The sequence below is a fragment of the Scheffersomyces spartinae genome, assembly GCF_019049425.1.
Source record: "Scheffersomyces spartinae strain ARV_011 chromosome Unknown scaffold_4, whole genome shotgun sequence".
NCBI lineage: Eukaryota > Fungi > Ascomycota > Pichiomycetes > Serinales > Debaryomycetaceae > Lizanozyma > Lizanozyma spartinae.
Window position 1 is genome coordinate 1 of NW_025065051.1, and position 553,893 is coordinate 553,893.

At 37.7% G+C, this 553,893-nt stretch overlaps 225 protein-coding genes and 7 non-coding genes across 232 annotated transcripts in view; 127 read left to right on the forward strand and 105 right to left on the reverse strand.

The window, feature by feature from the left end:
• Window positions 1–1,099: 1,099 nt before the first annotated feature.
• KQ657_003628 (uncharacterized protein) lies at window positions 1,100–2,407 on the forward strand (the record flags this gene model as incomplete). Its single annotated transcript, XM_043194330.1, has 1 exon — window positions 1,100–2,407. The coding sequence occupies one exon, from the start codon at window positions 1,100–1,102 to the stop codon at window positions 2,405–2,407; it is 1,308 nt and encodes a 435-aa protein (XP_043050654.1).
• A 1,844-nt stretch (window positions 2,408–4,251) lies between these two features.
• MCM1 (transcription factor) lies at window positions 4,252–5,049 on the forward strand (the record flags this gene model as incomplete). The annotated part of the gene is made up of 1 exon (XM_043194331.1): window positions 4,252–5,049. One exon carries the CDS (start codon window positions 4,252–4,254, stop codon window positions 5,047–5,049), a length of 798 nt encoding a protein of 265 aa, XP_043050655.1.
• Window positions 5,050–8,676: 3,627 nt separating this feature from the next.
• KQ657_003630 (uncharacterized protein) lies at window positions 8,677–10,533 on the forward strand (the record flags this gene model as incomplete). Its single annotated transcript, XM_043194332.1, has 1 exon — window positions 8,677–10,533. The coding sequence occupies one exon, from the start codon at window positions 8,677–8,679 to the stop codon at window positions 10,531–10,533; it is 1,857 nt and encodes a 618-aa protein (XP_043050656.1).
• Window positions 10,534–12,154: 1,621 nt separating this feature from the next.
• On the forward strand, window positions 12,155–12,913 carry MET28 (Met28p; the record flags this gene model as incomplete). Its single annotated transcript, XM_043194333.1, has 1 exon — window positions 12,155–12,913. The coding sequence occupies one exon, from the start codon at window positions 12,155–12,157 to the stop codon at window positions 12,911–12,913; it is 759 nt and encodes a 252-aa protein (XP_043050657.1).
• A 1,206-nt stretch (window positions 12,914–14,119) lies between these two features.
• Window positions 14,120–20,005, forward strand: RIM15 (protein kinase; the record flags this gene model as incomplete). The annotated part of the gene is made up of 1 exon (XM_043194334.1): window positions 14,120–20,005. One exon carries the CDS (start codon window positions 14,120–14,122, stop codon window positions 20,003–20,005), a length of 5,886 nt encoding a protein of 1,961 aa, XP_043050658.1.
• A 24-nt stretch (window positions 20,006–20,029) lies between these two features.
• On the reverse strand, window positions 20,030–20,656 carry REX2 (Rex2p; the record flags this gene model as incomplete). Its single annotated transcript, XM_043194335.1, has 1 exon — window positions 20,030–20,656. One exon carries the CDS (start codon window positions 20,654–20,656, stop codon window positions 20,030–20,032), a length of 627 nt encoding a protein of 208 aa, XP_043050659.1.
• Window positions 20,657–21,990: 1,334 nt separating this feature from the next.
• Window positions 21,991–22,320, reverse strand: ACB1 (long-chain fatty acid transporter; the record flags this gene model as incomplete). Its single annotated transcript, XM_043194336.1, has 2 exons — window positions 21,991–22,224; window positions 22,294–22,320. The coding sequence occupies 2 exons, from the start codon at window positions 22,318–22,320 to the stop codon at window positions 21,991–21,993; spliced, it is 261 nt and encodes an 86-aa protein (XP_043050660.1).
• A 1,542-nt stretch (window positions 22,321–23,862) lies between these two features.
• On the forward strand, window positions 23,863–24,483 carry KQ657_003635 (uncharacterized protein; the record flags this gene model as incomplete). Its single annotated transcript, XM_043194337.1, has 1 exon — window positions 23,863–24,483. The coding sequence occupies one exon, from the start codon at window positions 23,863–23,865 to the stop codon at window positions 24,481–24,483; it is 621 nt and encodes a 206-aa protein (XP_043050661.1).
• Window positions 24,484–24,623: 140 nt separating this feature from the next.
• RTF1 (Rtf1p) lies at window positions 24,624–26,240 on the reverse strand (the record flags this gene model as incomplete). The annotated part of the gene is made up of 1 exon (XM_043194338.1): window positions 24,624–26,240. The coding sequence occupies one exon, from the start codon at window positions 26,238–26,240 to the stop codon at window positions 24,624–24,626; it is 1,617 nt and encodes a 538-aa protein (XP_043050662.1).
• A 561-nt stretch (window positions 26,241–26,801) lies between these two features.
• Window positions 26,802–27,665, forward strand: KQ657_003637 (uncharacterized protein; the record flags this gene model as incomplete). The annotated part of the gene is made up of 1 exon (XM_043194339.1): window positions 26,802–27,665. The coding sequence occupies one exon, from the start codon at window positions 26,802–26,804 to the stop codon at window positions 27,663–27,665; it is 864 nt and encodes a 287-aa protein (XP_043050663.1).
• Window positions 27,666–27,909: 244 nt separating this feature from the next.
• Window positions 27,910–28,177, reverse strand: RPS28B (40S ribosomal protein eS28; the record flags this gene model as incomplete). The annotated part of the gene is made up of 2 exons (XM_043194340.1): window positions 27,910–28,110; window positions 28,175–28,177. The coding sequence occupies 2 exons, from the start codon at window positions 28,175–28,177 to the stop codon at window positions 27,910–27,912; spliced, it is 204 nt and encodes a 67-aa protein (XP_043050664.1).
• A 211-nt stretch (window positions 28,178–28,388) lies between these two features.
• On the reverse strand, window positions 28,389–29,199 carry KQ657_003639 (uncharacterized protein; the record flags this gene model as incomplete). Its single annotated transcript, XM_043194341.1, has 3 exons — window positions 28,389–28,534; window positions 28,930–29,109; window positions 29,169–29,199. 3 exons carry the CDS (start codon window positions 29,197–29,199, stop codon window positions 28,389–28,391), a joined length of 357 nt encoding a protein of 118 aa, XP_043050665.1.
• Window positions 29,200–30,096: 897 nt separating this feature from the next.
• On the forward strand, window positions 30,097–31,509 carry KQ657_003640 (uncharacterized protein; the record flags this gene model as incomplete). The annotated part of the gene is made up of 1 exon (XM_043194342.1): window positions 30,097–31,509. The coding sequence occupies one exon, from the start codon at window positions 30,097–30,099 to the stop codon at window positions 31,507–31,509; it is 1,413 nt and encodes a 470-aa protein (XP_043050666.1).
• Window positions 31,510–31,550: 41 nt separating this feature from the next.
• On the reverse strand, window positions 31,551–33,485 carry KQ657_003641 (uncharacterized protein; the record flags this gene model as incomplete). Its single annotated transcript, XM_043194343.1, has 1 exon — window positions 31,551–33,485. The coding sequence occupies one exon, from the start codon at window positions 33,483–33,485 to the stop codon at window positions 31,551–31,553; it is 1,935 nt and encodes a 644-aa protein (XP_043050667.1).
• Window positions 33,486–33,913: 428 nt separating this feature from the next.
• Window positions 33,914–36,346, forward strand: GLN4 (glutamine--tRNA ligase; the record flags this gene model as incomplete). The annotated part of the gene is made up of 1 exon (XM_043194344.1): window positions 33,914–36,346. One exon carries the CDS (start codon window positions 33,914–33,916, stop codon window positions 36,344–36,346), a length of 2,433 nt encoding a protein of 810 aa, XP_043050668.1.
• A 4,302-nt stretch (window positions 36,347–40,648) lies between these two features.
• On the forward strand, window positions 40,649–42,403 carry GAC1 (protein phosphatase regulator; the record flags this gene model as incomplete). Its single annotated transcript, XM_043194345.1, has 1 exon — window positions 40,649–42,403. The coding sequence occupies one exon, from the start codon at window positions 40,649–40,651 to the stop codon at window positions 42,401–42,403; it is 1,755 nt and encodes a 584-aa protein (XP_043050669.1).
• A 4,089-nt stretch (window positions 42,404–46,492) lies between these two features.
• Window positions 46,493–47,422, forward strand: YPS1_3 (Aspartyl protease; the record flags this gene model as incomplete). The annotated part of the gene is made up of 2 exons (XM_043194346.1): window positions 46,493–46,499; window positions 46,530–47,422. 2 exons carry the CDS (start codon window positions 46,493–46,495, stop codon window positions 47,420–47,422), a joined length of 900 nt encoding a protein of 299 aa, XP_043050670.1.
• A 484-nt stretch (window positions 47,423–47,906) lies between these two features.
• On the forward strand, window positions 47,907–49,175 carry KQ657_003645 (uncharacterized protein; the record flags this gene model as incomplete). The annotated part of the gene is made up of 1 exon (XM_043194347.1): window positions 47,907–49,175. One exon carries the CDS (start codon window positions 47,907–47,909, stop codon window positions 49,173–49,175), a length of 1,269 nt encoding a protein of 422 aa, XP_043050671.1.
• Window positions 49,176–51,141: 1,966 nt separating this feature from the next.
• Window positions 51,142–52,567, forward strand: YPS1_4 (pepsin-like aspartic protease; the record flags this gene model as incomplete). The annotated part of the gene is made up of 2 exons (XM_043194348.1): window positions 51,142–51,145; window positions 51,252–52,567. The coding sequence occupies 2 exons, from the start codon at window positions 51,142–51,144 to the stop codon at window positions 52,565–52,567; spliced, it is 1,320 nt and encodes a 439-aa protein (XP_043050672.1).
• An 874-nt stretch (window positions 52,568–53,441) lies between these two features.
• Window positions 53,442–55,091, forward strand: YPS1_5 (pepsin-like aspartic protease; the record flags this gene model as incomplete). The annotated part of the gene is made up of 1 exon (XM_043194349.1): window positions 53,442–55,091. The coding sequence occupies one exon, from the start codon at window positions 53,442–53,444 to the stop codon at window positions 55,089–55,091; it is 1,650 nt and encodes a 549-aa protein (XP_043050673.1).
• Window positions 55,092–55,122: 31 nt separating this feature from the next.
• On the reverse strand, window positions 55,123–55,932 carry THG1 (tRNA guanylyltransferase; the record flags this gene model as incomplete). Its single annotated transcript, XM_043194350.1, has 1 exon — window positions 55,123–55,932. One exon carries the CDS (start codon window positions 55,930–55,932, stop codon window positions 55,123–55,125), a length of 810 nt encoding a protein of 269 aa, XP_043050674.1.
• A 645-nt stretch (window positions 55,933–56,577) lies between these two features.
• Window positions 56,578–60,096, forward strand: RPA135 (DNA-directed RNA polymerase I core subunit; the record flags this gene model as incomplete). Its single annotated transcript, XM_043194351.1, has 1 exon — window positions 56,578–60,096. The coding sequence occupies one exon, from the start codon at window positions 56,578–56,580 to the stop codon at window positions 60,094–60,096; it is 3,519 nt and encodes a 1,172-aa protein (XP_043050675.1).
• Window positions 60,097–60,362: 266 nt separating this feature from the next.
• On the reverse strand, window positions 60,363–61,022 carry YFH7 (uncharacterized protein; the record flags this gene model as incomplete). Its single annotated transcript, XM_043194352.1, has 1 exon — window positions 60,363–61,022. The coding sequence occupies one exon, from the start codon at window positions 61,020–61,022 to the stop codon at window positions 60,363–60,365; it is 660 nt and encodes a 219-aa protein (XP_043050676.1).
• Window positions 61,023–62,024: 1,002 nt separating this feature from the next.
• On the reverse strand, window positions 62,025–63,332 carry KQ657_003651 (mRNA-processing endoribonuclease; the record flags this gene model as incomplete). Its single annotated transcript, XM_043194353.1, has 1 exon — window positions 62,025–63,332. One exon carries the CDS (start codon window positions 63,330–63,332, stop codon window positions 62,025–62,027), a length of 1,308 nt encoding a protein of 435 aa, XP_043050677.1.
• Window positions 63,333–64,370: 1,038 nt separating this feature from the next.
• On the reverse strand, window positions 64,371–65,816 carry GWT1 (glucosaminyl-phosphotidylinositol O-acyltransferase; the record flags this gene model as incomplete). The annotated part of the gene is made up of 1 exon (XM_043194354.1): window positions 64,371–65,816. One exon carries the CDS (start codon window positions 65,814–65,816, stop codon window positions 64,371–64,373), a length of 1,446 nt encoding a protein of 481 aa, XP_043050678.1.
• A 279-nt stretch (window positions 65,817–66,095) lies between these two features.
• On the forward strand, window positions 66,096–67,190 carry SPO7 (Nem1-Spo7 phosphatase regulatory subunit; the record flags this gene model as incomplete). The annotated part of the gene is made up of 1 exon (XM_043194355.1): window positions 66,096–67,190. One exon carries the CDS (start codon window positions 66,096–66,098, stop codon window positions 67,188–67,190), a length of 1,095 nt encoding a protein of 364 aa, XP_043050679.1.
• A 17-nt stretch (window positions 67,191–67,207) lies between these two features.
• Window positions 67,208–68,665, reverse strand: OSM1 (Osm1p; the record flags this gene model as incomplete). Its single annotated transcript, XM_043194356.1, has 1 exon — window positions 67,208–68,665. The coding sequence occupies one exon, from the start codon at window positions 68,663–68,665 to the stop codon at window positions 67,208–67,210; it is 1,458 nt and encodes a 485-aa protein (XP_043050680.1).
• Window positions 68,666–69,015: 350 nt separating this feature from the next.
• Window positions 69,016–69,591, forward strand: YTH1 (cleavage polyadenylation factor RNA-binding subunit; the record flags this gene model as incomplete). Its single annotated transcript, XM_043194357.1, has 1 exon — window positions 69,016–69,591. One exon carries the CDS (start codon window positions 69,016–69,018, stop codon window positions 69,589–69,591), a length of 576 nt encoding a protein of 191 aa, XP_043050681.1.
• Window positions 69,592–70,098: 507 nt separating this feature from the next.
• COG4 (Golgi transport complex subunit) lies at window positions 70,099–72,666 on the reverse strand (the record flags this gene model as incomplete). Its single annotated transcript, XM_043194358.1, has 1 exon — window positions 70,099–72,666. One exon carries the CDS (start codon window positions 72,664–72,666, stop codon window positions 70,099–70,101), a length of 2,568 nt encoding a protein of 855 aa, XP_043050682.1.
• A 237-nt stretch (window positions 72,667–72,903) lies between these two features.
• KQ657_003657 (uncharacterized protein) lies at window positions 72,904–73,341 on the reverse strand (the record flags this gene model as incomplete). Its single annotated transcript, XM_043194359.1, has 1 exon — window positions 72,904–73,341. One exon carries the CDS (start codon window positions 73,339–73,341, stop codon window positions 72,904–72,906), a length of 438 nt encoding a protein of 145 aa, XP_043050683.1.
• Window positions 73,342–73,599: 258 nt separating this feature from the next.
• CBP1 (Cbp1p) lies at window positions 73,600–75,045 on the reverse strand (the record flags this gene model as incomplete). Its single annotated transcript, XM_043194360.1, has 1 exon — window positions 73,600–75,045. One exon carries the CDS (start codon window positions 75,043–75,045, stop codon window positions 73,600–73,602), a length of 1,446 nt encoding a protein of 481 aa, XP_043050684.1.
• A 799-nt stretch (window positions 75,046–75,844) lies between these two features.
• On the reverse strand, window positions 75,845–76,342 carry UBC7 (E2 ubiquitin-conjugating protein; the record flags this gene model as incomplete). Its single annotated transcript, XM_043194361.1, has 1 exon — window positions 75,845–76,342. One exon carries the CDS (start codon window positions 76,340–76,342, stop codon window positions 75,845–75,847), a length of 498 nt encoding a protein of 165 aa, XP_043050685.1.
• A 731-nt stretch (window positions 76,343–77,073) lies between these two features.
• KQ657_003660 (uncharacterized protein) lies at window positions 77,074–79,770 on the forward strand (the record flags this gene model as incomplete). The annotated part of the gene is made up of 1 exon (XM_043194362.1): window positions 77,074–79,770. The coding sequence occupies one exon, from the start codon at window positions 77,074–77,076 to the stop codon at window positions 79,768–79,770; it is 2,697 nt and encodes an 898-aa protein (XP_043050686.1).
• Window positions 79,771–80,052: 282 nt separating this feature from the next.
• Window positions 80,053–80,601, forward strand: PHO88 (Pho88p; the record flags this gene model as incomplete). Its single annotated transcript, XM_043194363.1, has 1 exon — window positions 80,053–80,601. The coding sequence occupies one exon, from the start codon at window positions 80,053–80,055 to the stop codon at window positions 80,599–80,601; it is 549 nt and encodes a 182-aa protein (XP_043050687.1).
• Window positions 80,602–80,628: 27 nt separating this feature from the next.
• Window positions 80,629–82,440, reverse strand: KQ657_003662 (protein-lysine N-methyltransferase; the record flags this gene model as incomplete). The annotated part of the gene is made up of 1 exon (XM_043194364.1): window positions 80,629–82,440. One exon carries the CDS (start codon window positions 82,438–82,440, stop codon window positions 80,629–80,631), a length of 1,812 nt encoding a protein of 603 aa, XP_043050688.1.
• A 208-nt stretch (window positions 82,441–82,648) lies between these two features.
• On the forward strand, window positions 82,649–83,554 carry SCO1 (Cu-binding protein; the record flags this gene model as incomplete). Its single annotated transcript, XM_043194365.1, has 1 exon — window positions 82,649–83,554. One exon carries the CDS (start codon window positions 82,649–82,651, stop codon window positions 83,552–83,554), a length of 906 nt encoding a protein of 301 aa, XP_043050689.1.
• Window positions 83,555–83,680: 126 nt separating this feature from the next.
• Window positions 83,681–84,700, reverse strand: THI13 (4-amino-5-hydroxymethyl-2-methylpyrimidine phosphate synthase; the record flags this gene model as incomplete). Its single annotated transcript, XM_043194366.1, has 1 exon — window positions 83,681–84,700. The coding sequence occupies one exon, from the start codon at window positions 84,698–84,700 to the stop codon at window positions 83,681–83,683; it is 1,020 nt and encodes a 339-aa protein (XP_043050690.1).
• A 1,283-nt stretch (window positions 84,701–85,983) lies between these two features.
• KQ657_003665 (uncharacterized protein) lies at window positions 85,984–86,898 on the forward strand (the record flags this gene model as incomplete). Its single annotated transcript, XM_043194367.1, has 1 exon — window positions 85,984–86,898. One exon carries the CDS (start codon window positions 85,984–85,986, stop codon window positions 86,896–86,898), a length of 915 nt encoding a protein of 304 aa, XP_043050691.1.
• A 391-nt stretch (window positions 86,899–87,289) lies between these two features.
• Window positions 87,290–88,858, forward strand: KQ657_003666 (uncharacterized protein; the record flags this gene model as incomplete). The annotated part of the gene is made up of 1 exon (XM_043194368.1): window positions 87,290–88,858. One exon carries the CDS (start codon window positions 87,290–87,292, stop codon window positions 88,856–88,858), a length of 1,569 nt encoding a protein of 522 aa, XP_043050692.1.
• A 167-nt stretch (window positions 88,859–89,025) lies between these two features.
• Window positions 89,026–91,929, reverse strand: SPT20 (Spt20p; the record flags this gene model as incomplete). Its single annotated transcript, XM_043194369.1, has 3 exons — window positions 89,026–91,625; window positions 91,889–91,895; window positions 91,924–91,929. The coding sequence occupies 3 exons, from the start codon at window positions 91,927–91,929 to the stop codon at window positions 89,026–89,028; spliced, it is 2,613 nt and encodes an 870-aa protein (XP_043050693.1).
• Window positions 91,930–91,977: 48 nt separating this feature from the next.
• DCP1 (uncharacterized protein) lies at window positions 91,978–92,520 on the reverse strand (the record flags this gene model as incomplete). Its single annotated transcript, XM_043194370.1, has 1 exon — window positions 91,978–92,520. The coding sequence occupies one exon, from the start codon at window positions 92,518–92,520 to the stop codon at window positions 91,978–91,980; it is 543 nt and encodes a 180-aa protein (XP_043050694.1).
• Window positions 92,521–92,771: 251 nt separating this feature from the next.
• On the forward strand, window positions 92,772–93,317 carry TRP99 (Trp99p; the record flags this gene model as incomplete). The annotated part of the gene is made up of 1 exon (XM_043194371.1): window positions 92,772–93,317. One exon carries the CDS (start codon window positions 92,772–92,774, stop codon window positions 93,315–93,317), a length of 546 nt encoding a protein of 181 aa, XP_043050695.1.
• A 117-nt stretch (window positions 93,318–93,434) lies between these two features.
• KQ657_003670 (uncharacterized protein) lies at window positions 93,435–94,016 on the forward strand (the record flags this gene model as incomplete). Its single annotated transcript, XM_043194372.1, has 1 exon — window positions 93,435–94,016. The coding sequence occupies one exon, from the start codon at window positions 93,435–93,437 to the stop codon at window positions 94,014–94,016; it is 582 nt and encodes a 193-aa protein (XP_043050696.1).
• A 299-nt stretch (window positions 94,017–94,315) lies between these two features.
• On the forward strand, window positions 94,316–96,466 carry KQ657_003671 (uncharacterized protein; the record flags this gene model as incomplete). Its single annotated transcript, XM_043194373.1, has 1 exon — window positions 94,316–96,466. The coding sequence occupies one exon, from the start codon at window positions 94,316–94,318 to the stop codon at window positions 96,464–96,466; it is 2,151 nt and encodes a 716-aa protein (XP_043050697.1).
• Window positions 96,467–96,803: 337 nt separating this feature from the next.
• Window positions 96,804–100,280, forward strand: KQ657_003672 (DNA-binding protein; the record flags this gene model as incomplete). The annotated part of the gene is made up of 2 exons (XM_043194374.1): window positions 96,804–96,811; window positions 96,974–100,280. The coding sequence occupies 2 exons, from the start codon at window positions 96,804–96,806 to the stop codon at window positions 100,278–100,280; spliced, it is 3,315 nt and encodes a 1,104-aa protein (XP_043050698.1).
• Window positions 100,281–100,427: 147 nt separating this feature from the next.
• On the forward strand, window positions 100,428–104,603 carry KQ657_003673 (uncharacterized protein; the record flags this gene model as incomplete). The annotated part of the gene is made up of 2 exons (XM_043194375.1): window positions 100,428–102,466; window positions 102,752–104,603. 2 exons carry the CDS (start codon window positions 100,428–100,430, stop codon window positions 104,601–104,603), a joined length of 3,891 nt encoding a protein of 1,296 aa, XP_043050699.1.
• Window positions 104,604–105,404: 801 nt separating this feature from the next.
• Window positions 105,405–106,289, reverse strand: CIP1 (Cip1p; the record flags this gene model as incomplete). Its single annotated transcript, XM_043194376.1, has 1 exon — window positions 105,405–106,289. The coding sequence occupies one exon, from the start codon at window positions 106,287–106,289 to the stop codon at window positions 105,405–105,407; it is 885 nt and encodes a 294-aa protein (XP_043050700.1).
• A 582-nt stretch (window positions 106,290–106,871) lies between these two features.
• KQ657_003675 lies at window positions 106,872–106,953 on the forward strand. Its single transcript has one exon. It is a non-coding gene; the product is annotated as a tRNA-Leu (tRNA).
• Window positions 106,954–107,206: 253 nt separating this feature from the next.
• On the reverse strand, window positions 107,207–108,901 carry SSH1 (Ssh1p; the record flags this gene model as incomplete). The annotated part of the gene is made up of 2 exons (XM_043194377.1): window positions 107,207–108,693; window positions 108,892–108,901. The coding sequence occupies 2 exons, from the start codon at window positions 108,899–108,901 to the stop codon at window positions 107,207–107,209; spliced, it is 1,497 nt and encodes a 498-aa protein (XP_043050701.1).
• Window positions 108,902–109,215: 314 nt separating this feature from the next.
• RAI1_1 (decapping endonuclease targeting mRNA) lies at window positions 109,216–110,943 on the forward strand (the record flags this gene model as incomplete). The annotated part of the gene is made up of 1 exon (XM_043194378.1): window positions 109,216–110,943. One exon carries the CDS (start codon window positions 109,216–109,218, stop codon window positions 110,941–110,943), a length of 1,728 nt encoding a protein of 575 aa, XP_043050702.1.
• A 1,560-nt stretch (window positions 110,944–112,503) lies between these two features.
• On the reverse strand, window positions 112,504–113,274 carry KQ657_003678 (uncharacterized protein; the record flags this gene model as incomplete). Its single annotated transcript, XM_043194379.1, has 1 exon — window positions 112,504–113,274. The coding sequence occupies one exon, from the start codon at window positions 113,272–113,274 to the stop codon at window positions 112,504–112,506; it is 771 nt and encodes a 256-aa protein (XP_043050703.1).
• A 932-nt stretch (window positions 113,275–114,206) lies between these two features.
• RIB4 (lumazine synthase) lies at window positions 114,207–114,765 on the forward strand (the record flags this gene model as incomplete). Its single annotated transcript, XM_043194380.1, has 2 exons — window positions 114,207–114,249; window positions 114,314–114,765. 2 exons carry the CDS (start codon window positions 114,207–114,209, stop codon window positions 114,763–114,765), a joined length of 495 nt encoding a protein of 164 aa, XP_043050704.1.
• Window positions 114,766–114,865: 100 nt separating this feature from the next.
• KQ657_003680 lies at window positions 114,866–114,938 on the reverse strand. The gene has a single exon. It is a non-coding gene; the product is annotated as a tRNA-Thr (tRNA).
• Window positions 114,939–114,957: 19 nt separating this feature from the next.
• On the reverse strand, window positions 114,958–115,031 carry KQ657_003681. The gene has a single exon. It is a non-coding gene; the product is annotated as a tRNA-Asn (tRNA).
• Window positions 115,032–115,877: 846 nt separating this feature from the next.
• RIM1 (Rim1p) lies at window positions 115,878–116,285 on the forward strand (the record flags this gene model as incomplete). Its single annotated transcript, XM_043194381.1, has 1 exon — window positions 115,878–116,285. One exon carries the CDS (start codon window positions 115,878–115,880, stop codon window positions 116,283–116,285), a length of 408 nt encoding a protein of 135 aa, XP_043050705.1.
• Window positions 116,286–116,603: 318 nt separating this feature from the next.
• KQ657_003683 (uncharacterized protein) lies at window positions 116,604–120,935 on the forward strand (the record flags this gene model as incomplete). Its single annotated transcript, XM_043194382.1, has 1 exon — window positions 116,604–120,935. One exon carries the CDS (start codon window positions 116,604–116,606, stop codon window positions 120,933–120,935), a length of 4,332 nt encoding a protein of 1,443 aa, XP_043050706.1.
• A 21-nt stretch (window positions 120,936–120,956) lies between these two features.
• KQ657_003684 (putative uridine kinase) lies at window positions 120,957–121,616 on the reverse strand (the record flags this gene model as incomplete). Its single annotated transcript, XM_043194383.1, has 1 exon — window positions 120,957–121,616. One exon carries the CDS (start codon window positions 121,614–121,616, stop codon window positions 120,957–120,959), a length of 660 nt encoding a protein of 219 aa, XP_043050707.1.
• A 179-nt stretch (window positions 121,617–121,795) lies between these two features.
• Window positions 121,796–122,995, forward strand: FAL1 (ATP-dependent RNA helicase; the record flags this gene model as incomplete). The annotated part of the gene is made up of 1 exon (XM_043194384.1): window positions 121,796–122,995. One exon carries the CDS (start codon window positions 121,796–121,798, stop codon window positions 122,993–122,995), a length of 1,200 nt encoding a protein of 399 aa, XP_043050708.1.
• Window positions 122,996–123,259: 264 nt separating this feature from the next.
• Window positions 123,260–126,553, forward strand: KQ657_003686 (uncharacterized protein; the record flags this gene model as incomplete). Its single annotated transcript, XM_043194385.1, has 1 exon — window positions 123,260–126,553. One exon carries the CDS (start codon window positions 123,260–123,262, stop codon window positions 126,551–126,553), a length of 3,294 nt encoding a protein of 1,097 aa, XP_043050709.1.
• A 2,626-nt stretch (window positions 126,554–129,179) lies between these two features.
• Window positions 129,180–130,460, forward strand: SUN41 (putative glucosidase; the record flags this gene model as incomplete). Its single annotated transcript, XM_043194386.1, has 1 exon — window positions 129,180–130,460. The coding sequence occupies one exon, from the start codon at window positions 129,180–129,182 to the stop codon at window positions 130,458–130,460; it is 1,281 nt and encodes a 426-aa protein (XP_043050710.1).
• A 375-nt stretch (window positions 130,461–130,835) lies between these two features.
• Window positions 130,836–132,512, reverse strand: CAN2 (arginine permease; the record flags this gene model as incomplete). The annotated part of the gene is made up of 1 exon (XM_043194387.1): window positions 130,836–132,512. The coding sequence occupies one exon, from the start codon at window positions 132,510–132,512 to the stop codon at window positions 130,836–130,838; it is 1,677 nt and encodes a 558-aa protein (XP_043050711.1).
• Window positions 132,513–134,344: 1,832 nt separating this feature from the next.
• On the reverse strand, window positions 134,345–137,983 carry SET1 (histone methyltransferase; the record flags this gene model as incomplete). Its single annotated transcript, XM_043194388.1, has 1 exon — window positions 134,345–137,983. One exon carries the CDS (start codon window positions 137,981–137,983, stop codon window positions 134,345–134,347), a length of 3,639 nt encoding a protein of 1,212 aa, XP_043050712.1.
• Window positions 137,984–138,537: 554 nt separating this feature from the next.
• KQ657_003690 (uncharacterized protein) lies at window positions 138,538–139,014 on the reverse strand (the record flags this gene model as incomplete). The annotated part of the gene is made up of 1 exon (XM_043194389.1): window positions 138,538–139,014. One exon carries the CDS (start codon window positions 139,012–139,014, stop codon window positions 138,538–138,540), a length of 477 nt encoding a protein of 158 aa, XP_043050713.1.
• A 272-nt stretch (window positions 139,015–139,286) lies between these two features.
• On the forward strand, window positions 139,287–140,486 carry KQ657_003691 (origin recognition complex subunit 6; the record flags this gene model as incomplete). Its single annotated transcript, XM_043194390.1, has 1 exon — window positions 139,287–140,486. One exon carries the CDS (start codon window positions 139,287–139,289, stop codon window positions 140,484–140,486), a length of 1,200 nt encoding a protein of 399 aa, XP_043050714.1.
• A 152-nt stretch (window positions 140,487–140,638) lies between these two features.
• KQ657_003692 (uncharacterized protein) lies at window positions 140,639–140,908 on the reverse strand (the record flags this gene model as incomplete). Its single annotated transcript, XM_043194391.1, has 1 exon — window positions 140,639–140,908. The coding sequence occupies one exon, from the start codon at window positions 140,906–140,908 to the stop codon at window positions 140,639–140,641; it is 270 nt and encodes an 89-aa protein (XP_043050715.1).
• A 196-nt stretch (window positions 140,909–141,104) lies between these two features.
• On the reverse strand, window positions 141,105–144,173 carry CWH43 (Cwh43p; the record flags this gene model as incomplete). Its single annotated transcript, XM_043194392.1, has 1 exon — window positions 141,105–144,173. The coding sequence occupies one exon, from the start codon at window positions 144,171–144,173 to the stop codon at window positions 141,105–141,107; it is 3,069 nt and encodes a 1,022-aa protein (XP_043050716.1).
• A 1,511-nt stretch (window positions 144,174–145,684) lies between these two features.
• COG6 (Golgi transport complex subunit) lies at window positions 145,685–150,117 on the forward strand (the record flags this gene model as incomplete). The annotated part of the gene is made up of 3 exons (XM_043194393.1): window positions 145,685–147,122; window positions 147,185–147,202; window positions 147,764–150,117. 3 exons carry the CDS (start codon window positions 145,685–145,687, stop codon window positions 150,115–150,117), a joined length of 3,810 nt encoding a protein of 1,269 aa, XP_043050717.1.
• A 58-nt stretch (window positions 150,118–150,175) lies between these two features.
• Window positions 150,176–151,672, reverse strand: DPH1 (2-(3-amino-3-carboxypropyl)histidine synthase; the record flags this gene model as incomplete). The annotated part of the gene is made up of 1 exon (XM_043194394.1): window positions 150,176–151,672. One exon carries the CDS (start codon window positions 151,670–151,672, stop codon window positions 150,176–150,178), a length of 1,497 nt encoding a protein of 498 aa, XP_043050718.1.
• Window positions 151,673–151,859: 187 nt separating this feature from the next.
• Window positions 151,860–153,358, forward strand: KQ657_003696 (Hsp90 cochaperone; the record flags this gene model as incomplete). The annotated part of the gene is made up of 2 exons (XM_043194395.1): window positions 151,860–151,863; window positions 151,908–153,358. The coding sequence occupies 2 exons, from the start codon at window positions 151,860–151,862 to the stop codon at window positions 153,356–153,358; spliced, it is 1,455 nt and encodes a 484-aa protein (XP_043050719.1).
• Window positions 153,359–154,018: 660 nt separating this feature from the next.
• Window positions 154,019–154,549, forward strand: KQ657_003697 (uncharacterized protein; the record flags this gene model as incomplete). The annotated part of the gene is made up of 1 exon (XM_043194396.1): window positions 154,019–154,549. One exon carries the CDS (start codon window positions 154,019–154,021, stop codon window positions 154,547–154,549), a length of 531 nt encoding a protein of 176 aa, XP_043050720.1.
• Window positions 154,550–154,979: 430 nt separating this feature from the next.
• On the reverse strand, window positions 154,980–155,871 carry KQ657_003698 (uncharacterized protein; the record flags this gene model as incomplete). Its single annotated transcript, XM_043194397.1, has 2 exons — window positions 154,980–154,993; window positions 155,076–155,871. 2 exons carry the CDS (start codon window positions 155,869–155,871, stop codon window positions 154,980–154,982), a joined length of 810 nt encoding a protein of 269 aa, XP_043050721.1.
• A 449-nt stretch (window positions 155,872–156,320) lies between these two features.
• Window positions 156,321–158,766, forward strand: KQ657_003699 (uncharacterized protein; the record flags this gene model as incomplete). The annotated part of the gene is made up of 2 exons (XM_043194398.1): window positions 156,321–156,589; window positions 157,047–158,766. 2 exons carry the CDS (start codon window positions 156,321–156,323, stop codon window positions 158,764–158,766), a joined length of 1,989 nt encoding a protein of 662 aa, XP_043050722.1.
• A 483-nt stretch (window positions 158,767–159,249) lies between these two features.
• On the forward strand, window positions 159,250–160,565 carry KQ657_003700 (uncharacterized protein; the record flags this gene model as incomplete). The annotated part of the gene is made up of 2 exons (XM_043194399.1): window positions 159,250–159,254; window positions 159,839–160,565. The coding sequence occupies 2 exons, from the start codon at window positions 159,250–159,252 to the stop codon at window positions 160,563–160,565; spliced, it is 732 nt and encodes a 243-aa protein (XP_043050723.1).
• A 1,665-nt stretch (window positions 160,566–162,230) lies between these two features.
• On the reverse strand, window positions 162,231–163,901 carry ALG6 (dolichyl-P-Glc:Man(9)GlcNAc(2)-PP-dolichol alpha-1,3-glucosyltransferase; the record flags this gene model as incomplete). The annotated part of the gene is made up of 1 exon (XM_043194400.1): window positions 162,231–163,901. The coding sequence occupies one exon, from the start codon at window positions 163,899–163,901 to the stop codon at window positions 162,231–162,233; it is 1,671 nt and encodes a 556-aa protein (XP_043050724.1).
• A 589-nt stretch (window positions 163,902–164,490) lies between these two features.
• On the forward strand, window positions 164,491–164,563 carry KQ657_003702. Its single transcript has one exon. It is a non-coding gene; the product is annotated as a tRNA-Ala (tRNA).
• A 181-nt stretch (window positions 164,564–164,744) lies between these two features.
• Window positions 164,745–166,274, forward strand: TUB4 (gamma-tubulin; the record flags this gene model as incomplete). Its single annotated transcript, XM_043194401.1, has 2 exons — window positions 164,745–164,752; window positions 164,822–166,274. 2 exons carry the CDS (start codon window positions 164,745–164,747, stop codon window positions 166,272–166,274), a joined length of 1,461 nt encoding a protein of 486 aa, XP_043050725.1.
• An 807-nt stretch (window positions 166,275–167,081) lies between these two features.
• Window positions 167,082–168,605, forward strand: ARO9 (aromatic-amino-acid:2-oxoglutarate transaminase; the record flags this gene model as incomplete). The annotated part of the gene is made up of 1 exon (XM_043194402.1): window positions 167,082–168,605. The coding sequence occupies one exon, from the start codon at window positions 167,082–167,084 to the stop codon at window positions 168,603–168,605; it is 1,524 nt and encodes a 507-aa protein (XP_043050726.1).
• A 414-nt stretch (window positions 168,606–169,019) lies between these two features.
• Window positions 169,020–169,979, forward strand: GVP36 (Gvp36p; the record flags this gene model as incomplete). The annotated part of the gene is made up of 1 exon (XM_043194403.1): window positions 169,020–169,979. One exon carries the CDS (start codon window positions 169,020–169,022, stop codon window positions 169,977–169,979), a length of 960 nt encoding a protein of 319 aa, XP_043050727.1.
• Window positions 169,980–170,128: 149 nt separating this feature from the next.
• HOM3 (aspartate kinase) lies at window positions 170,129–171,727 on the reverse strand (the record flags this gene model as incomplete). The annotated part of the gene is made up of 1 exon (XM_043194404.1): window positions 170,129–171,727. The coding sequence occupies one exon, from the start codon at window positions 171,725–171,727 to the stop codon at window positions 170,129–170,131; it is 1,599 nt and encodes a 532-aa protein (XP_043050728.1).
• Window positions 171,728–172,737: 1,010 nt separating this feature from the next.
• On the forward strand, window positions 172,738–174,588 carry OFD1 (oxidative DNA demethylase; the record flags this gene model as incomplete). Its single annotated transcript, XM_043194405.1, has 1 exon — window positions 172,738–174,588. One exon carries the CDS (start codon window positions 172,738–172,740, stop codon window positions 174,586–174,588), a length of 1,851 nt encoding a protein of 616 aa, XP_043050729.1.
• A 459-nt stretch (window positions 174,589–175,047) lies between these two features.
• Window positions 175,048–175,908, forward strand: CBR1 (Cbr1p; the record flags this gene model as incomplete). Its single annotated transcript, XM_043194406.1, has 1 exon — window positions 175,048–175,908. One exon carries the CDS (start codon window positions 175,048–175,050, stop codon window positions 175,906–175,908), a length of 861 nt encoding a protein of 286 aa, XP_043050730.1.
• Window positions 175,909–176,806: 898 nt separating this feature from the next.
• VPS62 (uncharacterized protein) lies at window positions 176,807–178,129 on the forward strand (the record flags this gene model as incomplete). Its single annotated transcript, XM_043194407.1, has 1 exon — window positions 176,807–178,129. One exon carries the CDS (start codon window positions 176,807–176,809, stop codon window positions 178,127–178,129), a length of 1,323 nt encoding a protein of 440 aa, XP_043050731.1.
• An 845-nt stretch (window positions 178,130–178,974) lies between these two features.
• GAP5 (Gap5p) lies at window positions 178,975–183,101 on the forward strand (the record flags this gene model as incomplete). The annotated part of the gene is made up of 2 exons (XM_043194408.1): window positions 178,975–180,686; window positions 181,778–183,101. The coding sequence occupies 2 exons, from the start codon at window positions 178,975–178,977 to the stop codon at window positions 183,099–183,101; spliced, it is 3,036 nt and encodes a 1,011-aa protein (XP_043050732.1).
• A 285-nt stretch (window positions 183,102–183,386) lies between these two features.
• Window positions 183,387–188,288, forward strand: TSC2 (Tsc2p; the record flags this gene model as incomplete). Its single annotated transcript, XM_043194409.1, has 1 exon — window positions 183,387–188,288. One exon carries the CDS (start codon window positions 183,387–183,389, stop codon window positions 188,286–188,288), a length of 4,902 nt encoding a protein of 1,633 aa, XP_043050733.1.
• A 1,141-nt stretch (window positions 188,289–189,429) lies between these two features.
• KQ657_003712 (uncharacterized protein) lies at window positions 189,430–190,611 on the forward strand (the record flags this gene model as incomplete). The annotated part of the gene is made up of 1 exon (XM_043194410.1): window positions 189,430–190,611. The coding sequence occupies one exon, from the start codon at window positions 189,430–189,432 to the stop codon at window positions 190,609–190,611; it is 1,182 nt and encodes a 393-aa protein (XP_043050734.1).
• A 207-nt stretch (window positions 190,612–190,818) lies between these two features.
• PUF3 (mRNA-binding protein) lies at window positions 190,819–193,314 on the reverse strand (the record flags this gene model as incomplete). Its single annotated transcript, XM_043194411.1, has 1 exon — window positions 190,819–193,314. The coding sequence occupies one exon, from the start codon at window positions 193,312–193,314 to the stop codon at window positions 190,819–190,821; it is 2,496 nt and encodes an 831-aa protein (XP_043050735.1).
• A 704-nt stretch (window positions 193,315–194,018) lies between these two features.
• Window positions 194,019–195,113, forward strand: KQ657_003714 (uncharacterized protein; the record flags this gene model as incomplete). Its single annotated transcript, XM_043194412.1, has 1 exon — window positions 194,019–195,113. One exon carries the CDS (start codon window positions 194,019–194,021, stop codon window positions 195,111–195,113), a length of 1,095 nt encoding a protein of 364 aa, XP_043050736.1.
• An 84-nt stretch (window positions 195,114–195,197) lies between these two features.
• HSV2 (uncharacterized protein) lies at window positions 195,198–196,634 on the reverse strand (the record flags this gene model as incomplete). The annotated part of the gene is made up of 1 exon (XM_043194413.1): window positions 195,198–196,634. One exon carries the CDS (start codon window positions 196,632–196,634, stop codon window positions 195,198–195,200), a length of 1,437 nt encoding a protein of 478 aa, XP_043050737.1.
• A 787-nt stretch (window positions 196,635–197,421) lies between these two features.
• Window positions 197,422–199,425, reverse strand: CDC16 (anaphase promoting complex subunit; the record flags this gene model as incomplete). The annotated part of the gene is made up of 1 exon (XM_043194414.1): window positions 197,422–199,425. One exon carries the CDS (start codon window positions 199,423–199,425, stop codon window positions 197,422–197,424), a length of 2,004 nt encoding a protein of 667 aa, XP_043050738.1.
• Window positions 199,426–199,802: 377 nt separating this feature from the next.
• On the forward strand, window positions 199,803–201,134 carry KQ657_003717 (uncharacterized protein; the record flags this gene model as incomplete). Its single annotated transcript, XM_043194415.1, has 1 exon — window positions 199,803–201,134. The coding sequence occupies one exon, from the start codon at window positions 199,803–199,805 to the stop codon at window positions 201,132–201,134; it is 1,332 nt and encodes a 443-aa protein (XP_043050739.1).
• Window positions 201,135–201,251: 117 nt separating this feature from the next.
• Window positions 201,252–202,355, reverse strand: LYS1 (saccharopine dehydrogenase (NAD+, L-lysine-forming); the record flags this gene model as incomplete). The annotated part of the gene is made up of 1 exon (XM_043194416.1): window positions 201,252–202,355. One exon carries the CDS (start codon window positions 202,353–202,355, stop codon window positions 201,252–201,254), a length of 1,104 nt encoding a protein of 367 aa, XP_043050740.1.
• Window positions 202,356–202,929: 574 nt separating this feature from the next.
• On the reverse strand, window positions 202,930–204,318 carry KQ657_003719 (uncharacterized protein; the record flags this gene model as incomplete). The annotated part of the gene is made up of 1 exon (XM_043194417.1): window positions 202,930–204,318. The coding sequence occupies one exon, from the start codon at window positions 204,316–204,318 to the stop codon at window positions 202,930–202,932; it is 1,389 nt and encodes a 462-aa protein (XP_043050741.1).
• Window positions 204,319–204,486: 168 nt separating this feature from the next.
• Window positions 204,487–206,307, reverse strand: XKS1 (xylulokinase; the record flags this gene model as incomplete). Its single annotated transcript, XM_043194418.1, has 1 exon — window positions 204,487–206,307. One exon carries the CDS (start codon window positions 206,305–206,307, stop codon window positions 204,487–204,489), a length of 1,821 nt encoding a protein of 606 aa, XP_043050742.1.
• Window positions 206,308–208,153: 1,846 nt separating this feature from the next.
• KQ657_003721 (uncharacterized protein) lies at window positions 208,154–209,182 on the reverse strand (the record flags this gene model as incomplete). Its single annotated transcript, XM_043194419.1, has 1 exon — window positions 208,154–209,182. The coding sequence occupies one exon, from the start codon at window positions 209,180–209,182 to the stop codon at window positions 208,154–208,156; it is 1,029 nt and encodes a 342-aa protein (XP_043050743.1).
• Window positions 209,183–212,376: 3,194 nt separating this feature from the next.
• On the forward strand, window positions 212,377–217,449 carry KQ657_003722 (uncharacterized protein; the record flags this gene model as incomplete). The annotated part of the gene is made up of 1 exon (XM_043194420.1): window positions 212,377–217,449. The coding sequence occupies one exon, from the start codon at window positions 212,377–212,379 to the stop codon at window positions 217,447–217,449; it is 5,073 nt and encodes a 1,690-aa protein (XP_043050744.1).
• Window positions 217,450–217,485: 36 nt separating this feature from the next.
• On the reverse strand, window positions 217,486–218,837 carry PZF1 (Pzf1p; the record flags this gene model as incomplete). Its single annotated transcript, XM_043194421.1, has 2 exons — window positions 217,486–218,778; window positions 218,832–218,837. 2 exons carry the CDS (start codon window positions 218,835–218,837, stop codon window positions 217,486–217,488), a joined length of 1,299 nt encoding a protein of 432 aa, XP_043050745.1.
• A 247-nt stretch (window positions 218,838–219,084) lies between these two features.
• KQ657_003724 lies at window positions 219,085–219,157 on the forward strand. The gene has a single exon. It is a non-coding gene; the product is annotated as a tRNA-Arg (tRNA).
• Window positions 219,158–220,031: 874 nt separating this feature from the next.
• Window positions 220,032–224,567, forward strand: GDB1 (bifunctional 4-alpha-glucanotransferase/amylo-alpha-1,6-glucosidase; the record flags this gene model as incomplete). The annotated part of the gene is made up of 1 exon (XM_043194422.1): window positions 220,032–224,567. One exon carries the CDS (start codon window positions 220,032–220,034, stop codon window positions 224,565–224,567), a length of 4,536 nt encoding a protein of 1,511 aa, XP_043050746.1.
• A 783-nt stretch (window positions 224,568–225,350) lies between these two features.
• Window positions 225,351–226,988, forward strand: ALD6 (Ald6p; the record flags this gene model as incomplete). The annotated part of the gene is made up of 1 exon (XM_043194423.1): window positions 225,351–226,988. One exon carries the CDS (start codon window positions 225,351–225,353, stop codon window positions 226,986–226,988), a length of 1,638 nt encoding a protein of 545 aa, XP_043050747.1.
• A 60-nt stretch (window positions 226,989–227,048) lies between these two features.
• Window positions 227,049–230,900, reverse strand: KQ657_003727 (uncharacterized protein; the record flags this gene model as incomplete). The annotated part of the gene is made up of 1 exon (XM_043194424.1): window positions 227,049–230,900. The coding sequence occupies one exon, from the start codon at window positions 230,898–230,900 to the stop codon at window positions 227,049–227,051; it is 3,852 nt and encodes a 1,283-aa protein (XP_043050748.1).
• A 348-nt stretch (window positions 230,901–231,248) lies between these two features.
• Window positions 231,249–231,881, reverse strand: SEC66 (Sec63 complex subunit; the record flags this gene model as incomplete). Its single annotated transcript, XM_043194425.1, has 1 exon — window positions 231,249–231,881. One exon carries the CDS (start codon window positions 231,879–231,881, stop codon window positions 231,249–231,251), a length of 633 nt encoding a protein of 210 aa, XP_043050749.1.
• Window positions 231,882–232,092: 211 nt separating this feature from the next.
• MRP8 (Mrp8p) lies at window positions 232,093–232,695 on the reverse strand (the record flags this gene model as incomplete). Its single annotated transcript, XM_043194426.1, has 1 exon — window positions 232,093–232,695. The coding sequence occupies one exon, from the start codon at window positions 232,693–232,695 to the stop codon at window positions 232,093–232,095; it is 603 nt and encodes a 200-aa protein (XP_043050750.1).
• Window positions 232,696–233,727: 1,032 nt separating this feature from the next.
• KQ657_003730 (uncharacterized protein) lies at window positions 233,728–235,392 on the forward strand (the record flags this gene model as incomplete). The annotated part of the gene is made up of 1 exon (XM_043194427.1): window positions 233,728–235,392. The coding sequence occupies one exon, from the start codon at window positions 233,728–233,730 to the stop codon at window positions 235,390–235,392; it is 1,665 nt and encodes a 554-aa protein (XP_043050751.1).
• Window positions 235,393–236,040: 648 nt separating this feature from the next.
• KQ657_003731 (serine/threonine protein kinase) lies at window positions 236,041–240,114 on the forward strand (the record flags this gene model as incomplete). The annotated part of the gene is made up of 1 exon (XM_043194428.1): window positions 236,041–240,114. The coding sequence occupies one exon, from the start codon at window positions 236,041–236,043 to the stop codon at window positions 240,112–240,114; it is 4,074 nt and encodes a 1,357-aa protein (XP_043050752.1).
• Window positions 240,115–240,252: 138 nt separating this feature from the next.
• ATG1 (serine/threonine protein kinase) lies at window positions 240,253–243,000 on the reverse strand (the record flags this gene model as incomplete). Its single annotated transcript, XM_043194429.1, has 1 exon — window positions 240,253–243,000. The coding sequence occupies one exon, from the start codon at window positions 242,998–243,000 to the stop codon at window positions 240,253–240,255; it is 2,748 nt and encodes a 915-aa protein (XP_043050753.1).
• Window positions 243,001–244,112: 1,112 nt separating this feature from the next.
• Window positions 244,113–257,683, forward strand: VPS13 (membrane morphogenesis protein; the record flags this gene model as incomplete). The annotated part of the gene is made up of 5 exons (XM_043194430.1): window positions 244,113–253,622; window positions 253,965–253,991; window positions 254,569–254,624; window positions 255,395–255,898; window positions 256,972–257,683. The coding sequence occupies 5 exons, from the start codon at window positions 244,113–244,115 to the stop codon at window positions 257,681–257,683; spliced, it is 10,809 nt and encodes a 3,602-aa protein (XP_043050754.1).
• A 260-nt stretch (window positions 257,684–257,943) lies between these two features.
• Window positions 257,944–258,330, forward strand: MED3 (Med3p; the record flags this gene model as incomplete). The annotated part of the gene is made up of 1 exon (XM_043194431.1): window positions 257,944–258,330. The coding sequence occupies one exon, from the start codon at window positions 257,944–257,946 to the stop codon at window positions 258,328–258,330; it is 387 nt and encodes a 128-aa protein (XP_043050755.1).
• A 444-nt stretch (window positions 258,331–258,774) lies between these two features.
• Window positions 258,775–260,880, forward strand: TRP5 (tryptophan synthase; the record flags this gene model as incomplete). Its single annotated transcript, XM_043194432.1, has 1 exon — window positions 258,775–260,880. One exon carries the CDS (start codon window positions 258,775–258,777, stop codon window positions 260,878–260,880), a length of 2,106 nt encoding a protein of 701 aa, XP_043050756.1.
• Window positions 260,881–260,902: 22 nt separating this feature from the next.
• KQ657_003736 (uncharacterized protein) lies at window positions 260,903–263,243 on the reverse strand (the record flags this gene model as incomplete). Its single annotated transcript, XM_043194433.1, has 2 exons — window positions 260,903–263,009; window positions 263,239–263,243. The coding sequence occupies 2 exons, from the start codon at window positions 263,241–263,243 to the stop codon at window positions 260,903–260,905; spliced, it is 2,112 nt and encodes a 703-aa protein (XP_043050757.1).
• A 468-nt stretch (window positions 263,244–263,711) lies between these two features.
• On the forward strand, window positions 263,712–266,072 carry CWH41 (Cwh41p; the record flags this gene model as incomplete). The annotated part of the gene is made up of 1 exon (XM_043194434.1): window positions 263,712–266,072. One exon carries the CDS (start codon window positions 263,712–263,714, stop codon window positions 266,070–266,072), a length of 2,361 nt encoding a protein of 786 aa, XP_043050758.1.
• A 134-nt stretch (window positions 266,073–266,206) lies between these two features.
• KQ657_003738 (glucose-induced degradation complex subunit) lies at window positions 266,207–267,070 on the forward strand (the record flags this gene model as incomplete). The annotated part of the gene is made up of 1 exon (XM_043194435.1): window positions 266,207–267,070. The coding sequence occupies one exon, from the start codon at window positions 266,207–266,209 to the stop codon at window positions 267,068–267,070; it is 864 nt and encodes a 287-aa protein (XP_043050759.1).
• A 12-nt stretch (window positions 267,071–267,082) lies between these two features.
• KQ657_003739 (uncharacterized protein) lies at window positions 267,083–269,315 on the reverse strand (the record flags this gene model as incomplete). The annotated part of the gene is made up of 2 exons (XM_043194436.1): window positions 267,083–267,766; window positions 267,936–269,315. 2 exons carry the CDS (start codon window positions 269,313–269,315, stop codon window positions 267,083–267,085), a joined length of 2,064 nt encoding a protein of 687 aa, XP_043050760.1.
• A 783-nt stretch (window positions 269,316–270,098) lies between these two features.
• Window positions 270,099–271,185, forward strand: MCA1 (Ca(2+)-dependent cysteine protease; the record flags this gene model as incomplete). The annotated part of the gene is made up of 2 exons (XM_043194437.1): window positions 270,099–270,106; window positions 270,171–271,185. 2 exons carry the CDS (start codon window positions 270,099–270,101, stop codon window positions 271,183–271,185), a joined length of 1,023 nt encoding a protein of 340 aa, XP_043050761.1.
• Window positions 271,186–271,205: 20 nt separating this feature from the next.
• KQ657_003741 (uncharacterized protein) lies at window positions 271,206–276,212 on the reverse strand (the record flags this gene model as incomplete). Its single annotated transcript, XM_043194438.1, has 1 exon — window positions 271,206–276,212. One exon carries the CDS (start codon window positions 276,210–276,212, stop codon window positions 271,206–271,208), a length of 5,007 nt encoding a protein of 1,668 aa, XP_043050762.1.
• A 1,439-nt stretch (window positions 276,213–277,651) lies between these two features.
• RPL2 (60S ribosomal protein uL2) lies at window positions 277,652–278,802 on the reverse strand (the record flags this gene model as incomplete). The annotated part of the gene is made up of 2 exons (XM_043194439.1): window positions 277,652–278,412; window positions 278,799–278,802. 2 exons carry the CDS (start codon window positions 278,800–278,802, stop codon window positions 277,652–277,654), a joined length of 765 nt encoding a protein of 254 aa, XP_043050763.1.
• An 859-nt stretch (window positions 278,803–279,661) lies between these two features.
• On the reverse strand, window positions 279,662–280,579 carry KQ657_003743 (RNA-binding protein; the record flags this gene model as incomplete). Its single annotated transcript, XM_043194440.1, has 1 exon — window positions 279,662–280,579. The coding sequence occupies one exon, from the start codon at window positions 280,577–280,579 to the stop codon at window positions 279,662–279,664; it is 918 nt and encodes a 305-aa protein (XP_043050764.1).
• A 1,294-nt stretch (window positions 280,580–281,873) lies between these two features.
• QCR6 (ubiquinol--cytochrome-c reductase subunit 6) lies at window positions 281,874–282,470 on the reverse strand (the record flags this gene model as incomplete). Its single annotated transcript, XM_043194441.1, has 2 exons — window positions 281,874–282,194; window positions 282,402–282,470. The coding sequence occupies 2 exons, from the start codon at window positions 282,468–282,470 to the stop codon at window positions 281,874–281,876; spliced, it is 390 nt and encodes a 129-aa protein (XP_043050765.1).
• A 907-nt stretch (window positions 282,471–283,377) lies between these two features.
• On the reverse strand, window positions 283,378–284,626 carry RPL8B (60S ribosomal protein eL8; the record flags this gene model as incomplete). Its single annotated transcript, XM_043194442.1, has 2 exons — window positions 283,378–284,186; window positions 284,623–284,626. The coding sequence occupies 2 exons, from the start codon at window positions 284,624–284,626 to the stop codon at window positions 283,378–283,380; spliced, it is 813 nt and encodes a 270-aa protein (XP_043050766.1).
• Window positions 284,627–285,375: 749 nt separating this feature from the next.
• Window positions 285,376–286,719, reverse strand: KQ657_003746 (uncharacterized protein; the record flags this gene model as incomplete). The annotated part of the gene is made up of 1 exon (XM_043194443.1): window positions 285,376–286,719. The coding sequence occupies one exon, from the start codon at window positions 286,717–286,719 to the stop codon at window positions 285,376–285,378; it is 1,344 nt and encodes a 447-aa protein (XP_043050767.1).
• A 1,695-nt stretch (window positions 286,720–288,414) lies between these two features.
• Window positions 288,415–290,358, reverse strand: HGT5 (Hgt5p; the record flags this gene model as incomplete). Its single annotated transcript, XM_043194444.1, has 1 exon — window positions 288,415–290,358. One exon carries the CDS (start codon window positions 290,356–290,358, stop codon window positions 288,415–288,417), a length of 1,944 nt encoding a protein of 647 aa, XP_043050768.1.
• Window positions 290,359–290,920: 562 nt separating this feature from the next.
• On the reverse strand, window positions 290,921–291,922 carry KQ657_003748 (uncharacterized protein; the record flags this gene model as incomplete). Its single annotated transcript, XM_043194445.1, has 1 exon — window positions 290,921–291,922. The coding sequence occupies one exon, from the start codon at window positions 291,920–291,922 to the stop codon at window positions 290,921–290,923; it is 1,002 nt and encodes a 333-aa protein (XP_043050769.1).
• A 1,093-nt stretch (window positions 291,923–293,015) lies between these two features.
• Window positions 293,016–295,388, reverse strand: KQ657_003749 (uncharacterized protein; the record flags this gene model as incomplete). The annotated part of the gene is made up of 1 exon (XM_043194446.1): window positions 293,016–295,388. The coding sequence occupies one exon, from the start codon at window positions 295,386–295,388 to the stop codon at window positions 293,016–293,018; it is 2,373 nt and encodes a 790-aa protein (XP_043050770.1).
• Window positions 295,389–296,044: 656 nt separating this feature from the next.
• On the reverse strand, window positions 296,045–297,169 carry PEX7 (Pex7p; the record flags this gene model as incomplete). The annotated part of the gene is made up of 1 exon (XM_043194447.1): window positions 296,045–297,169. One exon carries the CDS (start codon window positions 297,167–297,169, stop codon window positions 296,045–296,047), a length of 1,125 nt encoding a protein of 374 aa, XP_043050771.1.
• Window positions 297,170–297,373: 204 nt separating this feature from the next.
• KQ657_003751 (bifunctional choline kinase/ethanolamine kinase) lies at window positions 297,374–299,032 on the reverse strand (the record flags this gene model as incomplete). The annotated part of the gene is made up of 1 exon (XM_043194448.1): window positions 297,374–299,032. The coding sequence occupies one exon, from the start codon at window positions 299,030–299,032 to the stop codon at window positions 297,374–297,376; it is 1,659 nt and encodes a 552-aa protein (XP_043050772.1).
• A 608-nt stretch (window positions 299,033–299,640) lies between these two features.
• Window positions 299,641–302,247, forward strand: USO6 (Uso6p; the record flags this gene model as incomplete). The annotated part of the gene is made up of 1 exon (XM_043194449.1): window positions 299,641–302,247. One exon carries the CDS (start codon window positions 299,641–299,643, stop codon window positions 302,245–302,247), a length of 2,607 nt encoding a protein of 868 aa, XP_043050773.1.
• A 1,157-nt stretch (window positions 302,248–303,404) lies between these two features.
• On the forward strand, window positions 303,405–306,932 carry KQ657_003753 (uncharacterized protein; the record flags this gene model as incomplete). Its single annotated transcript, XM_043194450.1, has 1 exon — window positions 303,405–306,932. The coding sequence occupies one exon, from the start codon at window positions 303,405–303,407 to the stop codon at window positions 306,930–306,932; it is 3,528 nt and encodes a 1,175-aa protein (XP_043050774.1).
• A 224-nt stretch (window positions 306,933–307,156) lies between these two features.
• Window positions 307,157–307,891, reverse strand: KQ657_003754 (uncharacterized protein; the record flags this gene model as incomplete). The annotated part of the gene is made up of 1 exon (XM_043194451.1): window positions 307,157–307,891. One exon carries the CDS (start codon window positions 307,889–307,891, stop codon window positions 307,157–307,159), a length of 735 nt encoding a protein of 244 aa, XP_043050775.1.
• A 393-nt stretch (window positions 307,892–308,284) lies between these two features.
• SFP1 (Transcriptional regulator of ribosomal biogenesis proteins) lies at window positions 308,285–309,985 on the reverse strand (the record flags this gene model as incomplete). Its single annotated transcript, XM_043194452.1, has 1 exon — window positions 308,285–309,985. The coding sequence occupies one exon, from the start codon at window positions 309,983–309,985 to the stop codon at window positions 308,285–308,287; it is 1,701 nt and encodes a 566-aa protein (XP_043050776.1).
• Window positions 309,986–311,979: 1,994 nt separating this feature from the next.
• On the reverse strand, window positions 311,980–313,278 carry KQ657_003756 (uncharacterized protein; the record flags this gene model as incomplete). Its single annotated transcript, XM_043194453.1, has 1 exon — window positions 311,980–313,278. The coding sequence occupies one exon, from the start codon at window positions 313,276–313,278 to the stop codon at window positions 311,980–311,982; it is 1,299 nt and encodes a 432-aa protein (XP_043050777.1).
• A 259-nt stretch (window positions 313,279–313,537) lies between these two features.
• Window positions 313,538–314,794, forward strand: KQ657_003757 (uncharacterized protein; the record flags this gene model as incomplete). The annotated part of the gene is made up of 1 exon (XM_043194454.1): window positions 313,538–314,794. The coding sequence occupies one exon, from the start codon at window positions 313,538–313,540 to the stop codon at window positions 314,792–314,794; it is 1,257 nt and encodes a 418-aa protein (XP_043050778.1).
• Window positions 314,795–316,741: 1,947 nt separating this feature from the next.
• Window positions 316,742–319,147, forward strand: CDC24 (Rho family guanine nucleotide exchange factor; the record flags this gene model as incomplete). Its single annotated transcript, XM_043194455.1, has 1 exon — window positions 316,742–319,147. One exon carries the CDS (start codon window positions 316,742–316,744, stop codon window positions 319,145–319,147), a length of 2,406 nt encoding a protein of 801 aa, XP_043050779.1.
• A 434-nt stretch (window positions 319,148–319,581) lies between these two features.
• CIR2 (putative electron-transferring-flavoprotein dehydrogenase) lies at window positions 319,582–321,646 on the forward strand (the record flags this gene model as incomplete). The annotated part of the gene is made up of 2 exons (XM_043194456.1): window positions 319,582–319,603; window positions 319,806–321,646. 2 exons carry the CDS (start codon window positions 319,582–319,584, stop codon window positions 321,644–321,646), a joined length of 1,863 nt encoding a protein of 620 aa, XP_043050780.1.
• Window positions 321,647–322,331: 685 nt separating this feature from the next.
• Window positions 322,332–324,266, reverse strand: GDS1 (Gds1p; the record flags this gene model as incomplete). The annotated part of the gene is made up of 1 exon (XM_043194457.1): window positions 322,332–324,266. The coding sequence occupies one exon, from the start codon at window positions 324,264–324,266 to the stop codon at window positions 322,332–322,334; it is 1,935 nt and encodes a 644-aa protein (XP_043050781.1).
• Window positions 324,267–329,552: 5,286 nt separating this feature from the next.
• Window positions 329,553–331,073, reverse strand: KQ657_003761 (uncharacterized protein; the record flags this gene model as incomplete). The annotated part of the gene is made up of 1 exon (XM_043194458.1): window positions 329,553–331,073. The coding sequence occupies one exon, from the start codon at window positions 331,071–331,073 to the stop codon at window positions 329,553–329,555; it is 1,521 nt and encodes a 506-aa protein (XP_043050782.1).
• A 340-nt stretch (window positions 331,074–331,413) lies between these two features.
• Window positions 331,414–333,258, reverse strand: CLN3 (cyclin; the record flags this gene model as incomplete). The annotated part of the gene is made up of 1 exon (XM_043194459.1): window positions 331,414–333,258. One exon carries the CDS (start codon window positions 333,256–333,258, stop codon window positions 331,414–331,416), a length of 1,845 nt encoding a protein of 614 aa, XP_043050783.1.
• A 6,042-nt stretch (window positions 333,259–339,300) lies between these two features.
• Window positions 339,301–340,179, forward strand: KQ657_003763 (uncharacterized protein; the record flags this gene model as incomplete). Its single annotated transcript, XM_043194460.1, has 1 exon — window positions 339,301–340,179. The coding sequence occupies one exon, from the start codon at window positions 339,301–339,303 to the stop codon at window positions 340,177–340,179; it is 879 nt and encodes a 292-aa protein (XP_043050784.1).
• A 1,776-nt stretch (window positions 340,180–341,955) lies between these two features.
• Window positions 341,956–342,831, forward strand: CYC3 (holocytochrome c synthase; the record flags this gene model as incomplete). Its single annotated transcript, XM_043194461.1, is given in 2 exon segments — window positions 341,956–341,959; window positions 341,975–342,831. 2 exon segments carry the CDS (start codon window positions 341,956–341,958, stop codon window positions 342,829–342,831), a joined length of 861 nt encoding a protein of 286 aa, XP_043050785.1.
• A 138-nt stretch (window positions 342,832–342,969) lies between these two features.
• Window positions 342,970–345,926, reverse strand: KQ657_003765 (uncharacterized protein; the record flags this gene model as incomplete). The annotated part of the gene is made up of 3 exons (XM_043194462.1): window positions 342,970–345,175; window positions 345,291–345,318; window positions 345,890–345,926. The coding sequence occupies 3 exons, from the start codon at window positions 345,924–345,926 to the stop codon at window positions 342,970–342,972; spliced, it is 2,271 nt and encodes a 756-aa protein (XP_043050786.1).
• A 65-nt stretch (window positions 345,927–345,991) lies between these two features.
• On the forward strand, window positions 345,992–346,758 carry ERF4 (uncharacterized protein; the record flags this gene model as incomplete). Its single annotated transcript, XM_043194463.1, has 2 exons — window positions 345,992–346,642; window positions 346,729–346,758. The coding sequence occupies 2 exons, from the start codon at window positions 345,992–345,994 to the stop codon at window positions 346,756–346,758; spliced, it is 681 nt and encodes a 226-aa protein (XP_043050787.1).
• Window positions 346,759–346,855: 97 nt separating this feature from the next.
• On the forward strand, window positions 346,856–348,097 carry PUS4 (pseudouridine synthase; the record flags this gene model as incomplete). Its single annotated transcript, XM_043194464.1, has 1 exon — window positions 346,856–348,097. One exon carries the CDS (start codon window positions 346,856–346,858, stop codon window positions 348,095–348,097), a length of 1,242 nt encoding a protein of 413 aa, XP_043050788.1.
• Window positions 348,098–348,308: 211 nt separating this feature from the next.
• On the forward strand, window positions 348,309–349,356 carry KQ657_003768 (uncharacterized protein; the record flags this gene model as incomplete). The annotated part of the gene is given in 2 exon segments (XM_043194465.1): window positions 348,309–348,322; window positions 348,339–349,356. 2 exon segments carry the CDS (start codon window positions 348,309–348,311, stop codon window positions 349,354–349,356), a joined length of 1,032 nt encoding a protein of 343 aa, XP_043050789.1.
• A 41-nt stretch (window positions 349,357–349,397) lies between these two features.
• POA1 (ADP-ribose 1''-phosphate phosphatase) lies at window positions 349,398–349,928 on the forward strand (the record flags this gene model as incomplete). The annotated part of the gene is made up of 1 exon (XM_043194466.1): window positions 349,398–349,928. One exon carries the CDS (start codon window positions 349,398–349,400, stop codon window positions 349,926–349,928), a length of 531 nt encoding a protein of 176 aa, XP_043050790.1.
• A 213-nt stretch (window positions 349,929–350,141) lies between these two features.
• On the forward strand, window positions 350,142–351,602 carry KQ657_003770 (AGC family serine/threonine-protein kinase; the record flags this gene model as incomplete). Its single annotated transcript, XM_043194467.1, has 2 exons — window positions 350,142–350,263; window positions 350,462–351,602. The coding sequence occupies 2 exons, from the start codon at window positions 350,142–350,144 to the stop codon at window positions 351,600–351,602; spliced, it is 1,263 nt and encodes a 420-aa protein (XP_043050791.1).
• A 265-nt stretch (window positions 351,603–351,867) lies between these two features.
• On the forward strand, window positions 351,868–353,967 carry VPS1 (dynamin-like GTPase; the record flags this gene model as incomplete). The annotated part of the gene is made up of 1 exon (XM_043194468.1): window positions 351,868–353,967. One exon carries the CDS (start codon window positions 351,868–351,870, stop codon window positions 353,965–353,967), a length of 2,100 nt encoding a protein of 699 aa, XP_043050792.1.
• A 1,193-nt stretch (window positions 353,968–355,160) lies between these two features.
• SPE2 (adenosylmethionine decarboxylase) lies at window positions 355,161–356,405 on the forward strand (the record flags this gene model as incomplete). The annotated part of the gene is made up of 1 exon (XM_043194469.1): window positions 355,161–356,405. The coding sequence occupies one exon, from the start codon at window positions 355,161–355,163 to the stop codon at window positions 356,403–356,405; it is 1,245 nt and encodes a 414-aa protein (XP_043050793.1).
• Window positions 356,406–357,601: 1,196 nt separating this feature from the next.
• On the reverse strand, window positions 357,602–358,504 carry PET9 (ADP/ATP carrier protein; the record flags this gene model as incomplete). Its single annotated transcript, XM_043194470.1, has 1 exon — window positions 357,602–358,504. One exon carries the CDS (start codon window positions 358,502–358,504, stop codon window positions 357,602–357,604), a length of 903 nt encoding a protein of 300 aa, XP_043050794.1.
• A 1,371-nt stretch (window positions 358,505–359,875) lies between these two features.
• Window positions 359,876–365,257, reverse strand: DNF1 (aminophospholipid-translocating P4-type ATPase; the record flags this gene model as incomplete). The annotated part of the gene is made up of 2 exons (XM_043194471.1): window positions 359,876–364,440; window positions 364,525–365,257. 2 exons carry the CDS (start codon window positions 365,255–365,257, stop codon window positions 359,876–359,878), a joined length of 5,298 nt encoding a protein of 1,765 aa, XP_043050795.1.
• A 1,274-nt stretch (window positions 365,258–366,531) lies between these two features.
• On the reverse strand, window positions 366,532–367,023 carry UBC13 (E2 ubiquitin-conjugating protein; the record flags this gene model as incomplete). Its single annotated transcript, XM_043194472.1, has 1 exon — window positions 366,532–367,023. One exon carries the CDS (start codon window positions 367,021–367,023, stop codon window positions 366,532–366,534), a length of 492 nt encoding a protein of 163 aa, XP_043050796.1.
• A 364-nt stretch (window positions 367,024–367,387) lies between these two features.
• Window positions 367,388–367,798, forward strand: KQ657_003776 (uncharacterized protein; the record flags this gene model as incomplete). Its single annotated transcript, XM_043194473.1, has 1 exon — window positions 367,388–367,798. One exon carries the CDS (start codon window positions 367,388–367,390, stop codon window positions 367,796–367,798), a length of 411 nt encoding a protein of 136 aa, XP_043050797.1.
• A 4,616-nt stretch (window positions 367,799–372,414) lies between these two features.
• Window positions 372,415–373,585, forward strand: AGA1 (Aga1p; the record flags this gene model as incomplete). The annotated part of the gene is given in 3 exon segments (XM_043194474.1): window positions 372,415–372,420; window positions 372,433–372,439; window positions 372,489–373,585. The coding sequence occupies 3 exon segments, from the start codon at window positions 372,415–372,417 to the stop codon at window positions 373,583–373,585; spliced, it is 1,110 nt and encodes a 369-aa protein (XP_043050798.1).
• Window positions 373,586–374,761: 1,176 nt separating this feature from the next.
• Window positions 374,762–376,117, reverse strand: NCS2 (Ncs2p; the record flags this gene model as incomplete). The annotated part of the gene is made up of 1 exon (XM_043194475.1): window positions 374,762–376,117. The coding sequence occupies one exon, from the start codon at window positions 376,115–376,117 to the stop codon at window positions 374,762–374,764; it is 1,356 nt and encodes a 451-aa protein (XP_043050799.1).
• Window positions 376,118–376,468: 351 nt separating this feature from the next.
• On the forward strand, window positions 376,469–376,825 carry COX23 (uncharacterized protein; the record flags this gene model as incomplete). Its single annotated transcript, XM_043194476.1, has 1 exon — window positions 376,469–376,825. The coding sequence occupies one exon, from the start codon at window positions 376,469–376,471 to the stop codon at window positions 376,823–376,825; it is 357 nt and encodes a 118-aa protein (XP_043050800.1).
• A 170-nt stretch (window positions 376,826–376,995) lies between these two features.
• KQ657_003780 (uncharacterized protein) lies at window positions 376,996–379,740 on the reverse strand (the record flags this gene model as incomplete). The annotated part of the gene is made up of 1 exon (XM_043194477.1): window positions 376,996–379,740. One exon carries the CDS (start codon window positions 379,738–379,740, stop codon window positions 376,996–376,998), a length of 2,745 nt encoding a protein of 914 aa, XP_043050801.1.
• A 1,790-nt stretch (window positions 379,741–381,530) lies between these two features.
• Window positions 381,531–385,614, forward strand: BOI2 (Boi2p; the record flags this gene model as incomplete). The annotated part of the gene is made up of 2 exons (XM_043194478.1): window positions 381,531–381,538; window positions 381,978–385,614. 2 exons carry the CDS (start codon window positions 381,531–381,533, stop codon window positions 385,612–385,614), a joined length of 3,645 nt encoding a protein of 1,214 aa, XP_043050802.1.
• Window positions 385,615–386,037: 423 nt separating this feature from the next.
• CDC27 (anaphase promoting complex subunit) lies at window positions 386,038–388,425 on the forward strand (the record flags this gene model as incomplete). The annotated part of the gene is made up of 1 exon (XM_043194479.1): window positions 386,038–388,425. One exon carries the CDS (start codon window positions 386,038–386,040, stop codon window positions 388,423–388,425), a length of 2,388 nt encoding a protein of 795 aa, XP_043050803.1.
• Window positions 388,426–389,281: 856 nt separating this feature from the next.
• KQ657_003783 (uncharacterized protein) lies at window positions 389,282–391,276 on the forward strand (the record flags this gene model as incomplete). Its single annotated transcript, XM_043194480.1, has 1 exon — window positions 389,282–391,276. The coding sequence occupies one exon, from the start codon at window positions 389,282–389,284 to the stop codon at window positions 391,274–391,276; it is 1,995 nt and encodes a 664-aa protein (XP_043050804.1).
• Window positions 391,277–391,454: 178 nt separating this feature from the next.
• ATP3 (F1F0 ATP synthase subunit gamma) lies at window positions 391,455–392,494 on the reverse strand (the record flags this gene model as incomplete). The annotated part of the gene is made up of 2 exons (XM_043194481.1): window positions 391,455–392,268; window positions 392,448–392,494. The coding sequence occupies 2 exons, from the start codon at window positions 392,492–392,494 to the stop codon at window positions 391,455–391,457; spliced, it is 861 nt and encodes a 286-aa protein (XP_043050805.1).
• Window positions 392,495–393,126: 632 nt separating this feature from the next.
• KQ657_003785 (uncharacterized protein) lies at window positions 393,127–393,496 on the reverse strand (the record flags this gene model as incomplete). The annotated part of the gene is made up of 2 exons (XM_043194482.1): window positions 393,127–393,416; window positions 393,493–393,496. The coding sequence occupies 2 exons, from the start codon at window positions 393,494–393,496 to the stop codon at window positions 393,127–393,129; spliced, it is 294 nt and encodes a 97-aa protein (XP_043050806.1).
• A 459-nt stretch (window positions 393,497–393,955) lies between these two features.
• On the reverse strand, window positions 393,956–395,224 carry IDP1 (isocitrate dehydrogenase (NADP(+)); the record flags this gene model as incomplete). The annotated part of the gene is made up of 1 exon (XM_043194483.1): window positions 393,956–395,224. One exon carries the CDS (start codon window positions 395,222–395,224, stop codon window positions 393,956–393,958), a length of 1,269 nt encoding a protein of 422 aa, XP_043050807.1.
• Window positions 395,225–395,798: 574 nt separating this feature from the next.
• On the forward strand, window positions 395,799–396,734 carry KQ657_003787 (uncharacterized protein; the record flags this gene model as incomplete). The annotated part of the gene is made up of 1 exon (XM_043194484.1): window positions 395,799–396,734. The coding sequence occupies one exon, from the start codon at window positions 395,799–395,801 to the stop codon at window positions 396,732–396,734; it is 936 nt and encodes a 311-aa protein (XP_043050808.1).
• Window positions 396,735–396,901: 167 nt separating this feature from the next.
• Window positions 396,902–397,171, reverse strand: COX8 (cytochrome c oxidase subunit VIII; the record flags this gene model as incomplete). Its single annotated transcript, XM_043194485.1, has 1 exon — window positions 396,902–397,171. One exon carries the CDS (start codon window positions 397,169–397,171, stop codon window positions 396,902–396,904), a length of 270 nt encoding a protein of 89 aa, XP_043050809.1.
• Window positions 397,172–398,029: 858 nt separating this feature from the next.
• Window positions 398,030–398,215, forward strand: COX9 (cytochrome c oxidase subunit VIIa; the record flags this gene model as incomplete). Its single annotated transcript, XM_043194486.1, has 1 exon — window positions 398,030–398,215. One exon carries the CDS (start codon window positions 398,030–398,032, stop codon window positions 398,213–398,215), a length of 186 nt encoding a protein of 61 aa, XP_043050810.1.
• A 148-nt stretch (window positions 398,216–398,363) lies between these two features.
• Window positions 398,364–400,241, reverse strand: VPS33 (tethering complex ATP-binding subunit; the record flags this gene model as incomplete). Its single annotated transcript, XM_043194487.1, has 1 exon — window positions 398,364–400,241. One exon carries the CDS (start codon window positions 400,239–400,241, stop codon window positions 398,364–398,366), a length of 1,878 nt encoding a protein of 625 aa, XP_043050811.1.
• Window positions 400,242–400,411: 170 nt separating this feature from the next.
• On the reverse strand, window positions 400,412–401,437 carry KQ657_003791 (uncharacterized protein; the record flags this gene model as incomplete). Its single annotated transcript, XM_043194488.1, has 1 exon — window positions 400,412–401,437. One exon carries the CDS (start codon window positions 401,435–401,437, stop codon window positions 400,412–400,414), a length of 1,026 nt encoding a protein of 341 aa, XP_043050812.1.
• A 350-nt stretch (window positions 401,438–401,787) lies between these two features.
• On the reverse strand, window positions 401,788–402,816 carry KQ657_003792 (acyl-CoA thioesterase; the record flags this gene model as incomplete). Its single annotated transcript, XM_043194489.1, has 1 exon — window positions 401,788–402,816. The coding sequence occupies one exon, from the start codon at window positions 402,814–402,816 to the stop codon at window positions 401,788–401,790; it is 1,029 nt and encodes a 342-aa protein (XP_043050813.1).
• A 333-nt stretch (window positions 402,817–403,149) lies between these two features.
• KQ657_003793 (uncharacterized protein) lies at window positions 403,150–404,211 on the reverse strand (the record flags this gene model as incomplete). Its single annotated transcript, XM_043194490.1, has 1 exon — window positions 403,150–404,211. The coding sequence occupies one exon, from the start codon at window positions 404,209–404,211 to the stop codon at window positions 403,150–403,152; it is 1,062 nt and encodes a 353-aa protein (XP_043050814.1).
• Window positions 404,212–406,893: 2,682 nt separating this feature from the next.
• On the forward strand, window positions 406,894–407,283 carry KQ657_003794 (uncharacterized protein; the record flags this gene model as incomplete). Its single annotated transcript, XM_043194491.1, has 1 exon — window positions 406,894–407,283. The coding sequence occupies one exon, from the start codon at window positions 406,894–406,896 to the stop codon at window positions 407,281–407,283; it is 390 nt and encodes a 129-aa protein (XP_043050815.1).
• An 86-nt stretch (window positions 407,284–407,369) lies between these two features.
• Window positions 407,370–408,443, reverse strand: KQ657_003795 (uncharacterized protein; the record flags this gene model as incomplete). The annotated part of the gene is made up of 2 exons (XM_043194492.1): window positions 407,370–407,933; window positions 408,435–408,443. The coding sequence occupies 2 exons, from the start codon at window positions 408,441–408,443 to the stop codon at window positions 407,370–407,372; spliced, it is 573 nt and encodes a 190-aa protein (XP_043050816.1).
• A 379-nt stretch (window positions 408,444–408,822) lies between these two features.
• Window positions 408,823–410,866, reverse strand: KQ657_003796 (DNA-binding transcription factor; the record flags this gene model as incomplete). Its single annotated transcript, XM_043194493.1, has 2 exons — window positions 408,823–410,594; window positions 410,860–410,866. 2 exons carry the CDS (start codon window positions 410,864–410,866, stop codon window positions 408,823–408,825), a joined length of 1,779 nt encoding a protein of 592 aa, XP_043050817.1.
• Window positions 410,867–411,457: 591 nt separating this feature from the next.
• Window positions 411,458–413,890, reverse strand: KQ657_003797 (uncharacterized protein; the record flags this gene model as incomplete). Its single annotated transcript, XM_043194494.1, has 2 exons — window positions 411,458–411,511; window positions 411,620–413,890. The coding sequence occupies 2 exons, from the start codon at window positions 413,888–413,890 to the stop codon at window positions 411,458–411,460; spliced, it is 2,325 nt and encodes a 774-aa protein (XP_043050818.1).
• A 1,223-nt stretch (window positions 413,891–415,113) lies between these two features.
• Window positions 415,114–416,346, reverse strand: KQ657_003798 (uncharacterized protein; the record flags this gene model as incomplete). The annotated part of the gene is made up of 1 exon (XM_043194495.1): window positions 415,114–416,346. One exon carries the CDS (start codon window positions 416,344–416,346, stop codon window positions 415,114–415,116), a length of 1,233 nt encoding a protein of 410 aa, XP_043050819.1.
• A 194-nt stretch (window positions 416,347–416,540) lies between these two features.
• KQ657_003799 (uncharacterized protein) lies at window positions 416,541–417,806 on the reverse strand (the record flags this gene model as incomplete). The annotated part of the gene is made up of 1 exon (XM_043194496.1): window positions 416,541–417,806. The coding sequence occupies one exon, from the start codon at window positions 417,804–417,806 to the stop codon at window positions 416,541–416,543; it is 1,266 nt and encodes a 421-aa protein (XP_043050820.1).
• Window positions 417,807–418,994: 1,188 nt separating this feature from the next.
• NHP6A (high-mobility group nucleosome-binding protein) lies at window positions 418,995–419,749 on the forward strand (the record flags this gene model as incomplete). The annotated part of the gene is made up of 3 exons (XM_043194497.1): window positions 418,995–419,001; window positions 419,308–419,314; window positions 419,470–419,749. The coding sequence occupies 3 exons, from the start codon at window positions 418,995–418,997 to the stop codon at window positions 419,747–419,749; spliced, it is 294 nt and encodes a 97-aa protein (XP_043050821.1).
• Window positions 419,750–420,251: 502 nt separating this feature from the next.
• On the forward strand, window positions 420,252–421,631 carry HRT2 (putative methyltransferase; the record flags this gene model as incomplete). Its single annotated transcript, XM_043194498.1, has 1 exon — window positions 420,252–421,631. The coding sequence occupies one exon, from the start codon at window positions 420,252–420,254 to the stop codon at window positions 421,629–421,631; it is 1,380 nt and encodes a 459-aa protein (XP_043050822.1).
• Window positions 421,632–421,739: 108 nt separating this feature from the next.
• Window positions 421,740–422,108, reverse strand: TOA2 (transcription initiation factor IIA subunit gamma; the record flags this gene model as incomplete). The annotated part of the gene is made up of 1 exon (XM_043194499.1): window positions 421,740–422,108. The coding sequence occupies one exon, from the start codon at window positions 422,106–422,108 to the stop codon at window positions 421,740–421,742; it is 369 nt and encodes a 122-aa protein (XP_043050823.1).
• A 250-nt stretch (window positions 422,109–422,358) lies between these two features.
• On the forward strand, window positions 422,359–423,486 carry KQ657_003803 (uncharacterized protein; the record flags this gene model as incomplete). Its single annotated transcript, XM_043194500.1, has 1 exon — window positions 422,359–423,486. One exon carries the CDS (start codon window positions 422,359–422,361, stop codon window positions 423,484–423,486), a length of 1,128 nt encoding a protein of 375 aa, XP_043050824.1.
• Window positions 423,487–423,520: 34 nt separating this feature from the next.
• Window positions 423,521–426,943, reverse strand: KQ657_003804 (uncharacterized protein; the record flags this gene model as incomplete). The annotated part of the gene is made up of 1 exon (XM_043194501.1): window positions 423,521–426,943. The coding sequence occupies one exon, from the start codon at window positions 426,941–426,943 to the stop codon at window positions 423,521–423,523; it is 3,423 nt and encodes a 1,140-aa protein (XP_043050825.1).
• Window positions 426,944–427,253: 310 nt separating this feature from the next.
• On the forward strand, window positions 427,254–428,642 carry KQ657_003805 (cleavage polyadenylation factor subunit; the record flags this gene model as incomplete). Its single annotated transcript, XM_043194502.1, has 1 exon — window positions 427,254–428,642. The coding sequence occupies one exon, from the start codon at window positions 427,254–427,256 to the stop codon at window positions 428,640–428,642; it is 1,389 nt and encodes a 462-aa protein (XP_043050826.1).
• A 2,134-nt stretch (window positions 428,643–430,776) lies between these two features.
• On the forward strand, window positions 430,777–433,719 carry KQ657_003806 (ubiquitin-ubiquitin ligase; the record flags this gene model as incomplete). The annotated part of the gene is made up of 1 exon (XM_043194503.1): window positions 430,777–433,719. The coding sequence occupies one exon, from the start codon at window positions 430,777–430,779 to the stop codon at window positions 433,717–433,719; it is 2,943 nt and encodes a 980-aa protein (XP_043050827.1).
• Window positions 433,720–434,064: 345 nt separating this feature from the next.
• Window positions 434,065–435,345, forward strand: CPA1 (carbamoyl-phosphate synthase (glutamine-hydrolyzing); the record flags this gene model as incomplete). The annotated part of the gene is made up of 1 exon (XM_043194504.1): window positions 434,065–435,345. The coding sequence occupies one exon, from the start codon at window positions 434,065–434,067 to the stop codon at window positions 435,343–435,345; it is 1,281 nt and encodes a 426-aa protein (XP_043050828.1).
• Window positions 435,346–435,976: 631 nt separating this feature from the next.
• ERG251 (Erg251p) lies at window positions 435,977–436,972 on the forward strand (the record flags this gene model as incomplete). The annotated part of the gene is made up of 1 exon (XM_043194505.1): window positions 435,977–436,972. The coding sequence occupies one exon, from the start codon at window positions 435,977–435,979 to the stop codon at window positions 436,970–436,972; it is 996 nt and encodes a 331-aa protein (XP_043050829.1).
• Window positions 436,973–437,542: 570 nt separating this feature from the next.
• Window positions 437,543–438,437, forward strand: RPL20B (60S ribosomal protein eL20; the record flags this gene model as incomplete). Its single annotated transcript, XM_043194506.1, has 2 exons — window positions 437,543–437,547; window positions 437,918–438,437. The coding sequence occupies 2 exons, from the start codon at window positions 437,543–437,545 to the stop codon at window positions 438,435–438,437; spliced, it is 525 nt and encodes a 174-aa protein (XP_043050830.1).
• A 165-nt stretch (window positions 438,438–438,602) lies between these two features.
• KQ657_003810 (oxidoreductase) lies at window positions 438,603–439,421 on the reverse strand (the record flags this gene model as incomplete). Its single annotated transcript, XM_043194507.1, has 1 exon — window positions 438,603–439,421. The coding sequence occupies one exon, from the start codon at window positions 439,419–439,421 to the stop codon at window positions 438,603–438,605; it is 819 nt and encodes a 272-aa protein (XP_043050831.1).
• Window positions 439,422–440,097: 676 nt separating this feature from the next.
• KQ657_003811 (uncharacterized protein) lies at window positions 440,098–440,907 on the forward strand (the record flags this gene model as incomplete). Its single annotated transcript, XM_043194508.1, has 1 exon — window positions 440,098–440,907. The coding sequence occupies one exon, from the start codon at window positions 440,098–440,100 to the stop codon at window positions 440,905–440,907; it is 810 nt and encodes a 269-aa protein (XP_043050832.1).
• A 39-nt stretch (window positions 440,908–440,946) lies between these two features.
• Window positions 440,947–442,086, reverse strand: NCS6 (uncharacterized protein; the record flags this gene model as incomplete). Its single annotated transcript, XM_043194509.1, has 1 exon — window positions 440,947–442,086. The coding sequence occupies one exon, from the start codon at window positions 442,084–442,086 to the stop codon at window positions 440,947–440,949; it is 1,140 nt and encodes a 379-aa protein (XP_043050833.1).
• A 215-nt stretch (window positions 442,087–442,301) lies between these two features.
• Window positions 442,302–444,806, reverse strand: NIP1 (translation initiation factor eIF3 subunit c; the record flags this gene model as incomplete). The annotated part of the gene is made up of 1 exon (XM_043194510.1): window positions 442,302–444,806. One exon carries the CDS (start codon window positions 444,804–444,806, stop codon window positions 442,302–442,304), a length of 2,505 nt encoding a protein of 834 aa, XP_043050834.1.
• Window positions 444,807–445,192: 386 nt separating this feature from the next.
• Window positions 445,193–446,353, reverse strand: KQ657_003814 (uncharacterized protein; the record flags this gene model as incomplete). Its single annotated transcript, XM_043194511.1, has 1 exon — window positions 445,193–446,353. One exon carries the CDS (start codon window positions 446,351–446,353, stop codon window positions 445,193–445,195), a length of 1,161 nt encoding a protein of 386 aa, XP_043050835.1.
• A 391-nt stretch (window positions 446,354–446,744) lies between these two features.
• NMT1 (glycylpeptide N-tetradecanoyltransferase) lies at window positions 446,745–448,091 on the forward strand (the record flags this gene model as incomplete). The annotated part of the gene is made up of 1 exon (XM_043194512.1): window positions 446,745–448,091. One exon carries the CDS (start codon window positions 446,745–446,747, stop codon window positions 448,089–448,091), a length of 1,347 nt encoding a protein of 448 aa, XP_043050836.1.
• A 206-nt stretch (window positions 448,092–448,297) lies between these two features.
• Window positions 448,298–450,001, forward strand: PWP1 (rRNA-processing protein; the record flags this gene model as incomplete). Its single annotated transcript, XM_043194513.1, has 1 exon — window positions 448,298–450,001. The coding sequence occupies one exon, from the start codon at window positions 448,298–448,300 to the stop codon at window positions 449,999–450,001; it is 1,704 nt and encodes a 567-aa protein (XP_043050837.1).
• Window positions 450,002–450,186: 185 nt separating this feature from the next.
• Window positions 450,187–451,800, forward strand: KQ657_003817 (uncharacterized protein; the record flags this gene model as incomplete). Its single annotated transcript, XM_043194514.1, has 1 exon — window positions 450,187–451,800. The coding sequence occupies one exon, from the start codon at window positions 450,187–450,189 to the stop codon at window positions 451,798–451,800; it is 1,614 nt and encodes a 537-aa protein (XP_043050838.1).
• A 442-nt stretch (window positions 451,801–452,242) lies between these two features.
• KQ657_003818 (pirin family protein) lies at window positions 452,243–453,235 on the forward strand (the record flags this gene model as incomplete). Its single annotated transcript, XM_043194515.1, has 1 exon — window positions 452,243–453,235. One exon carries the CDS (start codon window positions 452,243–452,245, stop codon window positions 453,233–453,235), a length of 993 nt encoding a protein of 330 aa, XP_043050839.1.
• Window positions 453,236–453,397: 162 nt separating this feature from the next.
• On the reverse strand, window positions 453,398–453,796 carry KQ657_003819 (uncharacterized protein; the record flags this gene model as incomplete). Its single annotated transcript, XM_043194516.1, has 2 exons — window positions 453,398–453,662; window positions 453,789–453,796. The coding sequence occupies 2 exons, from the start codon at window positions 453,794–453,796 to the stop codon at window positions 453,398–453,400; spliced, it is 273 nt and encodes a 90-aa protein (XP_043050840.1).
• A 29-nt stretch (window positions 453,797–453,825) lies between these two features.
• KQ657_003820 (uncharacterized protein) lies at window positions 453,826–461,546 on the reverse strand (the record flags this gene model as incomplete). Its single annotated transcript, XM_043194517.1, has 2 exons — window positions 453,826–456,641; window positions 456,962–461,546. 2 exons carry the CDS (start codon window positions 461,544–461,546, stop codon window positions 453,826–453,828), a joined length of 7,401 nt encoding a protein of 2,466 aa, XP_043050841.1.
• A 1,233-nt stretch (window positions 461,547–462,779) lies between these two features.
• EGD2 (Egd2p) lies at window positions 462,780–463,307 on the forward strand (the record flags this gene model as incomplete). The annotated part of the gene is made up of 1 exon (XM_043194518.1): window positions 462,780–463,307. The coding sequence occupies one exon, from the start codon at window positions 462,780–462,782 to the stop codon at window positions 463,305–463,307; it is 528 nt and encodes a 175-aa protein (XP_043050842.1).
• Window positions 463,308–463,422: 115 nt separating this feature from the next.
• On the reverse strand, window positions 463,423–464,589 carry KQ657_003822 (uncharacterized protein; the record flags this gene model as incomplete). Its single annotated transcript, XM_043194519.1, has 1 exon — window positions 463,423–464,589. One exon carries the CDS (start codon window positions 464,587–464,589, stop codon window positions 463,423–463,425), a length of 1,167 nt encoding a protein of 388 aa, XP_043050843.1.
• A 1,033-nt stretch (window positions 464,590–465,622) lies between these two features.
• KQ657_003823 (uncharacterized protein) lies at window positions 465,623–466,579 on the forward strand (the record flags this gene model as incomplete). The annotated part of the gene is made up of 1 exon (XM_043194520.1): window positions 465,623–466,579. The coding sequence occupies one exon, from the start codon at window positions 465,623–465,625 to the stop codon at window positions 466,577–466,579; it is 957 nt and encodes a 318-aa protein (XP_043050844.1).
• A 771-nt stretch (window positions 466,580–467,350) lies between these two features.
• Window positions 467,351–470,260, forward strand: MBP1 (transcription factor; the record flags this gene model as incomplete). Its single annotated transcript, XM_043194521.1, has 1 exon — window positions 467,351–470,260. The coding sequence occupies one exon, from the start codon at window positions 467,351–467,353 to the stop codon at window positions 470,258–470,260; it is 2,910 nt and encodes a 969-aa protein (XP_043050845.1).
• A 675-nt stretch (window positions 470,261–470,935) lies between these two features.
• Window positions 470,936–472,825, forward strand: KQ657_003825 (uncharacterized protein; the record flags this gene model as incomplete). Its single annotated transcript, XM_043194522.1, has 1 exon — window positions 470,936–472,825. The coding sequence occupies one exon, from the start codon at window positions 470,936–470,938 to the stop codon at window positions 472,823–472,825; it is 1,890 nt and encodes a 629-aa protein (XP_043050846.1).
• A 294-nt stretch (window positions 472,826–473,119) lies between these two features.
• Window positions 473,120–473,668, forward strand: KQ657_003826 (ESCRT-I subunit protein; the record flags this gene model as incomplete). The annotated part of the gene is made up of 1 exon (XM_043194523.1): window positions 473,120–473,668. One exon carries the CDS (start codon window positions 473,120–473,122, stop codon window positions 473,666–473,668), a length of 549 nt encoding a protein of 182 aa, XP_043050847.1.
• Window positions 473,669–474,510: 842 nt separating this feature from the next.
• Window positions 474,511–476,214, forward strand: NDE1 (NADH-ubiquinone reductase (H(+)-translocating); the record flags this gene model as incomplete). Its single annotated transcript, XM_043194524.1, has 1 exon — window positions 474,511–476,214. The coding sequence occupies one exon, from the start codon at window positions 474,511–474,513 to the stop codon at window positions 476,212–476,214; it is 1,704 nt and encodes a 567-aa protein (XP_043050848.1).
• Window positions 476,215–477,007: 793 nt separating this feature from the next.
• On the reverse strand, window positions 477,008–479,098 carry KQ657_003828 (uncharacterized protein; the record flags this gene model as incomplete). The annotated part of the gene is made up of 3 exons (XM_043194525.1): window positions 477,008–478,107; window positions 478,462–478,509; window positions 479,077–479,098. The coding sequence occupies 3 exons, from the start codon at window positions 479,096–479,098 to the stop codon at window positions 477,008–477,010; spliced, it is 1,170 nt and encodes a 389-aa protein (XP_043050849.1).
• Window positions 479,099–479,552: 454 nt separating this feature from the next.
• On the forward strand, window positions 479,553–479,625 carry KQ657_003829. The gene has a single exon. It is a non-coding gene; the product is annotated as a tRNA-Arg (tRNA).
• A 305-nt stretch (window positions 479,626–479,930) lies between these two features.
• KQ657_003830 lies at window positions 479,931–480,003 on the forward strand. The gene has a single exon. It is a non-coding gene; the product is annotated as a tRNA-Arg (tRNA).
• A 120-nt stretch (window positions 480,004–480,123) lies between these two features.
• KQ657_003831 (DUF3112 domain-containing protein) lies at window positions 480,124–481,796 on the reverse strand (the record flags this gene model as incomplete). The annotated part of the gene is made up of 2 exons (XM_043194526.1): window positions 480,124–481,511; window positions 481,793–481,796. The coding sequence occupies 2 exons, from the start codon at window positions 481,794–481,796 to the stop codon at window positions 480,124–480,126; spliced, it is 1,392 nt and encodes a 463-aa protein (XP_043050850.1).
• A 367-nt stretch (window positions 481,797–482,163) lies between these two features.
• Window positions 482,164–482,886, reverse strand: PSF1 (DNA replication protein; the record flags this gene model as incomplete). Its single annotated transcript, XM_043194527.1, has 1 exon — window positions 482,164–482,886. The coding sequence occupies one exon, from the start codon at window positions 482,884–482,886 to the stop codon at window positions 482,164–482,166; it is 723 nt and encodes a 240-aa protein (XP_043050851.1).
• A 2,481-nt stretch (window positions 482,887–485,367) lies between these two features.
• KQ657_003833 (uncharacterized protein) lies at window positions 485,368–488,442 on the forward strand (the record flags this gene model as incomplete). The annotated part of the gene is made up of 2 exons (XM_043194528.1): window positions 485,368–485,376; window positions 485,443–488,442. The coding sequence occupies 2 exons, from the start codon at window positions 485,368–485,370 to the stop codon at window positions 488,440–488,442; spliced, it is 3,009 nt and encodes a 1,002-aa protein (XP_043050852.1).
• Window positions 488,443–488,798: 356 nt separating this feature from the next.
• Window positions 488,799–490,863, reverse strand: NOT4 (CCR4-NOT core ubiquitin-protein ligase subunit; the record flags this gene model as incomplete). Its single annotated transcript, XM_043194529.1, has 2 exons — window positions 488,799–490,773; window positions 490,856–490,863. 2 exons carry the CDS (start codon window positions 490,861–490,863, stop codon window positions 488,799–488,801), a joined length of 1,983 nt encoding a protein of 660 aa, XP_043050853.1.
• Window positions 490,864–491,170: 307 nt separating this feature from the next.
• On the forward strand, window positions 491,171–491,506 carry PKR1 (uncharacterized protein; the record flags this gene model as incomplete). Its single annotated transcript, XM_043194530.1, has 1 exon — window positions 491,171–491,506. One exon carries the CDS (start codon window positions 491,171–491,173, stop codon window positions 491,504–491,506), a length of 336 nt encoding a protein of 111 aa, XP_043050854.1.
• Window positions 491,507–491,854: 348 nt separating this feature from the next.
• HNT3 (uncharacterized protein) lies at window positions 491,855–492,688 on the forward strand (the record flags this gene model as incomplete). Its single annotated transcript, XM_043194531.1, has 1 exon — window positions 491,855–492,688. The coding sequence occupies one exon, from the start codon at window positions 491,855–491,857 to the stop codon at window positions 492,686–492,688; it is 834 nt and encodes a 277-aa protein (XP_043050855.1).
• Window positions 492,689–494,699: 2,011 nt separating this feature from the next.
• On the forward strand, window positions 494,700–496,334 carry HXT5 (Hxt5p; the record flags this gene model as incomplete). The annotated part of the gene is made up of 1 exon (XM_043194532.1): window positions 494,700–496,334. The coding sequence occupies one exon, from the start codon at window positions 494,700–494,702 to the stop codon at window positions 496,332–496,334; it is 1,635 nt and encodes a 544-aa protein (XP_043050856.1).
• Window positions 496,335–498,023: 1,689 nt separating this feature from the next.
• ATP7 (F1F0 ATP synthase subunit d) lies at window positions 498,024–498,551 on the reverse strand (the record flags this gene model as incomplete). The annotated part of the gene is made up of 1 exon (XM_043194533.1): window positions 498,024–498,551. The coding sequence occupies one exon, from the start codon at window positions 498,549–498,551 to the stop codon at window positions 498,024–498,026; it is 528 nt and encodes a 175-aa protein (XP_043050857.1).
• Window positions 498,552–499,102: 551 nt separating this feature from the next.
• Window positions 499,103–502,144, forward strand: KQ657_003839 (uncharacterized protein; the record flags this gene model as incomplete). The annotated part of the gene is made up of 1 exon (XM_043194534.1): window positions 499,103–502,144. One exon carries the CDS (start codon window positions 499,103–499,105, stop codon window positions 502,142–502,144), a length of 3,042 nt encoding a protein of 1,013 aa, XP_043050858.1.
• A 1,469-nt stretch (window positions 502,145–503,613) lies between these two features.
• PRY1 (Pry1p) lies at window positions 503,614–504,477 on the forward strand (the record flags this gene model as incomplete). The annotated part of the gene is made up of 1 exon (XM_043194535.1): window positions 503,614–504,477. The coding sequence occupies one exon, from the start codon at window positions 503,614–503,616 to the stop codon at window positions 504,475–504,477; it is 864 nt and encodes a 287-aa protein (XP_043050859.1).
• Window positions 504,478–504,970: 493 nt separating this feature from the next.
• KQ657_003841 (uncharacterized protein) lies at window positions 504,971–506,281 on the forward strand (the record flags this gene model as incomplete). Its single annotated transcript, XM_043194536.1, has 1 exon — window positions 504,971–506,281. The coding sequence occupies one exon, from the start codon at window positions 504,971–504,973 to the stop codon at window positions 506,279–506,281; it is 1,311 nt and encodes a 436-aa protein (XP_043050860.1).
• A 1,183-nt stretch (window positions 506,282–507,464) lies between these two features.
• On the reverse strand, window positions 507,465–508,556 carry SWD2 (WD-repeat containing protein; the record flags this gene model as incomplete). Its single annotated transcript, XM_043194537.1, has 1 exon — window positions 507,465–508,556. One exon carries the CDS (start codon window positions 508,554–508,556, stop codon window positions 507,465–507,467), a length of 1,092 nt encoding a protein of 363 aa, XP_043050861.1.
• A 459-nt stretch (window positions 508,557–509,015) lies between these two features.
• On the forward strand, window positions 509,016–512,039 carry BBC1 (Bbc1p; the record flags this gene model as incomplete). The annotated part of the gene is made up of 1 exon (XM_043194538.1): window positions 509,016–512,039. One exon carries the CDS (start codon window positions 509,016–509,018, stop codon window positions 512,037–512,039), a length of 3,024 nt encoding a protein of 1,007 aa, XP_043050862.1.
• An 851-nt stretch (window positions 512,040–512,890) lies between these two features.
• On the forward strand, window positions 512,891–513,396 carry KQ657_003844 (uncharacterized protein; the record flags this gene model as incomplete). Its single annotated transcript, XM_043194539.1, has 2 exons — window positions 512,891–512,897; window positions 513,215–513,396. 2 exons carry the CDS (start codon window positions 512,891–512,893, stop codon window positions 513,394–513,396), a joined length of 189 nt encoding a protein of 62 aa, XP_043050863.1.
• A 1,920-nt stretch (window positions 513,397–515,316) lies between these two features.
• IST2 (Ist2p) lies at window positions 515,317–517,773 on the forward strand (the record flags this gene model as incomplete). The annotated part of the gene is made up of 1 exon (XM_043194540.1): window positions 515,317–517,773. One exon carries the CDS (start codon window positions 515,317–515,319, stop codon window positions 517,771–517,773), a length of 2,457 nt encoding a protein of 818 aa, XP_043050864.1.
• A 115-nt stretch (window positions 517,774–517,888) lies between these two features.
• KQ657_003846 (uncharacterized protein) lies at window positions 517,889–518,632 on the reverse strand (the record flags this gene model as incomplete). The annotated part of the gene is made up of 1 exon (XM_043194541.1): window positions 517,889–518,632. One exon carries the CDS (start codon window positions 518,630–518,632, stop codon window positions 517,889–517,891), a length of 744 nt encoding a protein of 247 aa, XP_043050865.1.
• Window positions 518,633–519,065: 433 nt separating this feature from the next.
• LHP1 (Lhp1p) lies at window positions 519,066–519,989 on the forward strand (the record flags this gene model as incomplete). The annotated part of the gene is made up of 1 exon (XM_043194542.1): window positions 519,066–519,989. One exon carries the CDS (start codon window positions 519,066–519,068, stop codon window positions 519,987–519,989), a length of 924 nt encoding a protein of 307 aa, XP_043050866.1.
• Window positions 519,990–520,289: 300 nt separating this feature from the next.
• On the forward strand, window positions 520,290–522,245 carry POL12 (DNA-directed DNA polymerase alpha subunit; the record flags this gene model as incomplete). The annotated part of the gene is made up of 1 exon (XM_043194543.1): window positions 520,290–522,245. The coding sequence occupies one exon, from the start codon at window positions 520,290–520,292 to the stop codon at window positions 522,243–522,245; it is 1,956 nt and encodes a 651-aa protein (XP_043050867.1).
• A 194-nt stretch (window positions 522,246–522,439) lies between these two features.
• Window positions 522,440–524,341, forward strand: KQ657_003849 (DEAD/DEAH box helicase; the record flags this gene model as incomplete). Its single annotated transcript, XM_043194544.1, has 1 exon — window positions 522,440–524,341. The coding sequence occupies one exon, from the start codon at window positions 522,440–522,442 to the stop codon at window positions 524,339–524,341; it is 1,902 nt and encodes a 633-aa protein (XP_043050868.1).
• A 555-nt stretch (window positions 524,342–524,896) lies between these two features.
• Window positions 524,897–525,726, forward strand: GPI8 (GPI-anchor transamidase; the record flags this gene model as incomplete). The annotated part of the gene is made up of 2 exons (XM_043194545.1): window positions 524,897–524,901; window positions 524,940–525,726. The coding sequence occupies 2 exons, from the start codon at window positions 524,897–524,899 to the stop codon at window positions 525,724–525,726; spliced, it is 792 nt and encodes a 263-aa protein (XP_043050869.1).
• Window positions 525,727–527,309: 1,583 nt separating this feature from the next.
• Window positions 527,310–531,695, forward strand: STU1 (uncharacterized protein; the record flags this gene model as incomplete). The annotated part of the gene is made up of 1 exon (XM_043194546.1): window positions 527,310–531,695. One exon carries the CDS (start codon window positions 527,310–527,312, stop codon window positions 531,693–531,695), a length of 4,386 nt encoding a protein of 1,461 aa, XP_043050870.1.
• Window positions 531,696–531,806: 111 nt separating this feature from the next.
• CPH1 (homeodomain family transcription factor) lies at window positions 531,807–533,876 on the reverse strand (the record flags this gene model as incomplete). The annotated part of the gene is made up of 1 exon (XM_043194547.1): window positions 531,807–533,876. One exon carries the CDS (start codon window positions 533,874–533,876, stop codon window positions 531,807–531,809), a length of 2,070 nt encoding a protein of 689 aa, XP_043050871.1.
• Window positions 533,877–536,888: 3,012 nt separating this feature from the next.
• Window positions 536,889–540,398, reverse strand: KSP1 (putative serine/threonine protein kinase; the record flags this gene model as incomplete). The annotated part of the gene is made up of 1 exon (XM_043194548.1): window positions 536,889–540,398. One exon carries the CDS (start codon window positions 540,396–540,398, stop codon window positions 536,889–536,891), a length of 3,510 nt encoding a protein of 1,169 aa, XP_043050872.1.
• A 923-nt stretch (window positions 540,399–541,321) lies between these two features.
• Window positions 541,322–543,845, forward strand: KQ657_003854 (uncharacterized protein; the record flags this gene model as incomplete). Its single annotated transcript, XM_043194549.1, has 2 exons — window positions 541,322–541,339; window positions 542,253–543,845. The coding sequence occupies 2 exons, from the start codon at window positions 541,322–541,324 to the stop codon at window positions 543,843–543,845; spliced, it is 1,611 nt and encodes a 536-aa protein (XP_043050873.1).
• Window positions 543,846–543,899: 54 nt separating this feature from the next.
• KQ657_003855 (uncharacterized protein) lies at window positions 543,900–545,132 on the reverse strand (the record flags this gene model as incomplete). The annotated part of the gene is made up of 1 exon (XM_043194550.1): window positions 543,900–545,132. The coding sequence occupies one exon, from the start codon at window positions 545,130–545,132 to the stop codon at window positions 543,900–543,902; it is 1,233 nt and encodes a 410-aa protein (XP_043050874.1).
• Window positions 545,133–545,381: 249 nt separating this feature from the next.
• Window positions 545,382–546,140, reverse strand: SKP1 (SCF ubiquitin ligase subunit; the record flags this gene model as incomplete). Its single annotated transcript, XM_043194551.1, has 2 exons — window positions 545,382–545,842; window positions 546,137–546,140. 2 exons carry the CDS (start codon window positions 546,138–546,140, stop codon window positions 545,382–545,384), a joined length of 465 nt encoding a protein of 154 aa, XP_043050875.1.
• Window positions 546,141–546,266: 126 nt separating this feature from the next.
• PEX3 (Pex3p) lies at window positions 546,267–547,544 on the reverse strand (the record flags this gene model as incomplete). The annotated part of the gene is made up of 1 exon (XM_043194552.1): window positions 546,267–547,544. The coding sequence occupies one exon, from the start codon at window positions 547,542–547,544 to the stop codon at window positions 546,267–546,269; it is 1,278 nt and encodes a 425-aa protein (XP_043050876.1).
• Window positions 547,545–549,238: 1,694 nt separating this feature from the next.
• On the forward strand, window positions 549,239–550,281 carry PHO100 (Pho100p; the record flags this gene model as incomplete). Its single annotated transcript, XM_043194553.1, has 2 exons — window positions 549,239–549,452; window positions 549,524–550,281. The coding sequence occupies 2 exons, from the start codon at window positions 549,239–549,241 to the stop codon at window positions 550,279–550,281; spliced, it is 972 nt and encodes a 323-aa protein (XP_043050877.1).
• A 974-nt stretch (window positions 550,282–551,255) lies between these two features.
• The window catches only part of KQ657_003859 (uncharacterized protein), a gene marked incomplete at both ends in the record, with an annotated part of 3,057 nt that continues 419 nt past the window's right edge, over window positions 551,256–553,893 (forward strand). Inside the window, one exon of the mRNA XM_043194554.1 lies at window positions 551,256–553,893. This exon is cut by the window's right edge and continues 419 nt beyond it. Coding sequence (XP_043050878.1) covers window positions 551,256–553,893 — 2,638 coding nt within the window.

Genomic DNA, 553,893 nt, shown 5'->3' on the forward strand with positions numbered 1-553,893 from the left:
CCCCCCCCCCCCCCCCCCCCCCCCCCCCCCCCCCCCCCCCCCCCCCCCCCCCCCCCCCCCCCCCCCCCCCCCCCCCCCCCCCCCCCCCCCCCCCCCCCCCCCCCCCCCCCCCCCCCCCCCCCCCCCCGTACATTAGGGTGCCGCAGTGTAAAGTTCCGATCGGCTTATAAATAGTACATGGGGTAAACTTTTCTGGGTTATTGTGGTTCCGTTGCCCCCTCAACTGCCCCACCAATGAAGTTTGTCGACCTTGATAGAATATCACGTTCGATATCTGTAATAATGATAAAGAGAGAATCTATCGAGATTGGATAAGAGTGGCTGGTGCAATCTGAGCTGCACTGGTTAGAAATTTTTCAACCCATTAAAGTACAAAAAATTGTAAACGTATATCGGAACATACTATGGTCGACCATATCCGCAATTCAAGTTCACCCGCATGCACTCCTTATCTTAATGGTTGTACTATCTTAATTTTAGGTTTAATGTTTGTTTTCCTTTCCCCAACAATATTATTGTAGGTTCTTGTAAACGCATGTTCCCCGACATGACGCGCGATGCGCTTAATAATTTCGACCTATCTGCAATAGAAGAAGACCAGTTTTCGATTCCTGTATATTGTGATCCAGTTTAAACTTAATGGTAAGTTCTGGTAAATGTAATTAATGGCAACGTAAAGTGAATATAGACCATGTGGGGAAAAATCATTACAAAGCAAAACCGTCAGCTTGATAAGATCTAATAAATGGAATCCTGAATCGTTTATTGTCTTATCTTGTTGCTCTTGTACGCAGATCTTTCAACTTTTCATTATATGAAAAGTCGTCCAGATTATAATAGAACAGACGATTCTTACTTTGCTTTGATGACTCTGTAGTGTCTATTTTGTCTATGAATTTATTGTTTGTACACTTTGTTATCCCTTTGAGTGGTACTTGATTCCCACCATTCAGACTATGCTAAATCTCTGGGTTTTGTGTTATTCACGTCCTATCTTTTGCGCTACCATATACGACTCGCCAAATCTCTATATTTCACGACGTATAGTTCAACGTTAAATCATCTATTGGATACTCATTATCTGAATATAAATTATATCATGGCGACCCATAATATGGCACCGCCTGGTTCTGTGATGCTTGCAAAGGTCAAGGGTTACTCTGCCTGGCCAGCAATGGTGCTTGACCCTGATCTACTACCAGAGAATATCTCAGCTTTAAAACCTAAGAATGGAATCAATTTTACACCCGTACGGTTTTTTGCTGATGACACATATATATGGATCAAGAATGCAGACTTAAGGGAGCTTTCAGTTGAAGTCATTCAGGATTATCTTAAAAAGCATGACGATGAACCAGCGGAGCTCAAAAATGAAGATGACGGCACCAATTCAATGACAAGCGCATCGGAAGTTGATAATACTGCATTGGTTGAGCCAGAAACACATAAACCATCAAAAGTAACACCAATTAAGAAGGCAAAGAAGAAGAGCAAGAAGGAGGTACTCCTTCTTGAGGCATACAAATTAGCAAACAGCCCTCCTCCCATGGATACTTTTGTAAAGTATGGATCTTTAGGCGAACCTCCAACTGTTGAAGATTTTGAAGCTGTTGAATTGGAAGAAGAAAGCATTAGTGAGTCAATGGAACAGGACGATTTCATAGAGGATGAAGTTGAAACTCCCAAGAAGTCTAGAAAGAGAGATGTTTCATCAAACCCAAAGACACCTGCAAAAAAGCAAAAAACTTCAAACGCATCAGTCAAAACCAAAGGTAAAGCAACGCCAGCTAAGAAGGGTGCTACTTCCAAAAAGAAGAATACCAAACAGGATACAAAGAAATTAATAAAAACAGAAAAATTATCACCTTCTGTTGAAGACGATGGCTATGACTCAGATTGGGGCGTTGAAGAGACTATTGAGGAACAACGGTCTGAGGGCAATTACGTATTTGAAAACGCTAAGGAGCAACAAAGGTTTATCAGTACATTTCCTGCTAGCCAGGATATAGTCAATCTGTTTAATAAGTACAAGAGTATATTTGAACTGTTGGAGATTGGATTAACAAGAGATTTATTGCTTCAAGAGAAAGGTTTTGAAAAGGAGGTGAAACTGAAATTAAATGAAGTGGAAAAAATTGTGGATCATATTCCAAAAGTTTTAATCAACAAGAGCCGATTGTTGAAAGTACTCATTGTCACTGTTAGAAATCCCAACTTTGGTGATGATTCTCTAAGAGCGAAAATCCAGAGTCTTCTACAAAGTAAGTTTGGAATAACTGTACGGGTGAATAATGAAGATGATTTTCAAAAGATAGATGACGATATTAAAAAGTACAATGGCACCAATACAAGCACGCCTGTTTCAATAAGTGTCAATAATAGCACTAACAGTACACCTGCTCCATAAATATGTATATTTTTCATTTACTACTGCTATGAAATCGTTCGCGTAAATTTCAAAATCTCAGCGTAAATCACAGTATGTCGTAAAGATTCTCAATGTGGAAAACAATTTTTCTCATATAAGAACCAGAAAGGAAATCAAAAACGAAAAATTCAATATTCAAAGAAGACTCCTTTTTCTTCTTCTGGAATATTCACGTTCAAGCTACCCTAAATAAGAAGGTATGTATAATGCTGTTCTCACATTTCGTTATCGGTCCAAGAAATGTCACGTACATCACTCGATACTATTATAATTAAATATAAGAAGTTCCAATATGATTATACCTATTCGTCCATTCCATTTACTATTGGCTGATTTTCGTTGGCAATTGAGTTTACTTGACTCCACCGTCTTGACTTCTTCCAACTTGCCCCCTAAAGTTTTCCCGTTTCCGATCCTGCCTCGTCTTTCCAAATTAGTGTGCAATAGTCACGACTTTCTATACTCGGAAGGACGTAACACAAACAGAGGGACGTGCACCTTCTAACTGTTTTGGAAATCAATACATTTGCGAGTTTTACTTTTGTGAAATCCTCTACACCCTAACGATTCCATGGTGCAAGACTGCAAGTAATATTACCATGTTTCCGAATATAGAAATCAGAACCATTGCTCAAAAGAGTAACCTGAAACAGATAGCTTGGGGATGTTTTACCTGCTTATTATTGATAGGCGTCGGTTGACATCCGTCAATATGCATTCACCTTTAAGTGCGTCTTTGCATTAAGTTCTTTTACCTTATTACTTGTTTCTATTTCTGTACATGATATGCCTATGTGTGATGGGCTAAACATTCCAAAAGTGCTTGTCTGTGTGGTTGTATGAACCAATGTTACCGAATTGGGAAAATGCAGGGTTTAGATTGACCATTCAGGACGCCTTCGCGATCATATTATCTGCCACTTCCCCTGACACCAAAGAACATGTTCCTTATCAAGGAATTACAAAATACTGTTAGCATCAAGGTATACTTGATTGCAGTAGTGATGGTCAACAGTTAATAATGATACGAAAAATAACACTTCAGTAGCTTTTACAAAGTCTTATTCATGCTTAGGATCGCTCGTCATTGGTGGTGCTTTGCATAGTTGTCCTTTTGAGTATTTTGACAGTATGTTGTGAAGAAGCCCAGATATTAATTAAGTTCAAGGCGTTTAGGTACACAGTGAAGCACATTTTATCATATGGTATTGATAGCCATACTGTTTTAGAGCGAAGTAAGGGGTTGAATTATAGATTGTTACCGTATTCAATGTGAAATGTCTTACTTGGTTTTGCTCTAGTTGGTATGCAGTTTGTCGAACAGTCTACGGTATTAGCAGATTTTGATAACTTTTCAATGATTTTTCGTTGATCTTGTTACTATGTGGGACACATTTCCTTACCCTTTAGGACTAAAAATTTATTACAATCACCGTGTTATCAGTTTGACACAAAATTATACGATGTGCTACTATAGGATTCTCTTCCATTCACAATTGAATTCAAAGTTATACAAAAAATCAAATCGTATTTTTTAATTTGTTGCACAAAACCAAATTTGGTTGAATTTTGTGAAGGAGGGAAAATTTGGACTAATGGGTGAAGAAACAATTGAAAACAACAACAAAAGCCAAACTTGAAAAAGGAAGAACAAACGTCTTTGATAGTGAGGACTTTCATACTATTGTTTCCGATTGAAGTATCATCATCAACTTAATAAATAGTAATTGTAAGTGGGTACATCTTTTGACGAATATTGAGTGTGAATACATTTTGGTCTCAATTGAGAAAATATCTTACTAACTATTAGAATTTAGCAAAGAATGTCTGACGCAACAGAGCCCAAGTTGGCTAATGATCAATTCCAAGGTGGTGCTGCTGGTGGTAATGATGGTGGGTTTGCTAACGCCTCTGCCGCTGGTGGTCCCCCAGTAGATGATGATGATGAAGAAGGTGGAAGTGGAGGTAAGCATCTTAAGGAAAGAAGAAAGATTGAAATTAAATTTATTCAAGACAAATCTAGACGTCATATTACTTTTTCTAAGCGGAAAGCTGGTATTATGAAGAAAGCTTATGAGTTGTCAGTATTAACAGGTACTCAAGTGTTATTATTAGTTGTTAGCGAAACTGGGTTGGTTTATACTTTCACTACACCAAAGCTACAACCATTGGTGACAAAGGCAGAAGGTAAGAACTTAATTCAAGCATGTTTGAACGCTCCTGAAGAAGGCTTAAATGATGAAGGTGGTGAACAAAGTGACCCTGGTGACTCTGATCAAAGTCCTGCTCCTCATTCTACTCAGAAGGGAGTTCCCACTGGTATCCAACATGCAGCTGCTGCCGCTGCAGCTGCTGCCGCTGCCTCTCAACAACAGGCTGCTCAGCAGCAAGCTACTCAACAATCTAGTAATCAACATCTACCACCACATTTAGGTGGCATACCTCCATACCAACAACCACAACAAGGAGGTATACCCAACATGCAACAACCACAACATCATCACCAACAACATCACCAACAACAACAACAACAACAAGGATATGCTGACTACACATACTTCAACAATTTGCCTAATGGAAGTATGCCCAATGGAAGCATTCCAAATCAACAATATCAATAAGAGATTGCAGAGTTTCAGTTTAACGATTTGACATTTACTCTTTCTAGCTTTTGTTGTATTATATTGTCCTCACGACTTTAACCTTTTTGTGTACAACAGCAGGCTGATTACCACTTCTGTTATGACTTGCAATTATATTCTTTACTTCTCTAATTTTTATTTTTGATTCGTGTTGGTGAGTTCTCACTGTTATTATTGATATATTCTTTTCACTTTAAGAGACTTATTCAACATAAAATACGTTTACGTTTGATTAAAAAGCCTGGTTTGACAATGTTGGTAGATGTGTTATGTTTGGCTAACGAATTCGTCAGGGATTTCCAATACTTCGATTTTTTGTTGTATTTTTTTATTATTTTCAATGCTGTTGTGTTTACTTCTTGAAGCCTATAAATTTAACTGTTTGCTTCACTTTTATGCTTATATATGTATTTTAAGTATGTATATAAATGTGTACCATTAACTCGTCTTTTACATTGTTTCTGATGAATTGAATTACATACTTATAGGTAAGTCTGATTGAAAATTGAATCTCTGCGCTACAAAAGTTGCTGTCTACCTTAATATTTTGTAGTTCAGCATAGAGAAAGCCGATATGGCATCATAAGATTTATGATAATTGTGCTTGTGACGAGCAGTATACTTTTATTTTTGTTTACGTGTTGAAACAGTCGTGGGAGCGCTTACTACTCCTTTTGAATTGGAGTAGTTCTACTGCGTCTAAGCTGACGTTGAACAAACAAATCCTGTTTCAAAAACCGATTCTTGATCTTTTATTGTCAAAGAGGCATTACCAAAGCCACTATGTTCGCCGTATAAAATTCTAGTCTAAATTTCATGTATGTTGCGTTAAGTATGGTTCTAAGACATTTATTGTGGGGATCTTATTGTAGATTAAGGCAAAGACGCTTGAACTTTGAACGAACGTAGCATCTAGGGACAATAATAATGACGCGCTAGTTGAACGCTACAGAAGAATGTATATAATTATAATTGCAAGAGAAAATAACCAGAAGAATTAATTTTGAAGATGTCACTAAGGGAGTTTTAAGGTCTTTTCAATTTCTTGATGCTATTGAAATTAAAACATGATTGTGGTTACAACAGTACCTAACTTACGGCTTCTGCTAAAAATTCGATTGGCATGGTAGAAAGGATAAGTGATGATCAATTATTTACCCAGAATGGGTTAGATAAATTCGAATCAATATCTAGATCTTGCAAAAAGTCATTGTTGTAGTTATTTATTGCAGAAATTTTAGCATTTATGGATAATAATTGGAATCTTTACTCAATTTTATTCTGATCATGCCTTATTTATTATCGTGCATTGAATATTGTAATATTAGTATTGTTACGTTAGGTAATTACTACTGGTTGGCCTGAGTTCATCCACTATTGTCCCGAAAAAAGTTTACTCTGATATGTATGGGTGTTTGTTTAGGATAATTTGCTTAATAGGGGGGTTTTAAGCTTGCGCCAAGTTGAGCTTAATGGATGTTTAGAGGCATTCTCTAAACGAAGCAAAGGTAGTAGGCGTAAGCATTTTGACGTGACAAGAGATAGGCCGAAATAAACTAAAGGGCCAGGGCGAACAATTAAGTCTGCATCTCCGTATCGGGTGTAACAAAGGCGAGAAACGTCACTACAAAATGCCAGAGCAATTCGGACATCAGACACTAATAACAGAGCGTTTTGCTGGTAAAACGTCAGAGAGCATTTTACAGCAACTCAAAGCTTCAAACAACATGGTCACCACTCTAATACGTTTGATTGACGGTCTTTCTTCAATCCGAATTTATGATATGCCACCAGGTCCTTTTTTTCAACCTCGGGGCTACGCCTGAATTCTTGTCTGATTGGTGTTCGTCATACGTTTCTGTGTCAGCCAGTTTGTGTATGTAATCAAACATTCGGTTCGGTTCCAAAAATCTCTTAGTTGCCATAGTCTGACTTTCCTTATCTGCATTCAAGCAGTCCCACTGAGCGACTACAAGAATCTGACTTTTTTTTTCTTTAACGCTCTGGTTATGTGCGTATTGAGGGCTGGACCTGATTTGATCCACCGTTCCTTCCTAATTGACCTCAGTTTGCTCAAATGAAATTAATAAGGTGAGGCCAAAAACTTTTAGGTCTTTTTAATAACGCTAGTTGATAATATTTAGATTGTTCAAGTGACACTAAATATGAATGGTGGTACTTTATTTCATTTACTTTCAGTGGTGAACTGTACCAGCGTGCGAAACCATTCGATTGTCGTTAAGGGGTGAGGGTAACAAAACCAACACTGATTGTACCATACTCTACCGCTTAAGGTGAAATCGGTTAAAATCTTTAACAGCTTTATACTTTCTAAGGAAAAGTATGTAAGCCAAGAGTCTAGACTAAATCTGGAGATCACTCTGTGTGTAACCTTGGCCTGGGACTATTAAAGGAGTCTAAATGTTTGCTTTGTTATGCCAATACAGTCGACCATAAAGTAGCAATTGAGGATGCATTCACTCACAATCCAAAAAACCACCCAGTAGTAAAGTTAATCTTTGATCATTTTACTTGTAACGGAATGTAACTTGACAACTTTCGATCTTATAATCGGTCATTTAAGTTCTAGTGCAAAATTAATATAAAATGTAAAACCATTCAAGTTTCTATTTGACAAACAATGGAAGTTCCACCGTTGAAGTGTCGTGTCGTGTCGTGTAGCAAACCGGTCCTCGCCGACATAAAAATAAACAGTGGCATGTGTAACAATAGAAAGTGTACACACGCTATTGATTTTCCCGTTGTTTTATGTCACTCATCCCCGAAAATGTAAAAGAGCCCCACAAGTCACAAGTTAAAACCTGTCCTGTTAGAAAGTTAGTGTCTGTTGTAAAGTGGTTGGTGTCTGTCGCCACTTCTGTTTTGGGACGAATGTCAATTGCTCGAACTGTAATTTCTGCATACTATGCCACTCCATATTTCAAAATGGACCTGAATCTCTCTGTTATATGTTATATAAAAAGTGGTTTTTACCATAAACTAATGACAACTTTCATTTCGCCATTGGGCTTCTTCTCAATTATAGTTTTGTTAGCAGTTTTTTGGCGTCAACCTAGCTATATTACAGTTTAATTTCCCTACTTTCCACCACTCGAGCATTATCTGTTACTAATTCGCACATTGGTGGCTTGAACTTACCCAGCTTATAGTCATAGGCTGATTAACTATTGCAATTCGAGTTGCCTTGCCCCTATACTATTCGGTATTAAATATCCCTAAAGACTTGTGTTTCCAATAATCATGCTGCAAAATACTTCTTCATGGCAATCTGGCCACATACCCTCCTCCCCAAGTTTGCAATCGAATGCGCTATACTCAAACGGACAAACGGGACCAAATGTGGCAACGTCCAGAAGGGAATCAATTTGGAGTACTGGCTCGAGTAGAGGTATTTCATCAGTCACACCTCCATCTTCCTCATCCCCAGTTAATTCTCTGGCTCCAACATCTTCCAATCCACAGACTCTTCAAGGCCCAGCTTGGCTGCTGGTGTTCGGGGCTTCGTATTCACAGCCATCCCCACAATTTCCATCTCAAGGGGTTTTTCAAATACCCCAAGAGTGTCAAACAACTCAAGCTCAGAGCATGTCTACATTCCCTCAAAGTTTCCAAGTACAAGGTGTTCAGCCATTGGGAACTAATAACGTTCCCCAAAATCCTAATGATTTGACTTCTTATAAGAGTACAGGCTTTTTGAGACGCCATTCTGTAAGTGACACTTATTATATCCAAAGACAGTTGGCACAACAACAATTGCAACAGCAGCACGCTCCTCAGTCTGCACAAGCACACTACATAAATCATCAACAACCAGCATATGCCTATAATGTGCCCCATTACACCACTAGTCGGAAAGGAGGATCATTTAGCACCGGCGCAGTGCCAATGTCCGGAGGACTAGGGCAAGGGACTATTGGAGCCCCTGTTGCATCTTTTGGTGTACAATCTGAAGGTTACTCATCTGGAATTAACTCGAACAACGTTTCTGGTGGCGCACCTGGTCCTACGGGATTGCGGTCCTCAGTTGGATATCGCAGTTCTAACAATTTTACGTCGAATGTGAGATCTACGTCACCTCACACGAAAGATCCCGATTATACCAATAAGTTAGTAAATGAATATTTTGAAACTGATCCACACGAGAGAGTCAAGGTCACTGTTCAACTTTTGGAAGATCAGTTTTTTGATGAAGTAAACGGGTTTGTTTCCGGAGGCATTGAAATGATTCAATTACCTAAGATGCCTCTCGATAACCCTCAAAAGGGTCACCAGTTGGCACTTGTTGGGTTTAAAGCAGGTAGAATTGATGTGTTTGCACTTCCTTCGGAATTAAATCGAACAGTAAAAGTCGGCGATTTGGTGATTGTCGAAGCAGATAGAGGTAAGGATTTAGGTAAGGTATGCAAGATGAATATTTCTATTGATGAGGCAAGGTTGATGAAATTACTACAATTTCAAGAACAACAATTGGCTTTAAATGAAGATATTCCATCTCCAAACGTTCGGCACCTCTTGCAAGGCGGCAATAATGGAGGTTCAACAAATGACTCTGGAAGCACACACGCGCTGGGACATCATGCTCAATTGCCACCGGTTTTACATGTTCCCAAGTCAATCATAGGGCTTGCCACGCAAAATGAAATTTTGCAAATCTTGAACAAGAAGCAAGATGAAGAAAAGGCTTGCCGTTTATGTCTTGCTAAGATATCAAGCACTATTGCTAATGCTAATGCTAGTGCTAGTCTTAATGCTAATGGTCTGTCAGGAACAGCAACTACTCATAATGGCAGTAATTGTAAAACAATAACGCTGGATTTGATGCAAATGAAGTTGATTGATGCCGAATATCAGTTTGATAGGAAGAAGTTGATTTTTTATTATCTGACATCCAAGCGTATTGATTTTAGAGATTTGGTTAGGGAGTTATTTCGAATTTACAAGACACGCATTTGGATGTGTGCTGTTCAGGGAATTCCATACATCCCCCACCATCATTACAAGAGCAATAGCTTTAGTCATACTAGCGGGGGTGTTACTATAGGTCATGGAAATAGTAATAATGTTTCCAGCAATATCAATGGTGGAGGGCACACCAATGGTTACAATAAGGCTACTCGATCATCCTCTGGTAGTATTAATGATCGGAGTGCCAGAAGTAGTTATGATGATTCAAGCAGTAATCACATATCACCAATATCTACCAGCGATGATACATTTACAGGTGTTCCATCGAGCACTAAGAGTGGACTGGGTGGTCCTGATATTCCATTTGAGATTTTAAGCGTTCCTCGCAACTTTAATGAGACTGGGGCGTCAAATGTCAATAATTGTTCCCCTGATCGTTCGATGCCTGGCGCACGTAACGAATTGGACGAAGATATAAATTTCGTAGAGGGTGAATCATTTGTTTTGAAGTCATTGGTGGATCAAATGAACAATTGAATTGAACATGGTTGTTTTGTACTTTTTTGTTTTCTTTGAAGAGTATCGTTTGATTTTTTTTAAAAGGGAGGTTCCAATAGTATTAAATTTGGTGTTTGCTTAATTTTTTTTGTTATCATTTAACCGTACTAACAATTTGTTGTTACAGACAGGCAATGATTACACATGATTACTTAAATTTAGAGTCAAGGTAAAGATGAATGGTTTTGAATCATTATTGTGCTTTTATAAATAGAACTATAGGTTGCTTGTATCCGTTTTTTAATGACTAAAAACAATACCATACTTTTTATAGATTATTATGAATGCGATGTTGCTACAAGTTATGGCTTGCTTAGTATCAAGTTTTCGCAGCCTGAGTAGACGAACTGTGGGTGCGAAATTGGTCATGACCAAACATGGATGATCGATAAAAGGGGTAGTAGACTAAGCATAAAAAATGGACGCATACGAAGGTAATGCTATACAGGGTAAGTTCTAGGAACGACGTGCAAGATTGCTTAAAAATAGTTAAGTCATAAGGGGTTTTGTCGTCTATGAATAGTTCGAGCACTTTATACAGTAAAATAATAAAATCAGGAGAAAAGTATCAGATCAATATGCGAGCTAAAGATTTGGAATCAAGCTGAAAATTCATCAAAAATAAAAGGGGAAGCGGGGCGTGGGAGGGAGAGGTGAACCATGCCGAAATCTAGAACAAAAGCTCCAGAAGAATTGAATGGAAACATTAATTGAAGCAAAACTTCAACAACTTCTGCCTGGGGCATTGAGGCATTAGCGGAAATAAACTAACGTGTAGCTAACCTCAGCCTTAAGACACTAGGACCGTTGGAGCAAATAAAATACCACATTATGAACTAGGGGCGTGGTTTGGCTGATGATGTAGGAGGGAGGAGTAGGACAAAGAGAACCGATTACTAAACATCCGAGTCGTGGACCACCCAAATACGGATCAGAGTCAAAAAAAAACAGAGATGAAAATCGCATTCGAATTCTGTTTTAGGATAATCCGTCCCCCTGATATTCTCTTAGACAACGGTGACTTAGTCCCGGTTTAGGGAGATCCACAAATTTTACCATAGTAAAGCCTTTCTATGTTGCAGTTTTACGTGGTATATTAAGTTGATGTTCCCATGTTATATTCATAAGGTTGGCAGCATCTAGAAATTCTATAATTCATTTAATGGTAATGCAGCACTGATTAAATGTACCTTAGCATTTGGCTGGTACTCCACAACACCATATTTCCGGCCCGACTTATGAGGTTATCTTTTTCTCACCTGCAGGTTCTACGTAAAGAACGGCGGAAGATACAGTACCAATATGACTAATCCATAATTTAACTTGCCCCATGTTCTGTTTCAAACGTACTACCAAAATGTCCCAAAAGAGTAAGTCAAATCTCCGAGAAAATTTTTTTATTTCTATAGTGACTAAATAAATAGAGGCACATTTCTCATACGCCCAAACCGCGGTAAAGATTTTCAACTGTCATCGGATATCAACCTTTACATCTTGAACAACTAACTAAATTTCTTTCTGGGAAAGAGTATTTTGCTATTATAACCTATAGGTTGACATATAACTTTGTTTTGATACCATCACATATTTACTGGTAACCATGGATTTCCAACCTCTTGATTATTTGAACGATTTGAACTTGGTAATAAATTCACCTGTGGTTGGTGATAACACCAATAGTACTAGCCCTAACGGAGGTGCTTCTGCTGATTTAGCCATGTTTAGCCATTCAGACTTTTTTGACTTTGATGTCTTGGGTCAAGATAATATAGTGCCTATTAAACCATCGGTTACTACTCAAAGCAACGAGAGTAACTCTACTACCAATAATACATTTCAATTTGAAAGTGAAACTGATTCATATCAAGTTTCTCAATACCCTGAATCTGCAACTACAGTATCCAGCATGGAGCAAAACACATATAACCAAAGCCAATACGTGAAAATTGAACCACAAGAAGAAACCTTTTTGGCTTCAGTTTCTAATTTGAGTGCTGCTCCTACAGCCGTTGCCACACCTATTAACGATAATGGAGAATTTGGGATTTCTTCTGTTGGAGAAGCAAAGTTTTCTGCCATTCATGCTGCAAATGAAGATAAACGTAAACGTAATACTGCTGCTAGTGCACGTTTTAGAATTAAGAAGAAGTTGAAGGAACAGCAAATGGAGCAACGCACGAAGGAATTACAAGATCGGGTTCAACTTTTAGAAAAGAAGTTGCGTACGTTGGAGATGGAAAACCGTTGTTTGAAGTCTTTGGTTGCTCAAAAGAGTGAAAAGAAGAGTACAGATTTGGTTGAATCCATTAAGCAAAGATCACTCCAAACCACGTCAGAACCTGTTTTCCAATTTACCTAAAACAAAAAGTATGAACGGAAGGAAAGAGTTAGCTTCCTTTATAGTGGATGAGAAACATGTTCAACAAGTCATGTTATTCACGTTAACTTACTCAATGATCCAACTCATTGGTTTTTTATTTGACGTCCCCATTTACCATAGTCTCTACACACAATCTTTCTATACGCTATGATCCAACTCATTGGCGTTGTCATCATTTTAGGTTGTGTGATTTTGGCCTGATTGGCTCAAACAACACTAGAAGGTTTTCTTTTAGTGACCATGTGGAATCGAAGAAATCAATGATCCAACTCATTGAAAGTTGTCTGTCGTAAAGACAGGGTGGCTCTTTGTAGTCATTGTTAGTGCCTTGCACTACATTTATAGAATGGTATATATATATACATTTATGAATATTATACCATCAACATGTTTATGTTGATTTAATTATATCAGTAATTCTGCTAGATGTACGCTCTGAATGTTGACAGAATGAACAAGGAAAGCTTATTTATTTGTTTGCAATCTACATTGAACTATTCACAGCTGTTGTAATCGTAGTCGCAATCATAATCATAATCATAGTCATACTTATAATCGTACACTGATATCTTTGCGGCAACCACTCAACGGCCATTACGTTTGCCTTATCCCAATGAACGCATGTGATCGACCCTGACATGTTCACTCAAGAAAGTTCTCATTTGCTTGTTCCTTTGATCAAAAGGCTACTCAGTTTTATGGAGGAACAAAGTAAATCCAATACATTGTTAATGGTGCGCATAGAAAAACATCATTTGTAAATCTCCACTCCAAACTCTTTTCTCCACACAACAACACAGGTGGCACGATATTCAATAAAAGTTGTAGCATTAAAGTATTAAGCACTTGCTATTACATTTATACTACATTCTGATTATACATATATTATATTATATTTATATTATATTTCTTCCTTGTCAACGGAAGTATAACTCCGTCGAATACTGACTTACTGTTTGTATACTCAATCTCATACCTAAAGATACATAATAAAGCAGCAAGAGACTTTATACTAACGATTGGACTCATCATCATCGTGAAGTGATTTTTCTATTCCAATTCAGATCTTTTCAATTCATTCATAAAATTTATCGGAAAGGGATCCCGGTTGATCCTTAGATTATTGTTATTTCCATTACACACCTCGTCGCCTTCCTCCCCTCGGTCCAATGATAATCACAAACCATGTCTGAAAATACCACTCAATCGCCTCATACGTTGAAACGGATTGTGGATTCGTCGTCATCGTCCCCAAGTCTAGGCGATTCAAAGCATCTGCCAGAAACAATGTTCCATCAACCAAACTATCAAACACCCCTTAGTCGCAGAGTCCACACTTGGGTCCCGGATGCAGACGTATCACAACTAACAACAAGTGCCCGATCGTCGGTGAAGTCATCACCTTTGAATAGTCCACTGTTTTCTAAACTACATGAAACATATGATCGTTCTGTCAGTCCCTGTGAGATCCCTACGACCGAACTCATACGCCTTCGAGAACTGTCCCGGTCTCCACTCCTGAGAGAAATCACCAATGAGTATGTCGAGGATCAGAATACTAATAATACTACCACTAATATTACACTTGCTGATGAATCACTGGAATTACGTGCTTCAGCGGGTGCTGGTGCTGATGATGATTCGGATGATGTTGAAGAGATTCATAGACCTATAAATTCTCCCTTAAGACCAGATTCAAAATCTCCAATATCGAAAGTCTCTTCGCGCAAGAAGTTAATGGTCACTTTGGGTCTCACTGCATTAATGGAAGAGCAAATAGATTTACGACTTGCTTCTGGTGATAATCCAACTGTGGTTATGGAACTTGATCTCGATGGTAATGTACGTTATTTATCCCAGAATTGGGAAGTCATAGTTGGAACTTCAATAAAGAAAATCATAGGCAAGCCGATTTCGAATATCGTTATAGGAAATGGTCCTGATGACTTAAACGTATTTGTTGTTGCCATGAATCAAATGGTAAAGGATGACATTAGTTATAAAGTCAAGTTTGTAACGGCTACAAACACAATTGATGTCGACAAGTCTCTTCCAACAGATCAAGACGCAACTAGCGAGAGTACTGATGATGAGGATGTAGATATCGAAGAAGCGTCACCAACAAATGAATTTGATCCTGTTAATGACGAGGAAGCTGAAGCGGAAGTCGATTCTTTATCTGAAACATCCTCAAAAGTATCCAATAATGGAGAAATAATTGAATTAGAGGCACAGGGTATCCTTATACATGATTCGAAAACAAAACTTCCCACACATGCTATGTGGACAATCAAACCTTTCACTCATATTGATGTACAGTTGAGTATTCCCCCAAATCTTATTGATTTGCTTGGGTTTGGGGCAGAAATATTTGAAGGCTATTTACAATCAGTTCAAGATTTAGGTATTATTGATGAAGAACTGGTTCCACAGCCAAAGTCTATTCTATGTCGTATTTGCGAGTCAAACATTCCTGCCTGGTTCATTGAACGGCATTCAGAGCTTTGTCTTGTTGAGCATAGGATTGGAGAAGAGTTGCAACAATGTCAAGATTTGCTCAATGATCAAAAGGAAGAATTGTCATCTATGATTGATGCTCTCGCTGCTTCTGTTGCGTTGCAATCAAATATGTATAATCAAGCCATTTCACCCCCAAACTCCGTGTCTGGTGTCATTGGCATGTCTTCATCTTTGAATTCATCTGCAAGTTCCATATCAACATCGTTATCATCGTCATCAAGTAATGCCATTACTGCTTTGATTCCACCACATATTGAGTATAAGGGAGTCCCTATTTCTTGCATACCTCAGACTTCCAGTCCGTCATTCGAGGATTCTCCTAAACTTGCCAATCAAGTATTAAAGAAAAATTATATGAACCAGTTAAACATATCCAGAAGATACCCCTACAATATCATTCAAAGACTTCTTGATTTGGTCAATGATGCGTTAAATATCAACCCAGCTCTGGAAGTTTCAGATGAGTTGACATCTGAAAATAGATTTGAGTTTTCACCAAACAGTGAAAGGGTTATTAATAATATACTGAATTGGAAGTTGACGGAAACAACTACCGATGTTGGCCTTATGTTATTAATAGAGGATACACAAACTCTTACACAGAATAAGATTGACATTATTTCCCGTTTAATTTCTGTTCTACAATATTCGAATAAGATAAAGCATGAAGTTGATAATTTAGTGCTAGAGACCGTGAAGGATACCGTTAATAGAGTTAGAGAACAAACATTCTTGAATGAGCAAGCTTCCTTAATACCTGATTCAGAGACTGACGAGAGAACGTTATCGCAAGTTAAAGCGCATTTGAGAACGTCATCTGGATCTTCTTTAACAGTTAATCTGGATCCTACTCAATCCCTGCACCCTGGAATTGTGGCACCAAAGCCATCAAGAACTCCTATTCTCCTTGATAGCAGCGACGAGCATAATACATTCCTGATTACACCAACAGATATTCTTTTGCGAGGTCGGTCACCTAATATTCGGTCTAATAGTAGTGGCAGTGGAAAAAATGACCTCAGAAAGAGCTTAGGGGATCGAGAACTGAGTATCCCAGAGCATTCAATTTCAACATCTCCTAATGAATTAAGGCATACATCATCATCATCCTCGTTCCGGAATAGTATAATTTCTGCATTAGGTCCAACATCTGCAAAGGATCTTCTTGAAAGTTTTCAAGACTTTGATTTGAATAATAAAAAGCCTCCTCTGGAAGGGGTGACTACTAATAATTCAAATAACTCTACATTCCTGTCACCAAGAAGACACTTATCTCCTGCTCCACCATACGTTGAACGAAAGTCTCTTTCGTCGTTCCAAAGAAATACTTTAACACACAAGTCCTCCATTGCTTCACTTGATGTTGGAGAAAACCAATTGATGCCACCAAACCTGGGCATTTTATCAAGTTCAGATAAGACCTTGGCAACTAATAGTCCTCCTCCAAATGTGTCTCATATCATTAATCCTCCTCCATTTATTTCGATACCTACAACCCTGGGTGCAGCAGTTGGCAGTATTTCTTCAGAACGAAGGTCAACATCAGGAGGATGTTATCCTCAACACACTCCAACATCACAGAGAAACTCGTTACCAAACCTGACTCCTATTCTTTCAGCATCGCTGTTAAAGCAACCTTTATCCCCTCTCTTAGTTTCCCAAGCTCCAGTAAATAAGCAACCAAGTGGTGGTGATATCCGTGACTATGAAGTGATAAAACCTATTAGTAAAGGTGCATTTGGATCGGTTTTTCTTGCAAAGAAGAGACTAACTGGAGAATATGTTGCTATTAAGTGCTTGAAGAAGAAAGATATGATTGTGAAAAACCAGGTATTAAATGTTAAATCCGAGCGAGCTGTTATGATGAGGCAAAGTGACTCACCTTATGTGGCTCAATTGTATGCTTCATTCCAACTGAAGGATTACTTATATTTAGTCATGGAGTATTTGAATGGAGGTGATGTTGCTACTCTTGTAAAGATGCTAGGAACATTAGATGATAGTTGGACAAGACAATATATTGCAGAAATTGTTGTTGGTGTTGATGATTTGCATAGAAGAGGGATCATTCATCGTGATTTGAAGCCCGATAACGTTTTAATCGACAAAAGGGGTCATTTGAAATTGACTGATTTTGGATTGAGTAGAATTGGTATTGTCAAGAGACAAGAAAGGTCTCATAGAAAGAGTTCAGCAGGTGATACTGGTATTGAATTATTTAGGAAGAGCATAACCAATGCAATGATGATGGCGGCTACTGGGCCTACGGGTAGTGCTATTGCTGATGATAATTCGACTCACCATAAACGAACCTCTTCAATTACGCCATTTTCCTTGTCACCTAAAACTGAATTTACCAAACTTAATACTTCTAGTTTAATGACAGGCTCAAGTTCAATGACAAATTCTCCAGTGTTCGAAAAATCTTCATTTATGTCCTTCAAGAATTCCCAACCCATTGGTACTGTATCGAATTTTCTTCTTAGCAATGCTGCCACCGGGAACAGCAGCATTGATAGTGGAGTTCGCTCAAGTTCTATATCAGGAGGCTCAGCTTATGGAGTTGAGCAATCTCCGCTCATCAAGCCAATTATTCCAAGAAATGTTTCTGAATCTTCATTTGCTATTTTGGAAGATGATTCATCTTCAAGTGACTTGACTAGTGGAAATGCTACAAGTACTCATCTTAGTGCAAGCGGAGAAGGCAGTAGCCACTTTGCTATTGGATCTGAACCCATGAAACACTCTCATTCAGCTCTGGGTACTGCTTCTCATTTACTGCAATCGTTTACTCAAAGTCAAAGTCAAGGTCAAGGTCATAATTCATCCTCTTCGGTATTGTCATATGCGTTATTTGATCCTCAGAACCAAAAGAATGAGAAAGAGATTCGTTTTGTGGGGACCCCTGATTATTTAGCACCTGAAACCATTCAAGGGTTGGGTCAAAGTGATGCACTGGATTGGTGGTCAATAGGTTGTATGCTCTTTGAGTTTTTGTTTGGATATGCTCCATTCCATGCTGATACACCAGACAAAGTATTTACCAATATTTTACAGGGTACAATTGACTGGCCTCCAATTGCACCCGATGAATTGTTGAAGTACTGCAGACCTGAAGCACAGGATTTAATCCAGAAACTTTTGACATTGGATCCACAGAAACGGTTAGGATCAAATGGTTCTCATGAAATAATGTCACATCCTTATTTCAATGGGATTGACTGGGATAACTTATTTGAGAGCGAGGCACCATTTGTTCCACATCTTGAAGATCCAGAATCGACAGAGTATTTTGATTCCAGAGGTGCTGAATTGTTACAATTACCCAGAGATGAAGAATTAAATGATATCAATGATGAGTATCATCAACATTCAGAATATAATCATCAACTTCATTCATTGGGAGGCCGCTCTGGCAGCGATACATCTGATCTTCTTTTGTTACCTGGTAGTGGTGGTGGTGGTGGAGGGAAACGTGAAAGACGAAGTAGCCGGTTGGCTGATCCTACTGAATTTGGATCGTTCCATTTCCGAAACTTGAACGTTTTAGAGAAAGCCAACAAAGATGTTATTAATCGTTTAAAGAGTGAACATTTGGAGCATAGGAATAGTTTTTCCAGTTCCACAAGTGATGTTTCAACTCCCAGTTCTCGTTCGCGTGGATATTCATTTACGGGAACATCTACGTTTAAGAAACCCGTTTCACCAGTGATTAGAGCTGTTTCACCTTCCAAAATGTTTGATTCACCCCAGTCGGTGTTTTCCACACCAACTTCTACTAATCCTCGGCATGGTTCACTTACTACAGCTGGCTCATATTCCAGTAGTGAGGAACAGCCAATCTCACAACAACCATTACCATTACCACAGGTACCAGCTGATGTTATAAGACATAGGAGTTCGCTCAACAGTTTAACCAAACATGTTTTCCGACCTTCGGGAAGTACATGTACCGATTCACCCACCAGTCTGGATAACGAGGATCAAAAGTCTAGTGCATTACTTCGAGTACAAAAGAGAAGAGAATCACTAAGAAGAGGTGGAAGTATTGGAGGCCACTCTTCAGGAAGCTTTAGTAGTGGGGGGACACAATATGGCAGTGGAGGGTCAGGGACTATCCCACCATTTTCATTGGATTCACCTCATATGCTTGCACAACCCGAGATTGATGTTTTATATTGTGAGCTGATATCGGCCGTAAGATTGAACGTAAGTAAGTTGCTTGAAAAGTGTGGATGTGTTGTTGTTGCTATCACCAATGGAGATGAGTTTGTTAGAAGAGCCACATCTCAAGTTAAGTTTGATTTGATATTCACTGCTTTAAAGTTACCAAAAGTTTCTGCTATTGATGCCGTTAAGTTGATCAAGTTTACTACTGGGGTCAATGTTACGACCCCCATCATTGCCTTGACAGCATTCAAAGATGAAGCTTGTGAGGCTGGAATCTTTGATGAAATTATTGAGAAACCAGTAGAGTTTAACCAACTACAACATGTGATACATAAATTTATGCGACATGATGAAGCAATTGAGTCTGATAATGAGAATTAATATTAGATATATATTATTTATAAGCTATATATCGCCTTTTTTCATAGCCTTGACTAATTCAGCAGTATCATCACCACTTTTAAAATAATACTTTCTATACCATTTTAATTGATCAATGCTCTCCAAAATATCATCTTTGGCAGTATGGGCTTGTTTCTTCTTGGGACATAGTTTCATAAGTTCAGGGTTATGTCTTGAACCAAATTCCATTATGGTACTAACATCAATATTCCGATAATGTAACCAATCAATGACTTCAGGCATCTCTTTCATCATAAAATATCTATCCATATGAATGCTATTACCTGCTAATACAGCCTTTCTAGGAGCAGTAACATATTTCTTTATATAACCAAGCAATTCATTCTTGACCACTTCTAAGGACCGATCTTCATTCTCCAAAATCTTATCTATCAACCCACTGGCTGTATGGGTAGTGGTACACCATTCATCCATTTGAGCCAAACGATCTTTCAGATAATACACTGTGGATTCATAAGCGTTCTCATCGACTACATTCAAATCACCATCTGTTATGATACAACAGATTTCTATAATATGATCGTTGTTGACGTCGAGACCAGTCATTTCACAGTCTACCCAAACAATGGGATCCGTCAAGGGTTTGGACTTTCGGAGAAGACTCCGCATGGTCGAAAGCGAAGATACGGTGTACGGTCTGGCCACCAAAGAGAACTGTCGCAACAGAAGTTGTAGATTGTGTCTGAGGGTCAAGGGGACCAACATAAACATATGGGGGAACCGGAGGGGGGGGTTAACAGTTGGGGTGGAAAAATATACTGGATCGCATTTCACTACACTTTGATAGCGGAAAGAAGTCGATCTGATCTGAGCACATTCTAATCTGAAGATGGTCATTTCTGATGTAAGCCAACCTGAACATGATCCAATCAACATGATCCGATCTAAACCACTGTCTGTCTGTATTGGTAACGTTACATGGATGTTGTTAAAATCATAAGAGATGTGATAACTCTACGCTAAGTAGAATTAGTAGAATTGTATGGACATATAGATATCCTAATATTATGTTACTTGCTACGTAGAGTAATACGTAATGTAAATTGAATTCTTGTGTCACACTGAATATAACATAGTCTTGCTATGCTCATGCGATAATGTTATAATCTGTACAACAAACTAAATATATGCATGCCTTGATATACATTGGATCTGTCTGAGGCTACAACGGGACTACAAATATGAGTCTGTAAATAAGTCTATGTCTATACGAGCATGTATTATTTAGTCTGAGTCTATCAATGCCGAGTCTTTACTAGTTCATATTTATATCGTTCTGTTAATTATGTATTGAATTGGATCGCACTCAACCTATTCCGTCAGATGACCATCTTCTTTCATCGACCATGAACTTCAAAGATAAGCTATACACGGCGTACTTCCTTCTTCATATACCTACCACACTTCTCATAGATAGCAGTGTGGTTATTCCTTCCAAATGGCAATGGTCATTCACCAAAACTATAGTAGACTTCCATGTATCCACTAATAATGATCGGTTTCTTGTGGAAAAACCCTTATGGTTACAGTACTTTGTTTGGTGGGAGCTTGTGTTCCAAACACCAATGTTTTGTATTGGAGCATGGTCAGTTGTTAAACAAAGGAAGCATTATTATCCTTGGATCGTTGTATATGCTTTCAATGCACTTTTCTCTACAGGTCTTTGTCTCAGCTACATTTGGTTTGAATCTGGACTTTCCGGTGGCCCACTCATCAATTTATTGGGGCTTTATGTTCCTTATGTAGCAATTCCTTTAGTGATGATGCTTGATTACATTAATAGAATCCAGTTGCTTATGGATAAACCCAAGTCGGATTAACCCAAGTCGGATCAAGCCTTATGTATATGTGAGGTCATATATATACGGCCATACATTTACAGTCATATATATAAGGTTCATATAGATGTATATTCACGAATATTCATGTCGTTTATACTTATTCTAATTGTATTTAGCAATCAATTCAGTGGCAAGGGCAATGTATTGTTGTTCAGCATCGGCTTGAGAAGTACCCTTCAAATCAGTCCAAGCTTGCCACTTGTACTTACCCTTCAAATCAAACATACCGGGCTTGGTGGTTTCGTTGTCACCAACAGTAGCTTGCTTGTACAATCCGTACAATTTCAACAATTCGTCATCAGTAGGACGTTGGGTCAAACTGGAAACGGTGGCAGCCTGAATTCAAATGTGTTAGTATTATACACGTAAAATTACTCCTAGAACTGGAAAAGTCATTCAACATACTTTTTCTTCAAACTCAGCAGAAACCATTGTGAGATCAACTAGTTATCAATGCAAATCAATTGACGTGAATTAAAAGTCGTATATGATAAAGAATATAGCCCAACCTTTTCCGCCTTACACCCCACGAATTGGTTGCCCATAATGGGTACTTGCACGTCCCCAACACTTGATTCATTTGGTTTTTTGGGTAAACGTATTTCATGCACTTAAGTAGCAACGAAATATTCTGAGGCGTGTGGTCCTCATTAAATTTCGAATCAGTGGCAAATATAATAAGTTGACATTCACAACCAACATCCTGAAACGTTACTAAGTGGCCGAATCGATCACGTGACACATTGGTAGTGATGTGCCAATATCGAGGGAAGTGCGGTCGGACTTCATCGGCAATAGAAGAATACTACTACAGCATATATAACGGAGATGTTATCGCAGGTACGAACTTCATGTTATTGCGAAACACGGGATACTGTATAGTCCTTAAGCCTCATATGGAACCCTATAATACGAATCAACAATGTTGAACGGAAGTATGAGCAATAAATGATGAGACGAGCGAAGAACCGCTGCTGGACGGGGTTTTATCCCAATTGGGAATCTATGACATTTATCAAGATACCTAACCGGGCCAAAATAATTTCCGATAAACTCCGTAGACAATACGTAGAAACGGCGTAAGTTTACCTATGACAGCAAGGGAGATTTTTACGACGTTGCCACTGTCTAGTAGTTATAGTCATCACCTCAAATAGGATATTCACGGTATTAATAAAAACAACTCCACAACCCAACGGAATTAGCTGGGGTAACGTAAAAAAGCAACTTACAACCAGACTACAGGCCACGTTGGTACTTTTCATCGTTTTGAATGTTCCACCATGAGCTGAAATAGTTTTTACAGTAGTCATCCGGATCACATTTGATTACAGAAAGAAGCGTAATTTAGACCAACCGGAACTTAAATAGCTTAAAATGGCAACTCCTTTTATATCTTGTAAACCCGTCTTACAAATCTTTGTTAAATGCAGGAAAACGTTTTGGCCGGAGCTCGGGAATAAGTTCATTTAGAGCAACGTAGTCTAAACCCGTAAGTTAAAATGTCTAATCATAAATAATGTATATATACGAAGCCGAAAACCACAACACTTCAAGTTGCTTTAAATATTCTATCTATATAACTTATTATTATACAAGTATACTATCATATCTCAACTTATAGTGAGGTTTAATATACTATTGTGATTTGCAGCATCGGTTCAAAGTGAGCATCTTACAGCCGATATATATTGATATACGCATCACTATATTGTTTGCTTTGTTTCCGTGTTTCCCGTGAAACGATTTACACCACTATCAAACAAAACATATATTACCAAAACCGGTTGCACACGTTTGGGATATTTTGGCTAATTCATCGTCATAATGTCTTCTTATACTAGTCATTCTGAATGCTCTTCAGACTGGGAACGTCTCTATGACGAAACACTAGGTCAATATTATTATCTCAATAAGACTAATAATACTGTATCCTTTGATACACCTTGTGAAGTGCATTATACCCCAACTGAAATGTCCGGGTCTATCAGTTCCACAAGCACAAACTCTGGATTTGGATTACTGAGGTTTAGAAGATCTCTTCAAAAGATTTCTTCATGTTCAGATATTCATCCCAAACCCCATAAACATAATTCCAGCTCCAATGTATTGAAAAAGATCCGGTCCGGTTTACTGAGAAGATCGCTGTCTAAATCCGATATTCCATCTCAGTCTCAATCTTCAATACAATCTCAACCACAGTCTCCAATGCAAACTGATAACCGTAACTACGTTTTTGGTGAAGATGAATTAAGAAGACACCCTGAATTTACGCCGTTGTCGCCAGTGTCTTCACCCCTTGGAACACAAACCCCTCCCCTTGAATTTGATGATTTGTTTCTCTTGCCAAATTTCGAAGATGCTAGATTCAGAAATTTCGCGGGGACAAACGGAGAAGAGTACATTAGTGATATTGATCAAGATGATGATACGTCTTCGATCCAATCATCAATAGATTCTATCCACTCATTGTACGGTCACATTCAATACATTTACACGGACGATCTTTACGATAAGAAGTCCATGGCCAACTTTGATAAGGAAGAAGAAAGAAGACAATTGAGAGAACAAATGTTACGGGAATTGGAAGCTTAATATTTGGTTGTTAGCATTTATTTATTATCATTATTATTATTTAGGGTATTTGGGCTTGTATATATTTGGAATACAATTGGATGTGTCAGACTAATTGAGTGTAGATGTATTAGCAGTTACGACCGTTAATATACGTACTACTATATCTGAAGATCAATATCGATTGTGCGAATGACCTCATCAATCTTACCAAGAACCCGATACGTGGATGCCGCTAATTTCTCTTCGTTCTTGGTTCTGTCTTCCAAATCTTTCAGGAAATTCTTATGAGCATCGGCCAAAGCTCGTTGATTTTCTTGTTCGGTAATTTCTTGATAAAATATCCGGGTAACCGTTTTCAATCTCAGGAAGGGATCATCGTTACTTTGTTCAACACTCTTTCTTTGAATTTGATTCTTGATTTCGGCTTTCCGGATATTAGCCAGATTTAACTTCCGATTCCGTTCGTTAACCTTTTGCATTGAATCATAAGTCTTACTACTACCATCTTTATCCTTTGTTTTCTCCACAATCACTTGGTCCAATTTACTAAGACGTGTTTGTAAATCCTTTACTCTTACGAAATCATTTTCTTGTTCAGCAATCTTCAATTGATCCCGTAATTTGGTCTTTTCAAACACCGCATCATATCCCGATAAACTATTCAAGTCTTGGGCCTTTTGTTTTTGTTTCCGAACTAACATCTCATTAACATCATTATCACTTATCCCTCGGTTAATCATATGACTCAACTGTTCAAACTTATCATTTACGTCATCCACATATTCTATCTCTTCATCGGCTTTTTGTAATTCCTTAACGTACCGATCGAATTCATCATTTGTCACCGGTGAATCACTAAACATACCGAGAGGAAATTCTCTCACTTGCCGACTATTCTGACTAACTTTTAAATATATGTCGCATTTGGAACCAGCGGGCAACACATAAGACTTTTCAGGACGACTTACAACATCCATAATTTTAACTAACCGATAAAGCGGTTGCCGGGTCCGATTATCCATACCTACATTGATCTTTCCATAACAATCAATAACCAGATCTGTGAAATCCGAAACATAAAAGTGCTTAGATAAAACAGTTCTCCCCACAGCAATAGTATTAATATCGGTAACTGTAGCCCGGACAGTTGATCTTTTCCGTGCTCCGGAGATTCCTCTTTGGGTTGACAGTACACCACCCCATTCAACTTCACCCTCTTCATCATATCCATCATCGTCAAAATCATCTTCTAGATTGTCATCGCTTTCTTCGTCGTCATCTTCATCTTCATCATAAGAATCAGTACTCTTCTTTTGTCTCTTTTGTCTTTGTTTTCTAAGTTCACTTAACTTATCTTCCTTTGTATTTACAGCTTTACTTCGTGATTTTGCACTCACTACACTACTGCTCTTCTGCGCCAGTCCACGTTTCAGTTCTTTCATTCTTTCTAAAAGATACTTTCTTTCATTGTACTTTTCCATTTCTTGACCTCTATCAAAGAGAATTCTTTCCTTGGTTAATTCATCCATGGCCTCCAAACGGTCTCTATCGGAAGCATCCTTGTATTTCCCCTCTAAAGGATATGGATTCACTATTTCTTCTTGTTCGAATTCATCATCTGCATTCTCTGCATTGCCATCTTCTCCTTCATCGTCGTCGTCTTCAAAATCAGTTATCCGTCTCTTTTTGGAAGTCACATCTGGTTCCGGCGAAGAATCGTAATCAGAATCAGCACCACCAGCCAAAGCCAACAAATCATCATCTAAATCTGACATGTTGATTTCTCTTTATCAAACAGAGTTGTTTATGTCGTTAACATTCAAGAGTTATTGATGTTGAATTTGGTGTTGACTAAGGTTTGATTTTTCAAGTGCGACATTTCTTTATGTCGCAGCTTTGCCTTGAGAGACACACATATAGCCGTTCGCGTATTAAAGTACTGTAGTCACTTGTTCTATCTTAAATAGGGAGTAGACAAACTTGTAACTCTCTGTGCCTGAATGTAGAAACATATACATATTCTAAGTACCTCTTGTGTGACATTTTCAGTTCCAAAGAAAGATACCTAAACATCGGTATCAAACTACGGGTAAACAGTTTTCCGAACTGAGGGGCGGAATTAAAAATTCGGACACATATAGGAATGGAAATTTTTCACACCAAGTTTGACCAAAGAACAACCTATAATACGAGAAACAAAATGTTTACTCTTCGTTGTAATGTTCTTTCTATTGAAAATCCACAACATCCAACCACCGCACGTTCGTTCGCTTAAACAAAAAAAATAAAAAATAACTAACCTTGGTGTGTTGTGATAGTTGAACTTAAATCTGTATATGGATCTTCAGTATTTACTAAACCCAGATGACGGCTCAGTGGTAAGTCCACCTTCAGAGCCAAGCGAGTACACATTTTTGAAAAGATGCCCTACTACAACGTCTCTAGAGCCCGAGCCCAAGATAGTGGATAGATGTAAGGAACCACCCTCTATTCATTGTGAAAATTATGGTGATCTACTTCGAGCCCTCAAGAAGAATAAAACCGAAGAGGTCAATATGACCGCACAATTTGTTGACGAACAAATATTACCTTCCACAACTGAGGATAGAAGGTCTTATTTATTAAGGGTACTACATTGGAAGTACGTTAACCCTGTGACGGAGGCCACGGGGTACCGGTGGATTAAAAAGGAAGTTACACCTAAAGCGTGGGGTAAAACGGTCTTCACGGTTAAATACCGATGTTCTCAACAAGCTAATAGTGGAGTTGGCGGCGTGAATATTAATGTAACTAAAGAGAAAGCACAGCAAACTGAAACTGGCTATGAGTCATCATGCCGTTCTTCAAGGAAACTTTCACATCCACTCAAAGAATATCAGTGCAACCTGAATTATATCATACGATATCATTATTCAACTTCGCTTATTGATATCACATACGTACACAACGTTCATCTTCCCCCTAAGAGACTCCCAGATTGCGTGAAACCTTTCATCCTACAACGATTAGATTGGAAAGCTACAGATCTCTTTGAAGCAATTATGGAAGAGGTGAGATTCCGAGAGGTAAGACACTTGGTTCAATTCAATAAGGTACAAGGATTCTGGTCTCAGGAACGAGGAAGACGTAAAGTAGAACTGACAAAAGCTGCATTCAAGCAGTTTTTCAATACTGAAAAGTTGCATGTTAATAGAAGGTAGAGGGGGTAACTACATCCATTCGATATTTAATTGCCCAGCTGGTCAGGGTATGGGTATGTTTCGATTAATTATTTCAAACAAAACTTTCAATTATAATTGTAAATAATAATAATAATACACCGAGACACATATAATGAAAGCCCAATTCTAGATATACACGGAGCTATTAACTCTCTATTATTTTTGCTTATTACTCTGTGAAGAGATAAACAAAAACCTTCACCTCTAATAGTACCTTGATTACTTAACGCAATCTTCTGGCTTCTCTTTCAGATTCCATCAAACACAAGATGTCGTTTTCTCTAACAGGACCCTTGACGTTTCTGACGATGGTTCTGGAAGCATCTTCTAAGAATTCAACTCTAACTTGAGTGACACCACCTCTGGAGCCAGTTCTACCTAAAACCTTAATGACCTTAGCCAAAGTAACGGGAGTCTTTGTATCCTATAAACAAAATATTGTTAGTCAACCAATATCCTCTCAGCTCCAAAGCCTTATTCTTACGTACCATTTTGTATGTTTCCTTGAGTTACTATGAAGTATATGCTTGTCAGAGTTTGGTGTAGTAGAGAGCTTTCTACTTTGAAAAATTTTACACTGTAAAAATGTGGTACACGCACGCCTTATGAAATTTTAAGGGTGTGCGTGCGCCTACCGTTATATACATGGAGATATAGCCAGTACTTACTTAGCACATACATTATTGGACTTACATACCCTATTTAAGCTTTCTTACCGGAACCAGCCATTGGGGGATATTCACCTCTAGCAGATCCATCAGCAGGAACACAGGTACACCATGAATCCTTTGGACTTTGGGACATAGCAGCAGGAATGTGCTGACCGCAACCTCTCCAGGTCTTCTTGTCTAAATATTGTTAGTTGTATTCTCATCAATTGGGAATAAGGTGGGTATTGTTTCATAGTACATACTGCAAACAGGACAATCAGTTGGCATACACATGACGAAGTTGAATTTCTATTAAAATTATAATAGTTATGAAAAAGGATTATAGTGGTTGTGGAGGGGGATTATATTTCAAATTTCCCTATACAATTATAGAACTATATATATGATATGTGGTCACCTCACAAAAATTGGAAAAGCCGGGAATTGAGGATCGGGGGTTCACAAAAAGGGTAATTTAAAGACCGCTACCACGAGCAATGGCCCGAACAATTTCCTATTCAATTTCCGTAACTCCACAGTTTTGCTACTTTTATCTGTGGGATGTGTGACGATTGACCTTTAAACGATAGTACACTTGGATTCAGGTCTGTCTTCAAGTGGAGTTTCAGGCTTTCTAGCGTAGCCGTATCCTGGAGGAAATGAAGACTCCTTCTGATCATTGTATCTTGGAAGACAATTGCACCATTCGGACTTGGAATAAGAACTCATTGCCAGAGGAATATGGTTACCGCAGCCGGTCCAAGTTCTCTTAGCTTTGAATAGAACGTTAGTTGATATGAGCTAATTTAAGTTTTAAATAATCTTAACATACCACAAAGATTGCAAACAACTGATCTACACATGATGTATGAATTGCTGGTTTAATAGAAAATAATTTCAATCGTGATTAGTTATAAGACCATTTGGAAATCTTGCCGATTTGTCTCCTTATTATACTTCAAATTGAATCGGGGTTTGATTTTGATATCAGCAGTGCTACCATGTGACTCTGTTCACGTGATTCATCTGTCAAAGGAACGCTGATAGCCATTTCCCGTGAACTAAATACCGCCAACACATATATGATGAATTCAATCAGCGAAGTCTTAAACCTTTGTGATTAATCGAAGGAGACATTTGTCAATTTGAACAAATGTGTCCTTCTCTCAGCAAAAATTATGAGGCACGGCTAGTACGCATTATGAAAGCTCAATGGCAGCTCTCTCTAATGCATAATTGCTCCTCAGAATATACTCGAACTTTGTATTGAATTCAAATCAACAAAAAACTGTAGTCATTGGCGTTGTTATACCAACATAATCTATCGAAGTCAACAAATCACTCAGGCGCATACCGTGGCTCGAGTTTCTCGTTTACGGTTCTTTCTCAAGTTTTTTGGTTGATGCGTTTTGGTGGCAAAATTTCATGTACTATCTCCGTTGGGCTCGTTCCGCGCTACCGTTGAAATCCAACTTTCACATCATTTCTCCGTCCCATACCGTGCACCGTAATGCAAAGTCAGACTTTTGGCCACCCCGTTTACGTGATATATATGTAGATCTCCGTCTCAGTTATCCGTCTTTAGATTTCTTTTTTTCCTCAATAAGGCCCCACAAGCTGTCATACATAGCCGCAGCAGTTAGCCTTTATATTTAAAGATTCAAGTATCATTCAGATTTGATAAGGTAAGGCTGCTTACCACCAGATTTTCCGGTTTAACCTGTTGTAAACCCAGATTGGCAGTAAATATAGTACGAGGGATGACATCGGCAACAAGTGTGACGGTAACAGCTTCAGGTAATGATCAGGTACTAACTGAACCTGTTCAAGGACAGAAGGTGAATGAGTTTCAAGATGGTAGAGTAACTCACAAGTACTCGTGGAAGGCTTCAATATATGATTGGTGGAAACAAGGTTTTGGATCATACACTGATGAACAAGTTGAAAGCAATTTGTTATCAATATTACCATTTTTCCCTCTTCTGGATGGGAAAAGAGAAGCTAAGGTTATCAACACCGATATCGGGAATGGTAATTATATTCACGAATTTTACATTGAGAACAAGGAAAAGCCATCTCAATCTGATAAATTGGCCATTTCTGCAAGTACTAAAGATGTGGTTTTAGTCCATGGGTATGCAGCATCATTAGGTTTATTCATTGATAATTTTGATGAACTTTCAAAGGTACCCGGAATACAAATTCATGCTATTGATCTCTTGGGGTTCGGATTTTCCTCAAGGCCAAAGTTTCCCAATTTAGCACTGGCTTCGGCTGAAGATATACAGAAAGTGGAAGATTGGTTTGTTGACTCATTGGAAGAATGGAGAAAGCGTCGTGGTTTGGATAAGTTCATTCTTATGGGACATTCATTTGGTGGGTATTTGAGTTGTGCCTACGCATTGAAGTACCAAAAGGAACAAATAGAAAAATTGGTACTTATAAGTCCTGTGGGTGTTGAACGTAGTAAATACTCATATCTCAACAAAGTTGATCAAAGTGACGTAGTGTCTCCGAGTGAGAAGATGAGACAAGAAGCCGAGGAACCAAACGTTCATTATGAAAATGAAGTTGATTCCATAGATAATTCGGTGAAGTCATCACTGAGATCTAATACCCCAAAAGTCTCGGAAGAAGAAGTACCTGAGGCACCTAAATCATTTAGAAGAAAGCTTGTGGAGCAGCTTTGGATTAACAATGTTTCACCTTTCACAATCTTGCGTAACCTGGGACCTGCGAAGTCTAAATTGATTTCTGCTTGGACATCTCATAGATTTGCCCATTTCTATGACAGAGACCCTCAACAATTCCAAAGTGTTCACGATTATATATATCGGATCTTTAATGCTAATGGGAGCGGAGAATATGCTCTTACCCGTGTTTTAGAACCTGGAACAGTTCTTGCTAGAATGCCACTTCTTGATAGGTGTCCTGAAGAATTTGCCAAGTTGAAGTTACCAACTTTGTGGTTATACGGAGATAAAGATTGGATGAACGAGCAGGCTGGTTATGAAATGACAAAGGAAATCAACACTTATTCTATGAAGAATTCAGGGAAGAAGCTTGCCTCTTTTGCCATTATTCCTAATGCTGGTCATCATTTGTATTTGGATAATCCTTCAGCATTTGCTAACACCATATTTAAATTCACTGGCTTCAAAGTTCCAACTTAAAGGGATGTATTTATTTAGATTTTATTCAATAGATTGGTAGATTATTTATTCTCTTCATTTTGTAATTCATTTTGAATCCTTAATCGATATGAGTTCACTTCCACTTCTGTTTGAGCCATTGATTCTCGAATAACCTTCATACTATGAGTTATTTCTTGCGTAAACTGTTGAATACTTTGGAAAATCATTTGCATACCCTCCATTATTTTCTTTTCAGGATCCCTTGAATTTCCATGTGATATGGTTGAAGTGGCTTCAAGTATAATACCTTTAGAAGCCGTAACATCACCAACACTTGTGAGTGGAGAAGATCCATCCATAAGTGATATATCATTTGCTTCACGCATACCAGAGGTATCTGCTTCACTTCTTCCATTTTCTGTCGATGTCTCAAAGTTGCTAATCATCCTTAGGTTATCTAGCTGTTCTCTTTTTTCAGTGGTTGCGTGAAGCTTTACCCTTTTGATCAGGTTCGAATTACCTTTTGGGTTGTGTGAAGAATCTATGGAATAAACATCACTATCTGGAATCGATTGCATTTGTGTGCTAGAAATTTGACTTTGACTAGGAACATCTTCCAATGAAGCCTGTAAATTTGCATTGCCTGACATATAATTGTCGGATTGATAGCACATCTGTTTATGGTTTAACTCTTCAGCTTGAAAAGAATTTTTAGAGATACTTGAACGACGACGACTTTTGCTCAAATCTGTGCTTTCTATTCCGTTCCGTTGAGAAAACGTTTCCTTTAATGAGCTCTTGTGTTGCTTGAAGACTAAGGTATTTGGTTGTGTTGGTGTAAGAGCCACTGGACTGGGACTTACATTCCAAAGTTCCTCTGCAGCTATCTCTTCACTGTTCTCTTGGTTTCGACTATAATAGAAATCGTCATAGCGAGGAGAAGAGGTATAATGGTCAATAATAGCGGATTTAAATTCTTCCAGTCTCCTTCTAGAACAATTTGAATTAAACTGGGTTGAATTACCAGTATCTCCAGATATGTAAATGGGATTAGTGGTGACTGAAACTCTTGTGTGACTCTTAGCCAATGTACTAATTAGCTTCACCACGTGAGAGAAGTCATAACGACTAACTTGAAATGTAATAATTATTTTGGCATCAATCTTGAGCAGCCCAGAATCTTTTGGTTGGAGCATAATAACCGGATTCTGTGAATCATTGAATGCAAGAGTAAATGATTGATTCTTTGAGAAATAGTCTGCTTCAAAAGGAGTTCTACCGTCAATTAAGAATTTAAGTTCATTATTCACCCACACATAAAATACTTCATTGTTTAAAGCAGTAATCGAATTATTTGCTTTAACATAAGTCTTCCCATTAATTGTAACACACTTTGAATTAAAGTAATTACTTGTTTCAAACCCTTTAAAATGAGGCAAGCATCTCTTTGCACCCAAATGATTAGTTAATCCCTTAATCAATGCATACCATGTAAAATCACAAAGAATTGCATCATTATTACTAACTTTTTCGACAAAACTCTTCCCGGCCAAAACTTCCCGAGATCCATTCCCAGACTCCATCAAAGATTTCCCAAGTAATATTAGTGACATATATTTGAAGTTAGATTCCAAGGTTAACAGGTCTTCCACAAGTTTTGTCCATATTTGAGGTTTATCACTGATTTGAACATCAATAATAGTTTGCCACAAACAAAACAGAGTTTGATCAAACAACTGGAACCGAATAGCCAAAAGCACAATAATGTCTACCAATATGACATCAATGTATTCACCAAATTTTGTTTGGCATAACTCTAATAGTTCAACAATGTGATCTGTCAAATAATTGTCACTGACATCTTGGGAGTAGCCACTCCCTGCCCACCACAACACATATCGTAACCGTTCTACATCTCTCTTACTATACGAGGCATTTTGTTTAAGATCCTGAAGGATATTTTGAACTAAGGTTCCTATTCGAATGGTTTCAGTCTTGCCAATCACTTTTGACATTTTTGCAGCCAACTTGAAAGATTATATAACTTGCCAGCAAATGAGACGAATGAGATGGCTCTGTGATATATGGGGCTTTAAGAAAAGGATGAACTGGAGAAATGATTGAATTAGTATCAATAAAACAAATGTGTAATATATATTCCATATTACTGAAGCCAACATCCGTATATATAAGTATATGTATGCCTTAAGTAATCACTTACGTAATTGCACTTGGAAGAGGTTCTGATAACAAGGGTATATAACACAAACCCGAAGAAACACAAACGGTCGTGTCCCAAACGGGTTTGTGATATGTTTTGGAGATGATTACTACCGAATAAAAAGATTTTCCTTAAATACCATAAGATTACAACCAGCCGTGAGTCACACTAATTTCCATTTGAAATACCAATAAAACTTGACATATTAGTTTGACATACAACATGGCAAGTGATGAGGACATTGTTACACTCTTTTCCAAGTTTGGATTTGGAGATGCTAAATCTAAGGAGATTATCAAGAACAAGAAGGTTTCTCAGCAATTGTATGAAATTTTAGGAGACGATCTTTCTAGTTTTTCTGGTGAACTTGAACCAAAGAAGTTGGCTCTTTTGCATCAATTGGCTATTGATTTAAAGGGTAGTGAAAATGTTAGTAGTTCTCTGAGACAATTACTTACTGATGCCATTCTTGATGAAAGAATCAAATCCACTTTACAAGTTCAAGAAGGGGTCAAGTACTTGAAATCTACTCAATCTCCCACTGAAAGTGAATTGAATACGCATGCGGGTGTAGGCCAAGAGGTATCTGAAGAACAAGTGCATAGTACAATCTCCAAATATTTTGATTCTATTATGGATGAATTACAGGCAAAGAGATATACCATGGTTCCTTCAATCTTGGGACAATTGAGAAAGTTGACTGAGCTTAAATGGGCTTCTCCTGCATTATTCAAACCAATTGTTGATTCCTTGGCTTTGAAACACTTAGGGCCTAAAGATGAAAGAGATGTCATAAAGAAGGTCAAGAAAACCCCAGCAAAAGCATCTGCTCCTGATGCCAACAAAAAGGACTCTTCTGCTACAAAAGTGGATGCTCCAGTGGAGACTGAACGTTCAATGTTTAGTGAAGGTTTCTTAGGCGATTTACATAAACCAGGTGAGAATCCTCAAATGTGGCCCGAATTAATGGATGAACACTTGAAGTTCACCCATAGACAAGTCTTTACTCGTTTCCCACCGGAACCTAATGGATTTTTACACATTGGACACTCAAAGGCCATTATGGTAAACTTTGGTTATGCAGCTTTTAACAAGGGGAACTGTTATTTACGTTTCGATGACACCAACCCAGAAGCTGAAGAAGAAGTATACTTCAAGTCAATCGAAGATATGGTTTCATGGTTAGGCTATTCTCCATGGAAAATTACTTATTCCTCTGACTACTTTCAGGAATTGTATGATTTGGCAGAAAAGTTGATAGAATGTGACAGAGGTTACGTTTGTCATTGTACACCTGAACAAGTTAAAGAACAAAGAGGTATGAAAGCTGATGGAACATTGGGAGGGCAACGTAATGGGTGTTCTCATCGTGAACGTACTCCAGAAGAAAACCTCAAGGAATTTAGAAAGATGCGTGATGGCTTCTACAAGACTGGTGAAGCTACTTTAAGAATGAAGCAAGATTATACTTCCCCCAACCCTCAAATGTGGGATTTGGTTGCTTACAGAGTACTTGATGCTCCTCATCACCGTACTGGTGACAAGTGGAAGATTTATCCAACTTACGATTTTACCCACTGTTTGGTTGATTCTTTTGAAAATATTTCACATTCATTGTGCACAACGGAATTTAGATTACTGAGAGAGAGTTACGAATGGCTCTGTGACACTTTACATGTCTATCGTCCAGCTCAAAGAGAGTACGGTCGTTTAAACATAACTGGTACAGTCTTATCCAAGAGAAAGATTGCCAAGTTAGTCACTGAAGGTTATGTCAGAGGATGGGATGACCCTAGATTGTACACTTTAGAAGGTATTCGTCGTCGTGGTGTTCCTCCTGGGGCGATTTTATCATTCATTAACACTTTAGGTGTTACCACATCCACTACCAATATTGAATGTGTTAGATTTGAAAGTGCTGTTAGAAGTTATCTTGATCAAACCACCCCTCGTTTGATGGTGGTATTAGACCCCGTTTTAGTTGAAGTTGATAACTTGGGAGAAGATGAAACCATTGAGGTTGAAATGCCTTACAAGCCTGGTAGTAATCCAGTCACTCTGGGACCCTTAAGTGGTGGTAGAACCCTTAAGTTTGGCAAATACATATACATTGATCGTAGCGATGTTCGTGATGATGACCAAGTCTCCAAGGAATATTTCAGATTAGCTCCTGGCCAACCTGTTGGGTTGATGAAGGTACCCTTTAACATCAGTTTGCGCCTGATTGAACGTGACACTGAAGGTAATATCACTAAGGTCCTTGTGAATTATGATAAGGATATTAAGAAGAAACCTAAAACATACATTCAATGGATTCCAAAAAGTGATTGCATTAAAATTGATGAAGTTAGAGTTCAAAATGCTCTTTTCACTCTGGAAAACCCTAAGGACTACTTGGCGGAACTTAATCCTAATTCCGAGGAGATTTTCGGAAATGCTGTGATTGAATCAAGCTTCAAAGAAATTGTTTCTAGAAGTCCCATGAATGTTGAAATTCCTGGAAGTCAATTCAATATTAAAGAGAAACCTGGTAACAATACAGTAAGGTTCCAAGCTTTAAGAGTAGGTTACTTCTGTTTGGATAAGGATAGTAACGACGATAAATTGATATTGAATCGGATTGTTACTTTGAAGGAGGATTCTTCCAAGAAGTAGTTTTATATAGGCTGTGTATATGGGAACCGTCCCGCTATTTTAGTATTTAATGGTCAGATTTACTAGCTTTCGTACATCGCATGCAATCCGGAAACTATCATTTACGAGACTGCACATAACCACGCCAAAATGATGACTTTGAGTCAAACGATTGTTTGCTTTTAAGCCTCTCCTGATTATATACCCCTTAGGCAATCCAATAAAAAGCAAAAAGCAAACCTCCTTCCCCACATCAGGTAGCTGTTTCGAAGTTAAAAATAATTAAGACCTTAAGAAATGCCTTCTACATGATGCACCACATTTATTTTGATGCAAGGGCAGGCAGGTAGTCCAAAATCTTTCTGGTATCAGCTTTAGCATGCGTATCAATAGAGTCATAGATAAGAAGCCTCAATATGACACTGACATAAACCATCCAGGCTTCCAGACACTTATTGTTATATTACAATTTATTATTAGGTAGTTCTTTATCACGGTAACTCATCATCTGAGGGGAGGAGGGGGGAACCGTTTTGGTGGGGAAATAATAAGATTGCTGGTTCGAAACTGTGGCAGTTTTGTATTGGGAAAAAAAGTATTGATTGATAAGAGGATTATGCCTAATCTAGACACGAAAAGGGATAAAAACCATGACAATATAACTTTGTAGTTTTGAAAATGTCTTATGAAGTTATAAGTGTAACTTATTGCCGTGTGTATGTAGGTAACTATGTCGGTACGGTACTAGCCTACGTGTGTGTGGGGAAGATGGTGTATAGCCATTTGAAGAATTCTATGAGTGATGTGTCTACTGCAGTCCTGCCGCAGTGGAGTTCGTGAAGCCCAGATTCAAAGCAGGTAAATTAACTCTGCATCATTGAACAGGCATGAACTTGAATTTTCTTTGACCCCTGCGTTACTTAGGGTACAAATTAGATCAGAAAGTAATAGGGATTAAGTCAATGGAGATTAATACCCGAACCTTACAACAACCGCTAAGGGGGAATACCAGGCGATAAAAAATTAGAAGTATTACGAACGAAAAAAATAATTGCGTTAACAAAACGGAGTTAGGAGTCGCGATGGCACCATAACGAACTCACCAAGGGCAGAGAGAGTGTTGGGCTTTACTCGCAGCTCAAAAATAGAGAAAAATGTTTCAAACATATGCAAAACAAAGGTGTCAACATTATTTTTTTAATACGGAATGGTGGTCTATTATACGTACCTAGTATAGAACAGTAGACCTATCAAGATCATAAGGTAGTTGGGGGAGGGCATAAGCGTAAAGCAAACAAGACAAGGGTCATCGGCTGTTAACATCTTTGATGCAACCTACAAAATTTAGTAACATAGTTGAGATAAAAAGTGAAAATATTGTAGATTCAGCTTGAGTCATCTCCATCCTTCGCAACTTTAAGTACTGCATACACAAGAGCAAAGCGGCAAGCTAAAAAGTCTGCATTTATTTACGTTGGTAGGCTTTTGTAGACGCGGACTTTATACTTATATGCCAGAAACGCGGGGCAAGCTAAAGGGCGTAGATGTACAAGTTATATGGAAAAGCTAACAGGATAAAAATTCGAAATTTGGTACATTTAGAGTCTTCGTTGGCACCTATTAAAACCTTGGTTACCTCCTTATATCTAAAAGTCAAGTGGTCAAAATCAGTATTGTTATAATGTACATATAACGTCCCAATCCTGATGGCCACTAGCGGAATACCTTAATAAATACAACTAAGAGATTCGTGTCATAGTGGGGTAGTGGCTTTGAATTTTCTTTTTTATTGTTCTAAAACACCTCTACTCTCAGGACAACTAGGGCATTTCATTTTTTATTTGTTTTCTAATAGGGACTATATTATCACTCAACATACGCTTGTCACTGGCCCAGAACATCTACTACCTTTGTTTTGATTTTTTGCTGGTATTGTATTAGCTATCTTATTATATTTTGACCAGTTGTTGAGGCTATGCTGAAATCAAATTGGCCATCTAAAGACCAAAGTATATGCAGTCCGTAATAAAAGTTTGAAAATATTATTTTACTAAGGACAATTGTATATAGGAAAGTAGTCAAGTTTGAAGATGTGGTGAATTTTATAAAGTTGGCTGGAATTAAGTCACCAGCTGAGTAGTCACAATTTCCCAATTGGGATGTGCGATAGCGTATTTTTGTGGTTGGCACCACTCTATAATAACACCCCAACTATGTGGTAAGGATAAGTTCATCGAATTCATCAATGTGGGGATCAATCTTTCAAAAAGTGTTGCTGTAAAGGACAGGAGATTGTAACTCCGGATCAGGCATTCCCTTAGCGTTTCAAATCAAAAGTACGGTATCTTCAACAGGTATTCCGGATATGGTAAAGCTTGATTAATCCTTTGGCATGTCCCTCTAAATCCAAATGACGATAGGAAATATGCAGGCTGCCACGTTACCAACAAAATACACGCAGAGAATTTTGTCACCTCCAAATATATCTCCTGCACTTGATGCACCCCCATAAAGCCAGACATTAGTTAATTAGCTTAAAAAGATGAGACTGAAGAAAGCGAGATGAGAATAGTAAAGGGGCGAGAGAGCCAGAGAAGCAAGTTTGGCGAGTAAAGGAGTTTAGGGATTACATTTTAGACATAAATGTTGGAGTGTTGAATGATCAACTGCTTAATGACATTTCTTTGGCCTTGATTAAAAAATACGAACAGAATAAAAATTTTCTTTTGTTTTTTGCGTTCTTTTGATTAAGATAAGGATGAGGTAATTTGACACTAACCTTTTGTTAAACTAACTAGGCGATGCTTAACAATGGGACTTGGATAGGGCTTAATATATTTTGATGGTTAAGAACCTCTCTAAGATTTCGGTCCGGACGTTATTATTACCACCGGAAAACCGTTTGACCAGTAAAATTAGCACTTTATCATTATTTGTATCTTTGAGCAGAGCCATATATCAATGGAATTTCGATGCTAAGAACCGCACCACGCTGGCGATCAGCTCAAAATAATCTGATGTTGTGACGTTTAACTCTGTAAGTACATATCTCTAGCAGTTAATAATCATTACCTCTTTGAAATAACCGATAATCTTGATTTTTAGGAGTTTATAGCATAAAGGAAAATGGGTGCCTTCGGGAATATCAAAAGTGTTACAAGAGGTAATGTCTACGAATTTTACCCTGGTTAACACTATTACCCTTGTTAACACTATTACCCTTGTTAACACTATTTACACTTACAAAAAGAGAAAAAGAGAAGAATCTTTGAGGGGTGCTTCAACAATTAGAGGTAAAATAATCCATCGCTTAGATCTTGTGTGCGTGTTGTTTCACTATTAAGCTTGGACAGAAACATCTGACTCTATTAAACAAATTAAATATTTCTGAGTATTCTCAAAATCACTTGAGGCAGTTCAATACCCACATAACGGTATCTTCTACGGGATGATAAGAGCTATTTGATAGTCAATAGACTTTACAGGCCACGAAGTTAAAAATCACCTGAGACCTTTTTAAATGGACTGATAGATTACTGCCGTCTTTTTTTAAGATTGACGTAAACAGGCTCATTGCCGACCTTTTCTCCACTCATCAATGTAAATTATGTCTGTTCTTGCTCATTTGTGTCGGAGGGGCTCAAGCCAATAGTTTTTTTGCAGACTGCATATAAGCAACTTAGGCGCACTATCACTACTCAATTCAAAATTAAAAATTGGGAATTTTGGGTAATACGCATCGAAAGCCTTATTGTTCAACAAGTGTGAACGCTTATTATAATCAACAAAATTGTCTCCGCCTTCGGTGCTTTATATGCACACTCTATTGTGAAGTTCATTCCCTTTAATAATTTGTAAGCCATCCCATTAGTATATAATTATGGGCATATCCCCTAATGAAATTTAGTAATGTTTTTTCGATCTTTTCTTTTCTCTTTCCTTTCTTTCATCGTATTTTATTTATTTGTATCAGTATACATAGTAATATATACACTTGTATATATCAGCATCCCATTACCCCATAATCTGGTACCGTCATTCCCATCTGGTTACCAACTTTCATATTTCCTTATCTCTGCCTGGTGCAGCATTCAATTTTGAGATTCGGAACTCACGGTTTTAGCTTACTCATCATAGCTATCACCTATTTATTTCACATTGTACATTAAAATAATAGTTATTAATCGAACTATTAACTTTACAAAAAGATCAAAAACAACAAGTACATTTGCACCAAGATTATCCTTTTTTTCTTGAAGAATAAGTGATAAGTATTTTAAAGGTTTTGCATTTTAATAAGATTATAACCAAAATATATATATAATGAGTACTGTCATACTACGCAAGACAAGAACCCAATCACCAACTCCTTCGAGTGCACCTGCATCCTCATTATCTCATAACACCTTATCTTCAAGTGTCACCAGTCTGGGATCCGCACCAGTTACTCCTGCTGGCGTGTCTATTACCGCCACATCTTACTCAACTTCAAAGGTCGGTAATGTTCCCCTGTTGAAGTTGTTCCCTGCTGAATACCTTCTTCCTAAGTCTTTATCTACATCATCATCTTCAAGTGTTCCTACTTATGTTACTGCTAGCTCTGACTCTTCCGAAGCTACTAAATCAGTGGCTTCAATTTCCAACATTCCTCCTTGCACTCCAACAAAAGAAACTCATGCTGGCATGCTTTCTATTCCCACTTCTATTGACTCTGTGAACTCAGGAATCTCACAAACCACACCTCCTTCTCCTTTGCTTAGAAAGAAGTCTGGTGAATTAGTCAAATCATCGCTCAAATTGCCATCACTTGGAAAGTCTATGTCTACTACTAACATCCCAAATAGGGATAAGTCTGTTCGCTTTGCTCTGAGATTGGCTAACATTAAAATGTTTGATGGTCGTGAATCTCCTGTTACAGTTTCTAATGAATGTACTCCCTTAGGTTCTCCAAAACAATTGGATGATGAGTTGTATCAACCAAAGCGCAGATCCAAGTTGACTTTTACTTGGGGAAGTGATTTTGACGATGATTTTGATGACGATAACCTTGGCTTTTCATCTTCAAGAAACACAACCAGTACTTTTGAAGACGATGATAAAAATTCTTCAGATGAAGAAAGCAACTCACCACCAAAATACTTTATTGAACATACCGATGTACTGAAGAATCCTCAACGCATCATGTCCTCACCAGTTTATTTGCAACTGATCAAGTTAAACGAGGCTGCCAACACTTTAGTTGGTGAAATTCTTGCAAAGAACATTGCTTTTGAAAAGAATCTTCTGCTTAAACTTACATTCAACAACTGGACTTCGAACTTAACAATTAACCTGGTGTCTTATGTCAAGTCATTCGGAAATTCTGACTTGTTTAGATTTGAGATTCCATTGATGGGTTTATCAAAGTATCTTAAGTTGGAATTGGTTGTCCGCTATGATGTTGCCGGTCAAACATACTGGGATAACAATGACAACAAGAACTATCATATTACATTAAAACCTCAACCTAAGCCAAAGTCTCAAGCTGAAAGCTCTGCTTCTTCGTCAGGTTCTGGCACTCTCAGAATGAAAAGTGTTTCTCAGTTATTGGATTCTGGTGAATTATTTGAAAGATTGGATCGCTTACAATTTTCCTCTACTAATAACAAGAGTTCTTCAAGTGGGATTCCAATTAAGCTGAAGGGTAAGTATTCATTTGAAGATTCATTTTCAAATCCTGAACCTGCTCCATTGATGAGATCATACCTGGAAACGAATTTCAGCTCAACTGGAACCAGATACTCACAAGCATACAAGAACAAGAAGGGATACAATGATTTATTGAACAGTTATTGTTTTTATAAATCGGACAAGACCACCAGTGCTTCTCAAGAGTCTCCTTCTACAGCATCAAGCGGCGTTAAGAATGCATTTACCGTTTCATCTGGTAATGCCTCACCAATCTCAGCTTCAGAGTCTGCACTTAGTAAATCACCATCCGGCTTAAACTCTGCAAGCTCCACCGATTACTTCGGCTTCAATTGCCACACCAGTGTGGGATCCGCATTCCACTCCTTTAGTGACTCTGTCCACGTTTGAGTCAAGTCTACAAACATGACTCTTTCAGCCATATTTTTCTTTCTTCATTTCATAGCAATCTGTCACCTTCTATATTTGCACATTTGGGATCAGTTTTTTAATATTTCATATTTATGACACTTCAGGTATATTTTTTTAATAGGTTTTTTGATTGTTTTGTTAATAATTTACATTATATAGTCTTTTATAGTTACTCATTAAAATACATATATGGTTTCGTTACTTTTAATTTAGAGCCCTAGTAGCATTTACAAGTTCCGGTTTGACCGATTTCGATACAGCTTTGAACTGCATACAAGGGACCGTCATTCACCTAACAGTGTGTTAAGGACATAGGGTGGGTGGTGCATCATTTTTAGTAGGCTTAGGGTTGAAGAGGACATGCTCAAAGTTAATAGCTGAAGATGTAACTTGTGGAATTCAAGTTTCTTACGAGCGCCGTGGGGTACTCTTTGACTGCATTGCGCAAACATGAACACCCCATGGGGTCAAAGTGGCTCAATTGAATCGGCGTGGAACAAACAATCTGGCGATGGATTCTAAATATCACAATATCACTGTACACTGACATTCTTTGCACTGATCTCCAACTTGATCTCTACACCCAATTGTATGGTGGCCTAAAACTTGGATGGACAAGTTGGCTTAGAAAGGGGGTTCCTTACCGTGTTGATGGAATAAACGCGAAATTGAAACAAGTTGATTGCAAAATTCTTACCAAATTCGGTCAAAAATTATCCCTGCTTGGAGTTCCTTTGTTCTCAAATTAATACTAAGACATGGTTGCTAGAACTTGATTAAGAGGTAGATTAGAACGAATCCCTCCTTGTAGGTTGTCATTATGTACGACTTTTACTTCGTGCTTAATATAACTCCTCATTTTTTAATGCATCGCATTTCCGTTCCATACAAAGTAACAGACATCGAAGGATAAACGCGTTCAGTCGTTGAATTTTGCGTTCTAAAATTAGGTCTAGTGCGAAGGGGCTTTTGTTCTCTAATGAGGAGAAGAATTAATAAGGAAGGAGGGGTTAAGTGGGGTGATGTTGGGGAAGCGAAGGATAGAAGAATAGTATGTACCACTGTTTAAATTCTAACAAAAACTTTTCTGATTGTATATGCAGACCATAGTGTCTGATTTGTCTGAATAGATTTTTGTCAGAAAGATTGCACATCTGAATGCAAGAACTAATCATCTTCTACATTGGTTTTTTTTTTTTTCACTTTTTCCGACTGAACCAAAAATGTCCAAGTTCACCAAGCCAGCTAATAATGATTCAATTTGAAGGCCAAATATATTGGTGAATTTATCGCTGATCATAAAGGATATCAGAGAGCTTTTTAAAAAGGGAGAGTATTCTACTATTTAAGTTTATTGTGTGGAACTTTCTGATTCATGCTAAGGCCCTTCTTCCAACCGTGGATTAACACAATATAGATCGAGTATTAGGGAGTTACAGTATAAGCTCATTGAGGTGAACAAATGCTAATGTTTTCCACCTGATACGATTTTACGTTTAAGAATATCCCGCTTTTAACTTCATCATGCCCATTATTAAGATAACGGTTATAGAACTACATTATTTGAATGCAATCACGTCAAAATGAGTCATAATGGTGCAATTTTTACGGGATAACGAATATCTTCTTAATAGTATTTTAATGAAATGCAAAATACTACGCTTCAAATAGAATGTTCGAGGAATACAAGATGATTGGTCTTGCCAGGGCGAAAGAAGAAGGACAACTGTACCCCCCAATTGCCGAGAAGCTTTTGCAGCAGCTTTTGTGAACAGCGATTATTATTTCTCTCACAAAACCGAACCCACTACTTAGTGAATTCAAGCTTGAGACTACCTAAATAGTCTTTCTGGTCCATATTTAGGTAGTACATTCCAGTTTGGGTGGTGAAAGGTGAATCACCTACTTTATATTATGCTGTATTTGATTGTGCAAAACATAAAGTTTTAGCCTTGAAGTATAACTGTACAGCCATACTATATTATATTACCAAAAACTATTACGTTGAGCGATTACAAAAAAGTACAGCCACCAACGTTATCACTACCCTTATTTTTGGCGAATTCGCTTGAAGCCTCAAACTTTACAGAGCGGAATAATTTAAACTGTTCATACTTAAGAATGTGCTGCCAAGTCTTTCTCAATGTTCTCTTAAAGCCATAAGCACTCGAGTGTGAACTTGTAACTAAAACATGCAAACAGTAGCTTTGTTTTGATTTGGCAACCCTAGCTTTGATTTGATTCGGTAACCCATGAAAATCATGTAACAGTTTTGCGATGATTTGGTTTCATCTCAGAAAGGCGGTATGCTTAAGATATTTGCTACCTCAAGTTCTATGAAACATTATAAACTATTAGCAGTTCACGACCTATTTGTGACTCCAGCATGTGAACTTAATTACCCACATGAAAGTATCTTATAGAATGGAACTGGAATAGGTCATATGGGTTACCTTGTAGTATTGTTAAGAAACCTACTAGTAAATCATTGACTATCTCTGCTCGCTTAAATTGTATACCCGCCAGGCTGAATTACTTTCAACTGGATGTTCTAGTCCTTTACAATCGAAAGTTACACAAAACCAGTAGTAATAAGGCTTTGTGACTCCTAACATTAGGGCAAAAGCATACGCAGTTCTCGCTTCTGAATTAGGGCGTAATCAGTGCCTATTAAACATATTCTTCTACGATTGACGCTAAAATATAGTTGTGCTCCAACTTCCACTACAGTAAACGATCTTGACTTTATACAACTAAATATAGATGTGGTATTATCCGTTGGAAAGTCCCAGAAGCACAACTTTCCTCTGGTAGTTAAATGGATACTTAGGTTGCTTTACTTAGAGTGATCTTTTACCACATTACTACGTTGTTTTAAGATTGCTCATCTGGACTAGTTTGGAATGAAAATTCTAACCGCCTTTGGATTTTTAGTTGAATCGGGTAAACAATTCGATTCGGTGGAGATTAAACTTTACATTGACACTCTTTTTCTTTTAGTTGATTAAATATAGAGGACTGGCTTCGCTTAACAGTTGCTGATTATTTATTCTTGTAATTAGGCTTGACCTTATAATTACTAAGCTATAATTAAAAGGACCCTTTGTGATATAAGTCGGGTTTCTCCTACCACAGAGATTTTTATAGATCTCACTGACTGCCAATCTCACTTCGTGAGTCCTGACTTCCTGATCTATTGAACTAAAGTGTTATACCACCCTGTCTTTCTTTTTTTTAAAAAATTCCATATACTGCTTTATATACTATCCTGGTCTTGATATAGTCTGCACTCAAGATCCATCCCACAGGCCCGGTTAGTGATTTATAGCATTTGACTTGATCAACATTGAATCACAATAGAATTTGACGTTTGCTATCGTCACAATCGTTGAGTCTACAAAACCTTGATCTTCCCACAAGACCATCATATTCATTCGATAACGTACCATGGTAAGGCGAATATATATTAAATTCTTAGTTTCCTTGCTATATTTTGTAAGATGGGCATTTGCGGATTCTTACTTCCAAATCAATTATGAGATCCAGAAAGTCACCTTTGTTCAGGACAACTATCTCAATGTGCTATCTAATAATAACTTTAAGCTAGCATTGGTGAGCAGTTTGTCATTTTCTGCTGGAACAAGAGCAAGTGAACCAGCTTTATCAACAATTACATCGTCGGTGACAACGGCAGCTGCTACCTCAACTCTAAGTTCATCTCTGATACCTGCCAATGACAAATTTGTCAACCAATACGTGAACTACTTGGTAAATGTATTTGTTGGATCCAACTATCAAAATATTACATTGTTGCTAGATACGGGGTCTCCAGATCTGTGGGTGAAGGAGGCAGATTCCAGCTGTGTTGTAAAATCTTTAAGTAGTGGCTCGATAGCCACGCAAACAATCACATGCAACGACTATGACAACTTTAGTACAGACACATCATCGACGTTTCAAAGCCTAAACATTCCTTACGAAGGAGAATCCTCGCAATGGTTTCAAGCCAACAACTCAATCACTCTGGGAAGTTGGGGCCAGGATACGTTGATCATAGACAAATGGACAATGCCACGTTTTCCATTTGGTGTTGTCAATCAAACAGATTCATTCTATGGAGTATTGGGAATAGGCATTCCTAATAATTCCTCTAACATAACTTCCTTATCGAATCTTCCAGCAAGGCTTAAGATGGGTGGGATAATCGAAAAAATGGTCTACTCAATGTACCAACTGAGTCAAAATTCAACCAGGGGAGTAGTGTTATTTGGAGCGATTGATTACAGTAAGTTTACTGGCGAATTGTTGACAGTGCCCATCACCACATTGCTAGAGGATTCGATGTACCTACCCAGATCCCGTATAGAAGTGATTGTTAATCATTTGCAATTGAGTAATGGCGAGAAAAAAGTCAATGTTCTGACAAATTCTTATCCAGCAGTGCTAGATTCATCGACAGAACTTATCCAAGTTCCTCGTGCACTTGCGAACAATCTCAAGTACATTCTTAATGCCGATAATTCAAGTTCAGCATATGTTATCAAATGCCCATCAGATTCAAGTCTCACTCTTGATTTTGAATTCAGTGGATCCTTTCTTAGTATCCCAGTGCTGAGTTTGGTGACTTCTAGATATGCTGGTAATTGTACATTGGGAATAATTCCTCAAGATCAAGGTAACTACATTATTCTTGGAAGAACATTTCTCAAAGGTGCATATGTCGTTTATGATTTAGACGATAGAGAGGTTTCACTTGCTGTTCGAGACTTTAATGAAGGTGCACTGTCGTCCATAGTGGTCATTAATTCGCTGATTGCAAGCGCAGTCGATGCACCCAATTACTCAAGTACACTGTTGGGTAGTATATCCAGAGAGCCTAAGGCCACAGCAACGCTCAAGTATAATAAATTGCTGATGGCAGTATCAAAAGATGGGCTAGCACTATCGATAAAGATGACATTAGCAATCGTGTTGGCTGTGGTTTTACTAGTTGTGTGATGCGTGTGTCATACGGTATTGGTTTCATTGCATATCCGCCAAAAATACTTTGCATTCACATTTACCTTTAAGTATTTGTGTTCATAATAATAGAGTAATAAGAGAGCGCGTTTACGTCACTTCTGCTAACGATTGCCAGTTTTACGTGATCGTTCGCTCTATCTTGTTCGTAAATATGGAAGCTGTAAGTTGGTAGCAAACTGCGGTCGTAATTTTCATGCTGCACTGTAATGTATCTGTACAATTTTTGGTGGTACACAATGTACATGCTTAGCGCCATGCCATAAAAGACTTGTTGGAACTTCCTTGTAGAATCATGTAGTCACACTTTGTCTGGCGCACAGCCTATGTTGCTCGTATTTTTTGTATCACCTGCATACTATTATCTCATTTGTTAGTTTATAGCACATATCCAAACAACTATAAAAGCCTTCATGGACCGAAGTTCCATACCCTGGACCATAAAAAATTACTAAAGGATAGAATGGCTATGGTTACACATTTACTAGGGTTATGCCTCTTGTGTACAAGTGTCGTCTTGGCAGACGATTCTTCGTACGTTAAGTTACACTATCGAACACCTTATGACTTGCTATTCTTTAGCGATTTTCTTGTCAATGCCACATTTGGAAGTTCTTCCGAAGAGGTCAGCATGCTTCTATCGTTAGACTCTGCTGATCTGTGGGTCATTGCTGATAATGCAGTATGTTACGATAACGGGACTTCTGAGGAATGTCCGCAAGCTTATGGTTCATATAATTTTGATTCCTCTAATAAAGTTGGTGGTGCCAATGATTCCTCATTCGAGTACCCCAACTACTCAAGTAACGATGGGTTTATCAACAGAGGTGTATGGGGCGAGGACAAGCTTTCTATTTCAAAAGATGATGTTGATTTAGACGATTTCAAGTTTGGAGTGGTGGAGAAGGCAAATTTAACTGGTCAAGATCCCTATGGTGTATTAGCTTTGGGCTTCAATTCAACTTCAGATGATTCGTCTAATCTCCTTTCTTATTTAAAGGCAAAGGGGAAGATCAACCGTCGTGTTGTTTCATTTATTCACGATAACCTCACGGAAAATACGGGGTATGCTCTTCTAGGAGCTGTTGACCAAGCCAAGTTTGTTGGTGATTTACAATCATTACCGATGGTGAACTCAAACATGTATCCTTCAAATTCCAACTTCTCCTCAGGTAAGTTTCAAGCAGTATTAAGTGAGTTGGCTATCAATAATCTTAAGTCAAGAACTGTTGTCACTAAATCATCTTACCCCGTTGTGTTTACTACCAACCTGGACTTTGTCTACCTTCCTCCTGCAGTATTTGAAAACCTTGCCATATTGTCTAATGCAAACATCAGTTTTGCAAATTTTATTTTTGATTGTCCTAAATACGACAGCTCCATCTACATTGAGTTCAATTTCAACGGAATTAACGTTACCATTCCTTACACTAGTTTTATGTTTTCTTTTGTTGAAGACAAATGCAATTTAGGTTTTACTGTTCAAGAACAAGGTGATTTTATTGTGTTGGGCCGGTCCTTTTTGAAGAGTGCATATGTTGGCTTTGATCTTGATCTGTCTGAAGTTCTTTTAGCTCCAAGATATTATACTTCTGATGAGTTGATTGCCGTTGCCGATGCTAGTACAGGAGTTCCCGACGTAACTAAGGCTAGTGCTTATTCCTCAACATCAATATCATCTCCCACTGAAGTACAAGCGACGGCTTCAGCAGTCAAGTACTCTACGGCGTAGATGAAGGAGACGAAACTTTAAAGTTTGATATAAGATCAAGCGTCAGCTGCATGAGGGAATAACCAGAAAGAATGTAGTACGAAATAGATATTGGAAGAGTTTAACAATAACAAGCAAAAGATGACGACTACGACCTACTCTAGTTAAATTAAGAGAAGTAAAGCACGCCTTGTAGCATTACTGCAAATGGAAGTATTGATAATCAACACGCCTTCTTGACAACGTGCTATGCGAAATCTCTTACAAGGTAACGGTAGACGATATACTATTGTACTTTAATGATGAGTACACTTCACCAAGGTATCTTCCATATAAATACTCTTAATGATTTGCTATTTTTTTTTAATACTTTTCGTTGAATTCACCTTGACGAACGCTTGACTACGTCAAACTTTCAATCTTGAAGAGGAATGCGTCTGGTGTCTGAATTGGCTTTTAAAACGTGAGAATCGTGTCCCATTCGTAATCCCATTGATTTAGCGCACGCCTTTAGTGTACCGTTAGATTAGGCAATTTCTGCAGCCAGAAGATCTGAAACTTCTTATTCTGGCTCAAAGGAACAAGGAAAGCTTTTCACTACTTAATCTTGTTCACTACTTAATCTTGGGCTACAAGCTGCCTTTGATGGTAAGGCTTACTATACTGTATGAAGCAACCTCACGAGCAAATGATGTAGACCTACAAGTGCGGCGTTTGATGGGATTTGATAGAAGGAGTTGCTTTAGAGATTGCGTACTAGACTCTTTTTTTCATCTTGCCAAACACTTTACCAGTGTTGGGTACACACGAACGTAGTACATACTGGACTTGAAGATATTTGTGGATTACAAAAGTTACCACAAGTAGCTGAGAGAAAATTATACGCACCCTAGCAATATGATTTTGATTAATATTAAGTCAAGTTGTCTCGCGTAAACAACTTTTCAGTACTAAAGCCGATCACCTATTATTGTAGAAATTCATTTATCCACTTATGATTATAGTAATGCATTTATTTCATTAATACGGAGCTTGGCAATTGCTCCCTTCACAACTCAGCCACTAGAGTGGAGTATAGATAAAAATGGCAACTTTGCGCGAGATCTCCTTATGAAGGAATTTATACTACCAGGAAACCGTTGGTATTGAGTAGCCGAAACAAAACTTGAAGTTCATAATGCTTATATTAATCAATGAATCAATTGCTTCGCATATCTTTGCCATGTACTGCATTGTGTCACTATTGTTTTAAGCACTGGAATGCCTGATTAAAGATTCTTCGCCATTTCGGTACCTGGAACAAAGAAAGACTCACAAAAATAACAAAGAAAGGAAAGTCTGGATCCCGAGAGGCACCGGTGCGTTCCTGAAAATGGGCTCTTCACAAACTGTAAACTTAGTCAAGCAACTCGATCCACCGAAAGTCTGTACAAACTCACTCATAATGCTTAGAAGCAATGTTTCAAGTAATCAAGGTAAGAATACTTTTATAAACCGCCTTGGTAGAAAAATTTGTAGTAAAATACGGTTTCCAGTTGTGGTATAAAATAGGGTTCGTATGCTTTGCAGCCACCACGAATACGTTTTCGTTGACACGCGCTGCACTGCAAAATTGAAACAGTATATTTAGCCTCATAAATACCATATATTCTTACTTTTTAAAGTAGCTGTTAATTTATTACTTCTTAGTTCCATTTTGAAAAGTCATTGAGATAGAGATAGATATTCCTGCTGGTTCAATGAAAGCATCGTTCCAATCACTAATAGTAATAGTAGCCCTTGTGGTGCCCCTAGCAGTTGCAAAACCAGTACATCTCCACTTCGATGTTGGGAATCCCCCACTGTTCTCCATAAATTCGTTTTTAGAGAAGAGAGGCAATACAGCCATTCCAATCAGCAATAGCAATATGTATTACATGGCAGAATTAATATTGGGTTCAGACAATCAAGTTACTAGGCTCGTTATAGATACGGGCTCTTCAGATATATGGGTTATGGCATCGGACGTTGTATGTATCTGCTTAGATTGCTACGCCAACAGCAAAAGAGATAGAACTTTCTATCCGGGAAATATAATCCACATGTACAACAATGAAGAACGTGGATCAGTTCATGGTCTAATAAATGACCAAAATAAAATCCATACTCAGATAAAGAAAACCAATCCCATAAATAAGAGATTTCTTTTTGATTCCACAGTCAGTTCATGGACTACTACTGCAACATGCACACTGTATGGATCCTTCAACACTGGTTCTTCAGATTCATTCCAAGCCAATAGCTCTGCTCCAAAGTTTCTGATCAACTATGCTGATGGGTCTGAAGCATGGGGGGTTTGGGGAAGAGATACCGTCAGTATTGGAGATATTAATATCGGCGATATGTCATTTGCTATCGGCCAACATTCCACTTCTGAAATTGGGGTATGTGGTATTGGGTTGCCAGGTTTGCAATCAACTGCTGCTAAGGGGTATGAGTACCTAAACTTACCAGCCAAGATGTTGGCCGATGGTATCATTCAAAAGAATGCATACTCCATCTTTTTGAATAGTTCAAAGGGAACACAAGGCTCTGTGCTCTTTGGTGGAGTTGACCGTTCCAAATATAAAGGTGATTTGGTAACGCTCCCTATGGTCAATACATACTTCACAGGTAAGCAAGTCAGATCAACTATTGCCCTTAAAGACATCACTCTTGCAGTTGGAAGAAAAAAAGTCAAAGTAACAGATGGTAGTTATGGAGTTCTATTGGATACAGGTGCCACGTATACTTATGTTTCCGAGAGTGTATTCCATAGTATTGGAAAGAGCTTAATGGGTAAATATGATTCTTCCTTAAATGCTTATCTTGTTAATTGTCCTGGGAAGGATGCTGGAACTATTAATTTTGATTTCAATGGTATAACTATTGATATACCTTTGGGTGATTTAACTACTAGCTTCGCTGAAGACATTTGTATGTTGACTATCTTTCCAAAGATGGGCAGCAATTACTTTACATTGGGAAACAACTTTTTAAGATACACATATGTTGTTTTCGACCTCGAAGACCTCGAAATCTCATTGGCAAAGGCTAATTATGGAGGGAACCCAGATATTGTTGAAATTTCAAGGTACATTCCAGGTGCAGCAAAAGCTGTAGGCTATCTGAGCACTTCAATTGCTAGTTCATTTGGTACGGGTACCATTGTTCAAACCTTGAAGTATGCTACAGCAAGCGGTTCCATTGCCAGTAGTGAGATAAGTGGAGAATCCACTAGGAGTAGTAGTAGCACCAGCAACAGTATGCTATCAACAAGTACATCAGTAAGTGCAAAGGTACTGTCACTGTCTACAGCTGATGCAGGGAATGGAGCAGGGTTACAAGGGATACTAGGGTTATTGTTTGGTGTGCTATTGAACATTTTTGTGTAGGCCGTAAATATATACGATATTATGTAAATGACTTTTAGGTGGGGAAGTTAAACGCAATCTAATCGTATAAACTTTTACGAAGAGTTGCAGTCTATGATCATGAACCATGAGCGTGGCAACATCAACTATGATTTTATTTTCTATTTCAACATCGTGCCCATGATATCATACCTGGGGAACAAAGAAAAAGATACGAAGAAAAGAAAATGTGTATTGTAGTCAGTCGAATTACAAAAGATATGGAATGACACTAAGGAGAACAATACCAGTGAATATCAGATGACAAAAGAAGAAGTAATTTGGATGATGACGAAGATGAAGAAAGCAAGAAGAGAAAACGGCAAAGCCACGAAGCATATCATTTGTCATGAATACTTTTGTTATGCAAGCTAGTTGTTTTACCCGCACTAACTTTATAGGTAAACTTTACGGTAGATATACGGTAAACCTATATGATAAACATTTACCGTAAATCTTCATGGTAGTAAAACTCCGCTAACTGTAATCATTCTAAATGACATCATCTGTTAACGAGATTCTTCATTATTAAGGTGAAGACCTTCATTTAACCTCATTAATTTCGGGGCAAAGCAACTAATGAACGACCCCACAAAAACTTTGTAGTCTTGGCCCTATGGGCAGTGCCTCTTCCTTGGCAAGTGATACAGACGCAGAGCAAGTTACATTATTCATTATAAATAGAGGGCCTTGTTGGTAGGCAAGTGATGGTAAATTATACTCTACAACGTGGGCGTATCTCATTGCAAATTATCTACATAAATATTTAAGTTCAGATAGCCATTTTGTCTAATTCATACGCAGAAAACTTAGCTTAACTATACATTAGCATTTGTATTAGGGTATACGAGTAACTATGAGAATACTTAATGTGGCTTTGGCCATAATGTTAGCCGCCACTGCAACTTTAGCAGACCCCATTCAAATGAACTTCAAAGTGGGTAAGCCTCCAGCAGGAGAAGCAGTAAACTACTTACTTAGAAGAACTCCTGAAGAAATGCCCATTGAACATCAAGGTTCTTTTTACATGGTTGAGCTTGAAATTGGCTCGGATAATCAAAATACTACTTTATTAATTGACACTGGATCTTCAGATATGTGGGTCATTGCATCTGATGTGGTTTGTATATGTTTAGAATGTTATTCCCAGACCAAGAGAGATATAGCATTTAATCCTGGTCAAATTATTAAGCACTACAGTAAAGAACGTCTAGATGGGTATGGTCCGCTTTATGGATTGGCCAATTTACGTCCTTCACCTACCACAACAGACAGTCCTAACCTTGATAAGAGAGCGTCATCGACTATTTCTTACATCACACGTGACACTTGCACACTGTATGGATCATTTGATACTGGCACATCCGATTCGTTTAAAGAAAACAGTTCGGTTTCTCCGTTTTATATTGCTTATGCAGATGGAAGTGAAGCTAAGGGTGTATGGGGAACAGATAAAGTTAGTTTTGGTGGAGTTTCTATTGAAGACTTATCGTTTGCAATCGGCGAATATTCAAGTTCCAATGTTGGAGTCCTCGGAATTGGGTTAATGGGGTTGGAATCAACTTCTTATGAATATTTGAACTTACCTGCTAAAATGAAATCTGAAGGTCTAATAAAGAAGAATGCCTATTCTGTGTATTTAAACACTCCTGGAGGCAAGGGTTCTGTTTTATTTGGAGGCGTTGATCGTTCCAAGTACGAAGGAGAGTTGCAAACTTTCCCAATGGTTAATACATACTCTAACCGACCCCAAATAAGATTAACTATGGCACTTAGTGGGTTGTCAATTTCGGTTGGCAATAACAATGTTTCAGTCATGGATAATTCATATGGTGTTCTTTTGGATACAGGGAGTACTTATAGTTACGTTTCGAGTAGTGTTTTGCGAAATATTGCTGAAACTTTAGGTGCTGATTATTCTTATAAAGCTGGTGCTTATTTATTGAATTGTCCAACTGAAGATGCTGGTACAATTAACTTTGATTTCAATGGGTTTACTCTTGAAATACCTATTGCAAACTTTGTTGCTCCTTACACAAGAAACACCTGTATCTTGACCTTACTTTCTAAGAGTTCATCCAACTATTTCACTTTTGGTGGCAACTTCATGAGAAGTGCCTATTGTGTTTTTGATCTTGATGATCTTGAAATATCTTTGGCTAAAGTGAGTCATGGTACTAATGAAGATATTGTTGAGATTGAAAGTACAATTCCCGGAGCAGTGAAAGCTGCTGGTTATAGTAGCACTCTGATTGCTTCATCCTTTAAAATTGAATCAGAGCAATCTGTTACTTCATTGAAATTTTCAAGCACAAGGGCTTCTTTTGCTCGTTCTACTTTAACTTTGGATGGAGATACAGCAACAGCATCTAGTCGAACCACTCTGCGAGGACTGACATCTACTTCGACAAATTCTCCACGTGTAAATGAAGGTAGTACTATCCATGGTTCAAATGGCTTATTAACGATGTTGATTTCCTTCTTTTTAAACTCTGTTCTATTATAGTATATACAGAGCTTAATAAATTGACGTTACTCTAACAAAGAAATGGTCTTGAATCCCAGAATTCATCTTTAATAAGGTCTATATGGTACATTACAATTTTTGCCTTATTTCTCTTCTTTTTCTCCTTTTCTAATTGAGTTTTAGATAACTGCTGCTGTTGATGATGATCAGTTGATGTATGATCTTGATATTCTCTTATAAGGACCGTACCCTTTTTAAAAATCTCTGGTTCATTATTGTAGTTGATTTGGAATTGGGAGTATAAGATTTCATTTTTATCACTAGCCAAAGTGCCAATAAGCCTATTTTCGGCATCTTTCGGAGTCATGTTCCCCTTACTGACCAAAGCCCAAAAGACCGTGTTGTACAAGTTATTGATGTGGCAGTCAACTTGTCTCCAACTGAAGTAGTCTCTAACATGCTTCAACAGTGGATACACGACTGCTCTAGCGTCAAATATTGGTAGTTTACTTTGTCGTATGGGTTTTTCAGGGAACTGCTTGTTCCATTCCATAATATAATGGGTGGACATCATAGAGCCAAACAAGGTGATGAGTTTCATCTCTCGTCTTTCGTACAATGCACATTCTTTCCTCAACAAGAAGGAGTACTCATCCAGATCACCATATGCCATTAAAATGTCTGGGAATGCTTCCACTAATCTGGTAGCAGTTTGGTTCATGACCATCAATGCCCCAAGATCATTGGGTTTCTCAAAGCCATATTCTTGACTGAACTTGTGGAACCCTTTGCCGTCCACGCGTACAAGAATGTAGCAATCAGGTAAGAGATGGTTCTCTCTCTCAAATGCTTTGACGTATTCGTATTTGGAGTTAGCCATTACCGTGATGAAGAGTGGTGGTGCGAACGAGATGAGATGGGATGAGATAAGAACTGAGATTGTTAAGAGTGGTATACCTAAAACGTAGTCAACACATATAACATACAGTATACTGGAAAATATAACAAAATATGATTCAGTATATAGATATACAGTCGAATCGAGTTATATGATATAAGGATTATTACTATTACGAGACAAGACAAGACAAACGCCATTTCACTGGAGCCAATTCTTGATGTGCCAATGATTCACTGGGTGAAACACTAGCAGTTTACAAAATCAAATATCTACGCTTATTTGGTACTAGGTAATTTATAGTACAGGCTCACTCCAGTACATTAAGATCGCACTAACAAATTGCCTGACACTAAGCTTATGTCAAACATAATATACAATGAGCAATATACAATATATACCAATCAAATCATAAGTCTACTTGGCTACTCTTACATACACCTCAATACAACTCTTGAATACGGTATCACTTACACTGGGTGCCCATGTATTTGTATATATACCTAAGCAAGCAACCTGCATATAGACCTCATCCCATCCCAACCACAAACCTCATAACAATCTAAAAATTTTACAGTCAAAATGTAACTCTTCTCCTTAACATCATCAACAAAGTCAACAATATCGATGGGTGTCACTCAGCTTGCAAAGTTCGGGACACTCGAACGGGAGGAGAGATTTAAGAATCCTCCCAAAAACAAAAAGGAGTTGTATCCACTTTTGAGAGATGCTGTTGCTCCACACGTTGGATCATTCAATGCCTTAACTGAGGGGATCGACGGAGGGTTATTGAACTTGGCCGTGAAAGACATTGGATCCAAGACGATTTTTGACTCTAACGACTCTGATAGATTGGGGAACAAATTGAGTATTCGTGTTGAATCTGTTCAAATCGCTAAACCTGCTGTTCCTCAAAATGACAAGTTGAGTCTTAACAGAAAGACTTTGCCCTCGGAATGTAGAGAAAGAATGAACTCTTATAGATCCAGATTGATGTTGAAAGTTTCCTGGAGTGTCAACGATGGGGAGGAAGTGTCAGAAGTGAGAGAAGCTGGTCAAATCCCCATCATGCTTAAGTCCAACAGATGTCATTTAGAGAATATGTCACCATACGAATTGGTAGAACACAGAGAAGAAAGTGATGAATTGGGTGGTTATTTTATTGTTAATGGTATTGAAAAGTTGATTCGGTTGTTGATTGTCCAAAGGAGAAACCATCCAATGGCTATCATCAGACCCTCCTTTTCCAATAGAGGTACCAGTTATACAAAATATGGTATTCAAATAAGATGTGTTCGTCCAGATCAAACATCCCAAACAAATGTTTTGCATTATTTAAGTGACGGTAATGTTACTTTTAGGTTCTCTTGGAAGAAGAATGAATATTTGGTGCCCGTAGTGATGATTTTAAAGGCATTAATTGAAACTAATGATAGAGAAATTTTTGACGGTATTGTTGGTGCTGACACCACCAATTCCTTCTTAACCGATCGTTTGGAATTGTTATTGAGAAGCTACAAACAGTATAACTTGTATTCCAAACAGGAAACATTGGCTTATTTGGGTGATAAGTTTAGAATTGTTTTTGGAGCAACACCTGACGTTTCAGATATCGATGTTGGGAAAGAGGTCTTAAGGAGAATTGTCTTGGTACATTTGGATAAAAGCTCAGATAAGTTTAGAATGCTTTTATTCATGATTAGGAAATTGTACTCTTTGGTTGCCGGGGATTGTTCTCCTGATAATCCAGATGCTACTCAACATCAAGAAGTGTTATTAGGTGGGTTCTTATACGGTATGATCATTAAGGAAAAGATTGATGAATATTTACAGAATATCAAATTACAAATCCAATCTGATATAAATCGCGGAGTGGCAGTTAATTTCAATGACAGAAAGTATATGTCCAGAGTATTTCTCAGAATCAATGAAAACATTGGTCAAAAATTACAATACTTTTTATCTACTGGTAACTTGGTATCACAATCTGGTTTGGACTTACAACAAGTTTCTGGTTATACTGTTGTTGCTGAAAAGATTAATTTCCACAGATTTATTTCCCATTTCAGAATGGTTCATAGAGGTTCTTTCTTTGCTGAATTGAAGACTACTACTGTTAGAAAGTTGTTACCTGAATCCTGGGGTTTCCTCTGTCCTGTTCATACTCCTGATGGCTCTCCATGTGGGTTGTTGAACCATTTGGCTCATAAATGTAAGATTTCCACTGTGGCTTCCGATGTTTCTAAAGTTCCTGCTGCTTTGGCTCAATTGGGTATTTCGCCTGCCAATTCCTTTGCTGCTGGTCCAAGTTTATCTTGTGTTCAATTAGATGGTAAAATTGTTGGGTGGACCACTCATGAGCAAGCTAAAATTGTTGCTGATACATTAAGATTTTGGAAAGTTGAAGGTACTCATGGCTTACCATTAGATTTGGAAATTGGTTATGTTCCTCCTTCCTCCAAGGGTCAATACCCAGGTTTATTTTTATTTGGTGGTGCTGCTAGAATGATGAGACCAGTTAAGTACCTACCTTTAGGTAAAGAAGACATTTTGGGTCCATTTGAACAAGTTTATATGAATGTGGCAGTTGTTCCACGGGAAATTGAAAACAATATTCATACCCATGTTGAATTTTCACCAACGAATATCTTGTCTATTTTGGCCAACTTGACCCCTTTCTCTGATTTCAACCAATCCCCAAGAAATATGTACCAATGTCAAATGGGTAAGCAAACTATGGGTACTCCAGGTGTTGCATTGGCTCATAGATCAGACAACAAGTTGTACAGATTGCAATCTGGTCAAACACCAATTGTCAAGGCCAATTTGTATGATGAGTATGGTATGGACAATTTCCCTAACGGTACCAATGCTGTTGTTGCTGTTATTTCATACACTGGGTATGATATGGATGATGCGATGATTATTAATAAGTCTGCAGATGAAAGAGGGTTTGGTTATGGTACCGTTTACAAGGTTGAAAAGGTTGACTTATCCCAATCCAGAAGAAGAGGTGATCCCATTGCTCAACACATTGGGTTTGGACCAGATGAATGGCCTGAAGTGTGGAAGGAGAAATTGGACAGTGATGGGTTACCAACTATCGGTGTTAAGGTTGAAGAGGGTGACCCAATTCTCGCATATTACGATGATACTTTAGGTAAGACCAAGGTTAAGACTTACCATTCTTCAGAGCCAGCATATATTGAAGAAGTTAAGTTATTGGGCGATGATAATGGAGATCAAGAGTGTCAGCAATTAACCATCAAATATAGAATTACGAGACAACCTCTTATTGGTGATAAGTTTTCATCTAGACATGGTCAAAAGGGTGTTTGTTCTAGAAAATGGCCTCAAATCGATATGCCTTTCTCAGAAACAGGTATTCAACCCGATGTCATTATCAATCCTCATGCTTTCCCATCTCGTATGACTATTGGTATGTTTGTTGAATCATTAGCTGGTAAGGCTGGTGCATTACATGGTATAGCCCAAGACTCTACTCCATGGAAATTCAGTGAAGATGACACTCCAGCAGATTACTTTGGAGAACAATTGTTGAAGTCTGGCTACAACTATCATGGTAATGAACCAATGTACTCTGGAGCAACTGGAGAAGAGTTGAGAGCTGATATTTACATTGGGGTCGTCTACTATCAAAGATTAAGACATATGGTTAACGATAAGTTCCAAGTCAGATCAACCGGTCCTGTTAACTCCTTAACCATGCAACCTGTCAAAGGTAGAAAGAGATCGGGTGGTATTCGTGTTGGTGAGATGGAAAGAGATGCTTTAATTGGTCATGGTACTGCTTTCTTATTACAGGACAGATTATTGAATTGTTCAGATTACACTCAAACTCCTATTTGCAGATCATGTGGATCGCTTTTGAATACCCAAACCTCTGTCCCAAGAATAGGTACCAGTGCATCAGTTAGATGTAGAAGATGTGCTACGAAGCTTGAAAGCTACACTCAAAAGGCTCAATACGTTAGCGAATCTGATATTTGGGAAGATGGGCAAGGAAAGAAATTTGTTGGTGGTGATAACACTACGTCTGTTGCTATACCATTTGTCTTGAAGTACTTGGATTCTGAATTGGCAGCCATGGGTATTAGAATGCGTTATAATGTTGTACCCCAATAGAGGTGGGTGGAACGCTTGTATAATAATCGGTGATTGGGGTTTCACATTGCATATATAATAATAACATTAAAATAACATTAAAATTAGAATGAACTGTTTCTGTAGCAATACAATGTAGTACGGTTTGATTAACACAACTACACTCGTATATTGGTACTCGTAAATTATAATCGTAAATATATCTTATTTGATTTTAAAGCTCGTAAAAATACATGCAAATAAGAACGGTACTGAAAAGCAAAGGCATTACAAAGGGGAACGCCTTTCTAAGAGTTTATCACCAAGTCGTAACTAAAGGAGTAGTTCATAATATATTCTGCATTCTTTAAATCGTTCAAGTCAACTCTAGAAATAGCTTCTTCTTCATTGGCAGCTATTCCTGCTTCCAAATGTCTTTTAATAAGTCTGTCTCTCACTACTCCCAAATCAGTATTAATAAGCCAACTTTCATCAACCAACTGGTGAAGCTCATTCCATGGTTCGTCTTTAAGATTAACGTAATTTCCTTCTAAGAGTACTACCACAACATCTGAAGATATGGAGATATCATTTTCTTTGGGGTTCTTCAACTCGTGATCAAATGAAGGTCCGTAGAGGTCCTTATAAGGTTTGGTGATGGCTTGTTTCACAAGACTGACATATTTTCTTGCGTTAAAGGTAAAAGGAGCACCCCTACGGTCTATGGCCAATTGAGGATCTTCAAACGTTAACAACTCCTTTCTATAATAGTGGAAGCCATCTTGAGGTAAGATTTCGGTCTTTATGTTCCGTTTGGTTGTAAGTTCATTAGCCAACCGTTGAACGAAGGTGCTTTTGCCAGCTCCAGGGACTCCAGCTATAGATATAATAACTCGGTTTGGACACTTTCCAACAGTCAAACTCTCAATTCTCGCTACCAACGAGTTAATATCGTCTATATTCACCATAATGGCCATACAGTGGAAGGAAACGTTTATACGAGAAGAGGGGCCTGGTGGTTTGACTCTGGCCGTAAATAGTTTCGTATATTGCTTCACTCGCGTTTCCAGTGGTTGTGTTTTCCAATTAACGAACTTCAAATTTGTGTGGACAGAACAACTTGATCTGGCAGATATAATTAGACGAGGTCGTCTGTTTGGATATACTGATTTACGATCGACGTCCAAGCGAAATCAATTGCTAGCAGTGCTCAATACGGTCATCAATGGTGTTCATGCGTCTTTGGCATTTACACCAAGCAATGTTGAAGATGACAGCAGTATACGAGTTTCGGTGAATTGTGATGAAGTCCGATGGGAGTTCAAGCTTCGTAAATTATCGGAGTTAAAGACATCAGAGTTTTTTACTGGTATGAATTTCCAACAATTTGGTCAAATGGGGTATCTTAAGTTCCAGATCTCCGAACTTCAAAATCTCTTAACAAGAAAGGATCATTACATAAAGTTCCTTACAGAAAACTTTAAGCAAGCCAATGGGGCTCAGTTCCTTCAGAAATATAAGAAGAACAATCCATCATCAGGAGAGTCGGTAACTCCATTTGAACCAATGGAATGGTTGACCAAAAAAAGGACGCTGTATCGTGAAAAGAACAAGAAACTACATAGTGGTGGTAAAGAGGAAATCAAACGGAATTTGGTTCATGATGCTGTTTCGGATGAATGGACCTTTGGTGATATCAATGCAAATGCCGATGAAGATGCCGATGAATGCTTTAAAGACGAGACTACTAGCAGCAACCCGAGTTCACAACCTCAATCAAAGTCAACTTCTCCGAAGAAAAGACAAAGACTTGGCATAGTTTCAACTAGAAAGAAAAAAAAGTCTTCCTCTCAAGCTCAATTATCGTCACAACTTTATAGTCTTCTGTCGTCCCAGGTGCCGCAATTATCAGCTGAAGACGATGGTAACAAATTGTTTCCCAGCAGTCCCACTAAAGCAGAGATAGATGATTAACTTATAAGGTTTTGCCAACGATTGTGAAGCAAAAGAAGATCTTCATTCTGTTTCTCTGTCATGATTTGAGAATATAAGATAGTTAAGATGTCGTTCCAAAACTCAATGAATTCAATGGCCTCATGCTTGGAATTAGGAGTATTTGTATGAGTAGGAACCTTGTTATTATAGCTATTATGCTTACTATTATCTTGTCTTTCAAAGGGTAAGACGTTGGATCTTTTAAAGTACCCGGAGAATACGGGTATCCAGAACCTTATCATGGTCATAGTACAATCATGTATAGTCTCGATAGAGTCCATATCTAAACCCCGAACAAGATCCAATTCATTGCCATATTCTTTCTCCAAACAATGCTTTATTACTGATTTGAGTAAGATGAGCACTTCATTTGCAATTGTTTCGGGTATATCGATACTCAATGTTGCATTATTCTTGTTACTGTGAATCACTGAATTCATAGCACTCAACGGTACTCTGAGATTGGTGCTAGCACCAGAGCTTATATCCGTGTTCTCTCCGAATCTTTGTATGCTCTCTTGGAGTATTGTTGATGCTATAAGTTCTGGAGTTAGTTCGTTTTGGTAACTAATGGTTAGTACTGAATTGCTTAATGCCTTGGCACACAAGTTCTTATCATTAGATAAAAGCACAATGATACTGGTAGGATTATTCTCGTGAAAGTATAGACAACAATCCAATATGGAATCATCGTTATTAAGATGTATCGAATTAAGTTTTTGTCTTTGTTTCTGACCTCTCACATATAAGTTATTCTTTGCCAAAACAGAATAGATCCAATTATTAGCCCACCTTGCCAATGAACCAATTGATTTGCCTCCTGTTGATTCCAGCACTCTTGAAGAACTCTTTAACCCGTCCAATTCCCTCATCACGGCAACGGGGATAATTATCCGTAATTGGTAATCGGCCGCAAGCTCCATAAGCTTATTTATCACGCTTAGATGTGCCAACATGAAGTTGGTATCAACTATCAAGTATGATAAATTACTACTAGTGATTCCCACCGTGGTAAACGGTGGAGCAGTTTCAAAAACATCTATTTCCATTTCGTCAGAGTCAACTTTGGTTCCTCTTATTTCAGTTAATACTTGCGAGATGGTTCTTTCCTCTTCATCCTCATCTATTGATACCATCTCAATGTCTGTATCAGTATTAATCGGGGAGACTGGAGTTGGCTTGGAAATCTGTCCCTGTGACGGTCGACGGTCAATGGTGATTGTGCGGGAAGAGTCCTTCATACTAATCCCTTCTGGCGCATATTTAGAAGGTAAAAAAGACATTTAATGACAAGTAGTATCTTTTTGTTTGTATTAGTAGTATATGATGTGTGACTATATAAGGTTATATTAGTTCTGGATGCGCTACCATAAAACTAAATTGATATGGGAGCGCCGATAAAGACTGGTAAGTATCGGTTATACTAGGTGTCACCCAACAGACACTGACCAGACAGCAGACATCAAAGAGCTAACAGACTTTGAGCAGAAAGTGGACAACCTCTAAACAGAAATTTCATTCCACTTTAACACTTATATTCAATGTTATAAAAAAGAAGGTCTTGTGCCCAAGTGAAAAATTGTTGCAAAATTTCAATTACAGGAAATTCTACAACTGTTACCAAAAGTATTGAGTTAGGTCATTCACTATATGTCAAACTTACTGTTATTAAAACATATGCATTGAAATATTAATGGACATATTCGGACAGCCGTTATTGAGGTTAAAGAGCTAAAATATGTCCTATCTTGTCTATAAAATTACACCCTTCGCGTAATATACTCTTGCATTATGAAAACCAACTCAGGCAAGTAACACCGAACAAATGCAAAACAAATACTTAACAACTGCTCAGCAGATGCCGAAAAAATGCCGAGCAAAAAGTAGACAGATGCTGAACAGACAGCGATCTGACGATCTGACATACAAGCTGAAATGCAAGCAGACACTGAACAAACTCTGAGCAAATACCAAACAAATACTGAACAAATACCGAGCGGAAAGGTGACACACTCTGAACATAAATCAAGCAGACAGTTAGCAGACACTGAATAGGTAGTAAATAGACATTGAGCAGATATTGAACAGACATTGAACAGACACTGAAAAGGCACTGAAAAGGCAATTAGCCGACAGCAGCAGAAACCAGCTTATGATAATATGTCTCAATTGGTTTTCTTACATACTCCGGTCTTGACGCAATGATCTTTGCACTTCATTGCTTCAAAATGATTAGCCGTCATTCGCAGAATATGGACATACTCATGACCAAAGATATAGTCAGGTCCTCTTCCTTCATAATATGTAGCGCACTTTAATTCTCAAACCTTCAAGTAGATACCCTTCCTGTCCAATCCAATTGCTACCAAAGCCAATACCAACGAATATACAACAAGAATACCGAATGCCAAATACCCAGGAGCATCTATTGTGTTAATGGACATGTTAACAAATCCAGTTCCGAGATTAGCTAGTAGAAACAAAGCTAATCCGTTTTTATTTGTTGCATCTAGAATTGGTGAAGCATTGGGGTCTGATGATGATGATGAAGATTTTTGATCATCAAAGAACTTGTCAATAAAGTTGTATACAAATAACATTGTTGAGTTGTAAGAAACCACCCACATGACATACGCAATATTTGCAATTCTTCTTGAAACTTGATGGAACTCAGTAGAGTTTGAAATGAACCAAAACATCAAATGATAAATGAGTGTCAGGCTTAAAAGACCATCAAAAGTTGATACTGAAAGTGATTTAAATGATTTTCTCAAGATTCCACATTGTCCTAAAAGACTATTTGGTGTTGGTTTCGAAGGTAAGACAAAACTTCCAAACAGTTGACCAAAAATAAAGATACTTAAAAACCCAAAGAAGGAACATATGCCTTCTTTATTCATTGTAAAAAAGTTTTGTAAGCGGAATTCATCTGTTAAAATGATTTCCAAAAGATTCAGTTTAACCAATAAGAATTCGTACACTAACAGTATAGCCAAAGCAATGAAAGCCCGAGGAAATGCATGGAAAAATGGGTCTAAAATTGCAAGGAAGATCGGTAAGAATCCTAAAGTTATAAAGAAGTTCCAATGAATACCATATTCAGTTACATGTTCTTGATATTCTAAACCTTTAACACTTAAAAGTCTAACAATACCCAAGACCAATAAGGGCAAAGCTTTCTTGGTACTCTTGAGAATAAGTTGACCATACCTGGACAAGTTGAAAGTGTACCCTGTTGTAGTCAATTGGTTCTTTAATATTGTTCTAGAACTTACTAAGCCCATGGAGAAAACAAATGATCCCACCCCCAAGTCCATCATTGAAGTACCCCAAGTTTCTACTTTAGCAAGACGTCTAGGGAAAATTTGGAAGTCCACTGCCAAAATCGAGATATTGGTTAGGATTAACATCTGTGATCTATAAGCAGTTAGGAACTGCTTTTTCGGAAGAGTTGCACCAGTCTGCAGCAGCAGGGGAACCAGCAGAGACAGCTTGACTGACTTTCTGTTCCAGATATAATATCCCAATGCTGGAGCCAAAATCAATGTTTGTAGCTGAATGGGGACATTACTATACACAGTAACTGCAGTTATACAACTAAGACAATTCAAAGCAAAGTCTATAAGAAATGAGTCCTGTTCAGTAACAGCGAATAGTCTATAAGCCAAATAAGATACCACTGGGACCGTTGTTATGCTGTAGATCTCTCCTATGGAACCTCCATAGAGTCCCGACACAAATTGTTCCTTCCTTTCCTTTAGACTCATGTATAACAATGTTAAGTAATTGTGTATGTATATGTTATTGTATGCTGTGGAAACGTATACGCTTTTATAGTGAGAATTTTTGTACACCAAAATGTCGTTACTACTACCCCACGATTCATTAAGCGCATGGGTATCATGACTGACAAGACAGATGGCAAATGTTACAGGTCAGATATGGATGATACACCTATCCCATCAGAATGCAATAGGTCAGATTTGGAGGATACACCTATAAATGATACACCTATGCCTCCACCATCATTCACTACTCATCCCACAATGACCATATCCTCTCCTCCTCTGAGAGATAGCTCTGTTGATGCCTTTGTCATCTATTCAGATAGCGATGGGGATGGGGGGTCACTGAATTCATTGGACATCCCAAGACTGTCCAGAAGGCGCAGGTCTAGAACAAACCAAATCAGCAGCACTCGTTCCCGTTCCCGTTCTAAATCTACAGAGATTAAACTGGAGGGTAATAGTCCTGACATTGCTGGAACTAAACGAAGATCACGTCCTAGACGGAAGTCTGCTGGGTCAGGGTCCCTGTCTTTAGAAGGATCCCCCAAGCCGGGTAAAAGGAAACCTCGAAGAAAGTCTACCAAATCTGAAGGGGGTTCATCAATCTTTGCTAGTGGATATACTTCAACTCCTGCTACGGGTAAAATCTTTAGAAACTTACTTATATTGGAAGAGAACCTTCGACAGCAAGTGATTCAACAAAGAGCCCTAAGAAGGAAATACTTGACCTTTTTAGCTATTCTATGTTGTTTAATTACATCTATTTCCCATGTGCTCTATTTTAACCAATCAGAGGCGACGACGATCAAAGGCCCCTTTAGAGTAATTCTACAATTGATCTTATTGGCATTATTAGTTACTATCATGTTATATCACTTGTCTGGAGAATATCAAAAAACCATTGTTCTACCTCGGAAGTTCCTTTCATCTTCAAATAAAGGATTAAGACAATTAAATGTCAGATTGGTTAAAATCAAAACCCCTTGGTCCGACCAGTTTGTGGATATCTTGAGAGAAATGGGTCTATTTATAAGTACAATGTGTTTGAAAAGTGTTCATAAAGTTTACCCACTGAAAAGGAATAACCCCAATTCAAAGTTAGAAGTGTTTTTGGTGTCTTGTCTACTGAAATGTCAACCAAGATTAGGGATAACCGATGTGAAATTGGTCTTGAATGCTAGAGTGTTTAAGACTCACGTTAGAGAAGGTTGGGACCTATATAGAAATGAATTCTGGATTCAGGAGGGCGTCCGTCGTCGGAAACAAATGTTAGCCTTCATTGAAGAGCAGAAAGGGAAGTCATTAACAAAGAAAAGGAAAAGGGCCGGAACAAGGCTGACAGAACCACAGTAATAATGATGGTATATATGTTAATCTCCTGTGATTTTGCCACTGACAACTGTGCCAAATACAACGCATTCTAATAACGATGATCCTCCCAACCTGTTGCCTCCATGTAACCCTCCACTTACTTCTCCAACAGCATACAAATTAGGAACAATTTGATGATCTTTGTTCAAGACTTGTCCATATTTGTTGATTTCAATCCCACCCATTGAAAAATGCACCACCGGTGTAATTAACCCAAAATAATACTCTTCATTTTCTTCATCAAATGTAGAACCAAAATCTTTCCTTCCATAAGTGTCATCTTTCTTTGAAGCAATTGCATTGTTGTAGTCAATCAAAGTATTCAAAACAACTTTCCCGTCGATTTTATCGTTGATACGACGTAAAAATTGAACCATGTCTGTTAAAGAACCTCGTTGTAAAAGCTTTTGCGAAGTATAAAAGTCAATATGGTTCTTTGCCTTTTCATAATCATTTTTATTAACCACAATTAGCGAAACAGCTCTTCCCAATTCTATGCCAATGTCATTACTCAAACTTGTGGTAACTCCACAATTATCCAAAATTGCTTGCGTCACTTGATCTCTTCTTCCAAGTTCGTTAGTAAACCTTTCTCCTGTTACCGGAGATATGAGAAACCCTCCAATACCTCTTATCAATTCTCCACATAGAAACTTCCATTTTTCGTTTATAGAAGTAAGCTTCAAAAACCCAGTGGGATGAACTTGAACTTGATCCATATGAATCAAATTGGCTTCCACGTCTCTAGCAGCAACTTTTTGACCATCTCCTGTAGTTTGTTGCCCATTGGTAGAAGGGAACGAGACCAAGTCAGGTCTAAATTGCTTTAATAACGAGCCAAAATCAGCAGAGTAACCCCCGGTGGCTAAAACAACATTCTTGGACGTTATGTGACGTGTCTTCTTATCTGAATCAACATATTCAATTCCAATAACATTGCCACTATTACTTTTCAAGATCTTATTTAGCAATGACTCCTTAAGAACAGTCACCTTCTGATCCCTTTCATATTCTTCAATCCTCTTAATCAACAGGGACATAATAGCAAACCCGGGAGGTAACTTCCCACTACCTCTGTGGGTCCTAGCATGGCTATGACCTCCTAATTTGGTTACCACAGATAAATCTATTTTATTGTGTTCTGTTAACCATTCAATTGCATTCTTGGATTGATGCACTAAGACTTCAACCAAGTCTAGTTTCGATAGCCCCTTCCCGGAAACAACAGTATCGCTTTCAAAAGATTCAACAGAATCTTCATCTTCTTTAGCTGTTTGATATTTAGTAGGCGTACCGTTAATTCCACTGGATGCTTTCATAGAGTTTCCTCCAAGTCTATCCGTCTTCTCCACTAAAATAACAGGAACACCCCTCTCCAACACTTTAAGCGCAGTAGTTAGCCCAGCAAGGCCTGTACCTACTATCACCGTATCTGTTTCCATACCTTTCATGCCCATTAATATTCTATTCATCAAGTGGTGTCCTATGACTGACAAGAGGACCAATGTAACCACCGCTTTAATTGCTTTTAGTAACCGAATTTTGGATCAAATACAAGACTGTTTTAAGTCAATTGACCAAGAAAAACCATCTTCACTATTATTTATGTAATATTCGTTTAGCTTACTCCAAGATAACTAACACCACCTGATATTCCAGTGTATAAATCCTGCATTTAAAGAATCCGCCCTCGGATTTATTGGATCACGTGGTAGCTCTGTTTTGTGTACCTTTAGTTTCTACGTAACTGTAATTCTAAAATATACAATACACCTTTTACTAATCTCTACCACAACTCCTTACTACAATGCTACAGTTGAATTCTGTTATTCACCCAAACACATCCGGGCAACGGTTCAAGTTTGAAGCCTTTTTAAGAAATGAACACAATTTCGGACTTGATCCCGATAGACCAGTGTGTCAGTTTTTCACTCCGCTGAACCCTGGAGCCTGTCCCAATGGAAACAATTGTCCCAATAAACACGTCCCAGCCATGTATTCCAATAAGATTGTGTGTAAGCATTGGCTCCGAGGACTTTGTAAGAAGAATGACAACTGTGAGTTTTTACATGAATATAATTTAAGAAAGATGCCTGAGTGTCTGTTTTTCTCCAAGAATGGATATTGTACTCAAACACCTGAATGTTTATATCTTCATGTAGATCCTCAACTGAAGATTCCTCCGTGTCCCAGTTATGAGCGGGGGTTTTGTCCCGATGGACCTAAATGTTCCAACCGTCACATAAGGAAAATGATGTGTCCGTTGTGGGTAACTGGGTTTTGTCCTAAGGGTTCTGACTGTGAGCATTCTCATCCTAAATTCGAGGGTATCATCGACAGATTACGAATAAAACCAGACGAAGAAACGAATCTGGACAAGTGAAACATATATGTATATTTAGGACCGTTTCAAGGATATTGTGTCATCCCATATAATCAGGTATTGGGTGCAGTTATACTTGAAGGTGGGCAAGACAAGGTATATATGGAGGTATTATTGAACATGCGTATAGCTGAACAAAGCGATGGACATGTTAGTAATAACCGTGGTGATGCTAATGACAGTGATACTGACAGTGTTAGTGGTTCTAATGAAGGTACAAAATATGCCGACGTTTGCTCTCGATCAGATACAGTGGTGTCCAGTTCAAGTGAGCCAAATCGAAGTGATGCGTCTACAAATGATGATTTGTGTCCACGGAATGTTATATTGGAAGCAGTTCTTGAGAAGAAGTCGTACCGTTGAAGTCTTTGAAAAGTATGAAGAGTCTGTTGTTTGACCACACAATACGTCTCATATCCTGACTTGCTGGAAATAATGATATATATATATATATATATATATATATATATAGCTGTAATATATTGTACATTAATAATAACATTTTAATTATATCCGAAGTTTCCTATACTGCTTCCGTTCTTGTGGACTAAGCACCCAGTTTAACCCATCAGACAACTCTTCATCACCTCCTAAATCGGTTTCATTATTGGAGTATTCATCATCATCAAGTCCTAACAAGTATACAAGCTGAGTGATGCGCACAAACTTCTCTTTTAGTTCATAGTTATCTCCGCACGCAGCGTTGATCAAGAACGAAAGGTCTTTGTCCAACTTTAAGGCTCCCAATTCATTGATTCTAAACTTCTTAAGCATCGACAAGATTCTCTTTTCCAAAAAGTTGGATAAATTAACAACTATTAGTCTCATAAGTTTGCTTAGGATCAATGTCTTATGGCATGTTTGTCTGTAGGGCCCAATTAAGTTTAACCAGGTGCTCTGGAACTTAAGCAAGTTGGCTGTTTCGTTCAATGTCGATGGCAGATGAATAATATAATGTTCATTGGCTTCTGGAATGAATTCATTGACCATCGTTGCCAATCTATTCTTGAATGACTTCTCAAACATATTAACGATATTGTCACTGATGATCCTGTTGGTACTATGGGTGAACGGAGTTAAGAAGTCGTCCTCAATGATCGAATGCATTTTTGTTGAGTCATTTCCATAAGGGAACTGTTCCTTCAAGTATCTGGGGTTCAATACCTTCTTGATAATCTTAGTGAAATACTCTTGTCCCACAGCAACACTGTTCAAATAAACAATAAAGAGATCTAACCTATTGGCACTTACCAATTGTTGAGTAGTAGAGGCAACAGAACTAACGCTTGATCCAACTACATTCCCAATAGCACCTTTGAAAAACCCCATTCCAGATGCTGCAGCTCCTTGATCAGGCATAGGGGTTCCACTTCTTGATCCAAAAGGACTATTAAGAGCTGGTTTGGAAGCAGCCGCAGCTGCTGCTGCAGTGGAAGTGGTGACCGGATTATGAACAAGTTGTTGGTTGTATCTAGGTTGGAATTCAGCTAAAGTCTTCACAAAAAATCCTTCAATCAAATGTTTTTGAACAATCGTAAAAGAATCAACCATGAACTTCTTAACAGTAGAAGGGATACAAGTCTTAGTCACGCTAACCACACTGGTGTTAAGCACTAATGTCACATCCTCAATCACAGATGAAACAGGAGGCTGTTCTAATGAAGTGAAATTAGGGTTAGGTACGAGCATCAGGTTAATATCTGGTAAATCTTCAATAGTAATTGCCTTTTCAATGGATCGTTTGATGTAGAATTCCCATAGTTTCTCATAAGCAGGAAGTAATTTATCATGAATTTTGCTATTGAATTTAGATTGGGAGATTATATCCGGTAAATTAAATTCATGTTCTTCTTCGTGATGTCTAAAATATTTGGAAGCAATAAATTTACCAAAATCATTCCAATAGTATAGGATGTTCCCCAATTCAGACATCAAATCACTGGATTGCACTATACTTACCAACTCATCAGAATCGTTGATACTAAGATCATTTAAAGAATAGGAAACATCATTCAGCCTATTATGCTTGTTCAAAATGGGAAAATCATATAACCTGATGTCTTGTAAGACCTTATCAACTCTTCTGATATCATAAAAGGTATCACTTATCAAGCCAATTTGAGAGTCTACCTCCAATTGAATTTTAGAAACCACATATTGCATGGCATTAGGGTAAGTTTTGCTATAATATTTTCGAATCAAAGGATCATGTTGTAACAACATTACCAGGACATTTTCAAAAAGTTGTTGTGTGATTTGACCAAACATCAGCAGTCCAATATGATTTTGGGTATTTTTAGTTAAAGTTCCAACCAATCCACTGGAAGAATCAGATATGATTTGACAAATGAACCTTGAGTAGCAATCCAATCCAATCTTCTCTTTCCCAATAAGTGGGAACAATTGAAAGTATTTGGTGATGTTTTTAACATCTCTAATTTTCACGGCATCTTCAAAATTGGTTTTGAATTTACTACTGAGCATATCAATCCAATTATCAATAGTTGTTCGAGGTAATTCGGGGATTTCAGTACTTGGAATAACAGCAGATGCAAACTTACCGTCTATAAGATCTTTATCAACGTTAGACAATATCTCACTAATACAATTAGCTGCCAATTCACAATCGTCATGCTCAATGGCATAATTGGCCTGATTGATATTATTTTTTAAGATCTGAGTATCTCGAACATATTTAAGCGTCTTATTGACATTGGCCATCTCCTTATCAATAGCCTTGATCTTGAAAGTTAACAGGTACCCCAAATCATTGGCATTGGAAAATACATTGGTCAACTCATTACAACTATTGATGGCCGTAGAAAGTCGGGTACGGTTAAGCTCAACACTCATAATATCCAGCTGATGTTTCTTCAGTCCAAATATAACAAATTTATCCAAGTCTCTACCCAAGTTATCATTCAACTCATCTATTTCGTCTATGATGTTGTGAGCTTCCTGGGAAGAAGTGATTTGCAGTGCCTTTTGGGAGATAGCTTGAACACGTTCTCGGAGTTCAATGGCTGAGTACGTTAAATACTCTTCCAGAGAAACATGACCATTGGCAGTCGTCATTATTGAGGAATATAAAGTAGTAAGAGTTACGCTACGTAGTTTGTATGTGACATTAAGTTGTTCACCATTTAATACGGACTGCATATAGTGCATCGAGTATAAACTTACACCAATCTATAATACCTTTCTATCAGGTATATGTCAGTGTATATCCGTCTGCAGTCGTGTATACCCTCATATACCCTTATTATCTACATGGATAAGTCACTCATTAAATTGCCTTGCTTATATACTTATCTATTTCTGTTCAGAGACCCAGTCGTTCAAACCGTGTCTGTTTCTTGCAATCTCAAAAGCATAAAATTGAATACGAACAGCAAATATGGTATTGTGTTGAGTATATTCTTCATCAGACTTCAATCTTAACATAGTACCGAAGTTAAAGTCTTCGATGGTGTTGAACTTTTCACAATAAGCTCTCCATCTTTTCTTTCCTTCAACAGATTTCAAATCTTCTTCCTTAATAGATTTGACGGATTCAGCAGTGCTATATTCAGGGAAATCCTCAATGAAAGTGTTGTAAATATCATCATCATGTTTAGTCAATTTCAATTTAGATCCAGGAATACTGGACAATAAGTTCCAGTAAGCTTCCAACTGTTTCACAGACTTGACAGCAAATTGCTTCTCGATATCCTCCAAATTGTCGGCGTTCTCAGCGTCGAATGTAGACATGGTTTTGTTTTGATAATACGAAGAAGGTTGAGTGTAGTAGTAGCATTTAGAAATCTTCGATGGGATTCTTGGGACACATTTTTCACTGTGTTACACAAAATTTACCGTATTGTATATAACAAAAGAGTTTACCATCTACATCTAATTTATTACATAACAAAGTTAACATTACTGTTCCACATATAATACAAATGCACTTGTTCATTATTATCATTAAATGTTTCGACAACCATAAAAGTCTATAAGGTAACGGTTGAATTATAACTTGCTTGAGGTCTTCAGAGCAAAAGCCTTTAAGATAAACTTGGCTTCTCTCATACCACTTAACCATGCACCATGTACACACCCGGCACCTTCCAGAATTGTATGTTCGCCAGCAAATCTAACATGAGAGTCTAAACCCAAACCAACATTAGGAAATTCATTCGAAAGCTGAATAATACAACCGTCAGCATCGTCACCTGCGTGAACAGCAGAATAAGACCCTCTAAAGTAAGGGTTTTGAGTCCAACTAGTGGTGAGGACTTGAAGGGGATCAGGAATAGGTCTGTTGCCAGTGACAGAGAGTTTTTGAAGCATTGGCTTATAATATTCCCAAGCCTTTTCAGGGTATTTCTCAAAGTAATTAGTCAATGGAGCCTGAGTTAACAATACTAAGGAAGGTTTGTTGGGTGAATCGTGGACTTTACTATAGTTAATGGCATAAGCTGGAAACTGGAAAGGAATTGGTGGATTTTCTGGAGTGAATTCAATAGGAACTGGAGCAGCATCGTAATCAGGTAAAATAGTATATCTATCTTGAGAATAATCCCACCAGACTTGATCAAATTCAAGAACGATTTTACCTAAAGCACCAAAATGGATACTTTCAAGAGATTCAGTTACATTCTTTGGTAAACTAGGGATCCATTCAATACCTCCAACTTCATCTTTATCCAAAGCAAGAACGCTTTGAGGTACAGTGACAATGATATAATCAGCTTCAATTGTTAAACCAGTTTGACAAACAACTCTAACTTTATCACCACCACGATAAATCTTCTTAACTGGTTGACTAAGTAAGATATTTTCAACACCCTTTGCCAACTCTTCGGGCAAACGACCGAATCCCTCCTTATTATACAAGTTTCTGCCTTCATGTTGTAAGATCCCATACTTGGCACTCATGACATCCCAACTTATACCATGCCATAACTCTAAGTATCTGATCATACGGACCAAATAATGCTTCTGTTGAGGAGTAAGCAACTTGTCAAACTTTTCAATGTACCGTGTAGCAATCTCTTTTAATGGAACATCCTTATGATCTAACAGAGCATAGTAGTATTTTTCACTGAATTTTTCAGCATCAAGTAAGATTTGGTTTAAATTCAAGCCATTAAGATCAACAACACCATCTCTGTCATACACTACAATATCCTTTTCATCAAAATAACCATCTCTAGGAACTTCGAACTTCCCCAGGGCCAACTTGTAATCCAATACAGCGTTGTCAAGACAATCATGAAACCAAGCAGCTCCTAAGTCATAGGGCAATCCATGAACAGAGCTAGTTCTATCAGTGAACAACCGACCTCCGATTCTATCTTGAGCTTCAACAACGTAAACATCCCTTTGATCCAAAAGAGTCAACAATTCATTGGCAGCTTTCAATCCAGAACAGCCTGCACCGATTATAGCAACTTTGGTGTTAATAGTAGTCATTTCGTCAAGGTTTTCAGTGATAATCAGTGAAATACGTTGTGGAAGAGACTTTGCAATTATACTATGTGGAGGAACTGATTTAAAAACTATTCCCTTAAGCTTGCTAAATATTTCTTTTAGTTTATACCAACTCAGGAAGATCAACAGGTTCAAATAGTAGTTCATGATCTCCCCACTATGGTCAGATCCATTCGTTAACTAGCACAAACGGTTTATTAAGTGCACTTTTTAGCCGCACTCCGGTTGCCGTTTTTAGTCGTACCGCGCGCAAGGGAATCGATAGCCTTCAGATGCTGTTAATCATGGCAATGGCAATGGCAAGTGTCACCAATGAACAATATGTTACACACTATGGTGCAATAACGATTTTAATATCAATTGTGCGTAAAAATAGTACAAGTTCAAGCAAAGGAATGAGATCACCATGTAACTTGGTGCAGCTTCTTTATGTCATAGATAAGCAACCGAATATATCGATCAGCTGATTCGACTTAGTAACTACATGGATACACATAGTATCATAGACTTGTTAAGTGCTTCCAAAAACGGTAATAGTAGCCGCAAGTATGTAGTCCTTTAACACAATTCATATAATTGAACTTGGCCAGTGTATAGTTAATAGCGCTGGGTCCAGCTATTTGTCGTTTCGATCTTACTTTTCGAATTGAAAAATCATTCCATGGTACAACACTAATTATGGTGAGAGCTATTAAAAATATGGCCCGAAAAAAGACATGTACTATTCAATACCCTGCCAAATACCTTCTACTACATATGTATTACTCTATGCTAGTTATGATCACAATCCAAGTGACTTGGTCACGTGATCACGAATCTGTTTATTATACTCAATTCTGTCATCTCTCCAAAGCTTACAAGCATCAATATTAGCACCGCTTTCTGGATTAGGTTCGGCCAACATTGAAATGACACTCAATAAGATCTTTTCCACACTTTGTACTGGTGACCATCTTTCTTCTGGGCGCTCGTATTGATTTGGATCTTCACCTGGAGGATGTAAAATAGATATACAAACTGTTCCATCAGCATAAATGTTAGGGTGAAGAAGTGGAGGATCAAATTTGAGAACTGGTGGTCCTAATGGATAATCTGTTGGGAAGCTTAAAATTGCTGGAAATACACCATTTTCATATGGAGTATCAGAAGGTCCTTCTACTAAACATTCCCATTTGAACAAATCATCATCACTAATAGGTCCTGCAACAATTCCTGGTGGAGGATCTCTACTAAGTTGTTGGAACTCTTTGAAAAGTCTCCTCTGTGCAGTCAGAACCATATTATAATCACTTTTATATAAATAAGTCTTCTTATCAGCCAGGTACAAGTAATAGTAGTATTAGTAGTAGTTAGTTGTTGGGTGTCGTTTGATTTGATCTCACCTGTTTTTGCGCTACCAATGAAATCTTTAAATTTTGTATTTGGATCTCCAGGTCGTGTGCAAGTGTCAAAATAATTATCATAGATCGATAACAGATACATTAACCCCCTAATGATCTTTTGCCGTCACTCTTTCTTTGACTAAAGTCTTATGGCTATGACTGTGATTGCTTCTACGTTCTACGTTATTCTTTTACCTAAATATCTTAGTCACATATAAACTCATAACCATTGAAGTTTATTTCACCTTGTCAAGAAACGATGTAAGTAGTTGATCAGTTTGGGAGACTGCTTATCTTCTTTGCGCATTAGCTGTAATTGTTTTTCAATTTATTATCAAGCACCAGTAAAGGAATGACGGCGATTGTTGATAGATCATATTTAGTTGGACCTTATCATAGTGATTAGAATTGAGCTTTGTGCTTTATCTACACAAATGTCATATTAGATCATTATTGTTTACCTATTTATCTCCACAGTCTATTGGGAGCGCCGCCTGGGCTTGTTGTTCAAATTGAAAAATTTTGGTTTGCAACTTTAAATCAACCGATTTTATTATAGAATAACTTAAACTTGGTTCAGATAAGAACTAGTGGTTATAAGAATTGTAATTGAGGAAATTCAATTGACATGTCGTTTGTTGCCAAAGTGAAAAATGTACTTAGTGGTGATACATTGGTGCTTATTCCAGTTAAAAGTACTCAAGTGCCAGTACCGGAACGTATTTTAACATTACTGTATGTTCGAACTTCTGAAAATGGATGGCCTTCAAGAGAATACCTTAGACAGTTGCTTATTGGCCGTGATATTAAGGTATCTGTATTTTACAAGAATCCAGCTACTGGAAGAGAATTTGGTGATGTGAAAACTCCTATTTTTGATTCTTTGATTGTGCATTTGTTGGAAAAGGGTTATGTTCATTTGAAGGATAATGTTCAAGATGATGGTTCTGAGTTATACGAGGATATTATCGCAGCTTCTCAAAAGGGTTCTTCTCAAAAGCTTGATACAGAAACCGGTCGTATTGAAATAATTCCCTTAACAGAACAAATTCAAGCAAGATCCCAAAAATATCCTCTTACTTGTGTTGTTGAGAGAGTTATCAGTGGTGATAGAGTCGTAGGCCGTATTTTTGTTAGATCTAACCAACACATTGAAAGTCCAATCTTATTGGCTGGGATCAAGTGCCCAAGAACCGACGATGAAACTGCTAAATTGGTCAAAGTGGGTGAACAAGCAAAGCAATTTGTTGAAGAAAAATTATTAACTACTAAGGTCGAAATCAAGGTTAGCATTATCGGAGAAAATAGTGCAGGCTTGCCAATTGGTATATTCATTCACCCAAGTGGTAACTCTATTCATGAAAAATTATTGGAGTTAGGTTTGGCTGAAATTGTCGACTGGCAATCCCAATTTGTGGGTTCTAAGTTAATGGTGGAATGGAGAAAAGCTGAACAAACAGCTAAAGCTTTGGGTAAAGGACTTTTTGCTACTTCAACTGCTGCAAAGCCAGCTACGATTTCTACTGGTGTGAAATCAAAACTGTTGAAGCCTGGCTCAACTCTTGACAATGTTCAAGTTGGTCGTGTTTTACATGCTGATACTTTTATCCTTAGACTTCCTCAATCTGATGAAGAAATCACTGTTCAATTGGCCTCTGTTAGAGCACCAAAACCAAACGATTCAACTGTTACAACTAATGTTCAGGTCCAACAAGCATTGGTCAATACCGCTAGAGAATATGTGCGTAATGCTGTGATGGGTAAGAATGTCACTGTTTACTTTGATGGTTACAGACAAGAAGATAAAGAGAGGGGCTTTGATGCTAGATTTACTGTGAGTATTAAGTTGCCAAATGGCTCTGATTTATCAGAACAAATAATTTCTAATGGTTGGGGTACTGTTATTAGACATAGCAAGGCCACATCTGGTGAAAGATCAATGAACTGGGATAAATTGGTTGAGCTTGAAGAAGCATCAAAGAAGGCTGGCAAAAAGGGGATATTCACAACTGGTGATATCTCCAAGGTATTAACTGTTGGTACTAGAATTGTTGATGCTAGTGAGAACTTTTCCAAAGCCAAAACATTTTTGAACGGGTTCAAGCAAAAGGGTAGAATTGGTGGATACCATGTTGAATATGTCAATTCTGTGAATCGAGTCAAGTTGTATAATCCAAAAGAAGGCTTGAAGTTGACATTAATTTTGGGTGGGTTATCTAATGAACATAATAAATCTGATGAAGGTTTGAAATTTGTTAACAAGAAATACTTGCAAAAAAATGTTGAATTTGATATTTACGATACTGACAAGATTGGTGGCTTCATTGGTAATTTGTATGGAAGTCCCAGTGCGTTGTCACCAGTGCAAGTTCAATTATTGAATCAAGGGTATGTGAAATTGCATGATATTGCTGTTAACAGCAATAAATTTGCCACTGAATTCTTTGAAGCTGAAGATGAAGCCAAGTCTAATAAAAAGGGACTTTGGTCAAATTACGATGCTGCTCAAGAAAAGGCACAAGAGGAAGCTCAATTGGCTCAATCATTAGAAAAAGTAGCCATTGAATCAAAGCCCAAGTTCTTTGATATTGAAGTCACCGATGTTGATCCTACCACTGGTGTCATTTCATTTCAAAACATCAGTCCATCAGCCGTTGCTAAATTCACTCTGTTCAAGAATGAGTTCAATGAATTCCATTCCAAGGCTCCAAGTGCAACATCTTCATCTGTTGACTTGCCATTTAATTTGAATAAGCCTCCAAGGAAGGGTGAATTGGTATCTGCCAAATTTTCTCAGAATGGTAAGTACTATAGAGCTCGTGTGATCAACTATGACAAATCTAGTGGTTCATATGAAGTCAAACATATTGATTTTGGAAATGTTGATAAGGTTGCATTATCAGGTTTAAGATCATTACCAATTAAATTTAGTTTGGCGACTTACCCAGCTTTTGTTAGCACTACAACATTACAAAACTTGAGATTACCACCTTCCAAGCCAACTGACTACTTCACTGATGCTATATATGCTTTGGAAGACTTAACATACGATAAGAAATTGGTTTTGAGTGCTATTCCTGGTACCATTACAGATTACACTGGTGTTTTGTATGATTCAGAACAGCTGTTAAAGGATGCAACTTATACCATCAACAAACAATTAGTTAAGGAAGGTTGGGCTGTTGTAGATGAAACAACTTTAACTGCCACTATCAAAGCTTCTGATTATGTTTCTGGCTTATTGAAGGTACAAGCTGAAGCAAGAGCTGAACATGTTGGATGTTGGGAGTTTGGTGACGTTAGTTTTGATGACGAGACATTTTAGACATCACTAACTGTATAGAGAAGTACAGAAAAGAAAACGAAACAGTCATTGTATAATATCAGTATAGTATGATGAGGCCATACCATTTTATTCCGAGGGCATTTCCGGTGTTGATCTGGTCGGAAATCTATGGTGGCGTGGCTGCAGACAATTTCCTGTGTTCGACAGCGTAAGGCATAATTTTTTTTTCACCAGCTACCAACAGATAAGCCAGGTGTTTCTATTCTTCTTTCAACACCATTCCAAACCGAAATGAATCCTATGGCTACCAACTTAGTCATCATGCTTGGCATGATGCAACTCGCTAAGAAGATTGACTTTGAGAACCCGGACGTTTTGTTTTGGGTCAGAGTTGGGTACTTGGGATGTCAAGCAGTAGCATTGGCAATCTATTTTATCACCAAAGCTAAGATCAACTCTAAGAACGATTTGACTACTTTGAAGTATGTTGAACCTGCTAATCCTATGAGTGGAGAATCCGAACCCAAGGCTGTTGTTACTACTGTTAAGGAATATGATTTGAAACAAGTTGATGCTGCTTTAAAAGGTGTTTTCCAAGGTTTGGCTATGATGGGATTCATGCATTTGTATATGAAATATACCAACCCACTTTTCATGCAAACCATTTCTACTGTTAAGGGAGCTTTAGAAACCGACATTGTTAAGATTCATCTTTTCGGTGTTCCAGCCTCTGGAGACTTGAAGAGACCTTTCAAGGCTGCTCCTAACTTGTTGCAACAATTAACTGGTGCTGGTGCCGGTGTCAAGACCGATAAGGCTTCTATTGATGCTGCTGAAGTCAGTGGTGCTGGTGGTGTCAAGGAAGATTAATACAATAAACTATATAACTGTACTAGATTACTGTGTTGGTGCAACTAATATACACTCTTGTTCTTTTCCTCTTGTGAAACTTATCAAGTCCAATACTTTGGCACTAATGATAAGCTCGTCAACTGTCCATCTGCCAACATTGTATACATCAGGAACCATCCGGTTTAATTCTGGTATTAACCCTTGGTAGAGTTCCTTATACTGAATCACTTCCGATGGCTGAATAGTGGTCTCGGACACGACCCTGACAAAGTAATCGTGAATCCATTCAGGTAAAAAGACTTCATCTTCAGTTAAATCGTATTCCTTTCTATTGTAGCATCGGATTAACCATAATAGCCAGCATTGATCCTGGAACTGAGCTTCTACCATTTGTTCAAAACTGGTAACTCCAAGTGCTAAGAGTAACGAACGTTGGAACGGAAGATCTTTCTTCCATACGCTCTTCAAACTTATCAATTGGCTTTTGTGTTCTGCTAAAAGTGTCTTCTCTTGTCTCTTGATGTTCTTAATGGCAGACGACATAATACTCTTTTGAGACTTCAAGTAGATCCCTATGTTCTTCAATTGAATGTCATTCTTGTTTTTATCTGTTGGTAATGCGACATTCTCAAGAATAACTAGTTTACTTTCAATGGCTTGTCTCAATTGGTTTAAACCACTTAATCTCATTCTCAAACTAAGCTTGGTCTCATACTTATTCTTCATCAACAATTGAAATAATAAGATCAAACTATCAGGAATGTGAGTCTTTGTAATGAAAAAAAGAAGTCCATCTTGGTATTGGGAGTATTTATTAACAGCCTTTTCATCATTGTCTTCAACATTTTCACTTCTATGAACAGCTGTAGTATAATCATTCATCGTAGGTAACTTAACTCCCTGCAGCTCCAATTCAGACAAAAGTTCCATTGGCACTTTGATCTTCAACGCAGCAGAGTCTGCAGTATTATCTTCTAGGCAGAATCCATAAGCAAGAAGAAGCTCCTCGTTACCTTTCATCCCATAATTATTGTATAATTCACACCCTTGAACTCGTTCAGGGTTCTCGCATTGTAATGTAAAACTGCCATCGGTTTCATCAACTAGCCAAGTCACCTTGGCCTTAGGGTTATGGTTGGTCAAATCAATAACGGGGATAAGCACTGCTTCATCTGGTGCTACTTTCCGACTCACATGCTTGGCAAACAAGTAATAGGGGAAGGATCTGGATTTCAATATAAGTGATGCCCACAAATAATTGGGGAAACTCGTCCAATTTTTAGTATCAACATCAACAGCAAAATACTTGTAAATATCATCATCCGTATAGAATTTGTATTCATAGTAAAATTTCATGTTAATAAAATGTTCTTCGGGTTTAGCAACCGATTCAGGTATCATGTTAATTACTTGCCACCATTCTTCAATTAAAACAGTGATGTTATCTTTTAATGAATTACCCAAATTTGTTCCCTTTAAAAGCGCCTTATGTTCGCCATCCCAACAATAGGGAGTTCCAATTTGCTCTGATTTGGGCAACAAGTCAACGAATGCCTTGAACTCATTCTGAGGTTCACTGCGAAGTTTACTCAAGTATAACTTAAGTATAGCATTGACATTGCTAGTCTTGGAGTGCACTGGTCTAGCCCAGTCTCCAAAATACTCTATAGCCTTATCAATGGTAATAAGAGCTTCGAATGGTATCTTCATCGTTGGAGTTCCATTATCGATGCCATCGCTGTCATTGTATACGGCACCTATGTAACCTGCCTCCAAATATCCAAACCCAACATTATTGGAGATCACAGCACCTTTCAGTTTAGCCCAAGTTACTAATTTGTTGATTTCTTCCGACATAACTAAGAGTTATATTGAAGTCTGTCTACGAATATACAAGCATCTTAAGTATCTTCAACTATCCCATCGCTCAAATTGGATAACCTGTATAGTTGTTGTCGTTTGCTTAGGTAATAATGTGCGCACATAACATCTGATCTTTTTGAACAAAGCTCAACTTAGTAATACTAACTTTGAAAGACCTTACTCTTTCTTCACTAAATCCATTATGAAAGTTGGAATAGCAAGAAATGCACGGGGTTTGACTCCAAGGATAAGTTTAAAGAACTTACAAGTATCCAGCGTCCGGTTCCAACATCAAAAAGTTAATCCTCCATCTGAGGAAAACAAACCGGCGAATGCTGATGCACCCAAGAAGAGAAGACCTTTGAGCAGAGTGGCAATTGGTGGTAGTCAAGATCATGAACGGAAGTATGCGAAAGGTACTATCGAATTTGCTGCTTGGAAAGCTATCTTAGTACTCTTTGGGGCTGGTGGTTTAGCTACATGGTGGTTCCAAAGAGAAAAGGAAAGAATTAGAATTCAAAAAGAAGTTGAAAGCAAAAGAGGGATTGGTAAACCTTTGATTGGTGGGCCATTTTCATTGGTTGATACTGAAAATAAACCCTTCACCAATTTGGATTTAGTTGGTGATAAGTTTTCTATTCTCTATTTTGGTTTCACTCATTGTCCTGATGTTTGTCCTGATGAATTAGACAAGTTGGGAGAAGTGTTGGATACTTTAAAGAAAGACAACAACACTGAATTACAGCCAGTATTCATTACCTGTGATCCTGCTAGAGATTCTCCTGAGGTTGTCAAACAGTACTTAACTGATTTCCATCCTAGTATAATAGGTTTGACGGGTACTTATGAGAATGTAAAGAATGCTTGTAAGAAGTACCGGGTGTATTTCTCTACTCCGCCAGATGTGAAGCCCGGTCAGGATTATTTGGTTGATCATTCGATTTTCTTTTATTTAATGGACCCAGAAGGTAATTTTGTTGATGTAATTGGAAGAGAAGCTACTGCCACTGAAGCAGTGGAGAAGATCAGACTGCACATTGATGCATTTGTTCCAAAGGAGGAAATGGAAAGAAGAAAGGACTCTTGGTTAAGTTTCCTTTATAAGTGAGTGTAAATAAGCTTCAGAAGAGCTTCTACTTGTACATAGAAATATTATATGCTATTGTCAATTGATTTAATAGTAAAGTCAATTTATAGAAAGCTATAAGATATTGCATATAACCTAGGCTATTGCTTACGTAAGAATGGCTCTCTTGAAGGAACCACAAGATCTACATTCTTCTTGATGAACAGCAATTCTCCGTTGGTTTTCAAGTGGATCCTCGGCTTCCTTTGGTTCAGGCCATTCCAATAACCCATTGGTGTAGTTAGGGACATAGTCTGGTGGTAAGATTTCCAATCTCTTACCGTAACCAGTAACCTTTTTCCAATCTCTGTGAACATTGTACAAAGACTCAGACATATAAGCAAAACATCTTTGGAACTTCTTCAAATTCAATGGAGTGTTCATTTGGGGCTTAAAGTCGCAATATTCACTCCAAGCTTCCTTAGGGTTTGCCAAAATATAGTCAGTTGCCTCTTTAACAGCTCTTAAGAATCTCTTGACCTTTTCTGGGTTAGCAGCCAAGAATTCATCATTGGCAATATATAAGATGGTGCAGAAACAGCAACAACCTAATTCGGCCAACTTATCAATTCTAAGCATTTTAGCATCAGTAACTGGTCTACCAACAGAACGACAGTACTCTTCCAATTCAACCAGTTGAATACATTCGATACCAATACCTGCATCAATCTTTCCTTCAATGATGTATTTTGCAACATTCATACCACATCTAACAGCAGTATAGTCATTGGGAGTCATACCATAATGTTTGGTCAATTCATCCACTTGAATCTTACCAAATTCCCCAACATATCCAATACGTTTGCCCTTAAGTGATTGGAAATCGGTAGTGATTCCACTACCTTCTAAATAAACCACTCCGGTGAAAGGTTCATCTAAAAGTGATCCAACAGAAGTAACTGGGAACCCACGGGCTTTCGCAGCCAAAGTATGGATCATAGCTTTCAAACCCATATCAACCTTACCCAGACCAATTAACTCAGTTACATCCGAAGGGTTAGATGGTTCTAAGATGGCCATATCAACTCCATGCTTAGCAAACAAACCTTTAGTTTGAGCCAAGTAAATAGGAATGTGATATGGTGTTGGTTGCCAGTTCAATAAGAAAGAGATTTTTTCAGTAGACATTTTTAATGCTAATGATAAAGATAAAGATAACAATTAAACAAATTAAAAGGAGAGAACTCTCTATATTTATAGAATTTTTATCCCTATAACTTTCACTTGAATCATCCTCGTCCCCTACATCCCCCAACAAACCATAGAATGTTGTAATTGGCTTTTGCCTGTTGGGGGTTTGACTTTATATGGTCGTGAACACACCAAACCAACATGCAGTACGTTTTGCAATGGTCGCAACTTCTTGGCTTGTTAGCGCATGAGACTTTGGGAGCAGTACCTTCATCAATCAAACTTACAGCCAATTATTTGGATGGTCCCCTTCATATTTGGTAGCAAGGATAATGGACTTGGCTACATAAAGGTGGCGAGAATGCCGTATGCGATGTCGGCCCCTTTATAAGTATGCGGATAAAGATCCCATGTCCCTTTTCCCCTGACTTAGCATATTATGAATCTACGAAGCTGATCTTTGATTGAACCTGTGACTTTCAGGAGTATAGGCAACCTATTATGAATAAATTTACCTAGTGTTAATGATTCCAATTGGCTTTCTGGGTTAGCACTCGTCAAGGATAACGTAAACTGGTATACTAATGGTACTACTCACGGTTGTGCCACATAACATTAATTTACTAGTAGAGGTCAAAGGCTACTCGCATTTATTTGATGTATAATGACTTTGATTTTAACTTTGACACATTATCTCTTTGATAAGTGTACTAGGCCGATGCTTTGTCCCTTTTCGTATATCTGCTCCTTGTACTTATGCGTTTAAGAGCCTCGCACTTGAGGCCTTTGGGTGCAAAAGAATGCGGGGATACTGACACAGAGAAATAGTATGAGCATGCCTTTAGTGGTATGTAGTAGTGTTATTGTATATTATTCTTTTCACGTATGTTATCGTGATATCTTTGTAATATTCATATTTATGGCTTTGTTCCTTCCGAGGGTTCCTGGAAATGCAAAGAACTCCATTCTCAACCTTAATTAATGTCAATAATTACATAATATGTCGTGGTATCATCAATGCTCTTATTAGCTCAAATTTGGTGCATGTGGTTTCATTAAGATAATGCAATAATTCTTCATTTAAACCACTAGAATCAATTACTTTGTTGTGACCCTTCTATCTGAGCAGGTTCATTTCGACTCATTAATTGACATTAAACCAATTGGGTAATTAAATGGTTACCCGGACATGACGTGCCTATACCAATTTTGAATCTTGATAAGGACTCTTTCAATATTAAATCCAAACATCAAAACTACTGTCTGTTATCAATTCAATTATGTTGACTCCCGAACAAGTGGCACAATACCATGAACAAGGGTTTCTTTGCTTACCTGATTTCCTTAGTAGGAAGCAGATTGACCAAATGAAGCAAGAAGCTACCAAGTTGTTAGACCAATTGGACATCACAAATCACCCTATGACTCAATTCAAAACTGATGATAATGATCATATTGGAGACCAGTATTTTTTTGACTCGTCCGATAAAGTGTCATATTTCTTTGATACGGACGCTTTTGATTCCAATGGGAAGCTCCAATTCCCCAAAGAACAAGCCATAAATAAAATAGGTCACGGATTACATATGCACAACAAAATCTTCGAAGATATCACACTTGAGAATCGTGTTAGTGAAATTGCCAAGGTGTTGGACTATACTGATCCTAGAGTATTACAAAGCATGCTTATATTTAAGCAGCCAGTTACATCAAATGATTCAGAAAGAGATAACGCAGTGCCTCCACATACAGATGCTACGTTTTTATACACAGATCCACAATCTGCAGTTGGGTTTTGGTATGCTCTTGAAGACTGTACTGAAGAAAACGGATGTCTCTATTTTGTTCCTGGGTCTCATAAGCAATTCCCTATCTGTAAACGATTTGTCAAGGTCAACGGAGGGAAAGGTGGTTGCAATTTCATCCCTTTATCTGACAAATGTGACCCCACTGCAATAGGAAATGCTATTCTGGAAATTCCAGAATCAAACTATGTTCCAGTTAAGTGTCCTGCTGGATCATTGGTATTGATTCATAATTCAGTACTCCATAAATCGCACAAAAACAGATCAACCAAATCTCGTTATGCCTATGCTTTCCATATGATTGATGGCACAGCCAAATATGATCATCTTAATTGGTTACAAGTCCCTCCAACAGGTGGTACCAACTTTACCAAAGTCAATGTGCATTAAAGCCAATATAATAACGTTATATTATTATTATACTAGTATCTTATCGTTTCCTTATCACTGAATCCTGCATACATGGTCATTATCAAGGTACTGCACACTGCAGTAGCCCTCCCACCTCCTCTAAATGATTTTAAGGGGCAAAGGGAGAAGTTTTGTCTTATAAATTGTTTCTTTCTACAACTGTTTTTCTTTTGGTTTATTTATTTGAACTCATCACTGCTGATACTTACGATTGACTCGGAACCGAAACTATAAGAGTTGACTTTGTTTTGAATAACTGATTGATTCTAACTGAATATATTGCATTCTGACTGATTGGTTACATTAATTCTAACTGACTGCTTTCATTTGTTCTGACTGACTACTTACAGCTCTATTCAAATATTGGTCGATGGTCCCTCAAACAAGAAAGATTACCCTAATAGAGGGGAAGGAAATTGCTATCAAGAGAGCATCAGAATCAGATGATTCCAGAGCTCCTGCTCATGATAATTTGTTTCTTGTGAACTCTCATATTTCAAAGCAGCATGGTGCTATTAGATTAACTAAAGGTGACTTCTATATTAAGGATAGTTGTTCCACTTTCGGTACTGTTCTCAATGATTGCTTTTTAATTCCAGGTAAATGGAAAAGACTTGAAGATCACGATACGTTGGGATTTGTGGTATCTCGACACTCTTCTTCTATTCAGAAGATTTTAAGTCGTTTTGATGAAAAGACAACTTCATCTGTTCCACTTCGTGAGTTTGGATTTCCAACTGTGGCTCTCGAATATAAAGTTGAAATTGATGGTAATACTCTTTTACTTATTCCTTTAAATGCTCCAGTACCTCCTTCAATCTCCAAAGACAATTCAGGTGTATCTTCAAGTACTCCAATTATTTTGGATGGTGAGGAGACCGTTGAGAAGGATCCTTCTTCAGATTCAGGTCCAGTGTATGATAAGACAATGGACATTTCGACTGAGGTTTCTGAGCCCCACCAACCTGAGACCACAGGAATTATTCCAGATATGGAAGAAAATGAAGGCTCTCTTCCAATTTCTTCAGTGCCATCTTCTGTAAAGAGTGAAGATGCTGATACTGCAGAAGCAAATGTCTGTTCTTATTCTGATGGTGAAATTACCATTCTGGAGTCTGAAGTAGACGAAGAAGAGAATGAAGAAGAAGTGCAAGTGTTTGCTTTTGAGGACTTTTCAGGTGTACTTCGTCCTGATGCCATTGTTGTACATAATGAAGATGACCTGGATGACCTGGATGACCTGGATGAAGACGTTGATGATTACAATGAAGATGACGATGAGAAGGATAAGTTATCTACATGTTCTGGGGATCAAGTTGTGTGGACTTCAGAAGAAGATTCTTGTGACTGCGTTGAGTATGAGGGAGAATGTTGCGATAAAGCTGGCGTTTCCTCTTGTCATCAAAGTGTCGAGGAACAGGATAGTGAAGGAAAAGAGGATGATGATGATGATGATGATGATGATGATGATGATGATGATGATGATGATGAAGTGGAAACCGATTCTCTGGTATCTAATGATAACTTGGGGTGTATATGTAAGGATTATTTTAAGGAAAGGTTAGAATTATGGCCAGGAAGTGAGATTCATTGTGTTAGTTATAGTGAAGATAACTGTGATACTTCTCGAGGTTGTTTACAAGATGTTTTGGATGATTCATATAATTCGCTAGATGATTCTGATTTTGAATTATGTAACGGAAGAAAGAGATCGTTTGATGCTATGGAATCTGATGAAGAATCATGTCTTGAAGAAGAAGAAGATGGCGAAGAAGGTGTAGGTCAATTAATTAAATTAACCAGGCCAATAAAGAAGGCCAAAGTGGAACAACCATCAAGAATCAAAGGTTTACTAAAAGAAGTTGGAAAGGGACTTTTCTATGTCACTGGTACAATTGTGGCACTTGGAATGTATGGCCATTCAAAGGCAAAGTCCTAAGGTATTATTATCCGTCCTACCATCTTCCTTGTACTTCTTCCTCTTCTCTTTATTAGTTTATTATTTGTTGGTTTGCTCATTCCAGGTTGGGTTTTTGTTTATGTTTGATTTGATAATGAATCTAATTCTTTATATTCTAAGTATAATATAATGATGATCTCTTGAATTCAGCTCTTTTTAGCATAGGGGTTCTTTTGTTGCATATGTTGCATCATTTGTTGGTTCATCATTTGTGGTGAAGCTTGTTGGGAGTTCATTCCTCCTGGTAGTGACTTCCCTCCAACATTGCTATAATTTGGGTTCATGGGCATTCCCAGTTGTTGGTTGGTAGGTTGTTGACCTCCTCCTCTTCCTGGTCCCATTTGTTGTTGTCCTTGTTGACCACGGCGTTGTAGTGCTTGTAATTGACGTAACTTCTGATAATAAACCGGGAATTTCTGCATCAACTGTCCATGAAGTGCCTTGGCTTGGGCTAATGCTTGTTGCTGTTGTGTAGGAGTCAATCTTGTTCTATTTGGTGCCACACCACTCAGTCCAATTTGTACCCAAGTATTAACCTTTTGGTGCATTTGCTTGAATAGAGCCTGCTCTTGTTCTGTTAATAACGTTTGGAAAAGATGTTGTTGCTGTTGTTGAAGCGTACTGGAGGTTCCTTGTCCTTGTCCTTGACTTGGTCCTGGTCCTTGTCCTGGACCTTGGCCATGCACTGGTAGTGGTTGTGTATTCATGTTCTGTCCTGGAGCTCCAGTACCTTGTTGAAGACCTTGTTGTGGGAGCTGTTGCTGTTGCTGTTGCTGTTGCTGTGGATGTTGCATCTGTCTCATCTGTCTCATTTGTTGGAACTGACGGAGTTGTTGCATACGCTTCTGTTGTGCCTGTTGTTGTTGTTGTTGTTGTTGTTGCTGCTGGTGTTGTTGCATGTCTGGAGACCCTTGAACAGCGGGAGATCTATTTTGCATCACAGGAGTTCCGATATTAGAAACTGGCTGTGAATTCATGTTGGAACCAGGTGTTGTGTATTGCATTGCAGGTGACATTCTTTGATTACCAAAATTGGGCAGTTGCACTTGTTTTTGTTGTTGCTGCTGCTGTTGTTGTTGCTTTTGTAATTGAGCCTGCTGTTGTTGAAGGTGTTGCTGCTTCAACAACTGAGCTCTTTTGGCTGCAACTTGTTTCTGCTTCTCTGCAGCAACTGCAAAGTTTGGATCAGTTTGTGAAATATTAGCTACCGGAGGGGGAGCAGATGTATTCAGCTGTTGTTGTTGTTGCTGATGCTGAGATGAAGATGTTGGTGGTGGTGGTTGTGTTTGCTGTTGTTGCTGCTGCTGCTGCTGTTGTTGAATCAGAGACTGAACTTGGGACAAATTATTTTGCACAATCTGTTGCCTTTGCTTATTGAGGGCCTTATTGGTGGAACCCATATTGTTATTTGCTATATTTTGAGCCTGACTAACTGTTTGACTAACAGTTGCTTCTTGTTGAGCACGTTGAGCTTCCTTCCTCTTTCTAATTTCTTCAATGAACCTTAATCTCATGAATTGCCCCGTAGCAGAACCACTAGTGGTTGTTGAAGGTGGTTTAGGATTTGATATTGTGGATGTTTTAGCATCAGGTTTCTTTGTCGATGTTTCTTTGGCTTTATTATTGGCACCAACTGAAGCCAGTTGAGGATTAGAAGAAGTGCTTGCAACTGCTGCTGCTGCAAGAGATTGTGAACCAACAATAACAAGTTTTTTGGCAGATTCATTCAAATCTTTATATTTATTGGATAAGAGAAGCATCAATTCTTCGTACTCAGAAGATTTATGCATAACCATTTCTTCTTGATGTAATTTCCGTAAAGGTTTATCTTCATAATCTGAATGGTTAAAAACCAATTTATAATCTTGAGTCTTTTCATCCCATACCTTCTTAGGATATTCAGATTCTGGTTGGAGATAAGAATCACATAAATATCCATTCAAGGGAACCAGAAGGTCCAACTTTCTAATGGTTAAAGTCAAGATTTCTGACTCCATTTGCAACGCCACCAAATCATTGAACCCAGTTAATGAAGAATCAGATTGATAAAGTAAATCATAGTATAATGAGAGTGGTGTTGGACGTAATAAAGTTCTGTATGTCTTAGGTTTTGTTACAGCAGCACTTGGAACCGATTTTGAGGAACTACCACTACCACTACTACCACCAGCTTCTTGGTTTGATCCATTAGAGTCAGATTTACCTTCCAGTTTAACTTCAGTACCAGGAGCAGCCTGTTGTTTAACAACCGGAGGTCGACTGGAGGAAACAAGATTTCTATGATCATAAACCTGCAAGATTAAGCACCCGTCATAAGACCTGATTGCAAAGTCTTTTAAAAGCTCACTCATCTCCAAAGGAATCTCCTCTCTAAGTACATGATGCAAAAAGTCTTTGATCATGGGAGAATTCTTCGGTATTCTATTCCCGTCCAGAGTATTGTTGAACTTGTAATAGTTCTCGTAGATATGGAAATTGATCGATGGAGGATATTTAGCATACTTTCTAAGAATTTCTGCTGAAGTCTTGGGGAATTGATACGTCTTCAAGGTATTTCTTATCCTCATTTGTTGACGTAACAACGTTTGTTGTTGTTGCTGTTGTTGTTGTTTCCGTAACAATTGTTGTTGTTGTTGCGACGACATGGCAGTGTTCCCATTGCCTCCGCCATTACCACTGCCATTATGACCATTGCTACTACTATTACTATTAGCATTCATAGTTGATATCCCTGTACAGACACTTCCTTTAGTAGTAATGATAATAAGAAGACAGCTCTCTTCAAAGTTCGCCAATAAACTACGTTATATGAAGTAGAATCCTTGTACAGATGGTCACACCAGTTGGACCTCAGCTAAGTGTTGCCTTCTACTGTTTGAATGAGTAGTTGATGATTATGTTATGTTGAGGTTGGGCTACATTTTACGTTTGAAAAAATCCTGCACATAAAACGTTGTTCTAATACCATTGCAGTAGCACTAAGCTTCTACCGTACTACTACCGTACTACTACAGTACTACTACAGTACTACTACAGTACAATACTGTCATACACTAGTATCTCTATCTTATATTATAAACAACCTGTGTTAATTATCGCTACTGATTATTAGTGACATCATTATTCAAACAGTACTCCAAAGTCTTAAACAACTTCATTCTATCTTGTTCATCATACACCCAAAGTCCATAGACTTCTCCCAATACATTCTTCACAATAATAATTGTATCGTTCAATTCAACTGCCATCTCAAACATAGGCATGTGAGGCAATCCTCGAGGTAAAAAGTGTCGATTCATCTTATTAGAAAGTAATCCTAGTGAGAAATTCTCGGGCTTGGTCCGGTTAAGTAGTATAAGTCCGTAACAAAACAAATTCTGTAAATCTTGATAATTCAATGGATCCGCGCGGTTCGCATCAGGAAGCTTGTAGTCTCGTAAATATAATAATACTGTTCCTTGATAATCTGTTTTGATCCAATCTTCTTCTTCTCCAAACTTATAAACCACACAATGTGATGATGTGAATAGGAGCTGTTTGATAGCTGGATCGTATCGGCTGATAACGTTGAAATTAAGTGTATTTCGATATAAATCTACTGCTTCGGTTTGTGTGATCTGTTCTGCAGTAACATCCACCATCTTTAATACCAAACTGCTAATGAACCCTCCTCTTAAGTGTGTTACATTGTGGGCCTTTGATACTCGCTTCAAATGTATATATTTGGTCGTGTACTTCTATATGGTAGCACTGAAATGTTGAAAATTTGTGTAGACCTATATGCCGGTTTCTGTGTGGACAAGTATATCGTCAACTTAATTACTGTGGGGAACGAAACAACTTAATCCTTACCCCCTGTTGCTCCTTATAATACTCCAAAGCTAAAATTAATATGTTGAGAACACTTCAAAGCACCCGTTTTATGCAATTGACCCGTGGATTCAAGACCTCACCACGTGCATTCGTTGCTGTTGGTGATTCCATTCCTAAGATCACCTTATTTGAAGGGTCTCCTGGTAATGCAGTTGACTTACCCAGTGAATTGAATGGAAAATCCATTATTGTTGGTATTCCAGGGGCCTTTTCTCCTGCCTGTTCTGCTTCACATGTTCCTGGTTTTATTGAGCGCATTGATGCCTTGAAGAATGCAGGTGTTTCCAATGTCTATGTTGTTGGTGTCAACGATGCCTTTGTCATGAAAGCTTGGGGAGATTCTTTAGGTGGTGGTGTTAAAGGTATCAGATTCTTAGCCGATCCTGCTGGAGAATTCAATAAGGAATTGGGATTACTATTTGATGCTGAAAAGTTCTTTGGAAATAAAAGATCAAAGAGATATGCTTTGGTAGTTGAAGATGGTAAAGTCTCCTCTGTTTTTGAGGAACCTGATAACGTTTCTGTCGATGTTTCTGCTGCCGCTAAGGTTCTTGAAAGCTTGTAAGGATATATAAAGTAGTACCCTAACTATATGCACTTAGTGATGAGTGAAAAATAAAACCTGTAGTATGTACTCTTACTCTTTACGTCATTACCTGTTTGTCCTTACCTTTATACGTCCATGTTAGCTATACGATCCTGCTTTCGCCAATCTATATCTTCATTCCTGATTCTACGATTCATATCCACTGAAACTGAGTATCTGAAGCAAGAGATCAACAAGGCCCGAGAATGGCTAGACACATTCAACTACGAGAAGATTCCCCGTAATTATTTTGACATAAGTTTCAGTCGATCTTCGGGTCCAGGAGGACAGAAAGTTAACAAAACATCGTCCAAGGCTACAGTAGCGCTTTCAAGTGATCGATGGCTTAATCCTCAATTCTGCTACTGGATTCCAGCACCAGTGCGAACACAACTACAACATAACCCCGTTAGATATCAGACTAAAGTTGGAGGATTGCTTGTTCAAAGCGATTCAAGTAGGAACAGAGAAGATAATACCGACGAGTGTTTCCGGAAGTTGCTTAGAGAAATCAAAGACAAGACGTTCTTTGTTGCTGAAGTCAGTGAAGAAGATCAAAAGAGATGGAATGAGATCAGGAAACAAACCAATGAGAAGCGACTCTTGGAGAAGAAGAAACACAGTGATAAAAAGAAGCTTAGATCCAAGGCCTTTGACAAGAATAGTATTAACTACTGAGCATTGGTATATTTATCGGAAGAAGCACGGCATGGCACGGCACGGGCCCTAATGGAAGTAGATATAGTAGAGTATACCATACCGTAAGGACCTGGTGGGAGTCGTGAAGGTGCTGGTATCAGATAATGTTACAACTGGTATATCCTTGTATAAACTGTCGTATCTATACATCTTTGCGTGTCTAGGATGTTTCTATGCATGTAGTGTATTTCTACCTCTGTATATACTGTGTCCATTGCCTACAATAATGCTAAGTGCGAATCAATAACTACTTTAGACCATACTCTTCTACAACTAGGATGACATTGTCACAGGCAATTGAAACTACATCTGATGCCATATCACACGCATTGGATGCCATTAGCGTCAAGGAGCCAAGCATTGTATTGAATCATCCAGTCGACCCCTCCAGTTTATCTCAAGTGGCCAACGTATGTCGCAGTCAACTAGCTGATGCGGTACAGTCGTCATTATCACCACCAAATATTGATGTTGACGACGTGGAAGATCAAGAGACCAAAGCGAAGGTCAGTAGCTTTAAAGATCTGTTTCTAGACAAGTCACAAGACTTAGTGCTAGCCATTTCATTCCAGACCCTAGCCGATAGACTTAATCAAGAGTACATGGTATCCTCTAATTCTTCGTTTTCTTCTTCATCACCATCACTGTTAAGATCTATCCCAATTGAAAAGGACGTTGTGAAGAATGTATCAGAGGAAGATTTGAGTTATTTCAGTCGGCTTTTCATATTGCTCGATGCCTTTGCTTATTTGGTGATCTCCGACTATCCAGGCATCAAACCAAGTTTCTACATATGTATATCCAATATCTTAGATGTACTTTTCAATGTTTCCCCCAAGGCTATAGATATCTTTTGGTATTACATGGAAACAAGGTTTGAAGTATTCCAAGACAAAGTGTTCGATGCTAGTGCAGTCAGTGATCGGATCTCGTTGTTGGAGCTCACCAATAGAGTAACAGATAAGTTTTGCATCTACAAGAAGAAAGATTCCTATCAAAAGGATTCCTTTAATGATCGCTTGGATGCTCGGGTTCGTTTATTTGTGACCAAAATCTTACTATTTGAAGATAATACGGGGTTAAACAAGTATTTCTCCGTTAGTAACAGAGTTATTAATGAATCCATTCCAACAGGGAAGTTCAAGTCAAATAATTCGTTTCTTATAGGAGCCATTCAGCTTCAAAAGCTCTTAAAGGATCCATACTACTTTTTGAAGCAATCTAATCATAGAGTCTTACGTGAATATGTTGATATCATGAGAGATGTAGTCGATCATTTACTACAAGAAGAACTCAAGTCCAAGAAGCTTAAGGCTACTACTATACCTACTACTCATGAACATTATTCATTGGTGGCTCCTAAGAAATCTGATCTTGAAGAATCCAATTTAAAGACTAAGTATAGTGGTTTGAATTATTTCCCTGAATTGTTTTGGCTATCACCATTTGAAAAGCTGCGTGGGGCAGAATATGATGAACTTAAGTCCAAAGATTTGGAGTTTTGGGATGTCCAATTCAAAAATCCCAAGTTTAGAAGAATTTATCTCCTTCAAATTTATATTATTACTGGAATGTTAGTTGAGTTAAGTGCTAGTAATAAGAAGGAATTATTAAAGACCATTAGTGCACCTGCTAACATCAAACATATCACTGAAGATTCATTGGTAGAGACATACTTACCGTCTATCATACGTATTCGAAAGAGATTCAGAGATGTTATGAAACAATGTGATGAGAAGTTCTTCTTCTTATTACAGCACTTGGCAGTGAACGAACTCTATTGGTGGGGATGGTTAATCTACAACAAAACTGTTGATGGGAAACCGTTTTTCAATGAGGCTCCTTTAACTTCCAACGATATCGATTTAGTGAAGGACAAGTTCAAGACAGTGATACCTTTCAAAGAGAAGCGGTATTTCAACTTATATGGAACACCTCAATTGTCACGGAAAATGAAGACACCTACAGGATTGGATCTTTTAAAGAAAGACAATCTGCCCGATATTGACTTGTTAAAGGGAAAGTTGGCTACACTTGAGAAATCAGCTGAAGATGGTAATGTGAAGGAACAGATTAGTATACTTCGATGGAAGATAATGAAGGTTGAACGAACATATGAATGGCTTAATTTTGGTACAACTATCGATAAGCAAAAGTTTATGGATAAAGAAGAAGAAGAAGAAGAACCAGCTAGAAAGAAGGTCAAAGTGGAAGAGACGGAACAGATGGAAGAGGACGAGCCAAATGAAGCCACGGAGCAACCTGAAATCTCAGGACAACCTGAAGTCGCAGAGCAAACTGAAGTCGCAGAACAAACTGAAGTGATTGAAAAGCGTGCAGTAACTGAACAGACTGAAGACACAGTACAACCTGAACAACCTGAACAACCTGAACAACCTGAACTAGATCAGACAGTGACTGAAACTTAACAATAAATGTATATATAATAAGCCTATGTCGTATGTCGTATGTCTCTATACTGTGTGTCTATGTATCTCTATATGTCTCAAAGTCGCACGCGTATTCAAATCAGATGAGATCAAACAACCGTGTACTATTTACATTACCCCACGTCTTACCCCATAGCCATATCTAATTATCTTAACCATGAACTGGGAGTCTCCTGTCCAGGAGCTCAGCTCATCCCCGTTACAACCACGAACAAGCCATCTCACGTCCCCCCTGCGAAGGATATCCAAAAGACACGCATTGAAGCGAACTCGCGGTGGGACCTCAGTCCCTTCATCTCCACTCAAGAAGCAAAAAATGGTGATGTTCTCTGATGATCTTGTCACTGATTTGGAGTTGTCTTCTCCAATGAAGTCGTCCCCTATAAAACATGATACGCGAACGCCAACAATGAAGCCTATTTTAAAGCACCGTTCCTCACCTATAAAAGATATTAAGAGTATCAAAAGTTATACCAATAATACCAGTATTCTTACCAATAATAATAATAATGATGATGATGATAATTCTCATCATCATCATCATGTTTCTCCAGGTAACCCTGCTTACTGGCAGCAGGGGACCATTGTTCAAATGAGTGTAGATGATCTGACCAAATCTTATTCCAAACTTATCCAAGGTTCTATCCAAGTCTTAAGTATAGATAGCTTCAAATTGAGGTTCGAAGTGTATGCATCGTTGAATCAGTTAATTTCAATTGCTGAAAAACCAACAATTCCTTTATTTGCAGAAAGAATGGCTGCCATTCTTTCTGTTGTTAAAAGAGATATCACCAAATTGGAAGTTCACCTTGGAATATGTCTGTCGAATGATGATATTGCTGCTGTGGATACTTTTGATGCTATGGATGTACGGAAACTTTATCAATGTTTAAAATTCACCACTTCTATGATAAATATCCTGTTCCGTTTAGGTTCAAATTACTTTGATTCAATAATGTGGTACTATAAACATGCTACTGAAATACTACAGAATGAGAATCTTTCAAGAGGTATATTGGGGCCATATATCTCTATTATTAAAGAAGTTGTTCCCCTACAAAAATCCCAAAGAGATTTCTTCAATGCTAATAACCTTCCAGCCATAGCATTAGATGCCGTATTAAATATGAGACAACTTAACTCATCAGCAATCATTTCAGATCGGTTTCTTGCAATAAGAAGTCTTGTAACACATTTCCCTGCTACCATGGCTTCAAGAGTCCAACGATGGCTCCCCTCATTATTGGTTAATATGTTGCGTATGCCTCCAGTCATCCAATCTAAATGTCAAACAATTGCAATTCAAACACTTTTTGAAGCCGCAAGAAGTTTCATCGATGATACAGCCACCTTATCCAAAATCCAGATCCTTATGGATTCTCCTATACCTTTTGATATTTGCTTCTTCTTCCAAGGAGATGATATTCAGAAACTGTATGAGGGGAAATCACTAGTGGAGTTTGTGATTGAAGAATTACGTCTATTGGCACAAGTTGAAGAGTCCAAAAATGCTTTGGATATTTGGACTGCCATATCTATTTTAATTGGTGGACCTCATTTCCATAAATGGTCTCCATTAAATCTGTGGATACAGTTCCTATTTGATGTACTCCTCACTTCAAAGAATGAAAGCATCCAAAGAAAGTCCATCCATGCCTGGAGAGCTATAGTTCATAACACTTGTTATTATTCACTAGCAAATTCAAGCTATCTTCTGAAACAGAACAATAGTACTACAGAAATTGTTTCATTATTGCTTCGATTATTCAACCATTTGGATGACAAAACGGTTTGGAATAGTAATCCTATTCTCTTCAATGAAATCTCATCACTAACACTTTCAATAGTGTATTCTTTGCTTAACCAAAAACATACCCAAAAATGGCATACATTCTATTGGACAGAAATCATTAACCCTTTGTTTAAACAGAGTATATTTAAATTTAAATTTGAAGACGAGATTGCTTCTAATCTTTTCAAACGGTTGTTGGCTTCTGAAGCTGTTGCTGTCCAAGAAGATTTCAACCCGCTTCGATGCTTATCACATGATTGTGTTGAGGTTAAGGAAATCATTCCTCTAACTCAAAAATGGGTCCATTCAAATATTCCAATCTTGGCCATATACCTTGAAGGAATATTGCTGTCAGTCCAACCAATTCCAATACTTATGAAGTTTGAGTGTTTGAAGTTATTGATATCCAAAGTAAAGTCAATTATAAAAAGAGAACTCAAAGGTTCAGAAGGTACTAATAACTTACTTCATCATCTACCAAAATGGAACACCCTTATAATGGAAAGTGAAGGGTTCACAGTGCAACCGTATATTGAATACATGAGTATGGTATTTGATATCTTTGATAATAATGATTTAAAAAATACCTTTATTCTTCAAACATTAGAAAGTCTTTCAAAAATTGGTGCTCTATCAATAGAAGATTTGCAACGGGTTATGAATAAAATCTGTGAGTTTGTTGATGATAACGATTCAATTTCTAGTATAGTTGAGCAATTGCTGTCACGTTCAATCTATAATACAAATTTACCATTTGTATTAAGACAAGTATGCAAATCAAAGGAGATATATTTGAAGCTTTCAGGCAAGATTTTAACTTACTGTGATAAAGATTATGAACCAATAGTTGAAGATATTCTATCCATGTCCCCAACACGATTTGAGTGTGCTAAAGATTTCCTGGAGGTTTGGCTCCCAGTGAATATGCATCTTTGGAAACTCCAAGCTTTAGGGTATCTTGCAGTTAAGGCACATGCAACTACGCAAGTGAATGTTCGTGCTTTGGTTGTACGGTTCCTCAAGATTAAAATAGAAAGTCATATTGATACCATGAACATTTTAAGATTCATGATTGACAATGATTTATATGATTTCTTATATCAAACTGGAGCAGTAATGTTTGAATCTTCCAAGTCACTTGAAGTACCGGAAATTGTTGCCTTTACCAAGTTATGGAGGAAATATCTTCTGCAAAAGAGCAGGACTAATGATTTCAAGTCATTGGATAAATTACTTTTGGTGACATTCACCAGTTCAGAAATTGATACCCTTACTTACGTTAAGGGAAGATGGGACCAATTGCCTAAGCTTAAGAAGAGATGGCTAAAGAAATATGGTGAATTACCGGTATGGAACGAAGACGGAGATAATAATATTATTAATGGTGATGATGATGACGACGAAGATCTTAAGTTGAGTGAATCTGATTCTGGATCCAATGGCAGCTTGTTTTCCAGCAACGATAATGGGTCATTGAGGGAACTCTCCAGTTCATCGCAGCTATCTAGAAGAAACCCCGGTGAGGAATTATCAGAAGAGGTTTCAATGTCAGATAATAAGGATTCTTGGAGTGATCACGAACCATTGAAACATCAATTGGAATTAAAGGGATCGAATTTGTTAAGTCCAAGAGTAGAAGTTCCTATGACCCAAGAAGATAATAGTAGTAACCACAGTATCACTGCCAAAGTTATTGAAGCATCTAACCAGCCTCAAGTGATTGTTGAATCGTCAATTGAATCTTCATTGGAAGAGAATGCAAAAGGCCAAGACTCAATTGCTTACAATGTTTTGTCCAAGAAGTCAAGTGGTGAAGGAGTTGAACCTGTAAAGACAAGGCAACTTATGAGGTTAATTTCAGAAATAAAGAACCTTGTTGGGGATGAACAGTTTCTTGAAGAAGCTAATCATCTTTCTTCGGCCAATGGGATTGCCTTGAACGGTACGCTTTCAGAGCTTATAGATGTTGCACTACATGTTAAGGCTAATCTTCTTAAGTAGAACTTCTATACTAATCAAGTTACGGTAACCTCGGTTGTAGTTACAAGGGAAACCCTACATGGTAGCGCGCGGCCTAATATTTGATCCCCCACAATTCAACCTCTAAGACACCATTCACCACTATCAGACCTTAATAAGACTCCAATAATGTCGGTAGTGCCTTATAACACAAGCAACAGAATCATCTATCGGTATCCAGGACACGGGGTTGTAGTGGTCCACAATAAAGTAGACAATACCCTTCAACTTATAACCCAAAACAACGGTGACCACTTGGGAATATTGAGCTTGGATAAGAGTAAACATAGGAACGGTAACAACAATAATAATACGTTTCAACATGAAGAATCGTACGCCAAGTGTCCCAATTGTGGATTCTTGTGGTTGTCTGGTCAATTCCCAACTTCTAATGGCACCAACAGTAACAATACCACTAGTAAAGGAGGTGGTAAAGGAGGAGGAGAAGATAATGAGTTCAGTAATACTCCTCCTATATTGGCAGGCGGCAGTAATGGCCTATTTGAACAAGAGTTTATGCATCAGGATTATTTCAAGCTTTTAAGTCGACTTCCGGCTTCTTCTTCGCCTTCTTCGTCTTCAATTGTTGACGAGATAAAGGTCAAGACTCCTAAAGGATTACCTGATCAAATCTTTAATCAGGACTATTTCAAACGGTTCTTCAAAAAGGTTCCACCATATGAACTTGGATCAGGCGCACATGCTCAAGTGTATAAAGTGGTTCATGTCCTTAATAATATCCCATTAGGGACATATGCCGTTAAACGAATCAGCATAGGAGACAAGATTGAGTTTCTAGAACAAGTTTTAAAGGAGGTACTAATTTTATATGAATTATCATTGAAAGGAGCCAACGAGAATAATTTAATCAGATATAATCATGTTTGGCTTGAATTAGGAGATCTTCTGGACCTGAAGGCCTTTGTACTTCCAGCAAACGAATCATCAGCTCCACCAGAATTCCATAATAAGGTTCCATATGTTTTCATATTGCAACAATATTGTGATGGGGGTGATTTAGAAGGAATTATCAAGAATAATTTCCCCTCAGACAGTTATGCTTCCTACAGAGATAAAGTTGAACGAGAACGAATGAAACGTAGGTTAAGGAAACGACAAATTAATGATACCGATAATTCACCTTCTTGGTTGAATGCTCTTGAAATTTGGAAATTCTTCAAAGATGTTATAACTGGTGTTAATTATCTTCATATACACGGCATCTTGCACCGAGATTTAAAACCTTCCAACTGTTTGCTTGAAGCCAAATACGAGATCAACAGCTGTTCAACAGTATTTGAGTCTCTAGAAGATCTTCTGAACGAATTGGAAAAAATACCTAAAGTATTGGTCAGTGACTTTGGAGAGGGTAAATTCACTGATAAACATAGTATCACAGAATCTGATACTGCATTACTGTCTATTCATGAGAATAGGGAACGGAAGGGGAATACTGGAACCCTAGAGTTCACGGCCCCAGAGTTATGGATGTTATCAGTTTATGATCCTGCTAATCATAAAAGTGATGAGCAACAAAATAGGTTTACTCATGACTTCACTTATGAAAGTGATATCTACCTGTTGGGGATGATCCTATGTTGGCTTTGTCTGGGGGAACTTCCATTTTCTGCTTCAATTGAGAATGAACAAGATCCTGAAGCTTCAAGAATTCAAATCATCAATTGGTATAAGCAGTTAACCCAATCTCAATTTTTGGAGTGGTTTGCACATCATAGAAAGATTTCGGGTGAAATTATTGATGATTTTGCTTGTTTGATTTTTTCAATGATAAAAGGTCATGATCTTGTTTCTGAAGACCATAAACGTATCCTGTTGCCTGATGTAGCTGGGTTAATGGATGAATTCAAGTTTAAATATTTCATTCCTAGAACAACTCAAAATCTGTCTGATCACACCATAAGTGTTACTGCAAATGATCCAAGTATTAACAATATTAACAGTGATGATAAGGATACTTTATCTATTTGTGATGCAGATGCTCTTGAGTTACTTGTTACGTCAGATGATGCTTTTGAGCCACAACTTCATGAAACTAAAGTAAATTCTATTCCAGAAAATGTTGCTACAGATCTTGTGGGTCTGTATGTGTCCATATTAGCTTTAGTAGCTGCCATGGGGACCTTTGATACCCAAAAGAACACCTGTCTGTATGTCATCCTTGCAGTACTAATGTGTCTTCTAGTGGACACATATTTTCTTCAACTGTGGCGTTATAGGTTATGGCTACTTGTGGTGTCCTTTCTTATTGTTATTTTGGTTGGCTTAAATGTCATAGTATTCAATTACAATTTGTGATAAAGTTGCAGCCAAACAGCTGGGTTGCAACCAAGCATCACCAAAGTCGTGTGTTGTCCAAAACCTTGAATATTTTTCAGTGAAATGAGTTTGAGTTAGGGAACACCAACCATACGTTTAAGCTTCTGAAATTATAGGCTTCAGAACGTCATGGGGGTCAAACGGAAGAGCCAAGCCGTTTCCGCTAACAGAAATAAGCGACAGAAGAAGAAAAAGACGGACGAGTTAGCTCCACTTGTCCCTGGAGGGTTTGATGTTCTTGCACACACTGACGATAGTGATAGTGAAGTTGTGTATGATTTTGCCCTGAAGGAAGCGTCTCGTGAACCCGAGATTGTGTTGGTGGAATCTGGAGACGAATCTGATATAGTGGTGCAGAGTGATAGTGGTGAAGGGAATGATCCAGTTATAGTTGGTGATGATGATGCTGACGATGATGACGATGATGAAAGAGAAAAGACTACTACTAATGAGTTAACGAATAATCAAGACTTTATTGAGTTTGGGTTCAGTTCTTCGGAGAACGAAGAGGATAATTATAATGACTATTCTGATGACGGAGTTCTTAGTAGTGATGAACATAGTGCTGTGCATAAACTGGTAGAGCCAAGTTCTGCTTATCCTTGGATCAAGAATAGAGACCATTCAAGACAAGCGGAAGTAGCTGATTGGTTAACCAATGAGATGAAGGATTTTGTTGATTATATATCACCATCACTGGAGGAAATCATGACTCGGAACAGTGTTATAAATGGATTAAAGAAGAAGATTACTAGTTATTGGCCAGAATCTGAAGTTCATGTATTTGGATCAAGTGCTACTGATTTATATTTACCGGGTTCTGATATAGATTTGGTTGCTGTATCTGCCATGGGGGATTTAGAACAACGACTGAAATTATATCAATTATCATCATATTTAAGGGCCAGAAAGTTAGCCAAAGACATTGAAGTGATTGCTAAGGCAAAAGTCCCCATTATTAAATTTGTTGATCCTAAAACAAACATACATATTGATATTTCATTTGAGAGAATGAATGGGATTGAAGCAGCCAAAAAGATTAGGAAATGGTTAGAGACAACTCCAGGTTTAAGAGAATTGGTATTAATTATCAAGCAATTCTTGCGGTCCAGAAAGTTAAATAACGTTCATGTAGGAGGATTAGGAGGTTATGCCACTATAATTATGTGTTATCATTTCTTACAATTACATCCTCGATTATCTACCAAAGGTATGGATGCCATGGACAATTTGGGACCATTATTAATTGAATTCTTTGAGTTATATGGTAGGAATTTTTCCTATGATAATTTAGCACTTGCTATTGATGCTGAGACTGATTTGCCCAAATATTTACTAAAGAGGGATTATCCTGAATTAAATGCCTCGAGAAATCCCTTTTCCATAGTGATTCAAGATCCTTCAGATCCTAATAATAATATCACTAGATCATCTTATAACCTACGGGATGTGAAGAAGGCATTTGGAGGAGCATATCAATTATTAGTTGAGAAGTGTTTTGAATTGAATGCTGCATCTTATAAAGAAAGACTCAATCGACTGATCTTGGGAGAGATTATTAAATATCGAGGCAAGGAAAGAGATTTCAATGATGATAGACATAAGATTACCAATGATGCACTTGTTAACCATCGAGAAGAAGACAACAACGAAAATGACGATGATGACGATTCTGATGGAGCCAATGGGAATGATAAATACTACTTTTCTGATATGACAGTGGAAAGTGATGACGAAGACACGACATTCATGGAGGCAGCACAAAAGATCAAGCCTCTGATCAACAATACCAAGAAGATAGCAGACATAATGGGAATTGATAGTGATTCAGAAGAGAATAAGAATAACAGTAATAACAACGACAATGACGAAGAAGGTTCTGATGAGGAGCCACCACGGAAGAAGAAACCAAAACAGGATAAAGAAGTGAAACGAGAGTATTGGAGACAGAAAGGTCTTGAATTGTAATTATGCATTTAGTCATCGTAATAATAATAATAATATCAACAGCATCCATTAGTACTATTATTAAGGTTAAATCCAAGTTGTATATCATCTTGCATCATTTGCTGTTGTTGATATTGTTGGAAGAAGTCGTCATCTATCTCATCCACTACCACATCAAACAAATGAGCTATGCCATCACCAGTCTTCGCACTGGTCTGATAAAGACTGAGTCTATGTTCATTACAGTAGTCTTCCACTTGAGTTAACGACAGATCGGTAGTCATCAAATCACTTTTATTGCCCACCACTTTAACTTTTATATCCGATCCACCTCCCTGTAGTGGCAACTGTTCTATCCAGTACTTGGCTCGGGAAAACGTAGACTCTATGTTACTCAAGTCAAAACATACTAAAGCTACTTGTGCATTCCGATAGTACATGGGGGTAAGCGATCGGTATCTCTCTTGACCTGCTGTGTCCCATATTTCAAACTTAACTTTACGGTTCGGGTCTTGGACTCCACTGTGGAACTTGGTGATGAAGGCTGCTCCAATTGTATTGGCAGTGTGTTGATCAAAGGAGTTCTTGGTGAACCGGTGTACTAAGGATGTCTTTCCAACAGAAGAATCCCCTAGAAGTACAATTTTATATGGCGGAGCGTTATCATATTGTTCCATATTGTATTATTAATAGTATTATTATTATTATAAAGTAATAAGAGAATGTACTATTATTTGATGATACTTGTAGAATACTCACTTATCCTTATCGAATGGTAGCGCGATATCTATCACGTGAATTCAATCTGATGGTCACGTGACACTAGTTGAATGCACTCCATTTAAAGAGTGATTCACTAGGATTAATCAATTCATTATCAACCTGATCAAACTTCAAACCTTCACCTATCCCAATAAGTAAGTTCAAATACAACAAGAACTTAGAAGGGTCGAATCCTGTAGCCCAAGTATCCTTTGCCAACTTTTGGGTTTCTTCCCATGTGTATGACTTTGACTTCAATGTGACCCCATTGATAGCTTCCCATCTCTTCACAACATCCTTGTATGTGATCTTACCAGAATGAATATGTAAAACATCAGGTAATACATCTTTGTTTTCAAACGTGGCAATGGCTGCAATTGCCTTGCCAATATCATCCGTATTAGAGAAAGAGAATTGTGTATTTTCCGGGCCATAGTAGGTAACTGTCTTTTCTTCAGGATCAATTCCAGCATGTTGAACAAGTGTGTCCAAGAAAGACCCCTTAGTAAAGAAAAGTGAAGTAATAACATCAACAGTCTTAACACCGGATTTTCTAGCATTAGCAGAATGAATTCCCTTTGATGAAAGGAATCCAGGGAATACCTTTTCTGTGGCTTTCAAATCAGTACCAAATTGTGAGGGGATAAACAACTTTGGCTTGACAGTGCCAACAATCTTTTCCATTGCAGAATCTAAAGTTGGATTGCCATTTAATAATTCAATGATAACATCAACATCCTTTAACTGCTCAATAAGTGCACTCACACCTTCGTCAGATGTTAAATCACCTTTAATGTATTGGACTTTATCAGTTGATTCTTGTGGGGTTCTAGTGATTGCCTTAATTGGAAAAGCAACTTTTCCAGCAAATGGAGCACTAGTTAACGCTTCCAAAGTTGGGCCACCCAAGGCACCGTTTAAACCAAATACTGCGATCTTAGACATGATTTCTTATTATTATTATTGTTATTGTTGTTGTTAATTAACTTCGTTAATGATTATCAAACATCGGTTCAATTCATGGAACCTTCCCCTGTTTATATACCATTGGACATGGGGCGTAATGGTGTGGTCAGCAATGACATGTGGAGGGTGTGGCGTACTGCAATACAGCAATATAGCAATACCATAAGACACCGTAATCTATTTTTAATCTGACCGGATCTAAGATTACCATATTGGTCGATATGACAAATGACAATACCCACTTCTCTTAATAACAGTCACGTGCGCTTTGTCATCTTACTAAGATTATTAATCGTACTATTTCCAACACTTTGACACAATTTCTAAGTTCAAACGGGGCTTGTTTTGGTCGATTACTGGATCCACACCCCACAAAATGTGAACGAATATAGAATTATTATTGTCTCAACTCGTAGTCCCCGAAATACCATACATTCCCAAAGAAAGAATGACACTGAGACAACAACTTATATCCAATAACGGACCAATTTTGTGCTACTCCAAGGCTCACACTGACCCTGTGGTTTATGTTTTTCCCCAACATGCTATTTTCTAAGTAAGGGCTCTGTGGCCGAGCGGTCTAAGGCGGCAGACTCAAGTTCTGTTATCGTAAGATGCGCGTGTTCGAATCACGTCGGAGTCATCATACTATACTTCCTTACTTCATCATTTTTTTAATTTACAACTTCTATAATTTAGACAGCTATTTAATCAGGTTCGTTATAGTATTATAGATTTACAAGGATTAATAGTTTAAGACTGTGGCAAAAATAGCACATGACTAGTTAAAAATTATATGGACATAATTGGGGAATAAATAACGTCCCCATAGGAATATCTTTTTAAGAAGAAAAACCCATTTTCTTTTGTGGATCACATCATATCATACTGTCTTATTATCTTCCTCCAGTGAAAGCACTGGCCAATTGGGAGACACCACCATTTTGTTGAAGATCAACCATGAATTCTTCCAAAACTGAAAGTGCAGCTGAAACACCAGCAACTATACCGGCACCTCTACCACCACCACCCAAGAATTCGGCAGCAAGAACGACAACTGCAAGCATGAAAGCACCCAGAACAGCAGCTACGGGAATAATACGTCCCAATTCATGAGTAATGGAAACATCTCTCTTACCAGGCATAGAGATACCTTGATCTTTAAATTGTTTAGCGATATCCTTTGGAGAGCTTCCTGAGATGAAGGACCAGTTGTAACCAAACCAAGTGGATAAAAGAATGACAGCAGTAGAGAAAATAATTGATCTAATAGGTGTTAAGATGGTATTGATTAAACCAGTTGGAGGAACCAAATAACTTAAGACACCTGAAGTTAATACCAAATCATTTGAAGATGGATCAACGGTGTAAGATCCCAAGATAGTAGCTAAAAATGGAGCAAAGTTTTGGAGTAAATGAATACTATAGTAACCGAGAAGTTGAACATTAGCCAATACGGTATAAGCAAAAATAATAGGTAAGGCACCAGTATACAACAATTTAATGGGGAAGACATTAGCCATACCTCTAACCTTAGTTGATCTGATTGGTAATTCAATTCTAAAATTTTGCAAGCCCATAACAATCAACACAGATAAAATGGAAACAAACAATTGTACCAAATTAGGCAAGTTGGTTCTAACAAATGCAGACTTAATAGCACCAGGTAAACTTGTTAAATCTAAAGAGAAAATCTTTCTCAAGATAACAGCCAAGGCACCAACTGGTTCTTGAACATCTGAGTTTGGCAAATTGAAAGTATCCAATCCAAGAGTTTCTCTAATAATGTTGGTAGCGATTTGAATGGCCAAAAGTGATAAAGCACCACCACCAAAGGCAAATCCTTTATCAAAGACTTCAATAATCAACGTTGTGATAAAAGACCAAGAAACAACTTGAAGGAACACCAAAAAGTATTTACCATAAGGAATACCATCTTCCAAAGCATTATATCCACTCAAGACATCATCATAATAACCGGAAGCAATTAAACCAAAGGCATAAACAATTGCCAATAAAAAGGAAGTCAATTTTTGACCAGTTTGGTACAATTCGCGATCACCTCTCAAGTTCAAATTAACGTTAATTAATTTGAAACCAGCAGCCAATTGCCATACAAACGCTGCGGTAAATGCAGGTAATAACCCTAATTCAAATAAGGTACCCTTTTCACTTGCCAAAATTGACCTAAAGGGAGAAATAGGATCATGTAATAAAAATGATGCTTGGGATACAAGTCCATAAACTGGTAATTGTCCTAATAAAAAGATTACTCCAGCACCTAAAGTGAACATGATCTTTTCATCAACACTAATCTTTTCATCAGAAGTTTCACATTCTGGCAACAAGGGCAAAAAGAACTTAGCCAAGTCAAGAAGACGAACTGATATGTGTTAGTATATACAATAATTTATTTGACTTCAACGTTGTAGGGTGTGGTCGAATGATTTGTAACATCTTATCTTATCTTATCAGTCAAAAATCAGAAGACGATCCATAACAACTGAATCCAAAGTAAGAAGGCCACTATCCTCGGATCAAATTTCGGAGTAATACACTCATATTATCATCATATACATACATCCACCCATGTCTATGTAACTAATTTTTTTCCACTAGTCTTTCCGTATATATAAGTATATACGGTGATTAGAAGGCTATACCACTTAGCATCAAATTTTTCGACTGGAGGACGTCGGATTAAGTCAGATTGAGTGTGTGCACGACACTTGGTGGTCGTGTGTGTTCCACGGTTTTGATAGGCAGAAAGGAATTGAAACGAGCCTACTACTTACCTCCTTTGCCAGTGATAGTTATTATTGGAGAGTTCACCAAGACTTAAGTTGAGTTAAAGCGAATTTCCATTATTGCGTTACAATGTCACTTGGTAAAAGATTATTTGCTAATGAGTAGACTGCAAGCGAATCGTACTGTTGACCTGAAAATGGTTCTTGCAATTGATCGGAATGGGTCTGAGAGTCCCATTGAAACGGAGTCACTTTCCAATCTCCTTTCTAAAATGGTTATTCAACCATCTTCTATTCCTGAGAGTAGCAATAAGCAAGGTACTGATACAATAGAACCATCTAAAACCACTAATACTATATGGAGATTGTTTCTGGAACAAAGGATTTCAAGTATGATTCATTCTTCTGAGATTTCACTTTCATTGATTAAAACGAAGGAATTCCATCGTGAAGTTGCGTATTTGAAATCCATTCTGAAAGATCCACCCACGGAATTATTTTGTTATTCAACAACAAAAGATGGCGATACATTTCTTGGATCTCTATCTTCTAGAAAGCTTTACTTTAATTCTGAAATATTTGATGAAAATCATCAAGTAATATCAAACATAGATTTAAGTAAAGGGTATCAGACTTTTAGGAAAATATATTCTCCTTTTTCTAAATATAAGGCATTTCAAATCTATGAAGCTCAATCAAATAAAAAGACTAAGTTTGATATGCATTTTTCAAGAGGTTCATTATCAAGCTTACTACTTTTACCATTTAACTACCAACCAAACAACCTTTATTTCTCTGTTTTGGATGGTCAGGTCTTTGTTCATGATGACAATAAGATTCGGTCTAAGTTAAATCAAACGAGTATGACGGGAGTTAACTTTGAACACCTTTTAACAACAGAATGGGATCAAGTATCTAATGATGATGATGATGATGAAAAAGAGAAAAGTATTGAAGACTGTTCAAGGTTTTGCACTATGGTCCAACATGATCTTCATTATCAAGGCGTTGATTTGAGAGTTCTTGTGTCGTGTGAAGTGGATGCATGTTGGGAAAACCCTTCAAGTATCCCCAGGGAACCTGATTTTACTAGTATGGAAGCATTAAAGAACTACGTTGAGATCAAGTGTCATAAAGAAACTAAGACACGAGTGGATTCAATTGCAGTTCGAAATCAACTTGCTGGATGTGAAGATATGATTATTGGTTATAGGAATGAGAAGTTTGAGCTATGTTCGATGAAACAGTGTAAAAATTCGAAATTAATGAAAAAATCATTTAAAGATCCTAAATTCATAGATGTATGGTTTGTGATGGTTATAATGTGGATAAATAATGTTATTAAAAGTTGGGATACCAAACCTGACCCAGATACGATTTACCAAATTGATCTTGCAAATGGAGTAATGAATATCCATCCAACACAACATGATGTTGAAAGCATTATTCCATCTCATTTCAAAGAATGGAGAAGACAATTCTCTGAGGAAGGTTACCTCAATAAACCTGAGGGAAAAGAAGAAAAGTGGGCTAATCTTGAAGAACTTTCTCTCAAAGATGAATCTGCTTCAAAGGAAGCTGCTGCAAAAGAAACTTCTAAAAAGGACTCTCTCAAGAAAGAGTCTTCTAAGAAAGAGCTTCAAAAGAAAAAGTTTCCTTCTAAGGAGTGTTTAAAAGTAGAATCTATTGGAGAATCGGATGAAAATACTGAATCCATTGAGTCTTCTAAGAACCAGTGTCAAGGATTAACAAAAGCAGGTCAGAAATGTAAAAACAGAGTTAAAAAAGAAAACAAGTACTGTTGGAGACATGACCTGGAAAGGTCACTCACTCCACATAAGGCATTCACTAGTCCAACACCACCCCCAAGTATTATGTGTACTTGAGGGTATGACATGGATATTCTATGTTAGTTGAAGACCTTCAAGGACTGCTACGTGAAGGCGGTAAACAAAAACCAAACGTTGACGAACATTATTATGAACGCTATAGACGATCTACCCTAAGACAAGTGAATAGAGTGGAACAATTGCACCATATCTCTCCAGAAAAACTATAAATATCAGAGGATTTCCTTGCATTTGAAGAAGAAACTATTACATAAAGAATGTCTAATACTTTTATTTCTTCTCATAATATCAGCTTACATTTACGGCTTGTAAGTACCTGAATCTACTGCTGATACCCGTACAGACTATTGTGACTATGTTTATAGCTCAATTATGACTTTCAACGTGTGACGGCCAGAAGGAACGGTCTATATATAGGTAATCTCAGTAATTTTTATATCAGTTTGGACTGGTGGGAGGTAGCTACAATGATAAACGGTACAACCCAGAGATTGCCAGAATCGGTTGATTAATTGTCGTTATAGAAAGTCTTACGAAATTACATGAAATATTTACAACTATTATTATTACTAGTCTACTATTGTGATCATCAGTACAACAACTCAATAATGAGTTTAGCTAAATGCTACGACGTGAACAGGATATGGAGTAACTGTCAGAGTAGGCTTAAATGCCACCATTGGAAGAGAATGAGAAGGATAAGCTAGAGGATGATGATTAAACGTGATAAATCATTCCCAAAGTTGTTTCTGAAATTGGTAGATGTGGTTGCAAAGGGTGCCAATTTCTGATACATACAAAAGACGTAAGGATGGGATAATGATGACTAAGGAATCTGGTGGCAAAAGAAGGGGATGTGTTAAACCAGATAAGACCAAGTGGTGATAATAAAGGAGGTTGAAAACAAGGAGAGTGAAACATAGGGGATAAACGACGAAGAAGAATGAGAGAAATTGGAATATAAATTGAGAAAGTACTACGGCAATTCATTCGAGCTAAAACAAGTACCACCAGAGCCAGTCATACTCAAGGTCCATTCAATTACAACCACCCAAATATTGAATATTACACGACCTACGTACACCAAATTACCAACAGAAAACTGTTCTATTGTTCAAGATATTTTCCATAATGATATCGGAATGCTAACTATTTAGCCATGGTTCTCTTGGTAAGTTCAGGGCAGTTTGCGGCAGCTTTCTTTTCAGGTTTCTTTGTTGCCGCTTCAGTTCTAGCAGCATGCGTAATCGTTAAAGAGTGTCGTTGCACCTTTCTTGCTACTGCGGGGCTCATTAGATCAGGAGCAGGAGGAGCCAATATGCCTATATGCTTAAAAGTAACAGCCGTTTGGACTGTTCTGACTTTCTTTGCTGTTTTTTTCGGAATAGCTGGTTGGACATAGATGAACCGGGACCTTCCAAAGTGAATGAGATTGATGCGGAACGGTCCAAGATATGATCATGTTATTTATATGGTGGTAAAATACCTACGGTATATACCTATTTTATTATTATTATTATTATTATTATTCTACTATAAAATAAAACCAACCAACCAACTAACCAACCAATAATAACCGTCCTTATCATATCCATTTTATCCCATATGATCACTCCATTGATTTGAACCTCCACAAAGTAATAGTGAATTAGTAGTATTGGTATCGCTCGTCTCCAATGTCTTGAATGTACTCAAGTAATCCATTGTTTTCAAACTCATATAAGGTTGAGGAGATCGACTATCCTGTAAATATTTCCACATCATTTGGTCCATTTTAGGATTCAAAGCCAACTTATTCTGTTGATGAATTTTAATAAACTTGGAGAAATCAACTTTACTCATGTGTTTAAATAAATCATCACCATAAAATGCACGATCAAAGTATTTGGGGGTCGATAATCCTTCATCGAGATCCCAACTGGCAATGTTATCGTCAACGATTTCATCCTGTTGGTAAGAAGATTCATTCCAGTTCTCAATCTTGGATGAAAGTGTATCTTGGGTAGTAGTAATGGTGTGTCTACTAAACTCTGATTCTTCACCACCAACAAGTGCAACGGTAGCACCTGCAACGGCATCTGCTGCAGCTTCGCTGGTTCCTCTCGGCGTATTATTGCTTGTAGTCAAAGAAAGTATATCTGATTCATGAGCACTTTGTTGTGTGTTGGTTACACTTCCTGCTGTTGATAGTGGCTGGAACAACACATACAGTGATTGATCATCAGACAATATGCTATTGGATTCCTTCAAGTCATATTCTTGGTCAAGCACCAGTAATGAGTTCTGTTGACCCGATTCCTGTTGTGGCTTCGGATTGGGGTATGTGAAAAGCTTATAATGGAACGAAGTCCCTTGATGTTGTGCCATGATATACTAAAAAATAACTATAGCAGCTAGCAGTAATAGATGACAGTAACAATACACTAATGAAACAATACAGTACTTTAATATAGTAATAAACAGTGTATGAATATACTTAAGCACGGCTTTAAGAAATCCGTAAGTCAAACGTGATTTGTTGAGTTGTGGCATCCCCATTCCCCATTCCGATTAGGGTCAGTCATTTGATATCCGATAAGGAGAAGCTCTATATGTAGGGATACTGGTAGCGCGTAGGGAAGATCTCATAAGGTAGTGAGACGTATAAGGTGTGTAGTGCTACCACAAGTACAGTACAACATACTAGTAAATGGACACATACTGTTTAGTAGATACAACCAATTACGCCACTACAATTACAAACAGTACGACTTATTGATGGTGACTCAACAACCAGTAATGTAAACTGCGCACTTGGAATAAGTTCGATTCCATTGCTATAACTAATGTTAGTGACAATTCCCAAGTCAAATAACAACAGGTAAACGGTTGGTTAAAATATCAGATAGGGGTGAAAGACTATTAAGATGGAAGTTTTTATCAACATACAAAATTCAGTTGAACTATGCAATAAAATTTGTATCATCACTTTAACATTTCATAAACCTGTAGCTTATTAAGAACTCAAACATACCATTAAAAATATCTGATCGTAGAGTTTTATCAAACCATTGTTGTAGTAATAATTTAATCTGTTTAAAAGCAGACAATAATGTACAACAAGAATATAAACTTTTAAGAAGAAAGAAGTAGTTGTTAAAAATTTTTCCATTGAATTGATGTCTTTCTTTTTATGTATGGAGATTTCAATCGCAATATGAATAGGTCGTGCACTGTGTCAAGAACATTCATTCAACCACATTTTATATTCACCTCATGACTAATGTAATTATGTTCACTTCTTCCTATTCACTACAACAATGGCAGTCAAGGGATTAGGTCAATTGGACCTGGAATATGATGGTATGTGTTGGAATGAAAGAACTACTACGTGTTGTTGATAGCTACTAACAAATATCGTTTCAAGGCTCTGACTTAAGAGTTGGGATCATTCATGCAAGATGGAATAAAAAGATCATTGATGCATTATTAGAAGGTGCAGTTAAACGTTTGAAGGAGTTCGGTGTTAAGGAATCAAATATTATTATTGAATCTGTTCCTGGATCCTTTGAATTACCTTATGGCAGTAAATTATTTGTGGATAAGCAAAAAGCATTGGGAAAGCCTTTAGATGCTATCATTCCTATTGGAGTACTTATTAAAGGTTCTACCATGCACTTTGAATACATTTGTGATGCTACTACTCGTCAATTAATGAAATTGAATTTCGAATTGGGTATACCAGTTATCTTTGGTGTGTTAACTTGTTTAACTGAGGAACAAGCCTTTGCCAGAGCAGGTTTGATTCCAGGTAAAATGCACAATCATGGTGAAGATTGGGGAGCAGCAGCTGTAGAAATGGCTATCAAGTTTAAATAGGTAATTGTATTTTGGTTTAATTCTTATATAACTATTTACAATGTTAACATACTCCACTTAGAAAGTTAATACATAAAATGAAACTATACCAAAAAAATAATGCCTTCACTCAGATTCGAACTGAGGATCTCCTCATTACTAGTGAGGTGCCTTACCAACTTGGCCATAAAGGCTTGAATATGGGAGAATATGCGACCCCGGTGAGGATCGAACTCACGATCTCAAGATTAACAGTCTTACGCCTTAGCCAGCTTGGCCACGGAGTCCCAATTCATGTCAGCCAAGGAGGGATTTCGGCCAAGATGTACCAACGTGGCGTGCGGGAGTAACTTCAAAATTTGGATCCAGGTAACCTCTATGAATGAATAGGCATTCTATAATTCTAGGTAGTTTTCGAATATACGGTCTCTTTCAAAAAATGAGAACCTTTCATACATAGTAGATTAAATTCAACAAATTTAGTTCTTCTAATTATTAAGATAATTTCAATAAGGCATTCGAAGACTCTAATAAACTAGTATCTCTCTATTATTTTGAAGACGACTTTACTGACTAGGAAAATTATAATGTGAGCTTCTGAAAATTACTGAAAAACCACAAAAACTTAACTATTGAAGCTTTTTGACTGTAGAACCTTCAATATTCAGACGGAACCCTATTGTGTAAATTATTAAAACGAAAAAAAAAAAAATCAAACAGAGAAGCAGTAAACCGGTTCATATACTAGACTTTTGTATGTGGCAGCCTCCAAAGACCTATATTCCTGAGAATTTCTGATTATTTTTAACGAAATACACAATGTAAATACCAGCAATTATGTCTAAAAGACTCAGCTCCACTCAATGAATCTTATTACAACTTCCTCACCTTCAAATGCAACTGATTTCTAAACTTTATTATTTCAGTGCCCAAAGTATCTTATTTCACACTCACTATTATATTAAGATTTTATGGAGTATTGCATTAGTGTATGGCTGAGGTGAATTATGGGGACTGTTTGTGTAACTACGGAACGCGCGAGGCAAAATTCAAACTCAATCCCCAAATAAAACCAAACAACAATTGTCCATCATCCCTATACATTAACCAACCATAATCAATTGAGAGGAATAATGTTGAAGTCCGCTGTTCGTTCGTTTTCGGTCTCTGCCACCCGCAATGCTTTCGCTAGAATGCAATTGTTAGGAACTGTCGGTAGTGTTAACTTCAGAGAAACCAAAAATGGTACAAAGTTCATCAACTACTCATTGGCCGTCAACCAATACGACCCTTCAAGCGAAGATAACAAGACTACCGATTGGTTCAACGTTAGCGTTTTTGATGAAAAACAAATCTCTGCTTTTGAAAAGTTCTTAAGACCTGGTGCTCAATTGTTTGTTGAAGCTGATGTAAGACAACGTGTTCTTGTGGATGAAGAAGGTGAAAACAAACACACATTGACTTCTTTGAAACAAGTCAGATTCGACGTTGTTAGATTCCCAAAGAAACTCGAAGAATCTGAAGATACTGAAGGTCATTAATGTCCATTGACCGGTGTTGTATTATTACAAGGCAGTTTTTTTACTTAGTATTATTATGAGATATCTCCATATATGTATTATCCCTGAATAAAGATTTCACTTAACTCTTTGTTGTAAATGTACCACATATACTCATGTGAATACTTAGATAAAACAACATAGTTTACGTTATAACATTTGTTCAACGGTAGCGCGCACTCATGAAGTGCACTAACCAATATATTTAAAAATTTTAACAATTATAAACACAAGTCAAGTCTAATCAAAGACTGTGATCTACAATTACTACTACTACCCATTGATCGAACATCGGGAATCATGCTGTTACTAACAGCAAGTAAGAATTCTTCCCAATTGGGACAGACATCGACTGATTCCAAATTCATAGCCCCCACTTTACATTTGTCTGATGCAGCATTCGATGGGTTGCAATTTCAAGAACAAGGCAACAATATGGTTGATAGTTCCAAAGATTCTTCTAGTAGAAGATATTTTACTTTCAGAAATATGGAAGCATCTAGTGAAGTCAATTATAAGATCCACGTTTCCAATTTTGCCAATTTACCACCCTTAAAGTTGGCTTCCAAATATATATCTGATTTGACCAAAGTAGATTCCATGACTCCATCAGATATTTATTCCGATGAGCACATAAACAAGTCTGGAGCTGGATTGGATCATTATTTTTTTGATTATGAAAAGGGATTAGGAGAATTATCAAGATTTGAAAAGATTAAACAACTTGATTTACCCAATAAGTTTTTTGAAGAATACAATTCAACAGAATGTATCACCAAAATTGGAATGTTTCCTGAAATATCTAGAGCTTGGATAATTGTTGATAATAAATTAACTTTATGGAATTATAAGTTACCTCAATCTTCATTTAATGAAAGTGCTCAATTTTTTACTATTGATCAATTAAAGCATTCTATTTTAACTGCTAAATTGGTTAAACCAAGGGAGGGAGTTTTTGTTAAGGAAGTTAACTATTTGCTTATTATTTCCACTGTAACTGACATTCACATATTCTTAATCGAATATAATGAATCAACCAACTCTTTAGAGGTTTTCAATCCCAATTTGTCAGTGTCAACTCAAGGATTAATCGTTAATAAGTTTGCAGTTCATCTGAAAACAAATGAAATTTATTTCAGTGGAGAGGGCAATGGAGTAAATGTGTGGAGATTAGAGTACACTAACAAGTCAAGTTTCATTAAGAATAAATGTGATAAAACTTGTTTAACCAAAAGTGGTATATCAAGTGTCCTTCCCATTAGTAAGATATCTGGCTTTGATTTCTTTTCGACTGATTCATCATCTAATACTAATACTAATAATAATAATACAAATAAACCGGAAAATCAAAAGGTTCAAGAATTTATTTCTCAATTGGTCGTTGATTCCGAAAGAGATGTCTTATATACCTTATCAAATAAGTCTTGCATACGTGCTTACAAGTTATCAAAGGGTCAAGAACAATTTACTCAACATAGTCATATTTCTCCATCTGAAATATTCAAAGCAATTGCTTCATTGTTTGTGAATTCCCAAAATATCAAGGCGTTTCTGAAGTTTCGTATAATGACCATCACCACTGTTTCAGCCGAAGAGTCGTCTAACGTTCAACTTGTTGCTGTTACCAATTATGGCTTTAGAATTTTTTTCAAGTTGGGATCTTCTGCTTCATTTTCATCGTATTTTCTGAAATCATTAGGAACGTCTTATGGATTGAAAATGTCTGTTGTTACAGTTAAATTTCCTCCATCAAAGGATTTACCTCAAGCAAATCCAGAATTAGATTCCTTTACTAGGAATAAACAATACCTTTCTCAAATGGTTTTAAACCAACAACAGTCAACTTTATTACAAAATACAAAGCTTGGAAAGGTTATAAGTCCTGGTGTGTTCATTTGTGTGAAAAGAACGAAAGGCTCAGATAAGTTGTATGTTTCCACTACAAATTATGGAATCTTGAAGAAGACAAACAAGGTTGTGGAAGATGCAGAATTTTTAAATATTAATGATAGAGTGGATGAAAACTCTGCCATTTTCATACATGATATTGTTCAATTAACTCCTTCAATGAATGCGACCAATACCCCCAATGGATATGCCAATATTCTTGCCAGTCAATACACAAAGGCCCCATTGCAATTTGCAGTGTTAACCAATTTTGGTATCAGCATTTATCAATATAGAACTCCAGATAGAATTTTAAAGGCTTGCAATGAAGAGGTCCTTGAAGTATTTATTGGTGAAAACGGGTTTGAAGAAGCATGCTCATCATTATTGTATTTGGCATGTTCGTATGGGAATTCTACTGAATTATACAAGCAACAAGCAAAGTTTTATTTTGCAACATTAGGGAATAATGCTAGACTCTTAGAGTATTCTCCGGCATCAGCACAAGTTGGCGAGCATACTTTGCCCTATAATCAAATGGTCAATATTGCCAAAAATGATTCACATCCCACAGTTGAACAGGTCGTTTTGAGTGATAGATTTTATGGTACATGTATGTTGATATCAAGAATCTTCAGGGATTATTGGAATAGCAAGGTATTTATTCCATTACCGCATATTAAAATTGATTCTAATGGAAGACTTGAACTTTCCTCCGTGAGCGATGATAATTTGTTGATAAAAGGATTAGGCATTAATAAGAAAGAGATTGAGTTTTTTATCGGATCAATCATTGTGTTGATTGAATTTTTTGTTGAAAGTGGAAGCAAGATTCAAGGTTTGAACACACCAAATTATAGTTCTGATCCTAATAAGTTTGCAGCAGAGGTTTGTATAAGGGCAGAACACATTGCATTTACTTCAGTTTTGAAGTCTTTAGGAGCTATTAAAGAAGGTTTGAGTTTCCTTATGGTTTTAATTGAAGAAATGGAGACCAATGAAACCAACTTTAGTGATATTATGAAGTTTTTATCACTTAATATCCAAGTTAACTTATTACAGTTGACATTTAAGGATTTATTATTGCCTGGAAGAGACGTAAGAAATTTAATCAAAGATTTACTTTCTTCCATAATTAATAAGAATATCTTGAAAGGTGGTTCTATTGATTTAATTGCTTCTTCCTTAAAGGGACGTTGTGGCTCATTTTGCTCTGCTGATGATGTTTATATTTTCAAGGCCATTGAGAATTTGAATAGAGCAAAGAATATTGGTAACAGAGACAATGAGTTGAAGATCAAGTTTTTAAAGAACGCTGTTGAACTCTTTGAAAAAGCATATGATTCACTTACTTTAGAAAACATTGAGAATTCCATAAACATCATGCTTGATTTGGAATTTTATACTGGAGCTGTTGATTTGTTACTTAAATTAGCACTGAAAATTGGGACTTTACCAGCTATCGTTCTTCCAGTGAACTCTGAATTATTTAATGGTGATTTACAAAAATCATCAAATGCCATTACAAAGGCCAATGAAAATGCTAAGAAGAAGAAACAATTATACGACATGGTTTTTAATATATTGGTAAGAGTGGATGTTAAGACAATTCAAGTCCATGAAACACATAATCAGCTTAGGATTAATGAGCTTGTGGAAATAAGAGATACGGTGTATCAAATATGTTTTGCCTCAAATGATAGAGCTTTCCAATATGATTTCTATCAATGGTTTATGAATCAAGGTGCAAATGAAAGATTATTGGATATTAATACACCATTTATTTTACCATTTTTAGAGGAGAAGGCTCAAAAGGATTTGATATGCAGTGATTTATTATGGTTATACCATGCCAAACGGGAGAACTATTTTGCAGCAGGACAAATTCTTTATTCATTGGCCGTAAGTGAATTCCATTTAACATTGGATCGTCGTGTTGAATATATGTCTAGAGCTAATGGGTTTTGTAATTGTACCTGTCCTCCTAATTTGAGACAAAAGATGATTCAATTGTCTACACAACTTCAAGAGTTACTTGATGTGGCTTCACTTCAATTGGATATATTGACTACTATTAGGAACGATTCAAGAATTAGTGTGGAAAACAAAAAACTTGCTGAAAATGCCTTGGGTTTCAAAGTTTTAGGAATCAGTGAATTATTCAATGATTATACTGATCCCTTGGGATACTATGCCTTAAGTTTACTTGTATTTAAGATATCTGACTACAAGAATTCGGATGAGATCCTAAAGAGATGGACATTATTGTTTGAAAAGATTTACCATAAATTCGTTAGCATGGAAGCTGGATCTCGTGATGCACTTTATGTTTCTATTGAGAAGATCTTCCATTCTATATCTCCCAAATTATCGTCAAGTGACTTGATATTCCCCATTGACGAATTGATAAAGATGATAGCCAAAACCATTCACGAAGCGGAAGCTGAAACCAAGGACCCACAACAAAAACCACCTCAAGGATATCTCATTGAGTTATTCATCAAATCTGGTATCAACTATGACAAGTTGTACCATGTGATAAAATCGTTGATTGAACAGAATGCCTATGAAGTGTATCCCAAGTTCACAGACTACCTCAAGAAGGAAATGCTATATCTTATACAGCAATGGTATAAGACGGATAAGATGTTGAGAGAACTTATATCTGGGGATAAGATCCGGGGATTGACTTCGTATTCATTAGAGAGTGACCCTATACTTGGACTCGAAGGGCATAATATTTAAAGTACATACCTATACATACAGTTAGTTTATTTCATAGAAACTTCCCTTTTGACCATCAAACTTCTCCTTATTGAAATGTTCCATAGGTCTCAAGGGGATAGAAGTATGCGTATGTGAATTCAGATCTATGGTTGAAAGATAAGGAAGTATACCATCCACCAATAAGGAAACCGCATGAGGTTCTGGACCTCTGGGCATGACTACGTCAGCGTATTCCTTTGTGGGAAAGATGAACTCGCTCATTTCCTCTCTAGACTTCTCCATGTATTCATATAAGATGTCTTCCAACGTAGATACCTTGTTTTGAAGCACATCTCTTCGTATCCACCGGATCAACCTGGTGTCCAGATCACTGTCTATGAACACTCTCATATGGGAGATGTTGCGAAGCTCTTTGTTGTACAAGGCATACAAGCCATAGACGATGAATACTGTTTGGAAGTCTTCACTTTCTGAATTGGCTTGAATGTAATTCCGTACTCCATCAAAGTCGAACCGGGATGGTTTGGTTGAGCACGAGGAGGAATCAACAACCTTATAGTCTTCCAAGTCTAACTTGACGATGTTTAGCTTATTTGATTTCTGTAATTTCTGTAGCTCCTCTTTGAGCAAACTAGCCGTCGACTTCTTCCCTGCCGCATGACCCCCACCAAGGAGGACCACTACACATTTATTGGTCATGAAGATGATGCCCGAAGTAGTTGGGTGAAGATGACGATGATGATGATGAGCATCGAAAATTTTAATAAATGTATAACATAGCATTACATCAAGTCATTTCACACAGTCGTTACAGTCAGGAGCTCTCGCAGGACCGTTAATCAGACAGTCATACAGTCAATCATATAGTTACTCCCACTATGGACCAGTTTGATAGAGATCAGGATGACGAACTCCAGTTCAGTCACAAGTCAAGCAAGAACATTAAAGTGCATTCAACATTTGAGTGCATGAAACTCAAACCAGACCTACTCAAAGGTATCTACAGTTATGGATTTGAGGCTCCATCGGCTATTCAATCCAGAGCCATCATGCAGATTATCAATGGTAGAGATACCATTGCACAAGCCCAATCAGGAACAGGGAAAACAGCCACCTTCTCCATAGGAATCTTGCAAGTGATAGAGTCCAAATCCAAAGAGTGTCAAGCATTAATCTTATCTCCCACGAGAGAATTGGCCGTTCAGATCCAAGGAGTAGTCAAACATTTAGGTAACTATATGAATATTCAGACCCATGCATGTATTGGAGGAACACAACTTGGAGAAGACCTAAAGAAGTTGAAGCAGGGCCAACAAATTGTTAGTGGGACCCCAGGAAGAGTATTGGATATGGTGAAAAGACGGAACTTAAACATTAGAAACGTCAAAATGTTAATATTGGATGAAGCAGATGAGCTTTTCCTTAAAGGGTTCAAAGATCAAATCTATGAAATCTACAAGTTCTTACCAAGTAATGTTCAAATTGTCATTGTTAGTGCCACTATGTCAAGGGAAGTTCTTGAACTCACCAATAAGTTTACCACTGACCCGGTGAAAATCCTTGTGAAGCGTGACGATGTTACATTGGAGGGGATCAAGCAGTTCCACATTCAATGTGAAAAGGAAGACTGGAAGTTCGATACACTCTGTGATTTGTATGATTCGTTGACCATCACCCAAGCAGTCATCTTCTGTAACACGAAGGTTAAGGTCAATTGGTTAGCAGAGCAGATGCGTAAACAAAACTTCACGGTAGCTTCAATGCACGGTGATATGAAACAAAATGAAAGAGACTCCATTATGAATGATTTCCGTTCGGGTAGTTCAAGAGTGTTGATCTCAACAGATGTGTGGGCCAGAGGGATTGATGTTCAACAAGTGTCGTTGGTAGTCAACTACGATCTTCCTTTAGATAAGGAGAATTACGTCCATAGAATTGGTAGATCCGGTAGATTTGGTCGGAAGGGGGTTGCTATAAACTTGATCACCAAAGATGATGTTTCGGGACTTCGAGAGATTGAACGGTATTATTCGGTTAAGATAAAGGAAATGCCTGCTAATATCAATGATCTAATGTAATATACAGAGTATAGACCATACAGTATACAGACAGGCAACATACAGACAACAGACAGCAGATATTCTATATTCTACTATAGTGACAGTAGAACATACAGACAAAAGTGTATGCTAATCATGTATTTGCACCCATTCCCAACCGGTGATCTCATCGGACAGTAGTGTCTCCAGCACAAAAAACCAATACTCATCTCATGAGATTTTTTCAAACCGTCTCTAATAACAATCTACTTCCCTCCCTTCTACTCCTGTGAATCATTAACTATGGCTGACTTGGATCCTCAGTTCGTTTCCTTAGTAGAATCTACCTTGTTGGAGGCAGTGGACGCAACCACTGCCGGCAGTGCAGCTGAAAAGTTGAAAAGTTTGACTGCAAATGAATCAGCCATCCCTGCCTTTATCAGCATAGCCCAAACTGGACGTAATGATATTGGAATGTTGGCTTTGGTTGAAGCCAGAAAGTTGATTAAAGCCAAATGGGAAACTTTGAACCCTCAACTCCGTGATTTCATCAAGCAACAATTGTTGACTGTTACTTTTGAACACACCAATGAAAGATCAAGACATCTTTGTGCTGAATGTATTGCTGCAATTGTTCTTACTGACGCTGAACCGGAATTCTTAACCCAATTGATTCCTACTTTAAATAATGCCATTCAAGATTCAGTTCAACAAACTAGAGAAACCGCTGTGTATACTTTATATCTGATTTTGGAGACCGAACTGCCTACTTTAGTTGAAAATGCTGGTGATTTTGTTTCCTTATTTTCAAGACTTTTAACTGATTCTTCAAGTCAAGTTAGAATAGATTCTATTCGTTCTTTGGACATTTTGGGTCAATTCCTCGACCAATCAGTGGACAAGCTTCCAAGACAACATGTTGAAGCTTTCCAAGCTTCCATCCCTGGTATGATCGCTATTGGTAAAGATACCGTTGTTTCAGACATTGATCAAGCTACCACAATTTTCCAAATTTTTAACAGTATGCTACTTTTGGATGAGGCCGTTTTAGGTGACGCTTTCCTTTTGTTACTTGAATTCTGTACTGAAGTAGCTGCTAATGCTTCTGTTGACGAAGACGTTAGAATGTTTGCTTTGAATTGTTTGATTGAATGTGTTGACTACAAAAAGCAAAAAATAGTTTCCAACAAATTGGGTCCTAAGCTTACTTTATTAGCAGCCAAGATCGCTTCTGAAGAAGTTGACGCTGAAGAGGAATTGGAAACTGAAGATGAAGAACACGAAAACGAAGAAAGTTCCTCTAATGCTTTGGCTTTAAGATTTATCCAAACTTTGGCCAATGAATTACCTGCTTCCCAAGTCATCGTACCATTTTTTGATGCTTTCAACTCAATGATCTCATCTCCAAACCAATTTGAAAGAAGAGCTGGCTTCTTAATCATTGCTAATTGTGTTGAAGGTTGTGAAGAACACATTTCCTCCTATCTTCCAAAGTTGATGCCAGTTTTAATCAATGGTTTAAAGGACCCTGAAATTCTTGTCAAGTTGGCTACCTTGAAGTGTTTAAACAACATTATCTTCACATTAAAAGATGAGGTTGCTTCTCATCATGAACAATTGTTACCTTTGGTTATTGACACCATTGACAATACCAAATCCGTCATGGTCTACAAATATGGTTGTCGTGTTTTAGACTCTCTTATTGAGTACATGGACCAAGACACTATTGGTAAGTATTTGGAACCTTTGATGAACAAATTATCTCATATGTTACAAGAAGCCAATACTTCTTCTTTGAAAAATGTCATTGTTTCTGCTATGGGATCTTCTGCATTTGCTTCTGGTAAGATGTTCACTCCATATTTACCTACTGCCATTCAAACTTTCGAACCTTTCATTCAAAATGCCGGTAATATTGAAGGTATGAGTAATGATGATATCGAATTGAGAGCCTTGACATTAGAAACTATTGCTGTTATGGCCAAGGCTGTAGGTTCTGAAGGGTTCCAAGATTATGCCAGTCAATTGGTTGAAGCAGCATATGGTGCATTATCTAGTGAAAGTCACAGAATTCGTGAAGCTGGATTTGCATTTATTGCTGATATGGCAAAGGTTTTCGGTACTCAATTTGCTTCTTCTTTGAACAATATTGTTCCATTAATTCTTAAGTCTTTGGAACAAGAAGAACCTCTGATTTTGGCTGATGTCAATGAAGAAGAATACGAAGAACTTCTTAAGGTTTACACTGGTATTACTTTTGAAAAGGAAATTGCTATTGTTGCATTGGGTGAATTGGCTTCCGGTACGGGTAAAAGCTTTGCACCATTCGTTACCACTACTCTTGAAGTCCTTACAGAAGAATTCAAGAATGGCACTTTAAGTGAAGTTTCTTTAAATTGTATGTGGAGAATTGCTAGATCAATGTATTTTGCATCTAAAGGTGAAGATTTCAAATACCCTAAGGGAATTCTTACAGAACTGTATGTTGAACCAACTGTCTTGGAGTTAATCAAACATGTTAGAGCATTATGTCTTGAAAACTTACTGGAAGATGATGACGATTACACCAACTGTTCAATCTTAGAGAACTTGAGTAATGAAATCGATTTAATGGGTGCCATTGTTGTCATGGATCCTCATGATGGAGATCAATCGTTATTTAAACTTTGTGAATTGGTTCAAGCCATTTTAGCAAGAATTTTAGACGAATCTGAAGCTGATTTCATTGAAGATTCTGCTCAACTTTATAAGGACTGTTTGGAAGTTTTGGTTTCCCTTAGTTCATGTTTAGAGGAAGGATTTGAACCAATTTTCACAAAATTCCACCCTGTTTTAGTTGCTAACAGTACTGTTAAGGACAAAGAGTTTAGATTGGCATCTGTTGGAGCCTTAGCTCAAATTTCTGCTGGATTAAAGCAAAACAACCCCAAGTTCCAAGAATTATTAGAATTGTTCATCGACAGATTGACCAATGATAAAAATTTGGATGTTCGTGGTGATTCCGTTTATGGTGTGGGTATTATAATTGAGAATGCTGAATTCAATACTAGCCCCATTTACCCAACATTATTAAGCTTGTTGAATGATTTATTGAGTAAGACTGACCGTAGAGCTGGTAAGTTAACCAGTTCTGCCGGTGAAGATGATGAAGAATTAGAAGCCAAGTTGGAAGTCATCAACAGAGCATATGCCAATGCTTGTGGATGTGTTGGTCGTATGGCTTTGAAACACCCTGAACTGGTCCCATTACCTGTTGTGTTACCAATTTTATTGAATCATTTACCATTGGAAAATGGATTAGAAGAGAACCAACCAATCTTCAATTTATTGATCAAATTATATGAAACCAAGAGTGAAATTGGCGTTCAAGCATTACCTCAAGTGATTGATATGTTTGCTAAGGTTTTCACCAAGGAAGCTGAAAGATTGAAGTTGTTAGGATCTTCCACAATTGGTAGAGAGGAGGAGTTTGAAGGGTTGAATCACTTCCCTGTGGAAGGATTGAAGGAAAAGGTCATTAACTTGTTGAAGTTTTTAGACTCTGAGTATCAAGGGGTTGTCAGTGGCAACCAAGTGTTGAAGCTGGTTATTGCATAAAAAATATAAAAAGAGTTAGATTGCTTATATTATTAGTGACTGTGTATTGTAGTGTATAGTTTACATTTATCAAATAGATGATAGTAAAGATTTCAAGCAAGTTTGCTCTTCAATTAGGTAAGTGTGGAATGATCCAGACCCGTAAAGTGAATCAGCGAAACAGCAAAACGTCGACAACTATTTATTTTATTAATGTCTATTTGTTTAGCGTAAGCAGAATAGACTAACTTGCAACCAAAAGTACATGGAACAAATGTCTCGAACACTTATTTAATTATGGGAGTGAGTTTCGCAACTTTTGATGCCAGTTTCTAAGCTGAAAGTGGTGGAGAGCAACGTTATCGAAGATCCTACACTACGTGTTGAAGATTCCCGTTTAGTGTGTGATTACTTAGTGTAATTGGAGCATTTAAATGAAAACCGCATTGGTGTACTCGGTGTCGCTGGTGGAGCTGGCTATTCCATTCTACATAGAAAATCTCTAGGTGGAACGGAACTATTAGTTTCAGACATGGTTTTCATCAAAAAGGCTACAAGATCAGGAGAATGTCGCTGTTTGCAGCTTTTATTTAATATAAAACTGACCATGAGCTGCAAAGTTATTTCTGAGAGGTTTTGTATCCATTACTACCATGGGCTTCAGTTTCAAGCAACTAATGTTTACTGCGAACAAGCCCAAATTGTATTACCATACTCGGCTTTGATCACCTTCTACATACACCAAGTGCGGCATTTAGCATTTTCGCTAAGAAGACTAACAAGTGCTTCTAAAACAGAGATTGAGCTTAAAGTCATTGATATGCTTAAACAGCAGCATGTTATGGCATGGGAATATACAATTTTCTTATATCTTAGTTCACTGTAAACTTGCTACCGCGGATGTAGGGTTGGAGTTGCATTATTTCCATAGACGACCACATTCGGAAGGTGTAGCGACGAAAAGAAACAAATGAAATCCAAAGGGTCTTTGATTTGACTTGATTAGTTCACAGGAAAAGGAAATAGTATGGCATGCATGACAAGAGAATGACCGAGACCAAGAGCTAAAGAGTATAAGGTTTAACATTGTAACTTAAACCGGTCGTGTACCGGTGACTCAAATCGGTTAACTATTACTCAACAATCGAGAGTGTACAAACGAATTCCTGGCCATTCCCACGACTTTAGACGGGGAACTATCACACACTACCATCTCAGTTCCCTATACTTTTGCATTTTACATATATATTGGGATTGTGGTACCAAAAATTTAATTTGAGAAATGGTTGGTTTCATTACAACTAAATATTGAAGAAACATACCATTATAATCGGTTTCCCTTTCCTTTAGGTTTTGTTATCGTCCTATTAAGTTTCAAACTCCTTGTTAATTGCATTGATATCAGTTGTGGATTATTACTAGTTAATATTTCGTTTACAGCAGCTACAAGCTTTTAACTCACATTCCTTTATTATTATTTAGTCTTCCAACTATATTCATTCCTTTCCCTTATTAAAATTCTCAAACTCACTTTCCTTAATTAAGGTATGTATACTTTTATTCAATCTATCCGAGCTACATGAATACTATTCATCCATTCATCCAACCTTCCACTGTATTTCAATCTCAACCTCCATCTTCGACTTCATCCACCTCTATTTTCAAAGCTATCACCAAATGTCTCCCAAAATGTCGCACTTTTTCCGCTGGCTCATTTTTTTTCACGAACCAGCCTTCACGACTTCTTCCTGTTTGGGACATCCGTTTTTTTTTGTGACAGTTGCGTCGTGAACAAAGTTCGTGATGTTTACCTTAAGGCCTTGTTGGTAACAGTGACCAACAGGCTATGAACGCCATGCCATGTGGCGTCAACATATATCAAGGGAACTTTATTGTCATATTTATACGTTAAGTACAATCACGATAATGATGACATTTGCCATTATATATGGCTAATGTCAACGTCCACTCCGCGCTACCACGCGGGTGTTGGTGTTGGTGTTTGCGCATTCCGATTTCACCTCCTTTTGCCGATTCGTCACAAAACACGCTTTTACAATTTTCATTCGTGTATGAAATTTGTTTTGGTCCTGCCCAATGGTGACACCATACTTTAAGTCCCACCTTCAGAAGGGGTTTCCTACCACGACTCAATAAGGGGTGAATTCTTTACGCGGTTGCAGCCTTAAGAATCTATTAATGGCTATGGTTAACATTCCAAACCCCATATAGAGGCTTGCGAGCACCAACCAACACAACATCATTACTCCTTTCCCGCAGGGTTGCCGATCACATTGTCCTTTAATTCCAAGTACAAGGTAATAAAGCCCATTGTATTTGTCATATTTGTTTTCCGCACTATTTGACATATGGTATTGGCTTGAATTTGAGTTTTGGTTTTGGTTTAGAATTGGTATCTGGTTTGATCGTGTTTTTCTTGTTTATCTTTCCATCTTTTTTTTTTTCATAATAACTTTTGAATTACAGTCTGGCTTTTCCTTTTCCATCGGTACTCTGGACCAAAAGTGCTAGGTCATTCATTCCTTTAATATTCTCCTATCATAACTAGTGGATGCAATCACATTATTATTCCTAAGCTCATACGTTTATTGATTCTGATTGATATACTAACATTCTGATAATTAGAATGAGATTCACTAAAGCTACTATCCTTGCTTTCGCCTTGACTTGTTTGGTGGATGCTGCTCCAGCTCCTAAGGACGTTGTTGATCCTGCCAACAAAAGAGATGTCAACTGTGATAAGCCTTCTTACCAGGCTCACCATAAGCACAAGAGAAACGTTGTTTATGATTACGCTTATGTTACTGTTACCGTTGGTAACGATGGTCAACCTATCAGTTCTACTGCAACTTTAAATGTTCAACGTGCTTCATCTGTTGCCACTTCTGATTTGGCCAATGCTGTTTCTGCTGCTCAGGCTTCTGTTTCTGCTCAAGAAACTGAAGTTAAAACATCAGCTGCACAAGCAACTACTTCCTCCTCTTCCGCTGCTGCTCAAACTTCCACCTCATCCACTGCAGCAGCTGCCTCTTCTGCTGCTGCATCTAGTGGTTCATCTAGTGGTTCATCTAGTGGTTCTTCCAATGGTATCTATGGTGATTTAGGTTATTACTCTAACCCATCTGTTGAATTCGAAGATGGTGTCTTGGACTGTTCTGAATTCCCATCCGGTCAAGGTGTTATTGCCTTGAACCACTTGGGCTTTGGTGGTTGGTCTGGTATTGAAAACTCTGACGGTTCTACCGGTGGTCACTGTAAGGAGGGTTCTTACTGTTCTTATGCCTGTCAATCAGGTATGTCCAAAACTCAATGGCCCAATTCTCAACCAGCTAATGGTGTTTCCATTGGTGGTTTGTTGTGTAAGGGTGGTAAGTTGTACAAGTCGAATTCCAGATCCAACTATTTATGTGAATGGGGTGTTGATAAGGCTGTTGTCGATAACCAATTATCTCAACCTGTTGCTATCTGTCGTACTGATTACCCTGGTACCGAGAACATGGTTATTCCAACTTATGTTGAAGGTGGTTCCACTTTACCTATCACTGTTGTTGATGAAAGCACTTACTATCAATGGCAAGGAAAGGGTACCTCTGCCCAATACTACGTCAACAATGCTGGTTTGGACTGGACTCAAGGTTGTGTTTGGGGTACTCCAGGTTCTGGCTTGGGTAACTGGTCCCCATTGAACTTTGGTGCTGGTTACGCTGGTAACATTGCTTACTTATCTTTGATTCCTAACCCTAACAACTATGACTCTTTGAACTTTAATGTCAAGATTGTTGCTGATGGTGATGCAGTTGTCAGTGGATCATGTGTTTACTCTAATGGTAAGTACAATGGTGGTGGTGCTGATGGTTGTACTGTTGGTGTTACTTCTGGTAAAGCCAAGTTTGTTCTTTACGATTAGAAGTGTCATCCTATTTCTGTTTTTTTATCGTTGTTTATCAGGAGTTGCTCATTGTCATTTAAAAACCCGTTGGTTTTATTTTATTTTGGACTCTTGATTTATTTGTTGCCAATATGATGACTATTTGTATCTCTTTGTTTCAGTCGAACATTCATTTCTGTCAAGTGGCTGCAAACTATGTCTCATTTTGGCGTTTGTTATATCTGTTTAGCCAGTTTGTTTTTATTGTTATAGTTTGTAATTGTTAACATCAACACTTACTATCAGTTGTAGATCATACATGCACTAAAGTCAATACTCTTTTTACTATTATTATTATTACTATTATGCATTAAACTTTCTATTATACAAATGACTATTATTGTCCTATCACTCCTAGTTGATGATAGCCCAGAACTTCTCCCATAAAGTAGTAGGAACAGACTCTTCCCAAACTTCATCATCAGCTTCTCTAACACCAGAATCAATATCACATTGATCTATTGGAACAATCAACTTATCCCAAGAAAAGTTTAATCCATTGTACATGATATGGAAAATCAACCAACACACAACGAAAATGATCAATGACACATAAGAAGTGAAAAAGGATGTCGCCGTAATACTGTAAAAGGCTTCATACCCTTGAATAAAGATAAGAACGAAAACAACAATAGCACAGTAATAAGATCCATAAGGCATAAATTTGGCCTTAAAGGGTAAAGAGTCTCTGGAGATGTTTCTAGATTTCAAGATATTCATAAATCTTATGTGTGCCAAGGAGATGAAAAGCCAAGCAATCAAACCGGCTAAAGCAGTAATGTTCAATAACCAGTTAAAAGCATTCAGTCCACTAGAGGAAACAGCAAGGTAACCCAAGGAACCCAAAATAGAAGTACACACCACAGCATAGTATGGAACTCCCCATCTGTTGGTGATCATAAAGAATTTAGGTGCAATACCAGCTTGAGCTAACCCATAAAGAATACGGGAACCGGAATAAATATTAGAATTACCAGCGGAGATAATGGTGATTAAAATGACGGCATTAAAGATATCAGGTAAAATTTTTGTACCTGAGTTAAGCATGGCAATGACAAAGGGAGAAGAAGCAGCATTTTGAGTAGAATCAGCTTCACCGTTGTAGGGTAACCTTGGATCATCCCAAGGGACCAATAAACCTATAAAGAAGATGGACAAAACATAAAATAATAAGATTCTGATCAACACTTTTCTAATGGCAGATGGAACAGTCTTTCTTGGGTTCTTAGCTTCACCACAAGATAAACCAACCAATTCACAACCTTGGAAAGTGAATGCAGCAGAAATCAAGGAACTAAGCCAACCTAAGAATTGACCAGTGGTTTTATTACTAGAATGAATACCAGGACCAAAAGCACCTGGGTTTCTCCAATATCTGAAACCAACTGGACCACCTTTACCACCACCAACAACCATGATGAAGGCATAAATAATCCAACCGGCAACAGCAATAACTTTCATGAATGCAATCCAGAATTCAACTTCACCATAGTACTTAACAGGGAAGAAGTTAAAAGCAGTCAAGATAACGAAAAAGATCAGAATCCAAGCGGCAAGAGGTACGGCAAAAGTCCAGTATTCAATAACCTGACCAACAACGGATAATTCCAAGGCAAAAGTAATACCCCAGGAGAACCAATAATTCCAACCGTTGGCAGCACCTAAAGCAGGCGATAACCAACGAGCTACAAACTGGGTAAAGGAACCAGAAACTGGAATCAACGTAGCCATTTCACCTAAACCTTGAGTGACAAAATATGCAATTGTTGTAAAGAATAAGTAGGACATTAATGATGATGCTGGACCGGCAACGGCAATGGTATTACCGGTAGAAATAAACAACCCAGTACCAATGGTACCACCAATGGCCAACATGGAAATATGTCTTGCTTTCAAGGCTCTTTCCACTTCAGTACTTTTCTCTTTGTTAGACTCTTCATCGTGATAAACATAATGCGTTTCAGAGATCTTTTCGTTATTGGTACGGTGAGTAACCGAGCTTCCGGGAATGGATTTTTCAAAGTCTGACATTTTAAGTCGTCGTTAATGAAATATCAAGAAGTTGATTAGAACTGAAAGTGGACAAAAAAAATATTCAAACACTCTGTGTAAAAAATTTAGCTTTATGGAAGGATTGCTTATTATTTATATATAATTTATTTTAGAAGTTGTTTCTGTGTGCACGAATGAATTGTTCACCGATATATGTGGTGGAGAGGGCAACGATGACTTTTTAGTTATAGACTTTGTGATATTGAGATATGAGAAAACAAAGTGATGCAAAGGGCTTATTGCTTTTTTTTTTCTCTTCTCTGCTTGTTTGTGCATGTCATTCAATTGAGCGAGTGCCTGGATTGATAAGGGGACGCCTGATAGCGGCTGATGTAGTGGTTGCTGTTTTAGGAAGCCATGGCTACTGCAGGTGGGGAGTTCGCGTGAGGCTTTACATCTGTATCTTTGCATTAGCATTGGATGCTCAATCAATACTCATTCGTCCATGCACTCCAACTTAAGAGAGACTCGATCCCTGCCCGACTTGTGAATGATAACAGCTGCAGGTGGTATTTCGTTGGCATTATCAGCACAAGTTCTTACTATGCTGTGTAGTATAATGTTGGAGCTACAATGTAACATGTATTATTATCGTAAGGTGTGTAGTATCCAATAGAGTCAGTGTATTTTCCGGTAGAGAGAGATGAGGTAGTGCTTGGCTTAATGCTGGGAAAAAAGAAAAGAAACCAAAAATAAAGCTGGTCTTAACAGGAACAAGGGTACCGAGCTTATGGAAGGAGTCAAGAAGTAAGAACGTAAGACACACCGATTTGCAACATCTTTAGCAACATTCGGTTGAGGGATGTCAAATATCAACCCCACAATCTATAATTACGAGATCACACAGGTGTCTATTAATGGAAGTCGATGTGCCGCTAATCCTGACCCAAAGAAGGTCAGTGCGAGATCGAGTTGCAATGTTTCCTCTAAAGTACATTAGCACCGAGGACCTGCCAGAAATGAAATTGAGTATGTATCAACATTCAGGTCTCACCTGCCGTTAGGGGTGTGATTGTGCAAAATTCTTGACAGGTTGGAGTAATGGGTTATTTTCTAAGGCATTTTTTCTTTTGTACAGTGAGACCTTTTCTATTGTTCTTTCAAGCAGAAGATGCCGTTAGAGGTTGAAGCGAAAAAATAAACTTGAAAGATTATGAAGTGATTACCATTTATTGTTGGGGGTTGAAGATGGAGCTAAGCATAATGTAATGAAGAACTGGCTTAACAATATTTGCTAAAGCAACAAACGTATGGGTTGCTTAGAGGTGTAAGAATCATAGAATACGGATCTAAATACTAAACAAAAACTAACCGTTTCCATTTTCTTGTTTAGTCACGGCATTGAGTTTGTGTGTACGGAAATCGCCATGGAAATTGTACCAGTCCCCACCAAGATACGGCATCTCCTCTATTACCAGAAACTGACACCGACGGTTTATATACACGTTTTGAATGCATGTTCTTGGCTCCGTGCACGACTTTTGTATATATCCCATTGAATCTCCATACGACTTCAACTATTGTCTACAATCTCCGATACTACAGGTAAGTTTACAATTGACTTAAATTCCAGTACTACACTTTATTTTACAATTGACTCTTTAAATTAAACAAGCAGTGCTCTAATCATGGCTATTTAGGTTTCCCCTAGAAATAAGAATATTCATAAAGAATCAGCACCCTTATCATATTATCTAATGTAGTTTAATCTGTGTATCTCGTTAGAGAAAATCGCTTTCAACTGCCCTCAGGAAAAAGCCATAAACGCACAAAGCAAACATCCATAACCGAAAGCGAAGACGGAAATGTTTCTAATTCAAGTAACCTTTACAGGTTGATGCCCCACACAAACAAGGAATACGTTCAACATCATTGGACTCACGTTCAAATTTGTAATCATAGGTCAATTCCTCATTGGCATCAATGTCTCGTAATGCGTAAATGACAATTCTCTTTTTTCCTTCAACTTTAATGATTTTGGCAGTACAACTTGGATCACAACAATGATTAATAAACCTGGCTATGCCTCCCTTTTTGGTGGCATCGATAACAGTATTCTCATCAATACGGAATAAATATGATGATCCAATTCCCAGCTTCAAGTATGACTTTTCTCTATGTTCTGCAACTTGTTGTCTAATCATTTCTCCAACATATTCAATAATCATTTCTTTGGCAGCAATCGGTTCATTGGCATATAGACCCCAATTATGAATCAGTGAACGTGCAAAGGAAACTGGCTTCTTCCGTTTAGTTAATGCATTAAGTGATAAGATTTCCAGATCAGCTCCACCCAATTGAGCACTAACTTCTGCTGCGAACCGTCTATTGAGTGCTCTATTGACACGAGAACTTTGATTCACATTTCCTATGTCATCTTCATCTCCATTTATGTCACCATTCCCATTACCTGTGCTGTTGGAAATATTCATGCTACTGCCACCACCACCTCCTCCAGGAAGATCATTGGAATTTTCCAAACCTCTATCTATATTGTTTTCATGTTTTCTCTTTCTATCTTCCAGCCCATTCAATTCCAACTTGCTTTCATCATCAAGGCCATCTTCATCATCACTAGTGCCCCCATTATCGTTATGATACATAACGGTCTTCAATGGCTTTCTAGATTTTTGTTTCATATGTGGCAAGTAAACCTTCTTGGTCTTGCTTATCTTCTTATAACCTTCACTTCTGAATGAACCAGTGAAATTAACCAAGTCTTCATCCCCATACAATGCCGAAGCAGAAATTGCATCATCATCATACTTATTGTGGAGATCCTTCCAGCACATATAGTCCACTTCAATTTTACTTGAAGGCTGCTCATTCCAGAAACCTTCAGGATCAGCTAAAATTTCTTGTGCAATTGACAAATCTTCATCATCTCTTAATAACCTCCGCAAATGACGAACAGAATACCTTTCAAATGATAATTCTTCATATACAGGTTGTGAAACCTTCGGAGTAGGACGATATTTAAGTGCAAGATTCGAATAGTCATAGTTTCCATCTTCTTGAATGCTAGCAATATCATCCTGTGATTCAGAAACAGATTCTTCGTCTTCACTATCTAATTTAATTTCAACACCTACTTCCTTCACGGGATTTTTTGACTCAAGAGCCACAAATTCTGAATCTTCATCTTCGCTCATAGATACCTCGTCATACATGCTTTGACGTTTAGGTTTTTTCACCTCTAGTTGATCCTCGTCCTCATCATCACTTAGGCTATGCTTAAGATTGACAGATGTGATGTCAAGTGTTGCACTAGGGGTAGCCGTCAGCAGACATGGACCTGGAGTGTTTGAACCACTCGTCCCACTATCGTCATCACTTGAATCACTGCTTTCATCATTATTATCTAAGTTCAATGCATGTTGCATAGGAATAAGGTTACGCCGGCGACGATTATTTTTCATTAACAATTTGATTAACTTGTCTTGCTTGGTCTCTCTCTTTGGAAGAGTTGCGTTTGATTTATCATTGGATTTAAGAAATAATAATGTGTCTTGTTTCAATTGAGACTGAGACAAAAGCTCTTTTGTTTCTTCAGCCTTTTCTTGCTCTTTGGCTCTTAACTCACTAACCAACTCTGGATAATTTTCATGGCTTAATAGGTTTAAAATTGCAGGCGCAAGAATCCGCTCTCGAATATCCTTAGCAAGAAATGTCTGGAAGTCTTTAATTAATATATTTGCAGCTTCTCCAACCGCATCAATCTTTTCCTCCTTCTCAGAGAAAGAGGCTTTAAGTGTATAGCCTTCAGGAACACATAAATCCATATACATTCTGTAGGCATAAAAACGTTTCCCGTCTTCATCATAAAAACACTTTTCACAATCACGAAGACTATTAAATATAACAAAAAAACCATTCTTATCCCCTATAACCCGAGTCCAACTATATCTTTCTAATGCACGTTTGATATCCTGTGTTGGGATTTTTCGAGTGGGTACGTATGCATCATCAATAAACAAAAATGGCCTGTCTTTAACATACCTGGTTAATTCTTTGGGAAGAAATACACCCGAGACAACCTTGTTCTTATTTCGAATAGACTTAATAGTGGTATTGGACTGTAAAGTATTCGCATGGTTGGAAATAGATGTAGTTTCGGATGGAGAAGGTAACGTATCCTTCACGCTAGTAGATCTCAGCATTGATTCAGCATTTGTATTGCTGGTAACTTCGGTCTTTTTCCTATTCTTCTCTGCCGTTCTACGTTCTTCGTCTTCTCTTCGTTGCTTCTCTTGTAAGTCTCGTTTTCTTCTATCTTCATCCTGTTGTCTTAATCTGTGTAACTTATCCAGTGCTTGGGCAACTTTCTTTTCCAACAATTGATTATCATTATCGTTGAGTATTAATTTGAACTCGACTCCATCAATTCTCGGTAATTCTTGCTTCACCAATGAAATAAACTTTTGAGCAAATCGTTGGGATTTATCAGGTGCACCTTGGAATTTGAAAGTAGCAATTCCTAATGGCACAGCATTAACAGGATCATTATACAATTTCAAGTCACGAAGTGGAGGATAAGTGCTGTCAAAACTCCGTATGAAATTAGACAAATAGTTCTCGTTGACAGAGAAGGGTAGATCCCATATCACCAACTCTGTTAATGGGGCTGGTCCAAGCGAGTCTTTATCAAATGTGAAACGTGGTTGTGGTAACTGCTTAAAGGGAAATTTCTTAGACCTCTTATTTGGCTTTGTCATATAATGCTGCATTGACTTTCTAGGGTCCTTACACTCTGGAACAAAGTCCACATCATCGAATGATCGAGTGCTCACACGATACTTACGCTCTCTTTTCTTTCTATCTTCTTTGGACAACAGCTTGTCTTGATCCGGGTCATAGATTACTTTATATGTACCTCTAGGTTCTCCTGATTCATAGGAATGATCATCAAATGCTTTATAGGTCATGTACAACTTCAATGTGGGGAATGAGGCATCAAGCGGATTAATACCAGTGAGGGGGTTTGAAGCAGGGTATTCTATGTGGCCCATTCTGTCATTGACTGATCTTGTCACGCCACTCGTTGAAGGTTTTGAGTTGCGGTTCACAGGAACAGTTCGAGTTGGAGGGATCAGATTCGACTGTCGCATTGACGCCCCATTAACTGAAGTATGTGTAGTAGTAGTAGAAGATGGAGCACCAACGAGCCCTCCTCCTTTGAAAGGTGCAGCGGTTGTTTGTGAAACTCTATGGTCTATTCCAACATCCTTATTGCTAAAGTAACGCTCTCGATGTATGGAACTTTGACCATTAGCTGGATGTGGACCATTTGCACCAGATGTTGGAGTGGTGGGGGTAGCTGGAGGTATTGCATCCTGCTGATCTCTGAATCCATGGGGTTTATGAAGGCCAGATCCTTGTCTATATCGGTCGTGGTATCCACGAGACTTATAGTACAGATGGTGGTTGTAGTGGTTGTTGTTGTAGGGCATTATTTGTACTATGGATTGTGATTATCAGTGAGGTTTGATTTCTATATTGATAATGACATTAAGTGGTGGGACTAAAAATGATGAATACGTAATCATATACTAGGCTACTCCTTTTGCCCAAAAAGAAGTTGATACAGCGTTAGGTACTCCAATCCACCTAAAGTATCCACTAACGGTAAATAAATAAGGTATTACTATGGAAGCGATACTTTTGAGGTGCAAGACTTGATGGAATTTTCTCTCCGTGTTGAAGCGCGGTTTTCTGCAAGACCTTTTGTGTGTGATAAGTGATCGTTGAGTTGAGAGAGAATCAGAGATGGAGTACAATTACAACAATTACAACGACAATCCCCGTCTTAATACAATTTGACTAACATGGTAAAAATCATAGGCTGATACAAGAACGGAATTGGGGTTGTCTGCTGCCTTTGATTCAAACATAAAATTACTCCATTTGTTGTTGCTGACATTTTTCCTGTTTTAACGTAGTATAATTGATATGTGAGCTATGAAATAAATAAATGTACAATCTAGCAATGCCGCGTTTATTGCATCTACTTGGTTCTGATATGCTTCAATGGTCCCTTGGAGTGAAGGAAGTTAATGGAATAGTCCTTTTGTCTGAAATGTCTCTTCTTGGGTTCTTGTACATAGTAGCCATAACCTTGGCCTTCAGCAAATCTAATAGCTGCTTCTTTAGTATCAAACTTGATCTGTGTGGCTTGCATGTAATCTGAAGTACTTTGGTACCCCATCAAATCGTTCTCCCATCTGTTACCACTACCCAACACATCCCAATCTATTTTCCACACACTTCCATTATGTTGACCACTTTGAGTAGCTGGCTTGGCTTCTTGGAAAATACGACATGTTCTGGTGGTACTTAAACCATTGTGAGCACCAGATGTAAGTTCATTAGCAACGGTTTTCTCATCAACAACATTAACGTTGGTTGGTAAGGATTGTCTGACAGCAGTTGTGCATGAAAAAGCACGCACTCCACTGTATCTCAATATGGTTCTTGACAACATGATAAACCAATATATATATATGTATATATGTATAACACCAAGGGTGATTGTACAGTATGTCTTTCAAGAGTTCACATCTAATTATTTTCCATTGCTCGTTATTGGCTGACGAAAATTCTCACCGAAAGAAGCAACTGGTGGTGTTACCCGGATAACATAATCATTAAAGGTAACAAGACTAACGTATTATGTGTGATGCAATTGATGAATCTTCACGATCATTACCTGTTTGGAGTTTATTCAGACTCATATATACATATCTGAGAATCATCATGAATAATATCAAAGGAATTCTAGAGGAATTGATTCCAGGGTATAACAACGAGTTCCCATCTAAAGTGATTACATGTGCTGAAACTTTATACCGATTGAGTCTAAGAGATAGACCAGTCCTTCCTAATAATAGTGAAATAGCAAGATCTCATATCTGTGTGTTTGTAGCAGCTACAAAATATCATGAACAATTAAATATACCGTCTCCTCTGGCTAATAAGATTCCTGCTCCCCCAAGAGTTGCTACAAAATTGGTTACTGATTTCACCGATAATTTGCTTAACCAAATCGTTTCCGCAGCATCCACACCCGTGACTACTCCCAGAAAGCGTCGAATAACAGGGCTGCTGGATTCTCCCATCAAGTCTCTGACTCCATCGCCACGCAAGCTTCAAAATTTAAACAATAATGCTCCCAAAACCAGTTCACCGTTGAAGAGGAAACTTCAAGATCTACAAAATGAAAAGGATGATGATGAGTTCCCTTCAACCCCAACAAAGACTCCCAAACGAAGTGCTACTTTACTTGATGACTTTGAAAACGAATCCCCTTTCAACCCCAAATCAAGTCCATTGAAGTTACTGAAACAAACAAAATTACTGCTGCCTACCAAATCCATGACTGCATCATCTCCTACTTCATCTCCGTCAAAAATATATGTGTACGATAAAAAGCATGTCAAGGTTACAGATCTCATTACCTTCTGCAACAATTTCCATATTCCAGCAAAATTCACTCCACTGATCATCCAAGCATTCTTAGAACACAAGCATAAGTTTCATAAGAAGACAGAATGGCTATTAGCATGTGGACTTGTACATGCAGCATATGTGCGTATTAATAACGGGCTTTTGCAGGGGAAAATGGGAGCTAAAACCACATTTCAAGATCAACTCTTTACCTACCAAAAGGGTGGCCTTATGAAAAAGACCATGCTTTCATGGTGTAACATTATAGAAGATGCATTTAAGGCTGAGAGCTGGATCATGGATATAGAGTTGGAGTATGTCTACAAAAACAAGTCCATAGTGGAAGCCAACGAGTCCCGTGAAGTGGAAGCAAAACTAGGTAAAGGTTGGGATTTATTTGAGCTCATGGGTAGTATGATAAATTCAACAACAGTTTTAGACTCTGATTCTCAATCAGAATACTATAAGATCTGGACTCAACTGGCCAAAGCACAGTTACATTCAACCTAAATTAATTAACGAAATATAATGACAATATTATCACTCAATGTAATACATCTACAAATAAGAGGCCTTATCAGTATTCCTATGGTACGAATTTTTAATATTAAAGTGAATGGACTGACTATGTACATGAACGTGAGAATTATATCATACTCTCTCTAACCCAACATCTTCTTCAACTTGCTAACATGGCCTCCTTTGTTATCAACACGAACATAACCATTTAAATGACTCATACTGCTGGCACTAAAACCACCATTACCATGATTTCTACCTGCTTGTCTTCTTTTGAACCCTTCTCCAGCTTTAACAAATCTCTTTGCTGCTGCCTTGTGAATTCTAGACTTGCTTCTCAATTGCATAAGCATCTGGACCGCAGGCCGTCTGAATGCCGCTCTCAAATTAGATTCAAAAATATTGCCCAACATTTCCCCTCCTTCTGTTGATATGATGCTGAATTTTGTCTGTATCTGACTTTGTATTATCTCTTACTACACTTTGAAATAGTGAAAACTTTTGTCAAAACTTTTAGCTGCACACTACCACAGATTATAAGCTATATACTTGAATTAGATCTACCATTGTCATTATTAAATAGTCTACTTATATCTAAACCGACCTTATCTAGTTTTCTTTTAATACTTCATCAATAAAATCTTGATCAGGTATAGAAGTTTTTTCCTCAGTAGATACGTCATCTTGTTCTTGTTCAGGAACCTCCTCAACATAAACACTTTCCACTTCTTGAACGTCATCCCAACTTTGACTCTCTTCAACCTTGTTATAAGAATCCTTGGAAAGAGCAAAATAACGAGGCTCATCAAATACATGGTAGAAATGACCTCTAACACCTTCACCACGTAAAAGTTGAGGCATCCGAAGATTTTCGGGAACTTCAGATTCATCAATGAAGTGATTTCCATATAAGAAATCAATGTCATACTGATTCTTTTCTTCATCACTCAATAATTTGAACTTGGCAACTTGTAACTCAGTATCTGTAATAGTACTTCTAGAGATTCTGGCATAAGCCACCTTCTTTAAGTCTCTGAATAAAATATATTCACACCATCTATCCCAATCAGTACTATCAATATCCCATACGTTGGAATTCTCACTAACATAAGTGTTATAGTTACCTTGGCCAGGTTCTGTGACTAAATAGCTTAATAAGACCAAAGGATTTGTGGATTTACCCATGATATCACTTATTCCTAAACTTTGTAAACGACGATCTTCAACGTCTTCTTCTTGGCCCAGGTGGAAAACAACAATGTCAACTTCTTGACCATAAATATCCAAAGTTGCGTGAATGGCAGGAGCCAATTCTCCAACTGGTGATGGTAAAAGATGATGTTCAGATTTAAGAATTGGGAACTTAGAAAGAAGTGCTGCTCCCCATGTATGCTTATTAGGACCTGGTCCATAATCAACATACATTCCCAAATCTTCAGCGATTTTTTGGGTAAAGTCTCTGTTACCGCCAATTAATCTTTGGGTATCAGACTCCAATAAGCCAATAACATCTACTTGTGCATCACGAATAAGGTCGAGCATTCTCGTTTCACTTGACCACATATCATTGTCAAGACCAAAGTGAATACACCAAATACCGGCGGTAAAAGACCCTGAACCATCATTATAGGGAGTGGGTGTACCAATAGGATATCTCTTGACATATCCAGTAATAGAAAGAGCAAGAAGTGTAGTGAGAACAGCCAAAGCTTGCTTGAAAGTCTTTGTTGTTTCAAAGCTGAACCTCACAATTTTTGATTCTTTTGCCTTTAAGGTATAATTTAAAACTCCAAATTGTATACAAGTGAAGGAAAATAACAAAATAAGATCGGTTCTTTCACGTAAGAGGGGTCCACCAGGAACAAAGGCATAAGCCACAATCCAAACACTTGCTAAAGCCAAAACTGTCTCGAAGAAGAATCCAAAGAAATACAATACACCAACATTGTGACCAATAACTGAATAAGCAATCAATCCACTAAGGGAAGATAAATAAAATGCATATACCAAAGCACCACAATAACCTGCCCAGTCGGGGAAAGAGTATAACGTAAAAGCACTACCACCACCAACAATGGCGTTATAGAACGTAGAAGAGAAGACATTTGGATGGATCCCAAGAGAAGCCAAAATACCAACTATCATAGCACCAAAGAATGGAAGTGAACCTGAAATGGGTGTTGGCCCATTGATAGGATAACCACTCCAAGTCCAACTAGCAAGAGTACCCGAGTCACTCAATAACGCATGTAAAGAAAAATAATATCCAGCAAACCCTAAGGCAGCAAACAAAAGAAAGCCATGCTTTGCTGCTGGAGAAGTATGACTTTCCGTCGTCTCATAAGTCATTGGAGTCAAAAAGGCAGATGTTAATCCGATTGCTAAGCCTACTTCGTTATAGCCACCGTTGGTTTCATTCATAATTGGCCAAATTGGATTATTTGAATAGTTCAAAAACTTGAAAGTAGAGGTAGCCAACAAACCAATAATAAAAGAAATATGATAAGAAATATACTTTGAAGTTGTAGGAAGCTTTGACCATGTATAGGACTCCGTTATGTAAGCCACTGTAGAAAAGAAAGTTCCAACTGACAAAATAAGTAATCTCAATTCAGGGTCTTCAACCTTATAAACTCCAACCCCGAGCAAGACACCAATAAAACGCGAAAGGAAAGGAACGTTAGTAAAGAATGCTCTTATAAAGGGAAGCACAACTAAAATTGGAGCAACAATTGTCACTCCAATAGCTGCTTCGTAACCAGATATACCCATATGCCATAAAGGAAAGTACCATACACACAACACTAATGCGGTCACATTTGTCCAAAACATGTAGGCATTGATGACATTGATAATAAATTCAAAACAAGTAAAGTCGTAGTTAAGCGAAACCACAGTGTTTTCCAAGAGTTTGCTTTCAATTGTTTCAATTGAAGTAGCCTTGTCATCCTTCGAAGGTTGAACTTTAGTGAAATGGAGTCCATTTCCACTAATACCAATTTCGATATTTTGTAAGCCAAGTATTGACCACCCATCGAATGAAACATCCAAAAGAATTAATGCCCATTCAAAATAGGCGTATACTGAATAAGCACCAGCAACAACATGAACCTTATGTTGAATGAACCAATAGACCAACGGAATCAACATCAAAAAGAATAACCAACCGGTGTAAAAACGACCCTTACGTTCACAAGAACCCTTGGGTGCACCTAAGGTTGTACAAATATCCCATGGAATTGTCAAAATAATATAACTGATCATAAAAATATCATGCCAATCATGGTCATCTGTTGATGTTATGTAGACCCAACCACCACAAGTAAGCGTTCTTAATAGTCCTGACACCAATGCAATATAAGGGACCACAGATTTAGGCTTATAAGCAGCTACAAAGTTGAAAAATAATAGTAAAAATCTAGGACCGGAACAAACAGCAATTAAAACTTGAAAAAGAGACCTTTCAGGGTACCTATCACCTATTGTAGCGGAAACACTGGGAAACCATTCATCAGGGTAACCAAAACTTGAATTGCGAACAATCTTTTCATAGTGAAGCCAACAACCCACAATCAAAGCTCCAACAAAAGGTGCAATTGCAAACACAGTATGAGCATAGCCTATGAAGCTAGCATTAACCGTTATCACAGGCTTTAAATTTGAACTGGATTCTGCCATATGTCAATTTGTCTCAAGTGATGTCACTTTCAAGGCGCAAATGAGTTATAATACTTCGATAAAATTGGCGGCGGAAATACAACGAACAAATACCACAAATGTAGTATACCACCACGTCTGTACTTGTGACTTATGGGACGAAGTGAATAAATCAATTGTCTAAAGTTAAACTTCGTTTTAGATATCCAAAGGTGGTCACTGATAGAATTGGAGAAGCAGTTGCACCACCCCAGCCCCGAGGTTATAAACAGGAAGCCAGCTTAGAACTTTGGAGATTGATTATTTTATGCGAGAACGGTAGCGCCAAATTGTTCTGGTTGAAGCAGAACTTATTGGTAGCACACCACTAGTTAGTCGGTAGTACGGTAGTACACCACATGGTTTGTTCCAGGATCGTATAGTAAGAAATATCCTGCACGAGATTGAGCCGTGAAGAAGCTGTGATATATATCTCACGATACAGGGGTGACAGCGTCGTGAATTTCCTCTTTAAGTGTTCTTAAAGGGGATGAGAGGGGACCTCTTATAGTGAAACATGTGGTTATATGTGGCAATATAATAGGTGAAACTGGGACAGCAGCAGCCCAATTAGATATTAGAGAAGGGTGTAGTACTAAAGGAAGGACATTTGAAACGAACAACAAAGAAGGAAAACAAGCAATTAGAAAATCTAGGCATCTTCAAGCGTATTGTGGATTTTCAGAACCCATAAAGAGACGTCTAATGAACAATAAGTAGTATTTCGTTGATTCGCAAAAAATAATACCAAATAAACTACAATTAAGTGAATTTGACACCACGCGACTGATAAGCTAGCAAATGTACAATTTGGTACAAGGATTGACCACATCCAGATAACCCTACAGTATTGAGAGGGGAATTCATGGAAAGTGTTGGTGAAATAAGGTGAAACAAAGACAGCATTATTTTTTAAACGGCTGTACCTGAAACCACACTGAGTGGTCAGTTCTTACGGTCATTCATTAAGTGATGCAAGCTGAACCAAAATAAGGGTGAGGCCATGTAATTACAAGGCTGGAATGGAAGCACAATGGATATCAAAATCGATAAGTTTCATTCCACAGATCTCATCGCGTAGACCACAAGTCTGGACTTCCCAATGCAGGTCACATTAAAATAGTGTGTACAATAGATAACCAGATCTGGTCAATTATAGAAGGAAGGGGTAAAGTCTTTGTTCTGGCGATCTATTGCTTGTTTGCCTTCTACGTCAGCCTACTTAATTCGGTACCAGTGATCTGCATGTCTCATCCCATCAAACCAATTGCTGCCCCGTGAGAATAGGTTTTTCAGTTCCAAATCTTTGGGGCTCTTCCTTATACCTTTTAACGTTTACTTCGACAATTATTATTTTGATATATACATTCTAAATTATAACCGATCTTTATCTACAATATACATATATATATTTACATATTTTTTATGTATATACGTATTGAAGAATAAATCCAATAGCGCTATTTTAGTTATCTACTTTCATCATTCTCAAAATGATACAACCACCACCTCCCCCTAATTACCTTCCTCAATATCCTCCTCCTCCTCCTCCTCCTCCTCCGTCTGCTATCAATTATCCAGTATTTCATCCTTCTGCAACCCTCCATACACCACCAGAGAAGATTGCCTTATTGACTCAAGAAATTTACCCCAAGATTCAGTGCAAACGCTATTCAACACTGGCTATAGACCCCCGACGCAATTTCTTGACAGTTTATGAGTACGAGATATGCGGCCACTGGGTTATTTGGGATTTTGAAACCGGCTACATCCATCTCACAGGTATATGGAAAGCTGCGTTGGAATCGCAAGCTAGGCTCGGAAATAATGGCTTACTAACGACTTTGGAGAGAGCTTCGGGAAGATTAAGAGCAGCAACTCCTTCTAGTTCCCGCATTAAGGCTGATATCTTTAAGTTGTTAGAGTCAACTCCAAAAGAGTATCAACCATTGATCAAACGCATTAGAGGAGGCTTCTTAAAGATTCAGGGTACTTGGTTACCTTATGAACTCTGTAAAGTTCTCTGCAGCAGGTTCTGCTGGAACATTCGCTTTGAATTGATCCCATTATTTGGTTCGGACTTTCCTTCAAGGTGTTTGAATCCTTCCTGCGAAGGCTATGGCGAACTTAGACTTGACATCAACAGATCATTATTGCCTCCACCTCCTCGATACCATGCATCACTTGATATGCCACCATGCAAATTACCTCAGTACTTCCATATGGTAAATTCTAAATCGTCTACTTGTCAAAGTAGTGCCAACCACCCTCATATGAATACCAAAGGGAATTTTAATATCTATTCATTTCAGGAAACGTCAATAACGCCTTCTTCACCCCTTTTATATGATACTAATGATCCACAAATTAATCAGCATTCATTCAATTCTATTCTTCCCAAGACTAAGAGTCCAAAGCAATCAAGGGTTGCAAAGAAGAGATCAAATAATAATGATAAAAAAGCTAAGAAGCCTCCTCCACCCACTACCTCATTGGTTACTTCACCATTGAAACCAAGGTTTACTCCCGTCAACAATAACTTCAATGGAGATATGCAATGGGACGCTTCTACGTTGTCGTCAAATGAGATAGTTGATATTTTGAATGCTTCAAGATGTTTGCAACTTCTTAGCAAGGGAATCTATGATTACACACCTTCTGTAGTCGAATCAGCAAGACACGGCTCTCTTGAAACAACTCCAAGTCAGTTCCACCCAAAGCAGATGACACAAGTATTAAAGGAGAATTACAATTTCAACTATTCAACAACTCCAGCTTACCTGGGAACATCACTTTTAACTCAAGCCAGTACTTGCACGGATCATTATATCCCTGCTACCCATAAGACAGAAGGTGTCAATAGGTCTTATAAAAGCAGTGTGTCCAATCCATTAATGGCAACTGAAACTAGACCTGTTTCAATGAACGAAAGTAAGTTAAAGCTGCATTCACGGAACTTGAGTATCAATGATCTTCTATCCTGATCCTATTAGCAGAGCTTGATGATTTATGTACTTCGACTCCTTTGGACATTTTGAAACAGCATTAGTTTCCGGTTATCTTTTATGGGGGACTCTGAACCCACATGTTGGCATTTGCGTTCTCATACTCTTCAACAAGCCTTTCATGGGTATAGTAGTATACGCTTGATCTTGTTTTCGATTTTTTTGGTTTAATCATATGCGTTTTTATGTATGCATTAGTTAAAGAAGGGCTTGTTGGCAACTCTTTGATTCGCCGTTGGGCTTATTACATATTTTCGTGGGCTGGACAGCATGAGGAATGTTGGCCTCTATTGGTTTTAGTCTGCTCTACTTGTTATTTTCTTCTTGCAGGCTTTTACGGTGAATGACTGTATTTAGTGATATAGTATATGATATGAATTTCAAACTCATTTGTGCAACTGGTAGCAATCGAAGTCAAACGTCAGCTTATAGTCAATGTTGTACTTTCTTATTCTGGGGTGCGATCTTTGGAAAATTGTTGTTGATAGTTTACTACCTAGTACACTTGTTCTTAACAACGACCCAGAGTACAATTAAAATCAAGTGGGGTTGTTATGGACTTCTTAGACTTTGAATCATCGTTCAAGGATGATGGAGATGCTATCCCACAGCCACCACAGCCAGCTTTGGCATTACCAATTTCCACTAATATGGAAAACTTAGGTAAAAGAATTACTAGTTTCAACAATATGACGCGGAACTTGTTAAAACTAGGAAATAATGAACAGGAAGAAGTTAATGGTGGAGAGAGCGATATAAGGGATCAAGATACGCTTGCTAAGAAGTATGCTCAAATGTCCATCAGCTTTCTTAAAGCTGAAGATGAATCTTCAACTCTGACTCAAGAAAAAGGACTTGGTGCGTCTCAGATAGAATCATCAACAACAAAAGATACGACAACCAAGACTAAGGAAAAGAGAGCACGCAGTAGTAGCATAGTAGAACAAACGCTTTCGGCAAGACTTTCTCGAGTGCTTAATACAACGGTTTCTGATTCTACTATTCGGACAATTTTCAGTGAATTGGAACTGAAATATGCCAATTATGATGAATTGATAGATCCTGGTTTACTTGGCTCAATTTCAAGAAAGAGATTACTTAGTGACATTGAAATGGATCTAATAAGAGCACATTCATCATCCATTAAAGAGTATCTGCCTTTGATAAAACAATTGAATGCATTATCAGGGAAGATCAAACAATTGAATGAAACCCATGAAAACATTGTTAGCAGATTGACGTCCAAATCAGATATTTCAACCAAATCATCATCAGATATATATAGATTGAAACATCAGAGACTCGTTATAAACTTGAAGAAGAATATTTTGATGCAATTTAAAGCCAAGTTTACTCTAAATGAATATGAAGAGTTTAGCCTTTTAGAAGGGGAAATCAATGATGACTTTTTTGTTGCACTAGCTAAAGCTGAAAAGATTCAAGATGAATGTTCAATTCTTTTATCAATCGATAACCCTCAATTAGGTCTTAAGATAATGAATCAAATCACAGATACTATCAACAAAGCAGTCAATCGAGTTATACAATACGTCAATAAATCATTGGAGAATTATTATTCGTTGAACACAAGACTTGAAATCTTCCACAAATGTTTGGCATATTTGGAAGATGATGATAAAGAAAAGTCAACAAATTTCAATGTGATAATTAATAATTTCACCAACACTCGAGCAAAGCAACTAGTTGATGAATTTTACAATCAAATATCTGACAATGGCCCAGATCTGATTCATGGAGGCGAAGCTTTCATTTCACAACATGATCCAGTTAGATTTGTTGGTGATTTACTTGCATATATTCATTCGGTAGTGGTCAATGAATTTGAAATAATTGAAAACATATTCACTGAAAAGGAAAGTAGTGAAGTTACTACCAAGATTTTAAATGCATTAGCCAAACCTTTAAAACTGAAAGTGGATCAAGTGATTACCAGCCAAACAAAAATAAATATCACCAATCAAATCTTCAATTTACTCAGCTTGTATCAAATCATGTTTAGTAAACATTTGAATCCTGAACAAAGTGAATTGGTTCAATGTTTAGGAGCAATGGTGAAATCTACACAGGATTCAGTAACAACGACAATAAGAAGTAAATTGGCAACCATCAAGAGTAGTAACCAGGCCAAACTTGATGTTAACCTTGATCTTCAACCTCCCTATTGGATAATGGAATTTTTGGCGGAAGTTTTACCAATTTTGGATCAACCAACAACCGCAGATACAATTCTTGATTTCAATAAAGAAGAAAACGCAAACTTTTTACATCTCATTATAAATGAACCTATTGAAATATTTGAGAGCCATATCCAAGAGAATTCCAAAGTTTTTGACAAGAAGCTGCAAATTTTAATTTTAAAAACAAATTTCTTAGATTTAATCCTTTCCAAGATTTTACCCTTGTCTTTATTGAATGACAAAGTTCTTGAATTGAATGAAAGCATGCATGATTTGATTTCACAACTATCACAATGCTTTTTCGATTCAATGGTATCAGAATCTGGCTTGTTTGACTATTACAATCTTGTGAATATGATTTGTCCATTAAACGATGAGTTCTTTGAAGTTTCGATTTATCAACCTATCGTGGAAAATGTCAAATTTGACAGCGAGCGATTAAATCAGTCTGGTATGGTTCTTCGAGAATACTTACCAAATGCGTTGATAGAAATACAATCCGCATTGCTCCGCTTGAATTCTCCGTTAACGGCATCAGATATCACAACTGAAGCATTCTTGAATTACACAAAGTTCTATAGTAAGTTGATTCAAATAATAGGTGAGTATGCACCTGAAGTTGATTTTGGTTGGACTGATGAGGAAGTTGCCACCATGCTTGGTATTGAGAAGGAATATGCTGAATACTTGGTCGGCCTACTGAAACCACATTTGCCAGAGTAAAACAAAAAAACAAAGGAACAATACATAAGTTAATAGTTATAATTATATTATGCATATATCATATAACCTCATGCTTTGGCACCTTCCCTCTACCATAACCTTCCTTGGCATAATAGTCCATGGGATAGTACTTGTCATTCCATTTGGTATCCTGTTCTACCATCACCATAGCTTCATATGGTGTAAGTAAAGGTTTACTGAAAGCATACCCCCAATCTATAGACAATCTCGGACATGCTACTTGCACAAATGCATCTATATCGTCAAACATTGCCAACTTTTGAGGGAATATCTCACTAAGAATGATCTTAACTACTTCTATTCCTCTAGTGGCAAATTGTGCCTCCAAATTTGCAACTGTTATGGGGTTCCCTTGACGTCCAAGAGCACCCAAAATAAGTCCAATCTTCTTTGCCTGAGATGCAGTGGCCACAGCATCAGATCTCACACGTACCAATTCCTTTTGGTCATAGTATTCACGAGTGAATTTACGGGAATATGGATCATATCGATAAGCAGGTATCTCTGGATTATGAATCATAGCTGACTCTAAATGGAAACGTCCATCTCCAATATAAACCATAGCATCATAAGACTCCTTATTTAAACGAGCAGATGTACAACCCAAAACTTCACCTTTAGATAATGGCATTGTCTGAGGAGGTGAAATATTGATAGGATGATCCAGGTCTATTTCCAACTTAGCTTTTACACTATGAATGGTAGGGTTGAATTGAATCACACCAAACATAGCAATATGTGCTTGCTTAGGAAAGTTCACCTTCATAGTGGCAAGCAAATGGCGTTCATCTATACTGATGGTGACAAACACATAAAGCACCTTAATTGAAGTGATATCCACAGGGACAAGACATGAATGGGCATAATGGACAATGAAATCACAATCTAACTTCCTAGCAGTATAGTCATCTATACAGCATGCTCCATATGATATATCTCCCATAACCACAGTTTCAACGTTACAAAACTCTTCTAAGATATCACTTATAACAAGGGCATAGATCAACAACCCTTCGGGCATTTGAAGAGCCACTCTTTTGGCATTATTCTTTCGAATGTTCCACACTGTCTTATGAATCTCAAAGTTGTAATTGGATGGGAGAAGTTTAATGGCATTATTGAGCTCAGTATCGTTAAGAATATCATCTGGAACCTGATTAATGGCTCTTCCTATCGTTCGGGGCGCTCTTGTCTTTCGCACTAAAGCTGTGGGATCATCTCTGTTAAGTGGCTTACCTACAAACCGACGACGTGGTTTTCCGGGTTTACTTCTTGAGCTGGAAGAACTAGAAGAATCTGCGGCAGAATCTTCTGCAGAATCTTCTGCAATATCTTTTGGTTTGGAATCAACCTCACCATCGTTTTGCATTGAATCAACTTCCGTGGTGTTGATCTTACCAATATCACGAACCACATCACCCGTATCATTTAAACCAATCTCCGTCTCTCTAGAAGCATCACTCAGCTTGGAGACATGATCCACGTTCTCATTTTGAATCGCCTTGTCGCTATTGTCATCTATTGTTGCTCCCATTATTGGTAATTGTGCTTTGCATTTCATTTCACAAGCCTTCTCAACGAATTTTTGTAGCTCATCTCATTATCACCAAATTTCGCGACCGATGCCTACTAGCAAGTATAACTGGTTACTACCGTTAAGTACAACATAGTATTACTACTTTAGGTGATGATTACTCCTAGTTTTACAATTACTCAGGATGATGAGTTTATATTTATTCGAGTGAAGATCTCCCATGTACGATTTTCAGCGAAGGCCATTGAAATGGCAGTCGATGACACTCGATTCGTCTTCAGTATGACACCATATTATTTGCGACTCAGATTACCATATGCATGTATTGATGATGAAAGAAGTAATGCTACATATGATGCTTCCAATGAAGTAGTTGCCATCAAACTTCCAAAAGCTGTTAAAGGACAACACTTTCCAGACTTGGACTTGTCTGCAAAGTTGCTTGCAAGAGCTCCACCACAAAAAACAGGACCTTTGATTGAAGAGATGCAGCCAAATACAACAGAGCCTACAAACGAAAGAACTAGTAATGATTCTACTGCTGTGCTAGCAGAAGAAGGTACAGCCTTCAACTGGGAAATTGAACAAGAAACACCATTAGAACTACTTGGTGAATCGAAAGAAGTTCAAGATAAATCCATTACTCTTGAACCTTCAAAGTACGGATTCTGTAACCAATACAGCGATATTGTTGGAGTTTCTGTGGCCAACGGAAATGATATTAACGACGTAAGTGATCCCGAGCATACTTCATTTAATGACCGTGTGAGTGAACGTATTTCCAAAGAGAATTGGAAATTTGATCCTGATAGTTACGTATCAGAATACCTACTGTCCAAATATCCATCTCCTGAGGATGGTGAGTATCTATACGCTCTGATAATGTCATGGAAGTCACCAGTAACTAAGACATTTCTCACATGGTATAAACTGGTACAACAAATTCCGATAGACAAAAGACCTCAAATAATGCCTGTTGAATTCACTAAGGAAGAACAAGATCGTATGCTTGATTTACCTCGTCGATCACTCTTGATTGAACCTAATAATCTACAATCAATATTACTAACTATTACTAGCATACTTTTCGCGTACCATTTTGAACAACGGGAGAATGAAGGCGACCATACAATTGAAAGTGCATGGACCATTGGTATTCTTACACCACAAATTGCAAGTCTTGAGAGTCAACTCATTGAAATGCCAAACAATTCCAATAAAAACCTACTTCAAGCTGCAATCGTCGCCTCCATTAGAAGGGCCCTCAGCTACCCACTTCATCGCAACTACGACCTATGTATGAAAGTGTGGGACGACGTTTACTATAATATCAGAGGAGGTAAAAGATCGATCCTCAAGTCACTTTTAGATATTCGTGAACTCTTCCGAGTCCACGATGTTCTTTACGTATATGATCGTATTTGGCTTCAAGACTTATGTCTCTTTATCATGAGTGACAGCGTTAGCGAAAATAACGTACGTGCACTCGCACACGATCTCAAGAAGCAATATTCTCAAATCACCAAGAATGACATCGTTTTCGAAAAGCTCCGACTCGAAGACCTGGATGAAGAAATGGATACTAATGAAGAGGCGGTTGAAATAAAAACGGGGTATGATGTGTGGAGTGTAGCTGAACTTGAACAATTGGCAGAAGCAAGCTATTCCGATATGCACAACAGCTAAAACGCAATGAAGGCTGGAGAATATGCAATATTCCTTAATTTGGTTTTCAGCCTATCAGAGTCCGTGATAGCTGGTTTTTGAACCTAACCAAAATTTCCCTTGCCCATCACAGAATTTGGCTTGCTACAATGCTCCAACATATTATTAACTACGTGACAATATATTGAGGTATACGTCTTAGTCTCTGTGTCGGGAATACCACTACAATTGAGTGAGTCTCGATTCGAATGGCTAAAAATAATCAGTCCATTGAAGTACCCCTGAACTTTTTCTCGTTAAAGAGTCAGCCTGCGTCAAACGAAAATACAACCCAATACAGAAAACTATTGTTAAAGTGCCTGTCTATCACCACTTTTGACTTTTTCGGGGAATATTGGTGAATTTGATGCCACTAATTGATTATGTTGCTTCGGCTATTATGACAGAGTTAAAGTTGCCTTAGTCATGTGATCTAATGTTCCTGGTTAAGGTATTATTATGTCTTGGGGGCAAACGAAGGATGTTTCATCGTCATCCTCTGAAAAGATAAAGCCAAAGGAACATCTGGAGAATTGGATTTTTTAGAAAAAATAGTACTCACTTCATTTGACTTTGGAAACCCGAAATCAATTGATAGAAATCCCATGAACATATAGTATCAAACATTATATTTATCTTTCAATGTATAGATCTGTTAAAAGGCCTGATGTCATCATTAATGACCCTGAACGTTCTGGTATAAGCGTGGAGCAAAGAGTGCCTATGATGAATGATTCCTATGGTAGACCACTTTCCAAAGCAACTCTAGCAACAGCACAAGCTCTTGAAGATGCCCGTTTTAACGGTCCAAATGATATGACATACAATCTTCAGCAACCTATGCAACAAGCTTCCTCAGCACCTCTTTCACCAGCCTCATCCGTTGTTCCTGCTGTTAGCTCCGGTTATAATTCCAATTATTATGATCCTACTTATCCACAAAATGTTGAACTCAGATATCACAGAGGCTTATGGGGTAGATTGCAACGTAAGTTTGGTACTGATAGATACAGAGTTCCATTTGTACAAACAGCCCCTTTGCAACCCGAAGTTGTTGTTCGTCCCGGAGGTTCTACATACTATAGAAGGTCATTCCAAGATCAAAGTGATTTTGCTTGGGTTTGGGTTGTTTTGATTCTTGTTGTTCTTTTACTTATTGTTAGCCGGCGTTGAACCCAATCTAGTTTTTCTTTATCGTCTTTGGCTATCCAAAGTGAAGCATCATCTTCTGTTTGGGCTATAAAGTTTCCCTCTTTGTTGTTAAAATCGGCCCAATGGAAACTCCCACAATCTTTATTTTGGTATGAATTCTCACAACTCCAGAAATATTTCCCTCTAGTTTGGACAGTTTTGAATGCCCTTCTTAAGACCATTGTAATATTACACTTGCATGCTGGAATATGCATAATAAATTCATCTGAATAGCACCTAAATGTTAAGTTTACTCTTTCTGAACCATATTTCGGGTGCAATTGTATAGCGTTTTTCATTGCATTAATAGAATGACGAAATTCTTCTTGACAACCTGGTTTCATTACCAAAAGACAATTATGTGGTAATTCAAGATAATATTGAATAGCGGCATCTTTTCCGTAGTTCTTCCTCATTCGAAACTGTCTCGTCGATCCCAACAGCAATGAGACCACATAGCAGTGTGGGCCAATATGAGTGAGCCTATCTGAGTGATAATCCAAATGACTTTGCATGTCTTTGTAGTAATTGATAACCGTATAGTGACTATCCCAAGGCTTTAGAGATTGGAACGGTAACCGTTTGTTTTTAGGTATGACTTCCTGGTTAAGAAACTTAGATATTAATGAAGAAGCTTCCTCCATATCATCGTTGTACATCGTACTTACTCTCTTCTTACCATTGTAAACCAATCTATCAAGAAACAGTTCATCAGGTGATCTTTTGGAATGGGCAACTAATGTGCTATGCAGAGATACACAATCATTATCAAATAAATGAAACTCTGCGGGCTTGGCACCCTTCTTGACTTCAGGTAGCATCAAATGATCGAGTACTCGTGATGCTAAATCATCAGGAAGAAAGCTCTTATACATTTCAACATAAGTTCCGAGATACTCTTGAACTTGTTGCGGGGTATATATTCTTATAGTCTTGGGATTATTTGTTTCCGGGATCAGTAGCGAATTTGTTGATAATATTGTTCTTGTTTTCTTCAACATTGGAGTTATGGAGGACTGATATTTGCTGTTCGCCTTCGCTGGGCTAGTGAAACCATTGACATTGGCACTAATAGTATCATTAATATTATCTGTGGAGGCAGTATAAGGTGTTTCTCTTTTAACGTCTTTATCATTCGATTCAATCTCTTGGTGTTTCCGTTTTTCGGTGGCACTATTGGCTCCTAACAAGAGCCTAGTCTTTTCCACTGACCCGCCACAACTTTGTAATAATTCCTCTAAAACTTTCTTATCATATAGTGGGTAGGAAGCCAATAGCATACGGACCTTAATACTCTCAGCCATACTGCTTTAGGGTAAGAGTCGCTAGAAACATCAGGTGAATTTCAATTTTGATCTCGATTGCTTTGTCATCAATGTTAGATCGCTATCTAAAGTTACATATTGTACCACGCTTAGAGTAAGATTTACGTCCCGAAAATTTCATTGGGACCACCAAACAAAAATAATACATTATACATGCTCATCTGGTTCGCGAACTAAACGGTAACAACCGCTTTTGTGGAAAACCAATATTAGAATTAAAAGGTGCTTAACATTTGATAATGCTTTGTTTTATCCGTTATCCTGTTCTTTGCCTCAGGTCTGGTTGAACAGGGCATTTCACACCATATAGTATCTTTATAAGATTATCCTCTCGAAAATAGTACCGCAAACAGGGAAGCATTAATAGCACAATTAATAAGTTAATTGTGGTTAAGAAAGGTTGAACGAAACATCACAACTCATATCTCATGACATCAGAAGCACCCAGAGCTTACTTCGCTGATCCGAAGGAACTGGTCAACTTAGAACCTTCAAGACAGGCAGATATGGAGTATCGCCCTAGTATGGACGTAAAAAGTGAATTCAGTGATGGTGCTTCAGGTTACCGTCGAGATTCTAACGAATGCACAGAGTTTTGCATTGACTGTTTTCTGTGTTTTGGAACGTTTGACGAATGTTGTCCCTCATCAGGTGAAGGTTGTCTCACTACGACAGCTACGCTTGTTGGAAACATATTGTTTGTGTGTTGTAAGAATATTCGTTAGAATGGCCTGTTACAACGGGAGGTTTTATAGAGATCGGTGCTATAAATGGTATGGTTCCACTTTGGGAGATTACAGATCGCATATAGGTATATATTGTCAAGGAGAATAGAGATATACTTACAAGTATTCACGATATTTCTTCTGTTACTGTAGATCGACTCTGATGACAATGTGGATTTCAAACCAATTGCAAAACCTTGGCTTTAGTTTGTACACCTACTATGTCGTCGAATTATTGGGCGATCCAAATTCAGATCCTGTTTCAAAATTCGCGCGATGTGGTGACAGGCATGCTTTTTTGGGTGCAAAATATCCTTTATTGGAACCCATATCAGTAGCGGTTAACCTTGTACCTTTGGTATCAATAGGTGTAATGGAATAAAAGAATATGGAGAAAGCATCTAATCATACACGACCTGTATTAAATAGGTCTAATTCCTCTACACAGTCTTATGAAAGGAGAAGAGCAGCGACTATTTCTGAATCGACTTACAACCAACCAGATTTTGAAGCAGATCCATCATGGTATTCGGAGGGAAGGTTTTCCTCTGTATTGATATCTAAAAAGCCATTAACAGAGGGAGGAGTTGAAGAGCAATTGCTTCTTGATGTTATGTCTACAGTTAGTGTTGCAGATAAAAATGTATCAGAACCAAGTACAAGAGTTGTTTCTGAAAGGATCCTAAGTCTAGATGAATCTGAATTCCCACAAAATACCCTTGAGATGGCAGATGCGGAGGCTATAATTACTGAATCAACTTTGGGAGCTCATACCTTGTCCCGCAGAGATTCCATATTCAGAGAGACTATCCCCTCTGGCAAATCAGAGATATCCAAACATATGTTGGAGTTCCCTACAAGGAACAGCAAAAGAAATTGGATTATGAGAAGTTTAACACCCTGCAATACAATTTTGATGGTGGTTATTCTTTTGTTAATTATAATATTTGTGCCTATTACCGTTTCTTTCTCTGTTGGGAAGGAAAGCAAAATTATTTCTTACTTTCGAAGTGGGGATAGAACAGCTCTCTTAGAAAAGTTAAACAGTGAATATGGATGGCAGAAGAAACAGAGTCCCCTTTTGAAAAGCACATTAGCTCCCCGACCACAGCCTGGTCGAACTGGGGTCCAATGGAGCTATGAGAATGGACTAACTCGTACTTCACAAAAGGAGGGAGGAAATCTTGGAGTCAAAAACTCTTTTGAAGGAATCAATGTTGAGTTCAAGGAAGATAATGAAATCAAAAAGTTAATGAACCTGCCAAAGGTTAATGGACCCATATTTTATGGTGTGGCATATTCTCCTATGAACGGTATGGAACCTCAATGTGGGTTTACAAAACGAGATGCGCAGTTGGATTTGGCTTTGGTATCAACAGTGACAAACAGAATACGGAATTATGGAATGCAATGTCTACAAACAAGACATATTCTTGATGCTATTACATCCCTTGGTTTGAACTTGACCTTATCAATGGGAGTTTGGATTGGTTCTGACAGTCAAATAAACGACAACCAGATGAATGAAATGAAGTATATCCTTCAAAACTACCCCAGGAGGGTATTTGAAAGTGTCTTCATTGGGAACGAGGCCTTATTCCGGCAAGACCAAACCACCTCGAGTCTCGTAAACTACATTAACGATGCCAAAGAGTTTGCTAAAAGCCTTGGGTATGGAGACTTAAAAATTGGAACTTCTGAAATTGGTTCATTGGTGAATGACGAGCTTCTCCAGGCATGCGATATCATAGGTACAAACATCCATCCATTTTTTGGTGGGGATGTGGTTGAGCATGGCGCTGATTGGACTTTGGATTTCATAAAGTATCAAGTAGAGCCTAAGAATAAATTTGGAACTGAAATAGTTGTCACTGAGGTAGGGTGGCCATATAAAGGTGGTTCCCATAAATCTTCCATTGCGAGTGGAAGAAACTTTGAGTACTTTCTACAAGATTGGTGTTGTAAGGCATATGAGAGCGATTATGCATGGTATTATTTTGAGGCGTTTGACGAGGAATGGAAGCGAATATTCCATGAAGATAACAATAAGTGGGAAACTGAATGGGGTGTATTTCATTCCGATAGAAGCATGAAACTCAGCAACTTACAACCATATTGCAACTATAACGAACTTTCAGTACCATCCTAATAGTCAACATCATATTCTTAAGGTGTACATACAAACTGCTCCGGTGGAGCTACTAGAGGAAACTATGGTGTGCTCCCATCTGTTCATCAGTCCGTAAAGAACCCAGAATTGGGCCGAATGTGGTAGGCCAATGAGCGACACAGGCTCACATCCAAACATGATCCCGCCAAAGAGAACACCGCTTTGAATACCATGTCTAGACCACCCCATACTGTGTATGTGTATCAGATCAATAGGCTATTTAAAAGAGATAAATATAGTGTGCTTTTCAGAGTATAAATAGTGCTAATTGACCACCACTACGTATAGATTTATTGCAGCACTTACAATCTTGAATGACAGTACAAATGGAATATGACTAGTCACATCACAGAACAGTGGAGCATTGATACTTAGCACTACTGAAGTACGGTATACCATTGTCTGTCATGCAAAGTGTATCGTATATTATTGGGAAATTATCTTGTAAGCTGAGTATGCTATATGCAGTAATATCTGCTATCAAATGAAAACTTCAGGGTGCAAAAAAAAGGAGAATATTTGTATGTAAAAGCGAGAAATCTTTTGAATTCAGGTACGGAAGAAAAATAAGTGTGAGGAAAGCTATAGTATACAAAACCTTTGCAAAAGTGAGAAAAGGGCCTGGAGGAACTTCATGCGATAATACTCTAGTAGAACTTTTCTCCAGTAATTAATTTAAGTATTTCTTGTCGCACTAAGCAAGATTATCGATTAACATATAAAACTTACCTCTCACATTCTTCACTATTTGAAATATATTTATTGATAATAATATTATAAATGAATTCAGTTATCCAAATACACAAACTGTGTTTGTACGGTGATGTTAAATTATTTGAAAAATTAACTTTAAATCTTAATTTACATAATTTGCGGTTAAATATGAGGATACCATGAAATATTTTCTTTATAAGGGAGCTTATATTAATAAGTATTTTTTTGATATTATAACAAGATTTGATAAGATTAATGATCTCGATTTTTCAGTTTATAGAAATTTATATAGTGTTTATTATGAAGAATCTAAATATTTATTTTATAATATTTGTAGAATAAAATTTGATTTTTTCCAAATATGTGACATAGATGATGTATTTTTTAATGGATATGTTGATTGTTTTGATATTTCAGTTTTTGAAGAAGACGAAGATGCAGAAGAAGATGTATATGGTAAAATGATAGATGCTTATGGTATTATATATTTTGATAAATACTTTTTTAATTTATTTTTGGAAAATAAATATACTAGTAATTTTAATTATAGTTATACCCCTCATGATATTTTACGTAATACTGATCTAGCAATGTATCTTTATTCTAGAAACGAACATGTCGATTTATGTTTATCTAGATTTCTTCTTGTAGATTTCGAAAGAGCTTGTAAATTAATTAATAAAAATACATTTTTTACATTCTTTTCTTTCACACCTAAAATAGGAGAAGATCCAGAACAGGAAGGCATTGATATTGATTTAACCTTATTAGATTATAAACAAGTAATGTTAATACATTATTATATTCTTCTTTATAATCAAACCATAGTAGGAACAATTAAAACTGAATTTCTTGAACAATTCGATTTTGTAGAATATAATATTTTAAGTTTACTTAAATTTTTAAATAATAAATATTTAAATTTTTATTTCGATAAACTTTTAAAGAATCGTAAAATCGATAAATTATTTGATATTACTAGTAAAAAATATATGTACGAGGAAATGAGCGAAGTTAAAGCTATTTCAGAATATGAATATAAATGTCTAATTTATAATTCTTAGACTCTACATAAAGGAGGTGGAGTTCTTTTAATATTATCTAAATAATATGTATTTTGCATAAACTTTAGATGACCAAATGTTTGTGGCAATTTAATTTTAGTTAAATTAAATAAAATTACAGAATATATTGGTAAATATGATTTATCTATATCTTTTTCAAGAGCAACAATTTTATTACGTCCATTAGCATTTAATTCTTTAGTACCGAAATCCAGAGATGTTAATGAATGCATGAAATATATAGATATAAAGATATTGAAAATATAGAAAATGAAAAAATAAAAAAATTACATAAAGCTCAAGAATTATTAAATTTTTGAAATTAGATAAATAAAACAATCTTAAAAATGAAAAAAATAGCACTATTTACTACCGATAAAAATTATGAAATCAAAAATTATATTAGAGAAAAATATATAGTATATATATTCATAGTAAAGCTGCATGATGAAATTGAAAAGTTAATTCCATTATTAGATGTAGATGAATATTTAATTGAACCAGAAATAAATCATTTACTAGAAAAATTACGCATATAAAAATTCAAATGTGAATAATGAAAGCAGATTTATGCTTATGCTATACTACACAACTATCTAATATTTCCACCGAATCATTTTATATTAAAAATGCAAAATTATATACTGATAACCAAAAGTTTATGTACTAAATTTTTTCATGTAAAAATCATCCTGAAATCGACAGAATCATCCATTTTGAAACTTCATCTCGCAAATGCCCCCTAATTCTCCGTTTTCCTCAAAAAAAAAGTAACCTAAATATAACCCTTTTCACATTTATCTAAACAATTAAAATGTGTGCCTCCGTTATATGTGAATAATATAAATCACCAGGAATAGCTTTATATACAAAAATAAAGTAAAATTAACAGCTTTAGACATAAATCTATATTAAGAACTAAAAGATGTTAATGAATGCATGAAATATATAGAATATATAACTAATATTGAATATGAAGATATCGAAAATATAGAAAATGAAAAAATAAAAAAATTACGTAAAGCAAACTTATCTTATGATTTCGATGAAGAATGATAAAATATAGTCTCTAGAATATAATACCCTACGTTTAGTTAAATTTTTTAATAAATATTATTTAAGTAGAAATTTTGATAAACTTTTAAAGACTCGTAAAATTGGTAAATTATTTGATATTCCTAATAAAAACTATATGTATGAGGAAATGAGCGAAATTAAAGCTATTTCAGAATATGAATATAGTGTTTAATCTATAATGCTTAAGCCTTACATATAGAAAGTGGAGTTCTTTCAATATTATCTAAATAATATATGTTTTTATAATTTTTAATAAATCTGTTTTACCAGTAAATTCTTTTGTTTCATTTAATTTATCTATATTTGTTTCAGTAGTAATTTGTAATCCTTTGTAATGTATATTTTTATTATTTTTTAAATATAGAGCATTTACGTTTAATAATCAATATTATCAAGCTTAATTCACACTATGGCGTTAGTAGGGTACAACTTCTATTAACTGTTGTAATTAAGGGAAAAAAAATATTGTGGTGAACGATGTTTGGATATAAGCCCGACGCGGGGGTCGAACCCGCAACCTTTTGATTGCCATGAAAAGTAACTAATATGAAGCAATAGTTGATAAAAAATCAAATAAACATGCTTCTTTCAGTTCAAAACGTAAGCTCTATACAACAACCATAACCAGAAAATTCCAAAGTATGCGAAGGAAATTGTTGTGTTCAATATGAGCCATAAATCAGGATACCTGGCTGGAGGTGCTAAAAATTGATCACTAATATGGTATGTTAGCATTGCAACATAAGATGATACGATGATCAATTTCCAAAATAAAGAATCCTTCGGTATCATTAAAGTATTCTTTTTAACATTGAGTGCACCCATGATCCAATTGGAAACAAGAAGACAAGTGAAATATTGCAAAACAAGATTATCTTTCTTCAAAAGTGGGTACATGCTGAATGAAGTCACATTGATGATCCATTGAATAAGCACCAAGTCAAAACGATCTCTTGTCAATGCAAGTAATAATGTTGGCATTAAGGGTACCAAAACGGATTTTTCATGGACCTGGAATGAAAATAAAAAGAACCCCCATGAGGTAATAGCGAACCCTAAAAGAAGAATAACAATTCTATGAGTGGAGTTCTTAGTGAATTTCTTATTCATCAATAACTTCCATGCAATCAACAAATTTGGTGGAATAATGGAAGCAAGAGTTAGCAAAAGCAGCAAACGAGTTAATTGAGGTAATGTGAATAGTTCACGATACTTAATAACAAGATTTGTAGTACACCAAAAGTTAGCCACCTTATCTTCAAACAAACCTCTTTGGAATGGGAAAACTCTGATAACGATTTGGCGTAATATATCAAAGGTAAATCCATTCTCAAAAGATATCCAAATAAATGGCAACAATAATACAACTTGAGTAAGTAAGACAGCTATTCCCACCAGAAAGACTTTTGCAAAGTTGAATGACCGAATCAATTGCCTGTATGATTTTGAAACATCATAGTAATTGTAAAACATGTTGGCTAAAATATATGTAAAAATGAATGGTGCATAGTATAATGCCATTTGTTTAAAGTTTATGGCTAGAACAAACCAGATTGAAGCCAAAATATAGTTTTCTCTGATTAACTCAGCTACTGCAAAAAGAAATAAACCAAGCATAACTGAATTATATTGAAAATGACCATTATCAATAAGAATCAAACCTGGTTGACATAAAAAAGCAGCAGTAAATACAATATGGTCAATTCTATTCATGTTAAAACGCTTTCCTATCAAAGATAAAACATGTATCAAAGCAGGTCCATAAACAATGAAATCACTTATTATGACCAGAAATCTCATAAAGTATTTAATTCCTGGATTTTCAATACCTCTTGAATCATTTAAAGCAAACCAAGACCAATTAAGAAACAATCCCAACTTACCAAAGATATACGAATGGTATGCAGTTAAAGGAGGATAATCTAGTCCCCAATACTCTAAATCAAAAAAATACCATTGACTAACAGGTAGATGATTAGTGATCTCCATCCAATGACGCTGAGCTTCAAAATCTCCATGAATTGGAAGTTGACCTTCTCCCAGATACGAGCCTAACCCAACAGCACTTTTCAATATTATTGTACTAAAAATAAGAATATATCTTGCAGCCCATTGGTCTGGAGCTCTGTCAAAGTATTTGAGTAAATCATAGATTGGTGCATCTTGAAAGACATGCAAGTTACCTTTTCGAGATTTGTTCAAAACTGCTTTCTTTGACTTCTTAGATGAAGAAGGCTTAGCTCCTCCAGCTGCTGCCATTATAGTTGTCTGAAATACCTATTGTGGGTGGTGAGTATAATGTCGTATATGTTGCTTACTCGGATTATAACTGTTAAATCAGACCAGCCTAGTGCATTTTAAAATACGGTAGCGCGGGTTTGAAGATATTGAAAGTTATGTCTTCATGAAGAATATAGAGCTATGTACAATATCATGTATGTTCTAAAATCCTATAAAATGGGCTTAAAGGACCAAATATAGGTATAAAGTAATTTAATTTATTTGTTACCTAAAAATAGGTTTTTTGTGGTGTATTTGCATTTATGTCAATCATTAGTGAATAAATACAAATTTGCGAAGAAGCATTTGATTTCCAACAAAAGTTGTTATTTTACTCAGCATCTTAGCAAATAATAAATGAAAACTAATTCGTCCCTTTGTAAGTTAGGTTAATTATAAATTCAATTTCATATATATAAGTAGACGATTCAATTGTAATTATCTAATATCATTGAGGTATCAGACCCTTCCGATCTCTACGCATAGTTGTAGTGTTTTGATGACACACGACATAAGAAAAATAATATTTAGTGGTTGAAAACTTTAAACAAAATTAATAACAAGAAACGGGCGTGTGGCGTAGTTGGTAGCGCGCTTGCCTTGCAAGCAAGAGGTCACTGGTTCGATTCCTGTCTCGTCCATTTATTTTTTTTTGTGATTTGTTCCGCACAATCGCGTTAGTGATGTTATCAAAGTAAACATTAAACAATAATTGATATAACTACGGAAAAGACATACATTAATATACCTTTCTCCTTTTTTTACATCTTAATTTCATTGACTCAACTAGCGTTTTGTATTTCTTTATTTAAATAGATTTGAATGCCAGGGTATGTGCTTCCATTTTTCTTATGCTTCTTTTCGAACGTGAATGATGTATACTAACCTTGAATATCTAGTGAGACTGTTACCCTTCAAATAGGGCAATGCGGTAACCAAGTTGGACTTCAGTATTGGAGTAGACTTGCGTTAGAACACGGATTACAAGCCGATGGAACTACCCAACCATACCCTATTAGTGAGGTAGAGAACCACTTAAACGATCCCAGTACAGGGTATAGGCCCAAACGAAGTGAACGAGATGACCGCTTGGATTTATTTTTCAATTTAACCGAATCAAATAAGTATACACCCAGGGCAATTCTAGTTGATCTAGAGCCTTCTGTGGTATCTAAAGCCACAGCGGAATTACCTATGTTTAATATGCGAAATAGACATTTGTGTGAAAATGGAGCAGGTGCTGGGAATAACTGGAAACACGGATATGAATATGGTTTAAATCACCAAGAAGAGCTCATAGACATAATCGATCGAGAAGTTGATAAATGTGACAATTTGGGAAATTTTCAGTTGATACACAGTATTGCAGGAGGTACTGGAAGTGGTGTTGGATCTTTACTCCTAGAGTTATTAAATGATCGATATGGTGAAAAAAGCTTAATCAACACGTTCCTGGTATTTCCATCAAATGAAAAAGCAAGTGATGTGGTGGTACAACCTTATAACACAGTTTTAACCTTGAAACGTTTAACTGAATTCAGTAATGGTACGTTTGTTTTTGATAATGATGCTTTAAATGCCATTGAAGAAACTTCACTTAATTATGATCGAAATCGACGTTTCACCAGCAAGAGCACTGCTTATGCCGAGGCAAATAAACTAATAGCATTGGCACTGGCAAGTATCTCTAATCCCATAAGATTTCCATCATATATGTATAGTTCAATGGAGTCTATTTTGCTGTCATTAGTTCCTACGAATCAGTTGAAGTTTATTCTGACAGCTGTGGTTCCTCATAAATTAAACGAGCAAGATATAATATTGGAATCCATTAATAACAGGTATAAATTAAATACGGTTACCGGGCCAGTGAAGTACATAACAATGTTGAACTATGTGATAGGAAATAATGTCAATCAGATGGAATTAAAGAAGGGGCTTATGAGAATTAATCAAAAAGTGGATTTTGTTCCTTGGTGTCCAAGATCAATAAACTTAGTTATGGGTAAGAAGTCACCTTATATCCGAGAGAGAACATCGGCAGGCCTTCAAGCATCAAACAATACAAGTATTATACATGTTCTCAATAAGACATTAAACCATTATGACAGACTTGCTAAAAGAGAAGCTTATATCAATTATTATACTGACTCTAATAATAGAGAGGAAATTTCCCGTGTCATGGATTGGTTTAATGAATGTCGTGAAGAGGTCCAAAAAGTAATAGATGAATATAAACAAGCTCAAGATATTAGTTATTTAGATGAGGTCGAAGACTACGGTGATGATGTTTTAGATATGGAGGAAGATGCTCAGTTTGAAGATGACCCAAGCCAACTTCTTGGACTATAGTTTAATGATTATGAGCTCAACTCAAACTTAAACAAATTCTTTGAGCGGCCCTATAGCGGCCCTCTGTCAAATGAAATTACTCATGATACTAAAATATACCTGATCGTTGGGAACTTGGGACGATTATATCCCCAAAGCAAAACTCGTTTTGTGATGATAGGCTTCTTTCGTCCCAACTTAGTTAAAACCGCAACCTGTAAAGTAACTATCAGATAACAAAGGTTTCGGTGACAAGATTCCGAACGTCACTTATCGTATGGTATGTTCGTGCCGCACCTTAATTCTAAAGGCCGCTTCATAACTCCACCGTTATCTTTTTTTGTTGTATCATGTGCGGATTTAAAAGATATAAATGGCTCAACTAACTGATTCATGACTAGTTTTGCCCAAGTAAAAGCTGAAAAAGTTGTGAACGGTCTTGAACTTAGGAGTTCTACTAAGGGGTATACATCGTTACTTAGAACTTGCTATTTGAATTGTTTGCAAATGCTTTAATCCGAAAGCTATGTATATTCAGGGAGTGCTTCCTGTAGACAACTACAGGTACGCCCGATTTGGCAATTATGCGGCCGCCCCCGATTAGAGGAATAGGGAAGTCCACCACAATGAGGGGAGATAAGAATATAATAAGCTTGAGAAAAAACCATAAAATCGTGGCTCTCTGATGGTTTTAAGATTGCCCCTGAAGTAGGTGGTGTGAATAAACACCGAAAGTATAAAAAGCAGAATAAATACTGCCTTTCTTCTGTCATAATTGTAGATCTTTTCTTTTCAAATCTAAATATCAGCTAAACATATTGGAGGAAAATGACTGCAGACTTTGAATTATCTCATTTGATCTCAAAGAGAGCGGCTTCAAGACAAACGTCTCATTTTAGTAGGGGTCCTCCACCAAAGGACACTCCTCCAGGATTCAAAGCAGCAGAGAAGTTCATCCCATTACATTGGGGAACTCCTAATGAAGGTTTCTTTCCCATTGAGTCAATTGATGTCAATGTTGTAGACCACCCTTTCCAAGCAAGTTTAGGAAATAGTTTAACTAATGCATCACTTGAAGCTTTATCAATTTCTGGTCAAGATTCAAAAAATCAAAACTATACAAAGGTTTCCATTAAAAAACACTCATCTGATCCCGATGCTTTGGATTTGGCCCATGGATTGCAGTATAGCGAAGTTAAGGGGACTCCTGAATTGCTTAAGTTCACAAGGGAGTTTATCACTAGGACTCATAAGCCAAATTATGAAGAGTGGGACACTATTACCTCCAACGGGGCTGGCGAAGGTTTGAACAAGGTTGTTGAGGCGATTTTAGACCCCGGAGATGTTGTTTTAGTTGAGGAGTTTACTTTCACACCCTTTTTACAAAACATCCGGAATGTTGGTGGAGTCCCTGTACCAATCAAATTAAACTTGTCCCACGATAGCGAAGGTCTTGACATAGAGTATCTTACTGATTTGTTAGAAAACTGGGAAGAATTAAAGCCAGGATTGAGCAAACCCAAAGCATTGTACACCATTCCGACTGGGCAGAACCCTACTGGATTAACTCAATCCATTGGCTTGAGAAGGAAAGTATATGCTTTGGCAGAAAAGTACGATTTTTTTATTATTGAGGACGATCCTTACGGATACTTGACTTTGCCTTCTTTCCAAAAGCCAAGCTCAACAATTAAATTAGACAATTATCTTACTGTTGAAGAATATTTGAAAGATCATTTAACCCCTTCATATTTGACTATTGACAGTAAGGGAAGCGTTATTCGTGTTGAGACCTTTTCCAAGCTTTTCGCGCCAGGATTAAGATTAGGATTCATCGTTGCTCATGAGCGGATTATTGAAGTTATGACCAAATACAGTGAGATTGTTGTTCGGTCGTCATCAGGAACGTCTCAAACCATATTAACTAATGTCATTAAGCATGCATTTGGTGGTGTTGATGGCTGGTTGAATTGGATTCTTAAAATGCGGGCAACCTATTCTCACCGTAAAGATATCCTTCTTAATACCATCTATGAGTCTAAGGCATACAAATCAGGTTACATTGACGTCATCGACCCTCATGCTGGGATGTTTGCGTCTGTTATTATCAACTTCCCTTCTGGAACAGATATTGAAGCCAAGATTAAATTGTTGATCTTCAAGTTTTTACATTATGGTGTGGGTGTTGTTCCAGGTATCAACATGGCAGCAGATAAGGAGTTCAGCAAAGAGAGAGGAGCCTTTTTCCGTATCACATATGCACCTGCACCCAATGACCAAGTTTTAACTGAAGGTGGCGAGCTTATGATGAAAGCCATTGTTGATTTCTTTGAAAAGGACTTTGAGTTCTAAAGCCAATCATACAAGCAGCATACTAAGAGACTGCAGTAAAAGCAACAATGAAATAACTTTTAATATTCATTACCAATTACTGTAAATGAATTGCATGTACTGACAATGTTTTGCTAGATTAAATTTAAAGTTAAATAAATACAATTATAACATCAGTAACTTGAATCTGCATGTGTGTAGGTATCTAATGGAATTGAGGTTGCAAAAAGACGGACGAGGGACCAGATGAGGCTTGGTCCTATCTTGTGCGAGTCAGATGTGATCTATTTGGGTGGCATAATCACGTGACAAATCCAAGGATAAAATTGGTCTGTTTTGCTAATCTTCAAATTTAACAGACTATATAAGTAAGTTGACCACTCAATTAAAGTTTATTACAAGTAATATCAATCTATAAGATACAGAGTAGCTGAAATGTCTTTCAATTTTGCTAATTTGACAAAAGATCTCAAGAGTTTTGGGGAAAAGATCAGTACTGACTTTGGACTGGAAATTGTCCCCTTCGCCCAAAGAACCACTCGTTTGGTTCAGGAAAAGATGGGAAACGTTTCTGCTAGTGAAATCAGTCAGTTACCTACAGAATATTTGGAATTAGCCCAAAAATGTAACAATCTTGATAAGTTGTACAAGAATGTCCTTAAAGTTACTCTGAATTATGGAAATGAAAGTTACGATTACCCAACCAATTTACAAGAACAAATGAATGAGTTGAGTAAGAATATTACTGTTAAAGCAAAGAATTTGAGTAAAGCTACCACTCCAGCTGAAGCTCAAGCAGCCATTGTAAATGATTCTGGTATCAAGCCTCCAAAAACTTTTTACCATGCTTTGTCGAGGGCCACTGATCCAGCCATTTTAGATGAAAACGTGCATTCTCCATTACCTACTGATGATCCATTTATTAAGGGTATCAAGGGTTATTCTGATACCATAAAGAAGATTGCAAATGCAAGATTAGGTCAAGATCAATTGATTGTTGATAAATTTAACAAACCATTACTGGCTACTTTAAGACAATCAATTCAACAAAGCAATGCAATTCAAAAAAGAGTAGAGCAAAAAAGAATTGATTATGATTTGGCTAGACTTGCCTTGTCATCATGTAACAACAGTACCAAGGAACCAGCATTGAGAGTTGCCATGGAAAATGCAGAAGACGAATTTGCTGCTACTGTGGAAGATGCTATTAACGTGATGCAAAATGTATTGAATAATGCTAAGCCTTTACATGAATTATTGGAGTTGATAAAGGCCCAATTAGCATACCATAAATTAGCTACAGAATTGTTAGATGGAATGGTTACTGAAGTTGAATCATTAGCAGATGACGGTGCCTCAGGCAAGGACTCAAAGAGTAATGAGTTTTCCATTTAAGAGCTTTTGCTTTGTTGAGAAGAGCAAAACCAGCAGTTTTAAATACACTCTATTATATATGTATTAATTTGTGTTAAATTCTATGTATAAGTAATAACCATTTAGTTATTTTATTTATGTCCTTTGACCATATGTTGTTTGGCGGTCATTTAGGCCAATTTAAGTGCCTCTAATCTTGAATCAACTACTTCTTCTTGATCATAAGGAATTTCCAACAACTTGGCATGAATGGATTGTAAAGCTCTTATAGTGTCCTTAGCATCAATGACTGCACTGATATTGATTTCGTTAGCACCTTGTGAAATCATCTCTATATTTATCTTTTGATCTGCCAACACCTTAAACATATTTCCAGCAATACCAATGAAGTTCACCATTTGTTTCCCAACAAGAGAAACAATTGCCATATTTCTTGTGATGTCAACCAAACCCATTTTCTTCAACTCAAGTATTGCAGCCTTCAAATTATGTTCTTGTTCAGATCCAATCTGTAATGCCATGGAGACGTGAACTTCAGAAGTCAGGATCAAATCAACAACCAATTTGTATCTATCTAAAGTGATGAAAAGGTTGGCCAAAAAGCCATGACTCAATGTTTTCTTATTAGAGTGGACGTTAACAACAACAATGTCTTGCTTTGCTGTGATAGCAGTGGCTGATCTCTTCTTTCGTGAGGTCAAGTATTTCAATGGAATAGTTTCTAAGGCTGTAGGAGGATGTGGAGGAGTAGCTTCACCACGACGACCAATATTATCAGGATAGATGATGGTACCCTTACCAGTAGGGTTATCAACGTTTTTGATTCTAATTGGGATACGTGCTTTTATAACTTGTTCCATAGTGAAAGGATGAATAACTTCACTTCCGTAATAAGTTAATTCAGCTGCTTCTTCTGGAGTAACACTTTCTAATAATCTGGCATTTGGAACTTTACGTGGATCGGCAGTAAAAATACCATCAACTTCCTTCCATACTTGCAACTCTTCTGCTTGGGATCCCACAGCCACCAACGCAGCACACAAATCAGTGTATCCTCTACCTACGCCATTAAGCAAGCCACCTGGGACTGTACCAAAATAACCAGTGAAAACAGGCACAACATCATCATCCAAGGAAAGAACCTTCTTACCTAATTCTGTTGAAAGGAACTTATAAAAGGACTCATCAAGTCCCTTATCACCAAAATGATGATCTAAGGGAATGATATGAGACAAATCAATGTATTGAGCATTTAAACCCCGATCGTTCATCAAAGCAGCCATGAACAAACATGATAATTTTTCACCAATGGACATTACTGAATCCAATGATCTGGAACTGATTTCACCAATGATTTGACATGCATCCAACAATTGCTCTGCCTTGTTAAGTTCAGCATTGGTATCAGCAAGTAATTGGGTCTTGATCTGAGAATCTGTAATACGTTCTTCAGCATTAGAGACATGATCATCTCTAATCAACTTGATTACGTTATGGAAATCGGAGCCTTCACCTGCCAAATCAGCTGCATTCAAAAGTCTCAGAGTAGTACCTTCATTTTTAGTATATGATGAACGAGCTGAACAAACAACAGCGACTCTGTTTTCCTTTGAAAACACTTTAACAATCTTATCCACAATATTTTCAGGGAACTTTCCGACTGAGGTTCCACCAAACTTTTGCACCACCCAACCAGGGGAACGGATACCTTTCAAGTCGGTGACTGAGTTATAAGATGCTGCGGACAAAGCCGGCGAGGGAGCAGACATCTTTATTAATAGTAATAAATGAACTAGTAAGTAATAGGGAATGAAATTCCAACTAGGAACAAATGTCCAAAAGATTTAAATCACTACTTAGAAAAAGTACTCGAGAAAGAAAGTATAAAAGTTCAATACTCACCATATTTATTTAATTAAAGTGAAATTGTCTACATTATATCATGAATCATTATTGTTCATGAGTCATCGGGTTAGTGTAACAAATATCGAGAACGCACAAAAAAACTCAGGAAATGACCGAAATCTCAGTAGATTGGGCATTCTATTAGTTTACCAAACATGCAATACTGCTAAACTGGACTATCTGCCACCTACTACAGGCCTTAGTTTAGTAGTTTAGGTGGTACATTGGTTAATAGGCTTGGCTTTGTCGGGCCAGTACCCGAAACCGGTGTAGAAAAAATTTCATCTCCGGAATCAGGTGACGTATATGCAGGCATAACGGGTATTGTTATCCCACGTGACTTGATTTCTATTTATCTCGTAGGGGGTTCTTGAAGGAAGTTGTGGTATAAACTAACGGACCGAGGTCGTGCAACTGAGGAAGAAAGAAATAAGGTGTAGTGGGTGCAAAAACTTTTGCGACTGACTTTCCAACATTTGGTTTAATGTTAATATCCCCCACAAATCAAGTTTAAATGAGGTTGAAAACTCCTTGTGCATTGTTGGAATGAAATGAGGGACGATGTATGTCCGCTTGCGGTTAAAGAAAATGTAGAGTGCAAGATGAGTTAAGAGTTAGGACGAGTTGAAAGTGAAAAAGTTATTGAATTAAATAAGCTTAAGATCATATTCTAAATAAGCAGTTGTAGTATAATTCTGCCATCTGGTGATTCTAATGTATTTCTGACTAAATTGCACTACTGTTAAAGATGAGACGATCTGACAGTATGAGATGGCTTTGCGAATTTTATGCAGGTGCAAAGTTTTTATAAGGTGTTTGTCGGTAGCCATTATGAGAGCAACTAGTATTCCTTTTAAAACAAAATAAGTTGACAATGACTACTAAACGTAGCAGAGAATCTGCTGCTGAAGAAAACCAGAGAAAGCAGTTGGATACAAATTTCAATAAGCTGGAGATTTTGTCTTTCTTCAACAATGAAATCTTCAATGATGAATACAAAAATAAGCTAAAGGAATCAATTGCAACAAGTCAACCATATCACTGGGGTCATTTTACGAACTTGATGGATGATACTCTTCTCAGAAATGTACGCAAGGAAGTGCTCTCAGAAATCGCTTTCACAAAGAAGGAAACTGATATTTATAAGGTTTATCAATCAGGAGATCTTGCCAACTTAAGTGGGTTGGATTGGGACGATTTAAGTAGATTGCCCAGCGTATATAAGTTGAGAGCGGCCATATATTCTCAACAGTTCAGAGATCTTGTTTCTTACGTGACTGGATGTGGAAAGCTTCTGGGAGTCAAGACAGATATGTCTATCAATACTTACACCAATGGTTGCCACTTACTCACTCATGATGATGTTATAGGTTCACGTAGGGTTAGTTTCATTCTTTACATGCCAGACCCTAATCGTCAATGGAAACCATCCTATGGTGGAGGCTTAAGACTTTACCCCTCTATTGTCCCTAATGTTCCTCAAGCAGACCACAGTGCTAAATTCGTTCCACAGTTTAACGAAATGGCATTTTTCACCGTTCAACCTGGTCACTCATTCCATGATGTTGAAGAAGTCAGAGAAGATAGGCAACGTTTATCTATCCAAGGATGGTTTCACATTCCTCAGCCTGGCGAAGATGGGTTTATTGAAGGTGAACAAGAGGAGACAGAGGCAAGATCAACGCTACAACTGTTACAATCTAAAGAATTACAGGAGTATGATTTCCCCAAACCAGAAAGAATTGATACCAAACCAGAAGAATTAGAATTGTATCACCAATACGCTGAATCGTCAGATACGTTTTTAACAACAACGGAACAATCCTATTTATTGAAGTATTTGAATCCAATTTACTTAATTCCAGCCAACATACGAGCCTTAAGAAAAGAGTTTGAAGAGGAACAAGTTGTTGAAATTAAGAACCTTTTGCGGCCAGAATATGCTAATCTTCTTCAACAGGCTTTGCGCCATTCTGAATTAGAACAACATACACCCACAAACTCTACTGAAGTTAAAGCACCTTGGAAATGTGCTATCCCACCACATAAACAAAGATACATGTATATTGATGGTAAATCACAATTTGAATTGAATGAGGAAAGCATTGCCTTTATTAACCATATTGGACCACAAGAATATCCCAACTTCGATCTTGTACCTCAACCACAAGACACAGAGAAAATGCTTTGTGAAGTGGTAAAAGTCATCAAATCTGTTCTGTTTAAAAAATGGCTCATAAGTATAACAAGTTTAATACCCACTAGTGAGCAAGCTTTGGTAAGAAGATTTAGACCCGGCCACGATTTCATTCTTGCAACTCCAACAGATAAGAATTTAGCTAGGTCGGAGATGGAAGAGAATGTTCTTCTTGAGGCAACATTCAATTTAACGCCTACTGCAGTGAATCATAAAAATTGGGAGCATGGCGAATATGGTGGTTACGAATTGTGTCTTGCTCTTACAGGAGCAGACGGTGGTGAATTTGATCAAGACGATGATCCTGCGATTTACCGAGCCAATGATTCCAATGATGACTCTGTTTTATTTACCAGTCAATGTAAATGGAACAGTTTGACTCTTATGGTACGTGACCCTAGTGTGATGAAGTTCATTAAATACGTTAGTATCAATGCCAAGGGATCTCGCTGGGATATTAGTTGTCAATGGAATGTTGAATCCGCTGAAAAAGATAAAGAAGAGGAAGAAGACATTCAAGCAAAATAAAACATTACATAGCATCCATTTGTAACACGACTAAATATGTTAATGACATTCAGTATAGCACATCACAGTACTTTCTATACTCCACAGATCAACATTCTACAAATATGCTTCTATGATTTGACCACCCTTCATTAGGCAACATATGACATCTATTGTTCCATTTATCCGTATTTGAGTATGACACAATCAATACATCTGTGTATAACCTGGATCTCATGTCCTAATTCGGGCATTGAACATCGAACATCCCGAGGTGCGGGTAACTTGATCTGGTATCTGTTGTGGGAAGGAAAAAATCAGATGGAATTTTTCTACTAAACAAGTATACCCTAGGTAATAATTTGTCCAAGACTGTTTACGTATTCTTTATAATATATATAAGTATAGTACGATCTGACTTTGATCTATTGTGTTTAAATATTATTTAATACTTGCTCAACTGTTAATATTTAATTCGTCATGGCTTTTATCACAGAGGATGCCAACCCATTGGCAGTTTTTGGGACCATTGCCCTGATCATAGGGACATTTGTAGTGATCTACCTTGTTAAGTCACAGCAAAAGGCCAAGCCAATCTTAATTCCTGATGAGTTTCAAAAGTTCCCTCTTATTAAGAAGACAAGAGTCAGTCATAACTCAGCTGTCTACAGATTTGGTTTACCAAACTCTAGTGATAGATTGGGTTTACCAATTGGTCAACATATCTCACTTGGTGCTGTTATCGAAGGTAAGGAAGTTGTTAGATCATACACTCCTATTTCCACTGATGATGAATTGGGATATTTTGATCTTTTGATCAAGACTTATGAAAGTGGTAACATTTCTCGAGTTGTGGACAAGTTGGAAATTGGTGATACTATGGATGTTAGAGGACCAAAGGGTTTCTTCACTTATACCCCAAACATGGTTGAAAGTTTTGGTATGATTGCTGGTGGTACTGGTATTGCCCCTATGTACCAAGTTTTGACTGCTATTATGAGAAACCCTGCTGACAAAACCAAGGTTACTTTATTGTATGCTAATGTTTCTGAATCAGACATTTTGTTGAAGGATGAATTGGATCAAATGGCTAAGGACCATGCCGATCAATTCAAGGTTCACTACGTTTTGAACCAAGCTCCTGAAAACTGGAGTGGTTCTGTTGGTTTCGTTACTCCTGAATTAATTGATGAATACTTACCAAAAGCAAAGGAAGACTGTAACATTTTGTTATGTGGTCCTCCACCAATGATTTCAGCCATGAAGAAGTCTTGTGTTGGTTTAGGTTTCCCCAAGTGTAAGCCTGTCTCCAAATTGGGTGACAAAGTGTTTGTTTTCTAATCTTGATCACATCCGAATCAATGCATATAAATTTCATTATGTGCATATTTATTAACCAATTGTATACAATTTCTACGTCATGTGAAGAATTCCAATAGATTACTTATGTAACATTTGTTTACATTTGTTCGAGGAGATTCCTTTTTTGTAGAAATCATAAGTTGTTTTTTAGTTTACGATGTTTATACGAGACGTGGAATAACCGGCCATAAAATGAAATGAAGACCTTTAAAAATTAACTTATTACTGAAAATAAGACTAATGCAAATTATGCCATAACATTTCACACTTAAAAATATCTATTATTGATGGTACTAAATCCATTGACGTATACTGCAAGTATTCCAAAGGTACGTTTCTTCCCCACTATAGTATACGGCTAGGCAACTTCAGGGAAGCGCGCTACCAAATGTGGTTCTAAAAAATAGGAGTTTGAGAACCACTTCTATCTGCAGTACAATCGTTCCCGTTATCTCTCCTCCGATGTACCAGAGAAAACGATCATCCATTCTTGAATAGGAGATAACTTTTACACGTTGTCTTTGAAATATATACATATACATATATATATATGTTTATGCTTACGCTTATAAAAAGATTACCATAGGCTTTTTGAAAACCAACGTTTTGTTGCTGCATACAACTTTCGGAGATTGTTATAACTCCGTCTGGTAGTGATACATTATCGATACTAATTCCTGACTATAGTTGCTTCCGCACGTTCCAGCTATTTCACACTACGTCACAACTAAATTTACATATAATATCACGAAAGAATTGCAATTTAACTATAGTACTCTATCAAATACATTTAATGCGTTTATGAATTGATAGAAGATATTGTTTTTGTTGGATAAATATTTCTGACTACATTACCAAGATGTTTAGCACTAGTATTATGACTGGCACTACTCATGTTCTAACAGTATTGTTTGCATTGGCAAGTGTTGCTGAGGCAATACCGTCAAGTCCATTGGCTTTTGAACATGCTATGAAAGAGGCTCTGGCCCATGTTGATGGGCTATTAAAATCGCCACCCAATAATTTACGCAATCTCCCTCCAGTGATTGCAAATCCAACTACCAACCAAAGAACCATAAAGGATGGAGAAATCCCTCGCTATGTAATCGATTATGCACCTTTGGTTCATTTATACTCCGAAGAAAGATATCTCCCATATGATGTTAAGGAGTATGTTACAAATCTTCATGTTGAGTTTGAAAATGGAACTACAGTACCGGGAACAGAAAAGAATATGAACATCCGAAAGTTGGGAGATTTGGCTAAAGATTATCCCAATGAATTTCTTATAATGACATCAAACTCCAATTTTGATGCTGACCCAGAGTGGATTACTGGTGTTAAGAATAAACCCAGTTTGATAGATGGTGAAATAGAGAATGCACCTGCTACTTTGATCGTTGTAGATAAAGGTAATGGATGGGTTGATTCTTATTGGTTTTATTTTTATTCGTTTAATTTAGGCCCCTTTGTGATGGGAGCTGGTCCTTATGGAAATCATGTTGGAGATTGGGAGCATTCGTTAGTTCGATTCTATAAAGGTACCCCAGTGATTGTATGGATGTCTGCCCATGGGGGTGGTGGAGGATTTTACTATAAACACTTGGAAAAGTATGATTTAGACCCTAAACATCCTATAATATTTTCTGCAAGAGGTACCCATGCCAATTATCCCAGTGTGGGACAACATCCACATGATTTACCATACGAAATTTTATGTGATTTCACTGATAGAGGACCACTCTGGAATCCAACCAGAAACTATTTAGGTTACACCTATGATGGGGTAAAAGTTCACCCTAGTATCGGAAGAAATGCCAACCCTAAACATACAGGTAGAGAATGGCTGTATGGAGACTGGTTGTACTTTAGGGGAGCGTGGGGGGACCAAAAGTTACCATCATCAGATCCTCGTCAAAAGTACAATATCATTGGCGGTTATAAATACATTCTTGGACCAACTGGACCACTTCATAAGAACCTTGATCGGATAAAGCCTTGTGAGAGAACCAAATGGTGGAATTTCTGGGGTGGGTGTAATATAAGAACCAATATAAAGTGGGGAGTTGGAGTTGAAAGTGAAGGGAATAATTGTGGGAATATGTTCAATCATATACGACCACTTTGGCTTCGGAAAGTTATCAATACCGTTACTTGGGGAGGAGGATTTTGCTTTTTAGTTGATATATTTTATGGGTAAGGGGTGATTGTTTTTATTTGATTTTATATTTTCCGTTAATTAATAATGAAGTTTAGAGAGGGAGAATAAAGTTATAGTTGTTCATAGTTATTTGAAGGACGTTTAATTTTTGTTAGGGGGTTAATATTAAATCCACCATCATGTATAGGAAGTAACGCAAAGAGTATTTTTGACTTCTCTATCATAGAGCGGCTTAATCACCATTGAATAATTAATTTAGTCAAAGTAAAAAGAAACAAAAAAAAGTCTACATGCATACAGTTCACCCTTTAATAATTGTATCATGGTAATGGCGTTCAGTCACCTCCCCCTTTGTCAAGATTCTTCACCAGGTTTCACCTGAAAATTAGTTCCAGCCTTTGCAGCAAAAAAAGAAAATACCAACAGAAGCATAGACAGATACAATAGTGATGCTTGAATAATGCCTTAAATTTAACTAGTCAATCGGTTAATCATATTCTCGAGTGCTTATGCTTGTACTTGAGAGTCAGCTTAGCTAATATAATAAATAGATCCATTAGTGGCATTGTCCCGAATTCACCCGGCATTCAAATTGACTTTGTAGCCTAAGAGTCATCGGCAGATGTGGCATGCATATAAGAACACTAGTAACAAGAGAAGAGAACGGCGTTTGCAACAAAAGAAAACTGTCGACTTCATCAAGATGACTCGAGCGAATGATCATACATACAGTAAGAAACCTTCTGCGATGAACTTGTATTAATTATAATATTTAGCTTGCATATACGAATATTCACTCCCATATATATATAATAAGATTTAGCGCGGTGTAAGTTTTCCCCAGTAACTATTTAATCACTGTTCACTATAAAATTACTATTACTATGGGTGAAAAACTGAATTCCAATAGCAGCACATTAAGTGCCTCCAACTCTGTAATATCACCGTATGGTGAAACGGAGTCAAAGCACAGATGGCAAAACTTTAAAGACTCTTTCAAACAAGCTAAGAAACCGGAATATGAACAACTTGATGAAGATTCACTCACAGAAATCCAAAGGATTAATATCAAAACTGCAACATCACTGTTGCAAAGAGAACTTAAACCAAGACATTTACAAATGATTGCCATTGCTTCGTCCATAGGTACAGGGCTTTTCATTGGTTCAGGGTCTGCTTTGAGTACTGGTGGTCCAGGCGGTATTCTTATTGCTTGGGTTCTCACTGGTTCTGCCATTCTTTGTACAATGCAAGCATTAATTGAGTTGAGTGTAACATTCCCCATCAGTGGTTCATTCAATGTATATGCTTCAAGATTTATTGATCCCAGTGTTGGTTTCAGTGTTGCTTGGAATTATGTCTTCCAGTATCTTACCTTGTTACCTTTAGAATTGGTTGCAGCTTCTATTACCATTCAATATTGGAACACATCCATAAACCCTGATGTATGGGTTGCAATTTTTTATCTTGTGGTAATTGCTATAAATTTTTTCGGTGTCAGAGCTTACGGTGAAGCAGAATTCATTTTCTCTTCTATCAAAGTGCTTGCTGTTGTGGGCTTCATCATTGTTTCAATTGTTTTAGCAGCAGGTGGTGGTCCCACAGGTAATTACGTAGGAGCTAAATACTGGCATGATCCAGGTGCTTTCTCAAATGGATTTAAAGGTGTCGCTTCTGTTTTTGTCACAGCTGCATTTTCGTTTGCAGGTACTGAATTAGTTGGATTGACCGCTGCTGAGGCAAAGAATCCAAGACATGCATTACCTAAGGCAACAAAGCAAGTTTTCTGGAGAATTCTTATGTTTTACGTTGTTTCATTAACTTTAATCGCCTTTTTAGTTCCATACAATGATCCAAGATTAATGAATGGAAGCTCTAGTGTTGATATTTCTGCATCCCCATTTGTCATTGCCATTAACAACGGTGGTATTAAGGTTTTGCCATCAATTATGAATGTTGTGATTTTGATTTCTGTCATTTCCGTTGGTTCATCTTGTGTTTATGCCACAACCAGAACGGTTACCTCATTAGCCGAACAAGGTCTTGCTCCTCTGTTCTTGGGATATATTGATCGTAAGGGAAGACCTATTATTGCCATTGTGATTACCAATATTTTTGGTCTTTTAGCATTTATTGCTGCCAGTCATAAACAGAATGCCGTTTTCACTTGGTTGCTTTCGATTTCAGGCTTATCTGCCATTTTCACTTGGTTGTCTATTAATATTGCCCATCTTCGTTTCAGAAGGGCTCTTAAGGTTCAAGGGCGTTCAACTGAAGAGTTGATTTACAGTTCCCAAACAGGCGTGATAGGCTCTATTTATGCAGCTTGCCTTAACATTCTTGTGTTGATAGTTACCTTCTGGGAAGCTGTATGGCCATTGGGTAGTAAACCTAATGCCGAAGCATTCTTTGAGGTATATCTTGGATTTGTCATTCTTATAATCTTCTACGTGGGTCATAAGATTTATAGAAGAAATTGGGTTCTTTTCATCAGAGCAAAAGACATTGATATTGATTCTGGTAGAAGAGAGCTGGACTTAGAAGCTTTGAAAGAAGAATTGGCAGAGGAAAGAGCCATTTTGGCAGCAAAGCCTTTGTACTATAGAATATACCAATTTTGGTGTTAAGTCATTCATTTATAATTCAGTCATTAATAGATCATCAATAATAGAATCATTGTGTTTAAATCTACGAAACCGTTGTCAATAGAACTGATATCCGCCTTACTTGTATCCATTTCACATAATGAAAAATTACCTTGGGGACATGTTTCAAATAGCGTTCGAAAATTGTTACATGTTAAAGTAAATATTACTAGTACGAACTCTCGTCTGTAGAAGATAGGTCAATAAAATTACGCACTCAGGTTGTGACTTCAAATTATTATCTTACCTTTCTGCGCTATATAGTAGTTTATTTCAGTTGTTTGGGCTTTCTCCTGCCATAAGCCATGGTAAGAAGCCCGCGGTATTCAATTTAGGTTTCACGTATTCGATGTTAAAATATCTTGCCATATGAAATGAAGCCTAACCATCGTAAAATATGTCTAACTTCATTTGCGTTTTTGAATGCCAGGAGCAACGCAACTTTATTGCTTTCAGTTTTGGATGTCGTTTTAACTCTTTACTGTTTCTTCGAATTCCAATCAATTAAATTGCCATTTAAATAGATCACTTGGACCGCTACCAAATCACGCTCTTACCTGTTGGAACACCGCATTGCAGTGAACTTCAACAACGAACTGGCCTCGCTTGTGTTTGAAATTATCTCAAAAGATAGTGATATTCTTACCCAATGTATTGTTCACACGTCCTAAACATTAAAGCAGCTTACAGAATGTACCAAATTACCCTAATTCAGTCCATTTAGCAATAGACTTTTGACATTTCTTTTAGCAGGTGTTGAGTGTGAGCCGTCCACCAAACTTGTTAGCTCCGCATATGCACCGTTTGCTCTTTATGGCTTCACCATTGCCCAACTTCTCTTAATTATATGCAAAGTTAATTTCGGATATACTGGACCTTCATCCCTGATAGGTAATTTCTGTCTTTTTGTTATGTCATTTTTGCCTGTATTTCTCTCCTACATAGAACCGATATTTCAACAGTTATCACACATGACTTTCAAAGAATTATAGAGAGGTTAGTAACTTCATGAACTAAACATGCACTTCATTACGTCTTTGAGGCTGTCCAACCGAGATATTCGATTGCTATGGGCTTCTGTATTTTTCCGGATGTTGAGTTACGGTCTCACCAATCAAGTATTGGTTTTATTTCTTGAACTGATAAAAGTGAAGCCATCTCAAATAGGTGGCTTCATGACATGGACTTTAATAGGTGATGCTTTAATATCTTTCTTTCTCACCTTATATGCTGATAAAATAGGTAGAAGAGTAGTATTAATAGTTGGTTCCATCATGATGCTTGGTGCTGGACTAATATTTAGTAGAAGTACAAGTTTTCCAATCTTATTATTGGCTGCAATTGTTGGAGTTATATCACCATCCGGAGATGAAACAGGACCATTCAAATCAGTGGAGGAGGCTTGTATAGCCCATTTAACTCCAACAAATCATTTACCTGAGATTTTTGCATTACATGGTTTGATATCTACTGCGGGGGCAGCTGTTGGAGCCTTGTCTAGTGGTTTAATTGTGGATTACTTTCATAAGGTTAGAGGATGGGAGATTTTGGAAGTTTACAGAAGTATATTTGTCATCTATGCGGGGATGGCAGTGGTGAAGTTATTTATTTTTTTGCTTCTTTCCGAAAAGTGTGAACTAGGAGATGATAATGTCAAAGAAAGCACCACTGAACTTCCAAACGAGACAACACCGTTGGAGGTGTCTTCAGAAGAGGGTAGCTTGATTGAATGTGAACCCGAAATTAGTAAGAATGCATTGTCAACAAGTACTAGGAGGAATTTGTACAGTCTCTTGGCTATTTTTATGCTTGATTCACTTGGATATGGTTTCATGCCTTCAGCTTGGACAATCTTTTACTTCAAAAAATTTTTCAAAGTATCTGCTACCCACTTGGGTATCTTATTCTTCATTACAAATAGTGTTGATTCAATATCTTCCATACCCTCAGCTTATTTGACTAAATTCCTAGGCCCTGTAAAATCAATCTTATTTACACAGGCACCTTCAGCAGTCTTCTTTCTTCTTATTGGTTTCATATCTCAGTTTTGGGTGGCTGCTTTTCTCCTCATTCTTTACTATTTGACTATGACAATGGATGTTGTTCCTAGACAGGTTTTGCTTGTGTCGATCATTCCGAAGAAGGAGCTCTCTAAATTTCTTGGTTTAGTGAATATTGGAAAGACATATGCTAGATGCGTTGGGCCAATATTTACTGGAGGATTAGCTGAAAAGGGTAAGTTATACTATGGCTTTTTTATTAACGGTGCTTGTGTCTTGTTAGCAGATTTGATTTTGGGAACTAACTTTTTGCACCTTGATGAAGACATTTCTAAGGATTTGCACAAGTTTGAACAATTAAAATAAGCGAGTCAAGCCTTTACAGATAGCGTGTAATTGAATTGTACTGGAGTTAATATGTAAGTAATTTATACATTGCAGTTGTTACTTAAATAATGTATGATCTAAACAAGAGGTCGTGCATTGATTACCCCATATTATACACACGCTCGGAAATACCCCGGAATTCGAAATGGCATCAATGGATGTTTTCACGATGGTCTGGATTTCAAGTAGGTTAACTGAAGTTACCTTTGCAAATCTCGAATAGACGTACATTTATTATAGTTTATACAACCCGGAGGACTTTAGATGTCTACCCACTACCCTAATATCTCTGCTGTATCAGGGATAGGAAGCGTGATCAAGTCACTCCGAAAGTCATTGAGGTCAAGTTCACCTACTCTGTCCCAAAATGTCCCTGTGATCAACCCTGTTGTAGTAGGAGGAAGAGAAGGTCAACAGAAACTACTTCAGCAATTAAAGAGTGGACCTCTACCATCCAGAGCAAATGCAGCGGTGAAAGTTACCGAATCATTAGAGAAATATAGCATATCATCAGTTCCAGAGATTTGGTATATGAGTAGAGACCTATGTGAGGGTCGAATAACATCGTCAATTAGACGAATAGGAATTAAATTGATGATAGAGTGTATTAAGCATGATGACTTGACAGTCAGTGGTAAATTAATGTACTTTGAAGACATTGCTCGATATTGTCAAATCTCTGAAAGTCACATTGATCCAGAGTTTGATTTATACTTGCTAGCATTAAAGACCTTATCCAATAACGGGAAAGACATCCATGATCTTTATATTTATGATTTCCGAAGGAACCTTCCTACATTTTTAAAATCAGCTTTGGTTTATCTAACCAAACAAGCAAAGTCTTTTAATACCCAAAATGAAAAGTTATCCGAAGATAGAAACTATCAGAACTTGCATAAGCTTCTTGAATATGTCAAGAATTGCTTAAGACTTAATTACACTATATCTGATAAAGAGTTCATTGTTTCAGTGTGCGATATTGCAACTGAATTGGGATATCAAACCACCAACGAGACATTGGTATCTGATTGTGTGGAATTATTGAATACAGTAATTGTCTTTGGAACTATCCAATATTCATCTTTCTCCCGCATTATACAGGTGTTTGCATATGTATATTCAAAGAGGAATGACCAATCTAAGATTGTGAGTGAATCATTAGTTAATATGATTTCTGAAACTACCTTTCCAACAGTCTTTCTATCACTTTGTGATGTTGCAAAAAATTATGGGAACCCCATTACAGAACGTGATACCATAGTTGTTCATACTACTATAGGTGCATTATTACTAATTGAAAAGCTTTTTATCATTGCGTCCACTGCAAAGGCATCTAAAATTGACTACATTCACAGCGTGGTGATAGCAGCTGAAGCATACGTTTTAGAACAAAAGATCCCTGCATTGAATGTGATAATACTTCAAATGCTAGATAGAATGTTTGATAAAACATCTTACTCACAGAATTATTCTACAACACCTCAAACAAGTGAGCTATTTCCATTCCAAGTGTGGTATGGTTCTTCAACCACGTTATTTGATGTTTTATCTCAACTTTCAGTGAATCTGGATGAAGACAAAATGCATATGAAGAATATTATAAATTCTTTAAGAGAACAGTTCCAAGAACACGGTTTAAATATCCCACGATCTCGTTTGGTCAAGTTCTTTGTCGAGTACCAAGACCTTTTATCGCTTGATGATGTCCTTTTTGTGTTGACGTATTATAAAGACGAAAAGTTATGCTCAGCTATTAATCCCCTCTGGAAGGAAAGTCAACAACTAGTGCTAAACAAATTTGTCTACAATACAGTTGTAAGGGACCCAACAGAAGAAACAGATATTATAAGACTTGAAAGTTTACGTGTTATCAAAGAAAGTCATTTTATCTCAATTGCAATTGTACCAAGTTATGAATTAGAGTTTGACATTCTAAAGGACATATTTATGAAATTGCTAAAGTTGAACGATCTTTCAGAAACAGTATTACATTATTTATCTTATGAATTTTTCACAGATGTACTACAGAATGCTCCACTCAAAGTATTTGAAGATTTCACAGAAACAATATTGCAAGGGATACTTTCAATGGGCAGAAATGTTGATACACTATATATTATAAAGTTTACAGAAGCAATAGCCAAATTCTTCATAACAACAAAGGAAGCTGGCAAGGCAGCAAATTGTTACCTGATTTTGATCAAACTAGGCAACTTTGCGTTCAATGAACCAAAGATCGATGTTTTATTGATCGTATTACGAACATTGATACGATTGAGAGTCACCAGCGAGAATTTTGTTTATCTAACGAGTCCAAAGGATATGGAAGGTCTTGCTACAGCATTTAGAAGAACAGCTCACACGATTAAAGAAGATGCCTTAAGAAGCGCCAGTCAAAATGGTGCTGATGATGATGTGGATATTGAGAAAGTTACGAATAATTTTACTGCTCATAATTATCAGTGGAGTTATCCAGAGAGCTTAGCCTATTTGCCTGAAAGATATTTTGATACCCCCACAAGTAAGTTATTAATTGAGTCGATAAACTCCCCTTACAGTCAACGAATAGACAATGAGGAAGCTTTAGACCAGGATATGGCTACCATAGATATTAATCTCTGGTTACAGATTGTTCTCAAGATTGTTGAAGAGTACATAGATTGGGAGGTTTATACCTTTGTATGGGCCCATTTTTGCTCTCAATTATCGAATTTGCAACTTTTCAAGGAACAATTTGAAAGCATTGGGAAGTTTCGTCGTATTTTAAACGAACATATTTCATTGTCCAAGTTGCCAAATGGATTTGAGTTCCCTACAAACGTTACTAAGGCAGATCTACAAGTTGCGTGTATACGGAACCTTTCTGCTTTAATAGGCTATAAAGCATTGTTTTCAAAGACAGAACTAGAACAAATGATTAATTCCACCTTACTTGGAGTGGATTATTCATGGGAGAAAACTGCTATTCCCATCATCAATTTCTTGACCGTTTGTTGTTATGATATTCCATTACTGCTTAAAAAATATTTGCCAGTGATTTTATCAAAATTGCAAACAAGAGTTACCAATGTATTTGCAATGGCTCATACTTTAGAATTTCTCCTGTCATTAATTGATCTTCCCGCTGTGATCTCCAGTATCAATACAAACGAATACAAATCGGTGTTTGGTATTTGTTTTAAGTATATTCAGTACTCCAATGATATAAGAAAGAGAAATCTAAGTCCTGGTGGATTACTGTCAGATAATAGAGATCTACAAGCACATGGAGTAGATGCCATTGTGGAGCTGACTCCAAGTACTAACGTTTATGCTGTGACGCCAATTATTTCCCAATATTTATTGCAACTTTCGTATGATGTTATTGCTTACTGGTTTTTGAAGGTTGCAATGCATGAAAGGAAAATGATTTCTCCATTTGTAATAAAGAATTTGATTCTTTCCAATGATAGTGATATGAATGAACAGTTGATCTCAATGCTTGATTTTGTTGTTAGATTTACCTTTTGCGATATTCCTGTTAAGGTAAACCAACTTCAATCTGTTGATAAAAATAGTGTATCAACAAAGAGTTGGATCATTGGTTACAGTGTGTTGTCAATCATCAAGAAAATGAATGGGAAATTCCAAATTATTATAAGAAGACCGACTGGTCATATTTACTTTGATATCAATTTGAATGTCGATGATAACATGGTTGATAATGAGTATCTTCTTTTACAATTATTTACTAGTTTTGATGAGCACAATAAATCCAAACCAATACCATTAATCGACGATTCCCTAACATTACGGAATTTGAATATGATTGATCGGATACCAATGATCGATTATCACAAAATTGGAATCCTCTATATTGGGAAGGGCCAATCGACTGAAGAAGCCGTGTTACTGAACAAAATAGGAAATGAAGAGTATGAGAAATTCATAAGACAAATGGGTTCAATCATACGATTAAAAGGTTGCAAAGATAAGTATGTTGGTGGGTTGGATACCGAAACGGATATGGATGGAGAATATGCCATTCATTGGAGTGACAAATTGACCCATTTGATTTTCCATACCGCTACTATGATGGAGAAGAACTTATGGAATGACGAGTTACAGGTATCATCAGAATTCGGGAACTCAAATGATGATTCCAGAATACCTACAACTATTAGTACAGGGCCCGAAAGTACTTCTGAACATAGCCTTTACATGAAGAAAAGACATATTGGGAATAATTATGTCAACATATATTTTGATGATAGTGGTGGTATCCCATTTAATTTTAATTTGATCAAGTCACAATTTAACTTTATCAATATCGTCATCAGTCATCATACTTATTCCAAAAGCTCAATCACGGGGCATAGAGGCTTGGATGTAAGCATAAGTGGTGATGGTGCTGACTTAGACGACATCGACGGTGATTCACACAGATTACATACAGGTGGGAAGCATTATAAGGTCAAGCTTTATCGTCGTAGTGGTGTCCCTGGAGTTCTTTCTGCATGTCACTTTAAAATTGTTAGTGAAGAGAATCTAGCTACATATGTGAGGAATCTAGCATTAAGATCAAGTTTATTTGCCAATACTTGGCATTCGAATGGAGAATTTTTTACAACTATTTGGACTCATCGAGTGAAACAAATAAGTTTACTAAGAGAAAAGACAATTAAAGCTCATGAGGAATTGAAGAAAATGGAAATGGAAGAGGAATCTGCTTGGGATTTAGATGATCCGTACGGAAATCGTGGTCGTTCTGAAATCGGATTTGCTGGTGGTCATGCTGGTATTGGATTCGGAATATCCAGTGAGAATAAGAGTATAAGAACAGGCTCTATATTTTCAGGTAGGACCTCATCAATTTTGAGTTCTGAAGGGAAATCTACTACAAACATTACATCTGAATCGGATCCGACTCAATCGTTTATGCAACAATTGAATGAAGGGTTAATCTCAGATAACTCTGCTCCATTACGAAGCCCTACTACTCCCACAACTCCAAATAATCCGCAATTTGGATCATCGATGGGCACACCTTCATTAAGTGCTAAAACAAAGTACATTTACAATCATTCTAGCAAACATAGTGGGAACAACATGGGAAGCAGTAACGGGAACGACAATGAAAATGCCAAAGAACTTTTCCTGCTTTTCGAGTTTAATTCATATACTTAAGACAGTCATTGCTATAGTGAGCATGCTCTAATTCATGTTAATAGTTTATCTGGAACAAGTGTGGCGTTACCAAAATGAGAATAAACCCAAGGCATGCATACGGAACAATTATACTTTTACCACTTGGAACCACTTGAAACAATAAACGCTTCCCGATTCTCGGAAAAATTGAAGGGATGTATTTATCTGTCCTATCTGCCTGCTTCACAACCACTTGAATCATATAACCTAAAACTGCTATTATCAGAAATGAAATCCACACGCAAAAGACAAGTGGATGCATCTAATGTATTAAATAGCCTAAATAGTTATTCCCCACTTTTAGGATGAGAAAAAGTCTGGACAGGTGTGGCTGGACTCACTAATAAATGTTGCAATGCTATTACCTTGTTGCCAGTTCATTAGACCCGTTTTATAACACAAAAGGTCTTGAGGCGGAGTTAGGTTTTTATTCGGAGCTACGATTATTATGCAATACCTAACGATGACTATGTCTATTCTTGATGAATTAGCGATTTTGGGATTCTTTATCTCCTACATCTAATTAGTCATCGTGGCGAGTCAATTAGTTATTAGACAATGAGCAAGTTTTTGCCCTTGGCAAATGCAATGGTAAACATACTCCATTAGAACAACGTAGACCGATTATTCCTAGTTTAATGGTTGGTGGAAGCCATTAATTCTACAGGTGGAATTGGTGGATACAGAAGAGCGACGGAGTTCCTAATGCAACGATTAGTCCTTTTTCTCAGGACTCTCTCCTCTTTCTATAGAGAATGATAGTGCAGGCAAGCTGTCTAGACTGTTATACGACATGGCTCCGTTTTGTGCCAAACCGAATAGGAATGGTTCGCGGCGGCGATGACAAACCAAAAGGGCTGAATACCCGTCGGTATTTCTTGTAACTTCCACATAAGTATGTGAGACGGTATGACGTAAAGATAGAGGTTATCCATTCGTTCACGTACAAATACACACACACATTCACACGCACATATATATATATATATATATCAATCAGTAAGCTTTCAATCTAGTTGCTAAAGTTCAAGTTCCTCCAGTTCAAGTTGACTCCAAACAGTTGATTCGACAGTAAACCATCGTATCCAATATCGAACAGACCAATATATAAAACTCCTACATGTCTCACGATTTCCTTCGAAGAAAGGCGTTGACGTCTATACAGTCAACCTTAGCATCTCAATCTACAGCATTAGCATCTGTCTACGCACAGTATTTAAATGATGAATTTGTTCAAGAACAGACTAAGGAATCTATAAGGACATTATTCACCACCAGTAAAAATGGTGGTAAGATCATCTTTTGTGGTGTCGGTAAATCATTCAAGATAGCCAGCAAACTTCTGGCCACAGCAAATTCATTGTCTATCCATGCAACAACGTTACATCCTACGGAAGCTCTTCATGGTGACTTGGGTATAGTGAAGCCAAAAGATTCAATGATTATGATTTCAGCCAGTGGGAATACTCCAGAATTACTTAACTTGATTCCTCATATCCCTTACAATATTCCTATCATACTTTTAACATGCAATAGAAATTGTAAGTTGGCCCCATATCTTTCGCTGATGTTATTGGTTGATTTGCCCACGTTTTTAACTGAAGAACATGTTCACGGACTCCCCGCACCCACTGTTACCACCACATTATCGCTTTCAGTTGGTGACGCATCTATAATAGCTCTACTGGAAATCTTGGAAGAAGATTTGGCTCTCCGTCGACGCTTGTTCTCGGAAAGACACCCTGGTGGTTCTATTGGGGCCAACATGGCTCATCTTAATGATAACGTTACTAAGAGAGTAAATCCCACTTCAAACTCTGTTATACCACTGGCACTGGGTGTTTATTCATCATCATTGTCCCCTGCATCCAATGGAAAGGGGTCTTCCTTACCTATATTTTCTACAGTATCTTCAAATTCCTCATACTTGAGTCTTTATCAGTTGAGGCAAGAAATCGCGGCCCAAGGTGCATGCACCTCGCCAGTATCAATTGGTTCAGAAATTGATGTGGGTGAAGGCATCTTGACAGAAGTGAACAACTCTACTGCTACACTCCAGGAACAATTGATGAAGGCTCACCCTTCTTATGTTCTTTTGTTTAAAGATTGGGGTGTAGTAACTGTTGAACTTTTATTCCAGTGGACTGTATTGTATGACTACTTGGTGTTTCACAGTGAGCACTCAAAAATGGCTATACCGTCTTCAGATTTGAAGAAACTCTTGAGACTCCACTATAATGTCGTTCCCACTGAACAAATTATGGACATTGTGAAGAAGAGTTTTAAGGAAGTGATCATTTGATATGCCTATTAAGGAGTTTATTGTTTGTTTTGATTTGATGAATGATGCCGTATGATATAATTTTAAGTAATGGATTATTATTACACTATAAACAGTTAAAAATATAAACTATATAAACTTGGCGTAGATATTTCTCTCAAGACTTTATCAACATATTTACAAAACTTTAATAAACAAATAAAAACTCTAATGGTATCAGAAAATACCTTAGTTGGTGTCAGCTTCCACTAAAGCAGTTTCCGCAACAAAAATCATCTTCTCAACAGAAGCTAAATGCTTTCCGTAACCATTCTTAGAAGATAATTGTTTTAAATATTGTCGTAACTTCAATACCAAAAGCTTCTTTTCGTCGGATTTGGTATCGAATGCTTCAACTAATTTTTGAATAACATAATTTGCATATTGATCCTTCATCATCAATGCCAAGGGTGAATCATCGTTAACAAAGTCAAGTTCCAAATCTTCATTATTGAGCATTACTTCATGAAGAATCTTCTTCTTTTGCGTTAATGAACAATATTTAATACATTTTTCAATGACGTTCGAAGCAAATTTATGTTTTGAAAAGTTCACAACTCCTCCCAATACCACTTGTAAGATTTCTTCTCGATCTTCTTCTGAACCCCTTTCTAATATATGTTGCATCACGTAGTTACCATATTGATCCTGAATCAAATAGAAGATAAATCGATTCAACTCATCCAAGATCTTCTTTTGATCTTCCACATCAGAAAACTCCAACAATCTTTGAATCACACGACATCCATAAGGATGAGTTGATAAATGATAAATATGGTTATCCAATGCATCCAAGATAAACCTAATTCTGTCAAAGGGAATTCTTTCAATGGATTTTTGAATCACATGATTACCATTTTGGTCTTTGGTGCACACAAGGACATGATCTTGCAATTCCTTAATAATTTTGATCTGGCCATCCACTTCAATAGCTTCAAGTGCCCTTTGAACAACACGACAACCATACATCTGCAATGATAAATCATAAATGTGACCCAACATGTAATCAAGCAAAATATTAATTTGCGTTGTACTTCCATATTCAAAGTATTTTTGGATAACATAATTCCCAAAAACATCGGTCATCAAATCATAAGAAATACTTCTAATTTCATTGAAAATCACTTCCTTTTCTTCTTCGCTAGCACTAGGAAGCTTCTGTTGTATGAAACGAGATCCATGCTGATCCTTTGTGAATTCAACAGCATGCCCATAAATGTCCTTTAAACAGTAATCTTTTCCTTCAGTATTATTCCGAATTTCTTCTAATAATGGAGACCGGTAAATATGACTGGGGCCCTTACTTGATTTCAAACCATTCTTACGTTTACCACCACCAGTTCTGTTCCCAAAATTTCCCGTACTATTTCCACTACCCGCAGAACCTCCTTGATGCCTTTCGTTAGAGGTATTTCCAGTTTGAGATGGTGCATTAGTATTTGGTCTGCCATCAAACATAGGTGGCATCATTGGTGTTGATTGAATACCAGGAGTTGCAGATCCAGGAGGCATTTGAGCAACCGGAGATGGGGACTGCTGATACATGTAAGGGTTGAAAGGTTGAAACATATAACCTGAAGCTGAGCCCCCAGGCATTTGACGGCTCATCAATCCAATACCATTTTTTCCATTTGGGGTATTGATCACAGGAGAGTGGTTCTTCACACTCAGATCATTGACCTTTTCCTCAGAAGTAGAAGAAGAGATTCCAGGAGTAATTTCATCAACAGCATTATCAAGTTCTCCATCATTTTCAGATTTTTTAGGTGAATTTTCAAATGAAACAACATTATATAATGATGGATCAATAAACAGGGGAGGAGATGCCATTACAAATGGTGGAGGACTCACAGGCGGAATACCTTGACCACCATTTCGGTAAGGTCCAAAGTTCATTGGGAATGCCATATTCCCTGAGTTATCCATCAAATACCCATAACCCCCAGTTGGCGCACCAACCATATTTGGAGTGAATGAAGTTGCCGTAGCTGGGTTCCAGAAAGCAGGTTTCCCTCTGTTGGCACCAGGTTGAGAATTTCCTATGTTGTTGCCCACAAGCGGTTCATTATTTGAATTCAAATCTGAATGAATGGATAAGGCCGCAGTTGACTGGATTGGTGAGGAATTGTTGTAACTATCTATCTTTTCACTAATAGATTGGTTTCGAGAGTTACGAACAGGCATGTTAAGATTTTCATTCAAGGAACCGGAAGGAGAAAAAGGTTTGAGTGAACTCTTATTTTCACCAAGACTTGTTCTACGTTGTGGTTGTGAATCCAAACTAAGCTTTCCAAGTCCATTTGAAAGTTCAATATCTCTTGTGGCATCTGTAACCAGAGCAAACTTTTGTAAGAATGATTCTTGAGGAATTTGATGCCTACTTGCAATACCACCACTGATGGACGCCGTACCAACAAAGTTTAAACCTTGGTTATTTTGAAGATAATTTCCGACAGGTGCAGTTATAGCGGAAAGGGAAGTCTTCTTGATGCCAAATAAATTATTATCTATTTCACTCCCGTCATTCAAAGATAAAGGTCTATCGGAATTGGATTGTGTTGCCCACAAGTTGGCTACCTCAGGATCAACCTGATCCAAGACGCTTTTGTAGGTAGCGTTTGATGCAAGTCCAGGATGAGACTGGATAGGGGATGTATTATTTGACCAAATGGTTTCAGAAGGCATTCTTTATTTATGTACAAGAAAAGCAAAAGCAATGGCTGAATGGTTTCACAGATAAAACTGGAGAAATTAAGGTCTACCAGTTAGTATAAATTCTTCTGCTTTCGAGGAGCCCTTACACTGTGAATATGATACGATTCCCACTAATAAAACAGATCAAATATTAAGGTGTTTGACCTGTAGCAAAAGCTATGACAGAGTAAAATCCGCCAAAAAGAAAGTGGCCTACTCGAAGACTCGGACACACGCTTTAATAGCCGTTAGTAATGTTCTTCAATGACTTTTAGCTGCACAGTCGATCACCTTGTAGGGAATAATTTGAGTGGCATAAAATTTAATCTCAAATTTTTTGTTCGGGCTGTCGGCATGGTGGGTACACGAAAGATATAATAAAGCCGTTTTAGCCAATGTATAAAGTAGTAAAGGAAGCGAAAGATTTATTTATGATTGTGGAAGCACTTTTATACATAACAATGGTAAAGTAGCAACATTGATCAACACTTTTGTCATATATACTTCACGCCATAATAAGTAGAAGGGTCAATATAAATGAATTTGAATGAATTAACTAACCGGCTTGTCTTTCAGAACCGGAACAAATTTGCAGTACAAACTTATCACGTGACTAGATCAAAAGCACTTGTATGTGGAAAACATCGACCTTGTTGGTAATAACTTACACTAATGAGTTACAATCGAAGTGCACTATGACTAAGCTACCGAAACTGGCTTCCGATAGGTTACTAAACTTGCTTTATACCACCACGTCTTATGAAGTACAGTCCAAGGTTCCTTATATGAGTAAAGTACTCTATAACATTGGTCAGGATGATGCTACCAAGGAGAACCCAGTAGAGCATCGTTCAATACTTGACGACTTACAAGCCAATGATTGGAAACAAAAACCAGTTTCAGAAGCTGTTAGAGACCTTGTCAGACTCAATAAAAGCCATCTATCTACCAATATTCTCAAATTCAAATGTGCTAATTCGTTTATACTGAGTTGGGATTTCTATAACATGTTCCCCATTAACAGAGAAAGAACGTACTTACTCCCTTCTAAGCTACGTAAAAAGGGAGTAGAATTTGAGGTTGTGAAAGCACGAGATCCCAATACTCTTCTTTTCAATGGGTCCTATTATCTTATATTTCCCAATCATATTCTGGCATCAATATATTGGCTAGAAACACGGCTAAAAACTATTAATGGTATGAATGTTAAATTTGAGTTCGTCAAACCAATAGAATCAGAAATGAAGTACATGTCTTCCCCATATTTTGATTCAGAACTTGTTGGAAGTAGTAAGTTGCATTATAAATCAAATACTATTTCTAAAGATGGTGGTTCAAGGAATACCCCAATAAGAAATATATTTAAGGATTCAGAGTCGAAATTGGGTTTAATAGAAGAAGTTTTCAAGTACAATAAAACATACAAAGATAATAATGAAGATATTAACCAAATTAATCCAATTTACACACTGTTAAAGAGTTTTATTAGCATGAACACACGGTTGAATAGTGTGTTGGTAAGAAATCTACCATTTGGATTGTCTAAATTTGCATTACCCAATCTCTTATGGGATTATGATCTAGCTCCATTGTCCAGAGTTTCTGATTGTTTTACTACTATTGCTAAAGACCCTCTGTTACAGATTAGCTTACTGATGATTCAATTTGCGGATCAAGAAAATGCCAGACGATTTGTTAGAAGCTTCCACGGGAGGTTATGGCCAGGCAGCGTACAGAGTAAACAAGAAATGGCCATGGACCAGCCGTTAATATGTGAAATCATAGATTAGATTATACGATTATGCATTGACAAATTATCCGCTTCATGCTCATATGTACATAATTAATATAGACACTGTAGATCACAAGTGCACTTATTCTCCTAATTCCAGGAGTTTCTTCCAACCCGTCCGTACTATTTCCCAATTGGTGTGTTTAGATTGAGAATATCCGTCAAAGTATTCTGATGACATTTGCCTATTATGACTACCATTGGAAACTCTGTCTGAAGTATGCCCACTCGGAATTTGTTCACGGATAGTGTACTTCTCCCATATTCTTTTTTTCTTCCATATAATAACCACCGTATCATTCCCGGACCAGCCGAGAGTACCCAGATCGTGAGAGTTGAGCTCGTCATCTTCATTGTGGTGGTATTTGTTTGTGTTAATAGAACAGAAAGACCATGTGGATTGAAAATATCTGGGGATCGGAATGGGTAGTTGTAGTTTCCGTAAAATATGCTGTTTATTTGTTGGTAAACTTTTGGGGTCATTAGTATTTGAATAGGCGGAACCGATTCCCGAGTTATTGCTTTCATTATACCGGGTTGGATCTTGCATTGTGAATACATGAAGAGTATTTTTATCCGACAATACTGCCAAACGGGAATCATTTGGTGAAAACTTCATCGATGTAATTATAGCTCTATCAATACCCCGTCTAAACTCATAGAGTAATGCTGTTGACTGTGTTGAATGTATTCTTATAATCGTACCTGTTTCACTAGCACTTGCAACAAGTGTTCCTGATCTGCTTAAAGATATTGCTCTTATTTTAGATTTGTGGGCTTTAATGATGCTAACCATATTCTTATTTTGACCGGCAGGAGACACGTCTACTATTTGAATCTGACCAATAGTTTTCCCAGGGAATGCTAGCGTTTGATATTTGGCTGTTTCTCCAAATGGAGATGATGATGACAATGTCTCATTTTCATTCCCACTTTTAACACTTCCAGTGGGCAGTATGCTTGTGCCTGTACTCAATATACTGGCAGAAAGATCAGCTATGCCATGCTCATTGTCAAGAGTTTCATATTCCACTATTTGCTTTGGAGGAGCAGAAAATCCATACACTATCACCTGGTTCCGAAGAACAACTATGATTCTGATCCTCAGGAGAAAAACATTCATCACTGGAACCATAAATTCTAAACTTAAACTGTTTTTACGCTTCAAGTCGTCCCATATAACTACGTTGTTGCTTGCAAACTTGGGGTTTCTACCACCGCCTACCAATGCAAGATAATTGGTACGATGAAGCATGCAAATATGGCCAATCCCAGATCCTCCAGAAGCAGAAGTAGAATGCGACGAAGTCACATTATACTTGTTCTTATCATTTGAGGTACTACCACCACCTCCAAAGTTGCGTTTCACTCGGAGATCAATAGGGTTGGTATTATAAACCACAAACCCTCGTTCATGGCCAACGGCAAAACATCCTTGATCTTGGTTAAAAGCAACACATAAAATGTCTAAGTCACGATTCAGCTTTTTGGCATCAATTATGGGATGGGATGTATTCATTGGTGTAATAGTTATGCAATTGATTTGTTATACTTGAGATGTTTTAGGTAGGTTTTATGTAGTGAAATGGAATGCAATCCGTTCTCTTCCAAAGGGATGAGTGGGAAAGTTATTTTGTTTGTATCCACACCACCACCAATGACTAAAAGCAAGCCTGTTGATGTTTGCCTAAAATAATGAAACAAATAGCTTCTAATAAGAGAATTACCCACAAATTTCACCGTCCCATGTAAAATATTAGTTTACTAAATCGTTTGTTAAAGTGTGAGTCTATATGGAATTTCGGTACCTATAGAACTAAGGAACCTTACACGAATGCTTTCTTACAAGCAGGAGACCTTTACGTAGTATACAGTTTTGAGGGGGAGTGAAGAGCACATTCTGACGTGCTTGGGAAACGGTCGCACCAGACAAACAATCCATCGGATGTAAATAGTACTAAAAGTCGCTCGTGTAAACAAATAAACAAACTCATATTTTCTAACTTTTTATTTTTTGCCGACCCACAGATCAAACAATCTGGAGCGATGATTCAAATTCGATACATAAACTGTCACCGTTAATCTAGATACCACTGACATGTAGCAAACCTTTTTAATGCCAATGACCCCTGGTGCATTAGCAAAGATGATAATTATATCTTTATTACTTTGATGGCGGTGGTAAAACGATCTGCGTGACTTGCATACCGTCATCAGATCTAAACTTTTGAAACAATAAAGGGGTGAATCAGTCAGTCCAAAGGTTGATAAACGTAATCCGAAAAAACTCCTATAAATCTATTTTCTTATTCGATTTCCATTACTTCCTCCCCTTCATCACTCGAATCTTCTCCTGTTTGAAGTCTATGTGCAACTTCGCTGGGGTCTTGGTCAAGTGCCGTATTTTGAGGCGCTAAAGGTTGTGCTGGGGGAGGAGGTGGTGGAAGAGGTTGACGAAGTCCTCCATTCAACAGAAGACGGCCAATTTGTTTGTTCGCGCACTGGAAAAATTCCCCACTGGCTTCTTGATTGGCTGCTAGGGCCCGAGTAAGAATGTCACTTGCAACATGATCATGGGGAGCTATGGCTAAAGCATTATGAAGAGTATCTATGGCAGTAGAATACTCTCCTAATTGTAGATGTATAAGAGCAATTGATGAAAGTAGATTGGAATCATTCTTATTGCTTATACGTAAAACTTGATTAAAACAATCAAGAGCCTTAAAATATTGATGTCCACGTCGATTTACATGTCCTAAATTAGAATGAATTGATATCCAAGTTCGACTATCAGAATTTAAATTCTTTGCTGCAACTAACGCCTCTTGGAGAAATAATTCTGCCTTGACTAAATCAGCTTTTCGAAAGTTTAAAACTCCAAGCTCATTCAATAAAAGTGGATCGGTATTGCAAATCTGATAAGCTGCCAACAAATATTCCTCCGCCAAACCTAAATTATTCATTTGAAGATGTTGCATTGCAAGAAACAAATTTGGTAAATGTGTACCAGGAAATAATCTAGCTGCAAATGCATATGCACTAATTGCTTGTTCATGTTCTCCTTCGGATGCAAATGTATGTGCAAATCCTATCCAAGCTTGACCAAAATTAGGACTAAGAATCGTAGCTTTACTGAAAAACTTTCGAGCTTCAATAGTTCTACCAATTGAAACATAATATATTCCAATGGCTAGCCATGTCATAGGATGCGAGGGATGGGTTTCTGCCATTTGATGTGATTTCAAAAATAACTTATTCTTAGCACCTAATTCATGTAAACAACTTAAATAATCCGGTATCACGTCAAAATTGTATTCATCGATAGCAATGATTTTTTCACAAACTTCTAAACACTCATCAAAATTGCATTGAACATACAAATAATTAGCTCGATTAAGCAACAAATCACAATTATCTCCAAGTTCAAATTCATCTCGTAAAATGGAATCAGCTTCTTCAAATTTGGCTCCATTCAAATATTTGCTTAATTTTGAAGTGTATAATAACTTTATCAATTCATCGTTATTATCAGCATCTCTAAAATTCAAAGTATTAATAAACTGCCACTGTTCTCCGGGATTCATTAAATCATTGCTAATCAATTCATTAAACGCTTCATAGCATTTAACGTCAACTAGACAGGCCTCTTTATAGCATTCCTTTGCTCTTTCAAAGTTATTACGATTAGCGTAAACAATCCCACGCAAATAACACATTGAAGCTTCTAATTTTATACCACCATCATCACTTTTAACTTGATAATTATCATCTCTAACAAATGGATTGGTTTCACCAATAAGGTCAAGTGCTTCATCCCATTGTTCCAATTTAATTAATGAATACGCTGCAAGATACCGACAACTGACAGCTTTCTCATACAACAGCTTTCTTGTTAACAACTTTTTGGCCCGCAAGTAGTTGCCATTATTGAAATATACTTGAGCTAACCAGAATGCATCTCTTGGATCATCAGTCAAGGACAATACTTTATCCCCAATGAATTCAGCTGTTTTATATTGGTGTTGCATTAAAGCATCATGACGCCACAATCTAAGCTTTTCCACTTGTGTTAATGGTTCATATGGCTGATTACTGGTGTTTCCTCCCAAATCCACTGTATGAGTCGATTGGTTATTTGATCTATCGAAATGGAAAAACAGCGAATGGTTTGAATTGGGGGAGTCAAACAACGAGTTCACAGGCTTTGCGTTCGTTGGAGTAATGAACACATCCTTATGTCGGTTGGTGATGAGCGGAGAAATATATAAGGTGGAGTTATGTTGAGAGGGAGTCTTTTGTGGTTGAACCATTATGTCCTTTAGGCAATTATATGATAGATCACACAAGTGAAATTCAATTAGTGATAATGTGTTGTTTACTAAGGAATGATTCTGGGCCACAACTAACAAAGGTTCTTAGTGGAGAATGAAAGGTGTTTTCAATCTGTTATACGGAAACCCAATGACTAGGAATCTATTTACGGTAGTAGTAATGATGTTAATGGTGGACTCATGTAGTCATGGGAGGTATAAACAAACACTCAATAAACTTCGCGGTGACGGACACAAAAGCGGGCGAAAATTATGGATTCGTTCTGACATACATTAGTGCGATGAGATGATGGTTCTTTAGAAACATATACTTATAAACAACTTTATACTTAAACAATTATAGGAAACTTTATAAAATGGCTATACCAAAGAAGTCAGTAGCTGTGACTGAAAAGCCTAAGAAGACCCCGGAAGCCACAGAGAAATCTCCCGAGTCTGATGAAAAGCATTCCAATATATCAAAGGTCCAATTCAGAATATTAGCAGGTTCTTATGAACATAATCTTTTATGTCTTTCAGTATTGGTGGATCCTAAGAACACTAAGCAACCAATATTCCAACCGATTTTCCATTTCCAAGCACATGCTTTAAGCATCAAGTCCATCGATGTTGCTAAAAGATATCTTGTGACAGGATCTAATGATGAACATATTAGAATTTATGATTTGCAAAAGAGAAAGGAGTTGGGAACGTTATTGAGTCATCAAGGTACTGTCACCACATTAAAATTCTCCAAAACCGCTAAGGAAGCCTCTAATGAAACGGAAGATGAATCGTCAACCAAATCAGGTAAGTGGTTATTATCTGGCTCTGAAGACGGGAAAATTATCATATGGAGAACCAAGGATTGGGAAGTATTTGGAACATTGAAGGGTCATACTGGTAGAATTAATGATTTGGACATTCATCCTAGTGGAAGAGTTGCTATTTCTGTATCTCAAGATCAAACAATTAGGTTGTGGAACTTAATGACAGTAAAGAAAGCAGCTGTATTGAAAATTAAAGGTAGAGACCATTTGGGACAGAATGGAGAATTTGTCAGATGGTCCATTAATGGAACACATTTCTTAGTTGGTTTATTAGACAAATTGCTTGTTTATAAGACCCAAGATGCTAAAATCTGTAAAAAGATTAAGTTCAAATCAACTTTGATGTGCATTGAAATCATAGAAATTGATGGGACAGAATGGATTGTTACAGGACACTCAAATGGTTCAATTGACTTTTATGATTTCAAAAATCAAATTATACCGGATGATTCTAATAATGACGAAGTTGAAGATGCTGATGCTGATTTTGTCACACCCACTTTTAGTTTACAAGGCCATGCTAATCGTATTAAAGATTTATCTTTCTATAAGGATAATGCTGAGACCGGAGGAATTCCATATTTGGTTTCAGTTTCTTCAGATGGTAAAATAGTAGTTTGGGACCTAACTAAATCTGTTCGTGATCAAGTTGCCGTATACGATAGTGGTGAACGTTTGAACTGTGTTGTTGTATCACCAGAATCAGTTGAAAAATCCTCTACGATGAAGAGACGTTACAATGAAATTGATACAGAAGGTGCCTTCAGTGAATCTGAATATGAAACCGATGGTGAAGAAATCAAAAAAGTATTGAAAGCAGCCACCAAGAAGGGAAGAAAGGGTAAAAAGTCAAAAAGAGTGAGTGTTCAATTAGAATAAACATGATAGAAAGGTCTCTGATTAAATATAATTTGTATAATATATATATTCATATATTTACGTCTCTATTAATACCAGTATTAATACAAGAATTTATCCCCGTTCCTTAAAAGGTATTTACAACTTAGCAACAAAACGGTCGAACAATTGCTTAGCTCTGACCCAGACAGGAGCGGTTTCTCTTTCGGGTAATTGCATTAAGGAAGGCAACAAGTCTCTGGAAAAGAATTCTGAAGCTTCTCTTGGTAACAAAGAAGGCAAGTGATCAATAGAGCAAACAGATAACTTGGGACCTACTGTGGTTTCAACAAGAACAGTTGGTTCATTGAAAACAGTAGCAACAGTATAGACAGGGACAGGGTTGTGAGGGTTTGTTGTATCAGCAGAGACATCGACAATTGTTCTCAACTTTCTTTCAGGGGTATTCAAAGTTTTCAAATCAATGAATGGAGCAATTGGCTTGGACAAGTAGATACAATTGACGAAAATATCACTTTCGGCAATTTCTACAAATGGACCACCACGGGCAGTTTCCTTCATATCCCACTTCAAAATCTTGTCATCTGGGATGCCAATCTTTTTGAATAAATCAACAGCACCAGAACCACATCTACCTAAAGCTCCAATAACCAAAGCTTGAGGGAATACACCACCATTCTTAGACAAAGCATCATCCAATGCAGCCTTGACATCCTTGATCAAAGAATCTTCATTAGGATATGGTTCAACACCTGGCAATTCTTCATTATCAGCATGAGTTTGCTTGAAAGCCCAATCTAAGACTCCGATAGCAGCACCAGCGAAGCCAGCATAGAAACCAAAAGCAGCAACTCTTCTTCCACTCTCGTCTTCCAAAAATTCCAAGTCATACAAGGTACCATTTCCTTGAGGAAATCTTCTTAAAACATCTTGCCAGCCAGCTTGTCCCTTGTAACAGTGAGCAAATTGAATATGTTCATGTACTAATGGGAAAGATTCTTCAGGTAATTCCTTCAAACCAATGATAATACGATCCTTTGGTGCATCAACCCATGAACCTTCAGGTACTATAGTGGCACCAACGGCTTTATATTCTTCAGACTTGAAAATTGATTGAGAGGATTCTTCAACGAAAACTTGGAATCCAGCATCCAACAACGCCTTAGTGGTTGTTGGAGTCAAAGCTGCTCTGTGTTCCAAAGGCTTGGTTTCAGCTCTCAAATGTAAAATAACTGGGGCCATTATAGCAGATAGTATTACTTGTTAAGGTACTCAATACAGTGTGCAATGAATATCAATTCTTTCTAGAATAAACTTTGTTTAATGGTTGACTTTCTTAGCCGGTTTTATATGGACTGAAAATTTACCCATTTGGTCACCTGCAGACAGTGCCAATCCTAAATGAGTCAAGTACCGCTTTTTTTTATGTTATCAATACGGCGCGCCGGTGCCCCGCTGACTCATCTAAGAATCCAAATAGATAACATGCTCATAGGCTTCCATTGAATTGGCGCTACCAAAACCTGAGATGCCATTTACTCCACAATTCACCCATTTAGTCATAAGCACCAACATGTGATGTAGTAATGACAGTTTTAGCATAGTACCAACTATCAGAGCTACAATGAAAGTTCAATGGTTTATATTGAAAAAAAGGCAGTCAATTTATTTATGATTTTATTACGGGCTTTGATAACATTAATACACCAACAGACTTGACTATGTAGATGCAATTAGACATATATTCTCAATACTATCTACTCGCGAGGTTATACACTTTAGAGGTTTTAATTTTCAAACAATTCTACCAAACCTCTCAAAGTGTCTGCATAAATTGTAGCACATGTTTCCTGAAAATAGGCTCTGCATCAATCCAGTTCTCCGATTCAGCAAAGGAATCTCCCCATACCTTCAAATGCTTTTTTATAAGAGTCACTTCCAACTCCCCAACCTTACCGTTTGACGCCAGTTTCTCTAAGATCAACTGTGCGAACTCTCGATCATTTCGAGAAAGGAATGCAACAACCAAAGCTTCTGTTAATCTTCCTGACGGAGAACGATTGGTTTTTTCGGATGTCTTTGTAGACAATTGAGATATGTAGTCATTGAAAACTTGTATCAGGTTATCGGCATCAAATACAGCGTTAGCAATAATTAACAGTTGTAATTGAGCAACAGTGATTTCTTCGGTGAGTAAAGAGTTCATGATTTGTAGGTTAATTTCTATTTGGGTGTCAACCAGATGATAACCGTAAATAATCACAAGCTGGTTCTGTAAAAGATGGAATTCACTCTTGGCATGTGTTGAATAATAATGATATTTCTGTAATAATTTGGGGAAGTCGTTCAATCGGTAAGCAAGGTACTTCATGAGTTGTAAGCGAATAGCTACACTTTCTATTTCTTTGGATTCAACGATGGCAAAAATACTTGCTAGATCTACCAGCACAAAGGGAATGCCCAATCCCTTAGCAATAGATTCCTCATGGGCACTAATTGATTTCAACAGCTCTTCATTGTTGTTAAGGACCTCGATCGCATTAACATAGTTGGTGATGGAATTCAGCTCACCTTGTTCCAAATAACCAAATAACTTCAAGTAAGTGTACGGATTTAAGTCATTTCCATCAAGAATGATAGAAAGTGCTTGTGGTGAAATCTCACAGACTGTGGCCATTTGGTCAAGCATTGAAATAGCATTCAATTTGTCTAATTTAAGAATAATTTCCTCCAACAAATCCGTGGACACTTGAAACTTCTCTTCACCTTTCATCAGCTCTAAAGTTTCTAAAAGCTCTTGCAACTCCATTTCGAATTCCAGTGCCTCGTATCTCTCACCTCTAATAACCTTTTCAAGTAGTTTAAGCGAAAGCGATGGATGATCCCGGGCAAATTCTTTAGCAAGTTCTTTAGACAGTAAAACTCGACCTGGGTTCAAGTCTAAAAGACGTATTTGGGATTCAAGAGGTAACTTAGATACTTGCGGAATCTTAAAATATATGCCAAAAGAATCTATACCATCAAAGATCATATTGATAAGTTCATTTTTTGATTGATTTTCTGAAGCGATGAGTGCTTGAACAAGATTGACTAATTCATCTTGTGAATGATCGCCTTTGGAAAGTTTACTTTGAAGTAAAGACAAAGTGATAGCGTTTGGCTTTGCAACTAGCGAAGATATAAATCGTCTGGATACCAATGACATTGTGGATGGTCGTTAAATGTCGTTCAAAGGAAGAAGTATATATAAGATCAAGACATTTTTAGTAATTTCGCAACATACTTTATACATGACCAAATTGAGCGAGTCTACAACTATTACACCCCTTTGTTACTAATAAAATTGATTGGTTACTAATTGGCTATTTAATTATTATTTTGTTATTGAGTTTTCTAAAACACTCAACAATCCAATACCCAAACTGTAAGATTCAAACAGAGAATCCACATCGAAACTTTCAATGTACTGATCTTTCTTGTAATACTTTTCTAAATATTCATTGTAGTCAATAAGTTGGTTTTCTTCCTCGCAAGCATAAGACCAAGCAGCTTTATAAGCTCCACCCAAGGCACAGGCATTACTAATTTCCACTTTAAAGTTACCTGCCAGGGGACCTAAGATAGTACCAAATTTCCGAATGATACTGGAATTGTTAGAGGCACCTCCAACATAGAAACATCTATTAGGGTGTGATGAAACCATTTCCTTCGTAATCTTGGTGCCATCAATAGATAAATCAGGGAAATAGTGAACAAGATCTTTATATGGAATGGAATCACTTGCATTTTCTGAAGGGTTGTTATCGATTTCAGGTGTCGCACTTTTGGAACTCTTACTATGAGCCAGCATAAATGCCAAACGAACACGACAACTTAAAGCTTGAGAGTCAACAATACCACAAACATCGTTCTTAATGTCCCACAGAGATTTCATATTCACAGCTCCCGTTGTGGGATCAAACTCACATCGGCGATATATCTTAGCTGGGGTAGTTGGAACAATTTCACCTAATGGGAAGTAAATACCCAATTTCCCATCAAATTTCGATTGAGAGTCTAGTATTTGGTTGAACTCATTCCAAGTTGAAGATTCCAGTAACTGATCTCTAATTTGCTCTCTTGCTAATGAACCATTGCAATAACAAATCATCCCCATATAATGGTTGTGCAATGTGGGATGCTTGAATAAATGATAATTAGGAGATGGATTATAATTGTCAGTGACAATAAGAACAGTTGTTGATGTTCCTAAAGATACAAGAGCATCATTTGCTTGAAGGGGCAATGCAAGAATAGTTGCAAGATTGTCACCTGTCATGGGATAAATTTTGCAATCTGTAGTGAATCCATATTTAGAAACAAAATATGGAGCTATTCTTCCAGCATTCTTATACAATGAAGATGACGACAAGGCATCAATCTTACCCAACTTTCTTTTGATCTCTTGTAATGCTTCATCACGTTCTGATGCCGATTCAACGCCATCATAAATTTTGGAATGGGAAGCTGCAAGCAAGAGTAACTCGTCATTCCAATCATTCGTATTCATATCAAATAAATTCATACCACCAGCATCAGCCAACTCCAAGTCAGAATAATCCCCCACAAGCAAAGTAGTGATAAAACTTGACACCAATGAAATTCTAGAGGTATCATTATAAACTTCGGGCATAGTTCTTGAAATCTTTCTAATTTGTAATCCAGTAAAACGCAAATGACTAGTGGATCCCGTGACCTTAGGTAAATCAATTGCTTCTTTAAAGATTTGGGCTTCCTTTCCTGTCGAGTGGTCTTGCCAATTAGGAGAATAATTATAACTAAAAGCCCCCAGTAACTTTTGCAGTAAAGGTTCATTTTCATTTGTTGATTTCAAGGCATCTTGTAACTGCTCATTTGACCATTTCCAATAAACACTTCCATGTTGTTGCGCAGAGCCACAGATACCCTTAACTTTCAGGAATTCAAACCCATCATTCTTCATTTGTTGCAACACCAGATCGATTGCATCAAGCCAAATTTCAATTGGAGATACAATACAACCCTCTCCTAAATCTAGTACTCCTTTACGTACACCATATTTCTTTCCAATGGGCAACGTATCAAACTCTACAGAATACACTTGAAGAGGAATCAAAGTATCCAGACAAACCAATATCTTCAACTGTTGAGTCAGCAAATCCCACCCCAAAAACATGTTTAAAACTCTATTCTAGACCACTTCACAGGGTTTTTATTGTAAATTGGCCACGCAGGTAAAACGAAAATAAGTAAAAGTGTTAGAAGAATTGCAGCAGGATAAAGAATGTACACTACTGAGTTTGTATAAATGCCAACTATTAATGACAAAAAGCCAGCAAAGTATAAGTAGTTGTTAATAAGCGAGTCGACAGCTTTCTGGCCTTCAAAGTCAATTGATTGTTCAATCCAAGGATGAGGCATCGGAGATTCTCTTGATATGTATACAGAGATACGATAAAGTTATTGTAAATAAGTACAACTAATCTTGACATAAATTCCTTTAGTGACAACAATTCGAAAGTTGACCAGGTGACTAAAGACTAATACGTCACGTGATTCGAATTAAGTAGGCAAGTACTGCTTCATAGTTCAACATACTTTGTCCTTTGAATGAAAATCGAAGATGGTTCCCAACTTATTTCCAAGGTTTGTTTTCTACCATGTATAGCTTTAGAGTTTATTGGAATTAGTATAATGAATACTTATGACCACGTTATTCTACTTCATGGAGAGCAAACAAGGTTTAGCGTGTGAACTTTACATTATTCATCTACTTAAGTTTTTGCACAAATTGCGAAATACTTACCATAAGGTTTTAGACTGCCATTGATCACCTTCTTCCCTGGATATTACTCCCTGCAAAAGCCACATGAGTATTAAGACGATCACCTCCTGATACACAAGATTGTTCATGCCCCTTCAAAAAGTAATGAGGGCATTAACGACCAATTACCGCATGCAGTTCTTCGCTTCTACTGATAAGACATTTTAATTTGTACATACTTTAGTCTCCTTTGCCTTTTAGCATGTCCAATGTCTTATACTTGGGTGATGTCATCATCTTCCCCTGGTACCTTACAACCCAATAATCATGATAGATGGGCTACTAGAATGCCCCACCTCACATAAGTGGGGTATAGTTGTCCAATATTTCCTTCAGTAATGTAATTTCTTCCACATCAAACCCTATTCTTTAAGATTTCTCAGCCTCCAATTTCACATGTTATATACTATCATTTTAATCTTTCCTTTTTGAATATTACCATTATTCCCGATTGGAACTACAGAAGGAGCTCTGGAAAAGAAAATCTATCAAAAAAATGATTACTATAGTTTGTGCTTAATGTGATATCGTAGTTGTTACCCTATACTAATCAGCATCACTGTAGTCGAATGTTGAGTTTGCCAAACTGATATTGATTCCCCACAATTAGAAATAAGAGTATCAAAGGTTTCGAGTTACATTTCCTGGTAACCCCATCGAGGATATGCTTCAAAACTTGATGCACAAAAACGTGCGTAGGTTACCCTTTCTCCGGATTTTGGAACACATGGGGGGGAACATCACAAATGTCGGGGATGTTTGTCCGACAACAGATTTTCTGGCATTGACGAGTGAAACTAAATCAGAAGTACATGGTTTTCGAAATCAATAAATAAATAATAAATAGTAATAAATAATAATTGTTATAATTGTTATAATAATAAATAGGACTTCATCAAACTATTTCATACACAAAAAAGGCAAAATAAACAGCTTTCAGAAAATAGTGGTGAAAAATAATCACCTAACATCACCGTTGACTACCCGTAAAGTAGAAAACGTAATTGTCATCAAACACATAACCAAAACCCAATAGAACACATAAAAGAAGAATAACCAAAACATAGCAAAAGATATAGATAAAAAAATAAGCTCAAGATAGATAACTGAGACCCTACCTCAACATTGATGCAAACGTACCAATTAAATGTACGTTCAAGCTTTAAGAATTCTAGTTCCTCTTTATAAACCCAGTTTTTTAATTGAAAACCCCATTTTCTAGTAAATCTTCCACATTGGTGTATTCTTCATTTGATAATTCCATTAAAGATTCATTATGTGGATCAATGGATTCAAACGAAAACTTATAGCCAGCATTGGAATCTATACTTGCATCAGTGGGGATATCATAAACTTTATGTTGGTGAAGATTATGGGAATGGTATGGGAAAGCAGAATTAGTTTTCACCAATGGTTCAGTAGTACTGACACTCGTAGACCGAGTTAAACTTGTCATCAAACTGTTATAAATGTCTAAATCTGAGAATGGAGAAGACGAAGTTCTGGACAAATCACTTGTAGGAGAAGTAATATCATCTATATCAGCATCATCTTCATCATTGTGCATGAATTCATCATCTTCAAAAACACCCTTTGCAACACTGACAAGGGGTTCTTCTGATTCTTCTTCTTCGATTGTTTCTGGTTGTTTTTGAAATTGTTCCGAATCTTCGGGATCTATGAGGGAGTCATTAAGAAATCGTAACATATCGTCATCGGCACTAGAAGGAGTAGAATAATTACCAGTCAACTCTGTGAAAGATCTTTTGCGGAAATTAGTGTGATCCAGGAAGAAATAGTTGTTCCGAGATAGTATAATGTGTGCAGATGATGGCTGAGCTCCAATTGACTTGGATCGCATAGGAATTGTTGGAGCCAATGCAGAAGGAGAACCTCCTGGGAGTGGGGAGTTAATAGGAGAATTTGTGGTTGTATGAGAAACAGAAGGATTGATGGGAGTTGCCCCATTCCCGTGATTTATAGATTCAGTTGTCAGAAGATCAAGATCAAGGCCTTGATGAGTCTGAGTAAAGCTTTGGTTTGTTTTGAACATAACCGCATTTTTCAAATGCTTGTATTCATTAATCAACAGCAAGAGATGATTCTTCAAGTTGCAATTTTCTGAATCAATGGCGGTTATTTTAGAAGTAAGCTCCTGGGTAGGTGTGTTTCTCTTCTTGCGAGGTTTCACTGCCTTTGGACCTGAGGTGGCAGCGGAAACGTTCATGGTATCATAAGTTTATTTTGGTGGAGATAATACTCAATGCAATGTATAGCCAGGGCACATGCCACTTTATAAGAACTATATAAAAAGGGAATGAATTAAACGTGTAGAAGAAATAAAACACTACTTTGAAAAAGACGTGGTGATTGGTTGTTATTTTTTTCGTTTCTTTCAATTAGCACCTCATCGACAGGTGTAAATTGAAGAACTCTTTGTATATATATATAAAGTGACTCAAGAATATACATAAGTATATAAAAAAAAAAGAGTCGGCCGGTATACGCAGTCCGCGCTGGCGATAATAGCTTCGGTCCCCCATAGGATACCAGACAAAAAGAAAGCCAAAGGAGGATTTTTTTTATTTTGGCACTTGCCTTAGCTACGTACCACAAACACAAAGCGAGCTTGCGGATGGGCACAAAATGCATGCTGACCTTTTCCGTGTTCCTCACTGATCATTGACAACAGGCTTTAAATAAATGGTCATAAGCATGAAGAACTGATTGCAGTTAGAATTAGGAATCTAGCATTCTGGTTTGTAGAAGGAGGCTGTCTTAGTGGTAGAGGCACATTACCTAAGGTGTCTCTAAGTTTCTTTTAGAAGTAGAAATTGTGCATTGGGTTTTGCTTCGTTTAATGTTGGATCGTTCATTGATTAACTGTCGGCCATAATACAAATATATCTCATTCACAAAGCAAACTGAAAGCTAGCAGTTATTTTGTTTGCGTTGATTGAAAGCGTATACGTATATCGCCGATTTATTGATGCCGATGCCAATTAATATTTCCGGAGATGATCCAGATATTATTATCAAAGCCTATCCATAGCCATAGTCAAAATCACTCACTCACTAAATCACAAGCAGGTAGCGCACGTTCCGCCGGCTTTCCGTTAACCGGGAAGGAAATTTTATTTTGGTTATTTGCATTCAACCTGCATGCATCCGAATTAAGCCTCATTTTCCAAATTCTCCCGTCATTTCTTACCCGATAATTTCCGTTACCGTTCGGGTACAATACGTAATGACGAAGTTGACCCTTTCATGCAATTTTACCTCACAACTACAATCTCTTCTACTCTGAAACGACAATCTTGACCTGCTAATTTTAAGTTACCATCATTACTTGTAGCTTTTACCGTGCTACCGGTCTGTCCGATTTGATGCCATTCATCTGATCAGTCTTATTTTACAAGGGCTACGTTATGGTACACTGTTCATTGTTGAAATTTTATACCCGGCAGCGTGCCAGAACCACGGTCTATTTATGGGTGAAATGGACCAAGTAAAATAGAGTCAAATCCCATTACACCATTTCCAAAAACCGATGGGCCTCCATAATATTTCTGGAATTACATAATACAATAGACACAAGGAAGTCGTTGGAATCACTACTTTTGGCTTCTGTCGACCGGCCCCAGCAACAGTAATTAAACGAAGATAATAGTTGAAAAAAAAACACACATTCTATAACTACAGTGTGCGAGAAAAGATGTCCGAGATCTTGGAATAACAGCTTTCATTCTCTGTCCTGATAGTTTTAGCCTTTATCATCTGCACCCGATGGGCGTTGGAGTGAGCAACCTGTGGAATACGTTTTCGAATACCTCATACTACAATCGCGGAGGTATCGTAGATTACGTATGTTCCGAGCGGCTCTTAACACCGAGCTATGGTATATTTATAAAGCCTTATACACGACTCATCTCGTTTCTAATTTTTTTACACCCCTTGCAACAAAGATTAACAATGAAGCCTGAGATTATTATGGCTTGTTCCAGTTCAACCTTCACACATCATCAACAAACTATTATGTTGCTTTTACTGCATTTCGAGTATTGCATCAATGGTATAATCAAATGCAGTCGCAAATCGAAACCTAAGCCCTCACTCATATAACAATTTCCACTTGGTTACAGCATTTCACACACTAATCAGTAGTCTAACTAATCTCACAGGAACACTCAAAGCAATTAGGAGCGTTTGCCCCTTTTGCGTGTTTATACTTTCCCATCTATCCTGTTACCCCAGATTCCTCTCCTGATGTTTTTCTTCCACATCTTTGTACAGGCACTTCACTTTGTGAATGTGTATCCATGTTTCCCGGAGAAAAATCATGCAAATCTGGGGGCCACAGCGCTGCTTCGTCTATACCAAATTGATGGTTAAGATTCAGTATTTTAAATCACCGGAGGTAAATACTTAGGAAATAAAGGCAAGACTTGTCAAAGCAAGCCTTATCAATCTTAATCGAACCACCACGAAATTGAATCAATTTTGTTACGGAAGGTCCTAGCAACTCCGTTCGCTGTTTGGAGCAACCCCACAAAATTTTTTGGTACCTACGCATGAAAGGTAGACATCAGCACACTTTATGATTTTTGGAATGCATACGACAGTCTCGGACTTTCAAACGGCTTTCTGGACTATAGCCAATATGTGTGTATATGATTGTAATCTTTGAACCAGGAGGTAGTAAGTTTTCACCATGAAGGAGCATTATAACTTAAACGAACATAGACTCAAGAACAGGCTTTTAATTCATTGTTCGATAAAGACGCCCCGGAAGCCATTGGCGGTGGTATTTTTGTGGGATACTAACGTGTTTTCCCTCGTACGAGGACGTCATGGTTTACTTGTATCGCGCTTGCTATTTCATGTTGTACAAGTAAAGTCCCACTATGGCTTTCACTGAAATTCAAATGAGTACTTTATGTAGATAAACGTCCAGTAGTACCGTAGACACAGTAGGACCCAACTTATTGAGGTTTTCTAAAGTGGAGTACCAGAGAAGGACGTTTTATTTATCGGGAACTTAGAGTGCAAGCCTATGATTAATCTCAATGATCATGTGTACTTACTTTAAGTACATCTGGTAGCAGCAAAAGAAGGAATACTCAATGATTTATTACTATCATTATATCTCAATGTACTTCGTATAACTGAAGTTCCTGATTACTGGCACTGGCTGGGCATTTTACTGGTATTATTCTAAGCCATTCAACACCATCATTATGTACTAAAGCACTCTTTTCCTTTTCTTCAAACAGGTCTTTCACTAAACTAATTGCAACATCGATTCTGGGTGCAAAAAAATAGTCCGTCCCAGTTTATAGTAATTCACATTTAGGGTTCACATGCAGGACTTTGGACGATCTAAAAAAGTTTTGTTGACAGAAAGTATGTGCAAACATAATTATGACGCACCGGAAGACAGATAGTGGGCCAGCATTAACTACCTCTGACTCTGATAACGACTCGTTTGAAATAATGGAGTATGTTACAGACGCTGCTCTTGAGGATTTTGGAGGCACCGGACTTCAATCATTGGTGCCACTCCTTGAAGCTCAGTACTCCAATACTGATGAAAAATTGCTGGTGATCAGCACCATTTATACTGAATGTCTTGTGTGTTTCGAAGCTGAATTGATCCAAGACCATTTATTGGTGCAGTTGTTCTCCGCAGTGATTACTGATGATGTGCATGCTGTTTGTCTTTGTCAAGTGTTTGATTCGTTTAACTTGTCAGATTCAATACCATTAGTGGAGCTTCTCGCACTGTTGCTTCGTAAAGGTATTTTGAAGCAATCGACTCTCGCTCAACACATCTCTACACACCTGGTATTGGCTCAATTGGGCATTTTTAACAAAGACTCTTTCCAAAGGCAATTAAATATTCACAAACGTGATCAATTCTACACTCAAAGGAAATATAACTTACTTCATGAAGAGGTGGAAGGTTATTCTAAATTCATTTACGAACTTACCTGGATAATCCAATCTCCTGATTCCAAATATCAAGTGGACAACGCTCACGAGATAATTCTTTCTCTTGTTGGTCATTACCAGCTTGATCCCAATCGATGTCTTGATTTATTGTTAGGATTGTTTTGCAATTATTTCATCAATTCACCCACATTTTGTATCCAATTACTTAAGAAATCACAATGGTGGCCGTCAACTCCAGCTGATTCTGGTAAGGATTTTGAATCCTTAATCATTGGTGGAAACGTCAACGCTGCTAAAATAATTGGATTAACTTTGACAAAAAATCCAAAAAAAAAAGATTTGACAGAAACTTATAGAATCCTTGTGGCATGTCTCATTAAAGAAGGCTTTATAAGTTTTGGACAAATATACCCTTATCTCACTAGAGATGATTGTGAAATGCTGATTATCGAAGCTCAATACAAAAAGGAATTGGACGACCAGGTTTTTAGAGCCAGTGCATCCGCATTAGCTTTAGCTGCTCCTTTGGTCGAAGAAGAGGAAAGCGGTTTGAATACCATAAGCAATGGCACATCGAAATCATCAAGAGAGAAAACTGAAAACAGCTCTGTAGTTAAAAAGCAGTCAATTGGTGATATGTTAGCTTATAACTATAAGTTTCAATTCCTTCGAGTCTTTCTTGGAAACGGACTTTACTGGCCATCCATATATATATTGACCGAAAATCCTTTTCTTGGCCATGTTAATCCCGAGATTCCTCAATTGATTTTTCGATTACTTAATGTCATGCTCGAGCCATTATATTCCAAAGTTCAACCTTTTAGTACAAGTCAATTGTTAGAATTGAGTGCAAAGAAGAAAATTTTACTGCCCAGGTTTAACTCTGAAGCCACACAATTTGTTCATTTTTACAGTTTCAAACCAACGATCCAAGGCTTTGCATACAAAAAGTTCCATTATATTTATGAGGATTGGGATAAATCTTTGCCCTTAGTTGAAACTGTTGACGGTTTATTTGAACGCCTGGAAGAACTATTCAAATTTTTAGGAGTTCATTTAGCAAACGATGTTGAGTTATTCATCAAACTTTGTGAAATTGCCAATTGGGATTTAAACTCTCACAATATTACCAATGAACGTAAAGCTAAATGGTTGCAATTCTTCAGGAGATTCTTGTATCCTGCTATGGGATCTATTGAGGAGAATTCCATAGCAGTTGACAAGGCTTTTGCTGTTTTGAAGAACTTTCCACTTGAAGATCGGTTCAATTTATATGGTGAGCTTCATCAGGTGACATCAAAATCAAATCCTTATATTAAATTAGCCTATAATAAGGCTGAAAAGGCAACAAAAGATGTCTTGAAAAGACTTTCCAAGGAGAATGTTCCTTCAATGATGAGACGATTAGCTAAGATTTCGTTTTCCAATCCATTGCCATGTTTTTTAACTGTGTTCCAACAAATTGAAAGTTATGATAACTTAAATACTTTAGTTGTGGAAACTGCACGGTATTTCAACAGTTATGGATGGGATGTACTCACTTTGGCTCTTCTTATGCGTCTTACAGCTGCTGGTAGGTCTACTGTGCAAAGTGATGGACTTTTTGATCGTCAATGGATTCAATCGTTAGCAAGTTTTATTGGTAAGATATGTCATAGATACCCACTTGCGATTGATTTAACAACAATATTCAAGTTTCTTTTGAAAGCACTTCACAACCAAGAAACAATAGCCATTATTATTCTAAAGGAAATTTTACTTGCAATGGGAGGAGTTCAATCTATTTCTAACTTAACATCTACTCAAGTTGCCATGTTGAACAGTGAGTCCAGTGTTGAAAAAATTGCTTTAAAAACAATTATAGATTCACGCTATGATAGAATCAAAAGTGGTGCTGTGCTATTTAAAACATTATTCAACCTAGACGCAATTAATGAGTTGTTCATACTCTTATGCAAGTTTAATCAATCTTTTGTGCATCAATCAGAGGAAATGGTGCACTTAAAGGTTATGTGCAATAGAAGTGACGAATTGGAGATGTTGCTTCATTCTTACATTACATTTATAAACTTTTTTGGTTCGGAAGCAGTCGTAGTGGATCACTTGACTCCTATGGACCAAATGTTTTCCGTCTTTCATCTTGATTCAAAGTGGATCTGGGAGTTATGGAGGCATTATTTACCATCGACTATGCCACTTTCAGAGGAAGTCAAATTAGCAATTAAAAATTCTATGTTTGGAGAGTTGGGAACCAGGGTGTCTTTAGATTTGTATTTGACGTTTTGGAATCTTTCATTGTATGATATCAATTACGATGAAGCTATTTATTCAAAGTCACATGAAAAGATTGAAGCATCACTAGCAGCACTTAAAGTGAGCTTCGCCCAATCTAAAAGGTCTTCAAAGGAAGCAAGAGCAAAAGCTGATAAATTGAAAGATGAAATCGAATTAACAGAGCTAAAAATTGAACAAGTTCAGTCTGATAAGCAGAAACATGAACAGCATTCAGAACTGGTATTGTCATCTATGTCAACTGAAATTTCGAGTTGGTTTGCATCTGGTGAACATAATGATGAACAGATGAATGAGTTTATTTTACATTGTATCTTACCCCGTTCTATTCACTCTTCATTTGATGCAGTTTTCAGTGCTAGGTTTATCTTTATAATGAGAAAGTTACAAACACCTCATTTCTCCATCCTTACCTGTTTGGATAAATTATTCAATTCCCAGTTTCTTTTTGGGACATTGTATACGATGACTTCAACCGAAGCTGAGAATCTTGGGTTATTTTACGCAACTTTGTTGACTCAATTACAAGAATGGAAAGCAGAGGAAACTTTTTCGGTTGTATCATTGGTGAATAGTGACGGTGACTCACTTACATTAGCAGAGTTTGGTCGTGTATTATTTTCTTACCACGAAGCATTACTGAAGGAAATTATCAGTTCATTAAAGGCAACTGAATTCACCTGTATTAATAATGCTATTATATTTCTTAAGAATCTACTCGGAATATATCCTGTTGTTGAAGATCATTGCGAGTTACTCATTAGTATTCTTGAGTCCCTAATGAAGAAGGAAAGTCGCCAAGATTTGATTTTATCACTGAGTGCCTTGCTTGGTCATATCAAGTCAAGAACCAAGGAGCGGGTACATATGTGGGACTTTTATGAAATGGACCCTGAAGAGAAGCAGAAGCAAGTTGAGTTACGAGAAGGTTTACAAAAGGCAATTGCTGAAGCCAAATTGAAGATTCAGAGACAGAAAGAAGAGCAAATAAAGCAAAGAGAACGTGAAGAACGGGTCAGATTAGAGAAAGAGAAAGCTGCTGCTGAGACGAAAAAGGCCAATATTTATGATGAAAAATTACCCAAGTCCATACCAGCTGGTCCAAGCAGTTCAAGAAGTACAGGCATCAGAAGCGGTACAGAGACTCCTGCTAGGAGATATGATTACTACTCGAAATATGAAGAGAAAAAGTCTACTGTTAATGATGGTGATAAAAGCAAACAGGAAAAGCCTACACCTAAGAATGCATTAGAGGTTCCAAAGGATAAGATTTCAGCTAGTGAGTCTAAATCAGACTCGAAAAGTGTTACACCTGCACTTGTGAACCCAAAGATTACGAATATTCCTAGTCAACCCAAATCACAAACTGAACTCTCCTCTTCAACAGCCAATGATAAACTTCAGAGGAAAATATCCGATTTGAAGAGTAACATTTTGGAGAAGAGACTAGCACCGGAGAAGCCAAAATTGCGTGACAATGGTCAGGGAGTATCAACACTTCCTCCACCACCACCACCTCCTCCTCCTCCTCCTCCTTCTTCTTCCGCTCCTCCATCTTCTTCCGCTCCTCCTTCTGCTCCAAGCTCTCAATCATCTAATACTTTGCAATCCAAGAAACGTGAATTTTCTAGCGTTGATAGGTCCAAAGAGACCGAAGGAAGATCTTTTAAGAATGACAGACCAATTGCCCAGCCCCGTTCCAGCTATTACGATAAAAGAAGTGATGCTGGATTCCGTGATCGTGAAAGAGACCGGGAATTTGATCGTGACATTGAAAGGGAACGCCAAAGAGACCGTGATAGAGACCGCGATCGTGCCCGTGATCGTGATCGTGATCGTGATCGTGATCGTGATAGGGACCGTTGTAGAGAGTCGTATGGCTCGAGAAACAAGTACAACACTAACTCTGGTTCCGGAGGTGGCTCGAACTTTGTCAATGGAGGAGCTTCCAGGGACAGAAGGTTTGAAAGTGATAGAAACATTGGGTTTGCCCCTCAAGGACCCCTGGGAGGCAACCAAAGAAGTTCTAGACCTAGCGGGTCACAAATGAACAGGCCAATTGGCGTTTCTAAAGCCAGTTCACAAAGCCAAGGGCCATTGCCTCCCCCACCCCCTCCACCTCCTCCACCTCCTCCCTCTGCACCTTCATTTCAAAGTAGATCGGGTACTCAGCAGAATAGAGGAAGATACGATGGAAAACGGAAGTATAGTTCCGATCAAGAACGTATCGTCAAGAAACAGCGCCACTGATACATATGTCCATTACTAATACAATTTACTATATAATCATTCCCTAATATGAGCCAGTCCAGCTGTGAGCAGCTTGAGTTCAGAATCAATGAGATCATCCAATTCAAAGTCCTGTTCCTCCAAATCGATTTCGGTATTGTCAAGTTTCTGAAACTTCTTTTCTCTTTGGTTATTAAACTCAGAATCGCTAATAGTTCTCTTACAACCAGCGTCAGTTTCTTCTGGTGTCGGCAAATCATTCAATGTCGAAAACTCCTTTGGTGGAGAGTCGTCCAAAGTATCGAGAAACGCATTGATTTTCACTAACGAATCGGCATGCCATTTCAAATGACGACGGAGATCGTGATCTCTTCTGAACTTCTTGCCGCATTTGGGCTTGGGACAAACCAATTTTTTGGGGTCATAATTGTTCAGAATTAAATCTCGAATTGAGGTTTTCCCCGATTTAAGTGCAACATTCAAAGAGTCCGTTGAGATTATAGATCTTTGAGATTCAGATACATTGTATGGAGAAGCATCTCGTTTCATTCGGTGCTGTATATTTTCTTCTTCTTCATCGGACTCTAATTCGTTTAAATTGGAGATAAGTGTAAGGTCTTTAACATTCAGCTGATGATTCTCAGTAGCTTCCAGAAGCAATTGATCCAACTTCTCCTTGTCTGTAGCCTTTAGAAGATCTTCAGGTATATTCCCATCATGTAAATCATTATAATGTTCAATCAAATCCGCTTTTTTTATAAATTGTCCCATATCACAATAATTGCATTTCCAATTACGTACCATCTTAGATTCATCATGCAAATTGGTCATATGTGATTCCAACCCCACTTTACCAACACAGCCTTTCCCACAAATAGGACAGATCAATTTAGGATGGTCGGTATTGATATGAAATCTCAAAGCAGACCAGTTTTTGAAACTCTTGAAGCATCCTTGATGATCGCATTGATAAGTAGGCACTTCTCCATGATACTTCAAATTATGTTGCGCCAATCTATAAGGACGAGAAAATGACTTATCACATTGATGACATACTAATGTATTCTCATGTACAGACATGATATGATGTCGAAGAGATTGGTGCTTGTAAAATGTTTCTGTACATTCTGGATATGTACATGCAAATGATTGAGTATGAGTGATTTCATGTCTCTTCAAGTGTTGTCTTGAATTAACACCTTTCCCACAAACAGAGCAATGGAATGGTTTGGTATCACCCTCTTTATGGGACACCATATGGGCCTTGAGATGACTATTCCTCAAAAAGGATGCTTCACAATCTCCCTCTGGACATTTGAATGGTCTTTCATTTGTATGAGATCTCTTGTGCTGTTCTAAAAGTGATGGTCGATTATATGCCTTGTTACAATTAGGAAAATTACACACATGGTTCTTTCGTCGCACAGACGTGGATGATGATGCTGAAGTCACTGATGATGCGTAGCCCATGTAGTTAAATGTTAAATTTAATCATTGCAATTACATCATGGCATTATAGTCATCACTTTACTAACCTAATTTGATCGTAGATGTCGCACTTAGTGTCACTTTATATTCGTGGGAAAACCAATGTCGCATAGATTTGTTTTCCTTGTCTACTTCTTCTATAGGTAAGGAGAAATATAACAAGAACTTATCCTCATGGCCCAATGGTTAAGGCGTTCGGCTACGAACCGAAAGATTCCAGGTTCGAATCCTGGTGGGGATGGTTTTTTTTCAATTGGTTAATTACTACTTTTGGTATTAATAGTTTTTTTTATCACAGCACCTTTCCTCATGTGGATTTTTATACGACACTCTTGGAGTCATCACCTCCACTCTAAAGCTTGTGTTAGATGTTTAAACATTTTCACTAATATGGTGGATTTCTATGTGAAATTGTTCCTTTTCCTACGCCACGGACGTGCATTCGCACGAAATATTTCCCAAAGAATATATGAATCTTTCACAGAAGCAAGATCTACAGGCCCTATTCAAAACTAAACTTCAATACTATCATTGGTAAAACGTGTCTAATCTTACACATTGTAACACGTACTTTAGTCAATGTTCCTTTTTCATTTAACCAAAGTGGTGGTACGATGATTATTCTTTTAGCGAAAACAACCTGTACATGCGCTTATTAAAAGCGGGGCAGAGGCTGGGAAAAATGGGGTACAATAAAGCTTTAGTCGAGCCTATCAGTAAAAGCCTACAAATAGCTTAAGTACACTGTAAGAAATGCAAAGTAGCATATACTGGTAGTATAGTAATGGTGTTATAGTTATGTTGCCAAATGTAGGCTATTTAACACAGGAATGCTTGTAAAGTAGTATACTACTGTGTAGTGTATGAAGGGAAGTTGGAAATCCGGCTAAGGCTTTTCTATTACTAAGGTAAGTATGCTGCACCTAAAAGTGTAACTGGAAGCGCCGGACAGGCCGACGAACATTATTACGACGAGTACACAATACCATATAAAAGGGGGGTGGGGGAGGGGGAGGAGACTAAAAGATCTTGTAACAATTTACATATAAATAATTTGCTTCTTCTTCCATTCAATTAAACTTATTAGACGCCCATTAGACGCCGACTTCACCACCATGTCTACTAGAACGGTGTTATTGAGGTTGAATAACCACGGTGAGCCTGTAAACCATGAGAAAGCTCATAATGGAGTACTAATTGTTCCTCCATTAGAATTACCTGTTGATTATAAAGTGGGAGATGCCATTTATATTATTCGATTCCATATTGGAGCCACATCTCCTTTAACCCATAAAGGTGTTTTCCACATCAATGCCCCCAAGAGTTCCAATGATGAATTTCAAAGAGACAAATTTTATGAATACCCAATTGCTAATGACTTTTATAAGGATAGTATTATTGATATACCCTTATATACCACTGGTTCATTTGCCTTTTATAGTTCTTATGAAGACGGCAATGGTACTGGAGAAGGCAGTAAAATTATCACCAAAAAGTTTTACTTTAATGTGGCACCTAACTTGAGAATCCAAGGTAAATTTGTTGCTTTAAACAATATCAATATTCAATCGATTTGTTCAAAATTCATTGGACCTATTGACAAATGGGATTCAATCTTCAAGTATATAAGAAAAAAGGGTTATAATATGATCCATTTCACTCCTTTACAGTATAGAGGAGAATCCAATTCTCCTTACTCTATATTTGATCAATTAAGATTTGATCCAACCTTATTCTCTTCAAATGATGAAGCCATTGCATTCCTCAAGAAAGTTGTCACCGACAATAACTTGTTTGCAATGACTGATATTGTATTAAATCATACTGCCAATAATTCTGAATGGTTAATTGAACATCCAGATGCTGGCTATAATGCTGAAACTGCTCCTCATTTGAAATCAGCCATTGAATTGGATTTGGCCTTGAGGGAATACTCCAATTCTTTGGGCAAATATGATTTACCTACATATATTAACTCCACAGATGATTTGCACCGTATTATGGAAGGTTTATCGGAGCATGTCTTTGTAAAACTTAAGTTATGGCAATATTATGTCGTTGATAGAGTGGGAACTTTGGCTAATTTGGAGGCTGCCTACAAAGAACATGGAGCTAATATCAGTCCAGTAGATGTTCCATCTGATTTAGACAGAGGAGATTTAAAGCAAGTTGCAGATTTCACTTGGAGAGTTGCCGGACCTGGTGATGGAAGAAAATTAGAAAGCAGATTTAGTAATGCTTTGAATTCACACAAGCTTTTAGCTATTGTTTTGAAAATAGTTTCCAACGATTCAGATGCTTCCAGAGTACTTGACGAAGCAGGAAGAATTATCGATGAGATTAATGTGGCCTTTTACAAAGATTATGACGAAGATGTTCATACTATAAAAAACCAATTGTTCAATAGAACAGCCTACTTATATTTAGATCATAATGGTCCCTTAAAAGGTAAACAGATTACCGAAAAGGAACCGTTCATTGAAACTTATTTCACCATATTTAAAGATTCAACTGGAAAACAATGGGAATGTGCCAACAATGGTTGGTTATGGGGAGGTGATCCATTGGTTGATTTCGCTTCTAATAAGTCTAAAGCATATTTGAGAAGAGAAGTTATTGTATGGGGTGATTGTGTGAAATTAAGATATGGTAATGGACCTGAAGACTCACCATATCTTTGGGAAAGAATGATCAAATATTCCCGTTTCTGTGCTGAAGTTTTTGAAGGTTTCAGAATTGATAATTGCCATTCAACTCCTTTACATGTTGGTGAAAGATTATTGGATGAAGCCAGAAAGGTGAATCCTCATTTGTATGTTGTTGCAGAATTATTTACTGGTTCTGAAGAAACAGATAAATTGTTTGTTGAGAAGTTAGGTATCAATTCATTGATTAGAGAAGCAATGCTGGCCTGGAGTGTTCAAGACTTATCAAGATTAATCCACAAACATGGTGGTAAACCAATTGGGTCATTGACATTATTACCATTAGATGAAGTGTCATACCCCTGTGCAAATGAACCTGACTTTGCAACTTATAGGGCTTGTGCAACAGAGTTGGAAATTCCCACATTTGTCTCCCATCAACAGCCACACGCTTTGTTTATGGACTGTTCTCATGATAATGAAACACCATACCAGAAGAGAACTGTTGAGGATACATTACCAACTGGAGCATTAGTTGCATTTTGCTCTTCAGCAATTGGCTCAGTGTTTGGGTACGATGAATGCTACCCATTTTTGCTTGACATTGTTCATGAGAAAAGGCAATATACTTACGGTAAAAATGGTATAGCCGAAGTAAAAGCCAGATTGCACGAAGTGAGAGAGAAATTGGCACTTGAAAGTGACGACATTGCCAACGACCATGAAATGTACATTCATCATGAAGGTCAATACATTACAATCCAAAGATACAATACGAAAACTGGTAAAGGTTGGTACTTGATTGCTCGTAATAAATTTTCAGATTACTACGATCAACAAATGTTAAGCCCTGTTCATTTAGGTGGTACGCAAGTCAAATTAGAGTTCGCTTATTCCTTAAAGAAAACAGTTGACCCAGAAAAGAATCCTGAATATATTACGGGAATTCCTGTTACGGTTGAGGAATTGGAATTACCTCCCGTTCAATATGATGGTCATGAAAGTTTGATCACTGTTGATGAAAGGTTTGTCCCTGGGTCTATTGCAGTTTTCTCAACTACTATTCCACATGTTGATATTACCTTGGATAAGTTTATTAGAGAAGGTGCCATTGTTGCATCTGAGAAATTAGACTACAATGATTTGAATGCATTGTTATACAGATGTGAGAATGAAGAACGTGACTACAGTCATGGTGCTGAAGGATGTTACGATATTCCAGATTATGGTAAATTAGTTTATGCTGGGTTAGGTGGTTGGATTTCTGCTTTGAAACCAGTTATCTATCAAAACAACCTTGCACACCCTATCTGCAATCACTTGAGACAAGGCGAATGGGCAATGGATTATGTTGTCAATCGTTTAGACAAGTATGCTGAGAACTCATCTGGCTTAGGTGAGTTCCGTGATTGGTTGAAATCAAGAATCGAGGCTATTAAAGTAGCTCCTTATTTCTTAAGACCTCATTATTTTGCTCTTGTTTTGGGTATTGCCTATGAAGCAGCACGATTTAGAGCATTGAGATTATCTACCCGTCTTATTCAAGTGGGTGGTAACTTCTTACAAGATTTGGCACTTACTTCAGTTCAAATGGTTGGGAAAATGAAGGGTCCCTCTATTTTCCCCTTTGAGCAAGTTCCATGTCTTGCAGCCGGTTTACCTCATTTCAGTTCAGATTACATGAGATGTTGGGGTAGAGATGTCTTTATCTCATTCAGAGGTTTATTATTAGTCCCTGAACGATATGAAGATGCTAAGTTGCATATTCTTGGGTTTGCCAAAACCTTGAAACATGGTTTAATCCCTAACTTGTTGGATTCTGGTAGAAACCCTCGTTTTAATGCAAGAGATGCTGCTTGGTTCTTTATGCAAGCTATTCAAGATTACATTATCAAAGTTCCTAATGGTATTGAGATTTTGAAGGAAAAGGTTACCAGAAGATTCCCATTGGACGATACCTGGGTACCTGTTGATGATCCAAGAGCCTTTTCTCATGAATCCACTATTGAGGAAATTGTTTATGAGATCTTCCTGAGACATGCAGGTGGTATCAAGTATAGAGAAGCCAACGCTGGCCCTAATTTGGATTCGCAAATGAAACCTGAAGGGTTTAATGTTGAAGTTTATGTTGATTGGAACACTGGTTTAATTCATGGAGGTTCACAATGGAATTGTGGAACTTGGATGGATAAAATGGGTGAAAGTGAAAAGGCAGGTAACAAGGGATATCCTGGTACCCCAAGAGATGGTGCTGCTGTTGAATTACAAGGGTTATTAAAGAGTGGATTAAGATTTTTCAATAATTTACACGATAAAGGATTATTCAAGTATTCATCAGTGAAGAGACAAGACGGTTCAACCGTTGGCTTGAAGGAATGGGAAACCTTAATTCAAAATAATTTCGAGAGGTGCTTTTATGTACCAATTGATCCATTAGATGATTACAAATTTGAAGTGGATGGTCTGATTGTGAACAGAAGAGGTATTTATAAGGATTTGTTCCGTCTGGGTAAACCATTTGAAGATTATCAATTAAGACCTAACTTTGCCATTAGTATGGTTGTTGCACCCGAATTATTTGATGCTAAACGTGCAGTTGGAGCCATTGATGTTGCCGATTCTGCCATTAGAGGGCCTGTGGGTATGCGGACTTTAGATCCAAGTGATTGGAATTACAGGCCATATTACAATAATGGTGTGGATGATTATGATTTTGCAACTTCCAAGGGAAGAAATTACCACCAAGGTCCTGAATGGGTTTGGTGTTATGGTTACTTTATGAGAGCATATCATCATTTCAAGCAGGGTACTAATCAACATCATTTACATGAATTGAACATGAGACTTATGCATCATGTTGATTGGATTAAGAATAGTGAATGGGCTGGTTTAACTGAATTGACTAATAAAGATGCTGAATATTGTAAGGATTCAAGTCCTACACAAGCATGGAGTACAAGTTGTTTGTTAGATTTGTATCATGATGTATACCATGGCCTTAGGTGAATAAGTACGTGCTACGCAGGATTTTTATACGCGTTATTATGAAAATAAACTATAGTAATAAGAGTTATGTTGAACCATATATATAGAACCATATGTGACAGCACGGAACCCGATTAGGAAAGTGCACGCGGACAACAAGAAATGGTGATTTTGTGTAACGAAAACCGCTCGTACCTCGATATCCGATGGCTACAGCCCCTCCCTCGGTGGAGTTAAGAATGGGGGGGGGTTAGGAAAGGTGGGCTAGACGGATTTGATCCGGATATCGAGAAAGAGGAGAAGAGTTTCATGGATCATATGAGTACAGTAGTGCACACGGTGAAAAGCTTCAATAAAGTGAAGTATCACGGTGAAAAATTATTAGAAGAAGCCCATAGTAATAATCACAGGGAAGAAGTGCAGTGAAGGTGAAAAATTCCACACCATATGAATATGGAATTGAGATTCCGTATAAGATAGAGCACAGGCTGTACAGTACACTGTAGACCCATGGTTGTAGTATGTGTAGTACAATATAAGGTACAGTATGGCACAGTATAGGATACAGTAGGACACAGTGTAGCGTACCACAAATAGCATACCTCAGTGTACCACAGGAAATGTTAATGGTCTTCTTCCGCGCATACATTTTTTGTGTAGAGTTGGGTGCTCCGGACATGGGTAGCCGCTCCACAAACCGGCCGCGGTGAAGGTTTAAGGTAAAGGCATATAAAGCAGTATCTCTCCAATAGATTTGAAAATTGTATTATTTTTTTCATTCTTTTGTTTGTAACCAGTCTCATCATGTTGTCTTCGCTCAGATTAACTATTCTTTCAAACCAAAGATCCAGCATCAGATTAGCTACAGCTATCAGAAGATTGAACTTGGGCACTACTGCCACCTCTTACCCCACAAAACATACTGGAGTAAATGATGAACCCTACATCACCCCCAGTTTCATTAATAATAAGTTTATCAAATCCGAACTGAGTGAATGGTTTGATATCCATGATCCTGCCACCAACCATGTGGTTTCCAAAGTTCCCCAATCCACTCCTCAAGAGTTGGAAGACGCCATTACTTCTGCTCATGAAGCATTCAAGATCTGGAAGGAATATTCAGTGATCAAAAGACAAGGCATAGCTTTTAAATTTGTTCAATTGTTGAGGGAAAACATGGACCGTATTGCGTCTGTGATTGTGTTGGAACAGGGCAAGACGTTTCCGGATGCCAAGGGAGATGTTTTACGGGGTTTACAAGTGGCTGAAGCAGCTTGTAACATCACCAATGACTTCAAAGGTGAAACGTTGGAGGTTTCCACAGATATGGAAACCAAACTGATTAGAGAACCTTTAGGAGTTGTTGGATCCATTTGTCCCTTCAATTTCCCTGCCATGGTTCCATTATGGGCATTACCTGTGGTTTTAGCTACGGGGAATACTACAGTTATCAAACCATCTGAAAGAGTCCCTGGCGCTGCCATGATCATTTGTGAATTGGCTGCTCAAGCCGGTGTGCCTCCAGGTGTCATCAACATTGTTCACGGTAAACACGAGACCGTCAACAAAATCATTGAAGATCCAAGAATTAAGGCTATTACCTTTGTGGGGGGTGATAAAGCAGGTAAATATATTTATGAAAAGGCATCTGCCTTGGGTAAAAGAGTGCAAGCCAATTTGGGTGCTAAGAACCATTTGATTGTTTTACCTGACACAGATAAGAAGAGATTTATTAATGCCTTGAATGGTGCAGCCTTCGGAGCTGCTGGTCAAAGATGTATGGCCATTTCAGTATTGGTTACTGTCGGGAAAACTAAGGAATGGGTAGCTGATATCATTGCTGATGCTAAGAAATTGCGTGTGGGTAGTGGGTTTGATCCTTCAAGTGATTTAGGTCCTTTGATTAATCCAACCAGTTTAACCAGAAGTAAAGAAATCATTGCTGATTCTGTTGCTGCTGGTGCCACTTTGGCTTTAGACGGGACTAAGTTTGTTCCATCGGAAGAAAGATTCCAAAAGGGTAACTTTTTGGGTCCAACCATTTTAACTGATGTTAAACCAGGAATGAGATGTTATGACGAAGAAATCTTTGCTCCGGTACTTTCGGTTGTGAATGTTGATACCTTAGAAGAAGCTGTGGATTTTGTTAACAAAAACCCATACGGAAACGGTGTTTCTCTCTTCACTCATTCTGGTCCTGCTGCTCAATATTTCACCAAAAACATTGAATGTGGCCAAGTTGGTGTGAACGTTCCAATTCCAGTTCCATTACCCATGTTTTCCTTTACTGGATCCAAAGCTTCATTCTTGGGTGACTTGAACTTTTACGGGAAGAACGGTCTTATGTTCTTGACCAAACCAAAGACTATCACCACTTTATGGAAAGTTGACGAAATAGATGAAGAATTGAAACCATCCACCTCTATGCCTGTTCAACATTGAGTATAGTCATTTGATATGACTGCATCGTACTATATATATATATATATATATACAAAATATTTAATTAAAATCGGTTCTTATAGTTGCAGACTTAAACATGGAACGAACATCTACTCTTGGAATATTAAACTCAACATCAGGATATTCTCTTCTAACGATGGCATTGGTCTTGGCGATAATATCGGAGAAACTTACTTCATATTCGTTCCATAACTTCTCCAATAAGATCCGTTCAACGCCCGACTCACTGGTTGGTAACAAAGCTTCCATCTTACGATGAGTTTCAACCACTTTTGAAGATAAACTGTGTATATCATAACCACTTAGTGCTTGTTTCACAGCCTTCTTGTTATACTTCACTTGGTTCACCTGAGAATGTATACGAACAAATTCTACCAATTTACCAATAGATTTGGCCATCAAATCATTAAAAAATATGGTTTTGGATTGTTCATAGTATTTGGAAACAGTACCGATTAATTTACTCAGTTCCTTATTCCCAATTTGTAATTGGTCCGTAAGATAAAAGGTGTTCAAGATTATGGAAACATTTCTTAAACTTCTTTCTTGATCATCAAAATCACTATTCTTCAATAACGGATCTTCTCTTTCAAACAAATGAGTTAAACTCAAAGTAATATCCCCATATGACGATTCAGCAACTTTAGCCATCAATGTACCGTTATCAAAGCCATCATCTGTATCAGTGGTGGATTCTCCAAAAGCTCCAATTGATCCAGAAGAATTCAGAATAGTAGGAGTCGTAGTAGACGAGGTTGACGTTGGTGGTGCTTTCATCAGAGCTTGTGCTTCAAGAATCTGAACCACTCCAATAATTCTTCTCAAACATGATAAGACATGTATTTTGGATCCAATGGTTGATTGGTTAACTTGATCTATTTGGGCTTGAACATGTCTGTTCCACAAATTAATATACTTATCCTTTAATTTCTTGATGAAATTGAAGATAAGGAAATCTTGCATTGCATTACCAATGTTCTCATTGGTAGCCTTTTCTAGTGCTCTAACAACCTTAAGAACAAACGTTTCTGATGGGATAACTACTTTGGAAAATTGAATCACATAATTCCCAAATATAGCCATCATATTATTAACCAAGTCACTAGTACATTGTCTGTATACCTTATCAATTTCAGTGAAAGTGTGTACTTGAGACAACCGTACTCTTTCACTAAAAGAGTTTTCTTCAACATACTTCGGGAATATAACCCCATCCATTGGATAATGGAACAATGTGGTTAAAATATAGGCAAAGCTTTGAACCAATGCCATTGTGTCAAAAATCAATAAAAATACTGTACGTTCAACTTCATATTTGGAATCTCCAACGTTAATACCACTAAGCCGACTTATAAGTCTTTCCTTTCTTGTAGATAATCTTAATCCACCTTTACGAACCAGTGAGCCATCTGGACTTTCAGGTGGATTCAACTTGGATGTCACATCTTCAGCCTCTTTAGCATTGGCTTCTGCTACTTTAACCTTATGATAATCTTCTAATCGATATTTCAACCATTCATTCACCAATTCTGAAGCAGATTCATTAAATGATTCTCTCAAGTTAACAAACTGATCATTAGAAATATCCTTAACAAATAAAAGCAACCCCGAAAAGGTTGTCCATCTATTGATATCTTGAAATAAAACAGTAGGTCCTATTTTGGAGACATTGGGAATAATACCATTCATAAACCTCAGGATTGAACTCTTAAAATACATCAGAAAGTTTTCCGAAAACCGACTGGCAACAGCCTCATAAGTTTCTTGATATTGTTTAATGGCCAACATCTTATTTAAACCACCAGTATCGGTATCTCTGATTGTATACAAGGCTGCATATAACCTAACCAATTTAGTTTCCAAGCCATTAACACTTTCCAAATTTTCATAATCTGAAAACTTAGAGATAAGTCCCAAATCATAATCATCAATATTCAAATCATCAACAATAGATTGTAATTCATTGAGAAGCATTGCTTCATTAATTGTCTTCATTTGTAAACCATCAGATTCGTTTTCAATATATGCAACTTTTGAACTGATACTTCTGACGTCAATACTTAATTTGGTGAAAATATGGGATAAATTATTCACTTCTCTAACAGAAAAGTCAATGTCATCGAAAACAGATTCCTTTCCAAAATCAAAATTTACTAGATTTTTTGCATTGGTCAGTTTAACAACATTCAATTTCTTTCTAAGCTTTTTCACCAACAGTTCTGAACCTTCAACTATATCCCATTTTAATTCTTCCAATATCTCTTCAATTTCAGGATCCTTTTCCAATTTTTCTTCTGAACTTTCAGCATAATCATCATTTCCATCATCTGATATCATCGATGGAGCATCATCCTCTCCAAACGTTAATGAATCTGAGTGAGTGTCTATGTTGTTCAAGTATTGTTTGTTATTGTTGTCAATAGCATCTCTTTTCTTTATATTCAAAGCTGGATGTTCTTCTTCTTCAATTTTGATTTCTGGAACTGGAACCATGTCATTCCTGAATGTTTTACTTAACTGTCTATCCATATAAGCCTCAATTTCTTGAATGGACGAATCAATAGGTGAAAGATCGGCATTCTTAACTGGAGGAACTTTGGGTGAATTCCAATCTACACTACTATGATCACTAATTTCTTCAATTTCAATTTCAATTTCATTTTCAGTTTGAGCTTCACCAATAAAATTCACCCCTGGTTCTGTGTCAGCGAGTTGGTCGAATGGCTTGGATAATGGGGCCGTAGATGATGATGCATGACTCAATTCACTTTCTTTTCTTCTATGAATTACTGTTGTTGCTTGACTCACACTTCTGTTTGGAGGATCAACCAGTGAACCAAAATTGAAGTTATCTTCAGATGCCAAAGATTCTTGAGTAATTGCTCCTGTTACAAGGTTAGAATAAGGATGTTGTCCTGGGGTTGGCTGTTTTTGGGAAGCAACTTGATGACGATAATCCAATTCATGTCTTTTTTGTTGCTTCGTCTTATCGAGTTGATTAGGATTAGGAGATTGTTGCAGGGATGAAGAAGCTGATGAATATGATGGGGCCACCATAGAATCTGCACCAATTACTGGTTTAGGAACAGTTATACCTGGATGATCCATACCCAGAGCTGCTGCTGATGATAATCCCAAGCCCACTATTTCATTATTATTAGGCTGATGATTCATGGCATTCTTCATTGGAACATTAGGTAGAGCCAAGTCAGCGTTTTCAAACCCAGTGATTGCTGGATATTTCCCAGTGTAAGAGCCATAAGTTCTAGCCAAGTTCTTAACAAATAGCCCAAGACGGTCTTGACCTTCAGAAGACTTCCAATAATAGTTTTTGTTCAATACCAATATAAACCCATCAGAACCACATTGAACTATTTCTTTCAATTCATCGATATCCCAAGTTCTTCCAATTTGGTAAACGTATTTGTGATCATTGTATTTACCTTTTTGAATAAGGACTCTTCCCAGCAGCTTAGCACAAATACATAAGATCCGATCCTTAACACCACCCAATTGAGCTGGTGTCAAGTTTGAGGGGGGCATCAGTTGGGGATAACTAGAATATTCTTTGATTTTCATATGGTAGACATATTTAACGTCAAGTACCAGTTGCCCTGTTCTTGGGTCTGTGATCGTCTTGGAGTAGATATCTCTAATGATTTTCTCCTTCTCGTCCACCCAGGCATCAAAAGGACCATTCACTGGCAGGTGGAATCGTTGTTGTGGTTGACCATGCTGAGCATGTTGAAGGTGTTGAAGTTGTTGTTGTTGATGTTGTGGGGGAAGATGCTGTTGATGTTGCTGGTAATTGTATGGTCCCGTAGGTCGTCCACCGGGAACACCTCCATACACACCAGGAGCACCGCCATACATGTTGTTACTGTTGTTCATTGTAATGGAGTGGAGTTGCGACGGAGAAACAGTGCGTGTTGACTGAGTGAGTTGAAAGTTCCGAGTGCGAAATATTAACTGTTTAGGGCAGTGTATGGCAGTGCAGCAGTAGTAAGGTAGCAGTCGTAAAGTAGTAACAGTACTATGAAGGTTATTGTAGAATGTAGTTACAGTATGTAGTTACAGTATGTAGTTACAGTATGTAGTTACAGTATGTAGCCACAGTATGTAGCCACAGTATTATAGTAACAGTATTATAGTGCAGTATTATAGTACAGTTTTACAGTTCGGTATGTAGTTAAGTGTGTGTCGGAATAGTATTGAGTGCAATAATGTCGGCTTACTATACTAGTTCTTCTTCTTTGGTTTCTTCTTGTTCTTAGAATCAACTTCAGTACCTGTTAACTTTTTCAATTCAGAAGCAGCAGTAGATTCAATTTGCCATAACTCGGCAAATGCTTCTTCTCTTTCATTCATTATCTTTAATCTTCTTCTTAAAGCTTCATTCATACAAACCTCTTGACTAACAGGGAAAAACGTTGGAGCCCAACCCTTTTTGTAAATATCACATTCTTGTAAAATCTCTTTCAATTCAAGCTCCAATACTTTAGATTCAATCTCAAATTGTTTATGAATATCCTCACCAATTAATCCTTCTTGATATAGTTTATTTAAACCTGGTTCCAATTCTCTCAATTTAATAGATCTAAGAACAGCATCTGAAGCCCTTCTAATTAAAGCAGCCTTGAGTACTCTATCATGTGGTTTATCTGGAGTTGATAGAGACTTCAATTGTTGATAGATTTCTGCAGCATAATTCTCTTTTAATAATGGTTTCCGTTGTACAATCTTTGCCAACCGACGCTTACGATATTGGAAGGTGAACACAATAAAAGTAGTCACAAGAAACCCTAAATACAAAATAGGTGTTAACACAGAAACATCAGCAATGGCCTCTGCTTTGGCTTCAGTTTCAGACATGATGATTACCTGTAAAGTCTATGTCAGTAATGTAGTGACCGTAGGGTAAAAGTAGTTGACACCGTTATATATTTTTTTTCACTTACTCTCTTGATAGTGCGTGTACTTACCATTACTGATTACACGTATACAGATCAAAACTATATTGATTGGCATAGTAATATAAAACATAAATGCAAAGCATAGTAATTGGAAGGGTACTGTAGTATATTCACCATTCAGGAGACCCACGTCTCACACCAAGACCCAAATATTGAGCTAATAAATTAAATAAATCAATTTCTTTCTCATCAGTCACAGCTTCCACTCGTTTATCAAAAGGTATGGTTTCATCGATTAATGTCAAATCATAAAACTCGGCAAGCAGTACTAAAGCAAACTTTTCAATCGATTCCAATTCACTAATGGTAGCAGGAAATAACAGTTTTTCAGGTAATTCACCATCCTGATTAATTAATGGAGCAATGATTGTTTTAGAACTAGAATTAAATGTCCGACGAATCAGTCGCTCATCTAATTGTTCTAATTGACCTTGTAATTCGGCAACTAGTCCAACCAAATCGTCATTGGTGACAAAGTCATCAAAATCTATCTTTGAAAGGTCTGGAGTGGTATCAATTTCCTTAAGTCGTTGTTTTTGAAGCTCTAAGAGTTGTTGTCCAGTACTAGCAATAATCTTGGATTGCTTCTGACACAAATGAGTTAAGGCCTGAACTTGTTCGTTCAATTGTTCCAATGTGACTTCCCCCATGATCCGATCAATTTTTGGAGAATGAGTGGTCAATTCTAATGAAAAGCCACCATTCAATTTCATTTTTACTTAACCCATTATAATATTCTTCTAATATTATTATGTGCAGTTTGATTTGGTACTGACTTAATAAATGGTCGGATATTACCCAATTGGGTCATTGACAGATGACATATTTGCTTGTCACTGTTCTTAAGTTTCATAGTTTGATAAGATTAGGTTGGGTCTATGTGCCACTGTGTGTCAATTGATAAAGAATTGCACAATGAATCCTCATTGCCCCAACAAGACTATTTCACATGATAAGATTGAGTAGTAATACCAATAATAGTAGCAGTAGTAAGAGTATTAATGATAACAGTAATAGTAGCAGTAGTGAGAGTACTAGTACTAGCAGTAATAGTAGCAGTAGTAAACAATGAGTTGTGTACACCTCTAGTAACCAAGAAACGTACCTCATACACCCTTCCAAAGAGCTACAGTGTGCTTCTTACCAACTTGCCTATAACAGTTGATTCGTACACGACTTAGATTAGAAAATTCACGATAACTTTCTGAAGCAAGCGAGTGCACGACTAAATATCGATAACAACTTACAACTAACAATACAGTAGTACACTACGTTAACATAACCCTTGCGTAACTACTTACAAAACAGTATTGTATACCTCCACATCTATTGGTTATTGTAGTGTTATCTGAGTACCTCCACCTTTACTTGCCCAGATAGGCGGAATTCTCACAAAGAGTGCGGATACTTCTCAAATAGGCAATTGCATTGTATATTCGTTATCAGTTCTTCCAAAGATAACGCTTCATTATGCGAAGGATGGATGGGAGTACTTCATTTGGTCATCGTTACGGAGTTTTAAAGCACCTATCCAGATCCTACGGGTTTTTGTAACCTTGTGCCAGTGGAAAGGTGTAATAGTAGTACTGAATTCTTGTAAAGTCTCGGATCTTGCGCTTCAAGAACACTCGATAATGATAAGATATAAATACGCATCATGATCCTCGATAAAGTTTTTGATAGATACCGTATTATAATACTGAATTACTATTTTTAAATCAATACAGATAATCTCTAAGTAAAATATGACAGAGGCTGACATCGTCCCCGGTACCATTCATTTGGTTGACATGGAGGGTTTCCTTCATGTTAAGAAAGAAGCAGGCTCTAAACATAACATTATTCTTGTTCCTCAACCAACATCTGATCCCAATGACCCTCTTAGATGGTCTAAAACTAAAAAGAACTTACAATTTTTGCTTGTATGGTTCTGGGCCTTTATGTTAGCTGTTGCTGTTGCGTTTTTCGGTTCCTTATATGGTGTTTGGATTGCAGAAGAAGGTTATACAATTACCCAATTAAACAACATGGTAGGTTTTATTTTTGCCTTCTTAGGTATAGGTGTGCTTACTTTACAACCAACTGCATTGAAAATGGGTAGACGTTTTGTCTACTTGATGTGCTCTATAATTGCGTTGGTAGGTTTGGCTGTTGGTGGCAATGCAAAATCAAAAGGCTATCTTTATGCCTTTGGTATCTTGTGTGGTTATGCAGCTGCTCCAGTTGACTCTTTGGTTGAAATCAGTGTGACTGATACCTTTTTCAAACATGAAACCGCTACATATTTGGGTTATGTTTTGTTGGCTCTTTATGCTGGTTCATTCTTGGGTCCCACAGCTGCTGGATTTATTGTTCAAAAACATAGTTGGAAATGGACCTTTTGGACTCAAATTATCATTATTGGAGTCACATTTATCGTTCAAATTTTTTGTATGCGTGAAACCATGTTTAGCAGACTGAGATTCACTACAACTGATGATAAACTTGAAGCCGAAATCATCTCTCAAATCCAGTCTCATGCCAGTGGTGAATTACCAGAAGAATCTGAGAAACATAACAATATTGATGTGGCTATTGAATCAGACGTTGGATCTTCATCTCAAGATATAGAAAACATGGGAGATGTGGATCCAACTATTGCACCTCGTTCTTACATGCAAAAGTTGAAGCCCTACGAATTGACTTACAACGATGAACGTAGCTGGTTGGCCATTTTCATAAGACCATTTTCATGTTATTTCCCAGGTATAATGTATGGAGCCTTTGTTTATGGTTCCCAAATGGCATGGCTTTCGTTATTAAACACAACACAAGCTACTTTATTCGGTGCCCCACCATATAACTTTGCTCCGGATATGGTTGGTACTACTGGTGTGGCTGCGTTTGTAGGTTCTGCTTTTGGTATGCTTTATGGGGGTAAATTGTCTGATTACTTGATTATTCGTTTGTCCGAACGGAATAATGGTGTTTTTGAGCCTGAATTTAGATTATGGGCCATGATTATACCAACTTTATTCAATGCTGCTGGTATTCTTGCTTATGGGTTGGGTATTAACAATGGTGTTCATTGGGCAGTACCTGTAATTCTCGGTAAAGGGATGTTAGGTTTTGCCATGAGTGCTACTGGTTCAATTACATTGACATATGCTATTGATTGTTATCCTAAGATGGCTAGTGATGCCTTTGTGTTGATGTTGTTTATCCGTAACTGTATTGGATGTGCCTTTACCTTTGGATTTGAACACTGGTTGGAAGCTTGTGGCTTGAGTCAATTGTCTTGGTTGTTGTTTATGATTAGTATAATTATCAATGGTTCCTTTGTCTTTTTCCTTAAATGGGGTAAGAGCTTTAGAAGATTTACAGCCTCAAGATACTTGAGATTAGCAGAAACCGGAGGTTCTGCTCATTAATTCGTTCAATATAATTGTTATTGGTATTATTGTTATTATTGTTACTATTTATCTTCACTTCAAAGAGAATTAAGAATTCTTGTAACGCATCTATAGTTGAACTACATATGCTATTTCTTTAATACATATTTACAGTGGTAATTAGTGGTGTTAACTTGTACGTAGTGTCGCACTAAGCGTGTAGTCACCATGAGGGCCCTTTACAATCCTACATAGTGGTCGGGGGTCCCTTACTTAGTATGCTCTACATGTAGGCCCAGACTATGGTATTCCATGTCACAAAGCCAACAGCTTCTTGGTGATTTTTTTTCCTTTAAGTGACCAACGGGATCACCATCATCATATCTTACAGTTACTATTATTACAAGCACCATTGTCTGTGGTATCACTTAAGTGAAATATATTCAACAACATTGTGTGTTGTGTTTAGCTGATCTAATACTGTCAACGGTCACGGTCACAGTCGCAGACACACGGTCCACAGTTAACCACGCACTCACCCTCAAGATCACAGTCAACTAGCACCAAGTCTCACAAGCTCACAGTCACATACAGAAGTACATTAAGGTTCCATTGTGATCTTAATATAGATTCAATAGTATCACATTTTGTTCGGATGGTCTACGTACTTCATTAACTTCCATTAATATGACTCCTTCATTCATTGATGCCTCCACTCATAAACAGTCTGGTACTGAAAAGGATACACGTACAAACACCACCACAAACACCACCACATCATCATCATCATCATTGCTACCGCTGCATGTAATTCTGCCTGCAAAACCTTTACTCCCTGATTCATATGTTCTCACGCAAGCTCCCCATATCCATTCTCCCTTAGCTAATGAAGTCGCTACTATTGATACTAATACATCGTCGGTATCTCCTACAGATCCTCTTTCACTGGACCCTAATCACAAGGTGGATCCTAATAATAAGACCTCATCCGGTGGGAAGTTAACTGGTTCATCTAACAAATCTTGGACTCGATCTCAGGATCCAACTCCACTTCCCATGACTTCGGAGTTGGGGTACCCGATGGGAGAATCGACTTCACACTCCTTCAATGTCAATTCATTTAACACGTACAACATTCCAGGTCAATCAAGTGTGCCGATTTCTCGCTCGTCCTCCGCGTCAGGGACAGTAAAAGAAACAAATAGGGTTCACCTTGAATATGATCCGGTAAATAAACGGAAAATACTTAACACCTATGAAATCCTCCGAGAGATCGGCCGGGGGGAACACGGTAAGGTCAAATTGGCCAAGGATTTGGAACATAACGAATTGGTAGCTATAAAAATTGTTAGTAGAAAGTCCAAAAAGAATAGACCAACTCTCAGATTCAAGCATAGTCCTCAAGATGTTGCTAATGCTTCAGATAGGTTTATCCACAAGTTGGATGATTACGAAAAGAAGATTAAAAGGGAAATCGCTATCATGAAGAAATGTGACCAAAAACACATTGTCAAATTAAGAGAAGTATTAGACGATAAAAGAACATTTAAGATCTACTTGGTTCTAGAGTATATGGAAAAGGGTGAAATTAAATGGAAGAAGACCTTGAAGGAATTACATCAATGTAAAAATAACAATGAATGTGGTGATGATGAAATCCCCTGTGTTTCTAAAACTTGTGCTGTTGTTCAACCAACAACCACTGCTATTGATTATGATGATGACGATGATTATTTACTAAGTGAAACCTATGCACCAAATCTTACCTTCAAGCAATCCCGCAAGATATTCCGTGATGTATTGTTGGGGTTGGAGTATTTGCATAAACAAGGGATTGTACATCGGGATATAAAGCCTGCAAATTTACTTGTAAGTGCAGATAATGTTGTTAAAATCAGTGATTTTGGAGTTTCGTTTGCTTCTTCATTGAATTCTAATGACGAAGGGGTTTTGATGAATGAATTAGAGTTGGCGAAAACGGCAGGTACACCTGCATTCTTTGCACCTGAATTATGTCAAACTAATTTCAGTGGGAGTTCGATTAATTTGACTAAGAATATTCCTCCCAATAATATCAACTATAAGATTGACATATGGGCTTTGGGAGTTACTTTGTATTGTCTTTTGTTTGGGAAAGTACCCTTTAATGCTGATTCTGAATTCAAACTCTTTCAGGTTATTGTAAATGATGATTTGAAATTTCCTGTTGATAGATTCTCCTTCAGTGCACCTACACCTGTGAGTCAAGAAGAGTTTGATTTGGCTAAGGATTTATTGACTAAGTTACTTGATAAGAATAGTGCTACAAGATGGGATATTGCAGAAATCAAGCAACACCCCTTCACATTAATGGATTTGAATGAAGGTACAGAAGAATATAATGATTTTTTCCATCTTAATGATCTTCAGAATATTAACACTAATACCGGAGCCACAACTTCAGAGTTACAATCACAGGTAGATTTATCTTCGACGAACATGCTGCTCTATGCCTCGCCGAAAATGCATTCATTATGTCCTTTATATGAATTGGATACAACAAACTCTAGTTCTGACAATAATAGTGTTGTGGGGCTAGGTGCCAGAGTCAAGAAATCTTTGTTCAATGCCTTAAAGAATGGGATGACAGTTGAGAAGAATTCATCGACTGAATCTAGTGAACAAAGTTCTCATTTCAATTCCAAGTCCAATTTATTTCATTCTGATCCTTCTATTATCATTTCAGAAACTCCATATTCCACATTGGCCCTTAATACTTCCAACCCAGATACACCACCACCTTCATCTCCAATTCCAAGTAGAAATGTGTTACCCAGTGGTGGAGGAGGAGGAGGAGGAGGTATTAGTTTGGTGAGTTCACCATGTGTTTCAGCAGCTACAACTACCACTGGGTTGAGCCCCTTTCCCGTTGCTGGCATTCGGGACAGAAATATTTTATTGCTGGATGTTATTGAAAGTGAACAACTGGGAAGTCGTCGTAGCTCTGTCGGTATTATTTCGGAAGCACCTCAAGTGGAAACCAAACGGAATGCAGTTGGTGATGTTTATTTAAGAAATCAAAGCATTGTGGATACCTTTAAAGACATTCAAGAACAAGATGAACGAAGACGTTCAAGTGTACTTTCGGGTCTTAAAACTACCAGTTCCAATCCTACAGGAACATCATCTATATTATCGACTGCTTCATCATCTGCAAGTCCCAAGCCTTTCAGACCTTCTATTTCTTCCGATTTCACTCCTAGTTCAACCAGTGTTCCTTCTCAACCAATTAATAGAAGAAGTACATGTGGTTCTTCCATTGATGATAATGTTGTTACGGTAAAGGTAGGACCCATTGATATCAATAAATCCAGACGGGGATCATCTGTGATTTCTCTTCCTGTTTCCGAGTCCTTTGCTTCCTTGGATTCCATTGATGATGACTATTTGGCTCTGAAATATCAAGATTATATTCGCAGTAAGGGCAAAGATCCTACTGACCAACTTAAATCCCGACGCGGATCCGAGGTTACTCAATCAGATACTGCTTTATTCAAACAAGAGGGACTTCACAACGCTAGTCACCATCATATTGGAGATAGTGGGGTCCAAGCAATTACAGATAAGTTACGCAATTTCAACATGACAACCAGTATGAATAGTGAACCCGAAAGTAAGTCACGCTTTTATAGGAGGACCCAAGGTGGGTTCGCATTTGATGGTGATTCAGATGATGATGAAGGAGCTATTGGTTTTGGAGGACCCAAATCCAAACCAAAACGACCTCCAATGCAACCACCACAACCACCACCCATGCTTCGGAATAGATCGAGTTCTAGTTCTTGTTCATCATACAGCTCAAGCGGTGGTGATGAAAGCGATGGTGATGGTGGGAACTTAACGTTGGCATTCACGGCTAAAGTTGACAGACCTCAAATGTTTGGACTTGACAGTCGAGTTAGATCTCATGAATCCAATTTACCCGGATTAGTTCATACTCCATCGTATCCAGATGTTCCTATAATATTCCAAGACCAAATACCGGAGTTTGAAGATGTTCCGGAAATGTTAATGGAAATGCCGTCAATAGGCAACAGTACCAGCAGTAGCATTGCCATGGGACCGTCAGTGTCTATTATTTCATCCACAGGATCCCAGACTACCATTACTCCTAGTTTGGGGTATAATAACAATAATAGTACTACTACTGCCCTAAAGACTCCTCAGACAGACAAGTTTGTGATGCCACCAAGTACTCCAGAAGTGTTGGGTACTTTATCGATCTCCCATTCACCAATGACTCCAAAAGTAAGTGGCCGAGAGTTCTCCTCTCCTCAACAGCCACCACAACCACCGGTATTACACAACGTGTTTCGGCCCCAACGGAAAATAGTCACGTCTCCTTTAGGACGTCATGAACCAGTTTCTGCTGTTATTGATTCCATTAATGAATCCGGAACAAGAACGGAATCAAGTCCCGGTACCGGTACCGGGACCGGTCCAGATCCAACATTTAATCTTGATCAAACACAAGTTGCTAAGAAGACATTAGCTCATCTGTACAACAACCACTACAAGAAGGAACCTCTTCGGTTTCCCTTCCCAAATGCTTTACATTATGATCAAGAGAAGATATCCGCAGACCACCGTCCCTCTACAAAAGCGGCGGTATCTACTGCTACTGCGAACCGGTTGACCACTAAGGACCGGTTCCGGTCCAACTCCATCACCATTGGGATCTTGCAACATGAACCACTGAACCGTATAGAGATCAAGAAATAAAACAGAATAATAGTTGTATTATATTAAACACGAGTATGCAAAAAAACCACCAATAGAATGTTAACTTTCCCTTAACATAATTTCACTCCCAAATAAAAAATAGTATAACGTAATAAAAAGTATTAGTGATTGTAATAATCACATTAATTCCAACTTCTTCTTTAACACCGCTAATCTGTTGCCAATGCTAACAATAAACTTTTCAATCATGGCTCTATCTTGATCATCAAGCTTTTCTTCTTGGTCTTCGTCATCCAATATGGATTCCAACATCCAAATGGCCGTGGAATAAGCCAATTCACAACCTTTCAAGTCTTCTTTGACTAATTCATTAACAGCTGCGTTTCTAGACATTTCTAAAGCCCGATCAAATATTAGTTTCTCAGCCACTGCTCGGTTAGAAGGTGTAGTACTACTACCACCAACACTGCCTTCGGTAGCTTCTTCTTCAAGCTCTCCCTTGGGGGATTCTTCATCAAATAATCCTGGAACAATGCCACCTCCATCCCTTTGCTCTTTACTTAAAGTCAGATTAGCCTCTTCAAGACGAAGTCTAATAAAATCAGCTTTCCCCAAGGCATCATTGAACTTCTCTCTGATCCATTGAACTAGCGAATTGATCTTCATTTGAACTACAAGATCACGTTGTTGTTCAGATCCAGACGACAGTACAAGACTGGTATGTTTCATTCCTTCAACAATTGTTCCACTACTGGTATCGTCTTGTTGTTCATACCACCAATCACTGGCTATTGTCATGCCTTTGGCAAGAATAGACAATGTCTTGACATACAAAACCACCCCCTCCTCAGCAATATTCTTGATGATTCTTGGAGGAAGCGTATCATTCTGATGTAATAAGTCATCATCTAAACCATCTCCAATAGATGGTGGGATTGGGATCAATTGAGAGAACTTGACATCTGCAAACAAGTTAATGGCATGAGACATCGTAGCGATTGTCTCCAACTTATTCAACACCATCTCATCCTTTGTTAATGGTGTTCCATTAGCATTTAACCCTTGACTATTATTATTCAATTGAACAAGTGATTGTTGCTCAGAAGACGATACAACCAATGAATTGGGTAAGTTGAGTCTTTGCAATAATAAGTTATTGGCAAATGTAGGTGACGATATCACCGTATAATAAGCATTACCACCAATAGCACTAGAAGAAGAAGATACTTCATCATTCTTAACTTCAGTCTCAGTTTGAAACGAAGTAGTATTATTGTTGTTGACTTTGGAACTATTATTATTGTTATTGTTGTTGTTGGTACCAAAAAGACGGTTTGAAGCCAAGCCTATTGCTCTGTTCAATGCTGTTGTTGGGCTAATTGAGATAGAAATCCTTCTATCAGCAAAACTTGGTCGTCTTTTGGATTCTGAAGATGATCTCAACTTTCTCTGTCTATCTAAATTAGTCATGATTCCAGCATGTGAATTGGATATCATACTACCTGTGGAATCTGTACTTGATTTCCTACGAGATGGAACTATAGCAAGTGCTCCACTTCCAGCATGAGCCAATTCATCTGCAATAGCATTAACTTCAACAGCACGTTTCTCAACAACAACATAATCCTTCTCCAATATAATGTCATCCTTGTTCCTAATAGATACTTCCCCACCGCCTTTACTACCGCCTATTTGTTTACGGGTTTGATACTTTTGTATCGAATAAGCCATGTTGTCTGGACTGGGGGAATTATTATTGATAATCTCTTTAATTTCTTCATCCCGAATCTTCAATTCGTCATTTTCATTGATTGGAATAGGAGTAATATAATTCTTATTATTATTTGCTCCTGAAGAACCATGCGACATTGGAGAAATATATTCACTAATGTATAAGTTTTCATCAACTTCTGAAGCATCTAGAGGTTTATTGTTTCCTTCCAAGGGAGACGTTATTAAAGGATCAGAAAAGAATTCATTGAATGAAATTCTTTCAGTTGGGTTGCACTTTAATAATGCACGAATTAAATTCTTTAAGGAATCTGGAACTTGAGCCAGTGATGGAAATTTAATCTTATCATTTGATCTTTCAATATTTTTCAATAACTCCATATGATTTACAGCTTTAAAGGGGGGTCTCCCAACTGTCATTTGAAACAAAACTGCTCCTACGGACCATAGATCTGCCTTAGCATTATATTTTTCATAACGTAAGATTTCTGGAGCCATATAAAGTGGAGATCCACAAAGAGTTTCAGCCATTGAAGTTGACGGTAAAAACCTTGCAAATCCAAAATCCGCAATTTTAAGTATTGGTAATTCCCATAACCCCACAAAGCCTGATTTTTCAAATTCAGTTTGCAGATGTATTGGTGGACATAATAACAAGTTTTGAGGCTTGATATCACGATGGACTAAAGATTTGCTTCTTAAGAATTCCAAAGCGGAGCTTAATTGTTTAAGGAAATGAATCACCAAAGTTTGATTTAATCCATGAGAATTCGAAGGAGAAGGATATCTTACCAAAAGTGATTGAATCACTGGATGAGATTGAGCCAATTGATCCTTTTTACGAATAAAATAAGACAAATCTCCCATTGAGCAATAATCCATAACCAAATAAAAATGATTTGCAGTTTGATAATAATCCAATAATCCAACAATATGCGGATGTTTCATATTTTTAAGTATGGAGATTTCGATTTCCAAGTTTTCCATCAATTTCTTGGATTTCAATTTCGACCGTACTACGGCTTTTATGGCCACAGCATGATGGGTTTCAATGTTAAAGGATTTATAGACGGTTGCAAAGGATCCACGACCAATTTCTTGGTTAATTGAATAGTTGCCCACTGTTTTGGTTGTACCTGGAGGTGGGGGGGCATTTGAAGGTTGAGGTTGAGTTGTTGGAGGGATTGACGACATTGATGATGATGCCGGAACAGATTTGCGAGCAGTTGTTAGATGTTAGAGAGTAGAGGTAAGAGAGAGAAATGCTAGCGACACATGCAACAACTGTATGCCGTGTAGCAGACAGACGGAAATAGTAAACTCACAGGATAGACGAAAGTTGTCAACAGAATCAACTGGCAACACTCCTATGATGACTATCAGAACAACTCAAGTATAATGAGTCAGCGATCGCCAATAAAACAAGCTGAATAGAATAGACTGTAGTATGGATTAGTATAGACTAGTATGGACTAGTATGACCTGACTAATACACTGTAACTGTATCCTATATTTGTTATGATTGATTTGTAGGGTATCAAAGCCAAATTGAGTGTATTTACTTTGGCTTGACTGGTGGCAAAAGGACAAACTTTCACACCAACACAAAGAAACTTAAGCTCAACAGCAGATCACGCTCGGTTAGTTAAGGGCTAGCACGAGTACGTAAGTAGGAAAGAAGAACAGGGGCGATATCAAAAGTTAAATGCGATTCCTTTGATCTTGAGGATAAGTCATTTGTACATGTGCAGGCATTAAGGAACGTAATATTACAACTCCTTAGGACCGCCACAGATGGATGGCGATACCATAAAGGTATTGTATTGTTAAACAAGGAGACAACTACGGTGATACACTAACGTGGTAGTAAGGATACACTAATATAATAGTAATGTGTTATAGTATGTACTACTGTACCACTGTACTACTGTACCACTGTACTACTGCACTACTGTATTCAAAGGATAGTTTCGGCTGGTACTACTGTTGATAGCTGGTAGTCATGATTATCTCGTTTCCTACCCCTCGATCCTTATCTGTCCGGTCGTGGCCTGATTTGGTAACTAATGACATGAATCTGTTTGTAGAGCTTGTGGTGGGAAGTAGTGTAGTATACAATACTGTTTATCACTGGTGACTTCACGACACAACTACTGTGTTGTATGCTGTAGCACCATACAATATATAGCAACTATGCGCGCTACCAAGTTTGAACTCCGTTACCCAACACTGATTAACAATACCACCACTATAAATTGTACCACACACTTTACTCTACCACACGTTTCTCCTTACTATTACCTAACATGTTTGAGTCACTTGTAGCAGGTATACTTAACCGTGTGCTTGGTTCATACGTCGAGAACTTTGATAGTAAACAATTGAACATTGGAATCTGGAGTGGTGATGTTAAGCTTAAGAATCTTAAACTAAAGAAAGAATCTCTTGATGAATTGAAACTTCCCATCAACGTCAAGTTTGGTCACATTGGAGAATTGAGTCTCAGCATCCCTTGGTCCAATTTAAAAGGTAAACCCGTTAAAATTGTTGTGGAAGATGTTTATCTCTTAGCGTACCCCATTTTGCCTGAATCATATGATCCCGAGGAACAAGCACAACGAGAATTCAAATTGAAATTGAACAAATTGAAAGAGTTAGAAGCAATTGAGTTGGCAAAGATCCAAGGAGATCAATTGAAACCCGATCGTGATAATAATAGTGGCGATAGCGCTGCTACTGCTGCGGCTGCTAACAATCAGTCATTTGCTGAATCTTTGATTACAAAGATTATTGATAATTTACAGTTTACTATTAAAAATATCCATATAAGATATGAAGACGATGCGGTATTGACGGAATCTCCTTATTCTATTGGACTTACTTTGAATGAATTATCTGCAGTTTCCACAGATGACCAATGGAATCCAAGTTTTATTAGTATAACCCAATCATTTACCAGGAAGTTAATGACTTTAAATAGTCTTACGTGCTACATGAATACCAACTCCCAAGCTCTTAATGATGACTCAATGAGTACTTTGCTTAGCGAGTTCCAACATCATCATAATGATGAGCTGAATAGCTACTTGTTGCAGCCAGTATCGGGTACTGGACGACTAAAGATTCATAAACCTGGAGCAACAGATTCCACTCCGCATATTGAGTCCGATGTCTTCTTCCAAAAGTTTGCCATTGATTTGCATTCCCAGCAATATCATGATTTGCTTTGGACAGCTTCGAAATTCCATTGGTTCATCAAAACTAGAAGATTTAAAAAATCTAGACCAAAGGTATCTCCATCAGAAGATCCTAAAGCTTGGTTTAAATATGCTGCCAAAACCATTCTTGATGAAATTCATGAAAGAAATTATAAATGGTCTTGGGAATATTTTGCCAAAAGAAGAGACTCAAGAATTAAATATGTTTCTTTATGGAAGAAGCATTTATCTGAGAGTTTAACTCCGGAAGAAGAAGCACAACTTGAAGAACTTCATTTTGAATTGTCTTATGAAGATATTCGGTTCTATCGTTCTTTAGCCAGAAACGAGTTGAAGAAAGAAAGAGTAGAGCTTGCTCAGCATCATCAATTAAGTAACAAGCAACACGAGCAACCACAGAATAAGGGATGGTTTTCGTCTTGGTGGTCTTCTGATACTGCTAATAAGACTGAGCCTACTGAATCAGATAATCACGATGATTCTATTGACTTATCTTTAAATGATGAACAACGCAAAGCTCTTTATGATACGATTGATTATGATGATTCTCAAGACCTTTCTTCATCAATTGAAATACCCAAAGAAAGGGTTCTTATTCAAGCTAATGTGACTTTGGAAAGCGGTGGGTTCTCCATTAGATCTGATAAATTCCAAGGCAATTTGGCTGAAATTGCTTATGAAGGTTGTAAGGTTCAATTCTTTCAACGACCAGACTCATTTTTTACCAATTTCCAATTACAAGAGTTTAGAGTTGAAGATGGAACCAATACTTCTATTTTCAAGCACATTGTTAGTGTGAAACATCTTCATTCTCATTTCCATGAACAGCCTAATACTTCTTCATCTTCATCTTCATCTGGCATTTCCGATTCAGTACCGTTCTTTCAAGTTGCTTTTGAAAATAACCCTTTAGATGGGTCATCTGATTCTGTCTTGGTGGGGAAACTAAGATCAATGACTATTTTCAATAACGCAGAATTCGTAAAGGAAGTCATTGCATTTTTCAGACCCCCAAAGGTTCATTTAGATACCATTGGTGCTATAATGAATGCAGCAGAAGCTTCATTGGAAGGAATTACTCAACAAACTCGTATTGGCTTGCAATATGCCCTTGATGAACACAAAACAATCAATGTCAAATTAGACCTTCAAGCACCATTAATCATTGTTCCCTTGGATCCTAAAAGCTATAAATCTCCAGTAGCAATATTGGATGCTGGTCATATTAGTGTTGTAAGTAATTTGGCAGACAAGCAAAAGATTGAAGAGATAAAAGAGAAGGAAACATATTCCGAAACTGACTGGGAACAATTGAGTGATTTGATGTACGATAAGTTCACTGTTGAATTGAAAGACTCACAATTTCTAGTGGGAAGTGATATAAAATCAACCATGGAACAATTACATGGGGCCATTGATAACAATACTAGTGATAAAGAGGATCGGGTTTCAGCTCTTATCTTGGATAAATTTAACATGGGCTTTGAATTAGGGATCTCCATTATGCCTGAAGCGTATTACTTACCCAAGTTTAAAATTGGTGGTGATATACCTATGGTTAATCTCTCAATTAACGACTTCCAATATAAGACTCTTATGAAGATTATGGATGTGGTGGTGCCTCAATTTGTTGATTCGGATTCTGAAACTGCCAGTGTGTTTGAAACATTTGGTGGAGGTGATGATAATACGGATACTGAGCAATTGGTTGAAGATTTAGATGCTCTGGCATTAGTTGGTGCTCATACTCCAGCTATTAAAACTGCTGGTGAAACACAGGTTTCCAATGCTGCTAAAGAACAACACACTTTTGACTTTGATTTTAAGGTTGAAGTCATCAAAGTTTGTCTCAGAAGATGTGTAGATGGTACTACACTTCGAGCTGAGAGGTTTATTGATGTAGTTGGAAGTTCATTGAACTTACATTTGTACAAGACTGAAGATAACATGCATCTTGAGCTTGTGCTTCAAGACATTGATCTTCTTGATCATATTGAATCGTCTGGAATACCTGAGTTTGAGAAGTTGATATCATCTAATAATTTCACTCCTGAAGAGAATCGGGTCAAGAGTAAGGATTTATTTGAGTTGAAATATGATCGAATGTTAAGAATGGTTGATTTTAAAGGTGAAATGATTGAATTGTATGACCAATTCATTGACATTGACATAGCAACTGTTAAGTTTGTTTTAACCAGAAAGTCTATCTTGAGTATACTTAATTTTGCATTGAATACTTTCACTGATCCTTATGCTGAACCAACACCTGCAGATGTTTTAATTCATAATGATTCTAGCAACGAAGCGACTGCTCCTCAAAAGATCCAAGTGAATTTGAGTCTCGATAGTATTATAGTGGTTTTGAATGAAGATGGATTGAAACTTGCAACAATGGAATTGTCAACTGCCATGATTGACGTTTTACTTTGGCCACTGGAAATGGAAGTTAACGGGAAATTAGGTGGTTTAACGTTACATGATGAAATTAACGAAGGGTCTCCAAGAGATTCTTCCATAAGAAAATTAATCACTATGGATGGTGGGAATTTGGCTGAGTTCACTTATAAGACCTTTGATCCTCTAACCAATAAGAAGTTATACAATTCTCTTATCAACTTTACTTCTGGACCTCCAACCATTAATCTTGTGGAAGATTCATTTAAGAGAATCATCAACTTTTTAACTTTATTCTTGAAGATGAAGGAAGTCTATGATACTACAAGAGATGATGCTATAAATCTAGGAACAGATTTAAACAATGCCGATAAGATCAAGTTTGAAGTTACCGTGAATTCCCCAAGGATCATATGGCCCAAATTGACTACCTTTTCCACTAAGAGACAGTATGATTCTGTGACGACTTATTTGGGAGAATTTTACGCCTATAATGATTATGAAGACGTTGAAGATTTAATTGTTAATAAGATTAATGTGGGACTACGGAATGCTACTCTTGATTCCACTATTCATTTCGATAATGCTAAGCAATCACTGAGTATTTTGAACGGGATGGATATTGTGTTTGGAATAGACTACGTGGACAAATATAAGGCACAAGTGCCCACGTTTTCCATTACTGGGAAGTTACCTGAGGTTGATGTCAATCTTACTGAGTTACAATTGCAATATTTGAAAGAGATGAACGAATCCATAGTGCGAGTCTTTGCTACAGGAGGTGAACATCATCATGAGGAGTTGGAAGATGCTAAACTCGATGCCATTCATGCTAATGCGGTCATGAAGCATACAGCAGATCTAAAGAATCCTGGAACCAGAAGAAGAAGTAGTATCACCAGTATGGTTTTATCAGAAGCAGCCAGTAGTGATACACCTCCTGATCATATGTTGGTTGATTTCAAGTTTGAGATGCCCAAAGTGTCGTTAACAATCTATAATAATACCCATGGGTTAGGAGAGTTTAACGATAAAAAGATATCATTGTTTGCCTTGAAGAACTCCCACGTCAAACTTGCAATGAAACAAGATACTCATTTTGTTTGTGACGTTGAAGTTGAAGCCTTTGTGGTGGAGGATGTTAGGGTCAACTCCGGGAACAAGTTCAAAGAGATCATCCCACCGATTGAAAACGATAAGCAGTTTGTATTATCAGCATCATCTGATGGGAAACCCGAGAAGATGAATGTTGTAGTGGTGCTCGACATCAAGAATCCTAAGACCATTCTAGCGCTTGATTATATGTTCGAGCTTCAATCTTTTGTTGAAAAGGGTTTAGAATCAAAGACACCGGTGATAGACGAAGAAGAAGAACAAGAAGAAGTAGAAGAAGGTGATGTTAACAATAATGATGTTAAAGGTGACAAAGGTGATGCTGATAATGTTGCAGACCTGGCTTCAGATTCAAGTATGACGTTTGGATTCTCTATAAATTTAAAGGAGCCTTCCATTACTTTGTTAGCTGACAGTTCCAAGAGTGATACCGAAGCTATTGTATTCAACGTGGAGCAAGTTTTGTTTACAAGCCAACATGTGATTTCATTAGCAGCAAATAACATTGGGATGTTCTTATGTCAAATGGATGATCAAGCGAATAAGAATTACCGAATCATTGATAACTTTTCTGTATCATTTGCCCATGATTCTCGAGGCTCGGATGCTACTCACTTCCTCTCGAGTATTGAGGCTTCTATTGATCCGATTCTTATTCGAGTCTCGTTACGGGATATAAGATTGGCCACTACCATTTTCAATCGAGCCAATGAATTGTACAACAAGACCCATATGAGTAAACGTTCGAATCAACAAGATCCATCGTTCTCCAAAGAGTTCCAAAAGGCAGTGTCTTATTATGCACCTAGTATTTTATCTAATCGGTCTAGGCTTTCTCATAATGCTGGAGGCGGTGAGGGTGGTGCTTTCCCCGGTGGAGCAGCAGCTTCCACTACTATAGTTAAGGGAGAGGTGTTGAATGTTTCTTTGGGTGGAGCCAGATTTGTTCTATTAGGTGATGTTCACGATATGCCAGTGCTTGACTTGAAGACAAATCCTTTTGATATAAAGGCAACAGATTGGTCGACTGATTTATATGCGGAAACAACGTTTGAATCGTATATAAACATCTACAACTACGCCAGAAGTTGTTGGGAACCATTGGTAGAGCCTTGGCCTGTTTCTATGTATGCTTCAAAGAAGTCTGGAATTAAACAATGCTTACTGATTGACATTATTGCTAGAGAATTGGCTCAAGTGACTGTATCTTCCAGATCAGTTGCTCTTCTTTCTCAGATCTTCTCCAGAATGTCATCTGATATCGAATTGAAACCAAGAGGTGAAGACAGCCCTTATAGAATCGTTAACCAAACGGGTCTTGACGTCAAAGTGTGGTCTAACAAGGAAAGTAGTGATGATGACGATGACAATAACGCAACACTTATCAAATCTGGTGAAACTATTCCCTGGGCCTTTGAGAGTTGGACTAAGGTTAGACAAGATCTTGATGTTGATACCAATACTATTGCTTTGGGGATAACTTTTATAGATGGAGTTTATGATGATCTTCAACAAGTGGCATTGAATGGTGAAGGTGTTCAAGTCTATATGTTAGAGCCTGCCAGGAATAAAATCCATAACAGATTATTATGTGATATTACTCTTGGTGAAGATAATGTCAAGACTGTTGTGTTAAGGTCTACGGTTAAGATTCAAAATGACTCTGATACGGGTATTAATATCTTATTATTAGATGAAACTCATAGTGAAAATAATGCTGAATTACTTATCCCATCAGGAGGATCTTATGCTGTTCCAATAAATTCAGTTTATTATTCAAGATTAAGTGTTAGACCCAACGTTTCAACGTCCTACAATTGGTCCAAAGAGAAACTATTCTGGCAAGATATGTCAGCAGCAAGTACTTCATTAAGTTGCGGAGCATCTGCTTCCAACGACAATTCCTTCTATTATTATCATGCTGTTGGCCATGTTGCAGAAGACGAACCATTGGCTACCATTTATCCATTTATGAATGTGGCCATATCTGCACCCATTGAAATTGATAACTTGCTTCCTTATGATTTGGAATACAGATTGTATGATAAGAATAATGAAAGAGAATGGAAGGGTAGACTCTCCAAGGGTATGAAGAATTATGTTCATGTTGTTAGCTTAAAGAGTTTACTCTTGTTAAGTGTTCAAGCTATAGGGACCTCATTTAAAAAATCAGAATTTGCTATTATCAATAGTCCTAAAGGATATAAGTTTCCTCGGGAAAACAAATTACCCATGAGAGGACCTAGAGGTATGGAAATGACATTGAAGATCCATTATCCATCTTCCTCGAAGACCAGTGCTGGGTCTAAAGCCGTATTGTATGCACCATATGTTATTCTTAACAGAACAGGCAAGGAAATAACTATAAAAGATGGGAATAACTCCATAGTATGTCCTGCTAGTGAACGAGATCACTTCACTCCATATATCTTTTCATTTGTTAATGAAGAGAATAAATCCAATAGAGCCTTTTTACAAGTGGAAGACTCTCTTCCAACTTCCCCCATTAGTTTTGATGCTATTGGGCAAAGCTCGGCTGCCACTGCCCAAATGCAAGGTCGACAATTGGAATACAATATTGGAGTTCATGTTTCAGAGGGAGAAGGGAAATATAACTTGAGCAAAGTGGTGACTTTCACTCCACGATATGTGGTTCGAAATCTTTTGGATGAAGACATTGAGGTTATTGAATCCGGCTCCACCCAAAGGTTCCAAGTGGGGTCTAAAGCCATTACTCCATTATATGGTTTAAGAAGAACTAAAGATAAAAACATTATGATCAAATTCACCCATTCATCCAAGACTTGGACTGCACCTTTTTCTATTAATGAGGTTGGACAAATCTTTGTTAAAATCAATAAACTGGATGTCCAAGTATTGGTCAAGGTTAATCTTGTTATTGAGGATGCAACGTTATTTATTCAAGTTGAAGATGCCAATGAAGAGTGGCCATTTTCCATTAGGAACTTCACCAACCATGAATACTACATCTACCAACTGAACCCTAATTTGAACAGTGAAGGTGAACAAGTACGCAATGATTATTATAAGCCGATATATTATAAGATCCCTCCGAAATCGGTGATGCCATATGCTTATGATTATCCAAGTGCAATAGTCAAAGAGATTATCGTAAGAACAAGAGGAAGAGAAAGACCAGTTAATCTAGCAGAAATTGGTAATCAAAAACCCTTTAGACTACCACCTACTGAGAATTTAGAACAAGCAATAATTGATTTGAATGTTATTGCAGATGGTCCATCTCAATGTCTTGTTATCACCAACTATGACCCTTCTTTGAGTCTTTATAAGTTGAAGAAACAAGGCTCATCCTCGTCTTCTTCAGCTATTGAAGTGGACAAGATTGAGACTTTGGAAAATAATGACTTTTATTATACCAAATTGATGTTCAAGAGTGAAGGTGTGGCCTTCTCTCTTTTGAATACCAGAATGCAAGAATTGGTATACATTACCACTAGAGGGATTGAATTAAGATATAATGAACTGGATATTTATCAAAACATTAGTGCCAAAGTGAAATGGATCCAAATTGATAACCAATTGAATGGGTGTGTTTTCCCCATTATATTATATCCAACCGTTGTTCCTAAATCAAATAATGAAATGAATTCTCATCCAACACTACTGGCTTCCATAGTAAAAGTCAAAGATGAAACCCATGGAGTGGTGTTTATTAAATATGCCACTATATTACTTCAAGAATTGACTCTTGAAATAGATGAAGACTTTTTGTTTGCACTCTTGGACTTCACCAAGTTTCCTGGTGCTAGTTGGAACCACAGATTACAAGATAAACTCTGTGACGAGAATACTGAATTGCCTGTTCCACTGAAATCTTTGAATGATAGTGATTTCTATTTCGAAACCTTGCATCTTCAACCCATGTCGTTGAATTTGAGTTTTGTCAGAACAGAGCATATCAATACCCAAGACGAAGATAAAGCTGGAGGCAACAGTAATGGCAATACCTTAATGTTCTTCTTCAACATGTTAACCATGGCTATTGGCAATGTCAATGAGGCTCCTATCAGATTGAATTCATTGTATATTGAAAACATCCGAGTCCCAGTCCCAGTACTTATTGAAACCATTCAGACCCAATATGGACAAGATTTCTTTTATCAAGTGCATAAGATCTTAGGATCTGCCGATTTCTTGGGGAACCCAGTCGGGTTGTTCAATCAAATCTCTTCTGGGTTTTTGGATATCTTTTATGAACCGTATAACGGGTTTATTATCACAGATAGACCTCAAGAAATCGGTATTGGATTAGCCAAAGGTGGTGCCAGTTTTGTTAAGAAATCGGTGTTTGGAGTATCTGATTCTGTTGCTAAAGTCACAGGATCAATTGCCAAGGGGTTATCTGTGGCTACTTTGGATAAAAAGTATCAAGAACGAAGAAGAAGGTTGGTTCAAAATAGAAACCGTCCTAAAAATGCCCTATACAATTTTTCAACTGGTGCCACTTCATTCTTTGATTCGGTATCTTCTGGTGTTAGTGGAATAGCCACTGCTCCAATTGAAGGAGCAAATAAAGATGGAGCAGCTGGCTTCTTTAAAGGGTTAGGTAAAGGTATAGTTGGGTTACCTACCAAGACAGCTATTGGTATATTTGATTTTGCATCTAATATGAGTGAAGGCATTAGAAATTCCACCACCATGTTTGAATCTTCAGAATTGGATAGGGTCCGATTACCACGATATATTTCGTATGATCGAGTGATTCGACCATATTCTGACCGAGAGGCATTAGGTCAGAATTGGCTTAATGTCATGGATGAAGGGTTATATTTCAAGGAGAAATATTTGGCTCATTTGCTTTTAAGTGGTGAGGAAAGGGCAGTGATTGTTACCTTCAAAAAGATCATCTTACTTCAAGTTCATACCTTGAAATCGGTCTGGGTGATCCCCTATGATCAGATCAAGGTTATCACCATTGAATCCACCGGTATCCAAATCGACTTGAAGACTCGGTCCGGTCCGTTCATTCCTATACCGGATCGTGGTGGAAGACAATTCTTGTATAACCGGATGTCTGTTGCGGTGACGGAGTACAACAATAAGTGTAAGGTTACGTTGTGAAGAACTTTGATTGATTTGAACCTGTTTTCTTCTTCAATGAGTGGAAGAAAGCTTTAGGGGTTTCCGATCCATATGTTTCAACTTTAACGGAACTCATTTGAATAGCACCATCGATCGTCTTTACTATTAGTTTGTTGTCGTTATCACTAAGTTTGAATCCCCCAACAGGCATGTCTATGTCAGAACCGTCCTTTAAAGGTGATATGTGTTCGAGAAACACTTTATAGTTGGTGTTGATGGTCTTGCCCTTTCGGGTCAATGATACGGGGATATACGTATAGATTGGGCCCAAGGCATCCTGAAGTCGTTTGATCTGATTGGTTGTCATAGTGGGCCAATCAACAAGTCTTTGGCTGGGTTTGATCTTCGGGGCCAATGAGAATGGGTATATGGGACTAACAAATTGTTTGGACGTATATAGTTGTTCATCTATAGCTTCCACTAGTAGCTGACCACCAATAGTTCCGAGTTTATCAACCAACTGCGGGTACGTATCTGAAGGAGCGATGGGCACGGCACCAGACTGTAAGATGATATCCCCATGATCAAACTTTGTAGGGTGTAATGTCTGTAAGGTGACCCCGGTTTCCTTGTCGTCATTCATCAAGGCATATTGTATTGGAGATGAGCCTGAGTACTTCGGCAAGAGCGATGGGTGAACATTCCAACCTCCATAAGTACACTTTGAAAGGAACTGATGGGGGATAAGGCATCCATAAGACACTGCTATAGAGAGATGATAGTGATCGTTGGTGATGTTTATGATATCGCTCTTGGAATCGGCCCGGATTATCTTGATGTTGTTGGCCTTGCTGAAGACTCCAATAGGTGATTCAACATAGGTGGTCAACCTTCTACCGGTGGGCTTGATGGATCTGGTGATCACGTCTATGTTGGATACCGTTGATGGGTTGGCTTTGGCATACGACACGAGACGAGAAAGCAGATGAACGCTGAAGGCATCGGAGCCAAAGAAGGCAATGTTGAGGGGTTTCATTGGAGAAAAGCGGTACCAGGGACAGATGAGATGAGATTGATTGTGCTCTTGGAAGAGTACGCACTAGACAGAAATATAGCCATACTACGGACGACTCTATATATTCCTGAAGATAGTGGTATGGCTACTGGTGGTACTAGCAGTTTAAGTGGTACTAGCAGTTACACAGGAGACTACAAGTTGCAACACACTCAAGTGTAAAGCTGTTTGCTCTGATGGTATATGTTGCAAGTAGTATGCGTGCAGTTTCAAGTACAAGTCTGCACTGTATTCGTACTACAATCGGTATCTTTCTAAGCACAGCATTTCATATCTATACTTTATACCACTAGCTTTGTCAGATAAGCAGCATCAAATTAATCTGAACCAAATTGAATCAAGTTAATCGTAGCACTAGACTTCACATACTATACAAGAGAAGCATCTGATTGCACGAACAATGTATGAACCCTGCTGGGTTAAATGGTATCGTGGTTCTACAATAAGAATCAACGAGGCCCTTGGAGTCAAATCCAACAAGAAGGTTTCAAGCACCCTAGTAGAATCATACCATTCAGAGTCACAGACTGCATTTTATACATGCTTGAAGTCATTGAAGTTATTGATACATACGCAATAGCAAACCAAGGTAACTTGTTGTGATGGGAATACTATTTCAGGGTTACCCGCACTTAGATCATACATGTCTGTATCAGACTGCTATTTATATACGTGTGATTAAAGTATATATGAATGGTGTTCAAACAATAACATGATGGATCAGTTTCGCTGTGATGAACTCCACTACTAAAGCATTGGTGCTTTTATCTTGTACTCTTCCTGGTCTTATATGTGGTACACTTTACGTGTATTCGTCATTCAGTCCCCAATTGGCTGGTCAACTTCAATATTCAGTTACAGAAGCCTCCATTTTACCCTTGATAGGAACAGCTGGGGTTGCACTTTCCAGTCCAATAAGTGGTCTAATGGTCGATAAGAATGGGTATACATTGCCATTATTATTGGGTGGCGTTTCCATTGCGTTGGGATATAAAGGCTTACAATTACAATACGATAATCAATATGGTCATTTACAATTAAGTGGATTGTTATTGTTTATGATTGGTATTGGGTCTACATTTATCAATCTGGTGACTCTTAACTGTTGTGCTGTTACATTCCCAACCAGGAGAGGTTTAGCTACCTCATTACCATTGGCACTTTATGGTCTAAGTGCTTTGTTTTATTCCTCAATATGTTCTACCTTCTATGATGATGACCCCAGTGGGTTTCTAAAGTTTCTTCTGCATTCATCACTGCTAATATTTGTCATAAGCTGTCCAATGCTAATTTATTGTGATACGATTCATAAAAGGTCCCAATTGATTAATAAACCAAAATCATCATCAACCAAATTTTCAAATCTAGATAACTTGCTAGATAAAAAGTTTTTGCTACTATTTGTAGTAACGGGTCTTATGGCAGCTTTTGGTCAAATGTATATTTATTCAGTCGGGTATATGATTAAAGCTTTATTAAATGAGGATGACGTGCACTTCTTTGCCCGACAGCAACAATTACAAGTGGGGATGATTTCCTTTACTAACTGCTTAGGAAGACTTGTGGCTGGGTTACTATGTGATAGTTTACATTCTAAACACAACAAACTTATCTTACTTTATATCCCCAGTATAGGCTTTTTTGTATCTCATTGTGTTGTTTACAATGTTGAAAGGTTCATTGCACTTGGATACATCTCTTTAGTTACAGGGTTTCTGTATGGGTTCACATTTTGTCTAATGCCTATACTAGTCTGTGATATGTTTGGTATGAATGATTTCCTGTTGAATTGGGGGGTAATGAGCGTGGCCCCCATTTTACCCAGTTATTACTTGACCAAATTGTTTGGTCAGATTTATGACTCTCGTTCAATCATCTCAACAAACGGTCAATTCACATGTCCGTTCCATCAATGGTGTTACAATGCGATCTTTAGGATATCTCTTCCATTAGGTGTGATTTGTGTGGTGGTGGTGGCATACTTGAATCTATCAAGGGCGTGTGCGTGACAAAACAGACATATTCATTGTCACTGTTCACAAAATCAATCTATCATTATAAGGCGTACCCTCCAAATTTCTTTAGCATGAACCATCATCATAAATGGCGTCGTAGTCGGAACGATGATACAGCGGATCTGAGTAAAAGAGAAGATCGGCTAAAACGATTTGACCACCCGATCAAAAGTGCAAATAAATATGGGTTAGTAAGTAGAGGGCTGGAACTGATACTTCAACATAGTCAAAGAGAACGACAAATATTCTTTAATCATATTATAGAGTGTTTTATTCGTTATTGCAGCACTTCTCTTGTTGATGATTGGAATATAGAGATCCCCACATCACCAGTAGAGTCAACAGAAGCAAAAGAAACGAAGTCACAAATATCATCACCAGTTACCACTAGTACTACTACTTCTGAATCGTTACAAGATATATTATCCGATCTACGCAAACTAAGAGAACTGTTGATTGCTAATCCATTCACAGATTTCACTCGTCAAGTGTTTCTCTTCTCAATGCGCATCTCTAGCAACATTGGCCATTATCAATCATATTTCCCTAGTGCAATCCACCTTCTCGCCAATGAAGAGTGTCTAAGTCCTTTAGAAGTTCAAGAAGTGGCCACAGTTATGGTCCTTCACTTAAGTCATCATAATAATGCTAATGGTTCAGCTTTGATATACTATTACAAGTATCTAAATGATGATCATCGTTTACTTCAAGTATTAACTTCATGGATAGGTTGTGATTATTATCTGTGGATTCGAATATACAACAGTGAATCCAATCCTTATAAACTGCGTTTAATGAGATTCGGATTAAAGAGAATGTTAGCTCATTTAATCCAATGTCTAGAGAAACTGTATTTCACTTTACCTTCGACTTATATGGATGAAATCTTACCTAACGGAATTACTCTAATGGCATTGGAAGATGATTATGGCGTTCATTGGAAACGACAAAATAACACTTTGATTATTAGAGAACGTAAATCAGTTTCAAAGCCATAATAGATTAATATAGTCATATACTTTATACTTCTAAATTGGTGTACAGTGTTGCGCTACCATTTTATGAACCCTTAATGGTAGCGCTTTATTAATTTATTTTAACAAGCAAAGTATGGCAGCGTAATCTTATTACTACAAGTACCACTCTTACATTCTCTCTAATGACAAGTGGTAATATTACAGGGCTGCTGCTGCTGCTGCTGCTCCCAGACACTATTAAAATCGATGACATCACGTCGGGGAAAATTCTGCCCCAAGCCATGTATGATGAGCTTGATAGAATGAAGATCCAATTGAATATTCTCCGAAATGATATGCTGGTATTTATACAACTGTTAGCAACAATACCTAGTGATCTGAGTCAACAACAATACTTCAATTCAGTTAAACTGAGACTATTTGTGGTACAACAATCAATAAAGGAATATTGTGCTCAATATAATAAACTTCTTCCCATAATTAACTTGGCTCAAATCCGTCTTGGAAATGAGCTAGAAATAGTAGCACCTACTGTTTCAGTTAATGGTAATGGGATGGCTACTCCAGCTACTATTAATGGCAGTTCTGCTGCTAATACTCCATCGAATGTTGATAATGGTCCTGATAGTAAGAAGAAGAAACTATCAATATCGGGGGGAGCCTCATAATAGTATAATTGATGCTAAGCAGACATGGATTGACATATGATATACCTCATACGTTGACATAAGACTTAATGTTAACATTTCGTTAGCATACGTTGCACGTTGACATTACTGCATTCCTGCATTCCTGCTGGCATTATTTATTACTGACACTACCTTGCTACTGACATTACTGTACTACTAGCACTTCAATTTAATCTCATAAGCTTCGGGATTCCATCATTAATACCAACTAACAAACTTAACATCACCTATTATCTCATACACAAACGTATATTATGCCTGATGGTGAACTACTATTGGGGGGTTACCCTGAACTGACTCATACGTGCTCTCCGTCCGATATATAAGAGTGAAATTTTCCACCTTAACCAACGATTAAGATTTATTATCACGACATCAAGATAACAACTCCTCTTCTTGATTTGATACATTAAGATTTCTATTATGGCTAGTTTGTTGAAAGAAACATTTGCCAAGTGCAAAAAGGAAGGCCGTAGTGCCTTGGTGAACTTTATCACTGCTGGTTACCCCACAATTGAAGACACAGTTCCAATTCTTAAGGGAATGCAAGATGCTGGTACTGATGTCATTGAATTGGGTGTTCCCTTCAGTGACCCTATTGCTGATGGACCTACTATCCAGGTTGCCAACAATGTTGCTCTTGAAAATGGTGTTACCGTTCCCAAGTGTCTTGGATTGGTTAAACAAGCGCGTGATGCTGGTGTCACGGTTCCAATCATCTTGATGGGTTACTATAACCCTATTTTGAAATATGGTGAACAGAAATTAATTGAAGACTCAGCTAAAGCAGGTGCTAATGGGTTCATTGTCGTTGATCTCCCTCCAGAAGAGGCTGTGAAATTTAGATCTGTTTGCGCCCAATCGGGTTTATCTTACGTCCCATTGGTTGCTCCTGCTACTACTGATGCCAGATTGGAGATCTTGGGTGAAATTGCTGATTCTTTTATTTATGTGGTATCTAAAATGGGTACCACCGGTGCTTCTTCTCAAGTATCTCAAGGGATTGCTGAATTATGTGCTAGAGTCCGTAAGTTTGCTGGTGACATCCCATTGGCTGTAGGGTTCGGTGTTTCTAATAGAGATCATTTCTTAACTGTTGGTGAAGCTGCAGATGGTGTTGTTATTGGTTCTAAGATTGTAACTGTTATTGGTGAATCTGAAGTTGGTAAACGTGGTGAAACTGCTTCCTCGTTTGTTAAATCCATTTTAGGTGAAGATTTTAAGGTTGACCCTCCAAAGGAATTTATTCCCTCTTCAAGTAGTTCTTCTCAAGTGAAACAAGTTTATGAAGAGGATCACAAATATAACCCAAGATTTGGTGATTTCGGTGGTCAATTTGTTCCTGAAGCTTTACATACTTGTCTTTCCGAATTAGAAAAGGCATTTGAAGATGCTGTTGCCGACCCAGAATTCTGGAAAGAATTTAAAGGTTTATACAGCTATATTGGAAGACCTTCATCTTTACATAAAGCTGAAAGATTATCTGAATTTGCTGGTGGAGCTCAAATTTGGTTGAAAAGAGAAGATTTGAATCATACTGGATCTCATAAAATCAATAATGCTTTGGCACAAGTATTAATTGCTAAAAGATTGGGTAAAAAGAAGATTATTGCTGAAACTGGTGCAGGTCAACATGGTGTGGCTACTGCTACAGCATGTGCCAAATTTGGATTGGAATGTACTGTTTTCATGGGTGCTGAAGACGTTAGAAGACAAGCATTGAATGTATTCAGAATGAGAATCTTGGGTGCTAACGTTATTGCTGTTACTAATGGTACTCAAACTTTAAGAGATGCCACATCTGAAGCCTTTAGATTCTGGGTATCAAATTTACAATCCACTCATTATGTTGTTGGATCAGCCATTGGACCTCATCCATATCCAACATTGGTTAGAACATTCCAATGCGTGATTGGGAATGAAACTAAGGAACAATTTAAGGAATTAAATGGTGGTAAATTACCCAATGCAGTTGTTGCATGTGTTGGAGGTGGATCCAATTCCACTGGTATGTTTTCACCATTTGAAAACGATTTGGAAGTTAAGATGTTAGGAGTTGAAGCTGGTGGAGATGGGTTGGATACTGAACGTCACTCTGCTACTTTAACTGCTGGTATTCCTGGAGTTTTCCATGGAGTCAGAACTTATGTTTTACAAGATGATGATGGACAAGTTCATGATACTCATTCTGTTTCTGCTGGGTTGGATTATCCTGGAGTTGGTCCTGAATTGGCTTATTGGAAGAGTACTGGTAGAGCAGATTTTGTTGCTGCTACCGATGCGGAAGCCTTATTAGGATTCAAATGGTTATCACAATATGAAGGAATCATCCCAGCTTTGGAATCTTCTCATGCCATCTTTGGTGGTGTTCAATTGGCTAAAACCATGTCTAAAGATCAACACATTGTCATTAATGTTTCTGGTAGAGGTGATAAGGATGTACAAAGTGTTGCAGAGGTTTTACCTGTTTTAGGTGATAAGATTGGCTGGGGGTTACGGTTTGAAGCTGATCCCACAAAGGGTGCGTAAAGTGTATATACATGTATATATATTAATTGAATCCACCTCTTCTCTTTTTCCGTTTAGGATGTTGGCCCAGTGATCTTTGGGAGAGTGAAAGTGCTTGAGAGAGTCCAAATCTTTGTGATGATCCAAGTAACAGTTTCCTAGGAGATGATGGTGATTGTGAGCCCAAATTGATAGCCATTTGAGCTCTAGGAGACGTAGCAATTGGTTGTTGGATAGTATGATTATTTTGGGATTGTGTTTGAGTGATTCGGATGGTTGGTATTTCATCAACAACTCGAGTCGTCAGTGCTTCATCTTTTCGTTCAATATTATGTTGATGTGGGTCTTCGTTTATAACCGTGTCCCAGCTGTCAAGGAGATCCTTGACAAAATCATCACCACACATTTGTAACTCTGATTCAAGGGTGTCGCTACTCTCAGTAGCAGTGGTCGCACTGTTACATCTTAGGAGACTCAAGCCAACTAGTGTAACAAACATGCTCAAATTGTAGCTTGAAGCATGGTTATTCTTGAGCCACATGGCTTGCAGTTCAAACAACGACTCCAAATTATCGACCCCAAGTAGTTTCGCTAGTTGTGAAGTTGATATGGTGATGTTCTTGGTTTCAAAATAAGATACCAATTGTTCTATCATTGAGTCGAATTCCTCCAAGTCTTCACTCTGAGGAATCTCTTTGGCCAAATCCAATAGCGACACTTTGGAGTCTTCCACCTTGTTAAGGGCTGAACCCAACTTATACGCGTAATCTTGGACCAACTCAATGTCCATATCCGGTTCACGATTATCAATAGAAATGTCAAGGGTCTTTTGTATTTGCTGCAACATCGGTCTAAACTGTTTCTTACTGAATCTTTGAAACACTTTGTGTCGTTCCTTTGGCTGTGACTTTGACTTCGTCGGTGACTTTGATACAATTTTGTCTCTGGTTTGATTCAACGATAGTCCTTCTTTGTCAGTTAACAATGTTGCTGATAAACAATGAGAGCAATTCATTTCAAATAGTCCCACGACCTTTCGATCTTCTTCTTCTTCTTCTTCATCCTTAAAACATTCCAGAAGATTAATCAACTGCACATGTTGGTTACTTCCGATGCCTTCTTTCAAGATGTATGGGTTTGACCCCATTATGGGCTTGCCATTGTCCAGGAGCCCAAATCGGTACAATATGACCACTTCATGTAAAACAGAGTAAATCACACAGTGAACATCGTTACCGTCTTCAAGCAAGGTTAGCTTTAGAGATGGGTCAGTGTCTGAAAGAAAATGTTTCCACGAGACTTCCCTGGTGGTGGTAGGAGTCGTTCGAATCATAATGAGTTCCTTGGATGTAAGTAAGAACCCGTAGTGTCTATTGGTCGAACACACCTTGAAATCCAATAGTTTGGACCAAGTATTGGTCGTGATGATGTCGTAAACCTTAGGAGTAGAAGACGACAGAACTTCATATTCACGCATACCTGAACGACAACCAATGTAGAGACTTGAAGGAGTACTGCCCCAACAAACCTTCTTCCAAGAAGATAACTCCGTTTCATCTTGGTGATACTTCTCTTGAAAGAGTATCCCCCCGTCAAGATGCCATAGGATGAAGTTGCCTTGTTTGTCGATGGCACAGAATAGTCGAGGATCAAAGGGTGAGAACACAGCCGCAGCAAACGAGACTCCTTCTATATCAGAAGCTGTCAACTCCATTAAAAGTCGATTATTATTGCTGGACTCAAAGATATAAATGACATTGTCCGTCATGACCATGAGATGGTATTGAGATGTTGATGATGTTGACGTTTTCCGTCTTTCTTCCACTTGCGTTTCTTGAGACCACAGAATGTGTTTGATTTGTTCGTTGAAGTCAACTCTAAAGGGATCACCAGCGATTTCTGGTATAGACATTGAATGGACATTAAGCTCCGAAACCTCTAGCGTTGTGCCCCCACTTCCCGTGGCGCAAGCTATCTTTTGAATGCCAGAACTTAGCGTGACAATATCAAATAAGTTGCAGACCGTAGGGTCATAGCCATTTTCAACGAGAGTATTTGAGTCACTAAGTGATGATCTAATGATATCATTGGGTATATATGAACCAATGTATTGATGTTTATTGTTAGTGGTAGTATTCCCAGTAGCAGTGCTGTTATTATTATTATTATTATTACTAGTAGCATCAACAAGTGTGAAGCGACCGTCATGTATTGGAATCCACTTTGGCCTTGCTGCTATCTCATCGCGTGGGAACTCTAGTTCTACACTAAGAGTATTGGTGTTGGTACGTTCAACCACATTAGCAAGGCCAGAGCCCCGTACACCCAAGCTTAGAACATTCCCAAGCCCTTTCTTAGAGGCCCACAGCATTCATATACCGCATACCAATGGCAAAGAAGAGTGATGATGATTAGTGCGAACAATTCAACTGTTTGTATGTCTAGATACTAAGTATACAAGAAATGTATACAGTCTGCTGCTGCTGGTTAACTAGTGATCTACAAGTACGTAAGCATACTTAACGTAGTATACTCACTAGACTACGCTCACTAGACTACGCTCACTTGACTCTCAGTAGACCTCAAACGACTTGGTTGACTACTGATGTCGCCCGCTAGCGTGCAATGAGAACGTACTGCACTGCAGTGTATCTATAAAAGGATGGTACCACCATCGGCTGTATCTCCAACTGTATCTTGATCCGCATCACTGGTAATCAGTAACTGGTGCTGTTGTCTACGGTATCACCACCTTTTTTGTCTATGATGGACTGCGAACTGCACTAAATTGTTGACTGCGACTTGGAAGTCGACCTCAGCCTCAACTCTTGTTCTCTTCCAACACACTGACTATGATTATTAGATGGTTATTATTCTTGGTCTGGACCCATTGCGTCCATGGCGCTGTGGAACCAGACCAATTGCTTTGGGGTCCATATCGATCCAGTCATTACTTTGGGGTTAGATCTCGAGTACCTCAATCACTACTCTGTGGATTAATGTGGTATAATGCTGATGATTTCATGGCCATTAGAAACATAAGACACTTTTACGAATTGGGTCATGATATGAATAAAGCCAATTGGGTTGAATATGATCCTCGTTTTGGGGGGAGACAAATCATAGACGACAATGAGTTCCACGTAAACATCACCATCGATTTCGTGAAGAATGTTGATGGTCATTCATGGGGGGCCAGAGTTCAACTGGTGCCTCATAAAGGGTTTGAAAGTTCCAGAACAACTTTTATATGGTATTGTGGTCAAGAAGGTGAATTCAATGGGTTATTTTTACAAGGTCCCCTTGAACCCAATGGGTATGATAATGGAGTGGAACTAGTTGGTGAATCCACGTATTTGGGTGCTTATTCAATGTATTTCAAACCAAATCAAGGGATTATTGATAAGACAAAGGAAAATTTGGTTCTGAAAGATTTAGACCCTACAAAGACTCATCATCTAAGCTTAAAAGTACAAGATGATCATGTTTGGAAGGCAAAAGATATCTTGGTTACTATTCTTCAAGATTCTCTAAGAGATTTGATGGGCAAATATGAAAATATCGATTCAATGTCTCCTTCACAGATTTATACCATGAGAGATATGAACAAGTATACGGGTAACTTACATTTCATCCAACATACATTTGAAGGCAAGGCTCAATTTGACATCTTTTATAATGAAGAAGGATCTTCTGAGGTTATTAATGAAAGTAATATTGCCCCTATGGTCACTCGTACTTTGGATAAGGTGTCTACCAAGTTTGAACAGAGTTTCATGCTCGAAAATGTTCATCACAAGCAATTTGCCCATGAAGTGTTATCTGGACTTTTAGGAGGCCTTTCATATTTCTATGGTGATTATTTGGTTGATAGAGATACCAAACTCGATGAAGAATCCTTTGAATCTCATGATTTACATGGGAAACTTGAGGGGCCCTTTGAATTGTTCACTCTTGTACCGTCAAGACCCCATTTTCCTAGAGGTTTTTATTGGGATGAAGGATTCCATTTGATGCCTTTAATCGATTATGATTCTGATTTGGTATTTGAAATCATCCAATCTTGGTTTAAATTAATTGATGAAGATGGCTGGATTGCCAGAGAACAAATCTTGGGACCAGAACTGAGATCTCGAGTGCCCGTTGAATTCCAAGTTCAACTGCCTGAAATTGTTAATCCACCAACATTAATGCTTGTATTGAACTACTTGCTTGAAAAGATAACTGGCATTGAAGAGGTTGTAGAACAGCCAATCAAAGTGACGGAATACGCTGAAATGGATGACTCCTACGGTGGTGGGCTGACATTAATGAATAATAAGGAAAAGTTGAATAAATATATTGAAGATATTTATCCCCAATTGAAAAAACACTATGAATTTTTTAAACAGACTCAAATTGGTATGTTTGATGAATTTGGTCGGAATGAACATGATCCTGCCAATACTCAAGCTTATAGATGGAGAGGGAGAACGTTAACTCATAGTTTAGCAAGTGGACTTGATGATTATCCTCGAGTCTTACCTGCTGATATTGCTGAGCTTAACGTTGATTTGTTGTCGTGGATTGGAGTCATGAACAGACTGGTGAAGATCTTAGCTGAGCTTCTTGGCGAAGAAGACGATGTTAAGGAGTACACGGCTATTGAAGAACAAATCAAGTCCAACATCAATCGTTTGCACTGGTCAGAAGATGATAGAGCTTACTGTGATGTTAGTGTTGATGATGAAGATGAGAATGTGTTTTATTGTGCCAAGGGGTACATTTCAGTATTCCCCTTTATTACTAAACTTATGGATCCTAAAGATACTGATAAAATAGAAGCTATGATTGATATACTCTCTGATCCGGATCATTTATGGTCTGATTATGGTATTCGACTGCTTCTGAAATCCAGTCCCTTGTACAAGACTGCTGAAGATTATTGGAGATCACCAATTTGGATCAACATTAATTATTTGATTCTTGATGCCTTGAAATACTACCGTTCTGTTCTGAGCGAGTACGCCAATGAGGAATTACAATCAAGAATGAGTGTCTTGTACAAGAATTTGAGAGCTAACATCATCAACAATATGTTGGACCAATGGGTTAAGACTGGTTATGTTTGGGAACAGTATAACGATGAAGATGGCCATGCCCAAAGAACAAAGAACTTTTTGGGTTGGAGTTCTTTGGTTGTAGAGATTATGAAAATGCCAGAACAATTGTAGAAACTTTGTATAGTTACATAGAGCTTAAAGCATATTATGCTGGTGTTCGGGTGTTTACGTGATAGTGTTCAAAGAAATGTTCCCCAGATTTTCCAAAGGGGGCCCCTTGACACATTCATACAATATACTAAACAATGAACACTATGCCGATAGATCAACTTATACTCGATTACTTTGTTCAGGAAGGATATGAAGAAGCAGCGCTTAGTTTTGCCAAAGAAACACGTACCAATTTATCACCAGATACCTTAAGTCCCAGTGCACTAGCCCGAGGGTTCACCACCATTCAAAAACGTAAGGAGATTAAACGTCTTATCTTGCAAGGGAACATAGAAGAAGCCATCAAGAAGATCAATGAGTATTTCCCCACGATATTAGATCAGAATAATTTGCTTCATTTTTATCTACTTCGACTCAATCTAACGGAGCTTATCCGGAACCACAAGTTCAGGAGTAATCTCAATGACATGGAGGAAGAAAAGGAGTTCTTGAGTCGAGTGTTGACGTTTGTAAGAGAGCACTTGATATCCAAAGTGGCTAGTTCGTTTAAATTACTTAAAGAGTTGGAGATAACTATGAGTTTACTTTGTTTGGACTTTAACAAGCCTCAAGAATTGCCTGAAGAGTTGCAGAGTTTATTTGATCTTCAACTTCGAAACCAATGCTATCGTCTTGTGAACAAGGAGATATTGAACTTTGAGCCTTCGAGCAACTTAGTGATGAACGGTGAAGTACTTCCACAAATCAATGTGGATGTTTCGTTTAATAAAGACCATGATGTTGATGATGATGACGAATTGTATGATGATCTATTGACTACTTCCAAAAGCTCTGTGATAGAAAAGCTAGCCCCTACAGAAAAGAGTGTGGGGCCAGATATCAACATTCCCCTTGACTCTAAGTTGGAAACAGTACTCAAACTTTGGATCTTAACCGAACAAAAGTTAATTGGAATGAATGTTAAAGACAAAAGAGAACTGCTTCTTGATGTTCTTTAGTCTCTCATCTTTTCATATTTGAATAACTGTATCAATGACACTACCGGTTTCAATGCCAACCTTACTCAAATATTCGTCATCTGAATCGCTCTTAACTTCAAGGTACTTTGGATCATAGACGAGAACAGCTTCAGATGTCAATTTTTGCGGCTGCTGTTGACGCAATTGCTTGTAGACATCCAGATCATTAAACAAGGTGATGATTTTCTGTCTTAAATGAGAAACAGTGGACCCCCACTCAGGTTCTTTATTCATTTCGAAATCTTGAGGACTAAACTCAAAATGATACTTGACAAACTTTGGAAGTACAAATATCTCCAGCAGTAATTTTGTTTCTCTTGTCCAAGTTGTAAATGCATTACTGGAATGCTTTAATTGATAATACTCGTTCAATTTAGTCAAATCTTTAGAACGTATCACGTTAACTCGACAATATACATGAGCACAATGTACTGGAATCTCCTTAAATATGTCGCTGGCATGATACTCCCATATTCCTATTTTGATCCCTAGCCAATAAACGGTCTCATACAGTATAAGTCCCACCAAACATATGAATAGGAATTTGGTGATGATCTCAGATACTGTGGTGCTGATAAGGTTGGCTGTGAACGAGTGTTGTCTTAAGAACAGAGTGAACTCGTTATCTAGTCTTATAAGATATTCCAAGGGTAGCATCTTGATATCAATGCTGATCTATAATTCACGTAGTTAGCGTGAAGGGCAGCTTAATAGTCAATTGAGAGGAGACATTTGTTGAGAGAAATGTCGCAATGTCGTAAACTTAAATCAAAAAAAAGAAAAAGAAAATATACGGTTATAATGCAAATATATATTATTATGTACTCTTCTGTTATAAAGATACCTTTTCCCATTTCTGTATCACCATGCCGTCTTCTAATGTAACCTTCTTCTTCTCCAACTTGTAATTGCCCAATTTGGGTCCAATTACAAACATACTAAACCAATAAAATGTACACCATCCCAAAATAGAAAGTGATAAAATTGGATAACTTATCCAAGATTCTGTACCTGGAGGATTGGAATTACCAAACAATGGTGATACTGACAAGTAGACACAAATCAACATAAACAAGCCTGTCCCAATCATTGTTGATCTGATAGGAGCTCTGAATTGAGGATCCCGTTTTCTGAGGATGAAAACACCCAATGCAACCAAGAAGGTGAATATTTGTTGAGGGTAACTTTCCAAGGCAATGATATATTCATAAAAGTTACCTCCAGCAAACAATATCATAACAATTGTACTGAAAGTACAACTTAAAACGATTGCTGGTAAGGGGGCCCCAAACGGTTTATTACTACCCATTATGGATCCAAAGGGTAAATAGCCATCTCTAAAGACTTCTTGAATAGTACGAGCTAAAGTGTACAACACAACAAAAATGTTTCCTCCAGTACTTAAAGCAACACTAAATACAAGAATCTTTTGACCCCACCCTTCACCAAATAAGGTTTGGAAATATCTTGCGCCCACCAAAGTCCCTGATTCCAAAAATTCCTTCTCTGGGATCGATAATAAATATGCCAAATTGATCAAAACATAACTTACAGTTGTAAGTATTAAAGAAGTTGGACCAGCTATTTTAAATGTTCTATTAGGGTTTTTAATTTCATTGGTCACGTTGTGAACTGTGTTCCAACCTGAAAAGGCATAAGTGGCTCTAATAGTAGCACTAGTGAATGAAGTAACACTCATAGGTCCTCCTATGGGGTTAACTCTCCAATGTAGTTCTTGTTTATCAGGTTGAAGAATTGAGTAAGACCCAGCCAAAATGAAAAACACCAACATTCCAACTTTCAAAGCCCCTAAAAAGTTTTGAACTTTGACTCCCAGATGAATGCTAACTCCATGGAATGCGGCGACAATGTATAAAAAGATTAATCCACAAACCTTTATTTGAGTATCAGTTGGTGTACTCAATCCAATAGAGTGCAAGAAATATTCACCAAATATAAGCACATTTGATATGGAGAATCCAAAGATCACACTAAACACCAGAAATGAAACTGTGGCTAATAATTTAGGTGATTTATAAATATATTCAAGGAATACTTTATTCCCTCCAGATCGAGGAATTATACTCCCTAATTCAAGATAAACATACATCCCACAGAATGACATGATGCCTGCTATCAGCCAACTGGCCAAGAACCAAAACACAGAATTCCCACAATCTCTATAAATACCTGGAGCCAATGCAAATATCCCTGAACCTAACATTCTAGAAATAAATAACACGATGGTGGAAAACACTCCCAAATGTCGTCCTTGTGGCATATCTTCAAGATCCAAAAGATAATGCTGAGACTTGTTTAATTCTTCATCCCCCATAAGCCGCTCATTATCAGATGTATCCAGTCCAGATGTTGCGCTATGTAAAGATATGGCATACGGTATTTGTCCCATTTGTATGTTATCTGAATATGATGATGTTGTTGCTTCTGGTAGTGTATCACTTTCAAGTAACCGATCTATGGTGGTATCTTCGCTTAAAGAAAACAAACTATTCTTCTGGTTATGGCTATCTTTTCGTGAATTTTGTATTTCCTGAGGCATAACCTTAATTTATATATGAATCTCCTTAAAAACTTATAAGGTGTGTGGGTATTGAGACCATTCCTATTATTGTTTCTGTGGTTTGATAAGATCACGTGCCGTCACCCCTGGAACACCTGAACAAAGCCACATAACTAAGACATTGGTAATACTAATATGTCATCAGATCCAGAATGAAGTAGTAAATTATAGAGGCTATAAGTATATATATGCATAAACAATATCACATGATACTACTGCCTTTACACTCCAGGCAGCATATACCAAGTACCACTATTAAGCATTGCCCTCGGAGAGATACCCTTTGGGGTAATAGACGAGGTGGTGGCCGGGACATTTCCGGGCAATTTCCGTCTGTATATTCTGCTATCAAGGGCATCATCAGTACACTATTCATGTACCCAAGATATATTCATATGGCTTCGCCTCGTAAAATGATCTGAAGTAATGTCTATGTCCTTTTTTTTATTATAATCTTAACCTGAACTTAATGTATGGTAATAACAACGGTTGGGGTAGTGGATATGGGGGTCCTCCCCCTCCTGTCCCACCACCCTACGGCTTCAATGGGACTCAAGGTCCTCCACCGGGGCTACAGAACTATGGAGGAATGCAATACGGATACTCCAATTGCCAAGGACAGAAGAAGGCACTTTTAATTGGAATCAACTATTTCGGTACAAGATACCAATTAAATGGTTGCATCAATGATGCTCGTACTATGTTCACGTTCTTGACTCGAGAATGGGGTTATTCTCCAGACGATATAGTTATGCTTACTGATGATCAACCAAACTATCTCAGCATACCTACACGGGAAAACATCATTAGAGCCATGCAATGGCTAGTCAAAGATGCGCGACCCAATGACTCATTAGTCTTTCATTATAGTGGTCATGGAGGTCAGACTCGTAACTGGGATGGAACGGAATCTTCAGGTTACGATGATACAATTATGCCTGTTGATTTCAAAATAACAGGAGAGATTGTAGATGACATAATGCACGACATTATGGTTCGTCGACTTCCTCCTGGATGTAGATTAACGGCACTATTTGATTCATGTCACAGTGGTACAGCCTTGGATTTACCCTTTGTTTACTCCACTAGGGGAATCGTTAAAGAACCAGACCCAATAAAGGATTCCGGGTCGTCTTTATTACAAGCAGGGAAGCTGTTTCTACTTGGCGATATCAACGGAGGATCCAATGGCATTAACTCCGCCTTTAACCATTTGTCTGGTAACGGGAGATCCAATAGACAATACCAAATAGCTTTAAAGTTCTCACCAGCAGATGTGATCTCAATATCTGGTTGTAAAGATGGTCAAACGTCTGCAGATTCAAGTTTAGGTGGTGTAGCAGGAGGAGCAATGTCTAAGGCATTTATTGAGGTGATGTCCCAATATCCTAATCAACTGTACTTATCACTATTGAATAATATGAGAATCATCTTATTCAATAAGGGATATCCCCAGAAACCTCAAATGAGTTGTTCACATCCTTTAGATATGAACCTACGATTTGTTATTTGATAATCTTATATTTAATGTAACTAATTTCTGTTGGAGTTTTTCTTTTCAACATAAGCTTCCTTTGCAAGCTTGATCAAAGTATCAAGCTCACCGGAATTCTCACACATACTGTAGAATAGTGATTCACGGTTGCTTATCAAAACATAGGGGTTCTCATATTCAACAACTCTACCAGCATCCATAACCAAAATCATATCGTAATCGATAATTGTCCGAAGTCTATGAGCAATGGTTAAGATCGTCAGGGAATGGAACTCTTCTCTAATGGTCTTTTGGATTATGGCATCGGATTTATAGTCAATAGACGAAGTGGCTTCATCCAATAACATCACCTTGGGATTCTTCAATAATGATCTGGCCAAACAAACCAATTGTCTCTCACCCTGGGACAAGTTACCACCTCCTTCAGTGATGGGATTGTAAAGATTTAAAAACTTATTTTGGTTCTCTTGACTGGCTTGAGAAGAATTGGATTGAGATACAATTCCAACTTCATCATCGGCACTAATCAAGTTAACTCTTCTTAAAGCTGCATAAATAGCTTCATCACTATACTCAACAAATGGATCCAAGTTGGTTCTAATAGTACCACTGAATAAAGTAGGATCTTGAGGAATAATGGTTATAGCTCTTCTCAAATTCTTTAACCCAATAGATGTAATGTCAATGTTATCAATCTTGATAGAACCAGATTCAGGATCTAAAAACCGGAAAAAGGCAGTGATAATTGTAGATTTACCGGCACCGGTACGACCAACAATGCCTACTTTATGACATGGTTCAACTTTAAAGGAAACATCCTTGATGACTCTAGGTAAATCTGGGGCATATCTCAAGGAAACATCTTCAACAATAATCTCACCCTTTTGGGGCCATGAATCTTCTGGTTGAGTTTCTGGGATCTCATAGGGGGGTTCTTGTTCTATTTGAAGATATTCCTTCAAACGTTCCACTGAATTCATATTCATTTCAAAGTTTGAATAGAAACGAACAATCCATAAAGCACTTTCAGAAAATGCAATAGAATATGATAATGATAAACCTGCTAAACCAGCATCAATTCTGTTTAACGAAAGCAAAATGAAAACACCAGAAAACATCATTACCATGGCTCCAACAAAATCAACTCTCAAAGACAACCATCTATTAGCAACCCACAAGTAAAAGAATGGTCTGTTATTGTTGTCAATGTGTTCCAAGTTTTGTTTCATAAATCTAGATTCAACACCATAAGCTCTAATCGTGGCAACCCCAGTTAAGGATTCAGAAAAGTGTTGATGAATAGGGGACTTGGTAACAGATTCGTATCTCTTCAACTCACGAGAAAGCGTCAAGTAGAAGAAACCAACCAAGTAATACAAAAAGGAAATGATAATAGCAAAAACCAAAAAGCCCGGAGTGATATAAGTGATTAAAATTAACGTGGAAACACATTGAACAAGACATGCAAAAATGGCTTCACCAAAAGGTGTCAATTCTTGATCAACAGATTCCACATCCTTCAGAAATCTATTCATAATACGGCCAATGGGTGTCTTATCAAAGAATCTTAATTTGGCCCTTAAAATGGTGTCCAATAACTCCTTGAAAATCTTATTGGCAGCAACAAGACCAATGTAAAAGGTAGAAAACACTCTACCAACAGCCATAATAGAATAAAGAACACCAATCAATGCATAAATGATGATATAATACATAGTTGTATTTTCCTTCGTTAAAATATTACTTGAACCAGTAGCCAAAAAATTGAAACCACCATCAAATGATTTAATAAATGGCATACCCTTGAACTGAGTAACATCAAACACATTAGAAGTTCTGGCCATGGCATTTATTTGGAATTGGTTTTCCAATTCACTTTGATTGGCCCAGTTTCTTAACCACCATGATTGAAGAATATAGATACCATTTGCAGCAAAAAAAATCACAGCCACAGCCATAATTGTAGGGAGTCCACCCAAGAACTTGGCATAAAAAGCATAGACATCAAATCCAACAGCACCATCGGCTTTGGTTTCTTCTTCAGTCAACTTACCATCAGATTTCTTAAGGTCTTCAGCAGCAGCGTCTTCGTCAGCGCAGAATTTCTTTAATTTGTCTTCAATGGCAGCTGCTTTGGACTTCAAATCAGCATTCTTATCAGCCAAATCAGGTAAATTAGTGGAGGATTGGTTTCTTGAGTTAATAACAGAAGATTTGATTAAATCATCATCTCCCAAATCACCCGTCTTCAAAAGATCTTCAGGGTGTCCTTGGTTTTTCACTCGACCATTTTCCATAACCACAATCCATTCAGCATTTTGAATAGTTAAGGCAACATTATGAGATACCAAGATACAAGTTCTCCCAATCATTAAAGGACCAGAAATACAATTTTCATAAATCCACAAAGCAGTATGGGAATCAACTGCCGACAAGCAGTCATCCAATAATACATGCTTAGAATTGGAGTATAATGCTCTTGCCAATGAAACTCTTTGTTTCTGACCTCCAGACAAAGTAATACCCTTTTCACCAATTTCAGTAGCATCACCTGCACTTAAAATCTCCAAATCACGAGCCAATCCACAAGCTTCAATAACTTTTTTATAGCGATCCTCATTAAGATCTGATCCAAAAATGATATTGTTCTTAATGGTATCATTTAATAACCATGGTGATTGGGAGCAATAGGCAACTGAGTCTGTTAAGCCGCTAATAGAATCTGGAGTCAATTCATCTTTAGGAATAGTACCAGGAAGGAAAACCTTACCCTTGGTGATATTCATTTCACCCAAGAGTGCCAACAACAATGAAGTTTTACCTGAACCAGTAGCACCAATGACAACATTTAATTTACCAGGCAAGAAGGAAACGTTCAAATCTCTTAACTTGAAATCCGTTTCAGACTTAGAGTTCCAGGAGAAGCTAGCATCTTCAAACCCAATATAAGGTGAATTTGGACCAGGTTGTTGATTCAATATATCATACTTGGTGGTTTCCTCTTCATCCAAAAATTCATCAATTCTATCCAAAGATACCTTTGATTGCATAACAAAAGATGTCATATCAGATAATTGATCCAAAGGAGATCTCAATAATGTAAATAAGGATAATGCAGTAAAGGCAATTGGTGCAGTTAAAGTGTTACCTTCAACAATAGTGTAACAATAGAAAGAAATCATTGTAACCAAAGTAGGAGTGATAAACCAAATAAATGAACCACCTGCCCAAACAAAAGTTCTGTAAGTTAAATACTTCAATTCATTGGCTCTAATTTTCATTACATTTTCAGAAAATTTATCTTCCCAAGCAAAGAATTTGATGATTCTAATACTTTGGAAAGTTTCATTCAACTTTTGGATTCTTTTATCGGTAATAGCCAACATTTCCTTTTGTAAGTCACCAGAGTAACTGGCAATCTTATAATTGACTGGCAACAAAACAATAATAGACAAGGAACCTAATAATGCAGACCAACCTAACAAGCCATACAACAAACAAACACAAATAATGATCATCAAGAAGGCGCCAACAAAGTAATGCAAATAACCACAAATTTCAGAAACCTTAAAGGCATCAATTGCCATCAAGTTAATAATTGCACCGAGTTCAGCTGTGGATTTTGGACCATCTTCTTCTTCAAGGTCTTCTTCGCCCTTACTCTTTGATTGATCTTTCTTCTTCTTCTTCTTATCATTCAGCTCTTCAGCATCATCCAAGGAATCATCAGTAACTTCGGTAACAGTGATTTTTCTTCTGAGGGCCTTTGCATATACTTCACCAATAATAATAGCCTTCATTCTGAGGCAAACTCTTCTACCAACATACAATGAACATCCACTGGAAATGGCATCAAGAATCTTGACTGCAGGTAACATAAACACTAATGACCAAGCAACAGATTTAGGAGTAATTGTAGGATCTTCAACATACTCTAAGATCCTCTTCAATAAGATTGAAGGTAAGAAAACAATAAAAGATTGGAGAACTGCCCAAAATGCTTGAATAGCAAACAACCATTTGAAATGAACAAATAACCTAACTGAAAATTTAAGCGTCGATTTTGCAGCTTCAAACCCATTTAACACTGTTCTAGCATAATCATCTTGTCTCAATCCCCATATATCATTCATTTTCAATTCTTGTTTATAAGATCTCCATACCATAGAATTAATCCATGAGTATGTGATAAACAGCCATAAGCTTGTTACATTTTCTGGGGAAGGTTTGACTCCATCCGTTGTAACATAAAGCGTAGCAGGCTTATCTCCGTTCTTGGCTGTAAAGTTTAAAACAAGTAAAGCAAAAGAGATCCAAAAATCAGCATAGTAGTAATGACGCACATATGACGATTTTATATGGTTAAGAATTGCTGATCTAAAGGGCAATAATCTTGAAAAAAAATTGAAAAAATAAAGGGTAGTAGAATGGACCCATAAACTTGGCATTCTTATAACCACACGTTTCATATTCAAAGCTCTGATGAAAACTATCATCAAGATATAAACCCAGAATACGGTCCTGATGAGAGGAGCATGAGAATGCTTAAACTCCTTGTGGACAGACGGCACAAAGTTCAATGATAAGGTATAAGCAAATTGAATTAGCACGAGCAAAAATTCTAGAGCGACACGGAACCGTTCACCACCACTTTTGTATACAAATTGAACCACACCATGTAGCGAGCCATCCTCGTTCGTATCGGGGATTCTGTTTAAACTAAAATGTCTATCTTTGACTGAGACTTCAAGAGGAGGTGATTGGGGAGATGATTCATCTGTAGTAGTTATAGCACCATAAGCGTCTCTATTAGCTAAAAGTGGACGGCTTTCATTACCGCCACCTTCTTCATCATTTTCTGGTAATTTTATGCGATTAGGAGCTAATTTATGACGGTAAATGGACGAAGCGCTTTTGAGTGCAAGAATAGTTAAGGATACTGACCCAAGGACTATCGGCACCAAAGATTCAGTTTGATGACGCCAACAAGACGTAGTATCATCGTAGTCCCAAAACGAGCAATTGGTGGAGTTGGTCGACAGCATGGTGATAACGGTGACCGAAAGAAAGAAAAGAAAAGAAAGCCCGGGTTTAATTTCTTATTTAAAGTAGGCCAATAAATAAAGTTAGATATGGAATGGAATGGCAGACCTCTCGCTTGCCTGTATATATGAATTTTCACTTGTGTCGCGCTATCAATAAAACGATTCCGCAGTAGATGATCGTAAACTATATTGTGCACGACAACTGGGCGTATAGATCTTAAAGACAATAAGTATTGGTTCTAGAACACATACAAACAGAGTTGCTTGGATGGATTATATACATATATATAGTAGTAGTGGTATTACATACAGCGATGAGTAGTCTACGATTAGCCTCCTTCGATATGACTCACTCCGTTATGGGGATACGGAGCCATACCAGCTTATATGGAGTGGCAAAATTTGGGGGCAGAGGCGATGGCTGCCGTACAGACAGTTGGATGTCAAACTAATGTAGGACAAAATATATTCTTATCATAATGGGATGAGATTGGCTACAATTGTATTGCATTACAGAGTAAAGGTTTATACAGATAGAAGCTAAACCAGGTAATATATACTTGGAGGTTATTGTTGTTCTTGTACGATGTCTTTACTTTTGAGATTATACACCCACTTGAACTGTTTTAGGTGATAGCTTGGTACAACTGATGGCATCTTTGGCAGGTTCAAATGCAAAAAAATAAAATGCTTAGATATTCAACAATAGGGAGGTAATGTAGTGATATTAGGATGTTCCATATTTGGAAGTGCAATGGGCTATACCTGAAACTAAAATTATACCTAGTATGAAGAATGCCATACAGTGTAGATAATTAATGAGCATAGTTATGCATTGAATAATAACACTGTAGAGACTTGTAGGTTTACAGTGGCTAGATTTTATCCGTATTTGATTGACTTCATTGCTTTCATTCATTGCTTTCATTCATTGCTTTCATTGCCTTGAAGTTAATCAAATACTTATAACAACAGGGGAAGATACTTACAATATGAAGGCGAATTAGCTATAATTAGGTTTGCTACAAGGATAGCAATACTTACTCCTTGTAAATCCTATTACGGTGGCAAACGCTTGATAAAGATTACGGAGTTTATCCGTTGCTACTAGGTGGGGTTATTTGAGTTATGACTCCATCATAAAACGTTTCAGTGTATACCGTTAGATGACATCAGATAGGAATAATGGTACGTGCGGCACTAAATAATGATGTCTGGTGGCATCTTGTCATTCCCGCAACCCATTTGGTCTTGCAGCCTCATCATTATCTCTCCAACTCTATCAACTCTTTTCCTTCTATGGTAACAATACAATAGAATAATTTGTCAAGAGCTTCTTACTGAAACTTTTAGAATATACGCTAAAAATTTAGATCTTTCCGGGTTTTATATTAGAAAACTATTAATGCACAAATATATAAACATAACATTTAATACATTTAATCTTGAGTCTTTTGAGAACCTCTCAACAAACCAGTTCTTCTGGCGGCGATCAAACCAGCCTTTTGACCTGGAACAGCACCTCTGGAGATAGTAGAAGCCTTACCAATATGTTGATGGTTACCACCACCATGAGGGTGATCAACTGGGTTCATGGCAACACCTCTAGTCTTTGGCCAAGAGTTTCTCTTAACTCTGTACTTGTGGAAAGCTCTACCAGCCTTCAACAAAGGCTTATCGATTCTACCACCACCGGCAACGACACCGATAACACCTCTGGCATCAGAAGACAAAATCTTCTTGGCACCAGATGGCAACTTGACTCTGGTCTTACCTTCATCAGGGTTGTGTCCAATGATGATAACGTAGTTACCAGAGGTTCTACCTAAAGCACCTCTGTCACCTGGCTTTTCTTCGACGTTGGAAACAATAGTACCTTCTGGACATTCACCCAATGGCAAGATGTTACCGACGTTCAAAGAAGCCTTCTTACCGGCATAGACGAATTGACCAGTGTAGACACCTTCGTTGGCAATAAAGGTTTCTTCTCTCAACTTGTACTTGTATGGGTCTCTGAAGACAACCTTGGCCAAAGGAGCACCTCTACCTGGGTCGTGCAAGATTTGCTTGACGACACCTCTGATGTAGCCGTGTCTTTCAGCATAATCCAAGGTTCTCAACTTGGCAGCACCCTTTCTCAATCTGGTGTGAGAAGTGAAGATGGAACCAGCACCCTTTCTTTGGTTACGAATGACTCTACCTGTAAGAAAACTGTTAGTATAATGTTTTGATGACAAATTTATTCAATAATGTATCACACGGTTTGTTTCAGGATTGCTAAATAATGATATCAATTTCTATCATATATCTTGACACATGGATTTGGATTCAAGTCATCAAAACAACTAATGAGAACATAATCACATCAGGAGAGAATTAAATTGTTATGGTGCAGTCAAACTGTTTAGTAGATAGCTTTCATCCTATTCTCTAGGACTTGGTTTGATCATCTTCTAAAAATTTTCACTCCACTCAATGTTTTCAATATGTGACTTTACTTAACGTTCCCATATCCACTGGTATCCTATTTGGTTCCACTAACATATTAATAATACATATTGATTGTTTGTAGTACCCACTACATACCCATTTTGCTATGAAGATAAGTTTGGTTACTTCTGAAAGAGAGAACTAAAAGAGACACTCTTTAATAATGTTTCTGAAAAATTTTTTTTACCAACCAAGGTCGCAAACCAAACCCCATGGCGAAGACTAAGCTACCAAATTTTCAGACCTGTACACTATGTTTGGTCATGTGACCTTTTGGTATGAGAGAGAAAAAATACTATAGATCACCAAACGTTACCAAATGATATCAAGTAATAGTAGCTATTCAAAGGCAATTTGTAAAGCAAAATCAAATCAATCATTGCGCAAATGCTATATATCTTGAATGTTTTTTATCTATAACTCTATACGTATACAATATCGTAGGGGTGTAATGGTGAACCTAAGCAATCATAGATGTCGCTTTTGCAACCATAATGTACCAATCCAAGAATGTCGCGATGCTTGGTATGACGACATTTTCAACTATTTAGGTACGAGACTAACATAAATCTAGTACGGTCACATGTTTGTGCAATAAATTAAATACTCACGTGATATTAGGGCTATTTCAATTTAGCCCTTTGAAGAATATTTTATGGCTATCTTAGGGGGGTAGAAATGGTTTTTATTTAAGGGCTGACCATTCATGTCACTTGCGGTGTACATGGTTTATCAGTTACAATAAAAGATAAGAATAAAATTATAACTTAAAACATGATCTTCAGGTTTAGATAACCTAAAAATAGAGCCAGTATCAAGACCAGAATTCAGTGGATTACCAATGAATTTAACATGCTCGGTAGCATCAATATATTTCTGTATATATATGTTTCCACGTTTTAGAGTGAGAAAAGTAGTTAAGTAGATCTGTATTAGAAGGGGTGTGCGATAGTGGGCGATTATGCTTCAACGGAAGCCTCAGCAGGAGATTCCTTCATCTCCAGCGTTGAGTCAGGATTGGGTGTGTTTCTATCTTCTGATGCTCTTGTATCCACAGCAATATCAACTACAATTGGCCGGCCATTCAATATATGGCCATTCAATTCCGCAATTGCCTTCTTTTGAGATTCCTCATCTGCCAACTTCACAAAGGCAATACCCTTATTCCATGGAGCTCTGAATCTCCTCTTATTTAGCGATGAGTGTGGTACTCTTTGTTTGGGTATATGTATCCATACAAAGTCCAATTCTTTGAATAAATGAGTCAAGTCCTTGGTGGTAACTCTATAGTTCAAATTAGTGATGAAGACTGTATCTTTCGAAGGGGTTCCTTCTGGGGGAGTATTCTTTTCTCTTTCCCCATTATCAGTAGCATTTGATTTGGAAGGTTTCTCACCTTGCTTCTTCTTTGGAGTAGGGGTTTTCTTAGTAATGGTCTTCTTGGAAGTTCCATCATCTTCAGTTTTCAGTTGTGTTTTTGCTTCTGCACTAGCTTCTTTGGCTGCCTTGTTGGCTTCTTTTTGTTTTGCTTGTTTGGCCCAATAAGCCTCATTTTTCTTTTGTTTCTCTTCTTCGGTAGGAGGTGGAACTGCCTTCTTCATGTAAAGTACTCGATGTTTAAACAGCTTCCCGCTATATTCTGCAATGGCTCTATCAGCCTCAGCATCATCTTCGAATTGAACAAACGCAAATCCTAACCGTTTCTTATATGGTATCTTATCAGCGCCACGAGTAATTTCTTTAAAAGGAATGTCAACTTCTGTAACCTTGTACCCCTCAAAGAAATCTCTCAATTCATCTTCGGTTACTTTGTAATTGACATTGCCGATGTAGATTCTGTTTTGAATTACAACCCTCTTGTTTTCTTGAGATGTCATGATGCTTTTTGTATGTTATAATTGAGTTTGCAGTGTTAGTGGCGTTGGAATCGAGTAGTTTATTCTCTCAAGCATTTTTTTCGTTGAAAGCCAGTTACAAAATTTGTGGAGAAAATTGGCTGAGATATGGACAAACAAGCCCCAAAGGGGAACGCTCAAAATAGTGACAACCAAGATTAATGATCTTATTTAACGAATTTGAACAACACGTTTTGTATACCCTTTCATGGACAGGTAATGAATATCACTGAATGAAACAAGAATAGAAATAAAAGTGTATAGCGAATATTGAGTGACATTTCAATATGATCCAAACCATGGGTGTAACGTGGTGGCAATGGTTTGATCAACATTATTTGCGTTGCTCGAAACATTTGTACTTCCAGAATTTTGTAAACGTATTCAATTATCAATTCTTATTGACGAGAATACTATGTATCAAAGAGAACGTATGATTTCAAACCAAGAACCAGTGTAAAAGGTCTTTCATAGACAGGTGGTATTCACATAGTCTATTTTCTCGTCTCAACTTGGGCCGTTGATTCCTTTAGAGATATAAGTTGTCTGGCTCATTCAATCGGGCTCCGTGTAGTGATAGAAACCTGGTTATGAATAAAATATGATTAAAGGGTAACTTTTGTGCTGGGGTCATAGACAGGGGTCACTAATAGATTATGGACTTTGGGCTTCAAAGTTACTTTTATCAATAACACAAGAGATTCATATGAATCAAACATTACTCAGAAGAACTATAACTAACATTTTACAAGTATGAACTTTACGAATAATAGAATGGAAACTTTTTTAAATGTTATTATGCAGTGTGTAGGTGGTGGTCTAAAAGCGGCGAATGCCCAATGACTACTCAAACCAACAAACGTAACGATATATAGAATGAACTTAGGAGGAATATGAATAAAACCAGAATGAACGATACTGAATAAGTGAGAAAAGGAACTTTGATAACTGAATTTAAACCCGTAATCACGCTGGAAGAAGGATAAAAGAATACTATTCATTATGACAAATTAATTTCCCTTCATTCATTCACAGAATAAGTATATGTTTTTATCTCTTCCTCCTTGGCAGTTTTGGAATAATTCATTGAGTTGTGTCCGTTTTGATCTTTTTTTAAATATGTTGGTTGGGTGGTGTATGGATGGGGATGAATAAGTAAAAATACTGAATTTTTATGTAACAGAAGAGGATAATTGTGCAATTCAATATTGGGAAGAAGTATAATGTATATTGTTTGCTGAGCCTGCTTCTAAATTGAAGTAAGGAACAAAGAAGCTTACTTCAACTTGAAAAACAACTTGGGGGCAACACAGTCGTTGATACAGTGCTGTAAGTGGAAGAATTCTTCAACACAGTCTTCCTTGTACTCCAAGTGTTCGTAATCAGGATCTTCTTGAGCTTTGGTAACTCTGTCAACACATTCTTGGAAGTGGTGAGCGTATTCGTGACAAGCAGTGGACTTTTCACATTCTTCCTTCAAAGTGTCCATGGGGTCAACTAATTCATCTTCATCTTCATCTTCTTCTATTTCTTCGTCTTCTTCTAACTCTTCTTCCTTATCTTCTTCAACAGGAGTTTCTTCCACTATCAATTCAGGCTACAATTATCTATGGTTAGTATCTTCAAAGTCATATAAATTAGAGCAGTTTTATTGATTCGGATGGCCCAACATAATGCTCGTTCCACTGGATAAAATGGTTACAGTGACCACTTGATTATCTCCTTTTTACTTCACTGACCATTATTCTTTAATGCGATAACCAAACCAACTTGCTCAACTCAGAATAGCTAAATGTGCACATACCTCTTGTTGTTCTTCTTCAGCGTATGCAGTTGGCATAACTGATTCTATCAAATCTCTGAAAAACGACATGGTGATATTAAACTATGTTGCCAATGGGTTCAGCACTGTAAGAGTAGTAATAACAGCTTCTATTATGTCTAACTAACTGTCGACCCTTTTACGTTTTGAAGTTTTTTTTCGCAGTGCTCAATTGGATATAAGGTGGTTGGCTCACTCCAAGTTACACAAAGGAAGGTTTTTATTTAGTTGTACTGAAGATATTGGTGCGGATCGCACATAAAGCATTATTGCCTCGTTGTTATTGGCTGTTGAGTTAGGCAATTAAGTCACGTGATACATTTGGGTAATCATTATAATGAGGAATTAGCAATCCAGAGTTAATTGTTTAATCAAAGGAAATCTTAAAATATCCACATTATCACTAGCATTTAAGAGTGGGATTTGATTAGAGTTCCAATGGAATCCCTTCTCTTGTAAATATTGTTATTCATTCATAATTCCTTTGCACCGCACATTATGAATGTTTAGGTTATTATTGTTTCTTTCTAGACAAACTCGAAAGGTTAAGTATAGAGATTTGAGAGGTTGTGATTCGAGGTTTCATACGAGTTTAACTAATCTTCTATTGTTTGTTCTGAGTAGGAAAGCTTTTGTTAAAGTATTTTTGGTAGATAGTTCTTATCATATGTAATTGTCTTTTATTTTCTACATTTAATACAAAATTGCTGCAAAAATCATACCTTTATTAAATGTCACAAATACATAGCGGATAGGACACGAAAAGTATGGAATTTGAATGCACTATATTGTGATTGCAGTAACGTCTAATACAAAATGAATAGATATAACGATTAATTGGATTAAGCAGGTTGGCTGATACTATAAGGTTACAGATACATTAAATATATTACAATACGAATATTATATTGATATTATTATAAGGGAGTAAATGTACAATGCAGACAAGTTAAGAAATCTAATCCTTCTTAACGATTGGGACGTCGGATCTCTTAGCTCTCTTCAAAGCCTTAGCTTGAGCCTTAGCACCCATGATACCACCACCCCAGTGCTTCTTACTGTCTTCGTACTTTTCAACAAAGTTAGCGTTGATGGTAGAGACCAACTTAGCCAAAGCAGCTTCATCTTCAGCCTTAACTTCAGTCAAAGCAGCGACGGCAGCGGTCTTTTGGTGAACCAAGGTACCTAATCTGGCCTTACCCTTCACAATGGCGTAAGGAACACCCATCTTCTTACATAAAGCTGGCAAGAAGACAACCAATTCAATAGGGTCAACGTCGTTGGCAATCAAAACTAACTTAGCCTTCTTGTTTTCGATCAAAGAGACAACGTGGTTCAAACCGTACTTAACAACAACTGGCTTAGGAGAGACATCCTTAGCGGACTTACCTTCAGCAATAGCAGCGGCTTCCTTGGTCAATCTTTCCTTCTTTTCAGCAGAGGTTTCTGGTCTGTACTTGTTGAACAACTTAATGGTTTCAGCAGCAGTGTTCTTGTCCAAAGTGTTTTGGAATTGAGCAATGGTTGGAGGAACCTTCAATCTCAAAGACAAGATCTTCTTTTGTCTTTGCAATCTAACATATTCAGGCCACTTGACAAATCTGCTCAAGTTTCTCTTTGGTTGAACAGCTTGACCAATACCAAAGTTCTTTGGAGTTGATTCAATCAAGGGGTTCTTAGAAGCGGCAGACTTAGCAGTCTTGTTAGCCAATGGAGCTGGAGCAACCTTCTTACCTTTTGGAGCCATTTTTGTAGTTGGGTGACAGTCTAACAAGTACAAACTTACAACAAAAGTACGGTTTTTTTTTCAATATCTTTAGGAGCCACCTACAATCGTACAGTCCCAGCTGAAAAATTTTACTGCTTACAGGAATGAGATTGATGCTCGAAGTTGAGATTTTCGCAGCACAAAATTCAACGTGGTTCACGTGATAATAAACACGTGGATAATTCATTTTTAGGGTTTCATGACCTTGAAGTCTGGTACCAAAGCGGCCGTATGGAGAAGATGATTTTGATGTCTCTACAAGTTTAATTAAGTGAAAAATAAGGGGGGATTGAACAGCCAAGCGAAGTTTTGCCCCACTGTGGGGCGTATCGTAATTGTGGATACATCATGCCAGTTCTTAGGTAGTTTGCCTTACTCTTACCCGACCAACTTGATCAAAGAGAAGTTCCCCACAATTTTCGGTGAAGACCAGACTCATCATCACAAACTTAAAAATGGAAAAGTCAGTCATTCGTTCCATAGGAACAGAACGGTAGTGTTCCAATTAAAGTAGGTGGCTTGTATCCTGCATTCTATAGCATAAATCTTAAATGATAGCTCAAAAATCGGAAGCGCATTAAATGCCAGATCTCGGCTTGACGTTGGCTTGATAACGGCAATTTTGTGCTGCTATTAGTGGAATGATGAGCTAGTAGTGTTTCGTTTTCATCTTTTTGGTTTTTGTCACACTTGTCTAATCAGGATTGTGAAAATTAATACATGGACGGCAGTTAACCACGGCACCATCGGAGCACTAAACCAAGCCATCACAACCGGTTTATTGTATGGGATAGGCATTTGCAAGATTCTATTATTATAAACAATTTGAAAGGCAACGGCACAAAAGTGATACCCAGGTAAACCATTGTGATGAATACCTCAAACAGGCATCGTCCCAAAATTGTACCTGTGGAATGCTTACAACAATGTCGGGTAAACGGTTGAGATAGTATGGTGTAACTACTTGGTGTGACTACATTATTGAGAGAATTAGCCAGATAATTTGACATTAAATAATAATAATAATAACAATACCCAATAATCTATATAACCCAAAATTCAAATGAATGCAAGAAGGCATCCATAAAATAAATAAATAAAATAAAACAGCCAAACCAGTAATAACAACAATGTAAAACCAAAAAGAAATATTAGTACATAACAAAAAAATCACTTGAGGGCCGGAACTTAATCCTCCTCAGTAAGTACTTGTGGGAGCCACCTTGGGTTACACCATCCTTTGATGGTGAACTGTTCTCTAGTAACACCAGAATTGGGACTTTGTCCATTTAATAAAACCTTTCCTGACCTTAAATCGCCAGCAGGTTTTAAGCTTGGTTGAGATTGACCCCAAGGGAGATAATTCAGTTTCAACCTTATCAAACTATTTGAAGATGTAGATTTCTTAACTCCATGGGAATTTTCCTTGTAGCCTACAAACACATAACATGAACCATCAACAGTTGAAGCAGGATGATTATCCTTTCTTGGAGGAAGAATCACATTTTTCCAAAGCTTCTGTCTAGACTTATTGGATAAGTCGTTGAAGTAATCAATTTCATACTCATTCCCAAGATAATCACAATATTCATCCTCATCGGAATCTGATAAGTACATTAATCCGAGTACCCTCAGATTGTAATCATGAGCATAGAGTCGGAGAAATTGAGAATTTATACGCAGATCTCGTTGCTTAAATTGGACCTTGGTTTCCTCAAAGGACAAAAGCAGGTCTTCGGGTGTTTGAACGTTAAAAGTTGCCATTTCTTGAAAAGAATGCGACTTGTTTGTAGGTCTAGCATTCCCTGAGACAGAAGGGTTAAAGCACCTAGCATGCTGATTTCGTGAAATTATTAAACTTTTGTCGTCAGTAGACCGAGGATTTAACATACTCAGATAACTGTTTAAAGATATAGTTACTTGAGTCTTCAATGTACCAAATAAAGTAGAAATCTTAGAAGGAAACCTGGATTTCTTCAACATTTTGTTTAAGCAATCTTCAGATTTCTTTCTAGATAAAGAATTATGAATGTGGTGGCCTCCATTTGAGGAGATAAGGGAAACAGTAGGTAATGAGGGAACAGCACCAATGTTGCTCATCAAGGAGTGAGGAGGTAATGGAGTTGAAAGACGAGTACTGACATCTTTCGTAATAGACGGATTCGGTATTGAGGGTTCATCGTGAGTGTAGTTTATTTGGCTATATGGGCTAATAAGATAGTCATCCACATCAACCAAGGAAGATGATGGTGAAGGTGAATCAAGAAGTGTACTTGAAGAGCAAAAGCTATCACTTTCATCTTCATCTTCAGCATCGTTATCGTCTTCACAAATCATAGTATTAAAAGTTGAAGGAAGTAGAGGATGACAGAATGGAGTTGGGGTTGCCAATGTAATATCTGAGTTACACAGGTAATTTAAAGGATGGCTTTTTTGTAATCTTTCGTGGGAGAAATCATTGATACTTATACATCGCTTCACACGAATATGAGCTCTTGAATCTGTAAATGAGCCTCTTGAAGTATGAAGCATAATTAAAAAATTATGACAAGTCTCAAAACAGTTAGTAAACTTTTAGTACCTCAAAATTCCATCAGGACCCCACAGAGTATAAATACTGGTTGCGGGTTAAGGATGTGTAACTAGGATAGCGGCGGTACCAGAGAGATCCATTATGGTTTTGGCGCACTTTTCATACGACGGCGTCTAGTTTGAAATACACAAGGAACACAAACAAGAAAGCCGTCTGTTGTGCATACTGATTATAGTTCCACTAACTTCATAGTTACGGCAAGGTTTATGTAGGTCGCCCGTCTGCTAGAATAGGTAATTCGCGCCGATAGATGCTTTTCCCATACCTTGTTTTCTTGGTTTGCACACAAGACAGTAGCCAAATTTTGAAGGAGGGATGAATGACCATGTATGTCAATGGTAATACATACAATAAAACTATACAATAGCGTTCAACTTCACTCGTATTATTACAACTAGTTACATTTCTGGCTTTTGTGATTGGACAATGTTTATTACTAAACGTAAAGAAATATAATCCCATTTGATACTTGGTATCGTTTTAGCATCAAAGGGTCAATATATTGGATTTATTAGGGAGTGTACAGATGTGTTACTACTAAATATACTTTGCTCCGTGCATGGCACAAATTAAAAAAAATTCCAATCTTTGTAGTTCTCTTGCGTCTTGCGTCAACAAGCTGCTCGCTAACCCGGAATTTTTTGAATTGGATATTTTAGGCTTTTTTGGAGATTTTCAGGATACATTGTTGGTTAGTACACATCATTTGTGAGGCTACAATTCTTCGTACGTATCTCGTGTTTACTTTACCCCCTCGTCCTGGAGAGGCTCTCGTTTATTACTAAATGAGTGCCATAGGATAAAAGTAGTAAGTGGATCGGTTGTTTATCCGTACGGTCAACGGCTCCTTATCTTCTGTTGAGGTTATCCTCGCAAAAGTCTCGTAAAGTATTAATCGAAAATGTGTTAACCGATGTCAACTCATGTTCTCGTCTAAATGAGCTCAAATTCTTCCCTTCTGGGAACTTAATAAGATAAAAGTACAATTACTCAATTAAGCCAGGGAACTTTCGTTAGCGCGACATCCTATCATAATTATCTTTATCATAGAAATGTATGCTTGATAAAATGATACCGCCGCAATATCACGCCTGTAGCAGATAAACTTGTTTCGAGATAATAACAGATGTAACACAATATACTCTTTTGATTTGACTGATAACATTACATACTGTGTGCGGGGCTCTTGTTCATTTATTTTCGGAATAAGAATTAACTCCTATTTCCTTTTTTACGCCCCGATGAATTGAAAGCCAAAAGTTTTTGAACAAAGATCGAATTTGGTTGTTTCAAATATCTGTGTATACTGAGCCACCCTCTAAATTGTAAAACGGTTTGAGCGCAATGGATTGCCTATTTGGGCAAGTCCCGTAGCAAACAATTTCTGTTTAGGATAGCCTATGCGGAAATATATTTGTCACGTTTCCATTTTACTTGCAACCACCTAAAAGGATCCAGTAACCAGGTTAGGAAGTTCTGTTAGAACATTATCAATTAGTAGCTATAATGGGTTTCGAAACCCGTAGAGAATAGTTATAAATTTATTGCTTCAAATTAATAATTTAATAATTTTTAAACAAAGTAACCATACATAGTTTTAATTATGAAGTAGCTCCCTTGTTTATTATGTCCCTCTAACTATCTGTATGATCGTTTTTAACACCAATTCTGGGTATATTCTCAAGTTCAAAACTATCTTGTGTTAACAATGTATCACCCGTAGTGCTACCATTTCCAGGTCCGGGATTCATTTCCGAATTGATAAAATTCATTGGTATAGGCGTGTGTTGTGCCTTCTCATCACCAAACATTTTATCAATGTCCTCCAATTCAATACCTTTTGTTTCAGGATAATAGAATATAACACATATAACACTAATAACACAACTCATGGCAGGGAATAAATACATTGCCCAACCAATTGATTTTTGTGCAATGGGGGTCAATTGACCAACGATCCAATTCGCAAACCAATTAGCTGCAACTGCCAAAGAAACACCTTTTGAGCGGACTGCCAATGGGTATATTTCTGGTGGAATTAAATATCCAATTGGACCCCAACTGTATCCAAAACAACCATTGTATATAATGACCAATATTGCTACCAGCATGGGTGTGTATGATTTATTTAAAAACATCATCAATGATACCAATGAAAGCAGTACGCACATAGTCAAACCACCCAGTATTAATATTGGCTTTCTACCCCAAACATCAACAAGGAAGAATGGAATCAAAGTACATGCCAAATAAACCGTGGAATTGATTCCCGTCATTAAGAGAGCATCCGCATCTTTGAAACCAGCCTCACCAAATACCATAGGTGCATAATAACTGATAATATTAATACCATTAAATTGAGCAAATGCTAATGCAGAACACCCGATAAAAATCCGAGATTTATAATTTCGGAACAACAGCTTCCAAGAACGAGTATGCTTGGGATATAATTCTCTTTCCTTAAGAATGGAATTTTTGATGATAAAAAACTCCTCAACTGGCTTCTCTAACAGTTTGTCACTATCAGCATATAAAAGACTAAGAACATTAAGCCCCTTCTGATCTAAATCAACATCCAAAAGCCATCGAGGCAGCTCAACAACAAATAGGCCACCAACTAGTAAAATGAAAGCTATGACAACTTGAATAAATAACGGGAGTCTCCATGCAAGATGTCTATCTTTATTTGTATCGAGAAAGTAGCAAAAATAATCGATCCAAACACTTAAACTATAGCCTACTATGTTTCCAGTAAATTCACCACATACAAGCTTCCCTCTCTCCTCACTTGGACTAATTTCACATTGATACAGCGGAACAACTGTCAGTAGAACACCAACTCCAAGTCCACTGAATACTCTCCCCACTGTGAACACAGCCAAATTATTAGCAAAGGACTGAAGAGTTCCACCCAAAATAAACACTGTTGTTCCCAATAGTATTGTCCTTTTACGTCCGATGGAATCAGAAACTTTGCTAACCAAAATAGAGCTGACCATAGCACCTATCTCCAAAATTGAAATGACAAACCCTAATGTCTCTGGATTGGGATCATGGAAATAGTTCTTGAACAGCTTGAATGTAATAATACCACTACATACGCCTTGTTCGTAACCGAATAAACTAACAAAGAGAGATACGAAACCACTGGTAAAATAAACTAATTTCTTACCTTTTAGCAGGTGTTTGGCTTGGTACTTAATAAAGTTGAAATCAACATCAGTGTAAACGTTTCCGAAATCATCAATATAATTGTTCCCACTTTTCCCATGATATCCCATGGGTATAAATGGTGACTCGATATCGATATCCGTCTTGAAATCGTGGTCAAACACGTCTTCATCGTTATGCCCTGTTACGTTTGAACCCTTCACTGGATTCGTACTATTTTGCGAGGACGATTGATGTGATCCTGCCAATTCAGTAATCTCTTCCTCATCAAATTCATTATTGCTTACGACGACAAATGGACTTCCATGTGAATTCTGAGAGTCATTATTGTTGTTATTATCCTTATTAAATGTGTTTATCTGTGAGGGGGGATCTCCAGTGTGCAATGGCTGATACTGGGTAACCATCTTGAACAAGCATTAGTGATTAATTTAACAACTTATTATGGCACAATTACCTTCACCATTTAGTCCCAAATGTGAGTGTGAATTTTTACTTGACTTTTGTTTTAGTTTACGGGTTGGATGTTTGGTCGGAAAGTTGTGGGGTGTGTGCCACTAAATAATTATGACGTTGTGCATTCCTCAACTAGACTACATATCTGATTTTCCCCTTAAAAGTGTCGCGCTACCTACAAAACGCGGCACGAGACTCTTGTTTTGTACCAGCGACCTTTTTAAACCGTTTTGTATTACATTTGTTGCCCTGACGTTGCAAATACTTATTAGTTAACGGCGAATATATCAATAAATGAATAAATACAACCTGTTATGACCAAAAGCTAAAAAAAAAAAAAGAAAAAAGGGAAAAATGTTAAATGTTAATAGTTGATTGTCAGGTCATCTGTATCTTATACAAAACAGGCAAATTGAACGTCTTCAACTACAACAAATCACACTAAAAGTTCCAGTCAAATGCTGCAGGTTTACGGAGTATTTGTTGTTTGCTCTCAAAATGCCATCAACACAATCAAGCTTTCTTAGTGTTACGCTTTAAATAACTTTCAATATAGAAAGCACCGAATAAAGCAGTAAGAGGTGCAAGGTACCCGACATTCATAAACAAAGCCAATGCTTGATCAGATGTTTGTATGCAACTAGTCATGATTCCATCAGGATCGGCCAAGTAGACAAATGAATGGAATGCAGCTAATGAACCACCAATAACGAACTGAGCAATCTGCATTGAAGTTAATGATCGTTTGAAGGCATTGGGCACTCTAATTTTAAGGCACAGCAAGCTAAAGTAAAAGTACATTAATGAGTGAATAAATGAGTTGAAAACAACGAAAATCCAAATAGGAGGAGATTGGAAACGAACACCAGCCCACATACACATCATAGCTCCAGCATGATGGTAACTTTGTAACAATGAGGATGGGCGGCCCTTTAATAAGATGATAATGGTGTCAAGAACTTCATAAAACTTGGACATATAAAACCACCAACCGTAAACTTGTAAGTTATGGTATGCAAACTTACTAGAATCGGCAAAGACTCCATTTTCAATATCACAAACTGTGTGCCAAAAAGTATCAAATCTAGAACCACCGGTAGTATGAGTCCATTCAATGACATCCATAGTTTTTCTTAAAGCAGCGGTAAAGCCAAAAAACGTCCAGACAGAATAAACACAGAGAAAGACGTTGTGCAAAAATACAACAAACTTGAAGATATTAGTTTGAGCAATTGCAAATGGTGCAGCAGGAACCTTTTTGGTTTCCTTCTTGGACAATTGCTTGTCCGTTGGAAGACCAGCCTTTCTCAACTGACGCTTGACCACGAAGGGATTGACAAAGTGGACAAAAGAGAAGTAAACAAGAGCAATGGTCATGGGGAATGATAAATCCATTGATGTTTCATAAATTTTGGTTAACCAAGTACTTTCGAATGGAGATTGTTGGATAGGACTGTCCATTTTAGGAATGGAGAGAAGTGCTCCGGAGGGGAGCCCAAACATAACATTACCCATTTTGATCTAAAGTTGATGAGAATAAATAAGATAATGTGGAAAGGAAAAGAAGAAGAAGAAGAAGAAGAGGAAGAAAGGAAGAAAGGAAGAAAAGAGTTGGGCTGTGGAAATCATATCAAATATACAGAGCAAAAAATTTGATTTCGCAGTATTTGGTATTCCTTGGGTGCAGCTCCTATAATGGGGAACAATCCAACCTTGGAGGATGAGCCTTAATGCAGTTGCAGTAGTCTACTGCATCTTGTGTTGCATAAATAAGGGCAGTTTTAATGATTTCCGGATTATGGACATTTAAAGAACAAGCAAACTCCTGGAACATAGGGATGTGGCTACTTTAATTTAAAAGGGCCCATTTGATCCCATTACATGGTGAATTTCAGTATGATTTGGTTCTTCAAAGCGATGTACTGCCCCAAGCAAATGCAGTCCAACTCTGTTTGTAGTTATTGTGGGGTGGGTATATGAAGGATTCGGCTTTTCATCCTGTTATCCTACAATCAAAATCTAACTCTCTACCCAACACAATTGCCTATTTTTTTTTTTATTTTTCTACCACCGGTCGTCAGCTCAACGCAGCACACGACTGACATAGAATATCCGGCGTTCAAGTGAAATGCCCAACTTTTTTGATTTCAAGTGAGGCTATTTGTAGACCGACTTTGTGACAATCATAAAGATATCTTTCTCCGTTGAGACCATATTAGCATTTTGAGTAAAAGGATGGGGTTCGAGCAATATCCAAATACAGTTAATCACCCCCAAGAACTAATTTTTTGTTGGGATTGTTTGTATGATTTTCTAAGTATATTTCCATAAAGGGCAACTTGGGTGTAATGTACGCTGTTTATGTCTCATTACAGAGGGGATGATTTCATCGAGATCATTCTTGTGTAAAACTTAAGCTTTACTGTGAAAATCAACGCATTCGCTAAAAAACCTTAAACTATACAATTGCTGCGAAATAATATGTAAAGAACTACATGGACAATAAAAAAGTATTCATTTATTCATGTGTAGTTACAAACACTCTGAGTATACAACGGGTATTAATGCGAGGCATACGATATGCCAATTTCGCTAGTCAAAAACCAGACTAAGTGATGATTTTCTTACGTCTATTAGTATTGTGATAATTCATGCCAATCTTGGAACGAGCCAACTTTGAAGTGGAAACCTGTGGTGTAGGCGTCAGGGTATTTGTGATAGTTCTCAACTTAAAGTTGGTGCTAACAAACACGATTGGATCATATTTGAGTTCTTGCTTATCTAATATCATAATACGGTTCTCCCTCAAATATGTAGTTAAATCTTTAATAGCCACCTGGGCTTTATCATCTTCGTAATATGACAATATAATTTGTTGACACATTGTGTTTTCCTCGTATATAGGACGGATTAAGGCTTCTACTCCAAGCATCATCTTAAAGGGAATAAAACATTTCAGGAACATATCCAGTGGTATCTGGTGGTTAGTGTTGTCAATCAATTTGAATTCAAAGTTTTGAGGCATCATTGACTTCAATTTTTGAGCACATTGTTCAGGTTTTTTATCGTAACCCATGATTGAAATAACAACCTCTTGTTCCACTGTACTATGAAAATCATCCAACAGTTGAGGCCATTTTATAAAGCATCCAAATTCAAGCTCAAGTTGATGGATTTCTCCCAATTTATTGTGCGCCAAAATTAACAAATATTGAGACTTGAAAAGCTTGAAACGAACAACGTTGTATTTGTGGTTACTCAAGCCACACATGCGGTCAATTTCCAGCTTGACCAAAAGAATGTTACGGGCATTTTTCTGAGGACATTTGATGACCACATTACTATCACGTGTAAAGGTGTATCTATTGCTATTGGTGATAGTTTCATTTTTGCTTTTAGAGCTAAACTTGATGAACACATTGTATTTTTTCATAATGGATTGAATAACACTTCCTCCGTTTCCAATAATGGACTTGTGGAATAAGTCTGGAACATTGAACTGTAAATCACATGGTAATTCCAATTCGAACAACTCTACCCCCTTTATTAAAGTATTGATATCATTATTGAGAATCAAGTCAATGTGGAAGTTATATTCATTATATGGCTTAAATTTGATGACCAATTTTTGGTTCAAAGTTGTCAAAATCTTTTGAATTTTACCATTTTTTTTTCCACTGATGAAGTCCTTTTGAGAGTTGTTCAACTCCAATCTTAATTTCAATTGAATCTTGTTATCGAGATGTTGTGATACTTGGTCATGACTCATCATCATGAGCATTTCTTTAACTTCCATTGAAGATCCAACTATTTGAGCTCCAAAATGATTGCAAGTCAAAGAACAATTTTTCTTTAACAGCGATATCAAATAAGATTCAAGGACTTGATCATTTTTTCCAATGGAAGTGAAACTAATGAAAATCTGATAGAATTGTGAAGTTAATAACGCCAATTCATGAATAGATTCTTCGACTGATTCAGCGTTAGTACCGAAAACAGTTATTTTATTATCAATACATCCTAACCCTGGAGCATCGATAAAAGTTCCATGTTTAATCATAATCTGAAGAAAATCTCTTTGATTTTTTAATAACATCAAGTCTAGTTTTGACTTTGATATTTCAATTTGCTTTGCATATACTTTGTATGTGATGTTGCTAATCAAAGTTTTTGTTAACAAGATCTCCAGAATATCCCGAGCACTCAACCAAATTCTAACTTGATCTTGCAGGTCTTTGGAGGGATCACCAAATATATAAGGAGTTAAATCTGGAATATAGATATTGACATTCAGTTGTTGAGCAAGTTGAGTGAAATTTGTCAAGTCTGCTCCACCTATCAATGGAATCAAGTTGAGACTAATATCATAGCTATCAATGATCAACCCTTGAATCATGGAATCCACGAGTATTCTTAACTGAGATTCGCAAGCTGCAATTTGATCATGATTTCCCAATATATAAATTGGTGAATTGCCTATTGAAGGGTTAATTCTATGATGAAAGTCTGTTTGATAATCACTGAACATGTCGATTTCAACGTTGTAAAAACTGGCCAATTTATTCAATCCGTTAACAAAATCTTGGGTAATTTCATTGAACTCATGATGATTCAATATTATCTCTTTGAAACTAACTTGATTGTATGATTTAAGAACTAAAGGGCGAGTTTTTTCTATGAAGTCAAGTGTACCCTTGAGAGAAACAGAAATAAGACTGGTTAATCTTCCTGAAGACGACTGCTTCAAGATTGAAGGCTCAGTTAAGTGAATGCTGTTGGGATGATGGCAATTAGAATTAATGTTTTGAACTGTCTTCCAAAAAGGGTCCAAGTTATCAATGATATGGTATTCATCTTGAGTGCTTAATAATTGTTCAATCCGCCATAACCCAGATTTGCTTTGAAATACTGGGATCAAACTCTTTGGCTTAATTAAGTAAGAGTATTCAAAATTCAACACCACCGTATGAATGTCTGACATTTTTTTGTTTGCAAAGTATATTATTATGCTGTTATAAGATTCAGTCAACAAAATACAACCAAGGTAGTCACACTTGTAACAATAATTATTGGTACCGTTTGTGCTGCTGCTTACTGTTTGTACTGCTGCTTCTCAAGCTCCTCCTTAGTTATTTGTTTCTTTGTTCGACTTTTTGCTGTACTATATACCCCAGTGTCTTTGGTAGCTGGCTGCGAAGGATGATGTTCTTCAGTTACCCTTTTGGGAGAATATGTATACAATTAAGGAGGTTATGGTGGAAGCACGTAAATCAAATGGGAGGGTCCCTTTGTATCACATAAGAGCCATTACTATTCCGAATTAGGTAGTTTTTCAAATCACCGATAACAATTTACTCTATTTAGCATTTTGGTGACAAAACTAAAATACTGCCCAATTGGGCCATTTAGGTCATAGGATATTGCTTAAAGTGGTACTTGGATCTTTATGTAGAGGTCACAACAGATTATGATAAATACCTATAGAAGTAATAGTAACACTTGATTTACTGGTATTTGCTGGTTGCAAGCGTTCAAATCAAATTGTTTTAAGCCGGAATATGTAATTAAATAATCTATGATCTGGACTTTGCTTTTCTTAATATTGTATTATGTCTTTAAAAAATTGTCATGTCATCATCAGACTCGCTTGGCATCCCATACATAAACCATTTCGTCCCAACCAGTTGTAGTTACCCATCCAGGTTCTCCCCACAATGAATAATCGCATCCAATTACAAATTCTTTATGAGTTCGGAATACCCCACGACATCCTCCTCCCATTTGCAGAACCCCGCGTGCTCCATTCAAAAACCTTGCTCTTTCATTCGATGAGTCTCGCCAAATACGGCTGGTCATATCATAACTTGTAGACATTAACTCTTGAGCATCATGAGGAGACCACTGTACTTTTCTCACAGCAAATTCGTGACCCAAGAGCTCATTCATAGGTGATGGGCCGCGGGTATGGTATGCTGGAGAAGGTGCCCCAAATGCATTGGGTCTGTCTATCATACGTAAATCCCAAATCCTGATGGACTTATCTGTACCTCCAGATGCTATAACTGTAGGCTTATACTTGTTCCAATCGCAAGTTAATGCCTCTAATCCGCCGTGAGCTATAAAGTCTAATTGAAGCATGTCGGGCGATCGTATATCCCATACAGATACATGAGAGGAACCATTGCAACTTAAAATGGTAGAGGGTGAATGAGGTGAAAACTGGGCATTGTAGACGCAATTAGCAGTACTTCCGGGGTTTTGATGATTTGCTTGATGTGACATAGGAGGTTGATTGATTTGAACTGTCTTTGTAATGGAATCTATTTGAGGCTGTAACGTCATAAGACTGGTGTTCCTAGACGGAGTCCATACTTTAATCAGACCATCCCATGATGCAGTCACAAATTTATCTTTCTCCACTAAGTTCCAGTTCACACTGAAAACTTCTCTTAGATGTTCTTTCCAGTTCATCACTGGAAATTGTCCTACAGTAAAATCGAACAATTTCACCAGCCCATCTCCACTTGCTGTGGCAACTTGGTTCTCATGAACCTCACTCCAACTAAGGTCGAATAATCCATCTTGGGTTTCCCAGCTGATAGGAGATGTTATGGAACCATTGGGTTCAATATTGAGAATATAGAGTCGACCATTCCCAACTAAACCATAGTTAGCAGCAGTGGCAACTGCTAATTTACTATCAAAGAAAGGTGAGTACTGAACACCGTAGCCATTGTAACCAGTCGTTCTGAATGAAAGCATATCCACGCTGAGATTCTCTTGGCTAATAATGGTTAGTCCGATATGGTCTTTGAATGCTTGTGCGAGGTCTCTTGCCAATTGGAGTCAAAGATATACTTTAATCACGTGATATTCATACTCCAATATACATTTGTTAGTTTACCATTACACAGGATATGTTAAATGCAATCATTATATAATTCTATGCTGTTTCTAATAAATACACTACAATTCAAAAGGCTTTGCGTCCATATATTTGACAGCTGCAAGGGCCCCAGGGCTCAAGTCCAGCTTCTCCAACAAACCAAATTGCAAACTATCTCCAATAAATAAAGCTGCCTTTTGCCCAGCGTATTTCAAATAATCAAAGTCATCATCCGATGATGTAATAGCTTCTTCTACTACAATGCCATCATCATTAGCAGCAGATGGAGGTGTTCCAGTCTCTGAAATGACTAAATTCTCCATATTGCTTGTGATACTATAAGTAGAATCAACGACCCTTTCTTGCGTGGAATTTAAAATTGCTAATTTATTAAGGGGACCATTCTGGATAACACCCCACAAACACCAATAAGTCGAAACAGAACTTCTCCAGAAGATACACTCATTATACAATTTTTTGATTTCAAAGTTGATTAACTCCATCAAGTTTTTTGCTTCCAAGGTATCATCAGCTTCAGTCTTCAAATTCGAAGTGGGGTACTGGAAGTCATATTCAACATAACTCTTGATGAAATTCAATTGCTGATTCTTAGTAGGAAATTTGTTTTCATCCATATAGTAGGAACGAGTTTCGTCATGGTAATCTGCCATCCACTCACAAAAGTGATTAGCCAAATCAAAAGCAGGGAAATTTGCACCCAGGTACTCAAAGTCAATAACTACCAAATTGTTATCACGGTTGTGTGAGGTGGAAACAAATTCACTGTCATTTTCACTACCATCTTTGACAAGTACCTCACTTTTATCAAACAGCTCATGCAAAAGTAAATTACCATATTGAGCATCATTATGACAAAATTTGAAGTTTGAAGGAATACGCTCATTGTCGTATTTGCCAAACAACCAACTTTTATATTTGAAGATTAACTTTTTGAAATCGGCAAATGACATGAGGAAAACTTTCTCTTGCAATTCTTCCAGGTAATCAGCTAAACAATCATTCTCAAAAACATTCATCCATTTGTATATGAATTTCCAACAAGTGGGTAAATCACTTACTAAATCCTCAATGTCCAAATCCATCTTATAATGTAAGTCTTTCATACGTCTCCCCAATATTTGAGATAATACATTATCCCTAATATCAGTTTTGTTTAAAGTTCTAAAGCCTTCCAAGAATTGCTCAAACCGACCATTAGTGAAAATTCCGAGCATACGAGGTCCAATTTTCTTCAGACTCAACTTAATTAAACAATTCAATTCCAGGTCTCTATCAATAATCAGTTCAGTAGACTTACCATATACACGTAATAATAACAGTGGTAATGTCTTTTCGGAATCGCGATACTCCAATTTGTAAACTGAGTTTGTCAATGCACCACTGATACGGTTAATGGACAAATTAGCAGGTAACAATGTACGTTTGTGCCATTTGCTAATTTTTAATACTTTAATCAATGCAATAACATCTTGTTTGAAAAACTCTAATGGTAAAGAATTATCCAAGGTAGTCAGAACAGAATTAACTGGCTTATCCCCTCCCTTTTCTAGGGTGGACAAACGTGGTAATGACAGACTACTCAAAGATCGTCTGGAAGGACCAAGTGAAGGTCTTCTGGTTGCGCTAGTCGACCTGGAGTTAGCAGTACTATTTCTAGTTCTTGACCGTGACCGATTTCTCGTAGGTGTATAAATGCTTGATGCTGGTGTGATTTCCATATTTTCTGTTGCAAATGCCAATTGTATATATACAAAACTGAATCTCTCGACCAGAAACTACGTCACAGTGTAGAATTCTAAACCGTTAAGGGTCCAAATAAATGGACTGCTAAAGGGCGATATGGATATAATACGATCTTTATAGACGTCCGAGCGCTACCATGATTATTTATCCGCGCAAAGTTTCCACATGCTTCTCAACAAAGATATCTGTTGTTAGGCCTGATAACATATATATAATATTTGATGATACATAGTTGAGCCCAGATAGGATAGCCGTAATGGGATCAATACCTGATTGGACACGGAGATCATTGATTTATAGTAGTGATTCGTTTAGTTTTGTAACTGGTAATCCCCAGAGTGGAAACACAAATGCATCGTGTACTCTTACTTGACATGACCCACATTTTTGAGCTATCAGTTGTTTTGAGCTACCCATCATTACTATCCAAATAAGGTTATGTCGCAAAAATCTCGAAACAGCAAATTGAATCATCTTTCAAGACATACCAAAGTCAAAGAGATCTGATGTGGAAAATAAATAGAACACACATTACTTTGGACAAGGCAGTTGTTAGCGTGTTCGTCGCAAAGCAGGATGTACAATGTCGTTGACTACTATTCTCTTCTTAATTGTGATAGTACTTCTGTTTATTGTGTACTTCGAGGTTAACAAGAAGCCAGCACAGACAACTGACGAAGTTGAAAATAAGTATGAAGACCTAATTTCACAATTACAAAAACAATTAAAAGAAAAGTCATTGGAATATGAGAAGTTAAAAACTCAGCATACGGCTCTCGAAAGCAGGGAAAGAGAAACTAAAGTGTCATCTCTGAGTTCACTCAACGTGCTTAAGCAACAGCTTCATGATGTGAACTTGCAACACGATGCTTCAAGAGCATCTCAAAAATTATTGGTACAGAAAAACATGGAGATGGAGTCAGAAATAAAGCAGCTTCTGATTCGTGTGTCACAATTGACGTCCGAGAATGTCGAAAAGACTAAAGAATTCGACCAATTAGAATCTCTGTATGATTATAAGTTGAACAAAGAAATAACAACTTTAGTAGCATCAAGAGATTTACAGATTGCTAACTTGGAAGCGAGATTGAGGGCAGAAGAAGAATCAAATACTAAAATTAAACAAATAACTGACGCTTTGGTGGCCAATGCCACTAAAAATATGACAGAGTATACTATTCAAATTGAGCAGCTTAAGGCCGAATTAGCCGATGAAAAGGTAGATTTGGAGACAACAAAGACCTCCCTTCTTGAGAAAGGAATTGAATTACAAAGTCTTAAGGGTGACCGTATGGATCTTAAGAAAAAGTTGGAATGTACTGAGTTAGAATTTGAAGAAACCAAGATGGCTCTCACGGAATACCATGAAAATGAATCCAAAATCACTAAAGAGAAAGAGTCTTTAAGTGAACAAGTTAATGCTTTGAATGAAGAGAAATTGGCTCTTAATTCTCATGTTGAATCCTTAAAGTCAGAGGCGACCACTTTGAAATCTGAAGTTGCATCTTTGACTCTGGAAGTGGATTCTTTGAAGACCACAGTAAATTCATTAGAGAATGAGATAAACGATTTGAAGGCAGCTAGCATTAAACAATTACCTGATAAAGAAAAAGAAGATAATGGAACTCAAGTTGCTGTTAAAGAAGGAGAATCAGAAACTAACAATTCAAAACTTGATGAAGAAGAATTCCAAGTTGAGAAAGTTAGCGAGATTCCAGATGCCATTGAGCCTAAAGTTGATATGGAAAAGGGGACACCAATTGAAGAACATATATTAAAGACTGATGAAAGTAAACGGGGAAATGACGAGGAGATACAATCATCTAAAGAGGCCCACACAAGTCAATTTAAAATTGAGACCCTTCCTACAAGTGAAACCAATGAAGTTCAAGAGGAGCGTCAAGAGAAAGTAAGCGACACTGAAACAGATGAGAAAGAGCTTACAGATAGTGATATAAATATAGAATCAAGTAAGCAAAATGGAAGTAAACTTGGAATTTTTTTGCACGCAACAGAAGGTACTGATAATAATTTGGGGGACCAATCTGATGCTGTTCAGGTACAAAATGAACATGACAACAATGATTTTGAAGAAACAAAAGAGGGCCAAGCACCAGATAAACGCAATGCCCGCGACTTGAAGAAGTCTGAAATCATTGAACCACAAGATGGCAAAAGTCCTGCGGAAATTGAGGAATTGAAGGATACAGAACAAGAATCCATACCCGACTTGGAGGAAGCTGAAGCTGGATCTAATGTGACATTAAATGCCACAATTAGCAATGAAAATAAAAGCAAAGATTTAAATGAAACTACAATGGAAAAAACAATCGATGATGATGTCAAGTCATTAGCTAATGAATTGAACACTGACAAAGTTGAAAGAGGTGATAATTTTCTGAGCGAAGAAGCCAAAGAAGAGCCACCGGAGGAGTTACCTGACGAGAACCAGGACTCCAAAAGGGAAACTGTCATTGAAGATCAAAATGTTTCAAAAACCACATCTGACGCACAAATTGCCCCAGAAGCCACAAAGCCAAAGACCTCTGAAGAGGTCAAGGAGCCACTAGAAAATGTGATTCCATCACAAAAGAAGCTGAATGAGGAATGGGAACAAGAAAATGCTGCTGCAATTACGAAATTACAAGATAAGATTGTTCAACTTCAAAATTCAGTTGAGGGAACAGAATCTGATACAACATGTACGGAACTCTTAAAAGCTTTAAAGGACAGAATTGAAATTGAGACAAACAGAGCACAAGATTTAAAAAGTAAACTAGATTTGCATGAAGCAGCCGAAAATGTCAAAACACAGGCAATGCGAGAGCAATTACAGACATTAGAAAACCGAAATGAGATTTTAAATCAAAAAGTCGAAGAATTGGAAGCTTCAAGCAAAGTACTTAAGAGTAATCTGGCAAACCAAGACATTCTTACCACTAATAATAAGGCAAACGATGTGGAACACAAAACAGATGATTCGGGAGTCGACATGCAGGAGGAAGGAATGATTACTGATAAAGACGATAAAGTAATTCAAGACGATAACGAAGACGAGGAGAATCAGCAACTAATGGATGATGAAAATATTATTAAAGCACAAGCCACTACAGGAATGTCGCCACTGAAGAGAAGCCCCAACAAGAAGAACAAGAAAAAGAAGAACAAGAAGAATCTGACAACATTTTAGAGGACCAATTTATTGGGTTCCGGAGGTCCTGTATGGAATTTAGGTTATTATTAGAATTGCTGTGTTGCGATTACGTAATAATGTTAACTTACTGACCGAACCTAGGTTTACGAATTAAGCGGAATATTCCCAGAATTCTGCTCGTATTTTTTTGTCAATGATGATCAACCAACCGACGGAAATAAGTATAACCACCCCGTTAACTTGTTATAGTCAAAGTGCCGCCATCATGCCGAAATCTGCTTTGGAATTGTTCATGCTAAAAATTTCATCGAAACAAAAATAGCAGCCATGCATGAAAAACTTTGATTCCGATAAAGTAATGGAATATCCTTGTTCCAAATAAGCGAAATTATTCTTCAGTTTCATTAATAGAATTATAATGTAACGAACACTACATCACACCACACACTACTCTACACTACAGTAAACCACATTTGTATTATTTACTCTGTATAATTCACCCTATATAATTCATACTACAATATGATAGACAACAGTACAAAATATTATAAAAACCTTAGGGTCTACTTAAATTAGGTAGCTTAATTTTGTTCGACGACCTTACAGCCAATTCCACAACCGACTATAATTGCATTCCACAATGCATCAAGCGAATGTCGTTTCAAAACCAAAATAGAACTATTGTTGTGAGCACCCCCTGAAGCGATGGGGGAATACCAAGTGGAAATTGTAAACAGTACGCAGAATGGTTGCTTTTCTCAGGCGTTATACACACTTTGTATGGGGATTACTTTTTCTGTCGTCTCTGATGTTAGGCTATTGCAATATCTTTAGTATTGGACAGACAATTCTTTTTTTGCATAACAGTATTTTATTTTGTTGGACCATTTATTATAACTAGTTTACGGTTCTTCGTGGGTGGTTTTTAGTTCTTTTACTATTATCAGTGACGTTCTTTCCACTTATAAGGCTCTGTATTACATTTACATTCCTTAAGTTAACCTTTACCACGGTACCGGTTGTATTCCTCACGCACTCAACGTTGTCAGTTAAAATTGCCGTGCCGAAGTGGTGATCTAACCAGGAGAGTTGCTCTGAGATCTTAGACACCGGTCAGTCATATTATTTGAATTGCACCAACAATCGCTACATTTATTTCGTTTTATTTACAGAACCAAACCTTCCCATGAGGCATGTCTAAGGTTTTTTCCATAACCAAAAAGTTATCAGTTAAGGCAGGCCTTAACTCAGGCAACCTGAATAAAGACATTCAAAGTGATCCTCAAACTTTGCAGAATACAATCCCAATTGCTTCTAATAAAGCTGAACCTTTGTCATCAAAACCCTTTCGTAATAATGGTAACGTTAGAACAGAAGAATCCTCCCTTTATGCTTCTCCTATACTTCCTAGAACCCCCACGATGTCCACTTTTGGTTCCTCCACTTCTTTAAGAAGCCCCAACCCGTCAACCCGTGGGCCCTCGTCGTCTCCTCCATCAAAGTTGATAAAACAATTGTTGAAAAAATATAAGAAACTAGAAATATCTTTAACCAGATTTAATTCTAAATCAAATAGCAGAACAAAAACAAATATCTTACGTTTAACATTGTTGCCATTTTTACGTCATAGCAATGAGTTTAATGATTTGAGTAAATACACTGACTCTAATATCTGTGGATCATTAAATAATGTACTTCTTACAGTGTTGATAAAATGGTGGGAAGCTCTTTTATGTGGTTTGCTTGATAAAGTGCCTCCCTCAACTGCTACAAGTAGTTTATCTTGCTCTCCGAATTCTCAGCAAAGCTCTGAGCCTTCCATGAAAACCAAGCTTCCCAATATTCCCGAATCTCAACATCATTTTATGCCAGCTCCTCACTCCCAAGTTGGTTCAAGCGATAGAAACGCATATTTAGAGGGTATATCTCGTATCATCGCTCGTCGTGAATGGTTCGCCTTGCATAAGAAGTTGGATAAGGATTTGATTCACCAATTTGAATATCTCTTGGAGACAACTTTGGATTGCTGTGTTTACAAATTACAAAATTATAAGCAAGTACCTTTATCTTTACTGTCATTCATTGGGAAAGTATTTGCATATCTGTTTTTCCATATTCCCGAAGTCGCTAAAGCTCTTATGTTTCTATTAGGTACTAAATTGTCGCAGCTTGATGGAGTTAAGAAGTGCTTCTTAAAAGAGGAAGACGAAGAGGTGCACGATGATGAAGAAAGTTGCCAATCGAAGTCAGATATGATGAAGAAGATATTTACTGAAGCATTCCCTCCACATTTACACGAATTCATTGATTTCAAAGGTAATAGGGCGAATACTCAATTGACGAGAGGACAAAGTACACTTATTAATGCCGTCCCTCCTCCAAAGCATCCTGTCAGAGGAATCAAAGATCCAAATGGTATTTGGGTTAAGCGCTGGAATTCTTATGATTCAGATATCTTTTGTTCGTTTCTCAGACATTATTTGAGCATTGTAGAGGATCTTATCGGTAAAGAGAACAGCTTGGGTTACCAAACGTTAGTAAGGTACTGCCCAGGTTTAAGCATTGTGACTGCGCATATTTTGCAGAATATCAAAAATGTGGTTTACAATAGACCCATGCTTTCATCGCCAATGATCCCTGCTAACATATCTATGGATCCGTCAGGCACAACAAAGGCATCACCTTTGCCTCCTACTCCAACCAGAGGTAGCAATGGAAATGCAAGTCAAAATGGGGCGACTGCAAATGAAAACCAGGGCAATAACAAATATTCCTCACTCATTAAGATTTTCAATGTATTGCGGGACTCATTATATCACTCCAATACAGTGCTGAGGGAATTCATTCATATTATTGATGGAATATTGATTTCTGAAGCCAAGTCTATATCAGTATATGATGTGAACAAAGCGAGCCCTGTTTTCAACTTGGTATATGAGTTTGCTAACCATATTGATGGTAATCCTTTCGGCTATGATTTGAATTGGACATTTTGGTTAGACTGTAACTACAGAATGCTTAACTGCACGGATCACATCCAGTTAATGTTGAAATCATTATCTTTTATTTTTAACTCCTGGGATTTAATTCCTGTTGGTTTCAACTTCTCACCGGTACCGAATATTAATGAACCATATGACAATAACGATGACAGTTATCCATGGATTCTGTTTGCTGAGTACGGTGACAAGTTGAACTTTTCACGTTGGCTCATCTGCCAAGAGACTTTTGAAAAGTTTTTCATTCATTGGCATCCGATAGTTAGATCTTACTACATTAGATTTCTTGTATGGAGATTGATCGGAGTTAATAATCTGGAAAATACAGTTCAAATTGATTTGATTTCAGAGTTGAATTCCGTTTTAACAACCGGTTTTAATGTTTTAGTTGAGCACTTGGAATGTTTCGCTCTGACAGGAGCAAGTTACTCTTCCTTGTCTGCATTGGATTTCAAAGTTGATAGTCCTTTAGCTAACCGTCGATTAAGTGTTATGGCCATAAGAGATGAATTTTTGGACTTAGAATGCTTCCATGACTTGAGAAAGACTCATCCCTTTGAAATCTTTGATGAGGCAGTTTATACTTGTCTTGCATTAACTGTCAACCCTTTGGTTAATGTGAACAATAGCCTGAATAGTGTTGAAGCTAGTGCCGGTTCACTGATTTCTAAGAATGAACGGTCGAATGGGTTAGTAAGTTCATTGGGAAAATTTTTGAAGGGGTTAACAGTGAAGGATGAAGAAGAGCTAAGTAGATCGTCCCAAGATTATTTGAGTCAACATCCACCCAGTTCTTCCACCAATTCAAGCGGAACCAGAAGCACTAGTTTGGGGAGCATGGGAATTGATTCCAAATTTGGATCTTTCTCAACGTTAATTCTGAGATCACCCTCTCCTTCTTTATTTTCTTTCAATCTGGATCCTACATCGTTATCACTGTTTAGCAGCGAAGATGACGATGAAAGCGACATGGATAAAGTGTCATCAAGTTTGGATGAAATATTTGCATATGGAGAAGAAGAGTCATATGGCGTCACTTGTGGTGATTCTGTACATTCAACTCCCAAAAGTAGTCAATCACGTCGGGATACTACTCCAGCCTCTCGTGCCTATTCATCAAGAAAGACGATATTCAAATCACCACCAGATGTCATTAGACCCATCTACAAGATTGATATTGTCATTGATCACGATTCATTCAATGACAAGCTACGGATAGTAAATAATAGTGTTCGTGGTGGCTATCCATGGGTAATCTCGTTAAGAAATCAATGTGAGTTACCACCTGAGCCTACCATTCCTAACATGTCAATTTTCATAACAAATGACCCATTCAATAAGTTTTTGATCCAAGAAGAATATATGATATTTAGCAATCAGCCTGATGATGATCAAAATTGCCAAAAAAAGAAAGCATTCGAGTCCAAGCTAAACATGAATGTAATCAATAATTTGGGGAAATCTTTATTTGAATATCATAAAGTTGTGGAAGAGTTTAAGTTTTTTTTGAGCAAGAGAGTTGAGTTTGATCACTTGAATTCATTACCAACGTTTGCCTCCAACTCCGCAACCAATAGAGATGTTGATTCGGGTGTGCCTTCAAGTGGCAATGGATTTCAAGGATTTGCAGATGGAAGTTCGCTTGATGAAGCAACATATTTGAGGAGAATAATGCCCAATTTGTGTATCGATACTGAAATGGGGTTTGCTAATGCTGGATAAATCATTTTAGATCCTCTGGTAGGGTCTGAACATTTTTTTAGTTTTTTATTTGCGTTCTTTCTTTCGTTTACATTTCCAACAGTTTGCTTTATTCTTAGAAAGTAAATATTTTCAATATTATATTGTTCATTGCAATTTGCATTATTGGTAAAATAGAATTTTTCATACTTACTTTTAATATTTAATGGTCTATGGCAAAATTATCAGGGCAGAAATTTACTTCATTAGTTAACCTTTTTAGAGTCTCTTTGCAGTGTGGCAATGACGTTCATGATGAAACTGGAGACAAGCATGACTAGCGTACAAACAGCATAAAACACTACTGATCCTATTATTAAACTCAGAAAGTAGTAATGGTACATATAATAACGCATTCCTCTCCAAGCCACATCTAACATCAAGTATGACGAGGTACTATATGACTCCTTCACCGATTCGTCTATTATAAGCTCGAGTGCCGTCTGCTTAAGGAAAGATCCTCTAACACCCCGTGCCACGGGTACTAAGAGAGAATAAGTTTTATCCCAATTGATCCATTTGGGGAACACTAGCCACCGTAAGGCATAAGGAATGTAAGGATTGTTATGCTTGTAGACATTCTTCCAATCACAATTGACTAAAACTGAAGACTGCAACTGGGGACCCGATTCTGATTGCAAGGAATAATGCGCCAAGTATTGAGCCGAATCAAAACACCAAAGATTTAATCGTAGCAGTAAGTCGTAGAACACCTCCTTTTTGATAGTTGACAATTGAGTAATGGAGGATATTTCATTAATTAAAACCACCTCTTGTGGAGAATTGGGTATTAGTATTTGGTAGAAATAGAGGTACGCAGCCACCGCTAATGGAAACACTACAACCACATAAACCCAAGTAGTTATAGTGTAGAGAATTGGCTTCCTAGAATGAAGTAAAGTTCCCTTAATTGCGTTTAAAAGTGCGGAGACAATAAACATGATTGGGGGGAAGGGGAAAGTACCGATTGGTGATTTACTCCAACAACAACACAACGGTGAAGTTTCTGGTTTCAACCAATGATGGGAAATCCAAGCTACGCTGGATAGGGAAAGATGTCAAAAAGCTTGAAGTTAAAGCCAATCAATCTTATATCAAAAGAAAGTACTTTGATTGCTACTGTATCATGGACTTGATTGTGGGAAATGATTTATATGTTCGCACAATTTAGTGGTTTAACTATCTAGAGCTACACTGAGGCATAGTTATATAATATATACTTATTACACTATTCCAATGCTCTACATATCTACACACTCTAATATACATACATCAAAAAGAAAGAAAGACCTTTAGAAAATACTAATATCATCACTAATACAAACACTATCCATTTAGTGAGTAGTGTGTCCCCTATGGTACTTTAAACCATTCAAGTTCTTGTATCGTTTACCGCATACCTCGCATCGGTATGGCTTGTCCTTCTCCATACTAGCTCCATCTAAGTAAGGAGTATTCAGCTCAGGGTCAATTACACTAATTGTCCCATCAGGGTTCTCTTGAAGCATCTGATTCTGGTGACCATGAAGTCGATGGTACTTCAACCCATTCTGATTCTTATACATTTTGTCACATCCAATAACTGGACATCTAAAAGGCTTATTTTCAGAATTCTCCATAATGTACAAATGCCTAGCAGGATCATCAATATACATCGCATCTTCATCCTCATTGCCTCCATTCTTTTGAGAACGAGAGAATGAACTCCCGTTTCCAGAACCTTGACTAACACGTTGTTGCTGCCGTTGGTTTGATTGCCGCACTTGAGACAAGCTGGAATTACGTTGCTGTTGCTGGTGGCTTTGATGAGCTTGAGCTTGTTGATGACTTTGTTGCAGTTGATGGTTTGGAGTTTGAGGCAGTTGATGACGACTTTGTTGATTTTGTTGCAGTTGTGACAGTTGCAGTTGCAGTTGCAGCTGTTGTTGATGATGGCTTTGATGCAGTTGCTGCAGCAGTTGTTGCTGTAACCGAGCTAGTTGTTGATTTTGTTGCTCTTGTTGAATTTCTTGGTTGACTCTGCCAGAGCCCGCAGAAGTTTTCGTATTAGAGTTGCCAGGCCTAGAAGAGTGAACGGATTGTTGCTGAATTGTCTGTGGTTGGATATTGAAATGATGACTCTGAAGATTTGAAGAGGTTGTCGCCAGAGCTAAGTCTAGACTTGCTCCAGAGGTAGCAGGATGATGCATGCTAGTGTTTGACATATGATGTGGATTATGATGTCTATTGTGGGTGTTATTCAAAAACACATCGTTGGTAGAAACTGTTTCCATTATGCTGTTGTTGGTGCTAAGTTGAGCTCTAGCACGAGCAAACAGATGAGGCGATTGAAGTTGATGATGGTGGCTCAGTGCATGGTGTATCATGTCTTCATCCATTGCATCAGGATCATGAGGAATATCGTGGGCTCCAGTACCATGGGAAGCATGGTGCAAAGAACCAGGAATACTCTGGTTGGGGTCATAATGATGAGGGTTGTGAATCTGCGGATGAGCGGAATGGTCTGATGGGGGTGATGGAGAAATGTGGGCTTCCTCGTAATGACGCAACAAATCATGAAGCGTAGGAAGTAATTGACCACAACAGGAATAGTCCTTGCAATAATCTGCTTCCAAGTCAGGTAGATAAGAAGCGGCGGAATGCTGAATTGGTGGAGACATTGAATGCATGTAATTCATATTAGCATTGTGATTGTTGTTGTTGCCGTTGTTGACGTTACTGTTGTTCATATTGTTGGGATTACTGTAACCATTACCATTGTTGTTCCCAGTAAACCGAAACGAGCCTCTACGAGGGTTGATAAGGGGATAGTGATAATTGGAGTTGCTACTTTGAGTGTTGGAACCGTTATTATTGTTGAAAGCTGCTGCATTGTTAGTTGTGTTGTACATCATAACTTCATCTTTCAACCAGGATCCGATAGTGATGGATCCCCAACTAGTAGAAACATCCCTCATCACCACAGACTCCCTTCGGAACGAGTTACGGTGAGAAACCGGCCTGGTACCATGGGAAGATGATCCAGAAACTGACATATTGGACTGCGTCATTCCAGTGATGTCGATAGGCTGGGGCGTCGGTATAGCCAAATGGGATGAAGATAGGGAGTCACTTCCAGAGGGAGCAGTGGCGGTAGTTGAAGTGCCACCAAATCCACCCGATCCGTTCCCGTTAGACGTGGGAGCAGATTCAAATATCCTGGTATTAAACATGGCGTTGAAGATACGATCTTATTTCAAGTAGGAGCCCAATGATTATAGTATTAATAATGGTAATAATAATTTGGGAATGAGATGACGGTAGCAGTGGACAAAGATAGGGGACTCCACAATATACCAAAAAAAATAACAAAAGGTGGATATAGCCGTCACTGATCGTCTGGCAGTATATATGAACTGGCCGTAGGGTAACACTAGTTCACTGCTACTTGAATATTGAGGAAAGAAGTGATGATGGAATATAAACTTAGTTTGGTTTTTTTTTTTCAGGGAACAATCCGTATTTCAAAGTGCGCTTATAAGACGACAAAAAGACGCACACTGCTCATACAAGTACGGTGTAGCTAAAAGACTATAGTACGATACCGTAAAAGACTAAACCTAAGGGTAATACAATAGACTTAGTAATTACAAGCGAGATTATGAAGTTTACTTGAAAGCGTAATAGTAGTATTAGTATATTAATCTGCCCCTCAAATTAAAGGCATCGAAGCATTCATACTTTATACGACCACAGAGTACCATTCCATTACTCATCTAACACACGCCTAACCTGCAAAAGTTTAGCTGCTACAAATGGTCGTTGCTTGTTTACACAGATTAAAGTGCAATACACCTAGCTACTAAACTGTAGCGCATCCCACATACGGAACATGCTGAATTACAGAACGCTATGTAATACTGAATTGAAAACTATCGCTAATAATCATGATGAGATATATGTGCCAATAGGATGGTGCCGCTTGTGGCTATAAACTCTAGGGTACAAACCGCGGCGACCTAAGCATGCCAGCGAATACGGGAGACGGTACGAGATGAGGTGTTATGCTTTTGTGCACACACACGGCTAGTGATTGGGGTCGGACGAGTACCGCTTTCAGGTTTACCCTATAATAATTACACAGTGTGACGGTTTGCATCCCTTACCGTACTTTTACACCAGAGTTCACCATAATTGCATACGCCTATAATAAATGGTATCAAAGTGCCCTGTCACTTCCTGTCAACAATTGAAAGGAAGTTGAATCTGAAGGGATGATGACAATAAGATAAATCTCCGAAATCCATTGGAGTGTATTTAACAAAATGGGAGTACCAACTTCCAAATCCCATGTCCCTGTAGTCAACGCATAAATGTTATCCCATGATCTTTCTACAGTGCAGTATCGCATCCAGTACAAGGTTAGTAGAACTGATACAATATGATAGCGGCCCCCTCCTTCTCGCTCTTTTCCCAAGTCCGAATAAACTAGGTTACTTGGCTCAGGATAATTGTGCTAAGTTTAAGTTTCTTAATGGTGAAGACACGTTTGTCTCTAGGGAGAGCACTCGAAACGCTTTATTGTGTTTTATGTAGGTTATGTAATTGATGGTCACAGGTAATAGGAAGGTAGACAATAAAGTGAAAAAGGCGCACGATGTAATCCGAATAAATTTCAGGTGCGTGCATAGCGTTAGACAGAAGCGGGACGTACTATGTCTTAGATACCATTATCGCATACCAGAATAGTACTTTACAGATGGGAGTGTAATAGTATTGCTAATGAGAGTCTCCCAGGTCAATAAGTAGATTATCGGATGTTCTAAACAGACTTCGATTAGCCTTTTAAGCCTTGTTACTTTACAACTAAAGTGTTTTATCTCCCGTACCGAAAATGAATCATGAGATGACGCATACAGGATAATTTTCCATCTCAACACCACACACGCCTTTTATAATAACTAAGTCTTTAGCTTTCATTTATGCATGTATTAAAAGTTACAACTGCACCCTATTCTATTCTATTATATATATGTACACAATCCATTCACTAGTAGTACGGTGTTTGCCCCAGCGCATCTTGATTTGTAGTTGGTGTTTGGTTCCGATGACTATTCGGGGTATACTTCTCGATTGCTCCAACAGGTACAGCTATTCCTTGAGGCCATTTACTATCTTGACCAATATCTTTCCAGTCTTGCACGGTATCGAACTTGAGAGTATCGTTCTCTTTGGTATATTTAACTCGAAGACGAACAAGCATGTCAAATAAGTAGGTCAAATCTTGGGTCATATGGATCATCTTAGCAAAATCCGACTTATTGTAGTTCAACTCTGCTGTTGATTGCATATTCTTGAGCAAAGAATCTTGCCGATGTATTTTCAACCATTCACGAGCCCTTTTACCACTACCTATATCGTCACTAATTTTGCGACCTTGAAGTGTCACGATTCCAAAGTTAACTAGTCCTATTGCTTCCCCAATTTTATCTTGCTGGTAGTTGTCAATAGAGTAGAAAAGACCGATGTACCCCATAATGTATTTGCGCATCACAACTAAATAAGAATACCATGAATTGGCCTCTATTGACCATTGTTCATTAATTTTGATCATTTGGTCACTTTTGTCAATAGCCATAAGTGCTCTGTTTAATTCCCCAAGACAATATATGGCTATTCTTGTTAAAGTACCATTATTTTTACTGATTAGTTTGCCTCCATCAACATCATCGAGTGATCCAAAATTCATACGGTTTACCCAACCAGATTTGATTATTATACCCAATTGTAAGTTAAGATTATTGATATGTGTCAAAAATTCTAACCATAAGTTCGATCCGATCACCTCTTGACCATAACGAACGACACTTAACAGTAGTTTCAAAAGATTTGTAGTAGTTTTCCATTGATGATCTGCTTCGGGACTCGCATTATCACCCTGAATGAGCTCTTCAGTCCGCAGAGCCGCCATTGACATATATGCTAAACTAATTGCTCCAACTACCATGCTTATTTCTTCTGTAGTAGTCCACACCGTGGATTCTTTGCTGCTTTCAATCACAGATAGTTCCCCTTCACTTTCTTTGGTGTTATATTTTTTTAATTTATCCTTCAATTTATCCTTCAATTTAGTCCTTGTAACGTTCACAGTAGTCCACGGTCTCAACGAACCATTTAAAAGGGCTATATCTCGATGTCCCACTAGCCAGTCCAAATATACTTCCAATTCCTCTAAATAAGAGATCTGCAGAACTTCCGCTATGGAGATGAGGCCATTACGAAACTTTTCACATTGACTTAACAAACACGGTACTCTTACTGGAAGCGTAATTGTTTGTGGTCTAATCATCTCTGAATATGGTGTTCCTATAAAAAATATAATACTTTATGGAGTCGTATATTCGGCTTTTACCCCAAAGTTCCATCGGTAATCATTTGGAAAAGTAGTGCGAAGATCACATACAGGACACTGAAAATAAATGAGGAACTAAAACTCCTATAGTGTCGTAGACCTTCTACCTAGTTGACCGAAAACAAGGGAAAGTCAATTACAGCACCATAAGACTTGTGTGTTAAGTCTGCTAATTCAATTTAATTCTGAAGAATATATGAGTGCTGTTAATAAGAAGTTCTTTGAGGACTTTACTTCAATCCCTATTCGAGATCAATCACTTCCTAACCATTTTGATGCAGGTGAAGTGATCCACATAGCACTCAATTTCACTGGTACACGATTAGCTTATTCTCGTTCAGATGGATCTGTCAGAATATGGTCGATGATGAACGAAGGTGGCAGAGAAAGTGTAGTGATTGAATCCCCCCACACCAAGCCTGTAGAGCTGTTGTGCTTTAATCCACAAGAAGAGTTTGTGTTTCTCACCGTGGCCAGAGATGAATATATAAGGGTTTGGAGGACAAATGGCGTTTTACAACGTGAGGTACAAGTCAAATCACCTGTCAATAAGTCAGGGAAAGGTAGTGACAAAGCTAATGTAATTTTACAACATGTTGGCTATTCCAGTGATGGACAAATTGTAGTCGTTGCCGACAGAGAAGGTTGGATATATGGCTTTGATGCACTGTTTGCACCCATATTTTCGGTTGACGTTGGTGAATATGTTTATTCCATTATGTGGTTTCATTTTGAGCACAAGTATTTTGCTTGTGGATTACAGGATGGATCTATTCCAATATTTGAACTTGTTGAGAAAAGCTCAGAACATCAACTACTTTATGAAATAAGAAAATTGACAACTTTAAGAGGTCACCGGTCATCGGTAACTTGTTTGGCCATTGATCCCCGAGGAATCTATTTTGCAGCTGGATCAAATGAAGGTGTAGTACTGATATGGAAGAATGAAACAATGCTCGTTACAAGAGTGATAAGCGATATTGATGAAGCAGTTACTGATTTAGATATTTCACGAGATGGAACGTATGTAGCAGTTTCATTTGATAGAACCGCTTCTGGCAAGATTTATGATATTTCTTTGGGTGATAAGATTTATGATATTCCTAATAGTCTGAGTGGGTCACAAGTAACCCCCCAAATAAGGTGGTTTCCTCAAAAGACAACATTTGTATATGTGGGTGATAAGGGTCGGAATGTGGTGCTTATGAAACGTCCGGAAGAGGGTTTAAGAAAACGTGCTGATGATAAAATGGGCAGGCTTGGAGATGGGGATGGTGTTAAAGGCAGAGATATTAGAGATAGTAGAACTAACAAGGATCATAGAGAAAACAGAGATAAGAGAATCACCAGAGAGAGCAGAGAGAGTAGAGAGAGTAGAGATAACAGGGACAGAGACATTAGGCACAGAGATAAAGATACCCAGAAGAGAAGACTGCATCATCAACGGTATTAACAAACCTATGGAATTGTAAGGTGCTGAATCTTTTTGGAGATAAGTGTGTACTTGAACTGGGAGGTTCCTACCCCAAAACAGAAATTTTTCAGATACAGGAGCCACAGGAGTAATTCAATAATAGGAATTAAGTTACACCCATTCGGACTACAGTTTTAACAATGCTTTTCTCTAAAGCGCCCTTAAATACACAATAATAACCTACTACTATTTTTTCAAAGGCGCTATGTATAACTTATCAACTGGTAATATGATGAATGGCAGTATGGTCATGAATACAAACACTCATTATGGGTAGCGCCATGCAAGGTTATTTACGAGTGCGTTGACGAAGGAAGAAAATACCAAAAACACCATGAATGGTGTTGTTCAACAGTATATATAACGAACACTTAATAACTCCACTATCAAAGAAACAAATAATAGCGCTTGAGTTTTGGTATCCCAGCGTATTTACTGGAGTAGATTATACACATAAGCTATTTCGGGTAATGGTGTATGCTTAATGTAGGGTTATATCTGTACACAGAACTCATGTCACCTGTGCATTGAATGCCTAGAACTTATATATACAATATGTACATATTCAAATTTCAGAGATTATGGGAAGCATTTCGAAGCATTAACGGAAATCGTACCACTATGCAACTGCTATCTATGTAATTTGACTTTATCACGGGAGGTCCAACAAAGCTTTCAAGGCGTAGCAGGTACATTCTGAGTTGTCTCGCTACAATAAAGACCAATGGAAACTTGCCTAAATCGGTTATGTAAGGGGTAAATTTATGTCAATTCGCACATGTATTGAACCCCAGATGAGTACCTGGTTTCGCATTATTACATCATCAGCCATTCCAATAGATGCCTCGTAGGAGTCAGGAAGCGTACTTAGACAAGTAACACTACTATTATTATAATGAACTCATATCGCGAACTACACTTCTTGGTAACTTGCAACGTGAACAGAACCATGACAAAATGTAATATAAAATAGCATAGGAATAACGGATTGAATTAGTAATAAATACACAGTTAAAGTCAACATGCGACCGAGTTTCTTGCGCTGTGTGGAACCTTTAATTGCGTTCTATTTTCATGAAGGAAAAGTTTTCGAAAGGGTTTGTGCTCCAACCAAAAACACTCAGAACGAAAAATCCTGTTTAATCTGAACGTGTTTACAGTAGATAACTTAATATATATATTATTCTTTTACTGAACAAAGAGCATCATTACGTATAAGAGATAACATAGTTTCCTAGCGTACTCAAAGGCTCCTTTTACTACTCAAAAGGTTGTAACAACAGGTTATAAAAATTCCCTACTTTTTGAGTTTAAGATTAGTTTACTGCTCCTTTTAAAGAAATAAAAACAATATAGGAATAGTTCCACTTTACCGTGTTTATATGATAGGTAGACAGTCATTACCTACGATTTGTTTCCATTGTGAGTATCTTTATTAGCACCTATATTTTTTTCATTGATAGGTAGCTTCCAATTACGTTACCTATAAATTGTGATATATTGTTCCAGCTCGAACTAGTCATATCGAAGCATTGGAATACCCCTCCCTCCAAAGAAAGCTTGAAAATTGAACCCATTCAACTGAAAATAGGTACACTCCTTAGGAGAACCAGACTTACAAATCTTAACCAAGGCGTTGGATTTTATAACGCTAGAACGGCGCTACCCACCTACACTGCCCAAGTCCTGTAAAACAGCTACGGATTACAAGCCTACGACGAAACCAAGAGCTTCCCTAACCTTAAGTTCCGTTTACACATATTTTTGATTCCAATGACAACGATGGAGAATAGACTGGATCATTCTATAGCGTCCTCCTCGATACAACCACCCTTCAGAACCATTTCAACCCATTCTCTAGGGTCGGCTCTGGGGACCTCAACCCCTCCAATCACCCGAATCACAACCTCAATGTCACAACTCACTATGAATAAGCGATCTGTCGCTAAAGAACATTTACATTATCAATGTTCCGTGTTGAAAAAGAAGTTTAGTCTTATTCCTGGCATGGAATTGTATCTTTCAAGTTCTTTCAACCAAGCAGAACAATGTTGTGAACAACAGGCATTAGCATTATCTCAGGATTCAAGTAAAGAGAACCGTCTCAACAGTGAGTATCGGTCATCTGTGATCTCTTCAGGGTTTTCTATTCATTCTGACAACTCCGTAGAGGCAAACGGAAATTCAAATGGAGCACAAAATAATAGTAGCTCCACTTTAATGCCTAATGGAAATAGTTCAGTCGCCAACTACAACAAAAAACTGACAAATAATAATATTTTTACATTTACTGCTGGTGTTCTACCTGCGAATATTAGTGTTGATCCAGTTACTCAAGTGTGGAAATTATTTCAAAGGGGCGACCCTTTGTGTCTTTTGTTCAATAAAGTGTGTAAGGACTATCAAATTCCAATCCAGCCTTCATCAAATGGTGATGACATGAAAACGTGCAAAAAAGCGGTTTACGATTTCATTATAGCAGTAACACTGCACATCGATCTTTCTAAGTTATCTAATTCCAACTCCGACACTAACACCTTGGATGATGATGATGAAGATGAGCCAGAGATGTTCACAATTTCTAATGTATTTTCCGACTCGACTTCTGATTTGTTGAAAGTTATAAATGTAGTTAACAGATTGATGGACCTTGACAAGGCTTTTTTCAAATTGGATGACAATTTTACCGTTCCTGACATTGTTATAAACGATGATAGATCAAAGGCTTTTAAGGAACTCGTTGAGACAGAACGAAAATTTGTTTCTGACTTAGAACTTCTTCAAAAGTACAAGCAGCAATTGGTGAATGCTGAAATCATAACCAATGAGCAAATCCAAATTCTCCTTCCAAATATTAATGAAATAATTGAGTTCCAAAGACGACTTTTGAATGGTTTGGAATGTAATGTGAATGTTCCATACAAATACCAACGCATAGGTTCAATTTTCATACATGCATCGAACGGTCCCTTTAAGTCGTACGAACCGTGGACTATAGCACAGCTTCAGGCGATTGAATTGGTGACGAAGGAAGCCGCAAACTTAAGACGGTCACTGTCATTATTGGATCCCGGGTTTGAGCTTCAATCTTTTCTTATAAAACCTATTCAAAGATTATGCAAATATCCACTTTTATTAGACCAAATGATAAAGTATTCTCCAGAATCACTGGAAGATCCGACTCCCCTGGCTACGTTTGGCGAGTTGTTACTTGCTAGGCAGGCGATGAAAGAGGTTGCTAATGAGATTAATGAGGCCCAACGTCGGGCTGAAAACGTTGAGTTCTTACGAAATTTAACAGATAGAGTGCAAAATTGGCGTGGTTTTGAGTTAAGGGATCAAGGAAACTTGCTTTACCATGGAACCGTTGGAGTGAGAGATCAAGATAATGAAAAGGAGTATCAAGCGTATTTGTTTGAACGAATTATATTCTTTTTTGTTGATACAGCGAATCCCGGGAATACAGAGAATAATTCGAGTACAAGCTCTAATAAGAAAATGCGTGAAATTCTTTCTTCTAGGAAGAAATCACAAGCATCAACATCCACTGCCAATTTACTTGAGAATTTGAACTCTACTCGAGATAAATCAGTACTTGAGTTGAAAGGCCGAGTATATATCTCTGAGATTTATAACTTTTCCACGGCAAATGTGAATAATGGGTATACATTAATGATCTCATGGTCAGGTCGCAAGGAGAATGGGTCATTTACTTTGAGATACAAAACAGAAGAAGCCCGTAACCAGTGGGAACATTATTTGCGCCAATTGAAGACTGCTGATAACAACAATTCTACAGTGGTGAGCAAGCGAGTACGAGACTCTCATGGATCTCAAGCTACAAATGATTCTTATGATTTAACTGCAGCATATTTGGCATCAAGTGATGCTAATTCTTCACGGTCGTCTAGTGGATCGCAATATCAACGTCATCATAGCTCATCATCAACTTTATCTATGCTTAAAGGGGCCAGGAGGTCAAAGTCAAATGGCACTATTGAATCCAGCTATGGAAACGGAAGCAGCAGTAGAAGAGGATCAGTGCATCAAGATACACCTGTTGTTGGTATTAAATTGATTTACAATAAGATTGAAATTCCTGGGTTATTGAACGTGTCGCAATACATTGCCTTCCCTGATTTACAAGAACGTATCAGTATTCTGATTTCTCTGAGTCAAGTGGTGACTGAGGACATTGTGGTTAATAAGATGAAGTATAAAGATGAAGATGGAGATTTTGTTGTTTTAGAGCTGGCTGACGACTGGAATTTGGCTGTGGATATGTTGCAAGAAATGGCACAAGCCAATGCGTTGACTATATTTGTACTGTAGGGTAATTTTTGAATTTAGAACTTGGATTTTTCTATGGCGGTGTTTGGCTAATAATAGCGGTTATTTGCATAAATATATTTGTAGCAGTTTATATTGTGAAATTTATCGTGGTACGAGCTTGAGCTTGATGTATGTTCTAATGTATGTACTTCTTTGAAGACTGAGTCAAAAGAAAAGTTAAACTAGTGCGGCCAAATCCCGAGTCAAGGTTAGAGCTACATGGCTGCAGCCAATTGAACCCTCATCAAGTCAAGTAAAATTCAATCAAAATACACGCTACGTGAAATTTAATCGGATATTTTCCATTGTTCACTGCTATATTAATGCTTAACAATATATGCCAACACATCTAGCGACGAATGACTAAATAGCACCTTCTGATTTGACGAAATTAGTTTGTAGAAAATTTAGTGTGGAAAATTCTATTGTTAACGATGACTCAAACACTGAACTTCAGTTTGCAAATAATTACCATTAAATAGTGTACAGATTTCCAATTTCTTAGGTGATAAGTTGTTGTTAAAACATATACAGGCACATATATAAGAGTCTGTAAACTATTCGACGAGGATGATCTTTAGGGCTGTAAGGGGAAATCAATGTGCTTTAAGAGTTAAATCTACAATCACTCGAAGTAGTACTATATTATTTCGTCCAGCATTAAAATTCGCCGCAACACCAGCAAGATCTTTTGTTAGTTATCCATATAGGAGACAAGGAGCTTCGTCTGCCCTAAAGGATTCGCTCACAGAGGACGATATCGAGATTTTGACGGAAGAAAGAGCTGCAGATGCTGTTGATGTATGTATTGTCGGAGGTGGACCATCAGGATTAGCTACCGCTATCAAATTAAAGCAATTGGATAATGAGAATGGGTCTGGTGAACTCCGGGTGGTTGTTTTGGAAAAAGCCAGTGATTTTGGTTCCCATATAGTAAGTGGGGCTGTTATCGAGCCAGGCGCTTTTAGAGAATTGTTTCCTGAAAGCGAATATTATAATGAAGATGGCTCAGGTATACCCTTGCCTCCAGATATTGTTACTTTAGTAGCTCATGATTCCATGAAAATGTTAACTGAAAAGTATTCCTTTCCCCTACCAGAACCATCTCAATTGCAAAATGCTGGCAAAAATTATATTGCCTCTTTAAACAATGTTGTCAAGTACTTATCAGAACAAGCTGAAGAAGTTGGAGTAGAATTATACCCTGGTATTTCTGTTTCTGAAGTAATTTATTCTGATGAAGCTAAAACTGCAGTTAAAGGGGTTGCTACAAAGGATATGGGTATTTCAAAACTGGGTAAACCCAAGCCCTCTTTTGAAAGAGGAATGGAATTCCATGCTAGAATTACTGTATTTGCAGAGGGTTGTCATGGCTCACTTACCAAGGAATTGATAAATGAATACAATCTTAGAGAAGGTAAACTGCCTCAATCGTATGGGTTAGGAATCAAAGAAATATGGGAAGTAAGTCCTGAGAAATTCGATAAAGGTTATGTTGGTCACACTGTAGGATACCCATTGAATTATAAGGACTATGGCGGGGGTTTCCAGTACCATTTTGGTGAAGGTTTGGTGGCTGTGGGGTTTGTCCTTGCTCTTGATTACGCTAACCCTTACCTTTCTCCATATCAAGAATTCCAGAAAATGAAATTGCACCCATTTTATAAGAATGTCTTAGAAGGTGGTAAGTGTATTTCATATGCTGCCAGAGCCTTGAATGAAGGTGGATATCAAGCTATTCCTAAGTTATATTTCCCTGGTGGTGTTCTTGTAGGATGTACAGCTGGGTTCTTAAACGTGGCTAAAATAAAAGGAACTCATCTTGCTATCAAAACAGGTATACTTGCAGCTGAGTCCATTTTCAATGAAATTAGTGAGTTAGAAGTTCTTTCTGATCCTTCGGAATTAGAAGATGTCGAACCTATAATCTTGAAGCTGTATGAAGAAGCTTTTGAAAAGAGTTGGGCTCGTGAAGAGTTATTCAGTGTACGGAACGTTAGACCGTCTTTCAACTCACCCATGGGATTGTTTGGAGGTTTAACTCACGCTGGTTTAAGTACTTTAATAACAAAAGGAGCTGAGCCATGGACTTTAGATTTCCATCATACTGATGCTGCTGCCACTCAAGATGCTTCCAAATTCACTCCAATTGAGTACCCTAAGGCTGATGGTAAAATTACTTTTGACTTATTAACCTCCGTTTCAAGAACTGGAACTTACCATGACGAAGATGAGCAATGTCATTTGAGAATTCCCGATCAAGATCACCGTAAACACGCTGAAAAGGCTTATCCCAAGTATAAAGGGGTTGAACAACGGTTTTGTCCAGCTGGGGTCTATGAATACATTGAGGATAAAAACGAACCTTTGGGGGTTAAATTCCAGATCAACAGTCAAAACTGCATTCACTGTAAGACATGTGACATCAAGGTTCCCACACAAGACATCGATTGGACTGTCCCTGAAGGTGGTGATGGTCCTAAGTACTACATGAGTTGATAAGATACTTTGTGCGATTAATGTAGACAAAGCATAAGTAAGTTTTAAATTTATAGTATACACGAAATGAAGAAAGTAAGGCGCATCAAATTCAAACCTAGCACAAGATTTCCAAAAGGCAAAGCACTGGGCCTTCAATTGACATAAAATGTATAGCATAGTTTGAAGTGGTTGGAAGACACCTTATTTGTAATGTAAGTGATCCAAAAATTTGGCAACTTGACGGTCACAGATGTCTTTGAATTTTCACTATCTTAAAATTCAGTTCACAGTAGCAATAGTAATAGTAGACATTCCTTTTCATTTTTATAATATTAAATGGGTTTTCACTTTTATTTTGTAGTTCTTTTTTTATAATTTTGACGACGATTTGTACATGGCTCAATTGTACTAATCATTTTATTTTGGGGAAGTTGTTGGAGATTAGAAATCGATCACTTTTCTAATCAGAAGATAAAAGAAAGTTTGAAGGAAGTTGATAAATGATGGAATATATGTGCAGAAAAATGGATGGTGTTTGGTTCATAAATCAAATAATAACACAATGTAATAAGAATAGAAGGAGAAATTGTGAATATTCCAAACGTATTCACAATAGGTAGATGTTTCTGAGGTCACCAAACAAAGAAATTTTTTTTAAAGTCCATTATCATGATAATGAAACTGCAGCCTTTTTTTATATCAGTTAGCCAAAAAATTTATCAATATCAGATAAACTAGTATCTTCAGGCGCTCCAATTTCTTGAGTCAAAAATCCTGATCTAACGACATTTAACCATTTTTTGTTTGGTTGAGGAAGGGTTTTCCCTGAGCCTTCATTGGATTTATGACTAGAAATAGCCTCCAAAGCAGCAGCATGAAGAGCAGCAGCTGCAGCGACAGCAGAAGGATTATGGGCTGCTGGTTGTCTTGAAATACGAGGAGCTGCTGCAGCTGCAGTTAAGAATTTGGACTTCTTATTGCATGACAAATAAGACATTGATTTAGAACGCTTACCATTTTTGTGAATCAATTCAACAAATACATCTTGATCTTCGTCTTCATCATCTGCTCCAAAAACTTCGAAATCGTCATCTTCTTCATCCCGATCCCCGTTAGCTAACTCCAATTCATCATCCAGATTCAAAGACAACTTTTTGGTTTCACCATTCAATTCATTGAGAGATGCCGTTACTGGCAATGAGGAATAAGGAACAAACAAGTTAGTACGTTCCAAAGTTGAATCTAAAAGGGTATGTTTTGTTCCCAAATCGAACATTGTTTGTCTTCTTTGTTTTAATGTGTGATTTGGTGTTTTGGGAAGCTCAAACGAACTATCAGTAAGGCCTTTCGTCTTGAACTGAATTTGGGGATCGGCAGATAAAGAAGTCAAATCGGTGGAAGAAGAGGTCAATCCGGAACTTTTAATTAAAGCTGATTTGTTGGAAAGTTTTGACAGAGTGGGAGAACCTGAGGACAGAGACTCACACCGACTACTTTGTGAATGTGAGTTGTGACCATTCAATAAAATTTGATTGTGTGAATCAGATTGACTTGATAATGGTTGCAGCAGCAGTTGTTGCTTTTGCATAGCATTCTTCACATGAAGATGGAAATCCTCAGCCAACAAACCTCTGTACACATAAACCATTCTTTTTGGCGAAGCATCGGCCCATTCTCTGGATAAGGCATATTTCAAGTTAACATCACCCTTTTCCACTCTCTTAACATAGGCATTCAATTTTGCACTTACTAAATTGGAAGTTTTGGTTGATAAACTTGCCATTTCTGGATGCCGTTCAACCAAAATATCACAAATTTGTTTTACAGTCATTCCCTTGCCTTCTGGATCCTTTTCATACAAGATGAGGAAAATAGCATATAACACATCATCTTCTAATGACAAGTCACCTTTTTGTTCAGGCCTTGGTTTCTCACCTGTAACCGGAATTGTTGTTGAGAAGCCAGTTGCAATTGGCACCCGAGAAGGGTTCTTTGGCTTTTTTGGAACAATACCCGAGCTTGCGTTGATGGAAGGGTTTGGCTGAGGACTGGATCCCCTAGATGAAGACAGCGAGGATGACTTACGATCCCCATTCATCAAGGAATCTGGAGAAATCAGTCTTGAAGATGGAGAGTCCAAATTTTCAGGAGTACTTTGTTTTAATTGTTTCTTTACTCTTGGAGAAATAGGAATTGAATTACTTTCGTGTCTCTGCTTATTAGGGGAGTCCATAATTGCGTTTGATTGGTTTGAAATGGCATGACTTTCATCAAAAGAATGAGTACCATCATCATTACTAGAGATCAAATTAATGTCACCGGTAGCTAAATCATCCAAATTCCCAGATAACAGATGGAGATCGTTATCGTGAATGTTTAAATCTATGTCAACTTCAGCATCAGCATCAATATCAACATCAACATCATCAACATCGAAATCGATACCTTCAGCATCTGATTCAACTGGGAGCACGTGGAGATTATTTTCAATTTCGTTAATGGAATGCAAGGCTGAAACTGATGAGGAGTTAAGACTATTCTTAGAGCTCATCAATCCCATTGATGTAGCATCAAATGTTGGGGAAGAAGGTGAGCCCACTTTTGAAAGTTCTATAGGTCTTCTGTCAGCTAAAGCCATGATTAAGGAAGTACTGATAGTATAATACGAGAAGGAGGAAAAGGAGACGGAGGATTTTTGATAAACAATACACTAAGTGTCCTCTAACAGAACATAAATCCCAAATGAAAAAGTTCTAATGGATTGTAAGGGAAAATATGAGGAGTAACGGTCAAACTACTACCAATAACAAACTAATGTATTCGTAGCAAATCTGACAGGATAAACGAGGAACTGGGCAATCTCTATTGATAGTAACTTTAGATAAAAGTTAACCAGACTACTTTGACAGTATTTTTCTTTTTTTTCTTTGAGCAGTAGGGATGCCACTTTTTGAAGAAAGCTAAAGGAGTAATTGGTTAATCATCAACAAAATTCTTAAGATGGATATTAATAAGTCAATAGTAAGCTAAGATCTCATTCAGGTTTAGACATACGATATATCAAAAATGTGTGTTATAAAAGGATGTTCAGCTAGTGCGCTTGTGTTCTACTAGAACTGGAGTGGCAGCCAAAAAAAAAAAGTTCTTTACTTGCTCTGCTGCTGATCAACTACCAAAAGCACTATGAAATGCGTCTAGGATACGGGGGGGCACACTGCAAACAATAGGCGGAAGAATAAAAGGGAGGGTAAAGAGTGAGAGAAGAGAAAGAAGAAGAGAAAGAAGAAGAAGGAGCTTGATTATCTTTTATCATGTATATTGAAAAGTATATCCAGTCCACTTTTCCTGTGTAACTTTTAAAGTACATTAGTATTTATTATTGTACCCTTTTGTAATTAGGGCTACCACATGTTAAAAATTTTCATTAGGGGAAAATGCATTTCTCTTCCATTATTGCAGGAAGCGCTACCAATATTGCACTGCATACATCAGCTTACTTTTGTGGCTTGATGAGGGGTTGTATATATAAACGTATTTTCTTTTATTAGTTGGTAAAAGAAATTTCATCTTCTATAGCGGTAGCACTATGTAATATTATGTATGCTGGTTACGTTATTTGAAGTCAGGTCAGGTTAGCGATTTATTTTATTTTACTTGGCTGACTCTTGGTGATTTTTATTTTTTGCCATATTTCCATCCAGTTAAACAATTCGTATTAAACTCGTCAAGTTAACAGTCACGTCATTTTGTCCTAAGTACAGCATGGCGTATAGAAGGTAAATCGGTATTTAGAACAACTACCATCAAAAATACCTTAAGGTAAACTATTTTCAACCTTCCTCATGAAGTCACTTTTATCACCGCAGGTGGGGGATGATTTTCTCTATATTTAAGCGGGGTTACTTTTAAGTGCATATTTAACTGGTGAGCGTTATTCTTTTTGACGAGCCACTATATATTTTCTACTCTTCCAATTGACGTAACTCAGGTAACGAAAGTGAATTGGCATTTATGATAGTTGGTTCTTGTAAATGACCCAAACTAATGGTAGCAGCGATCGTATCTGTTCAATTGATAAAAAGAAGTTCACACCTTTTTGTTCCTCGCATCTGGGGGTGCACATTGGAGTAGTGAGATAGAATTATCAATTTTCTCCACTTGCTGTGACATATGCCGTATGGAAATGTTCAAGGATAATTGTGTACCCCAAAATTGTGTAAACTACAATCCTAGTCCAATTCATAGCATAATCTTATCAATCACCAATTATTACAATAGCAAAAGGCAATGAGGGTGATTGATATACTCAATAAATGTAAGGGCCACTATAATTGGCTGGAAGATGATCGTGTAACACAAAGCCTACTCAAATAACCCAATCAAAAAAAGAAAAATATCAAAAATAGCACCAAAGAGGCTTTTAGGGGTTATCAGCACATAGTGGAGTTTCCCTCTATTTTTCTAACCCTACTGCGTGAAGTGGCATTACTTTGGTAGACTCTATTTCATTTCCCCTTAAATCAAGACCCTTCAAATTTAGTTCACTATGTCTACAAAGTAAAGGGAGTCTTGTGAATTAGATAAACCGTTTGCCTTATCCCTAAACCTAAGCATTATCTCTTATACTATCAGCAGGCATTCACAAACCTTTGTAACCTGGGTAGTTATCGTTATCACTATCGTTACCATAAAGGAAAAAATGCCTATTGTTGCTACTATCTTAACTTAGCCGGTACCGGACCGCCTTCAGGCTGAAAGTTTCGTGCAAACATCAATATGTTCTTGATAGGGGCGGCTGCAAAAGATTTAGTTGATAAATTCAACATAGCCATCCACCGTGAGTTGTCACGTGATGTATTTTAATTACGTGATCAACTTAGGGTTTTACCCTCAAGAAAACAAGATCTTTAGGACAATGTTATCGATACTCCGTATAAGACATTGTAACTGAACACGGAATTGATATAGCGTAAGATTCAATATTTTCAAGAGCAGCAATGAATCTCAATTGCTAGTTGCTGTACCGGTAGCAACAACGTAAGTACTACTACTTTGGGGTCTATGCTGGCTACAGGTTACACATAGCAGCTCTTAAAAGTGCTGATAGTCTTTTGTAGTAAATACTTTTGAATAAGGCGATGAAGCGGTTTTTGACTTGTTTAGAATTAACGACATATGGTAATTTTCCATTCCAAGTTATAATTGATATTCACAAAAGGTCAAGGCTCCATCTGACAGAGGTCGTCTTTTAATGTTCAAATGGATTGCAAGTGGTTTTATTGTTTTTCCTCTCTTATCTTTATCTTTAATACGGCCTACCTAATTAGGAGGTTTGATCATCGAGAATACATGTGATAAGCGGTCTGTGAGTTACCTTATTGTTGTATCTAGTGCATTCATTTTTATGACCATTTCATTCATTGATGCTGGTGTTGTGCACAATAAATAAATCGTACTAAAAGTTGTGCGGTCTTTGGTGGTGTCCGCATTATACATAGCTCCGAGTCCATTGCATTGATACGAATAAAATACAATAATAATCAACATGATTCACGTGGTGATCCGTCTACTTTCCTACATTTATGTTTATATGACTTTGAGTAGAACTTTGTTGTTTCCTTTAAGCCAGATGCTCCAATGACTATTTCAATTTACGTAATCACTATAAGAAGATTGGTTGCTATTGTGTAAATTTACTCAATGAAGCTATCCTTTTGTCAGTCTGGAACTCTATCACATGATCTAACACTGTCTTCAAAAGGGAATCACGTTGCTTGGTCTGGCCAAGTTAACAATCTGACGATTCGATTACATTCTTAGTTCTACGAAACATACATCAATAATACATCTAACATAGTTGTTTTTGTCTGCATTTTTAAAAATAGTATCAGACATGACATTTTTCAAAACACCGTTGACACAAAAATAAGCATTTTGTAAATCCCAGACAATTTTGAATGTGGAGAACAATCGAACAATTCAGCACAGCCTACATGAAGGACTTCAGATTCGACTTTTCCTAAAACAAGTGTGATATTACGATTTGATGCTGTCATAAACAATTTAATACCCATTCGGCAGGTAGGGGGAACTTCGTCAAAATTAAAGTGATGATGTCACGTGCAATGTTTTCGCTTATACTGTAAACGTCAACAAATGTGTAAAATGAGGAGTAGGATACTTCGTATTAATTTCTTTTCTTTACCAGTGAAAGTTCATGAACTATTCAAATCATACGAATAGGTAGTATACGATCACCATTACATAATTTTGAATTCCAAACGTTAGAACTGGAGTGTAGCGTACAGGAGGCGTTCAAGATTTCATGGTAAATTTCAGTAACTTGAGGTGAACTCATCGCAAAGTATAGCAACCTCAATTTAGACGTAAGAAAACTGAGTTTAATTCCGATTGGCTAGGTATTAAAGAACTATGTAGACATTAATTGAAGTTTCAAAAGAGTAAAGATCTAGATCAGGTTTGTCACAGCTTTTACTGCATATTTTTTGTGCTGCAAGTTGCAACATAACAGTACCTATGCTTCTTTAAGGGGAACTTGAAACTACAACTTTAAGGGATTTTAATTGGTTTGAAATCGTTGAATAGGTGTCATTTATTTTTGCATTAAAGTCATTTTGTCGCTTAATTGTGTCTTACTCGACAGGCAGATCGTCTGTTCTCTAGTAACTTAAAATTCTGACGTCAAATGTGTAACCTTTCTACGAGATATACTTAATTTTATTGTGCCTTGTGTTGGCCACAGTTAAACTGAGCAATTATTGCAAACTATTTAGTTATAAGTTGAGAGCCTTTATGTTTCTCAATCTTTCAATACCTCAAAGGTCAGTTAATGAGATGTACAGAACAGGTATAGCCCTCTCACATAAGGCATACAGCTGCCTCTGAAAATTAACCACAAAATCCTGAAATGGACAAGTTACTGCCTGTTATAAATTTGGGAATTTTCGAGATTAAGTGAAACCAGTACGACTTTTGATCGTTACAACACATTGAGTAATTATTCTGGCACTAGATAATGAAAATCGTTTACACAAGGAAAGAGTTTTTGATCTAACTCTAAAACCTTTAAGGATTTGAAATAATTGAAAAGAAATCAATTAATTACATTTCAACCACTCGGTTAGTGATCTTCTATCACTAGAAGGTACATTTGTTCTGAATTTATCGCTTGGTCTCAAGGGGTACAAATAGGTAGTAGAATTAATGTACCACCACAATCACCGCAAATGCTGCATTTGAGCGGAACTAGTAGCGTGTTTTCTATTGGAAATAGCATGTAGAATAACGGCCATACTCCTTGCTCCTTGCATCGTCGCTTGGATAAACCTCTTAGTCGGACAGAATGAAAATGTGAGTCGGATTGCGAAGTGTCTGATATCAGACAACGTTCTCGAGAGACAAAATAATACTACGATTGCGCAGACTAAGAAGAAATATTGCTTAATTGAATCAGACATTAGCAGGGTTCGAGGTAAGCAAGCACAGTGCGTTCCCAATAAGATTTCTGACTAGGGGAAGGCTGATGGATGCCACAGAATTTAAGGACTATAAGTTTTATATGCTCGTTTACTACCGTTGTTAAGTTGAGTGAAACTGGACGTAGCCGAAAAAGTGGTGTTGTGGTGACGTGTAAGTTTATGCCTATAGGTTCCACAAATAGTATCAAGACCAGGATCACAGGAATCGCCTTATTACGAATTGAAAGTAACTGCATATTATTTTTCTTTGTAATGAGGCACCATCTAAAAATGTAATATAATGAACATTTTTATTTCACTTACCCGAAAACGTTATTGTTGTGCTTCTGTGATTATAATACTTCAAATCCTACGACTTCCGCAAACAAAAGAATAGGCTTATGAAACTTGAAGTCTAACCAATATCCCAAATAAGTTAAATATTTCTATATCAAACTCTCAAAGCCCGCTTTTGTACGGCCCCAGTCTTCTACATAATAGCCATCTTTGTAACAATTGTTCATATCTTCCAAGTTATTAGGTGGTACCATCCAATAATTGATAGCTATGTGGACGTTTTCGAGTGGCGCATTGGCTCCACTTGTACCAAATGAGCTGACTTCGTGGAACCAACCACAGGGCAAGTACAACGCCTCACCGGGTTTCAATTCCACTACCATCTTATTTATCTTTAGGACTTCTGGGAAGTACTTTTCAGCAAAGCGTGTTAAACGTTGTTTATATTCTTCATTCAGGATCTCGTCCAAATGTAAAAGACATGGTGGAATAGTCGAGAAACTAGGTGGATCTAATTTCAAACCTTTGACTACTGTCTTGGACTTTCTGGCAACTTTAGATGCTTCCAAACTTTGTTCCAATGTCTTTCTAGTCTCGCTGGATAATGTATCATCAGTCTCCAATTTCCATTGAATTACATCTGTAACCAATGCTCCGTCATCTCTAACATGTGACCAATCTGGAGCATGTTCATCTTCGTCGTAGTCAATGATTCCATTTTCAAAGATTTGGAAAATAGTACCTACAGTGTGCAATTTTTCAGCATCCAATGGAGAAATCAAAGTAAATCTCTTCCTACCTTGTGCCAATATGTATAAATTATCCGCATGATCATGGTGTAATCCAGATGAAGTTCCCCCAGAAGGTATATACCGACCAAGGCCTAAATTCTTTTTAGTTTCATCGAGTGCTGGAAGCTCTTCCTTCAGGTCAACGATAGGATCGGTGGCTCCCATCCACAAATTTACTTGTTGGGGTACTAATGTTTTGAAAACTTCCGGTAGAATTGGAATCTTGCCATATAAGTTAGTTAATGGGGGCTGCAATAGTTCTTTCAAACGATATCTCAACTCCTCTTCGGTCATTTCACTGTCTGTTTCTGAGCTAAACCCACTATTATCAGAATCAGCATGTTCATTATCTACTGCTTCCTCTTTCGCTTCCTCGTCATCAAAATCATCATGAAGATCATTCATGTCCAAAGAGGCCATTGAGGAAGTATCTGAAAAGACAGTTCCAAACCCGCCATCTTCATCATTCGAGCCCTCCTCTTCCTTAGATTCACCTTCATTTTCACTATCGAAATCGGGATCATCAAAGTCATATTGTGTAGTCAAATAATATGACCGATCTCCTTTTTCAAACTCCTTTAAGATGCGTTCCATCAGGAGCTTTTCTCGAGTATGTCCACCACCAAACCCATAATTGTGTTTACGTTCAACCTGAAGGTCCAGATCATATTGCAAGAAATCTTTAATGTTCTTTGCTGTAAAGTTGGATAACTCGAGGGTGTCCTGCTTTGTGAACTTGATTGGTTTCCGTATCTTGATATATTCATTCCAGAACACTTTAGCACTGGGGATGTCTTGCAACACTGTTATCTCATCTCCTTCTTTAATTGAGTAGCCTTTATAATTATTTATAAGCTTCTGCTTCTTTGTTATGCTCATAGCAGTAGACGTAACCTATTTGAGCGGCAAATGTCCAATAGCCACGTAGACGTATTAATCAAATGCAAGTCGAAACAAATGCTTTGTCAGTGTGAAAGCCCTTTGCAATCTCATTTGGAGAGTGTCACGAGATTTTTCACTAAGATTTCGCTAACATTATGTCACTAAGTAAAATGAAATATTTACTAATAACGGCTTCAAAGGACTAAGCACTTTTACAATCGAATACCTTTTCGTCTAAATTCGTTTCGTTATAGTAATATACACAGTGATATATATATGCACAGTGGAGCATTGCAGCAGTTGAAATTGCTTATACTCTTGATTCTTGTTACCAAACTTAAAGAAAGTTGGAAAGTTGGGGTTGAGATTTACATCTCTTCATGTCACCACCAACGCTGTATTGGCAGCGTTGTTGTTGGCTGGTTCCAGAGATCACTCTGGCCGCCATTTTGTCGCAATCCATTTCTTCCCCTTCAGGTATAGAAGCAGTGAATAATGAGTTGGAGCTTTCATTGTGTTGAAATTCAAAAAGTGACTCAGCCTTACCAGATATGATTCTATTTCCTGTTCCAATGGCAGAAATTACCTCCGCTGTTGTAATTGCTGGATTAATAGTGACAGACTTGCTAAAAACTCCAGTTGAAGAAGAGTTTGCAATTGCAACCGCATCTTCAAAAGTTCTCTTTCTAGCTCTGACCTCAGTTGCACTAGCTTGACGTGCAGTAGGTTGTTGCTGATGTTGAATAGACAAAAATGGACCTGGTTCCTTGTCCTTTGGACTAATGTTAGATGACACAGGAGTAGGAGGTGAACAATAATGATTACCGTTACACTTGGGTGTATTTGGTGTAACGGGTTCCATTGTGGATATTCTCCGAACTCTTGGCTTCGAGCCATTAACAGCCTTACTACCTACCCCAAGCTGTGAATTAGCTGGGTTCATGAAGGAGACATTAGTGCCACTTTTTATAGATGCGTACAACCTTCTGTTCATGTTAGCAAAATCAATCACAGCTCTCATTAATCTAACATACTTCCCTTCCTCGCTAAAATACTTAGTTCTGATTGAGTTTGGTGGACTTTTCAAAATTTTGACCAAATTTGAGTATAATTGGTTAAAAGATGAGAAAGATAAGACTTCTTTGTGATCAATGGAGTAATTGGAAGCTGGTGAGTCAGTAGGACTAGAGACAGTAAAGCCACGTGTTTCCATAAGAGATCTGATGGCAGATGTTGGCAGGGTCACATTCTTGGGAGAGGCTAAAGGTGATGGCATTTCACACATTCCATTTTCAGTATAAACGGTAACTGATTCAATGTTGTTTACCACGTAAAGAGGACGATCACAGTCATCTTCTTGCTTTGAAATGCGAACAACATCATTGAAGAACTTCAAGTAGCTGTTGATGTTGATAGGAATTTCCAAAATTAACATACTGGTAATTACCGCACAGATTGCAATTTGAATTGTTGTGAAGCTGAAATATATGTTAGGATAGAATTGCATCAACTCGCAAACAAATAAGGATAAAATCTTGACATCACTCACTAATAGCCTGTTGAAAGCTTCAAACTTTGATGAAGTTTCAGACGACATGTTCAAACTAGCATTCTTAGAACCGGCTAAGAGCAAGTTTAAGAACAAGTCAATATATGTGTCATATGTAGGGGCATTGATAGACCAATTTAAGGAAATCAATAAATGATTCTCCATTTCTAAGAATAACTTTTTATCATATGATTTGCAGCACATTCTGCGTAAATCTTCTAAATTTGGTACCTTGAACTTAGAATCCAAGTTTTTGCAAGCGACCCATAAACATGTCAAACCTAATAGTTGAAAATGATGCTTCTTAACAATTCTTGTGGAGCAATATCTATCGATTAAGTTGACAGCAAGAGGAAAAGTGGCTTTAGACATCTTGGACTTGTTTATAACTTCCAAAAGAAAGTCTAACAATAATGGACGCATATTCAAATTTATCTGTGGTTGCTGTTGGATCAATCGAAGGTTAGGCAAAGATTTTGTTTCTTGATCTAACAAATGAGAAAGAACATCTAATTGATACTCTGAAACAGAACCACTATGAGCTTTGAACTCCATTTGTTGTAAGTTGATGTTAACAGCCTTTAGTTGGGCCATGTATATTCTAATCTGATGGAATCTATCTGGAGAAAGCATTTTGGAAGTATAAGGGTATCTTATTTACGATTCACAAATGATAGTATAATTTGGTGGTGATTGATTTAACCTCAGGAGAAACCAATTGCTGTTGAAAAATGATTCAAATTTTGGAGGAGTTCTTTAAGTATCAAGGAGTAGTAGAAGAAATTGATACTTATATTTTCGGATACCAGCTAAATTATGTATAAACAATTTTTTTCCGTATGTTAGATGTATAACAAATGTGAACGGAAAATGAATGTTTATGAATTTGTAGTAGTAATATGTATAGTTGATATAGGTTTAGTTGTGACCCATAGAAGATAGTTAACCAGAGGTGTAAAGGATTTGGAAGAAAGAAAGGAAGAACGGTTTATTCTAATGAAAAGACGAAAATAAAATAACCCGTAATACAAAAAAATACCCTAAATAAAAGAAAAATAGCCCAGTTCAAACGAAGAAAATAGAAATGAAGTTCTCTTTGAGAATGCAAAACGACAACTGCGTATAATAATGAGATAAAGGTTAATAAATCAAATGACGAGTCTAGTTCGATAATATGATTACCAACACTTTGTGATGTTTAAACACTGAAAAGAATTGCAGTATTTGGACCAGAATTGTGATGAGAAAACTGGACAATAGTAGAAAGCAAATATGAGGGACGAAATGTTTATAACAACACAGCCGCCAAATTGCAGAATAGATAAATGGATCCTTTTGAAATAAAGCTTAGCTTATAACCCCAACTCCTAAATAGTAAACCCACCTAAAGAGCGATCGGAGTACGGATAAAGAGAAAGATCTAAATCTTTTCTTAAGCTTGCACTTCTAAGTAGTGGGATCCTTCTGATTATATATCCAAATTCGAAGATCTGGCTATATTTCATTTTTTTTTTTTTTTTAGTTGTATGGTTGTATGGTTGTTGCAGCAATTGTTCTGGCAAAGCCCCTGTTATTTTTGTCAGAAGGCCCGCATTTGTAACTGTCTGGTGAAGTGAATAGCACACAGGTTTAAATCTGCACCGACAAATCCGTATTATCAGGAATAATGCACCCGGGATTTTCTTGCCAGACAGACAAAACAAAAAGTACTTCGGAAAAGTAGCTATCAACACCAGACATGTGGTTGTCGAAAATATGGCCGCCAGTGAATAGGCGTAGCTTTTGGTATTCTTCTCATATTTACCAGAGGTGGTATGCGTGCAGGTTAGTTTTGTGAGAATCCAGATTGCTGTTATTTTCATGGAGCACTGCAAAAGGAGGTGATCAATGTGTACCATCCTTCATTACCACCTCTTAAAGAAGTTAATATAGCCATGGTTATTCTCTGGAAACGAAAATATGAATATACCAAGTATTACAGAATATTTTTAACAGAAACTACAAGTCTGATTGTCTAGTAAGATCCGTATATTACCTATTAACTACTAACCAACCAGTACGAGGTGCCAAATGTGGTAAAGAAATTGCAATGACCTCACAATGCCATCCGATGAGCTCACTATATTATGTAGGAACCCAAGTCATAAACTAAACAAAAGGTGGGGTTTGTGTAGGTTTTGTGTTTATCATTCAATCTCTTAGTTTATCTTTTAACATGCTTTTTCTGTGGTAAACAACCCAAAGCTTTGACTAAGTGACCAAGCGAAAGTTGACTCCGGTAAGGTACGGTTAGGCCTAACAGTGTAATGAACCGCCCTATATCCCAACGTTGTGTCAAATATCAGTTACAACTTCCTGGTTGGTGGCACAGTGCAGATGCTGCCAATGTCACCGTCAATCATTCGGTTGCTGGGCAGCTTTAACGCTTGTTTCCCAAGAAATATTGGTGTTGACCCACCGTGGGGATATCTTTCGTCAGGGAGATTTTCGATGAAGGGGTTACTGTTTTGTGTTCATCTTTTGACAAAAAGAGTTACTGGCAGGAGTGAAAAATGTACTCCCAACTGATAAGCCTCAGGTAGGAAACACAAATACATACGGTCTGGCTCTTTTTAATAATGTTCATAGTTGTCTTGTTCAGCACATCGCAACTTAAAAATGCGGGAAGATTACCACCACAGATTGATTTCATACGCCTTTCGGATTATCTTTAGTAGTAGTTTTTTTAATTAAATCACATTGTAGGTTCCTGTTGTTTAGCTTCCAATGTAGGCATGAATCAAAATCATGATCAATCATTACTACAACACCATCGATTGTGTAGGTGTAGGTGAAGCTTACTTTTTGCAAGCAAATAGATTTTCTTTTGTAAGCGTTGATGTAGCCCAACTAACGTAGGCGTCCAAAGTTTGGTGTGGGCCTATTTTCACCGAAAGGCTTTTTGTGAATTCTATGAACCTTACCATTACTGCATTTGTTCTGGTTTTCGTCGCTAGCGTTACAAGTTTCCGAAAAAGATAAAGACAAGAGTAATTTGTCGTTCAACTGAAACAAAACGCAGCAATAAAATTGAAATGTATGTGAGCCTTAATTACTTGTGGTGCTATTATAGAGAGTAACAGACAGACACATTTCTCTGGATGGCGCCACCTGCATATTTCTACGAGCTAATCAATGTCTGAAAACTGTTGAGGACATTTTCTTTAAATTGTAGAACGCGCGCCATACACGCCATGCGCTCCTAGACGAAAACGTACATGTTGGAGGAAATACTCGAATAGTAACATTAGCGATCCCACCACATCAAGCGCTGCATTAACAAAATATGTATAGATGGGCCTAGGGTTTATTCCATGGGTTTTGAATTCAAGGCGTTGACGAATTCTATAATATAGTTGGAGCGGTTACAATCTCAAACCCTTGTGTTGACTCTGAATGAATTGTAGAGAACAATCTCAGAGGGGCTTGAAAGTATATCTAGAATGAGGCCATTTGTAGTAGTATGCTACAACTCCTATGTTTGCGCAGTTGAATAATTACCGACAAATTATTTTCGCTATTCCAGCACTAATATTCCATACTACGAAAATTATGCATTTGCAACATCTAGTTACCGTACTTGGGACACTTGTACTACTTCGACTTTGGCGGCTTTCTTCCTTTAACTTAAGTATGTATTCATTATTATTCTACGAAATATCCATGTTGATGAGTTGTGGTATCGTTACCACTTGCTTTTGAGTTCTTAATCTTCTTCATAATTGGTACACGTACTTTTAGCACGAAACTCTTACGACTATCAAATTTAACACTGTAACTCCAATGAGCCGGATTGGGTAATAAAACGCTTTTTGTTGTAATAGGTATTGGATACCCTTTCACTCTCTATTGTTTTCTGATGTACTGACCTCATAAAATAAAAACCGAAACTTAACATAGAATCGATAGACGCACCCAAGAACGGATTCGGAAGAACTTTTGTGCTAACATGAAATGGCACATCTGAAATAGGAGACCACCCGGCCATTGGGATTTCTGTGTGTAGATTAAAACTTATACAAACTTTTATATCGCAAAATTGATCCAGCCGAGGTAATCAGTGCCGTCCCCCACTCAACCTCAACTTGCTCTCGACAACTTTTTATTACAACCACTTAACGTTATTTTTCAGTGGTTGTTTGCTCCAAACGAGGGGAACTGAACCTATATTGTTGTTCAGTTCAATATTCAGCACAAGTTGTAATCCTGAGAGATATTACCTGCATTTTTGAACCAAGTGTTAATTGTTCAATTGAATCTAATAATAGTGATTAAGTTTATTATTGGCTCCTGTTATGTCTACATTGTAAGTCTTTTGTGTATAACGTCTTATGCGGTCGCAATAACTTTGCACTATGGGTGTAGAGTAGAGTATTACCTCACCTGCTTAGTTACGGTCGAATCAAAGTTTTTGTCGGACGAAATATTACTCCACAATAAAGCCCACACCTTTATTCTCCCAGGGAGCAAGTACAAAACCAATTAATACCATGTTACTCTTTTAACAACCACTAGTCTCTTATCAACAGATGCGATTATGGTTTCATGATTAGTTACTGAATCACAAGCAGTTGAAATTCATTTTTTTTTTCACTGTTTTCGGTCTGGGCAAAGAAGTATGAGGTGAAAGTAAAACTATGCTGCTGCATTACAAACACCAAATTGGCGTACGGCCTATCCGGAGGTCATATCTGCTCAAGTATAGTTTTATCTACGTAATTCCTGATCTCAATTGCGTCCTTTACCAGCAATTTGAACCTGGGAATGCCCCTATTACCTTTCCAATCAGCCAAATTTTTTTGAATACAACAAATAGATCTCACTGCACATAATTTTTTCGAGGTGCTGATGGATACTTGCATTATTATTCAGTCTTGTTTCGACTCTGATACCCTTTAGAAATTGTTTGAATAACAAAAATGGGGCATACTGACACGTTAAAACGAACCCCTGGTCTGTGCTAACTGAGTCTAGAAGTATGATTCTTGAGCCTTCTTGAGAGCGTACCATTCAATGTGCCACCTAATGAAGACTCTATGTATCTGTAAGCGCATTTCGCGCAGAGCCTCTTCTCCCCTTCGCATTTTCTTTTTGGACAAAAATGTTCCCAAAAGTTCGTCCAATAGTTACTATGCAAGATGCATCTCGTTCTTAGCGACTGTTGATTAGGTTTCGATTTTCAGACAAGATTTCTCCCTCACAATAGTAAAGCCTTGGTCTATAGGAGGAATGAAAACGAACACGACAGAGTTGTACAAAACTACTTTAGATTTTATTTCTCCTTATTCTTTACAAAACAGGTTTGATTGTTCTTAAGGAACAGTAAACGTAAGAATATTTCATAGTAGGTTTACTTTTTAAAGTACAACAGATGATGCACCCGCATGATATTGTTAAAGCTTTTTTATTTGGGGAGGTAGCTCGTATCAATGTGCTTGGGCTTTTTTTGGAATCAAATTTATCTGTCATTTAGAACTAAAATTTTCGTTTGACTAGGGAAAAAATGATTGCTTGAATCCATTTAGTAGTATGTAATACTGCATTATAGCCGTTGATTCACCTACCTGTGTCTGAACTTTTGTATACAAATTATTAAAATTATACCTTTATATTAAAATACCTAATACTTCTCCCGTTGGCATTTTTTTGTGTACTTTCGTCATTACGTCCACTAAAAGAGGGATTAGTAGCTTATTGTAAAACCTCAGCGAACAAACACTTGCCTTTGAAAGTTATGGACTGCATCGTCTCCCTACAGCGACTGTTACCTCAATCACTGAGTACCGTCCATAGCCACACAATGCCCCGCAACTTCTTTAAGTTCAACATCATGGCTAATTCTGAAACTCAATTGGCATATGCTTTCTTGAATAGCTGTAAATTTACTTTTTAAAAACTTCTATGTATGGGTATAGCCAAATTGAGAAGCCCTTTGCAATTGCCCTAAATCTGAGACATCTTAATCTTCACAGTCTCGTAATCCATCGAGATGGCTCGTAATTGTCGGACTGTCTGAAAATTTGATCAAAGTCATTTTGTAAATTTTAGGTGCCAAATATTTTGTCGGATTACAATTTCGTTTTTTGTCTGCAACGCCAAACATGGAGGAAATTTTCTATTTCACGGGAATATGTACGCAATCCTAGGCAACAGAGAAGGGACAAAGCAGTCTTTAAATTTGATTGCATAACTCATAATTCCATGAAATTGCTCTCACAAATATAGGAGTGAAACAATTAGTAACAATGGCTAACTATCTACAAAATTTCTGGACGATAAGAAACAAATGTGTGTATTCGACCCGAGAACCCAATTTCTGAAAACCAGAACCAATTGATTCTGTGTTCTACCATGACTACATTGCATTCTCACTCACTGTTGTAAATTAGGAAGTCATTTTCATGGTCATCATAGCTCTACTCCTTTCTAAGAGATTATGATTAGGGCCGGAAAGTAGGTTTCAGTGGTCGTGCGATATGATCACTGCAATCTGTGTCTTATAATGTGAAAATTTTTGACTATTTTGGCTTTAAGTAAGGCAGCAAACAGTCCTAATTACTAAGTTCACAGGAGTGTTTACTCATTCTCATTCAACTTTGTTACTTTTCAATATTAAATAAATTGGGTATTGCAAGTATGGACGAATTATTGGCTAAACATAAGAAGGAGAACCGAGATCTCATCGCCACAACCACAGGCTTGAAGAAACAAGCTACCAAGAAGACAAGAAAAAGTGTTCTTCAGAAATGTGAAGAGATGGAGAAATCACTCTTAAAACGTCAACAGAAGGAAATAAGAGAACTAGAAAATCCTGACGAAAGCTCTGAAACGACTTCTGCTGCAATTGAAGAAGATGAAGAATTAACACCTGAAATGTTATTACAACAAATGGAAGCTACAACAATATCTCAGGTAACGCCTGAAGAAAAATCATCAGATCAACGTAAGCCAAAAAGAAACAGACAAAAAGAAAGATTAGCTAAGAGAAAGGAACAGTTAGAACAGATTAGAGAAGAGGCAATCAAAGAAGCAGAGGGCATGATAGATTACAGAGCTATTGAAATTGAAAGTATGGCCAAAATTTTGGCCATCAATAACTTAAAATTACATGAAATCAAACCTGATGGGCATTGCTTATTTGCCTCTATTCAGGATCAACTTCAATTGAGACATCAACTACTGACAACTGTTGATGAGTTAAGAAAAATGTCAGGAACCTATATTTTGGATAATAGAAATGACTTCATTCCATTTATGTTCAATGAGAAAACAAGTACATTAGATGATTTGGACGAGTATGTGGAACGATTAACGACAACCCCTATGTGGGGTTCTGACGTCGAGATACTAGCCATCGCTCGTATTTATGACTGTCCTATTTCGATATTTTCTGCTGGTTTGTCAACTATAAAGATGAACGAAGACGGGCAAAAGCCAGAGTTAAAACTAGGATATTATAAACACTCGTATGGTTTGGGTGAACATTACAACTCTTTGCGAGATATCAACGCCTAATTACGTTGGTAGGGTTATTTATTAGATTTGGATATTTGTATGTCTGGTACTAAAAGCAAAGGAACTACATTTGGGTAGCCATTCGCACTTGCAAGTTTCTCTACTTGAAACTCCCTTCGTGTGAGAAGTTGTACAGATCACCATGTTATGGTCCAATGGTTCCATAAGAAGAACATACGTTGGCAGCGTTAGGCTCGAGTAATCTATCATATTAGTAGAAACCGAAGAAGGAAAAAGTGGGTGGCTCACGAAAGGTCTCAATACGACACAAAAGGGGTATTGAACTGCTAGATCAGAGTGTGGCTCGTAAATATATTGCACAAACATATGTGATTGAACATATTTTTTGTTTTGTGTCTTGATTTAGATCGGACATTATTTGTTTGCGTATTAATAACCTGCATTTAATAAATGTCAGATTCTTTCTCATATGCATAACTGTATATAAGTGCAACTGAAAATAATTTTTTACGCAAGTGAAAATTTGATTCGAGGGGTAAAGTTTAAAGTTGGGAAGCATTAGGTGATTTACGCTTTCCACAATACTTTGATGAAGAGAATGCAGCTTTAAAGTTGACTGTTGACGACAACTTCATTATGAAAGAATGGCTCACATGTTAAGTGGGCAACAGTACTGCTGTGGAGACAAGCAAATATACAGATAACTTGTAGCCATCGCTTAAACCCCTCCCTTGTATTTAAAGTACCGGAAAATCGAAGTAAAGCAAGTCAGCAAAGTGATGTAGGTCTTGAGTATTCAAGTTACATTCAATTCATGTTCGGGAACAGTGTTCGTAATCCATGCAATGAACTTTAGTCTAAATGACTGCGTCAACATGAAAGGGGTAATATGTCAGTAAACTGATATGAGTTGTTCAGATATGACAAGAAGAATGTACCATTCATTAGATTATTTCATTCGGGCATAATAGCAGCTTACAAACCTGAGAAAAAAAGGTACTAATATTCAACTTTGGGCATTATTAGTATCAAAATCAAAAGCATTTACGAATATATGTTGCAGGATATATGTGTTGTAGTATGAGAATGAACACAGCAATATAGAAATGTGGAGAGATGCGTATGCACTACTGCTAATACGCTAGAAAATATCTGATTTCAACTCATGAACATTGCGATATTAGCCGCCTCTCTTAGATTGTACCTTATGTTGTAATTGACATCACCTTAATGGCATGTTTAAAACTGATCAAATCCCACCGAAGGGCATTGTCGGCAAAAAATCTATTGTTTAAAGGTTAATTTCTACTTTTGTTGGCTCCTTCTACAAGGAGTGAGAATAACAATATTCGCCCCACTGAGAACGGCATCATCTCCTTTCCCGAATATCTTCGCTTTGCCCTTCAACATATGAAACAATCTGATCGAATGCTGGCCATGTAAAGTATAATCAAGGTGCTCCTTCTAATTTATTCCCTTGGTTTTTCTTCTTTCACTTCCCAACATATACCACAGTTGGTTAGTATCCCTTCTCATGCCTTCTTGAAGGGCCTAAATGTTATAAGATCAACCACATCGATCACTTCTTTCTCGTTGCTGGTTATTCATTTACACCTGTCTAGAAGTCTTTATTTTTGTACAGAATAAGTGCTATTACCTTTTATTACTTAATCATGTGAGTTGATGACTATTTGCTTACGTAATTGGAATATGTTTTCTACAACTTTGCATTACTAAACCGCATTCCAGAATAAGGTCATCTCAACCGTCATCGTAGTTAACTATCACACTAGCAGTTCTTAAAGTCACTTAACTATGGGTTGGTTTTGGACAGACAAATCAGAAGCTCTTGATGCCGCATCCTTGAAGAATAGTGCATCTTTCTTTGGAAACACCAAAGAAACTCCTTCATCCTCCTCCTGTCCCGTGCGCTTGAGCTCAACCACTGCATGTCCTGTCGATCATGGCAAGAAACAAGTTACAGAATCTGCTACTTGTCCTGTAAACTATGGAAAAGGCATTTCTGCTGGGAACGCGGATGAGGACTTGAACCCTTTAAATAACATGCCTATGGCTATCTCCTCAGAAAAGGCACCTGGTCAAAGGATCGCATTGCCTACCGAAAGGACTATTTCTACTATCCCAAAGGGAGAGAGTAACGACATGGGTACATGGGAATACCCTTCCCCACAGCAGATGTTGAATGCAATGTTGAGAAAAGGTAAGGGGAATGGTATTGATGAAGAAGCAGTAGTTTCTATGGTTGAAGTTCACAACTTTTTAAATGAAGGAGCATGGCAACAAATTTTGGAATGGGAAGACAAGTATACTAAAGATACAAAAGTGGAGCCCAGATTGTTGAGATTCACAGGAAGACCCAATGATTTGTCTCCTAAAGCTTCAATGTATTACTATTTATCAAAGGTATTCCCTCAAACTTTCAGTTCGGACTTACCTTTTGACAGACATGATTGGACTGTTTTGCGGTCCTCGGGGAGAAATGGAGATTGGAAGCAGGTTCGTTATGTTATTGACTATTATAGTGCTCCAGATGATGAAGAAACAGGGATGCCTGCTTTCCTGTTGGTTACAAGACCTGCATTGGACTCTCCAACTGCTTGTTGGGACAGATTCTCACATTGGAGTTATCCCCTTTATAAGAGAGCAATGGGGGAGTTTGACGATTTGTAAATCTGTAGATTGATATACTTCGGATCCTTCTCTTTCTCTTCCTGTAAATAGGTATATTTATACGATTATTAGAAATGAATTTTACAAGAATTCCAACTGTAGAACCTATGTACAAGTAACAAATATTTACAGGATATGCTAAGTGGAAGTTATTTGAGCAACTAATACTTTTAATTCAGGGCTTAAAGTATAACCTTCAGTAGCCAATTTGTTCAACAACCTTGGCAACTCATTTCCAAGGACTTTAAGGTTGGACATCTCATTAATCATACGTTGGATTTTAACGGTTGAATTTCTCTTGACATAATAGTCCAACAAGAAATAGTATGTGTAAATGTTTGGCATATGATCCTTATTCAATTTACCAGCTTCCTTCATGTTGTTGAAATAGACAAGAGCAAGGTCGTCTTCATTCTTTCTTAACAACTCTCTAATAAGAGTGTTCCATGTCTTGGAAGAACCATAACCTGTTTTTAAGATCTCTTCAAAATAGTCCTCTCCCTTACGAATATTACCATTAGAAATTTCACCTCTCATTAAAATACCCAATGCTCTTGGAATAGATCTCATTTGTAACTTTCTAAGACCATGACGGTACACTCTGGAGGCACCTTCAATATCGCCCATATTGACCAAACCGTCGATTAATTGAGTGTAAACATAATCGTTGAACTTAGTTTGGAACTTATCTAACGAGGTGAAAAGCTCCTCCATATCAGGTATGAGACCTCTTTCCTTATGAGCCTTAAAGAAGATTTCCACAAGAATAGAGATGGTGGCCACATCATCTGGAACCTTGTTAGCAGCCATGAAACTGGCAATACCCTCAACAGCTTTGTAGTCTTCTGAATTGGCATAATGGTTCAAGAAGGAGTTCATTAAATAGGTACTAGGAACAAACATTTCATCTTCTTCTAAAAACTCTTTCAATTTATCTTCAGCTTCGACCACCCTTCCACTAGCGATGTAGCCTCTCAAAATACCATTCTTGGCATCATTAGTTGTAGGGATATCTTTGTACTCTTCTAGGGCCTCTTCCAACTTATCAAATTTACCAAAGGAAGCGAGCGAACTAATAATAGCCGATTTAGTGGCTGGGGAAAACGCAAGACCATGGGCTTTCATAGTTTTAATAGTAGATTCAAATGTTTCAAATAGGGAAGTAGCTTGTGCACTGGAAACCTTGGCTAAGTATTTAGGGTTACCCAATGTTCTAAGAATGTAATTCCAAGTTGATAACTTGGGACTTTTAAGACCATTATACACCAGATCTTGGAAAAGGGAGATAACATTCTCATACGCTTCCATATCATAATAAGCACCCATCAAAGCTTGTAATGTAGATTCTGAAATGGGTGTATTTTTAGACTTTGAAACTTCAAACAAATCTTTAGTCAAATCATTTAACTTCCGAGGGTTCTTCTCTCTGACACATTGAGAAATTCTCTTCGAAACAGCCTTCAGGTTGGGGTCCAAATTGTTCATATACAACTTGTCAGCCATCAAGGTCATCTTGTGCATATCTTTATCGTATTTTTCAAATAAGCCTGTCTTCTTTAAAGAGTTGACCACATGATAGTTCTCAATCTCACTCTTATTACCAAGGACTTTGTAAACTATTTCCATATCAATCTTGGTATCTTGAAGTATACATGATTGCACAATAGAGAAGTAAACCAAATTGATTAAATGAATTCTGCTTAAATCATTCCACATACCTCTACAATCAATAGTACGTTCGCCTATTTCCTTGGTCATTTGAAGATATTGCACCCAGTAATTCAAGACTTGTTTATAAACATTCAACATATCATCATTTGGGGCATCATTCAAGGTTTTGATAATTATCTTGGAGAAATGACATCTGTGGACCACCTTGTGTTGAATCAAAAGGTTGAGCACATCTTCAAGGGACTTGTCACCTGTGGATACGTCTTCTTTTGTGATCTTGGTAAGCAAATCATTAATGATGGGTTGAAATCCAAAATATATATCGTCTTCTGGAATGTTCTCTGACAATTGGATTTCTCTCAAGTAAGATAACCCTTCGTCTAACATTTCAATACTTTCAGTTATGTCTGTTGTTGACTCGGAGACAGATTGTCGAATTTGGTTGGAAATATCTCTGACCTTTCTATGTCTTCTAGGACCTGTTTTATTAAAGGTCTTTAGCCCTTGTTCTTTTGCGAGCCCTTTAGCCTTCTGTGTAGTGGTAGGTTGAGTACCTGGAGCAGCTTGGGCATTGGTAGCCGTTGATTGGAACCGAACGCTCGAAGCAGTCGCCAACAGGGTGATCCCAGTGCAAATAACGGGAACTCGTGATATCCCCTTGCGCAATGAGGCTCTCAAGGGAATCATTTCGTTGCAGTTATAGCCAATTGGTTACCTCGTAGAGTTTGACAAATGTTAAAGATTGAAAAATTTTCGGCTGAAAATGAGTACAGGAAATCAGAACGAACCGAACGACCTTCAAATTGTCATCCCAAGCTAACTAGTTGATGATATACGAGGATCGAACATTCACTACTACAACTTCTACAATTGCTAACGATGTCAATCATTGGCATGCTACGACGGTAAGATTTTGTGCTTAGAGAGCATTTATTGTGGTACAATGACTAAATAAGATATAACATTATAAAACTAAACATGGATGTTAGCAATCTCTCAAAAAACAAGAGTTCGTTGTATATCCAAAAACCCTGAACTTGTGCATTGTCTTTGAAATCAGTTGTCTAAACAATCGTATCATAAACAGAACATCAAATGAGCTGGGTTATAAAAAATAGAGTCTTTCGTGACTCATTATCATCACCAAAGATCAATGCATAGAATCCAAGTAGTAATGGATATATTAAAAACAAGTGAATACACATACTATTAGCTGTTAGGCACATGACAACCGTCTAGAAACGCATCTCAGGAGCAGACATCCGCCTGCGGAAGTCTTGAACTCAATAAAGTTGAGAAGAGAAAGAAGAAAAGAAGAAGAATAGAAGTAGATTTGTTACAAAAAATTTTTGGGTCTTAAGATCCAAAGTTTTGGTTTGAGCACTACTTGTAGGTTTGGTCTCGCTCTTTAAGGAACTAGTCATGTTGATTACAATTCTACCAAAGGTCCATTTAGTTTGGCTTGCTTGGTGAGGCAATGGGGGCCAAGATGGATGAAGCAAAAGCCTCTTCTGAAAATGCTGCCGAGAATATTGAGCCGTCCGCATTACAATTTTTCAATTACCATGAGTTCCTTGTAAATGATTATGTTCCTTTACAGTTAAGTCTTATCAACAAAGGGGCTTCAATAGACGTTTGCCATTTCCCCAATAATTATGTACCAAAATATTCGAAAGCATTTGAGTCTACCAGAATTGTTCGAATACCTCGTGTGTTTGATACTGTGTTCCTTCCAGATTTGGTTCCTCAATTTTCAACCATGAGGCCCGGAAATGAACCGGCTGCTATTTCAAATGGTGACCCTGAATTTGTCTTTACGGGGAAGTATGAGGATAATTATTTTGGAATGACATCTGTGACGCCGTTGGTTGCTGGGTTGATCTCGGCAGATGAGCTTCATGAAGTGGTAACCAAGATTAACGATTTTCTTTATTCAGCATTCAATCCTTTTTCATTGCCATCTCTATTTGACGGTATTTTATTTGCACTAACTGGTGGACTAGTCGAGCACATATATTACCCTTATTCCAAGAGGAAATTGCTTCAGCTTGAACTGTTTGTAGAATCCGAGATCAATGGTAACCTTTGGAAACATAAGAATATCAAAATGATTTCTCCGAGACGTTCAGGGTATCTTTCGGTATGTATTTTGAGACGCCTTAATATAATCATAGTGAAAATCAGGATATGTGAACAGAATACTAACATTTGCAGCTTGATATTCAGATTCCTAAGCCAGAATATGTTAGGCAGTAAAGCTCATTTTGTATGCAGGTCAGATCTAAATCTGAGAATTGAAATTAAACCTTTAATAGTAGATTTCCGAGATGCCCCAGTCACTGTTTTCTAAATAATGATAAGGAAAGCCGCAAGAAGAACAATGGATGGAATATTTGCTGTTAATAAGCCTTCGGGGGTTTCCTCTAACAAGATGATTCTTGAATTACAGAACATATTTAGTAACTCCAAAGTATTTCAAGAGGACTTAAAAGAAGCCAAGCAAAAGTTGAGATCTGACTTGAGTAGAGACAAGAAATGGACTCCTAACAGAATTGACAAAAAGGTGAATCAATTAAAAGTAAAAATTGGTCATGGTGGTACTTTAGACCCATTGGCATCGGGAGTTTTAGTCATTGGTGTTGGAAAGGGCACCAAAAAGTTACAATACTATTTATCGGGGTGCAACAAATCATATGAAACGAAAGCATTGTTAGGAATTTCGACTACCACTGGTGATTCTGAAGGTGAAATTATAACGAAAAATCAAATTTCACATATTACTAAAGCTATGATTAAAGAAACAGGAGAAAAGTTCGTTGGTGCTTTAACTCAAACACCCCCAATATTCTCAGCGCTTAAAATGAATGGAAAGCCTTTGTATGACTATGCCAGAGAAGGTCTTCCTTTACCGAAGCCAATCAAGCCTAGAGAAGTGACCGTGGCTTCTATTGAAGTCCACGAACAAGATTCACTCCTGATAGACCATATTTTTAAGACACTTGAGAGTCAATTAGACGAAGATGGCAAACCCAAAGAACACGCGTTGGCTAATAACCCAACATTGAATGATTCCCCGTTGTATTTTTCTAAGGAATACTTAGAAAAAGCAGAAAGGGAAAGCTTACCAAAGTGTGTTGGTAAGCCCAGACCACTTAGTGACTCCGAGACTTTGCCAGAAGTTTTACCTATGTTTCATATGACTGCAGACGTCTCCTCTGGGACATATATAAGAAGTCTTGTTAGTGATTTTGGAAGGGCTTTGGAATCATCGGCATATATGGTGGAATTAATTCGGACAAAGCAATCTGAATGGGTCTTAGGAAAGAATGTTTTTGACATGAAAGACTTTACAGAACGTGACGAAAAGGTATGGGGTGGTGTTTTGAAAAAAGTACTTGATTATGGGGCTGATTTGAATCTTTCTGAGGTTTTTTCTGAGGTTTCTGAGAACCCAAAATTACAATTTGAACCTGCTGCAGATGACAAAGAAATCAAAGAAAATTCCATATTGCCTGAAAAAGAGGAAGAAGATGTCTCCGTGCCATTAGAGGAATTGTTGACAAGGAAACGCAACATTGAGGAAGTAGAAAAATAGATGCTAGGGCAAATTTGTACATAGCTTAGTTTGTATAATATTGAAGCCAATTAGAGTGCGCATACTAAAAGTAGTTAATCTAATTTTTCAAGATCACTAACCGTTTCATCATCTATCCAACCATCTTGGTATTTATCTTCAACGCTGAAGTCATAATGTGGTTGAGAAACTGCCAACGATATTTCAGTACAGCACGTTCTAATTACGTTCAATGTTTAGTTCGAAGTACGCTAAATACCAGCACTCCAAATCTTAGTCTCCCCACAGCATTTGCGGCCAAATCATTGGTTCTTGCCGCAACGCCTTCGGTGCTTCCTCACCTTTTCCCAATAATAGAGAATATCCACTCTCAAGGAATACAAGTTTTAGTTGCAGGTGTTGATACTATTCCCTTGAACAACCGTAATGGAGTTTCAGAGTTGTGGCTTAATGAAAAGTTGGAGATAAAAAGTCCTGAAGACGAAAGCAAGGATCATTCCCATTCCCATTCGGATTTGTCGTCGGTTCACAAGCTCAATAACTGGGAGAGTACCAAAGGTTCCTTAAGAATCAATATAAATGATAATTCCGTCGTCGATATGCAATTGGCAAATACGCTTTTTTCCACTGGTCACGATCATACATTATTTTATTTGGATAGCTCTCGTAGAGGCTCCGGTGAATTGACAGACCAATTAGAAGTAATATTACCTTTGGGATTGGTCAAAGAGGAAAAGGCAGCAGTCACTGACAGATGGACACCACTTTATGAAGGTCAAACATTTACAATTACTAATTGTGTTGGAAACTTGTTGAAACAAGTTGACGGGAAAGGTGCCTCATCTTATTTGGAGAAGAGCAAATTGCTCATGGACCTTGGTTCCAAAGATACTCAAGTTTATGTTAAGATTCACAGAAAAGCAGGTAACTACAAAACAATACTAAGATACGAGGTCATAGCGGGAGGAGGTGGCTGGGGAGCTAAAGCGGATATTATAGCACTCACACCTCACGCCACCATTTCTAAAGGTGATAAAATAGAGTTTTTTATGCTAACCCCCTCAGATAGATATAGCAGTGATAGCCAGTCACTGCGAAATAGCTTAGATAATAGCATAGTAATCGAGTGCAGCCAGGAGGAAGTTTCATACAACAACGGTGCAACTGGTGATGATGCCTCAACATTAAGCTATTTTGGATGTGGTAGCGAGAAAGGGTTTACATATAAAGGAGTGGGCCATGCCTCTTCAGGTGAAAAATTGGCATTCGCCTTGAATTAATGATATGATATAATCATCCAATTGTAAATAGTTAGTCCTTTATGGCCTTTATAAACTACATTAAGGGAGACTTATTCTCTCATTTGCCTCATACGAAGGATGCTGTATCAATCTTTGCCCATTCATGTAATTGTCAAGGAGCCTGGGGTGGTGGGATAGCTGCGGTCTTCAAACAAAAGTACCCTTTAGCATACAAAAGTTACCGTGACCATTGTCTTGCTTTGGAAGATAGCAGGGAGTTACTTGGAACTACATATTTGTGCCCCACCAGATCTCTGGAGCCAGGGAACAAGAATAGGGAAACGCCAATCTACATAGCATGTTTGTTCACAAGCAACTTTTCAGAATCACCTGAAGAAATAGTAGAGTACACTAGCAGGGCAATGAATGATCTTGACCAACAGATCAAGGAGCTTCAAGTACAATTTGAAATCACCACCACAGATTCTAAAGCCTTGGTCATCAATCTTCCCAAGATCAATTCTGGTATTTTCCGTGTACCATGGGAGGAAACAGAAGCTGTATTGAAGGCTATGAAAGACAACATACATTTTAATGTCTATGTTGTTTAATGACCATTATTTGATTATCCAAGTTACTCCTTTTGGTTGCCCCAATTATTTGATGGGCATTTGAAACTTTTGGCAGAGCACATGGTGATGTTTATTTTTTTTATGAACCAATTTTATTCTATTTGTAGGTATATAACATTCATTCACACCTCAGTAAATACCATTTTACACCTTTAAGTCATACTGATGAAGAGACGCCGATAAACGACGATTATGGACTTATTTAAGTTTGACGAAGAATCATTTGCACGCAGTTTCACTCGTGGCACAGAGCTTGAAGACGCTGATGAATTAGAAGATGGACAATTAGAGCCTAACACTCAAGATAAGAACGGGTATGCAGTCGAACTGTATTTAGGCATTAGCGCTAGTCCACAAACCTATAGGGAACATGGAAATGACATGTTGAGCCTTCCTCATTCTGTTGGTTCCCGTGTAAGGAGAAGATCTTCAGTATATCGCAGACTATCCATTCGATCAGCTGCGTCTATAACCACAAGTCAAAGTTTTTTAATTCCTGACAACTTTCATAGCACCCATGATGAGGTTGAAGAAGAAGAGACAGCTTTTGAAGGCGGTCGAAAGCTAGATGATTTCGAACCTATTAAGGTGCTTGGGCAAGGTGCTTATGGTAAAGTGCATTTAGTACAAGACAAGCGTAGTGGAAAACTCTTTGCTCAAAAGCAGTTAAGAAAGCCAATAATCAAATTGAGAGATCAAGCAGAAAAGGATCTGGCTCACTCCAAACAGGTAAGAAGAACTATTTCTGAACGGCAGATATTGACTGAACTTACTCATCATCCGAATATTGTTAAGCTTTTCTATGCCTTTCAAGATAACAACAAGTTCTACTTAATTTTAGAATATATCCCCGGAGGAGAGTTGTTCCATCATTTGGCTAGTCCACTTAACAAATTAGGGAATGTATTTCAAGAAGACCACGCTGCATTCTATGCTGCTGAAATGGCTCTAGGTTTACGCTATTTGCACACTTTAGGTATCGTTTACAGAGACTTGAAGCCAGAGAACTGTTTATTAAATAATGCGGGACATTTAGTTCTTACTGATTTTGGGTTATCCAAGTCAATTGGTAATAATGCAGAAGATGAACGTTGTTCTTCTGTTATCGGAACTCCTGAATATATGGCTCCTGAAGTTTTGAAAGGAGAAGAATATGACTTTGCCGTTGATTGGTGGTCTCTTGGGTGTGTGATATATGATATGATGGTGGGAAAACCTCCATTTACTGGGAGGTCCCATAAGATAATTACAGACAAAGTCCTTACAAGCAAGCTTAAATTGCCCTTTTATTTCACCAAAGATGCTAAGGATCTCTTGAATAAGCTTTTAAATAAGAACCCTTTAAAACGGTTTGACGTTGATGGGAAATGGGAAACTTTCCAAGGTCATCGATTCTTTCGAAAGATAAATTGGAAGAGTTTAGAAGCACAAAGCGAAGACACTGTACCTCCAATAGTTCCAGTTATTACTGACCCTAAACTTGCAGAGAACTTTGATGATGAATTCACCACTATGAAAATTAGTGATTACAATGACGACCAAGGAATTAATATCCCCATTTCGGCTGAAGGGAGGATGATCAACGATGACTCCGAGCCATTTATTGGTTTCAGTTATAATGCTAGTAATAGCTACATTGAGAAATACTACTGAAATGGTGAATTATAAACATAAACTTGAGCTTGGTTCAGTATTTCTTAGATCAGCTTTATATTTCCTGTATATAGTATATAGTCGTGTTCCAACGAAAAACTTCTCCTTTTGTGATTCTCATTTTTGATAACATGGCAACGAATATTTGAAGGCTAAGTCGTACTAGGTGTTGTCTTTTTCTGGTTAACACCTAATAACTTTAGACAGACAAACGGTTAGTTGTAGTGAGTCGAGAGATATCGAAAGCAACTGCTAAGTTTCAAAGATGGATGAGACATTGATTGCTACTATTAATAAATTGCAGGATGCATTGGCACCATTAGGAGGGGGATCCTCGTCTCCCGTTGATTTGCCCCAAATCACTGTGGTTGGTTCACAATCCAGTGGTAAATCTTCTGTTTTAGAAAACATTGTCGGTAGAGACTTCTTGCCTCGTGGTACTGGTATTGTTACTAGAAGACCTTTGGTGCTTCAGTTGGTTAATAGAAGGAACGAACCCCCAAGTGATTCAGCTAAATCAGGAAAGGATTTGTTAGATTTCGAAGGAAGTGGTGCCGGTAAGGATTCTGAAACTGGTCAAAAGTCTGAAGACAATGTTGAAGAATGGGGTGAGTTCTTGCATTTGCCTGGTAAAAAGTTTTTCAACTTCAATGAAATCAGAAATGAAATTGTTAGAGAAACCGATCTGAAAACAGGGAAGAATTTGGGTATATCTCCAGTTCCTATCAATTTGAGAATTTACTCTCCACATGTTTTGACTTTGACTTTAGTTGATTTACCTGGTTTGACTAAGGTCCCAGTTGGTGATCAACCTAAAGATATTGAGAGACAAATCAGAGATATGATTATGAAGTATATATCGAAACCAAACGCAATTATCTTGTCAGTGAATGCAGCCAATACTGATTTGGCAAATTCAGATGGTTTGAAGTTGGCAAGAGAAGTGGATCCTGAAGGTTCAAGAACAATTGGTGTGTTGACTAAAGTTGATTTGATGGACCAAGGTACTGATGTTATTGATATTTTAGCAGGTAGAGTCATTCCCTTGAGGTTTGGTTATGTTCCAGTTATTAATAGAGGTCAAAAGGATATTGAAAGCAGTAAGACCATTAGAGAAGCATTGAATACTGAAAGAGCATTCTTTGAAAATCATCCAGCTTATAGAGCAAAGGCACATTACTGTGGTACTCCATATTTGGCCAAGAAGTTAAATGGAATTTTGTTGCACCATATTAAGAGTACATTGCCTGATATAAAGATGAGAATTGAACATTCTTTGAAAAAGTACACCAATGAGTTAGCAATTTTAGGCCCAGAAATGGCAGAATCTCCTTCCAACATTGCCTTAAGTATGATCACTAACTTCAGCAAGGATTATACTGGAATTTTAGATGGTGAATCAAAAGAATTGAGTTCTCAAGAATTAAGTGGTGGAGCTCGTATTTCGTTTGTGTTCCATGAAATCTTCAAGAACGGTATTAATGCCTTAGATCCATTTGATCAGATCAAGGACACAGATATTCGTACTATTATGCACAATACTAGTGGTTCTGCTCCTTCTCTTTTTGTTGGAACTGAAGCATTTGAGGTTTTGGTTAAGCAACAAATTCAAAGAATGGAGGATCCATCAGTTCGTTGTATTAACTTAATTTTTGATGAATTGGTGAGAATTTTATCTCAAATTGTCAGTCAACCCAATTACACAAGATATCCCGCTTTGAAGGAGCAATTATCTCAATATTTTATTCAATTTTTAAGAGAAGCTTTGATTCCAACCAATACCTTTGTGTTGGATGTTATTAAGTCTGAAGAAACATATGTCAATACTGCACATCCAGATTTGTTGAAGGGTACACAAGCTATGGCGATTGTGGAGGAGAAATTCCATCCAAAGCCACAACCTGCTGTAGATCCCAAGACAGGTAAGCCATTGCCTCCAACTCAACAACCTCAATCCCCAACACCTCAGAATAAAGATGACAGCAACGGATTCTTTGGTGGTTTCTTTTCTAGTAAGAATAAGAAGAGATTACAACAAATGGAGGCTCCTCCACAAGTTTTGAGAGCTACTGGTACTATGACTGAGAGAGAGTCTATGGAAACTGAAGTGATCAAGTTGTTAATTTCATCATACTACAATATCGTGAAGAGAACGGTAAGTGATCTTGTGCCTAAGGCCATTATGTTGAAGTTGATTGTGAGATCGAAGGAAGAGATCCAAAAACATTTATTGGAGAAGTTATATGCTTCACCTACTTTGGCTGAGTTGGTAAAGGAAAACGAATTGACGGTACAGAAGAGAAAGGAATGTATTAAGATGGTGGAGGTATTAAGAAATGCCAGTGAAATTGTTTCCAGTGTTTAAGCAAGGCTTAATGAATATTCCTCTAGATGTTTCATTTGATTGATAATATAATAACTCATAGATATCTTACATGGATTATGTAATTTGTCCATCCATATATAGATAAAGATATACATTTTTGTATCATTTCAGTAATATAGGAGAGTCTTTGTGTACTTGGGGTAACTTTACTGAGACAATTAACTATTTCTGTATTTCACATGGAACACCCTTGATTCCAATGGAACAGCATTGAGGAACAATATTATTACATCTAATGATAGAGTTTGTGCGTAACTACTAGTAAATCATCACCTCCTTTTTACTTCGTAATTATGTACGCTTAAGTACTGAAAATTTTTTCCTTAGCAAGTCATCCTAGGTACGGGAAAAAAAGCAATTTGAGTCAGCCGCCTGAATTTAACCTTTCTTGCCCGCTTTTGTGTGCTGAAAAAAACGAAAATTTATACCTGCGGAAAGTCTTCTGATCTCTAAAATTACAACTTGCCTTTCTTTCTAAGCCGATACCGCTTACAAAACACCGTCGAGCGACCTACCTATTTACATATAAAGAAGCAGCACTAGTTGTCGCTCCTGTTAAATCTCATTTAGTCTACTTGAGTTCATTGCTTTTTAGTTGTTCATACCGTTCAATTGAGCATACCACTTGACCCAGAGAAAAGCTCTTTAGCTTACTATAACATCAACGAACGAAGTCCGCCAGATCTTATATCAACAAACTTTTATATACATATATATAATCGTTTGGATCCGGTAGAACAATTATTTACCCTTTAATCCCTGTGGTTTATGCCTAAGAAGCCTTCACGATCGTCGCTATACTCTGTTAAATTGATCAAACCTGGATAGCATAATTTATCCAAGTATTATCTTACAACAAAAGAAAAATCAATTGCTAAAATCGATCTCCTTCAACTTTTTCAAAATTGCCCCCTAATTAATCAGTTCTAGAAAGAAGAATTCACCGTTTTGTTTTTTTTAGTTTACATAAAAAAAATAAAAACCCTTGAAACGTTTCTTGCTACTTCTCTTTCCGTTTCTACCACCCGTGTGTGAATATTAGAGTAAGTTCCATACCGAAAAGCTTTTTTTTTGTTTTGGTTCTTCTTTCCTGTTACTGAATTGCTGCTAAGTATATTATAGCACACTTATTGCTTTGTTATTATTATTAAAATTATTGTTATAAGAAAAAAATGGTTGCCCCAGCTTACGTTCAAGACTCCTATGTCGATCACGAGTTATCCACTAATTTGGATTCTACTTATGCATTTGAAGGTCCTGAAAAGGTTTTGGAGGTTTGGCTCTACGAAAATGAGAACCAATTATCCTTCATCCAATCTTCTGAAGGATTACGTTGTATTCCTTTAGAAAAATGGGTCCGTATTTTGGATTTGGTAAACTGCAAAATTCTCTCAATGAAATCCAACTCACACATGGATGCTTATTTATTGAGTGAATCGTCACTTTTTGTGTTTGCTCATAAAGTGATTTTGAAAACTTGTGGTACTACAACCACATTAGCTTGTTTGGACCAATTATTTTCCACCATCAATGAGTATTGCTTTGCTCCAAACGATTCTTCATTCAACTCCAAGAACTGTTTCCGTACTTTGTATTCTCGGAGATCGTTTATGTTTCCAGATAGACAAATCCACGTTCACAGAGATTGGAAATCTGAAACAAATTTGTTGAACAAGTTCTTCGCTAACGGGAAATCTTATATTGTTGGTGATAGTTTGTCTGATGACCACTGGTACTTGTACCAAGGTGGAAAGGACAGTTCAACAAAGGAAGTGATTCCAAAAATGGCTCATGCTCAAACTTTTGAAGTTCTAATGACTGAATTGGACCCTGAATGTGCCGCTCAATTTGTAACTGACAGAAAGCCAGGTATGGACGATGGCACCGATGAAGATCATGACTTGGGTCACGATATGGGATTGTGCACTATGCAGAACTCTGGATTGGATTCCATTTTTGCACCCACCAATGCTTCTTCTTTAGGAGATTCGCTTTACACTGCTGATGGCAAGTTACTCCATGATGCCTTTTCATTTACTCCCTGTGGGTTTTCTTCTAACACTATGGGAGAAGAATTAGGTGGATACTACTATACTTTGCACATCACTCCTGAAAACGGATGGTCATATGCCTCGTTTGAGACTAGCTACCCATTCCTGGCAGAAAAGGCTGCAGTTGGAGTTGTAGAGGTCTTGGTTCGGATTTTGGGCATTTTCAAGCCTGGAAAGTTTTCTTTGAACTTTTCCACTTCTGACATTGACACTGATGAAAGGGTTAAGAGAACGTATTGTGCCTTGAAGAGCTGCGACCCAGTCTTGAATAAGTTGGGCTATCAAAAGCTCGAACGTGTTGCTTATGACATGAAGCACAACTGTAACTTGTTGTACTTAAATTTCAAGAAAAGAGCATCAGAATAATTTCGGTATTGTTCCGATTGCTCGTGATTTTAAGCAGTTATTAGTACTTTTATTATCTTCAATTAAATATTTATATGATTTTAAGATTTGTCGGAATTTCTACCGATATGTCCCGGAATTGATTCACTTGAACCTCGTAAATAGACTCATTTCCGGGCATCCTTCAATCAAAAAGAATGTCGGATAATTGACGTGTGCGATTAAGCTTACACTTAGCTGGGATCGGACTTAAGCACACATTATGCTAATATATTTAAGTCTCCGCAGTGGGTCTTACTACGGCTACGACTGCTTTCTGTTGGCAAATGCTACTACAGGAAATAAAAGTAGAGTATACAACGACAACCCCCAGAGAAAAGTTATTCCACAGGAAAACGATACGACACCAAATGGGCGGAAGAAAAGAGACAACAGAAGGACCCCACAAGTAGAAAAGTAAATGTGAGATTAAAAGTCATTTTTATACAAAACTACATTTCATACTTGTAGAGTAATTAGTAATTCGGCTTTACCATCACATACAAGATGCTTATTCAGTATATATCATTAATGTCTGCTACAATCAGTTATCAAGTATATCCTGGTCGTGCTTCAACCAGACATTTCTGTGACCTTGATTTTGTCTAATAGAGATAAAAATTTCAGCGGGAGTGCAGAATGCTATCCAAAGTCGTGTGTGTACACATGATGTCAGGATCAACGCGCTCTAATTGGCTACACTGCGAAAATTTTACTCACTAAGGGGTTTATCCTGATTTTGGGTGCCCTGCCCCAGGAAACTTGTACTCCGATCAGAGTCACATCTACGTACACATCAAAGACTAAATTGTGCTCGCCAATCCAGTAACTGATTGGCGAAACCTATCACAACACGAGAAGGCAGATTTTTGTAGACGGTCCAAGTATCATCAACCCGATGATATAAAATCAACGTAACCCATTGTTTTAAAAAATTTTCCAGCAACTACAATTGTAAAAAGCAATTAGAGATAAAGAATTCAATAATAAATTAACTATACAAAATTGAGAGAGATATGTACATAAATCAGTGCAATAAAGCTCAATAAGGGAGCAATACAAGCATCAAGATTTGACATATTCAAGAAATCAACACTCTAAATAAACAACGTAATTACCTTGAACAATCTTAATGATTGGAAGCACTCTCAAAGTCTCATCAAAGTTAATTAGTTAGTTTATTTGAACTTCTTACCGAACATGATCATTTGCAATTGATCGTACATGGAGATAACACCGGCACCGGCAACACCTCTCAAGATGTTAGCACCACAACCCTTGAACAAAGAACCAACACCTTCAGCAGCAACAACCTTCTTGAAACAGTCGAAAGCACCATTGTACTTAACGGCTTGACCAGAGGTCATCATCATTCTTCTTCTAACGGTATCCAATGGGTAAGAAGCGGTGGAAGCACCAGTGGTAACAGTCCAACCCAACAAGAACTTAGCCCAGAAAGATTCGTCCAAAGAACCAATCAAGACAACAGGCTTAAGGGAATCGTACAAACCGAAGTACAAACCTCTGTAGACAACAATACCAATAACTGAAGGACCGAAACCTCTGTACAAACCAGCAATACCATCAGAAGCCAAAGTCTTCTTGTAGACATCTAACAAACCGTTGAATTGACGTTCACCAGTACCCTTGGAGGACTTAGCATCGTTAGCCAATCTAGTTCTGGCATAATCTAAAGAGTAGACGAAAGCCAAAGAGGTGGCACCAGCCAAACCACCGGAAGCCAAGTTACCGGCAAACCACTTCCAGTAGTTGTCATCCTTCTTGAAACCAAACATTTGCTTGAACTTATCCTTGAAAGCGAAGTTCAAAGCTTGGGTAGGGAAGTATCTGATAACGTTGGCAGTGTTACCTCTCCAGAAAGAACCGGCACCTTCTTCGGTAAGAGTTCTCTTGAAACAGTCGATGATACCATCGTACTTTCTAGATAATCTACCTTGCTTGATCATTTCATCTTGGTTTTGAATCAACAACTTAACTCTTTCAATGGGGGCAGCGGCAGTCTTGGAGACAGCGGCGGAAACACCACCCATCATGAAATCAATCAAGAAAGAATTGTCCATTTTGTCTGGTTTTACTGAATAGATATATACTAGGTAATCACACAAGGGATACTAGAGGGAAAAAAAATCTAAAAGAAAAAAGATAAACTGTACTTCCGAAAATTTTGAGAAGAATTGGTTTCCTTTTTATACGCTGCTCCAGGTTGTCCTTTCTTCGTTCCTCCTCCGTTTGGATAACTTTTCTTTTTTATTTTTTTTTTTTATTTTTTTTTTGTCTGTTTCTTGTCTGTTTCTTGTCGAAGGTGTCTATTTTGGTTGTTATAGTATGGTCGTAGGCGGTACGCGATAATTTGTCTGAAAAGATAGCTAATGGCAAGCAAACTTATTGTATTTGAAGGCGTGTGTCGCTGAAATAATCACTTATATGCACATTTCTTCGCCAGAAAAGGAATCACCCGGGAAAAACCGGTCCTTCAGACACTCCCCCACCATTTTTAGGATGCCCTTTTAGCCAATCACAACTCGCAAAATCATATTTGTTGGTGCCGGGTAATAGCGAAGCTCGCATTTACTGTCGGTTGCGTTCTTAAGTTTGATGCAGCATCAATTATAGCATATCTTAGTCCGAAGTAACAGGAGTGATTTGCTCCCCAAGTCATCTCAAACTTCTCATTGTCTATACTACAGGTATTAAATCTTTATATACTAGCTATTATTTTGAAGTATAGGGCGTAAAGGGTTAAAAAAAGTTTTGTTCCTATTGCTAAAGTAACTTCCACCTTACAAGAAATCGGCACCGGACCTTCTAAAACAAACTGCGAACAGACTTCGCACATCCAAAGTCACACAAAATCCTGTAGTACTAACGACTTTTCCGGCATCAATTTTAGAAAAAAAAAGAAAAGTCTACTAGCTTAGAGAATCCGAAAAATATACTTTCAATGGGTGTTCAAACTTTAAACTTTAGTATCAATTAAAATCTGGATATCAGACAGTGTCTGTTTATTGGGGTCATTTTGATACTTGTGATTCGAAATTTCCATTTGAAATTTAAAGCTGTGCTTAGATTAGATTACGCATGTGCACCTGTACTCGTGTGCCGTAATTGGTCCATCAACGAGGGTATTGTATATATGCAGTATAATATACGCCCTCGGAAGTTGAGACACTGTAACGGCTTTTTTGATTTTGTTACCAGTGTTGCGCATGGTAGCACAGATGTAATGAATTTCGCACCCAAAAGTTTGCTCGTTTGGTCATAATCACAAACCCTAGACACCAAAGAAGTAAGTATCATTTCCAGCTACAAGGGTCTGTCTGTATATTTCAAAGATTAATGCCGTTAAATTAAATAAAGATAAGCAGTAATAATAAAGTTACAAAATGATACAAAAGAAACCGAAAGTCTTAAGTAATAAATAATCTTCCCTTTCATGACTGACGGTTATTAGCTTGACGACTTGCATCGCTTGAAATTCTCCGGCTCATACGACGGTTGTTATCGAAGTCTTCAAGAGCAATTTCTTCTGTAGCAAGGTCGGATTGACGGTTTTGATCAAAGCTGTAATCGTTAATCAATGAACCGTTATCGTAACTGCTGTAATCACTGAAGGAACTAGTGGCTTTTTGTTTTCTCTTGAAAAGATCAATGACCAGCTTTCTATTATTGCTTTGGGAAGCAATCGGTGGAATTTTTGTTTCTTCATTGACAGCTGGGACAGTGGCATCGCTTTCGTCAGTTGAACCCGGTTCGGCAGATTTATAAGGACTTGATGTAGAAGATTGTACAAAGGTAGATGAAGAACCAGGAACGTATACCATTTGTTCTTCCAAATCAGGAAAACGGCTTTCTATACTGCTTTGTCTTTGATGAGTTCCTGCCAGAAGTCTCTTAGTTACATTGCTAGTATACTCGCTGATCTTCACCTTATTTGGATCTGTCGGATCGTATGATTCGGGATAAGCATCGAAATCTCCTCTCTTGACACATTCACGGATGATATCTATGTCTTTGGGAAAGAGCATCTTTTGGGTAACATCGTAGAAGAATCTTGGGAGTAAGCAAGCAACAACTCCAACACAGGTGACAGCCCAATAACTAAGTTCGCCAAATGTTTCTGCTGCTGCTTTATAAAACTCACCAGAATAGGTAACAGAAGTCCATAACCCGGTCCAGATGTAGATGATCAAAATAGAAAGAAAGACAATGAGTGCTGAAAGATAATCCCACCGGTATTGGTGAAGCAAGATATAACCATTACATGAAATACATGCAATAGATGTCACGGAGATACCCATCCAGAATCGGTGATCAAATGGTTGGCCATCTTTCGATGCAAATGAAACGTAGTACATCAAGTAAGGGAAAAAGAACGATATCACCGATTGGTACACCGCATCAACCATGTATATCCAGAATTTGGTGTCAGTGAATTCACTCCGCATTATTCCTGTAATGTATAATTGAGGAACCAACATAGAGACTTTCCCACTGACATCCTGGTCGAATACACCCAAGAAGATCACCGGCAATGAGGTGAAGGCCAAGTTATAGAACATCAAATATGTGAACTCGAACAAATAGGTACCATCAAAGTCGGAATAGACTCCGTACCAGAATAACGCCACTGAAAAAATCACATTCTTAAAGAAAAAGGATGGAATCATCTCACTGAATCTCTTATAAGACCACCTTCCATGAGCAAGTAATAACTTAACCAAAAACCGGAATTGACCAATGGCATAATCAGATGACATTACTGCTTGACGACCTTCTTCACCAGCAATACCAACACCGACATCAGCAGCTTGGATCATGGCAACATCATTGGACCCATCTCCAATAGCAAGAGTCATAACATCCAACGTGTTCTTAACTAATTTGACCACAGCTGCTTTTTGAGCAGGTGAAACACGACAACATAAAACAGCTTTACATTGTTTGCAAAGTAGTAAGAACTTACGTTCAGTTTGCTTATTAGAAAGAGCGATCTTTAATGCGTCACCATCAATGACGATACCAAAACCATCATTTGGTGGTGTATGGTCCCCCCTTGCCTTTTCTAATTCCTCATACGAGCCTGTCATCTGGAAATTGTACTCGAGATACCTAGTAATGACTTGGTCAACTAGTTCAGCTTCTGATAATGATGCATTAGGATCAATATGTGCCTTTGCTTTCTCTTCCTTCGTCATTGTGTTCTTAATAAGCAACAAGTCCATATCATTTCCCAAAAGATTACATGAGAAACCAATGTTTATAGCAGTTTCCACCTTGTCACCAGTTAAAACCCACAACTTAATACCTGCTTGAGCCAAAATAGCAATTGACTCAGGTACTCCATCTTGTAATCTATCTTCAATGGCAGTACCACCTAAAAGGATTAAATCTCGTTCAATTGAATCGGCCACGGCTTCCATTTGACTTTCACGGTCATTCAAAGATGAAGCAGCTTCTAAATGCTTTTTGTTCCATTCAGTGTATTGTTCCCAAGTCAATTCTCTTTGAGCAATGCATAAAGTTCTTAACCCTTCTGTGGCATATTCAGCTAATTGATTTGATGTTTCTTCCAAAAGTTTAGAATCATTCTTCAGTTTCGATAATCTTCCATAAATAATTGAATCAGCTCCCTTACAAATCAAAAGTGCTTTAGACTTAGCATCTGGAGTATCTCCAGGAATCTTTATGATAGCACTCATTCTCTTACGGGTGGAGTTGAATTCAATAATATTAAGAACTTGGTAAACCTTTTTAGTTCCCTGGATATTAAGAATAACACCAGACTTTGTCTGGCCTTGGAATTCAAACCCAATTGATCTGGCCGTTCCAACTAAGGCAGCTTCGTCCGGTGACTGGGCCTTTAAAACTAATTTGGATGCATCTTTTGGATTTTCTTCAGCCAAAACAGAATGACAAAGAGCTAAGCAAAGCATGAAGTGTTCGGCACAATGCTTTTGGTACTCACCTCTCGCTCCCTTTAAATCGTCAACAAATTCACTTGAAATAAATGTCACTTCTTCTTCATATTCCAATGATCCATTTGAAGATAGTGATTTCAAACCCTCAATCATTTTAATCCTATCTTCTGCTATTGCTGCTCTCTCTACAAGAGCCTCGTGTTCCACATCGATTCCCATTCTCTTCCGCATACCAGCGAGTGCTTCGGTATAAGCTCTACCATAGCTTATACCATTAATAGTACATTTCTTGAATTCCATTAGATTTTGAGTCAAAGTCCCCGTCTTATCACTGAATACATATTCAATTTGACCCAAGTCATCCGAAATTGACCACGACTTGGGAACACAGGGGAAATCCAACCTTTCGTAGTACATGTTGATGTCAGAATAAATAAAAAACGCTTGAGCAGTTTTGATGATTTCGATGGTGATGTAAAGGGAAATTGGAACCAATGATTGATATAAAATCAATGCAACAAAGAAATCAACTAACCCATTTTTGAATGGAGATCCTGCAATTGTTCCAAATTCAAAAAAGTCACGAGAAACGTTCTTTTGTCGATAATATAGCCCATTAACCAACCCGGAAGCAAAACACAAAATGAAAAGTAATATGAAGTTTAAGAAAACATAATAGTTCAATTCACGAGATATTCTGGATTGTTTAGTTGGGGTTATGCCTGCGTTCAACATAATTTTAGTATCACTACCGGTGAAAACAGTTACTCCAATGACCCACTTGGTATTTCTCAAAGAACAACCACGTAAAAGCAAATTGTTGATTGTAATGGATTCTTGCTTTATATCTCCTGTTATGGTATCCGAGTACAGTAAGTTCCCTTCGTATAGATACAAGTTTGGATGTGGACCTTCCGATTCAATTTCAAACTCGTTGGGAGCTAAATCATCCGCACGCCGTATAATATGGTCCTTGAAACCATATTTAAGGGCTTGCTTGACTTTCAAGTTAGTTTCACCATCCAAATTTTTGGTCTCGACATAGCAACATCTATCATCATCTGAAGTGGCTAAAATAACCAAATCAGCTGGAATTTCTTCGTTATTATAAACTCTGACAACATCACCAACACGGATATCCTTCCAATACTTACGAGCAAATTGTAAGAGCTTATTAGAACGAGCCAAGTGGTTTGATTTTCTTCCATAGGTGCCAGATTTTCTACTGTATGTTCTTGATTTTCTTCCCATATCCATGGAAACTTTGGCATCAAGTGACTTCAGGACATCAAGTGACTTCCGAGGTATATCTGTGAATGGATTGGAAGATTCCATGGATGCTCTAGGGGATCCAATATCACCAATGTCTGATTCAAATGACTTTCTTATATCTCCTTGGTTATCCTCAACTTCTTGGTTCATCTTCCTTCTTTTTTTAAGTGCTCTACCTCTCAGGGTAAAATTCTCTCTTGATTTGTCTATAGTTTTGAATAGCACCCTGGTGTTCCACTTTTTGAATCTTCTCCAAAGAGATACATGCTCATCGTCAATATTATTATTTTGGTACTTGTATTCTGTTTGCGGGTTAGCCTCATTCTGTTGCAAAATATGTGTGATCTGGTTATTTACTTCCATATCTGACACAGTCCGTCGAGAGTCTTCTATCGCGTCCTTGAAGGCCGTGATGATGAGAATAACGATAAGTGGAACTGCTGCCAAAACAGGAGAAGGCACACCAAAAATGGGAAATGCCCCTAAAATAATCATTCCAAGAAAGTAAAAGTTTGCCACGTTATGAAGGAATTGGAATGTCACATTCTTGGGAATAAAGTTTAATGGTGTATACTTCGTTGTTGTTATCTTGTTTCTTGGGTAATTGGTTAACGGTTTCCCGGTTTCAGGATCTAGAAATGTTTCAGGCAATACCCTGTTAAAAACTACAGTTCTCTTTTCATGTTTCTTATCTCTTGGATCGATCACTTCATGCACTTTAGTTGAACCTTCGTCGTTGTCCGATCCCAGATCGTTGTCATCATCAAGATTTTGGAAACTGTCATCACTATTATTGCGGCTGTTCGCTAGGCTATTGGCAATGGACTGATTGTTATTGTTGTTGTTGTTGTTGTTCGATGTCTTGCGGCTTCCGGATCGCAGGTTTTCACCAGAATGAGGATGGAAAAGTCTTCTTAATGTTTTGGATCTATTTACATTTTCTTTCTTTGGTCTACCTTTCTTGTTTCTCGTAGTACCCCATCTGTGACGTTTCATGGTGTTGTCTGCATCCGTCTCACCATCTATCTGATACGCGTGCTCTTCGTCGTCTTCGAATTCTTTCAACGCATTATCGGATTCAAAGATAATGTGGTTGCTGGGATCAGCAAATGGTGACTTGGGCTGCGAATTGTGATACTCATGAAATGCAGCAGTAGTGCTTGGTGTATTGATCAACACTGGTGCTGGGGGGCTCGGAGGAGGCACGTTAAACCTGATAGATGGTTTTCGGGACGTGTTTTCTGGTATCAGAAGTATCCCACCTGCTCCTTGATTCAGTGGTGGAGGTGGCGGGCTTCTTGGAAATGAACCATCAACATTCAAATTTGGCGTCGGCAACGCACTGAATGCGCTGTCTCCGTCAGAATAGAAACCACTAGTATGTGAAATGCTGGGATATTGGGGATTCTGTCCTCCTTGAGATTGTTCTCCACTGGCACCACTGCCATATGACACGGTTCTTGGATTACTGTCCTGTGGAAGTGTATCCATTGGTATCACGGTTGTATTTATAGGTGTCGTTATTTGAGAATTATTATCAAGATATTGTTGATGCTGCTCTTCAGAGTCCATTGCAACATTGTTGTCGTTAAACGGACTAGTTGCGCCTTCAGATTCACCCATGGCTGGTCGTATGGGTCAGAATAGAGTTGAAGAAAACTATTTTTAATGTTCAGATCACTCTGGGTTCCAGGAATGCAATGGGGTTTCAAATGAAGCCGATGGAGTCCGGCTGGGATTTTTTTCGTGTTTTAACACGCGGGTTTCGGGTCGGAAATACGGCCAGAAATGAACACCAGCAAGTGAAGAGCTTATCCCTAAATTTAGCGAAAGAATATGGGATGGTTAGCTAGTTTGAAATTAGATTTAAAGTCTTGGAGACCCTTTGTTACTTTTCCCCGTTCTTTTTTAGGCTTATTGTAAAGGCGAAGAGATGCGAATGTCTGGCGGAGCTACTGGAGGTGTTGAGAATTATTGTTTAACGGCCGTCGGAGCGAAAGTTTTGTACAGTGAAGGAGTCCGACTTAAGAAAGCGCGCATCCGAATTTCGAAGCGGAAATTAGCGATTTAATTATTAATAGATGATTAGTAACCATAGAAATATCCCTGAGAGGTCCCCATATTTGGTGGTAGGTGTTGCCTACATCCAGTTAGCAAATGCCAGTAGTAAATTATATCGATCGAATGAATCACTTGAGAATAAGGAGCTCAGATCACTTATTCAGTGACATTCCGTTCCATTAATGGCTTAAGAATTAAGGTATAATGAAAACATTTAGTCATACCGGAATCCTAATGTTATTATCTCCGAAATCAAAAAAAACTTCTGTGGGCTGCACCGTTCACTACAAACACTCTCTCAAACAAATGAATTATGCAAGTTATGGTTTTCATTGCATTGATTTGAGTCACTTCACATTGATCTCTGTATGAGAACGGTTTATGGTATGATGAGGGAAGCCAGCTCCCTTTATGTTGTGTGCAGGCAATATGCCGATTTTAAAACCAGAATGCCGATACCTTAATTTGTGATGTAATTCTCACCTCCACCACAATAAGTCCTGATTCCAGAGTAACAGTAGGACTATACGTTATTAACAAAGAAAAGTTACTACCAACTGAGCATCTGACTGTGTTCATATAAATTCTGAATACTGTGTTTCAAAATGGGTCTCCATTAAGAATTAAAGAGTGAACCATCCTCTACCCAACTATCCCATAGATGTCCATACACCAATAAATCTGCATAACATTTATTAATAAAAATACTAAGATTTATAAAATGATACTAAAATATGAAGGTCGTTAGAAAATCTCCTCCACATTACTCGTGACTTTGACGGCATGACTTGCTGTATCACACACCGTGTAGCTTTAGCTCAAGTACAGCATGAATGCTAAACACTTTCTTCGGTGGTAGAGGTGGTGGCAATTTCTTTGCTCTTGGCGTACTTCTCTGTCCATTCTTTTGCAACTTGCACTGCCCTCTTTTCGTCCTGTTTCCAATCTTCAGCAACATCATTGGCTAACGGGTCGTCCGGGTTAGGTGCTCCCAACAACGCTTGTATCGACAATAGGATGGTACGGATTTGTAATGCCGGAGACCAGTTGTCCTTTAACACATCCAAACAGATTCTACCTAACTTATCAATGTTAGGATGATATATCTTGGTCAAAAACCTCACTTTAGGAGCACACATGGGATAATCATCAGGCAAATATAGTTCCAAGTCAAACACTCCACTAGAATATGGTGAGGAATCAGGCCCATCGATTGTAACATGAAAATACCGTAAATTGTCATCACTTGGTACTGCTGTTATTCCTGGAACGGGGTCACTCACCAACCGTTCAGTTTCTTTAATGATTCTCTTAGGTAATGCAGCCATAGTATGTTATAGGGAAATGTTTGATGCCAGAAATTACAACTTCAAGCTCACTCTATAATCTTAACTTAACTTTTAACAACTATATTTTACTGTGCACAAACTAATACTATGGAATTTTGGCCAATTATTCTCAATAAGCGATACAGTTATCCGTCCTCCCTTAATCATGAATTAAGCATAACAAAACTGTAGAAAATCTTGAAACACTTGTGGTTGAGATTTGGAATCACGTGACTTGTGAATTTTGAGCCCTCCTATTTGTGAAGTACTGAAATTGTCAAGTAGTGATCTCTTACACCATAGTAAACAGTTTAAGTCTTTGCCCTTGGGCTTCATGGATAAATCATTCTAGTATAAATACATTATGTCCATGCCCGCAAGGCCGAAGACCATGTTACAGCGACTTGTTGTGTCGGTTGTAGCCATAGGAGCAGGTATTTGGGTTACAGTGAAGACATCTCCCGCACCTATATTCCGGTATCAGGAATTCGATGAGGACGAAATTGTTAAGAGAAAACAAGAGGGTAAATGGCTTTCAATTCGGATAGAGGACCCTACACCCGAGCAAGTAGCAAGCAAGAAGGTTTATGAACAGAACGTATTAGAAGAACAGAAACGACAATACATAAAACGATGGGTTAATGGAATAATTGAAGAAAAGCGAAACGAAGAGCGTATGATAGCGCGTCAAATGCCCAAAGTCTTGCGAAAAATGGCTAGAGAACGGAAAGAGAGAGAATCAAAAGCTGTGGACGACATGACGAGTTCTACTTAGTATTGTCAGAGTTGTGGAGAGTGATTTGAAATCGTTCGGAGTTTAACCTTGAAACCGATGGTATTCAATTTTGGTGTGGTACTTGAGGTGATAGTGACCTCTTCTAGAGGCATATAATGGCATTATTATTATCTTTACAAAGAATAAGGTTAACTTTCAATTAATTCTCCACAATTTTATAGAAAGACTTTATTGTATTTATCAGTCATGTATATAGTTCAATTGTGATAAAGTGCAGTCAACAAGATTCAAGTGTGAGAAATTCTACAATGCTCATTCTCCTTCAAAGGACAATAATTGGTCATGACTAATTCAAGCTTATGCCATGCTAGAGCCTTGGCTGGTATGAAATTGTGGGAGATACATAGCTGCGCAGGACTTGAGGTGCCGGTAACTTTATTGTAGTTGAAAACAGTACCGTAAAGTAGGTATCCTTTTCATTAATATATTTAGCTTCTAGTGAAGAACAAATGCTAGATCAAAGGGGAGGTCAAATAGAAACGGCTAGATTATTCATTAATCACAACCACAACTAATTTCTAAATAAGGAAACAAGAAAGTTGACGATCAACGGTTGTTTATAAGTCCTTTCTTACACTTATAACATAGTTAAAGAGTAAATAAGCCTTCTAAGGCAAATATATATATATAAAAATACAATAAGTCAGCCTATTTGGGATCACACGTGATTTTTGAATGATAATAGTACTCATTTAGGGAAAGTGATTGAAGTTTCACAAGACTGCGGATCGAAATCAGACAGGGTGGGATAACTTCATTTTCACAGTACCTAATTTTGGTGCATCAGATCACATTATCGGGCTGTTTTAGTTTACATAGGCATTTGACAAAAAAACCATATGCATTTTTAATGAAGTCTTGTAGGTATATATATATCCTGAGTATTTCTTACAAAAAACATTAATAATTTATCTATTCTTTCCAACTGTATTATCTTGTCAGATTACTATTTTTACGAATTATGATTTCCTGAACCACCATCATCTTTCGACTCCCCGCTACTACTACAACGATTACTTTGCGTTATGTCATGTTTACCCCAACTGAATCTAATCGATTGTACTTCGAATCTCCCCTCCTCTAGAGGAGTGGAGTCAACCACTTCTCGAGGTTTAGCGCAACTGTGTCACAACGAATCGCAAAATTTTGGTGGCCTCGGTCACTTTTGCTAGTTGGCACTAAAACGACTTGGAAACGAATTCTAACCGTGGGTGTAAGCGACAAAGAGAGGGGATGATGCGTGGCAACGTAATGCTGTGAAATTCACCAATCATGCACAAAGCATCATATCACCAAAAGTCTGAAAAACAATAGTTGGATCGTGGAAATTTACCGAAAATCCAGTATATAGAACGGTTCTATTTTGGCTCGTAGCACTTTTACTGCTGCAGAAAAAAGCCTAAACCGGACTTTACCACAGGTGAGTACACCGGAAAGGAAATCCTATTGGGCTTTCAGGATGATGTGGCATCCAGAAAAGGCAATAGGACATTTTATCCCACGGTTTTTTTCTCTGAAAGTTTAGCATGGGTGTCAAGGCTCCTTGGGTCAATTTTTTACTACGTCAGGCGACCTAACCATGAAACCTAATACTGAAACGGTGCAACATAGTGATGTACGTTCTTATACGTTTCTTTGATGGAATCTATCTCCCCTAGGATTAGCTCTAGTATTCGTCAACTTATGTTTTATTCAGGGTTTGATTTGGTTTCAGGATCTTAATGGTACCTTAGACAGTGAGATAATGGAGCCGTCTAAAGCCTTCTTGACGTTTATTGTAGCGGCTACGACACCGAGTACGCGACCTGCACAATAGTCAAGTACTCGGAGATTGATTTAACCACATGAAACTAATTTTATCATCACTACGAAATGGGCGGAAATTTGTTGATGTGTAATTGAGAGTCAAAAAATATTATTCTAAAGCCCCCCCCCTATTGATAGTCAAAATGCGACATTTAGTTGCATCAGAAAGGAGAATGCCAATAATTCAAAGATAATGATTGCCATCGTCCAGAGAACGGATTCTTCAGCAAATTCATACGACTTATCTGAATTTTGCTATGTTCTGGTTGCGGTAACTACTTTGCGGTTCCATTAAAATAGGCGCACTAGCTTTGGTTAAGGAAGATCCATTCGGACCTCTAAATCTTTATGCAAAGCACGGAACGGATTTCACTCCTTTTCCCTTCCCTTGACAAAAACGAAGTAAAATTTGCCTTGAAAGAACGGAACAACTTTGCTATTGTCCGACAATCACAACCCCGAAAGGAAACTCAAGTGGTTGAAATATGCAAGGTACCCGATTAGGCATTTGAAGTGTATGTCACTAAAAAGTTTACTGCCTAATTAGGACCCTGCGTTTTGGACTACTAGGCTATGTACAAAGAGGATGTAGTACTTGTTCCCCTCCCCTGGATGTTGCTGCTTATTGATGCAACAGTGCGTATTTATGCAGGTGACAACTTGAAGGCAATCTTGAACTGTACATAAGTTTAATCAAGAACATGGGTGTTAGGACCTCGGTGTTGATTAACCTCAGTTTTCTACGCATATCCTTCTAACTCTGAGTGACTTTTGATCCTTCAACGGGTGTTCTGGAAACTTTCCTAGTTATACTTAGACTTTTGTCATATTGCCTAACTAAGTAAAGTTTTGGATTTTGAAATCCAATGGGTGTAGCAATAGAGACTAATTAGACATCCATGGTCTTAAACAGGAAAACACATCTTTATGGCACCTATTGACCTATCTAATGGAGATGATCACTATGGCGATGATCACTACAGACTTCGATTTTGGTTTCATTCCGGTTTTTGAATACTCGGACGGAACTTGAAAGGCGGGGAGATATCATGTACTACTTGTAGTAAGCAAAATTTCAAAGGTATGTTTCATTTGTTGAAGTAGGTGAAATTTCCATTAGCACTATATTAATAGTTTATTCAACTTGAATTATGAGTGATATACTCAGGTTGTATAGCAAATGCTATATTATTCTAAAAGGGGTTGGATTGTTCTCTCTTCTGGAGATATTGACGAGGACAAGTTAACAATAAGCTTATTGTTCATTAGATATGCATTTCATAACACCCTGTTTTGTTCTTATTAATTGCATTTTTTTATTAACCCCACAAATTACACTTGGGACATTTTGAGGTTTTGTTTGATACTATTGTTACCTTTTGCAATTCATCCGTGGCATAGTAAAGTTTTAAGGTGAACACATTATGATGTGTTTCTATAGAAAATACTTTATGGTAGTTGAACAAATAGTTACACAGCTACCTTGAACAGCTAAGTGCTCCCCAATGGAGTCGGGATTGATAATATTTTGCTTAATGATTCCAAAGAAACATTTTATGATATCGTAGTACTTGAATTTTAGGTAGCAACTAGTCGTGAACAATGTAGTTTCTTAGTCGATGTCCTCGTAAACCATTCGAATAGTCTTCTTTCAATCATCGAAGAGGGGTTACAAATTCAAGACATAGTGGTGCCTATTTAGTCCGGATGCTGCAGATTGTCTGCAAGTTACAACCTTAATAGGAAGTAATTAAATTGTAATGTTCTTGATTTCTTTTTCTTCAGCATCTCACGAAGAATGTTGCAGCTATTGTACTCTGGAGTGGCTCTAATTTGTTGCGCGCGAATCCGGCCATGCGGTTTACCCCAGGTTTTCCTATTGGCTTTTAATAGAGGTTACCACAATGTCTCCCCTCCTCTTGAGAATCGATAGACCGAGTATGTAAAATCATAGAACAAAGTAAACTAATCTCAAAGAAGTAAATAATTACAGCAAATTTGCATTATCAAGGGATTTATCAATTTAATCCTCACTCAGGGGTTTGGTCATACTGTTTATGGTATACCCAACAAGACCATGTTTCATTTCTTCTTATTCTTTTTTGGGTCCAACACCTTGGGTCAAACCAATAATCTGCCTACTTTTCGCTTTAAGGCAATTACAGTAATGAGGAAGTACAATCTAGTAGAAATTGACCCCCACAACAGTCTCGTGGTTCTAAATTTAAGCCATGATGTAAGAGATAATTATCCAATACATTATGCATAACACACTACTCCTAATACTGCCTCAAGAACTATGTTGCAACCTTACTCCATTTTTTTAAAAATGCATCAAAAATTATCATACATGCGTTTGCATATTCCTTTTGTGTACTTATGCATAAAATTAATGCACAATATTTGGGGAAGCGGTGTTCTTCTGCAGTACGGCTTAAATTTTAAGTTAGAGAGTTGGCGACTATGTAGATAAACTATTATGGTAAGTGACATTCTAGAGAACAATAAAAGTATTCCTAAAAAGGCAGTTTTCAAAATCGTAATAGCATAGTAATTGAGCTTTAATAGAAAAATTCAACCGATGATAGAAGTTATAGAGAGGAATTGATAACTATTTGAGATTTTATTATTGAAGAGGGGAGGAATGTTGCAAAATACTTTTACTTAGTTGAGAAAGGGAATAAATAGGAAGTTAAATCCCCTTGGTTTCTACAGTCTAACTTAAATCTTTTCTGAACACTTTACAGGTCTATTAGACAATTTTGATACCCATTGATACCACAATAAAAATGTATGTATAAGTTCAGTTTTCGGGTCTGATTATAAGTCATTCACACTAACTTCTACCTTAGGTCTACTACAGTATTACCACCAGCTAACGGAAAGAAGATGTGGAGAGTTAAAAGAAAGCCTTCTACATCTTCCGGCTCGGCTTCTAACAGCACCTCTATTGAATGTTTAAACAACTCATTGAAGATTAGTACTGCTGCTGCTTCATACGTTGTCAAGAGACCACCATTAAGAAGACCAAAGAACAAGCCAGGTAAGCCAAAGGATTTTGTCTTTGTTGACTTGTCTCCAGTTAAGAGCGAGGAACAGGAAGTTGTACCAAAAGTTTCAGCCAAGTCTACTTCCAACACTCTTCCATTACATCAAGCAATGCCATCTCCAACTTCATCTGTTGAAGACAGTGTCAATTCTTCCATCTTTGACTTTACTCAATGGGATGACAGCTTCAACTTAACTGAAGAAGGAGCATTAGCTACTGCTACTACTACTACTGAAGGTGAAAAGGAAGTTCTTCTTGGTTTAGGGATTCAATTTGCCGGCTTAGAGCAATGGACTGAACAACAAGAGGCAGCACAACCAATGCCTGAAGCTCTTAACAACAGTATTGAGCAAGGCTCAAATTTTACCGATCCTTTCAACTGGTTTGGTACATCTTCCATTCCTGAATACCCCACACAAAGATCCAGTTCGATGTCAAACACAGCTACTAATCAACAAAGTCCAACTCATAAGAGACTGATGTCTGCCGTAGAATACTCCAACAAGAGACAACACTTCGAAACTCCGAAGATAAACAGTACTGCAGTATTTTCAAATTCTCCAGTACGTAACAGAGTTATTTACCATGAACCACACACTAGCATATTGGAAACTCCCAAATTAGGATTGGATGACTTCTTAATGCTCAACTACCAATTTAGATCAGCCTTACTCGAACAACCTTCTGTCTCACAACAACAACAACAACAACAACAACAACAACAACAACAACAACCTATAACTACTTACCAACAAGAACCATTGGTGTACTCTCCACTTTCTGAGTACTCTGAAGATGATTCCTTGGGAAAACCAATTGGTGATTTCGATGCAGCACTCATGAAAGATCTCAACCTTACCTCATATATCAAGTCCGAAGACTTGGAACTTGGTAACTTTGTTACTTTCTAAGATACCTACTTGTTCTACGTTTACCATTTAATTCGCTCGCTTCGTCTTTTTTGACAATTTTGCTTTGCTTCAGTCTACATAATTTTGTGCCCTATAGAGTAGGAACATATTATTTATTTTCAATCCTTTGATACCCGGAGTGCCACCAAAGAGTCTCCTCGCAACTACCTTTACGAAAATTCACTTCTTTTGTATTTTATTTTACATTAATTGTTTTTAGCTAGTCTATAATAAACATTTCTTATTTATGACTCCTTGAAATCTTGTAAATTGCCGTTAAAGACTCATTTACCTTTGGTACTTTTGTGAGGTTTTCTCATCTCATCCAGTGAAAGACCACAGTCACTGCATATTGTTCCGTATGTACCCCACAAAACTCTTGCAGATTGATGTACGCTACCAAAGTCGCATTTGACGTGATTTCGGTTTTTGCACCCAAAATCTAATATTGTGCATGGTTCGAACAACGGGTGTTAGGACCTGAGTCAGGGCCACGGTATGCATGGCCGAAAAGGGCAGCAAAGTGATATGCATATGTTACATAATTGCATTTACAGCGAACACTGGGCCCATACAAATCTATACTGGCCTACAGTTCCACTACCACTATCTAAGCTGCGTGACATCTCTAATCTGAAGAATGTACTGCGTTGTTGGGTCTGCGTCTTCATAGAGATATGCCCATCGATATAAAAAGGCGGGGAATCTGTAAGAATGTTAATAGCTGATTGGGTGTTATCGCAGAATTCTCGTAATATAATGTGTGGGGCGCTCGTTTAGTGCGTAGATATCGAAGTTTACCTTTCATCCGAAGTCGAATTCTCGAAGGTCTTGGATCAGGGGTCATAAGGTCAGAGAAACGAAGGGAATTGATGGACTTAGTAGCAACATCTAGAATGATCAACAAAAATTTTTGAGCGTAAGAAATGTTCGGAAACGTTGTTGATGTTTCAGTGGCCTTGTGGTCAGCATTTTAATTTCATGAAAGCAAGTACCTTAGTTTGTTTCAACTGTCTATAAACGCTCCTTACATTATTACACTTCTCGCCTATACTTTTGTCCTTTTCCTATCAGGCCATCAAACTATGATAATAAAGCCATGTTTGAAGGATGGCTGGTTTCCATCGCTTCTATTTAATTTTTTCGGCTAATTTAGCCCTCTAAATGCACAGCTGTTTAAACTTCGTCTTCCTCGTTATCAGTTAAAACGTACTCATTGATTATGTCCTTCTCATTGTGTCTGACTGGCCATACAAGTGTTGGCTTGGCCGCTTGTAAGGAAAGCGTGCATCCGTAACATACGTCTACAACCCCAACCCCAGCCGCAGCAGAATTATCTTGAACACCGTTTGAGATTGATGGATATTCCCGATTGAATGCTTCTAGATTCCTAAGTTCTTCTTCTGTCTCTAGTGGCACGCCTTCGTTGGTGGTAATGTTATTCAACCAAGTTCTTGGAGGCAGTCTAATGTCCTCCCCACACATTCTACAATGAGATATCGCCGTTCCCCTTGGCTCACCTAGTTTTTCTCCGGACTTGAGAACGGTACTAGCAGTGTTACCATATCCAAGCAGATCTAAAGTCCGAAAGTATTGAGTAGATAAATCATTGACAGTCAAGTTCTTATTGACTCTTGACTTTATCTCCGTATACTTGGCAACATGGACATCTAAGCCGGTTAACTTAGCATAGGCATCTATTTCTGCTTGCAACACACCTCTTAAAGGATAAAGAATCTCAATCTGGGTGTCCTTGAAATGTTCTTTGTGATCGGCGATATCTTTGTGGATAATCCCCCCTCTTCCCTTAACCGTGAGACTTATGATTTCGTTGGCCAAACGAGTTGTGTTGTGGCCCATAACCAACGTCTGACATTTCTCTTGATACGCAGTTTGTAATAGTAATTGGGACTGAACCACTGCAAGAAGGTCTTCCACTGCGGACTTACTCGATACCGTCAGTAATAAGGATTCAAATGTTGTTGCTGCTGCTGCTGCTGTGTCTATGTCTTGCAGTTTTACACCAAACTCGGAGGTTAATGATAACTTTGCTAATGATGATTTATCTGCAACAAAGGCATGCAAAGGTAGAATCAAATACTGGATAGATACCGTAGGATATAAGCTTATCAAGTCCTTGATTATTGATCTGACTTTCTTGTCTATACTTTTTACTATTGTTTCATCCAAGTTTACCACTATTAATTCGAACCCCTGTTGGCCCCTGGTACCTTTATTCGCCATTTGCTCCTCCAAGTTTGATGCCAACACATCAAAGAGTACTACGGACGATACACCTCCAGAAAAAGCCAATAGCACCTTCTGAGGCTCACCCAGCGACTGTTTTGATGCATGTTTAGCTTTGAATTGCTCCCCCTTCATCAGCTTTCTTTGCTTACCCCGTATGAACCTCACAAAGCATGGAGTACAATATGAGTCCAACCGAGCACATACCGTAGCTGGCTCTGTTTTACACCGGCTACAGACCACATCGAATCCCTCGTAGTATGTTATAACCGCTTTCCCCTCCATATCCTTCGTATGTATAATATATATAGAGTTATGCTTTGTATGTATGTCTGAGCTCATCTCATGATGACAGACTGAAATTGTGTAATAATTTTCGCGACATTCATAAAGTCGTCTTTTTCAGTGGACGACTTTATTTCCACAGAACGATAAAGATTGTACAAAGTCCGATGAATAGCAACCACTGAATCATATCGAACCTAATAGAAGAAGGTGTGTAGTCAAGCAACACTCCGTATAAATATTGGTTGGAAATCGTTCAATCTCGAAAAAGGGGATAATCAATTGGAGAGCAATTGTTTTTATTTCCTCACAGCGTACTATATAAGTAAGTAGTTGTTAGGTAATAAGGGCATGAACAAAGAAGAAGACACAGCAGCTTCCACGCTATCTACGACGGCAAGTGACGCCGAGGTTGTTACCGATAAACAAAAGGTAGATTTCACAAAGGGTGGACCCGATAAATTCAAGTTCTATCCAGACAATCCAACAAACCACAAGCACAAATACAATTGGGTAATGAAGGAACCTACGAAGTTCTATGACCCTTGTGAGGAATCAAGACAAGCTTCTATGGATTGCATGTTGAGAACACAAGACAAAAGTGATTGTGAGGATTTCTTCAAGGCCTATAGGGAATGCAAAGCCGACTTTTTTGCAAACAAGAGAAAGGAAAAGATAGAAGGGAAAGGCGGATGGGGGTTCTGGTGATAGTCAGGTCAATTCCAGTTATATAGTCAATTTCTTGTATTTATTAATGTTGACGTTAAATTATATATATAAAGTGTAAATAGTAATTATTCCTAGCCAACCAATCAAATTTCCTATCGTATACAAGTAGCGGTTTTCCGTATATATATAAAAAAAATTACAGATCATAATCATAGTATTCCGGTCACAGACATTCCCCCACCTCTCGTTCCGTTGTGCTTTCTAAATCCAGTCAACACTGTCTCCGTATTGATTGTGTTTGAAGGGTCGTCCTTCACGTCATTCGTTCCGTTGGACGACGAGAACACAAGCCGTGAAATAGGCTTTATGGGAGGATTTATAACCGTAGGAGGGAGTGGGAAGTTAGGCACTTTAGCCTTTGTGAATCGAGACTTCATTGATTTGATAGTGTTTGTCAATTCAAGTTTACCTGATTTCCTGTCAATTGACCCCACAAGCATAATCGGACATGAGGTTGCCTTTTTGGGAAGGCTGTTCTCCGTGGACTCTTCATTTCTATACTTTTCAATAACTGATTCAGGGAAAGATGCAATCACTATTTGAATCAAGTGATCAAGAATGTCTCCTGCATCAACAGTAAGATCAAACAATATATAATTCCATTGGATATTAGTAAGACAGTTATTGGGCATAGTTAATGTATCGCCAAGTACATCAGCCATCATTTTGTTCCAGGTTTCCATAAAAAAGCTCATATCACTGTTTGACAAGTAGTTGGAAAACGTCACTTGTGGAGGTGGGTCCCGTAAGATAAATGCATGTCTATTGTTTCTTCCTCTCATAAATACTTCTGTTGTTCCGTCATTAAGAACTGAGTCTAGCAAGTTAATATCATCACCACCACCTATATCATTGGCTCGTTCTCTTTCCTGTAGTCTCTGTGAAGCTGCTATTGTTTCCATCATCTCTTTGCTCTCATCATAAAATGAAATCTTCCTCTTGGGACTTTGATGCTTTGCAAACCCAAAAGTGTTTGTCAAGGGTTCAATATATTTAATGACCTTCTCAGCAAACTCTAAAGCTTGCCTTTTCAAACCACACGATGACAAATTAATTCTTGGATTATCACATAGTCCACATTTCAAGCGCCATAAGACCAGCAAAAAATACAGCTCTTTAAATTGTTTAAATGGATTGAGCTTTGTCCACTCCATTAACTGCGCTCTGAGCAAATAACATTGAGCACGGCTAACATAGCTATCGGAGCTATCAAGGGAACGGAAATCATTCCCCTCATAGAACCTCAAATCATTCTTTTTGAAATCAACTAGATTCCCATGAAATGGCACTGCAATCAGATAATTAATGGTCTTGTCAATGAACAGAGATTGCTCTGCTGCACCGGTCATTCTGTCAAAAATACTCAACTCGGTTGATATTGAATCCAACACTTGATTACCAAAGAAGAATCGTCTAATTTGAATTAACTTTTTAATTGAATCCAACTGAATTTCAAACGTTCCCTCTAATGTTTTTTGATCATAATCCACAATTTGTACGTTTAAATCACAGAAATCCGTTCCAGACCCAGGAATACCAATGCAAAACGATGTTCCATCTTTTAAATGTGAATTGGGAATAATGTTCATTATCATCTCCTTATCTTCAGAAGATAACATATTGTCAGCACATTGTTCTCCAAAAAATGAAGAAACATCTATTTCCTTTTCTAAAATAGGAAGTGTTACATCGTTATCTTCCTCTTCTTTACCGCCAATAGGTCCAGGTCCTGGTCCATTTTGGAAGCTCGGATGCAAATTAGTTTGCCAGTTCAGATCGTAAATTTGTTGTTTAGAATCTTTCAGTTTTGACTTCTTATGTTCTTCGTCCGTTGAGCCAGTTGTTGTGGTTCTGGATTTGCTCTCTTCATTTGTTCTCTTTCGTTTCAGAGGTGGGAGTTGGATATGCACAGATTGGTCATGGTACGCAAGACGAACATCCAGAAATGAACTACGAGAATTCGTCACTCGAGATAAAAATGAAGTTGACTTCCGTTTCCGGCTCTTGACCCTTCTGGAAGAATTATACTTTTGGAAGTTCCACCACGATCCATTTCTTCTCATTTGCAATATGTTGTCCATTGAAGTGCTCAAACACCCTTGTTTTTTCATTACTTTAGAAGTAGTCAAATATGAAGGCATACTTTGTGGACTAGTAGGAATTGGAAACAACGGAGATAGCCTGGGCTTATACGCAAGATTCTTCAACGAATCAAAGATTTCATCTATTTTATCAGCAATTTGGGAGATTTCCTTCTCAAGTTTATCATCCTTCAAAACCTTCGTATCCCTTTCCCCTCTTTTGCATCTGATTGTATACTGACGACTTAACGAGATAGCACCTTGTTGTGGGGTATAATTGGCGTTTCTTTGCCTTTCCCGACGATCAGAAGATATTATGGCATTTCTTCTTGTGAAGTTTTGACTGGAGCTTGATAATAGTAGATGTTCATTTAAAGGATTATCGGAACGTAGTGTTTCTGATCCACCTAGTAATTGAGAGAAATACTCATCAACCATTGAGTCATCATTTGCATCGTAATCTTCGTCTTCATCTTCATCAATACCATCTTCATCATCGGCAGCAGCAGCAGTATCCTCGTCATCATCATCACCATCAACGTCATCATCATCAACGTCATCATTATCGGCCTCGTCTGCACCATCATTTGTACTCATCCTGTGGACAGAACTAAGAAAGGAGCGGTGTCGATCACGATTAACTCTCAAGGCAACATCCAGTACTCTAAAGGATGGCAACATCAAATTATTATTACTATCCTGACTTGCTGAGGCGAAATCAATGTCAATATCGTTGTCTACAAATTCTGAAGCCAATCCTATATCATCAGTTGGGATAGTCTCGCCTTCAGAATCCGTAGTGGTGGTATCCATTGAGTCCATAGTTGACACATGTGACCGTTGACGAGTACCTGGTACCCGTGAATGGGGTAGTATTGGAACAGTGTACCAACCAGAGGGTCCATACCATATATTATTATTAGTACGATTACTTTGCAGGAGGAGGTTGGCTCTTTCGGAATTACCAGAGCTACTATTGCTGCTGTTGCTTCTGCGAGGTATACCATAGATTGAGTGAGTCCCAAAGCCTCTATTTAATCTGTCTAATGGAGACCTGATTCTACTTCTCTCCCGAGCCATTGCAAGTACTGTCGATGCATTTGAATCAACAGAATGTCTCCAAAATGTTGGCCTACTGTTATTACTATTATTGTGTAGCCCTGAAGACAATCGAGTTCCACTATCCAGTAAGGGGTTGGGGTTGGGGGAATGATCTGAGCTTAATGTGGAGGTAAACCCATTTCGCCACACCGATGGAAGCAAAGTATAAAACAGGTTCTCTCTGATTGGTGGTGTTCTGTCGTTTGATTGTATGGTATCAGATATAGGTGTGTTCTCGTCGTTGGAAGCCGTGTGTTCAGGCATTCTATCATCACCAGAAGAAGTTGGAGAGGAAGGAGGTGGCATAATTTCCCTTTAAGTTGTTTCTTCTTGCTTATCAGTAGGTAACACTAAAAGCAGAAGCTTTTGGTCCCAGATATTGAGATTGCACTTCTCTTCTTGGGGATGGATGCACTTTATAGGAACAAAAATGTAATTTTGGCTATGTTAAAAGTTTTATTTGGTATGCATTAAACGGAGTCATTTGGTTAGGTAGGGCAAACATGTTACAGGATAACGGTGTGATAGACACACCCGTACACCACGTCGATTTGTTATATAATTGCTTACGTTGCGTTATGTTCTCTCACGCGTAACTAGATGCGGCTTGTTAACTGCTTGATAAGAAAGCGACTCAGTGTAGAACAGAACAAACACAGTCAAAACGTTATGCTTACAGATGTGAACTTTTTCAGACTGTGATGAGGTTCTCCTATCTCGATGAATAAACGACAGCGTTCGATTTTTTGGTTTTGTTTTTTGAATATACTGAAAAACACCTACGGTTTTCAACTTTTCATCAAAATATGGTAACTACACTGGAAAACGTAGCCTAATACACGATAATTATCAACAGGAGTAGTCAATATGATGCTTATTATCATGTAGGGCTAAACAATACTTGGTAGTCTACACTATAAGTATTCGCATCGCCTCATCCGGGTGCTGTGGTGTGCAGCAAACATCGCGTTATGGTGTCGTGTCATAGAGAACCAAAGGATCTAACCGTGGCAGTAGAGGGGTAGTTTGAAGGGGGAATGGAAGCACATGTGCACTACCGTAAATAGCAGAAGGAAAGTCCAGTGGTTGCTCCTTTTCAGTAGACCAAGACGCGAAGAATGACAACTTTTGTTTCAGGTTCTATTTTATTAGGACAAAAGACTACTTCTTAAAAGGTCGGTCGCGTTACTTCTACGCTGGACATTACAAGAACACTCTAATTGTTTGAGCAAGTATGAAGGAGTAATACAGCCAGCCAGCAAGCCGGCCAAGCTCAATATAAGCTAAATAGAAGAAAGAGTACATGGGAAAGAGTAAGGCAACAACAACAATATCATTAGTTTGTTTCATATAGAGGTTTCATTTTGGGTACTGTAACAACCTCATCCCCTTGAAACTTTACTAAAACTTAAAGTGCGGGTAACCTGTAATTACAGCTAATTAATGTCAGAAACTGAACCACAAAAACTGTTTTTGGTGGCGCCCTAGAATCAAACCTTATTATGTACAAGTCGTCTCACTGTCCATTATTGGACTGATTTCCAATTCAGGCACTGTGTCAGCTCTTGAGCCAGCCGGTTTTGTCAATATGTGTAGGAAATAGTAAGTAAGCGTCTTCATTTTCTTTTTTGTATTTTCTTATTTTATAATCAAAACAGCCTCAAATAAGTTCCGTCCCTCTAACAAAGGTTACCGAACTTGACTAAACAAATCCAACTACAACTTCCTTTTTTCCTTTTCACACGAGTGAATGGTTTTTTGCTTCTTCGTACCATCTGTCTTATTGGTTGTGTGAGTTTATATAACTGAGTTTGAATAGTAATATCATTGCCTTAGCATAGCTTTTTGTGCGTGGATACCTTGTTTTTCTTCTCTATAACTGAAGGTAGTTGTAACCCCTAACGACTCAGATTGGGTCTTGCAATGATTCCCTCATCTACAAATCGTAGTAGTGGAGGTGATATCACCAATAATGGAAACGAGAGTGAAGCAAAAACACGGAATGGCTCAAATAGTAATCCTCAACCTCAACAAATAGTTTCATCCGAAGGCACTGGTGCCATTTTTGTCTGTTTTAAACAGTTTACAAAGAGACTCCCGGATGAGCTCTCATTAGTTCCTGGAGATAAAATAGAAGTTTTAGCAGATGATTCAGAGTATAACGATGGTTGGTACATGGGTAAGAATATTATTACCAATGAGGTTGGTCTTTATCCTAAATCTTTTACTAAAATATTCCTGGTACCCTCAGCTCAAAGTGGACCCTTATTAAGATCTCGTTCCCGGAGAATCTCTCATATTAATAATGCAAATGCTTCTTCACTGGATGTTTCCACTTATAATGATTCATCTCATGCAAATCCAAATGCTTCATCCATCTCCTATTCATCCCATAATATAACCGATATGCTTTCCGGTTTAAAAGTTTCTGGTAATGCAGATGCAACAACAATTAGTGAGAAACCTGGAAACATTGATCCTTCAGGAACAGCAACCAAAACCATGAATGACATTGATAAAGCTTTGGAAGAACTTAAGAATGATGCATTTTCTTCAACCAATTCCGGAAGCAGATCTTCAAGTCCCCCAGTGAAACAAGTCCCCCCTACTTCCCTGTCAACTGCAACATCTTATACCTCCAGTACTTCTCGCAATAATGGACATAACAACGCCATGCAAGACTCTTTGGTAAATTCAGGTGTTGCTACAAAAGCTACTGAAAAAGCCTCCAACGTTAAGAACATCAACAGTCATAAAACCCCCCCCTTACCTGATGATTCAGAAGTATACCTGACTCCTAAAACTTCAGAAAGAGATGCGCATGCTCGTGGACTGTCGTTAAGTGAAGACTTTGATATTGCAAAAGTCAAATCTTGGACTCCTCAACAAGTGTCATCATACTTTGCTCTTGTTTTGGGCTTTGATCTTGATATACTGGGCAAATTTGCTCGTCATAAAATTACCGGTGAAATACTTTTGGAGTTAGACTTAACCTTACTTAAGGAGTTAGATATCGATTCATTTGGTACAAGGTATGAAATTTATAAGGAGATTGATAAGTTGAAGTCAATGTCAACCTCTTCTACGAAATCCTTAGAACCCCCTTCAAAATCAACTTTTGCGAAGTTGTCTACCTCGGAAGATGCTCCGAAACATACCCGCACATCCAGTAAAGGAGACAAACCTTTACCTCCGGTGAAGAAGAAAGATCCAAGTCAGAATCAGAATCAGAACCATGAGCGCAAGCGTTCAAATCATTCGACCTCTACACAAGGATTTCCACGTCCTCCTTCCTTAAATCACTCCAACCCCAACTCCAATCAAAGCTCGAGTACTGAAAGTGTTGACAAAAAGGAAGACTGGAAATATTATCACGAGACTTACACCAAATCTGCCACTTCTACCCCTATTATCCAACAGCCTTCTAAAGCTGCTAGTGGGAAACACAGTGCTAAGGGTAGTATTCATCAACGTCAAAAGCTGAAGGATTGGAAAGATCATGGAAGAAATGTTTCACAGACAAGTGAAAATGCCCATTTGTCTCACAGAAAGTCCACAGATTTGTCTTTTCTTTCACCTCGGAGGCCGCCAGAGCCTCCCGCTCCTGAAATCCAAGGATATAAGTTTGGTGGTGATCGAAGTAGTTCCATTACTGGTACTACAGGCCTCGGGATAACCAGACCGACTTCTTCCATTTACGATTCCTCCAACCCACACACAAGAAATGCTTCGAAGGCATCTGGAGATTTTAAGAATTATTTCCATTCTCCCAACACGCCCCATAAAAGGCACTCTTCAATATTCCTGTTTTTCACATCGAATGATGCAGAAGATAAGGATAAAGAAAGAGATCTGAAATCAAAGGATTATAAGGAAAAGGATTTGAAACCAAAAGAGAAAGAGAAAGAAAAGGAACTTATTAAGGACAAGGACAATGATGTACTCAGACTCAAGGAAAAGGAACGTCTTTTAGCTGCAAAGGAAGAAACTTCACCAAGCACCATTAAAGAGCATAAAACTCCTACTCAAGACCGTAGAACTTCAAGATCCCAATCTACTACTGATCTAAGTAGTCCTGCTTTAACCAGTCCACTTAAATTGAAGAAACTATCTTTTGGTACCCCCAAGAATAAGTCGACAATAGAATTGTATCTGGTTAATAAAACTGACGGGTCCCAAAATAGTGATAGCACTGAAATTGTTGATATTGATCATGTCACTTTATCTCCCAAGAAACAAAAATCATTATCTGTTTCTTACAAATCCAACAATGATCTTTTGGAAACTGAAGACCGAAGGACTGCATCTGATTCGAATGCTTTATCACGGCTTAAGACTTTAAGAACAGCAAGTGCACAGAACTTCCGTACTTTAACTGGCCTGAAAAAACTGAAGACCAGTGCCTTCACTGAAGGAATAAGGGAAATATCACCAGATGAAGCCATCAAGACCTCAACATACCTGGGTTGGGTTTCTAAAAAATCGAGCAATGGTCTTTCATGGAAATCAAGATACTTTACTCTTCATGGTACAAGATTATCTTATTTCACGTCTTTAAAAGATAAGCGTGAAAAGGGTCTCATTGATATAACTGCTCATAAGGTTATTCCAATTCTGACAGAAGCTGACACCACCAATTCCAATGATCGTTATGTTGCACTTTATGCCTCTTCAACAGGAGCTGGGCGTTACTGTTTCAAGGTTGTCCCACCTGCTCCAGGGTTCAGGAAGGGATTAACGTTTACTCAACCCAAAACTCATTATTTTGCAGTTGAGACAATAAATGACATGCGTGGTTGGTTAAAGGCATTGATGGCTGCTACTATTGATATTGATGATACTGTTCCCATTGTAAGTTCATGTTCCACACCAACAGTTAGTTTAACCAAGGCTCAAGAGCTATTAGCAAAGGCTAGAGAAGAGTCACGTATTAAGGATGAAGAATTGAGATTGAATGGGTTTATCCGTGATGTCATTGGAGAAGCTGGTGGTGATGATAGTATCGATATTAATCACCAAGATATCAAACAATTGATACAAGCGGAATCCACTGTTCTTGATGAGTCCAGTTTCCATCCATCGCCAAATGTTGAATCCTTCAATACCCTGAGTCATTCACTGGCGTCGCAGCACAAGTTAAGTTTGAATACTCATGTAAGTTCTGTTGGATCTTTGAATGCAACCAGAACCACTCCAATGACTCCTCAAGTAACAACACAGCTGCCTGGGTTTTCGTCTCCTTATTTATTGGCTAGTGGGTTACTATCACCTCGAACTGTTTCGTCCAATAGCCCCAAGTCTCCTGCCAACGAGGCGGAGAATTCTTATTTCTCCAAAGCAATGAATCATTACCATCAACATAGTGGTGGTGACGCACCATCATCAGGAGTAGAAGCAGGAGCAGCAGGAGGAGATACCAACTCGTCGGCTACAAGTTCGAACCGTACCACCATGCACACCATGAATTCTATGAAGAAAGATAACGAAACTGTTACTACTCCAAAATCAATCTTCAGCAACAGCAATGGGAGAGTCGTTAGTGGTGGGTCCAAGATGAAGGAGCGATTGTCCACCATTGGAAAGTGAATTTTTTTACCTTCTTTCAATTTATTACTGCTTTATTATTACTTTTTTTTTATTAGTTACTTGGGTGATTGTATTACTATGATATTGTGCTAATTTTCTCTAATTACTAATAATCTACTTTTAGAGTTTAGCTTTATTCTTTTTTATGTTTGTTTAGGTGTATATGGATTTGTATTAATACAAGAAAGTAGTCCAGTTTTTTTTCCACAGCGCTACCTTATAGAGTTCGCGGCTAACCTGAATTGTAAATTGTCTAGTGTTTATGTTTTCTTTTGGTTACGAAGTGATATAGAAGAAAGTGTGAAGGGCTTATTCTGACTCGGGGGTCTAGATCAACTCGGAGATTGCAAATAATTAACAAATAGTGCCAGTGTATTAAGTTCCGGTCAGCTCAGTTCATGGTAGAGATAAAGCTTGTATATGATGCAACCACCTCCACAACGGAGTGATCTACACATGCAAGGGTACCTTCGATCTATACTAATTCATTCTATTGATAATTTCAACTTTAAGAACGCAGAGTTTGCTGGAGAAAGATTATTGGCACTAGATCCTAAAGAAAACGACCTGTTGTATTTATATTGTCTTTCTTTGTATCATTTGGGGAAATATCAAACTTGTTATAATAGATTGGTTGATTGCAAGATAACTCATTTGGGATGTTCTTATTTGTTTGCTAGATGTTGTTTACAACTTGATAAATTCAAAGAAGGGGTTTATCATCTAACAAAAATTCACTATTTATATGAGGATGGTACTAATGAGAGTCAAGGTTTCGTTGATTTGAAACAGAAACTCACTTATGAACACCACAGATCCATTTACCCGGATTCCTCAGTAGTCTACCATGTTCTAGGGGATCTATATAAAGGTATGAATGACGTTAAGAATTCAAGTTTGAGCTATGCTGAATGTTTGAAGTTTAACCAATTTGATTTCGAAGCGCTTCAGAAACTTTGCAAGCTTGGTGTGGATATTAGAGTCAAGGCAATCTATAAGGCCAATGCTAAAATTGGGGTTATAAATAATTTCAAGACCTCTTCATCATCTTCAACAACAGCAACAGCAACAGCAACAGCAACAGCAACAGGACCAGTTTACAATAATAATACGTTAGCTGATAATGAGAGTGGCCTCTTCAGTGACACCGATACAGGTCATAAAGAGAGAATTCTTGGAGGTTTAAATATTGCCATAGATGACTCGTTCAAAGATACTAACCAATCAAGCATATGGAATCCATTCACAAACTCACCCACAAAGGGAGTTACATCTCCTAAAATGACTCCGACATTAAGAGGAGATCCTGGATTGAGAAATCAACAACAAAAGCGTCCAAACACAGCCATTACTCCAAGAATGAGATCAACTTCAACTGGTGAACTACCAAGTGCACCTGTAAGAAAAACAGTTCATAATCTGTCGGCAACATTTGAATTTCCTAAACCAACTTTCCCTATAACTACTGATTCTTCAAGACAAAAGCAGAAGGATAGAAACATTAATATCACCTCAAGATTAATAAGTCAACCATCAACAACTGCCAGACAAGATTTGCATCTCAATCCACCTACGAATCCTAAATCAACACCGGCTACCAAGCGAAGTACTGGTTCAATGACACCGTTAATAAACACTCCTGCGCCAATTGGCGGGGCGTTTACGGGAGTTGACAACACTCGTACACTTAAACGTACCAGTTCATCTACCTTAATAGCCGGAAAGGAAGCAAATTTATTACCAGGAGCTGCTCAAACATCAATGGGGTTATTCACCTCAAAGGAGATTGAACAAGCAGGGATACAGTTAATAAACTTGTACACTATATTTGCTAAAGGGTTTAAAGCAATGTGCAAATTCGATTGCTATAAGGCAATTAGAATATTTGACTCTCTTCCAGAAAGAGAAAAGCGTACACCATGGATACTAAGCAAATTAGGAAGACTCCATTACGAAATTGTGAATTATAAGCAAAGTGAATATTATTTTGTACAATTACGACAAGTTGATCGTACCCGATTGGAAGATATGGAATATTTTAGTACATTATTGTGGCATCTACAGAAGAAAGTTGAACTAACATATCTAGCCAATGAACTTCATGATATTGACTCCAATAGTTCTATTACTTGGTGTGTGATTGGTAATTTGTACTCATTGATGCGAGAACCCGATGAAGCCATTAAATGCTTTACTAAGGCAACAAAGCTTGACCCTAAATTTGTGTATGCTTATACATTACGAGGCCATGAGTACTTTGGAAATGATAATTATGAAATGGCTTTGGAGAATTTTAGAATTAGTTTACTCTATGATGCCAGGCATTACAATGCATTATATGGTATTGGAATGGTTTACATTAATTTGGGTGAATACACTAAAGCCGATTATCATTTCCGCAAAGCGGTAGCAATTAACCCCATTAATGTCATATTAATTTGTTGTGTGGGGATGATATTTGAAAAATTGGGGAAAAAGCCACTTGCTTTAAAGCAATACGAATTGGCTACGAAACTACAGCCTTTAAATCCATTGCCTATATTTAAAAAAGCTCAATTACTATTTTCTATGCAACAATTCACTCAAGCTCTTAGATATCTTGAAGAATTGGCCCAACTTGCACCAGATGAAGCCTCAGTCCATTTCCTATTAGGGCAATTATACAATATCCAGAACAACAAATTTATGGCACTAAAGGAATTTACCATAGCGTTGAACCTAGATCCTAAAGGGAACTTTTTAATACGAGAAGCTATGGAATCGATGAGGAATAATACTACTAATTATAATAGTAATGCTAACAAGGTATAACCAGAATAACAGATTGCACAGAAGCATACCGTTGGAAGTTGAGAATAGCAGTCGTGCATTATCGGAGGTACTGCATATACTACATAATAAATACACGGATGGAACATTACTATGTCTGACAAGGTCTTTGTTTCTCAGACGGTTCCGATATAATTTCTCATTTTAGTACTGCGAGCAGAAGCATCGGTAGAACGTTACTCTCTCCACCCCTCATAAACGTCATCGTTATCTCGACTTTTGTAACCCCCGTCTACGTTGGAAAATCTATACCTGGTCTCATGAGTCTTTGGTTTCGACTAACTTTTCATTCTTGAGCCTGAATAGTGGGGCCAAGGCTGATAGTTTTTGCACGAACGAACAAACGAAGGAATCAATGTATGTATGATATCATAGTATTAATTGTTTTTCTGGAGTGCCAAAATTTTCACCCTGAATGGATCGACCGACCTACAGAATTTTGCGTAGTCCGTGCTTCCATCGCACCACCACCACAACACACAAAAAGTTGCACACGCAGAGGTAAATACAAATCAAACATAAAAAAATTTGGAACCAAAAATAATATTCAGTCGATAACAAAGCAAATCAAAGCAGATCCACTGATCCACTCAAAAATCAATATACTTCATTTCAAGACAATTGGTTGATGCTCACATAGTATTTGATTTTTTTGCGTTGTAGTATTGGTTTTCTTTGTGGTTTGGTTTCAGTTTCAGATCTTAAGGGACATCGGCACATCACCCTACCTGTGCGTTCACCACCGCCTAGCACGCTCCATAACAAGAACAACAACAACAACAATAGTAATAATAATATATATTAATAGAGCAAGCAACAATAGACACACTACACTACTATGCAAGTTGGGAAGATAATTTGTGGACTTCTCTTGTGTGTGGTTGCAGAAGCGTTCCTGCTTGGGTTGGAGAGGAAAGTTTATCGTGAAGGTGAAACAGTTGAATTATTAGTAAATAAAGTCGAAAGTGACCACACACAACTACCCTTTGGGTATTATGAATTACCGTTTGTGTGTCCTCCGAGTAAGGATGCCAGACCTTTACATTTATCGCTAGGAGAAATACTAAAAGGTGATAGAGTGTGGCAAAGTGATTATCAAATGAAATTTATGTTGGATCTCCCGTGTATGCGGTTGTGTGACGTCCATGCATTAGAAAGTGCTGCCAAAAAGGCCGATTACTTGGTGAAGAACGGCTATGTAGCTCAATGGACTGTTGATGGGTTACCTGGAGCCACTACTTTTGTTAGTGGCACCCATAAGAATAAGTATTATGCATCAGGATTCCCTCTTGGGTTTACTAAAAACGATATCAGTTACATCTATAATCATTTTACTTTGGTAATCAGATACCACAAGGATCCTTCAGTCAAAGATGGATACAATATTGTGGGGTTTGAAGTTTATCCCAAGTCAGTGAAAGATCCTATTTGCCCTGGGAACTCAAAGGATTACGAAAATTTACCATTGGTCCCTAAAGCAGACGCATCAGGTAAAAAGAAGGTTATTATTCCATGGACATATTCTGTATACTGGAGAGAAGATCATTCTGTGACATACAAAGACCGCTGGGATTCATTTTATCAGAATGATGCCTCCAATCAGAGCCATAAGATCCAATGGTTGTCCATTATCAACTCAATGGTGCTCTTGAGTTTGCTTTCTTTGGCCGTGGCCGTTGTGCTCTCGAAAATGTTGAAGCAAGACATTCAACGTAAAAACGCACTTCCAACGACATCAATTAAAAGCAGCACTAGTAGTGGCAGTTTGGTCTGGCAACGGTTAGAAGATGAAGTGTTTTCCAGTCCCCGATTCACATTGGTCTTTTGTGTTATCCTTGCTTGTGGTATACAAATTTTATTTGCAGCCGCAGGTGTAGTTGTTATCTTTGCAGTTGGGTCCAACTTTGATATTGGTCGAGTGCCCTCTAATTCTCTGTGGCTATTCCGCAGTCATGATGGAGCCTTCTTCTCATTGTCTATTTTCCTATTGTTGGCTTCAGGATTTGTATCTTCTTATTTGGGAATCATAGCTCATAAGATTTTCCAGAACGACCCGATACAAGAAACTTATCGGCTAAGAAAGACCTTGTTTTTATCATTACTATTCAGTGGCTCGTTACCGGGTACCATTCTATTGGTGGTTTATTTTCTTAATTTCTTTGTGTGGTACAAAGAGTCCTCCAATGCCTTACCCTTTGGAACCATTGTTGTTCTATTGATAATGTTTTCCCTTATAGAACTCCCCTTAGGGATTGTTGGGGGATATTTGGGTAATATTCGGAAAGTGGTGGTGGGGAAAGATTGGCTCAGAACAGTTCAAACTGGTCATCGGATCAAATCCAATGCAGAATATTTGGAATTGGATAAGCGTACTCCATGGTTTTCTCATCCAATCTTAAGTACCATTGTATTTGGTGTAATCCCCTTTGGAGTGGTTTATGTTGATCTTAATGTGATATTCAATTCCATATGGTTAGAGAAAACAACCTTTTACTATAAGTATGGGTTTCTTCTTTTAACCCTTGGAATGTTATTTATGGTTCTTGCTGAATCAGCCGTTATTGCCATCTATGTCCTGCTTGCTGTCTACTCTAATCCTCATTGGCAATGGCTTTCGTTCAACGTGGGAAGCAGTATAGGTTGGTTTGTGTATGCTTATCTGACATACTACTTCATTTTCCACATGCACGTGAGTGATTTTGTGCTGGTCTTGTTGTACTTTGTCTATATGGGATTGGTTAGTGCGTTATTTGGAGTGGCCTGTGGGGTGGTTGCCGTTATGTCTGGTTATATCTTTGTCAGTAAGATATACCAAAGTAATAAGGTGGACTAAAAAATAATCAGAACTTTTAATTATTTAATAGCATCTATAGACTTGTACAATATATTAATACTTTGGAATATATCTTGTATTATATATAAATATATTTATATGTATATATATATATATATATATTGTTGTATACATATGAAAATGATTATTTTGCGTGGCTAATAAATATGAATCAAGCTTAAGCCAAGGCAGTGGCACCGGTAATGATATCAACCAATTCGTTAGTAATGACGGCTTGTCTGGTTCTGTTATATAAGATGGTGAAAGAGTTGATCATATCACCAGCGTTCTTAGAAGCGTTATCCATAGCATTTCTTCTGGCAGAGATTTCAGAAGCGTAACCTTCAGCCATACCAGAGAAAATGGAGTTAGCTAAAGAGAATTCAGCCAAGGTTTCATTAACACCTTCGGTTTCTAATTCGTACTTGCTCAAACCAGGAGCCTTTTCAATAGCTTCGGCAACGGCAACACTAAAAGTGTTTGGTTCAAAGGAAACACCAGAAACAAACTTGTTGTACAAAACCTCAATGTTATCGTACTTACCCAATTTTTTAATTTCATCAGCAATCAAAGAAACTTCCAAAAAGGTTGGAGCTTCCTTACCAACACCACTAAAAGATAATTTTAAGTTGTCAGCATGGGTTCTTAACAATTGAGTCTTTGCTTTCTCACCAATGGTAACAATGTCAACGTTCTTCAATTCAGCAACTCTCTTACGGGTGTACTTGGATACTTGAGAATGGACTGAACCACACAAACCTTTATCGGAAGAGATGACAATCAACAAGTTCTTACCTTCTTCACTATCAGGTTGAACCTCAGCGTTCTTGTAGAATTCAGATTCGGATTCGTTGAAAACTCTGGAAGCAGTCATGGCTCTTTGGGCTCTGTTCAAACGAGTGGATGCAACAACCTTCATGGTGTTGGTGATCTTTTCAATGTTCTTAATGGACTTAAGACGCATTTCAATTTCTCTCAAAGTAGCATAGTTTCTAGAATTCAGTTAGTACGTAGGCCAGATGACATTTGACATTGATCAAATCAATTGCATAAAAACGGACCAATTGAACATTCTTGTCCACGGCAGTTCAGTTCACTTCAATTTTCATTCAATGTTGATTTGGTTTGATCACTGTGGGTCCCCTTAGGGGTTCCCTCGATTCACACATACCTTGCACCGTTAACACGGGCAGCTTGAGTGGCACCTAAGCGAAACATCCTGAACAGCAAGTTGTATGTAACAGACGACGTAATGAAGTGGTAAACCCTGTACTTGTACAGTGCGTCTTAGCAGTGGTTTTTTCAGCGTTTTTTTCGTTCTTTCCTTCTGGCCTTCTATTGGAAGACGTCGTTATTGGTCCGCGGGACACGACCACCGAGATCATGGGTCTACAGCTACAGTTGGTGCGAGGTGCGATCAAGTTTGATGCTCGTCTGCGGCCTATGATTGGTCGGTGCTATTGGTTCACACACGGCAAGACATAATTAACAGTAACATAGAACCATTTACATAGATACCTGATACTTAATGCTACGGTGTATCAAGATTATTCTCATTAACGGATCGCGTGAATTTTGATTCAATTCTTAAAACTAGAGTGTAAATATGTATGTCTAAAAAGGCCACCGGAGGAGGTTTAACTGATTTATCAATGCAAAATAATAGTAATAATAATAATAATAATAATAATAATAATAAAACCAGTGGCACTTCTTCGGTCCTGCTAGTGAATGAACCCCGGAATAAAGCATCGGAAACATGAAGATATTGAATTGGATTGAATTAGATTGTATTGTATTGTGATGTGGTGGATGTGTAATATGGTTAAATAAATAGATTGTAACATTGTCTACTTTGAAGGATCATTCTTTTGATAGCCCAAGTAACCTTCCAATCTGTGATCTTCAATCATCTTTAAATATTTCAAGGTAATGGGCTTGCACATTTCTTGGGCATCTTCTTGATGATAATGCTTACACTTTATTAATGCGTCTCTGGTCACTCTCAAAGCATAGGTTCTTATCCACTGTTCCCTATTCATAGATGATCTTGCCTTCTGCACATCAGCCAAAGTTTCATAGTTGATATCATCAAATGATACCAACTCTGGTCTTGAATGGTTTTCGTAGTTATCCAAACCTAAACATGTCATTTGTTAGTCGTCATTTTTTCAAAACCAATTGATTGGTATTAGTAGTTGTCATTCGCCACATACTCATGTTATTTATAGTTAAAGTATCAATCAATATTAATCAATGCTGTTGCTTGAGGCTACTTCGAACTTTTTTCTAGCATCAATTTTTGACAAAAAAAAAACTCAAATTTGACTGGACCTAGCTTTTTTGAACACGTGCACGTCCCTATACGCAAAATACGATCTAACATTGGCTCTTTAGCACTTTAGTACATACACCTTTCTTGTTAAACACTAATACTTTTGCTTATATTTATATTATGGCAACACCTTCTCCTCATACGGTATTCTATCGTCAATTTGGAAGAGCTTTCACAAAGATATGGATCACTACAGTGGGAACCTACTATGGACTAATTGGACTACAAAAGCTTTTGGATACAAAGGATTCAAAGAAATGAAGTAAGCTACTTTCAAATGCTGTTCTGTTTATATCTTTAAAAATACTATCACAGAGGATATTAGATTGTTCCTTGGTTTATCTTTACTTCTTGTAAGCCTTCAACTTGTCAGCAACAGCATCCAAGAACTCGGTGGTAGTAACATAAGCTGATCTCTCAGTCTTACCACAAGCCAAAGCCAAATCCTTGGTCATAATACCATCTTCTTGAACGGTGTCAATGGTGGCCTTTTCCAATAAGTTAGCAAAGTCGACAACTTCGGGAGTTCCATCAACACGACCTCTTTGAGCAATACCTCTTGACCAAGCAAAAATAGAGGCAATGGAGTTGGTGGATGTTTCCTTACCTTGTTGATGTTGTCTGTAATGTCTAGTGACAGTTCCATGAGCAGCTTCAGATTCATAAGCCTTACCGTCGGGGGTCATCAAAGCTGAAGTCATCAAACCTAATGATCCGAACCCTTGAGCAACAATATCAGATTGAACATCACCATCATAGTTCTTCAAAGCCATAACGAACCCACCCTTAGATTTGATCATTTGAGCAACCATATCATCAATCAATCTATGTTCGTACCACAATCCAGCAGATTCGAACTGGTCCTTGTAGAAGGAATCATATACTTCGGCAAAGATATCCTTGAATCTACCGTCGTATCTCTTTAAAATGGTGTTCTTGGTAGATAAGTATAATGGTAACTTAGTACTCAAAGCCATCTTGAATGAAGAGTGTGCAAATCCAGTAATAGATTCATCAGTGTTGTACATGGCCAAACCAACGCCTGGTCCTTGGTAGTTATAGATTTCTCTGGTAATTGGTTCACCCCCAGATTTAGGGGTGAAAGTCATTTCCAATTTACCAGGTTCACTAATGACCAAATCAGTGGCCTTATATTGATCACCATGAGCATGTCTACCAATGACAATTGGCTTTTCCCAACCTGGTACTAATCTAGGAATTCTGGGGATGATAATGGATTCTCTGAAAACTGTACCACCAAGGATGTTTCTGATGGTACCATTGGGGGATAACCACATTTTCTTCAAGCCAAATTCTTTAACTCTAGCTTCATCAGGAGTAATTGTAGCACACTTGACACCAACACCGTATTCACGGATAGCATTAGCAGCATCTACAGTGATCTGATCACTAGTCTTATCCCTTGCTTGGATACCCAAATCGTAGTACTTCAAATCAACGTCCAAGTATGGTACGACTAATTGGTCCTTGATTCTAGACCAGATGATTCTAGTCATTTCATCACCATCTAATTCCACAATGGGATTCTTGACCTTAATCTTGTCAAGACCCACAGTACTCTTGGAGAATTGTCTAACGGAAGTTCTAAGCATATTGGTTGCTTTTGTCAATGCTATGATTAGTAATTAGTTGTAGGGGTCGACTTATCTATATTCAAAAATTTTCACTCTGATTTCGCAACCCACACCTCCGGTCCCGCACGCCGGTATCGGGACTTAAGCCAAACACACATTAATGACTAATAGGGGAGCATTGGTAGAACATCAATAGAGGATTAATAGAATATCAATATATAATAACATATGTATATGTCTGAGATGATGTGGGTGATAACAATGGAAGGAATTAATAAACGGGTTACCAACAGAAGCTAGACTTGTATTACGATTATAATGGATTCATATCTTCATCTCTAGTTAGGTCGAGGAACTAACTAGCCCAAACACTATACATAATGACTATTACCTTTGAAATTCACCACCCACGAAAATCTGTATTTGAATGGGCATCCCTTCAGGCATAGCATATCATAATCAAGTACACTGGGGCGACTGCGAGTTTCACGACTGCGAAAGTGTTGCGGAAAAAATCAAAGCCAAATAAACTGATCATCATCTAACTAACTACTATTTACTGTACTTTACTGTACGCGGACCTTCTCTTTCGATGAGTGAGCCGTTCGACGAGAACTACTACAATCATCTTCTTACTCTGCTTACCATCAACTCGCGTGCAATCATCGCCGAGTTGACCAGTATAGCGGAGACTCATTTAGATGAGCTGAGTACTATAGTCAAACTTATCGTTGGTAGAATCCGACGGTGTTTACCTCTGTACAAATTGTACCTGTTCTATCTTATTGATTCGATTGTGAAAAACGTCGGATCCCCTTATAATGTGCTTTTCAGCTCTGAGTTGTTTGCTCTTTTTACTGAAACTTATACCATAGTCAAGGATTCTGTTCGACAGGATTTGATCGATTTATTTAAAACCTGGGTCAACGCTCGTACGCAACTGGATTCAGAATTGTTTCCTTCGAGAGTAATAGGGAGTATAGAAAAGTTCATCATCAAGGCAACCACCATACCTGTTTCTTCTGATTCGTTACTACGGGAAGCCAATTACTTACTACAATATGTGATCAAAATTGACTCTATGGTAGAAGGTGAAATAGATGGCGAGTGGAAGGAAGACGACAAGAATGAAATACACCAGATGCAAATAGTGCGTAATAAAATGGTATGGGAAATCAATGAGATACACGAGAAACTATTTATTAGTCAACGAGACGATAGAGAACGAGACGCTTCAAACGTAGCTGCATTGAATATCACCAATGCGAACATACGAGATGAATTGGTAGAAATCCGAAAGACATTGGATAATCATTTCCATAAACAACAGGAACTACTTCGAAGAAAGGAATCACAAGTGATGGAGTCAATTGACAAGTTAAACCGAAAGATGGAGTTTTCTATTGATAAGGCATGGTTCACAGCCAGCGATGATGTTGTTGTTAACTTCATGGTAAGTTGGGGTCATAGGAAGAGGGCAGAAGCTTTGGTTGAGGGTCCAAAGAAGAAGAAGGTACGTTTTGAATGAACAGGTTAAATAATAGAATGGATCAAGTAATAAATAAAAGTAAAGAGTTGGTTAAGCAGCAGTATTAAGCACTATGATAAGTATATAATTTTGTTATTTTAATCGTGTATTTCCTATGGAATCCTAAATATAATGCAAAGGGAAGAGTCTGTCAATCAGCAAAGAATCTATTCTTCCTCTTCTTGGATCCACCAACCCTTGTCCAAGTTACCAGCCTTGTACATGTGCAACCACGAGACAAGGAATGGGAAGGAAAAGAAGAATCCAAGGGTACCGTACCAGAAGAAGCCCAAAGGAATCTTTCTGTTCTTAACCTTGAATGGAAGATTAGAGTAGATACCAGAAGCAGGAGTACCGTAAGGGTTAGGAAGATGGGCATTCAATCTTCTACCAGAAGATTGCAACGATCTGATCGTGGTTCTAGAGAGCTTGAACATGGCAGCAATAATGAATACTTAAACACTGACAATAGGGTTGTTACTGTTTAAACCGTTGGTATTTTTTCTGACTTGTCTGATGATTAAAAGTAAAAAATGATGGAAAATGCAGCGCGCTACCATCTTCTTTTGTGTGACGTTTTCGTCTTGACTAGCCAGTAAGCTTCGTGTCTTTAGAAGAGATATGAACCAAGTCCATGAAGGTATAGTCAATTACGGCATTTATAAGTAGATTTTTGGTAAGTTATGGTATTGCTAGTTGTTAAGGTGATCAATTGGTAATCTGGAATAGTCAATTAGATATAAATCAAAAGTGCTGTTCCAACCAATCAGAGTGCGATAATATGTTATGGTACGATTTCACCCTATACAGGTGGTTTACCCTCAGAGCGCTGCAACACTCATATATCACTAGGGGAAGGCAGTTGGTTGCAAATGTAAATGCTGTTTGAGTGTGGTGTCACTGATGTAACTGCTAATAATAATCAAGGCATCCCTAGTATAGTTCATTTTTGTTCACAGTTCAGTATTTACGTACCCGCTGTAGCTAATTACAGCAGTCCTTACAGAAATATAATTATGGGCACAGTTTAACAATACCTCACTTCTATTTTATCCAAAAGATCATTGCCTCTGTGAGCAATACGTTTACCTCATAGTTAAACTCTTATAGCTCTCTATACTTAGCTACTACCACGGAGAATGGTACGATTTACTTGTGCGCTACCATATTTATAGGTTTCGGTGTGTGCACTACTAATCCCATCAAATGTTTGTCCAAAGATAATTGGTCAAGGCTAATGGTAAAAGCATCTCTTTATCCCACTACAGTCTTTCAACTACATACACATATTCACCATGGCTATCGCACCTATCACCGGCATGTTAAAGAAGAAGATCATCACCGACGTTTCCACTGGATTCCTTGTCGGTGGTGTCATGGCTGCTGCTTACTGGCACTACGAAAGAGACTACGTTGTTAATCAAAGAGAGAAGTTCTACGCTAAGATGAAGGCAGAAAAGGAAGTTGAAGATTCAATCTAAAACAAAGTGTCTGCTTTTTCCAATTAGCGCAATAAATATATATAATGAGTTTTACTTATTCAATACATGAAACAGCATACTTTTATATGTTGTAGTCAGAAATTTTTCAATTGTTGTGTGTATCTCTAATCTTAACCTTAATCTTTTACTAAAGATGTCTAACAACCCCATTGCTAACGAGAATGATCCGCTTCCTCACCCCACGCTGTGCAAGTTTTCCCTCAAGATACTTGAATAAACTTATTTCAGCAAACGTTACTCCTCCTAGTAAAACCACTACAAGATAAGAATACCCATGTTTCCCACTTGCGGATACCATCGTTTTATTATTAGTAGTGGTTAAGGCTTCTTCTCTTGTTTTTCCGCCTATCATCTCTATACTTAATTGGTTCCAACTTGGTCTGCGATCAGCTTTACCTATGGGATGTCTAAGTGACTCTCGATAATATAAAGCTTCCACTAATCGATATGTTAAAGGAACATAGTTCCCAGCAATGGCATAGTTGGGACTTTTGTAGATCTCTAAAAGTGCTTCAGATTCACTTGTGGGTGCCTTTGTATTATCCAAAGTGACAATATTATTAGTAGTAGTGGTGTCCATTTCTTCAGATTCTCCTATCAAGTTCCAGTATTTGCTAACAGTGGTAAAATCCCATTTGGGTTTGAACCAACGAAGCCATTTCTCCATCTCCACCACCTTAGAAAGTCCGTATTGAAGATGAATCTGCATTAAAACGTCCTCTTTTACATGCCCCCCATTCTTCAAATACATAAGTAACACGTTGCTCAACATTTCTTGAGAATCTTTGACACCAACCCCTCGAGGCATGAATTTCACTTGATCTTTGGTATCAATTGAGTCCCAGACCATTTGAGTTTGGTATTCCAAATGAGGCTCATTGAACAGGCCAACTAAATCTTCGCTTCGTTCCGTATGACGTTTCACCATTTCTTGCTTCTTGGTCAATTGGTTCAATTCAATCACTAGAGCTTTCAAATCGGATCCTCCATCGCTTTCTTGGATTGTTCGATTTACCAGTTGATATCGTCCTTGAGTTTCCTTTGCCAATTTGTTTAATTGGTGGCCAACGGTAGCAAAGTTTAAATCCTTTATCTCATTATAAAGCTCATCTTCTCCCGAGATTCCCACATCCACTAGACCTCTATATGTCAATTGGACTAATACTAAGGGGAATAAGTCAATATCACGATCAAAAACAACCAATTCATGTTCTTTCAGCAATATAAACTCCTCAGAGTCCATCTCATTGTCCCCCAAATATACTCGTCGAGCTTCAGGTTGTTGTCTGGCTATGAAATCAGGTACCATTTCATTCTTGTACATGTTTATAAAGACATCACTCCAATCACCTTTCCCGTACATATTTGCAAACTTCAACCCAAGCAATTGGACACACTTACACGTTTCACTGACCACCTTCAAAGGGTTTTCAAAAAAGGTCTCCACTATATTGGAGTTCAGCAAATTGGTCATGTAAACATTATGTTTATATATCATTGGTATCAGCCACAGGTAGACTTGGATGTGGTCAACCAGAACAGGATAAGTAACATTATCAAATACCTGAGATTGAATTATACGTTCCACCCTACTACTATCATTATCGCTAACACTAATATTAATATTAATGTTATTATCATCTTCTCCGCCAGTATCGTCCTCGTCTCCATCATAAGCCATTTTTAAACGATACAAGTCACTTCTATCAAGGTTAGCCACAATCAAGTAAACAGTCCGATGACGACCGTATCGATGTTTATGTAGATTGCTGCCATCAACTATAACGATCGCCTCATCATGGATCCCTTGATCTTCTCCTAGCCATTGCACTCTGCTAAACCTGTGGGTGTCTTGGAGTTTCTGGAATGGTGTCAAGTAGTTAATTAACGGAGAAAGTTGTCGATCAAGCAATAAAGGACGTTCCAGAGGAGGAGTACCTGTACGACTAGGGATGCTTTCCAATTGGTCTAGAAGGTCCTTGAGTACTAGACTATTTGAATTCATCGTTATAGTGTATGATTATTCTTATGTTGCAGTTCCTATGTTTTATGACAATTCGAACGACTCTATTATAGTTGGTCCTGGTAGCGCTGTCGCGATTTTGGGGGTTCGTTTCACATAAATAAGAGTATATATACTATATATCAATCTTAAGGTATTATTCTATTGGGTTATTATAGTTTAGCATACTTTTCCAAACCATTGAAATAAACAAGTCCTTCTTGCACAATGGTAGCCACATGGACGTTTTTGTGGTTGAAGATTTCTGCTTCCAAAACAACCCTTCGGTTCCCAAACCGTGTAGCCTTGAACTGAAATTTCATCCATTGAGTGGGATCAAAATCATGATCATGGAAGTAAACCACATGATCCAATGAGGTAGAATAGTAATGCACAAGATGGTTCAAATCAACGGTTTCCACTCTGAGAATTCGTGCTAAACGAGTGAGAAAAATTGAATCGCTAAGCACTCCAAGGCCCACATATTTGATCATTGTGGCACCAGGGGAATCACCATTTGCTAGTAGACGTGTCTGTTCTTCATCTGGGGTCCATCGAAGCAAAAATCCTACTTTACGGTCCGTAACATTCTGAAGTTCTTCTTCGATAGTGGCTGTTAAATCAACCATCTCCACAGGGAACTTAAAGTCCGTTTTAATGACACCAAATCGTTTGTCTGTAGGTAGATTCTCCAACTTGGGGCTATTCTGAAGCCACTTAAGTAGTGGTGTTTGAAATTGAATAGGTTTCGATGGTTCAACGTCGTCATCATTGTCATCATTATCGTCATCAGATGTTGACGATGCATTTTGCAGCTTATTGTATTTCTCCATCTTTTCCTCGTACTCTTTTACAGACTTACTAAAGTCATTAACTTTGGTTAACGACACACTGGCCAGAAATGTGATTTTCCCATCTTGAGTGGCCTGTAAATGTCTATTGGCAAACGTTTTCCCGTTGGAAACTTGTTCAACTTTCCATTCAAGGGGACTCTTATCTGTTGTGGCCTTCACAAAATAAGCATGTAATGAATGGGGTTCAAAACCCTCTCCAGCACTTGCCATTGCAACCATCAATGCTTGACCCACTAGGTTTCCCCCATAAACTCCTCGTGCAGCTCTATCTGGCTTGCAAAGAGGCTTTAGGCCCCTATAAGTAGACTCATCGATTTTCTCTACACCAAGAGAATCCACCATCATTATTTTCCAAGTAATAGTGAACTCAATAATTGTCTAGTAAATTTCTTGCACCTGGTTATGATTATATATCCTTTGTGAAATTCCGTTCGGCTGGAACTAAGTACTATTCTAGCCGAGTCCCGTACGCCTTCCCCACAATTCGGTACTACGTGCGGGTAACCTCATAAAACAAGATTACCAAGGCTTGCTTGTACTGTCCTTGAGGCGCAAGGCAACATTGAGTTACCGGAATTCAACTAGAAGGGTGGTAATAGTAGTAGTAGTAGTAGTAGCAAGTCATCCTACAGTACACATTTATCAAACTCTCAATTGAAATCACATTAATATACAAAATAACATAACCCACTTAACTATAACTTGTAGGTACCCCCGATTGAACCATCTGCAAGCCTCTTGGGCATAAACACAAGTCCCTCTTGAACAATGGATGCCACCATGTTACCATTTAATGTGAATAATCGACACTGGCAAAGCACCCTATTATTCAGTAACCGAGGAAACTTGAAATCCATAAACATCCATTCAGTAGGATCAAAATCTGAATCATGGATCCATACTGCATGGTCTAAACTAACCTTAAAGTAATCAAGATATTCAGGTTCCATATGATAACCAACAGCCATAGCCAAAGAACGTAAATAGAAAGAATCCAGAAGAAAGGCTAAACCTATTATTCTAGCACGATGCTTATCTAATGCTAAATTTAAATCATCATTAATACGAACAAAGACTCCAAATTCCCTATCACCTGGTGCCTTATGTTTCTGTTTAGTGGCATCTAATACTCCTGCCTCAAAATACTCAGGTAATACTATGTGTTGCAAGTTACCATTAGCATGTTCGAAATAGTCCATGTCATGAACTTTTTCTCTATACTTCTTGAACAAAGGATACGCTTCCAGTTGAAATTCAAATGGCACTGCAAGTTTCTTCATTTTCTTGGAATCATTAGCATATTCAACTAATTTATCACTGTAGTCTAGCTTTCTCAGTTGGATGCTGTTATCTCTTGTAAAACTGATTGATAACTCAAATTTCAACACAGAATCTTGAAACCCACGCACTAATCTGTTCTTATAATTACGGCCATCATTATTAAAATCTACTTCCCATCTAACCGGAACATCTGGCATCCCAGCTCTAATAAAGTATGCATGAAATGAATGCGGGGAGAAATCAGTATCATCAATGGTTTCCCATGCAGCTATAATACCCTGACTCACAAGCTCGCCTCCATAAACTCCACGAGCACCAGGGAAGAAAGATTCTAACGGATACTTTCCAACAAAAGTATTCGAATCTATAGAGTTAACAAGGAACTTCTCTTCTAATTTAAAGACCTTTGGGTCGTCATACAAAGCAAGCAGCATCTTTGTCATAATGATTAAAACACAGTTGGAATAAAAATATAAAGGGAATGGTAAGATTGTTTTATACTTTTCCGCCCAGCCTACCTCTGACTCAAGATCATCGGTCCCTTCGCTTCACGTTTTATAAACAGCCCTCTTATAACCGCGTATATCCAATCGATAATTTTATTCAGTACACTAAATACTCCACGAACCGAGGTATCGTACGCTCCTGCATGAATCGGCAGAACCGAACATGTGCAGTTTGGTTGCAAAATCCGTGCTTCAGTGGGACTTGATCACGGAAAACGGAAACACTAAGAAATGAAACTGCCCTAACTAAGTAATAAGTGCTAAAATGGTTCACAATCTCAGTGCCATTTCAGGAACCATGTACACAAGTCCTTCTTGTATGACAGTTGCCATACAATTTCCCTTATTGTCGAAAAAGCCACCCTGCACTAGAGCTCGGTTGTTGCTGAGCCGTTTGTAATGATACTTGAACTTGTGCCATGACGAAAAGACATCAAGTTGATCACAATCCGCATGAAAGTAGATATGGTGATCCATTGACATTGCATTGTAGTGGAAAATATGAAGAACATTAAACAGCTGAGTCAACAATTGCTCCAATGCACTTTTATTTTGGTCGGGTTCCTCTGTTCCTTCTGTTAAGTTCCAGGGCACATGTAATACCCTTGCCAATGTGGTCAAAAAGGCGGAATCAGACAAATCTGCAAGACCTAAAAAATTGATGTTGGGGTCTTTTATCGGAGTATCTTGCTTAATCTTACTATAGACTGTAATTGACCTCTCCGATGGATCTAATTGGAGCTCTTCCGGACATTTTGTATAATCAAGGAATTCATCCAGGTAAGCGTTCGAGATGAAAGTTGTATGATTGACTTTATAGAAGTCCAGGTCAATTTTTTCATTTGAAAAGGGGCTCTCTGTTTCTTTGATACCAATTTCTTTGTCTTCTTTTTCTTGTTCTTTGGGTGGCTTGAACGAGCAGTTCTTTTTGATCAAGCTAACCCTGCAACTCAATTTTGTCTTGCCGTTTTGACTCACCATAATATCTCTGTAAATGATATCCGGGTCACTTGTGTCATCCAACTTAAGAACTTTGAATTCCATTGGATGCTTATGATTTCCAGGACGAAGGAAATATGAATGGAACGCATATGGCCTGTAAAGAGTTTTATCACTTGATTCCATAGCAGCATACAATGATTGAGCCACTATATGTCCCCCATATACACCTCTTGCTCCATTTATGGGCAATTTAAGAGGATGGGCACCTATGTAATGTTCATCATCCACTTTGATTAACCTAAAAGTCTCCTCAAAATCGAAATCGGGGACTGGGTTGTTCTTCGAAATAACGTCAACTTTTTTCTTGAAGCTAGCATTATCTTTTGACATGTTGAAGTTTTTGTTATAATGGAGTTTCTTTCGTGGTATGAATCATGCCATAAAAAGTATGCCATTGGCCTGAGATCCTCGCATATTTGTAGTCTTGATTCCCCCACATATTTTTTTATCCGGAGAGAACCTGTATGGGGTTTTATTACGATACCTTACCCCATTTGGAACTAGAATGGGTTAAACGCTCACATGCAAGGGCATTCTAAAACTAACTTGGATAATCTAAACTTGTCACTAACTCAGGTATTGGATCCCCGTAATACAACTTATCCCACAATTTCAAGAGCTCAATACTTTTTGAAGTTCGCTCTTGGATAAGGTACTCTGGCATACGGATTTGACTCTTGAGTATTGGTTTGCAGTACATTTGGGGTGTAACCTCGAACCTTCTCTGTTCAAAGCTGCTGAAGTATAAATTGAAGTAAGTTCCCTCCATTACTAGAAGCATGTTCCCGGCATCAAAGACTTGAGGCATTAGAAGTTGTCGAGCCTTCCCATCCGACCAACAATCGACTTTATCATCCTTCGTCAAAATGCTATTCCATAGGTTATACAAATAGCTAACAATGTCCCAACCATTTTGATAAAACTTTAATTTTTCATCACCTGGAATAGTTTGATAAGGATATTGGGAGAAAATATGGAAGGGGCCAAAATCAAACTTGAGTTTGAAATAAGTTCTGAGAGTAACGAAGAAATGAAGGCATTTCAAATGTAGCCCACCACATAAAAGGATACACCAAATTACTCTATCTAACATAATAATCATTGTTGGATCGTCATTTGGCTTATTTGCTGCTGCTATCAAATAGTTAGTAGCGGCAGCAAATAATTCATTAAACTGAAGTTTCTTTGCATAGCGGGAGACATCATTTGGGTAAACAAGAGTTACACTTTCAGACATTAAATATGCTCGTCTCTCGCAGCAAAACCCTGCGTATGCGTTCAAATGTGGACCTATATTTCCCTCAAAGTATGTTGTGTGTGTTTCGTAAACCATTTCTGAGTTCTGAAGTAGTTGTAAGCACCAACTCTGGTAATCATCGAGAGGTATATCTGCTTGGCTTCTCAATACCAGTTCACATAATAATGCATGGCAAATTATGTATGCTCTTATTCCTAGATATTTATGTGAGGCTATATTATTCCGAAATCTATTTCCTAGATCTGTTAGAAACTCAAATAGCCATCTAAAGTGGAGAATGGCATTCTCTGCTTCGTTTTGAGCCAATGATAAAAATCCAAGTATAAAACGATGCCTCGAAATCATTTCACAGAGACAGAAAGAAGAATTTTTAATATTGGACGGCAGTGAAAGCAACTCAATTACATTGCTTATCAGACAGCAAGTATCTAAAGGTAAGTGCTCTTGTCGCTGTTCGTTTATGCATTTCTTAATTGTTTCATTGTACTTCAAGATATCCGTATATAAATGCAGTGGAACGCTAGGGTAGTAAGTAATGAGCTGAAAAATAGAACATAGTGGATCGTTCTCTTCGTGCAATATTAGACTGTTTTGCTTGAATCCTCCTTTCTTAAGCATACCGATCGAGCGGTTTACAAAACTCAATGCATTGTAACAGAGGTTTCCTAATGACTTATGCGGCAAGGCACACCCACTTGAGATTAACTCCTTAACTTGTGTTGCAAAAGATTTTGAGGTGAAATGATATTCGGCTAAACTAAACAAAAATATTATTAGTAGTTGTTAAGGCTTTGGAATGTGTTTCTATACGTACTCTTTTGTTGTCAAGCGTTGAACTTTTTCAAGTATTTCTTTAAGAAACTCTTCACTATTGTTGATGTTGTTGCTATGATCTTCATTGTTATCTTGCTGAAGAGCCTCAACTGACTTTAAATAGATCAAATCACCAATACAGGCACTTGATGTTTCCTTCCAACCCATAATTTTACACCACTTTAGCATGATCCATAGGAGGTCTCGTCGGCTATCTAAATCAGACTCCTGTTCTATCAAGGCACCTAATCTACGTTTCGCTGACTCTGTTCTCCCCATTTTGAAAAGGCTTTTGGCAAGAATAATCTTCTTATCTGTTGGTAACTCAGATAGTAACCTTGTACTTAGGTTTGACACGAAATCGAGAAGACCTGGCAATTTGTTGTGGACGTAAAGATATTCAATATGACTACTCACAAATTCTATATCCTGTGGACCAAGTACGGGAGAACTAGACGTGAGCTGCTCATATTTTGACGAACTCGTAGTTGGGATGCTGCTGTTTGTACTATTATTTATAGAGGATTCTTCTTCAAACACTCTATATCTCGGCATCCTTGTATTATGGGTAGAATGGTTGCAAAAAAAATGAGAACTGACACCTCCACACTAAATCAATAATGAAACGCTCTAGTTTGGTTATACGGTGTTCCTAAAGGAGAGTTGGAGTAAAGTGTATTCTGGATTATTTTATAAAACAAGATCTTTGGTTTACGAAGAAAGAAAATGCTCAAAGAGTTAGAATACAGCTCAGCTATAACTAGTTTGTTGATATGTGGTCATAACCCATATACGTTTGTGGTAGCGCTGTTTGTAATACAAATTTCTGTTTTATGCACGACATTTTATTGATGAGAGCTAATGAGCGAGATGAGCTTCTAGCACCTTGACCTGCTCATTTCAAATTGATAGGGGAAGAAGAAAGAAACCTATCTATTACTATGAGTGCCAAGAAGCCTGTGGAGGATATACCGAAGAAGTTTATTGACCCCGTTGCCAGTAAGGATGCGGATGAAGGAGACCGTGTTAACGGGAAGAATTGGAAAATGAAGAAGGATGCTTTCAGAGTTAAGTCTTTGGGAGTTTCCAAAACTCTGTTTAGCAAAAGACAAGAAAACAAGCTCTTGGAAGAACAATATAAGGCTCGTATAGCTGATTTGAAGCAGGAGAAGAATGATGCTAAGCAAGCTCATATAAATGAGCTCAAGAGACGTAGAGAAATCAAGGCAGAAAAGGAACGGTACGAGATGATGGCTACCAAGATGCATGCTAAGAAGGTTGAACGTATGAGGAGAAGAGAAAAGAGAAATAAGATGTTAAAGGAGCGTTAATTGGTGATATTGACTCTGACTGTCTGTCTGTATATTAGGTATATATTTAAGTAATGGAAATTTGCATTGAATAAAAAACAAGTGATTTACTTTGTGATTAAATAAGCTCTCCGACTCCAAATACGTTCCCTAGTATTTTTATAGAAGCCATCAGTCTTTTCGGGTTTCTTCCAATGTGAATCTGTATATACCCAACTTGATGCTTTCCATCGTTGATCTAACCATTCAAACAGATACTTGTGAATATCATCTGCATCTGATGGTAGTTCAAAATCATTGGGAGACGAACATGCAATGGTTGGATTTGCCTTATAAGAGTAAGGAGGCCTGTCTACCACATTTTTGGACCAGCCAAGTATAAGCCAACGACGTTCATTTTCAAGAATGTCAAATCTCACTATCTTCTTCCCTGGCAAGGAGGTAGTATCCACAACCACAAACGTTGTAGTAGCAGAGGAGGAGGATGAACTTACTTTGTTAGCATACAGTAATGATTTCTCATCTATTTTTTCATCTGTGATCAGTTCAACATTTATAAGCATTCCTAATGCCAATTTGACGTACACTGAACGCCACAACAACCGACGGATGGCATAAGCATAAGGAGCATTGAACGTCAATAGAACCAACCCTAAAATCAAGATATATGTCTTTAATCCCAAGATATACGTGATTAGAGAATAGTGTATAGGTGTAAATAAGAGAACCCCCATAATAAGCTTATTCTTATTGATACGTTTCCTGGTCACTGACAGATTATTGAATAGGTATATGCAACGTTCAGTTATATTGTTTAGCACATAGAGAACCTCATCAACTGTAGGTTTCTCGTTATAGGCTGAATCATACACCACAGTCGTGACGTGATATACCATGGCACTGAATGCCAATGTTATCAATAATGGTAGAAGTACATGGCCAACCCAAGACCAATTTGTCACCATCAAAGCATATCCCACACATACAAGGAAACTGGAATAAGCCAGATCCTCGTTAGTCCATGTAATGATCTCAAGAAAGTTGTCCACAAGCAGTAGATATGGGAATGCCTGTGAGAGTGTTGAAGAAAGCATAGGATTCTCATGAAGGAGTTGTGAATTGGATACCCAAGTTAAAAGCCGTGAGTCCAGTGGCTCAAATGGCGCCACTACTTTAGGCATGACGATAGTTGCTTCTAAACCGTGTAATTGACTCCTCTTGGTAAGAAGATGAAGAGTACTTCTTTACTGCATTGAATAAGGATAACACTGTGAATACTTCAATCTTACGCACGCTATTTTCTCGGAATGGATAAATGTGGGGCAGGGAAAAGGTTTATAACCGTTTTAGGCATATGATAGTTTCTCCTACCGAGCTTTCTGCACGGAAAAATTCAAATTTGTGTGAATGAAATCATCGTACATAGTTTTCAATCTTCCGTTCAAAATATATATAAAAAATACACAACTAAAAGTATCCCTAACCCTTACGTAAAATAAACAAAAAAAATAAGACATAAACATAAAACACTATTGTTAAAGGTGGAGTGAGTTCTCACCATCACTTCTTAGGAATTGCAGATTTTTCTATTAGTTGATTGACCTCACTGGCATTTATCACTACCCCTTTATCGGAACATTTGGCTTTAACCTTCAATTCGTCACACAAACTGTCGATATCAAGCTCAGTGTAACGTGGATGGCTTGTAATCCGATCCCAAATCTCTGCACATCTATATGTGGGTTGTGGAGCAGGCACTACGTCATCATCTTCGACAGCTGGAGCTTCTCTTGCATCAGTGCTTGTTTTTCCTTCAGGCAAATACGAGGCAACATTGGGAGATAATTCTGGTCTCAATCCATAGTCTTCAGGTGACTTTTCACTAGGTAAAGAAGATTTGACAAATTCATTGAAATTGAAATTGACATTAACATCACTCAAGGGATCATATATTGAATCTTCAGTAACAAGCATCTTGAGAGGATCAGTATCGTCCCTGATAGTTCCAGGGGTATTTCCACTAGTAGCAGTAGTGTTTGTGGGGGGGTTATTATAGCTGTAGGCAACATCATTAAAAGAAGTGTCGTTTTGATCAAAGCCACTTTGTTTGTCACCACTAGTTATTGATCTAACAACATCATCAACAGTGGCATCCACTTGAGCACTCAATTCTGCATTGGTGGCAGTGGTAGTATCATTTTTCGTTAAAATATCTACATTGTTGGTGGTGGTTTCTGGAATGTTATCAAACGCTAAAGCAACATCAAAATTGTCCTCTTGTAAAAACAGTAATGGATCAACTGATGCATTTGGAGTAAATTTACCAACATTGGAAGTTCCTGTATTGCTTCCCAAAGCTTGATCTGGACTAAAAACAAAACTGAATTCTGAGTTCGATCCATTAAAGAATGGTTCATTATTATAATCCAGTATTTCAGAAGAAGGTGTCACCAAGTTAGCAAACGGCGAATTGTTTGAATTTGTAGTGTTGGATGTTGCAGAGCTGTTGCTATTGGATTGGTTCTTCTCACCACCTTCCGTCAAATTCATATTAACACCATGTAGTATTTGAGAACTTAATGTTGATATTCCAGAACCATTAGAAGAAACAGATTTACGAAGATACTTTGGAACTGGTTTATCTTTAGTACCGCATGCTTCGCTGAGACTGGCACAAAAAGGGTTAGTTTCTTCTTCAAACTTGCCCACTAAATTGTATTCACTAGTTGGCAAGGACGAAGCCGAATGTGATAGATTGACGGATGTTGGAGCTGACGAGGTGTCTGATTGTGGTGTGTTTCGTACTTCATGAGGTGAAGTTATTGAGCTTGAAGTTGAAGAACGTTGAGGAACATTTACTGCATCAGCCTCAGAAACATCCTTCGAAGTATACAATGCAAGAGATTGCTTGGACCAAGGGAACGAAGCGGTGGTGGCCGAAAGATCCGACATGCTAGCCAAAGAAGAGTTAACTTCCGGATTGGTCGAAGTGGTATAATTATTCGAGAGGTCACCAACATCTCCACCTCTGAAACGAGCCAATTCATTCTTTAACATTGATACTTGAGCTTTAAGGAAATCAACTTCTGTATTTGCTTGGATATTACGATCTTCCAAAGACTTCACTTGATCTTCCAAATCCTTCATCTTCTTTTCCTTTCTCTCTCGGTAAGCTCGTTGGGCAGCTCTATTTTGTGCCGTCCTCTTTGACTTGGGTTCAGATTCAATAGGCTTACGGCCCGGCTTCGAATGCTTTTTGTCATGCGAGTCCATGACGGCCCCGTCCATAGACGAAAGTGGTCTTTTATAATCAGCCATAGTTACTCTTTGCTCTTTATGAAAATAGAGTACTCAATTTTATATTAATCACGATTTCGTTCGCTTGTTCGTTCGTTCGTTCGTCCCTCGTATCCTCAAAAATTCAACACCGTTTGCAAACCTACACCTCAAAAATTAAACCGGCTCAATATCAACAATTCAAAACGTTATCCTCAACAATACAAATTAAACCAAAGATATAAATGTGTATTGATAGAAGTTAAAGAGCAAGAGAATGTAAACCACTTAAGTTGATGTAAAATCATCTCCATTTATTACTAAGCATCCATTTATGACTATTTGGTCGTGTTCTCCTCACTCCGTTTCGGCGCATCTGGCTGGGGTTGCGATGAAGGAGAACCGCCCGCTTTTTGGGGGAGCCGCGCCCAAACAATCTTGTATGGTTCTGACCGTTAATGTGAGTCGTGAAACGGAGAAGAAGACGGAAGAACGTGATGGGACAATGCTATTTTATTTTATTGTTACGTTTTATTGTTTTGGGGATTTAAACTCTCAGGCATCAATTCGTTGAGTGGCAACGTCACCACCCACCTGCCTACAGATAAGAAATAAACGGACATAAAGCCAAAATTTATTACCTGGGAGGTACGACCTAGATTTTTCCTCGTAATCCACGCCGGATAAGGGAGTCCAACTGCCTTTTTGGACAAGGGAGTCCAGGCAGTTGCATAGTATATATATGGTGTAGCGTCTCCTACTTTGGAACAATCATCCAAAAGGCTCTCTCCGGTATGTATCTCCTTATAGGCCTCGCATCATCAATTGCACTTTGTTCAGTACACTCTCTTATTGTATAGCAGCTAGTAAAAGTTGTAATACGCTCTATCTATTATTTATATCAGTATTGGCGTTTGAATTACTGGGATTCGTCCTGAATTCCAGACATGTTATCTCTATGAACGGTTTCTATCTATGTACAACGTCATCTAGTAGATCTCTAGTGCAGCACTATTATTTGGGGAAAATACCGATGAGGTCCGGGAACTACCCGTGCTTTAAACGGCTGATTCGTTTTAACCATCTCTTGATACGATTTAACATGTTGCCCATACATATCAATCGATTCATTTATCTGTGACATCCATTTGGTTACTTCGGTTGTGTTCACAAATGCTTTCTTATGACCATCGATGTTAACTTTCGCTGAAAGAGCCCTACACACGGTAAGTTGGGTTTCAATCGACTTGATAGTTGAGTGAGTAGGATGTGAATTAACATATTGTTCGTAAGTTGGCGTCTCAGGTACACCAATGGAACCCCAAGGTTTCATCCGAAGCTCATATATATGCTTCATATCTGTTTGACCTGTAGGAGCAGTTGTGTTGTTTGTCTTCTCCATCACCAAAAAACACCAATCTCTAGCTGCCTTACACAATTGGTGCATTAATCCATGTTGTGGAATAAGAAACTCTTCGTGATATTTACGCAAGTCTTTAAGGTTGGGTAGCTCATTGGCAACTGCATTCTGATGTTGGGTTCGAAGATCATTCTTTTTGGCTCCGGCTTTCAACTTTTTGATTCGTTTAGGTAACACTATTTCAATAAACCGAATCTTAGAGTCAATAATCAGTCGTACTCTACCCTTTAAATGTTCAACAAGCTGGTCCTCTAAATATCCAAGATACCACCAAAGAATCTCACACTCAAATAACTTACTTGGATCATAAATATTCAACTCTAGCGCCATGTATCCTAAGTCAAGCATTCGACATAATTTGCAATAATACACCCATGACAGCAATGGTAACCCAATTGAAGAGTCTCCTTTGGCATTTGTAATCTCATCACCAACTCGAGCAAAGTCCCAAATGGAGGTTTCCAATTGTTCACATTGCATCTGAGCCGAGTCCCATAAAATGATTGAACGGTTTGCCAATTGTCTTTGTCTACAACGGTTGTTTGCAGCCAGTGCCAAATCATGATAAACCACCGATCCAATTTCTTGAAGCACAGGAACAAGCAGTTCAAGAACTCGGGCTTTTACTGTTTGAACATAATCTGGTTTCCCTTGAATCCCTGGGACCCACATGTCCGGTTCAAATACCAGACAAGGGCCTCCGACAAGAGATTCAATTAATAGTCGAACCATCAGAGGTCGTACAATACTTCCATCAACAGTGACATCACTCCCAAGTACCAGTCTATCTTCTCGAATTAAAATCATCTGAAATAACCCTCTAGCAAGAACACTATAATCGGGATTTATATTGTGGCTTATATCATACCTTAAAAAATTGCATAATTGTTCGGAAGTTTCAATTTCAAATTCATACTCAATATAACTCTTTATATCAGTAAACATAGCTTTCAACTTGGCATGAACATTCTTTGTCAGTTGAAGTTCTAGGGGAATATTCCCGTTGTTAATTGTGGTTTGGACATACCGGGAGAATGCTCCTTTGGGAACATTACCGTCATCATCTTCAATTGATTCATCAAATTGTACGAGATAAGATAAATTCCCAAGTCCATGAAACAAGAATTCCATATTTGTCTTTGGTTGCTTGTTTTGGATATCAAACTTGATTTCCATCAAGGAGAAAATTTGATTCATTTGCTTCATAAGATTCAAGTATGCTATCATTCTTTTACTCAAATCTGCTGGTATGTTCTGACATCCTATCCATTCTATACTTCCATCGATTTCTTTGAAAATGGCATCTAACTCAAAAGAATGGAAAAAATCAATAAATGGTCTACTTTCTTCTTGATAATCTTTGCCAATGCCAAATAATGCATCTTTGTCTAAATTCCTGCTAGTAATATCTTCAGCTTCGTTTAATACCCATCTGGCCATGTTGATTGTGCTATCGATCATTTTACATAACCCTAAAACGAAGGCTCGAAGCACTTGATTCACCAATAGGTACTCGAGAGAACTCTTGTTGATTTCGGATGATTCGAGCAATTGAGGAATTTTGAATATTATTCTATCAAGTTTTGGAACACCATCATTCAATTCGGATTCTTTATAGTAGTTCTCCAAAATATTCTGCACATATCTACAACTAAGCACTGTCACAGTTATTGAATGGTTTTCAAGCCATGCAATATATCCCCTCAATAACTTATGCATAATTCCAATGATCTCCATGGAGTTACGAGGGAGCTCAGTATTAAATGAACCTTCTTCAGATGAAACAAAAAGCATACCTGTGTCAAGCTTTTCATTACCAACTTCCAAGGCTCGTGTCCATTCAGAGAGCAGGAACGCTTGATTATGTACTACTTGGGTCATCATAGCATCTGACACACTCTCCCATAGAGCCTCTGTCACATCCTCGAACATCTCTAGTGAGTATGAATGTGTTCCACTAGACTGTTCATTGACAGGATTCGAAGGTAAGTTCACTGCTGTTTCATATTTGAGTTAGTACAAATGGATCTTGGGGCGGTCATGTTATCGTCATTGTCATACCGTTTGATAGCGCCATTGTAACCTTACAATAGTAGTCTGGGGAATTGGATCAGAGATGGTAGCTCTTTCTAAATCAATCTGTCAAAATTTTGCCAGGATCAGATCAACTTTACCGGATTAAATGTCCTCGGTAGTACCCTCGGAAATTGGCTTGTTATACTCCTCTGTGGTTGCAAAAACGATATAGTATGACAACTGAGTTGACCCATGTTAGAATTACCATCCGATTTGGAAGCCACAGTAGTATTTATCATTTTTAAAAGCAACAGGTTCCTATAATTTACAACGAGAATGGCCACATGGAACGAAACGACGTTTTAGACGAATATCCTACGATTCTAGTCCACACTTTGTATTTCTTTTTCAGCTTTTTTAACTCTCTAGTGGGCTTTAAGTCTCTATTGTCAGATATTAGTCTGAAACAAGCATTTCTAAGGAGCTACCAACCCTATCACAATTCTACTTAGTCGTCGTAAATTAACCTCAAGCGATAACTTCCTCAAAATCAACGAGAGGGTGTATACATTTCATATCCGAATACAATTTATCCCCAGTAGTCCTTAATTTTAAGACTTCAGTATTGCGGTATCAAGTATTTGAACATGTATAATCAGAATGTTTGAATTGAAACTTGGTTGCGTTGCTCTTGATGGTGCGACTCCTTCGCTGCCAAACATTTTCTCAGGAATGGATCGTAATTACATCGAAACTTTCTTGTAGCACAGATGGGGAAGCCCATCCCAATAGGGTTGATTAGGCTCTCTTCCGGGTTTGTAAGGTTCCCAAAAATGACTCTTGCTCTCCTAGTCCGGTAGGAACCTAATTGTAATCTACCGAATTATAATTTACCGTTGTTGTATATGTAGTGTTACATAGATCTAAATGGTTATTGTAAGAAAATATAGTATATTTCTAAAATAAGCATGAAAGAAAAATGAAGAGCATGTGGAACCGTTTGTACACAATACATAGTATAGAATGTCAGATATCTCGTATTCAGAGTTTAATATGTTGGTGTTAGGGGCTTTTTCTAATTTTCTAATAATATTTTGCGAAAGTAGATAACGTAATTTGATCAATAGTGCTTTTTTTACTTAAATAGTTTCACCTTTTTGGTTTGAATTCCATTCGTTAATAGTGTCAAGTAAAATTTTCCCAGTCTTGATGAAATCTTCTAACTCATTGTAAACTTGACAACTAAAACGAACGTACCATTCACCTTCAACTTTGAATGTTGGTGCAAACGTTCCCTTACTGCACATTTTTTCACACATCCAAAGTTGCATTGAATTACTTGGATCCAAAGGATCTAGAGGGACCACTGGTAATTGAATATTTACCATAGCTAGTTGAGGAGAGTATATCACCTTTTTAGTACCCCATAAATTAGATAACTCCTTCCCAACATTTTCCGCCAAGGAGGAGCAATATGAATTAATTGCTTCTTCTCCCCCCATTTCCTTCCTTACTTCAATGGCAGTTGGAATAACTGCCACAATGGGATAATTTTTCAGATTGACATACTGGAATTTATCCACTAAAGTGTTTTCATTGATGGGTATATCATGACCATATTGTATGGGCCAAGGAACCAAAGATCCATGATGCTTGGGATCAACATGCATAACACACGATCCTTTAGGTACATAGCACCATTTATGCAAATTTGAAAACCAGATATCAGGTCTACAGCTTTCATCAGAGAAATCAAGATGTATTTGACCTATTGAATGTGCTGCATCAACAATAGTTTTCACTCCAAATTGGCGACTTAGGGCCAATATTTCTTTGTAGGGCATCATGAATGGCGGTGCCAGGGGTATCAATTCAAAATGAACAAACTCAATGGCGGTATTACCAGTAAACGCTTCACGGAACTGGTCCAAGATTTCCCTTGGTTGCATAAAAGGGGAAATATTAATGGTGACAAATTTAACATCATGAACATCATTAAGATACTTTATAGTGTTCAAATTACTTCCAAAACAATGGGAGGTGATAGCAATGGTAACGCCCGGTTTTATAAGAGTTTGGGACCTTAAAACACAGTTAGCAGCAGCCGTAGTACTGTTTACGAGGGCTAAATTGTGCCAGTCAGCGCCAATGACTGTAGCCACCAGTTGTAATGCCTTTTTGTAGTTTTGTGGGTGGATCAAATTGATGTATTTATCAGGGAAGGAAGCTTCTGAAATCATTGCTTTTCGATGTGCTTCAAGAACTTCATCGGGAACTACTCCATAAGCCCCGTGATTAACGGGAATCACATCCTTAGAAATGTTAGAAAAGAACTTGGCACGATTTTGCTTACCAAACGGTACTTGCGACATGGTAATGAAACTGAAGTGAAGGTAAATATGGAAATTGTTTTTCGCAGCCGACAGAGAATCATGCTCCTATTTATAATAACAGAATGTGCTGATATGGCAGTGAGTCATTTTTAAGTCTAAAAGTTAATAACGTATTTATCTTATCTAAAAGAAGTCTAAACAAAAGGGGACAAAAAGTATAAAGAGTCTATCTCTCAAAGATTCAATTTATTTCTTATACGCCAAATGGAAATGGCTTCTAATAATTTATCCGCAGCATATTCAAAGTCAAATAAATCATTGTACACTTGGCAACTAAATCTGGCGTACCAATGTCCATTCCATTTAGTGATTGGAACAAAAGTATTGAAGTTTTCCATTTCAATATCACCTAACTGTTGGTCCATCGCTCTTGATAGAGGAAGATCATCCAAAGCTGATGGTGGCAAACGAACATTGACCATAGCGGTGGTGTAATCTTGATTTGAGGTATCTAATATATCAGTACCCCATCTTTTGGAAATAACATCACCAACAGTATGAGCCAATTGATTACAGTAGTCTATGATCTTGTGTTCTCCTCCACACTCCTTTTCGCGGAAGTCAATGGCAGTTTTGATACACAGTAGAAGGGCAACAGTCTTTGTACCGGTGTAGTAGAATTTATCTATAAGTGGAAGTGGATCGGAACTCGAATCAAAAGCGTCAACTGAGTACGACCATGAAATAGGCAAAGACATAATTTTGGTGTGCCATTTGGGACTCACATACATAACAGCACTACCTACTGGAACATAGTACCATTTGTGTAAATTCAGAACAAGGAAATCCGGAGCCAATTTGTCAAGATCGAGCTCAAGCATCCCAATACCATGGGCACCGTCAATAACAGACAACACATCGTGATTACGACAAAGAGCAACCAAATCTTCGAATGGGAGTCTGATAGCGGGCATTGATGATACCAAATCGAATACACAAGCTTTAACAGTTTCACCCGCATCTTTAGCGGTTTTTATTTCAGCTTCAAATACATCAACAATGTCTTGAGGAGCCATCTTTGGAATATCCAAATTCACAACCCTTACTTTAACACTTTGAGATGTCCTTAAGAAATCCACCAAATTCTTTATGGCACCGTAAATAACGCTTGAAATGATGATTGTATCGCCATGTTTGATGATTTCAGGGGATCTAAGGAATGAATTCAATCCTGATGTGGCATTATCAACGATAGCCAAGTTTGTATAGTCAGTTTTGACAACAGGAGCCAACAGCTTCAACGCTTTAATGTAGGTTGACTTCAAATGAAGACGGTACAGCCTATCTGGGAAACTGTAGAGTTCAAGAGTACTTTTGTGGAGCTGCTCCAACACTGGCGTTGGTGATAAGCCAAATGATCCATTATTCACTGGAATGACCTCAGGATCCAAGGAAGTAAAACAAGCCTTTCTAAATTCTTTACCGAATGGGACAGTCATGACGAATGCAAAGCAAAAAGATGATAGAAGAAAAGAGAAAATAGACAAAAATGAATGGGCGAATGTCTACAAATATATTTACAAATTTCAAAAGTATACCTGTTGTTTGTAACAATAAGCAATGCCATTATATTGTAAAGCACCATGAGTCATATTGACCTTGTCGACCTTGCCATATTAACCTTGCCATATTAACCTTGCCATATTAACTTTGTTATCGAGTCAGGGTTTGAGTGGCTTATATGCCAGTTTCTGATGTAGGTATTAACTGTACTTCATATGACTCACATAACCGGAATTGTATTACATAAGCACTATTGATTTGGTAACACATTTGAGTTTGGAAGAGTTGGGCAGCACCCCCTCTACAAATGTTGATATCAAATATCACGTGATACATATAGTGACATATTGTGAGGGGGCAGCTAATGATAAAGGAAACTTTGAGACCACGCCCCAATATCTCTTAATTGACTTAATTAGGCATATAGGAGATATATATGTGTGGCACACGACTAAACACTGTGCTGGCAATTACGCACGCTTGAAGTGGATTTACCAGCGTAATCGTAGGACTGGGCGCGCGTAATCAACAGCACTAATAATCGTATGGCACCCACTGAGAAAGTGTTTTTTTCCCTATATAAGTTTTCCCTCCTCCAATTCTCAACATACAAAAAATCTCCTACTATCTATAGTATATATTAATTTGTATACGAACCATAATTAAGGATAACTAAGTGATTTTTTCGCAACCTTTACTGCACTACCTGGTTGCAATCCATACACCAATCCTACATTAACACTTCATAGGTATGTTTTAACTGTATTATGTCTACTTGTGTGTCCGTTTTATCTAAATTAGCATCGTTGTTGTTGCTGGAGACGATAATTATTTTGAATAAGTGTGAGCTTTGTTAGCGTATCGAATTTGCGGCTGCAAACTAGATGTTCGCACCTCACCTTAACTCAGTCTAAGAGTCTGTTTTCGACATCTGTACTGGCGTCATTGATGGATAAATGGTGAGCTTTCTTATAGAGATTTACCAGGCTACTTCCAGTTTTTTGGAAGGAGTTACTCAATATGTTACAATCATATTGGTAGCCGATGTCCACGGTACTTTAGTGAGCTTAAATGAATTTTAACCACCAGCCGATGACTTGAACTACAATTGATATCCTTCCCATATGGATGGTATGGTAGTATGATAAAATAAATATCTACAACCGTCTTGCTCAATTTTTAGTGATTTTTTGGCTGTGGGTGGTGGAGGACCATTTTTGTCTCCGAAGTTGGCGATGTTCTTTTTTTTATGAGCACCAGGACTGAAACGTGATCATTTCCTCATTCGGACTTGAAACTGGATGTTGAAATGTTCTAGCCAGCCAGGTACACGACTCGAAAGACATTCATCCATACTCACACATACGCTGAGTGACCAAGTGTACGCAATCCTTCTCCTCAGAAAATTCGCGTTTCGCACTTCATTTTCATACTAAGGGCGAGAGTGTGTGTGATAGGATTGGACGTGTTGTTTACAGTGCACGTATTTGGCATCCATCTATATATCAGTACAAACACTGCTAAATGGACCATATTAGATCACACTGACTTTTTTACTGTTAATCTTTGAATCTTTTAGTACTAACTCCGAATCAATAGATTAGCCATGGTTGCTGAAAGAAGAAAGACCACCAGAAAGAAGAAGGACCCCGATGCTCCAAAGAGAGCATTGTCTGCTTACATGTTCTTCGCTAACGAAAACAGAGACATTGTCCGTGCTGAAAACCCCGGTATTGCTTTCGGTCAAGTTGGTAAGTTGTTGGGTGAAAAGTGGAAGGCTTTGACTGGTGATGAAAAGATTCCATATGAAAGCAAGGCTGAAGCTGACAAGAAGAGATACGAGAAAGAAAAGAGTGAATATGCTAAGAAGCAGAACTAATTGTAATGCTTTCTTTTTTAATCATTTGGGCTCTTACCTCCAACTATTATTTGCTTCTTAGTTGCAATTAACTTTGTATTTTCTGATTTTATTTTCCACTGTTTTATTATTGCAGGTTTCCTTGTCGATTTTTTTGGTGGTAGACTACATGCTTGCATGTTTGCTTGTCTGTCTGTTTCCTTTATCCAGAAATATCTCTTGGGTGCTTCTTCTTGGATCTTATCTGTGACTGTATCCGTTTTTGTATAATTTTGTTGAATGAATATATGGTTTATACCTAACACTTCCTGAGTAGAGAAACGCGCACGACCTTTGATGAGCCTTTTACCCTCAATTAATCCGACGATTACAAACCGCACTATTGTTTCGACGACGACATAAGTAATATTTTGCGTAAGATAAACCATAGAGGACAATTCTTGGACTCGATTGCATGGACTGCTAGTTTTTAGTCCAGTAATTTTTTTTTCCAGCAGTACTCCTTTTCCTAATATAACAAATAATGATTCCTCCACCTTATTTGACTAGCGACCCCAAATCGTTTGGATACCCCACGGTACATAAGAGATGGCCCATTATTGTATCTGATGCCATCAAAGATGTTGAAGCCACCATAAATGCAAACCAGGCAGAAGCCATCAAAAATCTGGGAAAAATCATCGTTGGAAAATTACAGAAGCTCTTACAAGATTTCAAAGATGATGCTCAAGTGCGGCCGTTTACGGAACAAGAAATTGAGCTTAATGGTGATTTGAAAGTTTATAATGAACAATTGAACGCATTCCCTCCATCTATAACCTGGCAAGATGGTCTGTGGCTTTTCCTTGAATGTTATCTTTATCAATATATGAATAACTTCTTCCTTATTGAGAGCGTTGAGGTTCCATTCTGGAAGACGTTTGATGTGTTTGCTAACTTGAAATGGCTCTCGTTCAAATCATCTGAACCGGGAGTAATGGAATTGGCGCACCATTACCATTCTTTATCATCTCAGTTAAATCTCAGTGGTGCCACTGGTGCCACCACAGATGCAAAGAAAGCCATATTTTCTGAGTTTGTAGAGATAGCTCTTTGGGGGAATGCTACCGATTTAAGTCTTTTGGCAGGTACAACATCTCTTGAAGACATTCAAAGTGTACAAGGTAAGAATGCTAGAACTGCAAACCAATCTAAAATTCTTATCAATGACACTGAAAAAGCCTGGAATCGTCTTTTAAGCACAGCAGATGCTGGTGATGGTGCTGTGTCCGAGTCAACCGGAGTTCACATTGTCCTTGACAATGCTGGTTTTGAACTCTATACTGATTTGGTATTCAGTTTAATCCTTTTAGATTTGGGAATCACAAATAAAGTCACATTACATGCTAAGAAGTTACCTTGGTTTGTATCTGATGTTCTTATTGCAGATTTATCTCATTTGCTATCTCAAATAGTTGATCCATCGTTTTTCTGCCTCAATGAATCGGTCCAATATGTTCACAAGATCGTATCAGGATACTTGGCCAATGGGAAATTATCTATCACTACAAGTTCATACTGGACTCGTCCCGATGCGTTCTGGTCAATTCCAAGTTGTGCTGAAGCCAGTTTGAAGAGTCAATTGGAAGCTGCTCAATTGGTTATTTTCAAAGGAGATTTGAACTATAGAAAGTTAACTGGTGATGTTTCTTGGGACCCTACAACGCTGTTCGCCACTGCCTTACAACAATTAGGAGAGACCAAGATCCCTATTCTTGCTTTAAGAACATGTAAAGCAGATGTTGTTGTTGGTTTACAACCAGGTACCTTTGAAAGGGTTGCTAAGGAGTATAAGGCTATGGGAGATGGACTGTGGGTGAGTAGTGGGAAATGGGCAGTTATATCTTACCATAAAGGAATGTAATATAACTATACGTATAGCCCTACATTTATTAGACAGATTATAACGATTATTATTATTATTACTATTACTATTATAAAGTACTTATATGGTGGCCGGCACCTTGGGAGGCTAGGCGTCACCTGCCCTTCGAGAGTTGCAAGCCACGATCTTAAACTTCTCAATCTTAACTTCATTCGAGCCGTCTTCCAAATCAACAGAGTCGCTCAATTTGATCAACACATTCTTGATGATAAACGTCCATACATCATCACAAAACCGATAGGTGTGTAGGTCACCTTTAAAGGTCAATTTTGATCTTTGGGTCAAGAGTGATTCGTTCTTGAACAGATCACTAATCACTCGATCAAAGTTGTCAAGAATACGATTTGCCAACTGAGGTTGAATCATTCCGTCCAGAATGAGGGTATCAAGAGCATCCATCAACGTCAGTCCAATTGTCAGCCGTCGATAAAGCTGGTAATAAGCTGGCGCAGACATGATTAAGATCGGGGTGTAGTATTAAGGTAAGGAAAGTAGTGGGTAGTAGTGGTTAGTTTTCGCCATGTAAATATTTTTCGAGGATGTGATACAAAGAGAAGAATAGCCATACTGCCAAACTTACTTCCATACATATATACACTGCTATACAAATATACACATACTGCCATACATATATATACATACTGCCATACATATACATACATACTTCCATACATATACATACCTTCCAAATATATACATGTATACTATGTCTGATATCAGTGTTAATAAGCGATACAAGAATGCTGTTGACTTGCTCAATGCGTTGGAAGCCTCAGATGACAGAAAGGACACTGAAGGTTTCCAACAACGATTGAATGAACTAATCAAGGAATTCGTGTTGATAAAAAGAATAGTTGATCTGTTGGCATTGTTCTCCAACAACGAGACCATAGACGAAGTGGCACATAACTACATTCCATTCCTCAATGTTGATTACTATTTAGCGAATTTGTATGGGTGGATCCAACCACCGCAACCTCAAAGTCTACAGCAGTGTAAAGCCCATTATGTGGAGTACATTCAATTGGTGGAAAGATATGGGCTACTTTCGTCCTCGCAGAAACAGCTAATTGATCCCATAGTGGAGAAGAAACCACTTTCAACCATGGACTTTGATGATTGGGATGCAGCTAACAGAACAGCATGGAGTCCCATGGAAAAGAGACAATTGAAAATAGATACCCATAAGCAAATCAAAGCATTGAAGGAGAAGTTATCGATACTATCAACATCAACATCAACATCAGGCATTGATGATGAGGCGGACAACCTCATTGATACGTTTGATGAAGATACTGTGAGAAAAGTGTATTTGGATCAAGTAAAGTTACACATCTTACTAAGCTTCAATCAACTAGAATCTGTGTTGATGGAGCTTGAACTTGCTAAAAAGGCTCCTCCCTTAAACCCCAACAAACACTACGAGGATCATCAGAAAGCTGCTCAAAGGAACGACAAGAGTGTTCCAACCAAAGATGGCTCCTCAGGCTATACCACCAAGGTAGAGTCCTTACCTTGGAAACAAGTTTCGGCAAGCCAATTGGTGTCAAAGCAAGGGAAAATCTTACAGCCATTCACGATTGTCTCGAATAGAAACCAATTGAGAGAGAAGGTCTTTGGTACAGGTCAAACGTTGCCTTCAATGACTGTAGAGGAATATCTAGACTATGAATTGGCCAATGGGAAGCTCATGAAGGACGAGGTAAAGGATAAGCCAAAGAACGAAGACGATGATGCCGAAGATGAAGAAGAAGAATTGAGAAATAGATTATGGGATGATTGGAAAGATGATAATCCAAAGGGTAGTGGGAACATGAAGGCCAACATAGGGTGAATATGTTTATACATATATACATAAGTATACATATCTATAAAATGTCATTCTCTAACTCCTTGAACCAACTGTAATACTCATTGCTTATTTGACTGAGAGTGATCAACTTTCCCATGCTAATTAACCATCTATCATCATCCTTTTCAAAGCTCTTGATGCAGTTGACAATAATCAAATACAACTCCAACACCTTCAACTTGGTTGCCTTTGGATCATCATCAATTTTCCAAGTACTCTGTTGACGGTAACGCACTATAAACCAATACAAGCTTTCGCACGCACCTCTTGTATCGACCAAAGTATTATAATCTTTGATATTATTACCACCTCCAAAGAGCCTCCATGAAAAGATGGCCTTGTGAATGATCAATGCCCGCATAACATCGTCGGTTTCGGCTTCCGCTAAGGACACCAAGATGCGGTCAATCAACAAGTAGTTGCTTGTCACTGGTTGGCGATGGAACAATTGGTCTAATTGGTTGGTACTTGCCAACCTCCCAATATACTTTTGAACATACGATTCATAGTCAAACGTCAGTTTCAAGTTCCCAAGTGATTCAAGAACCACGTCGTAGTCGTTAATACCAAGTCCCATTTCAAATATGTTGATGTAATATGAGTTTCTGTCTGTGATATTAGCCCCAACATCACCACTATGATTCAACTGTTCAATGGCGAGAAACTCAAAAGCTATTGATATCTTAAGGTATTCAGTGGATAAGCTAGAAGAATTGGGATCTTGTGGTGATGCCTTATTGGTTATCGCATATTCCTTCGCTAGGTGAGCTAATGAATGATAGTATGAAACTGGACCATCAAAGCAATCAGCCAAAAATTGACTAATGGCTTTGTTACTCTGTAATTTACTTCTCAACTTATCAATAATCCCCTTTGGTAAAGCAAGTGGTGGGACTTGTGAGAATACCTTGAACATCTCTTGAGGTTTACCATCGATTAAATATACCAACCCTTTCAAGAATTGATCTGTTGGTTCGGAAGGTGATAATTTAGAAAAGAATTCCTCTTCAATTAATAACCCTCCATTATGGCCGATCAATCCAAGAATCACATCTAAAACAAATTCAGAATTAGAACCATTGACAAATTCAATTAACTTTTGGAATCCACTATTTTGACCATCGGTAACCAATTGAGTTAACTTAGGACTTGTGGAGATAATCTCCCAGAGAATACTCAGTGAAGCCTTTCCTAACACGTTTGTGGTTACGCTGGAGTTAACAACACTAGTTCCAACAACCACGTTCAATTTGGTATAGTTTGCTAACACTTCAACTATCTGATTTATAACCCCAAGAACGTCATCATCTAGTTCAGATACAAGAAACAAAATCAAAAGTCCTAGCAAAGTAATTTCATGAGACTGTTCAAGTTTGGAAATGGAGTTCATAAATATAAGCTTTTGGTATTCACTTGGAGTTGAACTTGAGGAAGAGAAACTTTGAGACGAACAGGTTCTAGAATGTTTCAAGTCAAAGAAAGATTGAATTAACTCATCAATTTGGGGAATGGCTTGAAGCTCTTCTTGTAATTTCTGGGATTCTTCAACCTGTATCTTCAGTGCCAAAATCGATTGATATAATTCGGTAGCATCACTGCCAGAAAGGCTACCCTGTGAATTCGATAATTGAATCACTGATTCGTAAATCTTGTAGAGTGATTTTGAAGACAATAGAGTAGTCAAGTTATTAAGAATAGAACATAAGGGATTCCCTGAATCCAAAAACTCTTCAAATAAATGACTTTCACGGTATTCCATTAAACCATTAGAAAGATAACTAACCAACGTACTACCTGATGATGATGATGATGACGAAACCACATCAAGAGCTAATGTTTCAAGCTCGGTACGCTTCAATTCTTCACATAAAGCATCGAATTTATACCAACAGGTTTTCAAATCGTATTCTTTGGTCTTGTGAGTGGCTACCATTGTTTCGTACAAAAGGCCCCCAATAATGGAATCGTCTGTACTACTTTTATCACGAGAGGCTAAGTCTGCATGATGCCTGAATATATCAAGAGCTGAAAGTATGGTTCTCTTGTCATATATGCCTGATTTGAGTATTTTCCATTGGAAGTATTTCAAATCTCTGTAAGGAAGAAACTCATCCAAAACAGTCGGTCTGAAAATAGTATTCTGGGCAGTAGAGGTGTTGGACCATTTGATATCAAGAACTTCACCCGTTGGGAACACCACATCATAAGTAGCTAATACTGATAAGCTGTTTGATTTCCATAAGATATTGACATCAAACACGCTGTTTTCCTTCCCTGAGTACACGGTTTGGAAATCTTGAATGTACCAATTCAAATTGTGAAGGTTATCTTGTCTATGATTGTTGAATATTGATTTAGGACTGGTTAAATTTATCAGCATGTTGTCTAACTTAATCAACTCAAAGTTCCCTTCACTGTCTACTATCTCCCATACGCTGAATGAATACCCACTAATATCATCGTGTGGTAATGAATAATGTAATACCAAATAACGCTTCCCGTTAGAGCCGCCATCACCAGTTACAATTTGCATATACTTTCGAGGGATCATAGATAACCAAAAGTTACTATTGGTAGCTGAACCCAAATGGAATGAACCAGAAACTTCAGCGTGACTTTCTAAACTCCAGCAATTAACCTCCTTACTTATGCTCAATGTAACAAACACTTTCTCATTGATAGGAACCAAGTCGACTACTGCCATTGAACTTATACCTTCAACATTGGTTGAAGAATTACGGGTTTTACCACCTTTTTTGGACCAGAACATCTCAAGCAAGTTTAACGACATTAGAGAAGAACCATCCATGAATGAATAAACGTCAAAATCATGCAAAGGAGAAGATCTTTCAAAGTGCAATAAACCACCATCTTTCAACGAAACAATTATATTTGAATCATCTAAAGCCTTAATGGAAAACGGTGATGACTTCAACTCGAACGAAAAGGGTACTGAAATGTGACCCCATTGGTCAAACTCATCCAATGGGAATATAGACGACAGCAGCTTCCCCAAAACAAAATCTTGTAACCTTATCTTCAAAGTTACAAAGAGAAACGTCTTGGTGACAAAGTCAACCACCATGGCCTTCTCCAATGAAGAATATCGCACACTGACACATTCCTTAGAGTACACAGCATGTGGGAGTTCAATATTGATGGTACGGAATGAAAGCCCTGATACATTGGAGCGCGATACAGGTGTCAACAGTAATGTCAAACCTTTGTTTCTGATACCAAAAGTAACGAAATCAATATAGGAGTTCTCTTCTACCATAACAACATGACCTGAGGAGGCCAATTGAGTAGCATATGTTTCATGGCTATTAGAAGAGGCCACTTGTGTTTCGTTGGCCGGATACTTTAACGGCAACCTCACAGTTTGCAAGGGGAATAGTTCTTGTAACCCTGGTACCTCCGATGTAGCGTAACTCACCATGGCTGGTCAAAGAAGACTGTACAATATAAATATGCCGCAAACAATCACTGCAAATATCACCACAGTTATGTGTATGGTGTGTATGTATGTATTTGTCCCTTTGAGATGGTGTTTGGGTGTTATAAGACGACTGTAGCTTTGCCTACTGGCTTTTGTTTGTTGATAGTAAGTGATCTGTTGATGGCTCAAAATTTTCGATGACATTTGTGCGACCGAAAAATATTATCACCAACGACTTAAGGACTACTGTAATAGAACAGTAGAGTACAGTGCAGTGCTCTAATAGAACGGTAGAATAGAACACTGCAACATGTCTTCTACGGTGTTCTACAAGTTTCTTCATCAGAAGAACCAATCGATTGTGCATTTTGATGGTACGGGAATTAGTGTGTTTGACTTGAAACATGAGATTATAGAACAACAGCAATTGGGTACAGGGTTAGATTTCAATCTAAGGTTATATCATCTGGAACAACCCGATTCTGAGTACGATAATGATCAAGAGGTTATCCCCCGGTCGTCCTTTGTGTTAGCTCGAAGATCGCCGGCATATTCCAAGTTAAGAGGACAGAATGCTTCACGGTATGTTAGTGGGAAGCCTCGGGTTAATAGAAAGGCATTGGAGAAACAAGCTATTAATTCTGCCATTGCAAACACAGGAAATAAACCCAATATAGATGAAAGTGTTCTGGAAGAGGATCGGATTAAAATGATGTTTGAAAATCAAAGCAATGCATGGGCTCAAACACAAGATGAGTTATCTACACATAAAATGGTCTACAACCGACCTGGAGGTGGTAATGCCACAGAAGATGCGCCACCACCAGGTTACATATGTTATAGATGTGGTGGTAAGGATCATTGGATCAAGAACTGTCCCACAAATACCGATCCACTGTTTGAAGGCATAAAGATCAAGAGAACAACAGGTATCCCGAAAACATATTTGAAAACAGTGGCAAAGGGTACTATAGATGAACTTATGAACAGCACAAATGAAGATGGTATAACAAAGAATGAAGATGGAGAATTGGTGGATAAACAAGGTAATACATATATGATTACAGATGAAGGTGAATATGTGGTAGCAGTTGCAGATTCTAAGACTTGGTTGAACTATCAACAAAAACATGAGAATGCAGTTATGAAATTAAAGAGAGAATACGAAGAGAAGGTTGTTAATAAGATAATTCAAGATAATAGAAAAGAATTTTTGGATCCATTAGCAGAAGGTCAGAAAAAAAAATTGCTTGTGGCTCCAATAGTGATGACTGCTTGTTGTAAAGATGAATCATCATTAGTAAAGATGGAAAACTTCAATTATCATCAACCGGATTTGGAACAAGTTCTAATTGATAATGATTTCCATTGTCCAAATTGTGGTAAAGATGAAGTACTTTTAGATTCTTTAATTCGTAATGAAGAATTGGAAACTAAGCTAGAGGAATATTTGAAATCAATTGAAGATCAAATTGGCATGAAAAACCCTTCAAAACGTTCAGCTTCAACTGCTTTAGGTGAAGATGGTTTAGAGAATGATCCAAAACGTCATCAAATCAATCCTTCAATGCCAATGTTCCCCCCTTCAGGAATGGGATTCCCTCCTGTGATGCCAGGAATGCCAATATTCCCTCCTGGATTTATGCCCCCTCCAATAATGCCTCAACCGAATACAAAACCACCCAAGTCTATGAAGTAAATGAGGTGGTTACTACGACGACTTCTTACTTCCATGGAGTTGATCCGGGTAACGGTACATAACTTTTTCATATGTAATAATATACAGGATACTGATAATAGGTTAGAGGAAAATTTTTCATATATAAAGAGCCCTATTGCCTCGTTGTTTGTGCGTAACTCTTCTTAGGATTCTTTTTTCCTTTTCTCAACCAATTATAGGTTCTTAAATAGGCATCGTTAATAAACGAAATCCACAATTAAACAGTATGTTAAAGACGATACAGTGCCTTCCATTTATATAAACGAATTTATCTGATGAAGCAAATATTTTCAAACTAGAGTTTGTGACTGTGGAATGATCACACTTAATATTACATGCATGGACTGAAACAATTCTTTTAAATGGAAGCTTATTATTTTTAAGATTATAAACACCAAGTACTAACGTTGTACCCAGTTTATCCCTAGTAGTAGGATCACTCGTTTTCTTTTCTTTCTTTTTTCTTCTGCATTCAATGAGTATGTGACTTTCAAAGCAGTAATCTTTTTGGAGTGGTGTGTTATTTATTATGATGATTTACTAAAACAAAAGCTGGAATTACTGGCTGAATCTCTATGATTGATAACGTTTTGCACATAAGCCCTGATAGCTATAAGAATACCCACTCCAAATTGGTACCATATTAATTACTAGGTAATTAAATACTAACTTTGTTGCTTTAGAGGTATGTGAGTTTCCACAACGTAACTGGTCTTTTGAATTGACTTTATACTATGAGGAATTATTGCACTGGGCACCGATTCACATGAATGAGTGACAACGCATATAAGTTGGGCCTCAGAAACCCAATGTGACTGATCTTTTGTTGATTATTGACATAATTATAATTTTTATGTATCCTTTTAGAACTTGAGTACTAACAGTTTGAAGCATTGAACGAGAATCCTTTTCTTTTCACTATCTCGTACAAAAAAGTATGTATTAGGATTGAACAAAAAGAACAGCCTAACTATTTGAAAGGATTAGATGATGATTTTCTAGATGACGAGTCAGAATCGGGATTCCCGTTGACGACAACCTTTTTTATTTACCATTCATGCATTTCTGATTCTCCTTGTGACAGTTAAGTCATATTTGAGCCTCAGACTAAAAGTACTAACAATTGTCTTAGAATATTTTATACTCTTAACCTTTTCAGTGATACAATAGATCGTTAAATCATATGGTAAAGATGATGAGTTTGAAAAATTATAGACAAGCATATGTCTGAGATTTGTTTCATTGAAGATAAACTTTTCAAGTCTGATATTCCGTATGATTCACATAGATTTTATTTTATTGTGAAGTGTATTTGGAATGCGCTTCTAGGTTTCTTTAGAGCATAAATTATTGGAGTTAACTTAAAGGAGATACTAATAGGGAGATAATGTTTATGATGATTTCACCACATTTTCACGACGGTCTACTGTTTGGTATGGACTGTTAACCCGTATCATTGATGATAAATATGGCCTTGACCGGCCGTGGTACCTGAACACCATTTAAACCCTAACTTGATGTACTCCCTTATGTTTGATTTCAATAACTCATGTTTGAGAAATTTAGTGGCGTATTCTGAACAACAATTACTAGTGCGTTAACCGGGAGTTATTGATTCTTCGTTAAATGATGATTTTCTTTACCATTTATTGGAGTCCTTAATACGACTATGACAAAAGCCAATGAATATATGATTTGCACGTCAGTCTGATAACGAAGTAGTAACTCTGTTAACGTGTGGAGGTTGTGCTGTAGACTGTACTGTATTTAAGTACTGTGCTGTGCTATACTGTACAGTACTACTCTGTACTGTATTGTAGCATATTTATTTGTGCTCAGTAGCGATCGAGTCAACTTGATTAGTCCTTACGGCGTTGACATTCTTTGTTCCCAGTGACACAAAGAACTGTCTTCCATCCCCACCTGTAGTCGTCTTAGTTTTGTTCCGCACCATAAAAGAGCCATTGGGTTATCATCACATTGTTCTAGTACGGGAAGGTGCTGGATCTGTGGATTGTTGATATAACTCGACTCAGTAAAAGTTGACTGAGATTAGGTTGGCTGGTATAAGTTGACTAACTTGTAGTGCTTTGCTTGCAGTAACACTAACGTCATGAGATTCCATTTGGGAAGGTCTAGTGAAGACTTAAGTAAGAAGGGAACTTCTAGTCCCAAGGATTTACCTCCTTCATATGATAGATCAGTAACTGGGACTCCTGAGCTTAGTCCTGTGACCTCAAGTACCAATTTGAGTGCTGCTGCCATGGAAAGAGGGAGAGGTAAACGGAAAGACAACAATAATAATAGCAATGTCCCATTCTTTAGTTCCCAACATGATAACAAAAGCGATAGTTTAGATAAGTTGAGAAGAGCTTTGGATAACAGTAATCCAAGCATTGGTACATTATCACCCGTTGAACATGTTTCTTCTACTTCTCCTTCTTCAAATGTTCCTTATGTCCCATCCGTGGAAGAACAGAAACACATTGATAAGTTGGAAGGTAACTCCTTACAGGCTATGACATCTCATACTCAAACTGAGTTCTTTGATGTTTTACCATCGTTCCAAATGTTTCAAGCTATCATGAAACGAGACGATAACCAGTTCAACGAAGACTTGAACGTCAACCCTCCAGTGTACACCAATGAAGACACGAGCCCCAGACATTCCATTGCAGGACTCAGCTCTCATGAGACTATCAATCAAGTTACTCACAGATTAAGAGAATATGACATTCAAGACATGGCCAATACCCTGGAAGTTGACGATGATTTCTTTCACCCCAGCGATGGTGGCAGTAACTCTGGATCTAACACCACGGGAACTCCAACCGGCGCGGCCGCAACAACCCCTCGTCGGGAGCACAATGCATCCACAAGAACAGAAAACTATGGTCATTCTGTTTTGGATACCATTGACAGATTGCCCGTAGTGAAGTATAGTCCTCTTGACATCAGCATCTTTGTTACCAAATCTATTCCCCATCCAAATGTGACTAATGAATTGGAAACCAGATTAAAGGAATATACTTCTGGCGATTATGTTAATGGATATATTGTGATTACTAACACCTCTGATAGTCCAGTTGATTTTGGCTTGTTCACAGTGACTCTCGAGGGGACCATTAAGGCTACAGAGAAGAACCCAAATACTGAAAGCCATTTGGACCCTCATCGGTACTCTAAGATTTTGATGAAGAAGTTCTTGAAAATGTATGACTTGAATGCTTCATATGGTTATGTGCAAGTTCCCAGTAGCGCTGGGATTGAGTATGAATATTGTGATGTGGATGCCAGTGATGGCTCCATTTTAGGAATCCCTACGAACAGAGTGCTTCAACCTCATACAAAGTATAAGAAGTTTTTCACTTTTAAGTTCCCCAACAAGCTTCTAGATAATGTTTGCATGCATTCGATATTACCCCATATCTTACCGCCTCCTTCGTTGGGGTTTGATGCCACAAGTTTCAATAATCAAGGTGAGGGTATTGAATTGAGTCGTGCTTTAGGCTATGGGTTCTTATCTATACGAGGGACGCCATTGCTTACCAAGGATTATTCTATTGAGAATGTAAGTGTTAGTTACACAATTGAGGCTAAGTTCATTGATAAAAAGATCAAGAAGGATCATTTAAAGGAAACCTTTCAAGAACACGACATTAATGAATCGAATTATGTTATTGCATCAAGTTCTCAGTATTTCCTAAGATTCATTCCCGATTTGGGTGAGCTGTTGCGTTACTATAATCAAGGGTATATGTTTGGTAAGGAGACATTTGGGACCATTGGAATTGACGGGAAATTATTTGAAAGCTTCCTTTATTTAAGTACTTGGAGAGGAATCAATGGATTGTTTTTCGAAGTGGAAAAGGAGATTGATACAATTTTACAAAAGGCAATAAGCACTGACAATGACATAAAAGTCAAGAATTTAAGGGTCCATGATATTATTGGCAATAATGATAATAGAGAAAATACGTTCTTGAATCCACAAGATTATGATTCCAACATTAAGAATCGGATCAATAATGAATTGCATAGGAATTCAGATGAAGAAACCATGTACAGACAAGAAAGAATGCTAGGGACGGTTATAGCTGCTCCGATTTATAAAAAGAAGGGTACATTATTCTCCAGCAGTAATAAACAACTTGGTCAACTGAAAGTTTATGCTCGGATCCCAGATAAAGTGATTCCCTATACTTCTCCTAAGTTATTGAAGAAATATAATAATGGATCTATTGAGAACTTCTCTAGTGGTTCAGCTACACCTACCAATGGATTGAAACCCATGTCATCTCATAACTCGATTCATTTAACTCCTGTTACGTCTAATGGGAGCATCAGACCAATAACACTGGGGAGTGAGGATTTGAGACCCATCACTTCAACATCTTCACATATCACTGATCTTTATAATCGTGATGAACATGATCTAATCCACACATTAGACATTGATGTTTTATTTTATTCAAATGACAATTCAACAAGACCTCCACCAATTGTTGGAGTAGATGTTAACGTTGTGTTGTGGACTTTTAGTTCCGAATATCCATTCCCTGTTGAACTTGGACATGATTTCTTTTATTCTGATCCAATCAATGGGAAATTTCATGATGATGATGTTGCTATCACAAGAGAAAACATGCAGACTATCAAGGACAAAGCCACGTCGTTCATGCTGTTTGTGGAAGCCAATAACATTGAGATCTCCAAAACGGCAGAATTAAACTTGAGAGCTTTTAAAACGTTGGGGATTAAGAAGGATACTATTCAAGACTTTTTCAAACCATTAACGGCCGCTTCAAATCCTAAATTATTCAGTGATACTTGGCAACCAGCCCAACAACTGGCTTCAAATCAAATGAAATGGGTGAAAAGTATGTCTATCCCATTGCATTGTATCAACAAAAATAATGTTACTTTAATACCCAGTTATCAGAGTTGTTTGGTAGGACGTCTATACTGTTTACAGGTTAGTGTTAAGTACAAAGGAGCTGAAACTCATCATTCTATGAATACTGTTCATGTTGATGTGCCAATTATTGTGGGATGATGATGATAGTTTCTATATTTATAAGCTATGTTTAATTGCTATATATCTCTCTCTCTCTGTACACTACTACCTTTAATTCCGTCATTGGTGTTGCATGTATGTTCTTATAATGGTGATTCACCACCACTAATAAAATGTGAGTCAACCCTCGGTTTCCCAATCGGGTAAGCCATTTGTGAAAAATTTTCATTAGCCGCGATTCGCTATCAGTGGGTGAGTGGGTGGAGATGTGGCATTATACGTAGGAAGAATTTAGTCAGGTAAATTATAAGTAAAACTTTCTTTATTGCATTTTTTTTTCCCTCTTCCTCCTCCTCCTTTCTCATTTTACCATACCCTTAACTAATGTTGAGATTGATGAATGTAAAGCCCTTAGCGGGTCTTCGTGGATTGGCTACTGCTGCATCCAAGTTCAACAAAACTTCCAGATTGGACAGAGCCACATTGAGAATTAAAGATGGTCCAGTTTTCAGTGGATATTCCTTTGGTGCTAATAAGAATGTCAGTGGTGAAGCTGTTTTCACCACCTCTCTTGTAGGATACCCCGAATCCATGACTGATCCCTCATACAAGGGTCAAATCTTATGTTTCACCCAACCTTTGATTGGTAATTATGGTGTTCCATCTTCAACAGTTAAGGACGAATTCAATTTATTGAAGTACATGGAATCTCCTCTGGTACAATGTATTGGAATTGTTGTTGCTGATGTTGCATTGGAATATAGTCATTGGACTGCTGTTGAAAGTTTGCAACAATGGTGTCAAAGATCAGGAGTTGCTGCCATTACTGGTGTCGACACCAGACAATTGGTTTCATACTTGAGAGAAAAGGGTTCTTCATTAGCCAGAATCACTGTTGGTGAAGAATACGATGCTGATGAAGATGCTGCCTTTGACAATCCAGAATCAGTCAATTTGGTACACAAGGTCACCACCAAGGCTCCATTCCATGTTCAATGCCCCCCTGAACATTCTAAAGGTATTCACATTGCTGTTTTGGATTGTGGAGCTAAGGAAAACATTTTGCGTTGTCTTGTAGAAAGAGGAGCCAGCTTAACAGTATTCCCATACAATTACCCTATACATAAAATTGCCAATAAGTTTGATGGTGTTTTCATTTCTAATGGACCTGGTGATCCAACCCATTGTTCTACCACTGTTGACCATTTGAAGGAAACCATGGAGAAAAACCCTGAATTACCTATTTTCGGTATTTGTTTAGGTCATCAATTATTGGCTTTAGCAAGTGGCGCAAAGACCATCAAGTTGAAATATGGTAATCGTGCCCATAATATTCCAGCATTGGACTTGGCAACTGGTAAGTGTCATATCACTTCTCAGAACCACGGTTATGCTGTTGATGTTGCTACATTGAACACCAGTGAATGGGAACCTTACTTTACCAATTTGAATGATTTATCAAACGAAGGTATGAAACATAAGACAAAACCTATTTTCCTGACACAATTCCACCCTGAAGCCAAGGGGGGTCCCTTGGATACGGGATTTTTATTTGATAAATTCTTCCAAAATATTCAAAACTACAAGACTACCAATGGATTGAACTTGGCCAATGTCGACAACAGTTTATTGGTTGACATTTTACCCCACGAAAGAGTTTTATAAGGCATCGGGGTTTTTTTTATTTCACGAGTCATAATATAACCATTCCAGGCATCAATGCCGTCCTAATGATAGAAGAAGCAGGAAACGTTTACAATTGTAGACCGTGTAAAAGAACAAAAAGTAGTTATATTAGCACAGTATATGACTACGATGACCTTGGAATATCACGTGACTAAATGCACATGTATCTTTCCTATTAGTTGACTGATGTTTTGGTTTGTAACCTGTACACAAAGCCTAGAGATGGTAGTCGTGTCGTATAACTTAGTTCGTTCGTTGATTCGTATAGCACAGTTCGTTCCTCTACTCGTTCCTGTCATCGTTCCTGTAACACAAAGGACCACTTTGTGTCTCAACCCAAAAGTAGATCAGACCACTGTAAACCGGCTGCAAATACGTTTCCTACCGACAAATATCTACCAATACACATGCACTTATGGCATGCACCGACGTTTCTGTGTAGGAGACACTCGTTTAGTATGAAGAGGGCTTAGAACAATCATACGGTCGGTCATTTGATATCGAATGATCTAATATATATACATAGATGTACTCTCATATATATACACCTGTGGGAGCTCTTTTGAAGCTTATTCTTTTGGTAGTCATACATAACTGATTCAGTTACGCTATGAATATATTCCAACTGGCATCTTCCTTACATTACTTGGTTGAAGGGTTCTCACCCGCAGCCATTGCTCTAAATTCAACAGCTGAATCATTTTCAACCATATATGGGACTTTAAAGACCATCAGTGAAACAGATCCAACATCTGCTGCTTCTGCTTTGAGTCTTGTTGAAAGAGCTTGGGCTGCTTGGTATATCTGGATGAACAATGATGTTCTTGCTACTGGTTTATTATTCTTTCTCACCCATGAATTGATGTATTTCGGTAGATGTTTACCTTGGTACATTATAGACCATATACCATATTTTAGAAAATGGAAAATCCAACCCAATAAAATCCCCCTGGATAAAGAACAATGGGAATGTTTTAAAGCTGTTATCAAATCTCATTTATTAGTGGAAGCTTTACCTATTTGGTTATTCCATCCCTTATGTGCTACTTTGGGTATTTCTATCGATGTCCCCTTCCCAGCTCTAAAGGTAATGGCTGCTCAGATTGCTTTATTCTTTGTTTTGGAAGATAATTGGCATTACTGGGCTCATAGATTATTTCATTACGGTCCATTCTATAAACATATTCATAAGCAGCATCATAAATACGCTGCTCCCTTTGGATTAGCAGCTGAATATGCTCATCCAATTGAAGTTATGAGTTTAGGTTTTGGTACTGTTGGCTTCCCCATCATTTACGCTTACTGTACCAAACAATACCCTCAATTGAATTTACCAGTTTTACATTTGTTCACCTTGACTGTCTGGATTGTTCTCAGATTATTCCAAGCTGTGGATTCTCATTCAGGTTACGAATTCCCTTGGTCTCTTCACCACTTTTTCCCACTTTGGGCTGGTGCGGAACATCACGATGATCATCACCACTTTTTCATTGGTAACTACGCTTCAAGTTTCAGATACTTGGATTACTTGCTAGGAACGGAATCAGGAATCCCTGCTAACATTGTAAGAGAAAGAAAGATGAGACAAAAGGCCGAGGCAAAGTAGAATACACATACATAACCATTCGTTTTTATAGTTGATATTAGGTAATTTTTTTTTAATATTGTTGTTGCAATAGTTCATAGAGTATTGAGAGTATATTAGAGTAATCACTATTAACCATTGGAAAAAGGCGTGTAGAATGACACAGGTGCCGAGCACATACGCTGCGTGGCATTTAATCAATAGGGCTAAACCCTATCACGTGTACAGAGACATGGGTATAAAATTATAAAGTCACGCACATCTCACAACTTGTCAATACAGGCCACACTATGCCAAACACACTCACGTGACCCCATTCTAACCAAGTCACTAACTTCAAATGTTACAGTTACATAAGCCATTACACAAGCAAGTGCGTGGAATCACCAAAAAGCCAGCTGCCATTCGAAGCGATGCACTCATACAACCAGGTTAGTCAGTTGGTTGTGTATGGGGAAGAAAAATTTGGTGAAAAATTTGAACATTACCGAATTTATTGGGACTTTACTTTTGTTAAGTGTTTGTATTCTCTTGCATACCTTTGGACACCAGCAGAAACAAGTATGTGCGACCTATAGACATGGTTATATGATGTTGTAATAGAGTGCAGTGATGTGGGAACACTTATACATGTTGCTATTGGATTGAAGTAATGTGAAACACTTCAGTTAGTGGAGTGATAATGGAATATCTACTCGATTAACAAAAAGTAATAGAACCAGAGGAAAGGTTGTCTACCAGCAGGAAGTCACATACACGCATCAATATTATTGGAAGAGAGCCAAGATGATGACGATGTTGTTGTAATGATCCAAGTGATGAGTTCAAGTCACTATTTTTCAATTCCGTTCCAACGATGACTTCAAATCCATATTCACACCAAATACCAGTACATGCGCAATATTATGATCCTCATATAACAATAAGCAATTTGCAATGAATTATACTAACATTTATCTTTTATAGAATGTCTAGATTGAACGAGTATCAAGTTATCGGTCGTCGTCTCCCCACCGAGTCGGTCCCTGAACCAAAGTTGTACAGAATGAGAATCTTTGCTCCTAACGTTGTTGTTGCTAAGTCTCGTTACTGGTACTTCTTGCAAAAGTTGCACAAGGTCAAGAAGGCCTCTGGTGAAATTGTTTCCGCTAACGTCATTGCTGAAGCTAGACCAACCAAGGTTAAGACCTTCGGTATCTGGATCAGATATGAATCCAGATCTGGTATCCACAACATGTACAAGGAATACAGAGACGTTACCAGAGTTGGTGCCGTTGAAACCATGTACCAAGATTTGGCTGCTAGACACAGAGCCAGATTTAGAAACATCCACATCTTGAAGGTTGTTGAATTGGAAAAGACCGACGACGTCAAGAGACAATACGTTAAGCAATACTTGACCAAGGACTTGAAGTTCCCAATGCCTCACAGAATCCAAAAGTCTGCCAAGTTGTTTGCTCCTAACGCTCCTTCTACTTTCTACTAAGCGTATTTAAAGTGGTTGGTTGTCGCAAGTCTCTTTCTGTGTGACTATATACTGTATAGCCCATATAATACATCTTTTTAGGTTTTGTTGAAAGGGGGTTCTTTGTACTCTAATAAATAAACATAATATATACTATTATTATTTTAAACCATAAAACTCTAATTATTATAACGCTGGATCAGGATCTCTAAACAAGTGGAACGCACTGGCTTGATTGGAGGAAAAGACTAATTGTTCCGCGATAACTGTGTTTTGCTTTCTAGTTAATGCAAACACTATAAGCTCTGAAATGTCTTCAGCAACTAAAGGTTCAGTATTAGCATACACCGCCTTAGCCTTAGCCAAATCACCTTTGAATCTAGTGTTTGAAAACTCAGTTTCAACATTACCAGGATCAACTTCAAGAACTCTGATACGAGTGGAAATCAATTCCTTCCGAAGCACGTGACTGAATGATTTAACTGCTGCTTTAGTAGGACAATAAATTCCTCCCCCAGGATAAGGATCTCTACCAGCAATTGAGCCCAAGTTGACGATATCACCGGAGTTCTTTTTCTTAAAGATAGGAATAATTGCTTGAGTCAATGTAATCAATCCCAAGACATTAGTTTGAAACATCCCTTGAATATCTTCGGGTAAAATGGTTCCAATTTCGTCTCTTCCCAATGCTAAACCGGCGTTGTTGATCAACACGTCAACATCTGCAAATTCTTGGGGCAATCCAGAGACAAAGGGTCCAATGGTATCCAACTTGGAAACATCAAGACTAACAGTCAAGACTTTAATGTTTGGATACTTCAGTTGTAATTCGCTCAGTAATTCGTCCAATTTCTCCTTCCGTCTAGCCGTTAAGATCAATTTGATTTGACCGTTACCGGCCAGGGCAAGTTCGAGCGCGGTAGCCTTTCCGATACCAGCACTGGCCCCGGTAATGAGAATGATCTTATCCTTAAGACGGTCTGCTGCTTGGGATCCGTAAGACATGTGTTTGACTATGAAGAAGAAGAAGAAGTAGAAGAAGAAGAAGAAGAAGAGTTTGTAGCTGGGACTATGACTCCACACTTTCTTAGATACCGTAGTTGGACGAGCACTACTTTATTTAATTCATTATGTCATCATATTCCTGATACAGCAAGTCAGTGCGAAAGACTGAGATATTGGTATGCAAGTGAAATTGTAAATCTTTTATAGTTGAAAGGTATGACAGTACAAGTTACAAATACTGCTATTAAAGTTCGACTGCCTGCTTTTCACTGATCGTTCTGTAGACATAAGAAAGGATCACCATGCGTCTCGTTTCTCTGTTCGAGACAATCTACAGGTACACATCTTCTGCATATCGAAAGCTAGGCAACCTTTCAATATATTTTTTGCGCTTTTAACGCAACCACAAGTTCAGCCCACTTTTAACTTGAATCATAATCGTAATCTTGAACACAGTTGCCTTCTATCTTTCGATACTGAGCCAACAACTCCTAGCCCGAGTCAAATTTGGAGCAGCCATTTTGACTCCGCAACAAGGTAGCGCACATCCCTTCCTCAAACCTGTGACTCAAGTACAGCTGTAAATCTTCATTTAAATAGACAACCAAGTACTACCAAAACGTTAGCTCACAGATATTATAATCGTCCATACAAGGAAAACAAGACAACTAAGACAATGTCGTTCGGATCAAAGGCCGCAGAGAGATTAGCAGACAAAATCATTTTAATCACCGGAGCTTCTTCCGGGATTGGTGAAGCCACAGCCAGAGAGTTTGCTTCGGTTGCTAATGGTAAGATCAGATTGATTTTAACTGCAAGAAGAGAAGAACGGTTGAAGAAACTCAGTGACCAATTGAAGATTCAATTCCCTCTGATCAAAATCCATTCTGCCCCATTGGATGTTTCTGTTAAAACTCAAATCAAACCTTTCATTGCTGGGTTACCATCTGAGTTTGCTGACATAGATGTCTTAATCAATAATGCGGGTAAGGCATTGGGTCGTTCTAATGTAGGAGAAATATCTGATGATGATTTAGATGGAATGATGCAAACCAATGTGTTGGGATTAATCAATATGACTCAGGCAGTTTTGCCCATTTTCAAAAAGAAGAATTCTGGTGATATCGTTAACTTGGGATCTATTGCTGGTAAAGATGCATACCCTGGTGGAGCCATTTATTGTGCTTCCAAGGCTGCTGTTAATTTCTTTACCACTTCGTTGAGAAAGGAATTAATAAATACTCGTATTAGAGTAATGGAAGTTCAACCTGGTGCTGTTTTAACTGAATTTTCCTTAGTAAGATTCCATGGTGATCAAGATGCTTCTGATGCCGTTTATAAGGGAACTGAACCACTTACTGCACAAGACATTGCTGAAATCATTGTGTTCGGTGTATCCAGAAGACAAAATACCGTTGTAGCAGAGACTCTTGTATTCCCAAGTCATCAAGCATCTGCATCACACGTATACAAGAAACCAGAATAGTAATAAATAGAATAATACAGTAACCCTTTAAGATCCATATCAGAAACTAAGTTGTTCTAAAGTCTTGGATAATTTGGCTGCCCCATCTACAGCAACATTATTATCTATGGTCACCTTAGGTCTACTAGCTTCTAACCCTGCGAGAAGTACACATGCTTTGCATATCCTGTTCATGGTTAAGTAGCCACATTTCTCACATCTATGACCATCAGTTGCGCTCTCTAGTTTCTTCTTAAGAGACACGGAGCCATCACCATTGATTTCTTGTTCATTATCATTATCACCATTCTGAATTTTCTTTGCATTTTTATACTTTGGAGTGGCTCGTTTGGGTTTTGGTGCAACACAGAATTGTTCACCACTGTAGATGATATCCATTATACACGAGGGTCTGATTGCTTCTAAAGCTTTAAGTAGCTCTCTTGCTGTTCCTCTGAATGCTTCTGGAGCATAAGTGCATTCAGTTGAAAAATAGTCCAACTTTTTATAATGGGCGTAAAGGACAATTTCCTTTTGGTAAGTATACTTAAAAGGTTTTGTCCGTTTAAAGGGAGACCCCTCCGATTGGGTAGAGATCTCACAGGATTTACCTAAACGTGCCACATCGCCTCGAAGTAAATTCATCAATACAGTTTCAGCCATATCATCAGCATTATGACCTGTCACAACATGGTTTATACCTAATTTTGCAGCACCACGATCTAAAGCTTGCCGTCTTAACACTCCACAATAAGTACACGAAGAACGGATCCCAGCACAAGAGACAATTTCATCCATAGTCCAAGAATAGAGATCTTTATAAGAAACGATTTCTAGGGGCATATCATATTGAACTTGATTTCTCTTGACTGTAGCCAATGAATCATCACGGTATCCTTTGATACCCTCATCAATAGACAACAATACTAACTCCACGCCGTAGTTGTACCGTTCATTCAATGTCTTAAGTATGGATGCCAATACTGTGGAATCCTTACCACCTGAAGCCCCAATAGCGACTCTATCACCAGGAGCAAATAAGCTATTAGCCACTATGGTGTTATGGATTTCGGTTTCAAATACATGATAGAAACATTCCTTGCAAAGCTTCTGAAGATTCTTAGGACGTTTCATCACGGCTTTACGCCCATGACAAAGCTCACAAAGGGCTGATACCTTGACGGGTTTCGGAGTGCTCATGTTTGGAGTAGAAAGAAGTGATGTGCTCATCGCGTGAGATTTACAAACAATTTTATAGAGTCGCAAAACAAATACAACGCACAACGTAGAGCGTACAACGTACAACAGTACCGTACAACAGTATCGTACAGCACTAACTACAACATAACTCTGATAAAACGATTAATTACTATGAATGTAACGTATATGATACAGTGGGCAACTCTTTGACATGTTTAGGCAGTCACTTGGAATTCATCATTGTTGGTGTTAACGCTAGCGTATCTGAACCTATTATTGTCTTCTTGTTGTTGGTCTCTTTGATCCTTTTGCTGTTGCTGTTGTTGTTGCTGAGCAGCGTTTTGCTTTCTGGCATGACCATTGGAGGCAGTTCTTTCATTCTTCTCACTCAACATAACAACCTTCTCCTTCATCGTTATAGCAAGCTCTTGTAATCTTGATCTTTGAGGCTCTTCGGATACAAAGTTGACATATTGCTTGGATTCATCAATGGCTCCAGAAACGTCACCAGATGAAAACATCTTCTCCAAAATTTCAACAACTTGCTCATTGCCAAGAGCAAATAATTCAGATAACTTAGATACTGCCAACTTAACATAGATAGACTTGTAAGTGAAAATATAGGTTCTTAACCCTTCAACTTGCAATTGCGATTTCATCATAGTCAACAAGTTTTCATTGTCAGGTAACAACTTCCAAATCTTAATGGATGACAACAATTCATATGCTTTAGCCCAATCACCCTTTTGTAATGCTCTAGAAGCATAAATGATATGATCCTTTATAGATTCAGGTGGACCAGTGAAATATTGTCTATCGTGGAATTCCAATTTACTCTTAAATGATTTCAAAGATGCCTTCTTCTTAGAATCTTTGGGGTTAATAGCTGCCAATGCCAATGCAGGGATCTCTATCAATAAGGAACTTGTCATGTAAACACACTCTAACAATTCCAAATTTATATGCATATGGAAGGGTAATAATCTTTGCTTTTCAACAACAGAAGCTTGTGATGGATACTTGGTGCTGAACCCTTGGCCTAACAATTCCTTAACCCTTTGAGAGTTGGAGATTTCATTCAAAATCTGGTGTGATTCTTCAATGTTACCATTTCTAAAGGCAGATAAACCCAATTGAACCAATGCTCTATTATAATGGATTTGTACAGAAGATTCAGCCAAATGAATGGCAGCATATGCTTGAGACTTAAGGAATAATTCTCTGGCAACATCATATCCACCATTAACAGAATAGTAGTAGATGCTATACAACAAAGCTTGTTGAGCATAAACCTTGTTCTTGTTCTTCAATAAGTGATCACTTAAAGCATCAACCAATTCAGATGGAGTACTAGTTTTGGATGCAATGATGGAATCAGCAGAGATATCCTTCCATGCATTCTTTTCATTGGCCACAATCAATTGGTCAGGCTTATAGTAAATATGTTCCAATCTTCTAAGAATGATTCTAGATAATTGATGGTAGTTTCCCTTCTTTTCTTGAGAAGTGATAGATTCAACATAGATTTGTCCTCTAACAATCAACTTGTAGATTTCACTCTCATCCTTCAAACGTTCAATATATTCAGTAGAGTGGGGGTCAATGTTTTGTAAAGCTTTTGTGAATTCATCATCTAATCTTTCAATCAAAGATGTGATGGAACCGAAGAGAAGCTTAACGCCATTTTCATTGGCTTCAGGTTCAATATCAATATCATCAGTAGGACGAGCCAATTCAGTAAGTTGGTACTTATCGGAAGCACCTTCCAACACATCTAAAAACTTCTCTAAATCATCAGCATATTTTTGCCACTGTTCATGAGTCATATAGTTTTGATTTAATGAGATGTCAAATCTAATGGACAATAACATAGTGTAGATACTGATCAATTCAAAAGGTTTAGGATCCTTGGAAGCAACAGATAATGCATCTTCCAATTGTTGAACTTGTTCAAACTTATCAACATTCTTCTTACCTCTGGTTTCACTGATCAGCTTCAACAATGCAAAGACAGGACTCAAGACCTTAGTAGTACCAGAGAAATCTTCACTTTCGGTAGCAGGAACACTGGCACGAATATCTATAGGTTCATCACTTCCATATGATTCTGGGTTTTCTCTAAATTGATCATAATAGACTTGGTATTCCTTAATAGTCTTCTTGACTCTTTGTCTAACAGTATTGAAAGCTCTGGCTTCAGCACCATTCAAAGTCTTTTCAGATTTTTCATTCTCATTGGTGGCATCAATATAATCCTCTAAACCACCTAAACAAACAATGTAAAACTTAGGAGTACCAAAGTTTTGTTGCTTTGACTTAACAAGCAAACGACCCAATTTTTCAAAATCGGTTAAAACGGTTGACCAAGTGTTACTTCTCTTGGCTACGTTTATAGATTCTATACTTTCCTTCATGTCATCCAATAACTTATCCTTAGCAGACTTGACCACCTTTCTACCTTCGTCATCACTATCAGAGTCCGAATCTTGGGCACCTCCTTTCAAGAAACTCTTCTTCAAGAAGTAAGCAGGACCAGAGGGACGCTTTCCATCGTAATCGGAATCAGAATCATCTGAGTCAGATTCATCGTTGTCAAATTCAGAGTCATCAGACAATTCTTCAGAAGAACTGATCAATTCTTCTTCAGAAGAAGATAACAAATCTTCTTCCTCAGATGACGACGAATCTGAAGTGTAGCCCGAAACAAAGAAACGAGACATAATGTGCTACCTATTGCTGGAACACTAGAGCTGGACTGGCTTATACTATCTGGTTTAACCTAAATGTATATTCATCCACAGAGACGAAAATTTTTCACCCTCACTGGATCAAAAACTTAGTGCTGTAATTTACCACGACCCGGTCCTACATTTACGCATGCACAAAACAACTCCCTTTTTGCAGCCATTGGAGTTACCATCAGCTACTTAATGAGTTCATAGTTGTCGCTTTACTAATCATATACAGCATGATATTCATGGTAGGAATCCCATTGCTAAAAAAAGCTAACATGCATCAAAATTTGTACCAAGAGTAAAACATACAATGCAGTACTATCATTATAATAACTGTGTCCTACTACACATAAGTCAGCTACATAATCTAACTATCCTAGCAAGTCGTCAAGAAACGCGTCATGCTCTGCATTTGATTGGGACAGCGTTGGGGATATACGAATACCTGACATTTGAGAAGTGGTCTTCTTGTTTTCAGATCTCGGTATCAGCTTAGATGCTTTCAATATCTCATCCAAAGGATCACCATTAGAAATGGGAGCCCTGTCTTCAGCTAATGCTACTTCTCCAAGAAGCTCTGATAAGTGATCGTCTATTTCACCCATCCTAACCTGAGGGTCGTTTTGTGATTTGATGATTCTGCTGTTTAAACTATCAAGCTGACTAGAATCTTTTGAGTTCAAATTGTTGATTTCTAATACTTTGCTCTTCTTTTGTTGATTAGTAGTAGAATATTTATTTCTCAACGTGGTGTATAGTTTGTTATCATTCACGAGGTGTTGTCGTCTTTTCTCTTGTTCCATATCTTCCTCGGTTAATGTCTGGATTTGGGGCTTCCTTGTCGCCTGAGATTCTCCAAGAACTGATTTACCTATTTCAAAACCTTCCAATTCATCAAAAGAGATATCATCAAGTTTTCGGGTTAATTTCTTCTCATAATGCGTCGTATTATAGGAACCAACATCTTGCTTTGCCACAGTTTCCTTATAGTCACCAAGACCATAATCTTCTAAAAAGTTGGTTGACATTTTTTGCTTGAAATAACGTTTGCCAGAGCTCTTGGAGCTTTTAGCATTCTCAAGGATTTGGTTGAGATCAAAGGTCAAGGTTTCCTTCTCCACTCTTGGTTTGGTGCCGAGGTATATTCCATCTATTTCACTTTCCTCTTGCTCTTGGTCTGGATCTTGCTCCTCAATAGAGCCATCCTTTGCGTCGTCGTTAGTGTCTTCTCTCTTTTGTGCTTCCTCTTCTAATTGGACTAGAATCTGTTTTCGGATCTTCTTCTTCTGTTCAATAGTCAATGCAGTTTCACCGCCCATATTTGGGTAGAAGTGGTTAATGAGTGCTTCATCTTCGTCTGAGTCCCAATCTGAATCCGACTCTTCCACAATAATACTGGAAGTTGGCTTCTTTGAACTCCAATGTGATTCCTGTTTACCGTCCCCTTCGCATGTCTCCGATTTAGTTAGCCCATGTTTCTTAAGGTACTTGTACTTTGCCTTCTTGTCCCATTTCGAATTCTTAAGCACCATTGCCACTCTCACTGCTATAACTTATGAACAATAACTGATGCAGGTGATCGTTGCCTTCAAAGAACGAATAATTCACTCTCACCACTTTGGTTTCGCACTAACCAAATTATTACTGGGGCCATTAACTAACTCACCCCAACTACACTTCCATTGCCCACCCCTTTGCATTAGATAACCGGCTGAAACTCCACCACCACTTGCTACGCCAATTCAATTCGATGACATATTTGTGACAATCCATACCAAGAAAGTGGTATTCAATCTTATCAGAACAGCAATGCCTAATCGGGATTAAATGTATGTGTGAGATACAGCCTTAAGTGCTCACATAAAAATTTGCCATACAAAAATCCAAATCTCAATTTGAACTTGATCTCCACCACAAGCAACCATGTCTGGAAAGGAAAATGGTCTGTTTGACCCCAAGCTGATTGAAGAGCTTTTACGTAAGTTGGCGATGGGGGATCCCTTAAGTGAGAAACAACAGAAGGAAATGAAGGATTATAAGTTTTGGAAGACTCAACCAGTACCACTGTTTGATGAAAAGTCTCAAGCTGATGGCCCAATAGATAGCGTAAGAACTCCAGATGATATCCCTGATACTCCGTTGAAGTTGTTATCCAGTTTCGAATGGGTAACTTTGGATGTTGAAAATGAAGACGACTTGGATCAAATTTATACCTTGTTGTATGAAAATTATGTTGAAGATGTGGATTCTACTTTACGTTTCAAGTATTCTCATGATTTCTTCAAATGGGCCTTGAAACCTCCAGGATGGCGTAAGGATTGGCACGTTGGTGTCAAGGTTAAAGGAAGTGGTAAATTGGTTGGGTTTATATCTGCTGTTCCTATGACTTTGAACTTAAAAAAAGGTGCCACTGAATTTCCTTGTGTTGAAATCAACTTTTTATGTATCCATAAGAAATTGAGAGATAAAAGATTGGCTCCAACCTTGATTAAGGAAATCACCAGAAGAGTGAATAAACAAAACATCTGGCAAGCCTTATATACCGCAGGTGTTGTGTTACCAGCACCGGTATCAGTTTGCCGTTATACGCACCGCCCCATAAACTGGTCAAAGCTGCATGATGTTGGGTTCTCTCATTTACCTCAAGGGGAATCTAAGTCCAGTATGATAGCTAAATACGCATTACCAAGTGAAACCAAAACCAAGGGATGGAGAGAAATGAAACTTGAAGATGTTGATCAAGTCCATGCTTTAATAACTGAATACCAAAAACGATTTGATATTGTTCAAGTATTTTCAAAGGAGGAGATTTCCCATTGGCTTTTAGATGTTAATTCTTGTAATCCAGAAAATAAGGTAATCTGTTCATATGTGGTGGAGAATAGTGATGGTAGGATCACTGATTTCATCTCGTACTATTTATTACCATTCACTATATTGAATGATAAAACTCACAACGAGCTTGGAATTGCCTACTTGTTCTATTATGCCACTGATCTGGCTGATAAAGATGGTTATAAGAAACGGTTGATAAGTTTAGTCAATGATGCATTGGTCACAGCAAAGAAGCTCAACGTTGACGTATTCAACTGTTTAACTTCTCAAGATAACAATCTTTTTATAGACGAAGCCAAGTTTGCCCCTGGTGATGGATATTTGAACTACTACTTATTTAACTACAGAACAAAGACTATTAGTGGTGGTATAAATGTGGAATCAAAAGAGATCTTAAAGAACTCTACCAGTGGTGTTGGAGTGGTGATGTTATAAGTGGTACTTGCAATTGTTTGCATACAATAAAATATAATGTATACAACTAGTATAGCCGAATAATACAATCATTTTGTTTTTATGGTATAATCTGGAGGTTATTACCTAACCATTTTTGTGTAACCCACAATTTTCCATCTCATCGCAAGTTAGCTGAAAACTTCTAAACTTCTACTACAGACTACTACTGCTTCATATAAACCACAATGATTTCCTCAAGTACATGGGTACCCAGAGGATATGCCTCCGAGTTCCCCGAGAAGTATGAGCTTAACGATGAAGAGATGGAAAGAATAGAGGAAATGGCTCGTCTTCAATTGCAAGATGGTGGTGAAGAAGTTGAAGATGAAGATGAGGAAGATGAGAATGAACATGTAAAAGCATCTGCAGTAGGCAAAGATGAAATCGAAGTGGATGATGACTTAAAGGAATACGATTTAGAAAACTATGATGCTGAAGAAAAGGATAGTGAAGGTGAAGATGTGACGATGTTCCCCGGTTTATCTAATTCTGAAGCCAAATTTCACCAAGATAATGACAGTGATCCATATTTAACTTTACCTACTGAGTCCGATGCTCAAGAGGAAAAGAAAGAGTTACAGATCTATCCATCAGATAATTTAGTCTTAGCCACAAGAACCGAAGATGATATTTCCTTTTTGGATGTTTATGTTTACGATGATGGTGCTGGGGCTCCACAGGGAGCCGAAGAGGAAGAAGAAGACAAGCTTGATGATGATGTTGCCAAGGGATTTGTAAGAGAAGCAAACTTATATGTGCATCACGATATCATGTTACCTGCATTTCCCTTATGTGTGGAATGGATTAATTTCAAGCCTGGCTCTGAAGAAGAAACTGATAACATTGGTAACTTTGCTGCTGTAGGTACTTTTGATCCTCAGATTGAAATCTGGGATTTAGATTGCATGGATAAGGCATTCCCCGATTTAATTTTAGGAGAGCCAGATCTGAACTCATTCACAGCTTTGAAAAAGAACAATAGTAAGAAGAAGAAGAAGTCTAAGGCTAAACATGTCACCACTCATCATACAGATGCTATTCTTTCCTTAGCCCATAACAAGTCTCATAGAAACGTTTTAGCTTCAACGTCTGCTGATCATACTGTTAAGTTATGGGACTTGAACAATGGTACGGCTGTACGGTCGTTTTCCAACATTCACAATGGTAAAACTGTTTCATCTTCACAATGGCATCCTCAAGAATCTCAGATCTTATTAACTGGTGGTTACGATTCGTTTGTGGCCATAACCGATGTTAGAATCTCTGACGAGGCACAAATGACTAAAAGATACAAGTGTTCTAGTAATGAAGAAATTGAAAATGTTAAATGGGGGCACAAATCCGTACCTGAATTATTCTACGCCGGTACTGACACTGGTAACATATATTGTTTTGATGCTAGAGTGGACAACAAGCCTTTATGGACTTTACATGCACATGATGCTGGTATCTCTTCATTGGAAGTTAACCAAGAGATTCCTGGTTTACTTTCAAGTTCTGCAATGGGTGAAAAGGTAGTTAAACTTTGGAAATGTCCTACTGATAATAGGACTGGACCTTCCATGGTGTTGTCACGTGACTTCGGTGTGGGTAATGTGTTGACAACTTCATTTGCCAATGATATCGAAGTTGGAGGCCACTTAACTGTGGGGGGTGTTACTGGACCTTTGAAGATGTGGGATGTGTTTTCAAACAGATCTGTACGGAACTCATTCAAAGATGAATTGGCTGAAATGCAGCATAGAGCAAAAGCTGAAGCCAAGAGTCAGGGTAAGGCTTCTAGAATTGCCAGAAAATATAGATCAGATCATCAGGATACAGTCTTCAGTGTTGAGTCCAGTGGTGCACCAGATGCCGACGACTCCGACGCAGATGACACAGAGGAATAATTAATAAAAAAGTGTAAAGTAGAAGAAACCACGGTACATAATAATATAGCACGATCACCATAAGCAATTCTATGTGCAGGTTATCAAAATCCAGCAATACAGCTCCGTATGTAACTACCAGTCAAGAGCTCTTACAAAGGTACAAACAACTTAATCAACTTGTATGAGTCCTATTCATAGTGGCAATGACATCACTACTAGATCTATCTGAGGATGTGATAATCGAAATAGTTCAATGGCTATGTCCAAAAGCAAAAGAGTATACCCCAGACTATTGTTTCTCTCAAAATTCCATTGCATTTGAAAACAAGGCATTCGGAGATCTAGTGCTGCTTTCATCAACTTGTCAAGTGCTTAGGAGAATATTGGGTGGGAAATTGTTTTCTAATGTTTCTCTTGTTCGTTTTAATGAGGCACAAGTGATTTTACGTGCTCCGAAGAGCGAATCAGTGGATAAAGAAGTAGCCATTTGCCGTATATTGCATGACCTGTTAGCATTGAAAAGGGGTTTCACTTTTAATAACTTTGTCCAGTATTTGGAAGCCCCCGTATCAGTAATATACAATAATCCACTGTTCCAAGGTCAGTTTCCAAGACTCAATGCACTAAAGGTATATTCCAATGGAGATGATTTGAAAAAGCAGAAACAACAACAATTCACTTATGAAGCGATTACTCCTTTGGTAAATCTTGAATATATGAGTTCAAATGCATTGATAATATTCAATGTTCCTTGCTTATTGGCATCAGTTGGGTTAGTTAATCGTTTGGATCTTCTTATAGATTTATCAGAGCTTACACCTAATACTGAAATTGCAGCAATTACACAGGCAATCGAGGAACATGAGAAGGACCGTCTAGTTGAACTTAATTTATTTGTGACTAGCATTGAGGCATTGAAGCAACAAGAGATACTTTCCTTAATAATCGCTGCTTCACCACTGTTGGAAAAATTAACTATACGTACGGTAAGAAAATCCCATTTGTTTGTACCAAAGTCAGAATGGGGTGTGGGTTCGGTTACTGGGAATGACATTCTTGGTTTAATAACTCAAACATGTAAAAAGTTGAAGCTGTTGGCAGTTAGTGATGAGTTATTCACGTGTTTCCAATTTGTTCTTCCTGGAGTACGTTGTCGTCGAACCGCTCCTCTACATTTAACATACGTTAGAAGACCCCCAACTTCATTTGCATTCCAAGGACAAGATAATTTGGTGGCGTTCACTGTAGGTGTTGGGGCCACCAGTTTCCACTTGCTGTATTTTGAGACGGAGCTTCTGCGACATCACAACCAGATGGATTTCCTACTCGTGTTACTAAGTATGGTTTCCTTGGAATACTGTTATCAAGATTTGAAAAAGGTATCGGTAGAGAATTGTTGGTCATATGAAAATGATAGTATGATGAGGGCCAAATTTGAGAATCAAGTTGATAATTCAAACTTAACAGACGAAAGAATAAAAGGTATTCATCGTCAACTTGCAATGATTCATCCTTGGACTCGTCTTGCACTGAACACACCTTACCACAAACAGAAGGAAGAGTATTCTGTTGTGTATTGTGCCAAGGGACTGGATCAATATACTGAAATCTTGAATCAATTATGGAGACTCATGCCTGGGTTGATGGCAATGATCTTAGCTTCTTCAAATTCTCCTCTTCCCTTGGTGCGACCATTATTGGGGACTCCAGAGATGGATAAATGGAGAAGAGATTTTTGGGGAGTTGAAACCTCGCTATTGGAACTAGAGCACTATTGTCTAAGAGATAGACAGAGGAGTAGTTTATGGGACTCCTGAAATTTTGCAGCGAATAGCTAAGCACTATTATGTATATAATTCACACATGTACGATTATAGTAATGGGTGTCCCATTTGGGAATCCACACTATATTATGGTCATTTTGAAACGCAGCAATTGTAATCTTAGCATTTTCATCGTAATCTTAGTATAATATTAGTGGTGCAATTGATTACATAAGTGCACAATGAACTGTAATGAATTACTAAACTGTTCGCAGCTTTTTAGTGTATTACACTTCTCAAATTAGTAATGTAGGCACGTCCTAAATGGGATCAAGTACACAACGAGTGTTGGTGAGGTGATTGGATATCTGGGGTAGCGCTACTATGGATTGCCATAAGTAGATGAACGATTGGAGCAACATAATGATTCTTGTTTAATTTCTATCAATACTTATTAAGTATACTAAAAGAAGTACATACGTACTACATTGATACCATGACTGAACAGATCAGAAAGATAGAGCTGATTGTGACTGCTAGAGAGCAAGACGAAGGAGTTGGTGCAAGAGTTAGGCGTTCTATTGGAACCCAGGCCAGAAGGAACTTTTATCCCTTTTTGCTATTTGACCATTTTAGTGGTAACAATGCCAATGGGTTCCCCGAACATCCTCATAGAGGTCAAGAGACTATTACACTTATGATCAATGGTGCAATGGCTCATGAAGATTTCACTGGATCCAAAGGAGTTTTATATTCTGGAGATTTACAATTCATGACTGCTGGGAAAGGGGTAGTACATTCTGAAATGCCACTTCCTGCCGCAGATGGCAGTGCCAACGAAGGATTGCAATTGTGGGTTGATTTGCCCAACAATTTGAAGAACTCTGAACCTCGTTATAGAGATTTAAGAGAATGGGAGATCCCGCAGTTGGTTGAGGATGATGGGAAAGTCATTGTTAAGTTAATCAGTGGGAAATCTCATGGTGTTGAAAGTGTTAAAGATTTGGCGTATACTCCAGTGGATTATTATCAATATACTGTGAAGAAGGGTGGTTCATTTAAGCAAGAACTTCGTAAAGATTTCAATTATTTCCTTTATGTGTTACAAGGTGACGGGTTAAAGGTTAATGGTGATAGAAATGTCAAGCAATTTCAAAATGCATTTTTTGTCAAACAAGGTGACTATTTCACTGGAGAGAATAATGATGATAAGGATGTTGTATTCGCATTAATTGGTGGTAAAATTGAAGATCAAGAAGTCATTCAATATGGCCCATTTGTATGTTCTTCCCGTGAAGGAGTCGAGCAAGCCTTTGACGATTATCAGTCTATGAAGAATGGATTTGAAAACTTGAGAACATGGAAAACTCTCATTAGCCATGGAGTAACCCAGGAAATGGTGGATGGTCCTTTGGATGGTTCACTTGAGAAGCGTGCTCAACAAAAGGAAGAGTATTTGAGAACCCACAAAGTTATCAACAAAGTATAGATTAAATAATGATAATAATAATGCAAATAGCAATAATGATGATAATGATATCTCTCGAATATGTAATAGATTGACTATGTAATGTTGTGATAAATAAACTATAATTTACAGTGTAGGATGAGTGCGATCAGTTATGTGGGCACTGATACGGAATTTTGGGACTTACTCAACCAACTTTAAGTTTTCGTAAACACCATTACCAGACTTGTACAACTCCGTGGCAGTGACACCCTTCTTTGTCAGCTCATTCTCCTTCAACTGTTGCATCATCAATCTAGCCTTCTCTCTTTCCTTGTATCCATGCAAACATTCAAAGTAATCGTCGTATTGCGGAGTGCACACCTTCTTGCTGGAAGTGTCAGCAGAGGTGTAGCATGCTACCAATGTCTGGAATTCGTAGAAGCACTTTCTGGTGCCCCCTGTTCTACTGTATGGTTGCATTGTGGCAGTATTTAGTAGTAGTTTGGTTGGTAGACCTTGTTTCTTCTTTTCCAATTGTCATAGATTTTTTCATCTCGCTAATTGGCTAACCATCAACTTTTGAACAATGTACACGACCATATAAAGAATCCTCTTATATAAGCTATACTCTAAAATACATAGGCTAGCATTTCTTTAATGCAATTTCTTACCTGATAATATAGAACACCACCTGTACCGTCAATCACAATGTCACCGGTATCATCGCCTTCAATTCCACTGTAGCTTACTTTCCGCACAGCTATTGTATCGTTAACAACTAACGTACCTTCACTTTTAAATTCTGCTTTTAATCCTTTACTAATCAACCGCTTCTTCAACTCTGGAAGACGAATATTCCCGATAGCTAATTTGGGTGTGATTAAGCTTCCAGACTCTTCTCCATTGAAAAATGTCCGATGACGACGTTCCATCTCTTCTTGAGGAATATATTTTAATGCAAATTCAGTGTTTGAGTTCAAGTACTTGGAAATGCCATTGGGTTTGTGCTTCTTTGTTGAAGGCTGTTGTTCATTCGCCAAAGGATTTCTAATCTCTAACATACCATACACTTTTGAAACTCTATAATCACCATCAATAGTCTGCCATTCTAAATTCTCTAATATCTTGTCATCCAATTTAAGTTCAAAGTTATTAAATCTGAATACTCCATCTTCACTATCATCACCTATTTTCACTGGGACATTCACTTCCACTCCTGTGACTACAACTTTTGATCCTGAACCACCTACTTTTCCAGAGGTGGCTAATGAACTTCTGATGTTACTTAGTGACAATGCCGTGGTGTTAGCAGCAAGCTCATTAGAAGACATTTTCTCATCATTGGTTTGAAATGAATCCAAAACAAGTTTGAAACCATCATTACCTTGAGGGGAGGCTGCAGTTTTGGTAAAATCGGGAAGGACCAACACGTTGTAGGGTTTCAAAAGCGATATTATAAACATGAGTGATCTAATGTCTACTACTCCGGACATATCAACATATGACAATCGACATCGAAAGCTGATTTGTTGTGCTGGATGCTTATTATCTTTACCCAATATTATTCTCCGTTTAGGGTTTGCTAAAGGATCGAGAAACTTCTCAAGTAATTGATTATTCAATACCTCCTGAGGAGTTAACTTAGTTTGCAATTGATTTTGTTGTTGTTGCTTGTCATCAGAATCTCCTTTATCTTGCTTCCCATTAGCCTGACCTGATCGTCTCTCAAATCGTTTCTTACTTTCTTGGATGAGCTTGCCGTTGGTATTATCTTCAATTCTTTGGAAATCTTTTATATCAATAACTTCACCATAATCATCAAACTTTTGTTTATGGGTCGTGGGGAAAAATGGAAACATTGCCTGTTTAGGTTTCATTTTATGAGTAATCACCAAATCCAATGGCTTGTTAGACTCGATCGTTTGCTTTATCAGTTCAGCATCATAAATTTCAAGAGCTCTGAAATCATCTGCACCAATCATTGAATTAGGAGGTGCTGTTAAAACACTTGCAGTTACTACTTGCAGTGGGATATCATCATCAGTTGAATTGCCTCCTTCGTCATCATCATCATCATCTGAAGAGTCTGAAAGTGTATCAGCATTAAGTAAACTCTTGTTCTTTCTATCTCTTACCTTTGCTAAGTATTTTTGCTTTCTGTGATTATGGATATGCTCTTTGAACTTCTCTAAATCCTGACCTGTTAAGGGCTCCTCAAAAAAGGAATTCTCTAGCGAAGTGATTTGCTTAATACCCACCAATATTCCTTCTTCTGCCTTACCATTTCCTATTTTCAATGCCAATTTATACCATTCAGAGTATAATTTTGCACCTAGATTGGCCCCTCCTCCACCGAAATGTGACTTCTCCGTTAGTATTATTGTTGTTCTTTCATCTTCACACAAGTATTTAAGCACCGAGGCAGACATATCTCCCGCATTCATGTCGACACCTGCAGTGAAGACAACCTTAGGGCCAGGGACATTAAGTAATTCCAGAGGATCGTCCAATAGATCCACTTTAGAAGGGTCAAAAGGGAAATTGTTTCTATTTGTAGAAGTATTACTAAACATTGAAGCTTCTTCCCATTCCTTCACCAATTGCGAAGCCATCCACTCCAACAATGATGTAGCATAAACCAATACCTTTGTTCCACTATAAGATACGAAATAAACCGGGATTGGAGAGCTTTCCAAATGTTGATCTATCAAATGCAACAATTCAAGAAACCGACCAGATAAAGACGTTGGAAGCAATACGGCTCCACCGTTGGATAATGTGCTACTGACCAACGCTAGAAATTTGTCTGTTCTTTGTTTATGCGAGCTATCTGAACCTAAATCAGTGTAGGTGATCAAAGCCGTAGGTCTCATAAGCTGAGACAATGGGCTACCAGTTGAACTAGAAAGGAAGCTGGCACCGTTCAAAAATGAATCCTTTGAATGGTTCCAAGTAGGAGCATAAATGATTCTTTCCAGTCTCTTTGTGATGAACCAAAATGCACCACCTAAAGAGTGACCTGCATTATAGGGAGTAATATTTAGTGTATTCTCTAGTAAACTAACTGATTGGAAATACTTCAAAGTATGGACCTTATCAAAAGATTGATCCACGTCATCAATTTCAAGCATCGCTGTTTGGACAGGTCCCAATAGACCATTAGCACGATAAAGTTCAACGGTGGAAACTCTACCCAACTGATTCACTGGTAATGTAGCATACACAGGGATAGTGGCCATAAGGTTGGGGAACCGAATACATAGTAACACGTAGGCTCCAATAAAGTCTGGTGTGGAATGGGATAAAAGTATAAAGTTAATCTCTCGCAAATGGTCTTCAAAAAAGTTGAGATCATTTACATTCTGTCCATTCCAACAAGGATCAGCAAGTATTTTAACATCGTGATCGAAGCAAAGCAATGACGCCCGACACGACGAACTGCCGTCTGTTGGCGTAAGAAGCTGGAAGCTGAACATAGACGATTGTAGAAGGAAGTGTGTCTTTGTATATGGTGGTTATGTTTTGCGCTTAGCTTTATTTTTCACCAAGCACTGTACACTACGACGATCGCATTATAGAGTGATATCACACTGTAATAACAGTTTACTAAGGAATAAATAGTAATAGATAATTATAATACATAAAGTAACTCAGTTAATAGCACACATCAAACATGAACACGTCTTGAAATAAAAGTAACGGTGGTAGGATAAAAATAGTAAAATAATGTAATAATTGTAGTAAATCTTCATGTTAGTTGCATACTGTTGCGAGTGTGTAATCTGATTAAAGATTCTGCTTGCGTCAAACCAGGAACTTCGTGAGTAGTACTGACTCTATCCATGGAGTGTCTTGAGGAATTGTATTCTCCTTGACGAATCATTTGTTCTCTCAAAAGATTGATATCCACGGGGTATCTGAATGATTCACTAATAGTATTCTTTCTTGATCTTCCTGAAACTGTTCCTCTTCTAGAACCACCAGGTGATGTAATGGTTATCTTTCTTTTGATAGAGCCAATAGTATTTGAAAATGGGTTATTATGATGATGCTGTTGTTCCTGTGACTTAGGCAGCTCATCACCACCATCATGTTCTGCTGCTGCTCTTTGATGTTCAACTTCTTTCTCCAACTTATCCAAAAACGAAGGATCTCTTTTGGTTAATTCAACAACCAACCTATGTCTTTCAACGTCTTCAGCATTGGTGGGATCATATCCTTGAGGGTAGTCATCATAATAACCCTTTTTAACCAACTCTCTGATAATATCAATGTCACGAGGAAAGAAGTTGATCTTCAAAAAGTCATAGGTGAATCTTGGTAAGATACAAACAGAAATGCCCACAAAGAAAACACACCAACATGCTAATGTTCCAAATACTTGAGGAGCAGCCTTATAAAATTCTCCTGATGTTGTACTGGCTGACCATACCCCAGCCCAGAAGAACACAAGAGCAGATGAAATAAAGTTGATAAGCAACGTTAACCAATCCCATCTATATTGTTGTAACAACACATAAAGATTACAACTGGTGACTGAAACAACAGTTGCTACCACACCAACCCAAAATCTGTGGTCTATTGGTAAACCTTGGGGATTAGGAAATGATCTGTAAAACACAAGATAAGGGAACCAAAAAGCCACAACTGATTGATAAAGCCCATCAAACATGTACCAAACAAACTTATATTGAGTCCATTCTTCTCCCAAGATACCTGAACGATATAATTGAGGAACAAGAAGGGAAACAGAGTCTGAAACGTCTTGATCCAACACAGCTAAAAATATAACCGGCAATGAAGTAAAGGCCAAATTATAAAACATCAAAAAAGTGTACTCATACAAATAGGATCCATCAAAGTTGTTGTAAATACCATACCACATACACGTTAACGTGAACACCACATTCTTGTAAAAGAAACATGGAACCATTTCTGCCAATCTTTTGTAAGACCATCTTCCATGAACTAAAAGTAGTCTTGTCAAATATCTGAATTGGCCAATAGCATAGTCAGAAGACATGACAGCTTGACGACCTTCTTCACCAGCAATACCAACACCAACATTAGCAGCTTGAATCATGGCAACATCATTTGCACCGTCACCAATAGCTAATGTCATGACCTTCAAAGAATTCTTAACCATCTTGACCACGAATGCCTTTTGAGCTGGAGAAACACGACAACATAACACAGATTTACATTGTTTACCAAGTAACAAAAACTTGGATTGAATATCCTGACTGTGTTCATGTTCAGTGTCAAAAATTAAGGTTAATGCTGCACCGTCAATAATCAAAGCGTGATTAGATGTTGGAGTTGAATGATCTTCTCTAGCTTCTTCAATAAGTGCTTCGATTGTGGCGCTATCTGAAGCATTAATTCCAAAGTTATCCTTCAATTGGGTAGTTAGCATATGATCAATATACTCAAAATTATCGGGATTATCGTCTTCTGGTCTCACTACCAATAATTTCATATTGCTTTCCAATAAGTTACATGAGAATCCAATGTTGATAGCCGTTTCAACTCTATCACCAGTAAGAACCCATAGCTTAATTCCTGCTTTACCCAAGATGGAGATTGAATCTGGAACACCATCTTGTAAACGATCCTCAATGGCAGTTCCTCCTAATAAAATTAAACCTTGTTCAATTTCTGCTTCTAAATTGGCCAAAATCTCATCACGAGAATCGTCAATCAGTGATTCAGCTTCCTTATATCTTGCATTCCAGTTCTCATAAGTTGCCAAATCCATTTCCTTTTGAGCAATACACAATGTTCTTAAACCCTCTTGAGCATAATCTTCCAAATGTAAAGCAGTTTTAGATAATGTATCTTGATTATTCAATCTAGGATCCAATATCAGAAAGATTGCACTATCAGCACCTTTACAAATCAACAAAATCTTATTTTCAGGAGTCTTCACGATACAAGACATTTTCTTTCTAGCACTTGTGAATTGAATTATACTTAATAATTCATACTCTCTTTTTTCACCATAGACTGTCAAGATAAGTGATTTTCTCATTCTTTGAGTAAAGACTATCCCTATATCATGAGCTGCTGAAACCAATGCTGCTTCATCTGGAGATTCGGCTTTAAACTGTCTTAAATGAGGGTTCTCGGGATCTTCTTCCGTGACAACAGTATGACAAAGAGCTAAAGCTAACATGAACCGTTCATTTTCAAACTTCCGTTTCTTATCTTTTGGTTCCAGAATAGTATCCTTGACAAATTCATTTGAAAGGAAAGTAATCTTTTCTGGTACCAATTGATCGTTATGGGAATATAACTTCAAGTTTTCAATCATTTGGGATTTATCTTCGGCCATTTTTAAACTCCACTTCTTCAGTTCCTCAATGACATCCTTACCCATACGTTTATCTAATCCTTGTTTAGCCTCAGTATACGCTAACCCGTACAGTTTTCCGGCTATAGTGCATTTTTTGAACTCCATAACGTTTTGTGTTAAGGTTCCTGTTTTGTCACTGAAAATATATTCAATTTGCCCCAAGTCATCAGAGATATTCCAAGCTTTAGGTATACATGGGAAATTCAACTTCTCATAGTACATCTTTAAATCGGAAAAGATGAAAAAGGCCTGAAGAGTCTTAATAATTTCAATGGAAACATAAAGGGAAATTGGAACCAAAGATTGATAAATAATTAAGGCCACAAAGAACGCAATAATACCATTTGCTGCAGATGTTGATGCATAAGGCTTAAAATCAAAGTATATTCGGGAAACATGCTTCTCATTATAATATAACCCATTAATTAAACCGGAAGCAAAACACATGACGAATAAGAGAGCAAAATTGATAAACACTGAAATATTCAATTCTCTTGAAATTTTAGACGCCTTGGTGGGTGTTATTCCAGAATTTAACATAATCTTTGTTTCAGCACCAGTGTATACAACAACACCAATAACCCACTTGGTATTTCGCAAAGTACTTCCTCTTAATAACACATTGTTATTGGTAATGGCTTCCTTTTCATCAGGGTTAATTAAAGTTCCTTTCGAATCATAGTTTTCATAATGAATAGTTCCTTTGAAAGCGTATAAAGATTTATTAGGAGCATCACATTCAATCCAAAACTTTGTATTTCCCAAATCACGGGAATGCTTCAAGTTAGTTGCCCCACCACATTGCAAAACCGATTTTGACTTCAAATTTGTTTCCCCATCCAAATTTTTGGTTTCAATGTGGCAATTGCCTTCTGGTTCTGATGTCAGAAGTAAAATAACATCAGCTGGTACTTCCTCGTTTGCTCTTATTCTAATGAAATCCCCTACGTTGATATTCTTCCAATTTCTACTTTTGAATACAGAGTAGCCACCAGATTCCGACGCAATAACTTGGGGATTAAGTATTGAGTTTGGGTGTGGTTGTGAAAAGGGAAGTCTCTCCTTTGATCTGCGACCCTGAGTTGATTTTCTTCTATAGCTTCCCAAACTTAAACGAGGAGCAGAACCTGGATTCTCATATTCACCAGAATTATAGGTATATTCTGAGTGAACTGTAGATACTCTTCTTAATTCATTTGCTTCTAATTGATGCTGTTCTCTAACGTATTCGACTTTAGCTTTCTTTGATCCAAAAACATATAAGCTTGCTTTATAGAGTCCTCTGAAAGTAGCATTGGTTGCTCTGGTACATCCTTTCTTAAATCTTCTCCAGGTATTTACATAGTCTGCTTCCACATTAGGATTATGCATCCCCACCAACAAATGAACAGGGTAATTATTCAATTCTGAATCACTATTACCTCTTTGATAATCTTCAATGATATCTTTAAGGGCCGTGATACAGACAATGACTATAAGAGGCACTGCGGCCAATCCTGGACTATCAACACCAAAGATTGAAAATGCACCCAAAATAATAAGCATGAGGAAATAAACATTAGCTACGTTTGAGAACTGAAACATCAAGTTCTTGGGAAGGAATGACATGGGGGTATATTTTGTAGTTCTAATCTTATTTCGGGGGTAATTGATGAGAAGATGACCTCCTTGAGGGTCTTTGTAAATTTCTGGTACATCGAAGTTCACATAAACATATCTAGGAACTTTATTATAGATATCTTGGAGATATGTAGGCATCAGAGCCCACCCTGATTTATAGAATCTTAACATCCATTTGGCTTTCCAATTTGGGGGGTTGTGATAAGCATGGTATAAATCTTCGATAGTATACTTCTCTATACTGGTAGCTTTCTTAGACAACGAATCCTTTTCTGAGTCGCTATGGCCTTTGATAGTGGAAAGTGGTGGCGAATTATTCACCGCATCCTTTTCAGACATCTCAGGCGAAGGGTCTGAACTTGAGTCGTCCCTCATTAGCTGTTGCTGTATTTTTTATATTAGACAGGAAGTCAGCCTCGGTCTTATGTTAGCGTTTCTGCTAAACACTCAAACGGCTGTTCAATTTGAAATGAACTATGTTGATAAATATAGATAATAGATAAGGTGCTGATTAAGCAAACAAAACGTTTTTGGTACCTAAAAAACTTACAGCGGAGACTACGGGAATTAAATATCTCGCCGCAACCAATACTTTTTTTTACAGCCGTTGGCCGGTGGCTGTACAATACCAGTAGATAAAAAAAGGTATTATTATACTACAAGAGCAAACTTACCCGCTTGGTAAAGGAGTTAGTAACAGGATAAGGTTGACATAATACCAGACTATTATCTTCAATCAGAGGGGTAGTCGTCATATGGTTAGGAGGTAGAGTTAGTTCCATCACCTTGGGTTGATTAAAGGTGCGTATTAAGGCTATGAGAGAATTATTTATATCCATTAGTCAAAATAGGATAGTGCTAAGTGCAAAGTGAAAGTAATGTGGCATGAACATGATCTATACGGAAGCTATAGGTTGTTCTCTATTGATGATATTTTATAGTTTTAGAGTTAAGAATGGTGTAGTTGACTACAAGTTAATCCCGAACTGAAAAGGTTCAAGGGAACTTTGTTTACGGATCTTAAAAGGTCGAATCTTCCGTAATTCTCCCATTATTAGAAGTGTTTTTATATACCGGTGACGGAGGACTAGTACTATTGTTCCCAGACATCTACATACGGAAGAACAAAACAAATAATCTCCATCGTCCTTACTACATGGTTAGGACACGTTATTCGTATGTAGCATGCAAACTCCACAGTACGTCAACTTTAACTAGTTCCGCATTTGGGCTCTGCACTAAATTATTCCTTAGTCTTAGTATTATCACTATGAAAAGCCTATTATTGTAGCAAAGTTAAGTAGGGATGACTAAGAATAGATCACTCTTTTCACAAACAACCGTACCTTCAATATCTTGGATTACTCCTCTTCGTGCATTTTCTTAGAAGGAGACATTAGATATCCAGTACAATTGGTAACCATATCCGTACACTAATGTAAGAAACTACATTGAAAGTTGTTTCGTTTGCTTATGTAATAAAGCGTTGTAGCCTCACACGTACTTGTTCCCCAGGCCTCGACGACACTAAGACTTTAAAAATTTTTCACCTATTTCAATTACCATCTACACCTTATTACTATCCTTATTATATCAACAACAGTAATAATGTCTGCTCAACAAATTCCTCAGGACGCTCAAGTCAACATCATCTCCAAGAACGAGAAGAAGGCCAGAGAGTTGATCAAGAAGTTCAACTTGAAGGCTGTTCCAGGTATTTCCAGAGTTACTTTCAAGCAAAGAGGTAACTTGATTTACGCTATTGACCAACCTGACGTCTACAGATCTGCTGCTGGTACTTACATTGTATTTGGTGAAGCCAAGGTTGATGACATGAACCAAAGAATTGCTGAAGCACAAAAGGCTGCTGAAGCTGAATCTGCTATGACTGCTGCTGCTGATGACAAGTCTCCTGCTGCAATCACTGCTGACATGGAAAAGGTTGCTTTGGACGCTGCAACTGCTTCTAACGAAGAAGAAGAAGAAGAAGAAGGTGAAGTTGATGACTCTGGTTTGGACCAAAAGGACATTGAAATCATTGTTGAGCAAACTGGTGTCTCCAGAGCTAAGGCTGTTAAGGCTTTGAGAAGCCACGATGGTGATATGGTAAATGCTATCATGGAGTTGAGCTCCTAAGTTAACTACTAGAGAAGTATAGCTTTATGAGATCTTGTATTATATATATATATACATATATGATATTCACTATTTAGCAACTATTGATCTGACGCAAATATTTGCGTCTTCTAAATCATTTCGATGTAGTATCATCCTGATTTGGGCTTAAAGACCTCGAATGTTCTACTAACATAGGCTCCTTTTCAATTTTTGTATTAGGCTCTTTGGCTAATACAGGGCTCGGAACTGAAACATTTTCAAGGTCTTCCTTTGGCACACTTTCGATACCCTCTGATGGAACAGGACTTTGTGAGAGCTCAGGTCCTATATAATTTGGATATAATCCATTAGGTGGCTCTTGCATTTCACCATTGAATAAACCACATTGTGGGCATATATAAGGAACTTTGTGTGGTTCAGTGCATCCTGGAGGGGCTAACCCGTTATGCTTGAAGCAACCAGCACAAATCAAGGCATAGCGGGATTCAATTGTTTCCGAATAATCTGAGCCAACTAAGATATCAAGCAATCTGTCTTGGAAACTTCGTTGAGATTGCACTTCTTGATGTGAAGAGGAAGGGGATCTCTTATTATTTATATCAGATGGTTTTGAAGATGATGGCTGCTGCTTTTGTTGTAATCCCTCTAGTGGTTGTTGTTGTTGCTGTTGTTGTTGTTGCTCTTGCTTCTGCAAACCTGGTTTCATTTCGCTAATGGGTTTTGAAACATTTATTGTTCCTGGATTTACATTCAATCGCTGCTTAAGATTACCGTTGCCTGGTATACCTTGAGCTCCGGAGGATGTTCCTTTGTCTATCACGTTGGCTGTTTTCCTTTTCCGTTCATTGGGGTCTCCATACTTTTCTAACAACTCTGAAGTAGTATTAAAATTGGTGATCTTCTTCAATTCCTCAATTTTTAGCTTATGTCTTTCCTGGAGGCTACTTAGTTTGGTCTGTCTTGATTTGAGTAACCAATCGTAAAGACCACCGAGTAGCCTAACAAGAAAATACAAAATAATAGGATATACAATAACGAAAATCCACTGGTTTCGTGAAAGCCCTTTGATTATAGCTTGGAACCTTGTAGTGTTTGGGATTTGGGGGATTTGAGTATAATTGTAAAGATTACCCACAATATAAATAACAAGTAGATAATGGATTGTTGTTTTGCGAGTCGATCGTTTTCTTCTACTTAACTTGTAGATCTGCTCCTGAGTTGAAGTTATTGATGCTGTGATTTGAGTCAACTCCTTCTCGAATGCCAGTGGATCATACCCTTTTTTAAATAACAGAAACATTAAATATCTAACAGGTCTGTTTATACAATCAATCTGAGTGATTATATTAATCGTTGGGTGTAAATATAATTAGGATAATTAGGATATTATGTGTAATCAAACGTACCATCAAAGTGCGTTGTTGTTCGATTGTTCGTGGGTGTGGCAAGTTGTATGACGAAGTAGTTCACTTAAAAGAGTTGGTCGGAAGGAATTCCTCGAACGACCCTCGAATTACCCTCGAGTCACAAAAAAAGCAAATGCCAATTCGAAGTGGATTACCTTTCCCATCAAAAATTTCCTATTTGGGTACAACGGTTTTCCCATTACAGGGCATCGACGTGAACAATTGTAATTCACTACCACCAAGTATTGCTTTACATATTACGTATGGGTTGATATGAGATACATATGTAGATTTGTAATCACTGCTATTTCAACCCACTCACATCTTAGTAGTCCCACTGTAGTACACTATCAAACTCAATTACGTTGAAATTACTAATTGACAGAGTGGTGTATTATCACATACAATCTCGTTCAAATTACACAAGTCAATATCACATATACTTATAGCTCATCGCAATTTTCCCCTACAATAATTTCTCGGTTGGTGCACTACTAACGTCTTCGATGGCCTATGATCAAAATCAAGCGATGCGCTTGCTTGAACACCGGCAATGGAGAAGAGATAACTAAGTTGTTAAAAATAGTTAAAAAGAGCTACAAGTGACATATCCCGATACGATTCCATAGGATATCACTTAACAAAATATACGAAATACTGAGCTCATTAGTACCATAAGGCTTGTGAGATAGAGCATACCACAAAACTTTAACTAGACTGGGTGTGACTTAGACTAAACTCATCGCAAGAAGTTAGAGGGGGGCATACACTTATAAATCAACTTCATTATCAGCCTTCTTACGGCCATAGTTGAACCCCTATCCCGTTATTATTTAGAGCAATTGTGTCGAGCCCGATTGTATAAATCATCATTTCCTAGAGAGGCTCTTTTACCGCAGAACTAGCATACAACTTCCATCTATAATAATGGTTTATAGAATAGGTGACCGAATACTAGACTTAAATCCTACAAAAGGGTCAATTACTGTTGAAGATGCTCAACTTATAGTGGCACATCGTGTGATATTTAGACTTTGTCTTAATAATGCCACATATATGTATCTAACAAGTATAAAGAAAATGCTCCATTTGTATGGGGATATCATGACCATATACTCTACAATCCTCAAAAAAGTTCCCAATTATGACGATGTCACCGAAATGGTGTTAACAACACATAAATTAATTGAGACGGTAGAACAGGATTTCAATGATATTTTCGGTTCATCCGTGGTACCTCCAATAACAAATGACCATTGGGAAACTTGGTCTTACGAATTAAAAGTGAAGCCTTTGGCTCTACTTTGTATAAATTCTGCCATAGAAACTATGGAGAATGCTTCCAAGACGGTAGATTGTGTTGATGTCTTTTTTGAGAGCTTCAATAACTTAAAAAGACTTTTGATTCCAAAACTAGCATTGCAAGCAGCATATGTTCGCAGTTCATTAGATAGAGCCCTCAACATATTACACACTATCACAGAGGTTGATGATTTGGTTGATGAAATGAATGAATTGGGTACATCAGAGTTGGCTCGGATTTCAAAAATTGAAACTCTTACCACTATGCTTGAAAATGAAACAAGCGGTATGAAACTCATGTTTAATTCTGGTGACCGTTCACTTGACATGTACAGTGTCATTATTTTAGGGAAAGGAATCTTGCGACAGGACTTATCAGCTGAAGAATGCCAAATCCTCAGACGTCGGGAGATTTGCTTCCAAGCAGAGAATAGCATTGCTTGTATTCCCCTAACTGATAACCCACCAGAGAACAATAGTTGGCACAATTCAGCATTTGGAGGAGTTGCCGGGGTTGCGGTATTGGTATTTATGGTAGCGTTTGTTGTAGTTTACCGTCTCTATCGGATTTTCTTCTTTTAGGACATGCAGGGCATTGGATCGGATTTTCATACAGTAATCAATAAATATAGTTTCTATGACAAGCACAGTACAGAAATGTTGGAATAATTTTGAAACCCCAACCCCAAATTCAAATTTGGATTTTGTTAGTGAAACTTTTAGGAGTAGTTTTGTGTGGCATAGTCCTAAGGTTTTACCGTAGTTATGGAATGGGGACCTAACAGTACCAGTGTTAACTAACAATAATATCAAGCCCTTAATATGGCCTTTTATTATTCTATATTCTTATTCACACCATCCAGCAGCCGTAAACTGCAGACTGAGCTTGCACAAATTACATGTAAATACTAACAAGACATACTCCAAACAATTCAAGGGAGCATTATACCCGTAGTAACTGGAAATCTATTTGTATAAACAAGTTTATATAAGGCTTTCTTGGTTCTACTGCTATGTCTACTATTTTTGACTTTGAGTTCCAGTAAATGATCGGAGATTCTCATTACTCCTTATTACTATTATTATAACACTTCATTCTCATTCTCATTATATCAACAACAAAAGTAGCGAAAAAGCAAAATCATCAACGAAACAACCTTTATAAACATTCACACACCATCAACACCATAGCAATTATCCCTCCATTGGGAGTACTTCTTGCCATAATATACGGCCCAGAATCACAGTGAGACGTGGGAAACCATTGCTGGTGTGATAAATACATTTACTTTTGTTCTACGGGACTTTGACACTGTCTTCTCTTCTCCCCAGATTTCACATCACATTATCAACATGAGCGACTCTCAAATATACTCAGCCACTTACTCTAGTGTGCCTGTGTTTGAGTTTGTTACAAGTGAGGGTCCTATAATGCGACGTAAACTGGACTCGTGGATTAATGCAACGCATATTTTGAAAATTGCCCGCTTCCCAAAAGCAAAACGTACTAGAATACTAGAGAAAGATGTACAAACAGGGATACATGAAAAAGTCCAAGGTGGATACGGTAAATATCAAGGAACATATGTACCCTTGGATGTTGGTGCTCAAATTGCACGAACGTTCGGCGTTTATGAAGCTTTGCAACCTATATTTGAATTCGTTTACATCGAAGGGAAATCAGAAACCCCTCCACCTGCTCCAAAACATAGTCATGCTTCAGCTTCAAATGTGGCTAACCGAAAATTAGTCTCAAAGGATCATAAAAATAATAAAGTTGATCGTAGGACCAACATCAATGGTAAACGAGAATCGGCAGGTACTGGTTCTACTTCGGGACCCACAACGACAACAACAACAAACGAACATGCCTCTAAACCAAATGGTGGTGATGAGCCACCACGTAAAAGGGGAAGGCCGAGAAAGGATACTTCTAAACAAAGTGATGCTCCCTCATTAGAGAATCCTCCATCTTTGACTCATTCAGATACAATACCGATACAGCAATCTAATAACAAGCTTCCGAGTATTTCCCAATACGTTACCCAAACTCCTACTCAACAGCTGTTTTCAGGACAACAGTTTTATCCCCCTAGAATTCCTAATGGGGCTTTTCTGATACCCTCATACACTCAACAATACTATCAAGTTTCTCAACCCTTAGGACAACGACAGTCGTCTATCACCAACACAGCAGTTCCCTTAACTCGACAAAACACTGTTGAAGATGCTCCATTAGTACTACAGAATAACAGCATGACGCTAAAGCATGAAGATTTGGAATCCGTAGAAAGTGAGGACGACCAATTGGGAGAGGAAGATGAAAACGGAGCTATAACATTTATGAATAGTAAGGAGTTGTTTGGAACACCACGTAACTCATTTGAACGTTCTATCAGATTTTATAATAACCCATCGGACTTTTCTCAAAATCATAGTGCTCTTCAACAATTCCAACAAGCAGCTTCTCATCAAAATTCAATGCTGCTTCCTCAAGCTTCACTGCAAATGCTAGGAAGTACCAAGCCTGTGGCTTCAGATGAGTATACGGAGTATTACACATTCCTTCTTAACTATTTCTTGGATGATAGCAAATCCCGAACTAATGATATTCCACAAAGGATTTTAGATCCTCCCTTACCACTTTCCAAAATCAATATACTTCAGACAATGGACAATGATGGCAATACTATATTTCATTGGGCGTGTTCTATGGCAATTCCGCAGGTGATATCATTTTTGATGGATAAGTTTTCAATTGGAAGTGATATTAAGAATGGATATGGCGAAACTCCATTGATGTTTGTTGTCAAATTTAATAATTCATTTCGTGTGAAGAATTTTCCTGCCATCTTGGATTATTTATTTGACTCTGTATTTTTAATGGATGATAGTGGGAAAACGGTATTGCATCATATTGCTCAAATAGAGTCAAAGAATAAGGAAAATTTCTCGAAATATTATATGGAATGTCTTTTGGATAGGCTATTCGATGTTATGGATGATGACAATGTCATGGAACGTACACAACTAATCAGCAAATTCCTTAATCACCAAGACGCTAACGGAAATACAGCGTTCCATATTGTTGCCTTTCATATGAACAAAAAGTGCATTACGATTTTAATCAAATACCATAAGTATATTGATTTCTCCCTAAAGAATTTGTTGAATTGTACAGTAGAGGATTATTTATTAAGTCACAACTATGTTTTGCAACTTGGTAAAGATAATGATGACGATGAACAAATAGATGAAGGAGTTGAAAATCCTCTGCCATCAAAATCTGAAGAGAGGTATGAAACTACTATAGAAACAGAAAGTGCTGGATCTGCAAATATTCGAAAAACTGTGGATTCAACTAATACTATTACTAGCTCAGGTGAGAATAATGGGTTACATTCAAGTACAGAGGAGTTTCCACTGGATAGTACCAAAAGCTTTGAAAATCAATTACACTTTTCAAAGATTGCTATGAATTTGCAAAACTCAACGGCTAACATCATAACGGAAAAGCTAACAGAGTTGGCATATGCTGTGGATAAGGAGTTGGCAGAGAAAGATGAGAAGCTTTCAAACCTTTTCAAGATACACAAGATATTCAATCATGAGAAATTGATTTCACAACGTGAGGTGCTTAAGATATTCAAATTGGACCATTTAGTGAATGAATTGGAACAGGAGTATGCAACTGCAAACCCACATGACGTTGTAGTTGATGAACATAGCGATAGGCTAATTCAAGAAGAGGTTTATCGCTTATACAATGATTTGTGCTTCCGGTTTTTACAAGTTCTGAATGATTTAGAGAAGAAGCAAAATCGATTGTGCACCATCAATGAGAAAGCTCAACAAAAGAAGATTCAAAATGCGGCTGAGATAAGAGGTCAAGTATTGCCCATCGAAGTTCCTCAATCAACACTGAATGAAGATAGAATTCTGGCTGCTGTAAAGTTAACGGAGGCAATAATTAAAAGACGGGGATTAGTGAAGCAATTGTATGATAAGCTGTTACGGGCACCAGTACCACAGAGTGGAAGTGAAACCATTGATTCTACAGATTGCGGCGAAAACAAGGAAAATTCGGCACCTCCCACCTCTACCACCGGGGTCAATTCTGGCAGCTCGATTGTGGATCGATTTTCTCCTAAAGACAAATTGTTCAAATATTGCAAGCTTATATCCCTTTGTTGTGGCATGTCGGTAGAAGAGGTTGAAGGTTCCATTGATCAGATTGAACAGTCTTTACTAAAATCTCGATAAATGTGGAGAGACAACTTGATTGTAAATTATGTAAAATAAATGTAAGGTGACTAATTAACTGTAATAATATGATACAACCACTGTAGTAGTATTAGAGCCCTGCTCGGGCACACTTCAGGTGTATTTTGCAAAGTGCTCTGATTGGGTACTTGAGAAGCAAGAGACTATATCAGTATCAATTTTCTCAAGATCTCCATGGATAACCGTTAATAGCCGAAACCTTCCTGCTCAGTGTATATCAGGGAGTGGTAACAGGCGTTGACACCGCATAGATGGTAATCGAAGCAAATGGTTATAGATGTTATTGGGGCCGCTCCCGCGAATTGCCGAAATTTTACTTTCGCTGTCAATTTACGGCAGTTGCAAAATTGAGCTCGGTAAATGGGCCACAAATTTTTCATACATTAATCTACCAGAACAATACATTACTTATCATATTTGGCACGAAAGAATACATATGTCCTTCTCGATATATATATATATATATGTGGGTGTATGTCACCATATAAAAGTATCTTTATAGATTAAATTATAAGAGTGTATTCAGTTAGACCATAATAAATTATTGCACTGTTTTTTTGCAGCACATAAATTGTTTGGGAAATTTCTAAAAGGGTTAGTATGGGTGATGCAAATCTTACTTCTAAAGAAACAACGATTTCACACACAGTCACCATGAGTAACTCTACTACGGATGGTTATCAAGATTCCCCTTACGAATTTAGAGGTTACGAAGATAGTGATTCAGACTCAAGCTCGATAGAATCAGGGTTCGAAAAGCCGAGAAAAGGCTCTATTTCTTCAGTTGCCTCATTTGGTGCATCTAGTGCACCTTATAGTGTTAGAGACATATATGGGGATTTGAATAGCAATGAAATAGCTCTCCAAAGAGAGTACACTAGGAGAACAATTGTTGAGGAGTTGATTGATCGTTCCAAGGAAGCAGAAGCAGAATTGGATTTCAAAACTCCCGAATTTGATTGTGGCACCCACGATTTGGAAAAGGGTTTAGAAATAGATTTAGATGCACCAGAAACCTCGATCCCTGTTCCTAATAATGGTGAAGAATTCAAATGCATAGATCCAGAATTGATCAATTGGAACGAAACTGACGATCCACAAAACCCTAGAAATTGGTCTTCTAACTCAAAGGCATTCATGCTAGCCCTTGTCTCACTTTATGCTCTTGTAGCACCCATGTCATCTTCAATATTATCCCCTGCAATGAGTAACATCAACCAAGAATTTGGAATCGATTCTCAAGTACTCTCTTCCATGGTTGTTTCCATTCAGATTCTAGCATGGGCACTCGGACCCTTACTCATTGCTCCACTTAGTGAACACGATATTTTTGGAAGGAAATTGGTCCTAGACGTATGTTGCTGGATGTCATTGGTATTCAATATTGGATGTGGATTCTCTCAAACAACAGTCCAAATGATGGTCTGTCGTTTTATAGGTGGTTTGTTTGGTTGCGTTCCTTTGAATGTTTGTGCTGGAGTTATCTCTGATTTGTACAATGCTAAGCAACGTAATATCGCGTTGGCTGGTTACTCCTTTGTTCCCTTGTTGGGTCCTGACATCGCCCCTTTGATTGCTGGGTTTGTTGTTGATAATACAAGTACATGGAGATGGGTTTTCTACGTATTGTGCATATTCAATGCAACAGTGGCGATCGTTACCACTTTGTTCTTCAAAGAAACTTATGCACCTACACTTCTTAGACGCAAGTGTTTGAAGCTTCAAAAGGAAACCGGAAACACCTGTTTGCACACAATATACGATATTACTGATAATGAGCCTTTCTGGACGAAAATGTGGATTACGTTGACTCGTCCACTTATTCTTTTGTTTACTCATCCTATGATTGTTGGACTTGGGTCCTTTATGGCTTTCACTTACGGGTTTATGTATTTGATGATTGTTACGTTTCCCCGTATATTCACTATTCAATATGGCTACTCTAAATCAGTCACAGGTTTAATGTATATTCCAATGGGCGTTGGATTTGCATTGGGAGTCATAGTTTGGACGATTCTATTAGGAAAAGTTTATGATAAATTAACAGAAAGTAATGGTGGAGTAGCTAAACCTGAATTCCGTCTTCCTTGTCTTTTCGTCAGTTCAGTATGTATTCCTATTGGTCTTATTTGGTTTGGTTGGTCTGCTCAATATAAATTACACTGGATAATGCCAGGAATCGGACTGGCAATTTTTGCTTTTGGATTGGTTTGCGTTTTCCAACTGTTACAGAGTTACTTGATCGATATGAATGTTAGATACGCAGCCAGTTCTGTTGCAGCTGCAGCTTTGTTCCGTCTGTTGTTCGGATTTCTGTTCCCACTATTCGCAGGTAAAATGTATGCATCTATGGGATATGGCTGGGGTAATACTATGAGCGCCATAATTGGCTTGTTTTTAGGTGTTCCCTTTCCTATCTTTGCCTACAAGTACGGTGAACGCATTAGACATTGGGCTAACAAGCGTATAGAGGCAAAGCAATTACAGAGGGATCAACGGATGTTGCGCAGGCAAATGGAGAATAAGAATAAGGCGGAAAACTGAGTGTGTTTTTTTTGTTTATTTATCGGGTCTCCTGATTGATGTCTTCTACATTAATATCGGGAATTGTTCTAAGGTTAATATTATTTATTTTGGGTATCATATAGGAAAACTAAGTAATAGTGTTTGTAAATCGCAACCAAATAATATTTGTGTAGACACTTTACTGATTCGGAAGGAATCGGCGCTACCTGTTCGTTTTGAATTGACCGGTGCGCTAATGGTTTCACTTGAACGCACGGTTTGAGTATCATACTCAAATCAAACTCTAACGGGCATTATTTAGATCCCATGATAATGAGTAAGCCGGACTTTGATATTATAGCTTTGAAGCCATTCCCACTTCCAAAGTACATTGATTTATTGCCTGTTGGAGTTATTCAGGAGTTCAGTCTACTGTATGAACTAGTTAAGGGATATATAGAGCTGTTACTGACCTTCACAGTGTATAAACAGGAATTGGCTGAACGACTACAAGAACAGACAGAACGCATTAATAAGATAATTGATTTAGTTGGTCGATATGATGACTTGTCAAATCACATTGAAGAGCAACTAAGAGAGGTACGACGTTTATTTGATGAATTCAATAGTCTCGAAGTGGTACAATACCAATTATTACTGGCCAACTTCAATTTGAACTTTATCAAACGCAAATACGAACAAATGGTTGAAGAAAGTGATACCCAATCTCGCGAGTGTATTCTGAAGTACCGGGATCATACAATAGGAGAAGAACAATTAGGATATTTTGTTAAGGAGTTTCGGGCGAAACGGCTAGAGTATCATTCCCGAAAGCTGAAGCTTGAACGGTGGAATGAAGATAGAATCAGCGGACTTTACTAACATATGCTCTTAAGGTTCAAAACTGACATCATTCAATCATTCAACCAAAATTACACCCACCAATCTATTTTGCTTCATGACTCCGGTTTACGTTGTTTGTTTGACACCCTTAATTCCGAGAAGCCGGTCTGCTATTTTCAGACTTTACATACACTATTAATTCTGCAACTAACAACAGGAAGTGCCCTCCCCAAAAAAAAAAATCTCTGCATAATGCCGAAGCGGGGAGGCTAAAAGAGACCGTTTCCAGCACATTTCGATGCTCTTTACAGATATTAGTTATCGGACCAATCAGTTGGATGAGAATTAGACACCCATTCCTCTGATGATCTAGCCATAAGATAGAATCCCAAAATCTGGGAATTAATCTCAGACATATTCTTAATGGACTTAAGACGTCTAAAGCTTATATGTATTGACTTAGTTCCCCCTCTACTCATCGCTCGCTGCACTTTACTGATTTAACTCTGGACGGAAGGAAGTCTCGGACTTTACACCACCGATCAATATCAAAAAGAAATTTCGAGTCACGTGATTATTGTTCTTTTCAGTCTGCTCCATTTTTATCCGCTGAGGGTGACCAGCGCCCGAAAGCTTTCCCCGACATGTGCCAAACAATCAGACTTGAGAGTCCGCTAGCTGATGGTAGCGCTTATCGCAGTGGGATTTTTCATATGACTAAAACAATGTGAGTCTTAGGTATCCTTTATAGGAACTTAAAATTCTTGTACTTTACTGTATTTTTTTCCTTCTTCTTTTGCTTTTGTCGTAATTGCTTTAACTCGTTGCAGTATTGGTAGTTGATTCCGTCTCAGTGACATTGACCATCTACAACTAGAAGCATGTTTGCCCAAAGGGTTTCTGCTGCCAGATGGGCTTCTTCAATGGGTCGCTCCTTCGCCCAAAGGAAATCAGCTATTAGAGCTAACAGTACCTCAACCATTAAGCCAAAGCCAAAGAAGTCTTTCTTAGGTAAAGTTTGGAGAACAACTAAGTGGGGTTCTTTATTTGCTGTTGTTGGTTCTGCTTCTTATCTTTCCTACAAGGTGTACAAAGAATCTCATCCTCCAGCTCAATTACCTCAATTGCCTACTTTTGAAAATGGTCAAGAAAGAAAGACCATTGTCCTTTTGGGTTCTGGTTGGGGCTGTATGTCTCTTTTGAAGAATTTAGATACTACTTTGTACAATGTTGTTGTGGTTTCACCCAGAAACTACTTTTTGTTTACTCCTTTGTTACCTTCAGTTCCAACTGGTACTGTTGAATTGAGATCAATTATTGAACCTGTTAGATCCATTACAAGAAGATGTCCAGGTGAAGTTATTTATTTGGAAGCTGAAGCCACTGATATCGACCCTTCTAAGAACGTCCTCACTATTAAACAATCTACTACTGTCCACTCAGGTCACTCTGGTAAGGATACATCATCTTCCAAGTCTACTGTTTCTGAATACACTGGTGTTGAGGAGATCATAACCACTTTACATTACGATTACTTAGTTGTTGGTGTTGGTGCGCAACCTTCAACTTTTAACATTCCTGGTGTCGCTGAACACTCCACCTTTTTGAAGGAAGTTTCCGATTCTATCACTATTAGAAAGAGATTGATGGATGTTATTGAAGCTGCCAACATTTTACCAAAGGATGACCCTGAAAGAAAGAGATTGTTATCTGTCGTTGTTTGTGGTGGTGGTCCAACTGGTGTCGAAGTTGCTGGTGAAATTCAAGATTACATTGATCAAGATTTAAGAAAATGGATTCCTGAAGTTGCTGAAGAATTGGATGTTACTTTGATTGAAGCCTTGCCAAATGTGTTGAACATGTTCAACAAGAAATTGATTGACTATACCAAGGAAGTTTTTGAACAAACTAACATTCACTTGAGAGCCAACACTATGGTTAAGAAAGTTGATGACAAGGTTGTTATTTGTCAAGTTAAGGATGCTAAAGACGGTTCTACTAAGACCATTGAAGTTCCTTACGGTGTATTAATTTGGGCCACAGGTAATGCTCCTAGAGATATTGTTCGTAACTTGACTACCAAGATCAACGAGCAAAAGAATGCTAGAAGAGGTTTGTTAATTGACGATAAGTTGTTGGTTGATGGTACTAGCAACATTCACGCTTTGGGTGATTGTACTTTCTCCAAGTTTGCCCCAACTGCTCAAGTTGCTTTCCAAGAAGGTATCTTCTTGGCAGGTCACTTTGAACGTTTGCACGAGATTGACAGTATCAATTACACTTTACAACACCCAACTGCCAATGATAATGTCGACCGTTTATCCAAGAAGTTGGCGAAGTTGGAATCTAAGTTGCCTCCATTTGTTTACAATCATCAAGGTTCTCTTGCCTACATTGGTTCCGAAAGAGCTGTTGCTGATTTGGTTATGGGTGATTGGTCTAACATCTCTGCTGGTGGTTCATTAACCTTCTTGTTCTGGAGATCTGCCTACATTTACATGTGTCTTTCTGTTAAGAACCAAATCTTGGTTTGTTTGGATTGGGCCAAGGTTGCCATGTTTGGTAGAGACTGTTCTAAGGAGTAAACAGATATTCTCCGCATAGCGAAAGCTAATTGGTATATAAATATGTATTCATATGGTTTAAACCTAAGTATTCACATAGGCATGCATCTACTGAAATTTCTCTTCCAATGTAAGACTTAACCCTAATAGACTGTACAGGTTATGTGGAGGTGCAGGCAGGGCACGTTGAGCTTGATGTGATCTGATGGAGAGCGTCGTGTCTGGAGATGTCACCAAAAGGCTTATTTAAACGCATACATGTCTGCCTGCCTATACACTCGGGTTTCTTGTATGTCCGAAACACTAAATTCGCACTATAATAATGGTAGATATGGATTTTCTGAGCCGTAATATTCCGATACATGCCAGACAAAAAGTGTTTGTTTCGGAAATACTAATAAGCTAATACAGTTGTGTCCGGAGTGTCTGATATGACCTTTATCTTTTAAAACTTGTCTGCAAATAAAAAAGAGAAATGTGAAATGTAATATTTCCTTGTTTTTGTTGAAGATGGCTGCGAAAAGTTAAGTGCTACTTAAACATGACAAGAATGATTGTAGATGGTATTAAGTATGACACCTAAAAATTGCATTGAAGTAGATACTTTAGGTATGGCAACTATATACTAAGCGATACCAACGAAGAGTTATATTGCCGAGTTTGGTAGATTAACGATGTAACTCCTATCCTAGCGCTTTACAAGAATTTGTTTTGGGCGATAAAGGCTCTTTATTTTGTGAATGGAATAGGGTGCGCAACAACTACAACAATAACAATGATAAGAACAAACATGACCTTATAATATTACATTAAATTAAAATAAATACTCTTCAGTCGGATAGGGTGTCTCTGTACTGGTATGTTGTGAATATGAGGATACTCCACTCAATGGAGTGCTAAATGTTCCTCCAGTTGGAGGTGAACTCATGTTCCAACCTCGATGTACTTTGGGGTTAATGCGATGCATATTCCTTCGAAAAGAGTCTTCATTGATTTTAAATTTACCAGAAAGACACGGAGACAGCGCCAGCGCTTCAGTGTTTAACCGATATGGTGGAGGGTAAGGAGACCTCGATGTTGTAGCATGTGCCAAAGGTTGTTTCAGAACACACCCTGCAAAGCCTGAATCCAGATGAGGACTTGTAGGTAGCGATTGATAATTACGCTCAAACGAAGTCAGATGCAAACTTAAGTTCCTTCTTTGTCGTTTAAACTTTGAACTAATTCTTTCTTTAAAAGCGTCAGCTGAATTTACGTATTTGAGTTCATTTGAATTGTTCCTAGATTGCCTTCTAGGTTTCAATTTGAGAACCAGTCGTAATGGTGTTTTCAGTCGGACGTCTTGTTCGCTATAAACGTCTGAATCAAATACGAAGTCAGAGCTTGATGGTAGCTCTCTTTCATATGGTATAGCATCTTCATTAATGATATCAGATCTGCTGGATTTAGTCTGTGAAGGGATCTGATCGTCTGGACGTGGACCGTTCAAAAGGTTGTTGATGGTAATATCCGTCAATTCCTTTACCTTTTCATTGGTTTCGCTTGATACCACATCTGCTCTTAGGTTTTCAATTAACCCATCCCGTGTAGACAGGTCTGACAGTAGTGAATCAACATTTGGGAAGTCTAGAAATCTTATGTCTCGTGGAGAAATTCCACTATCTGGATTTTGTGACGAGGTTTTGGGTAAATTGTTAGTATTTAGTTTTAACTTTGGAGTATTTCTACTCTTTTTCGTGGCTTCAAATGCAGTAGAAGGTGGACTTGAAGCCGTTGTTGGCTGGCCAAAATGGAATCTGTCATCAGTGTCATCGACATAGCAAAGATTACTAGCTATATATTCTAATCTTGTGATTTCATTTGGTGCCTTGTATACAAATTTCTTCAATCTATTTGGTACTGATTTGCGATGTCCTTGATTGAAAATTATGATCCAAAAATCCAAGATAAGAATAAAAAAGGGGTTGTAGTATGAAATTGTTGAAGATAAAATAGGATTGATGAATGTAGCATCAAAATCATGAAAATTGGCTTTTCGCAGTTGAAATTTCTGTTGCAAGTATTTGCTCATGTACCCTCGATCAATTAAAACACAGCCTCTACAGTATAATAACCACACATTGAAAATAGTCAATAGGGGGTTGAACACAAGAATATATCGAATCTGTAAATCCAACCCACTTAGCCTTGCTAGCCTCTCTATTTGGGAAACTAGTCCATACCAGATCCAGTAATGAACTATGAATCGTAATCCAGATAACAGTTTACCCGTAAACTCTGGAGGTGATGACTCATTGTGATCATCTTCCACATTCTCTATATTATTATTCGTATTTGTAAAGTTTGCTAGTATCAGACATGAAAGTAAAACAGGGAATAGGAAACATACAACGAACTTGACACTTGATACACCAAGATCTACAGCATTTATAATCTGATTCATGTTGACATCGGAAGTTGTGTGGAAAAAAAGTAGAATCTGCTGTTTTTATGATCGAGTGGATATGACCTTGGTATTTGTAATGTAGTACACTAGTATGTTGTGGAGCAAAATACGAACCAACAATGCTGAAAGAATGTTTGACAAAAGTATGCAACCAAAAGTAGGCAATGCAGAGATATATAACTATTTAAGTTGGTAAAACCATCGGATCGTACATGAAACGACTCGGGGATCTACAATGACATCCGTATGTGTTTAATACTCCAAAGAACATTCTTATGATCTAAATGTGTGTCTCTTAAAAGAACAATACACTTAATTAATAAAATACTTTGGACCAACCAGCCCCCTACAGTATATAGGCATAGAACGGGTACATTTTGATGTGGAATGTACCATTTTAGTTTTTGTGGTGCTCTAGGTCTTTAGGGTATACTTACCCTTTTCTATTCCACGGCTCATTTCAGTTGATCTAGACCAACTTCTATGAAATTGATTCTAAATATCAGGACTAATTATGGAAACTTATTTCTTTAATTAAAACTATATCTTGTTTTGGTTTAATTGAGGAGAAATTGAAGTCGACCTAGGTGTTTGCCAAAAATGGCTGGCTCTCAGGTCTCTGAACTCGGTACACAGGCTTGCTTTTGAGCAACACTTTTACTATGAAAAAGAAAGTTCAACGTATTGTAGATCGGTAATGCTTGTTTCAACATTTATGTATACTTGTGAGCTTCAATAAAATTTCAAAGAGTCAATAACTTACGCATAACGCTTATGAAGCTGCTATTCCGTAGATCTATACATTCACTATGAAACATACCACATAGCTTGTTATTCAACGAATTTTCTTTTTTTGAAATTAAGAAGTACTAGCAGCGAATTACACTACATAGCATTTTTTAAGCAAAAGCAAGCCTGCGTAGCGTAATGGTTAACGCGTTTGACTTCTAATCAAAAGATTGCGGGTTCGACTCCCGCCGTGGGTTTATTTTTTTCCCTCCTCGATGGAGGTTATCTAAAATACACTAGTAAAAAAAATTGGTTACAAGCTTCGAAGCCCTTTTTCGTATTCCTCTCTCTTTTATTCAATATCAGCTCCTTTATCGATGTGACTAATGAATAGAGGTGGTGAAGAATCGGGGACAGCTGAATTCGTCTTACACACGTGGAGATGAATTTGGCATTAATTTTGAATATATTCGTTTCGGTTGCAAAAAAATATAGCCCTAATACTCACGTGATAAAATAAAGTAATTAATGACAAAAGAAGGAATTTTCTAGAACACAAGATGCCTGCGTAGCGTAATGGTTAACGCGTTTGACTTCTAATCAAAAGATTGCGGGTTCGACTCCCGCCGTGGGTTTTCTTTTTAATTCGGTCAATCCTAAATTAATTATTGTTCGTCTGTTTAGACTACGTCATAACAGCCAAGGTCATATTTAACAGATTATTATTTCATGGTAATATAAAATATTAAAATACACTAGAAGTGAAACTCTGAATCCCTTTCGTCATTGAAATCTTTTGATGGGAAATTAAAATGAGCGTGTTTCTTTTCTGCCTTTTCATCTTCAAATGAGAACCTCGGAGGACTGACTATACTTTCAAACCCATCATACGATTCAGAATATTGATACTCCTTCGTGTGACGAGGCACATAGTCTTCATTATCTGAAGGATAATAACTCTGTTCGGCAGTAATGATAGATCTAACCTTTTGAGGTAGTATATCAGGTCTATAGAACCGCAAATCGACTCTACCTACCAAATATAATATATGGATAATTATGTCAAAAATACCCCATGAAATATACATAAATGTTTTGTTTGCAGCAGGTGATGCGTGGATATTTGCCTGAGGGTGAAATACCACAACAGTTCTACCGATAGCAGGAATGAGGATAAGTAAAGTAGTGATAGTAATCAAGACAATAGACGTATTGTGCTTCAAACTACCTCTTTGATTTGTCAACCCCTCGACAGTATTATAATTATGATGAGTTGCGGCAATAACTCTGATAGCATGTCTATGATTATGGTTACGTTTCATGAATGTCTCTTCCGCTTCCTGCGCTGCATTCTTTTTAACGTAGTAAAATGGGGAGAAGCTTTCTATCCACCATGGTTGATAGGTGTATAAGTTCTCATCCTTTCTTGTTGGCTTGAAGAAGAAAGCTAAGGCAATCAAGGAGATAGCTGTTAGTGAGTAGGCGTCGACGATAATTGCTGTTGCCATCACTACTTGATTCCATTGATGGTATGATTTCGTAGAAATCAAATTAATGTATGGAACAAAAGAAGCTAGAACCGTTATTCCCAAGAGTACGGCTACCATAATATAAAGGAAAATCATAAAATTCCAGAAAAGCCATCTGTTACCACCAACTGGATGTCTCCAAGCAAAAATTCTCTGTGCTAGCACTAAATTGGCCGAGACTACAATAACAAATGGTGCGATAATAAAGAACTCTGAAGTTAGACCAACTTGAACTAAGGTCTGATCGCCTCCCCATATTGCTCTCGTTGTAAACCCTATCAATTTCATGAGACTGCAAAATCCAAAGATCAAAGTCAAGTAAAAATAATGACCTCTTGACCAGTTGAACAAAAAAACAAAAAGATGTGCCAAAGCAAGAATGCCAAATATAGCAGCAAGCACAGCGGAGGGCCAAATATCAGACTTCGAGGGGTAACCACCAAATAAATTGATTTGCCGTGCTAAGGAGTATTTAACGACAACTTCAGGAATCTTGTGTCCTTGTAGATTTCTCACAAACTTCACCAATTTTAAAATACCAGTTCCTTCGTCTGGATCGTTATGAAGTACTCCAACCAAGTTATAAAGACCTTTAACGGCTGTGTAGGGCTCATCTTGATAACTTATAAGATTCGGATTCAGCATCTCCTACCACTTCAAATATGTTATTGGGCTTTAAGAATTGATGGAATATCTGTATCAAAAGGAACAATGAATCTAAGTTGGAACAACTGCAAAAGAAAGCGAAGTAAAAGGTAAAACAGGAATCTATGAACCTAATATATTCGCTTTTATTTTCTGCGAGATTGTCATTACCATATAAACTTTGCAATTACCCCCTAATACATCACAGATTATATCTGTTTTGGGAATATTACCCAAAGACTATATATACTCATGTAAACGACATTTCGTCTGTGCCAACTATTAACAATTTAGTTACACAAACATAAGTCTTCCTCACAAAATTTCCTAAATAGGCAATGATGAAAAGGCTCAAGATCTTAAACTATTGCCTTAAAAGGAAACTGCCTAGGTTAGTATCCTACCTGAAGTTGAACAGTAAACTTAACTCTCAAGTGGCCCCAAACTCAATACAAAGTTAAGGGAAGATGAATAATAATTTCTGATCGAGTTTAATACCGATTAGATAGCTGAACTTTGGGCTTGTTATTGGGTTATGCCAAAATTGTTATAACTGAGCTTTAACGTTACTCAAGCACAAACCCGTATCATTTACATTCTGAACCACATGGTTGCACAATCCTAAATTTTCTCAAGGTACCCTTGTTGGATAAGACGTTCAACATCCAGTTTCCGTACATAGAATTGAGAATCCTTCACGATATTAAACACACCAAACTCTGTTGTAACCTCTCCACCGTCCTTTAACACTCGCACATCGATAAATATATCTTGAGGAGGTAGTAAGTCACCAGATAAGTCAATATCCGCAAACTTGGATTTGTAGTTCAAAAGTAAGTTCTGATACTGACGTAGATACTCCTGTTCAGCATGACTCAAGTTGTCAATTGCTAGCTTCGTGGTATAGTCAGATATACCTAGGGCTGCGTTGACACTGCACATATTACCAAAAGATGGATTCCCTCCCAATGATTTACCTGCTGTAGATTTAGATGAATCTGGGGTAGTATCTTCTTGTCCCACTAGTTCTGTCTCCATGGGATCAATATTAAGCCATGAAAACTGTACTATCTTGTTCGCTCTCAGTTTTTCATAAGCCAAGAGACATCGTTTATTCCTTCTCATACTCAATTGAACTAAGAATAACTGTAATTGAAGCTTCTTCTCATCGACCCCTTCTATCTCCAGCAAATCCATCTCTGCAAGGAATTCGACATCATTTTGAAGCTCTCGGGTTTCTCGAACGATACCATTTACAAGATCACTCAGATAAAGTGAGATTTCAGACAAGTTAGCCACTCTTTTCGCTTCCCCCACAAGCTTATGACCGAGATCTCCATACATTGTAACCCCCAGCGAAAGTTGCCCTTGTAAGGATAAAGCAAGTTATGATTACTTAATCGTGATGATGAGGTTGCGTCTAATGTAATTCACGCGAGCAAAGGAATTCACAATTTTGACCATCGCACACCTCTCGACATAGTATAATGAAACACTGTATGAAGTCCACAATTCAATAACCAAAATAACTGCCTCTAAGTTTCTTGTTCTCGATGTTCATTGAACTTTTTGCATGCATATATTCCTCATTCCCCACACTCCTGTCTTTGTAGCATAATGTGAACACGATACGCATTATTGTGGAATTAAAGGATGCCATAGTATTACCGAACTATTTTAGATTCAACCATAGTTGATATATATGTTAAATGTAGTTGACACCTTTAACTACTCCACAACTCTGAGAAAAGATTTAACAATATCATGGCATGCTTGTACAAAAGTGGGCAATAAATCAACCCCCCTCCCCAGCATTAGCGTTTGCTTGCAGGTTTGGTTGTATTATAGTTTATGTTCCGTTATAACGTTAGTACGGAATTGTGGAATGCCAAAATCAAAGGAGAAAGTTAAAAAGTACAAATAAATACGAAATCAAGCTCTATTGAAGCGTAGCAATTACACCACTAGCCTATAAAGTATAATTTCCCCATACACATAAATTTAAATAGTTCCATTGTTTGATAAGTTATATTTCATATCACTCCTTTTACGTCAAGTTAATCCATTTAATATGAAACAGCTATGAGTGGTGCAAGCAAGGCATGCATAAGTAATGCGAGCATTTAACCCAGTGGAAGTGATGAGGGAAAATATTAGCCTAAACAATTTAATATACCTTTGTCACTTCAATGATGAACTACTGCAAATATATGAGCAAACTCCATAATATTGCCTGGACAGCGATACCTTTTGTAGGTTCCAACCATAGTGCTAGGCCATTAAACTGAAGGGAGCTAAAGCCCTGCGATCTATAATTTAAATTACATGCTGCAGGGAGCGCCGTGCACATGCACAGGCTGAAGGGTATGAAGGGTAGCACGATAGCCATATTTGATGGTGAGGGCCAATATTGTGATTGTTTCATTATACTCCAAAGGAGACGGAAAAAATCAACTACTCTTATTGTGATGATGCAAGGGTTTATTTCGTCGGATTTATCCTTTCTGTTAAAATGATGGCAGAGTTACGATAATGGTTGGGCTTGAGTAATTACTACAACAAAATTAAGAGCATGTAGAAGAAAACGTGCCACTAATTGATATCAAGTAGATCTTGATTAATTGTTTTAACATGACCTTAGTACTGCAATCGAGTTGTAAAGGAAATGTTTGTGTAACAATACCTACTGCTGCCAAAAGTTTCTAATCATAAGGAAAACATAAAATCAGTATTCCACACAGAATAATAGCCGTGTAGCATTCTTTTCATGATGCATACCATTAAGATGGAAATAGGGGCCTCTGTTTACTTAAGGTCCCTTAAAATGCTGTCATATCTAATTTATAGCTTTTATATCAACAAATGGGCTGGTACAAGGTGCGAGTTGCCTATTATCATTTGAGTGGGGTCAAATATCGCATCGCAGTTTCCGAAAAGGGAAATGACATAAAGAAACACCAACATTAAAGCAGGGCAATCGTGCAAACATCAAAGTTTCAAAACAGATCATTGATTTAGTAGAATTAGTAGAATTAGTAGAATTAGTAGAATTAGTAGACAATTAAAATTCTGAGCAATTTATCATTGATGAATATTTCATTTTAATTCAAAGCTCACTTCAAGTTTTCCAATATATTGAATGCTCCGAAAAGTTCGTGCACAAACCAATATCAAGGTTATTGAGTTCTGATTGGCCAAGTACTTTGAACGTGGTAACTGCTCCTAATGCTGGATTATTCTATCATTTTATCACTACTCTGTAAGAATTAAAACCTTAATCTAAGTTTGTCTTTATCTCTTTGCGGAGAGTGGTTCAAGTTTAGCTTTAATGCCTCATATTTGGAATTGCCATGGAACATTTGCACTTATACCTTAACACTAGGTTACTAGTATTTGTAGAAAACGCCAACCATACTATTAAGGAATAATAATAAAAATACAATAGGTTTTACTAGAAGTTCTCTGCAAGGTGGAGCGTGTAGACATTTGTTGTTTTCCTTTGGAATAACGCTTCAAGTTTAAATACTTCTAGAAAGATTCCAAATTGTTCGTGCACATACCAAAGTACCGTTTTTCAATTAGTAAATCACGTCCTCCAGGAAACCAGTTACATGTGCACAGAACTGTTCCGCTTCTTCTTTTATCCTCATCTATTTCGCAAGGTAACTTTGGCCTACTAAACCACCCCATAAATCTTAGCTATCTGAGTTGCAGTACCTTCCTCTTTAAAAATAGGCTAATCATATTAGGCTCACTTAATCTGGGTACGCGTTTCTAAGTGGTTTGAAAGTATTGGGGTGTTTGCATTCGACTATCACAAACACAATGTCTTACGTTCAATCGCGAAAGCTTGCCCACTATAATGAGAGGAGAGACCAATTAATACTACGTTATGCCAAGTGTGAAGCAGCCATAGAGGATCCACTTATTAAGCTGGACTTCTACAAATTACGGAAGTATGATGAGATCAACTACGAAGCGCACTTTTTGCGCACCAAAATTGACATAACCAAAGAGCAATTGTCCCCTCTTGATAAACAAATGCTCGAATTATTTGATGATTATGAAAGACGTATAGAAAAGCAATTACCTATTATTAGCATTTTGAGTGAAGCCCCTGACCTCGCCATTGTGCGTCGGGAGTTAGTGGACAATGCAAGAGAAGCAGCAAAAGTTGCCATGTTAATTAAGCTGTTAGATGATCAAAAAAAGTCATGCTCACTGCTGTCGATTAGACCTATCAAACCGCGGTCAAGCCCTCTGGCTTCATCATCCTCCACCTCCATTACTAAGTTAGATACAAGTTCTGGAGCAATGAAGAAGAAAGCGACAAGGGGACGACCTAAAAATGCAGCGAAAGTGAGGCCACCAAAACCTGTTGAAACGGAGAAGCTGGCCTTCGATTGTTTACAGAGTCCTACCCAATTAGTTAGGGAACCATTATCTACGGTGAATTCAAAATTGAAGTCATCTGAAGAAGAAAACAGCCCCTCCCAGAATCAGCATCACTTTTTCGTAACGTTGAAGATCAAGAGTGCTCAAAAACTAGATTCAGCTAAGGATTGTTCAAAATTGCCTAACAGTCTGCTTAGTGCGCTTTGTGATTCTCAAGCATCTTCTGATGTATCCGAATTAAAACTTGGATCGCAACCATCAACACTTTTAGTCGCGCAGGTTGCGCAAAACTCCCCAAATGAGGAGAACAATGGGAGTATTGGAGAATCTTACTATCAAGAGCCTATATCTCAACCTACAAGTTCTCATCCCTTACAAGCACAGAAAATTCAACAATTCGCTTCTACTACCGATGTTAATGGGTTTCTGCCTGCATTTGATATAGCAAATGCCACATCTGTTAACACTGCACCTAATCGTCAAATGCCGGGAGTTAACGGTAACGATTCATCAACAGTTAAAGCGACTGCACATGGTACAGACGAGACAGGTATAGGACCTCTAGTTACTACTTTCGTACCATCATTCGGTATCAACAGGGTTGTACTAACAAGTCCCTTGTATAGAGCCAGTCCTGTACTTGGCAAGCAGGGTACCAACCCAGTCTTTGTGGATCCGCAGGCTGTGGTACCTATGAACAACGTATGGCCTTCCAATTATAATCCATCTGGCATGACCCCTGTTAGGTCTGTTAATAACGCCACAGAGATATCGAGTATTAACCAATCCACTAAAGCTTCTAAAGTTGTTAACACATCGAAGCCGGCACCCATAGGGAGAGATATGATTTATCGAGCAAGTGTTGCCGGAAGTGGACATCAACCAATCGAGCCGAAATGTCTCAAAGACAAAATTTTAGAAATGCAGAGACGTGCTGAGCACGTGAGGTCAAAATTACGCGCAAGTGCACCATTGCACTCATTCGAACAGTTTCCTACATGGTCCCCTTTATATGTTAAAACTGTTTTTGAAGCTGCAGCGCGATCTAATGTCGCAGAAAACAAGCGAAACAATGTACAACAACTATATGACACGAGATTCAATATATCCATTACTAAAAGGCAAGCCAATTACTTGTTATTGCATTATGGCTTAAGATTCAACTCCCCGTCTCCTATACTGTTTACTCCAGTATTAGATTCAATACAGAATGCGTTCCCTGGGGAAATTGATAAGATAAGAGAAGAGGTGAAGAGGAGAACAGGGTTTCAGTTGAGTGTATTCGATGCAGAATTCGCTGTTCAAATGAGAAAGCTTTTTTTAAAAGTTTACAAACTGCATGCGGAACCAGAAGAAAATTACATGCCGTACTTCAAAGAGTACAATAGAATCATGCCTCGAAGACCATACTCGACATTTATGGCCTTGAGTGCAATGAACCTAAGTGAAATCGTTGACCGTACAGCCCCATCACGATCTAATTCTTCATCTCCAGACTCACGTGACAAAGATTCAGATAAAAGCGAATCAAAGAAGGCATTGACCTCTATCAATACAAATAAAGAGAAGTCTCCTACCATAGAGGTTTTACCAGATAGCATACTACCCGAGAACAACGAAATCAATTCAACGAATATCAATAAGAAAAGTGTAACTGGTGACGACTTTTTGGGCGATAAGAAATTGTTACTGAAGATTCGCAAACTTTATACGCCTTTGTCAAGCGACATATCCAATCGTCCACAAGTTGTTCAAGAAGCATTGTTGAAGGATGATGATGTAAGACTTGACATTAGTCAGATTAAACAGGCATTGGCTTTTCTAGGTCTAGGTCTGAAACAAAGTCTGAACAAATTAAACAGTAGCTTGCTTACAAAATCTCCCGCTTATTTCCAAACTACCAGTTTGGTTTCTAATGGCGACACAACCAAATCGCATGCCATTTGGCTGATAAGTAATAATAAGAGGAAGGGAAATATTGAAGTTTCTCATCTGGATTTCAATTCTAGGAAGTCAATGTCTCCCTCGGGACAAGTTTCTTCTGGTAATATGAATAAACCTAGTCCTCAAGCACACTCTATTAATCTGTTACCCGAATTGCCAAGTAAATCATTTACGGCGATGAATGAGAGGTCCCAGGTTCTTACTTCAACCCAACCCCCTAACGAACTGCTGGGAATAACGCGCACTAAAACGAGGTTGTCAGATTGTGTCACAGTGGCACCACCGGGTTCTGGTGAACCCAAACTTCACAACATGAATAACCAACAAGTATTCATAGACCTCTCAAAATCAGATGAAGTTATACCCAACTATGAAAATTCAACTGTTGTCACAGGGAAGTCGGATGGACGGGTTCAAAATTTAAAAGTGGGAGAGTCATCTCCATTAAAAAATGTCGATGCATCCCCATCGCGAAGGTTCTATAATAAAACCAACTCCTCACCAATAATTACCACCTCAGCTTCTCCTCTTACTCTGAGAAATAAAGAAAACAACTTATAAATGTTACAGAACCCTCAGCAAATTTCAAGTATTGAGACAGAATTATGCAGCAGTTAATTGCAAATGACAGGTCTTTAGCAGGTAAGCAATTGGTTTTATTTTCTTGTAATGCACTCTGTAACTCTGCCGTTAGGAGGTCAGGAGTGTCATATACCTCCTTTAGTTTTATGTGATTTGTTAGTGATTGATTTTTCGGACTCACTCATTGGTTTGAGTGACGCCTATAGTATAGTAAATGTGTAAAAGCACATCATTTTAGTTTTGGTTCTACTTTATTTAGTATGCAAATACAATTGTATTAGCTAATAATTAATATATACGCATCAAGCACAAAATTCTAATATACAGTAAACTATCTATCTCTTACCACTCATCAACTGTGTTAACAACTGGGAGCTCGAAGAAGGAGCAGCCATCGCAGAAGCAGATGCGGTAGTAGCAAAGGCTTGTTGTTGATGCTGCAGTTGTGACTGAATTTGCAGAAGCATTTGTTGGTTATCAAGATTATTCTTGGGTGCAAAAAGACCAGGAGGTGGTGGAGTTGACGTATTTACTCTCTCATTTAACCTCAACATGTTAACCTGGGGTTGGGATTGCTGTTGCAGTTGCTGCAATTGAAGTAACGCCATAAGTTGTTGTGGAGTTGGCTGATCATTTCCTTGCTGTTGGTTTAAGGTGCCACTATCCAAGGCTGAAGGATCCAATGATCCTGTACCTGAAAACCTTTGGGCTTGTCCTCTTCCCAGAACTTCTAGCAAACGCTTTTGTTGATCGGAAGAGAATGTACCTTCTTGGTTCCCTGGTGCAATGCTTAGACTATCAATACTTTGATTCTGTTGTCTCTGAGTCAATTGCTGAGCTTGTAATTGTTGCTGCTGTAATTGTGATTGCAATACATTGAATTGCTGCATAAATGGGTGATTTTGATAGGCCAAGTCATAGTTTTTCAATGGTTTCAAAAGGAACCTTTCGACTACTTGACGAGATACCAATTTTTCATCTCCCAAAGTGAACTCATTTGTATAGGTTGCTGAAGGGTTAAATGAAAATAAAGGTAAAATTTTTCTTCCGTCCGATCTTGCAACAGATGTGGTGAAAGTTACCCTCAACTTCTCCTTACTATCAGCCAATGCCTTCAAATAGTCTGTGGTTTCTTCTATAAATTGTTGGGCAGCATCATCATCAATATCAATATCGTCAGGATTTAGGGCTGCGTCCTTCATTCCCTTGCCTTTTGTCTTCTGCTTTGTTCCATCCTTCTTCTGCTGCAATTTCTGTTCCCTAACGATTTCTCCTAATGTTGGGAAAGCAGCAGTGTTGGTCAACGTGGCATTGTTAGCTACGGATGGTGAAGCACTAGCACTGCTAGTAGAACCATCATTGGCCCAATGTGCCGTTGCTGGCAATGGAGCTACTGAGGCAGGCGGAACATTATTAATATTCATAGGCTGTGGCACAGTAGTTGGAACAGTAGCAACTGGAGTTGAAACTGCACTAGACTCAGCATTATCACTTTGGTGATCATCGTCACTTGTACCAAAGTGATGTCCCCCTGTGAAGTTGACGTTTGAAGATGATCTATTGTTATTCATACCCATCATGGACATCTTGATACCTGATTGAGTAGATAAATCCTTTCTGGTATAGGAGTCCGCTTCTTCACCTGGCTCATGCAAAAACATACAATTAGGATTGGGACACGGGTGACCTCTCAAGTAGGAAGAACAATACTTAGTTGTACCATGTGCAGCACGTAAGATTCTTCCATCACACAAGGAGCCATCCAAATCTTGAATACATTTCAATGCATCTTCCTTCTTCAGAAATGTGACGTAAACAACCAATCCAGGATTAGAATGATGACCAGAAGGAGGATTTGAAGGGGCAGATGAGGGGCTCTTCCTATTAATGACTATTTTCGTAATTTTTCCATATTGTCCAAAGTACTTATCGGATCTTAAAACGGTATGTAAATCATCTGAAGGACAAGGCGGGTTCAAACCTGTAACATAAACCAAATTCTTCTGTACAACTCTGAGACCAGCCAAATGTTTCTTATTGGCTGTTTCCATTTCCTTCTTCTCCTTCTCTCGTTGTTTCTTTTCCCGTTCTCTTTTCTCTTTCTTCAACTGCTGCAACTTATACTCTTCAGGCGAGATGGTCTTATATTCCACACTCTCATCATCATATAGTCTACGACAACCAGGACACCGACCATTCAATTCAGGATTCAGCCGAATGTTGTTATAGCAAAACTGACATATCTGATATCCACAAGGACAAGGTTTGAAGTTCTTATCCGATATATCCATTTCTTCCACACACAAGGGACTATAAGAATAACAGTTAGTATCTCAAGCTCTAAATTAAGCAAGTCTTATTAACTTATTACAAGTACATACCAGTATTCCACCTCGTCATCAGAAATAAACGAATCATCCACAGAAATCATCTTTCACTTCTTTGCTTTCACTATACTTCTTTATTTTCCACACGCTTGTAATGCTCAATACGTATACTTTTCAAGTTTTGGTTTGGAGGGTTCCGTGGGGGCAATCCTTTCTTGGTCTGGTTGATTTGTTAACAAAATTTTCCGTTGCAATAGACATTGTGCGGGAGGTCGTGTTTTTTTGTTCAAGATTGATGCTCAATTGAAGATTGACTTTTCAGAGATAGTACGCTGTAAAAAAAGGATCCATAAAAACAAAGATTGGTCATTAAAGCACTCATGCTGTTCTTCGTTGAGTTATGGGAATCTGTGTTTAAAGCAGGGATGACACCTGCATTGGTTACAGCTACTCATGCACTGTTTTGCCTGCTTTTGGCATTATTGGCAACAATGGCGGTGTTCACCAAGTCTATTCACTTTTTCAACTTATTTGTGATAGCTGTTTTTCTATATGGATTGGTTATTTGGTTCATGAAGGAATTGGAAGCCATTAAATTGAAGAACAATGAAGAGTTATCAGAATCGAAGCTGGCTTCTACTGATGAGAGGGCCAGTGTTTCTACAAGTGCTACTAAAGCCGTACGAAATGCTCCTGCGAGAAAACGGAAAGTATAATTTTTGTAGTAACTTGAGAAACGCTTGAGTCTGGCTGCATAAACTAAGGGTATATCGCTTTCTAAAAACTTTGGTAGAGAATAGAGTATATGTGGGAGCTAGGATCATTATTTCAATATTTGTATATTACTATAACTAATAATGTGTAGTTTGCATAGAACTCTTCACTAATTCGGAATAACAGAATAAACTGTATCCCCGTACATCAAAAGATCACATGACCAAATTTTCCACTTCGGAACATTTTGGGGCCCACAGTTTAAAATAATCTTGATTCAACCAAATAGCAACAGTGAATTAAACATTCGAGACATAAAAAGGATCTTCTTCTCATTTTCTACTTTCCAAATGAGTTACAGATTCGCATTCGAACCTCTCATAGCTAAACCCGAAGAGCACCCTAACCTGGTAATAAGTTATGACGAGAATGTGATAATAATTCGAGATGGGTTCCCAAAGTCTGTGCGCCATTGGCTTGTTATTCCTCGTGACAATAAAGTTTCGCGACTTGACCCGATAGTTGCATTAGCGAATGCAAATAATTATGCCATGCTCAAGCCTTATGTTGAAAAGGCAAAACGTATGATTACTCAAGAGTTACAAGATCAATACGGAGGTGATTGGCTGAACTTTGTCAGATGTGGGGTTCATGTCGTCCCAAGTCTTGCAAATCTTCACATTCACGTCATTCTGCAAGACTTCAACTCAAACCGGATGAAACATAAGAAACACTATAATTCTTTCACAACGCCATTTTTCGTACCGTTTGAAGATTTTGATCCCAGCCCATCGCGTAAGACTTTACTTAAAAATGATAGTAACTATAAAAAGAAAAAGCTTCAACATTTGTTGCGCACTAAAGTGTCCAGGAAATATGATAGTGACAGTGATTATGATCTGGAGGGGGAGATGCACGAGAACACTCATGAAGAGTTGCTTGAGTCTTTAAATGAAGAGACCCAACATGTCGACCCCGCATCACAAACAATACTACAAGTGAAGGCGGGTTCAGAAAGTGGCCCACTTCCTTACTTGGAAATCGCTCTTTCTGAAAGGGAACTTATGGTGAAAACAAGTCCAATGAAATGCACTTATTGCCTGAAGTCGTTTAGTGATAACTTTAAGGCATTAAAAAGTCATTTGCTGGAAGAATTCATATCCAGGTATAATCAAATCTCTTGATTGAAGGAGTTTTCTTGCATTTTCGATTTTTCTCGCGTTGATGCTCAAGATCTTTTAAACGAAGAGATATGCCCCAAGACAATACGGCTCAAACTAAAGTGAAACTCGGAATAAATTATCCGTTTTATTTTTTCAGATAAGATGATTTGCCCAATAATAACACTGGTAACGATACACATAACCATCTTGCTTACAAAAATGCTCAAGTTTATAGTGTGTAGTTTTTCTCCGATAAGCATTGGCTTAGGTTGACATTAACCCCATGGGCTCGCTGTTTAGATGGCGGGGTCGAAGTGGGGGATTTAAAATTGCGTTATTAGTTCCGAGTTAACAATTCTATTGTTCAAATGTATTCAAACAGGTATACTTATGCATAAACATGTAACTCTACATGTACAAAATATGCGCTCAAAACTCAAACTGGATGGAACCGTTGCATTTGAGCTACATGCATTCAGATGATCTTTCAAACCAATATCATTTCAACGGAATGGAATTCAGCGCAGCAAGTTATGTTAATCAGAATTAAGAATGTAACTGTATCCAGTTACATCTTTCCATTCCCATTTTCCTTCAACAAAAGTAGGCTCTCGTACTGTGAATTTGTGCCTGATTCCTAAGGACGACTAGCATAGTAAATCAAAATGCAATTATCTTTTTGTTGGCGCAAGGAGTTAAACCCTGGAAGGCTTTATAGTAAAAAACATCGAACCTTTTTTCCGGAAAATTTAATGTTTAGAACGTGTATGCAAAACAGGCTTAAGTCGTATCGCGCATCGCGCTGGATGGTAATATTTGTGAGCAGACTGCACTACATGGTGTAACGTTGCTCTTCCTTGATATTACCCTGTATGCTTTGCGGATGTTACAGATATAACCCCAAAGCGCTAATAAGGGCCGCCAAATCAAAATTGACTTGTGCGGCTGGAGTTGTCTGTAAAATTTAAAATCATCCGACCAAGCAAAATTCCGTCACAGTAGAAATCTCACAAACGAGGAAAAATCCGTTCCGATGGATTAACCCTAACAAAGCCTTGGCATATGGAGGAAGAATTACGGTGAAGTGAATTAGATATGATCCCTGGTATTTCCCTAAACCAAGAAAAATACAACGCAAATGTTGCTGTGATGCCCCCCCACAAATGCATGCCGGAACGCTAGTTTTATATACACAAAAGTGAAAACTAGCTATGTAGGGAATAATAGAGGGACTAAGTTACTAGTCAGTGATCCTTATTCCTACATATAATAAAAGCCTTCTATTTCTTTTCTCAACCTTCAAAGCTATATCATTCGCAACAAAATCGTATTCTAGTATATGGAGCTACCGGAACTTGAAATAAATATGATGAATTACGTAAAACCAGCAAGCAGATAAGGATCATTGAATCTGCTTTTAAAAGTTATTCCGCATAAACTAATTACTCCGCTTTCAACCTGTATGAGATTGCGCTTATGAATTGCGAGCATCTTCCCGTTGAAGCCTCGTATTGGGATATGTGGGCATATTATTTTTTGGTCAGCGTGGGGTAATGAGGGAGTAGGAGGCTTAAAGACCTAAAAAAAATTGAGAAAGAACGTAAAAAACTACTACTCTAAATTAGAGTATAACTTCACTTTAAACATTATAAGAGAGTTTTTCGAGCTATAGTATCGTAATTAATAGTTTCCGTTCGTAAATGTCATCAAGTTTCGTTTTTGAAGGACAAACCTTAACTCCAGAGACTAAATTAAGGTCCCCAAAAATTAGCTCCGGAACAACTTTTCTTTTGCGACCCCACATTTATATAAGCCTATTGTTCAAAAAAATTATTCTTTGTCTCAGGATTTGACGTGGAGTAAATGGAGACACATCTCTGGTAATAGTGCTTTCTTTTACAACGATGGGAGGACGAAATCGATGCAAGCAACGACACTGGAAAAGTATAAATACCAGTTCGAAAGCAGCACCTCTTAGTTTGAAATATTTATTTCTTAACATTATAAATTATCAAGAACACATTTAAACAACATGAGTGTTTTTGAAGGAAAAAATAAAGACGTCTCTTCGGAGGAATCAGTCAGAGTTGACAATGTCAAGGTCGATAAGCTGGAATTGGGAAAAAACTTTGACTTCAGCAAGGAAATTGCAGAATTAGAACAATCTTCTCAACAGTTCAAACATGAAAGAACTTTCTTCCAAAAGATGAAGGCTTGTGAGTTTGAGTTGCACTTCGAGAATAAAATGCATATGGTTCGTTTATTGGGTGGTTTTGCCGCCTTCGCTGGTGTATTATCAGGTGTCGATCAATCTATCATTTCCGGTGCAATGATTGGAATGAAAGAACACTTACATACCAATGACAATCAAGTTTCTTTGATTTCATCTTTGATGCCTTTAGGTGCCATGACTGGTTCACTTATGATGACTCCATTAAACGAATGGTGGGGGAGAAAGAAGGCTTTACTTATCTCTTGTGTTTGGTATACTGTTGGTGCCATTATGTGTGCTCTTGCTCACAACTACAAGGTTATGTATGCTGGAAGATTTTTATTAGGTATTGGTGTTGGTATTGAAGGTGGATGTGTTGGTGTTTATATCGCTGAATCTGTTCCTGCTAATGTTCGTGGTAACTTAGTTTCCTTGTATCAATTTTCCATCGCTTTGGGTGAAGTTATGGGTTATGCAATTGCTGCTATTTTCTTTGAAGTAAAGGGTGGATGGAGATATATGTTGGGTTCATCTTTGGTTTTCTCCAGTATCTTGTTCGCTGGGTTGTTCTTCCTTCCTGAATCTCCACGTTGGTTAGCACACAAGAACAGAATTGGTGAATCCTTTTTAGTTTGGAAGAGATTAAGAGATATCAGTGACCCCGATGCTCAATTGGAATTCATTGAAATGAGACAATCTGCTTACGAAGAAAGTGAAAGAAGAAAGAGAGAATCAAGATTACAAGCTTGGTCTGATTTGTTCACCATCCCAAGAAACAGACGTGCGTTGGTTTATGCTTCTATAATGGTTTCTTTGGGTCAATTGACAGGTGTTAACGCTGTTATGTACTATATGTCCACATTAATGGGTCAAATTGGTTTCAATGAAAAGAAGTCTGTTTTCATGTCTTTAGTTGGTGGTGGTTCTCTTTTGATTGGTACCATTCCTGCTATCTTGTGGATGGACCGTTTCGGTAGAAGAACTTGGGGTATGAACATTGTTGGTTTCTTCATAGGTTTAGCATTAGTTGGGGGTGGTTACAAGATTGATATCAAGGCTAACTTAGCTGCTGCAGAAGGTGTTTACTTGACTGGTATCATATTGTATATGGGTTTCTTTGGTGCTTATGCTTGTTTGACATGGGTTTGTCCATCTGAATCATTCTCCTTACAAACAAGAACTATGGGTATGTCTATCTGTTCCTTTCTTTTGTACTTGTGGGCTTTCACAGTTACTTATAACTTCACTAGAATGAAGAATGCGTTCACTTATACTGGTTTGACTTTAGGTTTCTACGGTGGTATCGCTTTCATTGGTTTCATTTACCAATTGTTATTCATGCCAGAAACCAAGGATAAGACTTTGGAAGAAATTGACGACTTATTCTCCATGCCTTCTGCTGAGTTGGTCAAGACCAACATCCGTAACATGAAGAGATACTGGGGTAAGAAATAATAAACTTTCAATCAAAAGTACAATAATATAGCATTTCAGGCTGGTCATGAATGCGCTTCGGAAGTACTAATAATAACAAAGTTAATATGTGTAGTTATTTTAATTGAGAAACTTTGATTAAATTTTAATCACTTTGTAATGTCATACTGTTTGCAAAAGCTATCCTGACCTACTTGTAGATTTTCCGGAGTGGGTTTTCGTTATACGGAAAATCCACTGCGTGCATTTATGCGATGCACAACCAGTTTTTGTTGATTAAACGTCATATACAGGTGAGGTCGTGAGAAATCATTTCCAAAGTTACTTCAGAGAATGATAAATATGGTTGCAAAGGTTGCGAAAATATGATACATCCGAAGGAGTAGAGATGGAGTAATGATGACTAAGAAATCTGGTGGTGAAAATTAACGAGGTTGAAAACAAGGAGAGTGACACGTAGGGGATAAACGACGAAGAAGAATGAGAGGAATTGGAATATAAATTGAGATATATTTCCTCCATATTTAGAAATGTATAGTCTTATGATTAACCGAGATCTTAAGTATATAAGGATACATAATCTGAATATACAAGTGTATTAATAACAAGTCGCAATTAGGAAAGTACCACGGTAATTCATTCTAACTAAAACAACTACCACCCGAGCCAGTCATACTCAAGGTCCATTCAATTACAACCACCCAAATATTGAATATTACACGACCTGAGTACACCCATCAATCAACAGTTTTAATTGGGGGGGGGGGGGGGGGAGTCTCAATGACCTTGAATGTTTCCGGAGCGAAGTGAACCTTCCCTCAAACTCCAACAGGAGGTCTACTATTGCAATGAAGGTAAAATTGCTAAATGATCTACTTGAGATAGATCTGCCATTTAACACGTGCCAAATACTTGAAACTGCAATTGGGAGATATACAACTCCACAAATCAAAGGAAGCTCGTTCCACATACTATTTCACAGTCCCTCGCACAAACAAAAGTATTTAGCTAGCACAGAGCTCTTATCTACACATAAAACCATAACTATAGATTGTGGGCTCAATCCCAGAGAACTGGAAGTTGGACAACAACTGCGGTACGTGGTAGACAAAATAGGAGATTTATTGTTGAGGCTACAATCACTACTACAAGACCAGAACTTGGAGATTGTACTACAGCATCTAGTAATCGATAACTTGTCGCATTTATTGTGGACATTAGGGCAAGAGACGAACAAGTACCAGGAGATTTCCCAATTGATCTCACTTTTCAAAGAAATACAATGCCGTTACGATTGCAGTATATTAGTATTCTCATGGGATGCTTGTTTTGATAAAGGAGTTGGATATAATTGGAACAACGCTAACACCACAGTAGAAGAAGCAGCGACGATGGGAGATTTAAGTCATTGGCCAGCGACTTATCTAGACTGGTTTACTAATGTTCTTCATTTGGGCCAAGAGATCAGATATTGGAATAAAACAACGAAGCATTGGGATATAATTACGGCAGATGTAACATAAATCGGGCAATAAAATTTAGGATAAGCAAAGTTAAGTTAAGATTGAGTTAGATTATGTATATAATACTACAATTGACAAACAAACTAATTTCGAATAACTATTTTATTATAAATATCTGTACATCTATACAGTCGTAACGTATTTTCTGACAATGATGATCAATGAGCCCATAAATAATCACCAGTACTTACATGACAGTCAAGTCACCAAACTTCTCCTTGTAACCTGGGACTTCCCACTTACCATTTTTAACCATGTAAGTGACCTTTTCGTCCAAGTCAGGTCTTACCTTAGCAACGTCATCAACAGTTAATTGGTCGAATGGTCTAGAAGATTCAATGTCCTTCAATGTGTCTTGCAATTGCTTGATTTCATCTAAAACAGACTTTTCAGTCAACTTGGCATTTTCAATGGCCTTAGATTCAAAAATCTCGATGGACTTGATGTTCTTGGAGACATCAATAGTAACAGGCTTGAATGAAGAAACGGCCTTTTCAATTTCGTCAACAACTTTAGTGTTCTTCAAAACTGATCTGTAATCAGCAAAATCAACCTCAGTAGGTTGAGAAGCCAAAGACAAGTGCTCCTTTTGAGCATCTTCAGATCTCTTCTTGAAAGCAGTCAATGCTGAAGCGGTAGAACCGGTCAATCCCAATGTGGAGACAACCTTGGCCCAGTCCAACTTAGTGAAAGTACTTTTAGCAACAGCAGACATTTTACTCTATATTTATAGGTGCAGACTTGAATCTACTTTAGAACTTCAGTACTACCTTCGTTCATGTTGTAGCTATTCTTTTTCGAAAACTTTTCCCTCACCACCAAGGTCGTTCGATCACCAAAAACTTTGTATGTTGACCGGGGCACCCAATAGCGCGAACGAATACCCATAGGCCAATCACAATTCAATGTTATCGTACCAGTACACACGACCCAGATTTTGATAGAAACCGATACTAGCCTCGGAACCGGCACCGAAAAGGCCACCGTATGTATTACAAAAAGTGTTAACATTAGTGGTATCGGTTTGTGTATGGTTATTGAGGCTAAGGTTCCGTATTGATTTGGAGACCCTTTAACATTCAAAGATCTCACTTTCCCAATAGTTAGAATCGGAGTTAATTGCACGGAAATATTGTTCTAGAGTAACCATACTGAGTGTTGGCAACTTACTACTTTTATCAATAAGGATCCATCCTGTTTCGGAGGTATTACTATTTCCATTTAACGTTTTCACCCACATAAACGAAGAGTTGCGAGTTCCATAAGATGTCTTCTATGAAAGGACTAAACCAATTCATTGTGGATCTCCGACAAGCCAAGGACTCGGATGAGGAAGCCCGCAGAATCAACTTGGAGTTGAACAACATCAGAACAAAATTTAACAGCTCCTCAAACTTGAATGGGTATCAAAAAAAGAAATATGTCTGTAAGTTGATGTACTTATACCTTATGGGCTATTCCCTGTTGATTAACTTTGGGTACAAGGAAACCGTTGAGTTGATTCATTCAAGTACATTTTCAGAGAAGCAATTGGGATACTATGCTGTGGGATTGACGAATGACGTTAATCCAGGATTGATGATGGCCCTACAAGGTAATCATAATACAAAAATACCTTTCAAATATAAGTCAGCTACTGATAGACTTAATAACTTGTTTCAAGTCATGTATCCAGTTTTACTTGCAGATCTACGAAGTACAAATGAAGATGTGAATATTCTTGCCTTCCAATTTATTGCGTCCCTGTTCAATTACGATATCACTGCTATTAAGAGTGATGGATTGGAATTATCGGATTCAGTTTCAACTTCAAATAAGTGGGAAGAAATTGTCGATACTATTTACTCATTTTGTACATCTCCCGTACAACCAGCAAAAATCAAACAAAAGGCAGTGGCTGCTCTCTATACGTTAGCAAAACTTCATTCAAATATCTTCGTCATCAATACCACTTGGATTCCACGGTTGATTTCTCTAATTGACCACGAGGATTTTAGTGTTGTGTTAGCATCAATCCCATTGATTAGGTTCCTTATGGAGTTGAAGCCGGAATACATCAAATCAATACTTCCATCAGTTGCTGCAAAGTTGAACTCTATTTTGGTAGACAGGAAATGTCTCCCAGAATATTTTTATTATGATACTCCTGCTCCTTGGTTTGTGGTGGGGTTGCAACTGTTGGTAGAGAGCTTTTTCCTTTATCTGGAAAGAGAAGCCCCAGCTTTACTTACTTCAAATATAGATGCCACGACATTGTCAAACCTTCGCCTGGTGGTGGTTCATTCAATTCAAAACTCATCAAAGCCCATCAAAGGGCTACCTAATAGAAATTCACAAAGTGCAATTCTCTTTCAAGCCGTATCTCTAGCTGTATTTTTGGATGCGTCTCCTGAAGCTATTAGTGGCGCAATAGATGCACTTCTACTTTTGCTCCAATCAAATGAAACTAATACCAGGTATTTGTCTCTTGATGCTTTGATCAAATTGACTGCCAGATCTGCATCGTCAAAGTACCAAACGATTGATGTGGACCAATTGCCACTGATTTTTGCGTTATTAACTGATAGAGATATTTCAATCAAAAGGAAAGCTCTTGATCTTCTATACACTGTCAGTAATAACCGGAATTACTACACTATTGTTAATAAATTACTTGAGATTTTTCCAAACATAGATTTCCATTTAAGAGCTGACGTTGCCATCAAAGTAGCTATCCTTTCGGAGAAATTTGCATCTGATTCTCATTGGTATGTGACTACAATGTTGAAATTGTTGTCCATTGGTAGTAATTCATCTAGTAATGGTGCAACAATTATTAGTAATGAAGTGTGGGAAAGAATTATTCAAATCATTGTAAATAATGAAAATTTGCATGCAATGAGTGCCAAATTGATAGTTCAACTTATAGTGAATCCAAATATTGTCTATAACAAAGGTGAAATATTGGATTCCAAAAATGAATCCTCACAGCCAATTAGGAATCCAGGGATTATATCAGAAAACTTGATCCGTGTTGCAGCCTTTGTTTTAGGTGAATACGGACATTTGATTGCTGATGATCAAGAAACACCAATCGCACTCCAATTCCAAATACTTTATAACAACTATCTTAATGCCCCCTTATCAACTAGGGCTATGATACTCACCTCAATAATGAAGATTCTTCTCAAATTTCCAGACGAAGATTTTGTCCCAGACATTGTTGATTTATTTGAGATTGAACAATCTTCTGTTGACTTGGAGATTCAAACCAGGGCGCATGAATACTTGAAGTTGGCTACATATATGGCGGACTACATTTTTGCAAACGAAGTTATTAGGCCACTTCCCCCGTTCGAATCATTAGACAATGCACTTATGGATCGATTGGGGAGTGTTCGCGGTATATTGGGCAAGCAAAATAAGGTACTTGACCTGTTGAACAATAAGATTTCCAACCATTCTACAGGTTCTCTCGTTGACATTGGTAATCCAATTAAAGGAAAGAAGTCGTCCCCCCCACCTCCTCCTCCGCCACCTCCGCACACAATACTATCGCCTAATTGGTTGGCTGGATATAGTAGAATGCGTAAGTACGATGCGGGAATATTTTACGAAAGTCAATTGATTAAAATCACTTACAGGATACAAGCCGAAGAATCTGTTTTGCGGATCAAGTTTATCATCTTCAATAATTCCAAGAAAACAGCTAATACGGATATTACTGGTTTAACCATACTTCAATTAGAAAGTAAAACCGGAACGGAAGATCCTAGTTATGTTTTAAGCATTGATAAGCCGCCAGAATCAATTGTTCCAGAAAAGACAACCATGGAGCTCTCGATTAAAGTTCGTCGTGCAATTGAAAGCAAAGAGGATCCAATAATCCATCTCACATTTACTTGTGGTGGATCTTTTAACCAGTTAAACCTTAAATTTCCCATAGTATTTTTAAAGACATTGTCACCTACTGCGATGGGAAATGTTGAGGATTTTCGTAGAAGGTGGAATCAAATTGGAGAGTTACTTGGAGACAATGGAGGTGCAGTTAAAACTGTATCAACTGGTGCGGTAAATACTTCTTCAGGACTAGTTCGACTTTTAACTAGGCTTCGGTTTTCTGTGGTACACGCTACTCCTGAGACCACGATTCCAATCTTGGTAATGGGTGCAGGTATACTTCATTCAAGTGAAAATAACTGTGGACTTCTTGTGACATTGAGAAGTATTGATAGCGGTGCCCAAAACCTTGAAATTCATTGTCGAAGCACAGGTGAAGGAGTTGCACCTCTAATTGCAGAGACTTTGGTTGACATACTAAAAGACTAGATTGTATTTGCGTTATATTAGTAAACGTTAAAGTACAATAGGAAGGGGGAGGTTTTGTATATTCGTTGATAACTCGGAAGAACATAATTTTGCGACAGCGAACATTAACCGATGGAATGAGTACGTAAACCATGCATAAAAGCTATGTACGCATGATTCGGAGAAAACCCCGCGAAGGCCTAACTCGAATGTTAACAGCAAGATAGTCACCGGTTGTTTTATCAATACATTCAGTTAAAGTGGACCTCATTTAATTTTTTGTACATAAATCATTGCGTATACATTAAAGGTTTGCTGAATGTATAACACACTTCTCAATGTGACTTACTGTTTCAGATCTGATCTTAAATTTGTTCATAACGCAATGCAGAGCGACGTAAATTCATGCAAGTTTTAAAGCTGTCTAGAATCAGTTACGGGTTTGTAAGAGTGTTTATTTCTTCACTATAATTGTAGGACTCAATAGTAGGTGCACAAGATAGGCAACATAATAATAAGGAAGTCAAAAAAATGGCACGTTGAGCTTAAAAGGTATCTATTACCACATTCCTTTGCACAATATTATTGCTTGTCCTTTCTCACAACCATTCCTGTTTAAGCTACGTAAACCCCTAGACCAGCCCACGATAGACTCTGCATTGCAGGTACACCCCCTTTTGGGCGTTGATTAGTGGAAAAACGGGCTTTTGTGTATTACAACACAAATCTGCATTAGATGTTGGTTGAGATTAAACGATCTGGTCAATGCCCCAAATAGGAACTTCCTCATCCAGTATAAAAAAGTTCTATTTGTTTACCACGTTTGGAGAAAACAACATACTACGAATTTCAATGTAAGGGGCTGATAGAAGTGGATTAATAGGCTAGAATGGGTTTAACAAAATTCCGTTATAGAATTTTCCCCCCTGTTTATTGTAGTGAACAAAAGTAACTGCGATTCGCTACTGTCGCTGTAGGACTTGATGTTTGGTGTACGCCTACTTTTTTATGAAAGTCTTGGTCTCCCGTCTAACAGCCAAGTACTCTGACCCCTTCGCCTCATGTCCAAATATTATGCTAATTCCATCCAGCACTCAAACTAAAGCGTACTTGTTGTAAATAAACCTGAGTATCATTTTGTGCTGCAAAGTTATTTCCGAATATGGGTACTGTGTCAAGTTTATTGTCAGAGAACAAAGATCCACCATTTCTAGATGTGGTCCACGAAACACAAGCGCAGTTGCAGGAAAATGACAAGCAAACTACATAATTTAGTGATTTCCTCACTGAGAGCTCATTAACTTAACCAGAAACGGTAGTAAATATTTGGGGCTCAATATAAATACCTGGGGGTATCCATGTTAGGAAGAAAACGTAATATAAGGTGCTAGATAGACAACTTTTTTTTTTCAAACTGGATCTCTTCAACTTCCTGAACGTTTCATTCCTTTAATTGAAAACTCTCACCTTTATCCAATCCTTCTATATCAATGTGGAAAGCTTTCGGTACTCTTGTGGCTATTGCTGCTATCCAAGCTCAAGTTGAAGCTGCTCCAGCTCCTGCTGTTGTGACAATTTGGCAAACAGCTACCAAAGTTGTATATGCTAATGGAGATGCATACACCACCATTCCTCCACTTTCTTCTACACCTTCTCCTATAGCTGCTGCTTCTTCTGCGGCTGGCGGATTTGACTTGGATAACTTGTTGCAACAAGGCAAGATTAGTGAATGGTTAGCTTACTTTAAAGGGTCATCCCAAACTCCAGATGCCAACACAGTAGCATTATCTACGCCCTCTACTATCGCTCAAGATACTACAACCACTTCTTACCCTCCAATTCAAGCCCAAGTATCTACTAGTCCAAATACACCTAGTGTTGCTACAACATCGTCATCTACAGCTGCTGCTTCCACCAATACTGGATCTTCTTCCCTTTCCAGCTTCCAACAAAATATTCTTGATGCCCACAACGTTGATAGAGCAAAGCACGGTTCTGGTGCCTTAACTTGGGATTCAACACTTCAATCTTATGCTCAAGATTACGCTGACAAATACGACTGTTCTGGTGTTTTGACACATTCCGGTGGTCCATACGGAGAGAACTTGGCTTGTGGTTACTCTGATGGTCCATCCGCCGTTCAAGCATGGTATGATGAAGGTAAGACATACAATTACGGATCTTCTTCAACTTATGACCATTTCACCCAAGTTGTGTGGAAATCGACTACCAAGCTCGGTTGTGCCTACAAGGACTGTAGATCCAACAACTGGGGCTTGTACATCATTTGCTCATACGACCCTGCTGGCAACGTTATTGGACAAAGCGCTGCCAATGTCTTACCTCCCCAATAATAAGACGCTTTAAACCCAAAATTCTTATTAGCATCACATAGTATAACGAAGCCAGGTTGCTTTTGTTTTTTGTTTTGCTGTTTGTTTTTCTTCACTGGTCATGACGGTTCTGCCTCGGTTCTTACTTTTTTGTATTACGTTTCACTTTGTATTGTAGCATTTAAAAATGGATATACTTGTTAAGTAACTTTGCCAAGCGTAGGGTGAAATTTTTCGCAGCCATTCCACCGCATCGATTTCAAGTGTAATAGCCAACCACACGACTTTAACTGAGATAGCAATTAGCAAGAGACACACAGGACATCACGAATCACGATTCGGTAGTAGCCAAGATGGCTTGGAGGACCAAAGTTTCTTGGGCTTTGTACGGGTCCAAGAACCGAGCTCTCGAGACATCTTGCGATAAGTGTACAGGAACACAGGAAGCCAGATACGTTTGCTTATTGTGAGGAAGTGTTTTAATTTCATACTTTCAGTTGGACAGTAGTAGGTGATGGCAGCTGTATATAGTATTGAAAATGGGGTCAGAAGGGTTTTACCTTATTTCCATCAGACTAAGGTTTATGCCAAAGGAAGATGGCTCAACCAAACTGTGGTAGATGTGCTATCGAAAGAGCTCAGTTATAGTAGAGAGCGTTTGAAGCGAGATATCCATCAGGAGCAACTTTATGTGGTGAGAACATCGAAAGATGGCACTGAAGAAGTCCTTCATAAAGGATGGGATCAATTGCTGGACTTGAAACTTCGAAATAAAGATCTAGTACTCTACACCCAACATAGACATGAACCCAATGTACCACATGATACGGGGTATTTCGATGATGAGAACTGTAACCATAATAGTACATTCCCAAGTCAGTGCAAGACTAAAATGAAAATAGTATATGAAGATGATGAAATTATGGTCATTGATAAACCCTCGGGCATCCCATGCCATCCAGTTAGAAAATACAACCATAATACCATTCTAGGAATCATCAAAAACGAAACAGGGCTAGATTTTCTTCATAACTGCCACAGATTAGACAAAGGTACTTCAGGTATTTTAATCTTAGCGAAAACAAAAGGAGCTGCTAGCAAATACCCTAGAATTATAGAACGAGAAAAAAAGTATACCACCAAACAGTATCTAGCTCGGGTAGAAGGTGATTTCCCTGAGAACGAGTTTATGATTCGATGTCCAGTTTTTGCCCTAAACACTGCTGACGGTCGAATACTTCATTCCAACAATAATATTTTACCAACAGATACAGCGACTGTATTCAAGAGAGTGTCATACAACAAGAACTTGAACCAAAGCATCGTAATGTGCACTGCAGTTACGGGGAAAATGCACCAAATACGTATTCATCTTCGACTCACAGGACATCCAATAGTTAATGATTTGCACTATAATAATATTAGGGAGAATAATAACGTCGTCCTAACATTGAAAAACAAAATAGAAACAGCTATCTATGAGATTTTGTTTGCTAAATATCCTCACTTCAAGGAAAGACTCAATGTTGCAGATGCAACAGATAACGTAGTGTCAACCATTGATCTTCAATTGGAAACAGAGTTTAAGATTGACCCTACTATTACCAAATTAGTGGATCGACTCAAGCAAACTAAATTACAGCACCTTTCCAGTTTAAAGCTGAATGGAGATATATGTGAAGTTTGCCAACAAGAGTTAGTCGATGATGACCTTGACCTTGCTGATCAACAAATATGGCTTCATTCATACCAATATTCCTATGTCAAAGATGGGGATGAGATATTCAACTACAAAACTGCATTACCATCTTGGTGCAATATATAGATGTGGGTATGTACAAGTATCGCATAGATTCATTCACAGGGTTCTAGTGTGGTTGCTATGCCTCTTTTTAGACTTTGATTTCTTTGAAGGTTTGTCCTTCATTGAAGAGTTCTTCTGAGTCCCACTAAGGGTTAGTAGTCTTAAGTCTTCGGTAAACGGAAACTTTGGCACCCCTGGGATCAAGTCGGAGCGGGATAGTTTTTGTTTCTGACATGTGCGGAGCATGTCTTGGAACTTCAAGCCGTTAACTACCAGACAATGCTCCAGTAGTTTCCTATTATAAACAACATCATCTAGAACTCTCTGAAAAGCCGAGTAAACACCCAGTTTAAGTAGCCTTAAATCAGAACCTGATGTTGGGAACAATTTAAAACGGAAGTAATATACACCAGCGACATTGCCTATTTTTTTATGATGTTTTAGCCTATTAATGGCATCAACCATAAATTTTCGTACATATTTCCGATATTTGGATCTACGACATGCTGAATCCAAGGGTAAACGAGCCTGTTGTAGAAAAGAATGCCCTTGATATTTTCCACTATATTTTCGGAGACTGTCTTCTGAAGACCTGTCATTAAGTTTAATCCCTCCTTTGAGAGTGAACATGAGGGCAACGTTAGATTTCCGTGCCAAACTGATATGATGCTCCACCGGGAAAAATGTTATACTAAGAAATTGGTCTTGGTAGAGTACTGGTGGTTGCTTGATGCGATATAAATGATTATAAGTTACACTATGAACACCTTTGATATCTTCCTTTTTCTCTGGTAATGTCTCCCGGTCGGTATTCGCAGGTTTCCTCCATTTATCCAACCATTCTTTATGGTTTTCGAATCTCGAGCGCATGGGTAATACTGAGCTTTTGGTCCATGAAGTTATAGATGTGGATGGCTTCATAGCTAATGGGGTATCGCTTAACATAGAGGTAGCCAGTCGATTATTCAATAAGGAAGGACCTTTGCATAACACCTTCTGGAACCTTCGACTATGCTGTCGTAGAAACTGCTGGATACTACTATTCATATCGGCTCGTGTAACGTTGTGTACTCGTTGTCAATATGAAAGCCACTCTTCGCATCACTATTTTCGCATTACTACTGCAATTTGAGATTGTCTACCTCAATTCGCACTAACGAAACCAGAGCATGTTCTTCTCTATACAAAAAATTACCTATAAATGTTACTGTGCTTCCGATTGCCAAAGAGTTACCGTGTTATCAGCCACAGCCAAAGTAAAAAGTTTAGGATTAAAGGCCACTATTTTGGGAACCCCATTTTCTGTTCTGTAGTTCTTTATGGGGAGTAGCTTGTGTCTATTATTAACTGTACTTGGGTTTGTGTTCATATTGTTTGTATCATAAATTAGTATATTCTTCAAGGGAGATCCAACAATTATGTATCTTCCATCAGGTGTGAAACATACTGAACCAGAACAATGATAATTGAATCTCATCCATCGATCCCCAGGTTTAAATTCATTTGGTAATGTAAGCAGAATCGTAGTCAATAAAACACCCAGAAATGCATCCAACACATAATGTTCTGGTCCATCTGTGCCTAGTAGTAATAGTTTACCATTATTTGAAAATTCCAACTTATTCCAAATTGCATTGGGTAAAGTTTCCAATTCAACCAGTAGGAATGGCCCTTTATCGTAATTTTGCAAATCAAAGAAATCTATTCTTCCTTTATTATTAGTATGGTTTTCCGTAGATTGTAATTTTCCCAGTATCGATTGTCGTCCTAAAGCCATAACCACTCCATGAGGATCATATGCTATTATAGATGGTACTTTAGTGTTGATGTTTCCAGTAGCATTGGCAACTCGTAAATCCCACATCTTCACAGTACAATCAAGACTGGCACTAACAAATGTATCTGCCACCGGGTTAACTTGAATATCAAGTACTTGGGCTGCATGACCTCTAAAGTATCGCACATATTGATTATCCGCCAATTGTAAGTATCTAATTGCATCACTATCGGTTTCTGCAGAAGATTCCCCTGGAGTAGACGCATATAAACAGTTGAGGCCCTTATGAATAAATCGTGCCAGATGAGCTCCATATTTCTGAGATTGAACATCTTTAAAATGCTTTCCCTTGTGAATGTCATATACCTGTATTGATTTGTCGATTCCACATGAGATCAAGTATTGGCCCAGATCATCAAAGTCAACCGATGTAATAGACGCTCCTTTATGGTAGTTGAAATTCTTAACAGCCCTTAATGGACTTACCATCCGTTCAGATATCAACAGTGTAGTCGACATAATTAATAATTGCCAATCCAAATTTATTCGCCCCACAAAACTAAACAATGTAATAAATATATATCAATATATATATATATATATAGGTGCATATATGCTATACCGACCAGAATTTCAATCTGTAAGTGAAATCATCTAGCCAATGCTAACTAGGTATATTATTTGATCTTCCACTCAGTCCAATCGTCTTCTGGATGTTTGATCTTTTGCAAAGAATTATATACACTCCCATAAATATGGGCAAAACATTATCACCGATTGACCCCTTTTCTGGATTCATTTTTTGACTCCACCCTTTACTACTTTTACGGAATTCCTCAGCGACACAACAATCAAGTCAATAAAGGTAGACTTATTGGGCCAATAGACCAATAGTGAGTCTAATTTATTGACAGGTAGTATCGAATTGCATATTTTCCATAGTTTATAAGTTTTAGTTCCTTCCCCCGCAACTCAGCCATGACTGACCCTCTGCCTCCATTCAAGGTGAAGGCCTTATATACGTATGAAAATGATTATGAAGATGATTTGACCTTCAGTGCTGGGCAAATTCTCACCGTCACTGTGGTAGAAGATGATCAATGGTACACGGGAACTTATGATGGACAAGAGGGCATTTTCCCCCGTAACTTTGTGGAAATTTATCATGAACTTCCCCCAGTACCGGTTTCCAGACCAACTCCTAAATCTCCAAACAGAGAGACTACAGCTGCTACTGCTAATGCCACTAAGGAATCAAAGGATAATATTGTTGTAGATGAAGTGAAGCCCAAGCTTTCGGATTCCATCGGTACAGGCCCCATTCCGAAACCCGTACTTCCCGGAGGCCATAAAGTTGCCGATCCATATAGTGTTACTAAGCAGTTTATGGCTACTGGTAAATCATCATACGTGCCTCAAGTAACGCCCAGAGATCAGGCCAATGTGATTCACACCATTCCGGCAAGCTCTAGCTCACATGCGCCCCCACCAGATGTTGTCCGCGAAACTTCCCAAACAGTGGCCCAAGAGGAAGAAGAACCCAAGGTCAGTTTGAAAGAGCGTATTGCACTTCTCAAGAAGAGACAAGAAGAAGAAGCTGAACGCGAAGCAGCTGCACTCAAGAGAGAGGAGGAAAGAAAGAAAAAAGCCGCCGAGAAAGCCAAATTGAAGAAGCAGAAGGCTTTGAACCAGCATACAACAGGGGATAGTGTAATCAGTGCTGGTTCAGTCGATGGAGGTGCGGAATTATTAAATGCCAATGAAAATACTGAAGAAGGTATAACTGAAGAAGGAGAAGAAAGCTCAACTGTTAAGGTGCAAGGTGAAGATAATGAATTGGGATCCGTAGAAAATAGAGAAGGCAACGAAGAAGATGATGAAGAAGAAGATGCTGAAGCTGCTGAAGAAGAAGAAGAAGAAGAAAGCGAAGAACCAACTGAAGAAGAAGACGATGAAGAACTCAAAAGAAGAAGATTAGTTGAACGCATGGCTAAAATATCTGGTGGAAGAAGTATGTTTGGTATGATGGGTATGGCAACTCCATTTAGTCAAGCAACTCAAGCATCGACCCCCAAACGAACAAAATCAGTCAAAAAGCTGAGTGACGAATCAGATGAAGTTAGCAAAGCCAAACCTATTCCAATCTTGCCAATGGTCGGCAATACCCCAATTCCTTCAGCTTTGAAGAAGTCTGTGAATTCGCCCGAAGCATCAAAGGTCCAAGACTCCAGCCAGTATCCTGAAAGTGAAAGTTCTGTAATGATTGAGGATGACATAGCAACAGAATCAGATTCAAGAATTCTCGAACCTCAAGAATTTAAAATTGATCCTGTAAGACCATCACTTGCTTCAGATGGTGAAGTTGATACTTATCAGTCAAACATGGATTCGAACATTAGAATAACGACTAGTCTTGATGATGAAAAGGAGAAAGAACCTACAGGCTACGAAGCGGATGAAGATTTATCTGATATAGCAAGGACTTCTACGATAACGGGACCTTCCGCTCTTGATTCTCCAGTTAAAACGTCTATACCTCCAGCTCCTCCTGTTCAAGTGCCTCCTACACTTCCTTCATTGCCAAGACTGTCTACTGGTTTGAATGATGTAGATGATTCGACCATACCTAATACTGTACCGCCACCACCCCCCTCTACTATCCCTAGATCACCAACTATGAAACAACCTAAAGTGCCTTCAATTGCACCTCCTATTCCAAAAGTGATCTCTTCAAGCTCATCAACTATTCCCCGCGGGCCAGCTATAGGATCAATGATTCCTCCTCCAATCCCTTCTGCACCAAAAATCCCTACTAGCCATCCTGTCGACGTTCAAGAAGAAAAACTTGTAAGTGAAAAGGAAGTATCTAACAACAATAATGATGAAGTCGACAATGATCAAACTACGGACAGTGAAGAGCAAGAAGAATACGATGATGTAACCTCTGAGGAAGTTGGAGATAGAGATATAATACAACATGCCGAGAGCGAGGAAGACCAAGACATTATTAGTCCTACACTGGCACCACCAGCTTTACCATATGGAATACCACAGATTCCCAAAACAGCACCTTTTGCTCCTTCCATTCCAGCAGTCCCCTCTAGTGCACCTCCTCCAGTAGCAAGTGAAGAGTTAACTAATGAAAGTATATCTTATGCAACTGCTCTGCGAGCTGCTACAGATGCATCCCTTGGACGGAAATCGTCCATAAAAGGCGACGAGCAAACAAATGCCGAATTAGTATTGAGTGAATTAGAGTTTGAAATAGCCAACATTACAGGGAATTCCAATTGGTGGCTTAAAGGAGAGCTCCCTGATTCATTGATACAAAAGGCTAGATCAGATTTGATTTATGAAGTTGATAGTCATGAAATTCGTAAGAGAGGAGGGCGAGTTGTCAACTTCCGTGATTATTATGTTCTATTTTATGATTTAAGTCAATTGGTGTTTGAAATTGAATTTGAAAAGGATGATCCCAGATCATCGATTAAATTGGTTAATTCGTTAATTATGCCTGTACCAACCATCCATAAGGATTTGTTGAATAAGTATAGAAATGAATATGGAGATCGAGTTGTTCTGGAAGCAAGTTCCTTACTTGGTCTGATAGTTACAGGTGAATTTGTTGATTTGATTTTGAACAAGTTTTCCTCAGAATTGATTCAACCAATTGGTAATAAATCTTGCGGTGTTACAATATACAAGAACTTTAACAATCATAATATTGCAAAGATTGATGATATACGTGCAGGAGATATACTATGGATCAAGAATGGTAAGTTCCAAAGTCACAAAGTAATGGGAAGTAAAGTGATTAGCGTTGGTGACCATGAAGTACACAAATCAATTATTTATGAGTATGACACCCGCAAAGATAAAATCAGGGTCATTGAGCAAGAATCAAATGGACTCATTAAGAAAGAAAGTTACAAATTAACAGACTTTAAAAGTGGGAAGCTTCGAGTGTTTCGACTTGTTGGTCGTGATTATGTTAATTGGTAGTGAATTACTGTTTTATAGGGCCAAGTATGGTACACTTTTTATAACTCTCGCTTCCCCACAATATTGTCATATTGAGTACCTTGAAGAGATTATCAAAGCACCTTTTAAATGGCGTATAGTAACACACACATGGTTTTCTATATACCATATCAACATCAATGTATTTGCCCAATGTTCAAGTAAATCGACTATCCGGTATTAAAATTTCAAAAAAACCAGTAGGATACTATTCGGAAGTGTCTTAAGGTATTGACCACAGCATTTGCACCTAAAAAATTAGCTTGAATAAAATAAAAGAGCTATAATTCCCGTTAATATTGGCTTTAAGACATTATCATAGCAAAGAACACCACGCCAAGTCATACTTTTCTCAGAAATAGGAGCAGCCTAGGATAGGATCAAATCTGAAAAATATACACCAGTTACAATTAGTAGAGAGTTATACGAATGATGATCAAATAGCCCTAATTGTTGAATCTCCCCAATATCTATTTCTGTAAAATGTAGTTAAGCAACCCCCCTCCTAGATGAACAGCTTAGAACCGCTCTATATAAGAAATTCGGTGTCTAAATGCTTACACCACAGATATACTCAATTCCAATCACAGCACTGAAAATACAAGTGACCAACCATGCTCTCGACTACTGCTCGCTTATCACTCAGACAAACACTACAATCAAGTTGAAAACTCACAGCTATAAGAGCCATGATTACTGATACTCCCAAAGCCCAAAATAGGATAAAAATTATCAACAAGTTCAAGAAATTAGTACTTGATGAAAACATGCCTGTGCCAACTTCTTCTCCCACAGATGTTCTAGTTAGCCACGAGATTTCTGGTCAGGTCGCAATGGTTGGTGACAGTGTCATTTAAATTTAAAAGTTATGGCCTCTGGTCCAAATAGATGCGGCACTTGTCCTCTTTTTAATGGTTTCGATAACAACTGAATCTATTCGTTAGCTCACAATTATTTTGGTTTAGGAATCTATGGTGGCTACCAACTATTTTTGGTTAACATACCTCAAAACTTGATAAATGTTCCAGAATGTGTTTCAATGGAGATAGCAGCTCCAACCACTAAAGCTGTTTCATGTCCTTATCATGCTCTCAAGCCATTAAATTTAACCTCAATCTTCATCGTTTATTTGTGGGTTGTAGTGGTTTAGGTTCAAGCGCCCTTTGCTAAAGCCTTTGGGACCACTGTCACATTTCTTGAAAAGAAGGACAAGGCCAGGAAATTGGCAAAGTCATTGGGTGCCGACTCTGTCTACGAAAAGTTGCCAGAGCTGATACCTGAGCATTCATTTGACCATTGTGTGGATTTTGTTGGACTTCAACGGACACTTGAGATTTGACAGGAAAATACTCGTTCCATGGGCACAATAATCCCAGTTGGAATGATTTCAGCCGATTTGAAAATCAAATTATCCGAACTTGCGAAAGTGAAAATAAACAGTTCGCCTCGAGTTACCAGTAATGATTTGAAGGAGGCCATGAATTTAGTGCTTAAGGGACTCGTTAAACCACCAGTGTATAACATACAACTTCTGATAAAAATTGACTGAATACATAGAAAAGTTGAAGAACAACGAATTTGAAGGGAGAACTGTGTTTACTCCTTAGTTAACAATATTTTTATGTTTGAAAATAACCTGATACTGTATCAAAAAAAAATCAAATATAACTGAATCTAACATAATAGTCTAAATAATTTTCTTAGTATTATTAAACTCCAAAATTATCCTGATATAACATAGACAACTCCTAGACCTAGAAAAGTCAAAACTGCTTCTTGCCAAAATCCACACCTGACTATATATCATATACTCAATTACTCTTAATACTGGAACTTAACTTCCATTCTGGAAGGGGCATGCAAATACGGCAACAAAATAAGAAAAAAACTGGGACAAAACAAGATTAAACTGAAGGACAATTGAAGTGCAAAAAAAGTGCACAACATGTCATATGCTTAGAATAAAGGTGGTAGTTGTCAAAAGAAGGAGGACATGAAAAATAAAAAGATAAAAAATAAAACAGATATATGGGTCACGGCACGGATAAAAGAAGCTATCAGCTCTTCAAGGAGAAAACTTAATTAAAACAGCGGACATTTGAGACAGATCTAAAATTCGGAGTGAACGATACAAAATGAAGGGAGGGCAAAGTAAATGATCGGCGTAGGGGTAAACTTAAAACTATAAGGTGGGCACATGATTTCATCGGGCACTGGGTCACATAATAAAACGCTTGTTGAACTCATTCAGTGTTGGGATATTATAATACTGATACTTATACTATAAGATCTGAAATACTTATATGGGTGTTCGTGGGTGTGTATGTATGTATGTATGTATGTTTTGTATGTATGTTCAAGGTGGATTCTGAGTCAAAGTAGCGGTTCTGTTCGTAAAAACTTACCTAGGTCTAGAAATAATCTGTGGCATAGTTAGGAATAAATTTTGGAGTAATGGAAGGAACTGAGATAAATAATTAGCAATAGTTGAATGTGAGAAATTGCCCTTTATATATACGTCCCCTTGCCGCTGAGAATCACGCAAAAAAACTCGTGGGGCGTAGATGTGGAGTAAGTGTACGTTATCAATTGTAGACAGCAGACAAAAGCGAGAAAAGAAGTACAGACATTTTCACACACCCACTGTGTTGCAGAGATACTTATCACCTACCATCAAACCAGTCAATTAAGCAAAGGTAGGATAGTTTGCTGCTGCCCAGGGAAGTTGCAGATTCTAGTGACGTGGTTAAATGAATTCATTTACGCACCGCACGGTGTATTTCGTTACGTGACTGGATTTCCTGTTTCGGTTTTTAAATGTGGAGTGACGGCGCAATCGGACACAATTGAACCCCCAGAACACCACATGTCTGAACAATATCACAGCTCATAATTCTGAGGTAAGCTTCAGCAACGGTGTACCTAACTGACACTACTGCAACTGATACTGTACAAGCAGTTATTGTCTGGTTTGATAAGTACATCCAATGTAGTTACACCATCACACCATATAGACTGCATCTGATGTCTGAAATCCGAGAAATGATTATTCACTACACCCTTACTCGGACAATTGTTTCCATACGTTTCAGACATTTCCAGGGGTGAAATTCTTTGACTTAAATTCTGTGCTTTCAGTCTTGACAACCGCAATGTTAGTGCTCTCTTCTTCCCTTAACTTCCACACATATAAATTAATCCATTGACCTTATTAAGGTATACCGTTGTTTGTGTGCTGTGTTGAGGTTTACTTGGCAACATGTCAATTCAAGATTTGAAGCCCGACTTCGTGTTGTTGGTACACTATGAAATCGATAATAACAACAAGGTATTGGAACAATCCAAGCTCGACTTGAAACATCTCATCTCAACTTTACACCACAATGGATTCTCCACTCAAATTAGAGAACTGTCTCAATTGGAAGTGTTGGTGTTTGTCAAGTTGTTAGGTTATAAGTATACGGAACAAGCTGAAAAGGATTTGATTCAAAACTATGAATTTGGTGTTACCGCACATCCAGATTCAAGAGCTGAACGTTTACGAATCGTATACAATTTTTTGACTTCAAAACAAGGTTTAGATATCAAACCAAAATCTTCTAATTGGATTTATGTCAAACTGATTGTTCCTATAAACTCTGATAAGTTTTATTTAGATTCGTCAATTATTGAAGATCTAAATTTGAACAATCCTTTGAAGGAATTTAACACAAATTATATCGTTGAACATTTTGGTCAATCTACTGCCTTTTATTTTGAGTTCTTAAAGACTTATACTGTTGCTTTGGTCCCCTTGGCAGTGGTTGGCCTAATTAGTTACTTCAAACGTGGCCATAGCTACTCGTTAGCCTACTCCTTTGTTTCAGGAATATGGAGTGTTTTGTTCCTTACTTTTTGGAAAAGAAGAGAAAGCTATTTGGCTAACGCTTGGGGAGTTCAGAATAGTCATTTGGTTGATCAATATGCTGGTGAATTGTCTGCCATCAATGATAAATATGAAGAACATTCAACGTATTATCATAGCATTAAAGAAAACCAAGCATTTAAACGTTTCCTTAAACAGGTCGCATTTGTACCTGTTGCTTTAAGTTATACTGCTATTTTAGTTGCTGTTCAATTATCATGTTTTGTTTTGGAAATATTCTTAACGGAAATATATGATGGGCCTTTAAAGTCAATGGTGTCTTTAATCCCAACAATTGCAATTTCAGTATTTGTCCCTGTCTTTACTATTTTATACAACTTTGCTATTGAAAAGGCTGTTAATTGGGAAGGTTTAGACAACTATTACAGTGAAACCAAATCTTCGGTTATCAAGAGTTTTGTATTATCCTTCATGACTTCGTACGTTCCATTGTTCATTACAAGTTTTATCTACTTGCCATTTGCTCATTTGATCCAACCTCATTTGGGAAACATTCGCACGTACTTAGCAGAGGCTTTAGGGAACTTCTCATACGCCTCTTATCTTCTTAAATTGAAAAGTCAGGAAGAGTTTGTGATCAACCAAGCAAGATTGGATAAACAATATAGATATTTTATTATTACCAATCAAGTGATCCAAATTTTTTTGAAGTATATTCTTCCCGTGGTTATCAGGTTAGCTACCTCTAAAACGAAGAAGAACTATAAGATTAAAGACAAGCCATCAGAAAGTCAATGGTTGAATAATATCAGAAAGCTCATGGCTTTCCCAGTGTATAATGTTCATGATGACTTCAGAGGAGTTATTTTACAATTTGGTTATTTAACTCTTTTCGGTCCAGTTTGGTCTTTGGCTCCAATTGTTTGTATTATCTTCAACATTATAACTTACAAGTTGGATTACATGAAATTGACTGGTGGTAAATATTTCCAACCATCAGTTCCTAATAGAATTGATTCAATTTACCCTTGGGATAATATTTTGTTTTTTTTGACGTGGTGTGGATCTGTCGTTGGTCCCATTGTCACTTTATTCTACAGACATGGTACTAAGCCAGTTAAAGTGTATGGAGAAGGTGAATTTGGTTTGGATAAAGCAAGCACCAATCTTGACTCTCCCTTCTACTTTGTTCTTATTCTCTTTGCATCTGAGCATATCTTTTTCGGATTATATTTCCTTTTTGGTACCATTTCTTCATTATTCAAGACTGAAGCTGAATGGAAGAATGACTTTTTGGACAATGATATTAAGTTGAGACACGATTATTATACTGAGAAGGTCAAGTCAACTATACCAGTACCAGATGATGGTGAATGGTCCAAGTTCGACATTAAGAATGTTTTGATGGATGCATCACACCATCCTGACTTGGAAGTAGCAAAGCCAACAGAACCTGAAGTAATTGGAAGCTCTTCTCAGCATCTGACTGGGGTACAAAAGAACCCCAGTGCAGACTTGAATGCAAAGAGAGCTTCATTGGAAGCTATTAAGGATCCAACTGATAAGGTCATTGAAACCAAGGATAAAGATGGTAAGACTGTATTGTCAACTATTGATGATAATCATCACTTTAAGCCAGAACCAGTTAAAACGCCTGTGGTTAAAAGCACAGTAGATGTAGTGGAACCAAAGGAAGAAGTTGATGACGATGATGAACCAGTAGAAGAAGTTCCTATTCGTTCTACTACAAGAGAAACAAGCGAGCCTCCATCTGTAAGCTCAGATACAAGCAATTCTTCCAGCTCAAACAAAGCAAAGACAAAGATCAAGAAGTTTTTCAAAAAGACATGAATGGGCATATAAGCCTATATTTTTATTACGAGGTTTTATACTTTTTATTATTATTATTATTGTTTTAAATATTCATAGCCTATAACAAACGACTTCGTTTTGGATTATAGTATAATTATGCCTTAGAAGGTCTAGAGCCGAAGATTTTAGAACCAACTCTAACTTGGGTACTTCCTTGTTTAATTGCCTGTTCAAAGTCATTACTCATTCCCATACTCAAGCGCAAATTACTTCCATATTTAGCATCCAATTCCGCTTTCAATGATACCAACCGTTCAAATTCCTTGTTGGTATCACCATCACCCAATGACTCTCCTACAGAGCCAATAGTCATTAGACCAATCAAGTTTAAATATTTCGCATTCTTAATGAAGTCAACAGTTTCATAAACCTCTTCAAGGTTTTGTAACAGATACCCCGATTTCTGACTCTCATTGCTAGTATTAATTTGTAGGAATATACCTATTGGCTTTGCATCTGGAACGCTGTTTCTAGCATTTTCCAACTTCTGACACTTCTTTAGACTATCAATAGATTCAACAGCAAACAAGTTGGGTATATTTTTGGCCAAATCTTTACATTTACCAGATTGCAAACCTCCAATGAAATGCCAACATATATCCTTTGGTAATTGAGCTGCCTTAGCACACAACTCTTGAACATAATTTTCACCAAAATGACGAACTCCGTGTTCATATAAGGCTAAAATATCGCCAGCAGGTTTGTATTTTGAAACAGCTATTAATTTCACTTCCTCTTTATTAAGACTAGATGCGTTTCTAACGCTCTCCAACACTTTATTGTAATTGGTTATTAATTCTGTCTTCCGGGAAGATGTGGCTGGTGAAAGTACTGACATGTAACTTTTATTTCTAATTATTCGTCTCTTCAAGTTCCAACAAACTTTCACTTGTCTTAGCATACCATGGGCTTTATATAGTTGGCGCATATGATAATACCTTTAGTGATCACATCGTCTCAAAAACCGTACTACTATTCGAAGTCTTTGTGTCATGTTCCCCACTGATAAGAGAAGGCTGTTGCAACAGCCTGACTACAAACTATTCCAGTCTAGTGACCAGTATATTGGGCAAAATACATGAATACTACACCATGGTGCAAATATAGACTTCCATAACTAATGAGGAAGGTAGTAATTGAGGATAACTGAATAATTTTGCTGGAGTGGTAAAGATCTTGACCTAGCCCTAATATTTTTCACGTGATGAAAATATCTTCTTTAGTCGATGAGGTCAATTGCAGTAAAATTTTCAGGTATAACGTTAGATTAAATGGTTAATATTGCAACATTGCAGCCATTTGAAAAGAGACAAAAAACGATGACTGATTTTGTATACCAAGAGGAGGATTTTGATGATAAAGTTAGAACACAAGTTGAGTTCTACTTCTCTGATTCCAATTTGCAAACTGATAAGTTTTTATGGAATGTTTACCAAGCTAATGATGGATGGGTTGATTTAAAGACAATTTTGACGTTCACTAGAATGAAGCAATATCGTCCTGAAACCAAAGTAATTGAAGCTTTAAAGAATTCTGATAAGTTGGTTTTATCTGCCAATGAAGAAATGATCAAAAGAAAGGACCCATTACCCGATTTGGATGAATTAAAGAGTCGTAGAAAGAAGAACACCGTTCATATTGAAGGATTCCCTAAAGATTTAACCCAAGAACAAATTGAAGAGTTCTTTGACACCAAAATTGTTAGTCAATTACCACAAGAGAAAACCGTTTGTTCTATACGTAGAATGAAGAACCGTGTGAGCCGTGAATTTTTTGGTGTTGCTGATGTTGAATTCAAGACTTTGGAAGATGCTGAATTCTTCTTAAACAAATTGGATGTTGCCTACCCTGCTGGTATCGTCGATACCAGTGAAGAATCCTTTGATAAGAAGTCCTTGTTAAAGAAGATGTCTCTTTTGACTTTCCAAGAAATGAGAGAAAGCAGAAAGCGTTTCGGAGTTAACGAAGTTACTAAAAGGAGAAACTCTTTCAACAGTAACAACAACAGAGGAGGAAAAAAGTTCAAGAAGGGTGGTAAGCCTAGAAGTGATTCCATTAAGGAGGATAAGGAAACAAAAGAACAAGAACTGACAGAAGAATCAAAGCCTGAAACTACTGAAACTAATGCTGAAACTGTACCAAAAACCACGGAAGCTAAGGAACCTGAGTCAATCACTACTGAAGCCTCTGCTTGAATAATCTCGCATTAATTTGTTAACACATATTTTATCATTAGGAACATCATCATTGAAACTGTAATTATATCCCTGGGACAATATTTTATAAGATCATAACAATACATAACAATACACATATCTCATAGTTTGAGCTCATATCGTAACTAACACGGACCACATTTCGATATTGCTTTAGCTTGCTTTAGCTTCGACACCCGAACACCTGTCAACGCGACACGAAAAAAGTAGTCGATTAAATCTTTTAATATCTCCAACCCATACTTCTGTTTCATTAAAAGGTAGTGAATCTATACCATAATGACAGTTGATAACGAGTTCCGAAAAGAAGTATCCAATAGGTTTGGGTCATCTTCATCTTTGACGGATGAAGTTTACGAAAAGATAGAAGAATTGAAATCTACATTCAACTGTTCTGTGGAAGACGTGTTTGTACAATGGGAAGCATACAACGTAACAGAAGCATTTGATGACTTAGAATTGAACATAGGAAACCTTTCACGGCTAGCGCAGTTCATGCAGACTTCCTTATCTTCAAAGAATATCAAGACCACTACCCCAGCAAGGAAGCTTAAAGACGCTAGAGTTACTCGTAATTTGAATCACGCGTCAAGTCCCTTGGGTGCAACTCCAACTCATAAGAAGCGCAAGACAGAGGCTGTTGCTTCATCTCCTAATGGTTCTGGTGCTCCTTCGTCAGTACCAGATTATTCATCACCTACGAAACCAACTGTCGAGTCACATACTATTCTTGAGACATTAAATGATACAGTTCGTTTATCCGAAGGGTATGTTCAATTACAAGAGGACGCGTCAACATCCATTAAACCTTTCCTGATGATAGCTAATTATGATGCGGCAAAATATAAGTTTCGTACGATGCAAATGAAGCTACTTGAAAGTGCTGATGTACTTGATGAGCAAATAGATAACGCAACCCAATTGTTTCAAGATGCCACTAAAAGTCCTGAAGGAGAACCCATTCAAATAAGTAACCCATGTTTACCTTCACAATTTGAAGTTTATACTTGTGGCCGTATAGTCCCAGATTCCCCAGCATATAATTTAAGTCAATCATTGAATAAGTCATCCTTATATCTCGAAACATCACGATTTACTGGAATTGGACAACGGATTCCATTGGATCTCACACAAATATCGGGGTACTCCTTTTTCCCCGGTCAAATCGTTATACTAAAAGGTAAGAATCCTTCAGGCTCCACGTTTGTTGTCTCTGAAGTGTTCCCCTTACCCAATTTACCATCTGGAGAAATGACAAGGGAAGAGGTAAACCAATACAAAGAATTATATCATCAAACAGGGTTAAAGATAGTGGTACTTTCAGGACCTTACAGTAATTCCCACTCTTTGGATTTCTCTAAATTTGAATCGTTTATGATTAAGTTAAATGACGAGATCATGCCTCATTTAGTCATTTGTCACGGTCCTTTCATTGATTTGAACAATGAATGCATTAAATCCGGTTCCATTCCATTAGAAGATGACAACAGCAAACAAAATCTCCGTAACTTGGATGAAGTCTTCACAAAGTTTATTTCTCCAATCTTCAAAAGACTTAATTCAAGAATACTGGTTGTGTTGATTCCATCAGTTAGAGATTCGGTAGCCACTCATTGTTCCTATCCTCAAGATGTATTTGATCGGAAGTCATTAGGATTACCTAAGAACGTTCATGTTCATCCTAACCCCAGTAGTTTCTCGATTAATGATGTTTTGATAGCTAATTCCAATCTTGACATCTTTAAAGATATAAAGGAGGTCTTCAGTCCAGGAGATAATGTTAGTAGTGATCGGTTTCTGAGAGTTACTAAGCACATTCTACAACAAAGACGGTACTATCCATTATTTCCCGGGTCAAAAAACAACTCCAGATTTGTACAACATAAGGATTCAACACTTTTTGATGGAGCATTAGCCACTGATTTGGTAGATATTCAACCTGGTGGATCCAATTTAGAAGTCCCCTATTTGCCATTAACAGAAGTAGGTGAAATTGCACCTGACATCATGGTTATACCAAGTGAGCTCAAATATTTTGCCCGTATTGTTGATGGAGTTGTTACTGTTAACCCTGGATCATACATTAAGCATCTGAATGAAAAAGGTAATGATAGTGGGTCGTATGCTATCATTAGTGTTGAAGCACCTTCATTAGATTCGCTAGAAGAAAGTGAAGACTCGCTCTTCTTCAAACTGGTGGACAAACGTACCAGAGTTGACTTTTATCATTCATAGTAGTAATCATCATCAAATAGCACAAGACTTTCTATAAGAAAAATTGTTTTTTGGTCGTGGGGATTGCAGTAACCTGGCTTTTGACTTACGTTTTTTGTAAACATACTGTAGCAGAGGCCATTGGAAGAAGAGCACAAGCTTGAATGCCATTAATAGTGCCTTCACTACTTGATCATCATAATGCAGAAGGTAAAATGACTGTAAGTAGACGACTTGCCTTGAGTAGTGCTAGTGGATCACCATTCAAGCTTTTTGACTACCAGATCAATGCCATTGAGAATGTTCTTACATCCATTGAACAAGGAACAAGGAAAAATGCTGTGGTATTAGCAACTGGAGGAGGTAAAACAATCGTGTTCTCTCATTTAATCCCATTACTAGAACAAAGTTCATCAAGAGGCCCAAAGACTCTTGTTCTTGCACACCGGAAAGAATTGGTGTTTCAAGCTGCTAAAACCATTAAATCTGTTAATCCTGATTTACAAGTATCTATAGATATGGCCGATAGAAAATATGATCCCGAAGCCAACGTCATAGTTGCTTCTGTACAGACTTTAGCATATAAGTCTCGATTAGAAAATTACAATCCTTTAGATTTCAAGACCTTAATATTGGATGAGTGTCACCATGCAGCAGCTAAGACTTGGAAGGAACTTCTCCGTTATTTTGGTGCAGATACCCCCGAAACAGATATAAATACCATAGGGTTCACAGCAACATATGAAAGAGCAGATGAAAAGGATCTCACTGAAATATTTGATAAGGTGGTATATCGTAGGTCTCTATATACGATGATAACTGACAAACAACTCTGTGACATACTCTTTCTTAAGGTCAAAGGACTGTATTCATTGGAACATGTTAAGTCGTACAAAGGAGATTACAGTGTATCACTGTTAGAGGAGGCAGTTAACAATACTAATAATAATACTGTTGTTGCTGATGCCTATTTACGATTGAAGAAACGGTACAATTTTAAGTCCACTATAATATTTTGTGTTGGAATTGAACATTGTAAAGCACTATGTTCGGTATTACAAAGATCAGGAGTTAATGCTCAATATGTTATAGGTGAAACGCAGCTGAAAGAAAGACAAGATATGATTAAAGACTTTCTGGAAGGGAAAATTGATGTTTTATGTAACGTCGGCGTGTTTACTGAAGGGTTCGATGTGCCTAGAATCGATTCAATTATATTGGCCCGACCCACCAAATCTCGTGTTCTTTCTCAACAAATGGTTGGTCGAGGATTAAGAAAGCATTCAGATAAGAAAGTCTGTTACGTAGCAGATGTCTGTGGGTTTGAAAGCACTATGACATCTGTATTCTCATTGCTCACACAAAGGGAGGGCGAAGATCTCAACCTAGAGATTGATGAGAAGAGGTTTACTGATTTATTTGAGGAAACTGAAAGTCGAAGAAAGAAAAAAATGGAAGGGAATGGAGGAAAACTTCTTGCTGATGATGGAAAGGCTACTAACGTTTTGCTAGATCTTACTAAAGACTTAGAAACTCTTACTATTAAAGAAGTAGGAAGCATTACTCACTTTGCAAACAAGGAGATTGGAATCAACGAGAAGGAAGAAATACATGGATATATTAGAGCACAACCAGGTAATTGGGTATGGCTAGATACTGATCTTTGGGCTCTTCGATTAACGAGCGATTTATTCGTACATTTGCTAGTCAAGGATAAGTTTGAAGTCTCTCTCAGAACCTTGAACAATCAAAGATTTAATGGAATTCATAGAATGAGAAACACAAGCGTCGAAGACAAGGGGAAATCAACCAAGAATTTAATTGAAGCGGTCGAAATTGCGCAGGCCTTTTCCAAAGATATTAAGAGATGGAGATTCCAATTCAACACATTAACGAGTGCCAAACAAGTTGATTATATCACTAATGTTCTAAAGAAAAAGATTATTAAGTTGTTTCCCACAGAAGACTCGGACTACGTAATAAAAGTCTTTAAAAAGAATCTTCAAAAGACATCTCTGGTCTTTTCTGGTAACCTTATCTTTGCCTTTCGATATTCAATTAATATTCCTGCAGTGTCGGCGATGATTAAGATGGTGATGAGAGATGATTCACAATGACATCACTAGAATATCTTTTATTTAATGTTATTATAGAAACGCATATATCCAATACTACAGCCTGAGAGAATTATTGTAGGTTTGTTACTATTGATCTATCGGTATATCTGGGTAGTGCACCTACCAAACAATGAACATAAAGTTCATAATCACCATTAAAACTAAAACACTATCGTAGTAACAGTAGCTTTGGACAGATAATGAGACTTATTCATACGGTTATTCTGTTGGTGTTTGCCGTTATTGTTTTGGCATTAGAGACTACTAACGAATTTGATTCGTTTGCGGAAACAGTGTCAAAATCGAACCACACTAATAACTGGGCTGTATTGGTGTCGACATCCAGGTTCTGGTTTAACTATAGACATATAGCCAACGTTTTAAGTTTATATCGCACAGTTAAACGGTTAGGGATACCCGATTCTCAGATCATATTGATGTTGGCAGATGATATAGCATGTAATCCAAGAAACGCATTCCCTGGAACAGTATTCAATAACATGAATCAAGCAATTGATTTATATGGAGATCTGATTGAAGTTGACTACAGAGGATATGAAGTTACTGTTGAAAATTTCATTAGAGTATTAACCAATAGATGGGATGAAGATCAACCTAGATCTAAACGGTTGCTAACAGATGAGAACTCCAACATATTTATTTATTTAACAGGCCATGGTGGTAATGAATTTTTGAAGTTTCAAGATGCCGAGGAAATAGGCTCGTATGATATTGCTGATGCCTTTGAACAAATGCATGAGAAGAAGCGATATAATGAGATTTTTTTCATGATCGATACTTGTCAAGCTAATACTATGTATGAAAGATTTTATTCTCCAAATATATTAGCAGTTGGATCTTCAAGATTAGATGAATCCTCATATTCTCATCACTCAGATTTGGAAATTGGAGTTGCTGTTATTGATCGTTTCACATATTACACATTAGAATTTCTTGAAAAATTGGATAAAAATTCCAATCTTACATTAGACAAATTATTTGATGAATATACTTTTGAAAATGTCCATTCCAATCCTGGAATTAGGACGGATTTATTCCACCGAGATCCGAAAAAGGTTTTGTTGACGGATTTTTTTGGCAATGTTCACAATGTGGTTGTTGATGTTAAAGATGATGATTTACTTTATGCAGCCAATCACAATGAAGATGGGATTAGAGTATCAGTTGCCACACCAAAGATTCAAGTCACTAATAATACTACCAGCAATAAAACAATGGGTACTCTTAAGTTTGGTTCTCGTGATAATGAAGAAAGTCAAAACTTGATAAATTTGGAACCTAAAACTATGCTGATGATCTCTTTTATTACGGTCATTGTTTTCATAGGTCTTTGGTTCGCTACAGCATTTGCTAAAGTTACTTAAGCATGACCTTGTAGATAATAAAGAGTGTTTTGTTGTGTCTTTCAGAATGTGGAGTAATCTGGTTAATCCGTCTAACCTAAACCCAAATTTCTTGTTACTTGCCTGGAAACTGGCTGACATAAGATTACATCAGCATCTAACATATAACACTTAGAATTGTACGGGTCTACATGCATTGGAATAGGGGGTGGCTCTCTGCCGCAAGTAAATTGTTTGTCGTTGAACTCGAAAGCATATTACCTTCACTTTCTTCTTCATTCCGATTCATTCCCAGTTATTTTACAGAAAAGATTACAAGAAGTAGATAAAATTATACCTAGATATGTCCATTGAGCTTCTTCATTTCCTAACTATAGAGCCTATGGCGAGGCAAGATTCAATGATCAGGCAAAGACCCTTGGAAAGTATCTCCGTCTCCTGACCTGCCATCAACTACTCTAGTCGGTAATAATTACCATGGTACTCATGAATTATCTACACATGACAATATGCTTAAGTATATTGCTACATCGTGCTTCAGTAGCGTGCTTCATGTCTGGAAGTCACCTTCTATCTTTAACGTCTGAAGGACTGGACTGTTGTTACGGCATGGCTTTTTATTCTGAACATGGCGTGCACTTGCTTTTTGAATTGGCCTGCTAATACAACAGGTAGGGAGTACTGGATCATGAGAAGGCGTTTAAGAGTAAAACCCAATACGGCTTTGCAAAAAGTTGTCTGCAAAAATGGACAAGATGGAGAAATAGGCATGATTCAATGGTATAACGCGTATAATTATCTGCTTCCTTTAGGAATTTGAAAATATAGCCAATACATATAATCTACAAGATTGATACCACAGACCTTTATAACTTTAGTAGAATTTGAATGTACCAGTAGCATTCAATAATGTTAACCGTTAATAGGTATGTGGTCAATCCACCCTACCTTCATCCAACAAACGGTGCTACCATTTGAATACTTAACGTGTGGCAGACGTTGGATTGGGATTGTGTTCAAAAGGTGGGGTACATCAATCGTCCTGTATAGCAGTAGCCATATAGTGAGCTTGATCCATACAATCGAAATGTTACTGTTTGCCACTATTGTTTTGGCATCGGAGATTACTAAAGATCTTGATTTGCGAAAACAGTTTCAAAGTCGAATCCCACTGACAGCTGGGCTGTATTGGTCTCAAAACCCAGGTTCTGGTTTAACTATAGACATATAGCCAATGTTCATGTAGCTCTTTTAAACGGTATATTATACTTTGGCAAACGTCATGGCACACAAAAGACCTTTGAAAACAATGACTGTAATGAAAGAGATAATCAGGAATGGTTTATGCTATTCAATGTAGTTCCAGGGAATAAGTTCATCTTGGATTACATGCTATATCATCTGCTAAAATCAATCTGAAGATCAGACACTATTACCATTACTGTTAATATATCAGGGAGTAAATTTAGTCACGTCTCAAGTACTTATATGCTTATCGCGCTACCACATAAATGCGTAAACTAATGGAAAAACAATAAACAAACCATTATTACAATGACCTTTTGTAACAACCCTTCTTCCTCTTCCTTGAAAACAATACTAATATGAGTCAACAAGTATCAGCTAAAGATCTCTTGACTGTCCTCTGTCTGAGGAAACTGAAACATGAAAAGCTTGCAGCCATTACAACTTTTAAGACAGTAGTCAAAAGAGCATTCATTGATATGAAAGAAGTTGATGGATATTTTGAAGCACTTCTTGAAGGTTCGAATGATCCAGATCCTGAAATCAAAAGTAATAGTTTTAATACTCTATGCCATTTGATAAGAAGAGTAGGCATGCAAGATGACAACGATTTGGTTTTACTGGAGAAGAGTCAAATTGTATTGCCAGTTATATTACTACGATTGAGTCTGTCAAAGGAAAGTAACAGAAGAGCAGCATGTAAAATTTTAGAAACTTATTGGCTATGTACTCCTCGTGCAGTTGAGAGAGCACTATTGAAGTCTTTGGAATCCATTTCAGCCTCAAACAGCACTTATAGTACTTCTAAAGGACTTGCATTGATTAATGGATTATCATTTCTTGTGGTTTCTCTTGGTTCTAAATTCCCTTTGCATCAGTATTTCCATGGCCTTATAAATTTTTTAACCAAAAGCCTGGAAACATACGATTTACCTATTTCAGACTTACTTCAAACATACTTTCAAATCGATTCTTCTCGGTCTGATATATTTATCAAATTACTTGAAACAAATATGATGCCGTCATATTACAAAGCTAAGCTTATTTCAAAATGCATTCCAAATTATATTTCTGAGATAAATAAACCTCGTAAATCAGAATTTCATCAACAATCTGAGTCACATTCCATAAATCCAGCCAATCCAAGAGTTATGACACAATTTTCAAGACTGAATTCTACTGGAAGAGTTAATTCCCTTAAATCTCAAAAAGATTTCCAATCACTATCCTATTCTAAAATAGATACGTTAAGGAAACCTCGCCCGGATTTTACATCTGGTGGCCACTCGAGATTACACACTGTGTCCTCATCAATGTCTAATAGATCAAATTCTCCAGATGTTTCCGAGGTTGAACATTCCATTTCGGATGACCTCAAATCATTTGTTCCTGAACAAACATATACTGTTAGTATGCCCAGTGAACCTTTAGATATTTCTCTGGCTGATGATTTATATCGAATAGAAGGTGAATTGGCTTCCTGCTTTGAGGGCAAAGAAACAGAGAGAAATTGGCAACAAAGAGAGCATGCAATTAATAAATGGAGATCTTTAATTAGAGGAAACGCGTGTTCCTTTGTCGATGATTTGATTCAAATATTTGGTAATGAAGCAGATGGAATTTGTAAAGGGATTCTTTCTCTTCGAACTTCCTTGAGTAACCATAGTTGCTACTTAGTGAAAGAGTTGGCTATTTTTTTGAAAGATGAGTTTGATTCTTTATATGATGCATTCATACCTACATTGCTCAAACAATGTGCCACATCCAAGAATATTACTACCACAAATGCCAATCACACTATGTGTGCAATATTTATGAATTGTGCTTTCAGTCATAAATTCTTGACAAAAGTCCAAGCAGCATCTTTTGATAAGAATGTTAATCCTCGAACCTATTCTGGCTTATGGTTGAGAATATTTCTAACCCGTTTCCATAAACATCCAGGATTTCTCAATCCTCATGGACCAAATTCCCTAACAGGGGTTGATGTCACCATGAAGACGATTACTAAATTACTCAAAGACCCTAATCCTCTGGTAAGGACTTCTGGTAAAGAATGCTTTTGGACTTTCTGCAAATATTTCCCTAATCAGGCAGATGAATTATTATCTACTTTAGACTCAAACATTGTTAAGGCAATTGGAAGATCTAAGGATTCGACAGCTCCCGAACTTCCTTCAATTAATAACCACATGAATAAGGGATCTCAACAATCAATGAGGGAGATTATTGCCGCAAAACGGAAAGAAACTCGAAGTGCTTCTCCTTTATATGCGACAACTTCAACAACAAAAGCAGTAACAAGATCTCTCTCCATACCTAGTACAACGCAACAAAATAGATTCGAGACTCAGAAACTTGTGTCTGCTAAATTGGGCCCTCCAAGAAGAATTTCTCAAGCTTCAAGTTCAGATACACACCAGAATCCACATCAAATTGCACAAACACTTCATTCTGAGCCAGTATCTAGTTCAAACTTCCCAAGTTCGCTGGAATTTAATAAACCAAAGGTCTTGGAAGAACATACCAAAGTAAACGAAATACTGTTTGAGAAAGAGGCTGATCCAATATTGAAGTTTCTCGCTTCAAGTGATGAAGAATTAATTAATGAAGGTATAAGTCTATTGAAGTTCGCCATAAAAGGTAATGAAGATTTATCTGAAGAGTTAAATAACTTGTTAACAGTGATTTCAGTTAAAAATGCTAAACTTTTAAAGCCCTTGTTCTGTGACTCCAATGTGATTCTCGAAAGATGCTCTCAGTTTTTTAGTTCAAAAGATTATTTAAGAATATGTTGTCTTTTACTTCATCCCTTTGAAAGCTACCACATTGAAGCCATAAGTAAAGCAATTGAAGTCAGTGAGCTTTTCGATGGAATTAAGCATTTATTCATCATGCTCGTGAGCTATATTGATATGGAAGATAGTGACTTGGTTATCCAGATTATTTCATTCAAATCCGTATTAGCTGAATCTCTGATAGAATTGTTAACATCGTTACTTGAGAGATTTCCTGTTACTGATGAACAATTCCGAGGACTATCGGCGATTTTGATTAAGTTTCAAGGCTTTATTTTGGACACTGATATTTATCCTTCTTATTCGAAATTAATGGTTTTACTTAAAACCATAAATCAAAAAATTCTCAGAGAAGAACTAGATCAAGTATCAAATACGGAGAAGTCAAAACTTGAAGAGATTTTAGGAAATTCAACTACTATCAGGGATATACCTAGTTTATCGGAAGAAATCACAAGAGTCAATGTGCCAACAATGATAGCTGATTTGTCTCCTGTCAAAGTTACCGAATTAACTAGAATTTTAGTTCCAAATAGTGTGAAGATGTATTTGAAAGATTCTGAACTGGAGAAACCCTCCAATAATTCTAATGTTGAGAATATGGAAATTGAACATCATACAAGCATTCATTCTACGGAAAGTACACATGAAATCCATGCTATTGCAAATGATAGAAAGACATTAATTGGAGAGCATCTGCCATTTATCAGTGAAAAGGAACAGGATTATAATATGGATGATATTGCGCAAGAAATTTCCAATTCAAATTATTCAATGGATAAGGACCAAGATGAATATATACACATCAGAAGTCCTGAGAATGATAATGCTGAGAACAATTGTATGTCAAAAAGTTCAAACATATCCTTAGAACAACAACACGAAGAAGATGATAGCGATGATGAATTGGAAGATCAACCAGATCTTGTTGAAGATTTTACAAAAGTACATATTTCTCCCATCAAAGTGAATGCTTCAGAAAGCCTGCTGTCACCAAGGAAGATTTCTCCCTTAGATAATTTTATTGAAAGAGTTGATCCGCTTAATAAATTGGCAAGCAAGAACAAACCCATACCTATTTTTGAAGATACAGAATCTTCATCAACACTTATGAAATCCAAGCAACACAGTTTCACCGACCTCAGATGGTATAATCTTCAAATGGCCAAGTTAACCTTTAATAGTTTTGCATTAGATGAGATTGAAAAGAATGATTTGAGTGTTGAAAGGTTTAAGGGGTTGTGTGAAGCATTAACCATGAAGAATATAAGTGGGAAGCAAATATTGATTTTGTTAAACTACATGCAAGATGCTAGTACATTGGGTGATTTCAATGAATACTTTAGAGCCAGTGGTAAATCGCAATTGGCTAGGAGTTTATTCAAATTCTTAGAGTCACCAAGAGATTTACCATTAGCCAAGATTCAAAGTGGTTTAATTATTATCAAGCTGTTATTAATTCATGGACATGCCATTGAACTTGAACGATTATGGTATGTTTTATTGCTGGTTTCCACCAGAACCAAATCAGCATGTTGTGAATTAACTGTGGCATTAAATGAAGTGTTCGACGAAATGCTTGAAAATAATAAATATAATGAATTGGATCTTTTTAGCTGTCTAGTGGGATCTATTCAGAATTCAGAATATGGTGACTTCACCACTATATTCATTTTGGAATCGTTATCTAAAGTATTAGATTCAAATACTTTCAATAAAAACGTCACTGAGAGTTTGATTATTACTATAGATCAAGCATTAAGACGGTATTTAAGTCATAGAATGGTTGACATCAGAAGGCTTGCAATTGTTTTCTATGCCAAGCTAATAAGATTGGCCATAGCTTTGAAAGGGAATGGAGATCAAAGTCCGCTTGGTATAATGAATTCTATCTTACCCCAGCTTACATTTACAGAGAGGAAATTGGTAGAATATTATAGTGGTTAATTTTAAGGTTATAGTAATGATAATATTAGGAATAATGGGTTGAGTGATTGTCCATTTAAAAATTTAAAGGAGAGTATAAATAAACAATGTAGCCAAACCGATGCCATAATATCATTTAAGCTTTGTATCAGAAGCAGAAGAATCAGGTGTTGCAATCATCAATTCATTATTAGTGTCATTAGCAATTGAGGATGATGCTGCATTTGCTGCTTGATTTCGAGTCTTTGCAATTTTGGATTGAACAACATCTTCAAGAGCCATAGCCTTCTTCTCCAATTTACCAAATGATGATGATGATCTCGTGGTTTCAGACTTCTTCATGATAGCACCTCCTCCTGAGCCTATAGATCGTGATTGTTGTCTCTTTGCTGTAGGCACAGATAGTAGTTGAGATTGAGATTGAGATTGAACTGTTCTATTCTTCTTTTGACCATTCCCAGGCTCTTGAGATTGAAGTCCTCCAGGTTGTCCAGAGCGATACCCAGAGTTTGCGGACTGGGGGACGTATTTAGTCATGGGTGAAGAAACCATGTATGGATTATGATAATCTCCATCATATACCAAGTACGGTTGATTCATGGGAACAGATAGATAAGGATCTGCTCCATGTGATGGATAAGCTGAGGGAGGATACATTGGGGTCACAGGCACTGCCATTGGCCATACTTCTTGTTCTGGATAAAGACCTTGGGGGTCATTTCTTTGATCTTGTTGATGAAACTTTCTCTTCGTCAGTGGTTCATATTCGTGCTTAACATGTGTGTCTTGGGGATAAGATGATGTTGATGCACCTGTTGCTGATTGCTGCTGTTGCGAGGGTTGCAGCAGAGTACTATATTTGGGGAATGATGTTTGGTACTTGGCAGAAACCGGGTATTGGGGATAGTCTGAGGAATAAGGAAAGTAGTAGGAATATTTGGAAGCTGAAGGTGGTGGATGATATGCTAATTGTGGACCCACTATACCAGCAGTTGGAGGTGGTTGCATATACATAGGCCCCCCTCCAGCATCAATTGTGGGAGGCAAAGGAGGTGCCTTTAACGGTACTGTTTGCTCTATTAGATATTCTTCATTGAAAACTAATTTAGTTGTTGGAGTCGTGGATCCGTTGAATAGTATAGATGGATCAACAACAAAGTCAATGGGTTTATCATCTGGTATACCTGTTGGATATATTGAGTATTGGAAGTTGGGATCAAATTGAATATAATCATCGTTATTAGTTGGGTTTTGGAAGTAATCCAAAGGGAAATCATCTTCATCTTCATCAGATTGTTTGAAATGAGCTGGAGTTTCTTGGCCCAAGAATTCATAATTTTCTGAATTATTATTATTAGTAGTATTATTGAACTCTGAAACTGGCCCTTTGGCTAAGGCATAAGGTTTATTATTATGATGGTTATGATTATTATTATTATTATGATTATAATGGCTATTATTATTGGGGATACCACTATAAGATGATGATTTATCTGATATTAAAGGCATTGACATATTTGTCGTATTTGATGGAGGACCACCACCATTTGAAATAGTTACCGTTGCAGGAGTTTGAATATCTCTTTTATATTTGGCATTCTGAGCTTTTAAATGTTCTTCTAATTGATTCAAAAATGGTTTATCCTCGTCATAAGAAAACAGTAATGCTGGTTCATTTACTGCCACGGTGGTTGCCTTTTGACCCAATTTTTCTTTTTTCAAATCTCTATCTAAGGCATCAGCAGTTAATTTATCATGTGGAACATTAAACCAAAAAAATACCTTCTGTTTCTTTTGAGTTCTAAGACATGAATTTTTAAATAAAAACTCCAAAAATTCTGATCTTGGAGCTTCTAATATTGCATCTGTACCAATTTTCAAGTTTCTTAAATCTGAAAATATTCCTTCTTCAAATTTCTTTCTATCAATAATCTTTCTCCCAAAATGTTCAAATTTATAAACAATACATCTGACAATATCAGTCCCAGTAATAAAATACAAGTTATTCCAAAACACACACAGCACAAAGCCTTCATCGTGATTCAAATAATATCTTCTAATTACTTGATTTTCATGCCAATTTGCTGGGGCTGTGGCTAGGAAGAACTTTAAATCTTCAATTAGTCGAAGGGACTCCAGAATATCTGGTGAAGACCCACTTCGTTGGGTTATAGGTTTCTCACCCCCCGTTGAATCCACCATCGTAGTGGATTCACCCTGAATTGAAGACATTTTCTCGACAACAGCAGTTGGTTGGTAATATTCTAAGGCTGTATTAATCAAATAAAGTTTGAATCAAGTGCGTGTGTTTCACTATTAGTATCAAAATTCTGCTAGCCGTTTGAGTTTGTAAACACCGTTTCAGGGCACGAAAAACGCGAAACGGAATCCTGGCAAGAGTGACGACGATGATGGATTGATTGATTGCAAAAGAGACGAGGACGATTGGTGCGCAATGTAAGATATACGACTGTCACTGACGTAATGTAATGTAATGTGATGTGATGTGATGTAAGCAAAAGATTAATCAGAGCCTAAACGTAATTGATGTTTGAATCCAGTGGGACGTTAAATATTTTGATTGATTTCTTAAAAGTAGCCCTATTGATAAAGAAACAGCTATCCTCAACAAAGATCCAATGAAAGAAGTAGATTGAATACTAATATAATGGAATTCAAAAAGGTACGAATTTGTAAAGTTCCTTGATGAAATGAGGATTAGATATCCTTTGACGACGATACCAATAAGGGCACAACCCGACAGCAATGAACGATGGTTACAAGTTTTTGTGACGATCGTAGGTTGTCACGGCTACTGCAGATATTCTATCGCCCTATGTTTGTATCTGCCACTTGAATAAATTAGGCGTCTTTGCCTGCTTTTCTCCTGAAAGGGTTCAGTCTAGATCGATTTCGGGTAACTGATGGCACTGCACAGAACCCTTGATTAAGTACTGAATTATTTGAATTACTTGGTTTAGTCTAGACTTTAGTACTCGAACAAAAACTGAAACTTCAAAGTTACAGATTTACCAGGACTGGTTCGATATATATATACCTATATTCTCGTTGGCCAATGTGGTAAACCGTGCTCTGCATTTATTGGATTAATGAGGATATAATTCTTACTGGTAACAATTAAAATCTCCTCTTGTGTTGCCTAACACATCCTTGATGTAAAAACCTTATTTGAAACAATCTTGGTAATACATGTGTTTCAGCTAGGGGGAAATATCTAAACTTGAAACATGGCTTTACACGATCAAAAAATAAAGAAAAGGAGAGATTAAGTCTGGTCGTGTCACTTGCCTTTAGTTACCTTTGGTTACCATCTGAAAGTTCATCTAACATGCTACAAAAGGTTAGATATAAACCTATGTCATTGCTATATTTGAATTAATGTCCTACGTTGGAAACCTGTACATACACTCAATGATTATATATCTGCCATAAATGTATATGAAAATGATTATGCAGCTTCATAGTATTCGTTATCTTTTCATTGCCACAAAAGTTTATTTTCTCGCAACCAGCATAAAATGAGACAAGACCTTCTTGGGATTCTAACACATTGGAAACCGGCCTCAAACCTAATTTCTTAAGTCCTCCTTATCAGTATCAATAGATGTGTTGAACTGGGCTTTTCAATGTTCACTTTGGGGTGAACATATCAGTATTGTTTCCGGTAGAGATTTATGGATGTTCAAATGTAAGTTTATGCACAGCAAATTTAAACACCGTTGTTAGTTAACTAAACCATGATATATAGTATGGCGTATACTTTTTCAATTTGTTGTGATAAGATCGTATTTGCATTAATGTGTGACCCTACGTATGCTCTGCTGGGCTTTCCTTAGCTTTTGAGGTTACTATGTTCGCACACAATCTTGTTATGACTTCCTCGATAACCTGAGCAGAACATAATCAACCATATAAGTAGCAGCAGTAAGTTTAAATACAAATCTTAGTTCTTAATTCTACTCGATTTTTTTCCATCACTAGCCATAATGGAGAAACCTCAAATAACTTTACCATCTTTCAGTAGTCTATTGGTTCTGCTACAAATACAAGAATCACCACCATTTAATAGCAATGTCTTTGGATTTCAAGCCTCCGAAGAATGCATATTCAATTATATCACTTACTTTACCTCAACTTTGGATATATATACTGGAATACTAAAACAGTTTGAAAATGATGTGCTAGGTATCCTGTCTGAGTCTCAACCTCAAAGTGAACCTCAAAGCCGAGTATTAACGGGGTTGGATTTCAATAACCGTCCACTCTACACAACATCAACAAAGTTGAGAAAATTGGCACTTACTATACCTGATTCAGCTTATAAAAACATATTGGATTCGACCCTCCTGTTCAGTCACATATTAAAACAGATGGAATCCATTAAGGAACATGAACGTTCAAGACAAAGTAGTATCTCCGAAGAAAATAAAAATGCTTCTCAATCTTCACCTGCAAGCTCACCATCTAAAAGTTTAGTTGAGAGGAGTCCATCCACATCTCCGGAATCAGTTACCAACAAAAATACATTGCTGGTGCTGCTGCCTACTAATCTGTCGCTTGCTAACGTTGGTTCATCTCGAGAATCATTTTCGCAGCCAAAACCTGCAGCCATCCCACAATCAAATGCTCCTACAGTTATAGAGAAAAATTCTCCGCCAAAACCTGATATAAGGATCTATAAAAAAGAGTCAAAGGAAGTCTCCAGGCATAAAAGTCGTATATCTCGAAAGAAGTACACTGCCAGTTGTATTCACTGTGGAACTAGTTCCACTCCCGAATGGAGACGAGGAGCGGATGGATCCAGAACATTGTGTAATGCGTGTGGGTTATTCTACTCTAAGTTAAGAAGGAAATTTGGGAAGCATTCAGAGTTTGGAGAACCTGTCGCAAGGGATATAATGGCTTATTTAAAGTACCAAGGACAATGTTTAATGAGAAACGTACCTGAATTCAGTGAAGCCCGTGAGATTCTAAGGAAATATCATTCAACGATAACTAATGCTACAATAACTAATAATACTGAAAATAGTAATAATAATAGTCGTGAGCATTCATAAAGGAAACTGATATGGTGGTTATATAGCAAATAATACTAGAAAGCAGATAGCCATTTTACATCTTTAATAATGTAAAAGAAAAAGAGTAATCGTATGTAACTTTGGGGCGATGCCTAAATTGCCAGCATGTCACCTCTTAATCATTATAATCACTCCAATCACGCTTCTCACGCGCCCCCCATTCAAACTCCTTGCCGAAAATACCTTGAGAATCAACAACTTCCATCCCATTATGTCTACGACTTGGCTGTAAAGGAGAAACTGGGGGTGGCTGCGAATGGGATTGACTTTGGGTCTGACCTTGACTTCGTGTATGTCCATGTTGTGGAGATGGGGAATAAGAAAGATGTTGAGATTGGTGTAAATGGATATTCCCATGTGGTTGGGAAGATGGACCAGATCTGCCTCCCATCAAAGAAGAACTTAAAGGCGTGGTTTCAGAATTTCTCATAGGTACCTTTGATCTAGAATTTCCCCCTACCTCGAATGGATACAGTGGTAAGCTGGAGATGCTTGAGTTAAGACTGGAATACCCATTATTCAGTTCACCATTTATAGCTGAAGTAATAGAAGCAGCAACCGCTCCTGAATGAGATCCCCTTCTAAAAGGAGGAACATATTTACCTGTACTGTTGGCGGCAGAACCACAAGCTGTACCATCAATTGTGTGAATACTACCTGGTCCCACCTCAACTGGGCGGCTGGTGTGCAGCTCGTGCTGATCTTGTAGATGCTGTTGTTGTTGTTGTGAGGTTCCACTACCATTTAATTGGGCCAAACCACTTGAATATCTCCGATTTATTTCATTAGTAGTTCCATTAGCACTCAGGGGGGGGTGTAAAGTTTTTCCTATGGAGGTACCACTTCTCTGACTACTATTTGCACTGCTGGTATAATCAATAGTCATGGCAGAGTATAATGGCGACTTATAAGCCATGCGCTTTTGATTGGAGTTGAATGACATGGGATAGTGTGGCTCGTTTCCTGTTAGTGTTGCTGAGCCATGAGGACCCATTCCAGAACCTGGATGAACGTTGGTATTCATACCATGCGTAGTAGAATCTTCAAAATCTTCTTCAAGGTGGAAGACCTCATCATCAAGAGACAAATCATCTATGGTTTCGGTCAAAGGTCCAATATTAGGAGACTTGGCATAATTAGGTGATCTCAAGAATGGTGGTATATATCTTCCTGTACTTGTAGCCAATGATGAAGTATTGCTTGCGATTGCATTCGCTGGTGACTGGACAATAGGTAAACTGTTTTTACGAGCCTTATTATTGGCATGGGTGCCAACAGCAGCAACGCTTGGACTTTGACCGTGGTGACCAGCAAAGCCAATGGTGGGAAGAGAGTTCCCTCCATTTACGGAAGTAATGGACTTCCGCTTAAATTGGCTCGAAGAAGCTGTTCCAGTTGCTGTTCCGAGAGTACCATTCTGTTTGGAGTATTGCCTGTTTTTATTTTTACCACTATTGTAGCCATAGCTGTTACCACCCCCATTGACGTTGTTAGAATTACCTTGACGTCCAGAACCATAATGATGATTATGCGAATGATTATGATTGTGGCTATGACCATTGGAATGGTGACTATGATTATTATTGTAAGACTTGTTCTTCTTCCAATTATGTCTATTCCGTGATTGATAGCCATTTCCATTTCCATTACCAACCCGAGGAGCTGGCTTCCACTCTGATTGACCATTTTGTTTAAATCCATGGTATTTATCAATGTACAAGCTTGCAACAGATTTAGGAGTGAAAAAGTCTTCTCTATTGAAACGGGAGTAAGATCCAGCACTGCTTGGGGGAACGGTAGCACCTACTATACGACTACCAGCATTGGCTTGAGCATTGTAGGAAGCAACACCAAATGGTTTTCTTGTATTTCTGAATTTTGCATGAACACCACCAATAGGAATTGGTCTTAACCTAGTGGTATCTGAAAGCAATGCATCTGCTCTTCTGTTGTGGGGTGGTACGGAAACACCATCCAGATTGTTAGCAGACGACTTTGATACCGATGCCTGGCCTTCACCCTCAGATGTCGTAGGAGTTGAATTGATTAATTCCTTATCAAGAACAACCTTGAAGAATTTAGCTGAAGGCTCTTCTGAAGGTGCCTCCACTGAAATATCAGCGAAAGCAACATGATCCGCAGTTGAGGCGGTTGATGATGTTTTGATAGAACTGGTAGTTCCTGGAGCATTAATAATTTCCTTAGTACTACTAATGTCAACTGGTTTCTTCTGAGGAACTGATTCTGAAGACTGAGGAATCTTTTGCAAACTTGGTGACTGCACAGAGATTGGAGGAATAGTAGCCAACTCGGTCTCGGGTTCAGGATTTTGCTTCATTTCCTCACTTGCATTAAAACTTGAAGACGTTGGACTATTTGATCCAGTCATCATAGCTGTTGCATTGATAGGTGTCTTAACTGGTTCTAAAGATTTGAGATTTGCCCCTTCAATTCTTTCCATGATACTTACACGAATAGGAGAAAGATTTAAACCGCACAGAGGCTTGAAAAAAGCTTCACCATCAGTGTTCATATCGTCATCATCTTCAAATTCGAATTCATAATCTTCCTTGTCTTCTTCATCGTATTCAGAACCCCAATTTTCTTCATCAATTGTGAAATATTTGATTCTGTCCAATTCATACTTCAAATTTGACAAATCTCTGTTATTAGGATCAATATTAAGAGAATACCTAAGAATCAGAAACATATCGTAAGACATACTTGAGAAGAAATCAAAGAGTGCCTCTCTATTGCTAACGAATTGAAGGAACCGCTTATCTGTAGTGTTTGCAACTTGGAAAGGATTTTTATGGAAGACAACTGTCAAAAGAATAATCCCAACAGACCAGATATCAACTTTGCAAGCATCATAACTTTCAATATTATGATCAAATAATTCTGGAGCCATATACCGTTCAGAACCAATTTCAAATTCGCTTTTATCAGTAACAATTCTACTTGTTGTTGCTAACCCCCAATCACAAAGTTTAATGGACCAATCTTCAGCTATAAGAATGTTTTCTGGTTTCAAATCTCGGTGGTAAACACCCCTAGAATGGCAATATTCCAAACCCGAAAGTATCTGATGGAAGACATCCTTGATATCTTGTGATGTAGTGGGGCCATTACCATTTTGAATAGCTTCATACAAATCACCTCTGGAGCAGTATTCCAACACAAGACAACTATCAAAGTGATCGTATAAGGAAACTATGTTGGGGTGAATACCAAGGATATCATGTATCCTTATTTCTTTGAATGCTTCATCCCGAAGGGTACGCAAAACAGCACTCTTTGACTCGGCAACCTTTTTTCCCTTTATATTCTTGTTGTCAGAGGTTGAAGATACACGAGAAGAGGATGTTGAATCTGCGGAAATTCTTGATGAAGAGGTAGCTGAAGATGACGAGTAAGTGGCATCATCAGATATAATTCTTGATTTGGATGTATTGTAGTCAACAGGATAAATGAACTTGACGGCCACTAAGTTTGAAGAGTTTGACTTAGCTAGCGTATCCTTCGCAAGCGACACAAGTCCATACGAACCTTCACTGATATCTTCAACTTTCTTGTATCTGTTATTGAGCAAAGCGCCCTGGTTATAGTCCTCGTATGTATCCATGTTAATGATCTTGAGTGTATTCTATTACTCAAATTCTTGTCTATTTTTTTGGATTTTGTGAATGCTTGGATAAGAGAATGTCTTCGTTAATGAAATGCAATACAGAATGGATGGAGGGATTGAAGAAAGATGTATGGATGGGATGAATGGAAGAATGGAAAAAAGATGGATGGAAGATGAACGGTTGCAAAGATACAAAGATGAAACTATCGGAGGGAAAGAATGAAAAAGTTTGTAAGACTAATGGGAAGGTTGATAGTGTATATGAATGAAATCAGTGAAATAGTTATTGTATGCTGGACTTTCAGTAAATGCAAGGTAACAGATCAGGTTAATACATAAAGGATATCAAAAAGCAAAAAATAAGGAATAATAATAAATATAGCGATATTATATCTAATACCACCTAACAAATATTTGGATCAGCTGGCAGAATCGTCCAAAGACTCTTATATAATTTTCTGTCCAACACAAGAGACTTCTGTTAATGGCGATGATTTCTCTCGGTGCCACACAAAAAGCGTACGTTTAGACAGGTGTAGTATAGATGTTCTCAGATTCACTCTATGTACACACTGTTACTTCTTGCCACTTGTCAGGTAGTATTCTATTAGGAGGTCCCAACGGAAAAAGCACTGATGTTCAAGTGATTTTTTTCTCACTACTCTGTGCGGACTTTGGGATTGTGGAGAAGAGTTGAGGACACTACACAAGAGAGAGACAAAAGAATTGGATCTGGAATGTGCTAGTAAAATATTTGGCTAAACAAAGCAATGTCGCACAAGAAGAAAATAATAAAGGTTGAACTTAAGTGATTGAATGATGTAGTCAGTGTTATTTTACAGTAGTTGTTGGGTGGTGCTGTGATTTGGGATGTAGTGTCGTGTGGCGTGGTATATTCTGGATTTATTATACTGTACAGAATGAGAGTTTACCGTACGGTTTAAATGATCTCCATCAATGTTGGGCTCCTTAAGATCCAAGGCATCAGCAACAATACAACTGCGTTTTATGTTTACTTCGTGTAACCTTGTTGTAAACCCTAAGAATATTTAGGGAGTGATAAATAGGAGATTTTGTTCCAGTATGACGTAAGCCTTCCTTGGCCAGTATGCGTTCAAGTATATACTCCAGCTATGATTTGACGTTTATTTACTACTTACTAACAGGGAAATTGCCAAATGCGATCAAAACATGGCTCTAATCATCAAATTTCCTATTCGGCGTTCTAGTATATATTCAGTCTTAACGCTACCACGTTACATTTGAATGATCTCATTATTGGGGCTAGTGCTGGTTAGGATGTTTGTGGTGGTACGGCATATTCAATTGCTCGTGATGTAATGTCCAAAGAGTCATGTTGGTCCGCGCACGGTTTTATTTTCGAATGAATCATTACGACAGTGGAAAATCATCGAATGGGGCGGGTAACCCAGGGTGATTGAACCATAGTCGAATATCGTAGTTTATAAACACTTGTAAAGTGACTGACAACTATCAGTCGTACAACTAGACAATCAACAATTTAACAACTAATCAATCATTCAGACACCCCAATTTCACTTCAATGGGCAACAAACTCAATCTAATGGCCCCAATCCGAAACCCTAAAATAATAATGCATTGGTTCTCTGATTGATTGTTACAAGATCAATTGGATTGTATTGAGATTATATATGGATATACTGCTAGGTTAGAGGATGATTCTAGTATCATTTCTACCTCTTCTGTACTCATCTGCTCACCATACTACCCACCATGCTTCGTAGAACACTATTGGTTGGTACACTACTATATCCTAGTTTTGATGTACATTTTAAATCTTTAAGCAACCACTCAAACCATTATTGATAGCATTTGACCAATAAAACCTTGACCATGGAATTAAATGAACAGATCCCAATGTTTCTTGCCGTTACTGGCACAGAAGATGAGGCCGTGGCAAAGCAGTTTTTGACGCTAACCAATAACGATTTGGAGTATGCAGTGACTCTTTACATGGAACAGCATCCACCTGGCTCACTGGATCCTTCAACTAGTGGGAGTGTAGAACCTGGAAATGGCCCTTCAGATGAAGATCTTGCTCGACGTTTACAAGAAGAAGCATATCAAGGAAGCAATAGCGTACGAGAAGCTGATGCTTCAGTTCATCGTCACGAGACATTGGTGGAGGATTATGGTTGGGGGAGACCTCATGGAGGATTTGGTGGATCTCAAATCGCCACTGATCGCCCACAAGATATATTTGGACGTGGTCGTGTTGGTGTTTTCAACCAAAGATTTGATGATGATGAAACAGATTTCTACGAAGCTCGTGACAATTACAAGGATGATTCAGGTGATGATGACAGTGATAATGAGTATAATAACGATATTGATCACGATGATGATGATGATGATGATGATGATGATGACGACATAATTGTTATTGATTCAGATGATGAAAATGATGAAATCAGTACCAGAAGAGCTCCATTGTCACGCAGAAGACGAGCCAGAGACAACCGAATGTCTGAATTGACATCAACTCAAAGAAGATTAGCTGATTTATTCCGTCCGCCTTTTGATATCATGAAAAAGGTGAGTTTAGACACAGCAAAGAGTTTAGGAAAGGAAGATAAAAAATGGATCTTAGTTAACGTTCAAGACTTTAGTGAGTTTGCATGTCAAGTAATGAATCGAGATTTCTGGTCGAATTCACAAGTTAAGCGTTGTGTTAAAGAGAACTTTATATTTGTTCAATATCAACATGATTCACCTAATGGAATTAACTATGTGAATTTTTATCATCCTGAAGGATATCCTCACCTTGCCATTTTAGATCCATTGACAGGTGAAAGAGTTAAGAAATGGCCTGAGGGTATTGTACCTGATCCATCCTCGTGGTTGGAAGATGTGAGTGGATTTTTAAGTGAGTTTAGTCTTCAACCTGATTCACAAAATCCTATGGTTAGTCATGAAGTTAAATTCGATCCAGGGAAATTGACTGAAGAACAACAAATCGAGTATGCCATGAAACAACTGATCATGGACTCTAAAGGTAAATCAGAAGATTCAGCCATTGACCTAGACCTGGACGAAGATGCCTTTGGTAGCGATCACGAAGAAAATAATAGAACAGACGGTAATGAGTTCAATGATTCTTGGGATAAGATCTTAGCACAAGATCATATAGAACCTTCAACAGGTGTTACCACTCGTATACAATTTCGGTTCCCCAATGGGAAACGAGTTATACACAAGTTTGCTCTTGAAGATGAAATTTCAACAATTATCAGTTGGTTGAAATACCTTGTTAATAACGCAGAAGCTATCGAGTATGGAATAAATGGTAAGTTTGCTGTTTCTAATGCATCCAATCGTGAGTTCAAGCTATTGGAAAACTTAAACATGAGTATCAATGACGCCAATTTAAAGAACTCCAGTATTTTGATAGAGCAAGAGTAAATAAATAACGTCGTCACATTTTCATTACTAATTATATATATATATAAACAGATTTCAGGCTGGAGGAAAGGAATCAAGTGGTGGAAGCTTGGGGAGTTTGAACAGTCCCAGTGTTGGAGTAAGCAGAGGTATATTTTGCTTCAAGAATTCTCTATAAGCGCTTTGTAGATACGCATCTTGAGATTGCTCTGGTGAACTTGGTTCTGATTTATCTGTAAGAACAATATAATCATTGGAAGGTGAATCATGAATCATTTCGACATCGCTTTGCTTATTTTCATCATCTCCAGACTCGTCAAGAACAAATTGGTCATCGACATTCTCTTCAACTTGTTCACCTTGTTCGCCTTGTCGCAGTTTTGAGTTCCTTAATAGCCAGATATCTTGGTCTGCCTCTTGGTCTGAAAGTTTTGTTGCTCCAGACATCAACCTTACTTTTTCACCTGCTGAAGGCCATTGGTTTTGAGCATTTGTAAATTGATCTTGCGTTTGGTTTATGCGTAATCGAATATTTGTCAACTCCACTTTGTTCCTTGGATAGTTGCGATTATCTATACCATAGAAGTTATCACCATTAGGCGATTTAGATTGTTCTATATCATTGACATTAATGGCAGATCTGTGCCATTGATCCCATTTCTGTTGATCAGCTTTGGCTGAATTTAAACCATAATATTCTTGATGTAGTTGGGTCAATTCGGCTAACGTTTCATCAATCATTTCTTGCTGAATATCTCTTCCTCTACTTAAATATTCCTTCCAAATAATCGTCAGTTTCCCTTGACCATTATTGTCTATCATAGAAGTTTGTAGGTTTCTTTCATTATTTATGGCAGTGAGCTGTTCCTTATAAGGCTTTGTGAATGCAGCGAAATGGTTATAAAACGGAAGAGCGTAGTTATGATCAATGTTATTTTCCATTTCCAATGGAGATCTTAAATTTTTTATCAAAGCATAAAGTTCCTTTTCAAACTCTTCTATTTGATGAGGATCATCTTTAATTCCTTTAAGAATCTTGGATTCAGTATTGGTCAACATTTTAGCCACCGTTTCTGTTTCAAACTGATATATTCTAAGCCAATTCCTTTCATTCTCACTCATGGTCAATAGCGATTGATTTAGTTGTTCAAGTATAAACTCCACCCTGTCTAGTCTTGACTTCAAATATTGTCTCAGAGAAGTTTCAAACTGTTCCTGAAGCTGTTTCTCCAATAGTGCTAGTTCTTGAGGTGTGAGTTGTTGTAGTCTACTAACATCATTAGCTGAGAAGTTCTCTAAATCCGGCATAATGAATTATAGCAATTGAAAATGGCAATATATATATATATATAGTATCGAAGTTGTTATATCAGTTGGGGTATCAGAATAGCAGTAGTGTAATAAAGTGTACTTCAAAAATCAATGGTGACGTCCGGTTAAATTTTGGTATGCTCATTTCAAAGTTTTGATTATTTCAATTTACCAAATACAGTACAAGGTACTACATAAAATTAGTATCTATACTCTTCATACTTATACAATGCTACATATCAACTTTTAACGGTCTTCGGCCCATTCGTTTTCTTTCTTCAACGCAAGTTCCTCTTCAGGAGTGAAGTCATTAACAATGTTGAACACTCTTCTTAATTCAACTGGAGATTTATTCCGAATCATTTCTGCCACCACTTTACAGCCAGAATCTAATAAAGGCCGTATGTTTAAATAATTTGCAGCAGTAATAATCTCATAAAGCATTTCTTGATCAACCTTTAAAAAATTCTTATCCCATTCATCAACTGGTGATGCTCTTCTAGCATCATCATCGTCATCTTCAGAGAAGGCAGTATCCTTATGATGGGTACACCATTCCAATACTTTGTTCATAACATTGGCACGAACATTAGGTGTTGGGATCTCAAAATCTTCTTGTAATCCATCGGGATTCAAATCACGAATCATATTTTTGATCAACACTGACTTTTCCGCCACCTTCGGTTCAACTGGGAACCTTTCACCATCTGATGAAATAATAATAACTTTATGAGTTGACATGGTCAAAATTGATTTCTTATATTCAATCTGATTAGCTTAATAACTTACTTGTAGCAAAGTCCGGTTGTCACAAGAGAATTTATCTGAGTCACTTTAGTAATCAAAACGAATCACCTTTGTAGTCTCGACCACCATCTACTTGTGTTTTCGTGTATCCCTTTTCGCTTAAGCTACAAATCTTGAGAAACCGCTCTGCGCACTACCCACACACATCATTCACATGGTTTGTATTATCTGTCAGTCAGCAGAGTCAAGGAAACTCATTGGAATTACATTATTTTATTCATGAATTATCGTATTCTGTATTATATATGTATATCATCAGATCGTCTTCCCTTCTTCATTGTAAAAAACAACAAAATCGAGTTAGTATATCACGTGATTAAGCCTCTACTCAAAGTTGGAATATATAGAAGCACTAAACTCATCCAACTCTTCCATTGCATTGAGTCCATTTATGTAGATATTACCCGAGAGTTCGGTGCCTATATCGTCGAACTCGTTCACTTCATGGTTGTTATCAACCATAATCCCGTTTTGTACGGATAACTGGGCCAAATAATTGGCCAACTTATATTTCTTGTTTTCATTTATCAACTCAAACTTATCTGGTTGAACAGTTGAATTCAAAAAGAGACACAAATTTGAGAACAAGGTCTCTTGACTATTCTTGATCAATTTGAAAAACAATTCAGAAAAGTAATCACTATTGACAAGAAAGTTCGTCTCTGAAATCAACTTATGGAAGTTGGAATCCGACATATCCAACTCAGAAACCAAATTAGGGTTGGTGTTAAGTAATGTTGTAATTAAATTATCGTAATTATTAGGGAATAAGCATGCCACGATCTCTTGACTGTGTTCTTGTTGGATGCTTTGGTTGATTTCGCTTAGAATCCCATTGAAATCAGACAACAGTACTTCTGTCCTAGCATTAATAGTTGAAAACTTTTCAATCACCAAGTCTTCAATCATCTTTGTAATAGCAAGCCATCCATTGTTTAAGAGCCACCAACTCAAACTGAGATAACTCTGTTCAATTTGATAGTTTGCTTGGTTGTTTTCGTTGGCCGGCAACTTCCCCCCTGCCATTACTATGGCCAGTTCCAAATATGATCTTCTGGCTAAAATATTCAATTGTAACCGAGTTATCAAAAGAAGTCCACTAATGGAATAGAGTAAACTTAAAGATCTTGTTAAAGTCTTAATCTTTAATAAATTCCATAGTTGAGTTTTCAGGTGACCCATATATTGTTGTAATTGTTGGTTCTCTGTGTTTTCATGAATGTTTAAGTTATCAGTTGTAAGCATGGAATCAGTTAACTCATTTGACGAAGATAATTGTTGTTGCGAATTATTGTTATTATTCTTCTTTACCTTCAAGGCCTGAGCAATCAATTCCACTGGTAAATATTCAATTACTGGATCTGTTAACACCGGTAATAGCGCCAATATAGTGTAATGACAATCTTGTTGTGTTTGTAAGAACCGTCTTCTTATTTGCTCTTTAAAAAGCATTTCTTGCTTTAGATTATTTTGAAAGTCTCGAAACTTTTGAAGAACAAAATGGTCTACCAAATAATATGCTGAAACGGTAAGACCACCGGCAATTAAAAGCCGTTTCTTATTTCTGTTGAAGAAAGATGATATACTTGAGAAAATAGGCATACTTTTCTATGTCAAACGTTCTTGATCTTAATATAACCACCGGCTAACTCAAAATAAATAATCTCACTAATTTAATATGATCTATTCAATTCTTAACTTTATAATTCAATAAATAGTTTTTGGGAAGGAACACCTCCTTATCAATATCAAAAGGTGGAGGGAATGAGGGAGTTAATGGCAAGTTACTGACAATCTTTTGCTTTAACAAATCAGAAAACTTTGAAATCTTGAATTAAGTAAGTCGAGGAACTACGTTTTGAAGTATTATAAAGTTCTTAAATACTTAACGGAACAGAATAACTCGGTACTTGATTTAAAACCCAACTTGTGATCCAAGAACTCAAAGCTTTCCTCTTACGTCCATGACTGAGGCAAATTTTTTGGGGCTTGGGACAATGTCGCATGTAAAGTAGATTTCACAGTTAACTATGTGAGCGCTACCACATCTTGGAATGTCGTAAAATTTGCTCCTCGGTTGAACTCATTTCAGTTGATAAGGAGGGGGGAAGTTGGCAACATTTTTTCACTTACTCCATAAATGTAAGAATGGAGAGGCGGCATTGATCATGGATTTCATAATGATGATGATTTCAGATATCTAAACCATCAAAATTTCAAATCAGGCGCCAAAATCACAAATATGAAGTGAGGTTGTGGTGTCAATGGAATATTTGGGGTTACCCGGACTTCTTATATTTCTGTAATAATTCGCTTGATATGTTATTGCTCATTTAATGATACTGTATCCTCGTAAAGAACTTAAGACCGGTATGCAGTGCTGGCCAATTGGTAAAAATTTAAAGCCCTTTGAACCATCTTTTAATGAGTTAAAATGAAACGTGGAGACCAATTAAGCAGAAGTAAGTGTGAATGGGTTGGATATAATTGGAATGGATACTTTACTAAATAACTAGTTGAATTCTTTCCCCTATATTTGTCCGAGTTCAAAATGAAAAAATAGTTATCTCACTTCGTAATTTCATAGAGCCATTCGTTAATGTGCACACTACTCTGATCTAAATGAGCCAATTGAAGACTTTATAAGAAATGAACGTGGGTATTTTGTGAAGGCTTTATGCAGCCAGTAGATATCAGCCCTGTTTGCAGCCCCTATTTATATTATTAGCAGGTGAATCAATTTGAGGGCAATAATTGGCATATCATTTTTGGCCAAGACATTCACATTTTTGACATATTTGACAGAAGAACTTTATTGGTTTCATGTTGATAACGGAGGAGTTGTAGACTGTCGCTCGATGTGATAATGTATATTTGTACACATATGTTGCCCTTTAAGAGAGAGAACAGTGATTTGTGAATACGAAACAACCGAGAATGAGTTTTGCAACGTTATTACTGTGTATTGCAGAACCCACGTTGTAGCAAAATAGAAGTTACAAACGACCTCTATAATAGAATGTCCTTTCTAGTTGTGCATTATTCAATTTAACGGAATTATCCCATATATTGCATTAATGGCTTTGTAAATCAGCTCCGACTTACCTCCGTCCACCTGCACCGTTACTGTTCACCCACTAATTAAATTGCAACTAAGTTAATAATATTCATGAGATGGGATCCTTTACTGCAACATCGAAAAAAACCAAAAATATAAATAGGTGTCTGATTTACCTCAAATATTGAATTATTCAATTAGTTCAGTAACCGACCTCTTCAATTGACCATATTCAAATATGTTGTTCCCTTACTTAACCTTGATGATCACTTTGGCGCAAGTTATCTGTGCTAAGAACATTCTCTTGACTAATGATGACTCATGGGTTTCGACCAACATTAGAGCTACCTATAGAGAGTTGACTCTGGCTGGTCACAATGTTGTTCTTGTCGCTCCCGTGTCCCAAAGATCAGGTTATGGTGGTAAATTCGATATTCCTAAGGGCAATGTTCGTATGTATTTTTTTGGTTGCGAAAAATTATCAAATTTCTTGGGTTACAATTTACTAACAGCTTATTACTAGTTCAAACTAATGGTGAATTCGACTACGTTAAGGCCGGTGAACCAGCTTGGGGTCACGAGGTTGATGACCAAAACGTTTGGTATTTCAATGGTACCCCAGCTTCTTGTGTTGCTTTTGCCTTAAAGTATGTTTTACCAAAGTTCTTCAACAACATGACTATTGATTTAGTTGTCAGTGGTCCTAATGAAGGTACCAACATGGGTCAAGGCTTCTACACTGGACTGGGTACAATGGGTGCCACCTATAATTCAATTTATCGTGGAATCCCAGGTGTTGCATTCAGTGGTTCAAACAGTAACAATTCCTTCTTCAAAGACTCACTCAATACTGATCCAATGAACCCTTCTAATATCTATGCTAGTAAGGTTGTTGAATTTGTTGCTCAAATTTTCAAGTCTCAAGGTGAGAATCCAAACGCTTTGCCTATTACCAGTGGTATTAACGTTAATTTCCCTCCTGTTGGTAACCAAGATACTACCTGTACTGATCCAGAATGGGTTTTGACCAGAATGTCTGGTGAATTATCCGCAACTTTTGACATGGCCTACAATGAAACTAGTAACACTTTCGTATGGAGCCCAGCTTCTTACAAGGCATTAACTGTTTGTGAAAATGGTGATTGTTCATTGCCTAGTGCAAACGAAGTTTTGACCCAAAATTGCCGTACTGCTGTTTCCGTGTTCAGCATTGACTACGATGCTAAATTGGAATTGGCCAATGAAGTTAAAGCTTTGGTTCAACCAATTCTTTCTATTTGAACAAAAACCCATGATTTCTTTTTTACAATTTTCAATGGGACTTAGATATACCTTTCGTCAACTTCATTTCTTCCATAGAGATTTGCTTTGCAATTAACCCTTTGTAAAATCTTAGTTAACTATTTAAAATACGCACAAAGCTTGTCTTATTCTTCGACCTTTCATAAATATTGACCCCTCTATCGTGGAACACCCACAACAGTGCACCTGGATTTCGAGAGCCTGAAACTATGATCAGTCAAAACCTCTCGGGTTAAATATAACCGCTACACATCTATTTAACCGAAGAAACAGGATAGAGAAAAAATAACATAGCTTATTCAATTCTTGGCTATAGAAATTCTTAGTTTCTTCATACTCGAAATATAAGAACTACTATCGAAATAAAAGTTATAGGTGGAAAGAATATCATAATTTATTGTTCTTATTTAGTAAGGAAGTAACTCCGTTTCTTCCGTTCATAAACCAATATAGTTGAAAGAATAGCCCTTACTTGCTCTTCCGGAAGGAAAAATCTCACCTACGGCTGTAGTAGTCTACTGAGCGAATCCGGAGTTCAGTTGTTGAAGCACATACTCCAATTTTAGAGACCCCCCTGACAAGGAAATCATCAACAGGAAGGTCCCTATTCATATCCGTACTCTTCCTTAGATTATAGTCTAACATTGATTACATTATATTTTGATCCCTCCACCTCCGGCTAGTTATCACAAGACTTCGCTTCTATATATGGGGTAAAGTGGATGACACAAAGAATTTTGGTATTCACCCTAAGAAAAGATTGATAGCCCAATCCCTCCAGCAAACATCTATTTCTAAACAGAAGTGCACCGTAGAGGAAATATAGGCCAGCGGATCTTCTCTTATACTTTGGTACCTGGTGCCGGTGGTTTCAAAGACATTTGTTTGTAAGTATTGACCAATTGAATCCATTTACAGTTCAACGGAGTCGAGTCAACAAAAGAGTAATTTAAATGCTGTCCACTCAAGTATTGCCACGACCACAACTTCGAGGTAGATCAACAAGTCCTGTGTTGGGAAGAAGCCCTTCAATTACTCTTTCCAAGAGTCCTACGGGTACCCGACCTAGGAATAAAACATTCTCTAATGTTGTGTCCCCATCTCCGAATAAGAGATTATCAGTTCCTCATGATCTTAATTCAGTGGAATTTATTAGTTCTTCATCACCAAAGAGAGAGATAAAAGCAGACAATGATGACATTGAGGTGCTGACTCTGAGCCATGCCTTGAGTTTTGATGTGCCAGGAATTGAATCCACTGTAATTCCTGAAGGAGTTAACCTCACAAACACTAAAGGAACGGATATTACCGTTCCATTACTTACTACTTCTGATATTCTTGATAACGATAATGAACATATTGCGGATGGAGCGTTAGACAGTTTGGAGAAGCCAACTGCAAATGAAGTTGACGGGAGTGGCTCATCCTTAGGGATATTCTCGACCCTTATAAATGCTGCCAACAATATATTATCCAAAGATGGTGACGGGGAGGCAAAAAATTCTAAAAGAAACAGCCTTCTGACTTTATCAGGTAATAGCAAATCGAATAGTGCTCTTAGGAAATCATTAACTTTACGAAGGGATGACACCTTTGAAAACAAATTAGATTCCTTATTGGGCAAGCATGATAATTTGCTTTCCATGGCTTCTAAAGATCCTGAATTAAACATTTCTAAAAACCTCCATAGCGTTGACGGTTTAGACCCATCGGGCTTGAAATCATCCAAAATGTTACTGAATCAATCCACAAATGACAGGGCTTCAATACCAGCTTCTGTTGTTCAATTTGAGTCTGTGAAGGATAGTCCATTGAATACTTTGGGAAAAGGTGATTTATCGCTAGCAAGTTTTGATAGGAGACTGTCTAGAATTTCAGATCTGACTGTGGCCATGAGTAATTTTGATAATCATCCTCAAGGCTCCCCTAATCTTCAAGTGAATGGCTCTAACGTTGGAAGGACACTGTCCTCCATGCCAAGAAGCATGTCAATGGATAGTAAGATAAGTCAACACACTTCAAGAAATCCTTTGGCACCAGCGCTTAGCAAATCAGTACCAGAAGATGACGATGTTTTATCTACAACGGAACAAAGTATATCATATTCAGACACACAAGATAATCTTACAGGAGACACTATAAAGTTTGCACTGGAACTGAAAAATAGAAACTTTCACCAACAATTCAAGGAGGTCCCCCTGACCGACAATTTAATAGAAGACTACAGTTGTGCACTTTCAAAGGATATTCTTATTCAAGGGAAAATGTATTTGTCGTCCAATTATATTTGCTTTAAGTCTAATATATTAGGTTGGGTAACCAATTTGACTATCCCACTTGCAGAGGTGGTACAAATAGAAAAGAAATCAACTGGTGGTATTTTCCCTAATGGTATCATTATTAGAACTTTACATCGACGTTACACATTTGCAACTTTTTTATCAAGGGATAACACTTTCATTTTGATTTCTAAAGTTTGGAGAAATGTGTTGGAACAAGCACCTGGCGATGTTGCAACCAATAGACCTAGAGGGACTTCTATTGCATCGTCAAGGTACATAGCCGATGAAGAGAGTCCGCCTAACATGTTGGGTGATGAAGAGGTAGATATAACAGACGAAGGTGAACTGGTTGATGAAGATGATTCAGAAGACATTATCTCAGGTGGTAATGATACCATAAGTGATGCTCTTTCACGGCAAGGTACAGCACGACAAGCAGCTACAACTCAGGGGTCTAATAAAGGTGCCGCTGAAGAAGCAGATGCCGATCCTGATGCATCCACATCAATTGACGAGGCCAAACCCAAAAGCAATGGAAAAGCTACTGCTAACAGTGATGACTCTAATACATTCTTTGGGTTTCCATTACTAGGTCCCTTGAAACATGCAGAAGTGATTGTTGATTATGATAAACAATCAAGTGACGTTTTCATTACTGATGAAGTAATACCTGCTCCATTAGGAGTTGTTTTTTCAATTTTATTTGGTCAAGAAACCAAACATATTATAAAAATCTTGAAGGATCAAAAAAATTTTGATATAGCGGAAGAACAAATCCTGGGATTATCAGCCCTGCAAAAAGAGCGTACCTATAATTATACCAAACCTTTGGGAGGACCCATTGGCCCTAAGCAGACGAAATGCTTTTTAACGGATAAGATTGTTAATTATGATTTGGATAATCATGTATTGATTGAAACCAACACCCTGACACCGGATGTACCCAGTGGTAACTCATTCAAGGTTAAGACGAAAATGTATTTGAGTTGGGCTTCTAATAATCTGACTCGGTTGTATGTTTTAACCAGTGTTGAGTGGTCTGCTAAATCTTGGTTTAAAAGTGCTGTTGAAAAGGGATCAATTGAAGGTCAAAAGGATTCTATCCGTGTAATGATTAAAGATCTTAAAGATATAGTTGAGGGGTTCAAAACTTCTGGAGCCAAAGGTGATAGAAAGAAGAGAAAGAAACCAAGAGCAACTTCATCAGTAGTTGAACCAGTGTCTGAGAAGCAACCAGAACCAGAACCCGCGGCACCACCTCCAGCTTCTATTTTGGAACAAGTTAAATCATTATTCACATCCATTACAT